This window comes from Lissotriton helveticus, chromosome 3_2 (assembly GCF_964261635.1).
Source record: "Lissotriton helveticus chromosome 3_2, aLisHel1.1, whole genome shotgun sequence".
NCBI classification, from domain to species: Eukaryota; Metazoa; Chordata; class Amphibia; order Caudata; family Salamandridae; genus Lissotriton; species Lissotriton helveticus.
The window spans coordinates 344,540,347-345,117,062 of NC_136062.1; positions in this window are offsets into that span (position 1 = coordinate 344,540,347).

Consider the following 576,716-nt stretch of genomic DNA (forward strand, 5'->3'; position numbering starts at 1 on the left):
ATGAGTAGACTTTGTGTGTGTATATGTTACTGGGTGTATCTGTGAGTGTGTATGTCAGTGTTTAAAAGGATATTAGAGTAGCAGTGTCAGAGGCTCAGTCGATGGAGGTGAGAGTGTCTATCTGGGTGTATGAGTGGGTAGTAGAATGTCTGTAAGAGCATCATAGTGGGTGAGGGAGTGCCTGTGGCTGTGAGTTTAGGGGAATCTGTATAGGTATAAAAGTGGACATGAGAGTGTCTGTATGGGCATGCGAGTGGGTGTGAAAGTGTCTGTATGGCTTTTAGAGTGGGTGTGAGAATTTCTGCAAGGGTATGTGAGTGGGTGTGAGATCATCTTTATGTGTGTGTGAGTGGGTGTAAGAGTGTCTGTGTGACTATGTGTGAGAGGGTCTGTATAATTATGAGAGTGGGTATGATAGTGTCTGTATTGGTAATTGAGTGGGTGCAAGAATATCTGTATGACGGTGAGCAGATGTGAGAGTGTCTATATAAGTATGTGAGCATGTGTAAGAGCATCTGTCTATGTGTGGGAATAGGTGTGAGAGCATTTGTATGTGTGTGTGAGAGCATCAGTATGGGTAAACAAATAGATGCTTAAGTGGCTGTGTGTGACTGGGTGTGAGAGTGTATAGGTGTATGAGTGGGTGTATGTGTTAGTGGGTGTGAGAGTGTCTGTATTGATGTCTGAGCAAGTGTGAGAGTTTCTCTATGGGTGTGAGAGTTTCTGTGTGTGTGACTGGCTTTAAGAGTGTCTGCATAGTGTAAGAGTGGGTGTGAGAGTTCCTTGATGGATATCAGATTGGGTTTGATAGTGTCTGTATTGGTATGTGAGTGTGTGTGAATGTGTCTGTATAGGTATCTGAGAGTGTGTGAGAGTGTCTGTATGCGTGACTGAGTGTGAGAGAATCTGTATGGGTGTAAGAATTGGTGTGAGAGTTTATGGGTATGTGAGTGGGAATGAGAGTGTCTGTATGCATGTCAGAGGGGGTGTGAGAGTGTCTGTATGGGCATGTGAGTGGGTGTGAGAGTGTCTTTATGGGTTGCAGAGTAGATGTGAGATTGATTTTATGGATGCCAAAGTTGGTGTGAAAGTGTCTCTATGAGTGTCAGAGTTGGTGTGAGAGTGGTTGTGTGTGTGACTAGGTGTGAAAGGGTCTGTGTAGGTATAGGAGTGGGTGTTAGAGTATCTATATTGGTATGTGTGTGGGTGGGAGAATGTATTTATGGTTGTCAAATTAGGTGTGACAGTGTGATACTGTCTGAGTGTGTATGGCTAGGTGTGAGTCTGTTCATACGAGTGTAAGAGTGAATGTGAGTGTCTGTTTCGGTATGTGAGGGGGTGTATGGGTGTCTGTATGGGCGTCAGAGGGGTATTAGAGCTTCTATATGGGTGTCAGAGTGGATATTAGACTTTGTATAAGTGGGTGTGGGAATGTCTATGTTTGACTGGGTATGAGAGGGTCTGTAAGGGTGTAAAAGTGGTCTGAGAGTATCTGTATAGGTATAAGAATGGATTTGAGAGTACTTTATGCATGTCAGAGGGGGTGTGAGTAACTCTATAGGTATGTGAGTGTGTATGAGAGTGTCTGTATGTGTGTCTGAGTGGGTGTGAGTGTCTGTGTGTGACTGGGGGTGAGGTGGTCGGTATGATTTTAGGAGTGGATGTGAGAGTGTCTGTATGGTTGTCTGAGTGGGTGTAAGTGTCTGGGTGTGACTGGGTGTGAGATGGTCTATGAGTTTAGGAGTGGGTATGAAAGTGTCTGTATTGGTATGTGAGTGGGTATGAGAGTGTCTGTATAGGTGTTAGGGGATGTAAGAGTTTCAGTATTGGTGTCAGCAAGGGAGTGAGAGTGTTGCATGGGTGTCATAGTGCGTGTGAAAGTATACATGAGGGGGTTCAGAGTGGGTAAAACAGTGCTAATGTTAGAGGATCTGTGTGCATGAGAGTATCTAAATGCATATCAGAATGGGCATCAGAGTTTCTGTATGGGTTTGTGAGTCTGTTTCTATGAGTGGTTGAGAGACTGCCTTAGTGTGTAACTGAGTATGAGACTGTATTGGCGAGATAGTGGGTGTGTGAGTGTCTGTATGGGTGTCAAAGTGGGTGTGGGAGTATCCCTATGTGTGACTATTTGTGATAGTGCCTGTATGGCTATCTCAGCGGTTGAGAGAATATCTTTATGGGTATGTGAGTGGGTATGAGAGTATCTGTATGGGTGTGTGAGAGTATCTGTATTTGTATGTGAGTGGGTGTGAAAGTGACTGTCCGTGTGTGTACCTGGGTGTGAGAGGGTCTGTATGAGTGGAAGAGTGGGTGTGAGAGTGTCTGTATGGATATCATAGTAGGTGTAAAAGTGCCTCTATGGGTGTCAGAGTGGGTATGAAAGTTTTTTTGTATGTGACTGGGTGTGAGAGGGACTGTATAGGTGTAAGAATGAGTTTGAGAGGGTCTGTATAGGTATGTGTGTGGTTGTGAGAGACTGTCTGAATGTCAGAGTGAAGCACTTGATGTGATAAAGACTGTTAGAGTTAAAATTACATAAAATTGGTCTATCAAATCATTTTTTATTGTCTAAAATAGGTTTTACAATCAGTCCGAAGGTGTAGGGATGGGAGCTGGGTTTGCTCCAGATCTACAATATGTATATTTGAAGGATTTGCAAAAACATACATATACCATGAGTCTTACTCCCATTTGAGTAAAATCATTTTATAGAGGGTGTACATCGACAATATGCTTACGATATGGTCTGATGATAAACAAATGCTAGACATTTTATTTAATTGGCTAAATAGTTGATGTAATGACATCCTGTTTAGCATGATGCATAATGAAAATGAGATACATTTCTTAGACATCATGATCAAGTTAAAAAATAAAGAGTTAAATACAACCATAGGCAGTTTTTATGTGGCCGTAGAAACTGTGCCCTTAATTTAAGGAGTCAAACGTTCTCAATGACAAGCTTCGGGGAAGGGGCTATCCAAAAGATCTTTTAAGGAGGGCCAGAAAAAGGCCCTGTTACTACACTAGATTGTTTCTACTGGAAAGGAACAATAATACCAACAGATTAGTATGTGGGTATATAATCTTTAAGTGTGTGTGTGTGGGTGTGTGTGTGTGTGTGGGTGTGTGTGCGTGTGTGTGTGTGTTCGTGTGTCTATGTGTGTGTTTGTAAGAATGTGTTTTAACCTGATGACCTTTCACCTCCCCTGTTAGATTTTTAGTCAAAATGTTGTATTAGCCCATATATAGCTGCATGATTCAGTGGCACAATGTTTGTGCTTCCCTCTTCTTGCACATATCTGCCTTTATATCTGCCAGCTTGACCTTGTTTCTCTAGGGAGTCTTCATTGTGTTTGAGTTTTATTTGTCCCATATGTCCGTAACACCCTGCTTGTGTGTCTACTTTCATCTCTGTGCCCATCTACATCTCAGCACTTTCTGTTACAGGTTGAGGGGGGTAAAACCCTACGCAAGCAGCTGCCAAAATTCTTGTCAGCGTGAAACACAAGAAAACCCCATATTAACTGTACTCAACCCTCTGACATTCTTTGCTTGTGATTCGTGCTGTAGCGTGAAGTGCAGTTCCCATGCTGCCAGTCGTCACTGGCTGTCGCTGTAGTGCAAAGAGTTGGATTCACCTCAGTTTCACATTGTCGGGTGGCACAGGCGGCAAGATCTTAGTGTGAACCAGCCCATTAGCAGTCACGAAGAGCCAAAAATGTTAGGATTTCTCCTTTTCTTGGAGTGGGAGCTATACAGATGTCACACCAAGGGTGTAGGACCTGAGGAGCACTTACTAGGTATCAGAAACTCACTCCAACAAGGGTAAGCAGGGCTCAAACAGTTCCAGTTGATGGTCCATTGCAGGCCCAGGAAGAAGGTCAGCTTGGCAGAGGTTGGGAGGCCTCTGGAGGTTTCATTTTTGTGTCCCTGTAGCTCAGAACAGGAGGTCTGTCAGCTGACCATTGGATTCACTCCTGGCTGGAATGACGGGTGCAGGTACAGACTTCCTTGTCAGCAAGCAGAGCAGCAGGCAGTATGCAGCGGAGAAGATAGTAGAATGGAAGCAGTGCAGCAGTCCTTCTTGCAGCAGAGCGGCACAGCAGTCCTTCCTCTGTAGGGTCCACAGGTCAAGAGGTGTTCTGAAGAATTGGGTCTGAAGGTTTACTAGTTATCCTTGGTTTCATCATTGAAGTAGAAGAGGTTTCTATAGGGTTCCACCCCCAGATGTGCTTGGAATTTCCTGCCCACCTTCCCTGGCCCAAAGCATGTCTGGGGGCACAAAAGACTAAAGTAAAATCCTTTGTGAATGTGTTTAGTCAAAGGCTTTGTAATGCCTTTGACTAAACAAGGGTGGTAGGTGACAGCTCCACCCCGACAATGTTATAGGTGGTCCATCCTGCCAACACATATTCTCCCTTTATCCCATTGTCTGGGAGCAATGCAAAAAAAAACATCTGCTATGTACACCTCGTGATGTGAACCTGTATACAGTCTGCAGGCACCAAAAGGTTGGGACAAGAAAAAAGCAACTTTCTAAAAGTGGTAATTTGAAAATTGTGACGTAAAATCTGACTTTACCATTACAGAGGGTTTTAGCCACCAAAACTTGACATTCTGTCTACTCTTAATTGCAAGTTATCACATATTACAATTTATTAGGTAGCCTGATGTTATCCTATGGGAGAATTAGGCCTTGCGGTAGTACAAAACAAAATAGTTTTTTTATTACCAGACATGTAAAACTTAAAAGTATATGTCCAACCTTTTACATACACTGCACCCTGCCTGTGGTCTACTGTGAGGGTGACTAAAATGTATTAAAAAAGGATGGTTTAGGCCTGGAAAAAAGTTTTGTTTAAAAGTTTAAAATGGCAGTTTAAACTGAACACAAGGCAGCAATGGCGGGCTTGGGGCATTCTTAAAAGGATATTTAAGTGGATGGCACAAGCAGTGTTCCAGTCCCACTTGTAGCATTTAAATTACAGGGTCTGGGTAAAAGTAGTACCACTTTACTTGGGAGTAACAAGTAAATTAAATGTGACAATAGATGTAAAAAATGTCACCATGTTTAGCGGAAAGAGCACATGCATTTTAGCACTGCTTAGCAGTGATAAAGTGTGCAGAGTCTTAAAAGTCAACAAAAAGGGGTTAAAAAAACAGAAGGCAGGAAGGTTTGGGATGGCTCTGTGGAAAGGCCCAAGAAAAACACAAATCATTAGGTGAAGTGGATAGTAGTCCTCTCCAAGTAAAAATGGCACTATTCCTTACTAGGCTCAGTTAGGTCTCAATATTGTAAACCTGAGGTTAACCCTTTGCAGCAGTAGCACATAGCAGACAGGCTTAAGTTAGGAATAATCTGTAAAGCATTTATCAGTACCAAAACAGTTTAAAAGTAGAAAACTCAATAAAAATCCCACAATTTCAAGTGAGCAGTTAGACACAAAAATGTCAAAAAACTAAATCATACGTAGGACATCAGAGTTATGATTTTTGCAAAGTTTTAGATGTTTCTAGCAGAAGAAAATACAAAGCAGCAAACACAGATCTCTGTTTGCAATAGACCAGACCAAAGTGAAGAACAACCGAGATGGAGCATAGGTCAGATATAGTGACTAGGTCAAGTGAAAAGTTTTACCTTCTGACTTAGTGTCTGGAGCGGAAGTCAAACATTGTCAACGGGACAAGACAGCAGACTTGGCCTAGATAGGTACAACAAGGGCAAATAGCCATCAGATGAAGTCCTGGTGAAGCCGTTGACTTTTGACTGGAAAGCTCAGAGCAAGAGAAATTTGAAATTCAGACCAAGATGGGTACCTCACCTGCAGAATACTTTTGGCACCTTAGACAGGTAAATATTTCTATCTTCTGACTGAGAAACATTTTTGGAAGTAAAGATCCCTAAAGCAGGGAAAACCAGCAAGTGGAGTGCAACTGGCAGTACAACATTGGCAGCTGAGGTTCGGTTGTGATACCGTGGCAGCCTTTGGTGCTTTTGCCAAAAATCATTGAAAACGTTGTTAAATCCCAGCTTTTAGAGTCACACAATAGGAGTACACAATAACACTTATACAAGGGCTCCAGCACCTTAGGGACACCACTTTGGGGCCAGGCCATGTTGAAATTGGTATTTCCAGCTGCTGTTCCCCTGTAGCTTATCAGAAGGCTAATCAGCTATTCCTTGGAGTCCACTATTCTGTCCTGGATTCAAGTGAGAGCTGGTTCAGCTCTTCATGTTTTTCTCGACAGGCTACAATAGGTGCAATTCACATAATGTAGTCCATAAGTTTCTGCAGGTGCAGTCCTTGTTCTGGCGTCCTTAGTTCTAGCAGTGCTCTGAAGAAGGTATCTAGGGGTGTCATTTTTATGCCTGGCACAAGCTTATTGGTGGAAGATTCCCTGCCAATGGGGAAAAAGTTCCCAGGGGCACAACCCTACCGACTCTGACATCACTTCCTAGAGGTTGGGTGTCTAAGCAATCCCATAGTGCCCTGTTCAGCCAAAATCCAATATGGCAGAATCATTCTTGCTGTGGTCAGGACTCAGGTCAAGCTCATGAGGTGTGGCTATGGAAATGAGAACCACCCACAGTAAATCAGTTCTGGAACAGGTGTTCCCGCACTGGGATTGGTGCCTCTCTGGCTACTTGAAGAATAGCAGGGTCTGGGCTAGGTATGAGTTTCATCTGCCTGTGACAAGGGAAGCCCCTTTAGAGTTTGTGCAGTTGGTTGGCACATCCCTCGGGCCATTCTGTTCCATTTCCTCAGACCCATTCACACCTCCTAGTAGGCTGCGAGGTGACAGTTGTGGATTAACTCTGCGAAGACTATTAGAGGTTTGTGGCAGGACAATCCCAACTTTCTAAAATAGGTATTTTCAAAATAGTAATTTGAAATATAACTTGAACTTCAGAATGGATTTTACATTTCTATTCATTTGTGCTCTTGAACCATGGCTCTAGCTACTCCCAAACTGAAGTTGTATATTTTAAGGTGTTATAATAAAAGAGGTTTTATAAGGGAGAGCCAGCCTTGCTACAATGAAAAATGGCGTGGAGTTTATTTACTGCCTGGACATATGAAACATAAGAACACATCTCCTACTCTTTAAATGGTATGCACACTCAGGCTGCAGGGGCACACCTGAAGACATCCATTCTCTTTGTCAGTGGTGGCACAATAGTTGCTGCTGTCCACTAAAGACATTTAACTTACAGGACAGGGGTACACATAGTGTATGAGGGACTTACATGTAAGTTAAATCTGTCAATCAGGGATATGCCAATGTTGCACATATTTTAGGGTTCAGAGCAAATGAATGGGGGCCAGATTAGCAGGGACCCAGTGCAACATGGTTGAATACGGGGCAGTAATCATGCAAAAAGAGATATTTCTTTTGACTGAGATTTTTCTATCACATAAGAATCTTACATTTGCAGGGTCTTTCTGTCACAGGGCCTCCCACCATATGACTATCCTTTCCTTGGAGTGTTCTTTTCACCATGAGTGATTTTACTTGTCATGCTGTTTCCTAATCCAGAAATGCGGTGTCAGTCAACGTCTTTTTTGTGAATGAAGTCCATCTTCTGGGATAATTTCCTGAGGATTGACTTTCTGAGGTAAGCCTATGCGCTGCAGTAATGGGTAGGGACATTATTAGTTGAATCATTTGGTGTTTGTTAGTGGGGTTCCGGCTGCATCTTCCTGGTGATGATAACATCGATGAGACACAAATATTTGGAATAAGGTGTCCACAAAACTGGGAAGCCTTGAACTGCTCATCCCATTCATCAAGAAGACATTGAGGAGATTGAGGTATGAAGTGCTTTTTTATTCTAGTATTTCTAAAGAACAGGAGTTGTATCTGTGAATGTTGGTAGTGGGATGTGCTTGCCGGGCATGTATGATTTACTCTTATTCTTAATTGTTTCGCAATAGTGAAATTTGTGGGGTTGGTCCAGTGGTGGTATCCCCTTTCATAGTTTTTGGAACATATGAATTTTTCTTGGCCATCTATATTTTCTGTATTGAGCACTTAATAGAACGACAATTACAAGGATGCAAATCTATACTATTCATATACCCATGGCATGATTTGTGGTTTGCATGGTGATGATGGCAGTATCATGGAGCCATGATGAGTTGTTGGCAGCTTTGCATTGCTATGATCAAGTAATGATACACCCTCCACTTCTGCTAATTTGTCATATCGTACTACCTATTAACAGTGACATACATTGACACTGAGGCCCTAATTACGATGCCGGGCGTACTTGAGTCCACCCAACACAGTTTTGTGTAGGAACCGTCCAACCGTAAGTCGGTGGTTTTGAACACCACATTATGGTCGTAAACTCACATTTCTTTAAGGGAGCTTGTGCTGCGGGCGGTTTCCACCGGCAGCATAAGCTCCCATAGCGAAAAGGGAGCTTGTGCAAATCCCTGCACCGTGTGGCAAGTACCTCTTGATGCCTGCCACAAGGTGCAGGGATATACAGGGGCTAACATAAGTGCCCCCTTTGCCCCCATCGGAGGCTGCAGGGAGAAGGGGGCCGTGCTAGGGGCCCCCCAAAGAAGCTTTCCAACAGGCTTTTCATGTCAGAAAGCCCAACATGAAAAGCCTGTCCTAAACCGACATCATTATCATCACGGCAGAAACGCCTTCCATAGGGATTATGTTGCGGTTTCCAGCTGGCCCTTGGAAGCCAGCTTGAATGACTGACCGGTTTGACTTCTGACATCTAAATGAGGCCCTACTAGTTGCACCCTGTTCCCTCACAGGAGTGTCACCCTAGGCACAAGCTTCAAACGCTGAATCCCAGCAATAATAAACAATGGAAATGGAAATCAACAGCGTAGCATGGAGCAGAGATGCTGCTCGTAACGGAAACGAATCCTGTTTTAACTAAGGCGTTTTCCTGATGAAGGTGCCTAATGCACCGAAATGCATTGGAATAACTTGTATTCACGCCTAATATGAATTTATTGGAACTTAAAGCGAATGAATTGGTGAAAACAAGAATTAAAGATCACCAATTAAACCACAGAACGAATGACATTGTTTATTATTGCTGGGATTCAGCGTTTGAAGCTTGTGCCTAGGGTGACACTCCTGTGAGGGAACAGGGGTGCAACTAGTAGAGTTTCTCATACACCTTGGAGGGAGGTGATACCCCAGAGCACGGCCAAAGTAGCACATAAACCACAAAGGAGCGGTGCACAACCCATTTACTTGAAGTGAATATCTAAATGAGGCCCTCAGTTTTGAGCAGAAAGTAGAAAATCACGTAAAACGTTATTTGCTCATACTGCATGATTCTGTATGTTATGCTTCGTTATGTTATGCTAAATCATATTATGCTACATTATGTAATGTCATGCTATGTTATTATGTTATTGGGTGTTTGCACAGTGCAGCTTTCATCTATTTATTGGTATCTTGGTTTTTGTGAAGGCATCAGCTTGTGGTTAGGATTCATCCTGCTTGAATTCTGCACTGGGAGAATTTATTCCCGAATAACATTATTGTGGAAGCTTAATTTGATGGCTGTGAGTTTTTTCATGTTATGCATATTTGTATAGAGCACTTCCCCCAGCGAGGGTATCATGGCATAGAGTTGTTTTATAAAGTGGTGGTTCTTGAGACAATGTAGTCAAACTCTGCGAATAGTAACTGTATAGTTGGCTGCTCCAGGGTGATGGTTATCAGTTAGGGGTTGGGAATTGGGGCCCTCTACCTAATCTGTGTCATCTATGCCAATGAATCAGAATCAGAATCAAGTTTTTCAAAGATTATGCAATCTTTTTACAACAAATTTAAAACATTGAAAACAACTCTTGACAGAAAGAAACAAAAAAACATATGGACCATATAAGTACCATTAAGTTCAATAACAATTATCATCCTATTTTTTCAGCACCAACATTCCCTTCATTGTAAACATGCACTTTACAAATGCACATAGTATGTTACGTTATACAGAAAATAAACTATCCATGTTAAGGCTTATTCAAAATTATTTTACAGCACACAATCAGCCCCCCCCTCAGAAACAATTCTACCAGCAACATATTTTACAATGCTTAAGATCATCTCCAGATTTACCTCACTTAAACAATATGCAGATGCAACCATGTTGGTAAGGACCCCAGTCACATGATCAATGTTTAACATAATCACAGTCTTCTAAGAGAAGTGGTCAAAACTACATGTTTTGAGTAAGAGACGTACCATATACCCAAATCAAATAACATTCAATGGTCATGGCCTTACAACTATCCCAATCATGTGTATACTTTAAAAAAAAGGATAAAACAAAAACAGCATGCACACATATAGAGGTCTTTTTTTCTATAACCATACGATGATGGACTTGAGGTGTGTTTCTATTGCAAAATGCTAGTAAAAGGAAAAAATATTTCTCCCTTTAAGAACTTTTCCAGTATCTGCACACAATACCTCAAGCAAATTATTATTATTATTATCAACACTTGTAAAGCGCAAACTAACACCCTACGGGTACCCTGGCGCTGTGATACGAATGTCTAGCTGAGCGTTATTACAGATGGGATGCGGTTACAAGAGGGAGAAATTAACATGATGGCAGAGGACATACTCGAGGGTAAAGCCTTATCTTTATCCTTTTCCTGACCTGCAGAAGATCATCCACTTGTCTAATGTCAAGTGGAAGTTTGTTCCAGAGGCGTGAGGCTGCTGTGCTAAAAGCCCTGCCTCCTGATTTAGTTTTTTTTTAACTCTGGGCACCTTCACCAGGTTAGCCTAAGAGGAGCAAAGAGTTCAGGGAGGGGCATACCATGTGAATTTATTCTTCAGTGATTTGGGTCCAATGTGTGCAAAGCTTTAAACACTATACATAGTGCCATAAAATGTATCCTTTTCAATATTGGGAGCCAGTGCAACTCTGAGAGTGCCTGGGAGGCGGAAGAGCGGTGTGATCTCATCAGTGCCAACTTGGCCGCCTTGTGTCTATATTCTCTGTAATCTCTCGATCAAATATCTTGGCGATTCCAACAACACGGCATTACAGTAATCCAACCTACTGAGGCTAGTGCTTCTAACTATCAGTATTCTAGACTGTTTTGAGAACATCGGGGGAATCTTCCGAAATGCTCTAATCAAAGTAAAATAGATCTCAACTGTTTTGTTAACATGGTTTTCAAGTATCAGTTTATTATCAAACATGACTCCCAGGTTACGTACAGTGTTGCTGGGAACGAATGGGGTAGCAGTGGGAATAGGCCAGAAATTAAACGGGAGTGTAGGGGAAATTCTACCTACTGCACAATTCAGGATCTCTGTCTTGTCGGCATTCAATTGAAAAGAATTCTCTCCAAGCCAAAATGCTGTGTCCCACAAGCAGGCATGAAAGTCTTATAGGGATACAGATTGCTCACCCTCTAGAGACAGAATAAGCTGAGTGTCATCTGCGTAGTTCACAAGACTAATAATATGTGCCCTTATAACAGCAAGTAAAGGGCTCATATAGATCGTGAATACTATAGGACTAATCGCAGATCCTTGTGGGACACCTTGCAGAATGTTGGAGAAACTTGGACAGAAAAGAGGGGAGGGCTACTGCCTGTTGTCTGTTGGATAAATACAATTGAAACCACTTCAGGGCAGTTTCCGCAACCCCCACTTCTTCAAGCCTCGAGAGAAGAACCTCATGGTTTACCATATCGAATGTGGCAGACAGGTCAAGAAGAATCAGTATAGCTAGATCGTCCATAACAGTCAACAGGGCGGTCTTCGTTCCATAGCCAGGGCAGAATCCAAATTGCACATTGTCCAGAATGTTTTTAGTTTCTAAACACTGGTAAAGTGATTTACTGACTAATCGGTCCAAAATTTTGACTGGGTATGGTAGAAGAGAAATGGTTCTGTAACTTTTTGGACAAGCCGAGTCAAGTGATGCTTTTTTCAAAAGGGGTGTCACCACCGCCTGTTTCCAGCAAGTCAGCACCGATCCACTAGTCAATGAGTCACTACAGATTTGCCGAAGTATTCAGGAGTAGTGAAGGGGCCAATTTCATCCAGATTTTATGTGGAAGCGGGTTCAGGGGGGATCCTGAAGAGACCCCCATGGCCATTTTATTGAATTCTTCCATAGAGATTGTGTCAAAGAGGTCAAAGGAGTATGGTTATTCTAACCCTATCCGTCATGCAGACGGTGATTCCTCAGGCGTATTACCCATTTTGAGTCCATCAATTATGTTACTAATCTTGTCCTCAAGAAAGGTTGCTAAAGTGTCACATAATTCCTGGCTGGGCAAAATCTCGTTTTTTGAGCAGTCCAGATTAACCATATCATCTACTATCCTAAAGACACTTCTAGTACTATTTTGTGCCTTAGAATAGTATCTGCAAAAAACTCATCCTCCAGGAGAGTTTTTCTTCATTTCCACTTGCTTACAGCCACCAGTATGAGGTTTCTCAATTGCTCACTAAACAAAGGGGGCTGACGGTCTGCCTAATTCTTTATAACTTTTCACTTGGGCAATGTGATCTGACCTAGTATTTATTTGTTCGCAGAATTTTACATAATTCTCTTCCACTTGTTTATTTACATCACAACCTTTGTTAATCAGAAATACTGGATATATCATTGCCTTTTTCAGGAGTCCCTTCCAATCCCTACTTTGAATGTTCGTGACTTCCCTAATGGACGCTTTATTCATCCTGGGGTTATATATCTGAAAAACAATCAGATGATGGTCCGACCAACACACCGGTAGGACATCTACTATTCCCATTATCTGCTCATCAGAGAACACTAGGTCCAGTTTGTCTGCCCCCTTGTGTGTAGGCCCAGTAACCCCTTGTTGTTGAGTTGAGTTGAGGTTGGGTTGTTGATGAGGCAAGATTTCAAACCAAATCCTAGTCAGCTCCAAAGTGGCTAGCAAATCATCCAAATAATCAGCTCAGGAAATGTGACCATTTAAATCTCCAGAAGAGTAAAATATTCTTCAGGAAAATGGCCTTTGGGGTGTTTGGGCAAGCAGAAATAGCCTTTCCTTAATACTTAATAAAGATATTACAAAAGGTGCCTAAGTTTTCCTTCCATGCATGTTTTTAGCCACTTTCCTCCAGCCACTTCCCCTAGGATTTATAATAGGTGGCTCATTCAATGTTCTCAGTGTCAATATACCAGGCCTTCCTTTATTTCTTGCATCAACAATGACCTTCATCTTACTAGAGCTAACCATCAGCTTAATGTCGGAATTAAATATATTGAGAGCAGTCTGCACCCTTTAAAGACCAAGAGCAGGACGATCAAAGAGCCCTTTGTCCTTTGCTTTTTACACTAGACACAGTCCCAGTTTGGAAGCTTGTGTGATGACATCCTCACTTCAGATCCCCTTTTGTGTAAATCATTCATTTCCCTGCAGACCCAGCTGAACATGTACCCCAGTGTTTGGTGAATAGATTGTATAGCCCTCTATAGTATAGGTGCGAATCCCCAGTTGGCTAGGGAATATATTTCAGGTGACCTAGGGAAAAGCTATTTGGTAGTTGTATAATAGACAAAAATGTACATCTTCTTTACTTGTATTTAATGATACCTTTCTGCCTTCCTTAATATTAACAATAGCTCCACAGGCTGGTTTATACCTAGTTTGGTAGTGAGGGATCAGATATTCTCCTAAGCCCAGTATTTCAACTCGGCGTCAAGCAGTTATACGTTAAATTTTGCTTCTTCGTGGAAACAAGTTATCATGCAGTTCTTACCAGGGATAGAGTATTCTCCCTTGTTAAACAAAGAATTTCTCCTGGACTCTGTCATATGTCAATCCTCTATACTGGCTGCAAATCAAGGCATCAAGCGGGATGCCCAATGTTGAGCACTCTTTTTAGATTGAGCTAAGGACAGCCTATTAGGATGTGGAGCACTGTTTGTCCTTCTTCCTTTCTCATTAGAGGCAGAAATGTTAACATGGTACAAATATAGTAAACAGGATATTGAACCAGAGTTTCTAGAGGATCTTCATGGTTGAAGCCTATATGATTATTCAAATCTTTTGATGACAGGTCGCATCATTTAAATAATTTACTATTCTCCAGCATTTGCTAGTGTCACATCCTCACTTCAGATCCCCTTTTGTGTAAATCATTCTTAACACCCCGCTCTTGCACAAATGCCAACTGTTTGTCAAAAAGTACTGTGAGGCACCAAAGAGTAGCTTTACATACCCTTTCTGTGTTTCCATTATCTCTCTCAATACTACTTCATTAGTTATTAATTTCCATGATTTCATTTTAGGACCGGAGGTTACTACACCATAGCCCATAAATAATCCCCCCACAGAACACTCTTCCTTTTTTAAATGCTGCTCCTGAAAAGATAAGTACTATTTAAATTACAATTTATTTGAATTATTGAAGATTTGTGTTTAAGCCACATTTAATAAAATGTATGGGCCATATGTATCATCATCACCATTTGCGATTTCTAAATAGCGATTTTTAAGGAATCGCTATTTAGAAATCGCAAAATGGTATGTATGTAGAAAATCGCTATATTTTAGCGATTTCCAATTATTCCTTATTTCCGAATTCGCAATTTGCGAATTCGCAAATAAGCAATAATTACCCATTCATTCCTATGGGCCAGGAGGCCCATAGGATGCATGTGAAATGCATTTCATTTTGCGAATCGCAATTTGTGAATTCGCAGAATGAGATTGATTTCAAGGGTGCAGGGGTGTCTCAAGGACACTCTGCTGCACCCCTGAAATCAGCATGTGTGTGCATATGGCGCACATACATGCCCTATGGGCATGTATGTGCGTCACATGTCACAATTAAAAATGTCAATTTGTGCATGTTTATGAGAAATCGCTATTTACCACCAATTGAAAGTTGGTGGTAAATTGTGATTTCTTAAGCTAAAATCGCTATTGAAAATTGCATCATACATAGCATTTAAGGAATCGCAAATTTACGATTCCTTAAATGCCATAGCAAAATAAGGAATCGCACAATTTTGCGATTCCTTATGATGCGATTTGTATATACATAGCAAAAAATGCTAAACAGCCTTTTGCGATTCGCAAAGGCCGGAATTCGCCGAATTCCGGTCTTTGCGAATCCAAAAAGGCTTGATAAATATGGCCCTATGTATTTTCAAAAGATTCTAATTTATAGAACCATATATTATGTAAAGTTATTACATATAGAACTTGTTTAGTAACATAATGTATTTTATTTGGCAAGTCTCGAATGGCTGGAGGTAATGCTGCTGCCTGGGCTTGCTGATTCTGGACCCGGACGACAGAACGTGTCGAGTTCTCACCAGAGACAACTACGGGACAGCACGGGGTCATACTTGTCCCGAGACCTGTAATACCATTGCACTCGAGGGCTGTGGTGAAACTAAGCGGCGTGTCTCAAAATGGTGGATGGGCCGCGGCTGTGATCGTTTTGCATGAGACAGCAAGACTTGGCCACAAACGTCGCTCATTTGCCTATGTGAGACCTCCACAGGAGAACAAAATGGGACAACGTGTCAGGTGGCTGATTCCTGGACCGGTGGGACAGAGAGGAGCCTGTTCCGGGCACAACTGTGGGAAGTTCGCACTTCGGTCGTGCATTGAAGGTGATGTGCGTGGCTATCTGCACACTGCAAATGAAAGTGAAGAGGTGATCACAGGCACCCGAATAATACAATAGCGGAGGATATCCCACTATCAAATCTCCCAGAGACGGTGGTTTGCAGCTGTTGCCCAACTGTGGAATCAGGAGAGGGGAGGCCTGACAGGTCTGCACTGAACTATAAGAAAGAAGGGGAGCCCTGCTATTTAGTCCCACTTAATCTGTGGTCTGCCATCGGATGGCTGATGTGCGACACCTTGGATAGTGGTGTTGCCAGAACCACGTTTACAGCGGTGATACAGCGAGTGCGTGCGCTGTTGGTATTGATCTGGTTTGCGGCGCGCTTAGACAGAAGCATTCGATGAGAAGGATCAGTGGCAACATACTACTGCTTGCCATGGCGGTGTGCAGCTTCAGTGACCCAACATTGTCTGGGTTAGCAGATAGGAACCTCCCTTGCTCCACACAAGAGGATTGACCGTCGAGGGACTGATGAGTGGTTGCTATCTATGGTCTCTGGAAGTGCGAACTAGTGTGAGGCCAAGTGCTATGCTTAGTGCTCTTGTGAGACATTCTGGTGGAGTGGTGAACTTGCCTTGGAGTGTGCAGAATGATGGTACATACTAGAGGGGCCGGATCGAGGGCCTCCTCACAGGCAGCGTGGACCCGTGCTGCAGACTCACCGCAAGTGACAGGGGACTAGCCGGCCCTTGATGATTGCTTGGATGCCATATTGCAAGCCATTGAATGCACGAGTGCTTCCATGGAAGGCAATCTTGACAAAGTGGCCCTGGACTTCATGCGGACCACCAGAACCAGAAGGATCAAGTTGTTGCTGGGGAGCAGGACATTGCGGAACTGAAGCCTGCTACGGAATTTTAAGACAAGCAGCAGAACGCCCACAAAGTCTAGATTCGGTACCTTGAAGACTGCATTGAAGATGCAGAGGGCTGCTCACGGCGAAACAATTTTCAGTTGATTGGAATGCTAGGGGGCGTGGAGGGCCACGATGCGGTCACCTGCCTGGAAACCTGGCTTAAAACCATCTTCCCAACCACTGAATTCTCTCCATTCTTCACTACCGAGCGGGCACGTCGTGTTCCAGGTAAAAAACCAGCCCCCAGTGACAGACCACCTCACTTATTTTCAAGCTCCTACATTTCAGGGATCGGGACGGTTTCCTTCGGGAGACCAGGAAATAGAATAATATTCAATACGAAAATGCCAAGGTGTTGTTTTTTCCCCGACTTTACTATGAAGGTTCAGCGCCAGCCAGGATCTTTCTTACCTGTGAAACGTCAGCTCCGGCAGCTCAATCTCTCCTATTCACTGATGTTCCCGGCCCGGCTCCATGTTGTTTAGGGCGAAAATACCAGTTTCTTTGACCACCTCAGGATGTCTGGTACTGGCTAGAAACAATTGGTTTGTATTCTGGCCCAAGGCCTGCGGACACAACTGCTACGGCATGAACTATGGAAGCTGGTGGCAAAACAGTTTGGTGACGGCGGTTGAGACAGCGATTTCCAGGCTCAGCGGTGGTACCAGGTATTGATCAGATCCGTAGGGAGTGCCAGGAAGTGGTCCGCATTGCAGAGAAGATGGCTGAAGCAGTACCACAAGAAGATAAAGTGGACACTTCTTATCATTCTTAGGGGGATGGGGGTTTCTCAGTAAGGGACTCTTCTGATAAGGTGCCCTTGAGAATGCCGGATGTTACACCTCAAACAGCAGATGACATTGTATAAAACTGGTTGTTCTGAATATAAGTTGCTGGGTACTGTTGCTTGCTTTAATGTGGGGGGGAACTTGATATTCCAGGGATCTCTGTGTTTGCATAAAACAAGGTGGGGTTGGTCAAATGGTTCCTGGCGGGGTTGACATTCTTACATTTTCTCGTGTTTGTGCTATGACAATTCTATTGTTGTCTTTGGGGGGGACTTCAAGAGTGTGCCCTGCATGGTTTCACAATCCCCTGTTGTCCCTAACCTGTCGGAGTCAGTAGGACTGGCAGCTAGGTTGCTGTCTGCAGTGTTTGGACGACTCCCCGATGTTTTGGGAGTTGCCCTTATATGTTTTTTTCCTTCCCTAGTTGGTATTTTCATTTCCCTTTTAAGGCAGGAGTCCGGTGGGGGGATAATGAAAATGATGTTGTATATGTTAGATTGTGAAGTAAAACATTTTTTTTTCCTTTTGGGAGGTTAAATGGTCTCAAATTCAAACAGTCTCCTCATTCAGTCAAGAACTCTCACTCAATTTACACATTTTCAACTTATTGTTTGGGAAGTACTCAACACAAGAAAAAACCTAATGTATTTAAAAATATACACTTTTATTTTCAATAAAAAGACATAAATCCATATACAAATTCATTAAAACTCTACAAAAAAATGTTAAAACCACCTAATGTGGAATGGGAGAAATATAGAACAAGACAATACACTTTGTCTTTGGTATTGTTAGTTTGGACACTTTGTTGACAACATTGGGAATATCTATTTTCCTTATACCCAACTATTTGTTGACAACTCCAAATTTAACCCTTCTGTAATGCGTCGACGCGTTTCGAAAGTTTAAGATGATTATAGCCTTCTTCTTCAGGACAGTGTATATAGCTTTCTCCACAATCAATGTTTCACCTATGCAAAAGCATCTGGGTGACTAAGATTTATCCGGACTATGTCCTGTTTGGGGTCGTTTTTTGATAGATTCCGATCTCCCACAACACTGTTAAAACTGTAAAAATGTGATGATAGGCTTTAACCGCGGCACCTTTCAATCTATTCGCACCTGTATTTCAATGCCCTCGTTCAACTCCTTGTATAATTGCCAAGCGGGTATTCCCGGGGTGTCTCTCTTGCGTCTGCACGATCGCCTTTTAGGTTGGATAAAAAAAAAGAGTGTACCCTGCATGGTTTCACAATCCCCTGTTCTCCCTAACCTGTTGGAGTCAGTAGGACTGGCAGCTAGGTTGCTGTCTGCAGTGTTTGGACGACTCCCTGATGTTTTGGGAGTTGCCCTTATATGTTTTTTTCCTTCCCTAGTTGGTATTTTCATTTCCCTTTTATTGCAGGAGTCCGGTGGGGGGATAATGAAAATGATGTTGTATATGTTAGATTGTCACACAATGGATTTTGGGGTGGGAGATCAATATCTATTGTTGTATGCTTTTCTTGGTGCTGCCACTGGTCACGTGATACTTACCTGGATGTACGGGGTCTCCGCACACCTTACAGTATGTATGCAGTGTATTCCTATTTAAAGCGTCTTAATGTGCACATAGCTCTACTACAGAAGACACACTTAAATGCATTAGTGGTTACCCGCTTACAGCGTAGGTGGAGAGGTAAAATATATGCCACAGATTACTCCCTGTTTGCTAGAGGGACTCTTATCTGGATACGTCATAGGACACCTTTTGATGTGGACGAGGCTCTTATGGATAAAGAGGGCAGATATGTAATGGTGAAGGGTAAATTGGAGGGACGTCCTGTACTGTTGGGAAATGTGTATGCACCGAATGTGAACCAGGGCCAATTTCTGGGGCAACTTTCTCTTGTTTTGGGGTGGTGGTATGAGATCCCATGGTTGTTAGGCGGGGATTTTATAGTGTCTTAGATGTAGGGATTGACAGATCCTTTCCTCCCCTTAGGTCAATGGCTGCCACAACCAATTCTGTTTAAAAAGGGGGGTGGTGATGGACAGAGTATCTGAATTAAGCAGAACACTCCTACCCAGTCAAAAGATCAGGGCTTGATCCATCACCGTTTTTTAGCTCACTGCACCATCCCAGTTCAGAACCTGGCTACATGCAAATTAGTCTGTCCCTGGCCCAGTGCATCATGGGAACAGGGCAGACCAAACTACCAAGCCAATTCTTTACTGGAATGGAAACAAGCTTCCTGGGACCGGTTTCTGGCATTACAGCCGTCTTCGGCCCGGCTTGCTTGAATCCTGATGGTGCAGTGAGCAAGGGACTCACATCTGAGCATACCCTTCCTCACTTGTGGTGGCCAAAACGATTCAAAAAGGGGGGTGGTGATGGACAGAGTATCTGAATTAAGCAGAACACTCCTACCCAGTCAAAAGATCAGGGCTTGATCCATCACCGATTTTTAGCTCACTGCACCATCCCAGTTCAGAACCTGGCTACATGCAAATTAGTCTGTCCCTGGCCCAGTGCATCATGGGAACAGGGCAGACCCAACTACCAAGCCAATTCTTTACTGGAAAGGAAACAAGCTTCCGGGGACCGGTTTCTGGCATTACAGCCGTCTTCGGCCCGGCTTGCTTGAATCCTGATGGTGCAGTGAGCAAGGGACTCACATCTGAGCATACCCTTCCACACTTGTGGTGGCCAAAACGATTCAAAAAGGGGGGTCGTGATGGACAGAGTATCTGAATTAAGCAGAACACTCCTACCCAGTCAAAAGATCAGGGCTTGATCCATCACCGTTTTTTAGCTCACTGCACCATCCCAGTTCAGAACCTGGATACATGCAAATTAGTCTGTCCCTGGCCCAGTGCATCATGGGAACAGGGCAGACCAAACTACCAAGCCAATTCTTTACTGGAAAGGAAACAAGTTTCCGCAGACCGGTTTCTGGCATTACAGCCGTCTTCGGCCCGGCTTGCTTGAATCCTGATGGTGCAGTGAGCAAGGGACTCACATCTGAGCATACCCTTCCACACTTGTGGTGGCCAAAACTATTCAAAAAGGAGGGTGGTGATGGACAGAGTATCTGAATTAAGCAGAACACTCCTACCCAGTCAAAAGATCAGGGCTTGATCCATCACCGTTTTTTAGCTCACTGCACCATCCCAGTTCAGCACCTGGCTACATGCAAATTAGTCTGTCCCTGGCCCAGTGCATCATGGGAACAGGGCAGACCAAACTACCAAGCCAATTCTTTACTGGAAAGGAAACAAGCTTCCGGGGACCGGTTTCTGGCACTACAGCCGTCTTCGGCCCGGCTTGCTTGAATCCTGATGGTGCAGTGAGCAAGGGACTCACATCTGAGCATACCCTTCCACACTTGTGGTGGCCAAAACTATTCAAAAAGGGGGTGGTGATGGACAGAGTATCTGAATTAAGCAGAACACTCCTACCCAGTCAAAAGATCAGGGCTTGATCCATCACCGTTTTTTAGCTCCCTGCACCATCCCAGTTCAGAACCTGGCTACATGCAAATTAGTCTGTCCCTGGCCCAGTGCATCATGGGAACAGGGCAGACCAAACTACCAAGCCAATTCTTTACTGGAAAGGAAACAAGCTTCCGGGGACCGGTTTCTGGCATTACAGCCGTCTTCGGCCCGGCTTGCTTGAATCCTAATGGTGCAGTGAGCAAGGGACTCACATCTGAGCATACCCTTCCACACTTGTGGTGGCCAAAACGATTCAAAAAGGGGGGTGGTGATAGACAGAGTATCTGAATTAAGCAGAACACTCCTACCCAGTCAAAAGATCAGGGCTTGATCCATCACCGTTTTTTAGCTCACTGCACCATCCCAGTTCAGAACCTGGCTACATGCAAATTAGTCTGTCCCTGGCCCAGTGCATCATGGGAACAGGGCAGACCAAACTACCAAGCCAATTCTTTACTGGAAAGGAAACAAGCTTCCGGGAACCGGTTTCTGGCATTACAGCCGTCTTCGGCCCGGCTTGCTTGAATTCTGATGGTGCACTGAGCAAGGGACTCACATCTGAGCATACCCTTCCACACTTGTGGTGGCCAAAACGATTCAAAAAGGGGGGTGGTGATGGACAGAGTATCTGAATTAAGCAGAACACTCCTACCCAGTCAAAAGATCAGGGCTTGATCCATCCCCGTTTTTTAGCTCACTGCACCATCCCAGTTCAGAACCTGGCTACATGCAAATTAGTCTGTCCCTGGCCCAGTGCATCATGGGAACAGGGCAGACCAAACTACCTAGCCAATTCTTTACTGGAAAGGAAACAAGCTTCCGGGGACCGGTATCTGGCATTACAGCCGTCTTCGGCCCGGCTTGCTTGAATCCTGATGGTGCAGTGAGCAAGGGACTCACATCTGAGCATACCCTTCCACACTTGTGGTGGCCAAAACGATTCAAAAAGGGGGGTGGTGATGGACAGAGTATCTGAATTAAGCAGAACACTCCTACCCAGTCAAAAGATCAGGGCTTGATCCATCACCGTTTTTAGCTCACTGCACCATCCCAGTTCAGAACCTGGCTACATGCAAATTAGTCTGTCCCTGGCCCAGTGCATCATGGGAACAGGGCAGACCAAACTACCAAGCCAATTCTTTACTGGAAAGGAAACAAGCTTTTTGAAATATTTTGGCCACCACAAGTGTGGAAGGGTATGCTCAGACATGAGTCCCTTGCTCACTGCACCATCAGGATTCAAGCAAGCCGGGCCGAAGACGGCTGTAATGCCGGGAACCGGTCCCCGGAAGCTTGTTTCCTTTCCAGTGAAGAAGTGGCTTGGTAGTTTGGTCTGCCCTGTTCCCAAGATGCACTGGGCCATGGACAGACTAATTTGCATATAGCCAGGTTCTGAACTGGGATGGTGCGGTGAGCTAAAAAACGGTGATGGATCAAGCCCTGATCTGTTGACTGGGTAGGAGTGTTCTGATTAACTCAGATACTCTGTCCATCACCCCCCCCCCCCCTCCACCCCCCTTTTTGAAACAACCAATTATGTGGCATTGAATGGTTGGGCAAGGGGTTGGGGTCTGGTTGAAGTTTGGAGACAACATCACCGAGGGGAGAGGTTATATTCCTTTTTTTCGGCCCCTCACTAATTGCAGGCTAGACTGGATAGGTTCTTTGGGTCCCCCAGCTTGGTTGATCAAACAGGAACAGCCAGGTAGGCAGAATATGGCTCTTTGTTCTTCAGGTGTAGAGCTTTGGTCCACACAGCTAGAAATTCATAGTGCGCTGTCAACACACTTCACAGCACTGTATAAAGCTGGTCCACAGGCCTCGAAGAAGCGATTCAGCAATTCCTAAGGGGGCTACCATTTCTGGTTCTGTCATCACAAGAGCGATTGATTTTAGATCCCTGCTCATGCTTGATGAGGTGCTAGGTACGATGAGGGCTTTGCCTTCTAGGAAGGTTCCTGGCCCGATGGTCTTCCTCACAAATTTTACAAATGGTCTGCAGACCACCTGATCCCCGCACTGCTCAAAGTGTACAGGGAGGTGCTTGAATCTCTGGCCCTCCCTGCCTCGATGACAGAGGCTACGTTGATTACTCTTCCCAAACCAGGAAGGGATCCTTCTTCTGTGGGGGCATGTCGTCCCTTGGCGATCCTAAATGGGGACTATAAGATCTTGGCGGGCATCCTAGCTAATAGACTATCGCCGCCAGTTCCCCAACTGGTCCACCAAGACCAGAGTGGGTTTGTGCCGGCTTGTAGCACATCGTCTAACATACGGCGATTATTCAGGGTGATGAGCTGTGCTACCACGGGGCTGGACTTGGAGAAGGCCTTCGAAATGGTTGAGTGGTCCTTCATGCTTGCTGTGCTTCATCGATACAGATTAGGATCGTATATTTTAAATCTTTTTAGACTGTTGTATGAGGGTCCTATGCTTCAGCTACAGTTGGGGTCTCTTTTCTCTGCACCCATTTTGATAGAACGGGGGACCCATCAGGGGTGTCCTCTTTCTCTCTTGATCTTCCCCTTGGTGATTGAATCTTTGGCAATGGCTCTACGCACCTCGACACCGAACTGGGGGATACGCCTAGGAGATGGTATACATGTCATTTCACTTTATTCTGATGACATCTTGCTGCATGTGCAGAATATCCTGGCGATACCGCAAGTCATCCCCATCACACTGAAACATTTTGCTTCGTTATCTGGGCTCGGGGTACATTGGGGTAAATCTGGTCTATACCCTTTCAATCCAACTATGGGTAATATTTTAGGTCATAGGTCATAGGTCGGGTGTAATTAATTACTATCATGCTACATTATCGCTCTACCTGCCTGTGTCTTTTTTTCGATCCTTGGAAAGGATCGTTTGTGAATTTATCTGTAACAACTCGCGGTGCCGGTTGGCATTGTCAAAGTTATACCTCCCTTGCTCAAACGGGAGGCTGGCTTTGCCAAACTTGGAACATTATTACCTGGCGTCTCAAATCCTATGGGTAGTAAAATGGGTGGAGGAATTGCATTTGTGGGATTCGGCTGAGCATAGCACTCCGTTTTCTACAGACAGGATCCTCTGTCTATTCCATCCCTGCAATAAACTGAATGAAACTCTCCCTTTACTGTTATTGATATGATTGAAGTGTTTCCGCAGGGCACTACTTCTTACCAGATGAGTCATACTGATGCAGCGCTACTCCGGAAATAATTTCTAAAACCTCATCACCTTTTCCCTGAAATATTAAATCATTATTTTACTCATCAGTGGGGCCCATAACACTGCGAGTCACTCATACAAACGTTCTCTCTACTACATGATTTGGTGTGAATCAAAGGAGAGCTGCTGGATCATAGCAGAGTGTCTAAAATTTTAACTAACTATTTATAATATATACATCTCCAGTTTAAACTGTTTACCATGGTTTACCAATACAACAACTTATACAGACACACCACCATTGATTGTCGATAGATCTGCTAGTAAACATTAGGCTAAGGATGAACAAGACCAGCTTAATTCTTCATTCATCTAATTTTTATTTAAAGAGAAATCTTCTAGATTGACCTATATTCACTCATTTGTTTATTCATTCAATGCAAATAGATTCAAGAAAAGAAAGAAATTTAACTCAAACATTTTTATTTCATTTAATTCACAGCTCAGAAATAAACACATTATTATTGGGATTATTGAACATGAATATTAGCAAAAGACATAATAGTTCCCAAAACTCGCCCCCCTATTCTCTCTAGCTATTACCCTCATCTAGGGACTCATTCAAGAAAATTTAAAGTTCAGAAAATATCAAACTTCTTACGCCTCAGGAAAGTTCAGCATTCGGGCAACATGTCGGAATACATGGATAGAAATCGAAGAAGAGAGTTTTTTCTTAACTCCGGACATACTCTTTTATACCCTTTCTCTCTAACTAATCTATCTAAACTTTGAAACTTCTACAGTTTTGATTGGTCAATCCAAGGGGTGGATGTGCATAACCTCATCATTTCATTATTATAGTTTCACATGATCCTTCCGATGAAAATTTTCTTTGTTTAAACACATCCGCTTCAATCCAGTCCTTTAAATGGTAATATTGACCCGCGTTTTCACGCTTTCTCACCACGGACATCCATTTTGTTGGCACTCAGCTGGACTTTTAGGGCACACTGTCCTTGAACTATTCTGCTCGGCAAAAGCAGCTCATACTCGACTTGCAGTTTTGCACATGCGTACTGCACCTTATCTCAGAGTTATTATTGTTATTATTGTTCTATGCCTCACAGGCCAGAACGGGAACTATTACAGAAACATACACAATTAAATGTTAATTATTGAATTATAACCCTTCTGTTTTCCTTCCCCCTTACTAAGGTATCCCTGTTAGTTATTACCCAGCAAATAAAGCAACATATATGCACTTTTATACTCACCTGTCTTCATGTTTTTGCCACAAATACATAAACAGAAAGCACATTCATGCTGCTTTTGGTTAATTTATAGCGAATGCATTAGTGTTAGATATAACAAGATCACTCAGTTAGTCGATTATGGTTGCAACAAAAGCATATTAGTTTTCCCACGTGTACTTGTGTTTGTGCATTCTATTCTACGTTGATTCATTTTTCAAAACCACACAATTAATTCATGTTATTGTTATGAGAAAGTGACTTCACGAGGGGTATACAAAATTTTGTTTTTCCACCTCGCTCCATCAGTACCATACGCACCTGGCGTGCCAATATTAAGTATTCCGACTGCACAAAGACAGGTTTGAAGCACAGACCTTGCTCCTTGAATAGAACCTGGTGTAAACATCCCAGAAGACTTTTATCTAGAAGGAATGTCACAGCCGTTTCTCGATATCACGACCAAAGATGGTGTGCCCCCGGGCCATTTCTGATTTATGCTTCCTGGACAGCTGCAATGCGACATTGGTGGGGAGATGTAACACAGGAACCTCCAAAGCACCTTCCTTGTGCAATATATGCATGTTATGGGCACAGGCCGCCATTTGGTGAAGTGGCTTACAGAATCGATCAGGGAACATACCCTAGCTGCTTTAACGGAACGTGGTAAGTGGGAGACAGATCGAGGGAGGCCCTACTCAGAGAAAGAATGGTCCATGTTCCAAGAAAGCCCCAAGCAAGTTCCCAGAAACACCCGTTTTAAATTAATTCAATTCTATATTGTGCACAGAGCTTATCTATCCCCGGATAAAATCAATCAATACTTCATAGACTGGATGAGTGTTGCCCGTGCTGTAAAATGGTGAATGCTGATATTTTACACATGCTCTGGTCCTGTTCCGCTCTGCAGACCTATATGGAGGGGGTGCTGGAAGTGTTAGCCACCTGCACAGGCAGGGAGGTACCGAGGACGTGGGAGTTGTGTATCAATGGTGCGTTCTCTACGATAAAAAACACATCAAGCATCTACCAGGTTCTTTGATTTGGGCCTTATTGTGGCCAAGCGATTGATTACCCGTAGGTGGAAGTCGGAGGATTCCCCCCAGACGAAAGCCTGGTTGCTTTCCATGTTGAATTGGGTGAAGGCCGAAGTGGTCTCCCTGATAGGAGAGGCTACACTGGGCTTGCGTAAATTCCCCATCTCTACTGAATAGAATAACATGCTGTGTGCGCTACAGGGGTTATTGGAGCCGGATGTTCCATTGGCTGTTTCTCCTCCTGGTGATTAACGAGGCTGACCTCAGCAGGCCCCTGTCCTGAACGGTGAATTGATATGTGGACTACGACCCCTGTCCCCTGCACTGCATCATCATTTCTTTCAGCAGTTTGATTGTGTGTCCATAGGGTAGTTCTTCCGACGCCGGGGACTTTGGTTTCCATCCTTCCCTTGCCGAGGCTCCTGCTTCCCTTTCCACTCCCTTCCCCGATAGTTTTTCCCATCTTTGGTGTTTTCATAAAAATATTTTACTATATACTCAAATTCATGTGATATGATGGAGTGAAGCCATACGAAACGTGATTGTGTAATTTATTGCATGGCGCATAGTCGCAGTTATGATGCACCATAACGTGATTGTACAGTTTTGCTGATGGAGGGTACAGATACTATGGCTGACGGGATATGCTTAAAGCTACTATTTTTTTATGTTTGAAAGCTTTATTGAAGTAAATGATCAATCCAACAAGGTAACATCAGCATAAATAAATGAGGAAGAAGAAATATGAGGAGAGAATAAAAATAAAACTGATGGTACAAATAAGGAAAAAAAAAGCATTTTTAAATATTTTGTAAGAGGGGGGGAAGAGGGGGGAAGGGGGGGGAGGGGAAGAAAACCTAGTAACAAGTCATAAATGGAAAATTGCAGTAATTATAAACAACAAGCATAAGAAAGTACAGTAAAAGCACCAATAACAATAAATATACAGCCTTAAAGGCAGGGCATAAAATATTATGAAGCATAAAACGGCATAAGTGGAAGAGTAAGTAATGTAATTAAGTACATGCAGGAGTACAAATATTCAAGGGGGTTTAAAATTGGCAGAGGAAAATGTTGAGGGTTTCGCTTTGACAGATTGGTCTAAGTGCAAAGTTAAGGGTAACCAGTATAAATCAACATTACGAGAGGGTTTGCACAAGGCTGCAAAGGCAACGTCGAGCCTATGGGAATGACAGAGTAAGTTCCACCAACAGACTATGGAAAGTTTGTGTAGAGATTTCCAGTTGGAAGAAATGTGTTGGAGGGCAAGGGCAAGCATGAGGTCAAGGAGACCTCTCGAGTGTGGTGGAAGGTCAAAGGAATCAGAGAGACTACCTAAAAACACTAAAGAGGGTGAGAAAGGGAGAGAGAAGTGAAAGATATGAGAAATTCGGGTCCACACCTGTGTCCAAAAAAGGCGAACTGAAGGGCAAAGAAAGAAAAGGTGAAAGGAATCTGCATCGGTAGCATTGCAGGTCCAGCAATTAGCACTAGAGGAGGAGAGAAAACGAGATAGGGAGAGTGGAGAAAAATAGAGTCTATGATAGAAGAAAAAGAGAGATTGAGTAAGAGAGGCATTGCGGGAGGTTTTTAGAGATTTAGCCCAGATTTTATCCCAAAGACAAATCGGCCATACGGAATCGAGATCTTTTTCCCAAGAGAGTTCCAGTTTCGATTTGGGGCGATCAGGGTCAGAAGCAGAGAAAAACCGGTAGATAAGGGAGGCCTTGGGAAAAGTGGAAAGGAGTGTAAGTAAAGAAGAAGATGATGGGGGTGAAATGTCCGGTTCAAGAGAATAATAACGTTCAAGAACAGTTTCCATGAGAATGAAGTACTTCTTGGCAAAGGAGGAAGGACAGTGGAAAAAGGACTGAAATTGAGGAAAGGAGCGAGGGGAGAAACCGTCGAAAAGATGATGGATCCAGATAATACCCCTTGATCTCCAGGTAAGCCAGGCAATAGGTCTGTTCCGTATGAGAATAAGTGAATTATACCAGATGGGCAATAACAGAAAGGACTCACGAGAAATAGGAGCAGAGGAAGTCAAGGGTCGCAAAAGAGATGAAGTATGTCGAAATAAAGGGGAGATAAGACACGGAGCCTTAGTGGTAAATTGGAGAACTTCCTTAAATGAGTATGGGGATAACAGGTCACGTTCAACAGAAAGCCAAAGTGGTGATAAAGAGGAGATTTCCTGAGACAACCAACGAGAAGCTTGACGCAGGGAAAAGGATTTGTGGTAAAGACGGAAATCCGGAAAATTAGTGCCACCATTAACTTTGGGTTTACGAAGGGATGAGATAGAGATGCGTGCTTTTTTCTGTTTCCAGAGGAATTTGGACAAGACAGAGTCAATACGACGAAAGTAAAGAGTCGGAATATGGATCGGGAGCATGGAAAGTAAATAAATTAAAATTGGGGCAATCATCATTTTAATGGAGTCAAGACGCCCCCACCATGAGAGGAAAAGGGGATTCCAGGAGGAGAGTAGGGCATCTATCCTAGAAACAACTGCGTTCATGTTAAGCTGAACAGAAGATGAGATAGAATTGGAAAAAAGTACACCAAGATATTTAATTTTCTTACTCTGCCAAGTAAAGCCAGTGGAAGAAAAGAAGTGTGGAAGGCAGAATTTAGTGAGGGGAAGAATTTCAGTCTTATCAGAGTTAATTTTATAACCGGAGACCAAAGAAAAATTTTCAAATTCAACCAATAAGGAAGGGACGGAGGTAGCAGGGTCAGAAATAAAAAGAAGGATGTCATCAGCATATGCAGATAATTTAAGGTGATTGGGACCGTATGGAAAGCCAGAGATGGAAGGATTATTACGGATAGAGGTCAGAAAGGGTTCAAGAGCTAGGATGAACAAAAGGGGGGAAAGAGGACAACCCTGGCGGACACCGCGTTTAAGTGTAAAAGATGAGGAAAGTTTACCATTGACTAGGACAGAGGCTTTGGGCATGGAGTAGATTAAGGACACATAGGAAATGAATTTCGGGCCAAAACCATGCCATTTTAGGGAAGCCATCAGAAAGGACCAATCAACTCGGTCGAAAGCTTTTTCAGCATCCACTGAGATGGCCGCAAGAGGAATAGATAAGGAAGGGGCTTTGCTAAGAACATTAAGGAATAGTCTAGAGTTGTCCGAAGTGAGTCGACCTTTAACAAAGCCACATTGCTCTTTCCCTATGAGATGTGGTAGAAGGGGATCAAGGCGAAGAGCGAGAAGTTTAGCAAACAATTTATAATCCACGTTGACTAAAGATATTGGCCGATAGTTTTTGCAGAATTTGGGATCTCGACCTTCCTTAGGGATAAGGCAGATAGTAGCATCTTGGAATGAACCTTGAGCCAGGCCGTCGGAACAAAAGGACTGAAAAAGGAGAAGAAGATAAGGTAAAAGAATGTCGGAAAAATGTAGATAAAATTCAACCGGGAATCCATCGGGACCGGGGGTCTTGCCTTTGGTGAGAGACGTTAACGCAGTGGACAATTCAGAGAGGCTAATGTCAGAGTCTAGAGTCGAGAAATTGAGCTGGGAGGTATCAGGAGTAGGGAGACAATCAAAATAGGACTGAAGAAGATCTGGAGTAGGGGGATGTTCAGGTGTATATAAAGATTCATAGAAAGAGTGAAATTGGTCCAAAATGTCGTTATCTGTATGTAGGAGAGTGTTGGAAGGGGAATAAATAGAATCAATAATAGTCCGCTCCTTCCGTGATTTTAGGTAATTAGCAAGCAGTTTACCCGACTTGTTACGGCCCCCGTAATACCGAGCACTACTGCGTAGAAGATAAGAAGAGGCGGAATCCGTGGTGAGCTTGTTAAAGGCAATTTTAGAGCGAAGAAGCTCAGGAGACATCTGATTTGGAGAGGAGGTATAAAATTGGTGTTCCAGTGACTTGATATGTGTTAGGGCAGCCTTGCGTTTTTGAAGAAACGCTTTTTTTTTCTTAGAGACAAAGTCGATAATGAAACCTCGGGCCGTGGCTTTAAACGAATCCCAGAGGATGTGTAGAGGGGTGGTAGGAGTAGAATTAAGTTCGAAAAATTCTGAGGTGAAAGAACGAAAAGAGGAAGAGAAGAGGGGATCAGTGAGAAGAGAGGAGTTAAAACGCCAGCGAGAGGATTTAGGGGCAGGGGGAAGAAGGTCAAAGACAGTAAGAATAGGAGCATGATCAGAAATGACAATAGGTTCAATAGAAGAGGAAAGAAGATTTTGAGATAAGGAGGAAGAAAGGAAAATGTAATCCAAGCGGGAGAAGGAAGAATGTGGAGGAGAGAAAAAGGAAAAATCTATAGTGTCAGGGTGCGTGATCCTCCAGGAATCTATAAGATGAACCTGAGAGATAGTGTCAAGAAACTGCTTGTGGGGTTTATGAGGAATAAAACGAACAGAAGATTTACGGTCCAAAAAGGGGTCGACAATCTGGTTACAGTCTCCACCTAATAGAAAGGTATCATCTTTGTACTGGATACATTTTGCTGTGATGGAAGGCCAAAAAGAAGAGTCAGGGCATGTGGGACCATAAACATTCAGTAAAGTGATCGGGATAGCATTGATAAGTAATTTAACCAAAATCCAACGACCCTCTTCATCCTTCTCTTCAAGGAGTAGTTTACATTTGAGACGTTTGTGAACTAGGATAGCAACCCCATTTTTTTTATGGGAGGCAGGTGAAAAGAAAACATCGCCCACCCAAAGTCGTTTGAGTTTCAAAGATTCGACATCAGAGAGATGCGTTTCTTGGATAAGAGCAATGTCGGGATTATAAGAGGAGAGGTGGGAAAGTACTCTCTGCCGCTTAATAGGATGATTAAATCCTTTCACATTCCATGAAATAACATTAAACATGAGAACACATAAAACTATGCAAAAATAACAGGTGCCAAAAATTACTGTACATGCAATAAGGCAAAGTAGAGAAAACAAGAGCCATTATAACTATGCAATGGAAAAATGGATAAGTATACTGTATAAGTAATAATACAAACTGCAAGAGAGTGAGAGATATGTAAACCATGGAAGAGGTAGAAGGAAGAGTAGGAGGAGAAGGAAAAAGAGGAGGGGAAAGGGAGAAGGCGAAGGGAAAGGAAAGAAGGTCAGCAAAGGATGGTGAGGAAGGAAAAGAGAGAAGGCATAGAAGACAGTACAAATCCAAAAGGATGACTGTAATAAACATACCTGAAAGGGGTAAATACACAAGGGGGAAGGTGGGGAGGTGGTGATGCGTTACAAGACGGGGGACCAGGAACAGGAGCAGAACCACACCGAGACCTCACAAAAAGGGAACAAAGGACGGAACAAAATGGTGAGGAGAACATCCGATACAGATCTGCGTAGGAAAAAGAAAATAATTAATTACATACAGAACATGTGACACAAGACATATAACCAGAAACTAGAAAGAAGAATTATGCAGAGCATAGTCAAGAAGACTCAAGAAAAAGAAGAAATTCAAGAGGAGAAAAGGAAGAAGATTAGGAGAAAAAGCAGAGAAGAGTACATGAAGCCAGAGAGAAAGAAAGCTAGAGAACAAAACATGAATACAACAGAAACATTTCAGCCACTATTTGAGGGAGAGGAAGAAGCCTCCATCCCATCCTCATTCTGCAGAAGAAGAAAGTTACGTAGTTCACCAGGTTCCTGAAATGTCCAAGTCTTATTCCGATGAGTGACTCTGAAGGTACAAGGATGAAATAAGCCATAACGTGCACCAAGAGATCGCAAAGAGGGACGCATTGCTAGAAATTCTTTACGTCTGGAGGCAGTAGCATTAGAGACATCTTGAGATAAGTAAATTCGCTGACCTTGAAAAGTCAATTGTTTTTTGCTTCTTGCTGTTGAAAGGATTGAAAGAAGATCAGTGAACTTCAAAAACAGGATAATGACCCCACGAGGTTTGGTGTCTGAAGATTGTCTGGCGCCAAGCCTATGCGCTCTTTGAATGCTGATGGACGTAGAGGTGGGCATGTCCAACAGCTTCGGAAGGAAGGAGGTGAAGAAAGCCACTGGATTGTCGCCTTCAAGATTTTCTGGCAGATTGTAAATGCGAAGGTTGTTTCTTCTGTTACGATTTTCCAAATCCTCCGTATGTTTCTGCAAAGAGAGGACAGTCTTTTCCAATGATACTATGCGTTGCGTGTTGGACTGAACCTCAGGTGTAAGCAGTTCCACCGAGGAAAGGCGAGCATCCATTGTCTCCCATTTGTCCTTCAGAAGCTGCATATCCTTGCTCGTCTCTTCGATAAAAGGACGCATTGCACGAAGTTCTTCCAAAATTTGATCAATAGGAGATGAGGAAGAGGGGTCTTCCGGTGTGGGAGAATGTTGTTTAAAACGTTTGCCAGCTGAAACCGGTGGAGGGGTTCTACTGGAAGCTGAGTGACCCGAGGGGGCACGTTGAGAGGAAGAATTCGACATTCTTGCAGACTGAAGCAATGTAGACGCAGCAGTTGAAGAAATCACCGGAGTACTCACCGAGGGATCAAAGAGAAACTTAGGTTTGCGTAATGTCACCATAGGGAGTACGTCCTCCAAACAACAGTTAAGTCCAAGGCGCGTAGAGATTGAGAGATAGGCGACAGTAGTGAGACAAAAGTTCGCCTGAGTATAATGTAAATCAGTCAGTATAGGTAGACAAAATGCTCCAAGGACAAATCACTGCGTGTAGTGCTGACAAGAGTGAAGTAGCGTCTGTGAAGGCTACAGCTGAGTATGGCAGGGCGCACCAAAAACACACTTATCAAGCTTAAAGCATATGTTTGGCATGAGAAACTAGCGCCGAAAGAATAGGGGGGGTATTGGATCCAAAGGCGCCAAAAAAATTAGGTAAATAACTGGAAATCATCTGCTTGAGGAAGCGTAATCAAATTGCATTGGAAAGCGCCAGGGAGCTGGACGGTGCATATGCTGGTAGTATAGATAGAGAGGGCGCAAAACAGGACATTGAAGAAGAAAGCCGTGAGGCAGAAAGTCAATAAACTGTGTTGAGACCAGCCGAAGCACACCGTCAATGATGAACTGTGGAGTGGCAGAGCGTCAGAGGGAAGCAGGTGTACAATGGCAGTCTCATGACGCAGAGGGTAAACAGACGCTCCTCAGAAGAGAGAGTGGAAAAGAAAATGAACAAAACGGAGAAAAACAGTCACTGAGTAGGGTACTTGCTCACCCCCAAGGTCGTCAATGCCGAATGGGACATGGCATTAGAGGTCGTCTTGGCGGGTACTGGAAACGGAGGTCCGGCAGCGCACTGAGCACCTAAGATGGCGGCTCCGTGAGGAGAGACAGAAACATCGCGGAACAGGTGAAGCGCGGCGCTCCAGAAGCCGCAAAACCACTCCGCTCAGTCTCCTGACGTTCCGATGGAAGATGCCGGGATTGAAGCTTAGGCGGCGTCCCGTTCACATGGGGAAAGAAGGCTTGGAGGGAAAGGGTGCGGCGGAGCTCTGCACCTAGCCGGCCATCCTGCGCGGCATCCAAGCCACGCCCCCAACTTAAAGCTACTATTGATGTTGTCTATGTTCATTGATGTGATCATGCCTCTATGTTATTCATTTCTTATCTGAAATTTATGGCTACCTATTTGCTCTGTACGGTGCCATCAATGTTGTTATATTGCTTTGTTTTCATATATACAAAATGTAAAATCTTTAATAAATAGATCAAACAAAAAAAATTACGTTCACATCACAGTTCTAGAAAAATCCCTACTTAACCTCTGGTAACAAAAGCATCAGCAGCAAGCAGTTCTTCAGGGAAATGTGCATTACATTCAAGAAGTAAGAAAACAATTCAACAGTAAGGAAAACAACAATACACAATTGGCTTTTTGGATGTTTTGTATCAGCTGAACGAAATATCCATAAATAAGCTGAAAGAAGAATACTAGATCAGGTTAGATCTATAAAACATTGACTAATTGAAATTGTTCAACTATGTTGAATGTGGTAAAAAACTGAAGGGAATATTGACCTCCTATCAAGTTTATACAGTTCATAAACATAAAAGTCTGGAGTGGTATTGGAGGATTCTGCACCAGGACACATATCACTACACCCCAATCTACTCAGTTTAGGCTGTTAAGGTTCCTTCAAAGGCAATGGTCGTGATTGAGCTTCTGCTGAAGCCTTTAGTTTTGATGTCAGCAGGCCTGATTGAATCAAATCAGGACTCCATCACAACAGAGGTTGCTAAGGATAAGACTTGCTGCCTTCCCATTTTAATGTTTTACAATTCTACGTATTCCTTTTTTTGATTCTAAATATACACCGTCGGAACAAATCTGGATCCCTTTATTGAAGCCTATTTATTCTTTGCAAAAAGCTCATAGCCGAAGAAATTTGGGTAGGTAGGTAGGACTATCTTTATTTGATTTTGTAAAAGAAGCATGAAAGAACATCAAATGGTACAAGTACAACTAATGATATTAAACACCCGTTATAAAAACAGTAACAATTCTAAAACGTAGGTACTTCCATACAGTTGAGTTAAATAAAAATTGCCTATCCCATAAGACAATACCCAGTGTTATGTGTGATGTTTCATCATTCTAATTACAATTTCAAAATGTAATTACCAGGATGAGTAAGTGGTACCAATAATTAAAATCTCGCCCAATCTAAAAGAAGTAGTAATGTGATTTAATAACTTGAATACTTCCACATACAGAACAAATAAAAATAATTTCCGGATTCCTAAAGGCCTTGCTCGGTGGAAGGCTATGACCAGAATTCATATCTCAGCTGGGTTAGTATCAGTAAAATATTATGGGGTCAATTCACAAAGTTAATCTGAGACAAAAGTCACATTTTACCACTTTTGATATTCATAGAGATCGTTTTGAGTTGTATCTTTATGTCCACAGTCGGGCCAGAATCTCCGCTTCCCGGGCCGTACTCACAGCACCCGGGCGGTACTCTCCAGCTTTGGCCGGATGAAGTATAATCAATGGGACAGAATGCAATTTTTACAAAAGGAAACATTAGGAACATGTGATAAATTATACAGGAAGTCATGAAAATCAGTACGGGCAGGGAAGAGGGTGTGGCCGGACACAACATTATATCCCAGAATAGTTTGCTCTTTTGTATCATGGTGCAATTTGCACTCCGCTAAGTGTAGTCTGTAGTGTTAACACTACAGTTAACACTAAGGGTCTGTTGACACTACAGTAAACACTGAGTGGAGCGCAAATTGTGTACTGCTTTACCATGATGCAAAGTAGCAAACTTTTCTGGGATATGTTGTAGTGTCTGGCAACACCCTCTTCCTTGCCCAAACTGATTTTCATGACATCCTGGACCATTTATCACACATTTCTAATTTGTAAAAATTGCAATCTGGCTCATTGATTACACTACACCCAGCCCGAGCCAGAGAGTATGCTTTCGATCAGTTGCCATGGTCTTGTTTGGTGGGGAATGTTTAAAATGGATCAACCATCCTTTAGGTGGTAAAGTATGCAGGTCCACATTAACTACACAATCCCCTAGGTCCCGTCTAGCCAGATCCAGTGTTATGTAATTGAAGTCCATATCTGTGGAACAGCGTTTTGCAGTTATTATATCTGATCTTATGACTGAGCAGCATTGCCTCACCTGTCTTATCCAAACAGTAAAATCTATAATCAAAGCTTCATTTGTTTCTCCTGCTGCTCATGCCAGTTTAGGGACATTTATCATGAGTAATCTATTTCTATCCCCGCCAGACAATTCCAGTTGGCTGTAATTACTGGCCCCCTGCCGGGGCCTATGGATCACACCATCAATACGCGATCTTTCGGCCAATAAATTTGGGCCTACACCCCTACCAGCGCTATTGCAGGTGGGGGTCCTGCTACCGAGTTAATTTTCCCTTGCATCCCTCCTTGGTCATAAAGTACGTATGGCCGTTAACAGAGGGTATAGGTGTGGGGATAAGTTCCATCTGCTTCCCATTGCTAGTGAGTCTGGAACGTGCTGAGCACGTAACAATACTGCTGGCGGCTGGGAGCTTGAGTAAAGTTTTTTTAGGGGGATTCTTTTGCAAGAAAATGTCTGCCACTTTCTGGCCCTATTTAAAATGCTTCTTATGCCACTGAGTGAGCTTTCGACTTCCTCGATTAGAGTGTCTGTGACGTCCGCTATGCAGTTTGTGGCTGCGCTTGCTCCCGGCCTTTTGACTTGCTTGGTAGCCCCATTTGGACTACCCTTGGCTTTCTGTTTGCACATTAAGGAGGGTTCTCCTGGTGTCACCTATCGGACGCGATTCCTATCAGAAAGACTGAATCCTGCTCATTGGTTTTTATTTTTTCCCGTCTCGCCTGCTATGAGGAGGGTATCTTCGACTTTGCGCGAGAGGGCTCGCTGGGGAAGGATGAGCACAGAGGAGGGAAAAAGTCCAAGTTATTATAAAAAGAAGAAAACCCTGATCAACCGTGCAGTCCAAACGTTCTCTTGGCAGGCATATAGACAAGAGGTATATCTCTTGCTAGGGCTTCTACAGACTCTAGTCTCTTTTCTCTTTGCGAATGTAAAATAAAGTTTGTTGAAGGGTAAGCTGTTTTCCAGGGGAGCACTGCCTTCTCTTGACCAAACCGCTACCGTCCCACGCATTCGCCGTACAACCACAGGTAGAAGATCATTCTCCCACCTCTCTGCCAAGACATGTAACACCCTCCCCAACCACCTGGGTCAGACCCAGGACCTGCTGACCTTCAGGAGACGTCTCAAGACCTGGCTGTTCGACCAGTAGTTGTTCCCCCCTCGCCTCAGCGCCTTGAGACCCTCACGGGTGAGTAGCGCACTCTACAAATGATTGATTGATTGATTGATTGACCAAACAAAAAGAAAATGAAAATTTAGTTTTTAAGTGCAGCTCCGTTTCTTTAAGGAAAATAGGCTGCATTTAAAAACAAGGGGGCATATTTATAAGAAATTATCCACCGCTGAGCCAATTCAGTGATGCGTCAAAATGTCATGCTCCTGCGTGAAAAATCCTTACAACACCAGGGATGCACTGTATTTACAATACAGGGCTCGATGGTGCAAGTTCCCAGCGATGCGTCAGAAATTCTGACATATCCGCAAAGTATCCAACCCAAAAGTCACTTCAGCTGGTCAAATCCCTCTGAAACAGTCGATGTGTTATTCCTACTACTGGGTTTTAGAGGTGTAGGAATTTTGACACATCTAAATCTCAGCAGCTCGCCTCCTGAAGATGCATCACTTTGGGAAAAAGTCATAAATACCACTGCACCAGTTTCACTGGGAATTATACATGAGAAAGCCTACCTTGCATATATTAAAACTAACAATATGAAGTCGATTCCAATGAAGGAAAAAAACGACACAGGCCGATGAAAAGTAAAACATTAGCCTAGATGTGTCACCTTGTAAATATGGAGAAATGACAACTTCTCTGCTGCATAAAAGAAATGATGCAGCGGCGGCACAGGCTTCTTGTAATTATGCCCCAAAGTAGGCTTCATTAGATAGCTATTACAAACAAGGTGATATCCTCACCCCAGCTGGCCACTGTCCCTGTGAAGGCCTCCAGGCATACTGAGTCACAATTTGCGACCTACCTCATTATTATTAATGAGGTTGACTGAATTGCAGCCAACTATAAAGGCTGGTTCTTAACATTTTGGCTGATCACATATTGGCCTCTAATAACTTGCACACAGAGGAGCAGGGTACTGCAATAATAGAACCTTTGATCAAAACTTGCACAAGTGAGTAACTATTCAATGGTTCCACAACCAATCAACAGAAGACACTGGTAAAAGCCTAACAAAATAGAACTCTTTCAAACACAACACTCAAACAATAATCTGTTATTCCTGGTTTTCTTGCATATAGTGAGTTTTCAGCTGGAACATCTAAGATATGTTGAAACAAAGAAATACAATTTTACACAGAGTATCTTCCAGTGATTAAGAACAAATTGCTAAATTATTTTCTTTGATCACAATTTTCTTGCATTATTGTTCCTCCAATGGGGCACCTTTATGCCCAAAGCTTGTCTCAAATTCACAATGGATACACATCTGACTTTTCTCTGGTTTTGCTTCTAAATAGATAAGGTCATTGCGTTGCACCGTTTGAGGTTTGGGCCAATAATGATTAACAAATGTTTGCCCTGCTTTAACCCTAACATCCTTGCTTGGTGTGTCCCACAAGCTTTTTGCCTTCACTCCAACTGTTTGATGAATTTCTTTTAGGTGGTTTTAAGACTCTGCATACTTTACCACTGCTAGCCAATGCTAAGGTCCTTGGGTCCTTTGCAACGTGGTAAAAATTACTTGCTCCTAATTGGCACATTTAATATAGTGCAAAGTCTTTAGTAAATGGTAATACATGTACCCCAGGACAGGTCCTGTGAAGTAAATGCTACTAGTGGGTCTGCAGCATTCAGTGTGCCCCCCACTAAACAAGGACTTCGAAACATGCCTCAGGTCTGCCACTGCAGCCTGTAGTGCAGTTTTTAACTGTCATTTTAACCTGGCAAAATAAACCTTTTGCTAGGCCTAAACCTATCTTTTTAATACATATAATTCATCACTAAGGTAGACCCTAAAGTCCAATATGGCAGGGTCCCGTGTTTTTAAAAAGAAGGACACGTTTTTCACTACTGCAAGGGTCTATCTTTCCCATCCACTTACATGGGGTTACCTTATTACATTTAATATGTCATCATTTTTTTCTAATAACAAATTATATTTGGTTTTCCTGACCTAATTTGGTCTGGAGCCCTACAAATACCTGTAGAGGATAATATGAGTCAGGAGTACCATAGCATTTAAACAACTACAATGCTTACAAAACTTGCAATTTTGAGCAATATGAACAGAGTGCAGACTGTTCTAGAACCCAGTGACTGTATAAAGGTTACATGTGTACCAATACAAACAACTACACAGTATGGAATTATTCTTTCAATAGTCATTTATGGGAGTGGTAATTCCTGTCAGGGGTCTAAAGATGGGAGTGGACGTAAGTCTATCCCACGATACGTCGACCAACGGGTCCATATTTTCCTACGTTTCTGAGGGCAGCCCTGGGCCTGAAACACTGCCATCTCCACACCGATGCAACTGTCCAGTTCTGTCTTCCATTTACCTATGGTCGGAGGAGATGTCCCCTTTCACAGCTGGGCAATGTCTCGTTTGGCAATGGTAAGAGCCAAAACGAGCAGATGCTGTTTGGACCTATTTGCCCCTATCCCATCAGTCTTGTGCAGGAGAAACAGTCTTGGGTCGTACAGGAGCTCCCATGAGAGTATATTGCCTAGGCAAGACGATACCTTCCACCAGAATGGCTGCAGCGCAGTACAACTCCAGACTGTATGAAAAAATGCCCCTTCCTCCCTCTCACATCATAGGCATATAGGAGCCTGGATAACTCCCATCCTCCAGAGTAGGGATTGTGTGTAATATGTGCGGTGTATATACTTAAATTCTGTGAGGTGGTAGCATGACGACACATCTGATCCCCAAGGGCTGGCTATGGCTTCTGACCAGTCATCGTCGGTCAAGTCTGGAATGTCGTCCTGCCATGCTCTCCCAGTCTTATTAAGTGTTGTTCGTGCATATGTCGTCAACATTTGATAAATTTGACAGATTTTATGTTCCCCCGGTCCCCCCATTATCAGGCAGCCCTCAACAGGGTGGAATTCAGGCAGGGTCTCAAGAGCATGAATCAAGTGGCCCAAAGCATTACGTAATTGGAGATATTTTATAAAATTGAGTCCTGTGTAGCTGAAATTCTTCTTCTAGCCGCTGAAAGGATTTTAAAGTGGTGCCCTGCATCACATCGCCCAAGGTGGATATTCCCACCAAGTCCCATTCACGGAACCCCATCAGGGCCGCCACTGGGCGTAGGTATGTGCCATGATACCGTGGGGTTGCCTGGGTCAGGCTACCGCACCACCCCATCTGCCGCACCATGAACCGCCACAGGCGTGTCACTGTTCTGCTTGCTGGGGGTAATATGTCTTGGCTCCTTGAGGTATACAGGAGCTGGAGAAGAGGATCTCCCTCCATTGTTGCATGCTCTAGTGCAAATGCCGGGTTGGCTGGGGAATTATACCACCATTCATTTATTATTAGCAGAGGAGAGGCAACATAGTATGCGTATAAATCTGCTGCTGCAATACCTTCACAGTACCTGGATTGTGCGCACGTGTGTGGCGCCACCTGGATCACACCTCCATTCCACAGGAATTTATTATGTATAACGTTGATTTGTGCAAACCAGGAATGAGGAAAATGTTGCAGTCAATAGAGAATTCTAGACAGAGAAACCATTTTAAAAATCCCATTTAATCCCATTTAAAGAGAGTGGACAGGAGGACCATATTGTTGTTTCCTTGTCCAGACTTATAAGTAGTGGGCTAATATTGTATTCCCATTAAATCTTCCGACACAGTGACATGAAGATGCCCTGATAGTCAAAACTACCAGTCGCGTGCGATAGCTGCGTCGCCCAGGCACCCATTCCTTGGCCCCACATCCCAGAAAAAACACAGATTTAGCAGGGTTAGTGTGAAGACTTGTAGTTTCTCCAAACACTATGAGGATTTGCAAGCTACGTGGTACAAAGATCGATGGGTCAGTCAAAAAGAAGAGGACGTCATCCGATTATAGTGCAATGCGAACCGAGCTCGACTGGGACCATTCAATTCCACGGAGTACCGGGTCACTATGAACTCACGTTGCCAAGGGTTCCACCGCCAGGGCGAATAACAGTGGGGACAGGGGGCAATCCTGCCTCGTGCACCTATAAATAGAGAAGGGGTCTGAGCGATGTCCCGCTATGCGAACCGAGACTGTTAGGTTAGTGTATAGCAAACGGACATGTGCTATAAACCGGAGGCCAAAATTAACAGCTTCAAGTAATTGGAAGAGGTAGACACAACTAAGGGAATCAAATGCTTTGTCAATATAGGGTAACAATATAGCTGTGGGGCACCCTAGCTCTGGGGCCATCGCCATGGCGTTAAGCACCCTACGGATGTTATGATGGGTGGCCCAGTGAGGCATAAAGCCAGGCTGATCTCGGTGAATTAGGTCTGATATGCAAGTCCGTAGGTGGTCTTCAAGGACTTTTCCTAAGAGTTTGGGTTCGAAATTGATAAGGGAAATGTAGCGATATCACGAGGGCACCTCGGGTGGGCGACCTGGTTTGAGGAATAAGACGATCTACGTGTGGCACCAATCCCTGGGTAGTATACTCCGCTCCAGGGCATATTGGATTGCTGCCAATTAATGTGGGCCCAATGTATGCATATGTGGCTTTAGGAACTCTTTGCAGAATCCGTTAGGTCTGGGGGCACGCCCTGGATGCATGGCGAGCAAGGCCCCACTCAACTCGTCTGTTGTGATGGGAGCCTCTAGTTGGTCCCGCATGTGGTCTGTAAGCCGTCGGGATGGGATATCCCTGGGGAACTCAGCTATCTGGGCTTGTGAGAGCTGCTCACAATGCACATATAATGTGGAAAAATACAGTGCAAATTCCTGAGCTACCATTTCTGGGGACGAACGCAGGACCCCCTCAGTGTCGTGCAGGGTAGGGACGGAGTGGGGGATTTATCCCCCTGGCATAGTCTGTGGAGCATTTTACTCAATTTGTCCCCCCATTGGTATATCCAGTGTTGTGACGCCGTCCAGATCTCTTTTGCTTTGCCCATTAAATATTGCTGTATATTTTTGGGCACCTGCAGCAAATTACATTGAAGAGAGGGGCTGGGATCCAGATTAAGTTGCGCCACCAGAGTCACTTGGCATGATTCTAGGTCAGCCATCTGCGCTAATCGCACATGTTTCTCTAAAGTACAATTGCTGATTTTGCTCCACCGATTGTGGGCTTTAGGGCTTCCTAGAGGATACCCTTGGATGGGACAGAGTCTAGATTAGTGTCTAGATATTCTGATACTACCTTAACTAGCATAATCTGATCAGGGCCGGCTTTAGCACTAGTGGATTCCAGTGCGACAATCCTTTTTGGTGCCACCACACCCACTGACCGCCTCCTAGAATTCTGTCACTATCACGAGGCAAATGTGCCCCTCATCTCCCCAATCATAAGTTATTGTTAAACACAGCGCCCCCTCTGATGAGCGCCCCCCCCTCAACAGGGCAGCAGCCAGTGCGGCTGCACCAGTCGCATTGCCCTAAAGCAGGCCCTGATCCTGATAGTGTGTGTCTCGCAGATGCCACGAGGAATTCCACCACCTGAAGGGAACAGGAACAGGTATGAATTTTGAAAGTCACTGGGGAGTGATCCAAAAGCCCTCTGGAGAGGTGGGATACTTGTAAAAACCTATGAATGTGTGTTGCAGGTGTAAAAAAATAGTCCAATCAGGACTGTGAGCCATGCACCGTGGACATAATGGTGTAACTTCGTTCAGCAGGATGATATTCATGCATGATGTCGGCCCAGCCTAATTTAGAGGCAAGAAGGTTCAGCTTTGAGAAACCTACTGGTGGGTGGCGGTCTGAGTTACGCTGTCTGTCAAGGGGAGCCATGGTGTCATATCAGTCCCCACCCAGGAGGCTCAGGCCCTCCGGATGTTCCCCCCAGACCCTGGAGATCTTGTCGATAAAGGTAGTCCCCAGTGGGGGGAGATGGGGGCATAAAAACTACCTATAGTGATATGTTCTCCATGGAGCGTGCCCGTTGCTATGATATATATCGCCACCTTGGATCCGCCCAGTGTTTGATTGCATGAAGGGGACTCTCCGATGTATATGAATGGCAGCCCCCGCGACCTCCTGGTGAAACCTGCATGGTAGATAGTGTTGTACCCAAATCTGGCCAGGCAAGGGGTTTTTGCGCCATGAAGGTGAGTCTCTTGTAAAAAGAGAAAGTCGGCCTCATTTCTCTTGGCCTGATTTAGGACCGCACCCCGTTTAATTTTATTGAGTAGACCCCTAACATTCCAGGAACCACGGTAAGGTCCCCAAAAGGGATGCGTCTGTCTGTGCCATCATCCAGTATTTGTGAGATCACTGTGATTAACGCGTCGGAATCTAGATAATGAGCCTGCACATATAAAAACAATGAAACTGTCACCATAAAAACACCCCATATTTCCCCCCATGCTCCCCACCCCCACCCGATACTGCCATGAACTAGGAGCATCTGACACTGCGCAGGGCGTGCCTGGCCCCAAACAGGGGGGTCCAGGGCCCCTCCGCTAAAGGTACCCAAACCACCCACAAAACATTAAGAGGGGTAGGTAAAAACTTTCAAGGGCAAGGCAGCCCCATGGCTTGGCGTCCACACCAGCTCAGTGGTCAGTGTGGAACAGGACAATTGCCACATACTGTAGACTGCGCTGAAGGAGATCTACCAAATAGCATCAGACTGGCAAGTTCAGGATGTACCTTCTGGACTGGAGGAGTACCTGCCTGATCCGGATCTCTTTTATTTGGTCCTTCAGGATCTGTGTTGCTGCGAGCCCTGGATGAGTCTGATTCCAACAGCGGTGGCGTATACGGTTTGAGGTGAGTTTGTTCATCTGTCAAGGCGCAGACAGACTCCCGTGGGTCACAGAAATGCGACTTAGATTTAAATATGACTCACATCTGGGCTGGGTGGGTATAGAAGCATGTATTGCATATTAAGGTCTTGTAACCTACGTTTTGCCGTTACAAAGGACTGACGTTGCTGTTGGACCAGGTATGTGTAGTCAGGGAATACCATTATGGGCCTCGAGTCATAGAGGAGTTTGCCTTTGTGTGATCTAGCAAACTGCAAGATGGCATACCGATCTGCGTAATCCAGCAACTTAGCGATCACTGGTCTCTGACTTTCCCGAGGGGGTGGTTTCTTTTTAGCCACCACTCCGTACTCCTCCGGTGTTCACAGATGTTTCTGTGCTCTCAATAACACACAGCAGGGTGCAGGCTGGGAAGACAAACCTTCACTCTCACCTATGGTCTCTGCCTCCTTCTGCCGCGAGGCTACACTGCGATCTACCCCGGCTCCCCTTGTCAAAAACAAGATGTGTAGGCGCAGAAGCAGAATCAGGAACCAGGCCGAGGCGCCAGGCCCTCTCTGCAGGTGGACCTATGCACAGGTCACGTAGAGACCAATATGGCGCCCCTGGCCTAGAGTAGATGCAGGAGCCTTCCCGGAGCCTCCCTGGGAACTCCATCGGGGCACGAGAGGTCGCCGGATCACCGCAGCGGCGGCCTGGGTGCAGCACGGCAGCTCTGCCCGAAAATCTCATACAGCGGCCGGCAGCTCCGAGGGGAGGGAGTGGGCCCTCTCTCTCTCCTCCTGTGGCCTGTCCCAGCCACAGGAAATCACCCGCATGTCAACGCTTACAGCTGGGCCCGCCACTCCAGACACCACCGCTCACCTTCGGGGCCTCAACCAGACCCCATGCTCCTCCACTGCACCATGGGCAATACGCCAGGTCACAGGGATAGAATCTGCCCACAACAGGCCTCGATCTGCGCCACATCCTCTGCGTCCTCGAAGCACTGAGTGCCTGCGCCAGGGGGTGCTACATGGTCGGTCGCCGGGAAGCAGCCTTCCACGCAATGTTCGAGTTGAGATCCCCACTGATATGCTCCTCTGAGCAGGATTTAGGTGGATTTCAGGAGGATACTGTGTGGACGCACAGAGCCCGATTAGGCTGCGCCCGCCATGTTGGCTGTCCAAGACATGCACCCATAAGTGATCAATTTTGATTGGGAGCAAATAGAGATATGCTGTTTAGACTCAAATTAATTGTAATGTAAGTTCCTCTTTAATGATAAAGTTGGATTTTAAGTCACAGTCTGAAAATACCCATTTTAGAAAGATGGCATTTTCCTGTCCTAACCTTTTACACCTTCTACCAGTATGCTGTTCGCATTACTGTGAATAGCTCTGCTCTGAGGTTTGTGTATTCCTGCCAGATAGTGAAATAAAGGGACTGGTTGAAGAAAGGATAGGCCCTCCTGCCTGGATGAAAGGAGGCAGTGTTGCTCCCTTCCCAAATTACATTTCAAAGGCTTGCCTCTAGGACATTAAATGGAACTTGACACTAGTCTGTTGTCACTGCAGACGTTTTAGAGCATTGACAGGGGAAGGTGAGTACTTTCCAGAACCATATTTGCAGTCAGTGTAGGGAAGTCCCCTATTTCAATGGCTGGCACCAGGTATAAATATTGTACCTCCAGAGCCAATCATTAGTATACTCCTGAACCTGCAGGCATTTCAATTGGAAGGCCTGCCTTTTCTCCCTAGAGGATTGCCCTGCTACTTAAGAGCTGCCTTGATCTCCAGATAACTGCCCTACTGCTTGAGGGCTGGCTAGTTCCTAAAAGGGCTGCCCTTCTGCTTGAGGACTGCCTTGCTCCTAAGTGAACTGCCCCCCTGAAGACTATCCTGCTGCTTCAGGCCTGCCCTGATCGGTGAAAAGGAGGACAGGGCCTGCTTGTTTCATCCCAGGCTAACCTTATTTACTCAAAGGGTCAGTTAGTTGACCTCCTGTTCCGAACTACAGGAACACAACAAGCCCCATGGACCCCCCTTGCAACTGCTCAGCTGACCGGCTGCACTGGACCTGCTACTTGACTTGTCTTAGTCCTGATTACTTGTGCTAGAGTGAGTTCCCGGTCCTCAAGAGGTGTCTGCCCAGTTCCTTTACCCTTGGCAGCTGGCATCCAGTGCATTACTCTACAAGAAACAGAGAAACCCTGTTGTGTTGGGCTCTTGGCGAATGGGCCCATCCGCACTGAGACTCTGCCACCCTGCACGACCACCACAGTGAATCTATGGGAAGTAGACTACTCTCGCAACAGCAACTGCCAGCCATTTGCACCATTCATCGCAGCAACAACCAGTGATGAATAGCACTGCAATATCATCACTTTGCACAAAAGCCTGCAGAAACTGCTAATGTAAAGTTTCAGCAATGACCATCAGCCATGCTTGATCTGATATTCGTGTTACAGCGATGACCGTGTCTGAGGCCAGGCCTGCTCTTCACACCAAAGAGGCAACCATCCGTGCCACTATGCCTGCTCCTTGTGGAACGTACCATTGTGAACGTTATTCTTCACTCCGGAAATTGAGAATGTAAATTTTTCAGTGAAGCTAACCTAGCCCCTTTACCCAGGTCACATTCTTTAGTCATCTGCCTGAACTTTTGACTTTATCCACTTTTTGGGCACCCAAATGGACTTAGTGGTGCTTTGTTCTTTTAGACACTATAGCTACCTAAATATTTGAAATTGAATAACTCCTGTTCGACTGATTGGATTTTTGTTGTTCTGGTATCATTTTATTTATTAGAATCTACTCTGTTTCTCTAAATTGGTTTGGGATTTATCTTGTGTTATATTTCTAATTTATTACTGTTTGTCTGCTTCATAAATACTTTACACTATACTTCAAAGTTAAGCCTGGCTGCTTTAAATCAAGTGACCAGAGGGTTAAGCACAGGTTAATTTTTAGAATTATGTGTATCCAAAGCTTTTTGAGCTCATGAATCCAAGCTGCATTTCACCTATGTCGGGAAGTCATGTCAAAATGGAGCTCTGGATGTTTGGTTTTCCTTGGCAAATGTAAAGTGGCTAAGCACTTCTTCAGAAGCGCACAGAATGGGGTCAAATCTTATCTGCCAGTGGACTACTAACTAGACAGATTTACAGTGATTAAGAAGAATCGGCACAGGTATTTATGTACATCACTTTTTCATCGTCTTTGTAAGTGAAGGGATTGTTCTCAAAGGTGAGTCCTAATCACATTATGCCTCGGGACTCAAGTTGCATCTCAGTGATGTGGCACAGTAACTCTTGCTGGAATCCCAATGCATATTGCACCGGACCTGGGGGCATATTATCCAGCACGGGCTTGATAATACGCCGTAGAGAATTCCCATAGAAGCCCATGTACACACCAGTACATGGGCTTTGATGGGAATTCACAAGGGCGTATTGTCAAGCCCATTATCGCCGCTTTAGCGGCAGTTTTCTGCCGCTAATGCGGCGATAATGTTAACGCTGTTTCTTAATAATATGCCCCCTAGTACTTTAAAAAGAATGCTCATTTACGAAACAGGACAACAGGACAACAATAAAACACTATAAGAAACCAATTCTGCAGTTTAATGTGACCCTACATCATGCACCTTCACAGGGAGAAGCTTACTATGAATCACAAAGCATTTGCCTGCTTGACATGTACCTGAAATGTCTGACATGGCATCTCATGTACAGTTCTTTACAAACAGTCAAACTATCATTCAATGGTGATTGATCATGCATCAAACTGAAAAGCATAAGGTATGTCCAGAGTCAAAGTGTGATACATCAAATACATTTGCAGTCTTTTGAAGGATAATTTTCTCTGATAACCATATGTTCAGTGCAGAAGCTGCAGTAGCTCCTATGTGAGAGAACAGTATTTTTCCGTTCCAGACTTTTGGAGGAATTTATGTGAGACCAAATCTTTTTCACCAGTTCCATAAATGCGGACCGTCTCTGTTGCATTAATATGAGACTCCATTGCTTTTTGGTAGGCCAATACTTTTGTTATTCCTTGCACAATTTGTAATACAGTATTGAATGTAATAAAACCTGCCATCTTTTGAAAATAGAATCCATAAACAATGTTTTCATACCCACAAGGTCATGCAAACCTCAAACTTTGCCTGAAAGCATACATTTTCGGTAAATTTCAGTGATGGAAAGACTCCCATTGACTCCCATTGTCACTGGTTTGATCATGATAAAAAAATGCGACCCTACTTTTATGGCTCGGACTCGGGGGATAGGACTTATCGCCCAAGTCCGAGCCATAAAAGTAGGGTCGCATTTTTTATCATGACAAGTAGAAGAACTCTGGGTGGTAGAAATGTAGTGGATCTCTGTAGAGTCCAGAAATTTCAGTCACAGCAATTAATGAACATTGGAATTTACCTACACTCTGCTCACCCATCTGTAAAAGCAATATGCATAAGAATCAACATTTCCTCTTGTTTGCTGTATGTATGGAAATGCTCTAGTTCCCAGGTGAGCAAAAAGACAGTTGAGACTTTTAGGGGAATAATGGAACCTGAAGTCAGGATGGGCCAGACTCCACCTCTTTATTTCATAAAAACTATTCTTGCCATTCAGAGAGCTTTTTGTCTTCCAAAATGTTTAATTCCTGGTGTCAAGTGGGATTCAAACCCTCCTGGGTGGGGGGATCGGGGGGCGTTAGATTGTAGGCAAACCCCAAATCAGGACAACCTTCCTTTCTGGGCTATAGTACAGAAGTGCCCTGGAGGTGCAAAGGGCCTGTGCAACCACCTTGTGCACCTCAGGGCACCTTGGTATTACAGAAGGAGCCACAAATGCTCCTGCAGCCCTTTCTGTAATACTGATAGCGCTGGTGCACATTTAGCACCAGCGCTAACTCGAGAGGGCATTCCCTCAGGCATGGCCTCGTGCAAATGAGGGAATCTGTTTTTCTTTGTGCCAGTGCCATATTATAGATGTGGGCACTGAAAGTGTGCCGTAAAAAAGTTGGCACACTATCAGTGCGCTTCCTGAGGACACCCCTCTGGAGAGGACTAACGGGGGACCCCCCTATAGATCCCACTGCAAGCAGGTGCAGTCACTCACTGCACCTGCCTACAAGGGGATATCTGTCCCCTTGCCAAAGAGGCTGATTAAATCAGCCGCCCCAAATTTCACTGAATGCGCTGCCCCCAGGGCATGCCCGAGTTCATAGCTGCCCTGAGGGCAGACTATTCATTGAAAATCGGTAAACTGTTTATCATTGCGCCTGAGCACCTGTTTAAAAGTGCACCGTGGCGCAAAACTTGAACAGTATGCTTGATATATAATGCGGGCCCTGATCCCCGGGGAAAGAAAAACGATTGTCCTTTTGGGATTGGGGTGTGGTCTGGTGATAGTCTGGACTGCTTCAATCCTTTTGCCATCATCTTGAAATCCCAGGCTACTTACTTTCTCCCCAAAGTGGCAAATTGAGGGTAAACCCCCTCTCTGTACCTGGGGACAGGTAGATGTTATTGCACGTTTGGGAAAGGAGCGTGGCCCAATGCCAGAATGTGATGTCCTCTCTTTGTTTTTCACAAATTGATTAATCCCTAATGTCTAGTGGGCCTTCTATCCCCTGGGGGCAAATTTGAGTCAACCTCCTAAATCAGGACTAACTGTCCCCCAGTTGAACTGAAAGACTCTATTGCCTCCTCGGGGATGAATGTATTTCCCAATGTCAAGGGTGGCTGCCCAATTATTAGTTTGTTTTAGAGCCATTTTGAAATGCTTTCTATCTAGTAGTCTTTCTGTCCCCCCACAGTAGGCCCAAGCTGCTGTCTAGTGGGAATTATTTCTGTACTCATGTGAATCACCACGATTACTTTTGATTACTAGTTCTTGTTTGGTTATATATGTGGGATACCTGTTTTGGGATTGTGTTCTAAGGAGAGCAATATATTTTCTGTTTTTTTAAATCTGAATGGGCATGTTTGCACAGTTCAAAAACATTGGCCTTCATTAAGTATACAGATATTCCTGCTTTCCCGTTGCCTATGTTGAAGTGTGTGTTTTTCTTAGACTTGGCACTGATGACGTTACTGACAAGCATTTTGCATATGTAGATTTTCCGTGTTGGTCAACTCCACACTAATGAGGGAACGGTACACAAGTTACACTTGCATTACTAATTTTGAAAATAGGTGTATGTTAAAGCATTGAAAAAATCACGATTTTCTCACAAGAGTCCCACTGCTTAGAACTTTTGGGCGATTGTGTGTTTGCTTCTAAAAAAATTTTGGTTTTTTTGCAACTAAGAAGTGACTTTTGGGGCACAACGTGTTATAGCTTCAGGCAACCCTAGTTGTATTGGTATTTTGCTCTCTGTCTTAGCGCTTATCTATCGCAGTATGTTAAATATTACATGGGAACTACTAATGAAATCTTATGGTTTTGGAAAATGAGATTTGAACAAACATTAACATATATACTTAGATTTGACTTACTCGTACAAATTGCACTTGATTTCCTTTTTTTAAGTACTTGTAATTGGCACGTTAAAAAAACCTAAAACTTACTTTGCATCCTCTAAGGATGAACTCTAGATCATGCTATTCATTCATAAATCTAACCTACAATGCAAGTCGCAACCTGTTCAGCATGAGCTCAAATCTGGTTTGAATTTCATTCGTAATTATTTTTACAGGTCCAATGGATTATTTGTGTCAATTAAATCTAATGGTATTCCACTTGCCACCGTGCTAGACAGCAATCTAACATGTGGTAAACCGCCTGGAAATTTTTAATAGCATTTTATTTACGCTAATTCTATTATTATTATATTTTTTTTTAAGTGATTGCTTCATTCATCTTTCATGGTATATGACAGCTGGTATATACATACTGTTTCTGCTTTCCTTCGGGTTATCAAGTGCCAGAAATCGAAACACATCCCGAACCTAAGGACGCAATACTTTGTGTTAATGAATTATTTTTTCTCAAGGAAACACGTGCTACCACAATCACGTCTCTTTAGCACAGTGTTGTTATGTCCAGCAGCAAGCTGGCTCACAGAAATGTCTTCCTTATATTAATGTGATTACTTTTTTCCGTGATACGACAGTCAGGTAAGAAACAAAAAGTGAGCGAAATGCATTCAGCGGAGACAAAGCGCATTGCAAACAAACGAAAAACAACAGGTGAGTTCAATAATTGGTAAATAACAGTGCAATCTGGGCCTTTAGTTGTTTTGGTAACCGCCACTGAAAAGTCATAAGGGAGAAACAAATATGAGCGACACTGAGGCCTGACTTGCATTTTTAATGACGAGGGGACCATTTTACACCTTAGAATAGTAATACAAGCGTGTTTGCCTGCTTGTCGCACTGGGTTAGAACGCCCTAGTTACAAACATCTATGGAGTGGTTTCTCATTGAAGAATCGAGTTGCCATGGCTACGAAAGAAACTCCCCAGTGTGCGACGCCTGAGCTTTCTTGCTAGGACTTTTAATTAACGCTAGACTGGATCCCGAGGCTGGGGGCGGGTAGGCATGTTTTCTGTTTACTACCGTGCGAATTTAAAGGAATACATCACAAAACGTTACAAACTAAGGCACGATTTAGAGTGTGGATGTTTTGTCACATATTGCTATATGTACGAACACATTTTGCCATAAAAAAGAGTGCTGTCCGCCAGACTCTACACAAGGCCCTCATATAGTTTCAACGTATAATAGATAAATATATGCCTTACCAATTCACTTTTTAATTGTAATCTTGAGTAATTATGTTAAATATAGGAGAGTTTTTGACTAGAAACTAAATGTTAACCATTTCTTAGACATGCAAAAAAAAAAATTTCATTCACATGCATTGTTATTAGCCCATATATCTAAGGCTCAATGCATGAAGGTTATTAAGATCCTGGGGCCTCATTTATGAGAAATGACGCATCGCTGCATGAAAGCAGCGATGCGTCACTTCTCAGTGCGCACTCCTTGCGACCTACCTGATGCGTCATATTTAATGTATGACGCATTATGTCGCAAGGAGTTACAGATACGTCAGTATTTCTGACGTATCTGTAAGCGCAGAAGTGACGCATTGCTGGAGTGTGTCACAAAAGTGACGCAACTCCAGTAATGCGTCCTTTCACATGGGGAAGGCCCCATGTGAAAGGTCTTGCATCAGTCTTACGCCTGCTGTGAGGCACGCGCAAGATTTTGACGCAACAGCGTCCTAAAAGTGACGCAGTGAAATCTCATACATTTCACTGCGTCACTATTACGAGGCTTTTTGCGGGGGAACGACCCCTCTGCATACATTATACCTGACGCAGGTATAATGTAGCGTAGGGGTTTACAAAGTGACGCATCTACTTAGATGCGTCACTTTGTAAATAGTGCGCAACAGGAGGCATGTTTTACGCCACCGATGCGTCACAAAAAGTGACGCATTGGAAGCGCAAAAATGAGGCCCCTGGTGCTGTTATACCGGATTAATTGTAAAGGGCGTTGAATGTGGCATTTTTAAGTCCTTAGGATGTGTAACAAACAGATGTTTAAAAATAATAGTAAAAACTGGACAAAATAAATAGGAGTAACGAGAACAACTAATAGCTTCAGAAAATGTCCTGCCCGTGGCTTATCTATACCTGCCAAATTGCCCAAGTCCATTCTTGACTAGATGGTACAGTTCAGGTTTTTTCTTAGAATTCTGGGACTTATACTTCTGGTTTCATATTGGTTGAAATAAGTCTACAAGTTCCAGAATTCTCAGAAAAAAACAGGACTGACCTATCTAGTCATGCATAGACCTGGGAATCTTGGTATCAATTCTAACATCATAAAGAATTGTAGAAGGTTAACAGTGAATTACAATGATGATTTTCACCAGGGGTTCAGAGCGATTTTAGGGGTTCCGAATGATGTCAACTAGATGACGAGAGCGAAGCTAGCTTGTGTATGATGTCACTCAGAACCTCGAGGTGAAAAACAACCCGTAATTCACTTTTTACCCATCTATAATTGTTTGGAATATATAGCCTCAAAATCATCTGTGTTTTGCTTCAGCTATTGGGCAGGGCTTGAGGATAATAGGAGAGCTATACATAACATGCCCTCTCCTCCCTGACGCATAACTGAAAAATAAATACCTTACCTGCTATCCCACTACCTGCCCTGGTCTCCTTCCTCCTCCTCCTGCTGTGCTTTATGCTTTCACTCAATGCAGATAAGCAGAGCTGCACTGACTGGCTCTCAGAGGGATCACAGCAGAATATCGGAAACAGAAATACAATGTCAATATAATATTATGTCAAAATATTGAGGACCCAGATATCAAGATAGTCAGTGCAAATAGGTAACTATAGATGTACTGTTCTTAACTCCCTATATATATATTGTCAAGATACATATATGTGGAGTTTATCATTTTTCTTTATTCGATCATCCAATGACCATAACAGATTTGCAGACATCAAAATCACAAAATATATACGAACAATATTCAAAATTCATTGTTTTTCAAAATCATGAGAATACAAATCTAGAAACATGCCACACAAAAGTATCATTTCATATTACAGTTGCAGAGTGTACTTGTATCAATCGCTGTAAATAGGTTGTTTATTTATTTATTTATTTATTTTCTGACATTTATAGAGCGCGAACAATTACCCTTGGGTGTCTCGGCGCTAAACTGCAGTTATGTCATTCCTTAGAGGTGAGGATGCGGTAGGTGTACTATATTTATTGGTTGAATAACCACGTCTTCAGATTTTTCCTAAACTGTAAGAGCGATGGACTGGCTTTGATGTGGTATGGTAAGGTATTCCAGATCTTGGGGGCCGCAACTAGGAAACGGCGGTCACCCCATGTCACTGTTCTGCTACGTGGGACCACTAATTGGTTAAGTGCTGAAGATCGTAGCTTTCTAGCAGGACTGTAAGGTATTAGGTGATCTTTAAGGAAGCGAGGCCCCTGATCCTGCATTACTTTGTAAACTATGCACATCGCTTTAAACTTTATCCTGTTTTGAATGGACAACCAATGGTAGGACCTTAGAGTATCTGAGATGGGTGCGAATTTTGGTTTTTTGGACAGCAGGCGTGCTGCCGCATTTTGTACCGTCTGCAACTTCTTTGTGACTCTGGATTGTGCATTCAGAAAGAGTCCGTTGCAGTAATCTAGTGAACTTAAAACCAATGACGTGACCAGGGTCTTGGCGGCTGTGTCAGGCAGAAAAGGCAAGATTTTCCTGATTATTCTGAGCTTAAAATGGGCCGAGGACGCTACCTTATTGGCATGAGCCATAAAGTTCAGCTGATTGTCAAAGGTAACTCCCAGATTTCTCACCTTTGGGGTTGGGCAAGGTGGGGTGCCAGATGTTGATGGCCACCAAATATTGGGCCACGGTGGCAAGAGGTTGCCAAAGATGACAACCTCCGTTTTCTCGGAGTTGAGCTTCAGGCAGTTTCCTGCCATCCACTCACCGATAGCTATCATGCCTCTTTGGAACCTTTCTGCCACCTCCTGTCCGTCACCCTTAATGGCCAACACCAACTGTGTGTCGTATGCGTACGAGGTTAGGCTCATCCCATGTGCCTTGATGACACTGGCAAGGTCCGACACATAGATGTTGAAAAGTGTCGGACTAAGGGATGAGCCTTGAGGAACCCCACACGGCAGCGACAATTTGGCAGATCGAAATGGTCCAAGAGTGACCGCCTGAGTTCTATTAGCCAGGAAGGAGGCAAGCAGGTCTCTCGCAGCGGAGTGGATTCCCATTTTTTCGACACGGTCGACCAAGGTTTGTAAAAACTCCATAGCATCCCGGCACCGTTTATAGTTCGCCTTCTTCAAGGAAGGTAAAATAAGCACTCTCATTATTGAGGAATAAAATTTACAAAAAAGGATAAAGTGTATTGTGCTTTACGCAGAATGTCCATCACATGGGCATCCCATCATGCTAGCAGCAAATGTACCTTGCCAAGGATAAACAACAAGGAAATGAACGGTATTCAGGCGTAGTCTGATAAGAAGGAACCAGTGGTGTAAGTTATTAACCTAAGTCAAATAAGGCTCAGTGCCTCAACAAGTGTAAATCTGAACATGGCCAGCAACTGTAGACATTTCTGTATTTTTTAGCATTTTTTCCTCTGGACATTTAGCTAAATATCATTTTATCAATGTTCTGGCAAAGCTGGCAGAAAAGGGTTCAGAAACAACTCATTTGGTACCGCCAATTATAGGTCTTAGATATATATGTGTTCCATGGAATTTTAAAACTCTTTTCCATTTCCAGACATCAGCTAAAATTGAGTGATTCAATACAGTTTCTTACTTAATCAAAATTTTCAACCATAGCAGAAGAGGTTGTATTGTCACTAAATCACATAAGTACCCAAAGTCCAACTTCCAAATGACATATTAAATTACTGGTGAACTTGCACACAGCTAACAACTGGGACTACGAGGAACTGAGACAGGTTTGCAGCGGAGGGACCACCAAGATCAAATCGGTTTCTTGGACGAGCAACCCTTCCCCCAAGCCCGACACAAAAAACCACACACCTAGCGTGTGTGGAGGTATTACAAAAGGTTTCACGTGGCACCATTCACCTTTGCCACTCACTATTCACTCACCTGGTCCTGAAGAAAGCCCTTTCATTTTTTTCACAGGCTGAAACATGTAGACCGCCACACATAGTCAATTTACGGGACTAATTCCTGATTAGTTGCATTATACATGTTGTTTTTTAACATATCCTGAGCCGCCATTATTAAAGTTAGAGGCAAATGATTCTCAGAGATAATTTTAACTTTAAAAATTTACTTCACTTCACATTTATGCACAACACCAGCTCCGCTGTAATCAGGCTGCGTAGCAAAGCCGGGAGGCACTCGGCCGACCGGTTGGGACCCCAATGATGAAGCATGACACCAACTAGGTTGGTGTGTGAGGGGTCTTTTAAGAACACCTAATGGGTCCATGTGCACACTACTTACAGTAATCTAACTGCGTACACATAGTGGTTTGTCCACATTGATTAAGTCTTGTATTAATTTGGGGAAAGGGACGTACCCCTGTATTTATTCCCTAGCCCCCCCCTTGATTTTGTACAGTCTGTATAAACTATACCAAAGGTACAGTGTGTACAGTGCCTGGGGAGTCCCGAGAGGTATAGCAGAGGCTAAATAAGACAAGTACTAACAGCTTTCTTTGTGGTAGCGTGGGTGAGCAGTTAGGCTTATCCAGAGGGTGTGTTCAGCATTTATTGTGTTCTCTCACTCAAGGCTGATGGTACACACTCAGAGGCTGGACTCAGATCAATTATGTATAAATAAAAAGATATACTTGTATTTTATTTTGTAGAACCAAGCAAGATTTGGCATGGGTCAGAACACTTTCAAATTGAAAGCTTTACACACAAATGCAATTGTGGATTGTATTGGAATTGCTTACAGGTTTATATTACTTTTAAAACCGTTTACAGTGAGATTACTTTTGATTACTCTTGGATTACTTTTCAGTCACATTTTTAGGTTTTGAGGTGATATGCTGATATGTCATACACTGGCTGTTATCATTTACAGGTAAGTATGACAATTCTTAAATTAAAGCACAGTTACTTTTTTTCACATGAAACAGTAGATCAACTAGATTTTTAGGAACAAAACTCGTATCTTTGATACCTTTGGTGAAAAGAATGTTATAAACAGTTTACGAGTAGAAGTTTTGGGGGTTAGGACCAAGATTCACCAAGGTCCAATTGGGCACTCAAATTATACCACCAGCGGCACTAGGGCGGCAGGGTGAAAGGTGCACAGGCATAATGTTAGCCAATGGGTCTAAGTGGGCCTTTGGTCTGGGACTTCTTATGAGAAGGCCATTTGGCTGTGGGAGCAAAGCTGCTGGGGTTAGAATTAGCACTGCAAGGGCCAACAAACAACACAGAAGCTGCGCCACCAGCGGCACAGGGGCGTTTGGGTGCAGAGTGCCCAGGCGACGTCTGGAACCCTGTGGAATTCAATGGAGATTTCTGTTTCTAAAAGATGCTACAGGCTTCGGCAGGGAGGCTTCCTGAAGGCGATCATTGGCTGGAGAGGAAAGTTTAGATCTTTGGAAATGCTGGACACCATCGGTTGGGCCACCCAAGGCCATGGATAATTGGGTGCAGGGGTGTCTTTTGGCATCTTCTTACCAGCTTGGGTTGCGGAAGGGTGAACTCTTCAGGATGAGGCTGCAGGCGTTGGCGTGAAGCTTGTGGGAGGTTGGGGATGACCAGATCCCAGGTCAGGATTGCTGGGACTGTGGGTGTCAGGCACAGAGTGGTGCAGAATCGTGGTGCAGCCTGAATCTAGATTCTGTGGGTGAGTTTTTGTTGAGCAAATCTGGTGCTCAAGGGAGACAGAGTCTGTCAGATGGGTGCAGGGCAGGACCTTAGGGATCAGGGTTTCGCCATAGTCAGGTCAGAATCAGGACAGACTGGTAGGGCTAGGTCCAAAGCAGTTGGTGTAGTCTTCCAGGATCACCACAGCTTTTCGTTTTTTCTTCTTTCTTCCTCAAATATGAGGAGGCAAGGTTCAGGGTTGCCCCTAAATATTAAATTTAGGGGCATTAAAGGGTGTTGCAGGTCAGGCCCGATGGGTACCTTCCTTGGGGTGGGTACACCCCCTATTATGCCACCCTCCAGTGGGAGGGGGGCATGAGCCTCTTCCTAACTGTCTGGGTCCCCTCATCTTCAAGATATAGGATCTAAGTAGTGGGGTGGGGTTGTCAAAGGTGGGCATTCATCTCATGTTAGCTTAGTTTTCCTGCCGATTCTCCAGTCCAAAGTGGGGCTCAGAACCAGTGGGAGCCAGTTGTTGGGGCAGCAAATGCAGGAACAGCTTGGCCTAACGGCTAGGGTGCTCGACCTCGGACCTGGGGATCTGGGTTCGAGTCTCGGTATCGACGCCAAAAAAAAAACCTCCTGTGATTCTGGGCAAATCACTTAATCTCCCCGTGCCTAAAATGAATGCGTGTCCTCATGTAACGTAACTGGTGCTATGTAAAGCAAATGTGAGTAGCCATTCAGGAACCACTCCAGGACTGGTCGTCCTTCAGGGGAATCCTCTAAGATGCCCTCTGAGTGCATTTTACATTAAATACCACACTGGGATCAGTGTGGGTTTAATGTGCTGAGTACTTTGCTACCAAATGTACCAGGTCTTAGTAAAGCCATTATGGAGCTGTGGAGTTCGTTATGACCAACTTCCAGACCATATACTCTTTATGGCTTTACTACTCTTACAATGTCTATGAATGGACTTAGTCACTGTAGATGTACAGGGCTCATGTCACTGTACCCTCACCTTAGGGCTACTGCACCTGCTGGAGGGGCGATTTACCTCAAGTGGGTTGCAGGCATGACACACTGTGTGCCATGTTGACTCTTCACTTTTCTCTGCACCAAAACATGCTGTCTGCAATGGCAGGTTGTAGTTGTTAAGGTACAGGGCCTCTAACGATAGACAATAGGTTCTGTAGCCCTTAGAGGCCTTCCATGGTCACTGTGCCCTGGGTACCCATGGTACCTTTTACAAAGGGCTTACCTGTGGCCAGAGATTTGTCAATTGTGGGTACAAATGTACAGTTTTGGGAAAGAACACAGGCCCTGGGAACCTAATTGGCAGGGGCCCAGGGCAGACCAAGTCAAAGTACATCATGTGTCAGGCAAGAAGTGTGGGGGTAACCATGCAAAAAAGGCACTTTCAAACACCAGACCCACATGTAGCACCTGGGAAGCACTTGGATTAATACATTCTGAACAGCTCTTTGATTGGCTTTCTATGTAGTCTGGCTGCACAATCTACATCTGCTTCTGTGCTGCTGGCTGGAGCATTTTCCCTCCACCCTTTCAAAGTGGCCCAAGCCAGTCTGTCATCAAATGCTATTACCAGGTACGAATAAGACGGAACCTTTCTAATTTTCACACCAGTAACTAAGAAAGCCCTATTGTCCTTTTTTCGAGATTCAGAAATCATTATATGTGTTTTGAATTTATTAACCGTCAGTCTAAGCTAATCATGAAGGCGCAGAACTGATCTAATAGGTGCTGCAAACCAATTGCAGTTCCATATGGTAAAACTTTCCTTACCTACAGAAACTTACTTTCATGATATTTGTGTTCTCAATAATCTTGACACAATATTTGTTTATTTGAGTTATGAGAAACATACATACACAGTAACGGGGAACAGTAAAAAAAGGCAAGTCTAAACACGAATTGGGAACAATATTTGAGCAAAATACATTCTTTAGGAAACAGCCAAAATGACCATCAAAAAGATAAAGAGAGGGAGCAGTGTAGTGAGAAACGTGGTATAAAGACTGATCTTGAGCGTCCTGACCAGCAACTGCACCCGTTATCCAAAGCTAGATTGGATCCCATATATGCATCAACCTCCATCTCCATGGTGCATTCTCTACCAGAATCCTTTCCAACATGCTGGAAGTCATGCCACTAGTTCCAAGGATCATGGGGTCACACTAGAAAGCCAGGTGTGTGACAACGCAAGTCTGGCCATTGCGATTGCAAAGAAATATAAGCCTGCTAAATGTGGAGGGATAGCCGTGGAGTATCCCAGAATGATCAATTTCGGATCCATCACCACCTGGAGTTTTGAGATACTGTACATCTTACCAAAGACAAAGTCCCAGCACAATTGCAGAACAGGACAAGAGGCAGGGATATTATCCACGTTAGCGCCCGCAAGGCCACACCGGAAACAGCACTTAACTTATATAGTAGGCCGATATTTGTCTTTGCTGGAGCCTTTGCTACCAGCTCTAGTAAAGAATTATCTGAGCACCAAAACTGGTCTTCATTAAGACTAGGGGCCCGATGTAGGTCGGTCGGTAACGGCCGAAAATCGGTATTTTCGGCCGTTACCGATCGGTAAATAGGTGATTGGCATGTAGGGGGCTTTATTTTACCGAATCGGTAAAATTACCGATTCGGTAATTTTACCGATTCGGTAAAATAAAAAATCGGTAAATTTACCGAATCTGAGCCACCCATATTTAGGTGGGACTCTTCAGAGTCCCAGGAGCCTTACCGAATCGGTATTTTACCATCAAATCCAATTTGATGGTAAAATACCGATTCCGGTGTGCATGCACATGTGTGCATGCACACCTATGCCATGTGACAGGCAGACCTGCCCTTAGGGCATGTATGCCTGCCACATGGCACCCGAGCCTGTTTTGGGGGTGCCAGAGGGTGTCAAAGTGACACCCCCTGCACCCTTGTGAAAATCGGTATTTACCGATTCGGTAAATACCGAATCGGTAATGCCCATTCATTCCTATGGGCTTCAAAGCCCATAGGAATGCATGGGCATTACCGATTCGGTATTTACCAAATCGGTAAATACCGAAATCATCCGATTCGGTATTCCAGCACATCTGGAATACCTACATGTCGACCCCATAGATTTACCGATTTTTAATTACCGAATCGGTAAAATTCGGTAATTTAAAATCGGTAAATCTATTTCACCTACATCTGGCCCCTAGATGTAAAATGTTTGACTTGGAGTTACCTATTAAAGCAATTATGGGGAAGAGATTACTGCTGCTGTATATTCTCAAAGGAAAGAACCCAACCCATCCAATAGTTGACCAAGAGTGAAGAGTCAAGCCCTCTCTTAGTTCTCGAGAAAGCAGTTGTGCACACAGGAGGGTAAGTTGGGATTGTATCCTAGACAGGTTTACTGATCGAGCAGGGTAAGAGTGGAAAAAATTTGCTTGAAAGAGCTGCAAATAAGATGAAAAATCTTTAGGGTCTTAAATCAAGGCAGCTTAAAATACATTGAATCCACCATTCCAACAACTAGACCAATTGGTACACCGAACAGCAGGAATTCATCAAACATATGCCCCTGTAGCCATGGCCCTCATTGCAGAACCAAGCGGAGTGTTGGATAAATAGCTCTATATATAATGAAAATAGCTGAAGGGAGAGAGGACACCCCTGTCTGGCACCTCAAGAGATAGTTATGGGGTCAGAGAGGGACCCAGAGCAGCAGATCCTTGCTTTCAGCCCAATGTAAAGATGTCAAATTCTGGAGAAAAAGCCAGAGCCTAGTCCAGCGGGCTCCATGACCCCCCCAAAGGAAGGCCCAGGAGACTCTGTCAAAGGCCTTCTCAGCATCTAGAAGGATCGTGCCAACTGGTCCCCAACCTGAGGAGGCTATTTCCAGCGTAGTGATTTCTGTATTGACATTGGATGTTGTGGCGGGGCCCAGAATGAAGCCATGCTGGATTGGATCAACCAAACTCAATATAACAGCAGCCAACCGGTTAGCAAGAATTCATGTATAAATCTGTGAATCCGTGTGTATTAAAGATATGGGGCGGTATGACCCACAAAAATAACAATCTTAGTGTCCCCGCAAGAACAGGCATGCGGCCAGAAGCTTCAAAATATTTAAAGAGATCCCTAAGGGTCGGTGGAAAACATGCAGAAAGGTAGTGTAGCATTCTAGCGAAATCTGATCGGGTCAAGAGCCTTTAGCCAGGGAGCCAGCAGCAGTTTCCACTTCAGAGAGAGTTATAGGTGCTCTCATCCTCAATCTTTTAGTATGGCTCATTCTATGACAGAAATACCAGGCAGTGAATTGCATTTGTTATCAGTGGAAGAGGAGTAATCACCCCGGTAGAGAACTTGATAAAACCACCAAAAGACATCTCTAGCAGTGGCTAAATTGACCACAAGCTCGCTGTCCTCAACCCTAATCCAAAGAATGGTGTTAGCATTGGGACTGTCATTTATTCTAAAAGAGAGAATCCACCCCAAATCATCGCTATTTTTTAAGCGGGACTACTACCTGGCGTGATAATTTTTGAATGGCTTATCCCAGATTTGCTCTTGAACGATGCCCGCGGAACAATAAACGGCTCCAGGAGGGACTCCAATTGGGCCCATTCCAAGCTACAATACTGTCCCTGTTGGGACATAGCATCACATTCAAGTCACCGCAGACAATAAAGGGTGTTGTCCAAAGATGGAGCTCAGTTAACAAAAAATCAAAGGTCTTTAGATCGTCAGAGTTCAGACCATTGACAAAACCGATGGTAAAGTAGATGCTATCCTGCTGGATAGTCTGCAGAAGCCATCACCCCCAATATCAACCCTCTGGTATAGAACTCTCCATTCACCATCCCGACAATGGAACACCCCTCTGTGCGGAAGTGAAAAAATAGTGAACAAATAGACAATACTCCATAACCAAGATCCCTTAACAAGGTGCCTTCCGCCTGGGCGATGTGCGTCTCCTGAAGGCAAATCATTTGAGGCTTGACGGTGTTCAACTCCTCCAGTACCAACTTCCGCTTGTGTGGCCACTTGACCCCATTAATATTCATGACAAAGTATACATTTGTCGCCAGGATGCCTACTATCATGAGCCACTATCATTCAAGCTCAGACTCAGACTCCACGAGCCACCCCTCATACATACGATTTGCTGCAGACTCACCCCATGAAGTAATTGCTTGATACGAATACTGATAAACACCATTGTTCCACCGTATGCCAAATATCTCAACCTGATATTTTCATTACCTCCCCAACACATAGTGTCTTCACAAACCAACTCAAATTAAAGCCAGCACAGCACCCCCAACCCCATCACCCCGCACCCCTGGTTCCCATAATGGCGAACTGAAAACAATGCCCTAGAAAAGGAAGGGGTAACTAACCCCCTCGCCCCCACCATTGTTACCATCTATTAAGGCTCCTTTCAAGGTTGGCCACTGGACGTACAACTCCGGAATGCCCAGTGGAGTAGGTGCTATTCAGAAAAATTAGAGAAAAAAAGAATTTGCAGATGAGAAAGAATTAAGAATTAAGTGATAAGAAAATCCCCCATGAAGCTGTGAAACCAGAGAAAGATGAAGGATATGAAGACAAAAAGAGAGAACGGGGTGGAAAAGCAGCTTCTTTGAACTCTGACCCCTCCTCCCGACCCTCTGAAAGCGAGATCCACCCATCCAGAGACCTCTCACCCTCCCCAAGTGGTCATGACCTTAGCCAATAAAGTCCATCCCAACGGGTGACCATGATATTAATGAACAACAGGGAAGCCTCGTTAAATGAACACATTTTACACAGCAGTCAATACAGTCAATACAGTCAATACAGTCTGAGCCAGCGGGCTACTACTTTTTCCAAAGTTCCTGCACCTTAAAACATCCATAACGTAAGAAAGCTCGGCCCACCATTTGAATCCAAAAAGTTTCAGGTTCCTTGAGAGAGACAGTTGCCCCCAGCACTGCTATATGCTCTTGGAGCTGCCAGTGCCTCACCACCATTTGATGACAAAAATCGGCCCCATAGGCTTTAGCAGGCATCTTAGGAGTAGCAGTGTGGTAGAACTCTTGGCAAGGAATGTAGGTTCCGATGTAGATAAGAATAGCTCAAGGAAAGTGAGAGGGTTTGTTGGGAAGTCTGAATGCAAATCGGTGTCGCCTCTGAATAATACAGTCAAAATCCCTGTCGCTTGAAGAAGGAACATCTTCTCGAAATGAATAGACCACAAACCCCCTAGGGTCATTGCCCTCCTAGCCTTTGGCAACCTTCTTGGCCCACAAGTTTTTCTGCATGACCTGTATCAAGAGTGGTTAGCTAGGTATCATGTTGAGTGATCCCTGAGCTGTTTTCCTCCACTTCTATTCAGAGGGCCTTCTGCGATGCGTCAACTGCCTCAAGGCGGGATTGTATGCAGTCCATGTTTTTGTCAATTTATGTAAAATAGCATGAGTTTTCAGGTAGGCAGCTATCAATGTGAGTGAGTCTACCGGAAAGTTCTCCCAATGCTGCAAAAGAAGTTGGTAAATAGCATCCAGAGTAGGGTTATCCTGTGCATCCTATGGCGGCTCTGCCACCAATGAGCCTAGCAGGGGAGGGAGGTCCAACCCTTGAACGTTATTACTGTAAAGTGGCCGGTCATCGGTTAATGGAATAATAGAGGACACTGGAATGTGGAGATCGATTGGTTGGTGTCAGTTCTGTCCCATCTGGATCCCATGATAACTCATCTTCCCCATCCAGTGAGGATTTGGAAGTGACTATCCCTTGAATCAAAGGCTGCTGTAGCAAAGTCCTTGACTTGAGTAGTAGTCAGCACTCCTAACCCACTCAGTGTCCTTAAGGGAAGCGATGAAGGAGTAGAGGGATCAGAACTTGTTGAGGACTGATTTGAGAGCTCACTGCGCACCTAACGCGCATTTGACATCCTGTGCACCCAGAGCTGATAGGTCCTCATCCTCTTTCTCAATGTTATTAAACTAGTCTGACAGGGTCCCCCAACAAGGCGCCTGGGTCCAAACCGCCTACACATATCGGTTCTGGGTGCAGAGGGGTCTGTGTTGATCTTGCTCCCGGATCCTGCCCTTTTCCCGCTGGTAGCTGCCAAATAGACCCATCCACATTGTACCGCTGAGTGAGGCACAGTTGAACTTGGGGATGGGAGGTGGCCTGTCGGAACATAGACTCCTTAGTGTCTGTTACAGATTTTGGTGGGGAGAGAGCAGCGGGAGCTTGAATTGCTGGCTCATAACAAAAGTCATTGCCTTTGCTTCTGAGGCAAGAGGTGGCTGGCGCGTGGAGCGGACGATGAAGATGGAGGGAACAGAGAAATAAAGTTCACTGTAAGCCTGACAGCATGCCCTCCCACCCCAATCCCAATGGGGCCATAATCAGACAGGGTAGTGCCAGACATTTTCTCCACAGGTTCAGAGTCCCGGCTGTGCAGAGCCAGGTTGCCTTCCACTGGTTCCAGTCTATAAGTAACTGCTGCTGAAGATTACACTGAGGCTTTGGTTACCCTAAGACCACTGCAACTACCGTGAATGATCTCAGCTGGTTTGCTGGGATGAGGACACTTGTTTTCAAGCTTTGGTGAAAGGCAAGTGCTCACCAGGTCAGATCATGCTCCTGTCCTGGGCCCCCCTCCAACTGCTTGCACAAGATCAAAAGTACCCAGTATACCATGCAAGTTGAACAGAGACACTCCGATCAGCCCTCCAGCCTCAGCCCCAGTCCTCTAATGTCAGGGGGATCCTGACGTGAATGGTGAAATGGTAGGCCAACAAGTATCCAGTAGAGTAAACAGAGTAGACAATCGTGAGGCTGGCCAGCCACCGCCTGATCTGCTCTTTGCAACCTGTAGCGAGACCCGAGAAACAAGTTTCACCTACTTGCGTTTTGGGCATAGGTCCAACTTTGCAGGCTGGCTTTCCGCTGGTGTCCTTCTTGAAGAGCAGCGTGAGCAATCCTGAGCCAGGGCCCACAGAGGGAGAGACGACCGTGGCGTCGTGCTCCTACTCCTTATTTTCTCAGAGGGAGATCCGCCTTCAAACACATGATTGTTCCAGGCCGGAGAGGGCTTTGCCTTCATTTCCATTGACTACACCAATTGCCAGTTCCCCGAAAGTTAGGGCTTGAGGGGCTGGAAAGCTGGTAGCGCTAAGCCAGCAATCATGGAGACCCTACATGCCACAGTGACCCGCTCCTGCACCCGAGCCACCGGGAGGCTTCCATGCAGCTGCCCAGCTCCACAAACCCTGACAGCCCTCCTGGGGCTAGTGTCCCAAAACCTTGCGGTAAAATCAGCAATTGTTCCTAATCATAGCCTGAAAGGGGGGTGGGGGAAGAAGAGGTCAATCTGCCATTCCTGTGGGTTACCAGAAGAGACAGACCTCCAACTAGCCACTAGCCACAATATTTCGGCCCACAATATTTCTGTTTCCGATATTCTATCTAAATACCTCTAAGAGAGCCTTGTCACCTTACCTGGAAGGCCTTTATGACATCACAACTGTTGATAGCCAGTTTTGTTATCAAGTGTTGTGATGTCATAGCAAGGAGTTGTGACTTTGAGATATTAAAATAAATGATAGAGGCTCTCTATGAGAGACATACATAACAAATGAATAGTCCTCTCCTCGTGCAGAATTAACTTAAGGTGAATGGGGACCTCCTGAAGTGCTTGGGGGCTGAACTGTTGGGATGGGAGGACTGCACCACAGGGGCTGCAGGGGCCTGTGTTACATCCCTGCACCCAACCACCTCTCGTTAACCACACATCATATCTTGTTTTGTGTGATCAAAACATCAAGATCCAGATGTTAACCTCATTTGTTTTTTGTAGACTAATTGTAGGAAAAGGTATTCATCAACGTACTGCTATAACTAAAATGTTTCAATTTACAGGCAATGTCCATCAACAATCAACATGCCATGTTTATCATACCAAACCCTGCACATAACCCTAAGCCATAGCTGTCAAATTGCTCAAGGCAGTGCGTGACTAGTTAGTCCACGTTAGACTTGGCATCCTTGGCGTGGTTTTCCCTGACTTAGTACAGTCCTGTATTTTTTTTCTTAGAATTCTGGGACTTGTAGTTCTGTTTATATACTGAGTTAAGTAAGACTACAAGTCGTGGAAAACCATAAAAAAACGGGAATGCCCTAATGTGACGGGGTGGGTTCAGGGGGAACCCCGGAAGGGGGCCTGACCACCGACTGGTGGTCCGGCCCCGCGTTTTCACCCACCTCCGTTTCTTCTCCCCAGCCTCAGGAACAGGAAGCCGAAGCCGACTGGCAAGCAGGAGACCCGGGTTATTGGTGGCCGACCGCGGACGAAGAGGACGTCTACACCTTTAAGGATCCGGACCCGAGAAGAGAGACCACGCCCCCAGGGACTGAGGCGTCGAGGTCAAAAGGGACCCGGAACCAGGAAGCGTCGGACGGCGTATCCCGAGCTGCGAGCCCAGGAGAGGAGAGGAGAGCGAGACGCAGGAAAGAGGAGGAAGAGGACGTTCAACCCCGGAGAACAGAGGTGCCGGAGAAGCCAGGAGGCCACCGGTTCTGCGAACCGCCCCGCCACGGTCCCACGATAGGAACGTGGCTACAGCAGGTACGGGGGCGTATGGCAGGGTGGATGGGAGGTCAAGTCCCTACCAACACCGAGTGACGTGCACAGGAGTAATCAAGCTACCCCGACCCCCTCCCTCTCACGAGCACTTACCTACTCCTAGAAGCGTGTGAATCTCACCTACCTCTGGTTTCCCTCACTCCCGGTCCCTTACAAAACAGCAGTGTCACAAGCACTGATACTCTCCTGTCTTCTTTCCTCCTATGCGGAGCCCGAGTGGTCGACGTGGGAAACTGAAGCAAGAGCCATCCTGGACCCTCATCGCCAGCCTGCTTACGACCCGGCAGCGTTCGACAGAGAACGTATCACCAGTAGGAGCCGAAAGACTTACACTCAAATAAAGCCATCCTTAAGAACTTTAATCAGGGTCTCCGCCACTTCTTCCGCTACCGCACAGGTTTCCCCTGAGGAGGGCAGCCCACCCCTCGTGTCCCCGGTCACCCCGGGACACCTAACTAGTCACTCATGGACCTGAGAAACTGAGTAACTATACCTAATAAAACATTTTCTGTATCACTAAATTGATTTACTAATAGTTTTTACACCTAACTTTTACACTAATCTTTGCTCTATATTTCAAGCAAAATGTCCTCCTTCAACCTCTGTCCCACTGCTTACAGAATTAGGTACCATATTACCCAAAGACTTCTTATGACCTAACACAATGCTTGAATCCCTTCTCTACCGAAGAATAGGCCTTTATATGGTTCCTTGATCCCACATTCAGTCTGTTTTTTGTGTCTGCTTCTACAGAACTTGCAGATATGAGACTGGCCTGATATAAACTACTTGCTTAATTATTTTAATTATTTATTTTCCATTATTTTTTAGGAGTATGCAATTTTGACCCGATCGTGGTCTTTCTTTTGTTATCCCTTGGAATGAGTGTTTGAAGGAAAATTACTCCCGCAGAACCGCAGGGATTTGCAGAATTTCCGGGTTAATGTCATCGGCCTGATCTTTGAAACCCAGCCCAGGTCCTTGATGCACTGGTGTGAAAGCAGCGCTCGCAAAGATAAGCATCAACCTATAGTGCACCTTTGACCCCGATTTGGTCGGGTCGGCGGGTTATCATTAGACTGCCAAGAGATGCTGATAGCAGAGCCAGCGTCCACTGTTTCCGGCTCTCTCAGTGGCAGCGGTAAGAAAGAGGCCCAGCAGCTGTTGGGTCCAAGAGTCAAAATACATTTGGGTATGTGAGTATCATGGCCAGCCTTTGGCATGGACGAGGTGGGCCCATGCACAGGGCGCCAGCCGTCAGAGAGAAGCATCAAGCTGCCTCCATTAATGGCGTACATTCAGCAAGCAGTCTCAATCTAAGTAATGGGATTCAACTTAACCTTTATTCAATCAGTTATTTTCTTCTGTGTTCCAATGGAACCTGAATCTAGCCCTTGCCAAACCTTTGTCCTAGTCCTTCTGCTCACTTATAATTTACACCCGTTGCCCAAAAATCCCAAACTATCCCTCACCAACAACTTGGAATCAGCATAAAGAAGTTGAGCTGTGTGTGATTCAGGAAAGTTGGAATGGGGGCGGAAAGGCAGCACGCCGCTTTGAGGTCATAATCCAAAGACTTGCTTATGAACAAAAAATGTACTTTCTATTGCCTTAATTTACGCGGAATCAGCAGCCAGGGTTTCATATTCGGTTCAACCCAGGGCGCTATCGAAGCAAAGGCCGGCCCTGGTGTCTATGTATTTATCTTTAAAAGAAAAACTATTGAGGTGTTCTCTCATCGTGTAAAAACATTTCTACTTAAACAGTCTGGAGGATTTTAATTTGTGGCAGGTAGTCCCTTTCAGCGTCTGAAATCTTCTACGGTGTATGCATTCTTTCTTGTTATAGTTCTTAATAGAAAGGGAGACAGGATATAAGGAGACGACTTTATTCACCTACTTGTTTTGTTTAGTGTACTACCTGGAGCCATGTTTGGATGGATGTGCAGTTTCTCCCTGATTTTATATTTTATACACCTATAATGATCATTTAGACCTTCCTTTATGGCTGTTTAATTTCAATCTGCTATTGCTTTGCTCACATAGGGGTTTCTTCACCTTCTATTTTCAGCTAAGTAATCTTTTGCCTGTGTGAAATGTGAAGGCTATGGAGATAGAAAATTGGAAGCACACAGCCAAGTGCCATCATACCTCAAGAGAAGAAGAGGAGGGAAAGGTACTATCTGTGCCATTTCTAGACGTGATTTTTAGGGGGTACACAAGGGGCCTGTTAGACCCAACAGTCATTGGTGTGGTCTTTCCTAAAAACCTTTTGCCTTACCATTTTCTATTTGCTGAAATGTATTTCTATTGGCATTAGGTCTCTTATAAGTCCCCTAGTAAAATAGTACTATATACCCAGGGCCTGTAACTTAAATGATACTTGATACACTGCAGCATGTATTATGCCACTCACTTAAATGGCCCTTTAAAACATGTCTCAGGCCTGCCTTTGCAGTCTTGGTGCATTTTTAAATTCCAAGTTCAACCTTGCAAAATAAACCTTTTAATACGTGTGGTTAGTGATAAAGTATCATAACCCTACCGTGCGCACAGCAAAATGAACTTTTTTACTCCTATTCTTGTTTTAAAGAATTTTCCTACAAACTCATATTGTGTTTTCACATGATCTTCATGTTTATTCAACTGCTTTCATTTTCATTGTTTGATTAGTATACATTCTTACGTATTGATAATCATATTCGTTTTTACACTCCAAAGCACATTTTTCTAATGCATTGTATTATTATTCATACAAACATCGTAAAAAAAATGTGACGATTGTTGAGCTGGTTGGCCCGATGCATTTCGGGACCGTTGTCCCTTCTTCAGGGGCCTCTGTCAAAAGAAACATTGAACGTAAATATCTTTTTAACAATACATCGCTATAAATATTATGCCTTCATTTTCCTTCGCGACTGCCACTTTAAGTTTTGAATACACCACCATGAATATATACACACAATGCTGACATAACATTCTCACTTCACTGAAAACTAATTCTCCTAGTACACAACAACTCAATGCTCAGATGCTGAATGTGGAGGGTTTGAAGCTAACATGTGGAACCTCTACTTAAAACTCAATAGTTGTTTGCTGCCCTCGGGTGAATAAGGATTCTTGAACGATGCTAGTTATTTAACTTCACTGAAAGACTGACTTAAAACACATGGAAACGTTCGACCTAGATTGTATTTTGTGAGATGCCATCATGTGATTTCTTCGATGGAGCAAGGGATGACAATTCAACCAACTAAATGCTAAGAAGCTTCTTTGCGAAATACTTCCGGTTTTTAAGCAGGAAGGATGTAGCTATCATCAGCGCTTTAGCAACCATTTCTTTTGGAACACCTTTAATGAAACAATGTAGAGAGATCAATAGGCATAGTCATTGAGGGTCATAGATACATTTCACCGTTTAAGACAAATCGAGCGTTATCCAAGACCCTATTGCAAGGAATTTTTGCTTTGGAGCAGATTACTAGCATGAGTAAAATTAGCACCTGTGCCTCATCAGAAAAAATGAATAACTAACAGATTCCGTTTTTTCATTTTCATCAACTGAAGTTGCATCATCAGGATATGTGAAAATATCAAAGTGGAGCTCTTAGAACTTTTCACATATCTTTTAGAAAAGATCCACTGGTATTTCACTGTTCCATCTTTTCTGCTCCAGAGAGTGGATTTACAAACATTTTGCACCGGGGTTGCATTATAAAAGTGATGCAGTGGAGCGCAGAGTGTTTGTTTTGGGATGTACTTTCAAGTGCAAATCCTGATTTGCATTGGAAAGTAGGCCCTAACTAACCCAAAGTAGGGCTTTGCTCTACGTGGAACTACTTTGTATCACTGGGGCATTCTATGGGAGGCACAAATGTGTTTCCATTCATAGATTATGTCCTAAAGCACTATCTACTAAAAAGGCAGACTGACATTTATGCCAGAAATGAACACCTCTATTAGGCAGACAAAAAGTTTAAAATGTTTTCTTTTCTTTAACCTTTTTCAACCATGCATTTGTGCTGCACATTACAAACAAATTGGTGACATGTTTAAACTATGTCAAAGCAGAGTACTTTGTACTGAAATATAAAGTTCCAATTGTGCTTGACATCCATTGCACTCCCTTGCACTATTGTGCAAGGGTGTGTACCTTATAGCAAAGCAGCCAAAGGTTTGCCAGCTCAGGTGGAGAGAGAAAAAGTGCTATATCTTTGTAGATTTGGGGATGTTCTGCTCTCTATATTTTCTACATTTACAGCACAGCAACTATTGTGTGCTACGTTGAGAGAAAACCTATTAAATCTTTCCAAGGTATCCAGCCATTTCTAGCTAACTGTTGTTGCAAATTCTACCAAGGTCAAGTGCTAGCCTTTTTTCTGTTTTGTTCCTCTCTCTCTCAAGTGATTTTTTTTTGTTTTAGTCAAGATTTCCCATTTGGTGATAAAGTCATTGGCGGCTATGTGACTCCCTTTCCTGCTCCCTCTTATATCTAGCTAGAGTGGATAATAGAGAAAGTTCCAAATTCAAAGAATCTGAAAGTTCCCATGAAGACTACATTAAGACTACATTCCTTAAAGGAACTCCAATAGTCTCCCTAAAAACCCTGCACTATCTTCAAAACTAGCTGCTAAAATAAAAGGACTGGCACCACCTCTTGACAGGCTGATAAGCTCACCATTTATGGTGCCTCCTGATGCTCTCAAGACAGAGAAATATAAGCCTGGAGATGTTGAAGTGCAAACAAACAAGCCAACAGGCCTGCATCATTTATGAATTTAGGATCAAGAAGGAGATCTTTCTATACAATGCAAAACCCCCAACCATACTCTAATTGAGGCAACAGATGAAGACACGCATTTTTAAAGGATATGACTCGTGAGAAAGCGTCTTATTTGCATGGTCACTCATTTTTTGTTGACTAACTTTGCACCAGGACAGAGCTAACAAAGTTTTTTAATACATCATTCAAAGTCCAAGTTAATTCCTTAACAAATCATAGAGTTCATTGTAGCTTGATTAACAACTTGATTGAGAGAGGTATCTTTACCTGAAGCAAGAGAATCAGGACTTTGGATGCGTTAGACTTGACAGCCTGGGCCTGCATCTTCAACACAAAGAATAACTGACAGACTCAACTTTTTGCTTTTCTCTTCCACTTTTCTGACCTCTTTTTTGCTGATATTAGGAATTTATGTATGTTTCCATGGTGGTGAAAAAATGATAAATGGCTTGTGCTCTTTTCCCTAAACATGGTGAAATTGGTGCACACTCATTTGGCATATTTAGTTTACTTATGAGTCCCTAGTAAAGTGCACTACATGTGCCCAGGACCTGTAAATCAAATACTACTAGTGGGTCTGCAGCACTGATTGCACCACCTAACTTATGTAGCCCCTCTAACCATCTCTAAGGTCTGCCCTAGCATAACCTTTTGCCAGGCCCAAATGTTCCCTTTTTATAAATATTTCACCCCTAAGGTAGAGCCTTGAGAACTCAGAAGGCAGGGTGCAATGCATTTAATAGGCAGGACATGTACTTTTAAGTTTTATATGTCCTGGTAGTAAAAACTCTCAAAGCTGTTTTTCACTATTGCCAAACCTATCTTTCCTACAGGATAAAATTGAGATTACCTTATTACATTTGGTAAGTGCTATTTCTAATTGAGGAGAGATAAAGCCTTCAAGTCTGGTGTCTCTGGATACACAATTTAAAATTCAAACTTATGGTGAAATCAGATTTTAAATGGATGTTCTGAAAATGCCCCTTTCAGAAAGTTGGTATTTTCTTGCTTTAGCCATTTGGTGCCTGTTGTCAGCATCCAGCGGAGTAGAACACCTCAGAGCCGGAGATGATGCTCTGAATGGTCCACCTCCTGACACCTCCAACTCTATTAATATGAACATACACATAGAGTAGTAAAGTGGTCAGGTGAGGGATAGGGAATAGGGAAGGGAACTGCAGGGATTGGGAAGCTGCAGAAAGAAAGAACACATTATTAGGCAAATGCTTTAATACAGACTACACTCAGAATTCTCACTAGAATAGAAAAACCATATATACCTTTAAAAATGTGCACTGTCTTCCATAGGGGAAACTTCCATCTAATAACCCACTTCCTGAATGATCTGCTAAGAAGAGAACCACAAGGTATTACATCCATACACTCATGTCCCAATCTCAACATAAATTTAGAGAGATAACTCTTTGGTTAACATACCACATTCTGGGCTGGATATCAAAGTAAACAAAATCATAAATCAGAAAATAGTTCCATAGGGACATCAAAAATGAATAAAGTAATTCACAAACTCTTTACCTAATTCCTAGATCAATTAGAAATCTTCATGTTCACCTGAACGCTATTCCAAAGGCAAGCATAGAATAAGGTAGCAGAGCTTTTGATCATTCGATTAGTTCCCAGAAAGTGTAACTCTTCGCGTTCACCTGAACGCTAATCCAAAGACATAGGTAGAACCAAGGACATAACACAAAGTCTTGAACCTCAGCAAAAACAAAGTATAACTTCTCTATGGTTAACTTCACCATCGGGTAAAGGTCTGTAGTCACGGCAAAGCAACAGACGATAAGCAGCAATGAAGAGCCCCGCCTTGCGACACCAGCTCGAGAGCCCTCGAGCTCAACACCGGGCGTGCAAGCAGAGCCCTGCTCCACACCACGAGGAGAAAAGCCACGGGGTCGGGGAAGGAGCAAGAAGAACACCAGAACTCCACACGAAGAGGACCGCAACTCCTTCGCGGTCAAGATGGGTGCCGGTACTGACACATGAAAGTAATTAGGCACGCCGATTTATGTGCATATCCGGGTTGAAGTACCCAAGCTCGTCGCTGCGCAGCATGGGAAATGTAGTCTTTGACTGTCTGGAGGCACCGAAGGTGCTCAGATCCGCCGCACCTGACACCTGTAGCCTGTTTCTGATCACATGACTGAGTTTAGTTTACTATTGGGCTGTGTGTATTCCGCTTATACATGTCTGGGTGATCATTAATTGGTTGCCGGGGAACCAATCATATGCAAGGGGCAGGCCTCTACGAGCTCACTCCCCTTCAAATGATGTCTTCAGTGCGGGCACGCCAGCTAAAGCTACAGCCCCAGCTGCGCTGGAGTACCTTATCGCAGTATATTAACTGAGAGCTCATTTAAAAGAAAAAAGTGTATTTAAAAAATAAAATACTCTCACTTGTTTGTCTCCACACTTGCACTTTGCCCACTGTTGTGAAAGATGCATCTTGGGGGTCATTGATTGGTTGCTGGGGAACCAATCAGATGCAAGGAGGCAAGCCTATAAGAGGCCGCTCCCCTTCAAATGGTGGCTATGCCATGGACGTGCTGCTTGTGCGCCCAAGGTGCACCAAAGGCAAGCCTGTCTGCACCCGTCTGCATCTGGACTGCGCCCGGCACCCGGACACCTGGTGTTGCCGGCCTAGAAAGGCCTACAATTGCTGCATGTTCACAAGAACAAATATTGAAAATACAATGGGATGGTTAGCCTTTCTCATGCACATCATTCAGATTTGCCAGATGTATGATCTTAAACACTGCAATTGTGATGCCTGTGGTTTGGGGGCGACTTACTCATTTGTCAGCTCACCACAAACTCTTATAACAGCACATCAATAGCGATGACCTCTAAAGAAATATCTGGGCGGGAAGTAAAACATAAAACTGCATTTGAGAAATTTATGTCTGCTTACGACCCGGATTGGGTGTTTATCATGGAGTCGTGGACTGATGATGCTTTAGGCCCTAATCTAGTGAATGCTATTCCATCTGACCATTTAATACTCAGACTTGATGGAGTAAGCAGGCAGGAAGAGGATTGGCTATTGTATATGGCGTATAGTATCAATGCTATCTGGAGTTAAATGTATGCAGTAGTTCTTGTGAAGCTCTTTACTTTAATATTAAATTCTCTCCTACTATCTAATTTGCAGGAATGCTAATTTCCAGGTCCCCAGGATCGAGGAGGTCTTTCCCGATCGAACTATCCAATCTTATGGAGCCTCACATGGCAAATAGCAACATCACCATCTTAGGAGATTTTTATATGGAGGACAGTGCCAATAGAGGCTCTGTGATGATGAAAGAGACTCTAGCCTGCCTGTACAATAGTTTACAGCCCCTTCGCATGTTGCAGGGCACATCTTAGATGGGATCGATTTTTTCCAATGACCCCCAGCTGTCCTTCCAGAAGGAACATCCCCTTAGATGGTCAGACCATAGGGGAGTCTCCTTCTCACTCACTTGAAATGTGCACAAAGCAGGGATACACTTACCAATAGTAAGATCTTGAGGCGGCACTGGAAAGAGGTGTCAGCATAATCCTTTCATAATACTCTAGGAAACAAGCCTTTTATTGTCCAAGAGGATGTGGACAGAAGGGCGGAGGACTTCTCATCCTGGTTGTGTGTGGCATCGGACAAGCTAACACCTTAATGGGAAGTCAAACCCAGGAGGAAACTGCCTATGGCCCCCTGGTTTACAGAAATATTAATGCTTCTCAGGCAGGCCTGCCATCACCAGGAACATGCTTGGAGGAAACATTATGAGGTGCAGGAAAGATCAGCATATAAGAAACTGATCCGAGACTACAAATTAGCTCTCAAAGAAGAGAAAGGCATCTACGGCACCAACAAAACTGAGTCATCTAATTCCTCAAAAGATCTTTTAAAAATGTTTCTGCAATCATCAACATCTCCGGCCTCTACAAAAATTGAAGTCTTCGGCCTGTACAAAAATTGAAGTCTCACAAGAGCTTTGTAAACAGCAGAGTTTTTCAAACTTAAAATCTCAAACATTTACAAAGAGTTTGAAGTCCCTAAAACAGAAGCCATTGACAAACTGACTTTAAGTAGAGAGCTGCAGCCAGACTCCCTAAAATCTACAGAAAGAAAGGATAACACTGTAAACGTTTTTGCGGGTTTCCCTTGTATTACACTGGAGCTTGTTGAATGGCATCTGCTCAACAGCAAATTGGATACCTCCCTCGAGCCATGTACACCAAAAATTCAGCAAATAATGGCCAGTAAGGTATTTCAACCATTATCAGTGGTGACAAGCACAGCTATCAACTCATGGTGTTTCTCTCAGCTGTGGAAGGAAGCAATAGTGATGCCACTTCTCAAGAAAAGCAATCTGGACCCCATTGGCCTCAAGAACTTTCTTACTATTTCTCTGCTCCCAGTCCCAGCTAAGATTTGGAGAAGCATCTCAACAGCCATTGTATGGCTCATGAGGATGAACATAGTATGTAGGACATGTCTCAGTTCTGGAAAAATCATGGTACAGAAACAGCTCTGATATCTATTACTGATAGGAACCGACGCTTAGTGGATGCAGAGCAGGCTACGGTGCTGATCCTCTTGGATCTGTCCACAGCCTTCAAACCCATCTCCACATTCCGGCTGATCGAATGATTACAGGAACTGGTTATTACAGATACGGCTTTGAAACTGCTGTCCTCATTTCTTGAGGAGATATCTCAAGGCGTGGCTGTAAATTAGTTTACGTCACTGTCATCACGTTACTTTCTGGACGCAATTTATTTGACTAGTGTCTTCGGCAGGGTGCCTATCATTCTGCTGAGGGACAGGAATTGTCCACTGTCTTAGAAGCGAGGTAATTTCCCACCTGTGCACTCATGAGGTAAGTCAAGACATTCTGAACTATTGGAGCTATAACTATTGAGCTAGCTTTTATCTCCTGCACATATTCTAAGTGTCTGCACCCCGAACGAAATATTTGAATGTGTGAGTTGTTTCGGGGTGGACGGAGGTAGGCGCACCTGTTTTGAGGACTGACCCCCACCCCATCTCCGTTTTAGGCTGACTAGCAGGCAACTTATCTCCCATTTGTTCTAGAGGTCCTGCCACTTTATACCAAAATTGTTTGGCTAACAGCAGGGACATCCTTCCTTCTCAGACCCAATTTTCCCAAAAGGCAGTATACACCGGCTTGGATATACTTCATGCCATCATCGAGCTCCCTGTTTCTGACACCCTGCTATGTTATCTAGGTAGGATGTTTGGATATTATTTTCAGATAAGTCTATATTTTTCTAGGCAAATATACAATATTTCTACGTGCATTGTAATACTGCTAAAACAAGACTTGACTGGTAGATTTCCATTATTCTCCATTTACAGAACACTTGAAGTGTTCATGGATTTGTGCTCCCCCATTTGTTTGGATATCTCCTGCCAAATCAAGAATATATGGGATCTCGTTAAGGTATGAAGCCACCTTGCTATTTTAGTATACTGGCGAGAAACTACTTGCCCTGTGTCAAGATAGGTCAGTGGCCTCTCTTTTATTCCCCTGTTGTTCTTTTAGAACTTGGTTGTGTCCATGCAGAATCCTGCATGCGCTGACACTTCAGCCGCCTTTCCTTCATCTAGAATTTATTTTCATAGTATTCAAGGCGTGAGTATAGCATTATAATGCGACTCCTTTTCACTCTCGGACTATCTTCTTTTAATTATTTTTTGGTTTCTCACATAGTGACATTTTTCATTTTGAATCATTTATTGGCTACCTTCTACATGGAAAACTTGAGCACGATACCAGCTGTGCAAGTGGACCCACACTGTATGTAAGTATATAAACACTCTGCATGTTCTCTCCACATTACCTTAGTACGCCACCCCATACAAGTAAATTTAGTAGATTTTTATTGTTAAGCCATTTTATGTGATTCCTATAATTTAATACAGAACTGTTTCAAATGGACACTATCTGGTATGGTGAGAAATAGCAGCAGTCAGAAAAGCAAAACACTCCAAAAGGAATATAAAACAGCACTGGCAGGAGATGAGACCTGATGAAGATGATGGGGCAGATTTACAAGCCCCCTGCGACAACTTTATGACACCGTTGTGTCACTTCCATGACGCAGCGTCGTCATAAACAATGTGCCTCAATGTGACATATTTACAACGTGACGCATCTAGGGAGATGCGTCACGTTGTAAAACCCTGCTCTACATTATACCTGTGTCCGGTATAATGTATGCAGGGTGGGCGTTCCGTCATAAGGAAGCCTCGTAAAAGTGACGCAGTAAAATCTACAAGATTCCACAGTCACTTTTACGACCCTGCTGCATCAAAACCTTACGCCTACTTGTAGCAGGCATAAGGAGTAACGCAGAACAGCAAGTAAAGGCCACCCGGGAGCAGTGCTGGAGTTGCGTTGCACGTGTGACACGACTCCAGTACTGCATCACCTTTACGCTGATAGATGCGTCACGCATCTGTCTATTCTTGAGCCACGGTGCGCCGCATTGTAAATGCGGTGCATCCATGGTGGCGCAAGGACATGTTTTGCTATTTAGAGCTTCGATGATTCATGATCCAATCTTCGAAGAACAGCTTGGCAAAATTCTCAACTAGGCGGGAAATCTTACATATAACAGAATATTATGTCCTTATCTGTCTTCACGTTTTTAACCTTGCTTTCCAAGATGTACAGAATTTAATTCAAATTGGATAATTGTGCTCTACAATAAGCTAGTATTCTGTGTAATGTTTCTACAGCATCTATTTTTGCCCATGTTCTCTCAGCTAGTTTGCATAGAAGATTTTGTTTCAATTGTTCTTTTGCACAAGGCAATGATACTCTCTCTACACTGATTCATAGCTGCAGTATATTATAAGATTGTATTGCTTTCTGCTTGTTTATGTGGCATATCTTTCACCAGGCTGTCTCCTTTTTTCATCATGTTCGATACATGCCAGCAGTGAACACAGATGTCAAAAAACCGCACCAGGGATTGACCTGCATGGCAGGAGCAACCAAAAGGCAGACAATCAATCAATCAGGGATTTGTGAAGCGCGCTACTCGCCCTTGAGGGTCTCAAGGCGCTGAGGAGGGGGGTGTGCAGCTCCGATTCAGCTAAAGAGCCAGGTCTTAATGCTCTTCCTGAAGGTGTGCAGAGTGGGGGAACATCTGATGTTGAGCGGGAGTGTGTTCCAGGTCTTTGCCACAATATAGGAGTAGGCTCTTCCATTCGCTCTGTCTCAGTGGATGTGCGGGATTTCGGTGAGGTCGGCGGAGCAGAGGTTTCTCTTGGGTACGTGGAAGGAGACTCCATAGTTGAGTTATTGTGGTCCGGTGTCGTTGAGAGATTTGTAGGCGTCAGTGAGTAGCTTGAAGGTTACTCTCTTGTCGATGGGGAGCCAGTGGAGGTCTCGTAGGTGGTGGGTGATGTTTACATGTCGCTTGATGCTGAGGACGAGTCTGGCAGCCGTGTTCTGGATGGTCTGGAGTTTTCGGAACAGGGATTTGTTGATTCTGACACAGAGGGCATTTCCGTAGTCCAGTCTGCTTAATAGTAATGTGTGGGCGATGGCCTTTCTGGATTCAGGCGGATCCACTTGAAGATCTTGAGGAGGATGCAGAAGGTGTTGAAGTACACGGAGAAGACAGCGTTGACCTGTCGGGTCATGGTGAGGGAGGAGTTGAGTATGATGCCGAGGTTCTGGGTGTGGTCCACGTGAGTGGGGGGTTGTCGAGAGCGGTGGGCCACCAGGTGTTATCTCATACTGAGGGGGGGTCCGAGGAGGAGGACTCCTGTCTTCTCCGAGTTGAGCTTCAGACCGCTGGTGGCGTTGCTGGAGGTAGGTGTGGTTTTGGTGTCTGGTGCCTGTACTTTGAAGTTGCTATAGAGGGACTTGATCTTGAAATGGAAGTAGGAGCCGAGCTTCTTGCAGAGGTCCTGAGAAGGTGTAACTTCTGAGACTTTGCCAAGGGGTTTGGTGAATTCCTGAATGATGCTGAAGAGTTCCTTTGAGTTGCTGGAGTTGGAGATGATTTTGTTTTGGATGAATGTCCTTTTGGTGGATCTGATCCGCTGGTAGTATTCTGTCATGGCTTTCTTGTAGGTGGTCCGCGCTTCTGGGGGTTTGGTGTTTCTCCATACTTTCTCGAGACGTCTGTAGAAGTTACGGAGGTGGGCAGCTTGTCTGCGCAGTTGGGGATCCATCTGTGTAGTTCATTGGTTGCAGAGATGGCGTAGGCCATGGCGGTAGGGGGATCGTGGTTGAGGGTGGAGTTGAGGTACTCCTCGGTGACCTTGCTCCAATTCCTTCATGGAGGGCGTGGTGTAGGGTTGTCAGCTGTGTTTTTGTTTGTAGGAGAAGTATATACAGTGGGGGTCTGTCCAGGGGGGTTACATGATGTGGCTGAAGTGGATGTCGTTTCCTCCTGTGAAGATGGGATCGAGAGTGTGCCCTTCCTTGTGGGTAGGGGTGGTGACAAGCTTTTTCAGTCCGATGTTGGCGAGGTTGTCCAGGAGGGCAGTGGAGTTGGGGTCACTGAAGTTGTCGAGGTGGAAGTTGAGGTCTCTGAGCAGTATGTAGTCCATGGAGGCAATGGCGTGGGGCACGATGAGCTCAGTGAGAGTTGTGGTGAATGTGGTTTGTGGTCCAGGGAGTCTATAGGCAAGGGTGACACATAGAGTCATTCTGGGGCTGGTCTGGATCAGGAAATGGAGGTTTTCCAGGGTCGACGAGGAGTCGTTCGTGCTGGAAGTGGTGAGTAGGAGGGAGTTCTTGTGCACGATTGCGAGTACTCCTCCTAGGTGGTTGGGGCGGTCCTTCCTCTAGATTTTGTATCTGTCGGTGATGGCTGTAGAGATGTCGGGGACACAACCCCTATACAATAAGCAGTTTGCAATCAAGCAATTAAGCCACCTTTTCTGCACAGGGGAAAAGATTAACAAATCCTATATCTCATCCCGGTCCAACAGTAACCCCAGATCTAGTTCAATGAGCTATTATTACTTGTAATGTCCAGTTGTTCAATGTGCACCAAGGGACCTACCACAACAAACTTTCTGAGCAGAATAATTTAAGGGCTCGCAGTGGCTACTCTCACCCCACAACAGAAACACAACACAGTCCTCATATGAATTGTGATTAACCTGCTCCAGTCTTCACCTACGTATTTCTCAACCAGGCAAATGAACTGCTTTATCCATGTCTTCCTTTGCAAGCCACCTCTGTGGATCCAGATGCAGAGAAATGCTGGCCCTCTAATCCAAGTTAGTGTTTCCAGCACTTCCAGTCAACCATGTGGCAATATAAGAAATGCCCTTCAGAGGACCTAGGACTGTTGCCAGCCTAAACTAGAGCAGATACTCAGACACTGCTCACTGAATTTTTGCAAGCAGGCTTTAGCGGAAGTCACCATTTCCCACCCAGCATCCAATCAGCTCCACACCCCATAAGATACTCCAACACTGAATTTCCTTCCCAGTCCCAGGTCCTCATATCCCAACCTCTGCATCTCACTCCTGCTGTACAGCAACACAAATCCAGGTAGCCCACTCCCCGAAACGGGAATCCTCTTTTTGGGCCCCGCCTTCAACTTGGTCTCTACCTCCCGGTCTTACTGAAATCTAGGTCAGATGACGCACTGCTTGGGGAAGACATATTAGACTGATTATTCTTCTAGTATTCTTATTCTTCTTTTGAGTATGGATAGACAATCTCATGCAAGATTTTTTTCAGGTCTGTCTCGAATTTCTGTGTCTTTGGATTGCTTGAATTTAGGGAAAGTCTAATTTGACTCTTCAAGTTTCTTTTTGAAGGACGCAATGGTAATTTGGGTTCTCAAAGCATTCTCGCTGAGTTTTATCTAAACTATCGGATTCTCTTCTCTGAAAAGTCTCTTTGCTGTTCTTATGATTAGGTCCAACCAGTCCCTGATGCATTTCCATACGATCGATGACCAATCTTTCTGCAATTCTCTGTCCTCTAAAAAGATTCTCAGTTTGTTGGTCACGATCAGTCTGCGATGTCCTGCATTTCCCTGAAGGTACTCCGTCAAGATCCTAACTTGTGTCTTTTCTATTCGTACAAAAAATCCCAATCACCGATCTGTGACAGGTTTTGATTCAAAGTGGTTTCTTCAAGAAGTGGTGGTGCTGCTAATATGGATAACAACAACTTGTTGCATGATTGGGCTGGGGCCACCACCTACGAGGATCTTCTTGTCCCTGGCATGATGGTTTTTTTCTTTTTTAATGCGAGTTGGCTGGAGGTTCCCGTGCATACCAATATAATTTTATGGCAGTGAGCGGCATGCCCACTACAACTAATGACTACCTGGCAGATATATTGCTCTTGTACATCTCCCTGATCTTTGAATGGGAGTGCATTGTGTTTGTTTATGTGATTCTTCAACTGTCACTAATGAATGTCGGATAGGTTTATCACTCAAAAAGTGTAGACAATCATGAGTAACATCAAGGTTGAATCCGGGGCAAGAGTTCTACTTACTGTCAACAGTGACATTCGGGCTGTTCAACAGCCTGATAATTTTAAAGTACTGTGTGTACCAGCATTATTGAATACACTCGGTTTTGATCATAATGGCACATAAGTGGAGCGCGTAGCTATGATGGAATTGGATGGCAAAGGTCTCTACATACATTTTGTTGAAGAATGTAGGACTCTGTAAATAATTGCCTGCACAGACAGTTAAGTGGCAGATGTGAGAAGCTCTGTATGTTTTATCAGTGACGGGTATTGGAGAACTAATGCAAATCATTCCTATTCCTAAAGCGTGTAACTGCAGATGTGGTCCCCCTCCAATGAGACCAGCTTGTCTGTACCCCTAAAAAGTAGGTTAAATGAATACACTAATGTAGTATGTTCATGTTTTTCTGCATGTGTGTTGTGTGCATTTGTGTGTGCAAAGCAGTCTTTTCACTGTCCACAGAATAATACATTTTGTAGAGGACAACACTTTTAAAAATTAAGGACAATCTATCTACCTGAGGTTGCTATATCATGTATGTACGGTATATTACATTATTTTGCTTCTATAGCCACATGTTTATTTTTTACAGGCTACATATGTGCGTGTTATTATCATTGTTGTTCTTATTATATACCATGTGTTGTTAAGCGCTCTGATACCCAAGGGTCAAGTTCGCGCTATAGAAAACTGTTATAAATAAATAAATAAAAATAAATAAATGAGACCCATTTTGGGCTAATAGAGAGTCTAAAACATGTCGGCACCATGTGTTTTAGGAAAGAATGACCAATACATATTTCAACTCACTTCTTAACGGGTTTTTAGCCCTGCCTTGTGTATCCTGAAAACAAAGAAAACTCCTTTGAATATACAGAGGTAGTTTTAAAGTGTATTCTGGATCCCAGTTATATTCAGTGTCATATACTCTGATCTCTCTCTCCCTAAGGTCGAGACCACCATGGAAGTAATACACTATCATAGTGGGATGGACTAGCCATTGATGAAGCTTGCCACAAACATGTGGGTGTGGCTTTTCAATGAAAATCATTACTTTTGTTCCCCTGGTACAGAGTCATTTTCCAATTAGGATAAGTGTTGTTTCTACTTCGTATTCTCAGAGATGCACTTTTTTTTTAATGCACTGCCTATTCTTCGGGATGCATTCAAATCCATTTTATTTTACACCAATTGTGCCGCTCTAGACAGAAGACATGATTATTCAAATCAGTATTGCCCCTGCTTCTTATGGGAACAGTACATCCACCAACTTCCAGGTGAGGGCCCCTTCGGAAGGGAACACAAGCAATTCCAGAAAGGTTTCTGCCTTATTAGGCCTCATCAGTGAGGTATATCTTGGATCCTGTGATGCACCAAACAAGGGACCCACGTCTAGGCATACTCTAAAGATGGGAGGGATGTTCGCACATATCTAAACGACTGCCAATTGCTTGAGATAGCTTTCCAGCCCATCGTTTTCACCCATCATGTCAATCTAGCCCTGCCCATGCAAATCAGTATTGACCTTGCTCCCCATGGAACCAGTCCATCCTAAACAACCAGACAGTGCCCCCCTCTAGAAGAGAACACAGGCAATCCCAGAACATCTTGAGTCGTATTAGGCCTTGTCAGTGAGGAATAGCTTGGAACTTCTAGCACAACGAGCAATTCCCATATCATGCTTACATTTGACCACTTAGCACATTAAACACAAAAAACACACTAAAAATGATTAAATGAATGCTTGCACATAATCTACACCACTGCCAAGCGCCCTGCATCTCAACCCATTTATCTCTGATCCACAGGAAGGTTTTCTAGAAGGAGGGTGTTAAGCAACCTGCCCAAGCAAGCAAAACCCTTAGGCAGGTATTATGTTAACTTTTCATAAATCATGTTATCAGTACAGATAATAATATCAAATGTATCCAATGATTTATTATACCCGATTGCCTATATGATGTAAAGAATATTGTTTATAGCTATATCCAAAGTATGCAAAAATATATTCTGTGTTAAATCTGTGCTTAACAGCAGTGGTTGTGTGCATTTATGTGAACAACACATTGCTTCTAAGCCCATATTCTCTTTGTTGCAACTATAAGGATTCATTTTACTTTTTAGGTTTAAAACCTTAGCAGATGTACATATTTCTAAAGCGCAGGTACAGGTGGCTTACAACAGTGCTAAATTTTAATGCATTTTAATTGTAAAAAAAAAACTTTACTTTATTCTTTTAATCACAAGTCTATGATGTGATGGGTAAAATGATCTCCAGCAAATTCACTTCAGAAATGTAAGTATTTCGAAGCTTGTTTCACTCATCTCTGTGCTCATTACAGCTGGTTAAAAATGCCTATTTAATTACAACATTGTTTTTAAGGAAGGGCACAACAAGCAGTTGTAAATAGTTTAGCTCGTCCCTCTTGCCCAAATATCACTCATCGCACAAACACTTCAATTTCTAGGTGGCGGAATTGGTCCGCCATCTTGCATCTGTGATAATCCTAAAAAGTAATGCTGCCGGACGCAACACCGCAAGGTTTGGTTACCCCCGGTGCATTATTAACTCCCCCTCCCAACAGGCTATAGATAGGTAGATAAGTGTATTTTCCTCCAATCGAGATGACCATGGCTCTTAGAACGGAGTCAGACCTGTGTCCCTTCAGTTTTATGCCTACATAAGGCAGGATTCCTGGCCAGCGGAGCTTAATTTCTGCCTGTGGTTGCATCTGGGTCCCATTGGTACTCTAGGACTTATTTTGCATCATCAGACTCTGACCCAGAACAAAAGAAAAGGGCGGAAGAAGAGAGAACATACAGCAGTCACAAAGAGAAAAAGCTGGGGTGATAAAGGACTGCAAGACTAAGATAAAGGGACACACTATGGGGCAGATTTACAAGCCCCTTGCGCCAGTTTTACGCCGCTGTTGCATCACTTTTGTGACGCAGCGGCGGCGCAAAGCCAGCGCCATGCTGCGTTCTATTTACAACAGGATGCATCTGGGGGATGCGTCATAATGTAAAGCCCTGCGCCACAAGTAGGCGTTCCAGTAAATGTAAATGTAAAAATGTATGTGTCTTGTAAAGCGCACTGCTGCCCTGAGGCGTCGTGGCGCTGTAGACCGCTGGGGAACCCGTCCTGGCTATCCCTGTGAGATGGTCCCTACTGGGTATCTCCAAGGTGAAACCAGGCATCCCCGGAGAATGTGGGGGGCCGTTGTAGAGATGAGGCAAGCTAATGTTCAGAGTTGCCGAGAGTGATCCCTGGTTAGAGTAGGCACCGAGGCGAGAATTATCGAGGCCGCTGACCCTGGTCCACGACGCTGCCGCGTCGGGAATGGAACCCTGGTCCCGGGCCGTTCCCTGCTTCCGGGTCTGCCGCCTCTAACCAGTGAGCCACACCACTCCAGTGCAGGGTGAGGCGTTCCGGCGCAGGAACGCCTCCTAAAAGTGGCTGAGTGAAATCTACAAGATTTCACTCAGTCACTTTTAAGGCCATGCTGTGTCAAAACCCTGCGCCTGCTTGAAGCAGGCGTAAGGATTGACGCAGCATGTTAGGGATAGGACGCCCCCGATCCTTGCTGTAGCTGCGTCTCGCTGTGACGCTACTCCAGCAATGCGCCGCCTTTCCGACGGGGGATGCGACACGCATCTGCCCATCCGTGTGCCACGGTGCGCCGCATTGTAAATGCGGCGCATCAGTGGTGGCGCTCGGGTGCTCAGATGGATTGCAACTCTTCTGGCGCATCCCTGCTGATTAGCAGAGATGCGCCAAAAGTAGTAGATCTGCCCCTATGTATCCTTGGAACTTGTATTCGGCGCGCCTACAGCAGACACTCCAACTTAAAACGTTAAGTGCCGGCACTTATTCTTTCCACATAAAGCTGCTTGCAAGTTTTAACCTCTGACAATGTTCAGATTATATGATAGGGTTAATAAGAATGGAAGGAGGCAAGCCATCTATTAAAATGAAGATAACCCGGTTATTACCACCGCGATGCCTACATTTCTACCCTCAAGGCGGTTAGGATGGGACGGAAATCTGATTTCGAGACCAATATATAAAGATTTCAAAGTAGGATTCGTCATGATATCACCTTAATGAAAGGAGAGTCGGAGAAGAAAAGAACTCCGTGTTCCTGGAATCACATTACGCTAAACCCCAAATCTGATATTTTATGCCTGCGTCTGAGGCATGTCGCGCAATAAATCTCTAACTCGGAGAAAAAGAAAGAAGGTCCTTCGCCGTAATGAGATTACCCCGAAAATAAAGCGTCAAATAACTGAAATCTAATTTGGAAGTGATGAAGTGCATGCAATTGCCAAGTAATTATTTCTCCCCGGCACCTGTCCCCAGGGAACGGGGACTTATTGGAGAGTGCGCTATGCTAATGGCTCGTGCCAGAGTCTGACATTTGAACGGAAGCCTGCTAGGATCAGCGCGTGTGACGAAACACCGCCATAAGAAGGCGGCTCTAAACTGATGACCCGAGACACCCACCCTCCCTTATTATATCACTGATTTCTCGGATATCAACTAGACAAATACAATTATTGTAACTCCATCCAGTATTTAACGCAATTAAGTAGAATGCAATCTGGAACCCGTCAGATTTATTTCATACAATTAACTGCCGACACAGTGGCCAAATTGTGTGACAAATGATTTATACATAAGATTGGTGCAATCAGCCATTTGCTGTTGACATGTGTTCGATGACATAAGCGCCCTGCAGCTGCTGTCTCCGAGTCTTACCACTTTTTACATCATTTGCTCCCAGCGTTACAACACTGATGAATTATCTGGAGCAATTTACATTTTATTATCACATTTACAGGTGCACGAATTGAAAATATAAATTTTGCGTTGCTGCTCTTTCAAATGTACAGTCATTCTTCACCCTAAATATCTTCATTTGATTATATGGTGTTATTTAAATAGGATTTGAAATAAACGCCGTAGCAAACAGATCACTCTAATAAGAGTTCACATGATCTGACATGTTTACAGCCTACAATCTTAAATAGAGAATGAATATTCATAAAATGTGCCTTTTATGTCACTTAATAATAGTGGTTGCCAATTCTAGGAGCAGTATGTAATCAGAGTTATAATCACCCAATACAGTTGTATTCATTGCTTTCGACCTCAGAAATATGAAGGACTGAGTAGGCCACTGTACCATTTGGACTGATGACATGCAGATCAGACAAAGTATAAATTGTTAAGCAATCTTGCCAACCCAGCCCTAGTACATTGCCCTATTTATTATGTTTTTAATCACAAAGGCTTGTATTTCAACTGTTAATGGCTAATATTTCAGTAAAGCTCAAACATCTTTAAATGAATTGCAAAACTTTACTCAAAGGTACACAACTCATTTTGTGTTATATATCAGAAACCGCTCATTTTGTGTTATATATCAGAAACCGCATTTTGTTGAAAATAATGTGGTAAGAGCATGGCAGAATTTAGGGCAGGCTTTTGCTTCCAAGTGAAAGGTGGAGAATGATCACCAAAAGAGTAAACATGACTGGCCACAAAACCAATGAGAACATAGATATTTATAGAGATCTTTCAGAATGCTTTAGGAAGATGCTACCAAGGTGGTTCAAGTGCCTTCACATGCTTACTCATCATCTCGATCAAGAAGCACCATAACTTGATTCCTCACTTATGGAAAGTTAAAGACCATAACAGGAGATTAAGAAAGTTATAATTATTGAGCCTAAGCGGCTCCAGGCTATACCACTTCCAAATGTCAATCTCCCATTCCAGAATCCCTTCTTACCTCATCATGAAATCCTGACAAGGAACCTTCCATGATGAGATAAGTAGAAGTTCCACTGCAAACTTTATGACCCATGTCCTTTCCCTAAACAAAAAAGATGAAAGTAGGCACAGAAGTGACAATAAATAGGATCACAACTGTCATGCACTCATCTGGTCCTAGCCGCAGAGATGACACTGGAGCCAATGTTGGACCTCCTATCCCACCCAAGGACAATATAGATCCAGGAACCAAAACCTGAGTCAACACTGTCCTCCTGGAGAAAGGAGGGTTGAGGAAAAATATGAAAAAAGAGACTTGCAGTACCGGATCTGCACAGTGGCTGTGCAACACTGCATAACAGGAGTTGTCACTCCTGAGACCTTCTACATTTGCGAGCTAGATGTGCACTGGGCCAGAACCTCTGGCTTTGTGATGATGTAATATGCTGGAAATAACAAGAGGAGGCAGTTAGCATCTGTACACTAACAAATCTTTACATACAATGAATATGTATTACATTTAGTGACAAAAACACAAGTTTCATCAGCAGCTTGGCATGGGAGCAGAAAAAACAAAATCATAGATTGCAGTGTGGCACTCCTAAGAACAAACTTAAAATACAGATTCAAGCTATTGGCACTCCTAGAAATAAACTTGAAATACATATTGGAGTCTTTGGCCCTCCCAGAGGTACACTCGAAGCAGAGGTGGGAGTGACTTGCACTCCTATGGATGCACTTGAAGCAAAGGTAGGAGTGAATTGCACTCCTAGGGATACATTCAGAACACAGGGTGGGGTACAAGGTTGAATCATATATCAAAGACTCTGAAGTGCTTTCTCTTGGCACTACTATTCATCAGAGTAACACAGGACTAAAGTCATTTATCCATGAGAGGTGACAGTTCTAGCATCAAGGTTTTAGAGAGGGTCCATAGTATAAACACATAAGAAGTTCTGGAGTAATTCACAGAGAGGAAATTCTATAGTCTTTGAAGACTGTGATTTACTACTGCAGGAGGGTTAGTGTACACTTACCTAATATCAAGTACTTAGACTAGTTCTTGTCTGAAGTTCGAAGAAGATCTCAAAGCTTTGACTCAGGGAAGCACGAGGGTCTGGCGTAGCTGTGCGGAAGGGAGCCAGGAGGAAGACATGAGGGAGCTGGAGGCACAGGAACCACTGGTTCTGATGGACTTGAAGGAGACTGGAGAGCTTATTGGTTCCAACAGGATTCGTCAGGTAATTGGGAAGGTTGAAGAGTGTTCTCCAGGGAGTGAGGTCAAGTCACTGTTAGAACTGGGGGTCTCTAGTTGGCAGAGGTAGGTACCACTGTCCAAATAGGGACCCTTGCTTCTAGTCAGGGAAAGGAGGAAACACTTAGATATCATCTGCTCACCTCCTGGGTAGCTTGGCACGAGCAGTCAAGGTTTATTGAAGGCAATGTGTAAAGTATTTGTACCAACACTCACAGTAGCACAGTGAAAACACCACAAACTGCCTCCACAACAGTTTAGAAAAATAAGGGTATTTTCATCTAAACTACACAAGACCAAAACGACAAAAATCCAACATACACAGTTCAAGAATATGGTTTCAGATCAGTACTTAAGGTTGAGTTAAAATAATCCACAGTTGCATCGTGTTTCAGCCAACAGTACCTCTAGATGCGACAAAAGTTCCAAGTGAAAGCTGTAGCGGTGAATAGCAAGCAATGCGTCACTCTTGAGTCCATGGGGAGGCGGTGCGACAATCCCACTGGATGTAGCGGGCGTGTGGCGATGACTCTGGTCTGTATGGGGAGGGATACGATACCTTGCGTGGATTCCGGTGCACAGATTTCGTGGAAGCGGCGCGCCAAAGGGAGGATGCGACGATCTTTGGGGCATCGACAATCTCCGGTATGGCGACGATGCGCGGCTCAGCGACGATCTTCTACTCTTGCGGCCCCTCGATGCGATGGCTCTGCGACGATGTTCGCAGCAACGTGATGCGGTCCGCAAACAAGCAGTGCGACGATCTCACCCAGTGACGACAGGCTCCTCTACGAGCATAATCGCAGTGATGGTAATCTTCCCGCACCGGACTGGTGCGTCCCGCAAATGAAGGATGCGATGACTCTGGCAGCGGCAACAGGCGACGATCTCGGCCTTTGAATTTCCTCGCACTGACTGGTATGCGCTCCGCAAGCAAGCGCGCGATAAAACTTGCAGAAATTCTTTAAAATCTTGGTTTCGTGCTTCCTAACACAGGTACAACTTCCAGAGGCACCACAACTGGCACAATCACTCTAGGAAGGACAGAACTCTCTTAGCAGAGTTCTGGGAAGCTGGGGGTGAAGTTCTTTTGTTCCTGTGACTTCTTAACAGGGAGCCAGCTCTTCTCAGGCCCCTGGAGATTCCTTCAAGCAAGGGGACCAGCACAATGCAGAGTCCTTCCCCTCTCCTTGGCAGCAAAGCAACAGTAGGTCAGTCTAGCAGAGCAACAGCAGGACAGTCTTCCTACGTCAGTTTCAGCTTTCTCCTTGGCAGAGGTTCCTTCTTGATTCCAGGATGAACTAATTTACTGTAGTCAGGGGTCCTGTACTTGTACCCCTAAAAGTCTTTGTTCCCTTTGTGCAGGAGGGCTCTGAGCCTGGTCTGAAGCAGTTCTGGGTGTTCCTTCAGCACTTTGTTTTCCTGGCCTCTCCTTTCCTTTCAGAGAGAGGGGCAGCGTCGTCAGCCGCCCATGAGGAGGTGGAGCCAGCATTGTGGAAGGCAGGCACAGCCCTATTCAGGCCCAGGTGCTACCCCCTCCCACCACTCTAGATGCAGATGGAGTTATTCTGCCCAGGGATGGCCCACTCAGCCTCTGGGAGCCACCCAGCCCCTGTCACTCACAAACCAGACAGTCCATTCACAGACAGGCCAAGGCACACAGAAAGGTCAGACAGGAGAACAGCAACTTTCTAAAAGTGCTGTTCTCAAACACAGGATTTAAAGACAACCTTTCCTAAAAGATGTGTTATTAAATTCTGAGTTCAGGGATACCATACTTTTATGTTCTATCTTGCTCCGATGGGAAGATATGCTGGTAGAAACTGTAGCCAACATTCCCCATGATAGCCTATGGAGCAAGATAGCCGTACAATAGTGAAAAACTAAAATGGCTGTAATTCACTACCGGAGCATGTCATCTGCACTAGTACATGCTCTACCTTTCACATACACTGCACCCTGCCCAAGGGGGTCCCTTGGGCCTACCATAGGGGTGAGCAATGTGCACAAGAAAGGATGGGTAAGGCCTGGTCAGTGGGGGCACTGACCAGGAGGACATGGCAGTTCACAGACTGCACACCAGCACTGCGGTGGCAGGCCTGAGACATCATTTTAGGGCTACTCAAGTGGGTGGCACAATTAGTGCTGCAGGCCCACTAGTAGCATTTGAATCACCAGCCCTGGAACTCTCAGTGCACTTTACTAGGGACTTTGTGGTAATACAAATATGCCAATCATGGATAACCAATCACAATAACAATGTATACAGGGAGCATTAGCACTTTGACACTGATCAGCAGTGGCAAAGTTCCCAAAGCATCTAAACCAGCAAAAACGAAATCCAGCACAGCATCAAAATACAGGAGATAGAGGCAACAAGATAGGGGAAACCACGCCAAGGATGCCAGGTCTAACAGTCACAATTCGGGTTCGGCCAGGATTTCTATACCCTCGCAAAGGTTCAATGCATGTACCTAGATCATGTATAGCACGTGGGTCACATGGCCATCTGGAAGATTCTCGAACCTTGGGCAAAACACGTATTAGTACACTCTCTATGACCTTACAGAATGAGCAGCAGCAATTTGTTGATCGGAATCAAATAGCAGGAAACTCAAACGTTGATAGTGAAAAACAACACCAAGACCCCAGTAACAGAAAGAGCAAGGCATGCCATTGGCTCACAGGATTATAGGAGAAGCTTGCAGGGACTTAATGAAAAACTTCACCACGGCACTAGGAACCAGCAAGAGTAGTTAATCGATTGGTTCACAGGATGTGGGGAACACTTGCAGGGGTTTCCAGCGTAATGGAAATTAGGGGTGTTGTTGAAGCATCAGTCATGAGCGTGCTGGGGAAGCATTAGTCATGAGGGCGCTGGCATAACACTAGCTATGAGGGAGATGATGGGGGCACATCAGTCATTAGGGAGGTGGGGGAGCACTAGCCATGAGGGATGCTGGAGCCATGAGGGATGCTGGAAGCACATCAATCATGGGGGACTGGGGGAACACCAGTAATGAGGGATGGTGGGGGAGCATTAGGCATGAGGGAGCTTTGGGAACGTCAGTTATGAGGGATGCTGGGGAAGCATCAGTCATGTTGGATGTTTGGGGAACATGGGTCATGAGGATAGTGGGGTAGTATCATTCAGGAATATCAGAGCGTGCCTAGGGGTAAAGCAACAAGAGCCCTGCATGCTAGATCATTACGGAGAGGATGCAAGAGCCCTATGTGATAGAAATGTTCACAGAGGATGCAAGAAGGGGTTGTGACAGAGAGGAAGCAGGAAAGGGTCATGACCAGTGTTCCCTCTAACGTGCGCACCTGTGCACCTTTAAGGCACTGAGCGCACAGTGTCCCATGTGAAGCGCGCACACGTTCTCACCTCCGCACATTTATAAAACGCGAGCGGTGAACAACGGCAATTTACCTGTTGCCTGAGGCCTTTGTGAAAGGATTCCTTTTAAGCACAGCGCCCATCATGCGCTGCAATTGACAGGAATATTTTCACAGATGCCCACAATCAGCCCGCATCCTCTCTCCATTGAGAAAAGACATGCAGCAAGTCCAAAAGCACGACGTGCGCTTTACAGATCGTGCTTTCAGACTTGCTTTATTTCTTTTCTAAATAGAGCGCGGCTGGGTGCTAATTGTGGGCAGTAGCGTAACACAGGCCCCCTGCAGCCTCGCATTGCAGGGGGGCCCCAAAGTTCAAGGGGGGCCCGTCAGCACGGTCCAGTGAATGCATGGCCACCAGAAACCCAAAACGGCTGCATTCTCATGCTAATGCTGGGCGCCTCGGGGTGGTGGCTAATGGCTGAGTACCTGGCGAGGTGCAAGTCCACACCTGCTGCTTCTCCATCCTGACAAATGTGACCCTTGACCCCCTGCCTCCTCAGGCAGAACAAGACACCCCACTGCCCATACAGCCATTGTAAATAACTAACAATATTTAAGAGATTCAGGCCGAGATTAGGCATGTTAATTATTCAATCCATGCACATGGTAACAGAGCAAAAAAGTTGGGGGACAGGGGTTGGTTAAGAAACAGGGGTTTTTTACATGGTGACCCAATTGCGATTCAAAACAGGCCAAGGGTTGGGTGGGGGGGGCATTAGAAACTTCAAGGGCAGTGACATGGGTATGAGAAATAAAAGAGTTTGTGTTGTTGCACTGTTTGGTGAGGGGGTTATTTCTCCAGCAGCATGATAAACAGAAATACGGGTATAGCTTCTGCCTCACTTGTCTTGTGGCATTGCATCATGTTCAGTTGGAGAGCAAGTCGGTAAAATAGCTATAAATATAATCTCACAGAAACGCCCCTGTGAGACGGAGGGCCTGCACCGGAGAATACTAAGAAGTGCACGTAAGCCTTATTTACCTTTACTTCTGGGTGAGTGGAGGGAGAGCAGGAAACTACGTCTCTAAACAAAGTGTAGACGAGTTTTTTACACATAGAGTGAAGCAGGTGAACCAAGGCCAGGGAAGTGAGACAATAGTATTAGCAGTGGAAATAAAACAACAGCCCAGGGAAGGCACAAACCAGCCTTGGCTGGTAGTCCGAAACTGCTGTGATACCCCAGTGCAGAGGATTCACTACACGTGCTAGGGTCATGCACCCGGTCATTCGTGGAGTTGAACTAGCTTCACCCTCTTTATCAAAACTTAATTGGCAATTCATTGTGTTATAATGTAGGACTTTGCCCGCTCTTGAAGAGATGGTGGCATGCACAAGCCTCTATTGCCAGTGTATGCACAAACCTCTATTGCCAGTGTGCTGGCACAGGCTTCAGGCGCTCTCCTTCGCAGCAATGGCAGTCCCAGCTGTGCCCTAGCACAACAAGCCTGTCCTAATACCAGGGGATAGAACTGAGTCCATCTGGTAAGAACCAGAGAGGGTGCTGGAGAGAAGGATATTGGCACTGACTGGCACAGGTGCTTTGGACTTCAGTGAGACTCCCTGGGGGTGAATGCATCTTATGGGGGCATCTGTGTGACACAGCAGCGCTGCCTGGAGTCAGCTGGTAATAGTCTCAGTGGAAACAAACGCTGGATTGAAGGAGGCCCAGATACCCTGGAGGTCCCACCCAGCTGAAGCCCCACTGGAGGTAGAGATCTGGAAGAGTGAGGCAGAGATACCCTGGAAGTCCCACCCAGCTGAAGCCCCACTGGAGGTAGAGATCTGCAAGAGGGAGGCAGAGATGCACTGGAAGTCCCACCCAGCTGTAGACCCACTGGAGGTAGAGATTTGCAAGAGGTAGGCAGTGATGCACTGGAAGTCCCACCCAGCTGGAGGCACAGGCCTACAGAATGGTGGTGCAGTGGCGTAACACAGGCCCCCGTAGACCCCGAGATGCGGGAGGGGCTGAGTAGCAGGGGTGGCACCCTCAGCACAGTACTCTTGTTCGAGAGCTCCTGATAGAATCTGGAGCGGGGGCCACTCCATGCACCTTTCAGGGGGGCCCCCTCATAATTCGTTATGCCACTGATTGTGGGCCATCGTGAAAATATTCCTGTTTATTGCAGCGCATGACAGGCGCTGTGATTAACAGGAATCCTTTCACAAAGGCCCACAATCAGCCGCAGCCGGAATCCATAAAAAATGCAGCAAGTCCAAAAGCACGACGTGTAAATCACACGTCATGCTTTTGGACTTGCTGAATTTCTTTTCTCAATAGAGAGAGGCTGCAGGCTGATTGTGGCCATTTTTAAAAGTATTCCTGTTAATTGCAGCGCATGACGGGCGCTGTGATTAACAGGAATACTTTCATAAATGCCCACATAATTCACATGCAATGTCCATGTAAATCCAGATGACCCATACTGAATGCAGAAAAAGCTCAAATCCAATTTCTTCAAAAAGCACTATACACTCACTTCATGAAACTCGTAAGTGAATTAACGTCATTCAATTCTCAGAGCCAGATAGAGTTATAGCACCAGCATTTAAGATAAGAGGAATTGGAGGGTAATGTGTGAAATGAAGGTTTGTCAAATGGTTCCAGTATGACACGTAGGAGTAAACACCATGTTACAGTTGAAGAATCGGAGAGCTGCTTAATTTGTCAGCTCTGTATATCTCTAATGGCTCCATGTGTTGTAAATCCGAAAGACATTGCCTTTCCTACAACCCTTTGGTTGTTTTGTTTAAAAGTTCAAAAGACATAAATAATAAGTTAGTGCTTTTATTGCCATATGATTCATAAGAAAAAGCCAGAAGTAATCATTCCACAAGATTAGAACCAATACCCCCTTACCTTTAAATGATTTACTCCCAAAACCGTCATCTGGTAGTAAGAGAGAGATGGCCGTGAGCCCCTCATGCCCTTGGGCTTAGTGGCCACTAACTTTATACCTTTCCCTAGCCAGGCTTTCCAGGTCTTGTCTATAGAATGCCTTTAGCTGTTGTCGATGACTTATTGTGGACACAGGGGTAGGCAAAAATGCTAACTAAAATACCCCCCCCCCCCCAAATTCGATCGGTTCCTTAAATGCCATCAGGAGATTCAAGCTAGTAAGGTCTGTCCTCCCTTGAAGAGGTCCTTTCATCCCTCCTATCTTTCAATCTCTCCAGCCTTTAAGCCTTTCATCCAGCATCCATTTCACCTGTCTATTCATGCTCCCATCCGTCTGTCTTTTTATCTAATCCATCCATCCTTCCTTTACCATTCCATCCATCCATTTATCCATCCATCCATCCATCCATCCTTCACCCACCTTTTATCAATTACCCATCCTTTCACCGTTCCGTCCAGGTTTCCATCCATCTATCCAAACATTCATCCTTCAATCCATTCTTACGTGCCCCCAGCCATGCAAATATAACTTTACTATCCCATCTCTCAAACCTTTCACCTTTGTATCCATCCTTTTATTGACCTCTCCTTCTTGTTGAAGTTTCTTCCTTCTTTTCATATTTCCTTTATTTCTTTCTTCCTTTCTGTCCTCCCTTGCTCTTCCCCTCTATTTTCCGCATTCTTTCTCCATCTGTTATGGTTTCTACCCGGCATTTAGAAAAGAAATGCAGCAAGGTTCTGAGGTTCCGTGAATTCTGAACCCGTTTCATAAAGGTCATGGTTTCGCTACGAATTTGATATTAGCGAACCGTAACTAGTTAGTGCGGCAAGTATGAGTGTTTTCATCACGTTAGACCGATGGATTCACTACGTATTTAGGGATTTCGTTCTGAACACTTGGGTTCCATCTTGTGTATGGCAGCCATTTTGTGGTTGCCCTCACATAGGCCGATGACTGTGACTGAACTAATCTTTTTAAGGACATGTACACCTTAGCTCCAGTTCGTGCTGACTCCTGTTTGACCTGAGTGAACTGACCCTGTTGCCTGAAGCTGACCTTGTTAAACCAGTTCCTGCCCTGTACCTGATCAAGATTAAGGATCAGAGCACAGGACATCGTAAAGTTTTATTGCACACAAATATGCCTTATCCTACTCACACCTGTTTCTGCTCCTTTCTTTATGGTCTATTTATGATTGGGTTGTGGCCTTTTTTATTATGGGTTTGTTCGACCTGTCTAAAGAAGAATGTTGGGTTTGACCGATGATTGATCATGGGCTGGGCAACTGAAAAGTGGGTTTTACTGTCATGCGATACCTTTGGTGTGAATACATGTGATTAGACAGTTTGTAAATATTAGGTATTTGTCTGGAATGTGATTTTTGGCATAAAAAGGGATGACTTGCTGTGTAAAATTGAGCAGTCTCCTGAGAAATCGTACCGTGATGATTTCTAGGACTTCTGTTACTGGCTGCAGCCAATAAATTCGATCTTTGACGTCACTACGAAGAGTCCCGTGTCTCTGTATTCTAAGACAGGTGAACCCGAAGACTTTGGGTGTGCCCTTGGCGCCGCTGGGTCTTAAATAACCCGGTTCTTCAGTTTTATATAGTGCGAACTCAACCCAAGAGTATTGGAGCGCTTTACATGATTTATTATTATTTACTTTTTTGTATGCATGGGGCGATTAATTGATTTGCCCAGAATCACAGGATGTTAGGCTGACCGAGACTAAAAACCCATCTCCTAAATCGACAACTTGTGCATTAAGCCACTGCCCCATCCAATTGAGCGGAAGCACTTTCAATATTATATACAATTTGATGCAAAAAACAACCATTGTCAAAGCCAGTAGTCTTGGCTTCTTGTAGGTGTAATGTTACTTGTATTATATATCTGGATGCTATGACAGAAGCAGCAAAATATCAGTAGGGTGGCACACTATGCGATGCACATATTTTTAGCTTAATTGCTTTTAAGCCACACCCTGAATTGTATCGGTTACACCCCTTTGAAAGATCCCTGAGTATTTTCATCCCACTCAAAGCCCTGGTCTACACGTGCGGTCAGGTTCTTGGCGCACATAGCCTTGGCTGCAGTGCACCGACACCTTACTCTGCCTCACACAGAGGAAAATGATTAGAGGGAACATTGGTCATGACATCCACATTGTGCATACAAAACATCATGAGTGAACAATAAAAACATGTAATATTGTCACAATAACTGTACAACAATGTGCCGTAGGGAAACACAAGAAATCAACAACACATATACAATACTTTGTAACTCAAAAAAAAAATCAAGATATGAAGTAATGGGTAGTTTTTAATTTCGATTGCTCACCTAATCTTCCATCCACTCTGGTTTAGTTCTCAACCGGACAAGGTTTGGAACATCTCCATTACCTTCCACTGTGTCATGGACCTTGGAAAGTTTGGGTGCATCACTGCACATCCATGTGACCCATTCCAAACGACTGCATGCAGTCACTATTCATTTGTTCCACCACTGGTCATCAGTCAGGCTTATTATTTTACTTTAACTTTGCTTACGTTTTTTGGGACATGACCATTCTGAACAACCTTTCTGTAGGTTCAAAGCCTCACACATGCCCATTCATCTTCCCTTACCTCCTTATCACATCTTACTACTCTACTATTCTGTCCCAACGATAATGTGCTTGATAGTTTTACACACTGTTTCTTAAATGAAACTTGTCAATCCCAGAATGCATAGTTCTTGCCATCTAATGTCCATCCATCCAGGCTGCGAACAGCCATAGTACATGCCACTCTACGGGCCGGATGTAGGAGAGCAAATACCGGTCGGTAACGGCCGAATTCGGCCGTTACCGACCGGTATTTGGAGATTGAGATGTAGGGGCCATTATTTTATAGAATCGGTAAATTTACCGAATCGGTAAATTTACCGATTCTGTAAAATACCGAATCGGTAATTTTACCGATTCAGTAAATACATATGTAGGTGACACTCCTAAGAGTGCCACAGGCCCTTAAGAGTCGATATTTTACCACCCAATCCTATTGGGTGGTAAAATACCGAATTCAGGTGTGCATGCACATCTGTGAATGCACACCTGTGCCATGTGACACACAGACATGCCCTAGGGCATGTATGTGTGCCACATGTCACAGAAGCCTGTACTTGGGGTGCTAGAGGGTGTCAAAGTGACACCCCCTGCACCTTTGCAGGATTCGGTATTTACTGATTCGGTAAATACCGAATCGGTATTTCCCATTTATTCTTTGGGCTTCACAGCCCAACCATGCAGCCCACTGGGGGATTGCCCGGTGCCCGCAACGGCCAGTCCGGGCCTGGGTAGTGTCATGGCACACTTTGGCACAGTGGTCCTGTAAGGCTATTGTTTGTTCTAGTGCTTCTTGTCACTGGATAGTGCTTTTGTATATTCAGCACCAAGAAAACATAAGAGCATCAGGGCGCAGTACACACAAAACCTAAATAAAAAGCAGCAGTAGCCAATACTTTACATTATTTAGTGCACTCTACAGCTGTGATAGGCTGTGATTAGGCACTTCTAGTCCTGGGTCCTGTTCTCCAGCCTCACGGAGTTTATGCTCCGGCGGCTACAGTGGAACACACGCGCTCCGCAGCTCCCTGGGGCCCCTACCTGTCCACGGGCTGCATATTTGACACTTAAGCTATACTTCAATGTATCAACCAACTGGATTTCACACATAACAGCGCAGTGTTTTGCTGTGGCATAGTACTGGTTTGGAAACCCCTATACTGAAGCGGTGCTAAGGAAATGCCTTTGAGTTGTGAATCTGGCTTCTGTGCAAGTTCATAGTAAATGTTGCCCGCCTGCCGGCCTCATAGTGAGGGGATACTACATGGTTTCCTTAAGGCCTCTAAGGGGCTTTCAGAGGGGTGACGTTCTAACAGCGCATCTTGGGCTCAGATCAGCACAGATGATTCTCAAACACCTGCGGGAATCCTGTCAATCACCCATCTAATAATAAACAAGACCGGGACCTGACACATGAATGTTCGTGCCTCACAAGACACCGCACTGGACAGCAGCATCTGTAAGTCTCGGCATCGCCACTACTTCCAGTGATTCTGGGCAAATCTCCTCGCATTCAAAACAAAAAGAAGCATTGGCTTAGCCAATAGGTCTCGCCTTTGGGACCTTGTAAGTAAAAAAAACTGAAGTTTAAGACTTTACGTTTACATTTACTTCGTAATTAGGATGCAGTAATTGTAAACGTGAAGTCTTACACTTAAGGTTTTTTAATTACAAGGTCCCAAAGGCGAGACATATTGGCTATGCTAATGCTTGTTTTTCCTTTTGATTGGTTAACTTGCATACCTCCAGAGGTTCCATGGTTTTGCAATGATTCCAATTGTTCGCTTTCCAAATAACAGTCAAACCCTGTGCCAAGAGCTCTGAACAGGGTATAAATCTCGGCTCAGGAGTGTCTGGAGCTCTAATGGTAGATATTTGGGATCTTGGTGCCCTGTTGTTAGTGTAACTGTCACCATGCTTAAAAACCAATCGATCAGGGAGATAAAGGCGGGAATAAGAAAGCAGCCACTGTACTTCAAAGGACACATAATGTATTAACTTTCCATTTGTGCATGCCCTTCCACCTTACCTAACACTGCTCAAGCAGATTTGAAACAACCTAGTGTCGTCCACACCAAGACCCCGTTATATAAGTAGTGCCATTGGAATTAAGAGATTGGGCAGCGTTTTCCACATAATTATACATTTGCCATATAATCCATAATTTGCAGATAAAAAAAAAATCTACTTCAAACGGTTGAAAAGTTACAAAAACGTAGCAGCATGTGTTGCTGCGCATTGGAAAGCCCTTTGCAAAACTTATCTGGCCACCTTTCTGAAGCTCGTCGCTGGATTTGGATGGTAAACTGGTACTAATGAAGTGCAACCAATGCCCAGACAGTATCCACAAGTGTAAAAGTGACAAAATAATGAAGTAATACTAACACAAAATGAGCCGCATAACACAGCATTATTTACTTTTTCCTTGCCACATAATTTACCTGCCGCAAAGTTTGGTCCTTCCCTACTTCATAATTGCAGTGTATATAAGTAAATATCAACAGATAGAGGAAGTGTCACAGGCAAACGACTTCACAGCGCTCAGGATAGCTAAAGGCAACAAGTGAATCAACATCATTATTTCAGGATCCAGTCCAGAATCTGATATGGGGTATGGTTTGGCGACACCATGCCAACCCAAATAGAGTGCAACACCCTGCACAGGGGAGCTCAGGTCAGACTGTCTTTCCATTGTTATGCCATTCTGAAGCTGTTGTGTGTAAAATAGTAACCTTCTCAGGGGTCCCACTAATACTCTGTCCTTTTAAACCAACAAAGAAGAAATTGGCACAGAAACTGAACTATAAAAGTAACATCTTTATTAACCACAAATGAGGTCGACTACGTCACACAGAAACCTTAGCAACTGAATGAGGCAGTCTGAGGAGTACAGAAAACAGAGGCCTTATATATGCTTAGGGTTACACTGTCAGCATAAGACCAAGGGGCAGTCCTGGCTCATGTAAGCATGCAAAATGCCTATTATGGGTATACAAGATCTGCTTGCTCAACAAAGTGGGAGGAGAGTTACTTCTCCATACAGCAGCAAAAATAGCCTGACAGTTCTACAAGAAGAGCAGGTGCATTCTACTAGCTAGGCCCTTCTGAACATGTGCGAAGGTGGAAGATGCTAAATATAGTTTGTTTCTAGGCAGCTTCCAAGAGCAGTCAACACTGAGGGAGGACAGAGCACATGGCGAGCACGTGGAAGCACAGGGCAAACACAATGGCTGCCAGAAATACAAAATGGCTTTCAGCTCATGCTAACAAATCCCTGCAATATTTAATAGTTGGACATTGCACGAGATCGCAATCCGTGAAGAATGTGTGCAGTCTGAGTTGATTAAGAATATGTACATCTAGTGCTTAACATGCGTAACCGCATATGCTTTTGTCAAACTCACACTAAATTTACTAGTGACTAGATAATTACGAACAGGTCAAGATGTGGACACTTTACACAGTGATGAATAAAAAATAAAATCAAAAGCGTGCAAGTAAACAACAGTGAAATTGGACCAAAAATCTGAGGATGGGGCAGGGAATTAGAGGAGATTGTGCCAAAGAAGCCGACTGCAGCAAGTTCAAGAGGACAGGTGACACGTGTTGTTTCGGTATGGAGGGGCTTTGTAGACCACGCTAATTTTAGAGAGCCTGTGAATTAATTAGTTACAGGGAGGATCTCAAATACAACTGTGGAAAAAAGTACAGCATTTTTAATTTTAAAACAAAGACTATCGTAATTGTGACACAGGATCAATGAAATAAAAAATCAGATGGAAAATATTTAAGGGTATAAGGGTTAAACTAAATAGAGTGTTTCCTGTTCACTTCAACCTGTGACGGTCTGTCTACAGATCTGTGAGGACCATTGGCGGAGGATTGTTGGAAACTCTCCTAAAGGGGTGTACTCACAAATGAGCAGGCCACCAGCTTCCGAATGTGTCACACTTCTGGGAATCCAGCAGTGTCAGCTTGCAACTGTTACTTAATCAACACACAGATTAAAGAGATTTGCAAGATGCGGGAACAGGACCTACAGCGACAAAACCACAGTACATCTCCGGGTGTACATTTTATGTTTATTCAAAACCCCTCCCCTCACAAGAGGATAGTGGCCGAAATAAACGAGGTTAAGGAAAAGCACGGGCTGGGTTTGTATCCTATGGTCGCTATCCTGTGCATACAAGAGCCCTGACCTCTGTTGACTTGTCACCCGAAGGAGCACCGACTGTCATGCAATCGAGAGTCATTCATTACACAGCAGCCTGAATGCGACATACATTTCTTGTGGAAGTCGTACAGATCGGGCGACATATCCACACTCTCTGCCACTCCCTAGATAGGCTTCCACTAGCTTAAGTAAACCCCGCCAGAGCACTACTTGATTCTCCATTGGACAGGCGGGCCGCTAGAAAATACCATTAACTTCCAAAATCCAGGCCAGGCCTGCATTAGTAGGGGGCTACTGGCTGCAGCCTCTTTTCTCGCCTTGGGAATGCAGCACTTGTATTACCGTGGCAACTTAGCCACTCAGCATCTGCATAGACCAGATACTGCCGATCCTCTCTTACCACCATTTCAAACCAAGTATTTCAAGCCTGTCAAATCTGGCGTAATACACCTGCAGTCCCAATAAAACACAAGAATCATACCAGCAGAAACGCAATGTTTGGGGTGCCAATGCGTCCAGCTGCGCTTCAGAGGCGCAACGACTCTATTAGGAGCTCTCAGGCCGAAGTGCAGGGCTGAGGGGTCCCCCTTGAGCTTGAGGGCCCCCCCGCACTGCAGGGGATGCGTGGGCCTGAGTTATGCCCCTGCTGCATTTGTTCCCATGGAGTCCCTGTGATGGGTGCATTAGTTTTGCTTCAGTGAAGGGAAACTAATTAGTAATTTGAGCCACTCAGCATACAGGCACCAATTAACAATGATTTGGAAACCACAAATGTTAAAGTTATGCCGGTCCATACTATACATAATCAGGCAGTAATTAGTACTCAGCGTCCCTCGATTTCGATCGCTAACCATAGCCCCTCACCAAGGATGCGGTCAATCCTTCAAATCCAAGCTCAGGGCACAAGTCCTAAAAAAAGAAGTGGGGGCACGCGGTCACCGGAATTGATGTCACAACAGGAAGTGATGTCACGAAAGGTGGCTTGCACCATCGGGCTCATTGCCTCACTTTGCTCACCCCTTAGAAGCGATTGCAGCGGGGAAGTCAGTGCGTGAGCAGAATGCTGTGAGCTCCGATCTCGTCCCAGAGAGGCCAATGAGTGAAGTCCAGCTGTTAGGTAAGGGGGGACAGCGTCCACCCGGTAAAATAAGTGGGGGGACGCCGTCCACCCGCGTGGTACCCCGACTCGAGCCTTGTCCACGATTGATGACCCACTGATAGTTCAAAGGTAGCACTTACCCACGCACATCTGGCAAAAATAAAGAATTAGGACAGGGGTTACCGGAGGAAGGTATCCATCAAATACCCTAGTATACCTTGCCTGGGCTGCAAGTGAACTGCTATACGCATTCCCTCCACTTACCTATGAGTCTTTCACTGAGTTAGCTAGAGGGATCATTTCCGGCTCTCCTTTAGATACGGGGCCTCCCAAAATTTGGAAGGAATTTCAGGATGAACTATTCCTTCCTCTTCAACAAATCTGCAACCAATCCTTGGTTACTGGAACTGTCCCAACTCATTGGAAACGGGCGTTAGTTTCTCCCTTGTTAAAGAAGCCCTCTTTAGACCCTGACTGTTGTAAGAACTATCGGCCCATCTCCTTGCTGCCTTTCCCCGCTAAGATAGTTGAGCGTTTGGTCAGTAACACTCTTTCCAATCATCTCGAACGCCATCTATTATTAGATGGGAACCAATTTGGTTTTCGGCCTGCCCATGGGACCGAAACAGCTCTCATCACCGCTATGGACGAGCTTCAAAGGCGTGCAGACAGAAGACAGGCAGCGTTCCTGATCCTACTTGATATGTATGCCGCCTTTGATACGGTGAACCATACAATCCTAATGCAGCGGTTATGGGAGGCAGGAGTGAGAGACATCGCGCTGCTCTGGTTCCACTCTTTTTTGAAGGATAGGCAGCAGGCAGTCTCTACGCCACCTTTTCAGTCAGCCTTTTCCCTGGTACCACATGGAGTCCCTCAGGGCTCTGCTATCAGCCCTATTCTTTTTAATATTTATCTTAGACCTCTGATCTTTCTTATCAAAAGCTTCGGCATCAGGATTGTGAACTACGCCGACGACACGCAGATGATTCTCTCCCTGGAAGATTAAAACTTGGCTATTCCCCTGCTAGTCCGCTTCTTTCCGGTCTCTGTTATCTCTCAGCGTGAGGATGCCTGCAATGGTGATAGGTGCGCTTTATAAGTGTTTAAAATAAATAATAAAATAAATAAATATATCAGGAATCTGCGTTCCTTATTCGAGAACGGGGATCATGCTGCAACAGCAAACGAGTGAAGGAAAGTTTCTCTTTCAGATCGCAAGTGACCCAACAGATTGGTATACAGTGAATTATCTCAGGTAATAGCAGGTCTCCGAAGCCCAAGTTCAGAGTTCAGAGATTTATATAGCGCACTACTCACCCAGAGGGTCTCAAGGCGCTTGGGGGAGGGGGGTGAATTTATTTATCGAAGATCCAAGTTTTTAGTTGTTTTCTGAAGGAGAGGTGGTTCTGAGTAAGGCGGAGGTGGGTGGGGAGAGAGTTCCAGGTCTTGGCCGCTAGGTAGGAGAAGGATCTGCCCCCCATGGTGGATTTACGGATGCGTGGGATAGCGGCTAGGGCTTGATTGGATGATTGTAGTTGGTGGGTGGGGGTGTAGAAGGTTAGTCGTGTGTTGAGGCATTCGGGTCCAAGGTCGTAGAGGGCTTTGTGTGCGTGGGTGAGGAGATAAAACGTTATTCTCTTGTTGACGGGAAGCCAGTGGAGGTCTTTCAGGTGACCGGAAATGTGAGCTTGACGAGGAATATCCAGTATGATTATGGCTGATGCATTTTGGATGCGTTTGAGCTTTTTCTGTAGTTTGGCTGTGGTTCTGGCGTAAAGGGTGTTTCCGTAATCTAGACGGCTGGTGACCAGGGCGTGGGTGACCGTCTTTCTAGTTTTGGTGGGGATCCAACGGAAGACTTTTTTGAGCATGCGTAGGATGTTGAAGCAGGATGACGAGCCGGCGTTGACTTGTCTGGACATCGAGAGAGAGGAGTCTAGGATGAAGCCCAGGTTGCGTGCGTTATCCGTAGGTGTAGGTGCGGTTCCCAGGGCAGGTGGCCACCATGAGTCGTCCCAGGCAGAGGGGGATGACCCTAAGATGAGGACTTCCGTTTTGTCCGAGTTTAGTTTTAAACGGCTGTTCTTCATCCACTCGGCTACATCTTTCATTCCTTCGTGAAGGTTGGTTTTGGCGGTCTTTTGGGTCTTTGGTGAGGGAGAGTATTAGCTGGGTGTCGTCTGCCCTAGCGTGCTCTATAAAATGCTCACCACTCTATCGCCAGTACGAGCAAAACATCACCGCAGCGTAACTTCAAACACATCTAGATAGTCAGCTGTGATTGGACAATGACCATACTCACATATGTTAGGATGGATACAAAGCCTGCTCCCACGAAGCCCCTTTTATTAAGATTCACACCAAGACCTCCAGCTGAGCACAGGAAAAGCATGAAACACCACATAACATAAATTCTGAAAAAAACGAACTAAACTAAATTGCCCAGACACATACATATTGACGCAATATTTGAAACTCGAACGGGTTTCATAACCAGCCAAAAAGTCACCAGATAAGTGTAACACTTAAACAAACTGCCTACTGTTCCCAAAGTTAATTGGGGGGAAAGTGATTAAGCGCCTTATTCACTGATAGGCAGATCTACATGCATGAATGTCTCCTTCCTCGCGGACTACTTGGCAGCAGAAGCCATAAGTGATGATGAATTGGACAGAGGAGAGTCTACCAAACACCAGAATCTAAGAAAGCTTCCGAGAGCAGTCTGGCTGGTGCAAAGTAAGAACTGTTGAAGGTACTGCAGCTGGAAATGGAACAGTAGTTACTTCTATGACCCGCCGTCTTTAGATCGAATTCTCAAAAATCAGAAATGTTCTTAAGTGGACAATAAAATTCGAACTACTTGCGAATCCGTAAAGAATTCTAGGCGATCTCCAGGGAAGGTACCGATTAGTATACTCATGTGTATCAATAAACAACATAAATGTGCGCAATTGTACTCTTCTGGTTGTACACCAGGGTCAATGAGGTGCATTACTCTTGTGAGTTTATGGGTGTTCACCAACATTTACAAAAAACTCCCACAAACACTTGCATAAGAATAGATTTTCTCACAGCAACGCAATTTCCACCAAAATGCCGGACTTTTAACGTGATCAAATCCCGTTTACAAGATAATTGCCACCCACCACATTGTGCCAATCAGGAGCAACATTTCCTCTGCGGTTCCCAGCATGCACTGCAGTAGGATGGACTGCAGAGCACCTTCTAAGCGATCAGAAGTAGTGAACCCTGAAATGGATATACTTTAATAAACCAGGCAGTTACCAAACACTAAGATTAAATGCTGGATTGAAAAGGAGAGCAAAGGTTTATGGCTGGAATCCTCAATAGAGCTATGATCAGACCCGGGCACTTAAAGCTCTGCCAGCACCTAAAAAACCCTGTGATGGATTTAAAACAGAGGTAAACTGAATGTGCAACTGCCTCAAAACTAATAAAACAATAAGTATACAGCCAGATTCATCAACGGGCCGTTTTGCGAGCCCCTAATAGCGAATCATAGCGAATCGCTATTAAGGACTCGCAAAATGGTATTCATGTAGGAATTGCTAAATAAATAGCGGTTCCTACACATTCCTTATTTGCGAGTAGCAAATTGCTAATTGCAAATAAGGAATAAGGCCCATAGCAATGAATGGGGAGTATTCCTTATTTGCGAGTAGCAATTTGCTACTCGCAAATAAGATAGCGATTGAAAGGGTGCCAGGGGTGTCCAAAGGACACCCTGTAGCACCCCTGAAATGCAAATTGAAACAGGTGTTGCGCACACACATGTCCAAGGGGCATGTGTGTGTGCAACATTCAACTTAGAAAAATGCTTTTAAAAGCATTTTTCTAAGTTTTTGCTATTTACCGAGAGGTCTGACCTCTCGGTAAATAGCGGCCCAAAATTGCAAATTCGCAATTTTTAAATGTGTCATGAATAGCATTTAAGGAATCTCTAATAGAGATTCCTTAAATGCTAATCCTCGCATATTTGCTAATTCTTTATTAGCGATTTTTGCATTTGGGATGATGAATCCCAAATGCAAAAATTGCACTCGCAAAGGGCCAGATTTGCGAGCGCATTTAGCTTCATGAATCAGGCTGATAATCTCTGTGGCTTGCGGCGCTCAAAAGTCCCCACAAACATACAATTAATTGCTCATGCACATTCTAGTGTACCGGGAGCGCACTGACACATGTTAAAGACAAACTTGGTGAACGTACTAATTTAATTTCGAGGCCCTGTTTATAATTTTTTTATGTAGGTATGGGATGGTATTGTGAGTGCTCATTGTAGGTGTAATGTTACTATTTGTTAATAGCTGGAAGAATGGACAGAAGCAGCAAAATATTCCGGACGGGCAGCACACTAAGCTAAGTACAGATTTTTAGTTTAAGTGCTCTAGGCCCTTCCCATTATTACATCGGCCACGCTAAGATAAGAAACCTCATAGCTTTTTCATCCCACTTTTTGTGACGCACCAGAAGCATAAAAAATGTGCCTTGGTGCACCATATTTACAAAGTGACGCATCTAGGTAGATGCGTCACTTTGTAAACCCCTGCGCTACATTATACCTACTCCAGGTATACTGTATGCAGGGGGGGCGTTCTGACGCAAGAAAGAGTCATAGAAGTGACGCAGTGAAATCTATAAGATTTTATTGCGCCACTTCTAGGACACAAATGCGTCAATTTCTTACGCCTGCCTCACAGCAGGCGTAAGACTGACGCAGGCCCTTTTACATGGGGCTGGCCCCATGTCAAAGTCAAAGGCCACATTGCTGGAGTTGCGTCACATTTGTGACACACTCCAGCAATGCGTCACTTTTGCGCCATACAGATACATCAGAAATTCTGACGTATCTGTAACTCCTTGCGCCATGATGCGTCATACTGTAAATATGACGCATCATTGGTGAAGCAAGGAGGGCGCAGTGAAAAGTGAGCATCGCTGTTTTCACACAGCGATGCATCACTTTTCATAAATGAGGCCCCTGGTGTTTGGAAATAACAATGGTCTGGGCGGAGTCCGGTCAGTCTGCTCTGGAGTGGGCTGATAATGACAGTCATTGACCTCCTGCAGCGCCAACTGCTTTTCGAAACTCGGAAGCTACCTCCCCTCTGAATACTAGTGAGTGCCAGGAACGGGCACGGGCATGACTGATTTGCTAATATTTCATAGAGATCCTAAATCACTGTTCTGCTTGATTTTCCCGGCCCTCTTTTGAGGAAAGGTGATTGATGGTGACTTCAGTCTCTTATCATTCCAGTGCAAGGGTTAGAGTAGTGGATAGAGCCTATTTACAAGGCACTTTGATATCATTCTGTATTCTCCTCCTTAGATTAGGGCTTATACATATAGGCTAGGGGATAGATTCGCTAGTATTAGGGATAATCCGTCCTTTAGTTAGGGTATTATTATACTTTCCATGGAGTTATGCTGAATTCGGGCCTGGTAGGCCTCAAACGGGAGAGACTCCATCTTTCTTTCTGCCCCGGCAGCTTGGGATGCTTCTAGGTCAAGTGTAATGTTTTAGTTACGAGGTGTTGTTCGCTTGGAGAGAACCGGTTCAGGCCGGCCCTTGTCGAAGGATTGTATTTTTCTTCATGCCGAAGACACAACATCAGGCCGGCCGGCTGGGAACGTGTCCTTGGTACGGGGAGGTACAAGAATTTGGTGGGCGGCAGGTTACTGGCTGGAATTTTCCATGAAGAAACACGCTTCTATATTAGTGAAAGCCCGAGATAGTTGGAGTTAGTTAGTCCGTAGGCGGCATCTAGCCGTTAGTAGAAAAACTATTACTTATTCCAGGGAAGACAGACGCCATTCCAAAGGCGGAGAAGAATCGAGAAACAGATACTCTCTTAGCAGAACAGCCAGGGAAAGAGAGTAGCCGATGAGAGGAAGGTTCCAGTGACTTGGAGAAGGGTGAAGGGAACAGCGCATAGCGGTGCAGCCGTGTACCCGTGATTGCGGAGGTGTGACTTCAAGACGAGCCAAGGCACAGACGAGAAGGGAACCTAGATGACTGCTGAGTGCAGACTTCATATTAATAAGGTGATGTCGACCCTTTCTTATTAGAGTGTACAACCTAATCTTTCACTTCTCTTTGCAGGTTATGTGTTGTAGTATGGTGTTATATGTTTGTTTATTGTAATGAGAAATAAAGTACACCAGTTCTTAGTGAACCGACATGTGCTGCGTGTTATTGTATGAGAGGGTAACCTATTCTTCTAGTCAGATGCTGCTATGTGAACAGATGCTAACCCTGATCAGGTAAGTGGTAACTGAATAAGGGAGAGAGGAGCCCCTTGAATTAGAGAATACGTTGTACATTATCCAAATTGGCAACCGTTGTGTGATCGGGAATACTGTAGTTCTATAACCCTGATGAATAGTGAGCCCGACCCCTTTATGTAATGGTAATCATAGGATAAACTGCCGTCTGGGTAGAGAGGTCTGGGTTCGTACGGGACCGCGAGGCCGCCGATTACTGCCGTCTGGGTAGAGAGGTCTGGGTTCGTATGGGACCGCGAGGCCGCCGATTACTGCCGTCTGGGTAGAGAGGTCTGGGTTCGTATGGGACCGCGAGGCCGCCGATTCTGATACTGCCATCTGGGTAGAGAGGTCTGGGTTCGTATGGGACCGCGAGGCCGCTGATTCTGATACTGCCGTCTGGGTAGAGAGGTCTGGGTTCGTATGGGACCGCGAGGCCGCCGATTCTGATACTGCCGTCTGGGTAGAGAGGTCTGGGTTCGTATGGGACCGTGAGGCCGCCGATTACTGCCGTCTGGGTAGAGAGGTCTGGGTTCGTATGGGACCGCGAGGCCGCCGATTCTGATACTGCCATCTGGGTAGAGAGGTCTGGGTTCGTATGGGACCGCGAGGCCGCCAATTACTGCCGTCTGGGTAGAGAGGTCTGGGTTCGTATGGGACCGCGAGGCCGCCGATTACTTCCGTCTGGGTAGAGAGGTCTGGGTTCGTATGGGACCGCAAGGCCGCCGATTCTGATACTGCCGTCTGGGTAGAGAGGTCTGGGTTCGTATGGGACCGCGAGGCCGCCGATTACTGCCGTCTGGGTAGAGAGGTCTGGGTTCGTATGGGACCGCGAGGCCGCCGATTCTGATACTGCCGTCTGGGTAGAGAGGTCTGGGTTCGTATGGGACCGCGAGGCCGCCGATTGCTGATATTATAGGAGGTACATGGTATGCATCTTAGGAATTCCATGTCCTTGGGTGGTAGATATATGTTGTTACCTGTTGTGAATAAGTCCTAGGGAGGGGGAGAGGGTAACGTTCTGGCTGAGTTAGTAAGGCTCTGATGAGCTGGTTCTATCTAATCTGAGAAACCAGGCAGAACATTTGGCGTCACGAACCGTTTACGAAACCTGTGTGCGTTGTAGTTGTTTTTCTATTTGTACTCGGCGCGTACGTGATTTCGTTTGTGTATTATTTGTCTATATTTGTGTGTATAGTTTTTGTCTTGTCAGGATGTTTTTGAAAAAGTCGAAATCTGTTTTTAAGTTGCCTGTTGATATTCCCGGCTGGGATTCAACGCCTTATGAGGCCTTGGCCCGCGAGTGGGCTGATTCTACTGGTTTGAGTAAAAATTGGAATTCTTGTCTGGAGCTGGCGGAGCCGGCTGATGTGATTTCCTGTTTGCAGAAGGCGCCAGTAGCGAAGGGTGATGAGCTTCCTATTTTAGGGCGCAGAGGTTGGATTGTCTTGTCTGAATACCAGCTTGTACATGAGAGGTTGTTGAAATTGCGGAAGGAGCATGTAGAAATGTAACGGAAGTTTGTTGAAATTCAGAATGATCATACTTTGTTGCGGTGTCAAAATAAATTGCTTGCCGACAAACTTGAAACGTATCAGACTATCGCTGAAAGGGCGGCTGTGCGGATTGCACGATATAAATACAAGAATCGTCCGGGTCGCGTTTCTAAACGGAAAGTGCGACTGGTCGTGGCGAAAGCCGGACTGGATTGGAATCCTGATGAATGGGATGGTAATATCTGGAATTCGAGTGATTCTCTTTCCTCGGATGAGGAGTCTAACAAGTCTTTTCGCTCTGGACAGGCTTTTAAATCTGCTTCTTGTGCTACAGATGTTGAGTCCCGCGACTACGATCGCTCTTTGCATTCTGTTGATACTTCTCATACGGATTGTTCCCCCAAGTTTACTGATCGGGCTCCTTGTGATGCTCTTCCTGCGGTCTCTGCACATCCTGTTTTTCGTAGGAAGTTGCAGCAGGCTCCCGGTAATCCGAACGGTATTCCTTTGGATTCTTTGGAGGATTTTACTCAACAGGAAATTAGTGATATTTTGCAGCGATTTCGACAGCGCGCTAGTGAGACCTTGCCTACGTGGATGGTGCGCCTTTATGAACTGGGCGCTGCTGGCATTATGTTGGATGCTGGCGATTCTTTGAAATTTTGTTCCTTGAGTTCGGATTCTACTGTTCAAGATCATTTTCGTAATTATAATGGTGGTGGTCAAATCAGTTTGCTTCAGTTGGCGACTGAGGGTTGTAATAAAAAGTACCCTACTGAATCTGACTGGCCTGTGAATGACAAGCCGTGGTATACTGTGATGTATTCCTATAGGTTCTGTATCGATCCCCCTATTCCTGACCCTATTCTGGTTAGCAAACTAACAAGTTAACTAGCAGTCATCCCATGAGGCAGAAAAACCCCCATGATGCAGGAACCGTTATCTGATAAAGCCACACTACGGCACAGGAACGTGTTATCTGATTAGGTCATAACGCTTGCCATCTAATTAGACAAGCGATATTCCTCCAGCCCCTGATAAGGCATACGGAGTTCTCAAAACAAATCAAACCTATGACAGACCTGGGAAAAACCCCGCGGCCATTGTTTTGATTTCACAGAGAACTTCAGCAAAAGAATGTGCTAACGACCTGGTCGTATGACATCCTTATTGACGTATCTATGTCCATCCTTACGTCAATCTCGGCACCTTAAAGGTATAAATATTACCGATATTGCCCTATGCAAACACACGCGGTGGTGACGAGGACGGAGCAGCCAGACTTGCCGAAGCCCAGAGCAGAGCAGACCCCGCTGGCGCAGCCCCGCCTTCTTGACGCGCTGAGAACGAGCAGCTGCCCATTTCTCCTGCCGAGAAATCCAGCTCCGGCGTTTCCAGGTGGCCCTCGCAGGCAGCCTGGAATATCGAGACCAGAGACGAGAGATACCATCACTCATTCATCCTAACTTCCAGGTACAGAACTGAATAACCCCTCGCAGAGAATTCTTTAGTCAGTCACTTGGCAAAAACAAACTTAACTTAAACTGTAACTTCCTATTCCCACCCACGTATTAGGCTTAGGTCAGGTACACGGGGTAGGCGTATCTAGAAACACCAGTTGAGTACGTTTAGTTAAATGTATATGTGTATGTAATATATTTTATTCATTTTAAACCTTCATATGGCTTAGAAACCATATCAATGTTTTTACAGTATTATTTTATACTTCTGCTTCTAATGTATGCACTTTACTTAACCATAAGTATTGCAATAATATCGATCCATTTCTCTTGTATGAGAAAAGAGACTGATCAATAAATAACATCTTTTATTGAACACGCCCGTCTCTTCCTTTTCTCTACACTCTGATGAGACTAAGAATGCACGTACTGACTGAGTAAAATAAATTGCCTTTTGTTCACACGACTCTCGAGATACACTCTTGATTAGGGGAGAGCAAAGTTGTCATGTTCTATGGTTGTCGGAAACTAGATCCCTTCTTGTCTAATCAGGGAAGTTAATTCCTTCCTGAACATTCGAGAAAGTTTCTAGTGAACTCTGAGCTAGCTGGCAAACCCAAAACTTTAAGTCTAATATCGACAGTAGTAGACCTAGTTAACGTCTGGTCTAGGCCTATACTATTGAAGGTATTATTCCAATGCGCAGAGCCTATTGGGATAATAGGAACTACACTACATGGCGCCCAACGCGTTTGGAAGGGCGATAAAACTAACGTAAGACATTTAGAGTAACTCAGTCGTGCTCTCTCAATCAGACCCCTTTTCCCCATAATACTCCAAAGACGTCTGGAGTGGGTGAAAGGTAATATCCTCCAAAACCTCGCAGGAGGAAACTCCTATGTATGGTTCTTGGTTTAGTCAACGTTGAAGGATACACTGTTCCAAAATATTGTGCATCTAATCTTTGTTTCCATAAGAAACCTGATCTGCAAACAAACAAAATATCCATCCTGTCGGTAAAATGGTAGACAGTGATGAAGAAAGAGAGGCAGTTAGATTAGCAGCTGACATAGCAGAAGCTGATACTGCACTGCAAGAAGCAGACCCGGGTATAATACTCATCCCGGTCATCAAAAGGAAATCTATAACCTTAAAACTTATAGAAAATGGACTGACACCTAGAGGTGGCACAGTCATATTCGTAATTGAGGCACACGAATATCGGCAGACAGAGGTATACTATTCATGGATACATTTTCCAGCAGCGAATGCTGTAACAAAGTACTTCCACTATTACAAAATAGAGGAACCTCCTGGAGAGTACACTCCTTTCGAGGAGGTGGAAGTACCACTTAAATTTCAAGAGCATTTGCTCTTTTTTAATGGCGCCCTAAAACACAATAATCACATCACCAGGCTCGGTCCTTTAGGTAGACCAGGAGCAACGTGGCCGGTCCTAGCCGGATACACACCACATCCAGACATCAATGGGATGTCTGTAGCAGAGCTGTTAACACAGCTAAAACAATTAATAAAAGTACATAGACAATTAGTCCAGTATGTGATGCGGACTTCAACAATTCAACGAGCAATTAAAATTCCACAGCTGACCCCTCACCAGGGGAACACAAATAAAATTACACCTCAGAACATACAATCCTGCCTAGGTAAAGTACCGGCTAAACGGGAACAAATACCATTCTGGCTAGCACAGAAAATCACCCAAATAGAGGCGGTGTTTCCAGACACCACCCCGTTAGAAAAATACAGGATTCTGACTATCTGTCTTCCAATGGGAATCGCACCACACATTGAGGACTGTGACACTTGGGGTACAGTCTTTGCTTCCATCTACACAAAAACGCACGGTGTTCCATCCATTTCGGTAATACCAGATGTGCTAAAACAAATTCAAGATGAATATGGTCCAGAACCCGCTTTAACTCTTGGTATGAAATTACTAAAAGACTTCAAGCAGGTCTCGGCTATATTATTAGCCAACATAAAGGGAGAAGCAGCAAACGTGGCGATCCGCCAGAGGTTAAAAGAAGCAGATATAGCAGACCAACCAGCTGAAATTGCCAGAATCATAGAAAAATCCTATGAGGAACTAGGTAGAGATAGTTTAGGTGGAATACCAGTAAAACCACAACTGATTGAAAGTCCTGAAAAAATATTTTTTAATAATAATTCAACATCACAGAAAAAGAGCTGGGATGGAAACAAACAATCCAATCCTAAAGAAAAGAAATTCCAGTCCAGAGGAAGGTCTCCTAGGCGAAGAGAAAAATCTCCGAACCAAAGACACAGGTCACCCCAGAGTGACCCCTCTGGGAAAAGATATAACCTTAGAAATAGGGATAATATAAAAAAGCCTGATAGATATCAAGACATTGATACACGTCCCTCTCAATCTTTTCAGACTTCCTCGCAGAAATCTGAAAGAAGAGGACGATCAGAACAAAGAGAAGAGCACGCCAAGTCCAAAGACAAGGAACCTGCTCAGCTAAAAAAGAAATTACAATTTCCAAAAAAGAAGGTAGCCAGTATCAAGGTAGTTAACAATGCCGAGAATACTGAGGACACAACTGAAAAACGGAGAATGGGCTCAGACAATGCTAGACAGCGCAGCAGAAGTGAGCATAGCTCGCAAAGTCCTTATGAATCATCTGGAGACAGTGGACACGAATGAATATCTTCAAGTGGAAACTGCAGACACCAGAGTTAGCAAACCTCACAAAATAAAATATATGAAATAACATTACATATAGAGGGGATAAGACTAGAAAAATAAGGGGACTATTTTGGGATAATCTCTCCAAGGGCTATGACATCCTTCTAGCTGAAAAAGACTGGCCACCAGAGTTTGTCAGGGAGTGCCCTCATGGCGAAGAAATAATTATGCCTGCCTTCTCAAATCAGATCCCAATTCATAAAAAATACACACTTACTAGAAAGTGGGCAGTAGCTCTAGCTCCTGCTTTATATAAAAATCACGTAGGATGGGATGAGGACTCTCCTCCTCACAAAATCCAGTTAAAATCACAACCTACTGCACAGAGACAGTACCCAATTAAGCAAGAAGCTAAAAAACAGGTAAAAGAAATTCTAGATCAGCTAGAATACCAGGGGGTGATTGAAACTTGCACCTCACAAATGAACAACCCTTTGTTTCCGGTCTCCAAACCAGACAATTCATATCGTCTAGTTTTGGATTACCGACACCTTAACTCATGTTGCAAAACTTTTGCAGTGCAAAACTCGCATAGTGCTGCACTAATGAATAACATAGTGCGCAAAAAATACAAAACAACATTAGACATCTCTAATGGATTCTTTTGTCAAAACATAGCACCAGAGAGCAGATATTTGTCTGCATTCTCAATAAATGGCACTCAAAAACAATTCTGTCAGTTAGCCCAGGGGTACAAGAACAGCCCGGGAGTATTCTCAGCGAGAGTAACAGAATTACTACAAACATATGACGACGAAGCATTATCGTATGTCGACGACATATACTTAACAGATGATGACTTGGAGACTCACTTGAAGAGAGTGAACACCATAACTTGGGTTCGCAGCAGAGGGTTACAAATTCAACTTTAAAAAATCCAGAATTGCCCATCTGACAGTCCTGTTCTTAGGATATGAATTATCAAGTGAAGGCAAAACCCTGGCTGACAATTTTCTAGAAAAATGTGCCGTACTCCAAGCACCTAGAACACTAAAAAACCTACAGTCAATTCTAGGCTTCCTATATTTCGGAAGAACATACATTGCAAATTACGCAGAAAGGGTAAAACCCCTTTATGATCTAATAAAACCAGATTTTAAAAGAACCAATTGGACTCAAATACACACAGAAATTTTGAGATCCTTACAAACAGACATGTTAATTAAAACAAAATTAGAAACACGTGATAACACACGCAATCTTGTGATTCGAGTCATCCCAGGGAGATGCGGATTCACATACCTGACCTCTAATGAGGGAGAAAAGGTACCAATTGCATTCAAATCACACTTGTACACAGAAGCTGAACAGAAAATCAGCATTGAAGAAAAAATTGTTCATGCAGTTCAAACCGCAATAGCTAGAGAAAAAGATCAAGCTGACGGTAGACATATCACAGTCAGAACAGCAGAACCAGCCTTTGAGGCATTAACAACCCCATGTAATTTACCAACAACAACATTGAATCCGGAATGGATACAATGGGTGAATTCAATCACAACGGACAAAGTATACTACTACTTTGATCCAGAACTAGAGGAACTAAAAAATGTAGAATATGAAAGAACATTCCCTCTGCCAATCGACATTCTGCCCTTACGACACTACGCTTGTGCAATCTATACAGACGGACATGCTCAACCCTCCGTTTGGGGAGAACAAGCATACAACCCGACCTGTGGGATTACAAAAGAAGTGTGGCACGGAGGTAAACTAAAACCTCTATTAACAAAAACACACTCAGTAGAAACTAATTCAGAACAACAGACTGAAATAATAGCATTGAAAATGGCGCTAGATAATGCGGATCGCGAATTCCCGACACTTATAGTGTCAGATTCATATTACTGCTTCAAATCATATAACAAGGACTTGCAGACATGGATTCAAAACGGTTACAAAGATGACACAGATGCAACAATAAAGCAGAAACTGCTCTGGGAACAAATAGCTCTTTTACAAAAAGAACTACCAAAGACTCACGTGACACACTCACTGAGTCATCAGCGTGATGGCGTTCACGTTGCAGGGAATTCATTGGCTGAAACAGCCACAGCGGTAGCAACTAATTCGGCTTCCGTAGTTCGAAAAAAGCGTACATTAAAATATGTTGATGGTGAAACAGTACTGGCGGTGAAAACGTCATTAAAAGGCGACTGCTCAGCGCTACCGATCAACTATCCACTCAATTATACATACATAATCGATGCAAACTCCGTCCCTTTTGCTCGAATCCCTGGAGTGGGGGATAGAGTGATTCCAAACATGGACAGGAGAAACTTGTTAATCGCAGACGCACATATGGGCGAGGGTCTCAGACACCTCAAACTAAAAGATTCTCTGGAAGAATTACAATCAAGGTACTGGTGGCCAGGCATGAGCCTGCATCACACCATGTTTGTAAAAAACTGCCCAAACTGCAACAGAAATCGCAGTGGGGAGAGAAACAGTGTAATACCTCGTCGTTTCACTCCAGAAAAAATCAAGAGTAAAAAGCAAGGCTTGCGATTAACATATACAGGCTAGTTTCCACTTATAATGTAGATCACCAGCACTCGGCTGACGTCTGGACTGTTATACAAAGATTTGCGAGTCTAAATGGCATATACGCTAAGAGCATGCTACGTTTGACCATTGTTTGCACTCTAGCCCTCCAGCCTGAGGGGAAACATGGCCAAATGAGCATAGCACAGCGGGAATCTTCTCACTTCCTTCCTGAGGGATACGGGATGGTGTAAAGAAAAAACCAAGGCATAAAGCAATCTATAACGGAAAGGATATTAGGTTCGGGAGCTGGGTGGGTCAAACATCTAATAAGTGTCCAACGTAGTCTAAATAACTTGCCAAGAAATTCTCTGAAGGGATTCAGTCCGTACAAATTATTATTTGGAACTAGGATGTTAATCTCTGACCTTGACAGTCAAACTTCAGTGGTGAAGAAAAAAGCTTTGATATCAAAGACCGTTTGGCTATTTTGCAGGACGTAAATGAAACAAGAAAAGACCTGAGCAACATAAAGTTGAAACAACAGCCAACAACCACTGAAGAACCACCACCTGTCCCAGCAAGACCTGTCTGGATTCCAAAAGTCGGGGATCTAGTCAGAGAAAAGATCGCGGTAAAGAAGGAATTTGGGCCTTCTTACAGAAAAGCAGTTCCTGTCTTGTCTGTCAACGGGACAAGATCAGTTGTACTACCGCCACTTGCTGGTAAAAAGGAGAACCGAGTTGTATCCATCGACCTGGTAAAACCACAATCATGTGGCCGATAACAAATAGTAGGCCAAGTGGACTCCCAATAAGTAGCAGAACACCAAGGTTTGCTACCAGTACAGAAGTCCTAACAAAGAGGCTAATCACATTCGAAACGCCTACAGAAGAACAACAAGGACTATGCAACAATGCAATGGAACTTAGACCTCTGAAAACCCAAATAAAAACATTTAGCAGAGACACACCAATCTACAATGAAGTACCAAATGATAATGCAAGAAACAGTAATCCTGAAGCAATTGGAACTATTGACAGAACTGCATCCGGCTACTTCATAAACTTCGATGATTCCTCTGAAGGCTTCACTGAATCAAAGACACAGCCATCATCAAAAACCTTTAAAGATAAAGTTAAAGTACTTTTGAAACAACTGAAAGAAACATATCTGATTTCTCCATGGATCGAATTTTGGGTGGGTTTTGGTGCATCTATCCTCATACTTTGGCTCATCATGATACTAACTTTGGGACGCTTCATTGAGGGAAAATATGCTAAAATGGACACAGCAAGTCAGAAAATCAACTTGATCCTCAAACCACACACATCTTCACACGTCGAGAAAAGAGAACTTTCTTCAGTCAACTTCACAGCCAATCCTATACCGGGTGGGGTAGCATGGGGCAACACTGACTACGAAATCTATGGTCCGGTTGAAATCCTGAAATATCCACACCAAATTAAGATCTCATTGAGTGACTTTGTAAAACCAAGCTCATTTGCTGATGATTGGGACTTCGAAAGCATTAATAATATGATGTCTGACTTAGTAATGTCTGCTAAATTTACCAAACATGATTATTTGCAGGGTTCTACAAATTATGATAGTATGTATTGCTACAACCACTATGGTAACCATTTTTTACATAGATCTGCACAACCTAGAAATGTTTTAAAATATAATCAATGGGAACATTGTGCAACACCTCCAAAAGGAAGCTCAAGAACCGTTTACGACAAATATTCATACTTTTCAGGTTTTAACATAAGTAATGCTGAAACATTTTATTTCAAATTGTCAAACAAGACAGGGACGAAGACCATGATAACAAACACAAAATTGATATATTCAGACTCATTCTTTGAACAAATGAATACTTTTGTTTTTGATTATTGGGACAAAAATGTTGAATTGAAAAGTGTTTGGGGCACAAAAGAATGGCAAGTACAGGGTATAGAATCTTTGTTTAGAGCCTGCATGATCCCAGAACAAATTATATTTTTAAATGACACTGTTCAACAAACCACCTGTCTTGGCCTAGCCAAAATCAAAGACTTAAATAAACCGTCTATTCCAAAACCAACAATGAACAGCAATAGTTCTACAGATGAAGAGATAGACGTAAATTATGTATTAAACCAAAACTGAACACATCCAGATTGGAAACAGTGGTTGATCTGGCCCACAGATACTAATAACTGTCAAGACAGATTCCTGAATAAAACACAGGGGTTCAAAATGACCAGGCCAGACCCTAGATATCCTCAAAGACAACACCCAGGGATAATAACCACCTACAGTGTGGGCAAATTGTGCCTAAAATGGCTACAAACTTCCACACTGGCAGAAATTAAGCAACACCTAACTTTACTTACTGATGGTGCTGACTTGCGTGATTTCACTATGGGACCACGCAGACAGCGTCAAAAGCGTTTCATAGCAGCCTCTGTATATGCAGCATACAATGAGGCCTGGAAGGTTACTCAAATTGAGACAGCAGAAAGGATACGGGACATTGACCGTATTAATTTGGAAAAATCACTTTCTGTAGTGGACAATGGGTTAATGACTCTGTCCTCCAGAATTTTTTCTTTGGACAGCATTGTGTCTTCAGCAATCGACATATATCGCAAGACTTACTGTTATTACAACACGGTCAGTCCCAATTGCGTTCTATTGTACAGCTTGACTGGACGTTACAAAATCTGCGTTCAGGCTATGTGCCTTGGCGTTTAATCAACACAACGTCACTATTCTATATCTTTAACCTTACTGATAGACAAATCAGTATGGCCCAGAAGGGTGCTGATTATACAATCCTGAGCATTGAGAAACTTGAGAGATTACCAGTGACAATGTCAGAACGACCTGTCAGTGAATGGATAATACATGGGATAATTAATATTCCAATATCAACCTTCAGGTTTCAATACTGCCACAAAAATATATACAGGCTGGCATGTACGAAAAATTAGGAAAAGGGTACATAAAAACAACATGGAACCTGCCCTATTCACATGCATGTGTCAGTAATAAAGGACAGAAAGTGTTTCTTAGTGGCAATAATTGTGCAATGTCACTAAGCGATACACTTCTGTGTAACGGAATTAGTTTGCATGGAGCCTGTGAAGGGAACTCAAATAACCTTTCATGTCACCAGCAAGGCGCACCTGCAACAGAGATAGAACCATTCTTTCAAAGACTCTATAATGGGAGTTACATTCTAATTGTAGATCGCAGATGTTGTAGTCTTATGCCCGGGACTCCTTATCTCGTAACTACGACTGCGAAGGTCAAGTGCTGTGGACACTCATTGTTCCCCAGCTCCTTTCCAGACAGGGAGGCAAGGGCATGGCCCAACTTGAAAATTACTTCTATTCGAATAGATACTTTAAGCAGAATGAAAACAGTGCTTCTTCAGACGCCGACAAGGCTCACGTCATCAAAAGAAACGTATGATCTCCAAGTCGCAAGGACGACTGCAGAGATACATTCATTGTTATCAACTAATTCCCCCATACATTTCGCAGAAATCCTGAATGAAATCTTAAATATTTCTGATACCAGTGGAGTCTCAAAAGTATTTAAGACAGTATTTTCGATGGCATTAACACCATTCAAAGCCATACTGGGTATTTTTCCAGATTTCGTCCATTCGATTTTTGGCGGACTTCCCCTCATTTTAGGACTGATTGCAGGAATCCTATTCCTAGTCCTTATATTTCGTTATGGCAAACCATGTCACAGACAAAACACCTGCGACAAGGGAAGAAACAATCCTAGCCATTGGATACCGGGACCGGATATCAAAAATCCTGGGACTATCCCGGCTTAGAGACCTGAACATGACTTGGTTTCTATCATTTCGACCAATGTGGCAGCGATGTGTTTTACCTGTATTAACGTGCCTGCTATGCGGAGAAGAATGCGTGTTAGACACCTGTCTGACGCTACAATCGGATGCGTCAATGGATGCAGAAACATTGTTGAGTCCAACAAAGGCTCACGCTTTGTGCTGCCCTCAACGGCTACCAATCCTGATGACGGCATTCGTGGAAGCTTCACCACTACGATTAAGGGGTAGTGAAGTTCAAGATGAAAGCGGCATCGATCAGGTACGACCTTCTGTCAGCAATCCAAATCAGAATGTCAATGGAGACAATCATGCGCACGAATGCATGGTTACACCTATTTCCGAGTTAGTGGAACTCTCCCAGGAAGCTGTTGACAACTTTTTCGAAAGCCTAAATGATATGATGTTCTCACCAGAGCAGAAATAGAGACTTTTGAACAAGCCCGTACACGGCGTTCCCTGAATTTGGCCTTCAACTTTAATAATAAAGTCACATGAACAATTTTCCCTCCAGTTCACGGACAGCAATTTTTCAGCAGCCCCAGAATATTTTTGCATATTTTTCGGGACACTATCTTCTGCTTAAAGTAAGAACTATTCTTAGAGAAGTAAGGTTTCTAATTTTAGATAGCTTATAGACATTAGCTGCCCGCTCGTATGTTCATAGTTATTATTATTCTGTGATGAAATGGTCTCGAACTTTTTTTCTGTATTAAGAGCCATTTCATGTGTAATTTCTCATATACCAATTAGCAATAATGTATACAAATGCGTGATTACTTTAGCATTATTTCACAGCTTGAGTGCATACAATACATATAACTGCTTTTTTTTCCGTATATTTGATAATTTCAAAATGCATTTATGTATTTTGGGGTGGTAAGGTATACACAATACTCTATAGTATGTTTTACTATGCATAGATTAGTAAATATGTCCATAGTTAGCGTGGAGTGGGTGTGATGTATTCCTATAGGTTCTGTATCGATCCCCCTATTCCTGACCCTATTCTGGTTAGCAAACTAACAAGTTAACTAGCAGTCATCCCATGAGGCAGAAAAACCCCCATGATGCAGGAACCGTTATCTGATAAAGCCACACTACGGCACAGGAACGTGTTATCTGATTAGGTCATAACGCTTGCCATCTAATTAGACAAGCGATATTCCTCCAGCCCCTGATAAGGCATACGGAGTTCTCAAAACAAATCAAACCTATGACAGACCTGGGAAAAACCCTGCGGCCATTGTTTTGATTTCACCGAGAACTTCAGCAAAAGAATGTGCTAACGACCTGGTCGTATGACATCCTTATTGACGTATCTATGTCCATCCTTACGTCAATCTTGGCACCTTAAAGGTATAAATATTACCGATATTGCCCTATGCAAGCACACGCGGTGGTGACGAGGACGGAGCAGCCAGACTTGCCGAAGCCCAGAGCAGAGCAGACCCCGCTGGCGCAGCCCCGCCTTCTTGACGTGCTGAAATTGAGCAGCTGCCTATTTCTCCTGCCGAGAAATCCAGCTCCGGCGTTTCCGGGTAGCCCTCGCAGGCAGCCTGGAATATCGAGACCAGAGACGAGAGATACCATCACTCATTCATCCTAACTTCCAGGTACAGAACTGAATAACCCCTCGCAGAGAATTCTTTAGTCAGTCACTTGGCAAAAACAAACTTAACTTAAACTGTAACTTTCTATTCCCGCCCACGTATTAGGCTTAGGTCAGGTACACGGGGTAGGCGTATTTAGAAACACCAGTTGAGTACGTTTAGTCAAATGTATATGTGTATGTAATATATTTTATTCATTTTAAACCTTCATATGGCTTAGAAACCATATCAATGTTTTTACAGTATTATTTTATACTTCTGCTTTTAATGTATGCACTTTACTTAACTATAAGTATTGCAATAATATCGATCCATTTCTCTTGTATGAGAAAAGAGACTGATCAATAAATAACATCTTTTATTGAACACGCCCGTCTCTTCCTTTTCTCTACAATCTGATGAGACTAAGAATGACCGTACTGACTGAGTAAAATAAATTGCCTTTTGTTCACACGACTCTCGAGATACACTCTTGATTAGGGGAGAGCAAAGTTGTCATGCTCTATGGTTGTCAGAAACTAAATCCCTTCTTGTCTAATCAGGGAAGTTAATTCCTCCCTGAACATTCGAGAAAGTTTCTAGTGAACTCTGAGCTAGCTGGCAAACCCAAAACTTTAAGTCTAATATTGACAGTAGTAGACCTAGTTAACGTCTGGTCTAGGCCTATACTATTGAAGGTATTATTCCAATGAGCAGAGCCTATTGGGATAATAGGAACTACACTACAGTAACTGAATAAGGGAGAGAGGAGCCCCTTGAATTAGAGAATACGTTGTACATTATCCAAATTGGCAACCGTTGTGTGATCGGGAATACTGTAGTTCTATAACCCTGATGAATAGTGAGCCCGACCCCTTTATGTAATGGTAATCATAGGATAAACTGCCGTCTGGGTAGAGAGGTCTGGGTTCGTACGGGACCGCGAGGCCGCCGATTACTGCCGTCTGGGTAGAGAGGTCTGGGTTCGTATGGGACCGCGAGGCCGCCGATTACTGCCGTCTGGGTAGAGAGGTCTGGGTTCGTATGGGACCGCGAGGCCGCCGATTCTGATACTGCCGTCTGGGTAGAGAGGTCTGGGTTCGTATGGGACCGCGAGGCCGCCGATTCTGATACTGCCGTCTGGGTAGAGAGGTCTGGGTTCGTATGGGACCGCGAGGCCGCCGATTCTGATACTGCCGTCTGGGTAGAGAGGTCTGGGTTCGTATGGGACCGCGAGGCCGCCGATTACTGCCGTCTGGGTAGAGAGGTCTGGGTTCGTATGGGACCGCGAGGCCGCCGATTCTGATACTGCCGTCTGGGTAGAGAGGTCTGGGTTCGTATGGGACCGCGAGGCCGCCGATTCTGATACTGCCGTCTGGGTAGAGAGGTCTGGGTTCGTATGGGACCGCGAGGCCGCCGATTCTGATACTGCCGTCTGGGTAGAGAGGTCTGGGTTCGTATGGGACCGCGAGGCCGCCAATTACTGCCGTCTGGGTAGAGAGGTCTGGGTTCGTATGGGACCGCGAGGCCGCCGATTACTGCCGTCTGGGTAGAGAGGTCTGGGTTCGTATGGGACCGCGAGGCCGCCGATTCTGATACTGCCGTCTGGGTAGAGAGGTCTGGGTTCGTATGGGACCGCGAGGCCGCCGATTACTGCCGTCTGGGTAGAGAGGTCTGGGTTCGTATGGGACCGCGAGGCCGCCGATTCTGATACTGCCGTCTGGGTAGAGAGGTCTGGGTTCGTATGGGACCGCGAGGCCGCCGATTGCTGATATTATAGGAGGTACATGGTATGCATCTTAGGAATTCCCTGTCCTTGGGTGGTAGATATATGTTGTTACCTGTTGTGAATAAGTCCTAGGGAGGGGGAGAGGGTAACGTTCTGGCTGAGTTAGTAAGGCTCTGATGAGTTGGTTCTATCTAATCTGAGAAACCAGGCAGAACAATCACCGTGTGAGTAGGAAGGCTCACGGGTGAGGGCAGAGCTTTGGAGCGAGAGCTCCGTAAGAAACAATCTGCCCTCAACCAAGCCCAAGTGCTTTCGGGCCTTTATATTAAAAAAAGTGCAACTTGCAACTACCCACAGCTGTTTATCCTGGACGTTGCAAATGATTCTAAAACCATGAGTGTGCCTCCCACGGGTCTAATTACTCAAGTCAGTCTACAACATCTCATGCCCCGTGCCGAACCATACTTTCCCCAGATAACTATGATAATAACCCAAATAATAACAACTTCAGACAGGTAAATAGAAAAAGTTCAGTTAGGACTTGCCAGACGTGATATATCTGACGAGACTGGTTCAGACCCAGCCCCACCGGCCTTCACGATACACCTGCCTATAGGGAACGTCTCTTAAAACCACTCTGTCTCTGCTGCGCGCTCTAACTAGGAGGGCCGGCCCTGCACTTCATAACAGTGGCTGTCTGGCCTCCTGTCAGGCCGACTTTCGCCCCCTCTATTCCACCGAGAGGGTTGTGGTCTCAGTCCTGGACAGACTCAGGGAGGGGATGGATACCAACCAGCCCCAAGCCCTGGTCCTCCTCGATTTGTCCGCTGCCTTTGACACGGTGGACAATTCCATTCTCCTCACCCGTGTCGAGGCAGCGGGCATCAGGGGGCCCCCTTTGGCTTGGCTCACTTCCTTCCTGAAAGACAGCACCCAGGCTGGTCATCTAGCAGATTTCTCTGCCCCTCCGCGAAAGGTGCAGTGTGGCGTCCCTCAGGGTTCTTCCCTTCCCCCCTTTTATTTAATTTGTACATCTTTCCCCTTATTCTTGCTTTACAGCAACTGGAGGTCACAGTTTTCAACTATGCAGATGACCTCCAGTTGATTTTCAACCTCTTTCCCTCCCCTGAGTCCACCCACAATTTTCAATCGGTTATGATTTTCATCAGGGACTGGATGAACTTCAACCACCTTAAACTTAATCCAGACAAAACTGAGGTGGTCCTCACAGGTGGCACTTCCAGTCCCTGGACTCCCACGTTTTGGCCCCCCTCACTTGGTGCCCCCCCATACTCTCTCACTCAGTAAAAACCCTTGGGATCATGCTGAACCAACATCTCACCCTGCACTCCCAGATCAGCCTGGTGGTATCATCTTGTTTCTTCACCCTTCGTACCATCAGGAAAATTTCCAGATTCTTTTCCCCCTCTGCCTTAAAACTCATTCTGATGGCAATGGTGCTATCTCGGCTAGACTACGGTTACATCCTGTATAATAGTGTCCCGGCCTATGCCCTTCGACGCCTTCAGCTGGTCCAGAACCAAGCCTCCCGCCTCATTCATGGTCTCCCTAAGTTGCACCACGCCCCCCCTCTATTAAAGGACTTGCATTGTTTGCCCATCAGAGAGCGGGCCCTCTTCAAACGTGGTTGCACCACGTTTCAGGCCTGAGCCGGAACTGCGCAAGTTTTTTTAATTGTGAAATCAAAAACTACAACCCGGTAAGAGAACTTCGTTCCTCAACCCAGTCTCTCCTCTACGTACCACGCTTCAGGAAGAAAAGGATGGGAGGGATGAAATCCTCGGTTCTTGGTCCCACTTTTTGGAACTCCCTTCCCCCCACCATCAGATCTATACCCTTGTACTCTGACTTCCGCAAGGCGCTCAAGACTCATCTTTTCCTGCAAGCCTTCCCGTCTTAACCCTCTGCACCCCTCTTATTGGGTTTAATTGCATCCTCAGTGCCAAGAAACCGCTAGGTATATGTGCGCTTAATAAATGCTTTTTAAATTTAAATTCAAATTCAACTCGCCCCTGTTCTGTCTTCTCCCTTGCTGACCTGAAAGCCCACGTGGACTCCAAGAGGGGTGTATGCAACAGGACGGTGGAGGGCTGGGACAATGGCGGACTTGGGAACGAGATTGACAGGAAGGCCTGGGAGTGAATTGTCTGAGCAGTCATGTCCCATCGCTTGTGTCGTTACCCAAAATAATTGGAGACAAAAATCAGCTCCTGTAATTTCATTTCACGATGGCCCCACCCCCTAAGTATACCCGGTACTAATGGGAAATCTAGATATTTTGTAAGAGATTGACGGTGCCAGCAAAACCACTTGGAAGGCTCGGGTTGAATGGTCCGAGACTACATCTCCCAGAATGCTTTATGCAGGCTAGTGTAAACGAGGAGTGGAGTTACCTGGCAACTCTCAACAGCAAGATATCTCTTACATGTGTTAGGAATTTTTTTTTTCAGAGGGGAAGATAATATTTGAAAGTAGACTGATCAGCCAGATCTAGCCTCCTGTCCGCATGCACCAAATACAAACAAATATGCTCCCTTAAAGGAGGCAGGCACCACGGACAAGTGGTGCAGCCTCAATGTTAATACCTTGCTTCCACGCAACAGAGCTGTAGAATCAATGTTTGTGTCATTGGCTACTTATGTGAGTATCCCAATGCAAGCTAACTCACGGCCATTGAAGAAAAGTAAAACCAGAAACATTGAAACATGAATATTTCCAGCATCCCTGGTAGGCAGAGGGTGGACGGTCTGATCCGGGAATGGCGCTTGGCCACTGCTTTTTGGAAGCTGAGGCGCGCGGCTTCTGTGGCCCGGCCGATGGACGGCAGAGCCTTGGCCTGGAGATAATTAGACACCACACTGGAGATGGTGGGGTCCACCTCCCCCTCACCTGAGTATGCGGTGGTGGCCTTGACAGGAGAGGAACTGAGATTGGTGCTGTGGCTGGGAGGCAGGAGCCCAAGCCTTGCATTGCAGCTGCTGTGGGAACATACCGGAGATGCGCAGCCGGAGAGGTGCAACTCGGGCCAGAGGGAGGGGGAGTGAGACAGTCCCTGTGCCTCAAAGACAAGAGGGATGCCCTGCTCCGCTGGTTTCGGCTGCGCGCCCGGCCCTGATCTCTGCCAAATAGGTTAGGGGGTTCACGGACGCAGCAACAGATGGACGCACACAAAGAGGATAACAGACCCCTCTTTCAAACAAAACAAAGTTTGGCTGGATGGTCTGTGGTCCATTCAGTTTTTACCGCCGGCGCATCATCCCATCTCGCAGCGCTAGCCTGCACATTAAAGCAGAAATACAAAAAACAAGCATTGGCCGCGCGACAGTGAAAGTGGCTGCAGGGGAGGGGGCATGGGCGTTTTCCTTTCAGGAGCGTGCGACCATATGGTGCCATCATATGGCACCGCGCGCTCCCGAAAGGAAATCGCCAAAATGTGCACGCGTGCATTGCAAGCAATGCAACTCGTGCACTTCTTTCTTGAAAAATCTCTGCCGATGGCATTAGGTCCCCTCCTATGCAATGCAAGGAAGGGGGGGGCACTCGGCCCCCTCGCACATATGGCTGGGCCCGGCTTCACCCTCCCCCATACCCTCGATGGTGGGGCATGCCCCCCCTTTTTGCCGCGTCCTGATGACGTGGCCGGGGGCGCCCCACCACCGATTGGTTCAGGCTCGCCGTTGACCCGGAAGCAGTAGAAGTGCTTCCGGGTCAAGGGGAGGGGCCAGTGGAGGCGGGCCAGCGTGAGCTGGTCAGCCCCCAGTTGTACAAAGGGGATAAAAAGCCTGGAGAGCGCGGGAGGCACCCTCTTGCCCCCACGCTCTCCACGCCTGCTCCGCACCCCTCAGTGAGGGGCAGAATAATTTTTCCACCCACCAGCCCTTGAAGCAGAGTTACAATTGATGCATTGATCGTGTTACCTTTAATAGTGCCAGGACATTGTGAATATTGTTTGGTGTGAATTTTTCCTTAGGTCTTTTTTCTCCCCTGTTGCAGGCGGTAGTATTGGAATGTGAACAATTGTGTACTTGTTTTTTCCTAAGGCCTTTTTTCCCTTTCACAGGTGACATATTTGTCGTATTAATTGTAATCCTTGGTCAGGTGGTAAGGTCATGATCGGTGAGCAGCAATTTAAGGTCCTTAGGTGGCGTCACCATTCTCGAAAGGGGTCGCCCAGGGGGAGGGGCCAATGGTCTCTCCTAGAACTTATGGGGCAGGATATCCGCTTAGTTGGAAGGGTGCGGGGGAGGGTGTCACGCTTTCCTTGGACTGTTAGCCACCCCGCACGTACACTGTGACGTCATCAAACGGCGCAGAGTGAAAGGGCCCTCCTTTTGGTTTAATGGATGTCACGGAGCGTACAAGGTAACCAGGAGAGGGACGTACTCTCCCAGTAACCGGAAACAGTCGCGCATGCGCACTCATACATGAGGGCGTAGCTGGATAATAAGGATCTGACACCGGTTAGCGACCTTGCCGTAGGCCCAAAAATGCTAGGATGCAAAATTCATACGTAGGATGTTAGATTCGGTCAGGAAACACGCTGTAATAGACATTTGTTAAGGTTAGCCCTTTCATACCTGTCTACATTGCTGTAAATCTAATGTCAGAATTTTGCATATCAATGATTGTGTAAATAGTGTTTTATTTCAACAATTTTTAATTTGTTTTCATATTTTAATAAATACGGTCGTGAGGACCCTACCTTCCAAAGAAACTCCTGGCATGGCTAATTACTGTAAGGGTTGACGTGGTGGTGCACAGGACAGGGAGGAGGTGGTCGGTAGTCCCAGACCATATGCGCGTTGCGTAGGATGAGACCTAATGAATGTGCCTATGAAAAGGACCTGGTGTCATGTGAACTTCCCTTGTGGTACCATTAAAATCACACTACCACTTGGCATAAGTGAGCAAGCTGATTTTTGAAAACTCAAACATTTAATTTAAAAACATTTTTCACACTGTATGTGACATAATATGTACAATTTAGGACATAGTGTATGTTAAGCATAGTTGATGCTGCTGTAGCAGAAGTAATTTCCCAAGCTTGGCAAATTGCAGAACCCCTTGAGTGAAATATACTAGTGCATCATATATGCTGAACTCGCCAGGTAACCCTCTAATCCAGCAGGCTCCAGCCATGTGCGCAGTTTATCTCATACAGTTCATTTTGTTTCACCACTCCTTTGTCCACTGAACCCTGATCTGACATGCCCTGCCCCCGAATTATAGTGGCCTTTTATGTTACATGAAGCTGGATTTGTAACTCGCCACCAACACAATGCCCTCCTGTGATATTCTTCGCTGTTTCTTTTAAATATTTACAGATTTTCAGTTGTTTATCTCCTTCACTATTGCAGGTTTTCCCCTCTCTCCAAATCTTTTTTCGTCTTCTCATTGATATCTTCCATATCTCTTCTTTTTCATTCAATCTCCTTCTTGCCTTTTCTTCCCAGTTCAATTTTCCTCTGCTATTCCCTTTCACTTCTCCCTCCAATTAACCAGCACCAGTGTTTATGCCATGGCTGAGAGGTCTGAAACTGAGGCTGAATGCAGTGCAGGTTTCTCACACTACCTGTCAGTCGGTCAAAAATGTGTTCAGAAAACAAGGTCATCCAATCCTTGGCCTCTTTGCAGAGAGAGCACAAAACAGTGGTCATGTATTCAAGCTGTAATTGTTATTCTATGCAAATGTGTATGATGGGGACCCTATGATAGGGATACACAGACTTTTTAAATATTGACAAGGTGAAAGTATTAAATGGCATATTAAGAAATGCCATATCGTCGCTTTTCTGGCTTTAAAAGCCATAAAAGTGGCGAAAATGTAATCGCCCTATTAACATCCTGTTGTCGCTGGTTTTCACACGGTAATGCGGAATATCGCCGTCAATCGCCAGATTTCACCTCGCCTTTTAGCCAAGCCAAGCTTTGTAAATACGCCGCTAACATGGCGATGTGAACCGACGATAGACGGCGATAATGATAAATGCGATAAACGTGTTCAGCTATTATTATTGCCATTTCTTGTTGATTTGTAGTTTACATTAAGTTAAGGTTTTTAAACATATTAGTGTGCAGTTAGTCAATCTAGATTTCCACGATGTTATTGACATTTATGTCACGCAGGGCATTTAACTTGGTGCTTGAAATAACATGCAAATCTAACCCAGACTGTTCTACAGCTTAGCAGTATTGATTATTTATCATAGGGTGGGTGAAAGACACCTATAATAGTCTCTTTCATACTGAAGGTGGGGGAAATGCAAATCGGGAGAGATCAGAAATATTCCTTGCATTTGTAAATGTGGATCAGTTTAAACCTAGTATTTCTCCACATTTATGTTGGAAACGCAAATGCACTTGCCTACTCTGCATCCATCAGCTGTTTACCTAAAGGGCAAATGTACAAGGAAATTGCGCAGCACCGTGGCAAATTTTGAAGAGCTGCGCTGCACCATTTTTACAACGCAAGGATGCGCCGTATTTACAAGAATACAGCACACCCCTGTGTTTTCCCTAGTGTTGGAGCTAAAAAAAGCTGCCTAGCACTGACACACTTTGGCCGTAGTCCAAGGGTGCCTGAATTGCAGAGATGATTGTTTATATGCAGGAAAGTGTCCCTCAATAAATGATGATTTGCTACTTCTATGTGAGCTGCACTGCACTTCCTTTTTTTTAATGATTGGTTTTGTGCATGAAGGGACATCTTCCTGCACAAAAACAATCATTAATGACTTTTTGCTCTTTTCATGTGTGCTGCATAACGCAAACACACATTTAAAAAGCAAAAAAAGGCCTCAATCTAACCCCTGCTTTTGCATGGTGTTAGTTGATAGTACTAAATCAGATTTACACATCCTTGTAAATCTGAAGCAGTGTCAAAAATCAGTGTTGAGTAGAACGCCCACAGCAAGCACCCATTGCACGTCGCTTTCACGCAGATGCCGGCATAAAAGGGTACCATATAAACAAAGTGGTGTGAAGCCACAAAAGGTGGTTTAATGCCACTTAGTAAATATGGAGCAGGGCATTGCGTCACCAGAATGTCGGTAAAAGGGATGTGTCAGTGGGGCAGCTTGTTCATATGCCCCTAAGTCTCCATCCCATCTGACACTCTGAGTCAAGACGTCCCAGGTGGTGCAGTCAAACTGCAATACAACAGTGGTATTGCTTAGCAGGCTTTCTCATTGAGGAGCGTTTGAAGAGCTGTGGTATTAGAGGCTCCACATCAGTGTATCCCCACATCTATCTAATCATCCAGATGAGGGTACCGTATGTCAGGAATCATTCCACTGGTTTATCATGGGATTGGCGAATTGGGTTTAATGTTTGACAACGGGTCTCCTAGCATCAAAATGTCATCTCTGTGCCATTCTGTAACATCAAATCTTGGTCTCTGTAGTTGAGGAGAAAGGTGAATAATAGGAAGGGCAACATATCCTGGCAGTTGCAGAGCTGCCGAGCTTCTGTGCCTTCTCTCCACTGAGAAAAGTCTGGAGGGGCCAGATGGGCCAACTTTTTTCGCCATCCACTTTTAAAAATATGAACCAATGTCTTATCCTTCTTTTCTCTAGTAGGCTCACTATTCTAATGGTATTCAATCTGGACCTTCGTTAGGAGTCCTTCTACAAAGCAGACATCCTCCATTAGGTGTTTACACGTAGAACAGCGCAACTTAGTGTTTTATATATACATTCCCTGATGGCTTCCATATGTATTATTGATGCCTTGTTTAGAATAGGGAAACACCTTTATGGACCAATATTTGTCTTGGTCTGTGCACTCAAAATCACCATATTTTGCATCTTTGTGTTTATATTATGCAAAATCAGAATGCACAACTATATATATATATATATATATATATATATATATATATATATATATATATATATATATATATATATATAAATATATATATATATATATTTTTGGGATACATTAATTTACTAAATGATTGATGTGTAAGTTAAATATTGTTAATAAACCTTCATGGTCAAAGCACCATTTTTTTTGTCATTTTTGTGGAGATGCAATGGTTTCACTGTAACTGAAATGTGTTGCTGATGCTAGCCCCTTTCATATGCTTCCAGTCAATTCAATTTTCAATTTCAAATCTTTATTTCGGCATTACGCCATAAAAGAACAATTTAAACATTACATTTCAATAAAAATTACATTTCAATAAAAATAGAGACAATCACTAAAAAAAAAAAAAATGCATTCTATATAACTGAGCAACACAAGTTGGAAAATACATGGAGCATGACAATAAAAATCATATGAGACGGGAGGACACCTCAATAGTTCTATAAGCAAATTCAATTGTATAGTGCAATTAGTGCTAATATAAACAAAATCAATTCCATAGATTAGGACCAAAATAATAGAGATTAGATTCACAGCTGAAGGCCCATTTTTTTCCTACGGTAGCAAATAGAAAGTAGAAATCTGCTGACACTAAATATAATCTGTTGTGAAGTGTTAGTAGTCAGAATTCTCAGAGCCTGATCGCAGGACCTCAAGCCTAATAAAAGGCATATCGGTTTAATCCATCTTTTCCTTTCGTGGGCATAGATAGGACAAAAAAAGAGAATGTGCTGCACATTCTCAATTTGGTTGTTTTCACAAAGTGAGCAAACTTTGTCCAATACCTCAGCCGATGGATCACGGTTCCTTGCCCAACGTGCCAAAGTTGATTTTAATAAAAGATTTCCATATCTAAACTTTAGAAATAGTGTCTTGGCAAGTGGGGGCTCTATTTCGTCCATAAAGGACTCATAAAAGGGTTCGTCCTTAAAACTTAAAAATTTTGATACTAATGAACCACTAGTACTGATGTTTACAGTCATATTTGCTACATAGGACCAAAAAGCTTTTTTCAGGACTAATTTGGGATTAGGTGGTAACCGCTCGGGATACTCCCAAAAGTGTTTCAGGCCTATAAGGTTAAGCCAAGTCCTAACATGTGTGAACCAGGGGATTTTTTTGTTACTATCCAACCCCATGATCTCTATCAGCCCTTCTCTGTATGCTTGAAGCTCAGAAACGTGCCACAATCTTACCCAGAGCATAAGCGGTCTAATAAGAACATGATGGTCTGTTCTTTTAAGATCAAGGTCCAATTGCAGAGGTACTAATGGGGTTCCTCTCGGAACCCTAACCAAGCTTCGCATAAAGTTGTTGTCGTGGATACTAAAAGTCTCCTTAGAGCCTGGCCCCCACAATTCAGCACCATATAGCACTGATGATTGAACCTTAAATTTAAAAAGTTCCATAACGGGACGTACCGCTTTACTGGTGCTTAAGCTTTGCTCTCTGAGTATTGGTTTAACGTTCTGAGCAAATAACAATTTGCTTTTTTCCAATTGTGCTTTCCAGGTGAAGTTGCAATCAAGCGTCACCCCTAAATAAGAAAAGTGAGGCACAGATTCCAACTTTATCCCTTTTAAAGTTAGGCAACCCTTGTCTGGTTTGGTTGGATTAAGGGCCATGTATTTCGTTTTTTTTACGTTAATCTCTAGCCCCTTTTGACAACAATAATCGTTAAAAGTATTCAATAAAATCTGCCAGCCGTTTTTTGTTTGGGATATCAGAATAGTATCATCAGCAAACAATAGAGATGCTACCCTTTCGCCATTCAATTTAGGTGCGTCATTTTTACATTTGTCTAAGTAAGAGGGAATATCATTCACGAAAATAGAAAATAGAGTGGGGGCCAGAACGCATCCCTGGCGAACTCCACGTTCGATTGGAATTTTCCGTGATAATTCGCCATTTTGTCCCCATCTAATTCTCGCAAAGTTCCCATCGTGTAATTTTATAATTTGAGCTACTATATTGTTTGGCATACCCGCTGCACTCAGCGTCTTCCACAGAAGATCACGTGGCACCAGGTCGAATGCTGCCCTTAAATCAACAAAGGCAACATACAAGTGGGCCTTCTTTATCATTACGTACTTCCAATAGAGGCAGCAGAATCTAAAGCACTGATCTATAGTGCTGACTTTAGTTCTGAACCCGGCTTGAAATTTGGTCAAAAATGAATTTTCGTCCAACCAATTACTCACTCGTAATAAAATATGGCGTGAGTAGATTTTCTGAAGGATGTCCATTAAGCTTATTGGGCGATAATTACAGGGATCCTTCCTGTCTCCTTTTTTAAATATTAAAACAATTTCAGCTCCTTTCCAACTTTCAGGAAATTCTAAGCTTTGAGATAGTTTGTTGCATAGATAATTGATATATGGTGCCCATATTTTCAAGTCATGCTTGTAAAGATCCCCGGGGATTTTATCCAAACCTGGGGCTTTCCCAGTTTTAACTTGGCTTATGGCCAGCTCTGTTTCCCCCAAGGTAAAGACCAGCGGATCTACTGGAAGTTCATAACTTGCTGCAGTGGATGCTGTATAAGGGTCATCATATTTCGTATACAAATTGGTAAAGTGGGTTACCCAGGTTTGCTCGTCTAGGAATGTGTCTTTAACCACCCTTCCTACCTTGTTCCCATTAGCTATCAACTTCCAAAAACTACAGTGTCTTGTGATCTTGCAGCTGACAGCAATTCCGCCCACTTTTCTTCCTCCCACGCAATTTTCGATGTCCTTTGGGTAGTTTTAAAGTTACTTCTAGCTTTTTTAACATCCAGTTGCGACTTGGATTTAATAGCGATTAACATTTCCCTCTTAGACTCTCTACACGATCTGTCGTACCAAGGCTTGCTGTGAGACAAGTTCTGAGTCTTCTGCTGGGGTGTTTTAGGCATTTTAGTTACCAATAGTTTTATTTTTTGGAAAAACTCCTGATGTAAGGTCAGAAAAGGAGTTCTTGCTTCCTCCTCAGGAGTTAAACTTAGATATGTAGCAAAGGTCCCTGCAAAAAGTGAGTATATTTCGCTCAAAATATCACCATGATCCAAAATAAATGGCCATTTTAGCGATCTCCTGTTGTTACTGATATGAATATCATTACCATCCCCAACACCCCCCTCAAAGGAGAGTGGAGGAGAAGGATCGCTAAATAATGCAGCGTTTAGTGACAAATTTAATGGAAAGTGATCACTTTCTGCCCTCTCCATTATTTCAAGATCTATGAGATACGACCAAAGAGAGATGGAAACTATTGCAAAATCCAAGATGCTCCTATATGTATTCCTACTAAAGGTTGGTTTTTTTATGGTGTCGGACGGTAACCGGCCGTTACAGGCCCTAAGGTGATGCTCTGTACATAATTTGATCAGTTGGAGAGCCAGAATGGAACATTTCACAGATTTGCTGCTCCCGAGGAGGGGGATTTTATTTGCCTGATCTTCCTCCTCAAAAATCTCACTTATGCCCAACACAGGTTCATAGTTACAATTGAGATCCCCAGCCAAGATGACAAAATCCTCCCCAGGATCCAACCCCCTCAAAAAGCAATCCAACTTAAAAACAGTCGAGGATTCCTTTGTTGACGGTGTTGGCCTATTATAGATATTTATTAGGAATAATTTATTCCCATTGGAGGTAGTTATTTTTAATGCTAGGATATCTACAGAATTTGTGTCTATCACCTCAATATTAACCCTTAGATTGATCTTTGTCCAGATCAGGAGGCCCCCAGACGGCCTACCACTTCTGGATGGGATTGCTCCAATACCAAAAGTCTTGTAGCCCACCCTGTGGGGAGTGTCGATTGCCCAGGTCTCCTGAAGTAAGCAAAAATCAAAGGATTCCATAAATGCAGCCCAGTCCGGATCCCTCAAATTGCTAGCAACCCCAGCTACATTCCAGCTAACAAGCTTAACCGAAGTCCCCAGTGCAGAAGACATAACAGTATTAACCCTTGGCATCTCATCACCAGTATATGTTACTTGTTGGATTCCCGAAGATATTCCCTCAGAAGGTGAGTGTCTTAAAGTACGAGTTAGTTCTACCTGTTCTTCAGGAATATTAACGTTACATGTTACATTTTTTTCCAAAGGTCGAGATACAACAGTTGGCAATAGATTACCCTCAGTTCCAACCCCCATTTCAGTATGGTTCCTTGTGTCCCCTCCCTCATCCCCCCCACTCAAAAAACTTCAATCGCAACTATCAAGGCCACTGAAAACATCAAAACGATTGGACGTTTCAAGTGGCGTGAAGGGTTTCAGATGGTCCATCCTTCTGTCTTGAAAGTTATGAAAGTTATGATGTCTAACTGGGACAGAATTCCATCCCAAGGGGTCTGGGACTGTTACAGGGCAAGGGGCACAAGGCATGTTTCTCATACCCTGATAGATCGGGGGGTACTGAGCATATTGACTATTCCCAACATTCTGTACAATTGAATAATTAAGTGGCTGAGTTTGAATTGATCCCTGTAAAAGGGGAAACTGAGATGGGAGCACCACTGACCTTGGATAAAAATACGTTAGAGGTCTTGGGATTATAGTACTATTAAAACTGCCCATCTGCCAATTCAATATATAGTGGACGGCGTTTGGGTCCCTGAAATTAACAACCACTACATCACCTTCGATATCTTTAGTTCTGCCCCCCAACCATTCGAGGCGTCGAACATGAACTATATCCCCGTTGATATAATTTGCAATAGGCCTGTGTGTTCTCAACCAGTGCGTTATCTTGTTTTTTAGTTGAAAAAAGCCCTCCCTCTTATTTTGTTCAAGGGCCGGCACACCTGTTAGGACTACCACATAGGGTACTGCCTCTGGTGGGAGTTCAGGCAACGGAACCCTTTTAGGTTTCCCCCAGGTGCGTCTAGTTTCCCTCACTTCCCTTGTTAAGTCTGTTAAAGCTAAGTTAGTTATATTACCAGAATTTTTAGATGTATTAACACTGGTTTTACTAATGGCAGTCCCCAGCATTTGATCACCTGTTTTTTCTTGAGATGGTCTAGAGTCAACATGATGGTGAGCAATAGCTGATACTGTATTCCCCAAAGATTTTGGTACAGGTAGAATTGAGGGAGGGGTAGGAACAACATGAGGGGAAATAGGGGGAGGAGGTTGCACAGCAGATGACAAAGCTTGTGATGCACCATTAAATGCTTGACTGTCTGCATAGTTAACACCTTTATGGCCTACAAGATCTATTTTGGGCAATGCAGTCTCAATTTTTGACAACCTACACTCCACCTCCGTTAACCTCTCCAAGATAGATACAGAATATAATCTGATCAGGTTCTCAATATCCTGAAGGGACACGGGGCCCTTATTCTCAAAGTGAACATCGTCTCTCGCACTAGACTCCATGTTGACCTCTTTGTCTATAGAGGTATTCAGTAGAACTGGGGATGCGGAAATGATGTCGATCCCCTCAGAATCAGATTGAATAACACAGGGATTCTTAACAACTGTGGACAATTTTTTGCCAAAGTCAGAGCAGCTCAGTTTGGGTTGCAACGGATCCCTCCTTTTCCGTCGCTTTTTGTTCGGCGGGGGGCCATACATTTTCCCCGTAGATGGTAATTTTTTAGCCTTAACGCGGGCTGCATGCAGTTGTAACAAGGCGTCTCCCTTTAGAGTCGACAGGCCACTTCCAATAGATGTTGCGGACAGGTCAATCATATCCGCTCGAGATACGGTTTCAGGTGAAAGAACAACCGTATTTACATCCGGGAGTAAACTGTCTAGTAGAGGGATCGACTCGTTTACTAATACCCCAGCAGCATTAGCAGGGGATCCAATCACGGGAGATAAAGATGGTAAAGCCGACCCATTCTTCATGCTTTCCACTGAACGGCGGCGGTCTGCCCGCCGCTCCGCCAGCACAATCTCCCTAGCAATATCAGGCGATGATTTGGTGAAATAACTGTCCAAGGTCCCATTGAGCAGCAAACCCTGTTTGTCCTGCACATGCAGCTCAACATTAACAGTTGCCATATCTAAATAAGAGGGGTCGGTTGGTGAGGCAGTTGAAGGTGATGAAAAGAAGATTAGATAAAAGAACAATCAGTACCTGTAAACAAGAAGGTATGCCCGGTCCGGTCTCCTCGTGTCTCGGAGGGTCTCAGAGGGTCCGCCCTTAGTCCGGGCTTTGTCCCGGGATTCGTCCCGCACACGCGTTCCGCTCACGCGTGCCTGGTACCAGATCATATGCCGGAAGGAGTGTAAGGGGAGGAGTCCCGGGAAGAGGCAGCAGGTGTGCTAGGTCTTGTGCGCACAGCCTGTTGGGCCTCGCAGTCCCGTCCTCCTTAAGATTTCACTTGCTCCCTTTCGCTCAGCGGAGCGTCTCTTCACCTTCGAGCACAATTCCAGGGCTTTTAGAAGACAGCAGCACGACCAAGCAGCAAACACTCCTTTGCGAGCGGCACCCGCGGAGCGGGGCCGCGAGGAGTGAAGTAGGCGGTGAGGAGGGGAGGAGACCCGGGAAGAGGCAGCAGGTGTGCTAGGTCTTGTGCGCACAGCCTGTTGGGCCTCGCAGTCCCGTCCTCCTTAAGATTTCACTTGCTCCCTTTCGCTCAGCGGAGCGCCTCTTCACCTTCGAGCACAATTCCAGGGCTTTTAGGAAACAGCAGCACGACCAAGCAGCAAACACTCCTTTGCGAGCGGCTCCCGCGGAGCGGGGGCCGCGAGGAGTGAAGTAGGCGGTGAGGAGGGGAGGAGACCCGGGAAGAGGCAGCAGGTGTGCTAGGTCTTGTGCGCACAGCCTGTTGGGCCTCGCAGTCCCGTCCTCCTTAAGATTTCACTTGCTCCCTTTCGCTCAGCGGAGCGCCTCTTCACCTTCGAGCACAATTCCAGGGCTTTTAGGAAACAGCAGCACGACCAAGCAGCAAACACTCCTTTGCGAGCGGCACCCGCGGAGCGGGGGCCGCGAGGAGTGAAGTAGGCGGTGAGGAGGGGAGGAGACCCGGGAAGAGGCAGCAGGTGTGCTAGGTCTTGTGTGCACAGCCTGTTGGGCCTCGCAGTCCCGTCCTCCTTAAGATTTCACTTGCTCCCTTTCGCTCAGCGGAGCGCCTCTTCACCTTCGAGCACAATTCCAGGGCTTTTAGGAAACAGCAGCACGACCAAGCAGCAAACACTCCTTCCAGTCGATAACCAAAGGTCTCTACTACAAGTGGAGGATCCTGCATAGCAATTATTCTAAAATGTTTCGGAGGAGAGTAACCACATCACATGTGCCTGGAGGGAATAAGCCACTTTATTTCTCATGCTTTTTCCCTGATTGCAATTACAACGCAGTTGTTATAACAAATACGTTGCAACAACGCATACCATAACCCGCAATCGTAATAACGACTTGCTCTAGGGGGTGCGCTGGATGTTGGAATAGTATAATTTACTATTCCAACTCCAGTATGTGCAACAGTAGGGAAGGTTTTGGATTTTAAATCCAACACCTTCTGCCCCCTTCACAAGTCGTTGTTCCAACTTGCGGAGTAATGGTATGCGTTGTTGCAATGCAGTCGTTGTAACAACCGCGTTGTAATTCCCTGCGGAGAAAAGGATTCATGGTAAACAATGTTTACTGCCTGGAGGTCTCAGGTGGCAGTGCTCAATTCTGCATTTTCCATAGTCTTACCCCTTTTAGCTGTCTACTGTTGATCCCCCTCAAGAGATTCAAATCTATTGCCACTGTGCCTATTTTATATTCTAATACTGCTATCCCATAAGGCTGCCAGTATAATCTCTATCTTGACCATAGGGGCAATTTCTTTGTTGGGGGTCACTATCTTTCAGATTCAAGCTTGTCTTGCCCATTTTCGGTCTCCCTGTGACTGGAGAGGTTCTGACTGCCAGGAAAGAATCCATCACTTTGTGGATGACAGAGGCACCCTCCAGTAGATTTGCAGATTTGCTATTTATTGGTAACTTCAGGTATAACTTCACTAGGGCAGTAGTGTGGCAGTCCCCCGCCTCTTCGCCATCTTTTCCCCGGCAGGGGGCAGTGACTTCAGGCTGCATATTAACCAGGTGACTCTGTTGTGTCTTAACACAATTCTCTTTTGTTGTATTTTTAGCAGGGGGAGGAAACTCACAATTCCCCCTAAAGGTCAGGAGAAGGAGTGAGCCATTATACAGAAAGCAATAGCCCCCTTTACAGTTTAATATTTCCCCCTTCCCAGGCTGTTCTGTGCCATGTCTATCTAATATCTCACATTACTGTACGTAGCCAAGCAATGCGGGAGGTAGTGGTCACAAACCCCCAGGACAAGCAACCACTGGTCGCAGTACTGCCTCGCATTGCCTTAATGCCAATGCTGAGACAAAGTTAGTCCACAAACCTGGGGGGAACAATAGGGGTTTGAAAAAAGCAATACCACCTGCTTGATTTCTTTAGCAATATATCAAGTTTTATTCTCTTTTAAATTATTTTTTGCTTTGTTTTTTATGAGTGCAAGGAAAAGCGAACAGTTTCATATATACAATAAGTACAAAACGTGAATATTTCAGACATTCAATCAATCATGGCCGTCCAGTCATACACAAACATTCATACATAAAAAACAGTGATCAGTGAACATAAAGAAACAAGAAAATCCAAATGGAACCACGTCTTGGTCAAAACATAGATTGGAGAGAATCCCTTGGGATAATGCAGTTTTTTTCAATCCTTTAGGTATATTTACACGGGGAAAGTCATTCTCACAACAAATTTAAAGATAATCTATCTTTAGAACAGCAAGTAAGGACCAAAAACGGGGGTGGAGTGGTCGACGCGTTTCAAACCCCACTTATTAGGGGGGTTCTCCTCAGGACCAATTGGTTCTGCAAAAGTAAAAAGAGACGAACTTAGGGGGGGGAAAGGGTCAAACACGATTCCAACAAAGAGACTCAAAACCCAGTGGGAGCCACCTCCTACCTTAGCCAATGAACCAAAGATTCGTCAATATTCAAAGAGCGGCAGATCAGGATGCGAAGGAATAGTAGAATGCTCACAGTGGCTAGAAGCAAAAAGAAATACGTGTGCAGTTTTAAATATCACGCACTCTCGCTGCCTCATTCAAACTTAGTGTTCCTAAGCGGGATTCTTACCTGCGCTTCAGCCGGCTTAACGCTAGCCGGAGATTCCCTGCTCGTCCTTCAATCTGGGGGACGGTATCAATTTGCTGAAACAAAAGCGGAGGGGGGCATGAGTCTGAGTGGTGGGAACACTTGCGTGTTATCTAGCTCAAACGAGAGCCTAGGGACGTACCGGTGTGGAGCAGGCGTCTGTCCTTGTGTCCAACACGCGAGTGGCGGAGTAAACGCTGCCGTCTGGAAGGGCAACTTCCTGTTAAATAGCCCCATGGCAGTATGGGACATGTAGTTTTTAAATATAAAAATCTAAACAAGGACTTTTACACCCGAACAGACTCACGACGGTATTTACAGGACAATCAGGGAAGGTCACGTCAAAAATATCTCACCTTCTCGGACACATCCTCTTCATCTGGGAGTGAACTCGATAATACCAATCGACAATTCCAGAATAGGAACGATAACCGACAGGGTCAATACCAGCAACAGCAGCAAAACCAACAGCCTTTTTTAGGCCGGGGCCAACCGAAACCTCGGGGTCGAGCTCGAGTAACTCAACCATGGGAAATGAGGACACGTCAGAAATTCTACAAGAACTAACCACTTCTCCGATTTTTAACCTCTCTGACAGAATTCTGTCATCTGCTGAAAGATCTATTCTTACCAAAGGCCTTAACTTTGTTCCATCACGCCCTACGGATTATGTCAAAATGAAACTTGAGACGCTTGAATTTTGCCGTAAAATACGGCTTAAAACATTTTTCCAAGAATCTATTGAAGAACAACAAGAGGAAGTCACAGGTTTAAAAAGGAAATCTACATTTTGCCCCAAAGGCCCAAAGATTCCGAAGGAAGTAATAACATTTGAAAACACCATACTATCGGGAATCTCCGATTTGGAAAAAAGGAAAACCTTTGTTAAGTACAATATATCCAAGACAGAGAGAGATGCTCTTCTGTCAATCAAGAAAGATGAAACAATCGTGGTTAAACAGGCCGATAAAGGCAGAGCAATTGTCATTTGGGACGTGAACAAATACAAACAAGAGGTTCATCGTCAATTAAATGACCAAGCCTGTTACAGACGGATAGGTAAGGACCCCACTGTTGAAATTAGAAACCAACTGTTTGAAGTCATCCAAAAAGGCTTTGACGAAGGATTTGTCGGACCCAAGGAATTATCATTCCTACAGAATAAGAACCCTCGAACTCCGGTATTCTATGCCCTTCCAAAACTGCACAAAGATGAGCATAATCCACCAGGCCGCCCCATAATATCGGGTTGCGATTCTCTCTTCGAACCGGTGGCTAAATATATCGATTTTTTTCTAAAACCTTTCATCGATATGATTCCAGCCCATTTGCAAGACACCACCTCATTTTTAAATCGACTAGCCAACACTACCTTCGACCGTAGGACTCAGTTATTGGTTACCCTTGACGTAGTGTCGTTGTACACACAAATTCCACAAGATCTGGCCCTGGAAACCATGACTTTCTTCTTGAATAGTCGAGAAAGACCAGTAAGGGTCCCCACTGAATTCATATTGGATTTATCCCGTTTTGCGCTGCAGAAGAATTTTTTCAAATTCGACTGTGAGTTCTTCTTCCAAACAAAGGGAGTAGCGATGGGCTGCCCCTTTGCTCCAGAGCTGGCCATAATGTTTATGGGATTATATGAAGAGAAATTCATTTATAACAACAATCCTTACAGTTCCCGCATTACCAATTATATGCGGTATATTGACGATGTTTTCCTGACCTGGACTGGCAACCAGGAGGAATTGAGCCAATTCATCGAATGGCTGAACTCAAGATCTACTGATATTCAATTTTCAGCTACAGCTTCAAATGAGTCCATAACATTTTTGGATGTCAAAGTGGAATCCACAACACAGGGACTTACAACCACCCTATTTCGAAAACCATCTGATAGAAATAAGGCGCTACATTATACTAGCAATCATCCACGCAATTTGAAACAAAACCTTCCTTATGGACAATTTTTACGAATTCGTCGTAATTGTTCTAATAAGGAGGAATATTTCAAACATGCTGGTGAGTTGAAAGGACGTCTCATGCAAAGGGGTTATCCCAAAAAACTTTTGAGGAACTCCCTTAAAAGAGCCTGGTGGACTCCTAGAGAAACCCTATTGGAAAAGAAAGTCAAAAAAGATCTTAAAAGAATTGTTTGCGTCACTACATTCTGCCCAGCAGCCAATCCATATAAAAAATTGATTCTTTCCAATTGGCATTTACTCAAAGATCTCCATGAGGACTTTATGTCCCCCCCTCTATTTGCTTACAAAAAGGAAAAGAGCATAGCCAATCATGTAATCAGAGCGGCTCTTCCTACAACTAAGGCACCTACTTTGCAAAGCCTATTCGGACTTCCACCAACCAAGGGCCATCACAAGTGCGGAACTTGCACTTGTTGCGATGCAACTATTGAAGAATCTGTTTTCTGTATGAACGACATCTATTGGAAACATGAAACGTTTACAAATTGTAAAAGCAAAAATGTAGTCTATGCCATTGTTTGCCCGTGCCCTCTGGTTTATATTGGTAAAACCACACAGGAAGTCCGACACAGGATCACTCAGCACAAATCTAGGATCAGGAAAGGGGTAGAAAATGCCCCACTGGTCAACCATTGGTCCAGGATGAAACATGAGCAAGCTGATCTGAAATGGACAGTTCTCTCGAAAATCGAGAAGGATCCGAGAGGAGGAGACATGGACGCGAGATTGTCTCAACGTGAGGCTCTGCTCATTATGAAATTTAATACAGCGTCCAAAGGCCTTAATGAGATTGCTGAAATCTACAGAAATCCCAGCTAAATTTAATTGCTTAGTCCAGAAACCTTGTTATCCTTCCAATTTGTAGTTCCTGGCGGAATTTAAAAACTACATGTCCCATACTGCCATGGGGCTATTTAACAGGAAGTTGCCCTTCCAGACGGCAGCGTTTACTCCGCCACTCGCGTGTTGGAAACAAGGACAGATGTCTGCTCCACACCGGTACGTCCCTAGGCTCTCGTTTGAGCTAGATAACACGCAAGTGTTCCCACCACTCAGACTCATGCCCCCCTCCGCTTTTGTTTCAGCAAATTGATACCGTCCCCCAGATTGAAGGACGAGCAGGGAATCTCCGGCTAGCGTTAAGCCGGCTGAAGCGCAGGTAAGAATCCCGCTTAGGAACACTAAGTTTGAATGAGGCAGCGAGAGTGCGTGATATTTAAAACTGCACACGTATTTCTTTTTGCTTCTAGCCACTGTGAGCATTCTACTATTCCTTCGCATCCTGATCTGCCGCTCTTTGAATATTGACGAATCTTTGGTTCATTGGCTAAGGTAGGAGGTGGCTCCCACTGGGTTTTGAGTCTCTTTGTTGGAATCGTGTTTGACCCTTTCCCCCCCCTAAGTTCGTCTCTTTTTACTTTTGCAGAACCAATTGGTCCTGAGGAGAACCCCCCTAATAAGTGGGGTTTGAAACGCGTCGACCACTCCACCCCCGTTTTTGGTCCTTACTTGCTGTTCTAAAGATAGATTATCTTTAAATTTGTTGTGAGAATGACTTTCCCCGTGTAAATATACCTAAAGGATTGAAAAAAACTGCATTATCCCAAGGGATTCTCTCCAATCTATGTTTTGACCAAGACGTGGTTCCATTTGGATTTTCTTGTTTCTTTATGTTCACTGATCACTGTTTTTTATGTATGAATGTTTGTGTATGACTGGACGGCCATGATTGATTGAATGTCTGAAATATTCACGTTTTGTACTTATTGTATATATGAAACTGTTCGCTTTTCCTTGCACTCATAAAAAACAAAGCAAAAAATAATTTAAAAGAGAATAAAACTTGATATATTGCTAAAGAAATCAAGCAGGTGGTATTGCTTTTTTCAAACCCCTATTGTTCCCCCCAGGTTTGTGGACTAACTTTGTCTCAGCATTGGCTTTCGTGTTGTTTTTCTAGTTAATTTGGGCTCAGCCTTGCTGAGTTAGGAGTCAGGACCCTGTTTAGTTGTTTTCGCATTGCCTTAATGGCACTGTCATGTTGAGACTCATTTCTTTTGTTCACCTTTTGCAGGGGAGGGCTTTCAAAGCAACTCATAATAGGTCAGGGGTGGAGCAAGCCCTGCTTTCCTTTGCAGCTCTTGCTTTCCCCCTTGCTTGTTTCACCATGCTGTGACTTTTTCATTGTATCACTACAGCGTGCATCTGAGCTCCACAGCGGGGATGTAGTCTAGGTTCATCGCTCTCTCTCATTTGTGTTGCATAAGAACCTTCACTTACTGCCAGTGCCGGCCGGCACAGGTAAGAGTGGGAAGGTGGGGGGTAGGTTGAGGGGGTGAAAGTCGACATAGGAGGGGATAGGTAATATTAAATGAAACAAAATTAAACCACTTACCCTGCGTTCGCTGCGTCGCTAAGTCAGTGATGCGGTATGAACAATGTAGGTGATTTTGTTTACTTTTTTTTGTTAATATTACTTATCCCATTATCTGTAAACTTGCGCCCCCCCCCCCCCCGGCCCTGACTCGCCACCCCACCGCTCTTACATGTGCGGGCCGCAGTGCTTACTACCTATGTGCTGAGTTACAGTATTTTCCTTTTTTTGCAGCATAGGTGTCAATGGGTGGCTCTAGCATTAGCTATGTATTATTGAGCTGACATGCAGGTTAAGTCATAGCAATACAATGCTACTTCTTTGCTGCAACACAGAGATGGCATTTTCTCAGAGTATCATGTCATCTTCGCTGTTGGTCAGTACCTGTTCCTCCACAGTTATGTCACTAACCCTTGCAGCCCATCCACAGCATTGTCTGTGAGCTGTATTAATTGCATCTGGAACCCAGTATGGCGCTACTGAGTTGCCATATTCCCCTCACCAACATGTTATCCAGAACCGACACTTGTCTTTGCTGATAGGTTCACAGCTACCCAAACGCACTCCAGTCGCTAACTCTTGCAACACCTACTACAATTTCTCTGACTTACCTTCACTAGCTCTAGAAACAAGGTATTATTTTTACTGTCTCTTCCAGTGTGACTCAATATCAGTGACAGTTGCCATTTTCATACTGGGCATCTGTTAGACCTGTCATCCTTAGGGTGGTCTTCCCCTGTAGTTGTTACCTGCTTACTGCCTCTTTTTACTGATTCTTTTTGTTGGCCTTAGGACTCTAAGCACTTTGGCACTGCAGGCCAGTGCTAAAGTCCATGTGCTACTCCCCAAACATGGTAGCATTGGTGTATACACAATCAGCATATTTAATTTACTGGCAAGTACCTTGTAAAGTGGTATATCATATACCCAGGGCTTGTAAATTAAATGCTACTAGTGGGCCTGACACACTATTTGTGTCTCCCATACAAGTAGCCCTTTAAACATGGCTACGGTCTTCCATTGCAGAGCCTGTGTGTTCAGTTTGTTCAAAAATTTGTAAACGTGTGGAAACCCAACCTCAAAGATACCACTGATTTTCTGAATCACCTTAACAGACTTGAGATGAACCAGAGCCAACATTGGATGATGTGTACCATCGACGTCACTGCCCTATATACGTCAATTCCACTCAAAGAAGGCATTGAAGCAACAGAGTGGGCTCTATTACAACTAGAAGATCTGGGCGCCAATAAAATTCTGATACTAGAACTGGTAACATTTTGCCTCCAACACAGTTATTTCAGATTTGAGGAAGAGTTTTATTTGCAAATCAGTGAAACCAGTATGCGTTTTGGGGGAGCTCCAACCTACGCCAACATCTTTATGGCACAGTTCGAAGAACAACACATTCTGTCTGATATTAAATGGTGCGAGGATCTCATAATGTACCGGAGATTCATAGATGACATCTTCTTAATTTGGAAGGGTACTCGTGGTTCATTGGAGCAGAACAACAAGGAGTTGAACGAAAAAAATCCCTGAATAAAATTCACATACCAAATCAGCAATGAAGGAATATCATTTCTGGATGTAAAGATAACCAAAAAAGAATCAGAAGTCCAAACTCAAACATTCGTGAAGATCACAGATCGTAACAACACACTTTTATACTAGAGTTTCCACTCACCACAATTGATCGAAAATCTCCCTTTTTCATAAATGCTGAGAAGCAAAAGGATTTGCTCCACAGCTTAGACACATGAGGAAGATCTTGAGCGGTTAAAGAAAAAATTTAAAGAGAGGGGATATCCTCCCAAATGCATCAAAAAAGCTGAAGCACGTGTCAAAACCATTAATCGAGACACGCTACTGAAAAGTAAAAAGAAACCAACAACATCCACTCAAAACGTTTTTGTATCTAAATACTCAACGATAGCTATTAACATAAAGAAAATAGTCTCAAAAACATGGGAACTACTTCAAAATGATGAAGACTTTAATAACATCTTTCAGACTAAACCTATTTGTGCATACACCAGAAGCCGAAATTTACAAGAACAACTAAAACCAAGACCAGCTTTGGAAAATTGCAACCACAAGGGAATGAGGAAATGAAACAATTGCATTCACTGCAACAATGTAATGCAGCAAGACTTTGTAATCCATCTAAGAACAGGTGCTAAAATCAGGTTAAGATTCACAGCCGACTGCAACTCGAACTTCGTGATTTACTGCATAAAATGTCTCTGTGGACTTATGTACATAGGGAGAACAGAAAGGAAACTGAAAATAAGGATTGGGGAACATAAGAGCATAATACGCAATAAGAACATCAAATCCAATTTGGCGTTACATTGGATTACACATAATCACGACATATCCCAAGTACGATACTTGGTTATTGAAAAAATTGAGAACAGAGAAGGGACAGATAGTCGTTAAATCTTTTCTCAAAGGGAAGTGATGTTAATTAAGAAATTCCAAACAATGGAACCCATGGGTTTGAATGATAAGTTAGATCTAGGATACTTTTTGTAACATATGTAATATTACACATTTAAGATCTGCACTATTATTTTGTTTTGTTTTGAACATGTAACACGAATCACCCATGTTGTAATTGACAAGAGTTACTCAAATTCCATGGTTTATCACTAGTAGGGAACACCCTCTTTACATACATGAAGAGCGCTCACCACCTAAATGGCTAGCACCCTTTGCATCATATTACATCATTTACAACGTTCTATATTATATTTAGGACACTGGAGGAATACGTAAATACTCTCAACGCGTAGGCAGTCTAATCTTATGCCTCCATCAGCCCCCGAGTCTTGTATACTTCTCAGTACTTGATAATTTCTTAGGTCCGTATTAATCATTCCCGTTATTCACATCCGGCACGTTATATACACGTTCGGCGTTTGCTTTTTACCATAGATTTCATCTTACTACACTATAGTATTAATACCCCATATCATTGAGCAATATTCGTGCCAGTTAAAGATGGCCGATATGGTATTCGAACTTTGGGCGAAGCCTCTATACAGGCTTTTCTCACTTCCGGTTCACTTTTGTTTAAGATCCGAAAAACCTGGGGCATTGCACCCACAGTTCAACGCGTCGCGTAGACCGTCGCTTAAGAATTACTGAAGGTAAGCTAATCATTGGGGTACAGTCGATTGCGGGTTAATGCAGTTAAGTCCTATATCGCACCGCATAGCCAGTAACCTCACGTTTCCATTTTCATTTTTCAGACCATTTTCAACTCCCACTTCTGAAGGTACTTCAAGATCTCTTACTGTTGTTGTTTATTCAGAATCGTTTCCATTAGTCAAAGAGCTTTATATATAAATCAGGTCCAAATCACCCTTGTTGTCTTGTTTATAGACATCAACCTGGTGAACAGTGATTTCGTCATCTATGAGCAAAAGTATTCGCTAATAACATCCATGTGAGTGTTCACCTTTCTAAAATGTTTCTCAGTCATTGAAAAACTCACAACATGAACACGTTCATATGTGTTATGTCAATCTTGTAGTGCAGTCTAATAACGAACATTGCCCTAGAATCTCATCCACTTAAGTATAGCATTCTACAATCGAGTTTCAAGTATAGGCTCCACCCATTCGTTTTAAACCCTTCACATTCAGCTAACGAGCATTGAGTTGTTATGCACTATGAAAATTTGTTTTCAGACAAGCGAGAATGTAATGTGAGCATAGTGCATATATATACATAATTATGGTGGTGTATTCAAAATTTAAAGTGGCAATCATGAAGGAAAATTAAGGTATAATAATTAAATTGATGCATTGTTGATAGATATTTACGTCCAATGTTTCTTTCAACAGAGGCCCCTGAAGAAGGGACAACGGTCCCGAAATGCATCGGGCCAACCAGCTCAACAATCGTCACACATTTGTTTTTGTGATGTTTGTATGACGAATAATACAATGCATTAGAAAAATGTGCTTTGGAGTGTTATAATGAAAATGATTATGAATTCATAAGAATGTTTATTAATCAAACAAAGAAAATTAAAATATTTGAATAAACATGAAGATCATGTAAAATCATAAGTTAAGTTTGGAGAGGTATTTTTTAAAACAAGAATAGAAGGAAAAAAAGTTCATATTGCTGTGCGTACGGTAAGGTTATGATATTGCATCACTAACCACGCGCATTAAATAAATATGAGGAATATATGCCAGAACTGCATGTGATTTTTTTGCCAACATTTTAACTTTACCTCACTACCCCACCTGCATCCTAGCCTTCCCCTACCCTTCTTACCACTTGGACCAACCAAGATTCTGGTAAGCAGTTGTTCCAGGTATTGGCCAAGCTATCAGGGCCACAGACGAACTCCTCCAAAGACACCTTCAAAGATCTCTGTAATTCACTGGCCAGTTACTTTGAAGAAAAGGTTAGCCACATCTATGCCAACATCGCAGGCCTAACAAACGTTGGCAAGCAGACCGACGATCCCAGATACGATGAAATAACTCCTAATTTCTCTGAATTTACACAGGTCTCGCCAGAACAAATCACACACCTTATTTCCACTGTCAAATCCGGATCCCCTACCGACCGTTGTCCCCGGTCTGTTCTGAAATCGATCTTCGACCTGATAGGCCCCAATTTAGCAAACATCTGCAACTCGATGTTCCACACAGGCACTTATCCTTCCATTTGGAAGAAGGCCATCCTCAAGCCTCTGCTAATGAAGAATAATCTGGACCCTTCAGAAACTAAAAACTATAGGCCCATTGCTTACCTCCCTCTTCCTGCAAAAATCTTCGAAAAAACCACTAATACACAGCTGGCCCAGTTCATTAAAGCACACAACCTACTGGATGACACACAATTTCTCTTCAGAAAGGGCCATGGCACGGAGACAGCCCTTATGAAATCAGGATGGTACTAGATCACTGTGGTGCCGCGGTCCTTGTGCTCTTGGACTTATCTGCAGCCTTTGACACGGTCGATCATGCCACCTTGATCGACCGTGTCTCAGCCATCGGCATAAGAAACAAGGCCAAATCCCTCCTGTCCTCCTTCCTATCTAATCGGAATCGGCTAGTAAGTCTCAGTAGTTTAAACTCCCCACCATTCATGCTCCTCTGTGGTGTGCCACAAGGATCATCACTGAGTCCAACCTTATTTAACATATATGTGTCGGACGTGGCGAGGGTGATCAAATCCCTTGGGATGGGTCTAACAGCGTATGCCGATAATACGCAATTGGTGTTACCAATACACAAAGATGAGGGATAGTTGCGGCGAGCTTCAAAGATGGAATGTTAGCCATCAGTGCATTGATGGCTAACTATTGCCTCAAATTAAATTCAGACAAAACGGAGGTGATGATCTTTGAATCTGAATGCATTCACCTTGTCCACGATGGACTACCATATTCTATTTTTTGTAGCCAATGACCCATTGGAGGTGACGAACAGCTGTTGATGGTGTTCTACCACCTCCAGTATCAGAATCCTGTTTTCCTGTGGACTGAACCGATTCTTCCTACTCTTCTTCTCCTTGCCCGTCCCTGACCCCGATGGCCCAGGCTGGTCCTCGGGGGGCTTGTGGGGTTTTGGTTGTCCTTTGTACTTGTTCTAGCAACCTCCATTGTGCTTCGCTGTTGTTTGGCTTTTGTTTGTATGTTTTTTTTCTACTTCTATGGTGATTTTTCCTGCCTGACGTGGGTGAATTGCAGACCTGTCACTGGTTTTTGCCTGATCTCAACTTTTTTTGCGTTCGTGTTTCGCATTTTTGCGGCGTTACGTTGACTTTATCGCGGACATTTGACGTGTTATCGCGGGCCTATCGCATGGTACCGCCGTGATGTGAATACAAAGTTAACACAGCATTATTTTCCAGCGATAGACTGCGATGTGAAAAGTTGTGTTAAGCAAATTTTGCGGTTGTTCATGCTGCAGCAGTTATAACCTATTTCTACAGTATTTAGTTTAATGACACTGGACAGATGAACAGCTTATTTAGCCAAAAGAGGAGTCGAACTTCAGTATATCTGATGGTAACTATTGTGTCGGCTGTTCAGACTCACTGACACATCACCATTTGCAGTAGAGAGCTGAAATTGAAGCCAACGTAATTTACAGTGATTTTACCGGTTTATCAAACCCCCTTCCCCCCTTATTATCACTCCTTTTAGATCCATTGACAGGCTGCTTTTCTACTGCCCCTGAGCGCTCCAAATGGGCGTGGATTAATGGTGAACATATCCTTGTTTTCATGGTGGGAAACATCAGGGTGTTATTCATGCAGAACGTGTATTCACAGAAGCACAGAAGCAGAACTGGTCTAGTTTGCATATATTAGCCATTAATTCCCCAGTGGGGCTTGCCTTATGCTCGCTGCACTTGCTGTCTGGTAAAATCAGACCACTGCTGACTATCATGGGATAGGGGTTTACCGTGTAATCTATCTAAATAAACAGCACTGCAGTGATTAATTGTGGAGGGAATAAGAATGGGCGCATCTCAATGGCACTGCATGTTCTGAATTGTTTTCAGTGCAAAGTAAAGTATGTGGCGCCACATCTAAAACCTTTTGCTGAAGATCAGTCATGTACATATTACAGACAAGCAGTGGAAAAACCATAAAAGTAGAAGATTTACACATATGTAATTAAAGAATATTCAGAAAGGGCAACAAACACTTATTTGGTCTCTTGGCGCTGAAAGGGAATCAGTCTGAAGGAGGTTCAGAAAAATCAAGAAAAAAGAAAGACTTCTGGTTTTTTGCTTTAAAGAAAATGAGAAAAGGTATTTTTCAGCTCACAAGAGAGAGTATTATAGAGTAGAGGGGGTAGGGAAGAAAATGATCTTCCCCATATATCTTTTTTGGAAGGATAACAAATAGAACGATTTGGCACTAACTTACAACATTTAGTTTTTTAAGAACTCGTGGCATTCCTTCGCAAGTATTTGTATACAAAACAGTTTTAAAGAATTTCTGCTCTAGAGAAATAACCAATGACGTTAATGAAGCTTAGGTCTGGGAGGAAAAACAGGAAGAAAACATGAAACGTCTAGCAACTTCGGGCCTTATTTATGAGGCCTTGAGACAGTTTTGCGCTTCAGTTGCGTCACTTTTTGTGGCGCATTGGCGGCGTAAAACATACCTCCTGCTGCACCCTATTTACAAAGTGACGCATCTAAGCAGATGCGTCACTTTGTAAACCCATGCGCTACATTATGCCTGTGTCAGGTGTAATGTATGTAGGGTAGGAGTTTCCAATATAAGTAAGCCTCGTAGAAGTGACGCAGTGAAATCTACCAGATTTCACTGCGCCACTTCTAGGGTGCAAATGCGTCAATATCTTATGCCTGCCTCACAGCAGGCATAAGACTTGCCCCATATGAAAGGACCCATTGCTGGAGTTGCGTCACTTTTGTGACACACTCCAGCATTGCGTCACTTTTGCGCCATACAGATAAGTCAGAAATACTGCGTCATACAGTAAATATGATGCATCAATCATGTCGCAAGGAGAGTGCACTGAGAAGTGACGCCTCGCTGCTTTCACGCAGCGATGCGTCACTTCTTATAAATGAGGCCCTTCTTTTTTAATTGATCGAATTTCTTGAGAAAATAATTGCCAATCCAGAAATATAAAGAACTACAGTAATCCAAACCTGATCGAAATTGACTGCTGAGATTATTGATTGCCTATATTGGCACTGGAATTATGCTGGAAACCTGAGTGTTGAGATTTTTTGTGAAGTGATCAAGGAAAAACAAAATAATGGCAGGATGAAAGAATTTGCAAATTGAAAATAACTGGCTTCACCGTTTTTGAGTGTGGTATTTTAAGCTAAAGAAAAAAAATATGTAAGTATAACCCAAAGACTGATGAAATGGTCAGGGTGAAGAGTTTTTACACCTCATGTGAAGGAACGCCCTGAATTTTTGAAAGACCTAAAGGCACATATTATGTGTATCTTACTTTATTAAAAAGGTAGCATGAAACTACATTGACATGAACTCTCTGGAAAGAAAAATTCACCAACTGAAGAGAGTTGTGTACACTAACGATTATTCATCATCAAACTCTTATAAGGAAGTTTTGGCGGGTGTTTCAAGCGTACGGAAGATCGTCTTTTGGGCAGATATGACCCACGGACGCGGATTATGACTTTCTTTGAGAAATATTTGGACTTGGACTATCATATCCTATACTTTGGAATATTTGGAAAACTGACTATGAGGATGCTATAAACTACTGAAGTCTGTCTGAACCGAGTGGTTAAAATTGATACAGTTACTTTGAATAAAGACTGTGCCTACGACCCGATAACATTTGGAAGTAAGAATTATTTAAAAGACAACAGGATACCGACACAACTTAAAATAAAAATAAGAAGGAAATAAGAATGCCCTGAAGAAGTTCTGTTGTACAGAAAGAAACACGTCGGCTAGCTGTGGTACATATATTTAAGGAAAATAAAAAAGCATTTGAATGTATACCAAGATTCAGCGCTTCAATAAGGACTCTAAGTGATATGGTTTGACTGGACTTGTTGTGCAAGTGGTGCTGTGCCAAATTTTGGAACAATAATGATTATTCACCATCAAACTATTTATTTCGCTAAAGGTACCGTAAAACAAACAAAGATACAAGGGAGAACTTTCATAAATATCAATATAAATCAGTCAATGGACATTCATAATAAAAACAGTAGAAGTTGAAAAATAACGTTACGTTTATAAATTGAACTAAGAGATGTTAAAAAGCAAGAAGTTAAAAACTACAGGTACTCTGTGAGTCTCGGTTTTCGTCGTAGGTTCGTACCAACTGGGAAAATTAATGTGCAAGCAGAGTATGGTCCCGTTTCCAAGATGCGAATATGTTGGGTGATAGCAGTTACGTTCGCGAGTAAAGCGGACCGTGGTTTTTGTCACAGATCCATCCAACAAAGAAGATTAAAGTGCACATTTAGCAATGTCCATTACTAAAGTGCAATGCAAAGTTAACTGTGCATACTTGGCAATGACCCGATTATAGTACAGATGCCTTTGATACTAATAATTACATTTGCCAGTTAAACAGGTCATTAATTCCATCACTAGTTCTTACCAACATGTATCGTGAATGTGCAAAATTTGGCAAATAAACCTTTTTTAAGAAGCAAATGCTAGAGGTTTCAGTTACCTGTCGCTATAGTAAGAAGCATTAAAAACATTTTATATTTACTTGTAAGCAGGGCTGAGAAATATTACTTGCATTTTTAAGACTAATAGCCGTCCCTTCTATAAGACAAATCTGCTTTATGGGGAATTAGTCGTGGACGCTGCTCACAGGGTTTGGCCGAGAGGGAGTCAACGCCCTCCTTCTGAATGCCCATGCAATTCCTAAATATTTCGCAGTTGTGCACACAAATAGTGGTCTTGCATCCAATTTCAGTATGCCCATGGCCACTCTAAAGTCTTGTATACTAAGTTCTCTACAGACATCAGTAGAAAGCCATCTGCTCCTTGGTTTAGTGTATGCTTTACATGCAAAGAGAAAATGGGCTGTGGATTCTTGTAGGCAGGGACAGCAAGGGCAACCCTTTGGCTGTGCATTATTGTGCACCCATGAGTTTGTAAATTCGTTGATCGGAAGGCTGCCAAACCTGAATCGGATGTATAACTTTCTGTCGGCCGGCACTTTGATGATGTCAAGGTAGCTTTATAGGGTACAGCTAGACTTAAAATCACTGAATTCTTCATTCAATCTCCTCGGATTGCCAACTATGTGGGCAATTTGCTCAACCCCTTCCAAATAGAATGGTTTGATCTGTCTTCTAGTGATTGGAATTGGACAACCAATGTTGTGGCCTGCAAGGCCCATGTGTGCAATAAGACTTTTGCCATGTTTAACCGAACCGATTTTGTGCGTGGTATCTAAGGTACAGACCTCCTGGAAGGCAGCTGCATATAGCGACAGTTACGGGGTGGAAACCATCCACTCCCAAAACAACAGAGGACAGAGTGTTGCAACTAGGCACTTGGTATCTTCCACTCTCCTTCATTCCCCCCTCTCCTCTCATGCCCACTTGGTGTGACCCGTAGCTGTCTCTGAAGGCAGCTTTAGAATGTTGGGAGTTTTGGTCCTGTCAAGCTGGGAGCATCTTGTAATGATTGATACCGAATAAAGTTCCTGAAATAATTCCACGTGTGGACATTCCTTACTACATTTGTGGCGACGAGGACTACGGAGCTGAGCCAGGGTCAGTGGGGTGCTCTCCCCTGGAGAAAGTTAAGCTTGGACAGAGACAACGTGTGAAGAATTGATTTATTGAGCTGCGTCGGGCGTCCTGATGTGATAAAGAAACAGAAGAGGAGTAAGTCCCGAGTGGATGCATTTTGAAAAAAGATCATCAGGTGAGCAGCTGAAGCCAATGAAGAAGGCTGAGCGGAGCGGGAGACGAATTTGCAGTTAGCTGTTCCCACCGCGTTGTGAAGTTACATTGAAAGCCTCGGTCAAGAGGTCGAGAAATCGGCTCTGTAGGAGAGCACTTGTGAAATTAGCGGAATAAGCAATTTGAGAGATGATTTGCATCGGGCGTTCTTATGAAAAGTGAGTTTGTGAGGATAAATAAGACCCGAGTTGAAGAGCTGTGATAGAGACGAAGGCTCGTGTGGTGAGCAGTTGTAACTGACGAAGTAACATGAAGCAGTTGAAGAAGGGGAAAAGAAAATAAGACGGTTTGAAGCGTAGGAAAGCGAAGCGGTGAGGTGACAAGGGAGCTGACCCCAAGTGATCTTCAAGTAAGAGGTTGTATAGTCACCACTTTCCTGCGCATTAGCCCCTGATAGATCTCCCAAGTGAGGTGGAGAACGATAATCGGGTGTCGGGTCGGGCACCGTGCATTCCCGTCACCTACTCAAAGTAAAGCCTTTGGGTATCAACAGGGTGTCCAGCAAACCCCTGGTGCAGCGTATGAAAGTGAACTGAGGCGGCGCGCTGCGAGGTGATAAGCATCTCGTGAAGAAATTAAGAATAACAGGGTGTCCAGCAAACCCCTGGTGCAGCGTATAAAAGTGAACTGAGGCAACGCGTCGTGAGGGGATAAGCATCTCGTGAAGAAATTAAGAATAACAGGGTGTCCAGCAAACCCCTGGTGCAGCGTAGAAAAATGAACTGAGGCAATGCGCCGTGAGGTGATAATCATCTTGTGAAGAAATTGAGAACAGGGTGTCCAGCAAACCCCTGGTGCAGCGTATGAAATTGAGCTGAGGCAGCGAGCCGTGAGGTGATGCGCATTTCTTCAAGAACTGTAACCAATGGTTGAAAAGGATGTTGATTTTACAAGCGTCATGAAGTACATGATAGCCTCTTTCTAGGGAATACATGAAAAAACAGTGTGATGAATCTAAATGCGAGCACCTGTAGTCAGCTCACACGAGTATCGGCGCAAAGCATTTTTGAGTAAACTCTGTAAGCCGAGAAGGGAAGCAGGAGGCGGAGCAGGAAGCATAATATTCCCCTCAGAACTTCAGGGAAGGCTGTCAATCCCCGTTGCAACGCGTGAAAAGGAACTGAGGTAGCGCTTTGAAACAGCGTCAAGTAGCTGCGTGAGGATTGGGAAGTTAACCTCAGAAGCATTGGAGGTTAAGGAAGGTAATTTAACCCCGGTATAAGTGAAAGATCCTACCTGAGGAGTTAATCTCTGCCTGTCAGCACGTTGCCATTCTCCCTGTCAAGGCGTCACCACAACGCAGCGGGAAGCTGATCTGAGTTGATGAAGAAGAAGCGACTTTGGTAAACACCCCGGAGGGTGCCTCTGGCGGAGCCAGAGCAGGCGTTGGTGCGGGGAATTCCGGGGGGTGTGAAAAGGAAAATCAAAGAAGTGGAGATTCGTCATCGCGGGAGGAAGCGTCATGAAGAGGTGAGAGATAACAAGTAAAGAGGGGCCAAAGGCAAGCTGTCACACGTCTCCAGCCGGGAGCTGCACTGTAGAGACAGTTTGTTCGGCGTTTCACCCAGAGACATTTCCAAGCAGAAAATGTCCCAAGTTTAGCTGTTTTTGGCGGTACTATTTCCCCCGTTGAAGTGAAGGTACGATATCGTGAGACATTAGGCTTGCATAAGAGGAAGATATGAGTTAAGAAAAGAAGAGTTGTAAAGTGATGTTTAAGTTAAATATTTACAAACGTCCCTGAAGTGTAAAATAACGTTGCGGGTTACGAGATTCACTGAGGAACCAGGGGAGTTCTCGGGGGGTGAAGCGGGTGATAGAAAGATCGCACAACTGGTCACTGAGACTGTTCCCTGACTCACAGAGGGGTGCTCCTAGGAAATTGAGCGTGAGGATCATCCTAGAGTGGGTTTTTGTAATAACTACCCTCTTTCTCAGGAAAAGTTAAGCCGTAAAGATTTACAGTCGCCAGTGTCACCCCCACAGATGGTAAATGGTACAGACGCCACCTTGTACTGCCACCCAGTGGGCTATTCTGCCCAATGCACGCACATTAACAAACCTGCAGTGGGGAACAAGGAACAAGATCAAAGACTTTAAAAGACGTCAAGGAGAAAATAAATAAATAAATAAAGCAAGGGGTTTACTTATAATCACATGAGCACGTTTGTGAAGAGTAGTATTCTAAGAGAAAATTCGGCAAGGCTGAAGGGTGGGCAGTAGAGCTCATCAGGGAAGACTGTGTTTTTGTTTCATGGGGAACAAAGGAGGAGGAGGAACCCGCTACTCGCAGGACTGAAAGGGTGATCGCACCGAGCAGGACTTTCCCCATCAGCACTTTCCTTTTAACTATCCGGGGCAAAGGAGCACACAACGAGGCACTCTCGTCCCGACATCTGCTGACGGGAGGGGAACATTGCACCTCCATGAGCTATCATAGAGACAACAGCACGGGTAACATGGAGTGGGGCCAGAAGTACAATTTTCCGACACCCGTGCCGTTCATGGAGGAGGATGAGCAAAATGTCGCTGATTGGAGTGTGTGGAAAAAGTACTTCGAGAATTACATGTCAATTTTTGAGGAAGAGGTAGTATCCTTTGTACCCAAGGAAAAGGCTGAAATATTGCTGTACAGCTTAGGAACTGGGGGACGGGAAAAGTACCGAGAAATGGAAAAGGCATTCATGATAGGTACTATCAGGAACATCTATGAGGACATTTTGAGTGTATTGGATAAATACTATGAACATGACTCGTTGGAAAAAATACAAAGCGAAGAAGTAAAGAAGGAAAGGAGAGGTGGCCACGAGGAAGTCAATCTAAGTAAAATAAGCATGGGATGTACCATCGGTATAGGCGGAGTGATGACAGACGTGATAACAGATTCAGGTTCCCGCCATAGTATGATGAGCAAGAGGGAATGGAACCGTAAATTAGTCAAAAAATATGGAAGCGTATTGAAAGAGGCAAACATTTCCCCAAAGTCTAATACAGGAGATGACATTAAAGTAATAGGATACCAAGTCATGGATTTAATGTACAGGGGAAATCAGTCTAGGAGCACCATTTACATAACAGAAAGCGGACCCACCGTACTGGGGTGGAAGGATCAAATGAAACTGAGAATATCACACAAAGGAAGAAGAAGAGAACAAATGAAGGAGCAGGCACAGAAGCTAAGCATGAGGGTAACAAAGGGAGGTGCGTCGAAGAACTCTACGCCGCACTCCGAGGGTGCTGAAGTTTTGGATGAGGCTGCCAGTATTAAAGTACTAAGGGAAATTACCGCCATAAGCAACTTGCAAGGAAAACGAGAATCTTATCGATGTATAGTGGATGAGAGAGAAATACGTAAGAAACTAGAAGGCAAATGTGGAGAAGGTTTAGGAGGAGAAGAAGAAGTATTCGAAAGGAAGGGAAAACACACTAGGGCTATAGTTAATGAGCGCAAAAAGAATAAAGGTAACGGTAATCCATTCAATAGCAAAGAGATGAGGCAAATGACCTCGCCATCTGAACTCGAGTCTAAAGTGAGGGAGGAGTATGAGGTCAATAGTCTAAAGGAAAGAGAAGTGGTCTCAAGTTTGAAGAGGGAGAAGAAAGGAGAATACCCTCAAAGGCCCTACAGTGGGACGGTGGAGAGAGAGAGCAAGGTAATGCAAAGATCCATACTAAAAGATTTCCAGCCAAATGTCCAGCCAGGACTGAAGGGTCCACACTATGATGATAGAAGCAAGCATAAGTTACTGGACCAAGAAAACACTTCTGAGTTCTCTGAGGGAAGATGCAGGATGAACCAGGAGAACGGAACTAGGGCAGTGGAGAATCAGGTTGTTCAGCGCGAGCTATTTGAAAAGGAAGTCAAGAGAGTATTGGTTGCTGGTAGTGGCCAAGGAAGGAAGGACAAAAGAGCGCCGAGGCCAGTATTCGTTGATGTTACTGCAATAGAGACATAGGGTGCCATAAGGAGTTGCCGGGCACTGCCAGGGTTCAAGTTTCTGCTTAAAGAAGTGATATGAGCGGCATCTCCTGGAGCATCTCTCCAGTGGGAGATGGAAGGACTGGTGGGAGTAGTTCAGAACTCCATTTCGTTGATTTCCACCCATTATTATGCATAGAGCAGAGGGGGAGGTGACTGAGGATGCGCCATAGGGTGGGGAAGTTCCTGCATAACCCCCTGTGACATCTTCCTGCTCACCCATTGCGTCACAAGCCAGTATACCGCGTGGGACCTAGCGGTACAGGGTCCCCTGCCCTGACCTGGCCCCCTCTCCTCCGCAAGTTCTTTTTAGAGGTTGTTAAATTACCGCCTTTACAGTTATCTTCACACAGTTCTACCCCATTGGTACAGCCTCGCTGGCTCTGGGTTTGAGGTGCCTCCCCTCTCCCCACTTCGCACTCCTCGTATTCCTCTCTTCTGCTGTTCCTCCCTTGAAACCTTTTCCCTCTCTTCCGTCTTCCTCTTTACTTTCATCCCTGCCTCATCTTTCTCCCTTCTCCCCTCTTCACCCGACCCGCTCTCTCTGCTGTCCCGTTTCCACTCCCTTTGTCTCCCTAGGGGGGATGATGTGTTGCAACTAGGCACTTGGTATCTTCCACTCTCCTTCATTCCCCCCTCTCCTCTCATGCCCACTTGGTGTGACCCGTAGCTGTCTCTGAAGGCAGCTTTAGAATGTTGGGAGTTTTGGTCCTGTCAAGCTGGGAGCATCTTGTAATGATTGATACCGAATAAAGTTCCTGAAATAATTCCACGTGTGGACATTCCTTACTACACAGAGCTTCTCTTTATTGCTTATGGGTTTGATGCCCATGTAGAGCATTAGTGGGCAAGTGGGGTGGTCTATGGCAGGGAGACCAACATTTTAAGAAATTTGTTCTCCAGGGATGTCATGTCATTTGCTCTTGCCATACCCCACAGCTCAGCGCCATAGAGCGCACTACACACGGCCTTGCAGCTGTACAGTTTCAGTGCTGGTGTAATAGGTTTGGTGTGAGATAGGCGGTGTTCTTTGCACAGAGCCCGGTCATCTGGGAAAATTTGAGTAAAACCTTACTAAGATGGTGCTTCCAGGCCATATCCTTCGATAGTTTAATTCCCAGGTAATCAAAGGAACTGACTCTCTCTAGTAGAACATTGTCTAGGAGCAGATTACCCTTGAAGGACTTGTGGGGACTTAAAAGCACCCGCTTCGTTTTTGATGTATTTATTTCGAACCCCCTCCCTTCACAAAAGAGCTTGAAATGATCTAGTAATTTTTGCAAGCCCTTCGGGGGTCTTTGAAACAAGAAGGGTGTTGTCTGCGAATAGGAGGGTAGGTATTTTTTGCTTAGCTAAGGACGGGGCATCCACTGGGATAGCAGATAGAAGCTTGGTAATATGATTTATGTACAATGAGAATAAAGTAGGAAGCACGACAGATTCTTGGCGGACTCCCCACTGGACCATGATTTGATTGGTGACCTGTCCCTTGCAACCCCACCTTTAAAATTATATAAAAATTAAATATATATTTATAATCAATATTTTAAAATATAAAACAATCTATAATACATTAACACATTAAACCATTAAAAAATATTTCAACTTTAATTTCCCAATACAATCAGTGCAACAATAGGGAAAGTGTTGGATAGTGGAATAATTAAATATATATATATTAATTAAATAAATACAATATACTTCGCACCCTTTACTCCTATAAACACCAAAACACACACATACAAGTAATTACACAATTACCATAAAAATGTACTAAATAATTTATTAAAATTAATTAATATCAATTAATTCATCAGTTAAAAATAAACCACTTCCAACCCTTAACACCTATAAACACCACAAAATATGGAATTTATGGAAAGCGCCACTACCATTACACAAACAAGTACAGTGAGTGGCAGTGTGCAACAGCCCCCCAGCAAAATTGTTAAAGTGTGTGAACTTTTTTTTCAAAAGCAGTTGTTTTAGTATAGCTTTTATTCTGACCTTGAAAGTAATGGGGGAGGAGCCCCGACGCCCTCAAACAGAAACCGCTGCTGTACGTTTAACATTTAATTCTTGTGAGGTTTATAAATCTGTTGTCGCTGAATATAGAAGTGCAAAAACAGTGAGTTATAAGAAACTAGGAGCCTAAGTGTTCAACCCTTTTGAGAAGTCAGTAACTCAATATTTGCAACACAATTTTGACAGCCCTTTCTTCAGAAGAATCAATCCCTTGCTTCCCTGTAATGAAGTCTTATATCCTGGATACTTACGGACAGTTCTACTGTCCCCAAATGCTTTACAAAAACAGTGAAGCTTTTCTTATTGTTTCTCTTGTTGTAAATCCACCCTCTCCACATACCCTGGTCCTTAAATCTATCTTGGGTTGACAAATGCTGCTGTGACAAATTACTTTACCATCTTTGGACAGAAGGTAAGTTGGTTAACTCGAGCAGCTAGATTCCAAACCAGACTGTTATAAATGTGTTTTCTTGGTGGCTAAGGTATCTCCCTTACCCTGACTAGAGTGGTGGCCCCTGATACACACACAAGATAACCCCTGCTCACCCCCTTGGAAGCTTGGCAGAGCAGTCAGGCTTATCGCAGAGCAATGTGTAAAGTGTATGCGCAACACACACACACCAGTGACACACCAAGCACACCACAAAATGAGACTCCAAAAGGTTATATGTCATGTTATGTTATGTTATAACAGCTTATATAGCGCTCAGCTACCCCAGCGAAGGGGCGTCCCGGCGCTTCCAGCAGCTAAAGGAACAGGCTACTACGGTAGAGCCCAGCATGACAATGTCCAGGAAAAGTTATATATGGGGAAATAGGTACGTTTTAACTGCCTTCCTGAAATCTAGCAGGTTATCTAGTTTTGCTACTAGATAGCGGAAGGAGCGACCTCCCTCTCGACAGCATTTCACTCGAGGCATCGTAACCAGGTGCTGTCCCAAAGAACGTAATGCACGTGCAGGAACATACAGGGTCAGTAGGTTGCAGAGCAGTTTAGGTGTAGCAAGTTTCAGAATTTTAAAATTAAGACATAACATCTTAAACTGGATCCACTGTGCCATAGGGAGCCAATGAAGCCTCCCGATGGTGTCGGCGATGGAACAAAACCGGGGAAGACTAACTAAGGCTCTGGCTGCCGCATTTTGGATGCGTTGCATCCGGGTGATCTCAGCTCGATTGGCCCCCAAAAGCAGGGAGCTGGCGTAGTCCAAGTGAGAGAGAATATTGGACTGAATAATCAGCTGTCTAGTGGATGCATACATTTTTTTTAGAATAGGTTTAAGACCTCGTAAAATACCAAAACATGTGGCAGCAACTTTTTTTGTGCGGAAGCAGAAACTAAGAGAGGAGTCCATCCACACCCCCTAGTTCTTGACTACTTTCTTCGTTTCCGGGCTTTACCCAAAGTTTTCGGCCACCAATGGTCACCCTATAAGTTAATGTTCTTGCCGACTAGCAGAACTTCCGTTATGTTTGCATTTAATTGCAAACAATTAGACATCATCCAGCCTGCCACTACCGTTAGGCCGCGTTTAACGCTGGAAACATTCAGAGTCGAGCCTTCAGTTAGAGCAACCGCTAGCTGCGTGTCGTCCGCATATGAGACCATAGTGAAGTCCCACTGCCTAGTGACTGCAGCTAGTGGCTGAACGTAGAGATTGAACAGTATGGGGCTCAATGTCGAGCCCTGGGGGACACCCTGATCGATAGGATGCGCCTGGGATAAAAAAGGAGGAGTGGAGACACGGAAAGATCTTCCAGTCAAGAAAGATCTAAACCATTCAAGGGCTAGGTCAGAAATCCCTGCCTCTTCTAGACGGCGTAGCAGAACCTCATGTGAGACCGTATCAAAGGCTGCACTAAGATCCAGCAGGATCAGTGCCGCCGTTTGACCAGAGTCGAGGATGATCCGCAGGTGTTCCGCCATGGCCAGAAGTGCAGTCTCTGTACTATAACCGGCGCGGAAGATGTGTTGCGTTGCATCCAGAATGTCATTGGAGAGCAGGAAGTTGGTAAGTATAGTGTTAGCATGAGCTTCTGCAACTTTCGTCCCCCAGGGAAGGAGAGAAATGGGCCTAAAACTCTCAGGCTTCGTAGAGTCCGAGGTAGGTTTTTTTTAAATTGGAGACACCCAGGCCTGTTTCCATTTTGCCGGCACGATGGCGGACGAAAAAGAGGAATTAATTTATCTGGCGCAAAGGTGTCAGACAGAGCGAGGAGGACTCTCTGAGCTGAGCAGGCGTAAGTGGATCGGCAGGAGAGCCGGATTTAATTTTCACACTCAGCCTACTCAGTTTCTCATAGGAAATGTCTGGGATAACCATAAGGGTAGAGACCGGCCCTTGTCTGGGAGGAGTATAAGTGCAGGAAGTGGTCATAGGAGGAAAGGACCGGTAGATCACACGAAGAAGGAGGCGAGTTCGTCACAATGGAGTACAGAAGTAGTTATAGGCACCGAGGTTTTCTTGGCAGTGAGATCTTTTAGGACTTTGAAAATTACTTTGGCAGGGTTATGACTAAGTTTAATCTCGGTGGCATAGTAGGCCGTCCGAGTCTTGCAAATGGCTCTATGATATGACTTAAGTTCAGCCAAATAATGTGCTTTTTTCCAGGGTCATAGTCTTCCCTCCATTCACGCTCATTTCTTTTACACGCCCTCCTCAGTATAGTCAAGGTGTCATTAGACCAGGGGCTAGACTCCTGAGAGCGTCCTTTAAACCAGGTCGCCGGGATAAGGGAGTTGAGTGCCCGAGTGATCCAAGCGCAGAACATCTCGTAGCCTGCCTCGACATCATTGAAAGGTCCCAAAGGGTCTGCTCTTAAAAGTGAATGGAAATCTTCTAGTCGAAGCTTTCGCCAAGGTCGTTTGTAGACAGACCGTTGGAAGTTCTTACATAGTAGTTCTGATATGGGGTAGGTCATTTCGACCAGCAAATGGTCAGACCAAGCCACAGGGGTGGGGGTAGCCACCGTGGCAGCCTCAATGTTTGTGAAAATGGGGTCTATTAGATGTCCCTCTCTGCGTGTGGGGCTTGCGACCAATTGATAGAGCTGGAATGCAGCTAAATCTGCAAGCAAGCCGCAGATAGTCTGGTCCTGCGCAAGATCAAAATGGAGATTTAGATCGCCAAAGATGCTAAAATTAGCGGTCCCCATAGCAATCGTTCTGACTGTCTCTAGCAGTGCAATTTCTAAACCTGTAGCTTGTCCCGGTGGCCTAATTAAAAGTAACCCAGAAAGGGTAAGGTGCGTACTCACGGAGATGCTGAAGTGAGCGCATTCGCATTCCTCTATTGTGATCTTGTTGAGGAGACAGGAATAGCAGGATTTGGTGATCACAGCAATGCCGCCTCCCCATGTCTCTCTATTTATCATGCAGATAGAATAGTCTACGGGTAGAGCCAAATTAGGCTTGGCTACTAAGTCTTCATTAAGCCATGTCTCAGTCAGAAAAAATATATCTGGGGTTTCGTCAATAATAAGGTCGCATATTTCAGCGTGGTGTTTTTGACTAATGATCTCACATTCAGCTGCAGTATTTTTGGCCTTCGTTGGAAAGGCGTGGCAAAAGGGACAAGGGATATAAAAATATCCTTTGTATTATACATAAAACACATTAGACCACAATCACATAAATCACTGTGTCATTAGGCAGTTGTCATAAAAATGTATACAAAGCGCATTAGAACACATTTACAGAAATCAACAATCACTTTTCCACTAGGCAATCATCATGACCAGACATGGATCAAAAATCCCTTTGCCATAAGGCAATGGTCATGAACATCACAGTTAGGGAAATAATGTATAGACATATATACTGCCCAGGTCATAAGAACATATTACGCCTAACCTCACAGTCAGGGCCACATTCCAAATACCTCTTAGTTGACATCACCATAAAAACATTAGGCCTAACATCAGTTTTGTGGCAACCAAGAAAACACTTGAATCACCATAGAGGCAGTCACCGCATAGCTAAAATGCACTTGCGCTTCTCTTCTAAGTTATGTGGTGATTTTGACTCTTAATGTGTGCACAGGCACACCTGCAGGCCTACTAGGAGCGCTATGGTAATTTTTGAGAAAAGTTCCTCTCTCAGGATTCCTCTTGGTGATTGGGACCTCCAACGAGGTTTTCCCCCGAAATGCGTTGAAGAATGAAAGCTCCAAAAAGTAAGTGAAAGCACAGCTGGCCGCTCTCAGGCAGTGCAACAGCATTCATTTCAACAAATAGTTCAGAAGAGGCTGAGTGGGACCTCCTTGGAGGATTCCTGAAAGAGCAAGTGCCCTGCAACAGTGTGCACCATGTGTGAGGGTGCTCACACCTGCAATCCTTGGCTCAGCTCCTACTGGCTGCACCACCTGTGCTCCTTGGGGTGTGAGTAGAGCAGTCCCTGCATCTCGACAGAAACCACTCTATCCGCTGTGGCCTTGAGAGACTGGTTGTGGTCTTACTCACCGGACCCAGCCAGATGCACGACATCAGTGGAGTTCCTCCACTCTTAATGAAGTGAATGCGAGGCTCTGGCGTGTTTTCCGCTCCACGGTCATCACTCACCATGTGCTCCCAACCTGCGCAGCTTTTCCCGCTGGCACCAACCAGGGATAAGCCGCATGCTGATCCCCTTTGTTTACACGCAGTGCCCACAAGGCACTTCTTGGCACAATCAATGGGCCCCACCTTGCGCTGTGTGGCCCGACACCAGGAAAATGAAGCTATCACCCTGCGCTCGGGTGGAGTGCTCTTTTTGGCAGGAATAAATGAAAATAGAAGTGCTCTTGCTGTACTAACAGCACTCCACATGCACTTTAAAATTAACAAGATGCAGAACAATTCAGTCCTTCTCCTACTCCAGACAGGACCAGCAACTGCAGGCTGTTCCTCCCCACACACATATGGGGCAGCACTCCTCACACTGTTTTTAGTCCTCCTTTCAGGCAGGTTACTTTTAGATACAGCAAGGATCTTTCCTGAAGTCTATTATAGCCCTATGACTTCCATGAGGAGTCTAGCACACTCAAGCCCTTGGATATTCTTCACAAGCAGGATAGCACAGCAGGGCATAATGAGTCAGTTCTTTTCCTCCACCACAGACAGAAGCAGCAACTGTAGGTCAACCCACCCCTCACACAGTCCTTCCGCTCTTCTCTTCAAGGAGGGTTAGAATAAGCAATGCTTAGATCTACTGTTGGATGAAAGGTTCTACAAAAAGATTACTGAAGTTCCAACCAGGAGACTACACTATACCATCGAGCTAATGGCCGATGAAGCTGAAGTAAATTTGTGGATTTCTAAACATGAAGCGGATTTCATAAAGACCAAGACACAGAAAGTATGTATTTTTAATCATTACCTAAGACACACAAAAACAAAATACCACCACCAGGCCGTCCAATAGTGTCGGTGATAGGCTCGGTACTCGAGCCACTCTCACAATTTGCGGACCAGTTCCTCAGACCATTTGTGCAAAGAACACCTATATATCTAAAAGATACATGCAATTTGCTTAATCAATTGGAAGGGCAATCCCTCATAGAAAACAACTTGTGTCTGGTAAGCCTCAACGTAGAGAGCCTCGACACGAGCGTACCGCAACAGAATATCCTGTAGACATTGGAGAACATTCTCTTCCCGGAACAATGGGAGTACAAAACACCTAGACACTTCATCCTAGAATGCTGTAGACTAGCCCTTACCTAAAATTATTTTGAGTACAATGGAACACTGTGTGTACAATGCCATGAAACGTCAATGGACAGCACATTCACCCCTAGTGTATCAGAGCTCTATGTAAGCAGTTTTGAGAAACAATACATCTAAAATGAAGGTAATTCCTTCTATGGGAAGACATCCTTCTGGAAGCACTACATAGATGGCGTGATCATGCTTTGGGAAGACACAAAAGAAACCTTACAGGAGTTTCTGCACTAGATAAATTACAGGGATGAATGTCTGAAATTCACCTGCACAGCAGACAACACTCAACTTGACTCTCTAGACATTACCATAAATGTGGAGAATAACACTCTACAAACAAAGACATTTCACAAATACACTGCAAGAAACTGCCTACTCTCCTACAGTAGCTTTCACCCCGACCACTGACAGACAACTTACCTTACAGTCAGTTCTTACGCCTCAAACGCAACTGCAGCGAACTGGAGGATTATACGGTACAGGTGGAGGAACTAAGCCAAAAACCTCAGAGGAGAGATTATCCGAAAAAAACAATACAAAGGTGTCAAAGGAGAGCACAACATCAACCACAAGAATGCCTACTTGAAACTACACCAAAAAAGTCACCAGAAGACCTTTTGACATGTGTGACGACCTATAATATTGCCAAGAACACTGTGAAGAAGATCATTAACAAACATTGGAGAATATTTACATCTAACCAAAGCCCAGGTTCGCCAACAGAAGGACACGGAACCTAAAAGACATTCTTGTACATACAAGGCCAACACCAAAAACCACGACAGATCATCATTGCCTGACCCTGGGGACTTCGGTGGCGGTAGGGAGCTGAACGGGCCCCCCCCCTTCGTGGATCTGGATGTGGCAGTATGGCCAGACCAGCTGAACGGGAGGGGCTTGAGGCTGTCAGCGCAGGCCCTGGGAGCATGGTGAGCCGGTGTGGACCTGTGTGAGGTATAGAGCGCGACAGTGGCCCCGCCTCCTTCATGGATCTGGATGCGGCAGTTAGCCAGCCCGGCTTAACGGGAGGGGCTCGAGGCTGCTGAGGCTGTCGGCGCGGACCCTGGGAGCATAGTGAGCTGGTGTGGATATGTGGGGGGTGGAGAGCGCTGCAGTGCCCCCTCCCTCATTTTCCCCCGTCCCCGGTGAAAGTCTCTGGGTGGCTGCTGTGCAGGACAGTCGGGAGGGACGGTGGTCGGATCAGGCCACGGGGGAGGCTGTGGACTGAGGGGCCCTCAACTGGTGCAACGAGGTGCCTGAGAGGAGAGGTCGGCGGCGACGCGGTGGGCCCTATCGTTGCCACATCGTCCTGCTGCTCACGGTGTGGGGAGCGGCCGTCGGCCCTGCGTGACTGAGATTGTGCTGAGGATTGCCGCGATGACACGGGACCGCACTGGTGATGGACAGAATAAACAGGGGCCCATGACAAGTTCACGGAGGCCGGCCACGCAACTGGGTCGGCGGGTTCACAGAGACAGTCACCTGACAATGCTACCCTCCTGGCTGCTATCACCCAATCCAGGGACATGCTCGATGCCAAAATCGGAGCCGTGGGCTCGGATGTGATGTTGCTCCGCCAGGACTTAAGGAATGCCATCGAATGCATCACGGGCGCAGAGACCTGTATCTCGGAGATGGAGGACGATGTGTCTATCCTGAAGAAAAAGATGGCAGACATGGAACGATTGCAAAAGGGCCTGGCCCTGCGCGTCGAGGATGCTGAAGGGTGGGCGCGGTGGAACAACCTTCGATTCGTGGGATTTCCGGAGGGCTGCAAAGGGGACAGAGTGGAGCGCTTCCTGACCCAGTGGCTGGAGGGCTGTCTTCCCCCGGAGGTGTTGTCTTGCTGCTTTGTGGTGGAGCGGGCCCACAGGGCCCTAACGCAGAAGCCCCCCAGGGGCACGCCTATCATTGCCAAATTCCTCAATTACTCGGATCGGGAGACTATCCTGTGTCAGGCGCGGATCAAGGCCTCCCTTACGTGCAATAACGTGACTATTCTCATCTTTCGGGACTATACACGCCTAGTGCAACAGCAGAGACAATCCTTCCTGGCTGCTAAAGCACGACTACAAGGCCTTAAGCTCCAGTATGCCCTGCTGTACCCGGCCCGGCTGAGAGTCATCTTCCAGTCCCGCACGCTGTTCTTCGACTCCCCAGAGGAGGTGATCAAATGGACAGACCAAACTGTAAAGCTGCGTGTCAATACGCCAACGGGGAGAGAATCTGACTCTTCCTCCAGGCGGATAGCCCGTGATGGCCTCAGGAGTCAGTGGCGATGGATCAGAAGATCGCGATCCGGGAGCAGCTCTCGTTCTGGCTCCGGAGTCCAGCGGGGGGATCCATCATCGGAGCAGCAAACTGAAGTGAAGTGATGCTGAAGACTTTTGATTTGATCTTGAAAATGATATGGTTGGATGTCTAGGTGGGCTAGTTCCTTTGGGCTGGGAGCCTGGCCTTGCAGGACTGGGTGGGAGGGAGTGACGCCCTAGGGATATAGGTTATTGTTTGGGGATCCGTTGGAAGGGGTGGCTTTTGTTCTCCCGTTGGGGTCCTGGCTACGCTCTGGCCGCGACAGGTGCTTCCATGTTTGGGAGCTGCAGGGTAGGGGGTGGCTGGGGGCTTGTACAGCGGGGTGGGGTTTCGGGGTTTGTTTGTGCATGTTTGAATGCTGCCTTTACACCATATTGTCTGTGTGATGAATCGCAGAAACACTACTAGCCTATCTAGAGTTTGTTCGCCATGTCTGATACTGAAGGGAAAGGACGGGTAGCCCCTGGCTCCCTACTCACCTGTGATGGAATGTGCGTGGGGTGCTGGACAAGGTGAAATGGGGAGAAGTGTTTCAACATGCCAAAAGGGCCGGAGCGGATGTACTTTTACTCCAGGAGACCCACATGCTATGCACAAAGGCGCTATATCTGCAACAATATGGGTTCCACCAGGTATACCACTCCGGATTCACCAGGGGGTCATGAGGGGTAGCGATATTAATCCACCACAGGGTCTCCTACATGCATGATAGACTTTGGACCGACACACAGGGTCGATTTGTGATTGTCCAGGCTAGAATATGGGGAGACAGAGTAACCCTGGGTAGCATTTACGCTCCGCCACCCTTGCAGTGGTCTCTTGTGGAGCGACTTATGGCTCTTTGGGGAGACATGCCAGATGCCCTAGCTGTGGGGGGGGGGGGCGGGGGGGGGACTGGAATGATGTGATGGACCTGTGTTGCGATAGGTGGCGGGGTGGTGTGACTGATGGGGTGAGGGGCCCTCCCACGAAACTGCGAGCCTTGGCTACATGACTGGACTGGACGGACACATGGAAACATATGCACGGCCTGCGTAGGGAATACACATATTATACGACGGTGCATGACACATTTTCCAGACTGGACTATATTTTTGTGCCTAGAGGACTGACACACAGGATAGTGTCGGCTGCAATCATGCCGCGAGTCCTGTCTGATCACTCACCGGTGCCCTAACTTTTCAAATTGGTTCAGGCAGACAGCCTTTCAGGTGGCGGATGTCGGGGTGGCACTTGTTGAAGGACGATTACAGGGAGCATCTGACTAAAGAACTAAACGAGTACTTTGTCTCAAATGTGGGCTCCGTGGATTCCCCGGCCGCCCTCTGGGAGGCGATGAAGCCCACGATATGGGGGGGTTGATATTTCCTGGTGTGCAGTGGCGCGTAGGGAGCGGCCACGAGAACTGGTGCAATGGGAAGCGACCATGGAGGCGCTGGAGCGGAGGGGTCGGGAGGTGGGCGATGGACTGCCAGATGGCAGCTGGTGCTGGCTCAGCAGCAATATACCGCGGTTTTGATGGAACAGGCCATGCTGGCTTGGCTGACCACACGTAGCCGAGTATACCAGTGGTCCGATAATTCTTGCAAGGTGTTAAACTGCTTATGAGAAAACAATAAGAGAGTGAGGGCTTTTCATTCAAATGTGAGGTGAGAACTCCTAGTCCCCTGTAAGAGATTATAACAAAACAAATGGAGGAGTGCCCCCTGAAGGAAAAAGAGAGGGACCTGGGGGCGTATCGTTTATGGAACCAAGTAGGTTACCAGTCAGAGGAATAGAAGCCGCAAATTACGCGAGCATCGCCTTTGGACCACGAACGCCCATGAAGCAGATTCTTACCGCTCTATGAGTTTTTCTTCCAGAGTTGGGAGAAGACTACATTTTGTGTAGGGACACAATTTTTGTGCTCCCATTCATCACGGATCGATGGTAGGGCGCTCCTTAGCGTGTGCCTACCACCCAGGTCCCTCTCTTTTTCCTTTTGGTCCTGACGAAAACCCACAATCATAAGAGGTTGAAACATGTAGACCCAAGACTTATATTTTAATCACATAGCACACGTCGCTATTTTATCAACACTACACGTCTTTAACACCGAAGTCTACTTAATTAGACATAGGTGTTACAGTTCTTTTACTAGGGTGTCCAGTCACTCAGGAATAAAGTCTTGAAGTGAGTAGATCTGGCCCCTTTTTAAATCACTTACCCTTTTTATCACTGCACATATAAAAAGAGAAAGAAAATACCCGCTCCACTGTAATCAGGTGTCGTAGCACACCCTGTTGGCACTCGGCATTCAGGGTGGGACCCCGATGATGAAGCATGTCACCAACCAGGTTGGTGAGTGAGGGGTCTTCAAAAAGGACATGCTATGTCCTATGTTAAGGTTGGGCACAAGTGCTTGATTAAGCCTTAAGCTTCAGGCGCAGAGACTTTCTCTGTCTTGCCTTCAGGGGGCACTCCTCCATTTATTTTGTTAAACTGCTTATGCCAGGGCGAGATACATGCCCAGCCCTTGCCCCGGTTGGTGGATTCAGAGGGGGTGCCTGTCACTGAGCCCTCGGCCATTATGGAGAGCTTCGCCGCATATTACGAGGAGTTATATGTGCCTTGGGAGTGTCTGGCGGAGGATGTAAATCAGCGGTTTATCGACGATCTACCCCCACGGTCAGTCACCGATGACATGAGAGAGCAACTGGACAGACCGTTGTCTGACGACGAGTTGGGCTCAGCTTTGGGTGAGCTGCGCCCTGGTAAGGCCCCCGGTCCCGATGGCTTTCCGTCTGAATCTTTCAAGCGGTTCTATGTACAGCTTGGGAAGCATCTTCGCCCGGTAGTTGAGAAGGCGTGCGAGGAGGGATTGCTCCCCCCAGATTGGAGACATGCAGAGGTGGTACTAAATTAGACATAGGTGTTACAGTTCTTTTACTAGGGTGTCCAGTCACTCAGGAATAAAGTCTTGAAGTGAGTAGATCCGGCCCCTTTTTAAATCACTTACCCTTTTTATCACTGCACATATAAAAAGAGAAAGAAAATACCCGCTGCACTGTAATCAGGTGTCGTAGCACACCATGTTGGCACTCGGCATTCGGGGTGGGACCCCGATGATGAAGCATGTCACCAACCAGGTTGGTGAGTGAGGGGTCTTCAAAAAGGACATGCTATGTCCTATGTTAAGGTTGTGCACAAGTGCTTGATTAAGCCTTAAGCTTCAGGCGCAGAGACTTTCTCTGTCTCGCCTTCAGGGGGCACTCCTCTATTTGTTTTGTTAAACTGCTTATGCCAGGGCGAGATACATGCCCAGCCCTTGCCCCGGTTGGTGGATTCAGAGGGGGTGCATGTCACTGAGCCCTCGGCCATTAAGGAGAGCTTCACCGCATATTACGAGGAGTTACATGTGCCTTGGGAGTGTCTGGCGGAGGATGTAAATCAGCGGTTTATCGACGATCTACCCCCACGGTCAGTCACAGATGACATGAGAGCGCAACTGGACAGACCGCTGTCTGACGACGAGTTGGGCTCAGTTTTGGGTGAGCTGCGCCCTGGTAAGGCCCCCGGTCCCGATGGCTTTCCGTCTGAATCTTTCAAGTGGTTCTATGTACAGCTTGGGAAGCATCTTCGCCCGGTAGTTGAGGAGGCGTGCGAGGAGGGATTGCTCCCCCCAGATTGGAGACATGCAGAGGTGGTGGTCCTTTTGAAACCAGGTAGACCCCCTGAAAATTATGCATCTTACCGCATGATATCCTTACTCAATACGGAGGCCAAAGTTCTCTCCAAGGCCTTAGCTAACAGCCTCAAGCCCCATATTTCCGGCTTAGTACAACCCGATCAGGCGGGATTTATTCCACGGAGGGCGACTCACCACAATATATGATGCGCGCATGTGGCGATCTCGGCCTGGGAGAGACTTGGGGAACAGGCGGCGTTGTTCCTAGCAGATATGGACAGGGCATTCGATTCCGTGAGCTGGATATATTCATTTGCCCTTCTGCGGCGCCTGAATTTTGGTCCGCGATTCATGACTTACCTATGGCTATTATACACTGAGCTTACGGCATCGGTACGAGTGGGGGGAGCAATATCGCGCTCCTTCCCGGTCCGGAGGGGCATTCGGCAGGGCTGCCCCCTTTCACCTTATCTCTTCACGCCCGCCATGGAGCACCTGTCTGCGTGGGTTGGCATTGACGCCCAGCTCAGGGGTTTCAGGTGGACACCGGGTCTCACTGACAAAATAGCGCTATATGCTGATGATGTCTTGTTTTTTATTACTGATCTGGATCGCTCGGGCCATGCTTGCTTCGGATCTTAGAGATCTTCGGTGAAACCTCCGGTCTGTACATTAAACCGGCCAAGTCGACGTTGTGGGTGCTGGGCGGACGGAGCAGGTAGGTACATAGGCCTCTGGATTACAGCTGGCAACCGGAGGGGTGAAATACCTGGGGGTATACCTGTCGGAAGAGGCGATTACCTCCCGGGACCGCAACCTCACTTCAGTATGGGATCGCACGCGCGAGGATCTGAAGGTCTGGTACGCATCTATGTAAGATCGGCGATCTTCAAAATGGTGGCGCTTCCTCGTGTACTGTAACAGCTACAGAACCATCCATTTCAGATTCCGCCCCATTGGTTCCGGCAGGTCAACTCTGCGCTGGGTGGGTTCCTGTGGGAGGGGGGGATTGCACGGGTGGCTTTGCGTACGTGTTCTCTATCTACCTACATGGGAGGGCTTTCTACGTCTGATATTCTTTCATATTATCCTGCGGCGCATTTGTTGGTACTCAACGAGTGGTGGTATGGGGACTGTGACGACCCGGACTACGCGGTAGAGCGACATGCTGTATTCTGCACCTGTGGAGATGCCTCCCGTTCGCCACACAGGAGGATTTTTATGTCTGGAGCCGAGCTTTGAGTAGGATGGTGTGGTGGAATGTGCTGACCCGGGAGACTCCTCTGTGGCAAAATGGTCGGTTCCCCAGTCTGAATGCCCTGCGGGGTTTTGGAGGTTGGGACGCAATAGGGATTTCCTCGTTGGGCGATGTCATGATGGGCTGCACCCTAACGTCATTTCAGAACCTACAAGATGAATACGGGATGCCACGTTCCCAATTCTTTAAATACCTGCAGTTCAGGCATGCGCTGATGCCACACCTAACTGACATGGGGTCTCTTCCTGAATTTAGTCCGATAGTGGCCAAAGTGTTCATGGGTGAACTCCCAGACAAGAAAACCTCACATATTTATCAGACACTGGTGCACCACTGCTCCACGGACCTACACAGACTTAGGGCACCATGGGGTGGGTACGTGGGGGACTTGGAGGAGGAGGATTGGGCCGAGGCCTTGGCTAGTCCGAGGGGAGCAGAGATATATCCACGCACTTGAGACTGATCCAGTTCAAATACTTACACCGCACATATTACACCCGAGAGTTCCTCTGGAGGGTGGGCATGATAAGTTCCCCCGACTGTGTCTGCTGTAGAGTTGAGGAGGGCACACGCTTACATACAGTTCGGCTTTGCAAAGGTTGTGGAGTGGGGTGTTTATCTGTTTGTCTGAGGTTCTGGCTTGGGAGCTCTTGCGTACGGCGAAATTAGCCTTGCTGCACGTGATGGAGTGGATAGGGGGCAATAGATATAAGCGCCACCTGCTGGTGCTCGGTCTAACGCTGGCAAAGAGAGACATTGCTAAGGCATGGAAGGCGCCCCAGGCACCGCCCCTGCTTGCTAGGAAAACTGGGATGGACTTCTGTTTGGATCTCGATCTATATTCATAGCCAGGGGATGCCCCCGTAAGCACTTTAAGATATGGAAGAGATGGGCGGATTATCGTTGTTTGGACCTGGACCCGCCGACTGAGCGGACCGACCTACCGGCAATTTGACAGGTGGCTTCTAGGTGGAAGGGAGGGAGTGTTTCATTGGATTTAGCATGCAATGTCCAGATTCTATATAACTAGGTGGCAGCATCGGCGCAAACGGAGGGTGGGGGAGGTGGGGTGTTGATTGTTTAGATGTAAAATGTCTAGGATTATACTGCTGATATATTGATGTGTGCAGCAGCTCCGGAGTCCGGAGCCATGCATTATATGTGACCTCTGACAAATAAAATCTGTTAAAAAAAAAAACAGGACAGAGTCAATCACTACAGCTTGGAACTCAAGCCCTATCAAAGGCCACTACCCATGCGGTTCCTGCTCGGGCTGTAAACTGACTACAACAACAAAGACCATACAGTTGACAACAAACTTCACCTGGACGTTACGCTATCATACCGACTTTTAATCTACCCATGTAATTTACATGATAACTTGCCCCTGTGGCCTAAGATATTTAGGGATGACATGCCGCAAAGTCAAGCAACGTATATGCGAGCACAGGGGCAATGTGAACTGTAAAAGAGCCACCACAAAAATGAGTAAACATTACATTGATTTCAAACACTCCATTGATGAATTGGATAGTTCAAGAGACACTACCTGTGAAAAACAACAATGCGGAATGAGTTCTTTTTTAAAAAGATAACATTCTGTGGCACGCCTTAACATGAGACCCAACTGGAGATATTGTTATCTTCAAGGAATCATGCCTAGGTAAAAAACAGGTCTATATCTGTATATACTAAGGGAACTACCTACTGTTCAAGTTATGACACACTTACAAATGAGTCCACAAACCTAGACACAAATATTCAACTTAAGTGTCCGAGTTAGCCAATGTGAGAATTCTAATATAGAAAAAAAATTGAAATAAGTCCATTTACTATTCTTTCAAAAATTTCTAACAAAAATTCTACATTCATACATTAATCTTTTCGACATTCATACATTAATTTGATTTGATAGGAGAAATGAATCAAAATCGAGTTTATCGTAATTGTGGTAAACGTCCCCTAATGTAGTCTGTTTACGATGCTGACTACATCTGAAATAGATAATTTTAAGTCCAACATGGACCCGCATCACCTGGGGCACCGTATACAGAGCTAGCACAAGTGAGGGACCGGCTTCTGCAGGTAAGGATTGCAACCCAGGCAGACTTAGCTGAAGTCAGCAAGTAAGCCAAAACTTACGTTCTTCTATTTTCCCCCATAGAGCAGGTCTACAAAAGCCTGCCACACCCAGAGGAAGCCCTCAACAGGGCCAAAAGATGTGGGATATGCGATCCTGCATTACGGGGACGGCTTTTGAACTTGCCTAATCTGCACAATCATTACGGCACTCGTAGCACAGCCTTATTACCACACTGACTTTGACTGGCATTATTTGTGCCTTTTCAAAGTGATTTCAATGCAGACTGCAATATATATATATTTTTTAAATGGTTCCATTATCTTGAGGCATTTTTAAAATAAACGTAATAGAACCGATCCCTGGTGCATTTACTATATTGCAGTTCTGTAAGACACCGATATAAGATCATGTTCATGGTTGCCGCTTTCCAGAATTCCCCGCCACATTAACATTGGCATATATTTACACCCAACTCTAGGAATAACGTAATAGGCAATGGTCATCTATTTACATTAGAATTGAGCCATCCATGCCTATAAGACTGCTAAGCTCATACACCACGAGCAATTACGTGAATTGATAAACAATTTACATTTGAATCATACTTAACCATACATGCTATCCCCTCTTCCAGTGTCATACCGCTTAGATTACCTTGTGTAGTCACAATATTCAAATTAGCGTTGAGCATCACAATATTTGGGTATTTTAAAAAATGAAATGTTATAGAAGTACAGAATTGCACCTTTCTACCACTACAGCTACAGGTACTTTTGACCTGACTCAACTGAACAAGAGTGGTAAATTAATAATCCACTTAAGTAGTCGCTACAACGTGCGTCTGCAAACTTAGAGGTCCTGAAGAAATCCTGAAGAAATCCCCTAAATCCAACTGGACAATGAGGCTGAAACATGTCGACCGCCGTTTTTTAACCTTTATAGTGTGTTAGATTAGTAACTTGTTCTGCACAAGCACCACTTTGTTTTTACTTTTCCATATCACCAATCCAGTATAGAATCGTTTAACATGGCGGTATAGGGAATTTTAAAATCCCTTCACTTGAGCACTATATTCACTTCTCACTTCTCTGGACGCTACTGTAAAACCAGTGGTCTTCCTCCAGGTGGAGGTCAGCATACCAACAATAAAACCCGATGATTATGCTGCTATGCTACACTTAGGTGGAGAATCAAAATATACCGCCAGCCATCTGTGTACGCTAATGATTTTTTTTTAGTAAGGTCCACAATCGAATGACCCCGGTCACACAGGTACAAGCGGTCCATTCTCTCCCCTGATTTTGCATGAACTTGCAAATACACATTTGACTCCAACAGCATTAATTAAAAAAATAATGTCAGGAAATCCCACTAGAATCCCCGTTTCCCTAGTAGGCTGAAGTAGGTACTGGAGGCAAAAAAGGGATCCACAAGCCCCTAACATTAGGGAAAGACACGTCGCCTCTAGAGATAGCCCCCGCTCCACCCTCTTGGTAGCTTGGCACGAGCAGCCAGGCTTATCTTCAAGCCCAATGTGTAAATTATTTGTAATTGCACCCACAGCAATCCAATGATGATGCCACAAATAGACTCCACATGAGTTTCATAGAAAAACTAGTATATGTTTATAAAAAGATATACGATGCGACCAGACAATACTAAACCAACATTTGCGTTGGGGTAAAGCTTCCCCTGGCCTATTACTATTGAGCTAAACTAAACAATCCTGTGTACTGCTAATGTCATAATATGCAGTTCGTTATGCAACAATCAGATATTTCACAACAGAAGAAGAATCCAGATTGTAATACGGCTTATCTAGTGATATGTACTGTTACTGTAATGCAGTGCGTAATGCAACAACGTTGTAAACTGTTATGCCCCCGTAATGCAATGCGTACAGTCCACAAAGCAATGCAACGTATAAAACAGTTTTCAGGCAGTTCGCTATACAAAACGAATGCTATGCGCAACACTTATATCAGGCAGTTCAGTATACAACACTAATGCAATGTGTAATACGACAATCTGGCAGTTCGTGATGCAGGAATAAGACAAGGCGTAACACACCTATCAGGCAGTTTGTTATGCAAACCTAGTGCAATGTGTAATACACCTATCAGGCAGTTCGTTAAGCAAACCTAATGTAATGGGCAATACGACAAACTGGCAGTTTGTTGTGCAGAAATAAGGCAATGCGTCATACAATCATCAGATACTCTGCTATGCAGGAATAATGCGATACATAATTACGTATCACATTAGCATTGTTCACAGTAACTAGGACGGTCTCTCTGCCACTCGTGCTGGCCTGCGGTTAGTCTCCGGCCACAGTTGCCCCCACACCCACGGGTAAGATATAACACAGTAAATACAGCTTTGCACTCCGTCCCGGTGCTGCCACTCCCTTGGCACACGCGCCGCAATCCGAGCCGAAGCAGAAGCTCGCGCTGCAGGACAGAGAAATAGGCTGAGAGCATCTCCCTCCAAGCCCACGCCCTGCCCCAGGAGTCCACACGTTACCTTGGGGGCAGGAACCCACTCTCCTCTCCTCGTCCTGCGACTTGGGCCTCAGATGCAATCTATCTGAATTTCTGGGCCATGGGAAGATCCCTGGCTGCACACTACACCCGTGCTCAGAGTCAATGAGACTCACTGGACTCAGGCAGCACGATATCAGACAACTCCTCACAAGGGTCTCAGGCTGCACACGACACACACACGCAACGTCGCTGAGACCCACTTGATCTTCTGGTGCCCAAGATCACAGGGCACAACTTGCACAGGTCTCCGGCAGTAGAAAGCACACGCACTCCACGCCGCAGAGACACACTTTATCTTCTGGCGCCCCCGATCACAGGTCACAACTTGTGCAGGTCTCAGGCTGTGGAGAGCACACGCACACAGCATCACTCAAGACACACTTGATCTTCGGGTTCCCCCGATCACAGGGCACCTCTGGCGAGGGTCTCTGGCTGCAAACAGCACATTGAAAACAAGAAGAGGGGCACAAATGGTCCAAAGAGACAGAGCACCAAAATTGACAAGCAAATAAAAAGATTCCCTTTGGACTAAATTTTTTATTTATTTATTTATTTTATTGGATTTGTATTGCGCTCAGCTACCCTCAATGGGTTTCCCGGCGCCAGGGACAGACTGAAGAAAGAGAACAAGCAAGTGCAAAAAAGAGATCACGAAATGAGATCAAAACAGAAAAGTCTTCAATTTTTTGTGAAACGCCAGAAGATTAGTTTCTGTTTTTAACGCCAACGGAAGAGCGTTCCACATCTTCAGTCCAATATATGCGAACGAACGACCTCCCATTTTAGCCAGTCGAATTCTTGGAATCAAAAGATTGCCATTATTAGATGACCTTAGCGAACGGCGAGGTAGATAAGGCTGGACAAGGTTCAAGAGGTAAGTAGGAGCAGAACCCTGACGGATCTTGAACAAAAAACACAGTGTTTTGAAGGTCACGCGATTTGAGATTCTCAACCAGTGTAGGTCACGCAAGGCTTGCATTGCGGACGTTCTCCGTGGAACATTACGCAAGAGGCGAGCGGCTGAATTTTGTACCACTTGGAGTTTGTTAATTGTTGCTTTATCCGCTCCAAGATAAAGCACATTGCCATAGTCAATGCGGGACATCACAAGGGCCTGAACGACAATTCTGCGGGTGGGCTCAGGCAGCATCCATAAGATCTTCTGCAGCCAGCGTAAGATGGAAAAACAGACTGCAGCGACCTTAGTCACCTGCTGCCTCATCGAGAGTTTGTCGTCAATCAGGAATCCGAGGTTACGAGCAACAGGCACAGGGGTAGGCAGAGGACCCATATCACAGGGCCAGTGTCTAGAGCCCCACAGATCTTTATGCTTGCCTAATATGATAACCTCGGTCTTATCTCCGTTGAGCTTCAGCAGATGGTCTTGCATCCAAGCAGCAACGTGAGATAGGCCAATTTTGAGGGCAGAGACTTCCTGGGCCCTGCTGCTAGAAAGAGAAAACACAATCTGTGTATCGTCTGCATATGAATATATGGACAGACCGGTGTTCTCTACGATGGAAGCAAGAGGTCTGATGTAAATATTAAACAACAATGGGCTATAGACCCTTGAGGGACGCCGTAAGCTGAAGAATGAATCGCAGATTCAGCCTTATTTGAGAAAACCTGAAAGGTGCGCTCATTGAGAAATGAGGCCACCCAGGCAAGCGCTGATCCATCAACACCAAGGGAGCGGAGAGACTCCAAAAGAGTGGAATGAGACACGGTATTGAATGCAGCGCTTAAGTCAAGAAGAATAAGCGCAAAGGTCTCACCGCTATCGATACCGTGTCGGAGTCTCTCGGTCACCCCAAGGAGTGCGGATTCGGTGGAGTAATTAGCGCGAAAGCCTGATTGGGATGGATGGAGATATCCCACGTTTTCAACAAACTCATTGAGCTGAGTGTTGACATGGCGTTCCAATATTTTGGAGCAGGCTGGCAGCAGGGATATGGGCCTAAAGTTGGCTAAATTTGTGGTGTCAGCACCAGATTCTTTGAGCAAGGGGACGACCATGGCATGTTTCCATTCCTGTGCCACCAGAGATTCGGTAAGAGAGATGTTTAATAAGAATCTCCGAGGTTCAAGGTCTAGTTGTTTTAGTATCCTCATAGGAACTGGGTCCAGAGGAGATCCCGAACGGATACTATTTAGACACGACAGGAAGGAGGAGTCATCAAATGGTAACCAATTATAAATAAATGCAGTGGGAGAGAAAGAAACACTACAAGAAGGGCCAGGTTGGAGGGGATCAGTTGGCAATGAGAGGGAGGCCAAAGATTGATAGATGCCCTCAACCTTAGATATAAAAAAATCCGCAATGGCATTACATTGTGTGCCATCCAGGGCCGGCAGAGAAGGAGTGGTGTCTGCTCCTGTAAGTTTCTTTACGGTGGCGAAAAGAGTCCGAGGACAGTTTTGTGCAAGGGTAATAGTAGAAGCAATATAAGTGGCCTTGGCACGTTTACAGTTTGCATGGTAGACTTTCAATTCGTCTTTGTAAGCCACCTTGCAAGGAGTGGAGTATGAGATCCTCCACTTTCTCTCCAGGGCCTTACATTTGGCACGCTGGGTTTTTAATTCGTCGGAGAACCAAGGTGCAGGGGGGCGCAGGGATCTATATTTGCTGCTAGAACACGGGGTAAGGGCAATCACTGCGTCTGTTAGCCAGCAAGAAATAGGAATGTTCAAGTCCTGCTCAGTATTAATAGAAATCGGAATTGTCTCAGTCAGACGCTGATTAAAGGCAGCGATATCGAGCCTATCCCATCGGTAAGAAGATTTAATTTCCTCCACATGAGATCTGGTAGAAAATAAACCAGGTGGTAACATAAAATGTATCGCGTAATGATCAGACCAATTTAATGGACGCGCCGATTGAGTACAATCGAACGAAAGAGTAGAAATAATTGGGTCCAAGAGGTGGCCTGCGAGATGAGTAGCCCCAGAATTACAAAGTTTGAGATTAAAAACCTCAAGATCAGATAAAAAAAGATTTGTTCAGGGGGTTATTAACATCTTCTAAGTGAATATTTAAATCACCAAAATAGTAAAATTATTCGATTTCAGTAAAGTTGCAGAAAGGCAATCAACAAGTGAGGGAATCCAAGAGGCTGCATTCCCGGGCGGCCGATAAATTAGCAGACCGGAAAGCGTCAATCGGGGGTTAATCATTAATTTAAATAATGCTGCCTCACTACCTGGAAGATGTAGTTGTTCCAGTTTACATTGATAGATGGATTTGAAGATGATTGCGATTCCACCACCTCTACCGGAGGGTCTGTCCTGATGCAACACAACATAGTTGGGAGGAATAGCTGCAGCAATGTCCGGACCCGAGCTAGCATGTAGCCAGGTCTCGGTCAAAAATACTGCATCAGGAGATTCATCACTTATGAAATCGAAAATATTTAGTTTATTCTTAGGGAGCGATCTACAGTTTAAACTCCAAAAATGGAGAGGAGAAAAAGATGGGGTACGGCCCTTGGTCGGCTTCCTTTTCCCCCGGTAGTGTTTTTTATTTACTTACGTCTTAGAAAGCTGCATTTTGCCGGTGGAAAAGCCACAACCAGCACATGTGAAATAGTGAGTGGGCAGAGTGCATAAAGTGCAGGTAGTGGGGATGGAAGGTCGCAATACATGTAGTGCCATGGTGGTGTAATGTACACGGTCACACAAGGCATTCCGAGTTAACGTACCTAAGGACATGTTAGCAGAGACTAAACAGTTTCAAAACACTGCACTCAATATTAATACTGTCACTCTCTATTATGTTTCATACTTGGAACACCTCCATAAAGAATACAACAAAACCATAAATAAAAACAATTTTTATACATTTAATAAAAATTCAGGATGAAATATCACAGTATCAAATCATTAGGTTAAGCACATAATAAAAACATGTTAAAATCATAAAATCCCCTCTAATCAAGAAAGACAGACACATTCTTCAATGCATACATCCTACATGGAACAATACATGGTTGTCACAAAACTGAAACACTTTTTGGAAGGATACTAGATAAGGCAAATCAACTGTGCCTTTTCAAAGTTAATTCAAGAAGATAGTAAACAAGACAAGGGGTAATTAGATCTGGCCTCTATATTTCTTGTCCCAATTCGAATTTAACAAAGATTCATGCGTCAACGCATTTCAGTGGGGCCAAATAGATAATGCCACCTACTTCAGGACTGGAATAAATGATATTCCTTCCTCCTATGTTTTAGATTCAATAGGTATATCTAATAAATCACAAACATTTCACAATTAAAAAACAATAAATACACAAATTTCATATAACAATACTTCTCTTGTGCAAATAGCTATACTTAAACATTTTATCATGATGTCTTAGAACCATCTTTTACATATGTATTTAAAAAACATCACCAAGCTACATATCAGATATTTTTACATAAACAACAACAATGACATGCCAGTTCTGTATATTTCCTATCAAGGTGTTCCTATACCCTCTTACTTTACCACGGCCACGCACAGCTTATAATTCACAACCCATAATTGTTCATTATTAAATGTTTTGTTAACATTTTAAAACAGGGCCTCCATTTTTAGTTCAAAATTCCACCACTTATATATAAGTGGTTCCTACTGTCATTCACTCACATCATTCGCACTCTATTTGGGTGCTAATTTATATAAAAGCAATACCTTAATTTGAATCCTATCTTCTCATCTATTAAGAAGATCCAGTTAGTCAAGGCTGGATACATGGGGAGACGGCATATGCCTGTTAAATTAATAGATTCTATCCTCAATAACTAGTTCCATCCGTAAAGTGGGTCGTAAAGTTAGAGCATAAAATGAGCCCTCTTTAGAGGTCCTCAGCTAAACAGTTATGTACGAAGGGTTTCATTTGCCTTCATGTTGAATAACACATCTGGTCTTAAAAAAGCTTTTTGGAGGGACTTTTTAATTCTGCAATCCTTTGATGTTAAAAAAATTCTATAGAAATAGATCAGACAAAGGCACATCTCAGTATCCACGATCTACTATCAAAGTAAGTGCACTTGAATGGGCTTACCCACTATATACTCAGCTCACCTTAAATCTGTAGCGCTGTCACAAATATCAGTGACTCTTTAGTCATTCAGATATAAACTGTAGATTTCACTTTTTCTTTCTATTTTTAAAGAAACTTGGGCTCTACAATAAAGAGAAGAAAAAAACTGAGACGATGACAAGGTCCCTCCATCTATACCCATAAACTTTGTGCTAATTGCAAGCTCATACCTAAATGCACTTGTTATTCTGCTACATTTTTTATCTTGCTTCATAAATATGCACATTACGGAAGTAGCCAAAAATTTGCCTTATTCGGACTTAACATTGCGTCCTAGATGTAATGCAATCACTCTGCCCCAGGAGGGTTTCTACAAACCTCACTTGGTTGTCTGCCGCTATGCAAACTCAAGGCTCTATGGTTCGCCCCAATTCATAAAAATTCCTTTAGTTAAGCGATAAATTGTGCAGTTGTCCAAACCGGTATAAACTGGCCCTAACGCCTATTCCTAAATACTTCAGAATAAATAAACTCTTACTACCGATACTAAGGCCATAAAGCGCACCCTTTTTTTGCTTACCGATTAGCTTCTGTAGTGCTGCCTAACACGACCGTGCACCACGTGTGTTCGCCAGTGTAAAAACACCCGCGTTTCTTTCCCGGTGATGTCCCAACATATCCGCTACCCCATTATGCAGCGCCTGCAATGTGGACGCCATCTTGTAGCGAGTTTTTTGTCAGTACTCGTAGTGCACAGATAATTATAAGGAACATGCGCACACGATCTCTGTGGACCTACCGTGAGTCATGATGGCTCAAGTATGTATATATTGAACCTCCGCACACTGTATCTAAACAAGGCGTGTAAATTCAAAATACTACTTCTTGAGCCTTAATGCGCTTAAGTACTACACTATACCTCTTTATTTGTAGCTCCTTAGCGGCGGCAACTGAGCATTAACCAAGCTGATCTAATATCTCATGTTGTTCCCAGCACGGAAATCTTTATTATAATTAAGGTCCTACTAGTTATGATCAAGATCTCCAACATGATTTCTCGTACTGTTACAGCAGTGGTCAAGAGTAACATGATAGTTATACAGAGAGAGTCAAAATGAACGATCACAGTATTCTACACCTTATTAATAGGCTATATCTGAAAAAGTCCCGCAGCTTGGAAAATTGCACATGAATCATGCGGCCATAGACAATTCTCCAGTAACTGAAAAATCTCTTAACCCCTTCGACGCTGATGAAGAGCTCAGCTCGTCATGAAGTACACCTCTCGTACGCTCATGACGAGCTGAGCTCGTCATGAACCGCGGGATTTGCGAATCTTTAGCGCACAGCGGGAAAATGCGCCGCACCGATGGTGTTGAATACAGGGGCTTTAAATGACAACTTGTCCTACAAGTTTCATCCAATCTTCTTTTGCATTTAATCCCTTTTCAATGGTATTAAGGCATGAAATATACCATTGTTCCTGGTTCTTTCTTTTAATATCCATATTACCACCTCTTGTGTTACCTGTGATATTCTTAATTACATACCACTCAAAGTCAGTGTGTTTATGTTTGACAGAGTTGTTATGTTCCACATGGGTTTATTAGTTTTCAGAGCTGACCTGTTCAAGCATGCGTAATCTAAGTTCCCTCCCTGTCTCACCAACACACGCTAGCCCACAGGGGCAGCGCATAAGGTAGACAACATTGCAATTACTCATATTTTTGGCCGTCATAGTAAAGTCATTGTGGGTAACTGATTTGGCAACCAAACAATGGTCACAGGCACTGCATGTACCACATTTATAGTTGCCTAATGGCTTGTCCATTTGTAATGTTAACTGTGTTTGGGATCTATTGTTTCTATAAGTGTGCACCAGATTTTTCCTGATATTATCATTTCGCTTAAAAGCAAACAAGGGTTTGGGAAGCTCCAGTTAGCATTTACCACGTTCTTAACTCTATTGCTAATACTTGAAAATTGTGTCACAAAAACTAACCTTTTATCAATAATCTAATTTTTCTTCTTTCTTACAAGGTGATTGCACTCGAGCATACTCTCACGGTTATAAAACCGAGCACGTTTAATGGACTGTTTTATGGATACCCTCGATCTAGCAGTTTACTTTTAAGATTTTCAGCATGCTTGTAAAAATCTTCCAGAGAGGTACAATTTCTCTGCAAGCGGAGAAATTGTCCAAAGGGTATATAGTCCCTTTGGGCTCGAGGATAATAACTCCTGTAGTACAAAAGTGTATTCTTATCGGTGGACTGTGTGTAAAATTACACGGTAAGAGTACAAAGGGTATTTTTAATCATAATATCAAGAAAGTTGACCACCTTATTGTCATGTTGGGCAGTGAACCTGAGAAATGGATCCCCCAGGTTCAACCACTCCAAGAATTCCAGAAGTATGGTCTCTTAACCCACCCAAATGAAAAAAATATCATCAAATAAGCGGCGCCACATCAAGATGTTTTCATAGAATGGCGCCGCCTTATAGTGTATATGCTTTTCCTCAAAACTACCTACATACAAACATGCCAAGCTTGGAGCGCAGGTAGCCCCCATGTTCGTGCATTTGCATTCCAGAAAGACATCTTCCTTGAACAGAAACATATTGTTCTTAAGTACAAGTGTCATACATTTAATAATGAAATCTACATTAGCACTCCTGTCAACCTCAAGTGTCAATAATTCACTATCAACTTTAATAGTGTCATCTTGTGGGATGTTCGTATAGAGTGCTTTTATGTCGAGGGTCACCAGCCACTGGTTATGCTCATTGAAGCTGGTGCCCTCGACCATAGAGATTATATGTGCAGAATCCCTCACATATGATTTCTGTTTAGCTACCAATGGCTTCAAAAATGAATCGGGGTACTGGCTGAAAGGTTCCAAAAGGAAACCAATGCCACTCACTATTGTTCGCATTGGTGGGGACGAGGCATCCTTATGGATCTATGGAAGTCCATAGATCGCAGGATTTATAGCATTTTCATTTGTGAGAAAATTGAGTTCAGCATCACTTACCCAACTATGAGCCTCTACCTCCTTGGAGATTTCTGAAACTTCACTTTTAAGAGACTCTAACTTAGAGTGTGGGACCCTTGTGTAATGGTCTGCCACACCTAGCAGAGCCATCACACTCTGGTCATAGTCTATGGTGTTAAATACAACTACCCCACCCCCGTATCAGCCGGTTTGATTGTTAATCTAATATCATCCTTCAGTCCTTTCAATGCTACTCTAAAGTTGCCCGACATGTTGTTGGAATCTGGGAAGGCATCCCTCATAATTCCTTTTATTTTGTATCAACAGCATGTTCAAAAATGTCCACATTCTTACACACTGAACCTATAGGCGGTGTAAAGAAGGATTTGCCTCTCAGTCCTGAGATATTTTCTGGAGCTATATAGTCCCTATTCTCAAAAAATGTGGTTAATCTTATTTTTCTGAAAAAGGCCCTTAAATCCTTTTCAAGGGTAAACTTGCACGGACGTGTTTGGCAGCACTACAGGAGCTTATCGGTAAGCAAGAAAAGGGTGCACTTTATGGCCTTAGTATGGGTAGTTAGAGTTTATTTATTTTGAAGTATTTGGGAATAAGCATAAGGACTAGTTTATACCCATTTGGACAACTGCACATTTTATTGCTTAACTCGAGGACTTTTTATGAATTGGGGGCAGCCATAGGGCCTTGAGTTTGAATAGAGGCAGACAACCAAGTGGGGGTTGTAGAAACACTCCTAGGGCAGGGTGATTGCATAACATCTAGGACGCAATGTTAAGTCCAAATGGGGCACATTTTCGGCTACATCCGGAATGTGCATATTTATGAAACAAGATGAAAGATGTATCAGGATAACGGGTGCAGTTAGGTATGAGCATGCAATAAGTGCAAAGTTTATCGGTATAGATGGAGGGACCATGTCATCATCTCTTTTTTTTCCCTTCATTGTAGAGCTCAAGTTTCTTTAAAAATAGAAAGAAAAAGTACAAACTACAGTTTACATTTTAACGACTAAAGAGCCACTGATAGTTGTGACAGTGCTACAGATTTAAGGTGAGCTGAGTATATAGTGGGTACGCCCGTTCAAGTGCCCGACATGTTGTTGGAATCTGGGAAGGCATCCCTCATAATTCCTTTTATTTTGTATCAACAGCATGTTCAAAAATGTCCACATTCTTACACACTGAACCTATAGGCGGTGTAAAGAAGGATTTGCCTCTCAGTCCTGAGATATTTTCTGGAGCTATATAGTCCCTATTCTCAAAAAATGTGGTTAATCTTATTTTTCTGAAAAAGGCCCTTAAATCCTTTTCAAGGGTAAACTTGCACGGACGTGTTTGGCAGCACTACAGGAGCTTATCGGTAAGCAAGAAAAGGGTGCACTTTATGGCCTTAGTATGGGTAGTTAGAGTTTATTTATTTTGAAGTATTTGGGAATAAGCATAAGGACTAGTTTATACCCATTTGGACAACTGCACATTTTATTGCTTAACTCGAGGACTTTTTATGAATTGGGGGCAGCCATAGGGCCTTGAGTTTGAATAGAGGCAGACAACCAAGTGGGGGTTGTAGAAACACTCCTAGGGCAGGGTGATTGCATAACATCTAGGACGCAATGTTAAGTCCAAATGGGGCACATTTTCGGCTACATCCGGAATGTGCATATTTATGAAACAAGATGAAAGATGTATCAGGATAACGGGTGCAGTTAGGTATGAGCATGCAATAAGTGCAAAGTTTATCGGTATAGATGGAGGGACCATGTCATCATCTCTTTTTTTTCCCTTCATTGTAGAGCTCAAGTTTCTTTAAAAATAGAAAGAAAAAGTACAAACTACAGTTTACATTTTAACGACTAAAGAGCCACTGATAGTTGTGACAGTGCTACAGATTTAAGGTGAGCTGAGTATATAGTGGGTACGCCCGTTCAAGTGCACTTACTATGATAGTAGATCATGGATACTGAGATGTGCCTTTGTCTGATCTATTTCTATAGACTTTTTTTTAACATCAAAGGATTGCAGAATTAAAGTGTCCTTCAAAAAAGCTTTTTTAAGACCAGATGTGTTGTTCAACAAGAAGGCAACTGAACCCCTTCCTACATAACTACTAAGGTGAGGACCTTTAAAAAGGCTCATTTTATGGTCTAACTCTACGACCCACTTTACTGATGGAACTTGTTATTGAGGATAGTATCTAATAATTTAACAGGCGTATGCCGTCTCCCCGTGTATCCGGCCTTGACTAATCAGATCTTCTTAATAGATGAGAAGATAGGATTCAAATTAAGGTATTGCTTTTATATAAATCAGCACTCTAATAGAGTGAAGGTGATGCGAGTGAATGACAGTAGGAACTACTTATATATAAGTGGTGGTATTTTGAACTAAAAATGGAGCCCCTGTTTTAAACTGTTGTTAACAAAACATTTAATAATTAACAATTATGGGTGGTGAGTTATTAGCTGTGCGTGGCTGTGGTAAAGTGATGCCAAAAGTAAGAGGGTATAGAAACACCTTGATAGGAAATATACGGAACTGACATGTAATTGTTGTTGTTTATGTAAAAGTATCTGTTGATATGTATCTAGGTGGTGTTTTTTAATTAAATATGTAAAAGATGGTTCTAAGACATCTTGATAAAATGTTTAGGTATATCGATTTGCATAATAGAAGTATTGTTATGAAATTTGTGTTTTTATTGTTTTTTAATTGTGAAAAGTTTGTGTTTATTAGATATACGTATTGACTCTAAAAAATAGAAGGAAGGAATATCATTTATTCAAGTCCTGAAGAAGATGGCATTATCTATTTAGCCCCACCGAAACGCATCAACGCATGAATCTTTGCTAAATTTTAATTGGGACAAGTAATATAGAGGCCCGATCTTATTGCCCCTTTTCTTGTTTACAATCTTCTCGAATTAACTTTGAAAAGGCACATTTGATTTGCCTTAGCTATAATCCTTCCAAAAAGTGTTTGAGTTTTATCACAACCATGTATTGTTCCATGTAGGATGTATGCATTGAAGAATGTGTCTGTCTGTCTTGATTAGAGGGAATTTTATGATTTTTACATGTTTTATTATGTGTTTAACCTAATGATTTGATACTGTGATATTTCATCCTTAATTTTTATTAAATGTATAAAAAATTGTTTTTAATTATTGTTTCAATGTATTCCTTATGGAGGTGTTCCAAGTATGAAACATAAGAAAGAGTGACAGTATTGATATTGAGTGGATTGTTTTGAAACTGTTTAGTACAAAGGGAATCTTTTTATTTGCTTGCAAACAGCACACACACACAGCGTTGCTGAGACACTCTTGCCCTTCTGGTGTGCATGATCATAGGCCAATACACGCGAAAGTCTCAAGTTGCACCAAGCACACGCACACTGTGTCGCTGAGACTCGTTTGGAACTTCACGTGCCCAAGATCACAAAGCACAACTTACGAAGTTCTCAGGCTAGACAGAGCAAATGCACAAAGTGTCTCTGAGTGTCTTCTCTGGAAACTTTTGTGTTCTTCTGTTTCCGAACAGGGAGCCAGCTCACCCAAGGCCCTTGGGGATAGTTACTTCAGGACACAGCACACCGCAAATGCCTATAAGCAGGGGGACACAGCACACAGCAAATTCCCTTTACCCGTTCCTTGGTTGAAACAGCAAACTGCAGGCCATATCTGGGCATACTCATTAGTTGGAAAGTGGGCTGTTAGTAGTGGTAAATATGCATCTAACACTGCCAATAAGTCCACGAACATAGTCTAGGGCTCAGTACACATGTCAATAGATTATTCCCATGCTTAACTCCAGGTAGCTTGGTTGCGAGGAGGCAAGCTTAACTAAGGAAACAGGTATGTAGAGCATTTAAAAAAAACACAATTTCAGTAAATAATTAAGACACAACACAAAATAAAAATCCAACACCAATTTATAAACATTGGAGATATTTTTATCTTTAAAACGATACCAAAATGAAAAAAATCCAATGAACGAAATTGGAGATATCACTTTTTAAGGATGTAGGTCTACATAGCACCTAGAAGTCTATAACGCCACTATGGGACATCTGGTCACACTTGACCAGGACAAAGTGAAAGTTTCAGGCTGACTGTAATGGAGCCCTGCTTTGATACTTCTCGCGCTAGGCCGCCATCGAGATTTTACCTTCTGACTTAGAAAGTTTTCCGGAGCTTTTTCTGCCCGGGTCCCTCAATGCTCTTCACCTGTCAGGGTTTGGTGAAGGTTTGCTGGCTTGCTTTCTAGGGAGCTCATGGTCAAACTTTGGAAGTTGGACCTCTGGAGCTTAGCCGGCTCCCGGTTAAAGGTGGCTGGCTTGGCTATTGTGGTTGAGTCAGCCCCTTTATGTAGCTTTTTTCCAAAGTTGCTCCAAACTTCTTCAAACTTCTGGAACTTCTTTTTGAAGTTCCTCATGAGGGTCCAAAATGTCCAAAACACCCCAATGGTCCGGAATCTCCAAGATGGTCCTTGAAAAGTTGGGGCCACAATTCCCACAATGCATCGGGACCAAATGAACTGGACAAACTCCAGACAGAGATGTTTTAAGGCATGTGGTCCCCTGATAGATGCATATCTGTTCTCCACACAGTCCTACCTTGATGACCTTAAATGATTTGTAAGCATAGATTGTTTTAAATACCATTTTCTTCAATTTATATTTAATACAGTTAATGTGTGGCAGTCTATTACAGACATTTGGCAGATAAATGCTGTTTATGTTTTCAACAACATGCAACATCCAAAAAAAATACTTTCTTTTAGGTCAAAACAGAACCTCACATATGAGAAATTGCACTGGGTTGCAGAGATTATTTGCAATGCTATTAGTGACTCTGGGCCACAGAGATTATTTGCAATAATATTAGTGACCTGCTGCTATATTGGAAAATTGAAAACAGATATCTGTAGCTTGGAATATTAGATGAAAACATATTTGTCAGTGACCTGTCTAAAGAGGGAATGAAAATGGCAAAACTGGACTATAAATGTAAAGCTGTGCTGAACATGAGCCCCAAATCATGTTTGGCCAAGGGCCCCCAAAAAAACTTAAGATGTCCCTGGGCAGGGGATACTTGTTGGAGATAGTCCAGGTGAGCTCTGATAACCTGTAGCTTGCTGGGAGTCCACTCTCTATTTCTCTTACAGCTAGGTACATGCAACGGGTTGTAGTTCCTGATAAGAAGGCAGGTGCAGTCAGTCAGAATGCAGGGACTTATGGTGCAAATCAAATTTCCAGCTTGGCAAGTCTTCTTCTTATCTTAGTTTCAAGCAGCAGATCTGAGAGACTCCGCACCTCTCCCATTTGTATTCAGTGTTCTCTGGGGTCAAGCAGGAGAGCACTCCTGTCCAATGAGGTGCAGGGCAACACCCAGAGCATGACCTCATCTTCCAAAGTGTGGCATAATCTTCTCCCAGAGAGCACTATTCCGCCAAAATTCAGTAAGGCTGAAATCCCAGCAGAGGAGCAAGAACTAGTTAAACCAACCTCCAGTATGACTCATTTCCATAGCTCTCCTCCCCCTACCATCTCCAAATTCCCGCCTTAACACCTTCGAATCTCATGACGAGATCAGCTCGTCATGAGCCACGGTGCTCTTGATCGTCATGACCTTTAGAACGATTGCACGCTGGGCTAATTCCCCTGCTGTGCGAACGTTCTAAAGAAACGGGTGTGGTCATGACGAGCTTAGCTCGTCATGAGCACACGACCACTGTGGCACATGACGAGCTGACCTCGTCATGAGCACAGGGGCGCTGTGCGTGCCCCACAGCACTGCATGGGTATTTGCCCAGCTGTGAAGGGGGTAAGCCTGCCATCTGGATGGGTCAGTGGGGCTGGGCATAGACAGACATGGGATTCACTGCCTGTCCTATTCCTCCTTTGAAGCACATGCTTTGTGACCTCTCCCCTTGCTCTTGCATTCCCGTATAGCAGAGCTCTCTCCAACAGATAGCCTCTCTATGGGTGAGCAACTTATCACTTCATCAAAGCAGCCAGGCTTATCCTCTTAACTCTGACCAATCAGGGGAATCCACAGGAAGGCGGAATTTTGGAGAACAGATAAGAAAGTCTTATAACTACTGTTCTGTATATTTTAGGATAAATTCAACAATAACATATTGTAGGATTGATAATTACCATTCTCCTCAGTCCTTGAATGGTATTTTGTATTCAATTCCTAGCGATAGTTATGAGTTCATAAACTATTGCAATCTTATCTTATGGGGCTCGGCATCTAGAATGGAGAAACTGCAAAGTGCAATTTCTCTATCGTCCGGGCATATGCAACATCTTTTATAAGGCCCCAGCTTATAGTTACAGGATCCCCCTACCCCTAGTACACCTAAGGGAGACTTTAGGGGTCTTGAATATGCAAATATATTGTAAATCTTCACTCCACAGTGCTCCTAACACCAAAGTCAATTTTGGTAGGCACTTCAATACAATGGGGAAAGTTACATGTGTATTTTCTCTATCCCTTGGGCATAAACCAAATGTCTTTTATAAGGGGCTTTCCTAATAATGACATGTCTTCCCACCCCTGGGGCGCCTAGGGGAGATCCTTGGGGTATCTAAATATCACATAATTGTAGCTTATCACTTTTTAAGTCCCCCTAACACCAAAGTTTAATTTGGACAACATTACATTTAAAAGCAGTGCTAGAACACAGGGCTGCTTTTTAAATGACCACAGGCTTGCAGCAGTGCACACATGCAAGTGCAGAAAGGGCTGCTGACCTCTAAACTGCTTTGCCCTATTATGTACAAGGGACATATAGGGTAGGTCTTGCTAATTATAAGTCTACCCTAATATATAGTATACCCTCAAGTAGGTGAGTGTTCAATGTGTTTTTCAACAAAGCACTGGTCCTGGGCCTAGTAAAACAGAGCCCAGAGACGGTCGGAGTCGGTTACCACCAGTACCAGTCAGCAAAACATGAGGGTGCACAGGGCACACAGGATGACTTTGCAACATCATCCCACGTAGGGTGAAAAATGCTGCACAAATGATGGACTGAATGCTGAACAAACCAAACATTTACCCGTATTCAAGAGATCTGGTTTGAATCCATCATTCCCCCAGACGTGGGTCCAGTGCTTACTATGCCACTAGAGAGCTAGCCTGGTTGATGAGGGGTGATACTGTAAAACTGGTCCCAGGATGTTTATTTCCAGCCCATGAGGAGCAGCATCAAGGCTGATTTGAATATGACTGCGTCTAAAGTGAAGTGGCAGAGTGAGCAAAAAAAAAACAATAGATTTAGGCCCAGATCTCTGTACTGGGGGTGAATGTTTGACATTGTTCAGCACTCCATCCATCAATTGTTCCTTTTGAATTTGTCACCCTGAGTTGGATGGGTATACCCAGACGTGGGTTCTATGCAGTCCATGCCACTGCAGTCAAGCTAGCTTGGCTGATATGGGGTGATACCCTGAAACCAGTCCCTGGATGCTGGCAGTTCTGGCTTCACTGTTCACATTGGGGGCTGGGTCACGACTGATTTGCTAATGGATGGATCTAAACTAGAATGGCATGTTGAGCATAAAACAATGGATTTAGGCCCATCTCTGTACTGGGGGTGAATGTTTGACATTGTTCAGCATTCCGTCCATCAATTGTTTTTTGGCCGGGTATGCCGAGATATGGGTCCGTGGTCTCGATGCCAATGGAGTCAAGCTAGCCTGGATGATGAGGGGTGATACCCCGAAACTGGTCCTAGGATGCTTGGTTAAGGTCCATGGATTACCTGATTTGGCAGTTCGGGCTGATCCGTTCCCATGAGGAGCAGGATCCAGAGTGATTTGCATATGGCTGGTCTAAACTAGAATGGCATGTTGAGTAAAACAATGGATTTAGGCCTACATTTCTGTACTGTTTGACATAGTTCAGTGTTCCGTCCATCAATTGTTCTTTTTGCTTTTATTCCACCAGTTATTTCAACAGTGGGCTGGAGCCCTTTGAAGCAGGTTTTGAATGCTTGGGGCACTCCTAGTACCTCTCTCACTTTCCTAATCACCTCAAGGTTAATTACAGCAGGCACTGGAGGCTTCACAAGAGAGATAGGGAGAGGGTGGAAGATAGAGGCAAAGGAGAAAGCATAGAAAGACAGAGAATAGGTGGATAAAGAGAAAGCGTGTGGGAGGAGAAGGGAATGGAGCTGCTTTTGGTTTCCCAGTTCAGCCTAAACCCTGACCCTGAGGTGAGGTTGAAAGGAAAAAGGAAGAGGAAGAGAATTGCTCAGGAGTCAAGAGGTTCTAAGATAGCATAGTGATCAGGTGTTGCTCTACTGAGAGCTCTTATCGGAAGTGGAAATTGGAAGGCACCAGGGGGTCTCACTGGAAATGACACTTCGTGCCCTTAGCAGAGAGTGTGACTAGTTTGTAGCTTGAAATCCACCAGTGGAGAAAACAATCTTGGAATCGTGTATAGTAGTATTTCCTTTGATGCCTTCCATAATTGAGTGATTCAATATTTCAATCATTTGAAGAAGGGTAGGTAAATAACGTCAATCCAGGGGAATTGGGCAAATCCATCTTATCAAAAAGAGAAATGAGAATGAAAGTACATATTTTAATTGTATGCTTCAGTGTTTGAGAAGTGTCAGATTTTTATTAAACTGTACTCTCCTTGGCTGATCGGACAAAGCTCTAGAAAAACACAAATGCAGTTCTCGGCCTACTTGCGCTTCCCATTGTGTCTCTCTATGTTTTTATAGTGATTTATGTAAACTATACAATTGCTTTGTTAAAGTAAGTGAAACAACATTTGGTGAACTAAATTTCATTTGTCCTTAATATGTGTCAGAGCACAAGTGAAGTGACAATTAAATTAACACATTTTAAAATGTATCCAATTTACAACAACCAGGGTTTTAAGTGGTATGGGTCCTTCCTTCTTTCTGACCCAGCAGTAATTAAAAACTGACATTGAAACGGGTCCCTATCAGGCCCTATATTCATGTTCTGAACTTTGCAAGCAAAATACTGGTCTATTTCTGAACAATGACTGTAAAAACATTAAGATGATCAATGTCAGCAATGTTGATTCTGTTCACATTTCCCTTGTTTTTTCTTAACCTTGAAATCCCAAAGAGTGTTTGCTTTCTCAAGGATATTCAGTAGTTATTTTGTGCTGAGTATTGCTCTCTTATAATGCGTATTGCAAACTGGCGTCCATGCAAGTTCAGGCTGTGAGTGGCTGTTTCTAATAGACATCAATGGACAGCCCTGACATTGAGTCAGAGGGCAGTTCGAGTTTCTCACGGTGCCTGTGAGAGGGTCATAAAGGTGTTCAGACTACATGCTCATCGAATCCTTGGTCTCTCTGCAGATCATACACAGCAATGCTCATGTGTGATATTTGATTGTAGAATTATGTGTGGTACACAGCTGTCAAAATATTGATATGGTTAAAGCGAAATAAAAATGCAGTGTTCACAATTGAGTGAGGGTGTAGTGTGGGAAGGGCAGATGATGAAAGGAAGTACCTAGAGAATAGAGTTAAAAGATGGTGCAGAACAGGAAAGTGATGAAACATGAGCTATGCTGATGTAAGATTTTAGAAAGATGTGTTGAGAAAAGGGTGTATGTGTCTAACAGGCTATTTTCAGTACAAAGTGGTGTGAAGGGAAGAATGTGAGTGATGTAGACACTCTGAAGATCACTACCCTTTTCACAGACCTTAGTATTTTGTAATGCACAGCCTCATATTTTCAGAATTGAAACACTTTCAATTCTAATTATTCACCACAAAATGATTGTTATTACTCATGTATCTGATACTACTAGGAAGCATTTTGAAAGCCAGTAGGTTTGACTTGTTTTAGGTACAGATCTGTTACTGTGTGAGACATCTGGTTTCAATAACAGAATGCTCACAGAGAGGCACTGAATTAGTAGTTGGGAGATACACTGTGGAAAGCGCAGCATTTTAGTTTACATGTGTTAGCAATGCCCTTAATTACGTAGATCATGCCTCTCGGACAGGATTCCTAGTCACATTTCTTAGGCCACACCCATTTTTTGAGACACTGTCCCACTTTTTTAATCTCACTTTTAGTCCTGACAACACCATGAACATTATTTGTAGATATTTTGGATTTTTGTTTTCTTTTACAATTCAGATCTATAATGCAAATTTTGTATACAATTTTGTGTTAACATAAGGAAACAATCATATGTGATTTTTACATCTATAAAAATGTCGCTCATATATGAATTTACCTTGCAAAATCAAAGACAAGTGGCATTTGGCACAACAGGAACAGTTGGTTTAATTAAACACTATCTCTCGGAGTACAGCATACAGAAATGGGTCTGAGGACTTACTCAAAGTGCAATAGTTGGGAGCGCCTTTATATATATTTCTTGGAGCATCTTAAAAGAATTCATAGGCCCAGTTTAGAGTGAGGAATGTGAGCCTAGTCAAAGCGGGCCAGTAAGTAACGTGTCCAGATTTCTGGCATGGGGAGAGTGTGATCACTGTGTGTGCTGTGTGTGCTCTGTCCTGATTGGCTGAGTGTTCCTAAATTCATGTGTCATTAACTATATAGGGTTCTGGGAACGTCTGCCACTCGGCCATGTTTGCTTTATTGGCGCCTATCCACCAGGACAACTGTGGTGTCATTGCCTATCTGTGGGACTAATCTGGGTTTTCTTGTTTGCACGTTTGTTCTGCTGGTTACCTGCCACCCCACCTGTGATCTGTCAATCCTTTCCCTCAGGCCTAGGTCGCAGGGCCTGCCTGCCCATGAATTTCTGACTCAGTTTTGATGGAGCGGTTATAGTGGGTGATTTCGACAACAGTGATTTGTTTTCATTTTTATGCACACATTTATCATTTCACATGTCGACATCAATACTAACAATATATTTGAGAACGTCAGACATCAATACTAACAATATATTTGAGAACGTCACCGTAAACTTGAATGGGACTGACCGTTTATTGTAGAGACACAGTCATCCAGTAGCAGATTTCCTATTACCTCATGTAACATGGAGAAGCAAAAGTACTTGCTGCACTGCGCTGCATGAGAAGTAGAGAGTAGAAATTCTCCATATTTACAAAGACATGAAGCATTCCTGCTCTCTCTTTCAGTTAGTGTACCACATGCTGCCTAGCGCCAATGCTCCATGTTGCAAGGGTGTCTGTATGACAGGCTAGATTGCATATGAGCAGGAAGGGATACTTTCCTGTACAAAGAGAATCCTTAGAAGCATATTCCTTTTTCTATGTTTGCTGCAGAACGCAGAACTCATGGAAGGGAAACTAACAAAGAGAAATTAACCTAGGTTTAACAGTCTTTGTAAGCATGGTTAGATGCATGGGAACGCCCATGCTCCACCCAAGAAACATGTTCCCGACACGAGATACTTCACAGCAGCGCTATACACTGCATTGCATTACTTTGTATTTATTAAACCACACAAAGCGTCTTTTCATGGTTTAGTAAATATCAAAAATTAATTTGTGTCGGCTGTGCCTCAAAAGTGACAAAACCCTAATGCAAAATCATAGCTAATCAGGGCTCTGGAGTTTTTGTAAAGAGCCATAGCAGACGAGAATAGTAGTGGCCAGTAGATGTTAAACATTTTAAATCAAATTTCAACTTGCAATATACCAACTTCTTTGAGAGCATCTTTAAGAAGTCTCCTTTTCTGACACCACCTTTATTCGGACTGTATTTTGGATAAAGCGAGCACAAGGATGGTTGGTTTTCTGATATGCTCAGGCAGATCTGTTCATCAGTTTTCAATGTTTGAAATCCATTGAGGCATTGGCAGTCGAAGAATATCTTGTCTCTGTCAGCTAATACACGATGCGCACACTCAAACTCTTCAATGTATTCATCTTCGCATATTGGGGCAGATATATCATCATTGTATCTTGCGAGCCCTTAATAGAGAATTTTACCGATCTGCTATTAAGAACTCGCAAAATACAATGTATGTATGTTTGGCAATAATAACTGCGATTCCTACATATTCCTTAATTGCGAATCGCAAATTGCGATTCGCAATTAAGGAATAGCTTCCCATTCATTCCTATGGGCCATTCCTATGGGCCTATAGGCCCATAGGAATGAATGGGAAGACATTCGCAATTTGCAAGTACCCAATAGGTACTCACAAATTGCGTAGGCAATTTCAAGGGTGCAAGGGTGCCAAAAGGACACCCTGTTGCATCCCGGAAATATGCATGTGTGCACATTTGGTGCACATACATGCCCTAAGGGAATGTATGTGCACCACATGGCACTTAGAAAAAAGCAAAAAAGTAAATTTTTCTCGAAAATCGCAAATTACCATCAACTTGAAGTTGGTGGTAATTTGTTATTTCTTAAGGCCAGATCGAAAATTTTGGGTGCTTGCATAATTGCATTTAAGGAATCGCAATTTGCAATTCCTTGAATGCATTTGCAAAGTAGGGAATCACAAATTTTGTGATTCCTTATTTTGCAATGGCCTTTTGGAATGATACATTCCAAAAGACTGTTTTCCGTTCGAAAACGGCGAACGGGGAAACCCTTGATACATCTGGCTCATTGTTCTCAGGTCGTCTTCTCCGGTGTTACAACTGAAGCTGAAACAACGGGCCACGTACTTCATGTTAATGTGCACGCCGCAACTGAATGCAATTGTAAATGAGTTTGTTTATGTTTTAAAATGTTGATTTTTTTTATAACCTAGTAGTACAAGTGACGTGCACCTCTGCACGAGAAATTAAATTAACACAATGATGTACAAACGGTAGATCTACTGAAAAATGCAAAATATAACATTTCTATTATGAATGACATCCGGTATATTAATAAAAAGCAGACTAACTAGCAAAATGAAACTGGAAGAAAAGGGAGTAAATAGATTGAACAAAGTGAACGAATAATGCCCTTATTTCCTGCTGCTTACTGCAAGTGCTATCCACAATGCACACTTTTATTTAGCTTATTCGTACATTCAAATTCATTATTTGTTCCATGTGAGTCCCATAATCCCCATTTAAAGATGTGTTTGCCTTAGAAAATGAAAAAGGTGGATTAGCAATCTGCTGTCGTGTATTAGTCCTTTTTCATTGGCTGTTTACAGGTGACAAGGCAAAGAAACCGACACTCGCTGGCTCCTTCAGCACACACCAGAGCCGCGTGGGTTATATGTGTAGATGTCTCTGGGATCAATTAAAAGGCCTGGCGCGCCTATTCCTGCTCTCCGTACATCTGAGCGTGAGTCCTCATAAATGTTGGGAATTAAGGCTCAGTAAACATCTGCGCTTCGGTTTAGGCTTGAATTACAATGAGATGATAAATATGAAGGGGAAATTCAGTCCACCGCTAACTGGCCTTGGTGCTTTTACAATTATTAATCTTGAGGTTATTTTGGTGCTGCTTCAGTCACACAAGTAGGGAATTTATTTATAGCTTTTTCAGCCCTTAATTTATTTGCGTAGTCTAAAGCAGGAGTAGACACCCTAGTTAAGGGAAGCATGTAAATGTCTAAAACCGGCAATCAAATTAGTTTACTAAGATACACATTTTATTGGAGATGGTTGCATAATTAATGACTTTGCTAATTGACTGTTCTAACTATGAAGCACAGAACAGATACTCATAAGCATATCCATGTGCAGTAACATGCTCCTCCTGGACTGCATATTAGAACAGTCAACTCATGTTTGTGTATGTGTAATTAAGTTTTAGTTTAGAAAATGTACCTTTACCTTTTCAAACGAGATTCAAACGCTGCTACCCTTCCATTTTTAATGGCAAAGGTCAAAGAAACATACCTCTTTTGGGCTGTACAAGTAAACATTATTTCAGTGCATGAGTTAATATTGTTAGTTTACATAATCATCATAACAAACAGAGCAGCTCCCTTAACAATATAGCGTGGTTAAACAGGCATGCGATAATGAGTTCTAGATTTGTTTTTTTTTCATAGTTTAATATAGCTCGAACATGATCATCGGGCCATATGTATCAAGCAAATTCGCATTCTCAAAGGCCGAAATTCGCAGAATTTCGGCCTTTGCGAATGCTAATTTGCTAAATGGTATGTATGAAACATTTTTGCTGCAAAATAAGGAAACGCAAAATTTGCCATTCCTTATTTTGCGATTGCACTTAAGGAATCGCAAATTTTGCGATTCCTTAAATGCAATGTATCAAAGAAAAATTAATTCAAAAATGACCATAAGGATTCGCAAATTACCACCAAAGTTGCGAATTCTTTTAAAAAAGCAATCTTATTAAAATCCAAAGGTGCCATATGACGCTCATACATGCCCTTAGGGTATGTTTGTGCGCCATATGCCCACACATGTCATTTTCAGGGGTGCAGCAGGGTGTTCTTGTGACACCCCTGAACCCTTGAAAATATTCGCAATTTGAGATTAGCAAATTGCTAATCGCAAATTTCACCTTCATTCCTATGGGCCTCCTGGCCCATAGAAATGAATGGGAAATTTGTGATTAGCAATTTGCTAATCGCAGTTTAGGAATGTTAAGGAATCGCTAAAAAGAAGCGATTTCCTACATACATACCATTTTGCGATTTCTAAATAGCGATTCCTTAAAAATCGCTATTTAGGAATCGCAAAACGGTATATTGATACATATGGCCCTTGACCGAAGGCACCAGGTTTATTACATAAGCAGCAGTTGCTACACAAAGACACATTCATTTTTGTGAGGCAAGAGGAGTTTAAATGATTTGACCAGAATCACAGGATGTTGAGCTTCGTTGCCGAGACTCGAACAGGCTTCCCCAGATTTAGGGGCGATCGCCCCTAGCTGTGAGGCCGCATCCTCGCCTCAGAATACCCTGATATATGTTTCGGAGTGAATGTTTTTATATGTCACTCTCAAAAATGTGTAGATATACATATGTCTTTTATATGCCTATGACTTTAATAAATGTACGCGTTTTGCATGTTCACAACATTCCCAGAAATAGTCCCGGGAATCTACTACACAAATTATATATGTCCATGGAAAGGCTTACTTCTTTCATCTTATTTTTGACGATTATCTACACTTTGGGAAACCAAGAGGGGGTAAACCCTGTAAAGAGGTATACTATCACATGTAAACATGTTCCGTTAGTTCTCTTTGTGGCAAGTATGCTTGTGTTGTCAATTGTGGGCATATTGATTGTGAAAACTATTTAACATTTTGACACACCTCTCGTGGATGTGCATAATATTGTCCCAGGACACTACCCTCAGGTTATCAACGCTCCCAGGTGTTATCCCAAGTTTGTGACTTTAGAAATTCCAATATATTAGAGGATTTTCCTTGCAGTTAGCATAATCTGAATCGTATTTTAGCAGTCAAAACCCAGAAGGGCTACACCATCCATGCTAGGCAAAAAATAAGCCTGCTAGCAGTCAAAAAATATTCGGCTTAGACAACCATTGGAAGGCAATGGTTTGTGTAGATTTTTGCTGTAGTTGGGGCAATGAAAAGCCCAGAGTTAAAATGGTATCTCTTGGAGCAACTGAAACACTAAGAAATTATTGATTTAATCTTTTCATTAAAATGTGACATATTTTGTAATTATGCATTGTGTAAGTTGATCAGCTTGGATAACACTAAAGGCCTCATTAAGGGGTTGGCAGGTTTTCGTCTCAGAATAGAAAATATTCGCACTGACCCAGTTATACTGGGTCCTTTTCCAAGGAGCTTTCTCTGGTTTATTTTTAGAAATATTTAGATTTTTTCCGTCTTTTCAGATACATTTGGAATAGGGGGTGGAAGAGTTTCACCTGGAGGTATCACTCTGGGTGAAATTCAGACACTCCTAATGATTGCCTAGTTATAGAGTAGAGCAATAAGTCCAGAGAGTAATTAGTTCACACACTACTCTTTTATTAATGAGCCATACACTGGTCCTCTTCTCCTTGGTCCATCCCAAATCTCCAATCGACTACTGCCTCCAAATAGGGGCCCATTTTTGTCAATAGCAACAGAGTAAGTTTTAATGAAACCCACCCCACAAAAAAAATGTTATGTTCTTAAGTAAATCATTTGAAGCATAATTTCACCAAAGTTGGTTCCAAAAGATGTATGAATGGCAATCATGACTTTGTTGGCTGAGGCCACCACCTTCAATATCCAAGTGCACCAAAATCAAATGTAATAAGTATCACTTTTTCTGATATCAGAGCCAAGGAAACAGATACATTGTAAGAGTTGGTATAGTGTGTATTAGACGTGTCGGCCAGAGAGTGGTCTCCACCAAAACTGTTATGAATACTCATCCAATTTTTGCTGGTCTCGTTTTTGTTAGCTTAGGTCTCTCTGTACCTTACTACTACTAACCACTGGTAAAGTGTGTGTGCTCTTTCCTTTAAATGTGGTGAAATTGGCTTACATCCAATTGGCAAATTTTATTTACATGCAAGTCCCTAGTAATGTGGTACCCCTTGCATACAGGGTTTGTAAATTAAATGCTACTCATGCACCTGCAACACTTATTGTGCCACCCACTTAAGTAACTGTTTAAGCATATCTGAGGTCTACCATTGCAGCCTGTGTGTGCAGATTTAAACTGTCATTTCGACCTCGCAAAATAAACCGTTTGCCATTCTTAAACATTCTTTTTTAGGACATATAAGTCACCACTAGTGTAGACCCTAAACAGCCCAAAGGCCTGGGTGCAGTCTATTAAAAAAGTTGGACATGCACTTTTAAATTTTACATGCCATTTTTTTTTCACTACTGCAAGACCTACCTCTCCTACAGGATGATATTGGGTTACCTTATTACATTTAATACGTGCTAATGTTCAATTGGGAGCAAGTAGGAATATTGAGTTTGCTGTCCAAAGAACTGTAATTTAAAACAGTTTTTAGTTTAAGTTGGATTTTAAGTTACAATTCTGAAAATACAACTTTTGGAAAGTGGGCATTTTCTCATCACAATAATTTAGTGACTGCAGTCTGTATCCAGGGTCGCACACTGGGAGTAGCTGGCAGTTGGTCTATGTGTATTGCTCCCAGACAGTGAGACAAAGGAGAATAGGTGCTGGAAGGATGGGCCATCTCTGACCTGATTCAGGGGGAGGAGCTTTCACCCATCACACTTGCACAACACAAATGCTTTATCTGAGCACGCTCACAAAGGGTTTGGGGCTAGTCTTTTGGGACCCCAGACAAGCTGGGGCCCGGGCAGGAAAGCTCCAAATTCAAAACATCTCGGGGGTGAAAACTCCAGAACCTAATCCTACTTCAAAGTGCACCCCAGTTATGAATATTGGACCCTCTGACCCTTCTCTGCAGTACACCTCTTGATCCGTTGAAGACTCAGTAGGATTGTTCTGCTGGTCTGCCAGGAGGACTGCTACTCTGCTACCATTCTGCCCTGCAGCTCAAGAGAAAGGACTGGACCCTAATCTTGAACTCAAGACTACCAGAGTGACTGCAGAGATAGTTAGATGGCCTCCTGATCAGAGCCTCAGGGACATAAAAGACTCCAACTAACTTGCACCTTGCACCTGAACCTGTTAGCTGTGACTTGTGCCACCCAAGAGTGTGTCCTCAGTTGCGGCCTATGGGTAGTGGGCCTTAAATTGAAGTGCCAGCCCTGCTGTGATCCGGTCAGCAGAACTGATACAGCATGATGCATCTCCTCTCAGCCACTTCAGAACCAACACAGCGTAATGCATCTCTGACACCAAACCTTGCATCGGAGCCTGCAGTCTCCTTGGAACTGCCCCTGCCCGCTACATCCTCGATGCAGGCCTTCACATCACAAGCCCCTCATTGATGGGATCCTTGATGCTGATGCAGGACTCCACATCTCAACTCTGCAGCTTCCTCAGAATCAATACTGCATGATGCTACCTCTATGGAGATCTCTCATCGCTCTGCAACCAGGATTTAAGGTACTTTGCTCAGTGGGCCTAACTTGATTCCTATATACGGCCTGAGCTCCATCACAGTCAGCCTGAACTTGTGACTTTGTCCCAGTCTGGTGCAACCATTTGACCGCAGCTGGTGCTTTGTGATTTTAGGCACTATCTTTAAAATTGCAGATCTCCAGCACTGATTACATTTTTGTCATTTTGATCTCAAATATTTTTTTTTATTTGACTCTTTTTTTCTAAATTGGCGTGGGATTTTTCTTGTGTTGTGTTTTCACTTTATTAATGATGGAAGTGCTGCATAAATACTTTAAACGCAGAAAGAAACAAATGATGGACAGAATGCTAAAAAAAATTAAACATTTGCTCCCAGTCACAAGGATCGGAGTTTAATCCGTCCTTCTTTTGCTCACCATTCCATCCCAATTTTGACCCAACCATATGCAAATCACTCTTGACCCTGTTCCACATGCGAACAGTCCAGCCTGAACTGCCAAGCCAAGTCCTCCCTGGACCAGAAACAAGTATCTTTGGACCGGTTTCGGGGCATCACCCCATATCAGCCAGGCTAACTTGAATCCAGTGGTGCAGTGAGTATGGGACCCATGTCTGGGCATACCCTTCACACTTAGGGCGACACACGCAAAAATAAATAAATGATGGACAGAATGCTGAACAATGCAAACATTCACCCCCAGGTGTGGGCCCTGTGCTCTCCATGCCACTGTAATCAAGTTAGCATGGCGGATGAGGGGTGATGCCTTTAATCCGGTCCCAGGATGCTTGTTTCCAGTCCAAGGAGGGCCTGGTCTGGCAGGTCGGGCTGGACTGTTCGCATGGGGAACAGGATCAAGACTGATTTCATATGGCTAGATTTGAAATTGAATGGCATGGGGAGCAAACAAAATGATGGATTTAGGCTCAGATATTTGTACCAGGGTGAAAGTTTCACATTGTGCAGCATTGTGTCCATCAATTGTTCTTTTTGCACCCAAGACGTCCAGATGGCTGCTAGATATGGCCAGCTGCAGAGACAAACTGTAAACCTACGAAGAAGAATTGCCTGCAACAGTCAGGCCCAAGGACTTTTGGTGCTATCTAACGGACTACTTACTGTCACTAGATACGGACGAGGAGGAATGACCCAAATGTGAGAACTACGTTAAAAGAAATAAGTGTCATTTAGTCCCTTGAGTCTATAAAAGCCGTGATATAAAATTTACAATTACTACTGATCTAGGTTACCTGACAGAGTCTCTTTTTCTTAAGTTACAATTTATATCTTTTGTTATTTAAAGTTGACATTCTACAAAATGTTGAACAAAAAAAAAAAAACACTAGACCTCATGATATGCATTATATGGCCGGAATGAACGGGGACATGTTTAGTGTTGTGTGTACAATAAGTCAATACAATGGAAATATTGCTTGGCAGCCGGCCCCAGGGTTGTAGGCGATTGGCAGTGTATGATTAACAACTGTTAATAAAGGTCTTTAAAAAAAAAAAAAAAATTGTTCTTTTTGCATTTGTCACCTCAATCGGGGCAGGTATGCCAAGGTGTCGGTCCAGTGTTCGTCATGCCACTGGAGTTAAGCTAGCTTGGCTGATGAGGGGTGATGCCCTGAAACAGGTCCTGCAATGCTAGTTTCCAGTCTAGGGAGGACCTATCTGGAAGTTTGGACTGGACTGTTCCCAGGGGGAACAGGGTCAAAACTGATTTGCATATGGCTGAGTCTGAACTGGAATGGTATGGGGAGCACAAAAACGATGGATTTAGACCTAGATCTCTGTGCTGGGGTGAATGTTTGACATTATGCAGTTTTCTGTCCATCAGTTGTTCTTTTTGCATAAATACTATAGACATTTCCTCTAAGTTAAACCTGACTGCTTTTGTGCCAAGCTATCAAAGGGTTAAGCGCTGGTTATTTTGCAGTTAGCTTGTGACTTCACCATTGCAGGAATTTTGGTTTCTACCTGAGTACGGGTTTAATCCCCCTTAACTAGTAACCCAATTTTCTACAGTGTGGTCAAACCTCTTCTAATTAAGGCACAGAAGGACTGTTAATTTTGCAATATTGTGTGCTTTAGAGAACATTATGCTGTAACAGCTGAGCCATACTAGAATCAAAGCCCTGGTGAGTACGATGTTGTGTCTTAGCTCGTGGAATGGGGTGATGTGTTAAAACATCTTAAGTTGATGATTGCTACTTTTGATGACCTCTATGAACTGCATGGCCAGTCCACAGAAGACCGAGGAGAACCCTCAAGGATTCTCCCACCATCAGGTCCATTCAATTACTGTCTCTAAGAGGGAGAAAGGTGACCAGCAGTCTTGAATAATTCTCCTAGTCCCTCGGTTCCAATGTGAGTCCTAAAGTCCATAGGTCCATCCTTGCAGGTAGTCAAGTGGCTTCACCTTCCAGCTTGGAATTCCTTTAGTGTCTTGACTCCCAGATCCCAAATGTTCCCAACAGTCTCTCCCTTGTGTAGTGGTTTTTAAGTGGGGGTGCAAAGTTATAGAAGATAGGCTCCTCTACCCATTCCTAACGTGACACATCATCACTTCACCCCTGCCCCAAATATCCTAAACAGCATTCTTGAATATTCTGCCATGCTGACTTGAATTGATCTGTTCATATACATTGTCCGAAAGCCTCAGCTCTTCCCATAACTGCCACACCTGCTTGACCACTTCCCTTCAAAGCTTTAAAGGGGATGCCCTCCTCTGATTGGCTTAAGAGGTCTGGTTGTCTTACTTTGGTTCTGTGGGAGTGAATTTTCCTAGGCTAAGTAGAATGAGATAGGTAATTAGCGCGTGCAGATTTCGTCCCCACTCCTTCATTTCCCAGTAAATAGACCAAGCACTGTCAAATGACTGTATTTTATAGGGAGGCTTTTGATCCTCCGGCTGGCCAGCAGAAACTTTTTTTTGGGCCAACATGGGGACCAAAGGGCCAGAATAAAAATATGAACTCAGCCAAAGAATTATGACAAATCCTCCAGTGCCAGAAGTAGTACCAATATCTCGTAAGGGACACTGAATCTACACTCGGGGTATAAACTTAATCTGTTTTGGTACCTCTCCTGTATCTCTACACCTAAGGAGGGTGAAACTGTGTATTTCACCTGTAATGTATAATTCAGTAGAGCACACAGACTTTTCAGTATTCATTACAGATGCATATTATTGTAAGAAATGGAGTTACCGGTTGAGGAGGGGTGAAGCCCTCCTCAAGCAGCAACCTTAATTCTTCTCAGAGTAAAGTTACAAGCAAACTCTAAATTAACCTCTGCTCAACCCTCGGGTAGCTTGGCACAGAGCAGTCAGGCTTAACGCAGAGGTAATATGTTGGAAATGGCCCTTTTTACAGGGTCACCCCTAAACTTGTTGCCTTCCTCCTACCCTTTTTACGGATTCATTTTTGTTAGCTTTAGGGCTCTGCGCACTTTCCCACGGCTAGCCACTGCTAAAGTGCGTGTGATCTCTCCTTAAAATATGGTACAATTGGCTTAAACACAATTGGCATATTTAATTTGTTTAAAGGTCCCTAGTAAAGTGCACTACATGTGCCCAGGTCCCATAAATTAAATGTTCATCTTGGGCCTGCAGCAACAATTGTACCACCCACTTCAGTAGCCCTTTACACATCTCAGGCCAGCCATTGCAGAGCCAGTGTGTGGCGTCGTTTAAACTACCATGTCAACCAGGCAAGTTAAACCTCTTGCCAGACCCAAACCTTCTCTTTTAACACATATATGTCACCCCTAGAGTAGTCCTTTGACAGCCCCAAGTTTTACATGTCCGGGTAAGGAAAACCTCTTATGTTTGTTTTTCACTACTGCAAGGTCTATCTATTTCTCCCATAGGATAAACATGTGATTACCTTATTACATTTTATAAGCATGATTTCTAAATGGGAATATTTCACTGCTTCATGGTTAGTGTCTTTGAAATCCTAATTTAAAATCCTAACCAATAGTGAAGTCTGATTTTATTTTCCAATTCTAAAAATGCCACTTTCAGAAAGTTGGCATTTTCTTTCCTTAGACAATTGGTACTTGCAGCCTGTCTCTGATCACATAACTGGGCGTAGTTGGTAGATAGGCTTACTGTACTCTCCCTGAATAGCTACTCACAATGGGAGCCTAGGTATAACTGAGTGGACTATTCTGTCAGGATAAGAGGGAGGATCTCTACTCAGCCTCACTTACACCTGAATAGTCTTTTTCCTGTCCCCACACAAAGAGATCCCTATCTCCTGTAGTTAGTTTAGAGACAGGGCTTTAAGGTAGGGTTTCTGTGCATTTCAAAGGCATGCCTCTAGTAGTTTCTCCCCACTTCAAAGGCACAACTGTGTATAAATAAAGGAGCACAGACAACACAATGTCAGTGCACTTGTGGACCTGTGGATACTCTTCCTGGAAGAAGGACTGCTGTGCTGTTGAAGGACTGCCAATCAGCTGGACTGCTACTTTGCTGGACTCCTGCTTTGCTGACCTGCTGCGCTTTTCCGGGTGAGTAGGACTGGACCTGCATCCCTTGAACCCAGAACCCAGAGTGACTCCAAGGGCTAGTTGGTTGGCATCCTGATCTGAAGCCTCAATGACATAACAGGCTTCCAACAATCTTGCATCTGCACCTGGGCTCTGCCATCTATGAGTCTACTTTGCCAAGCGGTGCTACCCCAGTTCTGGATCCTTGGAAGTGGGACTAAGGTGCTTACTAGCAGAACTGCTGCATCTTCTCTGTTGAGCTGCGCATCCTGTAACTGAACCATTGCATCTCCTCAACAGAGCGGTGCATCCTTAAGTAGAACCGATGCATCACTGCTGGTGCATGGATTGGTCCTGGTCTGTATCACCCTTGCATCTTTGGAACCGACACATCACCGCCGGCAATGCACATCCCCAACCCAAGTCCTTGCATCCCTTGTCAATGGCACCTTGACAGCGACACAGCCCTCCGGAACACATCCTTATAGCTCATTGCGACCGATACATCACCTTAGCTGTGTGCCGCATCATCGATGCCCAGATTTTACATTGCAAGCCCCAATCCTTGGGATTCCCATCGACGAAGCAACAGGATCTTGCATCACAACATTCGGCTGTAAGTTCTTCTTCCCTCCGGATCCACACAACATTTTGCAACCAGGATATAAGATACTTTGTTCAGCAGGAGTAACCTGGTCAATCTCCTCATTTAACTTTCCCTGCTTAGGTGCACAGATTCAGTCAGAAGTAAGATCATTGGAAAGGGGTGGGGGTGTGCCGCCCCCACCCATTTATGCCCTTTTTAAAAATCCCTGGGATCTAGTGGGATTTCTGCCCCATCCAGGGGCAGATTGGAGGTAGAAAGGTACCATTGGAAATTAGAACTACTTTCCAATGGTACCTTTCCCAGTGGATCCCTGCTTTGGAATCACTGCTGCAGAACGGTGCCCAAGCAGGCATCCACTAGAACCAATGACTATTTTTTGTTGAGGGGGAGAGTTCCCCTAACAATGGGCTCATGCTCCCCCCAACCTAGAAGTTTTTCTAAACCCTCTTAGGGCATATTTGACGTTTCTTCGTCCAATCTGCCCCCGGATGGGGTGGAAATCACCCTACACACCGGGGATTTTAAATAGGGGTATAAATGGGTGGGGGCGGCACACCCACACATCAGGCTTATGCCCCACTTCTCTAAAAATAACCCCTGGCAGACTTTCTGTCCCCTGTTGGGGGCAGATTGCAGGTGTTTTCCTAGAATTTCCCCCAACAAAGGGCAGAAAGCCCACTAGGCCCCCAGGGAGTTGATTTTAAGAGGAGGAATAGCCCACTCCTAATGAGCTAGTGCCCCCAATTCCCCTTGGCCCGAAAAGTCTTTCTACCCCCATAGGCAGATTGGAAGTTGCTACCTCAAATCTGCCCCGGAGGGGCATAAAGCCCACTAGACACCAGGGATTTTAATGGGGGCTTAAATTGGTGGGGGAGGCCCACACAGGCATCAGGATTTGCCCCCACACCCCTCAAATCATCCCCACCAGTCTTTATGCCCCCGGCGGGGGCAGACCATAGATGTTTTCCTTTGATCTGTCCCTCTCGCAGGGGCAGGAAGCAGCGTAGACCACCAGACTGTGGAATTTGAGGGGAATGTTGCTCCTCATAATGGGCCATTAATTTTAATAAGTGCCTTAGGGCCTAGCCTCCACCCCTCAAATAACTGGCAACATTCTTTCTCCCCTCTAGGGTGCAGTTAGGAGGCCTTTAAACCCAATCCGGCCCACTGGGGGCAGAATGCCTACTAGGCACTGGTGTGTTTTGTTTTATTTCTTCAAGTTGTTGAGGGTGGCTCATCCACACATCAGGCATCAAGCTTAGCCTCCACCTCCAATATGACCCCAACAGTCTTTCTGCTCTCTGCAGGTGGCAAATAATAGGTCTTTAACTCCAATCTGCCCTGCTTTGGAGCGGAAGGTCCAGTAGACAACAGATAGTTCTTAAATAGCCATACAGAAAAGGGGTTGGAGGGTGTTCACCAACAATCTGCCAGGGGGGGCAGAAAAATTAATTTGCCCATTGTGGGCCAAGGGCAAGGCACAATGCAAGGGTGAGCTGCCCAGCCCCTTTCTTATTTTGGGACTATGTTTGCCCCTGGTGCCCAGTGGCCTTTCTGTCCTCTAGGGGAAGCCTTTGGGTAAACACCATCAATTCATCCTGGGCGGTGGGCAAAAAGTCTCCACTGCTACCCCACTGCCAAATCAGATCAATTTTGTGACAGAATATGTTGATATCCCCACATTGTATTTTGGGGGATATCAACATATGGGCTCTAGGCCTACCCACACTTGAGGTACCATATTAATTGAGATAATTTGGGGCATTTCAGGTATTAGGCAGTTTGTTGCTCTCCGTGGATTCCAGGACTTTCCATTACAGAAATGTAGTGAAAATGTGTTTTTTGTTTAACGTTTGAGGTTCACAAGGACTTCTGGGTAAGAAGACCTTGTGAGAGCCGAGTAAGTCACCTCACCTTAAATTCCCCTAGGTGTCTAGTTTTCAAAAAGGTGAAAATTTTGTAAGTTTCCCTAGGTGGAACCTGGGCAATGGCCCTAAATCCGTAGCTTGCTGTATTACACACAAGAGGGTCATTTTAAAGTGGAAGAATGCCCATGTTGCATTTGGGGCCTTTTCTGTCTCAGGCTCTAGTCCTACCAACACATGTGAGGTATCACTTTTATCGGGTCACTAGAGGGAAGCATAGGTGGTAGGACATTTGTGGCTCCCTGAAAATTCCAGAAGTTTTCCTCACAGAAAATTGTGTGTATTTAGTAGTGAGGTTTGCAAAAGATTCTGGGTAGGAAAACCTGGTGATAAGTCACCAACTCTGGATTCCCCTATGTTTCTAGTCTTGAAATTTGTACAGGTTTGCTAGATTTCCCTAGGTGCCGACTGAGCAAGGGCAAAACATCAACAGCGAGCCACATTGCATTAAAAGGGGCTCTTTTTAGTGGAAAAAATGGTATAATTCATGTTGTGTTTTAGCCCTATCTTTTTGTGGGCTCTTGCCCTAACCACACAATTGAGGTACCATTTTAATCAGGACAATTGGGGCAATGCTGGGTGTTAGAAAATTTGCAGTGGGGTCAAAGCTTGTGGAGTTTTACCCTGCAGAATTCCAAGGGTTACCTATAATCTCAGCGAGATTACATAGAGTTTCGTGAGTGGCTGTATTCTGGACCGTCGCTCTACTTGTGCTGATTTTTAGCACCAGGAGCTTGTCCGACACTGTAAAATCAGCACAAACAGCACCAAGCAGTGTGCTCAGCTTCTTTCTGCTGCTCAATTAGATTTTCTACTAGAGTGGCAGCTTTCGCAATGCAAGCGTCAACTTTCACAACGTGAGGGTAATAACCTGCCCCAAATCTTGCATTCAAACTCTCACCAGGAGGCGGTCTAGCACTTGTTTTTTCTCACTTGCGCTCACCAACATTAGCAAGCCGCATGCAAGAAAAACTCCGCCATGCAGCAGTTTGCACGTGTTTGGCTGAGTTCTTCACTCCAAGAGGAGCTCGGAGTGGCCAAATTTCTGTGAACTTTGTTAGAGGAGCAGAGTTTACCACCCACCCCTAAAAAGGTGTGGCTCCAAAGATTTGAGAAGGTTTCTGCGAGAAAATGTGTATTTTTAATCAAAGGTTTATGTTTGGAAGGTATTCTGGGTAACACAATCTGGTGGGAGCCATGCAAGTTACTCTGCCTTGGATTCCCCTAGGTGTCCAATATATTTTTTTTTCCAGTTTACTAGGTTTCGCTTGGTGAAGGCTGAGCTAGGTCCCAAAATCCACACCTACTTACCTTAAAAGAAAAGATCAGTTTTCAGCGGAGAAATTTGTTTTTAGTCCATGTTGTTCTTTGGCTCCTTTCGTGTCGCAGGTACTAGGCCTACCCACACTATTGAGGTACCATTTTTAGTGGGACACATATGGGAATACAGAATAGTAGAACATTTGTTATTATCAATTGTATTTTTCTGCATTTGAGCCTTTATATGTAAGCCAGTGTGTAAGAAAGAAGACAGTTTGAAAAATATCCTCTGAATCACATGCTAATATTGGTATCCACATATCCAGGCTAAGTATAAATAACCACTTCTCCTAAACTCCAAATCTGATGTCTATTTCAGAAATACGTAGGTGACCTTGATGCCCATTTTTCACTTCTTATATTTTACCATTTGAATTGCTCTATACCCAGTGCATATGAAAAAGCAGTACAGTTGTTGGTTCTGGTTACTTCAGGTTCTTGGAAAACCTACAAACCCTATATATCCCCACAACCAGATAGGCGTAGCTAACACAATGGTATATTGATTTTGTAAATTGGTCACTGTGACAAAAAGTTGCAAATGAAAATGTTGTCATGAGTTTCACCCCAGTTTTCACCACAAAATGTAAGTGGGTTGAAAGTACAAAAATACAACATAATTGCCAACTTCTTTGAAAAAAATGGCAAAATTGTGGGAATACATTTCTTTTTTTTCTTCAGCTCTGCGTGTTCCTGGAAGCAGAGAAGAGGATGACTTTATCACAACATACCTTTCGTTGATGGAATTTCTGGGGAAAAAACAGACACTTTTATGGTGATCACTTTTTCTATTTTTACACCCAAAAACAAAATGTAGTTGCATTTTTTGTATTTTTTTCAGTCCCCTCCACAAACCCTGGGTTCCTTTAGAATTCCCAGAATGTTGGGAAAAAGAGACACAAATTTGATGTGAATACCTTATGTGCAAAAAACGTTATGGGGGCCTAAGCGCAAACTACCCCAAATAGCCAAAAAAAGGCTTGGAGTTGTGGTTGTTGCTCTTCAACCCACTATTGCATTTAAGAATGATTCATCTTTTTCCATTACATTGGCCAACAGATATTATAATCTCTAGCATTCAGTAGTTGACAACCTGCCCCCAATAAACCATGTTCTAAAAAAAAAAATTCGGCAAATTTTAAGAACTGGTATTCAGCAGAAAGAAGAATCCTTATGATATCCCTAGGAGCCATCTAACATAACACTCCAGGAACAAAGAATGAGGGAAACACCTCTGACTAGATTTATAATTTTGCAATCCAGAAAGTGTAATCTGCGTTCTATTTGGAAAAATCGTAAATGCTTCTAATACTGCTCAAGATTGTTTTCCATGACCATGATTTAGAATCTCTCCCTAACCTAACAGTATATGTAAAAAGTTTTACAATTTTGCTGTAATAAAATTGATATAATTAGGGCAGCCTTTAGTAATATTTCAAATGCTTCTCATCTTTTACTCACCCCAACCTAAGAATACACATGAATTAGCTGTTTTTCTCCCTTAAATGACTATGATGATATACTTTATTGATGTCTAGGTCCTCAGATCCCCATGGGACTCTTTAGCAGCCTTGTTGCATAAATAACACCTGAATGCAATCCTGGCTGGGTGACAGAAAATAATATTCCCTCTCTCCAAGAAGAGTTGGTTGCAGAAATTCAAAAAAGGGAATGTGCAACTCCACTTATATCATGAAGATTTTTCTATGACATGTCTAATTCACAGCCTCCATTTTGCTAAACGTTTAGGGAAAGTGGTATTCCAACAATTGACAAAATGTGCGGAAAAGAAACTTGACATTTTGACATCCTTTACTCGGCTCAGCTGGCTTACATCAAACACACAGCAGCAAATTTGGGGGCATATTTACTAGCCACTGGAGCGTTACTTTTTTTGATGGTCCGGTGGTGTAGCACGGTTTTCTATATTTTCAAGGTGGTGCTAAGCCACTTTGTGTAACTTAATGCAACCTCATAAATATTCCCCTTTCCCCTGCAGTCCTCTGCAGCAAAGGGACGTGCAATGGGTGTTGCTGTGGTTGTTCTACCACAAAACAGATAGCTTTTTGACACTGCCTCAGATTTACAAGGCTGAGACAGAGCCAAAAATGAACGCATGGAATACCAGGCATTAGAATGGCGATACAAGGAGAATTTATTAATTTCTCCTTGTTTTTTGATCTCTCCATCTGTGCTGTGTTCTGCAGCACACATAGAAAGGGCAAATCACCATTATTGATTGTTTATGTGCAGGAAGGCTTCCCTTCCTGCACTTAAACAATCATCCCTGCAGCACAGGCACCCTAGTCACATGGTGGCAGGGTGCCTACGCTGGTGCTAGGCTGCTTTTTTTGCATCAGCAGTAGGAGAAAAACAGAGGTGTGCTGTATTCTTGTGAATAAGGCACATCCCTGCGTTTTCAAAATGTCAGAGCGCGGGTCTGCCAAATTTGACACAGCTTCAAACGCCGATATCTTTTTGTAAATATGACCCTTACTTTTGTTTCTGTGCTTGATCTAATATGTGATGCCTACTCCAATATATATGCTACCTTGATTCTGCTGGGTCTAACAGCAGCTTTTGATATTATAACCAATTTTATATTTCTGGCTAGGTTCTCATACTTAAGTAGCACAGATCTGGCCTCATCTTGGCTTTTGGATTTTTTAGGCTGGATTTTTTATGAACGTCTTGTTCATCATTTGAGTCTACACTAAGACCTTGCTTATATGGAGAAAATCAAGGCTCAGTCTTATCACCCATTCGCTTCAAACTGTACTTATGGCCCATAATATCCAGTCCTTTTGATCCAGTCTTTATCAATTACAAGCAATAGCAATACTCAATTTATTGTAAGACTGAAAGGAGACCCTCAGTCAGCAGCTACTAACTTTAAGGACTGAGAGGCTAATTTATGAGAGTCTTGCGCCACCTGAGTGTCACTTTTTTTGATGCTGGGGTGCGCACACCACTCAATCTTATCTATGAGGCAATGCAAAACCACTCTGTGTGGCTTTGCATGGCCTCAAAGTTATGGATTAAAACAAAGGAAAGCAAGTCACTGCCTTGCCTTACTCTTCGTCACGGATCTGTTCCATGTGCATTGCGGTGGCTTTCCCCATGCAGCACCCATGGATTTTTATGGTACCCAGTATTTGAAATATCATGTAAACCTGGGGCAGCACCAAAACATTATGCCTCCCAAGAGCAGGCGTTAACAAGGAGAACATTTTTAATTCTCCTAGTTTTTACCTCTTTCCATATGTGCTGCATTCTACAACACACATAGAAAGACAAAATCGACTCTCAGAATTGTTTTTGTGCCCCTTCCTGCACAAAAACAATCCTGCTTGCAATGTAGTCACCCATGCACCATGGTGCAGGGGTGTCTATGTTGGCGCTATGTACAAACTAAGCACTAGCATATGGGGAAAGGAAGGGAATGCGCCGTATTTCATAAAGAAGGGGCATTCCTGTCCTTTCATATTGACAGAGGGAAGTGCAACAAAAAGACTGACGGCGCTGCCCTATGCTAATTTCTCATAGTTGTCTGAAGTCATTCTTGAATGAATGTTAATCACTTAATGCTGAATCGCAGTAAATTTGTGATTTTATGATTATAAATTCTGGAGAATTTGTTTTTGACCAGACACCTAGGTCCCCTGGACTTATCCAGCTTCTATAGTGAAAAATCTTTGCCTAAAAACTGACTCATCACTTACTTTGGCTGAATAGGGTACTGATGTGACTAAATCTAGCCTTTTCCAATTACATACATCAAAGCAAGTGATTTCCACCACAGCAAATTCACCACTAAGCTTGCTTGCATTTCATCTCGTCTAGGCTATTGTAATGACATGTAGCTGTACCTTCCTCCTTCCAGAACCTACAGTATTTTCAGAACTATACTTCCTGATTAGAATATGGCTTACATCGATGAACTTGCATTACTCTGGCGCCAGGTGCCAGCTACCCTCCACTACTTGCCAATAAAGGATCATATCTTTTCTAAATCTCTTTGCCTAGTCTACATGCTGAGATCTCTGAATCAATGTCAGCTAGTGGGATCTAACTTTCATCTGAAAGTCGGTGGTAGAAGAACCTTTTCAGTTGCATAGGCCCTGTGATCGAATATGCTTACTCTTAACTTAGAGGCAAAAAGTAACTGGCTGAAATTTTAAAAGCAGCTTAATACATGGCTGTACTTGGTAAACATTGAACCCTACCCTTTTCTGATATTGTATTTAGGCATTGCAAGATGATGCCTTTTTCATATAATCACCTCCATTTTCTGGACTGATTCAATTGGTTTTGGAATCTGTACACTGGGACCCTGCTAACCACGCCCCCTTGTGCTCTGACCCCTAACACATGTTAAACTCCCTGATTTGTACATTTAAATTACTAAAAAGTCCCTTGTATATGGTACCTGCTGATTCCAGAATTATTTCTCGCAGAAAAATGAGGAAATTGTCAGTTTTCAGTGTGTGCCCAGGGCCTCTAATTTAAAGTTGACATTAGAGGTCTAAAGCACTTTATACCAGACTAACATGTGCATTTGTAAAGTGCACATTCACCCTTTTAGCTGAATAATATGTTTATTCTTACACAACACTACTGGGATTTGAACTGTGATCATGAGGTCACACACCGGCCCCTATAATAGAAACATAAGTCTACTGAGCCACTAGACCCAGAACTACAGTAATCGTGTAAAGCAATACTCCAGGCCAGGCCTTCTTTAGCAGCCTTTCTGAGCAGTTTTAAGACTGCCTTTTTGACCTGGCAAAATCACCCTTTTACCAGGCTTAAACCTTTCGATTAAATAGTAGTAAGTCACCCCTAAAGTAGGTCTTACCAGCCCTAAGGCAAGCTGCATAGTACTTAATAGTATAACATGTGTTTAATGTTTTTACAAGTCCTTGTAGTGCAAAAGCCGGGATCAAGTTTTTTATTGTGCAAAATTCACTGTCCTATAGAAAACACTGGGTTACTTTACTACACTTAATAAAGCAAACTTCAGATTAGCACTAACTGTAAAAATACTTCAAACACTCTTTTTTCAGGGTTCAATCAAAATCTCAAGAACTCTTGACTAGCTATATGAGAAATGAGACTATTGAAAGCCATTATCATATCTTTTTGAATAAAGCCTTTTCAGAATTAATCCCCAACTATCAACTGGCAGCTTACCCCGATCCGCAGTATGAAGGTGTGAATTTCTCCCAGTAAAGGTAAGAAAAAAGAGCCTTGGGTGGAGGTGTGTCCATCTTCTGACAGGATGGCCTAGGGGATGTGCCCACCAACTGCACAAGCTGTAAAGAGACGTACGTTGTCACAAACAGATTTATCTCATACATGGGCCTACCCCTTGGATTGTACAGGATGGCTCAAATCCAGGTGGAAGAAACCTGTTTTAGAACTGGTTTGAAAGGGGAGATTCCCATTTCCCTAGACAGACCCCAGGGGTGAGCCCAGAGCTCTGCCCAGGAGAAAAAAATAATGTTTCCCCTATTGGTTACTGAGTCTCCCCCACCTACCACCCAGTGCCAGGAATACATGTGGCACCCTCGGATATCTTTTCATAACACATCTGGACTTGTGGAACACAGAAGAATAACTGCACCTGATGTTGAACCTGTTTAGAGTGACCCTATAGGCTGGACCTGCTCCTACATTTACCCAGGACAGAGAAGTGGACTCCAATTGTCAGTTGATTGGCCTACTGTTAAGCTACAGGGGAACAAAAGTGCCTACTTTTTTCAAGAGCCCAACTGAACCCGACAGGTGGAGTCTGTGAGAGCGATTCATAGCCCCCAAGTAGTCTTGTCCTATCTTACCTCATCTTATCTTATCTAAATTTGTCTTGCCTTGTCTTCATTTGTATAGTGTACTAATCACCCGAGAGAGTATCCAGGTGTTTGGGAAGCTGTGCGGTCCCCAAGGTGTAACACAAAGTTCCAGTTCTAACAGAAGTCAAGAAGTGAGGAGGATGAGGCTCTGATATGTTGGGGGAGGTTGTTCCATGTCTTGGGTGCTTTGTAGGAAAATTACCGAACTCCAGTTTTACTTTTCTAGAGGTGGGGAGTGTGTGCCAGTGAGATCGAGGCAGTCCATAGGTGTCTGGTGGGTTGGTGACAGTATATGTGGCTGTTTACTTATTATAGTCCTGTGTTGTGTAGGGCTTTGTAGGTGTCCAATAAAAGTTTAAAATGTCTGCACTTGTGAATAGGGAGCCAGTGAAGTTTCCTGAGGTGCAGTGTGATGTGGGCCCACAATGTCCTGGACCTTTATGTGGTGTTAGAGTGTACCCCTCTAACCCTAGAACCTGCAAAAGTTGACACTTAGAAACTTTTTCAGACCCTGTTATGTTATGTTATGTTAAAAGAATTTATTGAGCGCGACTAACACCATTAGGTTTCTTGGCGCTTGTGCTGAGGGGGCAGTGAAGAGAGGCAGGAGGAGGGGAACTAATTATAAGCCTAATTATAAGCCTCAATAAAGAGAAAGGTTTTAAGGAGGGATCTGAACCTGGTGTATGAAGAGGACAACCTAAGAGAGAGAGGGAGGGAATTCCAAAAAGAGGGAGCTAAAAAGGAAAACCTAAGGCCACCGTGTTTCTTCCTCTTAAAACTGGGAACTGAAAGCAAGACCATCTGAGATGACCGAAGGTTACGAGGAGGAACATACGGATGAAGAAGGGAAGAGATAAAGAGGGGGCCATGACCAGTAAGAGATTTTGAGATGATACAGCCTAATTTGAATTTGCAGCGGGCAGAGACCGGGAGCCAGTGGAGACTTTTTAAGAGAGGACGGACGTGTTGATCTCTAGGTTGGTGATAAATCAGGCGAGCGGCCTGATTTTGGATCAACTGAAGTCTCTTAATTTGATACTCAGGGATGCCTACATAGAGAGCATTTGCGTAGTCGAGTCTGGAAATGACTAACGCAAGCAGGGTCAGAGTAAGGGCCTCGGTGGTAAGTAGGCGAGCGATTTTACGAATTTTCCTGAGTTGGAAATGGCTGGAGGACACTACTGCGCTGATCTGGGGCGTCATAGAAAGGTCGTTACTAATGACGACTCCCAGACTTTTGGCTGAGTTGACTGGGCAAGGAGAGCTGCCCAGACTTGCCGGCCAGAAGGAAGGTTGCCAAGGATTGGAAGGTCCCCCGACAAGAACCAACTCGGTCTTGTCGGGGTTGAGCTTCAGGTGGTTTGAGCTCATCCAGTTGCTAATGAAACAGAGCGTATTTTGAAAGGTGGAGACTGATTCTTCTGACGAATCAATAGTAAAGACCAGTTGAATGTCATCCGCGTAATTGAACGCGGTGACACTCAACCCACGGAGGGAACGGATTAATGGAGCAAGATATAAGTTAAAAAGAAGGGGGGACAGAGAGGAGCCCTGCGGGACGCCGCAAGTCAACCCAACTTGAGTGGCGGAGAACTGGGACAGTCTGACTGCTTGATGGCGTTTGGTCAGGAAGGACTGAACCCAGTCCAGGGCGGTGCCCTGGATGCCGGCCTCTCTGACACGGTCGACCAAAATACCATGGTCGACCGTGTCAAAGGCGGCCGACAAATCCAGAAGGACCAGGGCCTGACAGATGTTAACGTCGGCCCCTCTGCGCAATTCCTCCATCACAGAGAGAATGACTGCCTCTGTGGAGTGCGCATGTCTGAACCCGGCCTGCTGGGGGTCCAAGACGCACGAGTCCTCAACAAAAGTGCTGAGAATTTGAGTTACATGTGACTCCAAGACTTTGCTGAGGAAAGGGAGGAGGGATATAGGGCGATAGTTGCTCATGATGGTAGGGTCTGCCGAAGGTTTTTTCAAAATGGCAACCACCTCGGCCTGTTTGAAGGAGCAAGGGACCTCCCCGGTGGCCAGAGAGTTGTTCAAAAGGGCCAGGGGGGGCTCAGGGAAGGAAGTGAAAGCTTCCCGGAAAGCCGAGGGGGGGCAACAGTCGCTAGGGGAACCAGAGGAAACTTTGTGCAGAAGGGAAAAAAATTGACTTTCGAAATGAGGGGAATCTGGGTTAAGATATGAGTATTGACGGCGTGCAGCGAGGCCACGCCCCCTCTCTGGCCACGCCCCCCGCCCAGCTTAAAAGGCGCTGAATGCGAGCGCACTTGTAAGACTGTCACTCCTGAGGCGGAAAGCCGGGAGGTGTATCCTTGTATTTTTACCGATTTTAAAGCCTTTTTAAACCTTTGAGTGTGATTTATAACTGTGTTGTACTAGAATCAGCCTACCTGACAGAGCGATTTCTTCACGTCCTGGGAGCCTGCTGAAGCGAGCAGCGCCTCCCCAATCCCCGACAAACGCCCTCTGACCGCTGCCATTGACGGCGTGCAGAGAGGCCACGCCCCCTCTCTGGCCACGCCCCCCGCCTCTCCCTCACTATAAAATGTGCCACTGGAGGAAGCGCGGCGGACGAGCGCAGCGGGAGCGCCTAAGGCAAGCCCGTCTGCGCCCGTCCGCGCCAGACCGAGCCCGAGGCCCAGGACCCCTGATTCAGCCACTCCCATACCTCTCAGGTATACCCGGGAAGCCCTCCTCAATATCAAGGACTCTATCCCCATTCCTTGTTACAGCACAACCCCTCTAAAGGATGGACAATCTTGCTGTCGAATCTGCCCCTACAGGCTAACACCTCGTCTCCCTCCAAAACCACGCTGGATCAAGATGGCCCTCCTAAACTGCAGATCACTTCCCAAACACCAAACAGAAATTAACATGATGCTGCTAAACTCGGAGTATGAGGTCCTCTTTCTAACCGAAACCTGGATCAACCCTAACTCAAACCCAGATATGGTGCAAGCTCTGCCTCCGGGCTATCTCATTAAACATCATGACAGACCCTCGGGGATTGGAGGCGGAATAGCGATCATCTATCGTGACTACCTATCCTGTCATTTTAAGGACAGCCCAATTCAGGACTGCGAAAACACTTTGTTCTCAATTCACCTACCCCCATCCACAACTATATCAGGGATCCTAGTTTACCGTCCCCCAGGGCAGCAGAAACTTTTCTGCAACTCCCTCTTGGAATCAACCTCCTCTCTCTCATGCTTGCTCCCTAATTTTACGATCCTAGGAGATCTAAACCTCCATTTCGACGACCCCCTGGAGAACACCGCCGCAGATTCAAAAAAAGACCTAGCCTCCCTTGACCTCCACTTGATAGGTAATCTGCTCACTCACTCCAAGGGCCACCTACTAGACCCAATTTTTACCAACGTGGCGAGCCTAGTAGCGAGAACCCCCCTCCCGGTCCCTTGGTCAGACCACTTCGTAATCCCGTCCAAGATGCTATTGCCATCTGAAGCACTGGCTAAAGCTCCTCCCCAAGAACCAGCCCGCCCGTGGCATAAACTGGACACAACTTCCTGGACTCAAGCACTCATCTCTACTACTCCGAGCCTTGACCCAGACCCTTCCAGAGCTGATACACAACTCCGCGGTTGGATCAATCAATCCCTTGATATCACCCTCCCAGTCAAACCCCTCCCCAGTAAAAAAGGAACTCCTAAGTCCCCCTGGTACACGCAGGAACTGCGCGGACTAAGAAAACGATGTAAAAGGCTCGAATGCCTCTGGAGAAGAGATTGGGCTACTGAAAGCAAGAACGAATATAGGACTGCCCTCAGACAATATAAAACCTGTATAAAAAATACCCAGGCTTCCTTTTTCGAGAAAAAAATCTCAGCTGCTGCCAACTCGGCCAAAGAAACGTACCGCATAGTACGTCTCTTGACCAAAACCCCAGTCCCCCCACCTATGCCAGATCCGTCCGGCACGAGATGCAATCAGCTAGCTGAGTTCTTCTCCACAAAAATTCTTAACATTCTTAATTCACTCCCCCCACCCATCCCCCCCATGCTTCCCACCACCCCCTCCCCGGTTCAAATGCCCCTTGCCTCCAATCCTTCGATCAGATTACCATCGAACTTTGCTTGTCCACTCTGCAATCAGTCAAGAGTGGGGCTCCATCTAACCCAGCCCCTATGAGTAAACTTAAACTGGTCGCTCCTACAATTGTTCCTCCCATCACCAGTCTCATCAACACCTCACTGGCACTGGGCTTAGTCCCAGACAACTGGAAAAAAAAGCCACAGTCAGGGCACTTTTAAAAAAACCTCACCTTGACCCCTTGGATCCATCAAACTTTAGACCCATCTCCCTCCTCCCTGCCATCAGCAAGGTGGCCGAGCGTATCGTCAACCACCAACTGTCTCTCTTCCTGGAGTCCAACAACTTCTGCGCCCCTCTCAGACGGGGTTCAGACCAGGACAGGGAACAGACACTGCTCTACTTGCCGTGGTCGAGGAGGCAAGAACCATCATAGATCGAGGAGGATCAGTGGCAGTGATCCTCCTCGATCTGAGTGCCGCCTTCGACACAGTAGACCATGCGATCCTTATCCATCGGCTCAGCATGGTAGGTGTGTCCGGTACTGCCCTGTCCTGGATCAAGTCCTTCCTGGAAGGGAGAACATTCCAAGTGTCGGACGGCACGGTCCATTCAAAAGCACTCCCGCTTCAGTGTGGGGTCCCCCAGGGCTCATCCCTGAGCCCCACACTTTTTAACGTATACATGTCCCCGCTAGAAGACATCACATCACCATTCGGCATAAAAACGGTTATGTATGCCGATGATACACAACTAGTGGTGTCCATCAACCAATCTAATAAATGCCTAGACAACCTGGCAGCCTGCCTGGAAAACATCTACCAGTGGATGTGCGATTCCTGCCTGAAACTGAACGGGGAGAAGTCCGAGATCCTCTTCCTGGGCAACCCCCGCAATCTACCGCCATCTCTCAAATGGCCAGACTGCATGGGCCCTTCTCCCACCCCCAAAACTGAAGTTAAGAGTCTTGTTATCTGGCTAGACCAAGACCTTAACTTCAAATCTCAGGCCAGGAAAACTGCAGGTACATGCATTGGCCTCATCAAAACAGCGAGGAAGGTCCTCCATCTAATCCCCCCCCAATCTAGGAAGCTGCTTATGCAGGGCCTAGTAAACTCCAGATTGGACTATGGGAACGTCCTTTACTTGGGAGCCCCCACCTCGGTTATTCATAGACTTCAATGTGCCCAAAACGCGGCGGCCAGAATCTTAAGAGGGACCGAGTCAAAATGCTCAGCGAAACCAGCCCTCAAAAGCCTGCACTGGCTTCCAGTGCAACAAAGGATCACCTTTAAGACCCTCTGCATCTCACACAAGATAATGCACGGCAGAGGCCCACCGGTCCTGAGCACTCTCGTCAAACCCCATCAGTCCAACAGGCAACTGAGATCAGACGCCCTCTCCCTGGCCAGCACCCCCAGAATCCACAAGGCCCGTTCTGGAGGAAGATTGTTTTCATACAACGCCCCAAAGTTATGGAATTCCCTGCCAATCTCCATCCGTAGAGAACCCAACCTACTGGCCTTCCGCAGACAACTCAAAACATGGCTCTTCCCTTAATTTCCCTCCCCCTCTGGATACATTGGTCGATCAACAGCGCTGGGACGCCCTAGGGTAGCTACGCGCTCTATAAATCCACTTCCAAATTCCAAATTCCAAATATTGGAATGGTGGCAAGGAACGACAGGCAGAGATGGGACTGACAGGACTTGAACAGAGATCCTGTTTTTATCTTAATGATCTTGTCCACAGAAAATTGGTTTAGAGAATCACATAAGGGCTGGGAAGGAAGGGGCGCAATAGTGACTCTCACCGGGTTGGACAACTCCTCTACGATGGAAAATATCTCCTTGGATTTGTTGGAAGAGTCCAGGATTCTGTTAGAAAAATAGAGAGATTTAGCCAAACCTATAGCTGATTTATACTCTCTAAGCAGGGAGGAGAATGCCTGTTTGGTCTCGGGGGAGTACCCCCGGCTCCAGCGCCGTTCTGCCTGTCGAAGCCCAAGTTTTTGGGCTTTAAGATCATCGGTGAACCACCTTTGAGCATCATGACTGCGCCTCGCTCTGACTAATTTTAAAGGTGCCACGGAGTCAGCCCTGTCCTCCAGCGAACCAGCACAGAACAGGGCTGATGCCAAAGTCTTATAGCCAGCCAGCCTCAACTTTAAGATTTCGGCCCCTAAAAGGATTTGACTTCCAGAAAACCTAAATCAAAATGTAGACAGGCTTCAGGAGGTGGATGTCGGAAAGCATTCAACCACCATCGAGACCTTCCTATTCACAGACTCTGGACTTACCCACTCAGAGCTTCCTGCCGTCAACGACAAAGGTGTCAAATTTCCCACCAGAGCTTGGGCTCCTACAGAGGACCCGCTCATCTGCATCTATCCAGCGCCGAGACACCCATGGGCAATCGCGCTCTTTATAAATTCACAAATCAAATCAATCGCCAGGCCACCTCCATTGTGCCCTTCTTCAAATCCTGCCTGCAGCCTAACCTACCGACGACCAATTAGGCACGCACTTTTCACCAGGGAAAACTTGATCCCCGATTCCAACCAGCAATAACTCACAGTCGCCCTTAACTTTTGACTTGGACCTGATAAACATGATTTGCACTCTGCACTTTTAGGCTCTATTTTAACTTAACACTTCTGAAGATCATACTATTTGGTTTCCTAAATCTGATTTTTGTCATGGGGTTTGTTTGCTCACTACATTTTAATTCATTTTTATGAATAGGAGTTTAAATTTTATTGAGTTATATTGTCTACTTTTTCACTGTTTTGGTACTAATTAATGCGTTGCATGATTTTGTCTAAGTGAAGCCTGTCTTCTCTGTTCTACAGCTTCCTGAATTTTTGAGACCTAAGATGCCCTGGTACGGAATTGTGACATTGTTACTTGGTGAGGTCTCACATTCTGTTGAACTATAATCCACATTCTTAGAGGCGTTATCCTTGTTTCTTCTGTACCCTTGTAAGCTTGTTTGTTATGCTTTATAAATGTCTTTAAATAAAAATAGTAGAGAAAGAGAAGAACCTTGGGGAACCGGAATCCAATGAATTTAGCAGCAGAGAAGAATAATCTTATTTTAGTTTGTTGGCTTGTGTCTAAGAGGAGCAATTGACACCTCTGAATTGCTGTCAAATTTATTGAAGTCTAATCTTATCTGATCAAGGAGGATTTTCGTGTATTTGTTAAATGAGATCAAATTTCTGCCTAACCAGAAATGGGGGGGGCAGACCATCTCCTCTGTTGTCTGCAATTACACCTGGGTATTGTTTCTAATATATAACTATATAGGATACGTCAGAATATTGATGTAAAAATCCGCTGCAGGAAAAAACAGCACAATATTAAACTATTCTGGAAAGGAACTTATATAATCGCTGTTAGACCTGCCATCCCTGGCATGATTTTCTCCCTAACCTTTTGCCTCAGGCCTCCAGTGTTGCTGACAGCTTTTATTTGCTGGCCATAGGACTTTACCACTTGTAACCAGTGCTAAAGTGCATATACTCTCCCCTTAAAACATGTTAAGTTTGACATATACCCAACTTCCATATTTAATTTTCTTGTAGGCCCCTACTACCTGTGCCCAGGGCCTGCAAATTAAACGCTCCCAGTTGTCCAAAAGCACCGATTGTGCTACCCACTTAATCAGCACTTTAAACATATCTCAGGCCCATCAATGCTGCCAGTATGTACAGTTTTAAACTGCCATTTAGACCTGGGAAAATAACCTTTAGCAAGGCCCAAACCTTCCACTTTATTACATAAAGGTCACCTTGTGAGTAGGCTCTGGACAGCTCAGCATCTCCAAAGTTGGAAATGTACTTATCAGTTTTACATTATCTGCTAGTGGAAAACTCTTACATTCGTTTTTCACTACTGCAAGGCATACCTCTCCCATAGAGCAACATTAATACAGTTAATAAGTTGTAAATTACAAATGGAAGCAGATGTCAAATCCATGTTGCTGTCCTTGGAATTGTAATGCAAAATCCTAACTTGTGGTGAAATCACATTATAATTTACGATTTTGAAAAAATTACAATTTTGATAATGCCGGGCTGGACTGTTCCCATTGGGCGCAGGGTCAAGACTGATTTGCATCAGGCTGGGTTCAAACTTGGATGGCATGGGAAGCAAACAAACAATGGATTTAGGCCCAGATCTCTGTACTGGGGTGAATGTATGACATTGTTCTGCATTCTGTCCATTAATTGTTCTTTTTGGATTTGTCGCCCGAGTGGAATGGGTATGCCCAGATGTTGATCCTGTGCTCTCCATGCCATTGGAGTCAAGCTATCCTGGCTGATGAGATGTGAACCCCGAAACCAGACATAGGATGCTTGTTTTCAGTCCAGGGAGGACCTGGCCTGGCAGTTTGAGCTGGACTGTTCCCATTGGGCGTAGGGTCAATAGTGATTTGCATACGGCTGGGTTCAAAATGGAGTGGCATGGGGAGCAAAACAATTATGGATTTAGGCCCAAATCTCTGTACTGGGGTGAATGTATGACATTGTTCAGCAATCTGTCCATCAATTTTACTTTTAAAAAGGTGGCATGTTCCTGCCTTAGCCACTTGTTGCCTGCAGCTGGGTCTGGGTCAAATGACAGGTGTAGTTAGTAGTTGAGCATTGTGTATTCCTCATGACAGCCACATACAATAGGGGGCATGCATGTCCATGTATGGCAAGATGGGAGGGAGGAGCTGGGCACAGCCCGCTTACCCTTGAATAGGATTGGCCTTTCCTCCATACAAATGGCTGCATACCCACTGTAGTTAATCTGGAACCAGGAAGGCAGGGCACCTGTGCACCTCAAAGGCTTGTATCTAGAAGCTTCTCCCCACTTCAAAGACAAAGCTGGATATAAATAGTACACTACTCGACATTTAGATACAGTGGCAGGAAGTAGGACTGCTATGCTGCTGAAAGGACTGCCACTCTGCTGGAATGCTGGCCTGAAGAAACTGCTGCCCTGCTGTGCTGGCCTGATGGCCGCTGCCATCCTGCCTGAGTGAGAAAGACTGGACCTGCATCTCTTGAACCCAGAACCCTAATGTAACTCCAAGGACTAGTTGGCTGGCCTTTTGATCTGAAACCTGAGGGACATAACATGCACATATCTTGAGGACTGAAAATTTTGCATAGTCCAATAAAGTACAGTTGATACGACAACCTCGACACCTGAACTATTTTTGGGTGTGGTCGCAGGATTCTTTCAAATCTGATTTGGAAAAGTTTCTTTCCAATAGTGGAAGAGCAGACTCTCCCTCCTCCAGAGCATCAAATGATACATGGACATCTATGTAGTGGACTCATACATATATCGCCCCACCAATCTCAACAGTAAAGACAAAATCTGGGTAACACTTCGTCAGACGGTGGACAAGTGAAATAACGCACAACTGTGGGGAGCAGGAGAACCGCCCATGGTGGAGTCTTGGAATGCGGACATGGATTGGTGCATGTTCAGGGAAAAGACAATCTATGTCTCACATGCATGCCTCAGAAAGTGGTCCTCCATATGGAATAAAAAGAATGCCTCTAGAGGCAATATCTGTGTTCCCCCCACTGTTCCCATACCAGATGACCCAATTACACCATAGCCATTGTGACCTACAATGAAATACCTATGTAACTTGTACTCATGACAGCACTTGACTTAAAGTATGTGCTCTCTTTCTTGCAACCTGTAATGCCGACTTGTGATTGTTCAATAAAAAGAATTATAAAAAAAATAATGCAACAACCACAATTCTTGTCCGGGTGCACCACAAAAGTCACTAAATTGACCTGACCCTATCGCTCTGGTAACTTAACACAAAGGCAGTCAGGCTTAATTTAGAGGCAAAGAGCAAAGTATTTTTGCAGTACAGAAGAAAAATCCCACACCAATTTAGTAAAATTGAGAACATTGTAATGAATACAATGATATCATAGTGAATTACATCCAATCAGTAGTACTGGAGTTATGAATTTATGAAGTGTTTAGTGAAATGTATCAACCAAAAGATCAAAGCACCAACCATCTAGATGTACCAGACTAGATCAAAGTCAAAACTTAAGGCCGACCAGCATGGGTCGGATACAAGGGGTGGACTTGTCCCAGTCTCCGCTTACCTTCCAACTTGGAAAAAGTTCCTGAAATGGTAGAGTTTAAAGGGGCAGGGCAGCAGGCTGTGTCAGAGTACGAAACGTCAACACTGGGGAGCCACTTGACAAAGCCTCAGTGGAATGTCAATGATGGCCGAAAACATCCACGTGGGAAAAGCTGGATTTTCAGCCCGAGAAGGTGTTATGTTTCATAGAGGTACCCCAAAGTAGGCTCACACCTTCCACCTATATTTCCCCTACTTTTACCTAGTTAAGGTACTGCTTACAGGGCGTGGGGTTTTCTCTGAAAAGTAGCCTCATTCATTATGCATGAGAATACTTGGAATCTCAGCAGGACTGCCATCTCCTGCAAAATAACTATGTATAGGGGTCATTCCTTCTGTCATTCCAGTCTGACATGACAGAGCAAGGTAGATCCCCTGAGGGTACCACTTTGGGTACATAAACGCCGGGGGCAGATGTACAAGCCCCCTGTGCCACCAGTATGTCACTTTTTGTGACGTACTGGTGGCGTATTTCTCTGCCCCATATTGCATGGCTTTTCCTGTCCTGTTTTCATTTCTCCTCGTTTTTCCTCTTTCATTCTACAGCACACATTGAAAGAGGAAAATGACTGTAGTGTTCGTTTTTGTGCAGGAAGGTGCACCTTCATGCACAAAAACAATCTCCCCATGACCATGGTGCAAGGGTGCCTGCGGAGGTGCAAGGCAGCTGTTTGTGCGCCAGAGCAGGGTAAAGCACAGGATTGCAACATATTATTGTAAATATGTCGCTTTGGAAGTGCCACAGCTTGGCGCAGCCAAGGGCTTGCACTGCCATGCTGCGGCACTTCCTCGTAAATCTGCCCCCATATCTTTGCTGGGGCAGAGAAGAAAAAGGACTTCCATGCTGACACATTTGACGCAAGACGCTGAGGTTCCTGCAAGGAGACACTCCATTTCGCAGTGGTCTGGCAACCCTTGCGAAGTGTCCATCTCAAGACCCAGACGGGGTCCCACATTCTCTCACTTCAGGTAATGGGGTTGGCTTTATCCTAGGGGGTTCTTGGCTCTACACCTACATACATGCTAGGTACACTTAGGTACACCTAGTAGGGTTGCATCGTAGGAGTACACATTATTACTGTCCTTTTTTTATATACTTGCCTGTATTCATTGTTTTAGCATTATGGTAGGAACCTACCATCCTTTTATTCTGTTGGTCCTTATTATCATTTATATCTGTTTCTGTCTTATGGTTGTTTCAGCACACCAATTTTACACTATAATGACACAGGTTCAATAAATGCTTATTGAAAACGTCCCAACCATTTATTCTGTGTATATCTCTGAGCCAAAGTGAGCATTAGTGACTGTGCGAAAAGTACTGTACTGTTTCTATGATCCCTGATGGGACAGAGTTGTCATGTTCGATAGTTGCCAAGAACTATTCTCTCCTGGGTAAGAGGAGTTTATAGAGGCACTGTGAGCTAGCTGGTACACAGGGGAACATATCCAGCGGGGGTGTCTGGAATCAGTCTCGACCCAATCCCACAGTCTATGTTGTTTAAATGCACAGATCCTATATAGGTTTATAGTAAATACATGACAAAGGTTGTCAGCATCGATGGGGAGCAGTTCACCATTGGACCTTGAGAACACTTTTACCTTCCGACTTTTTGGAAGTAGAAAATCCCCAGTGGGACAAAGTTGCAGGCTGTTGCTGAAGAGGGCTCCACGGGGCCAGATACTGTTGTCAATACGTCCCGCTAGACAGGATTTGCTGCTACAGAGAAGCATGCAACAAGATCTTCCCCAAACTCAGGCTGATCGACGATGTACCTTGAGCGGATTAACTGGCAGATAAGACATGGTCTTTCTGTCAGCTTTTTGTAGAAAAAGTTTCATAGTCCCAGCTCTAGCGGTGACCACCACAACTACAGATTCATAGACTGGTTGGGCAACTAACAGTCTACCTCCATATTTGACTAGACTCCAAGCACATTAGAGTGCTGGATTCCCTGTATACTAATATTCAGTTGGGCTGGAGGTGGACCTGAAAGTTCTTATGGGTCTACAGGGTGTATCAGGAACTCACAAGAATATACTGGTTGCTGACACTGGGCATATTCTCATGTTCATGCTTCTTACCACAGAAGGCACCAACCTCATTAAGGTTACTAAGAGAACTCCTCAGAGTGATAGGTGATGTGAAAAGGACAGAGGCATTGGTCAAAGGGATACTCTAAACTACGAATAGAGGTACACTGATTTTTCTGTCGGCATGGAGGTGATATTTGCAATATATGCATCCCCAAAGGTTTACAAATAATGATGCACATCACCCAGGTGCATTCAAATACTGATGCAAAAATAAAAAGAAAACTCTTACCCACAGAACAAATAGAACTGGTGCCCTCACTTACAATATACTGTGAATATTACTGTGGATTATTCAATTGAGTCATATTTTCATGTCTCACAGCTATCCAGGTATAGCATTCGGCACAAGAGATATTCTTGTTTTACTACAAATGTTTTTCTCATATCCCATTTTGTGCAGTCACCTCGCAGGGTGTCTTGCTAATGTCCCTCTATATCATCTCTACTGATACATGTCATGTTATCCTGCCGCATGTGCTCTCCTACTGGCTCCTGTCAGTCACATAGGTTATGGATGCTTGGTTGTGACTACACCCATCACCCTGTCAATGTCAGAACACATCTAGTTAGCTTCAATGTCTTTTGGGCCTTAATTGATTCCCTTCACCTGATGGACTGTCATCCTTCCCTTCATATAGTCAGACCTGTACTTTAAAGCAAGGATCACTGGTATCTCTATTCATAACAATTAGCTGGTGATGTCTCTCTCTATCTCGTACCCCAGACAACACTGAGACTCTGCAGTCAACAGAACTGCAACATTCTTTTCAGCACCAATTCCAGTGTGCATGGAATGCAGTGCCCTATCTACCAGTTTTGGTACTTACCCAGAAATAAATCTATCCTCAAACATTTATCTCTCTTCTACCTTCATCTGACTGGGTGTATGGTGCTGCAGTAGTCATCCTCTCCTCTGAATGCAAGTTCATATTTTCACCCATGTTAAAAGTTCAGACAAGGGGTAAAAAGAGAATGAATTAAGGACTGAAGACAATGAAGAAATATGCTCTTGTATCAGCCTATTTACAAACTGCATTTTGAAATACGTTTGGCATTACCATAGTACTACTAAAGTACTACAAAATGCTATTCACAAACCAACAAATGTAAATATACTCTTTCATCATTTCCATTTTTTCTATGTGAAATGTGAAATGGGGCATACTTAGTACAACATATTTTAATTTTAATTTAACATTATTTCCTTCAGGGTTTTATTTTAAGTGCCCTACCTCCAGTATGTTCTGTGGGAAGGTATTGCCGTACCAGTATTTGGCTGTGTGTGGACTTACTACTGTTCCTTTTTTGGGAGTGGTAAATTTACACTTGTACATTTGACTCCATGACCTGTTTCAGAGGGTGCAGACATGTACCTATAAACTTTGGAGTAACTTTAGACCCATAAACAAGTAAAGTTACTCAAAAGTATAAGCATAAACTTACAAGCATAGATTTATTGACATGTAAATCTATCTCAGTGAATGGGTCTCTAGTGTCGAGTACTTGGCTACAGATTTGTTATGGGGGATGGAAAGAACCCCAAGCAAATTGAAATACATTCAGTTCACAGACTTAGCTGCACTATGCTCATGCCATTAGGGGAAAGTGAAGTTGGGGGATATACATTTCAGAGGATGGGCATAAGACTGTTCTATGGTGCTCTTCTTAGGATTTGATATCCAAAGGAGCATTATAGTTTGCCACTTTTGGGTTAAGTTCAATTGGTACAGTGATGGATCTCTGCCTGTGGGCTGTGGTGGAGATTTCAAAGACAAGGGACTAGAGAAGTAAATTAAATGAGTGAAGAAAGTATTAAGAACAGAAAGAGAGATGGCACACAGGAAGTGATAATGAAGAAATGGAGAAGTCAGGGAGAAAAAAGAAAGAAAATGAAAGGCAGGAGCAGTAAAATGACACAATGAAGGAAGCTCATGAGGCAGGCAGTACTTGCAGTCTATCTGTTTGTTCACCTGGAACCTGTGGTGCCCATTCCACAGGCAGGACCTCTCAACATAGGTTTAGGAGGTTTAGGAGGACCCCATGTCTTAAGGGTATCTAGCAAGTCCATACTCTGCTGACCCCAAGCAGGAGGTGGGCAGCTATTCCCAATAGCTCTGGAGACAGAGTGAAAGAAATGCCTAAGAAGAGCAAGTCCAGAGTCCATCCACACAAGAAAGTAGTTAATCCATGGAGGGGGCTAGTCCAGTCATTTGTCTTTGTTGCTTCTGTTCAACTTTCCCAGGCAGGTGTCTAAGAATAGAAGATGAGATGAGGGAATCCATATTGTTAGAATGTGGGTTAATAATTTGGAGAGCCATCCCCTACATAAAACAAACCTAGTTGTGTCCTAACATAATCGTAAGTAAAACTATGCGCAAACAGTAGGCAATTCCCTCAAAAAATGTGTGGTAAGTTCAAGCAGTACCAACATTTATAAGACATTTAGACAATTTAGAAAAATAGAGAAAAATCCAATAAACAAATAAACACCAACACAACTATATTTGATTAAGTAGAATCAATGATATGAATTAATAAACTTTTAAGAAAAAAAGGGCCTAGAAAATGTAACGTACCGTTGAAAAATATCAAGTCAGAGTTACTTTAAACTGAAAGTTTTCACCATCAAAAGTCACAATAATACGAGCACAATACAATTTGGATAAAAAAGGGAGAATAAATAACTTTTAAAACAAAAATGACCAATAGAAATATGATTAGAATGACATGCAAATTGAAGAAGTAAAAGCCAGGTAGTAAACATTTTAGCTGGCAGATACTGCGATGCAACATTATTTTAAAGTGCTCTTTGACTCATCTGCCACATAGGCATTAAGAACCGCGAGACTGCAAAAAATGTAAATTGCCTGTTGTCAGACTTTGTGGTTCTAAAAGCTTATCTGAAATCTCAGACAAAAAGGTTTTGGCAGAGCGGCGCTAATCACTTGTCACCTACCTGATGAACCTGTAGACTTCCAGGAACCCTTTGAAGGTCCTACATGTGGACCGCCTCAAAACTCACTTTGAGCGGTCTGAAGTAAGCATACTCTTGGAAAAAGATGATGGAGTGGAAGAGGAGAGTGAACCTCTCCCGGACTTCCTGTCTGCCAAGGAGCAAGGTGGGTCAGTGGAAGGTGTGTACCTCTCCTCTACCCTGGCCCCAAAGAGTAACTATCGCCAGCTGTTGGGGCAGTTTGCCACACTGTTCTCCCTGAACCCGGGTGACACCCACTGGTGTACCAATGAAGTGGACACTGGCGAAGTTCCACCTGTAAAGCACAAAATGTACAGATTGACTGACAGTGTCAAAGCCCGCATCAAGGAAGAGGTTTCTATGATGTTGGTATTAGTGGTAATAAAATCCCCCAACAGCCCTTGGGCCAGCCCAGTAGTCTTGGCCCCAAAAGCTGCTGCGCCTGGTCCCACTCCTGAACTTCGGTTCTGCATGGACTACCGTGGGCTAAATGCTGTTACAGGACTGATGCGCACCCCACCCCGAGCTGATAAGCTCATAGACCAGTTGGTAGCTACCAAGTTCCTCGGTGCGTTTGATTTACCCTCTGGGTACTGGCAGATTGCCTTGACTGCTGGAGCCAAGGAGAGGGCTGCATTCTCAATGCCAGAGGGATAACACCAATTCCGGGTGATACCCTTTGGGTTGAATAATGACCCTGCCACCTTTCAAAGGTAGGTCAACCAAGTGTTGGCTGGACTGAAGGATATCAGTGCCACCTACCTGGATGTTCAGTTCCAGCTGAGCAGATCACTTGCACCACCCCTGGAAATTGTTGAAGGCTCTGCAGAAGGCAATCCTCACTATCAAGGCCAGCAAGTGCCAGATAAGGCAGGGGTTGATGGTGTACTTAGGTCACCATGTAGGAAGCTGCCATGCAGCACCCCTACAACCTAAGAATAATGCCATTAATGTCATTCCAGTTTGGCATCCCCCCATGGCCCAGAGAGAGGTGAGAGGCTTCTCAGGTCTCACTGGTCAATATAGGAGCTCTGTCAAGGGCTTTGGCACCATTGTTACACCCTTGACTGAGCTGAATTCCAGGAATTAGCCAAGGATAGTGATCTGGACTGATGCTTATCAGACTGCTTTTGATGCCCTGATGGCAGCCATGTGCACGGCACCCAAGCTCAAGTCATTTAACTTTTTCAATGAATTTGACGTGCAGACAAATGCTTCAGAGCATGGTGTGCAAGCAGTGCTCTCACAAATTAACGTAGAAGGCCTGGACCAGCCTGTAGTCTTCCTTAGCAGGTGAAGCTTTTGTTGTGGTCTGTGCACTGAAGAAGATAAGACCCTACTTGTTTGGGACTCACTTCTGGGTTTAGACAGACAGCAGACTCCTCAGATGGTTAATGCAGATGAGGGATGAGAATCCATATTTGTTGAGGTGGTCCATCTCCCTACACTTTACGATGGAACACCGCCCTGGCACCGAACACGCCAACGCTGATGGTCTGTCCAGGTTCTTCTGCCTTAGTGAAGAGAACTCCCAGGTGGGTGGATCATTCTCCCTACTCACTGCTGGAGTGACCTGTGTTAGACCTAATATCTTTCGGGGTGTTTCTCTCATCTTTTTGCTTTCTGGCACCCTGTTTTTGATGGCATCCTGGACTTTGTTTTGCCGGTTTAATGACTTTTAACTGCTATCCAGTGCTAAAGTGCAAAGGTGTAAATTGTGTTAGGATTGGTTTTCCATGATTGGCATATTTGATTTACTAGGAAGTCCCTAATATGTGTGCCCAGGTCATGTAAATCAAATGTTACTAGTGGGCCTATAGCACTGGTTATGCCACACACACAAATGTGTCTCAGACCTGCCACTGCAGTGTCTGCACACTCAGCTTTTAACTGCCATATCGACCTGGCAAGTGCACTAACTTGATAGGCCCTAACCTTACCTTTAGGTACATGTAAGTCACCCCTAAAATAGGCCCAAAGCAGCCCCACAGTTAGGGTGCAGTGTATGTAAAAGTTAGGACATGTAGTAGTGTGCTTTACATGCCCTAATAGTGAAATATTGCCTGCTTCTACCTGAAAGAGGACAACGACTGAACTTTGCTGTGAATCCTGCTTGAGTAGATCTTCAAGTGCTTGAAGTAAAGCTTGCCTCATACTAAGAAGTCCCGGGTACACAAAGACTTTACTTGCAGCCTCCTTGAACTCCACTGCTGGGTAGGAGTTCTGACCTGCCTTGTGGTCTTAATCCCTGTTTTGACCACTGCTGGTGTTTGCTGGGCTGCAAACCTCAAGAAAAGGATCCCTGATGCCATCTACAATTCTGCTGCCTGCACCAACGCTGTGGTCACCGCTTTCTGAGTGAACACAGCACTGACCGCGCTGACCCTGCAGACCCGATGCCGGCCGATGCCATCCCCGCATCGACTATGAAGCCATCATCAAGGCCATCATCAAGGCCACTGCCTAGGTCAAGGGCACTGCTCGACTGACACCAGCGCCTCCCTTACACCATTGTGAAGTCGATAACCGACGTGGGTGACTGCCCGATGCTACACCGTTGTAAGGAAATGATGTACTGCAGCCGATGCCATGTCACCTCGCCTGCATAGTAAGGAACTGACGGATCGCCTATCCTGCAAAAGTAAGGAACCAACGCCTCCCCTCCCCTGCCTAGCAGTAAGGAACCAACGCCTCATCTCCTCTGTGACAGTAAAGAACCAATGCTCCACCTCCCCTCCCCAGTAAGGAACCCATGCCCCCCGGCATTGGCAACACGTTACCTCCCCAACACCATGTGAGGTTGTTGTTTGGATCCTCACAAAAGGTACTAATTCTCTGAGGGTCCGTGTGACTCCGCAGTCGGCCTGAACACCTTGCAGTTGGTGCCACACTTTGTATTTGTACCTTCTTTTATGATGTCGCGAAAGTACCAATTGGATCTATTGTCTTTCTAGAGCTATATATTTGCAAAGATACCTGTTGCAAGTGTTATTTTGATGTCTGTATGTTGGATTTTTGTCATTTTGGTTTTGTTTAGTTTAGATAAGCAACTTAATTTTTCTTAACTGTTGTGGTACCCATTTGTAGTGCTTTCACTGTGTTACTGTCTGTTGTGTGCAAATGCTTTACACATTGCCTCGGCCAGGGACCTCACACACCGTAGCTCCGGTCTGCCGTCTGCCTGTGCTGTGCCTCTGCCAGGCTGGTAGGGGTTTGCGTCCACCCTTGCTTGTTGCCCCCTTTTGCAGCACCTTTTATCACTGGTTGCACCTTCTTTTATTGTATTCACTATGCCCCACTGTTTCATTCTTATTGTGATTACTGTACCCCTCTGTTTGTACTGTGACAATTTATGCCCCACTGCTCATTTGTGCCATTTTTGCCTGTCATTTCCTGCTCTTTTTTCCATGCTCCCCCCTCCATCCACTGCTGACCCCATAGGCCCCTGCCCTCCGCCGTCCTCGCTCCCGCCTCCCAGCTGTGCCTCCCTCCCACGTCCCCCATATAATACCGGCTGCTGCGTGGTGAGCACGAACAGGACCTCTGACCTCGGCCAGGGACCTGCTCTCTAGGTTCCGGTCTGCGTCTGCCGTCTGCCTGTGCTGTGCCTCTGCCAGGCTGGTAGGGGTTCGCGCCCAGCCTTGCTTGTTGCCCCCTTTTGCAGCACCTTTTATCACTGGTTGCACCTTCTTTTATTGTAATCACTGTGCCCCACTGTTTCATTCTTATTGTGATTACTGTACCCCTCTGTTTGAACTGTGACATTTTGTGCCCTACTGCTCATTTGTGCCGTTTTTACCTGTCTTTTCCCGCTTGTTTTTACACGCTCCCCCCTTCCACTGCTGCTGCACCCATAGGTCCCTCCCCTCCGCCGTCCTCGCTCCTGCCTCTCAGCTGTGCCCTGCTCCCCCATATAATGCCGGCCACTGCGTGGTGAGCGGCCAGGTCGCTCCCCATGCCGCACAGCTCCACCAGTTGCGCCTGTGCCTTCCCTCCTGCTTCCTCCTGCTATCGTGCGTTTGCGGCTGCAGGGCTGCGCTTAGTGCCGCTTGGTTCATTGTCCACTGCCTGTAATTGTGTCATTGTTCACGGTCCATTGCCTGGTTTTCCTTTATTCTCCCCAGGATCCCAGGCTCCCCCCCCTTTTGCCTTCTGTACCCCTCGCCGTTTGTTTCCCGTTCCCGCAGCTTCTCCCCTGCGGCCCGCCCCCTTTTTTTGCCTTCTTTATGAGGTTCCCAACGCCCATTCGTCGCCCCGCTACCACCTCCCAGCTGCTCCTCCCTCCCAGCCGCTCCTCCCTCCCACCTCACCTTAAATGGCGGTCACGGTCAAACCGCAGGCGTGTCCGAGGACCCTGCAACCGCTAGAATGCCAAACTCCACTACGACGTCAGCACTCTCCACGCACTCCACACCGGCCGAAGCCAAAGCTGCTACCAGGCCTCTCCGAAACGCACCCATGAACCCTTCTCCAGGCGCATCTGCAGTTTCACCTGCGTCAGAACCTCCAGACCTCCTAGAACCAATTCCAAAATACCTCCGCTGCTTACTCCTGAACACCTGCTCCGCACACAAACACGCCATCGAGCTCTGGGGCCTGCTCGACACTTCCGCCACAGATGTTGCCTTCCTGACCGAGACCTGGTGGAACGACCTCTCAGCACCCGACATCGCCATAGCCGTCCCGGACGGCTACAAGAACACCCGCAGGAATTGGAGGGAATAGCCATCGTTCACAAGTCCATCTCAAGGTGTCCACCCACTCAGACGACACCCTCAATGCCGCTGAACACCTGCACTTCCAGATCCACATCAACCCCAACACCCCCTCAGAGGAACACTCGTCGACAGACCCCTCAGACACCAGGCACAGTTCAGCGACGTCATCGTCGACCTCGCGAGCAGCCACGCATTCGCCTCCACAGACTACATCCTCCTCAGGGACCTGAACTTCCACCTCGAGAACAACACCAACTCCGCAACCCTGATCGACAACCACGCCAACCTCGGCCTGAGACAACTCATCACAGCACCCACCTATGCCGCCGGTCACACACTTGATCCCATCTTCTCCACAAGCACCCACGTCTCCATCAACCACACAGCAGAACTCCACTGGACTGCCCACCACTGCGTCCACTTCACCTACAAGTAACCCACCATGCACCACCGCACCCAACAGCTGCCCCTCCGCTGCTGGAGCAAAGTCACCGAAGACCAGCTGACCACCACCCTCGCCCAGAATCCACCCACCGACGCCACCGGTCCATACGCCACCACCCGTAACCTCAAACAGTGGATCAACCACTGTGCCAACACCGTCACCCCGCTCAAAAAACACTCTAACAGCCACACCAGCTAGAAAGCCACCTGGTTCACCGAAGAGCTCAAAACCTCCAAACGAGCATTCCGGAAACTGGAGAAGAAATGGCTTCATGAACAAACACCAAACAGCCACACAGCACACAAGAATACCACCCACAGACAACACCAACCATCAGACTAGCCACGAGTTCTTCCTTCAAAAACCGCCTGGAGAACAACGCACACAACAGCAAGGAGCTCTTCAGCATCATGAAGGAACTCTCCAACCCCAGGGCCAACACCAACGACATCACTCCCTCACAAGAACTGTGCAACTCGCTGGCCACCTTCTTCCACCGCAAGATCATTGACATCCACGACAGCTTCAATACCTCAACCACCCCGACAACACCAGTCCCCACCTGCCCGACGAACACCACCCGCATCAACGGCCTGACCTCCTGTACCAACGTCAACAATGACGAGATACGCAAGGTCATGAACTCCATCCACTCAGGATCACCATCAGACTCCTGCCCACATCACGTATTCAACAAAGCAGAGGCAGCCATCGCACCCCAAGTACGGCAGGTCATCAACATCTCCTTCGAGACAGCCACATTCCCCGAAAGCTGGAGGCACGCCGAAATCAACGCCCTTCTCAAGAAGCCCAAAGCGGGCCCCAAGGACCTCAAGAACTACCGGCCCATCTCCCCATCCCATTCCCGGCGAAGGTCATCGAGAAAATCGTCAACATGCAACTGACCCACCACCTCGAAGACAACAACATCTTAGACCCGTCCCAGTCCGGATTCAGAAGAAACCACAGCACCAAGACAGCCCTCATCGCCGCGACAGTCGTCATCAGGTGCCAACTAGACAACGGCGATATATCAGCCCTCGTCCTCTTGGACCTATCAGCCGCCTTAGACACAGTCTGCCACTGCACACTAAAGACACATCTCCAAGAAGCCGGAATCCAAGAGAAGGACCACGAATGGACCACATCCTTCCTCCAGGGCAGAATCCAGAGCGTCCACCTCCCACCCTTACGATCCGAAGCCACCGACATCATATGCAGCGTACCCCAGGACTCATCCCTCAGCCCAACGCTGTTCAACGTCTACATGGCCCCCCTCGCAAAAGTGGCCTGCCAGAATGACCTCAACATCATCTCCTACGCCGACGACACCCAGCTCATCCTCTATCTCATAAAGGAACTGCACACCACCAAAACCGACTTCCACGAGGTAGTGAAGGCCGTCGCCGAATGGATGAGGAGCAGCCAACTAAAACTGAACTCTGACAAGACGGAGGTCGACATCCTCGGACCAACCCCTCAGCCTGGAACGGCTCCTGGTGGCAAACCACGCTGGGAACAGCACCAACACCCAGTGACCACGCACGCAACCTCGGAATCATCCTCGACTCCTCCCTCTCCATGTCAAAGCAGGTCAACGCCGTCTCCTCATCCTGCTACAACACCCTCGCATGCTCCGCAGGATCTACAAATGGATCCCTACCGAAACAAGAAGAACGGTAACACAGGCCCTTGTCAGCAGCAGGCTGGACTATGGCAACGCACTCTATGCAGGAATCTCGGCCAAACACCTGCGACGACTACAACGCATCCAAAACGCCTCCGCCCCACTGATCTTCAACGTCCCACACTGCGGCCATATCACCACCCACCTGAGAGACCTACACTGGCTCTCTGTAGTCACCCACGTACACAAGGCACTCCATAACACCGGACCAGCCTACCTGAACAGCAGACTCAACTTCTACACCCCTACCCGCCAGCTCCGATTCGCCAGGCCTGCCCTCGCCGCTGTCCCCCGCATCCAACGAATGACCTCCGGTGGCAGATCCTTCTCCTTCCTCGCCGCCAAGACCTGGAACACCCTCCCTACCCACCTCCGGCAGACACAAGACCTGCTCACCTTCAGAAGACTTCTCAAGACCTGGCTCTTCGAACAGTAGCAGCACCCCCTCACACTCCTCAGCACCTTGAGACCCTCATGGGTAAGTAGTGCGCTTTACAAGTTGCTTGATTGATTGATTGATTGATTGATTGTCTCTGAAATACGCCTGACTGCTAGTGCCAAGCTAATAAGGGTGGTGTGCAGAGGTTATTTTAGGTGTGTATCTCCTTTATCCTGACTAGAAAGAAGGGTCCTTACTTGGAGAGGGTGCAAGCCACTCCCAACTAGAGACACCTATTTTGAACACACCTCACAAGAAAAAGCACAGAAACCCTGAAAGAAAATGTACCTGAAAGGTGCATGCAATAATACACTGTTTTTTTAACTAACGAATTAAACATAGATTTTATTCAACATGTTGTCACTTGAATGTCCAAGTGCACCACCTTTTTAGCTGCCACTTCAGCAACCTGAAAGGGTCGATAGTGTGCAAATTAAGCACTATGAACTGTACAGTGAACTTTTGCCTAAAACCTTTCAACTAAAGACACTCCCAAGTTGTGGAGAATCACCCACAACTTTCCTGGATCTAGTCCCAAGACCTGCAATGTTCCATAAGTTATGTATTGTTGCACTTCTATGTACCTTCTGTTTCCTATGGGTGTTTCCACATCCAATTCATCATCAAAGCATTGCCTAGTTAGATGGAGCCTACCCAGAAGCTATTGTTATATTTCTGTGTTAGGCTCATGTTGTGAATCAGCTTATTTCTTACATTGCCCTAGAAAATACCATTTCAGCTGTAAACTTTTGCTCACATCTGCATTCACGACAATGTTTGATTAGTTTCTCTGATACTACTTTGTTTACACATCCAGCTTCGGACAAACATATCAAAACGCAGTGAACATCATGTACGAACGTAGTCCTATCTTCATCCAGGAGGCAAGAATGGTATCTAAATATCTATAACATCACTAATCTAATGAGCACATCGCAGTCTGCCTTTTATCATAAATATTAGGCACCTGCTGACACTGAGGGTCCATGCATGCTGAGTATCCACCACTCAGTAGTCTGACATGCCGTAAGGGGTGTCCAGCTCGAGACCAAGACGGGGTCCTTCATTCTATCCCATCAGGTAATGGGGATGGATATCTCTTGGTGGGATTCTTGGCTCCGCACCTAAACACACTCTAGGTACACTTAGACTAGGGTCTGCATAGTAGGATTACTACCTTGTTTATATGCTTGCATTTAATCCTTTCCCTCACCAAAGACCCTAACACCGCCTAAACCAATCTTCACGAAGGCATGAAAGAAGTAGCCGAATGAATGAAACATAGCCGCCTAAAACTCAACTCAGACAAAACGGAGGTGCTCATCCTTGGATCCTCCCCCTCTGCCAGGGACGACTCTTGGTGGCCTTCCGCTCTGGGCACAGCACCCACACCCACAGACCACGCACGCAACCTGGGTTTCATCCTAGACTCCTCTCTCTCGATGTCCAGACAAGTCAACGCAGTCTCATCCTCCTGCTTCAACGTACTTCGTATTCTCAAAAAGATCTTCCACTGGATCCCCCTCTAAACTAGAAAGACTCACCCACGCACTGGTCACGAGTCGACTGGATTATGGTAACACACTATACGCCGGAATCACAGCCAAACTACAGAAAAAACTCCAACGCATCCAAAACGCATCAGCGGGACTCATATTGGACATCCCTAGCCAAGATCACATCACCGGACACCTAAAAGACCTCCACTGGCTTCCCGTCAACAAGAGAATTACATTCCGTCTTCTCACCCACGCACACAAGGCCCTCTACAAACTAGGACCCGAATGCCTCAACACTCGACTGTCCTTCTACACACCCACCCGCCAACTTAGATCGTCCAATCAAGCCCTCGCCGCAATCCCGCGCATCCGAAAATCCACTATGGGCCAGATCCTTCTCCTTCCTGGCGGCCAAGACCTGGAACTCACTCCCCACTCACCTCCGCCTTACTCAAGACCACATCTCCTTCAGAAAAGAACTTAAAACCTGGCTATTTGACAAAAATTGAACCCCCCCTTCCCCAAGCTCCTTGAGACCCTCCGGGTGAGTAGTGCGCTATATAAATCCTTGAACTTGAACTTGCATTTATACAACTGTTTAGCACCATGGTAGAACTATATCTACTCTTTATAGTGTTGGTGCTTGTAATCATGTTACTCTGCTTCTGTCTACTAATCATTGCAGCACTGTTAGACCTGGCATCTTTGGGGCGTGTCGCATCGCCTCCCCAGGGTCTCAGGAGCAACGCATCGCTTGTTTTCCACCGCACCAGCTTCTGCTTTTGGGACTTTGTTGCAACTCAAAGGTACTGTGAGTAAACGTGACGCAACTGTGAACTTTTCACGCATCAGTAGAGAATTCTATCGCAAAGTAGAGAATTCTAACGCAACCTTAAGAACTCTTTTTGAAACCATATTCTTGAACTGTGTATGTTGGATTTTTGTCGTTTTGGTCTTGTGTAGTTTAGATTAAAAATACCTATGCCTGGTTCACTTCGTATGAGATTGCATTGAGAATGAATGGTGTGCCTGAACAGCATTGGGGGGCGGGCCTGTGGAAACATTTTGAGGCTTCTGGGAGGAGTGCTCTAGAGCCCTTAGAATTAGCAGGTGCCATGACCTACCCCAATATGAAGGAGGCCTTATGTCTCAGGTATGGCCTTACTCCAGAGCAGTACAGACTGCAGTTTAGGAACTCCAAGAAGAGAGAGTCTGAGACTTGGATGGAGTGTGTGAATTTGTACTCACGTGCACTGGAAGGTTGGATGAAGGGCAGTAAAGTAACTGATTTTAAGGGGTTGTTGCATTTAATCAATTGGGAGCACTTGAGTAGTCTTTGTGTTCCAGAGCTACGCCAGCATCTTTTAGACAGCAAGCTGACAGACCCCATTGAGCTTGCTAAGGAGGCGGACCGCTGGACCAGTACCAGGGTCCACAGAGGAATTGTGGGTACCACAGCCAAAGGTGGGCAGGCTCCCCCGCAGAAGAGTGGGGGGGATAATGGTAATCAAAAGGAGTTCTCACAAGGGCCCCAAAATAATTCCCAGGGAAAGGAATCCCAACCCCCCAAACCTAAACAGCCATGGCCCTCTAAGGGCAGGCGGGACAATAGAGATAGAAGGGATAACCAAGGCCCCCCTACCTGCTATCACTGCAATGAGGTGGGCCACATTGCTCCAAAATGTCCCAAGAAGAAGCAAGCACCCACTGGTGCTCCCGCCCCAGCGTTAGCTAGTGTAGCTTCGGGTGGGGATTTGGTTTCTAGTGACTGTGGGGAGCTAGCGGTTATGACCCTTGTCTCTCTAGGAGACCAAGAGGTGGTCCAGGAAACCTTACTGCCCTCTAACACTAAGAAATAAGGGCAGAAGGTGACCATCAATGGGAGGGAGATTGAGGCTCTGAGAGACACAGGAGCCCGCGTGACATCCGTGAGGTATCAGTGGGTGTCTGAAGAGCAAATCATCCCTGGTGCGCTCCGCCCTGTAGTGGCCGCTGACAGCTCAGTGCGCCTCTGCAAGCTGGCGCGTGTTCCCTTTGCATGGGGGAGACTCTCTGGTCTCTTGGAGGTAGTTGTCAGTGATGCCTTGCCTGTAGACTGTCTGTTAGGTAACGACCTGGAGAGTTCTCCATGGAAGGATGTGGAGCACAGAACTCATTTGGAAATGTTGGGTCTGCCTGCGTGGATCTGCGTGACCACGCGTGCTATGGCAGCCAGTAAGGGTGATTCAGCAGAACTGGAGCCTGAAACAGTGGCCCAGAGACTGCCAGGAGAGGAAGAGGCAGAGGGCGCGGGAAACCAGCCCCAGCCGTTCCCACGGTCCAGGAGGAAGCAGAACCTGAGGGGGATGCCCTGGAACCTACAGGGGAACAGGTGGCCGAACTGGGAGACCTACCTGAGCTGACCCATTGGCAGCAGGAAGGTGGTCCCTCCAGGGAGGAGTTCTGCCAGGCGCAGAAGGAATGCCCTTCCCTCGATGGTCTGCGGCAACAGGCTGTAGATCAGGCAGCAAGTGGAGCAGCCAGAGATCACTTTATCTACTGGGAAGATGACCTACTCTATAGCTGAGTCCGGTGCAGCCCGTGTGCTGGTGGTACCCGAGCGCTTCAGAAACTTCCTAATGGGTCTGGCTTATGACGTGCCTCTTGCAGGACATCTAGGGCAAGACAAGACCCTGAACCGGCTTGTCACCCACTTTCACTGGCCCCAGATGAGAAAGCACGTTGGTTCCTTTTGCAGATCTTGCCAAACCTGTCAAGCCAGTGGCAAGACTGGAATGAAGTTGAAGGCCCCCCTTCAACCCTTCCCAGTAGTGAGCACCCCTTTCGAGCGGGTTGGCATAGACATTGTAGGGCCCCTGGACCCCAAGACAGCCTTAGGCAACAGGTTCATCCTGGTCTTGGTGGACCATGCCACCCGTTACCCGGAAGCAGTCCCTCTCAGGACAATCACAGCACCCGTGGTGGGCCGTGTATTGATGGGGATCTTTTCCCGTGTGGGGTTCCCCAGAGAGGTGGTCTCCGACCGGGCTACCAACTTCATATCTAAATACATGAAATCTCTGTGGGAGGAGTGTGGGGTAACTAATAAGTTCACCACTCCTTACCATCCTCAAGGAAATGGGTTGGTTGAAAGGTTCAACAGGACCCTGAAAGGTATGATTATGGGCTTAGCGGAGCCCATGAGACGGAAGTGGGACGTCTTGTTACCATGCCTGTTGTTTGCCTACAGGGAGGTGCCTCACAAGTCCTTAGGGTTCAGTCCCTTTGAACTCCTGTATGGCCACCCTGTTAGAGGACCTCTCTCACTGGTGAAGGAGGGTTGGGAAAAGTCCCGTGGGAAAACCCCCCAGGATGTGTTCAGCTATGTGCTGGCCATTCGCAACCAGACACAACGCTTCAGGAAGCTCGCCAGGCGAACCAGGAAGCAAGCCAGGAAGAAAGGAAAAGATGGTACGACCAGAATACCACTCTGGTCGAATTTCAACCTGGGCAGAAAGTGTGGGTGATGGCGCCAGTGGGCCTTGTGCGCTCCAAGACAAGTGGACTGGGCCATATGAGGTGGTGGAAAGGAAGAGTGAGGTAACCTACCTGGTTAACCTGAGGACTCCCAGGCAGCCCCTGAGAGTCTTACATGTGAACCGCCTCAAACCACACTTTGAGAGGTCTGAGGTGACTATGCTCATGGCTACAGATGCAGGAATGGAAGAGGATAGTGAACCTCTCCCTGACCTCCAGGCAGTTAAGGAGCAAGATGGGTCAGTGGATGGTGTGGTCCTCTCGCCCACCCTGACCCCAGAGCAGCAGAGTGACTGTCGCCAAGTGTTGGGTCAGTTCTCCTCCCTGTTCTCCCTGACCCCAGGTGTCACCAACTGGTGCGTCCATGATGTGGACACTGGAGACAGTCTGCCTGTGAAACAAAAATTTTACAGGGTAGCTTACAAGGCCAGGGCCAGCATCAAGGAAGAGGTTTCCAAGATGTTGGCGCTAGGGGTGATTGAGCCCTCCAGCAGCCCCTGGGCTAGCCCAGTGGTCTTGGTGCCCAAGAAAGCTGCTACGCCCGGTGGCCCTCCAGAACTCCGGTTTTGCGTGGACTACCGTGGGCTCAATGCGGTCAGGAAGACTGACGCACACCCCATCCCCAGAGCTGATGAGCTCGTGGATCGGTTGGGAGCTGCCCAGTACCTCAGTACATTTGATTTGACTTCCGGGTACTGGCAGATTGCCTTAACTGATGGGGCCAAAGAGAGGTAAGCATTTTCAACACCAGAGGGGCACTTCCAGTTCCGAGTCATGCCCTTTGGGTTGAAAAATGCCCCTGCCACATTCCAGAGACTGGTTAACCAGTTACTGACCGGGCTGGAGGAATTCAGCGCCGCATACCTGGATGACATTGCTGTGTTCAGCTCCACGTGGGAGGAACATTTGCAACACCTCTGCGAAGTGTTGAAGGCTCTGCAAAGGCCAGGCCTCACTATCAAGACCAGCAAGTGCCAGATAGGGCAGGGATCTGTGGTGAATTTGGGGCACCAAGTGGGGAGCGGCCAGGTGGCGCCCCTACAGGCAAAGATTGATACCATTCTGGCTTGGGAGCCCCCCAAGACCCAGACAGAGGTGAGAGCCTTTTTAGGACTCACCGGGTATTACAGACGGTTTGTCAAGGGATATGGCACCATTGTCGCCCCCTTGACAGAACTCACTTCCAAGAAGTTGCCCAAAAGAGTTGACTGGACTGACGCCTGCCAAACTGCTTTTGAAACCCTGAAAACTGCCATGTGCCCAGCACCGGTGCTCAAGGCACCTGACTTTTCCAGTGAGTTCATAGTACAGACAGACGCTTCAGAGCATGATGTGGGAGCAGTACTCTCACAAATCACTGAGGAGGGAGGAGACAAGCCGGTAGCCTTCATTAGCAGGAGACTACTCCCCAGGGAACGGAGGTGGAGTACGATTGAGAGAGAGGCATTTGCTGTGGTCTGGGCTCTGAAGAAGTTGAGGCCCTACCTGTTTGGGACTCACTTCCGTGTTCAGACCGACCACAGGCCCCTCAGATGGTTAATGCAAATGAGGGGTGAGAACCCTAAACTGTTGAGGTGGTCCATCTCCCTACAGGGAATGGACTTCAAGGTGGAACACCGCCCTGCTGATGATCTGTCCAGGTTTTTCCGCCTTAGTGAAGAGAACTCCCAAGAGGGTGGGCAGTTCTCCCCACTTTCAGCTGGAGGGGACACGTGTTAGACCTGGCATCTTTGGCGTGGTTTCCCCTATCTTTTTGCCTCTACCTCCTGTATTTGTGATGCTGTGCTGGATTTCGTTTTTGCTGGTTTAGATGCTTTGGACACTCTGCCACTGCTGATCAGTGCCAGAGTGTAAGTGCTCCCTGTGTAAATTGTTATTCTGATTGAATATACATGTTTGGCATATTTGTATCACCACGAAGTCCCTGGTAAAGTGCACTGGGTGTGCCAGGGCTGGTGATGACAAATGCTACTAGTGGGACTGCAGCACTGATTGTGCCACCCACAGGAGTAGCCCTAAAATGATGTCTCAGGCCTGACACTGCAGTGCCTGTGTGAAGTTTAGAACTGCCATGTCCTTCAGGTCAGTGTCCCCACTGCCCAGGCCTAACCCTTCCCTTTTTGTGCACATCAGTCACCCCTATGGAAGGCCCAAGGTACCCCCCTGGGCAGGGTGCAGTGTATGTAAAAGGTAGAGCATGTACTAGTGCAGGTGACATGCTTTGGTAGTGAATGGCAGCCATTTTCGTTTTTCACTACTGTAAGGCTATCTTGCTCCATAGGTTAACATGGGGGATGCTGGCTACAGTGGTTAACAGCATTTCTTCCCATAGGAACAAGATAGGACATAAGTATCTCGTATCCCTGAACTCAGAATTTAATAACACATCTTTTAGGAAAGGTTGTTTTTAAATCCTTTGTTTGAGAACAGCACTTTTAGAAAGTTGCTGTTCTCTTGTCTGACCCTTCTATGTGCCTGGGCCTGTTTGTGTATTGACTGGCTGGTTTGAGAGTGACAGGGGCTGGGGGATTCCCCAGGAGGCTGGATGAGTCAGCACTAGACTGAATGACTGCATTTGCAACTGGAGTGGTGGGAGGAGTTAGCACCTGGGCTGAATAGGGCTGTGGCTGCCTTCCACAATGCTGGCTCCACCCCCCTGCTGGGCGGCTGAGGACCCTGCCCCTCACTCTGAAAGGAAAGATGCAGCCAGCAAAACAAAGTACTCAGGAACGACACAGAACTGGTTCAGACCGGGCTCAGGGCCCACATGTACCCAGAGAACAAAGACTTTAGGGGTATAAGTACAGGACCCCTGACAACAGAAAATTAGATCATCCTGGAAATCAAGAAGGAACCTCTGCCAAGGAGAAAGCTGAAACTGAAGAAGGAAGACTGTCCTGCTGTTGCTCTGCTGGACTGACCTGTTGCTTTGCTGCCAAGGAGAGGGGAAGGACTTTGCTTTGTGCTGTGTCCCCTTGCTTGAAGGAATCCCCAAGGGCCTGAGAAGAGCTGGCTCCCTGTTTTGAAGTCCCAGGAACAAAAGGACTTCACCCCCAGCTTCCCTGAACTCTGCTGAGAGAGTTCTGTCCTTCCTAGAGTGCTTGAACCAGTTGTGGGGCCTCTGGAAGTTGTACCTGTGTTGGGAAGCTTGAAACTAAGCTTGAGTGACTTTTGAAACTGAAAAGTGTCGCATCTCTCGCTTGCGGAGCGCATCCCCGACAGTGCGAGAAGTTTCCCGCCGCTACGAAGGGCGAGATCGTCGCAGCGCCTGACGCCGCTGCCAGAGCCGTCGCATCCTTCGTTTGCGGGACGCACCAGACCGGTGCGGGAGAATCGAACATCGCTGCGAGTATCGTCGCAGAGCCTGTCGTCGCTGGGTGAGATCGCCGCACCGCTTCCTTGCGGACCGCAACACGTCGCTGCGAGCATCATCGCAGAACCATCGCATCGAGGAGCTGCGAGAGAGAGGATAACCACTGGACCGCGCATTGTCGCCCCGCAGCTCGTCGCAGCCTCTACGAGATCGTCGCATCGTGCCTTTGCGAGAACAGACTTCCTACGGAACCTACGCACCTACGAATCCATACGAGTGGCCTTCCTCCCCATACAGACCAGATTCGTCGCAACACGCCCGCTGCTGCAGCGGGGTTGTCGCATCACCTCCCCAGGGTCTCAGGAGCAACGCATCGATTGTTTTCCTCCACACCAGCTTCTGCTTTTGAAACTTTGTTGCAACTAAAAGGTACTGTGAGTAAACGTGACGCAACTGTGAACTTTTCACGCATCAGTAGAGAATTCTATTGCAACGTAGAGAATTCTAACGCAACCTTAAGAACTCTTTTTGAAACCATATTCTTGAACTGTGTATGTTGGATTTTTGTTGTTTTGGTTTTGTGTAGTTTATATCAAAAATACCTTTATTTTTCTAAACTGTTGTGAAGTCAGTTTGTGGTGTTTCCACTGTGTTACTGTGAGTGTTGGTACTAATACTTTACGCATTGCCTCTGGTTAGCCTAGACTGCTCGTGCCAAGCTACCTAGAGGGTGAGCAGGGGTTATCTCAGAGGGTTATCTCCTTGCCCTGACTAGAAGCAAGGGTCCCTTTTTGGACAGTGGTACCTACCTCTGCCAACTAGAGACCCCCAGATCTAACAAGCACACATATTTTATGCAAGAATAACGTTGCTTCAATAAATATTATTGGAAATGTCCCACTGTGTATTCTCTGTATATTCCTCTGAGAAGAAATGAGCGTGAGTAAGTGAGCGAAAGATTCTGTACTGTTTTCACTATTCCTGAGGAATTAGGGTTGTCATGTTCAGTGGTTGCCAGAAACTGTTAGCTCCCTGGTCGCTTAGTGGGGCTTACAGTGGCACTGTGAGCTTGCTGGTCTATAGGCCAACAGATTCTGCGGGGGTCTCCGTAATCAGTCTTAACACCAAGCATTAGTTTATCTTGTCCGAACAATGCGCAGGTCCTACGGATTGTTAGGAACTGCAAAACAGTATTAATGTGTTTGTGTAAGGACCTCTCTCCACATCACTTTTATTTACAATGAACCCAACAGTAGCATTTCACACACAATACACAGCACCTCCTTTCACAACATATGGTATCAGTACATGATCACTGTGGGCTGAAAGACAAGGATGTATGATGTTACAATGCATGCTTTTACAACGCATGCCATTACGACGCAGGTTTTACAACGCAAGTCGTTACAACGACTTGCGTTGGAGGGCGCTGGATAGTAAAAAGGCTAATTTACTATTCCAACTCCAGTCCCCGTGGATAGTAGGGAAGGTGTTGGATAGTAATGAAACTATTCCCTATCCTAGAGCGCCCTCCAGCGCAATTCGTTGTAATGACTTGCGTTGTAATAATTGCATCGTAATGGTAGTGCATTGTAAAAGTTGTGTTGTAAAGGATGTTTCCCAAAGACAACAGCCAGGTCATGTACATCATGATACTGTATGCAGTAGGTGCAGACAGGCTTTACTTGTCCCAAGATGCAGCCCCAGAAAAAGCAATATGCCTTTTCCACCTATATCTGTGTAGGATTAGGGCCAAGATTCAACCCAACAGAATAGAACCCCATAAAGTATTAGTGATTCTGACCCGATGCAAGAGCAATCCCACAGCATTGCATTTTTTTCCTGAACCTAGCGACATTCAAGCAGAGCTAGATAGGATGCGCAGGAGGTAATCCATGCGGAAGGATATGGTTTGCCCCAAGACTTTCCATGAAATAGTTTCTTGGAGGTATTTAAACCGCCACATTAATGCACAGACATGTCAGCTCCTGAATCCATCTGTAGTCCCTGAGTGGCCCTTAGTATTTCTGGGACAGTCTTCTTTAATAACAAATGGACCCCAGAGATGGAGATCCAGTGTAGGGTCATCTACCTCGATGATGCAAAGGGAAACAAGTCTTTTAGGGGAGGTTTAAATAACAACATAGATACCCCATGTTAGGAAATCTGGTATGCTGAAGTAACTGGATATACATGGTTCGAAGAAAAGGGGCAACCCTTAAATGTACGGAAATGTACACTATATTCCATGTCTTTTAGGGCAAAAGGAACCATTCCACTGGGAACGAATGAGAACTGAGGTACAGTGCAGCAAATACCGGGCTTGTAACGGGGCACCCCCACATTGATGGATACCTAATGGATTTACGGTGAGCGTGCTTGTACTCAGCTCATCCCCAGATGGGGAGGCCTCTGCTACCTTGTCACTAAACACATGCCGACCCTGGTCATTCCTGGAGAAGATCAGTCAGAGTTGCACTAACACCCGCAAACAAGGAGGACGGCTCTGTTGCATCAGGCTCGAGAGAAAGGAACTGATTAATATTTTGGTTGGGCTCAGTACAAGGACATTCCGGATTAATTGAGACTGTTTTCCAACACACAAATCAACAATATCCCTCTTTACATTGCAGATGAAAGCCAACGCCCACCGGATAAAGATAACCAGGTAGGGGATGCTCAAGATGATGACCAGCCCTGAGCTTGGCTTTAATGCGATCAAGGAAAAACTGAGAGTTGTGATGCAACATTGATATGTGCTGGACTTAATGACCGCAATGAAGGGAGGGGTGTCTGTCAAGATTGGTGCATCTTGCTGCATGTTTATCTGAGGTAATGACCTGGATAACAGAACTCTGACTCTTGCCACCGTTTACAACGAGAAATGCGTGAGGAGTAAGGTGCCCCATAGCAGGCAAGGCATTTAAAATGGTTTGCCTGGCTCCTCCAGTGGTTGACTCGAATATGCAAGTCACTGTTGTCCATTTTCACATTTGTATTGTTCTTGTGTGGTTTCCTACCATTGAGGGTTTCCTGCTATTAAAACACAGTCCTCAAATTTAGAAAATAGTATTACTCAAAACTAAAGAACATAATGTCCCAAGTAATGTGACAGTCATGAAGTATGGGTTAGATAATGTAGTTGGAAATTCACCTAGAATGGGAAATGTTGATATTGATGGCAATGCTTATAATGGTACCCCTGCACCGATGAATAAAATCATATCACTGTTATCAGATTTGCTCATCATGAACTCTCCCTTAACTAGACTCAGAAATATGTGAACAGGCAGGCTCTGCGACCTAGGCCCACGGTAACTGATTGACAGGTGACAGATTTGGTGGCATGTAGCCGGCACACAAATGTTCAAACAGGAAACGTAGGTCCCGGTCAGTGGAGTGTGCGCATTCCCAAAACACCATTGAGTCAGATGCCACATAATGTTAGGAACACGCAGTGAATCAAGACACAGGACTCACAGTGCATGCAGTGATCACGTGCCCCTCATGCCCGAAAACTAGACACATTACCCACTGGCCCATATTGTGTCCACGCATGATTGAGGCCCACCTACATTTGTTATCAGGGACCTTTTATTTACGAATGGATAGACAAGGCCCATATTCTTTTACAAACTAGGATCCCCGGATGTACTTTTATACCCCCAAAACCGTATAAAACTCGCTCAAATTGATTGTACTTCGAGACAGAGCTAGGACCTGTTTCTTTAATCTGTATTCCCAGCTGAAGTGTTTAATTGAATTAACTGTTGCTGTTTTGCCAAATGCCTCTTGTCTTTTCAAAGTAAATTCATATTTGAGGTACAGAACAGTAAACAACGAGAAAAGTGTGCAAATTTAACTTTTTGAATCAGACCCTTAATCTTCAATAAATTAAACTACTTTTAAGTTAGGAAATCATTACTTGGAGTGGATAGTATTCCACCACAAATAATAAAGTCACTTACCTGTTAGGCGCAGGAAAAGATTTTGGTAACTTAAACCTCAGCTTATCCCCCAGTACCTATGGCACAAAGAAGGCAGGCTTAACTCAGTGAAAATGTGAAAAGCATTTAGAAGTACCAAACCTGTTAAAACGATTAAATACAATTGCAATTCATAAAAATAGTGAACATTTTAATAAATAAAATGACAGCAAAGTGACAAACATCTAATAAGTGCAACAATAGATCATTTTCTTAAGACTGAAGACAAAAAAGGAACCTTGAAAAAGTAAAGTGGCACTAATAAGTAGTGTTCCCAGGTGTCCAAGACTTAGGCATGATTTCAATTAAGAGAGTTTCTGAAATGCCGAGCAGATTCATCCTGGTTGAACTTACTCTCTGAAATAGAAGTCAAAATGCTTCAAAAGTGAGAGGCTGGAAGTTTTTGCCAACAAATTCCTTTCAAAGCCACATAGCCACTGAACAAGTTCCAGCAGAAACTGCTGGTTTTGACTTGGAAAAGCACTAAGCAGGAGAAATTCAAATTTCATAGCGGATAACATCCTCACAGCATCCGATTACTTTGTGCACCTTGGCCTGGTCAAGATTTCTACCTTTGGAGCCTTTTGTTATGGAGCTCACAATCCTTTGGCATGCCAAGCCTGAAGATGGGGAAACAACCTTTACAACGCAACTTTTACAACGCACTGCCATTACAACGAAACTTTTACAACGCAAAAACTTTTACAACGCATACCATTACAACGCATGTTTTTACAACGCAAGTACTTTTACAACGCATGCCATTACAACGTAAGTATTGGTAAGTATATAATTATATTTAATATTTTATATGTTTTTTTTTTCTTTTTAAGTTTTCAGTTTTTGGGTAAAGGGGTATTTTTAGGGTTCAGGGTCAGTTTTCAGTTTTTGGGTAAAGGGGTATTTTTAGGGTTCAGGGTCAGTTTTCAGTTTTTGGGTAAAGGGGTATTTTTAAGGTTCAGGGTCAGTTTTCAGTTTTTGGGTAAAGGGGTATTTTTAGGGTTCAGGGTCAGTTTTCAGTTTTTGGGTAAAGGGGTATTTTTAGGGTTCAGGGTCAGTTTTCAGTTTTTGGGTAAAGGGGTATTTTTAGGGTTCAGGGTCAGTTTTCAGTTTTTGGGTAAAGGGGTATTTTTAGGGTTCAGGGTCAGTTTTGGGTTTTTGGGGTACAGGGGTATTTTTAGGGTTCAGGGACAGATTTGGGTTTTTGGGGTACAGGGGTATTTTTAGGGTTCAGGGACAGTTTTGGGTTTTTGGGGTACAGGGGTATTTTTAGGGTTCTGGGTTAACTTGGGTTTTTTTGGGGTACAGGGGTACAGGGTAAAAAAAAATTACATTAATTAAATTAAATTAAATTATATTAATTACAATTAATTTAAAATAAAAAAATATTGTATACTTACCAATACTTATGTTGTAATGGTATGCGTTGTAAAGGTATTTGCGTTGTAAAAACATGCGTTGTAATGGTATGCGTTGTAAAAGTTTTTGCGTTGTAAAAAAATCGTTGTAACGGTATGCGTTGTAAAAGTATGCGTTGTAACGTCATACATCCCTGAAGATGTATTGATATTGGACACCTATGCTGTGAGGTTCCTTTGATGCTACAGAGAGCTTGAAATACCAATAAGTACCTACTCCAGCAGAGTCCACCAGCAGGGTCCAGTCCTGGTCAAGTAGGTACTGGTCATTTGGGAACTTCAGGCAAAAGGCCCCTTGTAGCTTGTTGTTTCCCTATTGCCACAACGGCAGTCAGCCAACTGACTCTTGGAATTCACTTTATTTTCCATGGTACCAGTAGGAGCAGGTGTTGGGCCTGCAGGCCAACCACCACACTAGAAATAGTTTGTCATTCAGAGGCACCTTTGCATAAACCAAATGACCCTCAAGCTCCACGCTTCCTGATTAGCATGAACATTAAAAAGTTCCTGAGCGCCTTAGCGCAAGCATAAAGCCCGAGACACCAATCTGCACTCATTTGAACTCTTGCGAGACTAAGGGAGTCTAAGGAGATCTGACAGCCATCTTGGGTGCGGCCGCTATTTAAGGCCACACCCATGTTCAAGTAGGTGCTTGCTGTTTAGATACCCACTGCAAGTGGTTGCACATCCTGATCTCTTCTCCAGTTAAGACCTGGATTCCTGGACCTCACCTCCGAGTCACCTCCACCCCTGAGAGAAGGAAGTAAAAGCTTAAGGACAATATGGAACATACTTACCAGGCAGTAACACATCATGAATTTAGTGCGCTGTAAAACTACTAACAATAGACTTTGACTTACCTTTGTACTGTAGCAAATCTTTTCCTGTGGAGTTGCTTTTGGCTTGTTACTCACTAACATTGGTGTTTCCGAAAATTGTAGTTTTAATAATGTTTGGCAAAGCATGTTCTGCACTAACCGCTGTGCTAACCTGAAAATTGAAGTTTAAAAACAAATGTTGATTAGAAAAATATAGCTTATTTGTAATAAATTACAATAAAGAACAGCTGCTCATCTCATAAAAACGTAAGTATAGAACTGTAAAAGTATTGCAGATATGGGTACAGTGTACTGATAATACATGTTGAAGTGAAAAACAAAACAGTCGGAGAATCCACAAGGACTCCTTAAGATCAAGAAAAGAACCTAGTAGATGCATTAAATGCATATGATAGCATAAGGGGAAAAGGCACAGACTAGGTAGTAATTTGGTCTTATCATTGATATCTTTTTTTCCCAAGATCACCCTAGAATCATATTTTGAGCAAGGAAAGAGAAACTACATCAGAAGCAGGCGAGGGGACTACTGCGGATACATGATATTGTCTGGAAGGGGCAATACAAGATAAAAAGGTTTAGTAGAAAAGTGTAACGAGCTAACACATATCATATCATTTCAGATCTCACTCGCCATTAAGTGAGGAACCAGCTATGGGGCATCTGAGACCTTCCTTTAAGGCGCTCTCCCTTCCTCTTCACATTCTCTTTTCCCCCATGGTGAGTACATCATGATCGCAATGAGATCACAGGAAGGGCCTCAGTATCGAGGTGGGGCAGTGGGAACTAGCATCCCGTTGATTGACCACATCCCAGAGGACCAAAAAGGATAGTGCATGATAGCAGGTCCCACCCATCCGGTCTCCTCACAGGTATCAAACAGCAGGTGTAGACTCCTTCTGTTCTTCGGCTGGTCCTGAATGTGTTTAGAGGAGCTGGTGGGAAGGGCAACTTTAATAGAGCTGAGTAACCAGTGGGTGGGGATGATCCTTGGACACAGCCTATTCCAACTCCAGTTAGTGCAACAGTAGGGAAAGTGTTTGATAGCGTAGGGGTAAAAATGACTAATCCAACTCCAGTTAGTGCAACTGTAGGGAAAGTGTTGGATAGCGTAGGGGTAAAAATTACTATTCCAACTCCAGAGAGTGCAACAGTAGGGAAAGTGTTGGATAGCGTAGGGGTAAAAATTACTATTCCAACTCCAGAGAGTGCAACAGTAGGGAAAGTGTTGGATAGCGTTGGGGTAACAATTACTATTCCAACTCCAGAGAATGCAACAGTAGGGAAAGTGTTGGATAGCGTAGGGGTAAAAATTACTATTCCAACTCCAGTTAGTGCAACAGTAGGGAAAGTGTTGGATAGCGTAGGGGTAAAAATTACTATTCCAACTCCAGAGAGTGCAACAGTAGGGAAAGTGTTGGATAGCGTAGGGGTAAAAATTACTATTCCAACTCCAGAGAGTGCAACAGTAGGGAAAGTGTTGGATAGTGTAGGGGTAAAAATTACTATTCCGACTCCAGAGAGTGCAACAGTAGGGAAAGTGTTGGGTAGCGTAGGGGTAAAAATTACTATTCCGACTCCAGAGAGTGCAACAGTAGGGAAAGTGTTGGATAGTGTAGGGGTAAAAATTACTATTCCTACTCCAGAGAGTGCAACAGTAGGGCAAGTGTTGGATAGCGTAGGGGTAAAAATTACTACTCCCACTCCAGAGAGTGCAACAGTAGGGAAAGTGTTGGATAGCGTAGGGGTAAAAATTACTATTCCCACTCCAGAGAGTGCAACAGTAGGGAAAGTGTTGGATAGCGTAGGGGTAAAAATTACTATTCCAACTCCAGAGAGTGCAACAGTGGGGAAAGTATTGGATAGCGTAGAAGGTAAAAATAACATACTTATAAATAAATTAATAATTTAAAATAATACAAAAATTAATTATTAAATAGATATAAACTATTTACAAATACCAATACATAATTATTAAAAACATGATTAGCAATAAATAAATAGGCAAAAATGAATGAATAATAAATGCCAATTAATAATAATAAATTACAAATTAATAATTAATTAACAATAATATAATTTACAAAACAATGAATTAAAAAAAAGATTACCTAATTACATCTAAATTACGTCCCACCCTATTCCCCTATAAACCTATTACCCGCTACAGAACATAATTATCAATTACTCAATTAATTCAAATGAATTACCAATTTTTAAAAAAAAGAATTACTAATTAATTAAAATTAATTTATATTTCCTAATAATTAATAATTAATTTACTATAATTAAATTATGTCCCACCCTATTCCCCTATAAACCCAAACCCTGCTACAGAACATAATTATCAATCAATCAATTAATTAAAATTAATTAACAATTAATTAAAATTAATTACCAATGAATTCAAATTAATTACCAATGAATTAAAATTAATTTATAATTCCTAATAATTAATAATTAATTTACTATAATTAAATTACTTCCCACCCTATTCCCCTATAAACCCAGAACCCGCTACAGAACATAATTATCAATTAATCAAATAATAAAAATGAATTACCAATTAATAAAAATGAATTACCAATTAATTAAAATTAATTTATAATACCTAATGATTGACAATTAATTTACTATAATTAAATTACTTCTCACCCTATTCCCCTATAAACCCAGAACCCGCTACAGTACTAAAATACAAAATGTACTTAAATTACATAAATAAAAATTAAATACAAAATAAATACATAATAATATACATGAAAATCATACAAAAATCGATATTAGTAACATCGATATTACTAACATCGATATTAGTAACATTGATATTAGTAACATAGATATTACTAACATCGATAATAGTAACATAGATATTACTAACATCGATATTAAACATATCGGTATAACTTACCTTCTATATTATGTCCCTTTGACGATATAACTTACCTTCTATATTATGTCCCTTCGCTATTTAAACATCGACATTGTGGTATGTTGATATTTAAAACTCGATATTTTGTCTGCCTACCCCTTGCATTTAGACAACTCACTCCTCATTCTTGTCCTTCACTTTTACACTCACCCTGCACTCACAGCAATCACAATGTACTCACACTGATCACCATGCACTCACACCATTCACCCGCTCACCCTACACTCACAGTGACCACACTGCACTTATGTCACTCACAATGAACTCACACCGTTCTCCCTCCACTTACCCTGCGGTCACATGAGCACACCGCTCACTATGCAATCACAGTGTTCACTCTACACTCATAATGCACTTGCGCTGTACACCATGTCCCTTACCCTGCAATCAGACTAGCACACTATTCACCCTGCTCCCATGTGACACTTCACTCACCTGTCTACCTCACTGCTCACTCTGCAATCTCACTGAAACAAACCCGTCACTAACCATACATTCATTCATCCCCCTCTGCACTTACATCCGCACTGAAAATCATATGGTCACCTCACTCACTCTGCAGTCAATCCTGTCACCCTACTCTCACACTGTTGCATCACTAACCGCGCACTTACATGGGCACTCCTGTCACCCACACAGCGCAGAGGGTCAATGTGCCTGCTACAAAGAACGTGTACCATGCAGATCACAGTTCTGAGTGTGAGTAAACTATGAGTAGCACTAAAAAAATGAAATGTTTGTCAGAAAAGGGCAATAGAGAGATGAGGTGCACTGTTGGTGAGCGGTAGTGAGTGAACTCATGGAGGAGAAAATGGGTGGAGAGGCGCCAAACAAATGACTGTTGCACCATGTGCGACTAGTATTAGGGATTCTTAGCCCCCGCTCCCGAAGTTCGGGTCTAGTTGTGCCCCTGATCTCTAGAGTGTGCGTTTTTGTGACTTTTAGCTTGCGCTGTACTGCTGCTAGTCACCAAATTGTACTGTCCCATAGCCATAAAGCTTTGATCTTCCACAATATGACCGCAATATGGGATGCTGCAGAGGGCTATAAGGTTTTTAAAGGACTGCTTCACAAATTATGCTCAGTTCAATAATGAGAGAGCCTTTTTTTTTAGTTTAAAAAGCTTTATTAGATCAAATATACTAAGTAAAACATCAGTACAAAATACAATTCACAATGCAATGAGAGAAAGGAAACAGAAAGATATAAAAGGATGAGTAAATATAAGTGTCAATTGCAAAATATAAGTATTCCCCAAGAAAAAGGGAAAACAATGTATATAACAGGAGAAAATGCTTTTTTTATGAGAGAGCCTTTAACAACTTGCATAACACGAGGCAGATGTGCTATAATCATAATAGAACATTCCAAGCACTAAAGGTAAAATATTTTAGAATAAAGTAGAAAACAGTAAGACACACACTTGAAAGTTGGAACAGAAGTTTTACGTCTGTTATTATTGGTCCTAAGGCACTTCATTATGTTCAGTGCAGCTCTCAGCATTCCATTTTTTTATATTCATTATTTTCATGGACTCCCTTTCACACACTCCTAGGAACGATTAAATGTTTATGAACTTCCCTATTGGATTTTTTAAGGCCAAATTTGCCATGCATCTTACTTATATTATGTATATGATAAAACCCCGCCCAGATACACTGGGTTGCAAAATGAACTTTATCAATTGCCTATACCGTCCTGAAACTCCGATGGAGGAAATTAAATTCAAAAGTTTCAATATCTTGATATGCAAGTTTCATTCAATGACTGAACATATTGAATGCCCATAAAGTCAAACTTCGGGCCCATTTTAGCACACTGCTCGACATGGAAAAGGGCAGAATTCAGCTGCTAAAAAATTCAGCTTTAACTTAATGCTATCCTAGTGAGTATAAAAGTTCATCTCTACTTGTGTAGATGGCCCCGAAAATTGTGATTGCACCTCATTGTTTACAATTGGCTATTAAGCTATAACTATATACGGGACAAAATACATTAGTCCCAGCAAACATTTATTTATTTAGAGTTTTATATAGCGCTAGCTAGACCCGAAGGTATCAGAGCGCTTTACATGTAGTGCCTATAGGAAATACATGTGAGTATACATAGGTCAAACGCCGTCAATATACAAAACATCATTAAAATAGTGATAACCCGTAAGCAAAGTACATAACAATACAGCAAAGGGTGATGCCGTTACACAATACAGCAAAAAGGAAATGACATTAGTGCCAAAGGGACTGACTGGGTCGGGAGACAACAAGAACACAGCTCATCACATTTATGACTAACCAGCATTCCCACACTTCATGAAGAAAGGCAAATAGTTTTTTGTAAATACTTCATTTATTCCTCCAGAAACGAACAGAAGTACGTGGATAGAAGGCAGCTACTTGCTGCTTTTTACTTACACGTTGGGCAACATATTAAGAGATGCACGGTAACTACAGGGGAAAAATAACCAGTCACACCAACGTTGGTATTATAGAGCAAAAACTTAAAACAATGACACTTTTATTTCAACAGCACTATATTTCTTTAAAGAAAATAGTCTGAAGAAAAAAATCTTGGAGACAGCCTAGCTTAGAGCAATGTGGGAAAGAATAAAGTAATAAAAACAGCAGAAAGCAGAATTAGCTACCTAATAATTTAAGGGACAGATAAATAAGCATAATAATGTATGTGATGTGTTCACTCATTTGCATTGCTAGAAGTACTGTGGTCTGGAGGCAGCAAGAAGATGAGAATGTAAATGTCACTCATGCCTGAGATTATTAGTGCCTTAAAGTTAAAATGAAAACAAATCATAGACCCATGTTCGTAATAAAAGTACCAGATGAGTGGTCTTTTTTAAAAACAAAAATGAGTAGTGCCTCATTCACAACTTAGATGATAGCTGTGTAGCTGCTGAAGGGTGACCTAAAGCTTTATTTAGAGCTGTGGGTTATAGCTGGGATCCATGTTCCTTGTATCAATATACTCTCATTTGCATGTGCTATGAGGCTTGGGCAGAGGTCACTACGCCTGTAAAAAAGTATGTAGAGAACGCATTTGAGCTATGTGAAGTAAAAGGACTGGGATGTGACTGAGCTCGGCTAAAACAAAAGTGATATTTTTGAACTTTGTGTGGCCCTGATGAAGCAATGCGAATTTGTGAAAAACAAGTTTATCACTTGCAAATTTTACTTGAAAGTGTCAATAAAATAATATCAACTGTACATTGTGCCCCTCTTTTCTTTTGGACTTGATATTTGGGCTCATATGAAGTAAGGCAAAATGGATATACAACAAAAAGAGCGTCATGTTAGTCCATATTTTCAGATTGCCTAAATGTGACAGATCGTTTCACAGTGGTGTGGCTATTATTTCATTTTACTTTAATAATGAAAATTATGTAACTGAATCAATCAATCAATCAGGGAATTGTAAGCGCGCTACTCAACTGTGAGGGTCTCAAGGAGCTGAGGGAGGGGCGTCCGCAGATCTGTTTAGCCAAAGAGCCAGGACTTGAGGGTCTTCCTGAAGGTGTTCAGGGAGGGGGCGTGTCTGATGTCGTCCGATAGCTCGTTCCAGGTCTTGGCTGCAATGTGAGCGAAGGATCTTTTGCCTGCTCTGGCTCTGTGGATGCGCTGGGTTTCGGCCAGTGTGAGGTTTGAAGATCAGAGGTTTATTTTAGGTACGTGGAAGTTGATCCTGTCGTTGAGGTATTTGGGTCCCATGTTGTGTAGGCATTTGCAGGCGTGAGCGAGGATTTTGAAAGTTACTCTTTTCTGCACGGGGAGCCAGTAGAGACTTTGTAGGTGTTGGCTGATGTTTTGGTGTCGGGGGATGCCGAGGACGAGTCTGTAAGCGGTGTTCAGTATAGAGTTTGCGGAGTAAGGACTTGTTGATGCTGGTGTAGAGTGCGTTTCCTTAGTCCAGTCTGCTGGTGATGCGTACGAGGGTGACTGTCTTCCTTGACTCAGGGGGGATCCACTTGAAGGTCTTGCGGAGGATGCAGAGGGTGTTGAAGCAGCTGGAGGTGACAGCGTTGACCTGTCGGTTCATGGTGAGTGATGACTCGAGAATGATGCCCAGGTTCTTGGTGTGGTCTGAGGGGGTAGGTGGGCTTCCAAGGGTGGTCGGCCACCAGGTGCTGTCCCATGCAGAAGGGGAGGTACCAAGGACAAGGACTCTATCTTCTCAGGGTTGAGCTTCAGGCAGCTGTTAGTCATCCAGACTGCAACGTCTTGCATTGCTTTCTGGAAGTTGAGTTTGGCAGTGGAGGGGTCTTTGGTGAGCTGGGTGTCGACGGTGTAGGATACGATGTTGAGGCTGTGTTGTCGGACAATGGCTGCGAGGGTGGCCATATAGATGGTGAAGAGGGTGGGGCTCAGTGATGAACCCTGTGGGACTCCACAGGTGATTTTCATAGAGTTAGAGAGGAAGGGTAGGAGTCTGACCCTTTGGCTTTTTCAGGTGAGGAATGATCGGATCCAGTCCAAGGCTGTTCCTTGTATGCCTGCATTGTGTAGTCTGGTGACTAGTTAGTGGTGGGAGACGGTGTCGAAGGCCGCTGATAGGTCGAGTAGGATGAGGGCTGTGGAGTGGGCGGTCTCTGTGCTGTGATTGCTTCGGAAACCGGATTGGGATGGGTTGAGGATGGCGTTCTCTTCAATGAATCGTGTCAATTTCCTGTTGACTATTTTTTCTGCAATTTTGGCTGCAGAGGGGAGGAGCAAGATGGTCCGATAGTTCTTGAGGTTGGCGGGGCCAGCTGTAGCTTCTTGAGCAGGGGTCTGACTTCTGCATGCTTCCAGTCATCTGGGAAGGTGTCTGTTTTGGAATTGTTGTTGTTGTTCGGGTGCGATGGCAGCAGCGGCTCTGTGGTAGATGTAAGGGGGGAAGAGGTCAGTGGGGGCCCCCGAGTGGATGGTTTTCATGGTCGAGGAGGTGTATTCGGCCATGATTGGTGTCCAGTTGGGGATGGTGGGCTGGCTGTTGTTTTTGGGGGGCATGGGGGCCGTCTGTGGCACCTGGTGGATTGTCGATGAAGTTGTCGTAGAGGTTTTTGAATTTGAGGTGGAAATAGGTTCCAAGCGTGTCGCAGAGGTCTTGAGATGGGGTGATGTCTGTGGCTTTGCTGTGTGGGTTAATAAATTCTTGATTGACACTGAAAAGTTCGTTGGAGTTGGTGGAGTTGTCCAGGATTTTGTTGTGGATGAAGTTCCTCATGGTGGCTCTGATCTGGTTTTGGTAGTCTGTCATTGCGTCCTTGTAGGTGGTGTGGGTTTCGGTTGTCTTGGTGGTTCTCCAGTTCTTCTTCAGGCGTCGGCAGGTGCGTCTGGCTTCTTGGAGAGTGATGCTGAACCAGACAGCTTTCCTGGGGCGTTGTCTGTTGGAAGTTGGTGGAGTTGGCCAGGATTTTGTTGTGGATTTAGTTCCTCTTGGTGGCTCCGATCTGGTTGTGGTAGTCTGTCATGACATCCTTGTGGGTGGTGTGGTTTTTGGTTGTCTTGGTGTTTCTCCAGTACTTCTCCAAGTGTCTGCAAGTGCGTCTGGCTTCTTGGAGAGCGGTGGTGAACCAGGCCGCTTTCCTGGGTCGTTTGTCTGTCAGGGTTGCGTAGCGGGCAAGCTCGTCTGCGCAGTTGGAGATCCAGGTGTGGAATTCTCTGGCTGCATCGTGTGCGTCATTTGGGTTGGGTGCCCAGGTGTGGTTGTCTCAGGTGAGGGTGGAGTTAAGTTGCTCATCAGTAACCTTGCTCCAGTACCTTTGTGGTGGGTGTGGGGCTGGTTTGGGTGCCTTGGGTTTGTTGATGGTGAAGTGTATGCAGTGGTAGGCGGTCAATGGTGGCTGCGTTGTGTGGCTGAATTGGACGCTGTTTCCTTCCACGAAGATGGGGTCGAGGTTGTGTCCTGCTCTGTGGTTCGGTGTGCTGACAAGTTGTTTAAGTACCATGCTGGCAGGTTGTCACAAAGGATAGTGGACTTGGGGTCTCTGGGGTGGTCGAGGTAGAAATTTAGGTCTCAAATGAGTATGTAGTTTGTTGAGGTGTTGGCGTGGTTTGCAATGAAGTAGGCGATGGTGGTGGCAAAGGGTGTTCGGGGGCTGATGAATGAGCACTTGTCCAGTTCTCTGGATTTAAAGACATTTTTAAAAGCATGGAAATTCTGTCATGTTATATGATGAGAGGCACTTTTAGGTCGAGAAAATGACTTTGGTTTTGCCTGCTGCTTGCCATACATTCACACCAGCGTCGTTGATTTTTGCTGCCTCCTAAACTTGTTCGGCAGCTTCAATTCTGTTCAAAGACAAAGGAGCTCCTTCTAAGTGCGGTTTCCCTATGTTTTCATTCTTGAACAGTTGGTTGTAAGAACTCTTTTTTTAATCTAGTTTTCTGCCCCTCGCTGCTTGTAATTATTCCTTTCTCTACAAAGACGGTGTTTGGCTAAATGCAGGGACATGAGGTGGGACCACTGCTTAATTTGAGCAGGTACTTTCAGGTGCTCAGCACCGGCATTTCTTTCACAGGGCCGGGGCTACAATTTCTGACACTTTAGGTGTTGTTCAAATTCAAAATGAAAAGAATAACATACATTGCATGGTGACTGGCTGGTACATGTTCATAGACAGGCCAGCATACGCCTGTCCAGGCAGGCATGATTGTGTATCATCATGTTAGTGATGATGTCATCACGCCGATCACAAATCCAAGAAGTCATCGACAAACAAAGGCTTGCATTCTATTCCCCAGGTCTGCTGCACCATGCCACTGCCTGAGCCTAAGCCTCCCATTGGATAATTGTAGCTGGGGGCTGGCTCATGATGAAGTTGAGGCAAGGTAGCTGCGAGAGTGCATTTTGTACTTGGGAGTGAGGGCTTTTGAGGAAGAATAAACTAAAGTAAGTGTGGACTTTCCACTTGCTGCGTAGCCAGAGTAGCATATCTTGCAGCACTGCATAGCTGCTATTCTCAACGTGCTCGATGCTGCTGTGGACCAACACAACTTTTGTGCGCCATGGCATCACCTGTAGAATCTGTGTGCTGCACCACAGCATGGTAATTGCTGAGTGTGCATGAGTCCAGTAGGCACCCCAGCCATACTTACCGGTATGGCAGCATTACGGCTGGGGATAATGCCTGTGCTGTAGCAGGCAGGGTTACAGCAAGCTGAGCTGTGGATGCCGATGCCGTCGCCATCCCTGGACCTACTAATTACAGGCAGCACTAGCAGTCACATCACCTGCTGTGCTCGAGGAGCCGTCTGTTCCGCAATAAACCCAGTCATACTGCACTGATTATTGTATGCAAAAAAGCATTTTCATTTGGTGTACAATTTGTTTTTGCACTCTGTGTAGGTAAGAAAGTAAAAACCACCATCTTCCACTTCTTTAGGAATGATAACTGGAAAACGCAGAGCTAAAAATAGCTGGGACATATACAGGCTGACGACAGGGGTCACAGGCAGCTGCAGTGTTATAGATGAGAGAGAGAGCAGAAATAAAGAGTAGAAAGAAACAACAGGAGAGGAGAGAGATAGGACGGAGCTAAGTTGAAGAAAAGGAGAGCAAATCAGATACAAAGAGAAAGCAGCCATGATGTGAAGAAGAGAGCATTAAGATGAGAGAAGATAGAATGAAAGGATGAAGAGGACAGGACAGAGGAAAAAAAAGCAGACAAAAGATACAACAATAGATACAACAGAGACACAGCTAATCACTGCTAGAAGAGTGATAGTAAAGAGCCAAGATCGAGGGGAGAGAGAGAAGAGAAGGGATAAAAGTGAAGAGGAAAAAGGGCAGGGATAGAATGAATAGAGGGCAAATCAGAAATACAGGGAATAAGGTTAGACACCAGGTGTGAAAAAGATGATAGAAAACAATTGAGAGGATAGACTCTTAGAGCAAAGATTTAGGGGACAGACAACAGATGAAGGTTAGAAGATAGAGACTGGGCAGCGAGAGTGTTGAAAGTTGGGCTCATCGGAGGAAGAAGTGAGCTGTGGCTTCCATGGCAAAATTTTCAGCACCTGCACTTCTCTTTTTTTTACAAATTGAGCACTGTATGTTATGTTGTTATGTTATGTTATGCGTTTTTATTTGGCGCACAGATGCTCCAGATAAGGAGCGTCCTGGCGCCCGACAAGGCAGCTGCACAACACAACTGAAACAATAAACAAACAGTGTAGACAAACTAAGGGAATAAAAAAGTTTTCACCGCACGGCGAAAGGAAAGCAGATCCCTCATAGCGCGGATCGCCGGGGGCAGGGAGTTCCACAAAACCGCCGCGCGCACTCGAAACGAGCGTCCTCCAGCTCGACTCCGCTTGAAGCGCGGCACGACAGCTAGTTCTAGGTCGGCAGATCTTAAGAGTCGAGCTGGGGTGTAGTGGGCAAGAAGAGCCACAAGAATCGTGGCTGGGGACCCCTTCAGAATTTTGTAGGCGACACAGAGGACCTTAAACTGGATCCGCTGGGCCACCGGTAGCCAATGCAATGACCGCAGGGTACTGGAGGTATGGGTCAGCTATCTCAAACACACAATGATGAGAAATGCTTTCAATAAGTCTACCAACTGGCAATCACTCAGAGTAGCAGGGCAAACAGGTCTCCGGTTTCTTGGGTTCTAGTTCAGAGAGAACCAGGATTCGCAGTTCAGGCTGGACCATTCTTATTGGAGCAGAGTCAATACTTATTTGCATATAACTGGGTCATATCTGAGGTGGCTTGGTGGGCAAAAGTGTGATGGGTTGAAATGCTAAACTGTATGATTACCAGTGGTTAGACTTATTGCAAGCATCCACCCATCTACTTTTGTGTGTTTGATTTATTTGTCAACCATGCCAATTATGACAAGTGGGGCTTATTGTAGGGCGTCAAAACAGACTTATTGAGCTGAAATGTGTTCTTTAAAGAGATACATTTACTTCCCTTGTTCAACTGTAGTATATATATAATAGGTGACATAAACTGTTGATTATTTGTTTATAATCTAATAAAAAGTACCTGTTAGTCTCAAAGAAATTTTAATCAGATGCAGAGTCCAACAATACACAGCCCACCTCGACTCACTAGTTTTATGTTTGTGATCTATATGGTCAGCCTTGCTGTGAACTAGGTATATTAAGCATCGCTGCACTAGCAGTTTTAAACTCAGCCTATATCTCTATCGTGTTTCTCATCAATTGTTTTTCTAGTGTAATTTCATTTTCTACAGAAAGGCAATCTAAGTCACGACAAGTAAGGGACACATTTACTACCTGTGAGTCTTTAAAAACTTCAGACGTATAGTTCTGGTTAGAAGCAAAGTAGTTCTAGTCCAATTTAGGCATGCCCTCTAGAAAATGATGATGTATCCCGCTATTCAAAATATTAAATGGATGCAAAGGCAGTTGGTGCAAATATTATCTTTCCTGACTACAAGGCGTGTGGTAAATAATGGATATCAGATCATAATCTTCAATCATTTTTGATTGATATCTATGACGATGTTTGGCATGTACACAGGATTAAATCTCACTGCTTAAGTATTTTTTTCGACCAGGGTTTAGTTAAAATGCCCCACTTATTCAATGAAAGACCTGTACTATGTGAATATTTTAAAAGTAGTTATTAAGTAATGAATCACTGACACGTTCTGGTTTCTTCTTTGGTAGTTTAATTAATCTCAAGACTTCTGCATCAGCAAACAAGGTGGGAGAGACGGGAACAACATTCAGCTCCACCGCGGTCTCTACTCCCAATACCCACATTACACCCTCATCGTTCTACTCTACGTCTACACATTCCAACTGGAGTAGAAAAGTACCACCACAATCACATAGCCAAAAACATCCCCTTACCATACAGGAACATAACATAACACGTCCCCCCACCCAAATTGAAGACAAATGTTGCAAGGCAAAAATCAATAAAAACGTAACCCGTTCTCGCTGGCACCTGTAGTGACAACGGGGTATATGTATGAAGCCCATTTCCCTTTCGCAAACTGCCCAATTCTCAAAATCGCCCCGTTTGTGAATGGGAAAAAGCCTTTTGGGATGTATCATCCCAAAAGGCCCTCACAAAATAGGGAATCGCAAAATTTACGATTCCCTATATTACAAAAGCATTTAAGGCTATGCAAATTGCGATTCCTTAAATGGGATGCAGAAAGCACCCAAGTTCTGCTTTCTCTTAAGAAATCGCAACTTACCACCAACTTCAAGTTAGTGGGAATTTGCGATTTCTTTGAAAAATTCTATTTTTGGCATTTTTCAAAGTGCCAAGTGGCGCGTATACATGCCCTTAGGGCATGTATGTGTGCCACATGTGCACACATGCTCATTTCAGGGGTGCAACAGGGTGTGACACCCTTGAAATTGCATTCGCAATTTGCGAGTACCTAATGGCAGCTTTCTTTTTCCCAACTAGAATGCGATTTTATCGATTCTGAACTAGATGAATTGCTGCAGAAACACGCAATAGCGTTTTGCAACAATGCCCCTCGTGGTTTTTGCAGCAATATTTTCTTAGTGCAGACTTACAAGCACTTCAAGATGGAAGGCATCCATCTTTTGACGGATCTTCTCAAAGAAGGAGACTGGGTGGTCCGGCTGGACCTGAAGTATGCCTATATGTCAAAACCTATATTTCCTCTTCACCATCGTTTCCTCCAATTCCAAAGGCGGAACCGGTGGTTCGAGTATTTGGTCCTTTCTTTCAGGCTCTCCTCAGCACCATGGTGCTTCACCAAGGTTATGAAACCGGTGATAGCTCATCTACGAGAGCAGGGTATTTGAATGATATTTCATCTAGACAATATGCTCATCATGGCGCAATCTCAAACACTAGCTGTTCAGCATTTACAACTGACCATAGATACTTTGCATAACTTAGGGTTCGTGATCAATGAAGTGAAATCAGCTCTGGCTCCCTCGCAAACTATGGACTTTCTAGTGTTCGTCATAGATTCTTGGTCGGTACAATTGAGTCTCCCCCGCTCCAAACTGAAAATCATCAGTAAGGAGCTCACTGCGCTGTTATCCAAACAGACAGTCTCACTCAGAGTAATTGCCAGAATTGTGGGTCTTCTGGCTTCATCCATACAAGTAATCTTCCCGGGCCCGCTTCATTATCGAGCCCTTCAGAGGTTAAACATACAACATCTTCAGAAAGGCCTTTCTTACACGGACGTTGTTCCCCTCTCTCAGGAAGCAAGGGAAGAGATACAGTGGTGGTTGAGCCATGTGGAGGTGTGGAACGGCAGGGCCATTTGTGGCTCTCTGCCAGAGGTAGTTATAGAATCCGATGCCAGCCGCTGGGGCTGAGGTGCACATTGTGTAGATATATCAACAGGCGGGCCATGGTCCCTGCGTGAACTCGATCTTCACATGAACTGTCTGGAACTCTTAGCAGGAGCGTTCGCGATCCGGACTCTAGCACCCAGATGTCTCTCATGTCGCATTCTACTTCGGATGTACAACATCTTGGCGGTACGGTACATCAAAAAACTGGGAGGCATAAGGTCCTCTATGCTTGCGGAAATAGCAAAGGACTTCTAGCACTTCTGCCTCAATCATCAAGCGCTGCGAGGCCTCCGGGTAGCTATGCGCGATATAAGTGCAATATACAATACAATACAATACAATACAATATCAGTGATTGACGAATATATCCTAGGGCAGTCGAACATAGTAGCAGACTGGAATTCCCAGCATCTCAAGGATTACAGTGATTGGTAACTTCAACCCCAATAGTCCAATGGTTGCAAGGGATTTGGGGCAGTATGGCTACTGCGTATGGCAGCAAAGCGGCTGCCATTATGTAGTGCTGCTTGGGGGACTAGACAACTGGGAGGCGGGAAACACCAGAAAGGACCCTGGATGGAGCGGGGACGAGGGGAATTGTAAAGATATCGTTTTTTTAATTCTTACCTCGAGGCTGGGTCCCGCGTCTTCTGTACTCCTGCTCTCCTGTGTCTGCTTCCAGGAAATAAGCAGGCAGTCACACTCCCTCCCCTAAGCCAATCAACACTCTGCAATGCGGCACTGTGACTGTTCTTGAATGCTGTGCCGAGGCATTCAGCCAGGGGCTGGAGGGGTGGGCATGTTCTCCATGCAGACTGCAATGCAGCCTTTATTGTGAACGGGGATGTGCGCATAATTGACTTGGGCGGCCTGAGAGGGCCAACCAGTCATTGCACACTTGAGAGGGCATACTACTCCGCCCCTGCCCTGCTCCGTGGGTAATGCTGCTCCACCCACCCTCCCGCCCGCAGAGGAAACATATCATAAGTACATCAGTAAGTTATCATCATCTTGTGTTTCCTCTTCTTGCACTGCTTGGGTCGCTGCAGTGGGGCGATGCTCTTTCACCACATTAGAGGAGCCGTCACTGGGGGTGCATCACCCACAAGTGCTAGGCCTGGGCCCGATTTTGACCTCCAGGGCTCCTCCGCCATTCTCCTTACCTTGGTATTGACACCATGCGGCAATCTGCTGCCCTCTCTCCAAATCTGTGACTCAGCCAATAGGAGCCTCAGCCAGGTGGGATTTCACAAGCCAGGGTACAGCAGTCAATGCCAAGTCCACTGGGGAATCTCCAGATGCAGGTGATGCAACAGGGCCCCCTTAGGCATGAAGTTGCAGCGCTCCCACCACACAAGTTCGGTGCAGTTCAGGGGCCTCACACTCCACAGCATCTAGCCAGCACAACATCCTACAGCCTGTGATGCAGAGAGGAGTGGAACACCATTGGTTATCTCCTCCGTTCACCCTGGTGTAGTGGTGACGCCTGGTATGCGTTGCAGACCTTGCAAAATTGGTGCGCACAAGAACCTCAACTGTTCACAGCTCCAAGGGCCACCAGGCAGTCTTCTCATACATGTTAGCAACATGTCTCCATTTGAGCTGGCAGACTTCAGTACTAGGTAAGGGTGATCGCCAATGCCTTTATGTCTATGTCTACAACCATGTGTCAGCAACTCCACAGCACCCCCACATCCCACTCCGGGGCCCTGACATAGCCTTTGGGCCCCGGGGACTGTCCGCACTTTCAAAGTTGTGGATGTCATGGTGTTGCAAGGAGTGCGCAATGATTAGTGATGCATCACTGGTTTTGCCAAGCGATGCGCCTCTTTTCACGATTGTAGTCCTGGATTTTCTCTTCCCATGGGACTCTGACTGGTCATCCTGGTTATTGAAGGTATGGGGGGGTTGTTTATCTGCGCTGCACTCGGCTCTGGCTGCTCCAATCTGCATTTCATTGGTTTTGTTTCCTATTTTTCATTGGGGTGGACTTACAGGCTATATATGACTCTAGAGGCAAGAAAACTCACGTTGGGCTGACTAACGTGAGTTTTTTGCCCGCAAATTGGCCTTTCATCAGTTTTCGCCGCTAATGGCAACATTTTTATCGCCTTCATGCTGGTGTTAACAGCAGTTTTCAATGAAGCTACCTGGAACTATCGCCATGCAGTGAGGTATTGTAAATACATCCCTAACAAGACTATAGTTTTGTTGATAGGCGGAGTTAAGAAAACTGCTGCTAACTAGCGTTAGTATTAGTTAGTGGCAGTTCTTGTACATATCCCCCTTAATGTGCTTAATTTGTACTTAATTTGATGTTAAGACATACATACATGGTGGAGAAGTGTGGCTCACTGGTTAGAGGAGGCAGACCCTGAAGCAGAGGTCAGACCCGGGACCAGGATTCCATTCCCGACGCGGCAGGGTCTGGAGCCCAAATGTCCACGGACTCGATAATTCTCGCTTCGGTGCCTACTCGAATCACTGGTTCACACTCTGCAACTCTGGGCAATAGCTTGCTTAATCTCCACTACGCCCCCCCTGCGGCGGGATGCCTGGCTTTCACCTTGGGGATGTCCAGTAGAGGTTATCTCACAGGGAAAAAGCCAGGACGGGTTCCCAAAGCAAGCGCCTTGAGACCTTGCGGTGATAAGGCGCTATATAAGAACCTTTGACATTTACATGACATGACATTTACAACTCTCTAAAATGCATGCTTATCTATTTTCTGTGGTGATAGGTGGATGGATGCTAATTTCTTCTAAATCCATAGAAACTTTGGTGCAACTATCAATCAAAAGGATGCTTCTTGAACATTCCGAGACCAAACTCCATTCGAGTGAATAGAGGAACGTGCTGAGAATTTGCTATTTAGATCATTCAACAATGCTGGAGAAAACAAATGTTTACTAAAAGTATCAATAAGTGAATCTGTAGTCAATGCAAAATATACATGTATGGTAGTTTTTGGCTATATTACCACACCAGGTACAGCACAAATCAAGGATAATCTAGAAAAAAGATGGAGGTAATCATGCCTATTCTGGAATGCAAAATAATTTTTGATGTCCACATTTCTAGCCTGCAACCATCCCAACTGTGAAAGATGATATAAATGGAAGGAATAGATAACCACGGTTTGCACAACATGCTAAGAAATGTCCAGATTGCCTACAGAATGGGAAATGTGGTAAGTTGCAACTCACCACACATTAGAAGTACAATCATGATTCTGCACATACGGGCACAATTTGTGCACTAGGTGTATTGTTCAAATATTCGGCCCTGTTTACATCCTTGGCAGATTTTCAGCTAAAGGGATAATATGGTTTGGATAATCTTTGATTTTGATATGCCAATTTTGCCATATTGTTCACCTCCTCAATTTCAGAGGTGGAAAATCAATTGGTGGCAATAAATGATTTTTCCATGGTCAAACTAGAAGCATGGGCCATGGTATTTTGTTTACTTGCTTGCTTAAATTACATATTGGATTGTTTTTGCACACAATGCATGTTTTTTTTGCAAAATTATGTGCATTGCAAGAAATACATTTAGCTAGAATCACAAATCGCTTTTTTATGTGAGGGCATAGCTAATTGAAAAAAAACATGAAAAACAGAACATACATCTTTTGGTGCAAAAATAATAAAATATGCATGTCATACGTCATTGTTAGGAAAAGTTTTAAATAATGCTATTTATTGCACCAGATAATTTCCTTTCCCCGGGTTGGTGAGTTTAATTATGGGCGATAAATAAATATTGCACTTTCCTACATGGAACTGCTTTTGGGTACAGTTGAATTGCAAATATTTTGTGCCAAAACAACCATTTTATAGAGTGTTGACAGATTTGAAATAAAGTGAAATTCAGGAATTATAAATAATAAAGAGTTTGTAAAGCACCTGGTTACACTAACTAGTGTGTCCCCGCGCTGCGGCCAGGGGGAGCTACAGAGAAAGTGTCGAAAAGGTCCGGCAGAAAGCTCAGGAGCTCTATGTCTAGAAGAGCCATGTCTTCAGTCTTTTCCTAAAGATTTTCTCTGATTGTTCCAACCGACATAAGCCTGAATTAACACACAAAGAGCCCACGGGTCCAGGGTACCAGTCGAGTAAGAGTGTGGACTACAGGAACCATGCAGATAAAAAACGGGTATATCCCTTTTTAAGGACTCCCTCACACACCAGTGGTGACATGCTTCATCATAGGGGTGACTCCTCGCGTCAAGACCTAAACTTAGCGTGGGCTACGACCCCCTCTCTACAAGGGAGGAGCGCTGGGATGTTTTCAAATCTGAGCACATGGGTTGTCCTAAAAATCCTATGTGAGCGTGGCGTGTGAAAAACTAATGTGCAGTGCTAAAGTCAATGTGTAAGTGAGTTGAGACAGCGTACAGAGCTAGAAACACACTTTATTCAGCTACCCTGTGACAAGATTAAAATCAATAGGCTGAATATTGAGCCTGTCAACATTAGAGACAGCTACATTATCAAACACTCTCCACCAAAGGTCAATAACAAATAGATAGATAAACAAATGTAATAAAAAAAAAAATTCTTAGAATCCGTTCAGTAAGGCTTTAAAAGTTCTTTATTCTTTTTCTTCACAAAATACATAGCCAACGCGTTTCGTCCAAGAGGACTACTTCAGGGCAACAGAGTGATGAATTTAGCTTTGCTGTTAATCTTCCAAACTTGTCCCCAAGTATAAATATTCTTTTTTTATTACACTTGTTTATCTATCTGTTTGTTATTGATCTTTGGTGGAGAGTGCTGGATCATAGTGCTTGATTGTAATTTGTGGGTATATTCCCTTGGAAGCTTAGGGGTATTTAGCTTCAGGTCCTTGGCACCCAGACAATTTGAATATACAAGACTACAGTATAGATAAGTGCAGTCACTATTGCCCTATAGCACAAAAATGACCCCGTACCCTTCAAAAGTTAATATGGTGTTAATACAGTTTCAACAGTGTTATTCACAAAATTCAATTAGCTTTCTAGTCGTTCTCCCAAGAATTCCAAAGTCAAGTTCTTCAACAAAAAGAGATTCTTTATTCACAAATGATGATTAAAACCAATAACAAGGGGATTGTGTCCCAGACCTCCAGCACCTACATACTCTTATACTTTAGGGATTTCATTACCAGTGCGGGCAGAGTAGCCTTAATCCCCTTTTCTGGTTTGAATTCACTATTGCCCTATACCCTGGATTCTCCGTTGTTGTTGCTTCAGAGACAGCTACATTAGCGAGATCAACATGTTTCAGCCTTCTTGACCTATTAAAGTGTCATGACCTTCATCAGGATAAAAAAAAAGAACAGATACTGCCAAGGTGTACGTGTGCTCAAAATCAAACACAAATAAAGTGGAACAACGGTGTGTACCACTGAACCAGGATTCCTTGTATTCAGTCTAGTCCACCGATGAAGTCTACAATAAAAACAAAAACAGAAACAACAGTGCATATGCATGGTTGAGACACATACACACTGACATCCATTTTACAAGAACCGTACTAGGCATGGCCAAGTCACTGTTATGTTCCGTAAGTGATAGAAGAAGTGGCACTTACCTATTTAGGTCAAGAAAGTTACCACTTCTGTCAGGAGCTAAATAGCCATTGGTAGAAACGCCAACCAACCTAGGGAAGAAATGTGCTGGCGTCAACCCAAGAGTGTCGGATATCAGACAGTCCAGTCATGACAATGTGGTGAAGTGGACCAATGTTTAGATGACAGAGGATTAGGGCACTCATACCCTAGTTTGGAGGCAGACAGTCGACTTGGGGGTTATAGCAGAAGCTTGTATTGCAATAGTAGGTGAGTAAAGATGTTCATGCCCAATTAACCCAATTATTATTTTCTTTTGATTTTGTGCACTCGTACAACATGGCAGTATCTGTCCTTTTTTTATCCTGATGAAGGCCATGACACATTAATAGGTCAGGAAGGACAAAAGATGTTGATCTCGCTAATGGAGGTGTCTCTAATGTTGACAGACTCATTATACAGTTTATTGTTTTTAATCCTGTCACAGGGTAGCTGAATAAAGTTTGTTGCTAGCTCTGTAGGCAGGTTTAACACACATATTCACTTCAGCACCGCACATTAGTTTCTCACACGCCACGCTCACATAGGGTCTTTAGGACAATCCATGTGCTCAAATTCAAAACATCTCTGAGCTCCTCCCTTGGAGAGAGAAGATCGTAGCCCGCATTAAGACTAGGACTTGACGCGAGGAGGCTCCCCATGATGAAGCATGACACCTCTGGTGTGTGAGGGGAATCATCCTTAAAAAGAGATATCCACCTTTTTTATCTGCATGGTTCCTGTAGTCCACACTCTTACTTGACTGGTACCCTGGTCCAGTGTGCTCTTTGTGTGTTAATTCAGACAAATGGCCCATAATTCCTAAATTTCACTTTATGCAAAATTTGTCAACATTTTATATAATGATTGTTTTGGCACAAAATATTTGCACTCCGACTGTAATCAAAAGCAATTCCATGTAGGAAAGTACGATATTTATTTATCACCCATAATTAAACTCACCAATCACAAAATTATCTGGTGCAATAAATAGCATCATTTAAAACTTTTCCTAACAATGAGGCACAACATGAATATATATATTTTTTTTTTGCACCAAGTCGTATGTTCTGTTTTTCATGCATTAGTCTGACGCAAAGTACCTTAGTGTGTTGTCTTTGGAGACGAGATGCACTATAAAAAAAGTGGTGTCATCGGCTATCCGAAAAGTAAAGGTGATGCGTCGACTCTGAGCACCGCAAAGTTGAAGACGCATCAAAAATGGTGTCACTGTTCTGCACGGTTAGCAATGCAACAGAGTTGATGCTCTTAATGACAGGAATGCATCTGCAATTGTAGGGATGCACCGTTTCTGAGTGGCTGCTACAGGGTTGATGCCTGGATTCTGCTGGAGAAGCACTTTAGACTCACTTCCAAGGGTCCAGGACTGGGATGGCACCACTTGGCAGGGTGGACTCGCAGATGGCAGACTCCAGGTGTTGCAGGAGGGTGTTTGGAAGTATTTGAAGTCCCTGGGTTGTCAGAATAGGAGGCAAGCCAATAAGCCCTTAGAGTTACTCTGGGTCTGGTTTCAAGTGACGTGGACCCAGTCCTTCTCACTCAGGGAAGGAGAGCAGCAGGCAACAGGTCAGCACAGCAAGCATGCAGTTCTTCCAGGGAAACAGTCCTCAAGAGTGGCTATTCTTCAGAACCACAGCAGTCCTTCTTCCTGGCCCATAGGGTCAGAGGTGTACTGAAGTGGTAGGGCCACAAGTCCAGTTCTTATACCCAGTGGTGCCTTTTAAGTGGGAAGACTTCAAAGTAGGGCTTTGAAGCGTACAAAGGTCGACAGGAAGCAAGATGGCGGCTGCGTAGTGGTGGCCATTTGCAGCATTACAGTGTGGACATGGACCTGTTTTGAACAATCTTGCTTTTAGTCTGTACTTGCTGGGTGTTTTGGCCGGGGGTGCCGAGCTCAGTAGCACAGTCGGCAGCCTTCGCTAGAGCTCTCCTCTTTTCCTGCTGGAGGACCCAAGCGTGCATGAGTGGGCGTAGCAAACTGAGAAGCCTGGAGGAAAGTCCTGCAGAAGGGCGCCCACGGAGCTTGCGAAGTTTGCGGAGGCAGAGAGGTGTAATGGCACCTAAAACTGGAGCAAAGGCTGCGGCGGCAGCTCGAAAGAAGGTGGAATTGGAGGAGGATACACCCGATGGAGAAACACCGCGGGGAACGCAGACACTCCCTATGGAACCGGCAAAAAAAAGTAAGCAGATTACTGCCAGGACTCGCCAGGCTACGGCGTCTATTGCGGACTTACTTCTAAGAAGTGGTAAGGAGAAAGTGACAAAGACTGTTGTGGTTAGGGAGGTGGGGGAGGGGGCTAACGCTCAGGAGGTTACAGGCCCAAAGCAGGGGGTGATTGCCATTGCGGTTGATGGCGCTATGCAACCCCCCCAGGGAAGGATGTCAGCTGTACCCAAAACCTTATCTCACGCTTCCATACGCCCAGTCAGTAGATCAGCCGACGACTGCACCACCAGGATCGCCCACTGTTGGGAAAAGTACCGCCACTGACAAGAAAGAGCAATCAGCTACGTGCATCAAAAGTAACAGTGACAGTTTCGCCCAGGATCAGATCAGCCTGGGTGCTACAAAGGGCCAACAGGCTCTAGGTGCCCCCGAAACTTCTTTAATAAATAGTGACCTGACCATAATGGAAGAATCTGTAAACTCAGATCCCCCAGATACCAGAATCGGCAAAAACACGCAAGAGAAGGCCCCTAGTGAGTGCTTCTTCTCTGTTTCTGAAAGCGCAGAATGGTCAGAAGAGGAAGATGAGTGAAGCTCATATCTGGGAGACAGTAACTTAGAATCTGGGAGCGACCTGGAACAAGAACTTACAGCGACTGCAAGAAAATCAGCGGCAATTTCAAAAACACACGAGAAGCCTCAGCAGGATCTAAACTGGGACCACTCCTCAGCAATGCCGCTCCAGGGTAGCCCTATTTTGGAAGCAACTCAACCCTCAATCCTGGAAGTGATTCATCAGGCAATTCTAGATCATAGGGAGGAAGCGAGCCAGGACAGCCGTAAATCCCAAGCGGCAATGAGGAAGATGCAGGGCGTGGGCAGAAAACTCTCTAAGGCCTGTGTTAATATGGGGGACAGAGTATCTAATCTTGAGGAGAGAGTGGTCGCCACGTAAACTGAAGTAGCAGCGGCTACTAGTAAAATCGAGTCCCAAGGTCTACAGGTAATTGATATTCAATGGAAACTAGAGGACATGGAGAACAGGCTCAGACAAAATAATCTTAGGGTGCTGGGAGTTTGTCATCAAACTCTTCGAGTCCGCATTTCCTGAGCTTTCTAGTTAGAATTGGTCTGGAGAAGTACAGAGGGCACATCGAACACCTTTCATACTACGCCTCAACGCAAGAGAAGGAGACAAACCTAGGGCAATTCTAATTTACCTGGGCAACTTCATCCTGAGTCAGGCTATAGCCGAAAAAGCGAGGCCTGATGCTAAGAGGTCGAGCGAAGGGATTTCATTTTTGTATGCCCAGACTTCTGCCACACGACGGTGGAGAGGTGCTGGAGACTAAGGCAGTTGATCAAGCCCTTTCAAGAGAAAAAAATGCAGGCCTACCTTATAAACCCAGCGCAGTTGAAGATAATCAACGAAGGGCGGACACATTACTTCTCTTCCGAAATAAAGGCGCAAGAGTATTTGAACTCTATAGGCAGGGAATAATGTAGGTTTTGTGTCCTATAGCTCAGTTTGGTAAGGATGGTTAATCACGGCTTAGCGATGGTAGCTAGCATAATAAGAGGTATTATGGGTGACACATTTATTTTGGTTGTTTAAATGAGTCCTCACTGTTTACACTGCAAATCATCACATGCACAGACCAAGGTCTGAGCGCTTCACGAGGGAGGGTGCAGGATCCAGGGGGGGTAGGGGACAGCGGGGGGTGGAGAGGGTTGGAGGGGAGGTAATTGGGGGTGGGGGGAGTGGGGACGTTGGTAAGGGAGAAAAATTGAAAAATGAGGTATTCTGGTGCTATGTAGTTTTGCTTTGTTTTTTTCAAAAGAGTGAAGGGTTGAAATTTAGATCAACAGAATGTTGAACATTAGAATCTGTACTATCAATGTTGGGGGGTTGAATGACTGGAGAAAATGCCAAAGGCTAGCTCATTGTGTTAAATATAATGGAATTGATGTACTTTGTCTCCAAGAGACCCATCTGCCCTGGACAAAGAGGAATCTGATTAACATCAGAGGTTTTGAGTTGTTGGCCTGTTCGTCGCAAACCTCTTCAGTCGAGGGGTTGCAATTTTAGGAAGATCGTCCTGGGGGGGGGGGGGGGCAAGCGGTGTAAAGCCGATTGCCTAGGGAGATGAGCAGTAGCTGAGCTATGTATAGGTTACACACTTTGTGTAATCTACGGGTCTAATCAAGATGACCCCAAGGTTTATGATGCTTTGGAAGGAGACTTAGCCAGCTGGCCCACCCCAATTATAGTTTGTGGGTATTTAAACATTTCTGTTGATTGGTATAATCAGTCTTCATATGAGGACGGAAACCTAGAGTGTTCTGGGCACTGAGTGCCTCATAAGTTTGCATGGGCTGAAGGATGTTTGGAGGGATAAGGAGCCGAACAACCCAGGTTTACATATTTTTCGAACCCTTTCCAGAAATATTCCAAGTTAGAATATTTTTTAATTTCCTCTTCCGAAATAAAGAAGGTCAGTATTAGGAAACTCCTGAAAGTAATTTTGGACCATAACCCGTTGATACTGTCCTATGAACTGGATAAGGTAGTAAGGAAAAAAACTAGTTGCACATTCGAAAGAAGGCTATTAGAGGACAATTGATTTGTAGAACATCTTAGGAAATGGTCAGGGGAATTTTTTTATGCAAACCGGTATAGTAGTTCGCGAAACGGCGTTTGGGATGCATTAAAACCGTTCTAAGAGGGTAAACCATAAGCTGTTCGGCAAGGTTAAGGAGAGAGGTAGAGAGGTAGAGAGACTCACGGGGGAACTAGCTGAAGCAGAAGAACAGCATGTTAGAGATATTGGACACGGAGAGGAAGGTGTTGAGATTCAAAGATAATTGATGATCATAAAAGCAGAAGTTCAGAAATTGATAACCCAGAAGGCAACTAGCGACTATCAAACCTCTAGGGCGAAGCGTTATGAAACTGGGGAGCAAGCGGGTAGGGCACTGGTGTTACAAATTAGACAAGATAAGGTCAAGAATACGATCTCTAGTATACATGAGGAGGGTAAGGATTATACCGAACCAGAGGATATACTACGGGTCTTTAAAAGCTTTCACCAATCATTGTATAATGAGGAGGTGGATTCTAGCAGCCCTAGCGAGGAGTGTGTTGATGGAGGGCCGGTATTGGATGAACAGGGGAGAGAAGAGCTGGATAAGGATTTGACGATGATTGAGATTAGGGCGGCATTACAGGAGCTAGCCGCCGGCAAAGCTGCAGGTGTCGAAAGGTAGGGTCGAATTCGACCAAGAACCCTTCAGTATTTGCCCGGCGTTAGCCGCCTCTCATACCATTCGAGATTACCAAACAAAGAGGCAGGCGCTGGAGACAGAAGGCTGGAAACAGGAGTTTATTCCGACGGAGCAGAACACGTCAAATCAGACAACAGGGTATCTTCTCGAGGTGCTCTAAACGCATCCTTGTGGCCTGGCCTCTTATACGCAGGTTTATTGCTTTATTACATGAAACACATTCTTGTCAATACTTGATGTACGGAAAGACATCCTCGGAATCCCCGCTTCACCCCCATTCCCACAATCATTTACAGTAGAGTTCCCACCTCGACCTCAGCATGTGGTGGTTGTCGCGCAGCTGGACATTCTGCTGGGAACGGGAAAGGGGGCGATCGGTCGGATCTGGAGGTGTGAGGGTATTGATTAACCACCGCTCCTGTGATGTGAGGCGGGGCCCTACTGTAGGGGGCAATAAACTGCATCTGCCGGACTAGCTGATGGCCTGGGATCGGGCTGGACAATCGGGCAGGGAGGAAGAGGTTATCAAAGAAGGGCCTGGTCTTTGAATGAGATGAAAGAGCGAGGGGGTTCAGCACGGGATGTGGCTCGGAGACAGGGTCGTGCTAGAGGTGCGCTTATGGTCCAAGTAGGAGAAACCGGGGGCTGCCGGGGCGCGGGGGAATGCTTGCGAGGCTGGGGTGTGAGGGGGAGAGGCGCACAGGCTATTGGCAGTGGACAGAGAGGTCGTGACACAAAAATGGCTGCCACCTACTTTCGCGATGGGGCCTAAAAGGGACAAGATGGCGTGGCTACTGTTTTCATGATTGTCGCTCTACTTTCAACAGTGGCTGTGGTGAACATAAATGAACGCCGCTTATGTATACTGATTTTAGTCATTTTCCACAGTCCCCAGTTTTTATCATGAGTAAGTTCATTTCTGTTCATGTCTGAGGTAAGGACGTACAAGCTGACATTTTAGTTATACTAATAAGGGAGGTATGTGGCTGAGCTGTCTATCGAGGTCTTTGGCAGCCCATATGCATTACAGGCAGATGGAAATAATCCTACCATAAATGTTGACAGAATCGTACATAACCACATGTAGTCAATGCGATAGGCGAGGAGGCAGTGCATATAAAATTACATTAGCTGTGTCATACGTCAGACCTTGGAGACGGGGACATTATTTAGACGATGTAGGAAATTCGTTCGAATACAAGCATGACGTCATACAGAAAATGTTCTGGCAGAATAAGGACTATTATCACTTGAGGTCTGGGCTCCATGGGGATCAAAACTAAACAGCATGTTCATGTGCATAACTGGTATTCTACAATCATCTAGGTATAGAGTTAACGCCTTCTTAGTTATCCTTGTACAATTGAAAGGCGACCGATGTAAGGTTATGAAAACTCAATTTGGGTGGTAATCAATATGAAGCGGTTGGGAGAGAAATTCAACTTGACAAGGGACAGTCAAGGGGTGGCAATGTTCAAAAAGGGTTCGTCTGTCCAGTGTCTTTTTACAGCGAGCCATCACTGGTAGGCTCTCATCGTTCTTCCTCTTTCGTTGGCGCTGTTGAGCACCGGCGGTGGAGCTACGCGTCTGGCTCTACTTCAGATCTCGCGTTGCAGGGTGTGGCCATTCTTTGCTCTTGGACCACAGTCCTGTGTTTGTCCTCAGAGTCAAGTTCAAAAATTCCATATGGAAAAGGGGGGCGTTATGGGGGCGTGCTTTGGGAGGCCGAGGGAAGAGAGGGTGGAGTGGGATCAGATCTGAAACGGACCAAGGAGGGCAGAATTTCAAGCAAGCGGGCCAATCAATCGAGCACAATGGGCTGGGACTTTCGACACAAGTTCATCAACGTGCAGGGGCTTCTGGGTGGCCCTTCTTTCCTTCACTTTCCACGCTGAGAACGGTGCCTTGTCCCGCAACTCTTTGCTCTGCGGCTCCCCCTAGGTCGAGGTCATAGATTTTCCCCGATCTGCAGCCAGGCTGTGCGTCACATCCGGCCTCTCTCCTCCCGACGACTGCACGTTATCCTTGAATGAGTATAAAAAAACAATTTTTAGAGAATTGGCAGGGGAAGATGTTTACACACTTTAATTTCTCTCCCAACCCCAAGTAGCTGGGGAAATGTTCATTGGTCATGATAGGGTGGATGCTTAGTAATCCTTACATCGGTGTATGTTGTTAACTCATGCATCATTGCTGTAGTGCAGGTTGGCAAGCATTTATATTTTCAAACAACACGTCTGTCTGGTGTTTTACTCTTGTTATAGCTGCGAACGTGGCAAGAAGTCTGTTGTCTAAAAATTACATAGTTTATCGAATTCAAACCGGCTCCTTCAGTAGAGACTCGCGTTTGTCTAAAACAAATCCTATTGAGCTATATGTTTCTTCAAGGTCTGTTAATTTATATAAATAGTGAAATGCTGTTATCATGGGACTATAGCTACAGTCTTTAAGATTTTCTGGGACGGCTGGTACAGAACTAGGACCATTCTGGAGGAACGGGGACGTATCGGACATTCTATTTTTGTACAATGGGCAGAGGTAATCCGAACGATGAGGGTGGTGTTACCAAAGTACTTAAGAAAAAAAACACTGACATATAATTCCCCTTTTAAGGGTCAGATTAGGGGACATCAGTCGTCTCACCTGTCCTTTCTTTCTCGGCCAATTAAGTTTCATCATTTTACAGAAAGGAGAGGCAGTAATATGGCAAAAATACGATCGTTTTGTTTCTGTCAATTTGTTCAAACACATGTCGTGTCTAAGAGCCAATTATTCCCGTACCGGCGAGGTACAGTGTCGTCATTTATTCAAAAGGGAGCGAGGGAGCCCTCAGAGGGAGAGAGCGTAGTGCGTACCAAATAGGCTATTAGTACACGTACAACATAAAAAGAGGGAGAGAGAGGGAGAGACGTGTACAATAATAGGCTATTCAGTGCACACACATATAGATCAGTACGGGTCAGTTTCACGTAAAAAAACACAAGCTGAGGGAAAACATAAATTCATAGTTTATGTAAACACAAATACCAGATAGGGTGCGACAGTACATACATCAAGTACGAAAACTTAAGATAAAACAGAGGGCTATTTTTGGCGAAAGAGCCTTTTCATGCGTGTTGCATACTCTCAGTACTCCATTTAATTCATTCGGGGGTCGAGCTCTTCGTTCTCCTTCCTTCCTAATAGCAGACAATTTTTGTTGGTAACCTCGCTTCAATAAATACTTACTCCTTTTAATTGGTCGGACACTGGTCCAGTTGTGCTTATACTCACGGTGGGGCCTTCCAACATCTAACAAATGTCGATCTGAGTTGAGGTAAAGGAGGGGTGTCTGTCGGATGTGCGATGGTGCAATTCTGACTTTTCTATGAGGATGGAAGAAGAGGGGGTGAATCTAAAATATGACAATATCCCTAATTTCTGGGCTGAGGGGGGGTTTTAGATGAATCCCAACCCGGGGTATCCTTAACTTTTCTCATCTAGTCTGCACATTAAGTTGACTCGCTGGTGCGCGTCATTTAGGGCATTCATTTGGGATATCGGTTGGGGTCCGAGGTACTACAATAAACCTTCAAGTTTCTGGCGTAGGCCACTCTCCCATCCACTAGCTCCAGAGAGGGAGAGAGAGTCGTTCCCAGGTAGGGTAAGTGCTATATTCTTTCCCGTCCTTCACATGTAGGTACCATGTTCGGGCTTGTTTTTCTTATTCCATTAACCGCTCGATCCATACCTCAGTCATACAAAAAAAAATTCGCCCGTCAACCCAGACGTGCGCCACACATGAGCATTCATACAACACAAATCGGGGCCCACGCGTGCATTCATACCATACAATTCTTCTTCTTTCTGCGTGTAACACGGTGCATTCTGGGTCTTCTCCATACTCCAGCTGAAATTCTGATATTAACCTGCAGAAAAAGAGAAAAAGGGGGGGGCAGCGTACAAAGCACATCAGTGCGCAAAAACATGAAAATGTTTTTACCTACCACGTGCCTAACTTATCTTCTGTGGGAAGCAGTCCCTTGCATCTCGGCATTGCAGCCCAGAGGAACTGGTCTATCGTCCTATTCATAGTATATCTAAATATCCGAGTCTTTTACCTATTGCTTATGCTGCAGGAATGCAAGAATACGACAGATCTTGACTATTCTGTTCGCATTGTTCGTATGTACCATGCCTTTCTAATTTTTCATAACCAAAATTGCTTCATTTTATTTGTAAAAATTCAAACGAGACAAATGGTTGCAGGATCAATGAAGGTTGATTTTATGATTGAAAGTAAAACAAGATCAGTTACAGTAAAATCGTTTATACGCATACCATGGGCGAGCATCATGAGTAGCATTACTTCGAAAATACAATAATCAATAGTGAATATGAACCAATATCAGCAGGGTTGTCCGCATGCCCAGTCAGTACCCTTCCCCGCCCGCCACGTGCTCAAGGACCGTATACATATCCCATAATATCAAGGCTACGCAGCTAAAACGTCATAAGGAGTTGCTAGTCTCGCCCATACTGGCGCCATTTTGGGGCGTGGCCGGGTGGGTCCAGAGTATAGTTCAAATGCCTCCGACAACTAGCGGCCGGACCAGAATCCCTTTCGGTAGTCCAAAAAGTTTGTTAGCGCCAACAGAGAGGACAAGCGGCGTGGACTGCGGCTTAAAGGCGAGGAAGGCAAAATCTTCCCTACCGGGTCCCGCTGAGGTCCCACCGGAGCTGATCGAGTTTGGCAGTACAAAGGCCGGTGTCAGCACGAGAGCACCACCATCTTGTGACAATGTTGTGGCCACTCCGGAGAGCGGGACTGCAGGTGTATCCCTCCACCGACACGTTGAATCAGTCTTTCCTACGATACCAGATGTGGATAAGGTGGCGGTCGCCCGGGGCAGTGGCATATCCATGGGGGATAGTCGAGCAACAGTGGCGGTGGCCCCCACCGGAAGCCTGTGGGAGCCGAGGGCCAGTGACTTTCGAAGAATTTTTAAAACTGAGAGGACGTCTTCAAGAGTGGGACTCAGGCCCGAGCAGGCAAGCATCCGAGTTCAGAGGCAGCCCAGCGCCACTCCAATGGACCAGGCCCAAATCCGGGGTGTCAGCCGCCATTTTGTGAGCTCCGTGGCAGCCGCCTGTCGCTGCACCGCAAGAGCGGGTGCAATTCAGTTGGATGGTGGATGAGACACTGTTCCGCCAGGGCGGGCGCAACTCAGCTGGCCGAGCGAGGCACTGTGCCGCAAGAGCGGGCGCAACTCAGTTGGCCGCGCGAGGCACTGTGCCGCAAGAGCGGGCGCAACTCAGTTGGCCGAGTGACGCGCTGGGGTGTAGCTGAGGCACCTCCACCTGGGGAGGTGGGGGAGGCTCGTTCGTGCCGCCTCTCCCTCCCGGCGCACCCCACGCCGTCCGGATGCCACCTCAGGGCGGACGAATGGGAAGGCCCGTACAACGACATCGTGGTGCTTCCGGGCCATCCACCCGACGACCTCTTCGGCCGATGGCTGCCAGCAATGTCTTGGCGCGTTGGGTAGCCTCCGGCCTATTCGCTCAACGGGCCGCTACCGACGCTACCTTGTCGGCTGATGGCTTTTGTAGACTTTTTTATAGCCCAAAGCCTACTAAAAAGTAGCTCAGAGTAGCCCAACATTGAAGGCGGGACAGGAACAGCGTTAAGCAGACGGCGAATGCGTTGGGTTTGTAGTTGCAGCTGGCTGCCATGTAAATAGTTGTTTAATAAAAAGTTTTAAATAGTTGTTTAATAAAAAGTTTTAACATGTTACTTTGCTGGAGTGTTATATATATTTATAATGCTTGCATAGGGTTTGTCGTTATTTGGGCGGGGTGGGCGGTGGAGCCGAGCTGTCTTGCAGTCGAGCTCGATTCTTCTCATTAGTTTCATATTTCTCATGAGGGGTTGTTCCTAATGTTTCTATTTTAGCGAGGTCAGAAAAGAGATCCCATCAGTGGCCTACTGATTTTACTCGATTCCTTTTGGTTTTCCTAACGATTTTTATGTTTTTGTTTGCTAGCACGATACAGCGGCTAACCCGCAATTTTTTTATATATATTTATGTCCTTTTTATTAGGGGCGTCCTCTGGCGGAGCCGGATGATCTACCTCTAATAAACGGTCCGGGCTGAACCACCTACCAACAAACGGGGCATAGATAGGCATGACGGGTTACAAAGGGGACAAAAGTCTGCACTACCTATCCTTCACTATCCGCAAAGACTAAACAGAGTATTGCGACCCTGTGCTTATTTGTGAATAGAGAATAACCCAAAGAGAACCAATTCCGAACGATCAATGTTCGGTCAAACAATCAATCAAATGAGGGATAAAAATAGGCACGACGAATTACAACGGGGGCAAAAGCCTGCGTTACCTATCCTTCACTATTCACAAGGACTAAACAGAGTATTGCGACTCTGTGCTTTTTTGTGAATAGAGAATGATCCAAAGAGCACCAATTCCAAAACAGTAAATGCTTGGATAACAATCAATCAAATGGAGAGGGAAGTAGGCACGACGGGTTACAACGGGGGCAAAGGCCTGCGTTACCTACCCTTCACTATCTGCAAAGACTAAACAGAGTATTGCGACTCTGTGCTTGTTTGCAGATAGAGAATCTCTCAGAAACAATCAAATGAGTAATACTAGTATTTTCAAACAATCAAACAATCAATTTGCAATTCGTCGTGTTACACGACCTTACCCGGACCGCATGGACAGTTTCTCGTCTTCCGCTTCCAGCGCCTGATCGTCCTCCGTTCTCCGTAATTGCTGTGGCACTCCTGATGGTTCCCAGTCAGGACCGTAGATCACTCGAGAGAGGTCTGCTCGGAACCGGTGAAGTTCGGGTGATCGGCTGCCAGACGAGGGTCTATCGGGCAGGTGCACTTCCCGATCGTTGCAGTCATTCACTCTGTCGTTGGGACTTCTCTCACTGGATCCACGCGTCGCTGATGGGCCCCACGTTTGGGACGCCAATTGTCGAAAGGTAGGGCCGAATTCGACCAAGAACCCTTCAGTATTTGCCCGGCGTTAGCCGCCTCTCATACCATTCGAGATTACCAAACAAAGAGGCAGGCGCTGGAGACAGAAGGCAGGAAACAGGAGTTTATTCCGACGGAGCAGAACACGTCAAATCAGACAGCAGGGTATCTTCTCGAGGTGCTCTAAACGCATCCTTGTGGCCTGGCCTCTTATACACAGGTTAATTGCTTTATTACATGAAACACATTCTTGTCAATACTTGATGTACGGAAAGACATCCTCCGCTTCACCCCCGTTCCCACAAACATTTACAGTAGAGTTCCCACCTCGACCTCAGCATGTGGTGGTTGTCGCGCAGCTGGACATTCTGCTGGGAACGGGAAAGGGGGCGATCGGTCGGATCTGGAGGTGTGAGGGTATTGATTAACCACCGCTCCTGTGATGTGAGGCGGGGCCCTACTGTAGGGGGCAATAAACTGCATCTGCCGGACTAGGTGATGGCCTGGGATCGGGCTGGACAATCGGGCAGGGAGGAAGAGGTTATCAAAGAAGGGCCTGGTCTTTGAATGAGATGAAAGAGCGAGGGGGTTCAGCACGGGATGTGGCTTGGAGACAGGGTCGTGCAAGAGGTGCGCTTATGGTCCAAGCAGGAGAAACCGGGGGCTGCCGGGGCGCGGGGGTATGCTTGCGAGGCTGGGGTGTGAGGGGGAGAGGCGCGCAGGCTATTGGCAGTGGGCAGAGAGGTCGTGACACAAAAATGGCTGCCACCTACTTTCGCGATGGGGCCTAAAAGGGACAAGATGGCGTGGCTACTGTTTTCATGATTGTCACTCTACTTTCAACAGTGGCTGTGGTGAACATAAATGAACGCCGCTTATGTATACCGATTTTAGTCATTTTCCACACAGGCCCCTACGGTATTCCCCTGGAGGTATACAAAAGTATTGAAACTGAGATTGCCCCACTATTGTTAGACCTCTTCAATGTTATATTGTGCTTAGGTATAATACCTGACTCCTGGAAGGAAACAAACATAATCGTATTTCATAAGAAGGGGAAACCAAAAGAAAGAAAACCCCGGGTCATATAGCCCATTCTCACTTATCAATGCTGATACAAAGCTGTATTCAAAAGTTTGGGCCAAGAGATTGGAAAGGATCATTGGTGGTCTTGTCTCTCTGTGGCAGCATGGGTTTGTTCCGGGGCGAGGTATGACTGACCACACTAGACGAGCTATAGCACTGTTTGACGCCCATGATGCCGCGGGGGGAAGGGTGGCCATGATCCTCCTCGATGCGGAAAAATCCTTTGACTGCGTGGTATGGCAATATCTATGGGGCATATTGGCTGGCAGAGGCTTTGGACCAAAGGTTATGAGGGCTCTTATAGCAATGTATCAAATCCTGTAGCCCGAGTTCAAGTAATGGGTCAGAGCTCGGACAAGATTTTAATTAAGAGGAGGACGCGCCAAGGGTGCCCCTGCTCGCCGATCCTTTTTTCATTATATATTGATCCCCTCATTCACAGGATTCTAGGTTGTCCGCAGATAAGCCCAGTTGTGCTCAATGGCTATGTAAATAAACTGTTGGCTTATGCCGACGATCTGGCGGTAATAACCTCTGACCCCGAGCAGGCTCTGCCAATTCAGGCTCCACTTGCAAAGGATTTTGGCAGCCGGTCAGGGTACCAACTGAATGAGGGATAAACGCAAATAATCTGTACGAAAAACATTATTAAGGCAGATGCTAGATATGTGGATTCGGCTGTATATCTTGAGGTGAGAGTCAACGCCTCTGTCGATAGGATTATCTCAGACAATTATCTGCCTCTTTTGAAAATAATAGAAGCCGATTTGAAAAGAATTGATGTGTTGCATCTCTCCCTGGTAGGCAGGGTAAATGTGTTAAAAATGACAATGTTCCCCAAAGTGCTGTATTTGTTCCGGGCTATACCACTTCTTTTAGAGGAGAGAGTAATTAAAAATTTGGAATCAATTTTTATAAGGTTTATCTGGCAGTATGGTAAGGTCAGGCGCTCTACTAAATATATGTCACCCCCTCGGGAAAGGGGTGGGCTGGCCATGCCAAAATCTGAGGTTCTATCATTGGACATGCCTCTTGACACAAATGACTATACTCCTTCAATCAGATGTAAGCTCGGATGTTGTAAACGGAGCTAATCAGTTTCCCCCCTCTATATTTGAGCTGTTATTGGGAAGGAAGGCTATGGGTTTATTGATATGTGAAGTTGAGCGCCGATACTATAAGAGATCACGGTATAAGGTTTTGAAAGGGGCCTGGGGGTCCTGGAATGTGGCCCAAAAGTTCTTATATTCAAAGATAAACGCCTACCTCCATCTATGGAACTCTAGCCTTTTCCCTCAATTTGGCATGGATAGGAATTGTTTGTTCTGGGAGGAGCAGGGAGTGTAGATTTTGGAGGATATTATGGAAGGAGACTCAATCCTTAGGTTTGAAATTATTCAGCGGAAGTTTGGTATTCCTCCCAATCATTGGTTTTTGTATGGCCTGATTGTACAAACCTTGTCGGCCTTTAGACTTAGGATCTCTTTGGGAACCGGTGAAACAATGATTGATTATCTATCAAAAGGGGGTAAAAAGATTAAAATAGTATACAATCATCTGTTGTTGGGAACGCAGGATGATTTGGAGAAATCTGAATCCTCCCTAGCGTTGAAATTAGGAGACCCAGATGCTGATCTTGACCAAGCCCTACTTTTAAATAAGAAACTATTTTGCTCATCTAACTTGAGGGCACACCATTACAGCGGGCATTATTCGGCAAGGCAGGAAACTGCGAATGCGGCAGCTTTACACGACTGGAGCCGCTGGGCATTTTCCTTGCGGTCAGTGCTGGTGCCGTCGAGCTGTGTGGACGCGGCCGGCTGGGGCTTTACTGGGACTCTGCTGAACGCGGCCGGAGCCGCCAAACGTTTCTCTTTGCGGCTGTAACCGCCAAACATTTCTTTTTGCAGCTGGAGCTGCTAAAACTTTTCTCTTTGCGGCCGGAGCCGCTAAAACTTTTCTCTTTGCGGCCGGAGCCGCTAAACAGTTTGAGCGCGGCCGGACCCGCTGAAATTTTGATTATTTGCGGCCCGAGCCGCCAAACATTTCTCTCTTAGGCCGGAGACGCTAAAACTTAGCAGAACGTGGCCGGAGCCGCTAAGCAGTTCTTTTTTGCGGCCGGAGCCACTAAAACTGCAGGGAGAAGAAGTAAGAGATTGGCAATTTTCCCTCTGTTGTTGCCGTAGTGTGTACTGCGCGTGCGTGACCCGTGACCCCAACGAGATGTCACTCTCGGAACAACAGCATTTGGAGTGACTCTACCTACATAAACCTCAAAAAGCAAAAATTGAGAGGGTGAGAGAAGGAAAAACCCTGCATGTCGGTAATTAAGTCAGGGAAAATCCACAAAAGAGAAGCGGAAAAGGGCACGGGGCACGAGCGCAAGTATAAGGAAGAAGGCACAACAAAGGTAAGTGAAATATTTGTTTTGTTTTGTTTGAATAAATATTTTAATTGAAATTGACTCTACTCAGAAGTGCTTGAGTGAAGAGCCTAAGGAGTAAAATGGCTCCACGGAAAAACAAAAGCACATTAGGAATAACAAGGAAAGCAAAGCTGAATGGTGGTAATCAACAAGAGGTCCAAGAGAGCCTTTCATCCCTGGGGGCAAAGGAAAAATTAAAATGCTCCCAAAAGATAAAAGGGAAAGCTCCCAAAGAATCACAACATGGAGGAAGCACGGGGAGTGTAGCATCGAATACTATTAAAGAGTTCGTGGGAAAGCATTTTAAAAGGTTTTTTTTCTCCTGCTAAAGCTATGGCAACTGAAGAAGTGGAGGAAGTGGAGGAATCATGGAGAGGGGGATCCTCCTTAATCTTCGATGAACATTTGGTAGACTCCATAGACCTGGTCAACCGATAAGTTCAGTCTTTGACAGGCCATAAGGGGGTAATAATGTCACCGCGACTTTCTTCTTCCCCAAGATTAATACAACAGACTTCGGAAGAGGTAGACAGTCTGGACCATAGGCAAAGTGAGGAATTTGCCCAGAACCCAGATGGAAGTCTAGATGGAACTGAAAAGCGTGTTTTAGGGGGAGTCAATGATCGAGTAGGTCTGGACAAAAATGGTGACACAAATGGCAAAAACCTGTCACTCAAGTTAAACTTGGAAGCTTCAGAAACCCCTGCATCTTCAATGCTAGAATTGATGCTAATGGTGCAAAAATCGTTACAAGGACTGTTAGAAGTAACAATGTTAAACCATGATATCCTGAAAAGCCAAAAAATTTACCTCTCTAAAATTGAGGGAGAATTACAGGGTATTAGGGGTCAAATGCCCTAAATGCTAAGACCTGTTGTAGATCCAGTGGTTATGAAGCAAGGGAGAGAGGGGGAAGGTGGAATAGTTAATCCCCCACTAGTAAGTCAGGTTGATAACGTTCATACTGATGTCCAAGAAGTTTATGTGTCAAGATGGCCAATGTTGGTAAAAAGAAGAGGTGAATATATGAATTATGGCCACTCAAAATGAATAAGAGTGACAGGAAGAGATGTGCAAAGAAAGGTTAACTTAAGAGCGACGAAAAAAAGAAAGGTGAGGAAGGAGCCAACAGAAGTGGTAATACAAGAGCTTAAGACACAATCGCATACAATAGCGAAGGAACACAGAGAAATAAATATAAGATCGGAGAATTGGGTCAGGACACCAGTAAAAAAAGAGAACTGTAGTAGGAAGAAAAACCGCCAGGATAAGGTGATAAAAAATAAAAGTCATTTGGCCGCAAAACTTGCAAATGTACCGGCCCGGATGGCCCCCCTTAAAAATAATGTATACTGGGAAAGCAGCCCGGAAAAGGGTCCTAGAATAAATACACAACATTATCAGGGGGAGGCAAAGTTGGAAGAAGCGGTAGACAAAGGGAATAAGTGGCTTTATTTTGAACAAGTGAAATTGGGAAGGGGTGGTAAAAAATCGAAAAAGAGTGTGTATTTAAACAGATCACACCTACTCAATGTTTTTGCTCATTGCCCAAACCCAAAAAATCCCACCTTAGACAGGTGGGATTCCAAGTAATTGGGGATGGCAAAGAGGTCACCAAGGTACAGCTTTAATCTGCCCTGGTCATAACTGCAATAGTAAACGCAGAGCAGGAATACAGAAAAGAGGGGATTAGACTAGTGCCCAAAGAAGAGCTAGCGCCAGTGCTTAAGGCCTCCCAGCAGAAATCTTTCCTAAAGTACCATGCGGGCTAGGAAAGAGACAAATGAAGCTCCCAGGAAGGGAAATGGAGGAAGGGAGAGAAAACTTCAATATAGTAATAAACAATTCAGACATGGTGGAGGCATGGAAGAATTGGAGTAATATTTTAAGCCCAGCAGGACCCTCATATAGTTATAGGGAGGATTCCGAAATGAATGAGCCTTTAAGCGATGCAGAATATGTAATGGGGCAGCCACGGAGCACACAAATGGTCTCTTAAAATATAAATGGGCTAGGAACGCACCTAAAACAAGAAGCCGTGAAAGAACTCGCAAAAAAGAATGAAATAATTTGTATACAAGAGACCTGGCTCTATGGTGTGCCCCCAGTGGTGGAAGGGTTTCAACAAATCAACCGTCCAGCAGGTGGCTTGTTGACTATGATATCAACAACTTTAGTGTCTAAGGCCTCTCAGATATCTGTGATGTGTAAGTGGCTTTGGCCTGCAGAATTCAAACAACATTCACTGACAAGAATATAAAAATATGTTGATCCTAAATGTGTATATACAATGGAGTTCATCGAAGGAATATGGGGTCGAATTGTTACATTTTAAGAATGATATGGATGCACTTTGTGATAAGTATGGGAATGACTTGATTGTGTTATTGGGAGATTTTAATCATGCATTAAATCCAAAATTGTCTGATCAGTGGTACTCAGAAATTCTAGAGGCATACGAGGTAAAAAAAAGCAGAGTTGTGGAAACTAAATCATCGACTGATGCGGCTAAGCTGGGAAATTTTTTTGACACAAAAAGTTTATTTTGTCTAAATAGTAGGGTAGTCCAGGATCGTACGGCAAAGAAAACTTGTAAATATGGGACACACATTTGCCCAATAGACTATGTCTTTATGCTAGCATGGAATTTCGAGTTAGTAATAGATTTTAGTATCAACCCCATGGAATGTAGTGACCATAATTTATTAAATTAGAATTGGGAATAGCCCAACATTTAGCTTGTGATAGAGTTATCTTTCAAGAGATGGAGTATCCGAAGCGGATAACCACTCGGTTATCTGAAAAATTCATCACAAGGTTAACAAGTCTGCAACAAAAGGTTCAGTTAGGCTGCATGAGGGGCCAAAACTTACCCTGGTTTGTTGAGAAAATAAAACAAGTAGTGGAAAGCATAAGTATAGAATTAAGGCCGGCTGTAAGTGCCCATAAGAATAAAGGAAGAACCCAAATTATGCAAGGAACGTGGTTTAATCAGGACTGTTTAATTGAGAAAAGAGAAGTCAGGCCAGAAGAGCGTAGCCTACGGAGAAAATTTGTGCAAGCGAAGGCTGAAAATTTAGTAAAAATAAAGAGAGAATATACCACGTTAATCCGTAATGCAAAAAGGATTCATAAAGAATCTTGCTAGGGCAAATTATTGGAATCCATTGAATCCAAGAATATACGGCAGTTCTGGAAGCTAATTTAGTCAGCTACGGAACCTTTGGTTGCCCCAATGATTTGCGTAGTGGAGGAGGACGCTTGGATAGAGTATATACAGAAATTATACGCCCCTGGGAGATGGATTGATAATGTGGCATCAAGGGATTGGAGAGGCCTAGTAGATGATTTAAAACAAGATTGTTCAGTAACAAATGTCCTTAGGATAATTAGGACAAATTTAACAAGAGCCGCTGGACCAGATGATATGCCAGCCCTGATACTAAATTCAAACCAGCCCTGGTGGGCGGAATTCTTCTCGAAAATGTTTGCATTAATTTTAGAACAAGGGGAACTACCTTTAAACTGGAAAGTGGAATAATAAGGCCGCTACACAAGAAAGGGGATGTACATGCCCCCAAGAACTACAGGCTAATTAACCTATTAGACATAGGAGAATTTTTTTTGCTAAGATGATTCTTGATAAGCTAAAAGCGTGGGTGGAACTTCGGTCAATAGTGCCAATTGAACAGGGTGGGTTTAAAGAAGGCCACTCCACGATTGATCACTGTTTTGCTCTGTGGGCATTAGCTAGGAAATCGATGGAACAAAATGGCAAATTATTTTGCTGTTTTGTCGATTTTCGATTGAGAAGTGCTTGAAAACTATGCAATGTCGGAGGGCATACTGATTATTTTAAAAGAATTACATAGTGATAATTGGGCCCAGGTCATTAGAGATTCAAAGGGCTCATTAACCCAGAAAATTCCTGTAAAGAATGGCCTGAGACAAGGGTGCGTCCTGGCACCCTTGCTCTCTTCAATCTTCTTAGCAGATCTACCAGCAGTTTTGGAAGTTAAAAAGAGTGCGAGCCCGCGCATGAACAGTAATAAAGTGTCATGCCTTTTATATGCGGATGATCTCGTGATCTTGGACCAAACGGAAATGGGCCTCCAAAGGAAATTAAATGTTTTTAAAAAGTACTGTGATAAAAAGCTTTTAACTGTGAATATGGAGAAAACAAAGATCCTATGTTTTGGAAAGAGGTCAGGACAAACTAGATGTAGTAGGCAAATATAAACATCTAGGCCTTCGGTTTGACAGCACATTAAAGTGGAATACCCACGTGGTGGCACAAACTTCAAAGGCGTTTTCATCAGTCTGTGGATTGAAAACATTTAATAAAGATTATGGTGACATGTCACACAGACCGATTTTAAAAGCATTTAAAGCTATGATCCCCCCACAAGTCCTTTATGGCGCAGAAGTGCTCTATCTGAGTGGCAAAAGGGGGTGGGATCGGGAAGAAGGAAAGATACTTAAAATGTTGCTGTCTTTACCTAACGGTTCCATGATTCAAGCAATCAGATTGGAGGTAGGACTAACGGCATGGGATGTAAAGTCACAAATGTCCTTGCTAAGATTCTGGAACAGTCAGGTGCCTGGTGGGGAACAAAAGGTATCAATTTGGTGCAGAGAGGAGATACAAGCAAGCAGCTTACGCTGGGCACGGGACGTGAGGAAAACCCTCCAGTTAGTAGCTGCACGCTTAAAATTGAACCACGAACAACCTTCGCTGGATTTAGTCTTTACTAAGAAAATGCTTAGAGACCTAGGGCTTGAATATTCTAAATCACAAGATCTGGAGTACCTGAAGCTGAAAAAATAGGTTAATTGGGTACGGAATGAATGGGAAAAGGAGCCACGGTTTCCATATCTGGATTTGCTGCCCAATAAATGGCTAAGATACGAAATTATGAAGGTTCCGGTGGGCTTAAATCCATGGAAGATTTATAGTAAAATAAAAGCGGCCCTGATCCAACCAGATGGTATTTGTAAATGTGGCCTAGGAGTAAGAAATGATATTTTACATATATTGCTTGACTGTACATGGATTTTAGCTGTTCGAAAAGTGTTTTTACGTCCAATATTTTTAAAGTACAAGGATAACACACGTGCGGATGCTGTTGATCTCCTTACAGAAATGTCTTTTTTGGATATTACAATTGCGTTGGGGAAGTTTTTAAAAGCAACAAGAGAATTTGTAATGGAGGCAATTAAGGAGGATGGGAAAGTTTAAGATTTTAAGATTTTAAAAATACGGAGTATCCCAATATTTCGTTTTTATGGTTTTAAATTGTACAGAGCGTTTAATATGAATTGTGGTTTAATTATCTTATTGCTATGTGGATTCATTGTTCTATGTATGGTTTATAGACTATTGTCTAAATAAACTTTGTTTATCAATCAATCAATCACAGCATTACAAAACATTGTTAAACCTTTATCACACCCCAGCAAAGTTGTTTGGCTGGGGTGTTAGGGAAGACGATAGATGCCGCAAGTGCAACTCCGGCCCTGCAGATTTATTGCACATGTTTTATCACTGTGACATGCTGGTCCCAATTCGCAGGGAAATTATGAAATTCTGGGAGGGGTTGCTAGATCTTAAAATCAATCTATCCCCTACCCTGATGTTATTAGGCACTGATTGTAAGCTGGAGCTGGGAAAAGAAGCAGAAGCTCTTGTTTTTATCTCAGTGGCGGTACTCCGGATTCTTATCTCCACTGGTTGGAAGGACACTACAGCTCCATCTTTTCAAATGTGGCTCTCCAGATTATTGGGAATGCATAATATAGAGTCATGTTTGTGTGAGCACAAGGGTAAAAAAAAACGGGAAATGGGCAGGAATAACTGGGCACCACTCAAAAAGTGGAGTGATTCAAGACTTTAAAATTAAAAAAAAAACAACAAAAAAAATGTTAAATCTATGTATTAATTGTAGGAATTTTAACCCCACGGCAGCTTTTAGCCAAGAATTGATGTTATGTTATATATGCTTTTACCATCTGATCCGGGCTTTTATAAGTCATATATTTCTTAAATATGAATAATAATGATTGTCTTTTTTATGGAATAATGAATTTGTATATGTATTTTCTCTGTACCAGAAACTCTCAAATATTATTTTTAAAAAAAAGAAGTGTACAGAGGTCATCCCTTTCTCCTATGTCTCGAGACTCACTACAGGGGTTGTGGTGACAGGGAACAGCCCATTCAGATGTTAGTGGAAGGCTATTCCCAGGTCCTCCCTCCCATCCTGCCCAGGATGGCCCATAACGACTTTGTACTGCCACATTGCAGCTCCGTCTGGTAGCTGCTGCTGCAGTCCTCTTCTGCTGCTGCTGGCATCTCTGACCCTGAGGTCAGATGTTTGAGGCCCACCTCCACACGCAGGCTCCTGCCTGCGCCTCAACCCTAGTGGTCCAGTGGTACAATGTCATTGCTCTGCTGCTTGACTGCCCTCCTGTCTCTTTTTTTGCTGTTTTCTGTCCCTCTCTCCCGGTATTTTCTGTTTTTCTGCCCCTGCCTTTAGCTTGCCTCTTCCTTGCTTGTTTTTTCCTCCTGTCCTCCTTTTTTTACCTGTGTCTCTCCCACCCCCACCAGTTTCCTTTCCTGCTCCTGCGTTTCCCATTTTCCAGCTATCCAGGCCCCCAATGGCAGGCCCATCTGCGCCCATCCACGACTGGATTGAGCCCCGTGCAAGGGACCCTGGTTCTCGTACACCCAACTGCTACAATGCCAGCCCCCTCCTCGCCCTCAACCTGGGACAACACGCCGACTGCCACCTAGCATCACCAAAGAAGACTCTTGGGTCTTTTGCCTGCAGGAACTGCAACTACACCTTCAGTTAGGCCATCACGCCAACTCCCCTCACCATCCAGCTGACTGACAGCACACCCATCCTCCTCAACTGCATCCTTCTCAATGCCACTTATCCTGACATCGCTTTCTTCATCGATACCGAGACCAAAACCTGCTTCGGACTGGACATCGCCTTCGCCTTCCCTGGCACCTACAATATCACCAGCAAGGACTGTCCTGACCGCCCAGGAGGAGGAATCGCCATTGTCCATAAAAGCACGCTCCGACTAACCAATCCCTCTAACGGGTCAATGATGACAATGGAACACCTCCACGTACAGATCCGGACCAACACCACTCTCCGTGGTACTCCCATCTACAGACTACATCTACTGCCCGACCCTCCTTCACCGACCCCATTGTAAACCTCATTGCATTCTAGGCTTTGGCATCCACTGACTACATCCTACTTGGAGAACTCAACATCCACCTGGACAATCGGAGCGACTAGAACACTGCCTCTTTCACTGTCTCCCACCACACACTAATCACTAGACTCCATGACGCCGGCATCTAAGAAAAGGCCCTGGACTGGATCCACTCCTTTCTCACCGACCTGTCCTAGCGAGTCAGATTACCACCTTTCCCCTCAGAACTCACAGAGATTAGCTGTGGAGTCCCCACGGTTCCTCCCTGAGCCCCTCCCTCTACAACATCTACATGGCCCCCCTCTCAGACATCGTCAGAGGCCATGGACTCAACATACTCTCCTATGACATTGATGCCCAGCTGATTCTCATGAATGAATCCTCATCCACCTGAACCAACGTCTACATTGAAATTAAAGACAGCAGCCTCAAGCTCAACTCGGACAAGACCGAAGTCCTCATCCTGAGACTCACCCCATCAGCCTGGGATGACTCCACCCACCCCGACGGACCACGCACGCAACCTTGTCATTATACTGGACTCTTCACTCACAATGAACCGCCAAATCAATGCAGTCTCCTCTGCCTGCTTCCACATGCTCCCCCTGCTCCAAAAGAGTTTCAGGTTCGATGTCACAGATTCCAGAAGGACGGTCCCCCACACACTCATCGCTAGCAGATGCGACGGGGGCAATGTGCTCTATGCCAGCTTTACCCAGACACAGCTCAGGAAACTACTGAATGTCCAAAACGCCACTACCAGACTAGTCCTTGGCATTCCTCAAAGCAGCCACATCACGCAACACCTCCGACAACTTCACTGGCTCCCTGTCAACAAGATAGTCACATTCAAGCTCCTAACTCATGCCTACAAAGCCCTACACGATGAAGGACCAGCGTACCTGAACCACCGCCTCATATTCCACGTACCCACCAGACAACTCCGCCCCTTCCAACTCACCCTCGCCTTCATCCCTATGATCCACAAGACCAGAACCAGAGGAAGATTATCCTCCTACCTTGCTGTCAAGGTCTGGAACACCCTACCCCCGCAACTCATGCAATCAGCGTCACAGACCCAATTCAGGAAGGACCTCAAGACCTGGCTCTTTGAATGAATCTCCACCCAGTCAGACCAGCAGTCTCTCTCTCCTAGCGCCTTCAGATCCTCACTGGGGAGTTGACACACTTTACAAGCCCCTGATTGATTGATTGCATTTAATCTTTAAAAATTCATATCACTGGTTCTCTACATTGGAAGGTTGTTGCCTAGGTGTTGTTTCAAAGATGCAAATATTCTCTATTTTTATAAATTGAGGGTGGATTTTAATTGTGTATTGTGTCCTCCTTTTTGACTGTTTTTGTGATATTAAATGCTTTACACACCTGTCTCCTAAGTTAAGCCTGACTACTTGTCAGCCAAGCTACCAAGGGTTGAGCAAGGGTTAATTTATTGATACTTGACTGGAACTTTTTTGTGATTGTGGTGTTTTTACTAGTTGTAGGTACCTAACTGCACCTACTGATAAACCACCTTCCAAAACACTTATACACAAATGCCCAGACTTATGAAGCCTTTGTGTTGTCCTTGCATCACACAAACCGGCATATAGACAACGTAAAGGCTTCAGTAAGATTTACAAGGCAATGCAAGAGGTGATTGGCACCACCTACTTGCCTTTCTAAAAAAATGTAATGCAATTTACTGGCTTGAGGTGTGTTAACCTAAATTTCGAGCTGGTAGGCTTTCCATGGGTAGAGCAGTGGCATTCACGTGCATCCACCCATAAATGTAATGCAATTCCAGATTCACAAAGGTTTGTAAACCTGGGATTGCGTCAAATCGATATACCTCCCAGATGATGATTTAACCAGGGAAATAATCTTTCTTTATCCTCGTTATTTACTCTTCCTATGCGTTAAGTATTTTGCATCGAAAATCGGAAGAGCAAAAAGCCTCTTTGGATTGTTTTATGTTCAGGAAGATGCACAGAAACAACCCTGCCTGTGACGCTGGCACATTTGCATTATGGTGCAAGCATGACTGCATTGGTACTATGTAGCACATACTGCACCAGCACAAGGAGAGAGCAAAAATGTTCCTCATTTTTTTACTTTTTTATCATTTCTTCTTTCTCCCTTTCACCGAACGAAGTGCAACAGTTCCCTACCTATGTTGCAATAAGTGAAATAACAGAATGTATGTCCCAAGACTTTTCAAGTTTTGTTCCTTTGGCTTTCAATTAGAGGGAAATGAATGACATGTTCCATACACTTCTTGCAATTACACCTAATGGTATTCACACAGTAGTGCAAGGTGTAGTTTCATAAAGTTACAAAGACACCTATTTTTGCTAAGACCTGCATGGCTAAATATATCTGTAATGTAGGGCATGATTAATGATACACAAAGCCTTGGAAATGAATCTGGAACACGTGCAATACTTTACATTTCTTTCATGCAATAGTGGGCTGTTCCTTTGACCTAGAATCTCTAGAACTGAAGGCAGACGTGAATCATATACGTCTTTGAAATAAAAGCAAAGGTCTACTGAACCCTGGTAATCCAAGATCCTCTGAGAAAACGGGGAGAATATCTGTTCAATTGCAAGTAATACTTTGGCTGCTCTCTCCTGACCTACCCTTCAAAGTTCTCTCTGCACAAAGGGATATTTTTAAATGCAGCCCTCGCTCTGCACAAATTGATAGGCCTGGTATCCAACCGCCTAATTGGTTCCATTTTCAGACATTGCCATCCTGGATTTTTCACGTCTTTGGAGTTAACCAAAGACGTTTTCCTGGAATTATCCAGCGTTCACAGTTTCCGTGCTAAGGGCCTTAAAGGGCCACATTCAATTGATAATAAGCACGATTGAAAATTAAGGGAATCGTTTTTTTAATAAAGATACGTTTTAAAAAAATAAGCAAATAATTGTAACATATTGTGCTGCCAAATCACAAGTGAACAAGCTTTACACAGCCAATTGATACGACGTTTTGTTAGGGAGAGTGTTCGGTAATGTTGCCAATTGTGTGCTGTCTTCAGTTTTCTTGGGCTACAACAGTATGAACGCTGGAATTAGGACCTTTCTGAACAAATTATGTTAGCATACTTAAGATGTACCCACAGAGAACAGTGTTATGACAAGTATTCATGAAAGGACTCTGTGTGTGAGCTTATAAAAGGCAAACTTTAGATAGTTTTAGTCAAAGGCAGTAGCGGTCGGCAGTGGGAGTTACTGCAGGGCAGTGACGTGGGCAGGGGGAGGGGCAGGGTGGGGGGTAGTAATGTATGGATTACGGAGTTTTACAGGTAAGTAAACATTTAAATAAATAAAACGAATTTTGTTGCGTGCACTGCATCACATTTGGTGATGCAGTGCGCGCAACGAAATGTTTACTTACCTGTAAAACTCCGTAATCCATACATTACTACCCCCCACCCTGCCCCTCCCCCTGCCCACGTCACCGCCCTGCAGTAACTCCTACTGCAGACCGCTACTGGTCAAAGGGTCAATATTATATTGCATCTTTAAGATTGATTAGTTGTGGGCACATCTTTAATTTGTGAACAGTGAAGCTCTATAGAAAATACTTTCCATCTATTAGGGGGCCAGATGTATGAACATTTCATTTTGCAAGTCGCTAATTACGATTTTTTGCGGCTCTTAATTAGAGACTCATGAAATGTTCTAATGTGTCTCAGACTCATTAGCGATTCCCAAATGGGTCGCAAGGGAGCTGCCACATTAATATTCATGAGGCAGGTTGCAATTTACTACCAATTGGGAATGCGTAATATCACTGGGATGGTGACCTGCTGGGGACAGCAGACCACTATCAATGTGTTTGCTGTTTAATAACACACATTGTTTTTAATGCATCCAGTTTTCCTCAAATGAAAACAGCATGTGTTTGTAAGCATAGGAGTGGTCAATGAGACCAATGACCACTGCCTCTTCTTAAAAAACGTTTTCTCTACCATTCACTAGGGGAAGCGGTCCACCTGGGACCCCTCCCATTTGCAACTGACTTACCACCTACTTTGCGATTGTTTTGCGACCGCTTTCCGGTCGCAAATCAATTGTACACCCCCCTGCAACTCACTATTAGAAAGGGACACCCTTGACACGCCCCTTCCTTACTGTGACTCGCAATCCCTATTTTGTGAGTAGGTAATAGGTTACCGACTCGTAAAATAGGTTTTGTACATACAAAAATGCATTTTACCTCGCACAAATTACCCAAAGGGACCTTTTGTGATGGGCAAAATAAGTTGTATATTGGGTCCTTTGTCGCTAGGATTTTTCTCATTTGACAACCCAGTTTTTGGACTTTTACTTCCTGAGTCTCACTGTAAATTCATGGTAATTGAACTGAGAGTGACAGCCACTTGAATTTTAACAGAAGGTTGCTGATGTGCAGCTATGGTAAGAGGCTCTGGGCTGGTTACACATGCACCAGTAAGTAGACACATGTAATGGCTATATATGTGAGACTGCCGTCTTGCACTGCCTAGCATCTGCACACAGGTAGCCTCTTGCAGAAAGGACTCTTTAGGGATTGGTAATGACCAGGGGTACGTCTTATGAAGTGAGAGGGCTTTCATAGTGTGGGTCCATAGCGCTTCCTGAAGGTCTGTAGTACTTACAGTGTGTTACATATTATAGATGTGCAGTGCAGTTTTCCTCCACTTAGAACGCAAGAGTTCAGCCTGGGGCAAATCGAGGCGCAAGCATGCACTCCAAGTGTAGATTTACATTCTCTAACATCATATCCATGGGTCTTTAATAACTGTCACATTTCCCTGGCTCTGCTCATTATCAGAGGCCAGGCCTTTGCCTCCCCTTTACTGGGCCAAGAAAAATATTATTATCTGCAGCAAGAGAAACAAAGGCCTCCCCACACAATAGAGCAAATAAAAGTGCTTAACCCAGAGTCTGGAAAAGGAAGATGTGGGGAAAATCTAAATCTGTTATTTGGGTTGTCACTCTGCGCCTAGGCTGCGACAGCCCATGGCTACATAAGCAAAGGAGGAGGGAAAGACCTCTTGAACCAACCAGTGGGGGTGCGCCTCTGGTGAGAAAGGATAAAGCGCTGGGTCAGCCTAGGTGCGGAACTAATGTTCTCATGAACGCTTTTTCCACAGATTACTTGAAGTCACCATTTTGGATTATCCCAAAATTATTTAAATTTTATTATCATTATGTTACTTTAAAAACAAAATTATAACATGAGTTCTTTCAGACAGCAATAGCTAGTTAGTGGCCAGACCTTAAAATGAGATCATACAGAATCCTGGAGCATTTAGCTAAAATCATTTATCTTGTGATGTACATATAATTATGTTAGTTAAACACACAATTTGAAAGAAAAAATATAATTAAATAGATAATTCATCAGATCAGTTTTGCCAAGCCATTCATTAAAATAATAAGCCTTTTCTTGTACAATGTAGATGTGTGGGATAATGGTTAGAGCTGCTGACCTTGGCAGGTGGGGATCAAGGCTCACAACACTCCTTGGAACTAGACCCAGCAGTGTGTGATTCTGGGTAAAACACTTGATCGTACTTTGCATAAAAAGGATGATTTCTCCCTCTCTAATTTCACTTGGAAACCCCTTCATATAAAATATCTTGCTATATGGTTTACCTCCTCCAATAAATCCTCAATTTCTTTAAATGTCAACAAATGCATTGAGAAGCTTAGTTCCCTCACAACCAAATGGCACCCTTTATATCTCTCTTGGTGGGGGCGACTTGACACAATTAAAATGTTGTTATCACCCATTATTCACTACCTTCTTTCTAATATTCCACTCTCCATTCCAGTGAAATGGTTCCACAAAATCAATTCCATCTTTGTTTCTTTTCTTTGTTTAAACAAAAACCTGGAATGCCCCTGTTAAAGCTAACACAACCGAAATCCGAGGGAGGTGTTTGTTTTCCCGACTTTCCCAAATATTTCCGGAACCTTTTTATTGAAACATGTTTCCAAGTGGTTGTTTCCTCCTTCTTCAGATTTGCCTTCATGGATTGATCTGGAAAGCTCCTTCCTCTCTCCATTTTCTTTTCAAGAGTGCTTATCTTTACAAGGAAACCGCAAAACTTACACACGACAATTATTAAGCTCTTGCGTAATACTTTAAATAACCTTCTTCATACTGAGCCACATGATTTTAATACTTTCCTCAATTCTACCATTTGGCATAACAAATTCTTCTGCATTAAGGGAAGACCGATTTATTGGAAAACTTGGAGAGGTAGAGGTATTTTATGGGTACATCAGTTATTTGAAAAAGACACCTTTTTGACTTTTTCTAACGCTCGTTCTCTTTTTCACTTACCACTATCATTTTCACATACATTTTCAACTCTACGTTCTGCCAAGTCTCTTGTTAACACCTACTTCCCTACATAAAATGCATCCTCAGTCTTCTAACAGTTGTTGGTCCTGCTCATCCACACAGACAAATCTTTGTCATTTACTTTTTTGTGTCTTCATGTTGTGAAATTTGGGGATTTAGTCTGGACTCAAATTAATGTTATTTTAAAAACTAACACCCCTCTTACGTCTGTAAATATTTTTCTCGCAGCCTCTCTCCTTGCTGGAACATACCTAAAGCACAAACACAGATCGTTGACTTGTTAATAGCCACTGCTTTTCAGCAGATCACAAAAAATTGAAAGATGCCTCTAAACTCTCATATTTAGCTCAGTGGTATTCCGTTTGCCATAATCACAGTCTTGATACAACCTTTGTATGTCCTATGTCTTTGAAACAGAAAAGATTACGTTGGTGGGCTCCAGTCACAGCGTTTTGGATGATAGCGCTAAAAGATCATTCGCTCCAGTACCATGTAATCAAGAAGTTACACAGCCCCCTTCATTTTTCATTTTTTATCATTTTTTATATGTTACTTGCTACAATGCCATTTCGTTTTATTTGCATAACCATTATGTTCTATACCTGTTATCCTTTCCGTATGCCCTTGTTATCTTTGACATGAACCTTCTTCCCTCATATGATGATGTGCCTATTTATCATTAATAGTATGCTATGCATTGTTTATGTTTGATGCTCTGCTCTTTAATAAACTTACCCTTTGAAACTGAAAAGAAAATCTTTCTAGCTAGCAACAATAAAAAGATCTGTTTTTGTTTAAAAAACAAAAAGTTAGAAAGTCACTTAAAAAAAAAGGTTAAAGTGAAGGTATAGTTATCTGAATATTTCGGTGACAACATTAACATTTTTTACTCAAACAACCACAAAAATACACCAGTTCTAGATACCATAACTAATTATAACCTGCCCTTCCGCAAGGCATTGCTTGTGACCACACCTATTACATCAGTCATGTCATGTTCTATGGCATCTCAAATTACATCATTGATGACATCACTGATGAACTCACTAATGACATCATTTAAAGAGTTAATTTGTTTGTTTTATAGTGTACATAGTGGCGGGTAACTACCATATTACTTTTCTACCTATTGTTGCCTATGTCGAGCTAGCGGATGTAAGTGTTTACAAAACACAGGTGCCCCTAATGCTTCCTACTTGTTTAGAGGTACTAAACACATTATTAATCTTTGTATTGTATTGTAACTTTTGATGACTTGTGTTCAACTTGTTTCATACAAGTTCTATAGCTCTGCAGAAAACTTTTCCAACAGGGCAAAGATTCCATGTCCTGCATGCTTAATATTGTAAACAGCCTTGTTGAATTATACAGAATCGTCTCAACATGACAATTTCTACATAACATGGAAAATTGTGTGCACCAGGTACTAACCCATGTACATGTGCTTGGTTTACTCCAGAAGATAAGTTATCTGAAAAGTTTTCGTCACAGTGTGCAGACTGCAGGAAGTATGATCTTTAGCACCTTCAGACCTTGGTTATTTTAAGTGACTAGCCTCTCATTGAACACATTAGGGGTAGATTTACAATCCCCACTGGCAGCGCAATACCCTGTCCCATATTTACAGGGACAAGAAAAGCCACCCTGCGTGGCTTTTCCTGTCCTTGTAAATATGGCCCCTTAACACGCAGCACTTTGCATGAAAGGGGCGTTCCATGGGTGTTGCTGTTGGTGTTCTCATGCAACACCGATGGAACAAGACACATTTCCAGATTTATGAGGCATCATAAATCTGGAAATGTGTGTGAATGCTAAGCCTCCCCAGAGGGAGGAGAAATGTATTAATTTCTCCTAGTTTATGTTTCAGTTTCTTTGCATGCTGCATTATGCAGCACACATTGAAGGAGGAAATAACCTCCAGTGTACAGGAAGTGTCCCCTTCATGCACATAAACAATCATTGAAACAATGACGTTTTTCAACTTCTGTGTGTGCTAATGTAGCACACATAGTATTTGAAAAAGGCCATTTCTGATTTTTTATGTGCAGGAAGGGTACCCTTCCTGAACAAAAACAATCTCCCCAGGACGCAGGCATCCTTGCACTATGGTGCATGGTTGCTGACTTGGCGCATTGCAGCAGATTGTGCACCAGCGCAGGGGGAAGCACAGAGATTAAACATATTGTTGTAAATATGTCTCATCTCTGTGATTTCCAAACTAACACAGCACAGCACAGCAAAATGAATTGCTGCTCCCTGCTGCGTTAGTTTGTTGTTAATCTGCCCCTTAGAATTTTTTCATTTGTTTATAACTTTGGAGCTATTTCATAATCTTCACAAAACTTTCTAAAAAAGTTTCACTCACTGCAGCTTTTGCGTGAAAGTTTTGGGCAGATCTGTCAAAAAAGGGCCAAGAAAAGGAAGTCTCAAAACTAATTTTCCTCATGCAATTTTCATAGGAATATACCGGAATTAACCCAAAATTACAAGATGTGGGCATAAAGCTAGATTTTGGTCCAGAAGGTGTATTTTATGTTATTTATCGTAAAATCATTTGTAGTTTGTGAGGAACTATGGTTCACAATCTATGTTTATATCAAGCCCTGGAGAATACGCAGGTCTGGCAGATCAAAAGCTAAAATTTGATTTGCTGCCAACAAAGATGTGGTGGCTGTCAGTTTAGGACTTGGGGACTCGGTCCTGAGTCATACAGAAAGGTTTTTAAAACATGTGGGGGTCAGGGTATGGTAACCCTGTTGCCCTAGGCCTTTAGGAGGGGCCCAGCTGGAACCTCTGCTGACGAAAATGCATTCTTAAAAAGAAATGTGCTGTCGATTTTGCCCCGTACCCTGAGTCAATGTTGGCCCCGAGGTCCCCACCCCCAAGGACTTCATGTATGGCTCCCTCCTCTAGCAGGAACAAACATTTTGAAAACACAAGCAGGAAAGAAATGTTTGCTCATGACTAGACATCTGCCCCGCTGGCGGGGGGGAGCATACTTGTTGCTAGTTCCCACCAACATCTAGGGGAGCCAGGAGGGGCCGTTGGGACCCCAGAGCTCTACCCACACCCTCTGAGATTTTTTTTAATTTAAGCTACGGATGTCCCCGTTGGGAATGATATACCCTTACAAATAATAACATACCCCCAAAAAAACTAAATAATAAATGAGCCGCTGGAGCCGTTTCTTTTATTATTCACTGCTATGGGAAGGAGCACTTCATAATGCCTGTTTTTAAACATATTTGAATATATGGTAGTGCCCCAGTCTGGGCAGAGGCACCACCAGCATATTTTGTACGTGTTGTAGGGGGTAGCAGGGAGGTCAGCAGCCCCCCTGAAAATGCTTAACAAAATGAACCCTAAATTTCCTGCGGTCTATAGAACATGACCCCAGGAAAAAGTATTGATATTTTTAAGCTTTTCCAGAGCCAGATCTTTTGCTCTTCAGCTTTAGAATGCAGGAATCCCTCTGGGCTCATCTTACGGTTGCATTACATGGCATAAAATAAATAGTTCAAGTTCAAGTTCGGGCACTTGTATAGCGCACTACTCACCCAGAGGGTCTCAAGGCGCTAGGGGGAGGGGTTCATTATTTGTCGAATAGCCAGGTTTTAAGTTCTTTCCTGAAGGAGATGTGGTTCTGAGTAAGGCGGAGGTGGGTGGGGAGTGAGTTCCAGGTTTGGCAGCCAGGAAGGAGAAGGATCTGCCACCCATGGTGGATTTCCGGATGCGCGGGACTGCGGCGAGGGCTTGATTGGACGATCTTGGTTGGCGGGTGGGTTTGTAGAAGGACAGTCGAGTGTTGAGGCATTCGGGTCCTAGATCGTAGAGGGCCTTGTGTGCGTGGGTGAGAAGGCGGAAAGTAATCCTTTTGTTGACGGGAAGCCAGTGGAGGTCTATTAGATGACCGGTGATGTGATTTTGGCGCGGGATGTCTAATATGAGTCTCGCTGGCGCGTTTTGGGTGCGCTGGAGTTTTTTCTGTAATTTTGTTGTGATTCCAGCGTAGAGTGTGTTACCATAATCCAGTCGATTCGTGATCAGTGCGTGGGTGACAGTCTTTCTTGTCTCAAGGGGGATCCAGCGGAAGATCTTTTTGAGAATGCGAAGTACGTTGAAGCAGGAGGACGAGACGGCGTTGACTTGTCTGGACATCGAGAGAGAGGAGTCTAGGATGAAGCCAAGGTTACGTGCATGGTCTGTGGGTGTGGGTGCTGTGCCCAGAGCTGAAGGCCACCAGGAGTCGTCCCAAGCTGAGGGGGAAGATCCTAGGATGAGTACCTCCGTTTTGTCTGAGTTGAGTTTTAGGCGGCTCGGTTTCTTCCATTCGGCTACTTCTTTCATGCCTTCGTGAAGGCAGGTTTTGGCGGTGTTGGGGTCTTTGGTGAGGGAAAGGATTAGCTGGGTGTCATCGGCGTAAGAGATGATGTTGAGGTTGTGTTGACGCGCGATGGGAGCGAGAGGACTCATGTAGACGTTGAAGAGGGTGGGACTGAGTGAGGATCCTTGAGGTACGCCGCAGATGACTTCGGTGGCCTCTGAGTAGAATTGGGGGAGTCGGACTCTTTGAGTTCTCCCGGCGAGGAATGAGATGATCCAGTCCAAGGCTTTTCCTTGTATGCCGATGTTGCTGAGGCGATGTATAAGGGTGCTGTGGCAGACTGTGTTGAAAGCGGCGGATAGGTCGAGAAGGATGAGGGCCACTGTTTCTCCGTTGTCCAGGAGTGCTCGGATGTCGTCTGTCGCTGCAATGAGGGCTGTTTCGGTGCTGTGTTTGGCTCGAAACCCGGATTGAGATTGATCAAGGGAGTTGTTGGATTCAAGGAAGGCAGCGAGCTGGCTGTTGACGGCTTTTTCAGTGACTTTGGCCGGGAATGGGAGGAGGGATATGGGTCTGCAGTTTTTCAGTTCAGAGGGGTCTGCTGTGGGTTTCTTCAGAAGGGCGCTGAGTTCAGTGTGTTTCCAGCTTTCTGGAAAGGTAGCAGAGTTGAACGAGCAGTTGATGACATCACGGAGATGGGGGGCGATGATGGAGTCAGCTTTGTTGAAGATGTGGTGGGGGCAGGGGTCAGAAGGCGAGCCAGAGTGGAATGAGTTCATGAGGCGAATGGTGTCTTCAGTGGTGATTGGGTTCCAGGCGCTGAGGTTGTTAGTTGGCGGGGTAGGATCTGAGGGGGGTGGGGAGGGTTGGTCGCTGGGAGAATTCTCGAAGCTGTTGTGGATGTCGGCAATTTTGTTGTAGAAGAAGGAGGATAATGCGTCGCAGAGGTCTTGGGAGGGAGTGATGTCGTTAGATGCTGCGGTGGGGTTGGTGAATTCTTTGACGATGTTGAAGAGTTCCTTGCTGTTATGGGTGTTGTTGTCGAGACGATCCTTGAATGCTAATTTCTTGGCGGATCGAATCAGTTGGTGGTGTTTGCGGGTGGCTGTCTTGAGGGAGGTCATGTTGTCTTAGGTTGGGTTTTTTCTCCATATCTTCTCCAGGGTGCGGCATAGCTTCTTGGATTTTTTAAGTTCATCATTGAACCAGGGAGCCTTTTTGCTGGCTGATTTCATCTGGTGCTTTTTCAGGGGTGCTAATTCGTCAGCACTGTGGGTAATCCATTGCCTGAGGTTGGTGGCCGCTTGGTCTGGGTCCATTGAGAGGGTGGGAGGGTTTTGGTTGAGTGATGTGAGGAGTTGGTCGGTGGTGATTTTGTTCCAGTTTCTCGGAGGAAAAGGTTGTGGACGGTTGTGGGACAGGGTGGTTTTGTAGCTGAAGTGAACACAGCTGTGATCTGTCCAGTGGAGAGCTGTAGTGCGATCGAAGGAGATGTGCTTGCTGGAGGTGAAGATAGGGTAGAGCGCGTGTCCGGCTGTGTGGGTGGGGGTGTCGACAAGTTGTTTGAGTCCGAGATTGGCCAGATTGTCCAGAAGGGTGGTGGTGTTGCTGTCGTGTTTGTTTTCAAGGTGGTAGTTGAGGTCTCCTAGAAGGATGTAGTTCTCGGAGGCGAGGGCGTGTGGGGTGATGAAGTCCGTGATGTCATCGCTGAATTGAGTGCGGGTGCCTGGAGGCCTGTAAATGAGGGTGCCTCTCAGTGTGGTCCTGGGGTCGGTGTGGATCTGAAAGTGGAGATGTTTGGCGGTTGCAAGATTGTCGTCGGAGCTGGTTGTGATTTTGATGGTGTTTCTGTGGATGATGGCGATGCCTCCTCCTGTTTGATTGGTGCGGTCTTTTCGGATAATCTTGTAAGTGTCCGGTATGGCTATGGCGATGTCGGGAGCTGATGATGTGTTCATCCATGTTTCGGTAAGGAAGGCGATGTCAGGTGACGCAGTGTCGATTAGGTCCCAAAGTTCTGTTGCGTGTCTGTGGACCGAGCGGGTGTTGAGCAGTATGCACTTTAGGCGGATAGAGTCGGAGTTGTATTTGGAGGTCGTGGATTTGGTGAGGGTTCTGATGCAGTTGAACTTGCAGGAGAGGCAGGCGAATGGGCCGTGGGTACGTCCTGGAGTAGCTTCGCAGCATAGTGGTGTGCGTCCGGGGTTGAGGGCGAGGAGGACATTGTTGCTTTAGCTAAACATATTTTTATTCATATGCTTATTTACAAACATTGCAATGACCGTATGACAAAAACAATATTTATGAGGGTTTATATCTCTATGTATGTATGATATATATATTTATAGGATGTATGACATTACAACGCATGCATTTACATCGCATGCCTTTACAACGTAAGTATTACAACGCAGTCCATTACAACGCATAGTGCTTTGGGGTGCTGGATAGTGAATAGTTTAATTTACTATTCCAACTCCAGTCCCCGTGGACACTAGGGAAGGTTATTGGATAGTAAATTAACCTATTCCCTATCCTAGAGCGCCCCCCAGAGCAATGCGTTGTAATAGTTTGCGTTGTAATGGTTGCGTTGTAAAGGCTCTGCGATGTAAAAGTTGCGTTGTAAGTGTTGTTCACCGTATTTATAGCATAACATAAATAAACACAATTTTATACATATTCACATATTTAATTACATGCATATGCATATTAAAATGTAGACATTCACAGGCATAGAGGCAAAACAGTTGAACTGATTTTCATGAAGTATAAAGTGATAAAACGTAGTCACATACTGGACTGCAACTTACCACAGTAACTCCGGGGTATACCGCGGTACACAGCAATGAATGTTATTGGTTGATGACCGCTCTTAAGAAATAAAAAGATAGCCATATTGTTATGAGAACACTTACCTCCAGTTCTGGGTTTTAACCCATTCTGAGCTTGTGTGCTCATGACGGAACCATTCCATCATGAGCACACTTGCACAAAATCCCTTTGCTGTAGACAGCAGAGGGATTTCCTTTTTTCATTTTTGCCTTCGGAGGTAGGGAAGAGCTTCCCCAACATCCAAAGGCATATTTTCTTGTTTTTGTTGTAATGACGATTGAGCGAATGGCGTGTTGACGTCATTACACAAAATACAAAACTGAAACTTAGTTTCAGTTTCACTGTTTCAGTGCCTGTGGTGCTATCTCAGACCTCTGAGCACCGAAACACATGGGAGAGGTATCTCTAATCTCTTAATCTCTGTATGGAACCCTTTACCCTCCTACTGAAAAAAGCTGGAATCAATTACCACCTTTATGCCGATGATACCCGACTCTACTACAAGATTAGATCCCACTCAGAAATACTTCATCACAACAACACCCTAGGTAAGACCTAACCTTCTCAAACTGAACCCTAAGAAAACTGAAATTATTCTCTTTTCTCCAAAAAACAACCGACTACCCATCCAAAGCTGGATCTCGGACCTTAATGCCCTCAATTGCTCACTCTCCTTCTCCAACTTTGAAAAATCACTCTCAATGACCATATAAAAAACTCAGGTAAAGGAGCTCATTTCACTCTTGAAGTTCTTCTTTAAAGCGGAGGTAGGAGGGATATAGCGCAAGTCCTTGGGGGCATATTATCAAGAACGGCATTCAAAATATCGCCACTTTAGTGGCAGGAAACTGCCACTAAAGCGGCGATAATGACCTTGATAATATGCCCTTGTGCATTCCCATAGAAGCTCATGTTCTGTTGTGAACATGGGCTTATATTCAAGGCCATTATCGCCGCTTTATAAAATTTATCTTATTCTCTCCTCTCATGTAAATTGCTCTTCCCTATCCCTCTTTATTTATAATCCAATTGTTTTAATTGACTGTCCATGTCTTACCCCTATTCCCCCCTCTCATGTAAATTTCTTCTTCACGTCTCTTTTTTATTTATTATTTCAAACTCAATTGTGGTATTCTAATTGACTCTGGGTTTGTGCTTTACCCAGAGCAAATATTTTTTTTTTCATTTATTTTCTTTTATTTCCTGTAGTGTGTCTGCGCCTATAAAGTGCTCTGATTCCCATGGGTCTAGCCAGCACTATATAAAACCTTTCAAAAGAAATGTTGGAAAGGAGAGTATCTCTCCTTTGAATGGTACCCTTACCTAGTGGATCCCTGCTTTGGGATTGACTGCATGACACGCCACTCCACTCTACGCCTCTCCACTCTATTCCACCAGTGTCCCTCCACTCTGCTCAACTCTACTCCAGCCAGTGACACTCTATGATGTGCCACTCCACTCCACTCTACATCCTGTCACCGTGCCACTCTGACACAATACTACGCTCTACTCTCCAATGTGTCACTGCACTCAACCGCACTTCAATCTGTGACACTTCACTCTAGCTCATTCCATTATACTCCACTCCACTCAATGCTACTTCACCACATGCCATGAGACTGCATGCCACAACACTCTACTCCACAGTATGCATCCCCACTGTTCACCATGACATGCTACACCACAATACCTAATGACACAATACTCTACAACACTCAGCACTGTGCCACCCTGCTCTACAACACTCTATGCCTCTCGACTCTATGCCACACCACTTTACAACATGCCACACCACTTTACAACATGCCAATCGAACTTGTCATGCCACTTTACCGTAGGACATGCTGCTCTACTCTAATAAAACTCCCCTCCACTCCATGCCATTCTACTCCGCACCACTCCAATACACGACATGCCATTCCACTCTAAGTCATTCCACTCTATGCCCCTTCACTGTAAGACACTCTACGAAATGCCACGCTAAACATGCCACTCCACTCTATAACACCTTACTCCACTGTTTTGCCATGCCACTCCGCCCCACACATAGTACACCCAGTCAGGCAGGCATCAATCCAAGTTGGAGAAGAGCTGTCCTCAATGCTGGTTTGAAGTGACCGCAGAGAAGGGGTTGCTTAACTCTTGGGTGGGTACATAGGTTCTACTACAAACAGGGAGAAGGATTTCACCATCCTGGATTTGGGCAGATAGGGGCACTGTGGGACTATTTGCATTAGGGCCCACCTACCAGCTCAGGGACAGGATTCAAAGTCATCATCAAGCACAAGCTAGAGCCAGGCAAAATGATGGCACCCCTTGAGCACCCTCTACAGAACTCTACTGGACCTGATGTTTAAACCCCTGAAGAGACTGGAAAGGCTGGACCTGCTCTCACTTGTACCCAAGACAATAAAGTTGGCACTACGGGACAGTTGACTGACCTCCTGTTAAGATACGGGGACACAACAATCAGACTCGCGGGGTCTGGCAGTGACAATCTTCCGTCTGCCCTATTAGTACTAAGGCAGTCGGGCCGCCCAGGGACCCCTCGCAACAGCAATGGATCAGAAATCCCTGGCGGTGACGTAGTGGCCTTGAGGCCGCAATATGCTTGGCAGGGCAACTGAGACACCTCCAAGAATATTACGAGCTTCGTGACCACCACACTTTTCGTAGCCCTGGTGCCTCACACCATGTGGATGCACACCAGTGCCTGCACGGCATGGACTACAGAAGCCCATGCTGTGCAGGTACTGCCTCTGACATTCCAGTTGTGGTGCCTATTTCATTGGAACTTCCCTGGAAATGCCAAAGAACCATCCGCCACACAGACGAAAACTCATGATCTAGCGGGCAGTTCCTATATGGGTTTGGCTGTGTGGTAGCAGGGCGGTCCCGCTACCACACTGCCCAACTCATAATAAGGCCCTAAATCTGAAGGTGAAACTTCAACAGGGTTGAACCTGGTTACTGTGCCTGACCCACACTTCATTTTAGTCAGCCTAAAATCTAGGAGTGGCGTATCTGTAACTCTCTCTAATGTAATTACTTGTGAGGACCACAAACATTACTCATAATTATGCGCAATCATGTGAGAAGCCTAATCCAAAATGTATGCACCTTCATCTCCAAAATGGGCCAGTGGATACATTTTGAGCCAAGATCAGCTCTAAATGCTACAGAACATATACCGCAGTAGCCCAGAGCGACTCTCTGTATCTTTCAGTTAATTGTTCCTGTACTCCTGTGGTTACTGAATCATTCATTAAGGGTGAGTAATGGCCGTACAAATTCTGACATGCCGGGGAACCTCACCTTTAATAGACTAGGACATGCCTCTATTATAGATTACATTCTGGTAGATACAAAATCGTGGCATAGGGTGATAGACTTTAAGAGAGTGCCCCGTTATGATAGTGCCCATAATGCTCTTATTATAGAGGTGATCTCGCCCTGTGCCAAGAGTGTATCTGAAACGTAACCATCAACCGATTCCAGTCTAACTCTGACCAATTGCAGGAGGAGAGTTTGATGGGGGGAATTCTGTCAATTTTAAGAAAAACTGTCCCCTCTATATCAAACTATCATCCCATTCCTCATGGCCGCGAATCAATTTACTTTGCCCGACGGCATCTCTACTTCTCTCTCTTAAATCTTTGATAACCACCATAATCTATTATCTACTATGGCTAATATTTTCTATCCCAATAAAAGAATGAGGTGGAATCTAAGATCACAACACCACTGGTATAGTGATAGCTGTCGTACGGCCAAGTCAGCTCCCATCGCTGCTATAAAACTTAAGGATAGGCTACGAATAAGAGAAAAAGCATATTAAGTACCCATGAAATGAGGTCCTTCTGGAATGTGGTATATTTGGGCAACCCAGAAGGAAAACTAGCCATAGACCCCAATATAGGGACGGATGTTTGGAAGGCTCATTTTGAATCCCTATATGTAAGGGTAGAGGACAATGATGGGCCAGCTGGTAATGAGTTCTCCTCCCGACCCCCGTCGGATCTCTTCCGTAGTGTAACCTACTATTTGGTTACCCTACCTGTGGTCTTTGTTGATACTGCAGGGAATGCCGATTCCCACTACCTGGGCGGGGTCAGAAATTATACCAATTTATAAAGAGGGATTTCCACTCCTCCTCGTCAATTATCGACGTATCAGCCTCATTGATGTTAGACAAAAAATATTTGCCCGCGTACTGTTGGGGCGACTACAGATCTGGATGGAGGAGCACAATGGTTTTAGTCCCTTCCAAGCTGGGTTTAGAGCAAAGATGTCTACAATAGACCATATTTTTAGGTTACAAATATTACATTGGAAATCAATGTGTGTAGAGGGTGGAAGTCTCTGACCTGGTACCGAGGGACAAATTGTGGGCAATTTTATTGGATATGGGGGTTCCAGAATATCTTTGCCAACAGCTGAAACGATTACATGAGGGCAATTTTTCCCAAATCAGGTATGGCAAAAATGGTGAACTCACTGTCCCCATACCTGTAGAAAGAGGCGTACGCCAAAGCTGCGACTTGGCTCTGACTCTTTTTTGCCTTTTTATCAATGTTTAGTTGAGTCTTTGATTCCAGGGAAGGCTATTGATGCCCCTAGACTGGCAAACCGTAAAGTACCTGCCATGATGTACGCCAGCAATACCCTCCCGCTCTCAAAGTCATCCATGGGAATTTAGAGGGTCCTAAACATTTTTAACGTTTTTTTGTAAAAATAGGGGGCCGGAGAATAACCTACACAAAACCAAATACATGGTATTTAATGCAAGTAATAGTACCCGGACAAATTCTCACCTAGATGGGAAACCCCTGGAGAGGGTGTCCGTTTTTTAATTCGTTGGCATTACTCTCACCAAAGAAATGGACTGGGGTGCGCAAACTAAGAAAGCAAGGTTAAAGCTGGGCCAGACTATGGTGGCGACTGACAAAGGTCTATAGTAGTAGCACCCATAAGTTTGTTGGTCCGGCAGTGGAGATTTATAAAGCCCAAGCCAGGGGTTCCGCCCTGTATGAAGATGAAATGTGGGGTCACTGTCCATCTAGCTCTATATCGAAAATTGAGAATTATTTTGCTGGGCCATTATTGGGTCTTCACCCAGGCTCCTCGATTACAGTGCTTTGCATGGACATTGGGATCAGACCAATCGCAGACGTAGCCGTTCTCAGACTTCTTGTATTCTGATGACGTCTGTGGAGTACCCCAGAATTGGCTGTACACAGGGAGGAGCTGAGTGAAGTGTTTAGCTTACAGGGTGCATGCAAATTACCATGGTTTGTTTCATCAAGAACACTCTTATGGCCATGAGTATAGGCAACTTGTGGAACAATGCAGAGTAATCTGCTCTATCATATTGAGGAAGGACCTGATGGAGAACTACAGGGGGCATAAACTTGCCCAGATACAGGGGAGGTCTACGTCTGGTTCACTGACTACAGGGTTTATAGAAATAAAAGATCAGTACAGACTAGAGCCTGCCCTGGATGACATCCAACCGGTCCTTGCCAAGAAGTTATACTTGCAGTTTATGCATGAGGTGCTCCCGTTGCCTGCTTTTACAAACAAATGGGCGGGTGCATCCAATTTGGTATGTCCAGCCTGTAGTAATGCAGCAGAGATGGAATATTATGTAATCTTTTTCTGCCGAGGGTACAAGAAGGCGAGGCATCGATGGCTACTACAGCTATGTAGAAATCTGGGAAGCAGCCACTGCACTGAGGTTTTTAGGATATTGAAATATGACACCCACATGCCCATTGTGTTTTCAATATCACGTTTTCTTATTTCCATGTGGTGTGCATGTAGATCCATCCTAAAGACGAGCCTATAGATTCTGCCGGATTATTACTATATATTTTATAAACCGGGTCTGGGACTTTTTAACATGAATGAAAGTATTTTATGATTCTTAAATGAGCATTTTTAATCATAATGTGTTGTATATGTCGTTATTATACCTTTCTATTTGTATATACTTTCTAATGTTATCATGTGATGCCCGCCATGTTAACATCATGAATCCTGTTTTTTTTTTTTCTAAAGGCCTCAATGCAGTTCAGGTATTGCACTCACAGTTTATTGAATCCTATATCTATAGGTCAATTCTAGGACCCCTGAGGATAGTAGGCGGGATGACCGAGTGTTTTATGGATTACTAATGTAATGCACATGCACTTTCTGAGTAATTCTGCGCCTTACTAAGAGCAATGATTATTTTTACTTAATTGAATGAAATGTACTGTATTTTTATTGCGCTTTTATGGTCAAACTAGCCGAAATAAAGATTTTTGATGATGACGATAAAGTTTATTTCAGAAAATTGATTCCTTAAAACTTGCTGACAATAAAACAATTATTTGCATACAATTTTTCGAAATTGTTAGGACCATTTGAAATCACCCGTAACCTGTCATAAAAACCCTCTAAAAAGAATGTAAAACAATTCTCATAACACAGCCTGGAGTAACAAATATATTCATTTGCAAAAGAAGCAGCCAGTGCAAACAGTCGATTTGTCCTGGTCTAGAATTTAAGACCTTTAGCTTTCCATAATAACCCAGCCGTGAATAAAAACTTACTTGGGGAAAAAACAGTGTAAATGGATGTGTTGCCCTTCAAGTTTCTCATTGCCTCCTGGTATCTCCTAAAGTCATAATACTTGCACAGTTGACGTATCCATTTCCCTCTTGGCTATGAATATGCTGGACAAAAAAATAACACATGGTGTGTATTTTCATTTGCAGCTAATGAACACAAAGTGCATACGGGTGAATATTGAAGGTCCAATTGGTGGGCATGTATGAAACACAGGAAGGTGTGGGCTTTGTTGAGGGCTAGCAGTTCCTTGACTGACATCAACTCTTCTGTGGTCCTAAGCCTCCCCCAGTAAAGGAGGGGATTTAGTCTAGCTACTTCTCCCACTCTTTTTAAGTTGGCATCACAAAACATCGGTATTAGGGAAGTGCTTAGTGGTAGGTGGAGTAGTGAGCACACAAAGTCATTTTCGCTTATGGTGAGAGCATCTAGATTAGCGTATCTCCATATCGCTGCCCGCACAAGGCAGTCAATTAGGCCTTTAGTTTTTAGAGTTCAAGTGCTGGGAGTAAAGCTTTTGTAGCTGTTCCCTGGTAGCTCCTGTAAATTGCAGAGGATTGGTGTTGAGTAACAACCCTTCTCTTCTCACTGTGTGGAGGCCATGATAATTTTCTATCAAGCATTATACCCAGCTACTCAAATCTAGAGTCTAGAGTCTCCACGAAGTTTTTCATTTGCCAGAGAGATGTCTTGCTTACATGTTTTATGCGGGCTGATATTCATAAACTTAATTTTTGAGTTATTAATCTCGATGCCCTTAGATAGACAAAAATTGTTAAAACTAATCAAGAGCTGCTGAAAACCCATCAGGGTCTGGGAAATTTAAAGGGTGTCATCGGCAAATAAAAGTGAAGACACTCTGGCCACTTTGGGTGTGTCTATATTCCCTTGTGAAAGAGCTTTCAGTACGTTGTTAATGTTTAGGGAGAAGAGGGTAGGGGCCAGCACGCATCCTTGCCTCCCTCACCTGGCAATCAGAATTCTATCAGGTAATTGCCCTCTAGTTCCACAGCGGTCTTGGGCATTATTACTTTGGTGGAGTCTACTTATCTGGGTAAGGAGGACATCTGGAACCCCTCGTTCATGTAAGGATGTCCAGAGCAGCCTCATGGGACCAAGTCAAAGACGGTTCTAAGGTCAATCAATGTGATACATATCTGTCCAGCTCTTAGTCTAGTATACTTCCAGAGGATAATCAGCAGCCTTAAAACTTGGTTGATAGTACAAACATGTGGCCTAAATCCTGCTTGGAATGGGGAAACGATCTCTAGGCCCTCAATCCAGTCATTAGGTTTGCTTAATAACTAAGTATGGGCGTAAAATGCGTTCCGCTCACCGAACTGCGAATTTTTGGCAATTTCGCGGTCCCCCTTTTTAAAAATGGGAATGATTTCCACCCCACTCCATGTGTCAGGGATTGGGGCTCCTGCAACTGTGGCATTAGTCAACCAATTAACATAGGAGGCCCAGACTTACAAGTCGTGGCATACCAGGTCGCCAGGAATGTTATCTGGTCCAGGGGCCACTGAGATGATATTTAGCCTAGTTTCCCTATGTGAAAAATATGGATCCTGATGAGTGTGGTTAGAAAATGTTACAGGTTGTGCATGGGTGTCATACGAGGGCTGTTCCTATAAGTGCGGAAAATTATCTATTCATGCCCCAGGATTCAGGTGGCACTCTATCTCTGGGGTTAAAGTCTTACTTTCATTGGTAATAAGTTTCCAAATGTGGGAAGTATTCCCCATTTTAGCAGCCATTACTAGTTCCCCCAACACCCTTACTCCTAGACTTTTGAGTTAAAGTTGACACTGATTTATTTCACTAACTATATGTGGAGTTAAGTATAGTACTACTATCCTTACCTATGTATATACTTACCTTCATACTATTTTTGTAGTCGATATTCTTGCACCTATATTTTTGCAGACACCATTCAAGATGCATTATTTTGGTAGTGTTTAGAAGTGCAAGTAATATTGTGTATTATAATCTTCATTTTAAACTGTGAATTGAATCCTGCTTTTACCTGAAGGTGAGTCTTTCTCTTTGGCTTTACAGCTAGCAGTCTTAACTCAGAATTCATGATTTGTTTTAGATTCTGTATTTTGTGAGATGTGCATTATCTATTTGAGTTAACTGAACTTTAAAGGCAATATGCTTACAGGCAAAACAAAGAAGGATGTATGATTGACTAAAAATATATTGAAGATTTGATTAAAATACAAATTGAACAGTCAACTAACAGCAAATCAGATAGGCTAATCTGTTTTGTATAAACAATTCTCTTTGGTGGCTCCCAATTCTTTTGTTTTTAGTATTGTGCTTGAGTTTTAAAAATTAAAAATGTTGTTACCTATATGAAACATGGCATGTAATCAATATAATTGCAGAGAGCATTCTGCAAATTGGAAATAATAATGCTAAATTAGACAAAGATGTGTGGTACATATGCATTGCATAATTTACTTAGTGAGATGTTCCATTTTAGGCTAGATCTTCTTGAAACTCATTCTGTGGATTACAGATACAGTTGCTTTACTGCATGCATGGAATGCTCATATAAGCCTGTGAGTTGCACCTACTTTTTGAGGATTTTATTACGTTTAGTCTATATAGCTGTTTGCATGCAAATCTTAAGTAATAAAAAAATACAGGAAGATCTTTCACAAGCTGAGCACTTCACTTTGCTCGTGATATAAAATCTCTGGGGATGTTTTGCATACAGTACCCCGGGGGCGCAACGAGCATTGGCATCCTTTTTTATAAACTCATGGAGCAGTGTAGTAATACACAATAGGCCTCAGATGACTAAGGTAAGCCCGTCTGCGCCCGTCCACGCATGGCCCGCGCACAGCGACAGCCTTTCTGCCCATTAGGATGCAGGGCGCCCCAGGCTTCAATCCTATTCTAGCAGCAGCCTAAATAATATCAAGAGTTACCCTAATTTTATATGTTTCCAACCCGGTATCCAGCTCCCACACGGTGACATAATCTGCCCTGGCTGTAGCACTAAACTACCGGATTTTATGTTCCAGCAGTCTAAAGATACACATACCATACATAGAGACCAGAAAAGACACACGGGTAAAAAAAATTGGAAGTGTATCCTGCTTAACGCACAATCCTTAGTAAAACATAGTATAGACTGTGCCTCCCTAATTGAGGAAGAGGAATTGCCTTTATCACTGAGTCACAGACGGATGATGCATCAGGTCCAGACTTGGTCAAAGCCACACCACGGGTTACCTCTGCCATACCTTAAATAGGACTCTTAAGAAAGGAGGTGGCTTAGTAGTTGTTAAAACTGGGATGTCTGGTTGGCTAAGGATTGCGCCAAAGCCAGGCAGAAACCACCACTCTAGTCAGGGCAAGGGAGTTACACGCCAAAGATAACCCCTGCTCACCCCCGTGGTAGCATGGCATGAGCAGTCAGGCTTATCCCGGAGGCAATTTGTAAAGCATTTGCGCACGCACACAGCAACAACATCCTAGGCACACTACAAAAGGAACTCCACACATGGTTATATAAAAATAGCCTTTGTATTCTCAAAACATGTCAGATAGTAATCACACAATATACATTGTGCCAACTGGCACAGGCCATATTCACAAGGGATTATTTACACAGGACATGGCCACGTGGGTCACTGTCAGGATCAACACTTTAGCAGAAATTGGTACTAGTCAAAATAGACCATAAACCTAGAACCAGTAGCCACTGGTAATCATTGTACTCCACCTCAACCTGTAACATAATTTTACCTTATGCACAGTCACATCAGGCACGAATTACATCCTGCGCCAACCTCACCTGCATAAACACATTATGCAATCTCCTCTCTAGTCTAAATACATTAGACCCTACCTCCTAAGTATAACTCACCTTCGGGGCGTAAATCACACAGTGAAGTACAATCTCACTAACACAAACCTAAATAGGTAAAACAACTTCATAATCATAAACCACAGTTTTAGATGTATCAGATACAGGGTGCGCCAAACATACTATACACAATATATTTCCTAGCACCACATCACTTTAGCAAATAATCACATTAGGGCCTTGTGTCCTATCCATATACCAGCCCCGCTGGCCAACTGGCCATCCGAAAAGGGGCTCAAATGCCCTGTGTCCAGAATGTCAGGGCGCGCTGTTAAGGCAGCGCAAGCCAGGGGTACGCCAACGTAAACATTGCAGCTGCCCACTACTTGCTGGGCAGCTGAGAACAATCACTGGGAGGCCTAAACGCTGCAGCTGGCACTAAGTGCTGTGCAGCTGTGGAAGGCCTGGCACCTCTGTGCCACTTCTGTCCCTCTAAGGGACTCTCATTCAAAGATTGCGCCTAAACGGTGCAGCTGCCCACTACTTGCTGGGCAGCTGTAAAAGTTAGAAAATGTGGCTTGGGCTCCCAGTAGCCCTTTAGGAACAAAACTGCGCCCAAACGTTGGAGCCATCTGGCTCTAAAAATAAGCAGGTCCCCCTCAAACACTGGAGACAGGACACAGGCCCTTAACATAATAGTGTCACACGGAGGAGTCCTCTAGGCTCTGAGAATAAACATGTGCCTTGGAGCCCTCGGGCCCCTTAACTAACTAGGCGCAGTATAGGGAGCGCGCTGACCCTTTAAATAAATAAGGCCAGGCTAGAGCCACACACGCCCTTTAAAGAAACATGCCCCCTAAAGCATTGGAGCCACACAGGGCTCTTAAAATCCACATGCCCACTAGAACGTGGGCCCTCAGGGGAAAGAACATGGGCCCCTCTGGCCCTCTCAATGATGATGGCCAAATGGTGGAGCGGCCCGCAACGGCAGGTCCGCTCAGGATGCCCCCCAGTGCTGCAGGCATTATAAACACCCATGGAGTCCCCCTAGCCCTTCTCAACTTACCGGGCTGCTCGTAGGGGACTCCTCGTTCTGGATGATGTGGTCGGCAGCACTTGTGGGGCCTCCCTCTCCTCAGGGGAGCCCCACGCCGCCATCGGCCGTCGTCACTCTCCACCTGGGCCCCCTCCTGGGACCCGGGGCTTCTCTGGGCGCGGGCAGGGCTTTCTCCGGCATACGGGAGCCCTGCTCACTGGCGCCATGTTGGGGATTCTTCTTCCGGTTCTGCAGTGGGTGCGGGGCTTCTCTCGTGGAAGCGGAAGTCCCGCCCCACGTAAGGCGGCTCAGCCTGACTTCCGGTTTTTGACCCGGCCGCAGCGGTGACTTCTCTGGGGCAAAAACGAGGGGTAGGCTCCCTCGAGACGAAAAATAAACAGAGGGGTGGGCACCCGCTGTAATCACGGCCAAAGTCGCGGGGTGGGCACCTGTGCACTAAATAAAAATATGCAAACACAGGGTGGGCACCTGCTCCATTGAATAAACAGCAAGTGGGCATGATGCAGGGTGGGCACCTGCAGCTCCACACCACCATAAGTGGGGTAGGCACCCGGGAATACATAAAAAATCGCGGGGTGGGCACCCGCGAAGCAGGTATCACGAGGGAATTCCTCACCAGGGGATTCCCTCTTTAAGGGTCAAAAAGCAGGACTAGCACAGCACTCCCAGGGCGCTAAAAGATGCAGCAAGGTCCTGGGCAAAGAAATAGAGCAACCAGCTCCCCAGCAAAGGGGAGTCCTTCAGTCCCCCAGGCAAGGCAGAGGGGTCCCAGAGAAACAAGGTCCCCAAGGCATCCTGGGGCTGGGCAGGGACCAGGGAGGCAAGCCTTCCACTGGGCCCCAGCACCAGCACGCCCCTGGTTGTTTCAAGATAAGCACAAGAACATGGGGTCACAGCCCCTCTTTTATACACAGGAATCCTTTGTTTAACAAGGTGCAGGCAATGGGAGAACCAGCTAAAGCTGGTTCAGGGCAACTCCTGAGCACTTTTTTTTTCTCAGCCCCTCTCGTCCTTTCACTGGCCAGGCTAGGGACATCAGACGCACCACAGGGGATGGAGCCAGCATTGTGTAGGTAAGGCACAGCCCTATTCAGGTCCCAGGTGCAGCCCCTCCCTGCCATCAACATGCAGATTTCCCCATTTACCACCGGGCACCCCCCCTCCTGACTCCTGGAGCCAAGCTCACCAGCCAGCTCCTGTCAATCACAAGCAAGACAGTCCAATTCGCATTCACTGCACACAGAAATGCCAACTTCGAAAATTAACACTTCTACACTAGACACATTAAATCTGCGCTCACCGTCGCGCAGCATTTAACCTCACAAGTTCGCACATACCAAACTCGCCCCTGCACTCCCCACACATCAGGAACTACCATGGACACACATATCCCCATGCATTCCTATGGGAGGCCAGGCAAGTCTCACCACACATACACAGAGAGCGCACGCACTTTACATTGGACCACAGTGAAAAGTGCGCAGAGGCCTAAAATCACCAACGTCTACAACACAGGACCTGTTTCTCTGGTGAGTATAACAGTCCTGGTCAAACCCAACCTATAATTATATTAAGTTGAAACAGTGGCTGCAATAATCTAGCCACCTTCTTTTACTAGATCAGGCTCACCCTAATTGGGACTTTCATTAAAAAGAAGATCGCTGTTAACACTCTATCTCCTACCTTACTCTCCCTCCCCCAAGGACTTTCTGGAGTGAGAGGAGAGACAGGACTAGGTAGATCAGAAAGAAAAATGTGAGGAACCGAGCGGTGGAGCCTCACGGGAGAAACACCATGTAGGCTATTGCAGGAAGGTACTCGCCTGCCGCCTAGGTTCTCATCATCAGCATCCACCACTCTAACCAAGGATGTGTTTAGTGTAGGAAAGAATAAAAAAAAGTGAAGGTGCTAGGGAAACAGTGCCTGTTTGCACATAAAGGAAAATGTGCAATAGGTCTAGACCCACCAAGTGCAGAAAAGTGTGTCAAAAACTAATGGCACTCTAATCCTGTGATTGTTAAAACCGAGCTGGATCACACTGGCCAACTTTGGTTTATTCTTTGCTGTGTGTCTGCTCCCTTTAAAACGCCAACATGTTTCGTTGCCTCTTTGAAAACTTCCAGCAACTTCTTCAGGGCTTGGGTCTGTCACTCCCCCTGCACCAAACTTCAAATATACCTGTGAACAATTTATAAGTAACAGCGGTCTTCATTATCTCTGGGCATTGGATGTCTGTATGATTCTCTTATTAAAATTGTATTCGATATGAATATACATCAAGAACACCCCCCTTGGCTCTATTGCGATTAATTTACCGTTTAGAGAGCTCCTCGGGCATACCTATACCTCAAGGATGGTTGTACCTCTATCACTGGTTGAAGGGGTTTCCCTCGTACTGCTCCCGTCAGTCTGTGGAAACATGTATATAAAACACACATACTTGTGTGACCACGTCGTTGTACAACTCATTCCTATTTCTCTGTTACACGAGTCTCCCTTCTTTATTTGTTGGGCTAGTACAGGCAGTTTACTAAATGCTCGTGTTCGCCACTCCATTAAAAGACAGCCAAGTTGTTACAGCGGTTGTCGTCAACTCAACTTTCACACACACCCCCGTTTTCTAAGGTGTGTCGCACCGGGTACGCTCGCTATGTGTCTCAACCCCCCAGTTCCATTCATACTCTCACCGAGGTGTTGCGGTGAGCCACGCGTTATCTCTGCACCGTTAGGCTTCCCGGCTCTACTCCCAATAAATTTGCAATCGGGATCATTGCGTGCTCACGTCCATTGCGTAAGCACGCGTCTCCTGTGTGGCCCAAGAATGCAGGCGCCATCTTGTAAGGTGTCACAGTTATGTTTAACACTGTTTGTACCAGAATGTTTTATGTTTTTATTTCCTTGCTCTGTCATTCTCACTCATAGACTTGTATCATATGTTATAGAGACTACATTATGCGCGCGGGACATTGTATTACTTGATATTAATTCTATACCCGCATGATGTCTATATTTCGGCAGGAATGCCAGAAACCGGTCCTCGGAAGCTTGTTTACAGTCCAGGGAAGGCATGGCTTGGCAGTTCGGGCTGGACTGTTCCCATGAGGCACAGGGTCAGACTGATTTGCATATAGCCATGTCTGAACTGGGGTGGCAGAGTGGGCTAAAGAACGGTGATGGATCAAACCCAGATCTTTTGACTGGGTGTGAGTGTTTGATCGGTTCTAATGCTTCGTCCATCACCACCCCCTTTTGTACCGCTTTGGCCGCCATAAGTGTGGCAGGGTATGCTCAGACGTGAGTCCCTTGCTCACTTTGCCACTTGATTCAAGCAAGCCGGGCTGAAGACGGCTGGAATGCCAGAAACCGGTCCTCGGAAGCTTGTTTCCGGTCCAGGGAAGGCATGGCTTGGCAGTTCGGGCTGGACTGTTCCCATGAGGCACAGGGTCAGACTGATTTGCATATAGCCATGTCTGAACTGGGGTGGCAGAGTGGGCTAAAGAACGGTGATGGATCAAATCCAGATCTTTTGACTGGGTGTGAGTGTTTGATTGGTTCTGATGCCCCGTCCATCACCACCCCCTTTTGTACCGCTTTGGCTGCCATAAATGTGGCAGGGTATGCTCAGACGTGAGTCCCTTGCTCACTTTGCCACTGGATTCAAGCAAGCAGGGCTGAAGACGGCTGGAATGCCAGAAACCGGTCCTCGGAAGCTTGTTTCCGGTCTGGGGAAGGCATGGCTTGGCAGTTCGGGCTGGACTGTTCCCATGAGGCACAGGGTCAGACTGATTTGCATATAGCCATGTCTGAACTGGGGTGGCAGAGTGGGCGAAAGAACGGTGATGGATCAAACCCAGATCTTTTGACTGGGTGTGAGTGTTCGATTGGTTCTGATGCTCCGTCCATCACCACCCCCTTTTGTATATTTCGTACTGTATCGCCGTAGTTTATATTTTAAGTGTCCCTTAATGCTTTATTCATTTTACTTGTGTATGCAGTCACTTATCGTGACTATCACGAGGACCCCTATATGTGTCTCATTGTGCCTACATCATTTGGAACCTGCCAGTCATCTCAATGGGCTTCTAGTGATGTAAATATGATACATATCTATTTGTCTCTCTATGGGTACACCCATATGCTGTGCATCTCCCTGAGTGTTGGAGGTTTTACTATGCACTAGGACGGTCACTACATGTGTCTGCATATATTAGTGTATTTACAGATTCTCTTGTGAGTTACCCTGAGTTCCTAAGGTTCTCATCCTGGATGGCTGCCTGTATGATCTATTAAATGTCTACTTTGCCCCACTCAATAAGGTCTACGCCCTCTTGATAAATCCATCTTGCTTCCCTGGTGCTAAGTCTTCTTTCCATATTGAACTGGTCTCCCTGTACTTTCTCCAAAACTACCCATCGGATATTTCTCGGGGTATGTTTTTGGGCTTTGGAGTGCTGGACCAGTTTGGTAGTCAGTTTGCCTTCTCGCAGGGTGCTTAGGTGTTCCTGTATTCTGACTTTGACCTTGCGCGATGTCAGCCCAATGTAGTGTCAACCGCAAGGGCAGGTCAGTCTATAAATTACATTGGTGGAGTTACAATTGCTGTATTTGTTCAGGTGCCAGATCTTATTATCCTTTAGGGTCACAGTTTTTGTGGTAGCTGTAAGCTCACATACTGTACATCCCCCGCATGGATAGTGTCCATGTGGGAGGGTGGTCTCTTATAATATTTGTCTGGGGCGCGTGTGGACCAGCCGGTCACGGAAGTTCGTGGATCGCTTGAATGTGAACCTCGGTTGAGTCATCTTCATGTTCCTGGTGCTTAAGAGATGCCAATGTCGTCTGATGATCTGACGTATTTTAGTGGATGTGAGTACAAAAGTGGTGACTACTGGGATGTAATCTTCACGGTCTTTCACTGTGCGTTCAAGGAGTGCTGCGCGAGGAATATTAAATGCTCGCTTCTGTGCCTGTCAGATTATTTTGTTTGGATATTCCCGCTCTCTCAATTTCGTGGCCAGTTCCTGGGCTTGTTCGGTGAATTTGTGTGCTGCTGAGCAGTTTCGACGGTATCTCAAAAATTGCCCCACTGGCAAGTTATCATGAAGTTCACGTGGATGGTACGACCTATAGTGCAGAAGTGAATTTTTGTCCGTCGGTTTTTGGTGGACACCTGTTGTTTACTTATTTTCTTCCACTCGGATGTCCAGGTCAAGGTAGGTAGCCATTGTCCTTCTCACGTTCCATGTAAATTTGAGACATGGATCGAGGTTATTCAGCCATGTCAACAACTCATATAGTCTGTTTTCAGTGCCTTGCCATACACAGAGCACATCATCAATATATCTCTTCCAGAGGACAATGTTCCTCTGGAAGAGATTGGAATCGTGATTGATGAAATGTACCTCGAATTGGCCAACGTAAATGCATGCCAAACTGGGGGCAAAAGTTGCCCCCATTGAAGTCCCAGAGACTTGAAGATAAATCTGGTCATTAAAGGCAAAGAAATTATTAGTCAATGCGATCTCTATGCACTGTAATACAAAAGTTTGAGGCGTGTCATAGAACCATTCACAGGACCCCAGGGCACGCGCTGCTGCCACCAGCGTCGCTTCCTGGGGAATGCTGGTATATAGAGATTCTATATCTATAGTGACCAACCAATTTTCATGGTGGTCAAAGGTGATATCTTCCAAAATTCCTAAAACATCTGTTGTGTCCTTGACATACGATGGTTGTGTGACTACATATTCTCTAAGGAAAAAATCTGAGAACTGCGATAGGGGTTCCAAGAGTGATTGGATCCCCGATACAATCGGCCGTCCCAGCGGGGGCCTTTGTGCTTTATGTATCCCGGGCACTATGTAGAATGCCGGCATCCTGGGTTTTAAATTCACTAGGAATTCAGCTTCTTTATAGGTCACCCATCTTTTCTCTTTTGCGTCTGCAACCAACTTAATGATGATATCTTGTAATTCTTTGGTTGGGTCCTTAACCAAAGGTCTATAATTGTGGCGATCTCCTAGCAGGCGCTGTACTTTACTGTCATAGTTTGTTGTATCCATCACCACCACCGCCCCGCCCTTATCGGCCGGTTTGATGATTATGGCAGTGTTCTTTTCCAGGGTTCTAAGAGCTTACCACTCTTTCTTATTCATGTTCGTATGGGGTGTGCCACTCTTGTTCTGTTCTAAAATGGTTATATCCTGTAAAACCTTCTGCTCGAACACTTGTACTTCCGGGCCGACAGCATTGTTGGGAGGGCAAAAGGTGGAGGGGCATCTCAGATTGGTGAAGAACAGGGACTGGTTATTTGATTCATCTTGTTCTTTTCCATGGAAGAACTACTTAAGTTTAATCTTCCGCATCAATCCATGTATCTCCCCTCTCAACTGGAAACTGTCATGTTTGGGGATGAGGACATACCCCAAACCTTTATTGAGAACGCTCAGTTCTTCTTCACTCAATTGTTCTGATAAATTCACAACTATGGTGTTTTGTCTCATAGTTGTTGGGGGCCTCGTCCTCTGCTCCTTGTCAACCTGGGTGAGAACATTTGCCATGTTGCGTTGAGATTCTGTCGTGCACGTCCTCGTCCTTTGCCTCTGTTGTTTGCTCCGCTTAGGTTAGGCGGATGTGAAGTTTGCTGATCTAAAAAACCCTGAACAGGGCTCCTAGATCCTCGTTTGTTCTGACGTTGGGGTCAAATCTGATCCATTGGTTGGAAGTATTTGGTTGTGCCCTCGTGTCGTCTTCGTCGCTACTTGTAATGTCAAAGGACCAGTTGTTTGGTGCCCTCTTCCCCTGCCGCCGTCCTCCTCGTTGGCCCTTGGGTAGTGTGTTCTGTTCTTGACCTTGTTGGTAGTAACGATCTTCTGTGTATGGGTGTGCCCATTTGTGGCTGAATCTGTCTACATTTCTTTTTAGGCCTTTAATTTTTTGATTTACCATATATGCCTGATATTCACCTAGATCATTTTGGATTTTAATCAGTTGGTCTTTGTTATCAACGATGGTCTTATCTGCCTTTATTGCTTCTTCAATATCTAGAATTTCTTTAAGCAATTCCTCACTCAATCTTTTAGCTGTTTCAATAATCAGGACAAGCCAGTCCCTCGTACACTTGTTCGCGATGTAACTCCAGTCAGCTCTAAATCTTTTATCTTCTAAGAAGATCTTGGGCTCTATGTGCACTATGAGGCTGGCTGGGGCTGCTCCTGCTCGAAGGTACTCGGTCATGAGCGCGCTGTGGAGCGCTATCCTAACTTGGCGTTTTCTGGTGTTAGATCATTTCTCCCATTCATCACGTGTTGTGGATTTACCACTTAGCGGGGCATCTGGTAGTAGTGAGGGGCCACATAGGATGGAGGCTATGTGGTCGTCAGTAAAGGCTAGACAGTGTGTGTCCATACCAATGGAAATAACTTCAAAATGTTGTGGGGTTTAGTTCACACCAGAGTCTATCATACAGTTCATCAAATGCCCATAGATCTATAGTAACACATTTATGTGCGTAACTATGTGATAAAAAATTATTCGTCAAGCTCTAACAGCTATTCTGCCGTTCTCAAGACTGCTTACAACAGGGAGCTTAGGGGATAAGGAACAGGTCATACCCCTCTCACTATAATGTCTACAACACAGGAACTGTTTCTCTGGTGAGTATAATAGTCCTGGTCAAACCCAACCTATAATTATATTAAGTTGGAACAGTGGATGCAATTATCTAGCCACCTTCTTTTACTAGATCAGGCTCACCCTAATTGGGACTTTCATTAAAAAGAAGATCGCTGTCAACACTCTATCTCCTGCCTTACTCTCCCTCCCCCAAGGACTTTCTGGAGTGAGAGGAGTGAGAGGAGCGGCTCCACCGCTCGGTTTCTCACATTTTTCTTTCTGATTTACCTAGTCCTGTCTCTCCTCTCACTCCAGAAAGTCCTTGGGGGAGGGAGAGTAAGGTAGGAGATAGAGTGTTGACAGCGTTCTTCTTTTTAATGAAAGTCCCAATTAGGGTGAGCCTGATCTAGTAAAAGAAGGTGGCTAGATTATTGCAGCCACTGTTCCAACTTAATATAATTATAGGTTGGGTTTGACCAGGACTATTCTACTCACCAGAGAAACAGGTCCTGTGTTGTAGACATTATAGTGAGAGGGGGACGGCCTGTTCCTTATCCCCTAAGCTCCTTGTTGTAAGCACTAAAATCACCAACACCAGGTTACAGAAACAGGCCAGGAAAATGCTAAAAGTTTCGGTGTGAACCTGCCAAAAGGGCCAAGTCCAACAGAAGTGATATACCGAAATTCACTAAACGCATCATTCAACATTAGTATCTAACACTGAATGTGAAGGGTTGGATTTTTGCTTTTATCCTTCACACCATCACACCTTTAAAGGCACCCTCATTTACAGGCCACCTGGCCCCAGAAACCGGTTTATAACTCAAGCTGGTAGTATAGTGGTGAATGAGTTAAGTGCTTGCGCATACACGATATTAGGGGATTTTAACTTCCATTTGGAAGTTCACACAAATCCAGATACTTCTAGCTTGCTTGATCTGATGAATAGTGAGGACCTAAACAAATGGTCCTTGGGGCCACACACAAGGTAGGTCATACATTGGATGGCATTTTCTCTAACAACATACAGCTGGCATTCACTGACCTTCTCTCAGTGGTTTGGTCAGACCACAAGGCGTAATTGTTTGAAGTGCTTCTGCCTGGCCGATTCATCAAGAAGTCAGCAAATAAACAATTGATCAGCAGAGCCTAGAATAAGGTAAACGCTGATGAATTACAGGAATTGTTAACCTCTACTTCGTTTGCCTTACCCTGTGATCTAGATGATGCCACTTCTGCCTATACTAACTGACTGGAAGCAGCAGGCAATAAGCTAGCTCCTAAAAAATTCCTCTGCCCCAATGGGGCAAGACTCTCTGCGCTGTGGTATACTCAAGAGCTCGGAGATAAAAGAACTAACCTGCAAGCACATTGAAAGAACTTGGAGGAAGGAGTACAATGAGACAGACAAAAATAAATACAAACTATGCCAGACTCAGTATAAGCAGTTCCTCCAAAAAACAAGAGTTTTTCACAAATAAAATTAATTTGGCAAAACATTCTACTAGGGAACTTTTTCAAATGGTCACCGCCTTAGCACACCCAACCCCCCCATCTATTACGGCCACCCAAGAATGGTGTGACAAGAGAGTAAAATATTTCTTTGATAAAGTGGATGTGATATTTTCCACTCTTACTGGCTCAACAACCAATACACACCTGACCGACACAGTTGACCCTCAGCCGCTTCAAAGCTCCTTGCCACAGCTTGATAAATTTGCTCCAGTTACAGTCACAGACACTTTTAAGCTTTTTATGACAACAACGTCAAGCTCACCATCTGATCCATGCCCACTCTCTTTACTAAAACTATCACCCAAGCCAATTACACCAACGCTGACTTCCATCATCAATGCTATGTTTGTTGAAGGGTATTTCCCCAAAACATGGAAAAGTGCATCCATACTACCACGGTTGAAAAAAATGAGTCTGGATCCTAAAGACTCCAATAATTTTAGACCTATTTCCAAAAATCACACTCACTGTTAAAATCATTGAACAAATTATGAATACACAACTCAGTCTATTCTTGCCCAGGTGCTAGATCCCACCCAGTATGGCTTTCAAGGGGGACATAGCACAGAGTTGGCACTTCTTAAATCCACTGAAGAAATCAGGACTATACTGGACCAGGGAGGAAAAGCTGCAATGATTATGCTGGACCTCTCTGAGGCATTTAATACGGTCCATCATGTCTTATTGATGGACCAGCATCAAGAGATTGGAGTCAAGAGCACTGCCTGGAAGCTACTCAAATACTTCCTATCTAATAGAGTATAGACTGTTTCCCTCGGAGATTTCCCTGCAAAACCTTTTTCATTGCCCTGTGGAGTCCAGCAGGGGTCGACCAAGAGTCCGACACTTTTTAACATTTATGTATCACAGCTGGCTCCCCTTATTGAATCCTTTGGTTTTAATTTGACCTCATATTCAGATGACACCCAAATTGTAGTGTCACTGTTCCCATATGGGGTACAGGAAACTGCGTTCTGTTTCCATGATTGCATGACAGCCGTGGGGAACTGGATGGCCCAAAACTGCCTTAAACTAAACTCCAGTAATACGGAGGTGGTTTTGATCGGCAATGACCCACATTTTTGGTACCCAGCATGGTGGCCGGACACACTGGGTCCTCTTCTGACTTCTATTAGGAAGGTGAATAAATCTAGGAGTATACATAGACAACAAACTTAGTTTCAAGGATCAAGTGAATGCAGTGGTCTCAGCTACATCGTACACTCTTAGATCCTGCAAGAAAATGATGTCTTTCCTACCCAAAGAAAGTCAACAAACTGTCATCACTGCCTTAGCTATGTCCAGACTGGATTATTGGTAATTGTCTTTATTTCAATATCCAGGAAGCTCTTATGAATAAACTGCACTACTGCAGAACGCAGCGGCCAGACTACTCACCGGTATATCAAAATATGCTTCAATCTCAGCTGACATTAAAAAGCTCCACTGGTTGCCGGTCAAAAAAAGCGTTCTGTTTAAAGCTCTTTGTGTGGTCCACAGTCCCCTTCAAGGAAAGGGACCGCTCCACCTTAATGGTATGTACCCAGAAGACCTCTGCGATCTTCTGAAGCAAAACTGTTATCAGTGTCCTTTATAAAGAAGTCCAACTGGGGAGGCAGAAGTTTTGTGGTCGGTACAGCTACGGCTAACTACTTCCCTTCTCCAACCCCGTGTCTTAGGCCTCCATAGGACGTCAGGTTCAGCGCCAGGACAACCTCGGGTAACAGTTTGCGATTCAGAAATATTCATGACATTAACATTTGTGACCCCTTCGGTGATACAGATTTCACGGCTGTGCATATAGCCCCAGCGATATTTTTCAAAATGCATTCCCTCATTTGCATAGGAACGTGGCTCAGTGCAAATGAGGGAATTACTTGGCCTCTTCACCCGCACCCTATATGGACGAGGGCGCAGAGACAAAGAAGGCTTTAGAAGGTGTGTTGACCGTGCGCCCGGAGAAGTGACGCACTGTCATTGGCTCGCTGAGTACAGTCCTCAGCCACTCACCTGCAGGGGATCTGCGTTCTCTCTTTGAAATGCAGGTGGGAGAATGATGGACCAATTGCATCAAACAGCCAGTCCGTCTTTCACCAGTGTGCACACGTTTGCAGCTGCCATCAGGGAAACGCATTATTATTGGGTGCACTATTTCCTGTTGGCGCCCGCAGCACCTGTTTAATGGTGTGTTATTGTTCAAACAGAGACGGACTGCTCACCCTGTCTATATACAGGCACTGGTGGCAATCTGTATACAAAGTAAAAATCACTATCCAAGATAGAGATCCCATTATCGCTTTTTGAGAATTCAAATAAATGCAATGTAAACACCATCTCTGACTCTAAAGTGCAAAGCCACGATTTAAGTGCTCATTGGCTACTTTTGCCGTATTTGTTTCTTAATCGACCACAGTGCACGTGGGACTGCTGGAAGCTCATAACATGCTGGATAAAACCAGGGCCCTGCTGGAATGACCACATACACGCAATGAGAGTCCAAAAAGCTCCTCTTATAAATCAAATTGAATACTATCTTTCGAAAAACATCACACAGTGCTGGAACACAGGGTGTACCTCTAGTCGTTCTCGTCAAATATTAGGTTTGAGATTAATTGACTGAGTGTTGGTGATAAATTCTCCATGGAATTGACTCCAGCCCATTAAGCCAGCCCGCTCCTGCTATCTGGGTTGTTAATTTGACACGACTGTGTCACATTAAGTAGAACAAACATGTTTTCGCGCAGCTAGCCATCCAGAACAGGCATGGCTGTTACACTAACAACGACATATTGATTGGACTCACTCACCCCGTCTGACCCGCTCCTGGTCTGTAAAAGCCCAGCCAGGTCGGATTAAGAAATCGGAGCATCTGTGTGGGCGAGGTTTTATGGTTCATAAATTCCAAAACGCTTAGATATCTGTCACGCCAGTTTTTGAGCAAGTATGGGAGCTAACCTCTTCTTTATTTTGTCACCCAAGCGAGATTGCCTGCCAGCATCTTAAAGCAGATATAAAAAAACACAATTCAGACTGTGATAAAACACCAATAAACAAAACATACAACTTTTAAGGAAACATTGAAAGATCTGAGTTACAGAATTTAACAATATAAGTTTCTATGTGAATGGTAAATGGCAAGTGGCATATATTTTCAGAACCGTTTTAACTAGACGCTAGGAAAAAATAGCTGCAAATGAGTCACTAATGGTATTTCCACATTTTTGCAACAGCACCTAACTGCAAATTAATGCAAATTTCTCTTGCTCCATTATTTTCTTCGGCAATTAGCACTAGATCCTACCTATAAGTAACTGCCTGTGCAGACCACGATGCTAAAGTATTAAAATGTTTAAAGCTAACACACATACCTCTGAGCAAGTTATAAATCATGTGAAAATCATACCTACACACCTCGTAAATGTTATTTCTGATAGATTGCTTTATAGTTGTTATTTACAACTAGGAGAAATTAACCCTTAAATAGCTCTGATCACCTGAGAGTTCTTTGCTGGACACTGGCATTTACATCCACTGTGTTCGTTGGTTTATAACACTGAAACACATGCTAGACCTGTCGGCCTTATGGTGGTCTTCCCACAAACATTTTGCAATCCTCCTCTATTTTTGCTGATCTTGTTTTGCTGCCCATAGGACTCTATACACTTTACCACTGCTAACCAGTGCTAAGGTGCATGTGCTCAGTCCTTACAACATGGTAACAATTGACATAGTACATTTACTCGTGAGTCCCTATTAAAGTGGCACTGCATGTGCACAGGGCCTGTAAATAAAATGCTACAAGTGGACCTGCAGTACTGATTGGGCCACTCAATAAAGCAGCCCTTGTTTGACACTAAACTCAAATATATCAGTGACTCGCTACATCTCACGAACTCTGACTCCTCCAAGCTTCCTTTCCGAAACAGCATTCTACCTTATTGCTATTTATCTTTGTAATTATTGGTCAGCCTTTGTCGTATTCTGGATTCCAATTTGACATAGGCATTGGTGGTTCTGCGCTGGCTTGATTCCGCTCTTTTTTGGCAGACAGATGTCAATATGTTTGGATGGCTACATTCTCCTCAGATCCGAAACCCTTGGGCTATGGGTTCCTGCAAGGGTCTGCACTCAGCCCCACATTATTCAAAGTTTATATGACCCCTCTGCTGTCCTTTAGGAACCATATGGACTTCAAATTGTATTTTATGCTGATGGTAACCAATTGCTCTACACCCTGTAGAAATACGCCCCAATGCACAGATCAATTTTAAGACATGCACGTCCGCAGTGTTCCAATGGATGTGTGACAGTTGTCTTCAATGTGGTGCTAGCTGTAAGAAGAAAGGATCCTTTTGCATGAATATCCCCACTTTTTGCCTGGTGCTAAGGTGTTTTTTAACTAGTCTGACTTGAAACTTGCTAATCAGGACCCCAGTCTCTCTGCCTTCTCCCTAAATTGGTTTTGTTCAGTACTTAAGTACATCCTAGATTGGAAACTGGGGTACCTTTATAAGTCCCTATTATATGGTACTGAGATACCAAGTGCATAGGTAACCCAGAAGTCTCCCATGGGCTAAAGCATGCATTATGCCACCCATGGGAGACCATTCAAAATGGTACTACAGGCCTGCCATTACAGCCTGTGTATTTTGGAGCTAGCAACACTTACTAAAGATATAGGTTTACTATATCTAGGGTCAATGCACTTAAAACCTATAAGTCACCCCTATAGCAGGCCTTTGCAATCCTGAAGGCAGGGTGCTTGGTTGTTAGTGAGAGGGTGCTCTTGCATGTGCAGGACACACCTACAGCCTACGGACTCCATTCTCCCAGGTTGTCAGTGAAGCAGCCATATAGTATATAGAGGGGCACCGCGTAGTTACCCGTTGACCATCTCGAAACTGGCTGCAAATGACTCCTTTCATGTTTGGTATCAAACATGTTGAAATCGTAACCCCACACCATAAAAGTGTGAGAGGAATGATTCAGAGTAATGGAAGAGCCCTCCATTAGGCTCTCCATGTCCCCGGTACCTGTCTTCCAGACCTGGACAGCACAAATTGGTTGCTGCCGACCAGAGACACGATTCTGCCCTCCTGCTGCTTAGCCAAGCTCGAGCATGGGAAGGCAGAACAATAGGCATCATGTCACAGGGAGGTGGGACCCCCTCCCAGACAGGATTTAGTGTATTGGGGCAGGGTGGATGCGCTTGCCAGTGCCACTCAGTCTGCATGTGGGGCACATTTGGTGTTCCCAAGCATAGTCAAGTTTAAACCAGTCCAGGGAGTCCTTGGCTCCTGCTTTGGCACAAAACTGGACAAAGGACATGGGAGTAACCTCCTCTCTGTCCAGGCCCTCCCCTGAGAGGGTCCCTTGAATCTTCCCAACTGTTTCCCTAGGGTACTTAAGGGCTTGCCTGGGTGTAGGTCCCTAGATTTGTCGTGGGATATAATCCAAATCAGACATCATCTTGGCACTGTGGACTTTGCTGGACTACGATTAGGCCTGAATTTGTCTCCCATCCAGTCTGCTGGATCGTCTGTTCCTGTGCACCATACAGGAACCTTTTAAGGCCTGTGGGCATCAAAAACACCTGTAAGAATCCACCTTGGAGTGAAGGAGCCACTCCACTGCATTCGCAGGCAACACATCAAAGTTAACCAGCCTGCTGATCTTTAGCTCCTCCGTACCCTGAACAGCTCTGCATCACAAGTGGTTGTTTTCCACAGCTCCTGAGGTCTGTTCTACCCCCTCACTGAGATTGAGGCCAGTATTCCTTGGTAGGGGGTAAAATACCGGGACCCCTGTGCACTGCGTCAACTTGCAGTTGCAAACGCTCATTGACTTCTCCCCAAGAAGATCTTCATGCTACAAGTAGACCCAACCTCGATTATGTCCTGTGACCAGAATCTTCAGCCACACAGTATCGTGTGCATCGTGGCCTGCATCTTTTGGTGAGCTGCTTGAGGTCCTCTCGCGACTACAGGACCTCCAGCCTGTGGGTCCAATTGAGGGTCACATTTGTTTCTCTTGGACTCCTCTCATTGATTGGGTCCTGCCCTGACTCCCCTGCTTTTGGTGAGTCCCCTGAACCTTGCTTGTCTCAACGTTGCTCCATCTTCACCTCTTCAATTGGTTTAATTTGCCAAGGCTTGTTGGTGCTCCCGCAGGATATGAACCCTTAGCACTTGTTGTCCTTAGTGTGACAGCTAAAGCATGGCTCCTGGTCTTCCTCAGCATTGCCTGGTTCTCACAGCTGCAGAGTCAAAGTCCTCTTCCTCTCTCCTGCAACACCCGACAACGGAGGGCATTCGTCTTCCAAGTTTCCTGGTAACTCCTGAGTGACATAGATTCTGTCCCCTCTGCTTGCAGGTACTCCTTGTCTGGAATCCACCTTCGGATTCCACTGGACACTTTCTCCTCTTCCAGCAGCAGCACTTTCCTGAAGTCCTCCATTTAAAATAATGGCTATTCCCGACACCACTTAGCACGCGTGCACCCGGTTTCCCTGGTGTAGGTGACTTGGGTGGCTCTCCAACCTTCTGCCTTCCATGGGGTTTCTTCCGAGTCCACTGGGAAGGGTGCTTAATCTTTAAAAATCCAACTGCGACTTACATGTAGACCTGTACAGAGCAAGCAGTCATGTACTCACACTGCACACGCTCTCCATGGGGTTCTTAGATACTCACCTTAGGTGGTTCCTTGGGTCCCAAGCACTTCTACATCCTCACAACACTGTCTTGACTCAAGTTGTGGTTCTTATAACACTTTTTTAGCATATGGTTTGGTCCACCCCTGGGGCCCACTGTGTATTTCATGCTATTTACTGTGATTTCTTGCAAAGCATTGTGTGCATTGTGCATATCTCCGGATAGGAGATATTTGTATGTGTTAAAGAGTAAATATATTAAATACACATTTTCATAAATACCTTGTGTGGTTATTTTTCACTTAATCTATATTATAAGATTACATTCTGGTAAAACTAGCTGCTTTACACTCCTGGACTATGCATGAAGGCTGCTCTCCACAGCTACCACTTAGAGAGCTTTCTAAGGTTGTCTAAGACCTCTTAAATCACCATAAGGGTTGTCTGGACTGGTGCAATGTGTCCACTTACATAAGTGTACATCATATACCAGGCTAGCTTCTTACACCAGCAAAACGGAAATGCTTCTCTTTGGAATCCCACAGCCCATTTGGACAATGACCTTTGGCCAATTGTTGTCCTACAGTCTCCTGCCCATACCACCATGGCTCGTAATGTGGGTGAAATTTGATAACGCTGCATCCTTTGACCCCCAGGTGGCTGGCTTTAGTATGTTCCTCTACCTTCTCCCCCTTCTTCAGGAAAAAACAGCGATCAAGGCACTGATATCCCCAATATAGGACTATACAAACTCCCTATATTGGGGACAGCTGGTCTCTGTCTTGAGAAGACTGCAGCTGGTCCAGAACACGGCTCTCAAACTTCTGCTGCGATTCCCTAGGAGAGTCCACATTCAACCCTATCTGAAATATCTACACTGGCTGCCAACAACAAAGAATACACACATTCACTAGGAAACACATATACGCACTCCAGTCTCTACTATGTGTACATTTATACAGTCTTATCACATACTGGTAGCCCTGGTACCATTGGCGTGAGTCTCCCTTCCATTTTTCACTGATTGCCTCCTCTGTTTTTGATATGTTTTGCTGGTTTAGTTGCTTTGGGCAATGCGCCACTCCTATTCAGTGCCACGGTGCAAGTGCTCCCTATGTTGAATTGATACATTGATTTGTGACTCAATGATTGGCTTATTTGATTAACTTGTCAGACCCTAGTACAGTGCACAATGTGTGCCCAGGGCCTGTAAATCCAATGCTGCTGGTGGGCTTGCGGTACAAAAGGGGGTGGTGATGGACAGAGCATCTGAACCAATAAAACACTCACACCCAGTCAAAAGATCTGGGCTTGATCCATCACCGTTCTTTAGCCCACTCTGCCATGCCAGTTCAGACATGGCTATATGCAAATCAGTCTGACCCTGTGCCTCATGGGAACAGTCCAGCCCGAACTGCCAAGCCATGCATTCCCTGGACCGGAAACAAGCTTCCGAGGACCGGTTTCTGGCATTACACACCTCTTCAGCCCGGCTTGCTTGAATCCAGTGGCAAAGTGAGCAAGGGACTCACGTCTGAGCATACCCTGCCATACTTATGGCAGCCAAAGTGGTACAAAAGGGGGTGGTGATGGACGGAGCATCTGAACCAATCAAACACTCACACCCAGTCAAAAGATCTAGGTTTGATCCATCACCGTTCTTTAGCCCACTCTGCCACCCCAGTTCAGACTTGGCTATATGCAAATCAGTCTGACCCTGTGCCTCATGGGAACAGTCCAGCCCGAACCGCCAAGCCATGCCTTCCCTGGACCAGAAACAAGCTTCCGAGGACCGGTTTCTGGCATTACAGCCGTCTTCAGCCCGGCTTGCTTGAATCCAGTGGCAAAGTGAGCAAGGGACTCACGTCTGAGTATACCCTGCCACACTTATGGCAGCCAAAGTGGTACAAAAGGGGGTGGTGTTGGACGGAGCATCTGAACCAATCAAACACTCACACCCAGTCAAAAGATCTGGGATGGATCCAGCACCGTTCTTTAGCCCACTCTGCCACCCCAGTTCAGACACGGCTATATGCAAATCAGTCTGACCCTGTGCCTCATGGGAACAGTCCAGCCCGAACTGCCAAGCCATGCCTTCCCTGGACCGGAAACAAGCTTCCGAGGACCGGTTTCTGGCATTACAGCCGTCTTCAGCCCGGCTTGCTTGAATCCAGTGGCAAAGTGAGCAAGTCCTGCCACACTTATGGCAGCCAAAGTGGTACAAAAGGGGGTGGTGATGGATGGAGCATCTGAACCAATCAAACACTCACACCCAGTCAAAAGATCTGGGATGGATCCAGCACCGTTCTTTAGCCCACTCTGCCACCCCAGTTCAGACACGGCTATATGCAAATCAGTCTGACCCTGTGCCTCATGGGAACAGTCCAGCCCGAACTGCCAAGCCATGCCTTCCCTGGACCGGAAACAAGCTTCCGAGGACCGGTTTCTGGCATTACAGCCGTCTTCAGCCCGGCTTGCTTGAATCCAGTGGCAAAGTGAGCAAGTCCTGCCACACTTATGGCAGCCAAAGTGGTACAAAAGGGGGTGGTGATGGATGGAGCATCTGAACCAATCAAACACTCACACCCAGTCAAAAGATCTGGGTTTGCAGCACTGGTTGTGCCACCCACAGAAGCAGCTTATAAGGTGTGTCCCAGGCCTGCCATTGCAGAGCCTGTGTGCAGTCTGTGACTGCCATGTCAACTTGGCAAGTGCACCCACTTGCCAGTACCTAACCCTTCACTTTTCTACATATCAGACACCTCTACGGTAGGTCCAAAGGCAGGTTGCATTGTATGTAAAAGGCAGGACATGCCCTGATGTGTGTGGCATGTCCTGATAGTGAATTACAGCCATTTTCGTTTTTCACTATAGCAAGGCTCCATGTCCCCATATGCCAGAATGAGCAGTTTGATTATAACGTCTTATAATCTTAACTGACCCAGGGAACATGGTAGAAATTCGAGTTTACTATGCCTGAACTCAGAATGATAAAATACATCTTTTAGTGAAGTTGGTTTTAACATTCTGTGTTTGAAAATACCACTTTTAGAAAGTAGGTATTTTCTTGCCATACCATCCAGCCTACCTCTGCTAGCTTGTGTGTTGTATGTTTGTGAGTGACAGGGGCTGGGGTGGCTCCAGGAGACAACAAGACGAACCTTTGCAGAGGAGAAGAACCAAGGAAGCTGCAGGAGTTTGGACTGCCCCCTGCCAGTGAGCTGTGTTGCTGGGTAGGCTTGCAGTGCTGTCTTCATTGCAAAGGAAAGGAGAAGGAACTTTTAAATAACTTTCATCACCTTGCAGAATATTTCTCCAAGGGCTTGAACTTGTGCTTGCCTCCTGCTGAAGTTTCAGGGACAAAATAATTCGCCACCAGCTCCCCTCTGAATTTCCTTGCTGGGAATTCTATCCTGCAGAAGCCTGTGTGTCGCTGGGAGCTGGAGGCGTGACTCAACGAGAAGGGCGTGTCGCAGTCGCAGCTGGTACTGTTGCATCGCCGTAGAAGCCTGTTGTTGCCACAGAGGTTGCTGCCGCATCACAGAGAAGTGTGCCTTCATTGCAGCTGTTTACCGACGCATCACCGGAGAAGCGTGTCACAGGGCCTGTTGTGGCTCCACAGTTGCAGAGTTCGCCGTGTGGCCGCTGGGCATGCACGCATCACTTCACGTCGTTGCATCACATCAAGGAAGCCATCTAATCGCATCGCGGTACCATCTTGCTGCATCATAACAGGAACGCAATACGAAAATCAACGCATCACCTCCTCTCCCGGAAAGCAACAAGACGCATCCCCTACTCTGCGCAAGCCTTGAGGAGCGATACATCGCCTCCCCTGAAGCAAGGAACTGACACATCACCCTCCCTATGAATCTTTTGTTTGTTTTGCATTATGCATCCAGGTACTTTTGTGAGAAACGTGTCACATTTTTCATCAACTTGAACTATGTTACTTCTACCATCTTTAAGTCTATTTTGAGTACAGTATTGCAGATAGTTTTCGTTTGTCGTCTTGTGTTAAGTCTATATAAAGAATACTTATTTTTATTAAACCTGTGTGGTGTCCATCTGTAGTGTTTTCATTGATTACTGTGTGTGTTCACAAATGTTTAATACACTGCCTCTGAGATAAGCCTGCCTGCTAGTGCCAAGCTACCAAGGGGGTGAGCAGGGGTTATACAGGAGTGTAATCCCCTTTCCCTGACTAGAAGCAAGGGTCCCCAATTGGTCAAAGGTACCTAACCTCTGCCAACTAGAGACCCCCAGTTCTAACACATACCATACCTAAAATGTCACACACGTAACCAAACTGACTTTCCATCTTGCTTTCTATCTAATATGCTCATGCCACACCCTAACACTCATACATTGCACATCTATAAAAATGATGTGCACAAGTGTCTAAAACAATACAAACACTAATAAACCAAATTTTCAACATAATCAAGTATTCTGTGGCATCTTTCCACCACAGGAGAGGAGCGTGCAGATAAGTCAGTTAGCTGATGAAAAGTGACTTTGACATCACTGAGCCAGACTCGAATTAAGGATACACCAGAGCTCTGCAGAGAGACTGGCGGAACAGCCTTGCTGCATACACAATGAGCCACAAGGGAGGCGGGGGCCTGATGTGAATCTGAAATAAGGTAGCAGCTGCATTTTAGCACTTCCCAGCTATAAATATAATTTGGGAAAATCCTCTCCCCATCTTGTCCATCGGGGGATTTTGGATGTTATTAACACGCTATCGACAGGTAAATGAAGTAATGTATAGAACAATACAAATGTGTTTACCCAGTTATGTACTAAATTTTGGCAAGAAAGTTACATTTCTTTGCTGTATCTCTGCATCAGGTTCATCATTTTATATATGGTATACGCTAAAGAATAAAAAAATGTAAAGGAGTAAGGACAATGAAAAAAAAATGTGGTTTGAAAAAGCATTTTCCAGTATACCTTTTAAGGGGATTGCAATGTACAATCATTAACAATAGTGAGATGTTTTGCAGCTTACTTTTCCGAACAATAAGCTTCGATTTTCCCAGCTCGGCTCTTCGGAAGCATTCAGTTTAGTCTTCATTTTGAAGGACAGGTCTGTATGAATTATTAATAGAGATGTAGTCCTTTGTGTCAGAATGCTTGCCGCAGTTCCAGTGCTCCAGCGCTGCAGCATTCTGTCTTACGCACAATAGACGTATGAGGGGTTGATTCATGTGAGATGCCTTCTGCATTATGGATGTGGGGGCCGTGCTCCCAGAGCACTGCCTCTGACACACAGCTGCCTCCCACAATGAAAGAGAAAATGGGCGAGCTTGATGAAACCATGAATCAAACACTCTGGTGTACAAAAAGCAGTTTCATTGCTGTGTTCTCCTATCCTTCTTAATACCAATGTGTCATCGCATACATCCCGAAAAAGGCCTTTTTCAATTTCTAGCTTTTACCTTTGTGTGAACTTCCATCTTCCTCTGTTTACACCCTCATACCTTCCCCACTTTGGTAAGAAGCTGGACGTCATCTCTTCAGGCAATATTTTGTAACAGTGTAAACTACCCTACTTGGCGCTACTACACAACAGTGCCCTATTACACCCGCCATGTCTTCCACAACAACCCCCTCTGATCTTAAAGGTTCACCTCTATTCTCTCCATCAAGACCCAACTGCAACCCTGAAAGCAGGATCTTCCCCTCCCCATTTTACATTGTCACCCCTGCTGCTACATCCCCCCTCACCAGCGAACCTTTGGGGGCATTTTCGAACAGAGAACTAATTCACCGGCTGCAAGCTTGTGCTGTGTGGTTCCCCGCCGCCGCAGGTAAACGCGGCCGCCGAGCGGGAACTACACTACCCAGGATCCTTTGGGACGCCGCCTTCCTCCCCGGATTTCCGCGCACGGAGGCGCTTAAATTCCAGCTGCCCCTCCGGTGGAGCGGGGCTCACCAGCGAACCTTTGGGGGCATTTTCGAACAGAGAACTAATTCACCAGCTGCAAGCTTGTGCTGTGTGGTTCCCAGCCGCCGCAGGTAAACGCGGCCGCCGAGCGGGAACTACACAACCCAGGATCCTTTGGGACGCCGCCTTCCTCCCCGGATTTCAGCGCACGGAGGCGCTTAAATTCCAGCTGCCCCTCCGGTGGAACGGGGCTCACCAGCGAACCTTTGGGGGCATTTACGAACAGAGAACGAATTCACCGGCTGCAAGCTTGTGCTGTGTGGTTCCCCGCCGCCGCAGGTAAACGCGGCCGCCGAGCGCGAACTACACTACCCAGGATCCTTTGGGACGCCGCCTTCCTCCCCGGATTTCCGCGCACGGAGGCCCTTAAATTCCAGCTGCCCCTCCGGTGGAGCGGGGCTCACCAGCGAACCTTTGGGGGCATTTTTGAACAGAGAACTAATTCACCGGCTGCAAGCTTGTGCTGTGTGGTTCCCCGCCGCCGCAGGTAAACGCGGCCGCCGAGCGGGAACTACACTACCCAGGATCCTTTGGGACGCCGCCTTCCTCCCCGGATTTCCGCGCACGGAGGCGCTTAAATTCCAGCTGCCCCTCCGGTGGAGCGGGGCTCACCAGCGAACCTTTGGGGGCATTTTCGAACAGAGAACTAATTCACCGGCTGCAAGCTTGTGCTGTGTGGTTCCCCGCCGCCGCAGGTAAACGCGGCCGCCGAGCGGGAACTACACTACCCAGGATCCTTTGGGACGCCGCCTTCCTCCCCGGATTTCCGCGCACGGAGGCGCTTAAATTCCAGCTGCCCCTCCGGTGGAGCGGGGCTCACCAGCGATCCTTTGGGGGCATTTTCGAACAGAGAACTAATTCACCGGCTGCAAGCTTGTGCTGTGTGGTACCCCGCCGCCGCAGGTAAACGCGGCTGCCGAGCGGGAACTACACTACCCAGGATCCTTTGGGACGCCGCCTTCCTCCCCGGATTTCCGCGCACGGAGACGCTTAAATTCCAGCTGCCCCTCCGGTGGAGCGGGGCTCACCAGCGAACCTTTGGGGGCATTTTCGAACAGAGAACTAATTCACCGGCTGCAAGCTTGTGCTGTGTGGTTCCCCGCCGCCGCAGGTAAACGCGGCCGCCGAGCGGGAACTACACTACCCAGGATCCTTTGGGACGCCGCCTTCCTCCCCGGATTTCCCCGCACGGAGGCGCTTAAATTCCAGCTGCCCCTCCCGCGTCGCCCGGGCAAAGGGCGGGCCGTCCGAGGCCATCAGGGGCTGACAGAGGCTGGGTTGGGCCAGGTCCCTAACATCTTCTATACCGGCCCTGAAAGGTACTGTGACACTGTTAGAGGGCAAAATATCAACCATGTCCACTCGCTCTGAGAAACCGCTCAGAGCTGTAGGAGAAGTGGTTGGGGGAAACCCAATGATAGGCACTATGGATAGGTTCATAACTAGAGTAGCGGCAGTCATAGAGAAGGAGATAGCGATGACGGAACGTCGCCTCTCCGGGGATCTCTTACCACCTAGACGATCCTCTCTTGGTCCTGCGGCTAAAGCCTTGTCACCCCCTACAGTTAGGGCTCCATCTCCACCTATTGTAGAAGTGCCTGAGCATCCCCGACTATCTGAAATAGGCGGAAGCATTGACAGGCTAGAGAACTTATTAGTACAGCTAACACCAGGTGTTGCTAGTGATGATATCGAGGGAGGGTGTGTCTTACCTCTACTTTCCCCTGTTACTAGCCAAAACTTCCCGTTGCCAGAGCCTGTTCCGCCTGTGAGCACCTTATTGCCTTGCGTGTTTGAGGGTGCTTTGAAACGCGCCAAGAGGAAAAGAGTTGTGAGTACACGAAAAGGCAGTCACCCTATATTGTATAAGCGTTTTAGGAAACAAGGGGCAAGGGCCACGGGGAAAAAACAGGTAATGGCCAGAGTACAGAGCACTTGGATGGGTCGGGAGAGCCCCTGTTCCAGGCAAGGGGTCTTGATACTAATAACAAGCATTCCCCAATTCAAGTCCCAGTTTGCCTGGACCAATTCATTAACGTGCTCAATCGCTCTTTGATACCACTCATAGACCAAGTTAAGAGGGTGGAGGCCAGAGTAAATAGTCTCGAGCAGTCGACTCTTGACAACTTTTACTCACTCAAAACTCTGATCAAACAACAGATTAGAAATAGTCAGGACCCCACATGTGGCAAGTTGGGAAATGGAGCAGCTGTTGCAGGTGGTCCGCTATAGGATCCAGTCAAGCCAAAGACGGTGTCTTTAATAGCATCAAGTGTAGCACCAACTTTAACTAATATTGCCCCACCTACGTCCAACCCAGGTCCCGCCCCGCAATCTAATCCACAGCAAGGGAACTCTACTAACGTCCCTAAAGCTCATAAGATAGCAACGAAACCAAAGGCCCCAGTGGGTGTGCAAAATCCTAATTCCAAACTTAAGCAATTACCCTTAAATAGTGCTAAGACCAAGGGAGATGGGGCAGCTTTGTTAGCTAACTCTGCCGAAACCTACTCGGCAGCACATGCTCCAGCTGCACCCGCCCTGAAGAAATATCCCCGCGCCCCATGCACTGACCTTCCTCCGGATTGCCACCCCTACGTAGTTGTACTGGTTAAAGCCCCACCCCTGAAAGATAATTAACCAGAGACCCACCAGGCCCTAAAAAATAAATGCCTCCACTGGCTAAAAACAAATAGACCACTCCCTGCGGGCGTCGATGGACTAATCCTCGGTGTCCGCAGGGTGAGCTGGGTTGGCAAGAGCAAGAAGCAGCTGGAAGGGGACTGCGTTATTATTAACTTCCAGGATAATAGAGTGGCCAGATTGATATGTAGTCAAGATCAAACGGTGGGGGGCACTGGAATTAGTGCAGTGGACCTGACCTACTTTTACCCGCGGCATTTAAATTCTACAATTTTAAGGCCTGTGTTGGGGGAAACAAGCAGGGGTGCCATTGGTGGAATGTATAGTATCCCTGAGCCCCTTCTATATCCACAGACTTGGTGGCTCGGTCAATACGGTGGCCCTACGAGCCACTGACTTGAGGTAACGGGAGATCTAGATAGGGGGGAAATGGGCGAGTCCCTACACGATATAGCACTGTCACCTACCTCCTCCTCCCTTAATGAAACCCAAATTGTACCACTGGTAACTTTGGACCCTTTGGGGGACTCAGTTTCTAGTGATCATCGGGGAGCATTGCTAGGTAGAGATAGGGCGACTTCATGCCAAGAAATAGTTTCCCGTTGCGCTCCTGCTGTGACGGACCAAGTCTTTAAGGTCTTCAGCTGGAACGTTGCAGGAATAACTAGAAAACTGGCGCTGCCGGACTGGAATGCATTAGTGGAAGAATATTCCATATGCATCTTCCAGGAGACGTGGAGTAGGGAGCCAGTACACAGGGTGGGGTACTCTGCTTATGCCATTCCAGCTGTCTGCCCAGAATCGGGCAGAGGACGACCCTCGGGGGGACTTCTTATCTGGGTAGCTTCATCCCTAAATTGTAGGGTAGTGGAAACTAAGACCAATAGCCCAGATCTACTTCATATCATATTGAAGGATGCCAGGGGCCATGTTGTTTTGAACATATTTAATGTTTATGCCCGTGGCACTAAGGGAGGGAGGCAGTCTCCCACAATTGCTTTGCTGGAGGACTTGTTAGGGGCAACGCCACACAAAGCCTGCAGCTTGGTTGCAGGTGATGTAAATTGTACGTTCGAGCCTTTGGGCTCGGATGTTACTCAGGACCAGGATGAGGAGGATGGCAGGAGGGGGATACCTGTCTTAGAGCTGCCCCCGATCAAAAAATGGTCAGAGGTGGCACTGCAGCTAAACGCCCTTAGTACAGAGTACGGCCTGAGGGCCCTAAATGGAAGGACAAGCTCGGACAGGGGGGGTGCCCATACATATAATAGGCCCAACCACACATCAAGAATCGATTACATCTTGCTTGATGTGTGCTTGTGGAGCTCAGTGAGGAATATGGTAATATTACCTACAGTTGAAAGTGATCATAATCTGTTGTCCCTCACTCTAGCTCCGTGGTGGTCTGTCATTAGTGGGGGTCCCGTATCTAGAGCCATAGTTGACTTGGGTGAGGCGGAGGTATCCCTTTGCGGTAGACGCTTGTAGTGGTCAAAACTTCTCCTGTCTGCCGGAAAACTTGAGGCTGTGTCCCAATTATTGGCCTTAGCCCACCAGAATTTAGGCGTAGTTGAAGGGGGCTCGGGGGAGGCATGTGATGTATTTTGTGGACTAACTGGGGCCTTGACAAATTTGTTTACTATGCGTAAGAGGCATGGTGGGGCAAAAGAAAGGGCCAACAAAAGAGACGGCTGGTACAACCACAACTGTAGGGAGGCGAAAAAAAACCTAGTCGAGGCAGTCAAAGCAAAATCTCAAGTTAGGACAAAGGAGGCTAGGAAGGTCTACTCCAAATTGATCCAGTTAGCAAAGAAGGAATGGGAGGAGAAATTCTGGGCAGAGTTGTTGGTTGCTAGTAAGGATAAAGATGCTAGGGGGTTCTGGAAATTGATAGGCTCCCGTAATAGACCCGACGACACTCTGAGAACTTGTACCATCCCACCCCAGAACTGGTTCCGTCATTTCGGGGCCTTATATTCAGCGATAGAAGGGCCACTAAACGAGCCAGCCCTACTTTCCTTTTCAATGGAGGATAGCTCTTTTGGCTTGTTCACATCCCGGGAGGTTGAGAATGCCATCAAAACCGTGGTCCCACTGAAAGCTGCAGGCCTGGATGGGCTCCCAGGGGATTTACTGCGGGCCTACCCATCGGATTGGGGCCAAATAATTTCGGCCCTCTTGAATGCTATCTTGGAGGGCGGCCCGATCCCCGATCCCAGAGTCGTGGATAGGGGCAGTGGTAGTCCCCAGATACAAAAAGGGAAGTAGATACATTCCAGGGAACTATAGGCCAATAAGCCTGATTGACTCTACACAAAAAGTAGCTGGAAAAGTCATTCTGGGGAGAATTCTTCAATGGGTGGATGAGAACCAAGTCCTATCGGACTTCCAAGCAGGCTTCCGCCCAGCAACTGGTACAATTGAGAAGGTCTTTAGGCTAACATTACTGCGCTGGAAGGTGGTGGAACTGGGTAAGGGCAGTCTTTATTTGGCCTTCATTGACTTGAAGACTGCCTTTGACCTAGTTCCCAGGGAAGAACTCTGGAGGGTTCTCCATCGCCTGGGCCTGCCCCCGTACATTCTGTTCCTTCTAATGAAACTCCACACAAGCAATTTTGCTCAGGTCCGCTGGGGGAGAAATAGCGAAACAACAGATAGGATTCCTGTCTGTAGGGGCGTCAGACAGGGTTGCGTGTTAGCTCCCACACTTTTTTCCCTCTATGTAAATGGTGTGGTGGAGCATCTGCTACAGGAACCTGCAGACGCACCCTGTCTGGGGGGTGTGCGGATCCCAACATTATTGTTCGCGGATGACACTCTGCTCATTTCAAAGACCCCTCAGGGGCTCCAGAAGTTGTTGACCCGCTTTCAGGACTTTTGCGAATCCAGAGGGCTGGTGATAAACGTAGAAAAAACGAAATATCTTATACTACGCCCACCAAGGAAATTAGGTCGCCCTCCTATTCTGAACTCAGTCCCTTTGGAGAAGGTGACCGAATTTGACTATTTGGGCTTACGCCTGAATGATAAAATGAGTTGGCCTTCACACATCGACAAGATGGTCCTCTGTCACAAAAGGGTAGGAGGTGCTTTACTCAAGGAATATTATGCATCTCCCAGATCCTCAGTGGCGCCTGCAATTGAGATTTATAGGGCAAGGTGGGTCACATCTGCAGTGTACGGTGCGGAGTTATGGGGTCACTGCAATTTGGAACCCCTATCCAAGACTGAAAACAAGTTCCTGAAGGACCTCCTAGCTCTCCCCTTGAGCACCCCAACAGTTCCAGTGCTCTTGGGCTTGGGCTGCAAAAGCATTAAAGACCAGGCCCGCCTTCGCCCATTGCTCCTATGGTCCCGCATATGGAGGGTCCCGGAATTAAATTCCTATGCCGATGGCCTATTGGAAATATTGAACATGGGGGGCTGGAACAAGATCAAGTGGCTGAGGGACACAAAAACTCTTTTGGGGGAACTGGGCCTAGGCGATTGCTGGACTTCAAGATCTGCCCCTCCTAAGGCAGTCCTCAAAAAATTATATTGGGTTTGGGTCTCGTGTCAACTAATTGGGAATCCACATCATTGTAATTCGACTGTAGCGTTTCTTAAAATAAAGGATGTGGTATTATACGAACCCTACATGGACCTAATTACTATGCCAGTGGATAGGGCCCTTTACTTCAAGTTTAGAGTTGGCACCCTTCCGCTAAAAGCAACTATATCGAAGTGGAAGTCCTATGCCCATTTATCCCCCTTTTGCGCTTGTTGTCCAACCAGGCCTGAGACGGTGGCACATGTACTCTTCGAGTGCCCAGACTATATCCATCCAAGGAGATACTGGTTGAAACCCCTTTTCAAATGCTTGGGAACACGTATGCATTCGGTGGCTCTTCGAATTTTATTGACTGATACCTCTCCACCTATAGTCTGTGGTGTCTCTAAATTTCTAAAACGTTCCTGGTTGATGCGTTGCAATAGATTGACTATATCGGTTTAATTCTTTTTTAGCTAATTTATCTTGGGGAGCTCCCTAAATTTTTTATATATTGTATTTTTTTTTCTAAAATGTTGTTTTTAATGTATGTTATGCTTGTAAGATATCTTTTGCATATCGAATAAAGCTTTCAACCAACATCCCCCCGTCCATCACTACCTACACTACCATTGTAGCACCCCTCTCTGGTACAGCAGTCGGTGTGTTTGTAGCTAGTCACATGCCTAGACAACCTCTTGCACAGTTTTGTAATCCCAGAGGCCATAACGAACTCTTTGGCACTTGTTAGAATGAAAGCTACCATAAGAAATTTAGAAATAATATTCAGAAGCAAAAAAACTGTCGAAAACATATTTCTGAATTAATCAGCACAGGGCATGTGGTTTTTGAATGATGTGCTCTATAACTATTTTTACTGACCTGTAATAATATCAGGAAATGGGCTATATGTCACAGGTCAAAGGTGGAAAGGTCTTCCATTGAGCAGTAGAGACAGATGAAGACAGTCCTGAAATCCAGAAGGGACAAAATGTATCCAAACTGTTAAAACCAGAATGAGGATTTTTAAATAAACTTTAGAAGAGACATGGTTAGAATGAATATCAATATTTATTCACAAAGTAGAATCAAGTATCTTAACTATTGGCAGTTGTCTTATATCAGCCCAACCTCTATTTTTTATATGTGTTTACATGCACCATATATGTTATTTAAAGATAAGTTCATTGACGTTCGCTATGTTGACACTGCAACTCCGAAACGTGTTCCCTAAAACATTACTATATAACTGTTGCATCGTTACCTAATCAGTATGCTTTCCCTTCTACTGTCAGACGAATTCCACCACAAACTAGATATCCTCATCACTAAATTCCTTTGGCGCTGTAAAAAAGCACGGGTTAGTATAAAAAAATTGAGACTGGAAAAATCCTTGGATGGTGTAAATCTAGCCGATTTCAGACTATACCAGCTAGCCTTCCTTGCAAAGCAAGGCTCATATTGGATCTCTCCACCTGCCGGCTACACCCCGGTTTGGCTGGAGGTGGAGAGGGCTATCCTCAATAACCTAAGTCCCCTCACACTCCTCACAACGAATAGGCTTTACCAACAAAGCTTTTAATCCATTTTAAAAAATACAAAAATAGCACTTCTTAGAGTAGAAAAGTAACTGGTGAATAGTATTAAAGGCTCCAAAATGTAATCACTCTAGTTCAATAGCAAAGTTTTGTGTAAAGGCAGAGGTTTATCACTAGACACGTGGATTAAAAAAGGTATCCTTTTTCCGTACCAACTGGAAAATGGCTCATACCCAGTCCCATTCGCAGACCTCCAATCGAGATATAACTTAGCTGATATTGAATTTTACAACGTCTTAAAAATCAGAATGGCCCTCTCTAAAGCCAAACTAACCACCGTGCAACCCTCAATCTCATTGTTTGTTTCAAACATTAACAAAATGGGCCACCCAGGTCTCTCAGATTTGTAAACTTCTCCGTCCAAAGACATCCAAACTTAATAATAAGATTATCGCCTTCTGGGATAAGTAATCTCCAGTTCCACCAAACAATCAGATATGGCCCACACTGTGGAACTTGGTCCCACGCAATAAGATCTCCCCGATCCTCTCCCAAACCAAATACTGGCTACTACACAAAGCATTTTGGACTCCTGCCCGATTATTTTCCTTAGGTCTCTGTAGAGACGCAACATGCTGGAACTGTAATCAAGAAACGGGGGATTTAGCCCATCTTATCTTTCAGTGTGAATCAATAAAGCCTTTTTGGGAAACATTTTTTGCCTTCTCCACCCTACCAATAGTGTTCTTGAACATGGATTTAGGATCTGTGACGCTGAAAAATCTCTACTTGACCTTTTATTAACACTTGCAGTGAAAATAGTTCTTGCCAAATGGAAGGACACAAGCAAGGCATCCTATAAGGGCTGGATAAGCTGGATCACTCATCTCAGAGGGGCAGATAACATTTCATTAAATAATTCATTCATGTCGAAGTGGAACTCTATGGACACTTATCTCGACTCTTACAAACCTCCATGAACACTACTGTATGTCGTTGAATCACACCTCGTGCCTTACTGACCCATCCCTTGTATCTTCTTATCTAATCGTTATTACCTGTACTAGGCTGTTATGTGTTAGGCCTATCAATATCAAACTGCTCTTGTGCCCACAACTGCATAGAATTCAGGATGTATATGATACCGCTCGTCTAATCTTTGTGTTCCTTTTTCCTTCTCCTCCTTCTATTTTCTTTTTTTCTTTCTTTCAGCCTCTCTTTCTTATTTCACTACTGATCACTTGGGTTAGCCTCTTGAAACTCTCACAGGAGTAATAACCTTATTGTATGTTTTTATACACGTAATATTTTTGCTTTACATCTTTGATATGATAACCCTGATATAGTATTACTCTGTATCTTTCTTTTGGAAATCAATAAAGTATTTTGAAATTGGAAAAAAATAATAACTGTTGCATCGTTTTTTACGTTTGGCAGGCTCATAGTCTGGGGTAGATGTTTAGGGGGGCACGCCCCAAGGAATACCTACATGAGGGATTCGGTTCTCAATATTTGACATTGGTTTATTTATTACTTATTTTATTTGGAGTTTTATATAGCGCATAGTTACCCTCGGGCATCCCAGCGCTTGTCCAGGCAGCAACAAAAAGCCACAGAGCCAGATCAGTCACATCAAGTAGGAAATAAATGTGTCTTCGGAAGCTTCCGGAAACGAAGAGTACAAGTCTCTAAGCGCATTCTCAGCGGCAGCGCTTTCCAGAGAGTGGCTGTGTGAACTGAAAATCTTCTTCCACCAGTACGGGCCTTCTCAACTCTCGGGACCTGAAGCAGATGTTTCTGGTCAGAGCGCAAAGCTCTGTTCGCTTTATAGGGCACCACTAACTTCCTTAGGATAGGGGGTCCCTTCCCCTGAAGGATTTTATGTGCTGTGCAGAGAGCTTTAAATTTAACCCTCTCCCGCACTGGAAGCCAATGCAGTATCTTCAAGGCGGGTTTAGCTGACTGCCTCCTTGGCACATTCGTCAGCATCCTAGCTGCAGCGTTTTGAACCCGCTGAAGCTTGCTGAACGTTGCTTCAGGGGCACCAAGGAAAATAGCATTACAGTAATCAAGCCTTGAAATAATCAGCCCCTGAATGAGTAGCTTCCTCGATGTCAAAGGGAGGAGAGGCAGAACTTTACGGGCTGAACGAAGGAGCCCGAAACAGACCCCTGCCGTTTTCTTGGCCTGGGTCTTGAAGGAAAGGTCTTGCTCCATCCAGACCCCCAAGCTCTTGATCTCCTGCTTAGAGCTGGGGAGCTCGCCCAGGCAACTGGGCCAGATGGTAGAAGGGAGTGAAGGAGTCTTGTGCCCTAGCAACATTATTTCGGTCTTTGAACCGTTTAATTTAAGCGCCGATTCGCACATCCAGGTGTGAACTTTGTCCATGCATAGGCGCAGTGAATCCGGGTTCTTCACCAATTGGGACAATGCAACCACCAGCTGAGTGTCATCAGCGTAGCTGACGATTTTTATTCCAAATGGGGCAACCACATCCTCCAGGGGGGCCATGTACACATTAAACAATGTGGGGCTTAACGAAGAGCCCTGTGGCACACCACACTGGAGGGGGATAGATGTTGACCGTTCGCTGCCTTCCCAGACCTGATAAGTATGGCCACACAAGAATGACCGAAGCCACTGCAGCGCCACTCCTGCTACCCCCACATTGGACAGCCGTTGAATCAGCACTTGATGGTTTACAGTGTCAAAAGCCGCACTGAAGTCCAGGAGGATCACTGCCACTGACCCTCCTGAATCCAAAATGCTCCTGGCTTCCTCAATGACTGCCAGAAGGGCGGTGTCTGTGCCCTGCCCTGGCCGAAAGCCCGTTTGTGACTCTCGTAACAGGCCGTTGGATTCCAGAAAGTCTGACAATCGGTGATTAACCAGTCTCTCTGCGATCTTACCAAGACCCGGCAACAGAGAGATAGGCCTGAAGTTAGGCAAATCCGATGAATCCAGATTAGGTTTCTTCAGGAGAGCCTTTACAACTGCTCTTTTCCAACTCGGCGGCACCACCCCCTGGGCAAGGGATGTATTAATCAGGTTCGTAACAGGGGCCGCAATAACAGATGCCACCTGTTTCAGAAGCCTCATTGGGGCCGGATCCCCAGGAGAACCACTCTTCATAGATCCCAACTCCTTCAAGACCTCTGCCACAGGTATTGGACCAAAAGTGTCCAATAGGGCACAAACTCCTCCTACCTGACTGCTTATGTCTGCGCTCTGCACAGCCAAAGGCAGCGCACTTATGATGTTCTCTATTTTTAAGTGGAAATACTCTGCGAACTCCCTACACTTCTCAGCTGGGTTATCCTGAGTCAACGGGGGCTCGGGAATTTTGAGGAGCTCCTTTACTACTTTAAAAGTCTCTCTAGAGGAGTTGGAGGAGCTTTTTATTCTTTCCTCGTAAAATTGGGCCTTAGCACTGCGAAGGGCGTTTTTATATGCTCTAATTGCCGCTCGGTATTCATCCCGACTGGCCACCCCCCAATCTTTCCTCCAAACTCTCTCCAACCTCTTATATCCTTTCCTAAGGATTCGCAATTCTGATGAATACCATGGGGTAGACCCCATCCTCTTTCCCTTCTTTGCCACTCTCTTTTTCGGGAGGATGGCATCTAGGGAATTGGGTTTGGTCCCACCAGCAAGGTTCTGTAATTACAGGCCCAATATGTTGCAGCATATTTTGCAGTTTTTCTAAAGTGTTAACACTATTTGACATTTACCACTATTAGTCATACAAAATAGGAAATGGTACCCTTGTAAGTATAATGAGCAAGAACACTGGGAACTGTTAATTAAATCTGTTTTAAAGGGTATTTTCCATGTTCTTATATCTAGTAAAATTGAGGAAAACGAAATAGTTCATAAATGCAATTATGTGTACCCTCCCTCAAGTTGCCTTTGGGGAAAAGTAAAGCAAATCCAGCATTTCTAGGTATATTTTATAAACAACAATTGACAGTAATTGAATAGATTTTTAAGGTTGCTCTAAATCATCTTCAGAAAGGGAGACCTCATTAGGAGAGATATAAAAGGTAAGCATAGGGTGTTGGGGAAGCAAAAGCATAGTTGAGGGAGTGAGTGTGGTGATAGGCCCCTTACACTAATTAAAGCAAAAATTGCTAGGCAGCTGCCCAGTCGTTGTTTCAGAGCCGGGTGCCCAGTACTTCATTTCTGTAGATGGTTTCAGGTAGAGAACACTGTAACTTATCTTTTGAGATCCAGACTTATTTTTCATCATTTGTGACCCAAACCAAAAGGAAGACAGGCAGAAAAAAAAGAAAGAAGAAGGAACATACATATCAGCAAATGATGACAAAGACAACACACACAGAGGAAAAAGATATTGCAAGAGTAAGAAAGAGAACTAGACAATGTAAGGTGATGAAAGAAAGAGGCATTTAGTGGGATCGAGACTTGACAGCCTCAGTATTCAGCAACTTCCCCATGCAGCAAGTATGTCCTCATTGAAGCCCCACTGGACTATGACAGTAGAAAGTAAGTGCCTTCACTGTTTCTACAAACCAAATTTGTATTCTGTCAACACAGACGGCAACATCCAGAGATGTGGGTTATTTTAGGCAGCATTGAGGGGACATTGCTAACAGACTCCCATATTATCTAAAAAAAGAACGTTAGGAAGTATTGCTGATGTTCAGCACTTGCTAACACTTTGCTTCTCGGTGATGTTAAAGAATGTTGTTTAGTTGGGACTGTAGGCGTACTTATTTCTATGTATATAGTCTGGTGTGTCTCCCTATATTTGTTTCTATGCATTAGTGCTATAGAGTCAGTGATCTTGTGTAATATTTAGTGCTTATATCTGTGCCTCTGTATATGCATGGCTCTATTTCCCAACTGTGAGTACTACAGTGTCAATATAATGATTTTAGTGTATGTCTGTCTTTCAATAACTTGATATTAGTGTCCTATTGCTAATATCCCCTCACCCCTGATGTCCACATGTGTCCCTTTTACTGCCTTTGTGTCCCTGTGTCAGTTCCCCAGTGGTAATGTCCCCACCAATGTCTGTGTCATTTTCCAAGTGTCACATTTCCAGTGCCAGTGCCACTCAATAGCTTTGGCTGTGTCTCAGTGGCAGTGATGGACTGCCCTATTGCTGTAAGTATTGATATCTTTGTCTCATTGTCAATATTTCCTTGGCAGTGTGCTTGTCTCGGTCCATGCAACAGTTTCCTTGCGTTAGTGCTCTAATGCCAATGACCAAATGTCAGTACTTCCATGCTTTTTGTTACTGCCCTCTTTGCATGTAGAATCTCTGACTCAGTATTCTAATGTAGACAACCTTGTCTAAGTGCCTCAGCATTAGTGTTTGTGGACTTACTAGTGTTACTGGATTATTATCCCTATGATGCAGTTACTGCATAGGTGTATGTGTGCCTTTATTATTCTCCCTTCATGAATACTCCAGTATAAATATCAGTGTCTCTATTTCCCCATCTACCCATGTCCCAGTGGCAGTGCCATGGCAGAGGTGTCCCAGTGTCCCAGTATCATTGCTCCAGTTTTAGTTTTTCTGTGCCATTGTCCTTGTGACCATGTCAATATACCATGTTAGTTTCAGTGTTTCAGTGTCAGTGTCCACTTTTCCTCATTGTCTGTCTTTACCCAAACAGGTTTTCTGGGAAGTAACACCTTGACAATGTTGCAGTACCCAATGTCCACGTCAGTGTCTCAGTGTAAATTGCTGTGTCTGTGACCCTATGTCCCTCTTCCCACCGTTTCCTCAAGATATGGGTTTTAAATAGAGACCTCACACCCCAGTGCCCAGATACCACCAAGGATGACAGTGCCACTCTCTACAAATATTGATTGATTGATATGTATGTGCCCCCATATCAGTGCCCTTGTGCCAGTATCCAAGTGTCAGTGACCTATCTCAGCAACCATAGGTCAGTACTGAGTGCTGCATCCACCCAGTAAGTTCCCCTGTATCGCCTGATATTATGTTCAAGCATAAATATCTAAGTGTTTATATTCTAAAGTCCCTATCACAATCTCCAGATGTTACTACCCCATGGCATTGGACCTGCATCAATGTTTGTGCAAGTCTCTTTGTCCCTGTTAGAAATGGGTTTCCTGGGTGGCTACTGTATGCACCTAAGCCAGGCAGAATCCACCACTCTAGTCAGGATGAGGGGATTACACGTGTAAAATGACCACTGTCACCCCCTTGGTAGCTTCGCACAAGCAGTCAGGCTTATCTCAGGGGCAGTGTGTAAAGCATTTGCATATAACAAACAGTAATACAGCGAACACACTACAAAAGGACACCACATCAGTTTAAGAAAAATATCCAATATTTACCTGTGTAAAACAAGATCAAAACAATAAAAAAAATATACTAAGCCACAATACCATAGAGCAAAAAAATAATTTATATACAGTTCTTTGAAGTCGATAGCTCCGTCCGAGGCTATCACAGCCTCTTGAACAAACAAATCCAACAGTTCCGGCTGGTCACGTTGTCTTGTGCCAGCTATGGTGTTGTGGAGACCTGTAAAACAGTTCCTTTGGAGATGCAGGGCGTCAGAACTTTCAGTGAGCTCTGGAGCAGCTGCATCGGCAGGCAAGTTCCAGAATTCGGTGCAGGAGTCACCGGGCCCTTGAAGTCACAACCGCTGCAAGTTATGCTCCTTGAGTTTGGAGTCAGCAGTGCCGGCGTCGGCAGGTGTCAGGCTGGGGTGTAAAGCGGAGCGGTGCTCGTTGCAATGCGGAGCGATGTGGGGCAATGCAGTGTGTGGGACACAGGTTGTGGTGTAGGCAGTGGTTTTTGTTGACAAACTGGAGTCAATGGCGCTGGTGTCAGTGGGCCAAGGCTGCGGTGTGGGATGCGGAGTTTCTTCAGGCAACTTGCAGGTGGCGCCCCCAAACCATGGTGGAAGCAGCGGCATTGATGTCAGCTTGGAGCGTCATCTTCGGTGAGACCAGGGCTGCGGTGCGTAGCAGGACGGTGCTCCGTGTTCCCCATGAACGGTGTCCACAGGTCACGGTGCAGGCAGTGGCGTCGGAGACAGCGATGCTTCGTCATTGGGGATACCAAGGCCACTGTGTGAATTGAGGCGATGCAGAGTATGGTGCCCACTGGTCACGGTGCAAGCAGCAGTTCGGTGGCAGCATCATTGGTGAGACCATGGTTGCGGTGCGAAGTGTGGCTGTGCCGTCTGCGGTGGCGTCAGGTGAAAGAGCTGTCAGCAGTGTTGTTGGTGGCTTCGGTTTACCTTTTTTCTCTGTGGCAGCTGAAAGATCCAGTTCCAGAAGCCCGTACCCAGAAGCAGTTGAAGTCTTTCATTTCCCAGAGACTTCCAACAGGAGGCAAGCTCTACATGTAGCAATTGGAGATACGTAGAATGCAGAAAGAACAGTCTACTCCTTTCCCTGCCCAAGACAGAAGGAGCAACTGCAGGCCAACCCAGAGAAGCACACAGCAAAGTGGTAACCTCTTCTCACAGCTCTTCCAACCCTTTTTCCTGGCAGGTTTCTTAGCCCAACAGTGATCTAAAGTTCTGGGGTCAACATACCATTAGCAGACATAATCCAGTTCTTCCTGGCTTAGGCCACGCTAACTCCAGGAGGTGGATATAGCATTGTGGAAGACAGACACAGTCCATTCAGGTGCAAGCTACAACTCCTCCCAATTCTTTAAATGCAGCCAGGTCTATTCAGCCTGTTCACGAGTAACCAAGGAAAAGCAGGACACACCTCAAACCCCCCCATGCAGATGTCTAGTGTGAATGCACAATCCAGCCTCTGTCACTCTTAAACCAGACAGCAAATACACGACAGGCAGAGGCACATAGATGGTTAGACAAAAAAATGCCCACTTTTTAAAAGTGGTATTTTCAAACTCACAATATCAAAATCATCTTTACTAAAAGATGGTTCTTTAAATCCTGGGTTCAGAAAGCCTAACCTCAATTTCTCCATCTTGTCCCTATGTAAACCTATGCTTGTAAGATGTTACAAAGCAACTCCCAGCACATGGGACAGATAGACTTGCAATAGTGAAAAATGAAATACACAGTCTTTTATTATCAGGACATATAAAACACACCAGTACATGTCCTACCTTTCACATACATTGCACCCTGCCCAAGGGAGTGCATTAGGACTATCTGAGAGTGGGTGCACTTACCAGGTAGAAATGGCAGTAAAAACCACGCACAGACACTGTGGTGGCAGGTCCAAGCCACTCTAAAAGGCTGCCTGTGTGGGTGGCACAATCAGTGCTGCAGGCCCACTAGCAGCATTTGATTCACATGCCTTGGGCACACACAGTTCACTGTACTAGGGACTTAGTAGCAAACCAAATAAGCCAATCATGGAAACACCAACCCATAAACACAATTTACATGGAGAGCATATGCACTTTAGCATTGAATAGCAGTGGTAAAATATACAGAGTCATAAAACCAACAAAAACAAGGTAAAGAAAAGGAGGCTTAAAAGCGAAATGTCTGGGGGTAAACGCATGGAAAAAGCCAAGTGTAGCAATCTCCAAGTCAATATTGCCATGTTGGTGCTCCATTATCTCTTTCCCAGTGTTACTGTCCCAGTGAAAATGCCCTTGTGTCAGCATCACTGAGGTGCAGGTGTGTTAATGTCCTAATGTGTCCTGTGTCAATATGTGTGACTCATGTCAATGAACGACTTCCTTTGCCACTTTGCCAACATCCCCATGCCATTGTTGGTGCCTCTGGTCAGTGTTCTAGTATCCGTGTCCCAATGGCAACGTCTCCATGTCAGTGTCCTTCCATCAGTAACCTCTGTCTGCAATTACAGGTACACTAATGATTTGTTTTCCAATCAGTGTCCCTGTGTCAATATATCATGTCACAGTCTAATATTATGTCCCACTGTTTAGTGTCAATATCCTTGAGCCCTGGAATTCCTGTGTCGGTGAACCATCATTAGTGTTTGTGTCGCATGGCCACGTCCCAATGTCACTGTATATGTGTTAGTATTGATAGCACTCTTTTAGTACGCCTGTTCCAGTGACCTAGTATCAGTGTTGATTTGCCTGTCTCATTAGCATATTGACAGTGACCATTTGCTAGTACCCCTGTGCCTATTTGCCTCAGTGGCCACATCAATGACTTCATGTCATAGTTGATTTTTCTAGTGGCACTGAGCTAGTGAGAGTGTTGGAGGTTCATTGTAATCACCCCTGTGCCATTCTTGGTGCCACTTTTTCAGCATCCTAGATTCAGTGTAGGCCCCACTGTGTCACTGTACTAGCCTTAGAGACTCATGTGATGGCATTGTCTGCTTATAAACTACCTATAACCTCCTCGGTCCACTTTAAAGTATCAAGGGGATACAGATGTAGTAGCAATTTGGTGATATAAAAAGTTGATCAGGGTTAATAAAGTGTATTGGGAAGTATAAATTGAAAAAAAACAAGATCTGAAATAAGATTGTATGAAGGAGACCCCTTTTGGAAAAGGGAGAATTGAAAAACCAAAACAAGCATTTGATTAATATATGTCATAAAGTTATGCATGAAGCATTATGATGTACCCCACATCAGGCTCATTTTCTAAATACCCATGCAGGAGCAGTTTTACTGATCATTTTAAAATGAAATAAATAGTTTGAGGTTTGTTTTACAAAACTGGTAGCAACTTCTCTGTCTTTGGTTGCCAATAGAAAAACAGCCTCCCCATCCCAAATCCATCACACTGAGAAACACAAACACACTCACAATGTCACCAGAATACATATCAGTGGACACACATGGAGACACAAAATGCATGTTGTAAGCGTTATATGACTACAATAAATTAGACATACTTTGACACTACCTTTACTTCGCTTAGTGCTGGTACCCGTCCATAAGCTGCATTTCCTGCAGCTGACATTACTATCCCGCCCTCTGGCCTTGCATGGTTCTAGCCACAAACTCTTAACCCCTTAAGTGCTCCCGTTGGCCAACGGCCGTCGTGAGCACTACCTGCATAGTGCTGCGCATGTCTGTTGGCCGACGCGGGCCCGCCCACTCATTAAAACCACCGGGGGGGAATTTGCGCCGCAGTTAAGCGGTTAATGCTGACCTCTGTAAAATAAAGAAAGTTGTATTTTCATTGAGTTCACTAATACCTGTGGTTCTGCACATTTGTAAAGACTTAAGGTATTTCTCTATTACAATAGGCTGGTAGAATAAGACTGTGGGTGGAGGATTCCTTCTTCAAAGAGAAGAAGTCATTACAGGTAGTTACTTCTCTTCAGGCACAAACAAAGAGGGGATGGATTGAGTGGGAGGTTAGAAACATATTCACTGCAGCACTACAAGAAACATATCCCACACATCGTTTTATTAATTATAATACATAAGAAGCATGCTTCCTCTTCATCCACACACTTTCCAAGACCTGCTTTCCCCTTTTAACAGTTTTGAGCCCACGGTCATCACGGAAGACAGAACCTCTATCTCCCTTCTCAGCGCCAGATTTGGACTGTGATGGAAAATAGAGTCGAACATCAAAATAAACGTGGACCCATTAGGATATTAGATAGCTAGAAAAATCCCACATTTGCAAATCAGAGCAGTTGTGAGCTTACAGAGACACATTGTATGCATCTAGCTAGACCCGTTTGCGTCTCGCTTCCTCCTGTTTGCTGCTAGCGCCGGGACGCCCCTTTGCTGGGGCAGCTGGGCGCTGTATAAATGCTATAACATAACATTCCATAACATAACATAACATAACATGATTGCTTTGCAAAGTATGGGAGACTACATCCATTTGTGCTTGCATGGTTGTGGTAATATCACTGAAATCAACTGTGAAAAACCAGCTCTCCAGACCATAAAACAGACCACAAACAGCCAAAAATAGCCAACACACTGACCTTTTAGATCAGTCATTCTGCTACTGGTAGAGTTCCCCAAAGACAAGACCTACCCTGCTCAGCCCCTTTATACTAGCAACAGGCACTTTGGGCGGAGTGTGATTATTAATTCAGTAAATTAAAGCTGCTTCAAACACAAAGAATGGTTAACGTTTATTTTGCTGTGTCAAACTATAAACAGAATCAAAACCTGACCTGACCCTCAACTTGATTCATGGCCAGTGTATCTAATGTTAGTATGGGCGCAAAATCCGTTCCGCTTGTGAAATTTGCGAATTTTCGGCAATTTCAATTGCCGAAAACTCACAAATTCGCTCGCGGGCAGATTATTTATTTTTTTTGCAGCATTTTCGTGGATAATGCAGACAGGATTCATTCTGGCACGATGCTCCTGTCACAAAAATTAAACCTCAACAGGAAGCACTTACAGAATGATAAAAATAAAGTAGGTGCCCGAGTTGAAGCTCAAATTCAGTCACGCATTATAATCAGCCCAAACAACTAGTGAGCACGGTCGAGACTAGGCAGGTGTGCTTCCTCCCCATTTCTCTACCACCTGCATCCACGAGTTTCTCGAACGCAATCCCCTTGTACTTTCTGTGAACAGGAGGCTGCTTTCTCCTCATCTGGTGCTCTCCTCTGATTGGTCTCTGACCCTTTATAAACAAGAGGCATGTGAACTCGCATAGAAGCCCTGCCACACACACACTAGTGTATGCAACGCCTACGCGCCCTTTCCTCACAATGATGGACAGCTCACTCGAGGGACCTCGGCGCCCAAACAACTAGTGAGCACGGCCGAGGCTAGGCAGGTGTGCTTCCTCCCCATATCTCTACCACCTACAATTAGATGTAATTCTTGATGGAGGTCTGCATCCACGAGTTTCTTGAGTGCAATCCCCTTGTACTTCCTGTGAACAGGAGGCTGCTTTCTCCTCATCTGGGGCCCGATGTACGTAAATTAGATTTACCGATTCATAAATACAGAATTTTACCGATGCGTTATTCATGAATCGGTAAATCTAATGTAGGTAATTATTCGGTAACAAATACCGAATCGGTAAGATTCGGTATTTACCGATTCTGTAATTACAGAATCTGTATTTGTCATTGATTCCTATGGGCCTTGAAGCCCATAGGATTCAATGGCAGATACCGATTCGTTAATTACAGAATCGGTAAAAATACCGAATTGCCAAGGGGGACAGGGTGTCACTTTGACACCCTGTTGCACCCCTGTTTAAGGCTTGTGTGCCATGTGACACACAGACATGCCCTTAGGGCATGTCTGTGTGCCACATGGCACAGGTGTACATGCACAGAAGTGCATGTACACAGGAATTCGTTATTTACCATGGAATAGTATTCAATGGTAAATAACGATTCGGGAAGGGCCTGTGGCACTGATTACAGTGCCACCTACATATTGATTTACAGAATCAGTAAATTTACCGAATCGGTATTTTACCGACTCCCTATATTTACCGAATCGTTAAATTTACCGATTCTGTAAATCAATGGCCCCCTACATTACAAATCCCAAATACCGGTCGGTAACGGCCGAAATCGGCCGTTACCGACCGGTATTTGGCGAGCTACATCTGGCCCCTGGTGCTCTCCTGTGATCGGACTATGACCCTTTATAAACAAGAGGCATGTGAACTCGCATAGAAGCCCCGCCCGTTTGGCCCTGCCACACACACACTAGGGTATGCAATGTCTTCCCGCTCTTTCCTCACTATGATGGACAGCTCACTCGAGGGACCTCGGCGTCTTTCGGCGTGGTGGCAAAGTTACATACACACGTGTCACAAATGGCTAAAAAATCTGCAGGTTCGCGGGAAAATCCGCGAACTCGCGGATTTTTGGGCCATTTCGCGCAAATTCGCGGACCGCGAATCTGCAACATTCCCCCATACTTAATCCTATGGGGCTGTAGTCTCAATAGATGCTGCAGACTGAAGAGAAATGTTGTTCCTGTTAGACTTGGGGGCGTGGTGGATAGGTCCCAGGAGAAATCTGCTTCCTCCTACCACCCTGTGCAAATCATTACAATGTTGCTGCTTTCCCTGTCCCAAAGCCTCTGACCCTGGCTCTAGCAGCGACCTACCCTGCAGGTAGTTTCTTTCTCTCTCCTAAACTCTCAGCAAAAGTGAAAGTTATCTGTGTAACAAGTGAGGCCTGTTTCCTGAATTTTGTTTTATTCGAACTACTGCCTGTGGGAGGACTTCACCAGTGCCATAAGCACTGCAGAGCAAGCGTTAATTTTGAAAGCAATTTCTGAGATGCTGGCAGTTGCATTTAGAGGGGGGCAGGCAATTTAATAGGGGTGCCCAGCCTCCTTCAGGCCCTGGGTAAGATCTCAACTATTCATTCTAAAACTATCTTCCTCCTTCCTAATATTGATGCATTTGTTTAAAAAACGCATTATTTGTAGGTCTAATGCACTTTGCTTTTCCTTATTGACTGTACATTTACAATTATATGATATTCTTCTCTCTGCCCTCATCAAATCAATTGCATCAAATTGGGAAGATGCCAAATTACTTTCTGCGCACTCATTGTGCGCTTGGATTATTTTCACTAGTAACGTGCATGGTTTACCACGTTATAAACTCTGCAGTCCTCAATGCATAAATTGTTTTAGGAACGGCTGTGTCCAAAAATTGCCAATCTGTCTTGAATTACGTGTTATATATCTTTGATACTGGTGTTTGGGCTGACTTTTTTCTATGTTCTGGATACTTGGGGTCTTATATATGAGCCCCTTGTGCTGCTGGTGGGTCACTTTTTTTGACGCCCCAGCAGCGTAAAATATGTGCACACTGCGATATATTTACAAAGTGATGCATCTAAGTAGATGCGTCCCTATGTGAATCCCTGCGCTACAGTATACCTGTATTAGATTTAATGTAAGGTGGGAGTTCCCCCGCAAAAAAGGGTTTTAGAAGTGGTGCAGTGAAATCTATCAGATTTCAATATGCAACTTCTAGGACGCCGATGCACCAAATCTTTATGCCTGCCTCACAGCAGGCTTAAGACTGATACAGGTCCTTACACATGGGGCTTGCCCCACGTGAAAGGACACATTGCTGGAGTTGTGTCTATATTCAGGCACACTGCAGCAATGCGTCAATTTTGTGGAATCAAATAGGTCAGGAATAAGAATGCGACATGGAGCGCTGTACAGTAAATACGGCGCATCATGGTGTCGCAAGGATGGTGCTACGAAAAGTGTTGCATCGCTGCTTCCCCCAGCGATGCAACACTTTGCATAAATGAGGCCCTTGGTGTTTATCACTTTAATTACACTCAATTGATTGGTTGATTTAACTTTTTATAGCGTAATTTTTTAATAGATGGTTATTGGTTTATATTATGCTATTCTGAGTTTGTCCACATAATTGGGGTTGCTTTTTTTAATTTCTTACAATATCGTTAAATTCTAATAAAATGTATACACAGTGAAGGTGGAAGGATCTGGTGGTTTCAGGGACGTGTATCAGAGCAGTGTTATTTCTATGAGACTGTGCAACCAATAGATAAAATACCAAGGTCCAATAGCAGGATTGTAGGCATCAGAAATAAGCCTTCCCACAGACCGGATTTAATTAAGCTATCAAAATGACTGTAGAGGGCAGTGAATGGAAGGTGCAGATGATTGTAGAGTAGTAGAGCGAGGGTAGCCAATATGTTAAGACAACTGTGATATTCAATTTTAGGAGATTGGGGCATATTCTGTTGAGACCGCCTGATAAATGAGCTCAATTTTAGAGGTGAACCAAGTATGATTTGTACTTCAGACTTCTTGGCAAGTGTGTTTTGGTCTCATTTAGCCTACAAGTTGAAAAATATGCTGAAGCAACGAAAACATTGATACGGCAGAGATAGAGACTAACTATACTTTGAGTATAGTATTCATTACTTTACTTGAAGCATCATTTGCTGGTAGCATCTAGCTTTTAAGAAAGTCAGCTATGGTCATACTGGAGTGTGAACAACTCTACCACTTTGTTGGTGCTCTCAAAGGTTAGCTCAATTAAGAAGCAGCATTGACAATGTATTTCTGGATTTATTCTTTATTGCTAAGCAAATTTATGACAAATACTTTGATCCACAGGGAATTTAGATCAGAATTAACTACACACAATCTTGCTTTGTAGTCTAAAAATGAGTGGGATACCCAGAAGGAGTGACAGAGATCAAGGTTCTAACAGAGGGCTGTCATCCACGTTGTAAGAATTCGGTTATTGGTGAACGTGGTGGAAGTCCCACTCAGGCAATAACCACAATCCTTGTCAGGGTGTGCCACAGAAGTCAGGAAATTAACTTGTGCTTAACCCGCTGGTGCATGGCATAAAGCAGTCAGGATTTGCAGCACACAAACATTAATTACAAACTGTGATAAAGTGAAAACATAACCCAAGAAAACTCCCAAACCAATTTGGAAGAATAAAGTACATTTCAATAACTAAAATGATACTAGATCAACACAAATCAAATCAGTAGAACCTGAGATATTTAATTTCAATGTTTTAAGAGAAAATAGAGCTAAAAAACACAAATTGCCACTCGTTGTCATCTGGTCACACTAAACTGGGGAAAGTCACAAGTTCAGGTCAACTGTGACGGGGGCGTGGGTCGGACACATGTACCTGGTTTCACCCACTGAAAAACGTAACTTTTGAAAGTTCAGCAGGGAGAATTCCATTCACAGTGGAACAGGCCACGAGGAGGAAGAACAATGTTGTGGATGGTTGTCGCTGTACTGTGATGACCATGCTGGACAACCCGTGCTGTATTCGCTGTAGTGTGAAAAACAGTCAGGTGACATGGATAGTCATTGCTGAAGCTTTGCATTGGTGGTCACCACAGGCTTTTGTTGCTATAGGGTGAGGTGCAGATCTAGCGTTTCCGGTTGTCACTTGAGTGAAAAAAACAAGTCTCATCGGAGCTTCTTGTTGGCGGTCATCGCGGCTGGCATAATCTTAATGTGTAGGGGCCTGTTCAAAGTTGTGAAGAGCCAATACTTCAGGATTTCACCTTTTTTCTTTGGAGGAGCTCAAACTGATGACAGCCAAGCATCCAGGACTGGGGGGGGGGGCACATCTTTAGGATCAGAAACTCACTGTAGCAGAAACCAACAGAGCTCAGATATATCCATTTGTGGGCAGGTCCATGGCAGTAGGTCAGCAGGGCAGTTACAGAGAGTCCTCTGAAGCTTGTTATTGTTGCATTCCCTTGTCAACAGAACACAGTAGTCATAGGTGCATCTGCACTTTATCAAGCTACAGACCAAAGCCTGTGGTGTATACCCACATTTCCGAGCTCTGCCACATCAACTGACATTCATGGAATATTCATTCCCCATATTCTATCCAACCATGCCTCAATCAAATAACAGATACACTTCCCCAATACAACATATCCTATTCCCTTAATTATTTAAACACTATACCCATTAATGAGAAAAGGACAATGCACACATTAAAATTGAAATGTCTCCTAACAGAATCATAGAACCCAATATGTACATGCATTTGAGATTACAATATTGATTTAACTTATATACTAAACAAATGTATTATACACACCCTCACCTCCTTGGTGTTGAACGTGTCCACAACTTTCTCCACACCTTTTATTTCAGTTCAGACACTCATCATTAAGGCAAGGGTATTTTTCTCCAACCACTTCATTGTCCAACTCTACTTCAACACTTCTACACCTCTCTATTCTACTCATATGTCATTCCTATCCATCACTTAGTTTGGCAGAGTTACAATAAATTTCCTGCACCATAAGTGGAGAATAAAATGTACCTCACCCTTTTTCACTAGACCTGGTTTCTTTACACTGACCCAATGTCTCACTTCCAATTTATGGATGCAGCACTAGATTTACTTCCTTTGGAATTATAATACCTTGTGTTTTTTCAGTGTTTACCTTAACTCCAGCCAGCGGCTAATTGTGATCCATTCAACCCACTATGACAATTCACAGAAAAATTGACTCTCCCGCAGTGCATGATGGTAAACGGTCATTAGCCAGTGCACGTTGGCGTCATACTATACATCCAATTTTTCTATCTGTACTGTCCAATATTCCTCCTACAAACTGCCATTTGAAGCACATCCATAATCACTCTTTTAAATCTCTCTACTTTACAGTTGTCTTCAGGAAGGTCCACTGACATCAACTTATATTCAGTACCATTCTGTCTTCAAAACATTTTTCTCACATCAGCAATAAATTGCAGTGCATTGTCCTTAATGATTTTCTTTGGCAACCTATCGCAAAGATCATACCTTACCTGCAAAGCTGCTTCAGACAATCCTCCGGGACATAATAGCTTCTATAAAAAAAAGAGAGAAACATTAAAACAGAAGAAAAACAAAGAAACAAGAACAGCCAAAACCAAAAATAGACACTAAATAAACTCTCCAGATTAATTTGCTACCAGGCCTTATAACCGGAAGCGGAAGAAGACAGAGAGGAAAAGTAGAAGAACACAGTGAGGAGGAACACAAACTCACAGGCAGCGACGAGGAGCGCTCGCTGCTTCCGACAACCAACAGAATGCTGGAACAAAATGGTGCAGAAGAGCTATGATGTGAGGAGTTTCAGCCCGAGGAAACTTGCAGAAGTGGAAACCTGTCTCTTGGAAAAGACTGGAGAGCCAACAGAGCAGCCACAGTTCAGACCTCACTCCAACCCTGTTTACACCCAGATTAGACATGCAACTGTCCCTGGAGGAGTGTGGCGTATCCAGGTAGGAGCCAAGTTTAAAACCTGCTGCAACAACAATTGATGGATGTCAAGAGACCTTGGTTAAATTCATTGTTCTTTTTCTCCCTACGCCACCCCACGTCTGGTATACCCCCCTCTTAAAGTGTAAATACTGATGCAACAATTGATGTACGGAATCCTGAATAAATGAAACATTCACCCCGTCAAGAGTTCTGGATTTAACCCATCATTCTTTTGCTCTCTACGCACCCAGTTTGGACCCAGTCTAACGCAACTCAGTCTTGACCCTCCGCCTCATTGGAACAGTCCAGCCCAAAATGCCAAGCCAGGTTCTACCTGGACCAGAAAGAAGAATCCTAGAACCAATTTTGGGGTGTCACCCCTCATCAGCCAGGTTGGCTTGAGTCCAGAGGCACAGTGAGCAAGGAACCCACATCTGGGATACCCATCCCACTTAGGGCGAAAGTGCTGCGACAACAAATGATTGACAGAATGCCGAATAAATCATATTTAAAATCTGGACATGTGTGCTGTTTAGCTCCTACCTTAGGGGTGACTTATATGGTCAAAAGGGGAAGTTTAGGCCTTGCAAAAGATTTACTGCGCCAGGTTGAATTATCAGTTTAAACTGCACACAGGCTGTGATGTCAGGCCTGAGACATGTTTTAAAGAGCTGCTAAGTGGGTGGCTCAATACGCACCACAGGCCCACTATGAGCATTTCATTTACAGTCCCTAGGTACATGCAGTATTACTTTACTAGGGACTTATAACCAGAGCCACTGGAATTATGCAGCAGGGGAGGGTGCTCATGTGCGGTAAGGTTGAGTAAATTATGCGGCAAGAAAAGGCAAAATATGTAGCATTATGCAACAAATTTTGTGATAGTTTTGTTTTATTATTTTGCCATTTTTTAGCTTGTTAACACTGTTTGGGCATTAGTTGTAACTCATTAGTACCAGTTTAACACCTAAATATAGCAATAAGCTGCAGAAAGGTTACCAGTCAACCTTTGGCAGAGGGTCTACCACTGCGTAGCAACACATGTTGTTGTGGTTTTACTAACTTTCGAACTGTTTAATCTAGAAACAAAAAATTACTTTTGCACTATTCCATCTGTCACATTGTCTTTTGCTTCAATACTTAGCACGCAATCACCATCTCCTAATGTGTTAGACTCACTTTCAGTAATTTCCTCAGCATTACATATATGATTGACCATGTTAACCTTTTTCCCTTTACTACTCTTTCTTTGCATTTTCACAAAATGACCTGATATTCCACACAGTGAACAATAATGTTACTTCCATCCATATTCCACCCCCTTATTTTCAATGAGCATCGGTTCTATCATCCTTAAACCTTTCTTCTTGTACACTTTGTTTTTGAGAAACTTCACCACTGAATGGACAAGGGCCACTTTGGCAAACGTATTTGATACTTCAGCTTTCCTAACAACAGCATCAACCTCCACAAAGGTTGAATCCCACAACCTCTCTTGTATATTGTATATTTTAAGAATTGGGTTAGTAGTGAAGATGGGTGGAATCTTTACTTAGGCAACAACCACAATCTTTGTCAGGGTGAACCACAAAAGTCACTAAATTTACCTGTGCTTAACCCTCTGGTAGCTCGGCAAAAAAGTAGTCAGGCTTAGCTTAGAGGCAATGTCGGAAGTATTTATGCAGCACAGAAACAATAATAAAGTGAAAGCACAACACAAAACAATCTCAAAACAATTTAGAAAAATAGAGAACATTTTAATGAATAAAATTATACAAGAGCATGCAAGCAGAAAGAAAGTGAAAACACATGACAAGAAAAATACCAAACTAATTTAGAAAAAGTGTAAATTTTAATAAATAAAATGATACCAGAGCAACACAAATCCAATCAGTGGTGCGAGAACTATTGATGTTATGCTTTTAGGTAGGTATAGTGTCTAAAAGCATGCTAGACCATGCCAGACTAGGACAAACTCATAAGTACAGGACGACCGTGATGGAGCACTGGCTAGATACTGGGATTAGGTTAGTTCTGGGGGAAAGTTGCCTTTTCAAATTTAAGTACAAATGGTTCTGTTTGTGGTAGAGGAAGCCACAAAGAGCAGGGCGAGTGTTGAGGATGGTTGTCGCTGTAGCACAAAGAGAATATCTGGCATCGGGGACGATCGTTGATATAGCACAAACATCCGGTCAGATGTTGTGGCAGGTCTTTTCTGGAGCTTTATATTGGCAGTCACTGCAGGCTGTTGTTGTTGTTGTAGAACGTAGTACAGATCTTGAGTTGCCAATCCTTGCTGGCAGTCGCTGTAGTGCGAAGAGCTGTGTTCAACTGAACCTACGCATCGCAGTCACCTTGGATTGCAAATTGTCGCTGTGGACTTGCCCGTTTGTGCTCACGAAGAGTCCAAAACTACAAGATTTTATCTTTTCTTCCAGAAGGGAGCACACTGATGCCACCAAGACCTGGGGAGGCACCATATGGAAATCAGTAACTCACTCCAGCAGAAGTAAGAAAGGCTCAGTGTCCGGTATATGACTGTAAATAGGGTAAGCACTGACCATGGTTTGTCTTACCGAGCAGGAGCGATGTTAAGAGGAATAATCTGCCAATGTCCAACCATGCTGGTCTGATGACCATTCAAACAAACCACCAGGAGGAAGCACTCAGGGGAAAGTTGGGAGGAAAGTCAGTTAAGTAGAGGCACAGTAGCTGCTTGAGTGTGTGTTCTGGTCTGCCTGTGTTAGCCCTCTGGTTTGTCTGCCCTTTGAGTGTCTGCTCAGGTAAATAAAGGGGCATATGTACAAGGACTGGCGTTAACTATTGCTAACTTTAGTTTGTGGCAAATGTTTTACCACCGCGTACCGCTGAAAACTATCGCCATGGTACTGACCTGTTCACAACACGGCACAACATGGCCATAGTTTCCCATCACAACGGTATTTTTTAACGTAAACAACAGCATTACGGCGATAAAAATCTTGCCACTAACATGAAAAAAGTGGCAGCAGGCCAGTCAGCGGCCAGGAACTGCACACTAATCAGCGTGACACCACTTTTTTCACGTTAAGCGGGAAAATCAACTAAAAAATGCCGGTAAAGCATCACAAACACATAAAAAAATAAAGAACCATGGGTGAAGTTTGACCCAGTACTGCAGGAGAGAACAACCAATCTAACACCTCAAACAGTCAGGAGGACCACCTAAAGGTCCAGGGGAAGGGGTAGAGGAAGAAGAAAACTAGGTGCAGCCAGCAGGAAAATAAGATCCTGATTGTGGAGGAGACAGAGAAACAACATCTGCTCTTTGTCAGCTCCACTGTGTCATTGTGGACCAAAAATGCAATATGGCAGTCCATCACAGCCAAGGTGAATGCTATTGCAGAGCTGAGGAGCACAGTGACCGACTGCAAGAAGCGCTGGTATGATGGTAAGCGCAAGACCAAGGGGAAACTGTCGAACAATCCCAAGGCAGCACTGCAGACCGGAGGCGGGGGTCCAGTGCCACAGGAGAAGTTGGATGCCTTGGAGGAACAGGTGTCTGCAGTTATCTACAAGGAGTCAATGGTTGCAGTTCAGGGACAGGATAGTGCTGAAGAAGGGCAGAAGTGAGCATGCCACCACCGATGGCAGCACACATGCACCATTGTGCAAGGGTGTCTGAGTTGATTTGAAGATTGTACATGTGCATGAAAGAGGACCTTACTGCACACACACATTCTTGCACACAACTCAGACACCCGTGGGTGTTTATCTGGGTCAGTATATGGAGGATGGAGGTCACACAATGGGTTCAATTCGCTCTACCACTCGTCATATGAATGAGCTGCTATTGTGTGGCATCAAGATGCATTATTCAGTACCAATGAAAGAATGCACACCTTATACTCCTTTACATTTTTAAGTTTTAGGGGTTGCTCCGGGCTCAATTATCATGAGCAGAATTGTATCATGCCCTGTCCCAAAGCACGGATACATAATACAAACTATATGGAGTGTCATTTTGCTCCAATGCAATTCACACTGCTGAATTATGAAATGTTCCAAAGACACCATTGTTTATGTAAAGTAATCCAGTTTAATCACATTTAATCCATTTGTTTTCTCAAGGATTTTTCTGTTTCTATTCACATAAATGTTCAGCCTTCCCCTGTCAAGACCCCAAGACATCTGGGGTGACAAAAGACTTGTGTCAGTGTTGAGTATAGTGAGCTAGAGTCAAGCCCCTTTGAAATGTATGTATGGCAGGAAATAGCTCCATCTCCAACCATCAAGCCAGAATGGCCCATCATGCCTACACCAAGTCCCCTTTGTCTCACCGTCTGACACAATTACATAAGGCCCAACAGCAGAGCCATTCACAGTCATGTGATCCAGTATACTGGCAAAAGGCACATATGGTTAGGAGAAGAAAAATACAACTTTTTAATAGTGGCATTTTTAGGATTGTGACTTTAAATTTGACTTTACCATTGAAGAGTATTTTAAATTACAATCCATTTGAGTTTAAACAACATATCTCTCCATATTCCCAATCCAAAGTTATCACTTATTAAATATAATAAGGTAATGCTATGGTTGACAATGGAAGAGATAGGCTTTACCGGAGGAAAAACGTATTTAGGTTTTTTTAACCAACAGGACATGTAAAACTTAAACCTGCATGTCCAACTTTTCAACTACAAGGGACACTGCTCTCTGAGATTTAGGGGCAAATGTATTACTTTGTGACGCATAGCAGTGGAGCAAGTCACATTGCTGTGCTGCACTGCACAACAGGGAAAGGGAAGGAATGCGCTGTATATAAGGCAATATGGTGCATTACTGTCCTTTCCCTTGTGCTGACACCCTTTTAGGAGCATATTACCAATGCAGACACCCTTTCACCATGGTGCAAATGTGTCTGTGTTGCATATAGGATTGTTTTGGTACATCATGGGACAACTTCAGGCACACAAAAAATCCTAGGAGGCATATTCCTCTTTAGATATGTGCTGCAGAATGCAGCACACATAGAAAAAGGAAGGACCGAGGAGAAATAGAGATATTTCTACTTGTTACACCTCTGCTAGAAAGGTGTAAGATTTTGGCTCATCCCCAGGTTTACAAGTTCTTGTCAATCTAGGGATGCATAAAAATCCATGGGAGTTGCATGGGAACACCCATGCAACAACCATGGAATGACTTGCTAGGGCAGAATAACAGAACTCAGAGATTTGCCTTGCGTTACTCCAGATTCTTTAAGACGGTCAGAGCAATACGAAGATACTTTGCGTGACTACAATCATCTGACTTAGAGGTGTGTGTCAGGTATATGCGATGTTGCATGGTGCAAACGTGATGCAACCCTCTCATAAATATGACCCTTAGGAACTACCTTGGAGAAAAGTTATTTACTAATTACTAATTTATTTATTTATTAAAAAGGAAGGTTTAGGTCCGGTCAAAGGTTTATTTTGCCAGGTTAAAATGGAAGTTTAAAACTGCACTACAGACTATAGTGACATATCTGATACGTGTTTTAAAAGGCTACTTTAGTGGCTGGCACAATTTATCATGGACGTATATGTGAATTAAATGTACCAATCAGGTAGATGTTAATTGTATCATGTTTGAAGTAGAGAGCACAATCACTTTAGCACTGATTAGCAGTAGCAAAGTGCACAGAGTCCAGAAGCCAACAAAACAAAATTCAGCAAGCAAAAGGTATGAAGACAACCATTTTGGAGGAGTACTATGCCAGGGATGTCCTCATTGTCTTCCAGCGCTTTCACTCAGTGCTTCTTCTAGTCTGATGAGCCTCCCCATTCCCCTTTCCCTCTGCTATTTTCTCTTTCATCCTTTTCCCAACCTTTGATTTGGGTATAGTAGAGAGAACCAATGGTGTTCTAATGCTTGACACCTGTACTTACTCTAGTCCATACGGCCTTTAGGCTATGTTGGTCTCTGGGCCCTCTTCCCGGTGCATGTATCTATCTATCTATCTATCTATCTATCTATCTATCTATCTATCTATCTATCTATCTATCTATCTATCTATCTATCTGTCTGTCTGTCTGTCTGTCTGTCTGTCTGTCTGTCTGTCTGTCTGTCTGTCTGTCTGTCTGTCTGTCTGTCTGTCTGTCTGTCTGTCTGTCTGTCTGTCTAATCTATCTATCTATCTATCTATCTATCTATCTATCTATCTATCTATCTATCTATCTATCTATCTATCTATCTATCTATCTATCTATCTATCTATCTATCTATCTATCTATCTATCTATCTATCTATCTATCTATCTATCTATCTATCTATCTATCTATCTATCTATCTATCTATCTATCTATCTATCTATCTATCTATCTATCTATCTATCTATCTATCCATCTATCCATCTATCTATCTATCTATCCGTCTGTCTGCCTGCCTATCTATCTATCTATCTATCTATCTATCTATCTATCTATCTATCTATCTATCTATCAATCTATCTATCTCTGTCTGTCTATCTATCGTGGGAACATTCATAAATAAGATCTTTTTGTTATCGGAAAATATGTATTTAGACTGACAGACTGCTCCACTTTTACATTGCACCCACACAGAAAAACAACTAATATCAATATAATGTTCTTCTAAAGAAATTGCTCCACTATTTGATTACTCTCCAGTTAAACTCCAACGAAACTAGTCTTATATTTTGTTAATTTTCAGTCTCACTTTAAGGTAGGCCTACTGATTTCAATATTTTAAATGTTAACGGTGGGATCAAATCTGCACTCTGAAAACTAAAGAATTGCCTGAATAATATGTCAGGGACAATATTTAAATGTGTTCTCTTAAACAGTCAAAATTGGCATTTTTTAATAAACAGCAATCAGGGCATGAATATTGGCCCGTGCAAGCATGGGCATAGGATCATATATTATCATAAAAGAACAATTATGCATTACAATTGTGCCAGGAACTTAGAAAATATTACCTTTTTCATGTCCTTGTTTCAATAGGATTTGAACAAGCCTGATGTAGATTGATTAGATTAATCGACACAACATGTGATTAAAATATACAAGATTTTGAAATTGATGAAAATGAGTGTATGTCTCTCGAAAAATGACGTGTGGTTGTGGTTGATTTCCGTGTTGTTTGACAGCCCCCAACCCACAATTAATGTATACATTATTCAAAGGGCTTGTGCCGTGACAGGCAAGTAATTTCATGGAAGCCTCTGGGGCTCGCTGGTGGAAGCTGGTGGAGGCGAACATGAGGTTAAAGCCCGGGGGCTCCGGGGAGCGTGAGTAGGAGGGGAGACGGGCACTTTTCAATCTAATGCCTTTTTAGCAATCTGTACAGAAACCCCTCTTGGGCTGGCGTACATGCTCCCCGTGGGGGAGAGTGAAGGGAAGGCCGCAGATGGCGACAAAGCAGCCGGATCTATTATTGCATTTCTTTCTTTCATCCGGTGTTGCTTAGAACTGGCTGCTCATAACACCTGTAATAAGACCGTGTCTGTAGACCTATCTTCTGCAAACTGTATTACAATGGATGCAGCAGTGAATTTAATCATGAGCTAAATTAAGATAATACTTCAGAATTCGTTATAAAATACACCATTTAATTATAGATTTTAAATCCGAACACTTCTGTCTTAATTTTTTTTAAATGTGTGTATCTATGTGCAATATATAAATGTATGCATTTTATTTCCCCAGTGGAGCGGATGTTACTCTTATCGGACTCTTCTTCCCCTCATTTGAGATAGCTGCTAATATTGGTAGTCATCTTAATCATCTCCAAATACCTTTTTAAACAATATAGATGTGAATTTATGGCATTAGTAAGTCCATAAGAATAATTGCTTGGCCAGTGGTGGTGGTGGGAGGCGGCTTTGCAGGCTCTGTAGGGTTTCTATTGTGGGAACCAACTCATGCGGCTGCTTTATAATGTCATGTTTTCTGGCATTCCTCTTCTTCATCCTCATATCAACTCTGTCAGATTTAAGTTGTCAATCACGGCCTTCTGATAATTATAACATGTATGGGTGATGTAGCATTTTGGGTACTTCTTGTTTTATTTAAGGCATCATTATAGGCGGTGTGTTATGAGGGTCAGCAAAACTGTCCACAGCAAATTTCAACCCGACTGAGTGCAGTATTTACCAGCTGTGGTAATATCTCTCCATAATCAATAGTGCACCATAATGTGAGGCAAAGATCTAAATGAGTACACAATTGTACACACCAAGGCCTAGATTTACAAAGGTTTGGTCTGGTTTGTGTTACTTTTTTTAATGCAGACTGTAGTAAATGTCCTCTCCACTGTTCTTCTCTGGCTAGACTGTACTATGTTACCTATGACATCATAGAATGCCAGGGTGTTCTTCTAGCTCACTGTGCCTGTCTTTTACTTACTGTGGCAGTTGGTCATCTGAGGCTGAGCTGCTAACAGCTGGCTCCTGGTGGGGTTTTCCTTACAATCTAACCTGTCTATCTAACCTGGAAGGAACTAGTATTAAAGGATCTTAACTAATCAAGTGGACTCTGCAACATTCATTTATTACAACTTGGCGACGTTTTCAAGAGGATGAACCTACCTGTGCACTAAGGAAGCTACTTCAAGAAAAGGAACTTAAGAAAGGAACTAAAGACATTGTGAAAATTATTCTTAAAACAGAAGGTAACGCCCAGCTGACCCCACCAGTGTCCTATCACACCTGGACAGCCTGCACCCTGGGCGTGTGTTTTTTAGTTGGTATCTGCTCGTGTATGGTCAACCTACAGCCTGTGGGACATTGTCATCAAGTGAGTGAACTGTTTTAGTTGATCTGCAGTGTGTCTGATCAAGCGTAATAACGTGGAGGAACAGTCTTTCTTTATTAAAAGTCGAGGTGTTAATTGGTCCGCGCCTCCAACAACATCGTTGGACAGAGAACTATTATGTAAATTCGTCCGTGTACTTTACAACACCGTTGGACAGAGACCTGTTTTGTGCGCGGTTTTACTAAAATACCGTGATGCAGAGAGACTGATCTGTAGTGCGCAGTGAAGATCGACACATCCCTGACAGTTCGTCTTCTCAGTGTGCCATTTAACATGCCGAGATTCACAGGTGACTTTCTTTGAGCTTCTCTGTAGCTTACCCTGTTACGAGTGCTTCAGCTAAAACCCTGTGCTTCCGTCAAAGAACCTTGATCTTCTCCAGTCTCTTCGTGTCTCTGTCCGTGTTGTTCTCCCTCTTCTTCTTCTGTTCTGATGACATACTGGAACGTACAGAGGGTGTTGGTGAACTCTCTAGTGACGCTTCGACCCATGGCCAATCACAGTGCTTCTCTTCTTTTCTGACGTACGAGTTGTTTCCACCAGTCTCCTGGCAGTTTTCATAGACACGTCAGCGCGCAACGCACGAAAAGCCATTTTGCTTGTCATGACAACACACCTCCAGTAAAATTTCCGATCCGTGACGCATTTCTTTGCGTTAACATATAATTAAGTCTGCTTCTCCAGAACAATGACCACAATCGCTATAGCTACAATTGCCACTCGTAGCGCTTACAGTCTATGCTCAAGACTTAGCGGGTCTGTATTTCCTTTGGTGATATACACACCTGTGTATATTTGGAAATCTCTGCATTTTCTTCATGGTGCTGACCATGATGTTTCGTTTAAAGGAAGTGTGGAGCAACGGAGTGGAAGGGACTTTACTCATGGACTTCATCACATTCTTCTTGGCTGACGAAAGTCCACGGCGTCTCCAGGCAGCAGTGTACACAGATCCCGGGTGAGAGATCGCTCACCGGAGCTGGCATTATTTATTATTTTTGTTTTGAAGTGTTTAGCTTCTCAGTGTTTGTGATGATTACATATTGTTTTCAGCTTAATCTTTTGTGTTGTTAGTGGTCTCTGCTGTATTTGCCCTATCGTTTATATGTGGGATCAGGTCGACATCTGTTAATTCTACCGAAATCTGTTTTCTAGGATTATGATGTACCTTGTGGCGTATCCTATGTAGGGCTTGATGTAGTTTTGTTTATCAGTGTGGGTGTGATGACGTTGTGGGTAGCCAATTCCCATACCGGTTCACGGGGTGTGTATCCCCATCAGTCTTTCTATTTTCTTCCCAGGGTTTGGCGTCCTGTTGTGTACCCTTTTCAAGGGAGGTTGATTATTTGTGGGTAGTCCATGCCCCATCGTTTGTCCCAGAGTTATTGTCTTCATCCTGCGGTGTACCCTTTTCTGGGGAGTTGGTGTTTGTGGGTAGTCCATGCCCCATAGTTTGTCCCAGGGTTATTGTCTTCATCCTGTGGTGTACCCTTTTCTGGGGAAGTTGGTGTTTGTGGGTAGTCCATGCCCCATAGTTTGTCCCAGGGTTATTGTCTTCATCCTGCGGTGTACCCTTTTCTGGGGAGTTGGTGTTTGTGGGTAGTCCATGCCCCATAGTTTGTCCCAGGGCTATTGTCTTCATCCTGCAGAGTTCCCTTTTCTGGGGAAGTTGGTGTTTGTGGGTAGTCCATGCCCCATATTTTGTCCCAGGGTTATTGTCTTCATCCTGTGGTGTACCCTTTGAGGTTTAGTGTTCATGGGTAGTCCATGCCCATTTCCCAGGGTTATTTTGCTTACCCTGCGGTGTACCCTTTTATGGGGAGGTTGTGCGTTTTTGGGTAGTCAACGCCCTTTTCTTTTCTCAGGATTGTTGTCTTGCGATGTACCCTTTTCAGGGGTGGTTCAGTGTCTGTGGGTAGTCCATTCTCCTTACCATGCGCTGTCCCCTGTTTTTGGTGGAGATTGTTTGTGCACTATTTTCCTTTCGAAGTCTACCTTCTTGCAGCTACTGGCCAGGGCTTCATTTTGGTAAGATTTTGAGTGTTGTTTTTATCATACGTTTGGTGTCTGCATATCTCCATCAGGGGTGTTTTTTTTTTTTGTGAATTCTTGTCAAAGCGGTTTGCCCTCTTGGGTTACCTTAAGTGAGTCTTCCCCCTATTATGTCTCTCCCAGTCTACACTCAATCTTTTTTGTTTCTAGGGTATTTACCCTATGGTGTACCCAAGTGTGGGGAAGTTATGAGTGTCAGCAGCTAACTTAGCTTGCTGTTTCGTTAAGGGAAGGGGATGTGGCATATTATGTTGTTTTCTCAGCTAATGATACCTCATGCTAAAGTCATCTCGTGTTGTACACTTTTATTTTTGGTTCTTCTTCTTTTGTGTACTTCCCTGCTGATTGTTGCATTTGAGGTATTGTTGCCGATCATTCCTTTATTCTGCTATTACTCCTTAAGGGAAAAGGATGTGTAGTAAATGCCCTCTCCACTGTTCTTCTCTGGCTAGACTGTACTATGTTATCTATGACATCATAGAATGCCAGGGTGTTCTTCTAGCTCACTGTGCCTGTCTATTACTTACTGTGGCAGTTGGTCATCTGAGGCTGAGCTGCTAACAGCTGGCTCTTGGTGGGGTTTTCCTTACAATCTAACCTGTCTATCTAACCTGGAAGGAACTAGTAATAAAGGATCTTAACTAATCATGTGGACTCTGCAACATTCATTTATTACACAGACCCAACGCAACACCCCGTTTGAGAGGTAAAAACCAATACAAATGGTGATTTGTGTTGCTCTGTAGCAAAAAGTAATGCAATCCAGCAAAATGTGTTGCCTTGCATTATTTCGCATCCGTGAGGTGCTTTATGGATGAGCATGGGAGTTCTCGTGCATATACTCACAGATGTTGACGCAAATCCATATCTACAAGTCCTGTAGACATGGATTTATATCAAAATCCTGCCCCTACATGAGGGTGGAAGAACAAGGAGAAATAGCTTTATTTCTTCCCATTTTTCCTCTGTGCATGTGTGCTGCTCTCTGAGACATAAAACAGAGGGGCATATTATCAAGAACAGCGTTAAAATTATCGCCTCTTTAGCGGCAGGAAATTGCCACTAAAGTGGCGATAATGGGCTTGATAATATGCCTTTGTGAATTCCCATAGAAGTCCAGGTTCTGGTGTGAACATGGGCTTCTATGGGAATTCACAAGGGCATATTATCAAGCCTGTTATAAATGGGGGTCTCTAGTTAGCAGAGGTAGGTACCACTGTCCAAATAGGGACCCTTGCTTCGAGGCAGGAAACCCTCTGAGATAACCCCTGCTCTCCTTCTAGGTAGCTTGGCACGAGCAGTCTAGGTTAACCAGAGGCAATGTGTAAAGTATTTGTACCAACACTCACGGTAACACAGTGAGAACACTACAAACTGACTCCACAACAGTTTAGAAAAATAAAGGTATTTAATCTAAACTACACAAGCCCAAAACGACAAAAATCCAACATACACAGTTCAAGAATATGGTTTCAATAGAGTTCTGAAGGTTGCGATAAAGTTCTTTAGGTTGCGATAAAATTCTTTAGGTTGTGATAAAATAATCCACAGTTACGTGAATAGTTCACAGTTGCGTCACGTTTAGCTCACAGTATCTTTAGTTGCGACAAAGATCCAAAAGCAGAAGCTGGTGCGGTGAAAAACAAGCGATGCGTTACCCCGAGACCCTGGGGAGGCGTTTGCGACAGCCCCATAGCAGCAGCGTGTGTGTTGCGACAAATCCGGTCTGTATGAGGAGGAAGGCCACTTGTCTGGATTCCGGTGCGTAGGTTCCAGAGGAAGTTTGTTCTCGCAGAGGTACAATGCGACGATCTTTGGAGTTGCGCCGATCTCCGGGGCGACAATGCGCGGACCAGCAGTGATCTTCTCTCTCGCAGCTCCTCGATGCGATGGCTTCGGCAATGACTCTCGCAGCTACCTGATGCGGTCCGCAAGCCGGCGGTGCGGCGATCTCACCCAGCGACGGCAGGCACTGCGACGTCACTCGCAGCGATGTTAGACTTCCCGCACCGATCGGGTGCGTCTTGCAAATGAAGGATGCGACGGCTCTGACAGCGACAACAGGTGTTGCGATGATCTCGATCTTCGTAGCGATGGGAATTTCTTTGCGCTGTCGGGGATGTGCTCCGCAGTGAGCGATGCGATAACTTTTCAGTAGCAAAGTCTCTTAAGCTTAGTTTCCAGCTTCCCAGCACAGGTACAACTACCAGAGGCACCACACAGGGGCCAAGCACTCCAGGAAGGACAGAACTCTCTCAGTAGAGCTCAGGGGAAGCTGGGGGTGAAGTCCTTTTGTTCCTGGGACTTCAGAACAGGGAGCCAGCTCTACTCAGGCTCTTGGAGATTCCTTCAAGCAAGGGGACACAGCACACAGCAAAGTCCTTCCCCTCTCCTTGGCAGCAAAGCAACAGCAGGGCAATCCAGCAGAGCAACAGCTGAACAATCTTCCTTCTTCGGTTTCAGCTTTCTCCTTGGCAGAGGTTCTTTCTTGATTCCAGGATGATCTAATTTTCTGTTGTCAGGGGTCCTGTACTTATACCCCTAAAAGTCTTTGTTCTCTTTGTGCAAGTGGGCCGTGAGCCCGGTCCGAACCAGTTCTTGGTGTTTCTTGAGCACTTTGTTTTCCTGGCTTCTCCTTTCCTTTCAGAGTGAGGGGCCGGGTTGTCAGCCGCCCAGCAGGAGGTGGAGCCAGTATTGTGGAAAGCAGGCACAGCCCTATTCAGGCCCAGGTGCTATCTCCTCCCACCACTCAAGTTGCAAATGCATTCATTCAGCCTAGGGCTGACTCAGCCAGCCTCCTGGAGAATCCCCAGCCCCTATCACTCTCAAACTAGACAGTCAATACACAAACAGGCCAAGGCACACAGAAGGGTCAGACAAGAGAACAGCAACTTTCTAAAAGTGCTGTTCTCAAACACAGGATTTAAAAACAACCTTACCTAAAAGATGTGTTATTAAATTCTGAGTTCCGGGATAATACTCTTATGTCCTATCTTGTTCCTATGGGAAGAAATGCCTGTAGCCACTGTAGCCAGCATCCCCTATGTTAACCTATGGAGCAAGATAGCCTTACAATAGAGAAAAACGAAAATGGCTGTAATTCACTACCAGAGCATGCCACCTGCACCTTTCACATACACTGCACCCTTCCCAGGGGGGTACCTTGGACCTTCCATAGGGGTGACCAATGTGCACAAAAAGGGAAGGGTTAGGCCTGGTCAGTGGGGACACTGACCAGGAGGACATGGCAGTTCACAGACTGCACACAGGCACTGCGGTGGCAGGCCGGAGACACCATTTTAGGGCTACTCATGTGGGTGGCACAATCAGTGCTGCAGGCCCACTAGTAGCATTTGTCATCACCAGCCCTGGCACACTCAGGGCACTTTACTAGGGACTTCTTGGTGATACAAATATGCCAATCATGTATATCCAATCATCATGACAATTTACACAGGGAGCACTTACACTCTGGCACTGATCAGCAGTGGCAGAGTGTCCAAAGCATCTAAACCAGCAAAAACGAAATCCAGCACAGCATCAAAAATACAGGAGGTAAAGGCCAAAAAGACAGGGGGAACCACGCCAGGTCTAACACGTGTCCCCTCCAGCTGAACGTGGGGGGAACTGCCCACCCTCTTGGTAGTTCTCTTCACTAAGGCGGAAACATCTGGACAGACCATCAGCGTTGGAGTGTTCTGTGCCAGGATGGTGTTCCACCGTAAAGTCCATTCCCTATAGGGAGATGGACCACCTCAACAGTTTTGGGTTCTCCCTCCTCATCTGCATCAACCCCCTGAGGGGCCTGTGGTTGGTCTGAACACGGAAGTGAGTCCCAAACAGGTAGGCCCAGGGCCCAGACCACAGCAAAAGCTTCCCTTTCAATCGCACTCCACCTCTGTTTCCTGGGGAGTAGTCTCCTACTAATGAGAGCCACGGGCTGGTCCCGCCCTCCTCAGTGATTTGTGAGAGTACTGCTCCCATACCATGCTCTGAAGCGTCTGTCTGCACTATAAACTCACTGGAGAAATCAGGTGCCTTGAGCACCGGTGCTGTGCACATGGCAGTCTTCAGGGTATCAAAAGCAGTCTGGCAGGCTTCGGTCCAGTTCACTCTTTTGGGCAACTTCTTAGAAGTGAGTTCTGTCAAGGGGGCAACAATGGTACCATACCCCTTGACAAACCGTCTGTAATACCCGGTGCGACCCAAAAAGACTCTCACCTCTGTGTGTGTCTTGGGGGGCTCCCAAGCCAGAATGGTATCAATCTTTGCCTGTAGGGGCGCCAACTGGTGGCTCCCCACCTGGTGTCCCAAATACACCTCAGATCCCTGCCCTATCTGGCACTTTCTGGCCTTGATAGTGAGCCCTGCCCTTTGCAGAGCTTTCAACACTTCACAGAGGTGTTGCAGGTGTTCCTCCCACGTGAAGCTGAACACCGCAATGTCATCCAAGTATGCAGCGCTGAATATCCTCCAGCCCTGCCAGTACATGGTTAACCAGTCTCTGGAAGGTGGCAGGGGCATTCTTCAACCCAAAGGGCATGACTCGGAACTGGCAGTGCCCCTCCGGCGTTGGGAATGCAGACCTCTCTTTGGCCCCTTCAGTTAAGGCAATCTGCCAGTGCCCAGAAGTCAAATCAAATGTACTGAGGTACTGGGCAGCTCCCAACCGATCCACAAGCTCATCAGCTCTGGGGATGGGCTGTGCATCAGTCTTCGTGACCGCATTGAGCCCACGGTGGTCCACGCAAAACCTCTGGAGTGGCACCGGGCGCAGCAGCTTTTGGCACTAAGACCACTGGGCTAGCCCAGGGGCTTCTGGAGGGCTCAATCACCCCTGGCGCCAACATCTTGGAAACCTCTTCCTTGATGCTGGCCCTGACCTTGTCAGCTACCCTGTAAAATTTTTGTTTCACAGGGAAACTAGCTCCAGTGTCCACATCATGGACGCACCAATGGGTGATACCTGGGGTCAGGGAGAACAGGGGGGCGAACTGACCCAGCACCTGGTGAGAGTCTGTTTGGGATCAGGGTGGGCGAGGACCACTCCATCCACTGACCCGCCTTGCTCCTTAGCTGCCAGGAGGTCAGGGAGAGGATCACTATCCTCTTCCCCTCCAGCATCTGTAGCCATGAGCATTGTCACTTCAGACCTCTCAAAATGTGGTTTGAGACGGTTCACGTGCAGGACCCTCAGGGGCTCCCTGGGGGTCCTCAGGTTAACCAGGTAGGTTACTTCACTTTTCCTTTCCACCACCTCATATGGCCCAGTCCACTTGTCTTGGAGTGCACACGGCTTCACTGGGGTCATCACCCACACTTTCTGCCCAGGTTGAAATTCGACCAGAGTGGTATTCTGGTCGTACCATCTTTTCATTTTTCCTGGCTAGCTTCCAGGTTCTCCTGAGCGAGCTTCCTGAAGCATTGTGTCTGGTTGCAGATGGCCAACACATAGCTGAACACATCCTGGGGGGTTTTCCCACGGGATTTCTCCCACCCCTCCTTCACCAGCACGAGAGGTCCTCTAACAGGGTGGCCATACAGGAGTTCAAAGGGGCTGCACCCTAAGGACTTCTGAGGCACCTTCCTGTAGACAAACAACAGGCATGGTAACAAGACATCCAACTTCTGTCTCATGGGCTCTTCAAGGCCCATAATCAAACCCTTCAGGGTGCAGTTGAACCTTTCAACCATCCCATTTACTTGAGGGTGATAAGGGGTGGTGAACTTATATGTTACCCCACACTCCTCCCACAGAGACTTCATGTACCTAGAGATGAAGTTGGTACCTCGGTCGGAGACCACCTCTCTGGGGAACCCCACACGGGAAAAGATCCCCATCAACGCACGGCCCGCCACGGGGGCGGTGATTGTTCTGAGAGGGACTGCTTTCGGGTACCGGGTGGCATGGTCCACCAAGACCAGGATGAACCTGTTGCCTAAGGCTGTCTTGGGGTCCAGGGGCCCCACGATGTCGATGCCCACCCGCTCGCCATAGGGAAGGGTTGGAGGGGTGCCTTGCACTTCACTCCAGTCTTGCCACTGGCCTGACAGGTTTGGCAAGACCTACAAAAGGAACCAACGTGCTTCCTCATCTGGGGCCAGTGGAAGTGGGTGACAAGCCTGTTTAGGGTCTTGTCTTGCCCCAGATGTCCTGCGAGAGGCACGTCATGAGCCAGACCCATTAGGAACATCCTGAAGCACTCGGGTACCACCAGCACACGGGCTGCACCGGGCTCAGCAAACGTCATCTTCCCAGTAGATGAAGAGATCTCTGGCCGCTCCACCTCCTGCCTGGTCTGCAGCCTGTTGCGCAGACCCACGAGAGACGGGCACTCATTCTGCTCCTGGCAGAATTCCTCCCCGGAGGGACCACCTTCTTGCTGCCAATTGGTCAGCTCAGGTAGGTCGCCCAGATCGGCTACCTGCTCCCCGGTAGGTTCCAGGGCATTCCCCTCAGGTTCTACTTCCTCCTAGACCGTGGGGACGGCTGGGGCTGGTTTCCCACGCCCTCTGCCCTGTCCTCTCCTGGCAGGTCTCTGGGCCACTGTTTCAGGCTCCAGTTCTGCTGAATCATGACTACTGGCTGCCATAGCACCCGTGGTCACACAGATCCACGCAGGCAACCCCAAAATCTCCAAATGAGTTTGGTGTTCTACATCCTTCCATGGAGAACTCTCCAGGTCATTACCTAGCAGACAGTCTACAGGCAAGGCATCGCTGACAACAACTTCCAAAAGACCAGACACTCCCCCCCCACTCAAAGGGAACACGTGCCATTTTGCAGAGGCGCACTGAACTGTCAGCTGCTACTACAGGGTGGAGTACATTAGGAAGACACTGCTATTCAGACACCCACTGACACCTCACGGATGTCATGCTGGCCTCGGTGTCACTCAGAGCCTCTATCTCCCTCCCATTGACGGTCACCTTCTGCCCATATTTCTTAGTGTTAAGGGGCAGTAAGGATTCCTGGACCATCTCTTGGTCTCCTAAAGAGACAAGGGACATAACTGCTAGCCCCACCTCCCCACTAGAAACCAAATCCCCTCCCAGAGCTACACTTGCTAACCTGGGGGCTGGAGTAACAGTGGGTGCTGGGGGTCTCTTGGGGCACTGGCTGATAACATGTCCCACCTCTTTACAGTGAAAGCAGGTAGGTGGACCTCTGTTGTCCCTGGGATCTCCTCAGTCCCACCTGCCCCTTCGGGGCCATGGCTGTCTAGTTTTGGGGGGTTGGGATTCCTTCTCCTGGGAACTATTTTGTGGCCATTGCGAGGACTCCTTTTGGTTACCCTTGTCCCCCCACTCTTCTGCTGGTGACCCTGCCCACCTTTGGCTGTGGTACCCACAATTCCCCTGTGGACCCTGGTACTAGTCCAGTGGTCCGCCTCCTTAGCAAGCTCAATGGGGTCTGTCAGCTTGCTGTCTAAAAGATGCTGGCTCAGCTCTGGAACACAAAGAGTACTCAAATGCTCCCAACTGATTAAATGCAACAACCCCTTAAAACCAGTTACTTTGCTGCCCTTCATCCAACCTTCCAGTGCACGCGAGTACAAATTCACACACTCCATCCAAGTCTCAGATTCTTTCTTCTAAGAATTTCTAATCTTCAGTCTGTACTGCTCTGGAGTAAATCCATACCTGAGACATAAGGCCTCCTTCATATTGGGGTAGGTCATGGTACCTGCTAATTCTAAGGGCTCTAGAGCACTCCTCCCAGAAGCCTCAAGGCCTGCCCCTCAATGTTGTTCAGGCACATCATTCATCCTTAATGCAATCTCATAGGAAGTAAACCAGGCATAAATATCTTCACTCCTATTGTAATTCTGTACCAGATCCTTGGGAATATATACTTTACCCCCATGCACTGGCTGCGCGCTGCCACCATTTGAACTGGCATCCACCTCCTTGGCTTTAAGATCCCGTTTTCTCATGCTCAACTCATGAGCCAAAAGCAATTTCTTCTCCATTTTAGCTCTCCTCTGCCACCTTTTCTGCTTCCAACTGTTTCATTTTCATTCTCATGACTTCCAAGTCATATTCTCTTACTCTCTGATTTTCTTGTAACTCTTCTGGGGTGAGGTCCCTACCGAAATGGTTTCTGCCGGCCCCTGAGCCTACTCTGCCCATGGGAAGATCCGCGGGTTGAAAACCGTTCGCTGTATCCACATCACCATTTCCCTCTTGTGCCTCCCAATGGGCCTTCAAGATGGCTCGCAGCTCATCTTTCCTGTAGGTACTCTTTACGGGGCACCCAAACTCTTGGCAGAATGTCCTAGGATCCTTTGCTCTGTAGGAATACAAGACTCCAAAGACAAACTCCAACTCCACTTCTGCCCCTTCACTGAGTGCCTTTCCTTTCGCAGACATGATGCTTTGAAGAGATATTAAAAAATAGAATCAAAAAATCAAAAACAGTAGTACGCGGTGGCGTAGTGGTCTGCACTCACAAGTGATGTACACCAATCACTGTGGGTCTAGTACAAATACAAGTTCAAATCCCCACCGCAGACCAACAATGTTAGACATGGGGGTCTCTAGTTGGCAGGAGTAGGTACCACTGTCCAAATAGAGACCCTTGCTTCTAGTCAGGGTGAGGAGGAAACCCTCTGAGATAACCCCTGCTCACCCTCTAGGTAGCTTGGCACGAGCAGTCTAGGCTAACCAGAGGCAATGTGTAAAGTATTAGTACCAACACTCACAGTAACACAGTGAAAACACCACAAACTGACCTGTAGACATGGATTTATATCAAATCCTGCCCCTACCTGAGGGTGGAAGAACAAGGAGAAATAGCTTTATTTCTTCCCATTTTTCCTCTGTGCATGTGTGCTGCTCTCTGAGACATAAAACAGAGGGGCATATTATCAAGAACGGCGTTAAAATTATCGCCTCTTTAGCGGCTGGAAATTGCCACTAAAGTGGCGATAATGGGCTTGATAATATGCCTTTGTGAATTCCCATAGAAGCCCAGGTTCTGGTGTGAAGATGGGCTTCTATGGGAATTCACAAGGGCATATTATCAAGCCTGTTATAAATGGGGGTCTCTAGTTAGCAGGGGTAGGTACCACTGTCCAAATAGGGACCCTTGCTTCTAGGCAGAGTGGGGAGGAAACCCTCTGAGATAACCCCTGCTCACCCTCTAGGTAGCTTGGCACGAGCAGTCTAGGTTAACCAGAGGCAATGTGTAAAGTATTTGTACCAACACTCACAGTAACACAGTGAGAACACCACAAACTGACTCCACAACAGTTTAGAAAAATAAAGGTATTTAATCTAAACTACACAAGACCAAAATGACAAAAATCCAACATACACAGTTCAAGAATATGGTTTTAATAGAGTTCTTAAGGTTGCGATAAAGTTCTTTAGGTTGCGATAAAATTCTTTAGGTTGCGATAAAATAATCCACAGTTACATGAAAAGTTCACAGTTGCGTCTCGTTTAGCTCACAGTACCTTTAATTGAGACAAAGTTCCAAAAGCAGAAGCGGGTGCGGTGGAAAACAAGCGATGCGTTGCTCCTGAGACCCTGGGGAGGCGTTTGCGACAGCCCTGCTGCAGCAGCGGGCGTGTTGCGACGAATCCGGTCTGTATGGGGAGGAAGGCCACGTGTCTGGATTCCGGTGCGTAGGTTTACGTAGGAAGTTTGGTCTCGCAGAGGTACGATGCGACGATCTTTGGAGTTGCGACGATCTCCGGGGCGACGATGCGCGGCCAGCGGTGATCTTCTCTCTCGCAGCTCCTCGATACGATGGCTTCGTCGATGACTCTCGCAGCGACGTGTTACGTTCCGCAAGCCAGCGGTGCGGCGATCTCACCCATCGACGACAGGCTCTGCGACGACACTCGCAGCGATGTTAGACTTCCCGCACAAATCGGGTGCGTCCTGCAAACGAAGGATGCAGCGGCTCTGACAGCGGCAACAGGCGCTGCGACGATTTCGACCTTCGTAGCGACGGGAATTTCCTCGCGCTGTCGGGGAGGCGCTCCGCAGCGAGCGATGCAATAACTTTTCTGTAGCAAAGTCTCTTAAGCTTAGATTCCAGCTTCCCAGCACAGGTACAACTTCCAGAGGCACCACACAGGGGCCAAGCACTCCAGGAAGAACAGAACTCTCTCGGTATAGATCAGGGGAAGCTGGGGGTGAAGTCCTTTTGTTCCTGGCACTTCAGAACAGGGAGCCAGCTCTTCTTAGGCTCATGGAGATTCCTTCAAGCAAGGGGACACAGCACACAGCAAAGTCCTTCCCCTCTCCTTGGCAGCAAAGCAACAGCAGGGCAAACCAGCAGAGCAATAGCTGGACTATCTTCCTTCTTCAGTTTCAGCTTTCTTCTTGGCAGAGGTACCTTCTTGATTCCAGGATGATCTAATTTTCTGTTGTCAGGGGTCCTGTACTTATACCCCTAAAAGTCTTTGTTCTCTTTGTGCAAGTGGGCCCTGAGCCCGGTCTGAAACAGTTCTTGGTGTTTCTTGAGCACTTTGTTTTCCTCCTTCTCCTTTCCTTTCAGAGTGAGGGGCAGGGTCGTCAGCCTCCCAGCAGGAGGTGGAGCCAGCATTGTGGAAGGCAGGCACAGCCCTATTCAGGCCCAGGTGCTATCTCCTCCCACCACTCAAGTTGCAAATGCAGTCATTCAGCCTAGGGCTGACTCAGCCAGCCTCCTGTGGAATCCCCAGCCCCTGTCATTCTCAAAGCAGACAGTCAATACACAAACAGGCCATGGCACACAGAAGGGTCAGACAAGAGAACAGCAACTTTCTAAAAGTGCTGTTCTGAAACACAGGATTTAAAAACAACCTTTCCTAAAAGATGTGTTATTAAATTCTGAGTTCAGGGATACTAGCCACTGTAGCCAGCTTCCCCCATGTTAATCTATGGAGCAAGAGAGCCTTACAATAGTGAAAAACTAAAATGGCTGTAATTCACTACCAGAGCATGTCACCTGCACCAGTACATGCTCTACCTTTCACATACACTGCACCCTGCCCAGGGGGGTACCTTGGGCCTTCCATAGGGGTGACCAATGTGCACAAAATGGGAAGGGTTAGGCCTGGTCAGTGGGGACTCTGACCAGGAGGACATGGCAGTTCACAGACTGCACACAGGCACTGCGGTGGCAGGCCGGAGACACCAGTTTAGGGTTACTCATGTGGGTGGCGCAATCAGTGCTGCAGACCCACTAGTAGCATTTGTCATCACCAGCCCTGGGACACGCAGTGCACTTTACAAGGGACTTCTTGGTGATACAAATATGCCAATCATGTATATCCAATCTTCATAACAATTTACACAGGGAGCACTTACACTCTGGCACTGATCAACAGTGGCAGAGTGTCCAAAGCATCCAAACCAGCAAAAACAAAATCCAGCACAGCATCAAAAATACAGGAGGTAGAAGCCAAAAAGACAGGGGGAACCACGCCAAAGATGCCAGGTCTCCCAAAGCCCATTATCGCCCCTTTAGCGGCAGTTTCCTGCCGCTAAAGGGGCAATAATTTTAACGCTGTTCTTGATAATATGCCCCAGAATGTTCAGATGTGGGTTAGCATTTTACATCCTCTACTGCGTGGCGGGAGATCTAGAGTGAGAAATGAGTGTTATACTTCTCTTGAGCACCACTGAAGATCTGGAAAACAACACCATTTATTAATAATTACACCTTTTTCCTATGTGCGCTTGTGTCCATTTTTTTCTTTCTGTTAAAAACGGCTATAACCGTTTACATGCACACAATATTCACACTATAAGTTTGTGTATGATCAATTATAGAATACTTACAGAGACAGAAACAGTAGAGCAAGGTTATACTGACAGTGTGTTTAGCCTCTGAATGAGAAGAATAATGTTCTGTGGCATGCTACAAATCTTCACCTAATATCATATCACAACTCAAAGTATTCAAAGCACAAACTGAACAAGTGGGGGACCCCCTAATTCGACCAGAAATGCTGTTCCATTAAATCTGATGTTCGGCTACATCAAAAACAGCAGTTTCTGTTACCAAAGACTGTGGGTCAGATTCACAAAGGTAAATGTCCACTTTTGTATAAGCTTATTTGCAAAGTACAAGTTTTATTTTCTAATATTAATTTTACGACTCTAGAGACTTCGCACCCGTGGCGAAGACCCAGCGTATAAAAATATAGCCTTGCCCTATCTTTTTTAATGTGCGGAGACTCTGAAGTAGTAAAAATTAGTATTAGTAATATTAAACTCATAGTTTATGAATAGCAACCAAAAGTGTAAGTACGCTTTTGAGAATCAGGCCCTGTGTCTTTTCAAATATGCACTGATCTAAAATAATGTTGGAATATACTCCTACTAGATTCAGGGAGTGTTACCTGCATTTACTCTTTTTTGAAATGTCTGTTGAAGATGTTTCACTTTACTGGGTCTCGCTCCTTCTCCTAGGCCAAGAATGCTTATAACCCCCAACTCTAAACCACATCCTGCCACTAGCACCAAGAATAGCAATTGCACCTGTTTGGGCAAGGCCTGCATTTATCCCCGAAAATTCTAAATGAATGCCGAAATGTAAAAACCTGTATAGCTTATGAGAACTGTTTCCAATATACAGCTAGGGACATATTTATCAATGGGTTGAGCGGTATTTGCACCATGCAATGTGATGCAAAACCGGCGCAACCCGTAAGATGCAGTTTATCAAGCCCTGAGTGGCTTGATAAAGTCAGAGTAACGCAACACAGTGCAAATTGCTGCTTTATGTTACTTCATGGGTGTACCAGGGGTGATCCCATGCAAAAATCCACGGATTTTGACTCATTCTTAGGTTTACCATTATTAGTAGATCTTGGAATGTGCCAAAATGCTACGCCTTTCCAGATGAGGCATAATATGGAGAAATGTCTTTATTTCTCCTCTTTACTTTCTGTTTCTATGTTCGCTGCATTCTGCAGCACCCACAGAAAGAGGAACATGCTCCAGGGGAGTGTTTTTGTTTAGGAAGTGGCCCCTTCTTGTAGAAAAACAATCCTGCTTGCAAAATAGGTACCCTTGGAGCATGGTGCAAGAGTGCCTGCATTGGCAACACATTGTGCACCAGTGCTGAGAATAGGCATGAATGTGTTGTGTTTAGATAAATACAGCACATTCCTGCACTTTCCCTGTCATGCAGTACAGCATAGCAATGTGACTTGCTGTGCTGCGCTGCTTCAAATATTGACAAATGTGGCCCTTATTATCCAACGTTAATCTCAGTTGCCTCTAACAAAAACCTGATTCTTGTCTCCAAAACCATGCAATGCAGTGCCAGAGCAGCTGTATTACACACCGACTTCTGTCACATAAGTGCTTGCTACAGCACCTCTAGTTATATAAGTCCCTAATAAGTGCTTCAAGTCTGATCTTGTTTTTTGTGTCTTACTAGTGACACCTATACAGTGCACCAATCTGTTCTTTTAAGAAAGTGAGTTCTACCTATGTAAACACTAAGGGGCGTATTTATGAGAGCTTTGTATCGAGTGTGCAACATGCAACTTGGTACATGTGTGACACAAAACTCTAAGTCAGATTTTTGAAGCCATGCAAACCCACTTTGCATGGCTCTGAGTGGTTTAAAAAATCTGGAGTAACACAGCGCAGTGCAGATTGCTGGGTTGCTTTACTCTGCTCTGGAAAGGCATTATTTAGGCATTGTGTGGGTGTTCCCACGCAACTCCTATGGATTTTGATGGAGTCCCAGATTTACAAGAACTTGAAAACCTGAGAATGCTCCAAAATCTTACACCAGGAGAGGCATAACAGGGAGAAATATCTCTATTTCTACTTTTTTCTTCCTCTTTCTATGTGTACTGCATTCCGCTGCCCACACACACAGAGGACTTTGACTCCCAGGATTGTTTTTGTGTGGAAAAGGGCCCCTTCCTGCACGAAAACAATCCTGCATGCATCACATGCTCCCTTGCACCATTGGCGCCAGGCTGCCAAAAAGGCACCAGTTCAGGGGAAAAGACAGGAATGTGCTGTATTGTATTAAACACTGTACATTCCTGCTCTTTCCCAGTCATGCAGTGCAGCGCTGTAAAGTGACTTGCTGCACTGCACTGTGTGACTTCTTTGTAAATGAGCTTCTAAGAATTTTCACTTTTGGACCACTGCTGTGATGTGGAACACCTTTTTTGAGTCTCACCCATTGTGATTCTCTGTGAAAAATGGTTTTGCTGCTCTCACCTCTAGTGCCCACATTTTATAGGAAGGTCTGTTGATGTGGCCACTTAAGTTACGAAGCACTGAGCAGGGGCCCCCAGAAATGTGCACACATATAGGCACACTTACACGCTTAGTAAAATCTGGCTGAGACTGACATCTGAGCACAGGCAAGCTGTGACAGTTGGCAACCAGACAAAATCTATTTGTTTTAATTGAAGACAAAAAAAAGAACTGTACCTATCAATTTTGAGTACAGTCTAAATGTTAAATGGTTCACAATGGACTAAATCTGTAGATTCCGATTACATTTCCAAATTCGCACATGGTGGGAGTGTCAAAGTCATTGCATTGTCCATTAATTAGGCAGCTTGGAACCCATATATGATGTCAATTAGGACATATCTAGATTCGTTAATATACTTTACAGTTTATGATATTTATCCACTGTTTAATGAGATTTTCCCTTTCAATGCCTATCTGTCTGAGTAAAATGTTCTGCTGTGTAGTGGCCTTAGAAAATACCAGGGTCTTTCTAAAAGAAGCAAACATCTCCTGCTGGAGGAAGAGAATGGGTTAAAATCTCCATAGCCATTATTTTATAATTACCAGCTAACTAAGGCATGGGTTGTCTCATATTTTTAACAATAGGAGTACCCAGACCTCGGGGGCAAGATGGCCGCTGCATCGTTGTGCTGAGAGGTCGCATATTTCCTCTCCCCCACAATGAGATGAAATAACTGAGAGAAACGCCGTGCTACCCGTTAAGGAGGCTTCTTTTAATGGAGATCGGACTCAGTTTGTTTAAAGAAGTATCCCCTAAGAAGCAGGCTTTGCGGTTTGGGCAGGCTTGGGTCGGAATAAGGGTTCGAATAAGGGAAGCAGTATTGAAACTTGTCTTCAAACATTTTCATATGGCTCCTAAACCACCCACCGCATGGTTAACCTGGAAAAAGGTAGCGAGAGGGGTAAGAAACTACCTGACACCCCTGCGACACTGAAGATAGGAGCGTCCGGGAACTCAAAGGTGGATACCCTTACAGGAAAGAATACTGGTGCAATAAGAAAGATAATCCCCCCCCCCAGCGGAGAAAGCGAGGAAGGGAGAAGCGCGGAAGCCGAATGTGGTCCCCAAACCAAGCAATGCAGGTGAAAGCCGATCTGCGAACAAAAGCAGCTCAGCAAAAGGAGACGAGCAAAAGTCTCGGGAAACGGGGCTGCGCTCAGCCTACCATGACGGAGATCCTGTCAGTGAAACTCCCCGAAGCAGCAGCAGCAGCGGTGATGCTGGATTCCCCCCGCGAAACAGACGCTGTCACTCTGGTTGCTGGGAACGTCCTCGAGGACGCTGACGGAGAAGACGCGGTGAGAGCGGTTGCCGGGCAACAGGCTGAGCCGGCGCGGAGAGCAAGTCAGTGTACTGCAGTAGCGCAGACTGACGGAGCACACGCTGGAGCAGAGCAGCTGGCCAGAGATGGAGGTAAAGGGGAGAGCGAGTGGGGGCACGGCATTGGTGAGGGGAACACACGCACAGCTGGAGACACCACAGCGGATATGCTTGGCGCTCTAATGCAGGTGGAAAAGGAGATAAACGATTAAAAAAAAAAAGACTGGCTCATGGGGCAGCCGAGAAAGCTTAGTAGGGCAAAACCTCCTGAGTGAAACAGAAAGCACCAAACATCCCCAGGGGGGGGAGACTGCACCTCCATAGAGGGGGAAGGCGAGTTTTATTCAGTGAATGAAGATTCAGACTCAGTATCATCGCCAGAATCCAACACAGAGGAGGATGAGGGCACTGAATCAGGTACAAGTACGTCTGGCAAAGAGTCTACAATGAGGAAAAAGCATGCCAAAGTAGAGAAACGACTCTTATGGGACTACTCAGCGACTTCACAAGTATACCCGGAGGAGGATGCACAGGCAAGCATGGCAGAGGGAGCAACGGCGGGCAATACCCCCTCCCAGCGAGACCCTTTCCATACTTTATTTGTAACTCTCAAACAGATGCAAAGCGAAGCAAGAGCAGAGAGCCGCAGAGCTAGGCAAGCGTCAAAGAAAATCCAGAACAGCCTAAGGAAGGTCAATAAATTGTATGATGGGCTGGTAGACCGGGTAACAGAGGTTGAGGAGCGCACTGGCAAGCTGGAAGATGATGTTGGGAGATGGCAGTCATTTAAGTCGGAGCAGGAGAAAATGGCGGAGGACATGCGTTGGAAGTTGGAGGACTTCGAAAATAGACAGAGGAGAAACAATGTTCGTTTGTTGGGTGTGGCGGAAGGGTCAGAAGGGCAGGATGTCAGGCAGTTCGTGATAAATTTGCTGAGGGGGGCATTTCCAGATTCCCAGTGGCAGTGGGAAACGGAAATTCAGAGGGCCCATAGGTTCCCGTTCACAGTAAGGAAAATGGGGGGTACAGGTGGAGTAGGAAGAGACGGGCAGAAAAATCACCCGAGGGCAATACTAGTGTACATTGGAAATTTCTTGCTCAGAGAGGAGATTTTGAGCAAAGCAAGGCCAGAGAGTAGGAGGTCCTATGAGGGCTTCACCTTTTTTGCCAGGCCCGACTTCTGTCACTTCACTGTAGAGAGGAGGTGGAAGCTGAGGCAAATGATTGTACCCTTTCAGACTCTCGGTATGGAGGCGTATCTACTCTATCCTGCCAGACTTAAAGTAATTGTGAAAGGGAAAACCTGGGTGTTCACCTCTGAGATCAAAGCTGAGCTCTTTCTAGAAGAGATGAGGAAGCAGAAAGGGGGGTAAGAAGTACAGGCATGTATAATGAATCCGGTTAGGAGATAGAGGGGTCTATGGGTGGCACGGCAAGGAAACTGATTGGTGGAGGGAAGCGACTTGCACAACACAAGGCGGGCACACATAGGTCTGCTGACCTATTTGCCTGTAAAGGGGAGGGGAGGGGTAGAGCAGGGGAGGAGAGGGAGGGAGGGAGGGAGGAGGGGTGGGGGGCTGGAATGGTAATAGTTCCTTTATGATTATGATTGTGCACATTGTTATGTTTTTGAGTGACACTGAAAGTACACAGTTTGGTTTGTTGACGATAAATAATGTTCATCATGTATGGAACTCAGCAGTACTAATACAATGGCATGTAGGATAGCATCAATTAATGTATGTGGGTTAAATGACCCAAATAAGAGGATGAGAGTGGCTGCGTATTTAAAAACTTTACGGCTGGACTTGATATGTTTGCAAGAAACCCATATAGAGCTAAGTAGGATAAATCTTTTGGAGCTACTGGGGTTCAGGCTATTGGCTAGCTCCAAGCAAGAAACTAGGACTAGAGGCGTAGCAATTTTGGGCAGACAGAGGGATGTGGTAGTGGGGAAAAAGAAGGGAGATAAATGGGGAAGGTGGGCTATCGCAGAAATATGCTTCAGGGGTCAGAAATTCACATTAGTTACAATTTATGGATCTACCGAAGATGACCCAGAGGTATTTCAGTTTCTTGATGCGGAGCTGCCCCAGTGGCCTGAACCTATAGTTTGTTTTGGAGATTTTAATATTCATGACCTCGAAAGCTCATTCGCACGAACAGATGCAGTTTATAGAGGGAGGAAAAGGAAAGTGTTTAGGGCTCTGGCAGATATGGTTCAGCATAATGCTCTGATTGACCCATGGGTAAAGCAACATCCTCACCTTGATGGGAGCACCTTCTTCTCTGCCCCACATAAAATACTGGTTAGGCTTGACTACTTCCTGATAACTAGTTCCATATTATCTGTGACACAAGTCGAGAAGCTTCCTAGGATGATCTCAGATCATAGTCCAGTGATTCTTACCATAAAAATTAATCAAACATCAAGAACACCCACACAGTGGACTTTTGAGAGAGGTCTTCTAAAGGATCCTATATATAAGGAACACATGACGGAGTGGATTAAATGGTTTCTGGATATAAATAGGGGGACAGCAGCCTCAGGAATAGTATGGGACACATTTAAGGCGGGAATAAGGGGAGAAACAACTAGTTTTGTCCTGGGAAGACAGAAAAGAGAAAAGGAAAGGAGAGAGATGGTAGAGCATAGACTATTAAGAGAGGAAGGGAATTTAAGTAGGGCTATAAGACATAATTTACCTCTAGAGGAGTGTCTGCTCAGAATTATAGCTCTAAAAGCTGAAGCAGTTGAAGGACTGGCTAGGCAGGCGGCAGATAATTTTCTGACCAAAAAGGAAAAAACATACGAGCTTAGTGAGCAGGTGGGGCGCGTATTGGCAATTAGAACTAGGCAGAGAGCAGCTGTAGCAGGAGTGAAAGAAATACGGGACGCACATGGAGATTTGGTTACAGAGTCTAACTTAATAAGAGATGTCTTTAGGAAATTTTATGTAGACTTATACACTCCAGAAGATCCACCGAACCTAGCAGAGATTGATAAATATTTGAGCGATATATACCCACCGACGCTATCAGAAGAGGATAGGGAAATATTGGATAGACCGATACAGCTAGACGAATTGGAGGAAGCTCTGGGTAGCTTGCCGGTAGGTAAAGTGGCAGGGCCAGACCAAATTCCTCTCGAATTTTATCAAATATTTAAAAATGTGCTCCTGGGAGATATGTTTCTAATAATGCAACAAGTACAGACAGGGGAACCCAGTCCTGAGTCATGGGGAGGGGCTGATATAATAGTTATTTTGAAAAAGGGAAAGCCACCAGAAACACCGGGGTCGTATAGACCAATCACATCAATGAATTCGGATGTCAAAATATATTCTAAAATTTTAGCAAAAAGATTGGCTGGGATTATAGAGCAGTTAGTAACCCCTACCCAGCATGGATTCATTCCCGGAAAAGGGACTACGCAGCATGTAAGGACAGCGATTACGATGCTTGATTCTGCAGATGTCTTAGGGGACCCTGTCGCTGCACTCTTCCTTGATGCCGAGAAGGCATTTGACAGGGTCGCCTGGGAGTATCTTTGGCATGTCGTGAGGTGGTCCGGGATGGGAGAACCTTTCATAAAAGCTACACAGGTACTTTATAACAACCCATCAGCAAGAATAAGAGTGAATGGAGGGCTCTCGGACAAAGTAAAAATTGCTAGGGGTACCAGACAGGGGTGTCCCTCCTCTCCCCTGCTGTTTGCGTTATATTTGGAACCATTATTGCGAAGACTGGAAGTTAATGAACAGATACCACCGATGAGGATAAATGGCTGCGTGGTGAAGTCCTTAGCCTACGCAGACGATATAGCAATTTTAACTCCTAGTCCTACTTCAGCTATACTAGAGGTAGAGTCAGAGGCTCAGAGGTTCGGTAAGATATCAGGGTACAGTTTAAATAGAGCAAAAACTCAGATTATTAAGAACAGATATACTGTATGCGCTGATGACAGGGTGGTTGACTCAGCCATATATCTAGGGGTGTTATTAACGGCGAGCCTGGATAGGATAGTAGAGATGAATTTGGCCCCTCTAATAGACAAAGTCAAAAAAGATTTAGAGAGGATGAACAATTTGCACCTCTCTCTCATGGGATGTACGAATGTTATCAAGATGCTAATCTTGCCTAAATGTTTGTATTTTTTTCGCACTATCCCATTAGTATTTGAGGCTAAATGGTTTAACGTGTTAGAAAGGGTGCTCAATAGATTTATATGGGCACATGGAAAAACTAGAAGAGCTTACAGATACATGACTCTACCAAGAGAGAGAGGGGGGTGGGGGGCCCCCGACTTCAGGCTGTACCAGATGGCCACAGCATTACAGTATATGCAGGGGTTAATTGGGGGTGGAGGAAGCGACATATGGGTTACGACTATGTCCACAGAACTCTATGCAATCGTACTGGGGGCAGAGGCAGAAAATAACTTTTTAAATAGGGCTGAGTTTGGATACCACAAAAGGACTAGATTCAAGCCTGTAGTGGCAGCATGCAGGATATGGAATGTATTCCTTAAAAAAATGGGGCTGGGAAGATATAATAGGTACACTAGACTTTATAAGAACAAATCTTTCCCGGCAGAAGTCTTTGCAGATTTAATAATGCTAGGCTGGACACGGAAGGGGATAGAACAGATTGGGGATGTGATGGATGGGGATGGGATAGCCCAGTTTGCAGACCTTACTGTTAAGTATGGGATCGAGAGGAAGGACTTCTTTAAATACCTTCAAGTAAGGAGTTTCCTTTGTCATAAGCAAGGTGGTAGTTTGGGGTTTAGTAGTAATGAAATAATGGAAAAGATTAAATTAGGAGGGGACTGTACAATTAGATCTTTCTATGCGAGTTTAGCAAAAGGGAAGATGGATGACTTGGAGAAAGTTAGTAATAAATGGGCTGGAAAACTGGGTGGGGAGCCTGGAAGCTTTCAAGAATCCTTGGATCTGGGATGTAATATTTTGTGTTCGGGTCCCCTGCAATCGCAGCACTATAAGACGTTATTTTCGTTGTATCATACCCCCGCTAGAATAGCTAAATGGGGAGGCACCTCTGGCACTACATGTCCACGCTGTAATGCAGGAGATGCAGATATCATTCATATGTTTGCTACCTGCCCTCAGCTTTACACCTTGATTAAAAGCATAGAAGATTTCCTTAGTAATACTCTTGACATAGGAATTAAACTGACACCTAGGATGATATTGTTTGGGATAGATAATCAAGATGGATTTGAACAAAAAGAATTTATGTTTATAGCTTCTGCAGTTTTGAGACTGACAATAGCAAGAGTATGGTTAGACAAGTTACTCCCTGGAATGCAAGTTTGGTTGGCAAACTTATTAGCCAGCTATAACCTTGAGAAAGCTATATATGCACGGAGGGGGAAAAAGGGAAGAAGGCTTGGGTTGAAAATTTGGGAACCAATAACCAAATGGAAAGAAAGGATGGCATTATAAGACAATGTGGAAAAAATAATGAATCTTAAATGGTGCTTTATGATACCTTTATAGTGCTTAAACTGTTTTGAAAACTTCAAACCAGAGATATGTAAAAATATTTGATGTAAATTTTGCAAAATGCATAAAAGTATGATGTGTAATACAATGTGCATGTTAAGAATAATAAAAAAAACTTAAAATAAAAAATAAAAAAAAATAAAAAAAAAAGGAGTACCCAGACCTCTATCTCTGCCTCTTAGCAGTGAGACCTTCTAAATGTTTTTTTTTTGTCAAATCTGTTTATTAGCAATTTATGATTTTCGAAATACATTGTAAAGGATGATCGATTTATCATGACATTCCGCTCTCGCTGGTCTAACATACAAATATCTCAGAGCAATACAGAATTAAATCATGTCTCCGCGCTGACAGCACCACATAGGTGGGGTGCATGTGCGCAGATCTGACAAGCACGTATGGGTCCCAGTCCGGTGCCGTCTGCAAGGGTTCATGACAGTCTCTAGGTCAGTCTAGCACAATAGCATGCTCATGGGGTGGATCTCTTCGCTATAGGCATGCGTCTAGAAATGACATTTATCTAACCTTTGCACAAAAAGAAAACTTAAACAACACTTAAACAATAGCGGCAAATCACTTACATTCTCGTGTGCTGATTCTCCTCCCCCCCCCCAACCCCTCCCCCCCTCGGCATCCCCCCACTCGTGTAACGAGCAATGAATAATTATACATCTCGGACCCATGTGTCTAAAGGCTGTAATGTTAAATAGCATGGTATCTGGACATTAAGGTATCTCACGGTATGCCCGAGTCCCTCCGTCTATCCACCTAGGTCGCTGCAACATCAGAGTCGCTAGTTCCCCCCGGAAGCTGTAGGGTAATGAGCATGCGTTCCCAGTGTTCCACCATAGGTACTTCTCTGACCCCCGTCGTTTCCTCCCTCCGTATTGCTATCCATTCCGCCCACGCCTGCAGAGAAAAGACCAATGCCTGCGCAGCAGGAGGCTCGCGCGCCTTCCACCTCTTCGTAAGAAGGCGCTTAGCCACCACTAATCCCAGATCTAAGAAGATGCCTTATCCTTGGGCGACCTCTTGAAGTGATGTAAGACATACTCTGGCCAGTTAAAGGGAATGGTTCGACCCATGCATAACCCCAGAATTTCACAAATTGCATTCCAGTAAGCACCCAATTTAGGGAAGTTCCATAACATGTGGATAAGGCCTACATCTAGCTCATCGCATCTAGGGCAGGCCACGTCAGAACGGCGAAAATACCTATTGATTAGCTCCGGAGTAAGGTAGGCTCTATGGACAATGAAGAGCTGTTTCTGGCTGAAGCGCATGTTTCGGGGAATGCGCACCGGACTTTTAAGAACTCTCTCCCATTCCTTACCCGTCAGCTCTCGTTCCATATCCCGTTCCCACTTGCCTCTAAGTGGAGCCAAATTCATCTCCGTGTGGGCTCTTAGCGACGCAGCAAACCAACGGACCAAGTGCCTGCCCCTCCCCATAACGTGCAGGTATTGTACGGTTAGATGTTGGTCAGGCTCTGCCGCCATGTCACCCCATTTGCCCGCCATTTTTGCTACGAGTGAGCGATACAGCAGGAACCCCCCAGGAAGTAGCCCGTCCTCGGATACCAGTGTCTCATAGGCCACTGGCGCTCCATCTGTAAAGAGATCTCCCAGTGTTCGGATGTCCGCGTCACTCCAGTGCTCTAACATGGGGTGCGTTATTGCCTCCTCCCTGGAGAGCCCTTCAAGGGTATAGCAGGTGCGTATGGTACCACCTTTCGAGTGAGGAACAGGGCTCTGCGGAAACATTTGTACGCCACCGCCAGCAGTGGCGGGGTTGGTTTGTCGGGCGCCGTCAGCGGGTGAAAGAGCCTGGTGACCCGGCTCAAGGAGTACGGTGGCTCGATCGTAGCAGTGTCTTCTCTTCCTTTATCAGCCAGCCAGCGGGCACTCCATTGTAGCTGTGCAGCCAGGTAGTAATGCTCAAAGCAGGGGGCAGCTAGTCCTCCCCTGTCCGTTGGCAGAAATAATTTTGTCAGTGGAGCAGGTGATACACAGGACTGTACTCTGAAGGTCCAAGATTGCAGCAATACATTCTATATATATTTCAACTTCTGTTTGAGAATGATTTTGTCTGCACTTTCATCTGCGGTGAACTATATATTAAAAACAGGAGTTCATCTTCAACATGTTTCTGTGAAAGAGTTGATGGAAAATGTTGACAAAGAGATGAAAATTTTGAATCTTAGTTAATCAATTTGATGATGTGCCAACATGGCGTCAATGAATATTGGTATTGGCGTCATGGAAATCTAGTTATACCTACTTGGTTTCTAAAACGTATTTGTGTTGAATATGCGTGGGATGCTTTACTTCAATTCCTATGAGAAGCAAATTCAAATGTAAAAAACATTGAACTGAAGACAGCAGGAGAACTCTGTTCCTTGGATCCTGCCAATGTCTGCAGGTATTTTTACCACAGGTTTCAATCTATTCTGTAATATATCTGCAATAAAAGCATTCCACTTCTTGGAGCGGTAACTGATTTTTTTTGGCGAAAAGAGTACCAATCCAGAGGTGCTCCTCATATACACATGCTAATATGGATAAAGGATGCACCAAAGTTTGGAACAAATTGTGACAAAGCTGATTTGTCTTTCATTGAACAGTATGTTATATGCGCTGTTCTAAGAGGAGGAGGAGGAGAAAATATCCTGAGACAACAACTTCAATGGTTTCATAGTCATAGATGTCGAAAATACTGCTGACGGAAATACAAATGTAAAGGAAAATTTTAAACAAAATTTTGTTTTGGATTCCCCCGACCTAAACTTTCTAAAGGAAGAATAAATAGCTTTTTGTCAGCAGTAAGACATGCAATAACATTCTCAAAAGAATAAATACACTTAAGAAGAACAGAAGCGTCAAAGTGTATTAATGACTTTAATCCAGTCATTTTAAAAATGTGGAACGCAAACATTGATAGTGTTAGAACTGGGGGTCTCTAGTTGGCAGAGGTAGGTACCACTGTCCAAATAGGGACCCTTGCTTCTAGTCAGGGCAAGGAGATAACCTTCTGAGATAACCCCTGCTCACCCTCTAGGTAGCTTGGCACGAGCAGTCTAGGCTAACCAGAGGCAATGCTTAAAGTATTTGTACCAACACACACAGTAACACAGTGAAAACACCACGAACTGACTCCACAACAGTTTAGAAAAATAAAGGTATTTAATCTAAACTACACAAGACCAAAACGACAAAAATCCAACATACACAGTTCAAGAATATGGTTTCAAAAAGAGTTCTTAAGGTTGCGTTAAAATTCTTTAGGTTGCGATAGAATTCTCTACGTTGCGATAGAATTCTCTACTGATGCGTGAAAAGTTCATAGTTGCGTCACGTTTACTCACAGTACCTTTTAGTTACAACAAAGTTCCAAAAGCAGAAGCTGGTGTGGTGGAAAACAAGCGATGCGTTGCTCCTGAGACCCTGGGGAGGCGTTTGCGACAGCCCCGCTGCAGCTGCGGGCGTGTTGCGATGAATCCGGTCTGTATGGGGAGGAAGGCCACTTGTATGGATTCTGGTGCGTAGGTTCCGTAGGAAGTCTGTTCTCGCAAAGGCACGTTGTGACCATGTGGTAGGGCTGCGACAATCTCCGGGGCGACGATGCGCGGTCCAGCGGTGATCCTCTCTCTCGCAGCTCCTCAATGCGATGGTTCTGTGACGATGCTCGCAGCGACGTGATGCGGTCCACAAGCAAGCGGTGCGGCGATCTCACCCAGCGACGACAGGCTCTGCGACGACACTCGCAGCGATATTCGATTCTCCCGCACCGGTCTGGTGCGTCCTGCAAACGAAGGATGCGACGTCGCTGCGACGATCTCGACCTCCGTAGCGGCGGGAAACTTCTCGCACTGTCGGGGATGCGCTACGCAAGCGAGCGATGCAACAATTTTCAGTTTCAAAAGTCTCTCAAGCTTAGTCTCAAGCTTCCCAGCACAGGTACAATTTCCAGAGGCCCCACAACTGGATCAAGCACTCTAGGAAGGACAGAACTCTCTCAGCAGAGTTCAGGGAAGTTGGGGGTGAAGTCCTTTTGTTCCTGGGACTTCAGAACAGGGAGCCAGCTCTTCTCAGGCCCTTGGAGATTCCTACAAGCAAGGGGACACAGCACAAAGCAAAGTCCTTCCCCTCTCCTTGGCAGCAAAGCAACAGGTCAGTCCAGCAGAGCAACAGCAGGACAGTCTTCCTTCTTCAGTTTCAGCTTTCTCCTTGGCAGAGGTTCCTTCTTGATTCCAGGATGATCTAATTTTCTGTTGTCAGGGGTCCTGTACTTATACCCCTAAAGTCTTTGTTCTCTCTGTGCATGTGGGCCCTGAGCCCGGTCTGAACCAGTTCTGGGTGTTTCCTGTGTACTTTATTTTGCTGGCTTCTTCTTTCCTTTCAGAGTGAGGGGCAGGGTCGTCAGCCGCCCAGCAGGAGGTGGAGCCAGCATTATGGAAGGCAGGCACAGCCCTATTCAGGCCCAGGTGCTAACTTCTCCCACCACTCCAGTTGCAAATGCAGTCATTCAGCCTAGGGCTGACTCAGCCAGCCTCCTGGGGAATCCCCAGCCCCTGTCACTCTCAAACCAGACAGTCAATACACAAACAGGCCCAGACACACAGAAGGGTCAGACAAGAAAACAGCGACTTTCTAAAAGTGCTGTTCTCAAACACAGGATTTAAAAACAACCTTTCCTAAAAGATGTGTTATTAAATTCTGAGTTCAGGGAAACTAGATACTTATGTCCTATCTTGTTCCTATGGGAAGAAATGCTGTTAACCACTGCAGCCAGCATCCCCCATGTTAATCTATGGAGCAAGATAGCCTTGCAATAGTGAAAAACGAAAATGGCTGCCATTCACTACCAGAGCATGTTACCTGCACTAGTACATGCTCTACCTTTTACATACACTGCACCCTGCCCAGGGGGGTCCCTTGGGCCTTCCATAGGGGTGACTGATGTGCACAAAAAGGGAAGGGTTAGGCCTGGTCAGTTGAGACACTGACCAGAAGGACATGGCAGTTCTAAACTGCACACAGGCACTGCAATGTCAGGCCTGAGACATCATTTTAGGGCTACTCCTGTGGGTGGCACAATCAGTGCTGCAGGCCCACTAGTAGCATTTGTCATCACCAGCCCTGGCACACCCAGTGCACTTTACTAGGGACTTCATGGTGATACAAATATGCCAAACATGTATATCCAATCAGAATAACAATTTACACAGAGAGCATATGCACTTTAGCACTGATCAGCAGTGGTAAAGTGCGCAGAGTCCTATTGCCAACAGCCACGGGTCAGGAAAAATAAGGGAGGAAGAAGCAAAAAGTTTCAGGATGACCCTGCAAGAAGGGCCAGTTCCAACAGATAGTCAGTTTGTTGCAGACAACTCAACTGAAATTGCTAATTATAACATACAATGGTCCAGCACACTAGATTGTAATTATAACTCAATTTTAGAACAGTAATAACATTTATTTTAGATATTTACAGAGCTTATTCAAAACAGATGATTGTAATACAGTGAAGTTGTTTGTAGTGTATTCTTTATTTCTTCATTTTTCTTCCAATATAAAAACCGTAGCCAACGCGTTTAGACCATAGACAGTTATATCTTCTGGTAAGACATGCTAACTTTCTTTGAAGGTTACCCCCTAGGGAATTTTTATTAAATCTCATTTGTGCTAGCCCACCTGACCCTCAAACTGATAAAAAAAAAACTGGTTAAAAATGGAAAAGAAACATCCTTATGCTGACCCTCTATATCCTATAGGTTAGGCCAACTATAAATATAATAACAACATAGTATCAGTGGAATGATCTAGAAATGTACTGAGATTTCGGATACTGTGGAGTATTGTAGAATGTTTTGTTAATAATGTATAGTTTTGTAATATGTAATAAGATGTATTGTAATGTATGAAATGTAAAATTGTTTTAACTGTAAAAATTATGATTGTGTATAGGGTGTGTGCAATAACTGCTGTATATATATTTTACTTAAAGCCCTGTAGAAGTCCATGAAGAATGAACTGCGTTGGCTACGGCTACGGTCTTTTTATTGGAAGAAAAATTAAGAAATAAAGAATACCCTACAAACAACTCCACTAAATTACTATCATCTGTTTTGAATAAGCTCTGTAAATAAATAAAATAACTGTTATTACTGTTCTAAAATTTAGTTATAATTACAATCTAGTGTGCTGGACCATTGTATGTTGTTTTTGGAAAGTAAGACACTAGTGTCTTAGGAGGTTTATGGGTTTTGAATCTCCGGTCCGCTGCACCTTAGCTTTATACAAAGGAATCACTAAGGATAGGTGCAATTGTGCTTGGCCCCATTCCCCGCCCTTCTTGTATTGCAATGATATTGCTAATTATGTCACATCAATTATTACAAAATCTGAAAGTCAGAGATGAAAGAAATCTGGGAAGAAATTTCTGCAGAAAAGAGATTCGTCAAGAAATTGTACAACTTTAGCTTGTAGGTGCTTTCTCTCAGATAGATGGGATCTCATGGATGTTCAGATCGCTACAGCCAAGCAGTTTGTATTCAAAGTCAAGAGGAATCATTTGTACAAGTCTAGGCCTAGACTTCCAATACTTAGCCAGAAAACACTGATATTGTCAAAACTGATATGTTGGATACATACTATTCCAAAAGGAGTCAACATCTTTAAAACCTATGTCTGTATGAAATACTTCACCTTTATAGGTTTAAAAAGAATGTTACAGTAAATATATAAGAAGAAAAATACGCAGTAATTGGATGTGATGGATGTTTTGTAAAACATGTAAAAAGGAATCTTATTAATGACAGAATATCCAGTAGTGATGTAGATAGGATAGATAAGACAGAATTTTTCAATTTAGAACTTCAGCAACTGTTCAAGCCTTGGTGTAGTGGAACAGAATTAATTGGGATTTTGAGTGCTATGAATAATATTTTAATGCAACTAAAGATAGTTTTCAGTGTATGATTGGTTTCAACTTACTTAAAAATGATAAATGATGAGATTGAACAAGAAGAAACTATTGCAGTTGAAATAGCAAGAGTGAGTTCACAAAGCAGTCAAATTTCTGGCCCAATGACTAAAGATCCACTTGGACAGCCAATTATTGAAAAAGAACCAGCAATAGACATGAATGAGGTAGAAACTGCAATGCAGCAAGCACAACAGGATATTATTCAGTTTGAAAAGTTAGAGGAACAGCTGAGTATTGTAACAAAAAGAAATATATCTACAAGTGAAACAGCAAGTAGAACATTGTTACGTCCACGAAAAAAGAATGTCAATGTTCATCTTTTCAACATATTCTGTTGTACATTAGTGGTCAAGTGGAAGAGGAAAATATTTCTTAATTAAAGTTCTGACAATGTATCTACAAAGGACTACAGGATCACATTTATCTTGACACAGCTCTAACTGTATTAACAGCTCGGAACATTAAAGGTATTACTTTCAATCAATAATTTAAGCTATCTGTCAAACATGATAATGCCAAAAGCTGTCAGGGGAAGCTTGTTATTAAGGTTCAAGAGTACTGAAAAAACTAATAGTTTTAATCATTGATGAGGGGAGCATTGTCTCAAACTTAATGCATGCCTTTGTACACTTGAGAATGCAGCAGATTTAAAAAAAAGATTACGATGTGCTGTTTGGAGGAAAACATGTAATTGTATTTGGAGACCTACTACAACTTACTCCTGTTGAAGGACAACCTGTTTTTAAAACACTTCTCCATGATGACACATGGAAATCTTTGGGAGGTACTAGGAATGTAAATATTTATTTAAACATTGAATATAAAGAACTTGTTAATAATATGCGACAGGCAGGTGATAAAGGCATTAAGTCGGTATGTTGACAAAACATGGTAAATAAGCTTTAGAAGGTCAACTACTAAGGAACTTGTTTACATCTGAAACAATGGCAGCAAAAGAAATGTACAATGTTGTTGTATAAAACAAATCTATAGTTTGCCTAATGCCTACACTGCAGGAGTGATCTACATTTAATGAACAACCATTTTGGGCTTTCCGAAATTCGCATGTGTCACACCTTCTGATGAGCCTGCATTGGCTCCATGTAAGGAAAATAATAATTTTTAAAACTCTGCTTATCACACTGAAAGCCCTTTACAGGGACGGACCAAGCTACCTTAAAAGTAGAATATCTTTCTACTCTCCACATAGACAGCTACGTTCCGCCTTCCTGTTGTTTGCTAATGTCCCCCGCTTTAAAAAATCTAGGTCAGGAGGTAAGTCTCTCTCCGTCCTGGGACCGTGCCTTTGGAATAAAATGCCACTTCAGCTGAGACGCATTGAATCCATTCCCCTGTTTCGGAAAAAGCTAAAAACATAGCTATTTTCCTGCCCTTAGCTTAATCTCCTGTGTTGCTACCGGTCAGCCAGCGCCAGGACACTCTTTGGAGTAACAGTGCACTTTACAAATATTCCCACATAGACATACACTCAGACTAGAAAAGCAACAAATACTGGAAATTAAAACTAATGACAAAATTGAACACCAGGGAGTAACAATTCTTTTCACCGAATAACTATAGCCTAAATTGGATTCTTTGGGCAAGTGGGTATCTAAAATGCAGGATTAGAAAAGTGTTTACATGTATGTACAACTTTTGAGTAAATTTGCGGTGTAATTTGAAAGTAGAAGAAGGATTAGCAAATGCAGCAATGGGAAAAGTTGTTGAGTTTCTAAATTTTCAAAATAGATATGGAAAAGAATTTTAGATTATTAAATTTGGTCAGATTATCCTACTATATATAAATCTTTGCAAAGGTGGACTACAAACAGGCCATAGAAATCAATGTCTGTGCTTGTAACTGGAAACGTATTCTGTCAAGTCTGAATGTCTGACTACTACCTTGAGTTAGGTATGACTGAACTTCTACATGTAATGTAAGATGTGGTGCACCTACTACCTATTCACTCATCAAGCCATGCAGACAATAGTCAATCAGCAATAGAATTAGCTAAGCACTACTCACATACTCTAACAATCACCCTGCCACTAGTTCTGAAGTCATTTCACAACCAAAACACTACTCATGCACTCATCTAAGCACCAGTGCACTACTAATGCATTCTTACACTATCTGTCAACTAACGCAATCATCCAGACTGTATCCGTCTACTCATATAACCAAACAAGCACAAGCTTAACTCTCTTACAACCACTCAGATACTATCTATACAGTTGTACAATTACCCAACAGTTTTTTGTTCTCTTGAAATCCCCCAAACACTACTTCTACACTAACTGAATCACTCATGAACTACACATTCTCTTATCCTAACACCAAAAAACTACCATTGCAGTCATACAATCAACATGGTACTACATTTTCACTAATCCCAAAAAAACAGACACTACCCAAGCAGGCATACTTGGGCAGTGAGTACCCATGCAAGTGGGCACTCTGCACCAGTCAAGATAACCCTTATGGTGATTTTAATGGTCTTAGACAAACTTAGATAGCTCTCAAGTGGTAGCTGTGGAAAGCAGCCTTCACGTTTAATCCAGAAGGAGTGTAAAGCAGCTTGTTTCGCCAGAACATAATCTAATAGGTATTGATTAAGTGAAAAAGAACCATGCAGTGTATTTATAAAAATATGTATTTATTATAAGACACTAACGAACACCTACAGCTATCTCCTAACCGGAGATATACACAATACTTTATGATAGAAATAGGTAAGTAGCACAGAATACACGGTGGTCTCCAGGGGGAGACCAAACCATATACTAAAATAGTGGTATGCATACCATGACTCGAGTCAAGACTATACCCCGAAGATGTAGAAGTGCCGGGGAGCAGGAGCCCCACGGAGGCTGTGTGCTGAGTAGGAACACGACCCCAGTATCAATGCAACTCAATGTGTAAGTCATGGCTGCAAGACCCTGATGAAACCCCATGGAAGAGAAGAGGTTGGAGAGCCACCCCACCCGTGTATACCTTAGGAACCAGGATAACTGCACCAGGGTTGCCGGGTGCATAGCTGTGAATTGGCATCGGAAACAGTCGTCGAACTCAATGGGAGACTTCAGGAAGATTCCGCTGCTGGAGAAGGTCCAACCTAAAGGTGGTTTCAGGATGTGAACCTACAAGCAGAGGAGACAAATTCTATGCCACACAGGAGTGACTAGGAGTCATGGAAGACGAATGTCCACCGATGTCGGGTGTTGCAGGAGAGCTGACAGTGACCTTGAAACGTCATCTATGTAGACCAGGAGCTGTACATGAGCTGCCACACACTGGATGTCGAGAGTTGGGGGGGGAGGGGGTCGGTGTCCGTTGGGAGCACCAACAAGCCTTGGCAACTGCAACCGACAAAAGAATAGAAAAAGGTGCAATTTCGGGACCAGCAAGGTCCAGGATATTCACCACAAGCAGGGGAGTCAGGGCAGGCCTTGAGCAATCAGGGGAGCACAAAAGAGTGAAAAGGTGACCCGCACCAGGACCGACGCACCTGGAGCAGCTCACCAGAGATGCAGGCCCACAATACAAGGGAAATGGTGAGGATGAAGATCTTGGTCACTGGAGATGCTTAAGATTGGGGATGCTTGGAGCCACTGGATCGCCGAGAGTGCTGTAGTCCTTCGTGCCCTTTCCTGCCTGTTTGCCTGTCTGCAGTGCTACGCCTCACGGCCCCCGCTGCGCGGGAGCCGCTCGCAGGCCAAGACTTTGCTGCTTAAACTTGTCCCTGGTTATCTGTTAGTGCACAGGAACACCAACGCGTTTTCAGCGAGCAAACATCCACCCTACTGCTTGAGGCGGGACTGCGAGGACCAGCGTGCAGCGCGGCGCTGATCGGCCGCAGCTGGTCCTCTTCCCGCCCCCTCCACCGATAAAGTTCTTGCGGTGTGTGAGCAGCCTGGGTTTCACCACTGGATCGCCGAGAGTGCTGTAGTCCTTCGTGCCCTTTCCTGCCTGTTTGCCTGTCTGCAGTGCTACGCCTCGCGGCCCCCGCTGCGCGGGAGCCGCTCGCAGGCCAAGACTTTTGCTGCTTAAACTTGTCCCTGGTCATCTGTTAGTGCACAGGAGCACCAACGCGTTTTCAGCGAGCAAACATCCACCCTACTGCTTGAGGCGGGACTGCGAGGACCAGCGTGCAGCGCGGCGCTGATCGGCCGCAGCTGGTCCTCTTCCCGCCCCCTCCACCGATAAAGTTCTTGCGGTGTGTGAGCAGCCTGGGTTTCACCACTGGATCGCCGAGAGTGCTGTAGTCCTTCGTGCCCTTTCCTGCCTGTTTGCCTGTCTGCAGTGCTATGCCTCGCGGCCCCCGCTGCGCGGGAGCCGCTCGCAGGCCAAGACTTTGCTGCTTAAACTTGTCCCTGGTCATCTGTTAGTGCACAGGAGCACCAACGCGTTTTCAGCGAGCAAACATCCACCCTACTGCTTGAGGCGGGACTGCGAGGACCAGCGTGCAGCGCGGCGCTGATCGGCCGCAGCTGGTCCTCTTCCCGCCCCCTCCACCTGATCTTCCTATAACATCATCGGTAGTAACGCGCACGCGGGACGCGCGCGGGGCTAAGGCCGGGGTGAAGACCGGGCAAAGAGCGGGCCGTTTAAGGCCGTTCAAGGGCGGCAGAGGACGGCCCTGGCCCTGAACCCCTGTCTTATCGCCCTTAATTCATCGACAAGGTAGGCGGAACTGTGTTGTCTATCTCTTTCTCAAACACTGGTGGCCGCCTCCCAGTTATATCATCCTACTGCCCTTGCGTCACAGATGTCAGCCATGCGCAACAGAACTAGAAGCTGTACTAAAAGAGCAACGGCGGTAGCACAGGTGACTGGACCCATAGATCTCTTCATTTCACGGGTGAATGAGACCATCGACAAAAGTATTGTATTGCTGGAAAAAAGAGTCTCCCTGGATCTCGCGAACGCTAAGCGCTCGTCTTTGGGTTCTCTTGCAAATGCAAAATCACCCTCCCAGCAGCCCTTGAATAACTGTTCCTTACCCCTATCCTTGCCCACCGCAGGCGCATTCACTGTACCGAATGCTGTCGATCTGTCAGTTACCCAATCTGACTCGGATCCGTCTTATGTCGATCTTGAGGCTACCCCAGACCTAGAAGCCTGTCAGTCACCCGGCAAAGCGGAGCCGAGTCTAGATGGGCCAACTGATTTGGTAACAGCTCCTGTACTTATTGATTCTGGGGGAAGGGTTACTATTCCTCTAAAGGTTACGTCCAAGAGTAAGACTAAGGAAAAACCTAAAGTTAAAGTCAGGAATCATAACCTGATATCACCTACCCCGCAATTGGCGCCAGGTATACCCTGCTGGGTTCAAAATATGGTAACAGATCTTAAACTGGACCTTGAGGCCACAATAGCAGCACAAATTAAGCCTTTAATTTCAAAACTTGACAGACTCACGTCATTAATGCACTCGAAATGGCCTAATAAGACGAATGGGCCAGGGTCTGTTCAGCCACAAGGGATTAAAGAAGCAGTCCCCAAGTGCTTATCTTGTGTCCAGCTCTCTAAAGATGCATCAAATAATGCACAAATAACTATAGTTTCCAGGGATCCAGCCACACTACATCTGTCCCAAACAGGGAATAACTCTGTCCAACCCCCACCCCTATCTACTCCGAAGGTGGTGGGTTCCTCTTCGGCTTATCAACATTCTGTTGATGGAAATAAAACTACTACCTCACAAGTAAAAGATGTCGCAGGAAAGTCTATCAACCCTTCAGTTCCTCTCTCTACAAACAAGCCTGAAGGCTCTAAGCCAAAGCAGGCACGCTTTAAGTTAATCAGCCTGCCACCAGAAGTCTCCCCTTTTGTGGTTGTGTTGACAGCCGTTCCCCCACTGAAGGAGGGAGTAAAAGAAACTTTTGTAGAGTTAAGAAATAAATGCGCCCAGTGGCTCCACTTACACAAACCTTTACCTAGCAATATGAGTGGTGAAATTCTTACTGTGCGTAGAGGGGACTGGGTGGGCAGGAGTAAGAAAACAATAGTAGGGGACGTAATTACAGTTAACTTTAGGGATATAGGGGCAGCCAGCTACATATGTAATACACCCAACAGCGGTCCTGCTACCCAAATTAATCCACTCCCTTTGTCCTACTTTTTTCCCATACCACCAAGACCAAATCCTTCTCGCCCTACTCTCCCAAGTAATAGAGGGTCTGTGTATCCTCCGCAACATATCATCAAACCTTGGCAGCAACCACCACATCTTTCATCTTTTTTTCCACACCATGTTAGTCTTCAGTGGCAACAACCTCCTCATTATCCACCACCTTTGTATCAGTCTGCTCATCAGTGGCAGCAACCTTTTCAGCTCCCACAATCTGTTAAACCTCAGTGGCAACAATCATGGCAGGACTTGCCTCCTCCTCTTGATCCCTCGTACTCACAATTCGCTCATCCTAACAGATATGGTGTGTTAGATGAGGTAGACTGACTCAGCTTTATTAAAGCTCCAGATTCAAACCTCACTACCACCAATAATGATATGGAGAGTGTTTTTCCAGCCATACCTTTCCCCACACTTCTTGAATCCCCAATAGCGGCATCGTCAATATTACTTTCGCATACATTAACTAGGGATAGTCCTGATGCTTGCACATCTACCGTCACCCCCAGACTAGGCCCAGATATCAACCTCCAGGAAGATAGTCCTACCTCACCTTGTGTAATCCAGCCAGAGTCGGCTATTGTCGTCGACATTGGTAAGCCTGCTGGACTTTCTCTTATTTCCTGGAATATTGCTGGCCTTGCCAGTAAAATAGGTTCACCCTTCTGGACCAGGTTTATTGGGGAGGGATTAGATCTAATCTTCCTCCAGGAAACGTGGTGTTTGGACCATATCAATATTGAAGGGTACACATCTTACTGCCTTAAAGCTACTAAATCTAGCTCGGGCAGGGCCAAGGGGGGCCTTTTGAATCTTTTGTCTAACAAGCTGTGTAATTGTACAGTTAGAAGTAGTACGACAGTTGGGACCCACAGTCAGGTAGTAAGGGTGGAGTGCAGTAAGAGTATTGACCTAGTTGTAGTAAATTTCTACAACAATATCTTTGATGCCACTAGAGGAGATATTTTACCACCCCTGGAAAAGGAAATTGCCAAGGCCATGGGCATTTCGAAAAGAAAGGCTGAGGTTATTTGGGCAGGGGAATTTAACTTACAGCCATGCCATTTGTCCAATGGGAATATCTGTGGTTTTGGAGCGGCTATGAGCAGTCATTGGGGGGGGTCGGGAGCGAGGGAGGATTTTCTCCACTTCCCACACTGCAGTTACGGTTCTACATTAAACAACATGCTAGTTACACTAGACTTGACCCTGTTAAACTGTAACATAAATAATCAGGCAATAACATGCCCCACCTTTACAGGAAGGGACGCAGGGTCATTTATAGATCATATTCTTTTGTCTAGTAGTGGAGACTTTACTAACTTATATGTAAATGAAGAAAGTCTCAGTGACCATAACAGCATTCGTGTTACCCTCCTAGGGCATGGTATCCCATCAGCTTCAGGTGAAAAGTGTTCTACCGACCTAGTACCCATCAGACCGAAGGGTCTAAGGATTAGATGGACTGGAACTAATTCCAAGGCCAAGCAGAAGGAGGTTCTTACCAGTTGTAAAAACCAAATTAGTTCCTGTCTAGATAAAGAAAGTGACCCTGGTTGCTTACTACTACACTTTGTTTCCATTAATAGTATTATTGATGGTATTTTTACTAAGGCCCCGATATTTAATAGTGGTCCGAAGCAGGGGTGGTTTGACAAACCCTGTATACTTGCCCTCCGAGAACTCAAGAACGCTTTAGGTACCAAACCACGTGATAACGAGGGAATAAAACACCTCAGGTCTAGATATAAAACAGCAATTAATAACAGGAAAAAGGTATTACAGACTGAGGCGTGGGATAAGTTAAAAGAAGCAGCCGAGACCAAAAACTGCAAACTTTATTGGGAAACAATTAATAGTCCTTTTCTCAATAAAGAAGATGTTCCAGAATTAACATCATATGTTGCATGCAGCGATTGGGTCAGTCACTTTTCTAAAATCTTCAACCCAGAAGGGTTATCCCTTGAGTCACCGTCTCCTGAGTCTACCTCTTGGCTACCTCTCCCTTTGGGAATAACACTAGAAGAAAGCCATGAAGGAATCTCTAACAGCAAAGGAGGCAAGGCCCCTGGCCCTGATGGGGTCCCGCTGGATTTATACAAAGATGAACCAGATTTGTGGGCTCCCATCCTGGTGAGGATATTCAATTGTGCGGCAGAAACTAATTTCCCTTCTTCTTGGGGTCAATCAGTCATTATTCCCTTACATAAGAAAGGTAACAAATCAGAGGCTTCCAATTATCGGCCAATTTCTTTGTTGGACGCCTCTGTAAAGGTAATGAGTAGGATTTTGCTTAAAAGGCTAGAAAATTGGGCAACTGATTCAAATATTTTAACCAGAGTCCAATATGGTTTCCGGAAAGGCTTGGGCACATTGGATCAATGTGTAAATTTGGACCTTTTAATTAACAAATATACTGTGGCTAAAAATGGCAACCTCTTTTTATGTTTTGCTGATTTGAGCAGCGCTTTTGATTTGGTTAACCATGCTATTCTTTGGGAGGTTTTGCTTGAAGCAGGGGCACCGAGGGAAATCGTCCATTTCCTAGCTAGACTTTATGAAAAACTCTCCTGTAAAGTCCGCTATGGCACCCTAGGCGAATGCACCCCTTTTTTTAAAGTCTCACGGGGCATACGCCAGGGATGTGTTTTGGCCCCTCTTTTATTTTCCCTCTTCATTAATGGTGTTGACCGTTCTTTGGTTGACATCCCAGCAGACGCTCCCTTGATTGGAGGAAAACCCGTCCCGCTATTACTTTATGCGGATGACGCTGTTCTTTTATCTCGTACACAGATTGGCCTCCAGCGTTTAATTGATAGTTTTATGCAGTTTATCCAAATTAGGAGGCTTCGAGTGAATAAATCTAAGACGTATGTTATGTCATGCGGTCAGGCAGCAAAACAGTCAAAGCATACCTTTTTTCTGGATAAAGATAAATTGACACATGTTAAATCCTTTTGCTATTTGGGAATTACATACAACAACAGTGGGACTTGGACCTCTGAATTTGATTCCATTAGATTAAAAATGCTGCGGTCCACCAGCAGTATCTTTCGATTTGCTTCTAAACTTGGCTCAAGAAGCATTTCAGACATGATGAATATATATAATGTTTGTTGTGTCTCTTCTGCTCTGTATGGGGCAGGTGTATGGGGCCATAGTGAGGGCACATTCCTACAAAAGGATGAAAACAAGTTTTTAAGGAGGTTGTTATATGTCCCCCCTTCTGCCTCTGTCCAACTGATCCATGAAGAGTTCGGGGTCGAGTTTATTTCTGACTTAGCAGCAGTTCGGCCACTTTTATTGTGGCGTTCTATTTGGGCTAAGCCAGAGACTCGATTCACTCAAGATATTATCTTTGACTGTATAGGTTTGGACCACTCTTCACGCATACAGTGGTTGAGATATATTCACCGCTGGTATCTTCTTCTTTTTAATATCGATGTGTTTCTTGAGCCAGAAGAGGTTGTTTCTATTCCCAAAAAAGAAATTAAGACAACGTTTCTAAACTTTCAAAAGGCAGAGCGTGATAAAATATTTGGTAATTTAACCACTGTGAAATTTTACAAGGATCTGAAATTAACTTCGGGGTTCCAACCCTACCTTGTGTACGTGACTCGTCCCTCTCATCAATATGTATTAACCCGTGTCAGATTGGGTATTGTTCACCACCTGGTTGCATTCCCAAACCCGAAAGCCAGATCAGAGACGCTCTGCCCGTGTGACAGTATCTCTCGTCAGAGTTGTTGCCATTTTTTACTTTTTTGTAAATTTTTTCATTTCCTTAGGGTAAAATACCTTAAACCGATTTTTATAAAGTATAATATCCGTACCACAAAAACTGCATTGACACTATTATCCTCATTTGAGAATGAGGATATTTGTTTCTTTTTGGCCACCTACATTTTGAAGTGTACAGCTGCCAGGAAAAGTATTGTACTGTAAAATCTTTTATACTTACCTGTCTGTACCTATGTTATACAGCTGCCAGGAATTGTATTATGCTGCTATTACCTTTTACATCCCTGTCTGTATATGTATGTTTCCAAGTTTTATATCAATTTTTGTAATTAAGGTATAATTTTACTCGTTGATGTCCACAGTATGTATTGTATGGTCTCCCCTTTCTTTTACTTTTAAATCATTTTTATGCTAGTCTAAAAATGTCCAGAATCATTTTACCGGAATTATTTTACCGAAAAGTACAGCTGCCAGGAAATCGCCTATCAAGTAAATCTTTTCGATTTCCTGTCTGTACATCTATGAATGCTTTGTATTGTTGTAATAGTTTGTTGATTTTAAAAGGAAGAATAATTTTAATTGTTGCACACTAGCCGTTTGCACATTTCCTACTCCTTTTCTTATTTGTGTCTATATGGTGATTTAATATTATAAATTGTATATTTTATTATGCTTGTATGATTTGTATGTACAAATCGAATAAAAGCCTTTGAATTGAATTGCTTGGAGCCTGAAGATCTTGATGGAAGGAAGCCAACAAGCCTTAGCAGCGGCCTCAAACTTAGTGCGAGCATAGGGTAGGCCTTGAGGGATGTGAAGAACCACCACCTGTGTTACTGAGGCTTTAAGAGTCCGTGGGAGCCCAGGATCAGCAGACTGGTCAGCTTAGTTGCAGTGCCTGCAGATGCAGGCAATTGACTCCGTCACTTCAAGGGAGATTCCTTCAGTTGCCTTGGATGCCCATAGGCCTTGGAAGGTTTGCTGTATAGAGCACAGGCATGAACATTGCAGCAGACGAGCAGGATGCAGAGATCAGTAGCAGTAGGAGTCTTCCCGGTTGCAGCCTTGATACCCAGAGCGAAGTCCAGAGTGCCCCAATGGTCAAAGTTGAAGTATTGTCTGAACTGGATCATGTCCCCCTACGAATTTAGGGACCCACCCTGAGGTGAGCCCTTAAGTACCCTAAGGAAAGGGTTGGGACGATCCAAGGGTCTCTCCCTAATGAGGGCTGGACAAGGGGGAGAACACTCCCCTGTTTTTTGTCCAGTTTTGCGCCAGAGCGGGAGCCAACGGTTCTCTAAACTGGTTTGAACTGGACTATGGATTAAGGGCACCAAATGTGCCCTGCATGCAGACTATGTGATGCTGGCAAGTGCTCCCACCCTGTCCCAATACACTAAACCCTGTCAGGAAGCTGGTCACAATCCATGTGATAGGATGGCTATTGTTCTGCCTTCCTCTGCTTGAGCTTGGCTCAGCAGCAGCGGGGCAGAATCGTGTCTCTGGTTGGCAGCAGCCATGTTGTGCTCTCCGGGTCTAGAAGACTTGTACCAGGAGCACTGCGGGCCTAACGGAAGGCCTTTACAGTGCTTAGTATCATACCTCCCACACCGTTTTGTTTACGGTGTGGGCATATGATTCCAGCATGTTTGATACAACCAGTTTCAAGATTGTCATCTCATAATGACTCGGTGCCCCTCTATATGTTATATGGCTGTCTCACTTACAACCCGGGAGAATGGACTCCGAAGGCTGTTGGGTTGTCCTGCTCATGCACTTAGAACCGAGCACCCTGCCTTCAGGATTGAAAAGGCCTGCTGTAGGGGTGACTTATAGACCCACCTATAAGATTATGTGAAGTGCAGTGACCCTATACATAGGGAAACCTATATCTTTCATACGTGGTGCTAGCACCAGCTTACATAGGCTGCAATGGCAGGGCTGTAGGGATAGATTGAATGGTCTCCCATAGGTGGCATAATACATGCTGCAGCTATGGGGGACCTCTTGGGTACCTATGCCCTGGGTAACTTTGTAAGGGTACCTCAGTATCCAATCTGAGAGGTACCCAAGTACTTACCATTACAATTTAGGGTAGAAAGCAGAGAGACTGCGGTCCTTATTAGCAGGATCACATTCAGACTAGTCAGAAACAGCATTACATTAAGCAAAAAGTGGGGGTAACCATAGAAACAGATCCTACTTTTCTACACAACCTGTCAAATATATGGAAATGAGACTACCCTTGCCCAGTTGAGTCTTCATTTTAATAGTGGAAATATCTGGAGAGTCCTTTTGCATTGGTATGGTTACTCCCAGGTCTATTTTCCACTGTATAGTCCACCCACAGTAGGGAAATGGACAACCTCAACAGTTTGGAATGTTCACCCTTCATCTGTTTAAGCCAAAAGTGAGGCTTGCGGTCTCTCTGAACAATGAAGTGAGTGCCAAACAGGTATGGCCTCAACTTCTTCAGGGCCCAGACCACAGCAAAGGCTTCCCTCTCAATGGTTGATCACCGTTTCTCCCTAGGGGTCAACCTCCTGCTGATAAAAGCTACAGGTTGATACTGGCCTTTTGCATTAAGTTGTGATAACACAGCCCCTAGCCCTATCCCAAATGCATCCATCTGGACAATTAAAGTTTTTGAGTAATCAGGTCTTTACAGGATGGGAGCAGTGCACATGGACTGCTTTAGGTTAGCACATGTCTTTTGACAGGTTACTGTCCACTGAACTTTCATGGGCAGTTTTTTTATGTCAAATCATTCAGGGGAGTCACAATGGACCCATATCACTTCACAAATCTTCTGTAGTACCCAGTCAGGCCCAGGAAAGCTCGGACATGGGTCTGGGTAGTGGGAGCAACCCAGTCCAATATTTACTCATCATTTCATGGTAAATGCATTACGTATGAAAGGAATTGCATGACAAAGGATGAGCTGTAAAGGAATGTGTGGTTTGACATGCATTGTCATTTATTTCAACCCAATTTTAAAATTCCCTTTTCCTAAACATTTGGTAAAATACTGACTTTATCAATAATTTGTATTCTGGTACCTACTATAAACAGTGTCTTGTTATCCCCTATAGCTAATCATTATCCAAACTTAGCAAGCTTCTAATTTTATCTGAATATCAGTATTTCCCATAGACCAACCACAGCCCTAACAGTGGCAATAGCTGTTGGGGGTATTCTGTAGGTGCATGCTAAACATTAGATTCTTGCATGTGTCAATTTTACATTCTAGGCACTCTACCTTTGTGTGACCTATTTAAGGATGACTTATTGAATATTTAGAAGTAGAGCTGTTTCCTGTCAAAAAGGGTTCTTTTGAAAACTTAGACTGCAGGTTAAAAGCTTCAGGGGTCTTGAAGCCTCTATCGGTACTCTCTTGTGAATGGCAAAAAAAGCGCTGCAGTACACAGATGACACTTAAGGTTTCATGCCATTGGCGTATTTTCCTAAACCGTATATTCTGAGCTTGCTTAAAGTTAAATAATATATTAATATATGTCAATTGTAGATTATCCAATGTTATAATTTCAAAGGGGTCAAGGTATATAGGACGCAGTGACATTGCATTCAATGATTTTATGCCCACTGCGGCTTTATGGAATGTTTGTGGACCATACCAATTAAGTTTTAATGGTAAAAAGAAAGAGATAATAGCGCACTTGGAAGCGCAGATTTCCTCAAAAATGAATTCAAAATGATATTGTTGAAATATAAAAGCGAATATGTCATTGATTTACAAATTGTTACTTCTAAAGAATGTTTCAACTGCAAAGCACTTTCTTTAAGTGTATATCGTAACACAGTATTTGAAGTCTATTTTCACTTTTTATGATTTCTTGTTTACATCACATGTTTATTTAAACCTATCACTATTTGCTAAACAGTACTCGGGACCAAGGGAAAGTTTAGGTGGCGAACCTTATAATCCAAAACAACAATACTGTCCTTCTCCAGTGGCTTCAACCGAAAACAGTATGACACAAACACAAATTTATATATATATATATATATATATATATATATATATATATATATATATATATATATATATATATATATATATATATATATATATATATATATATATATATATATATATATATATATATATATATATATATATATATTGGCCACCAATTAGTTCCTTAGAAGGTGCACACTTGTACCGGTCGGTGCCAGACAGCAGGGATGAACGTGTCCCCACAAATAATCCTTCACCAAAATAGAAAATAATGTCTGCACTCGTCCATTTGCTAAAGTTTGGGTTTTTATTCAAGAGACTCAAGGAGCCCCATCCACCTACGCGTTTCGACCGCAGGTCTTGATCACAGTGTTGAGTCTCTTGAATAAAAACCCAAACTTTAGCAAATAGACGAGTGCAGACATTATTTTCTATTTTGGTGAAGGATATATATATATATATATATATATACATATTCCACCTCTTTGTTTCGCGCAGACACCCCGGCCACTTGCAGCGGCGGGTCCAGACGGGGCGCGACTCCCAGTAATCCACAACAATCATCTCCACACGTGAAAAAAACAATGTCCAGGCCACTTTTCCAATAAATCAGCGTGAATTTATTTCGATGTACGCTTAATCACTCGAAGCGTTTTCGGAGGGAGACCTCCTTGCTCACAAATACGAGTATATGTAGTTCAAAGGTCTTTATACATATCATGTGACACACCTCACCATTTGTGAAAAACATAGACGGCAAACTCCTTGAACTTGCGATGTGGATATATCTATCTCTCTCTCTATATATATATATATATATATATATATATATATATATATATATATATATATATATATATATATATATATATATGTGTGATCAGAGTAAGCCACTTTTCTTATGTTTACACATTATGCATTATTATTTCAATTTGTAATCCAGAGTCTGCTCTTTATTTTGATGTAACAAAAGCATATATTCATGTGACTCGGGACCATGGTCATGTGACCAAGAACTTGTGTGCTCGAAATGCGTCTGTTGTTTTGCCCATAAAATAAACAACTAACCCATTATCTGGATCGATGTGACTCCTGCTTTCATTATTTGGATGATATATATATATATATAGACTCCTATCCCCTTTTCCTCCCTTGAAAAACGGGTCCGACACATGCTCGGTACTGTCTGCTGGTTTTTATTACCAAAATTAAGCGCTTGGGTTGAATGTTGATTGAAACGCTGGGCAGACGTGTTTCAGCCTGACGGCTTTCCTCAGTGCCATGTTTCATGGGGGGGCGCCGCGCTGTAGTTTTATACAATACCAAAGGTTCAGCAAGTTCTGCGTGGAGCTCTAGACCGGGAGGGCGGGCCGGAAATGTGATCCTATAAACCAAAAGATGCATTGTTGTTAGTCTGCCCTCTAGCTCCAACAATTAACGCGAGTTCAGGGAGTCTGCCTTCGATTTTTTCACAAATGGTGAGGTGTGTCACATGATATGTATAAAGACATTTGAAATACATACATAGTTTTTTTCACATATATATATATATATATATTCACTGAAAAAACCATAGGTTTTACACACGTTATAGTTAGGAAGTAGCATTTACAAAACCTATGAAATTCACTGAAAAAACCATAGGTTTGACACCAGTTATAGTTAGCTGGAAATTTTACTGATATAAAACCAATGAAATTCCACGTTATAGTTAGTTGGACTCACTATAACTTGCGCGTGTAATGCACTGCTGATGACGTCACATATTACATCACTCATGACATCACTGACGACACCATCCTTGTGACACAGTGACAGACCTCCTTTCACTGTAATCTAACCCTTGAAACACTTATTCAAAAATAGAAACTAAAATTTTCAAAAAAAATGGAGAAACCCATACCAGTTACAACAACCAATTCAATAATTCCACCATCTATATACACATGCACTAATTCACCAACAGTTCTATATAGTCACTCATACATATATTCACTAATCATATGTAGTGATGCACCTACACATCCTGTTACACACAGACAGTCATCCAAAAGTTATTCACACACATACTCACACATGCAAATAAACTATTGAACATCCATTTATTTGCATAAACAGCTATACACACACTACCACTTTACTTCTAAGGAAACTTACACATACTTACTCTCTTAAAAAATCACTTATAGAAACACATACTAATTTAAACAGGAACTCTTACAATCCCTCACTCTCACATATACTCACTTATATACATCAATATTCACATATACTAGATTAAAACATATGTAGTTACTGATAAAGACACTAATAAGACAGTCATTCACTCACTAACACAGACATATACACACTCATCCACCCATACAGTCCTGCACATATGCTGTCTTCAAAACACATACAAACAGAGACTCAGTCATTCTTGCATCTATGTACTAAGTAATACTCTCACCAAAGCATGCAAACACTCATACTGATACTAAGAAAAATATCTAATAACCTATATACATACACATGTACCTACTCATCAACCCATGCAGCCACTTATACACAAAGTGAAACACTAATACATATATTTAAATATTTAAGCATTACTCACTAATATATGTATTCACTAAGATATTCAATAATATATACATATATATCACATATTTATTTTTCAGAAAGACACACATTCACTGGATGGTGTCATCAGTGATGTCATGAGTGATGTAATATGTGACATCATCAGCAGTGCATTACACGCGCAAGTTATAGTGAGTCCAACTAACTATAACGTGGAATTTCATTGGTTTTATATCAGTAAAATTTCCAGCTAACTATAACTGGTGTCAAACCTATGGTTTTTTCAGTGAATTTCATAGGTTTTGTAAATGCTACTTCCTAACTATAACGTGTGTAAAACCTATGGTTTTTTCAGTGAATTTCATTGGTTTTTAAAATGCTAATTCAGAAATATCTCGTGTATACAACCTATACTTTTGTCAATAAAGTTCTGGCAATATTTTTTTCAGAAACAAGCCATTTTCTTCACTGTTCAAGTTGCATAGAGACTCCTTGTAAAGCGATACAGAATTAGAAAGTCTGTACCTTGCCTTTTTTTCAACGCATTAAAATTTGCCTGTAAATAAAAATAGCCTTTCTAAACTTTCGTGCACGACCCGGTGTGCGCACTCTCGGCAACAGTTCTCAATAAAATGGATAGCGCATTTCCAGGCTTTCGTGCGCGACCAACTGCGCGCACCCGCCTATATATTTCGTGAAAACTTTGCAATCTGAACTTATTGAATTTCTTCATAGACCCATCAAAGAGACTGAACCTAGGCTTCTTTTTTAATATTATGAAAATTTTCATTAAATGGAGCCGAATGTCTTTTTAAACTTTCGTGTGTGACCGAATGTACACACCTTGGTATTTTAAAAAAAAATATAAAAGGTTTTATACTTTAACAATTGTATGCTTGAATCGAGCTCAGAAGATATATTAAATCCGGATATGTTTGGATTTACTCCTTTTCACGTTTTGAAACTTCGCTGAATTAGACCGCTACTTCCAAATGGCGTACGTGACCAGATACTATCACCGCGTACACGTCCTGAGACGCGCATGTGAAGTCATGTGACTTGAAAACAACACTTCCAATTGGTTCTTAGTAGTTTCTATTCTGCAATTTACACGGAGCACTCCACCCACTTCTCTCACTATCTTTTCTACTCTCAAAAGAGAACAACGTTCAACACCCTTCGGAAGACTTTGCTGAAATGGCTGCCGCCCCGCATTCATCTTCCGAATCTGAAGGAAATGAGCGACTACCTTTAAAAAGAAAAAAGGAATCTTTTATTTGACAATTTTTCACTTATCCTGAAGAACAAAAGAAAGTGAATGCGCCAAAAGTTACCTGCACGATATGCAATTCGGTTCTCTCAAGAGGAAATCCAAGAAAAAAATATTCCTTTTCCATACATACCATGGTGCGGCATGTCAAACAAGTGCACCCTGTGGAATTTGCACAGGCATCGACAAGAGCCCTGGCCACGCTATTACCATCAGAGGTGGCCAGCACATCTTCTGGTGGACGACCTGTATCTCCTTTGAGTGCTGTGATGGACTTGAGACCATATCTTGCAAAGGTGCACATGAAATGCAACGAGTGTGGAGAAATTCTTCTGTACGGAGAGCAGAGCCTCATTCTTACTAAACTAAAAATTGAGAGTCATAAATGCCCCGAGAAAAGATACATTTCTTCATTTCATTTTGATCCTGTGTCACGCATGAAAATGTTGTTGCAAGTTAAAAAAATCAAAAACTGCATGACACTGTTCCTGTCAAGGTAGCATAGCTGGCGGCCTAGGGGTGGAGGACCATTGTGCAAATACCCCGGGGAGGACTCTGGATATGCTTGGTTCCTGAGATTCTTCGATGTCACTGCCTTCCACAAATGGCATAAGACCTGGATGTTCGGTGCCATACTTGAGGGTTTGACCTAAAGACGCGTCCTGCGGTGCCCTGGTCCAAAATCAAAAACAATATAACACTTGTTTTAAAAAAAAAAAAAAGTTCTTTTCAGAACTAACTCTTTGTACCAAAAACAGCTCCAGGAGCATATTATAAAGGGGGTTTATCTCCCCTTTTTTGGCTATCGCTTGTGCCGCGACCGTGTGCGCGCACCCGCCTATATATTTCGGGAAAACTTCGCGATTGCAACTTATTAAATTTCTTCATAGACCCATCAAAGAACTTATACTACGTCAAAGACAGTAAACCTAGGCTTCTTTTTTATTATTATGAAAATTTTCATTAAATGGAGCCAAATGTCTTTTTAAACTTACGTGTGTGACTGAATGTACACACCTTGGTATTTTAAAAAAAATATAAAAGGTTTTACACTTTAATAATTGTATGCTTGATTCGAGCTCAGAAGATATATTAAATCCGGATATTTTTGGATTTACTCCTTTTCACGTTTTGAAACTTCGCTGAATTAGACCGCTACTTCCAAATGGCGTACGTGACCAGATACTATCACCGCGTACACGTCCTGAGACGCGCATGTGAAGTCATGTGACTTCAAAACAACACTTCCAATTGGTTCTTAGTAGTTTCTATTCTGCAATTTACACAAAGCACTCCACCCACTTCTCTCACATCTCTACCCTGTTATCTGCAATTGTGAACATCAAAAGGAGCTGCGCTACGCCCCTGTAAGAGGCCTCACTCCCACTGCTGCAATGGCTTAGCAGTCCTCCAGATGCACAGGAACAGCCCCTCCGATCCATTGAAGTTCTGTGTCGGTCTCAATACCACTTACGAAATGAAAATAAGCACTGAAGAATATTTATGCTGTAGCAGGAGGAGTACTACATGCTTGCAGAATGCATTCTATTACCTATAAAAAAGTGAAACACCCATGCTACAATCATATAGAATACTTCCTCTAAAGAAGCCTGTGAATAACTTTCGAACAGCAGGTTAACCTTTTTTTACTCTCTCATTATTGTTAAAGATAAGTATTTACAATACTATATTAAACAATGCCATGATTTTTCCTTTTTAATTTTAAAAATCTTGCAATCTTTCACAAACCCAATACTCATGGCTTCTTTTTCGTGACAAAAATCTTGCAATATTACATACCTACATAGAATAACAGAAAAAACATAACACTACAAAGGCCAAACAGTCTACTAAACGCGGATTTGTAACCTATGGGGCAGATTTATGTTAACTACTTCATACCCAGATATGCACCAGTTAATGTGCACCACAGTATGGTAGTGCTCCGTTACCCATGGTGTGCCACATTTGAAATGTGGCGCACCATGGTACAAAAACACCATACATGCGTAACACATCTGTGCTCAAAAACTAATACATTGCTAGAGTTGCATCGCAACTGTGATGCAGCTCCAGCAAGGCTTACCAATGCACTATATTCACAATGCTGCGTCAATACCTACGCCTGCTTCAAGCACATGCACAGTTTTGAAACAGCATGGGCCTGAAAGTCACTGAGTGAAATATCATACATTACAGTCAGCCACTTTCAAGACGCATTCCTTCAGAGGAACACTTACCGGTTATTAGAGGTAGATCGTCCGACTCCACCGGAGGAGACCCCTAATAAAAAAGACATATATATAAAATGCGGACTAGCCGCTGTATCGTGCTAGCAAACTTTAACTTAAAAATCGTTAGAAAAAACAAAAGGAATCGAGCAAAATCAGTAGGCCACTGATAGGATCTCTTTTTCACCTCGCTAAAATAGAAACATTAGGAACAACCCCTCATGAGAAATACGAAACTAGTGAGAGAAACCGAGCTCGACGCCATGATGGCTGCAAGATAGCTCGGCTCCGCCGCCCACCCCGCCCAAAATAACGACAAACCCTATACAAATATTATAAATAAATACAACACACCAGCAAAGTAACAGGGTAAAACGTTTTATTAAATAACTATTTACATGGCAGCCTGCTGCAACATGAAAACAACACTTCCAATTGGTTCTTACTAGTTTCTATTCTGGAATTTACACGCAGCACTCCACCCACTTCTCTCACTATCTTTTCTACTCTCAAGAGAGAACAACGTCCTACATTTTTCGGAAGACTTTGGTGAAATGGCTACCGTATCTCATTCATCTTCCGAATCTGAACAAAATGATCGACTACCTTTAAGAAGAAAAAAAGAATCTTTCATCTGGCAATTTTTCACTTATCCTGAACATCAAAAGAAAGTAAATGCACCAAAAGTAACCTGCACGATATGTGACTCGTTTCTCTCAAGAGGAAATCCAACAAAAAAATATTCCTTTTCCTTACATACCATGGTGCGGCATGTCAAACAAGTGCACCCTGTGCAATTTGCAGAGGCATCGACAAAAGCCCTGGCCACGCTATTACCATTAGAGGTGGCCAGCACATTTTTTGATCGACGACCTGTATCTCCATCGAGTGCAGAGATGGACTTGAGATATTTAACTATATATGGTCTATAACCTATGATTTTTTCAGTGAATTTGCTCCGCCGCCCACCCCGCCCAAAATAACGAGAAACCCTATGCAAATATTATACAGACCCTCCAGGATATCGCGATTTCGCGATTTGCCGCGAAATCGGCACTTTTTAAAAAATGCCGCGATTTTTACAAAAATGCCCGCGAAATCGGCATTTTTGTAGAAATCGCTGCATTTTTCGCTATATCCTGGGGGTCTGCTTTGTCCAAAGACATGCACCGGTTGCCCCACACTTGTAGATGATCTACAGACACTGGGGTCAGAGGGTTAAAGCAGCTCGGCTGCAGCTGGCAGTGTGAAGGTCTAGGCTCTTTGTCATTCAGAGCTGCCCGGGACTGCGCTCGTTCGCACATCTTCCTGGCCCACAAGAATGACAATGGGAGCCCTCACCTTGCACATCAACAGGAGGGGAGGGGGGGATGGGTTGTTGTCACAGAGGATGGAGCAGGACTCGGACAGAGCAGTTCTCCTTCGAGTGTAATGTGAAAGGGTTTGCAGTGACAGGAATAGGAACTTCGAGTCTTAGGCCTGTGAGAAGGCTCATTTACTGACCTGGCAAATTGTTTTTAAACACAGTCAGCAAGTCAATTTGGGAAAGAAACGGAGAACAATTTAAATTGAAAACAAAAGACACGCTACCTTAAATCTGTTAATATATTTCTTTTAACTCGAATCTCGCATTGCTGAGAGATTATCTGCAGCATGCACACCCGGAACTGTCTATGTGCTTGCACTTCTACTCTAATGTGAATTGTATTAGCAAAATGTCTGACCTTGCTTTAAAGATGTTGCACTAAGTGCTCCATCCATGTACGATTTTTAGCATTGGATCGTAGCAAGCTTCTCCTTAAAGCTGAAGTTTAGTGCAAAAACGCTGGGCTCTCTATGAGCATACTATGAAATCATGGTTTTATCCTATAGATTAAAGAATTAGCAGAGTGAGTATCAATTTTCCGATTTAAAAAAAGGACTACAGGCCATAGAAGGCAAACAAGCAATGGCACCTTTCAGTACTCCAGGATATGGGGTGAATGGATGAATGAAAGATTGAATGAATGGATAATGAGAGAGGATGGATGGATTGATGAGAGGGGAAGGATGGAGAGAAAATTTAAATAGCTGGATGTATGGGTGGAAGGGTAGCTGGATGATGGATGAGGGGAAAGATGGATGAGGGGAAGGATGGATGATGGATGAAAGGAAGGATGGATGAGGGGAAGGATGGATGGATGAGGGGATGGATAGAGGGGACGGATGGATGGATGGATGGGTGGGTGAAAGGATGGATGGATGATGAGGGGAAGGATGGATGATGAGGGGAAGGATGGATGGATGGATGATGAGGGGATGGATGGATGGATGTTTGATGAGGGGGTGGGTGAAAGGATGGATGATGAGGGGAAGGGTGGATGGATGGATGATGAGGGAATGGATGGATGATGAGGGGGTGGGTGAAAGGATGGATGGATGATGAGGGGAAGGATGGATGGATGATGAGGGGAAGGATGGATGGATGAAGAGTGGGTGGGTAGATGGATGGATGGATGATGAGGGCAAAGGATGGATGGATGATGAGGGCAAAGGATGGATGGATGATGAGGGAAAAGGATGGATGGGTGATGAGGGGAAGGATGGATGATGAGGGGAAGGACAGATGGATGGAAGGATGGATGGATGATGGGTGGGTGAAAGGATGGATGGAAGGAAGGATGGCTAAGTGAAAGGGTCGATGGAGAGAGAAAGGGAGGATGGATGGATGACTAAAATAGTGGATGGGTGGAAGGATTAGTAAGTGAAAGGATGGCTGGATTGGTGAAAGGGTAAATGGCTGAATGGATGAGTGAATGGATGGATGGGATGAAGAGTGGATGGATAAGTGTACAGATGGATTTAGTGAAAGGGTGGATGGATAATGGAGACGAGTGAAAGGATGGATGAGGGGATGGATGAAGGGATGGATGAGTGAAATGATAGATGGAAGGATACATGATGGATAGGTTTGCAAACGGTTGAATATGTTTGGAAATGGCTGGGCTTACTTATATACTATTGCGCGACCTCTGATGTGTCTGTAAAACGTACCTATTGTCCTGAAGTTTTGTCCTGAATTTTGAGCTCCTGTCCTGAATTTGTGTCCTGAATTTTGACCCTTTGTCCTGAATTTTTACACTCACCGTCCTGAATTTGCACCAATGCCAGTTGGTCACCCTATTCGCTGGCTTGGAGACGGAGCGCCGTGCAGAGATGTTTGTCCCTCAAGATAAACAGACAGAACCACTCAGCCGAGAGAGCTGAGGCGCACACGGGACGGGGTATCTGCAGAGGCGCGCTGGACAAGGGATGAAGTCTGAGGGTTGAGCTCACCTATTGCAGACCATTTCCCCCTGGGAGTGAGCCATGGAAAAAATCCTAGAGGCGAGAAATTTAACACGGGCGTCAAGTGGCCCCATGTCATGGGTGTCAACTTCAACCAGTCCCCGCTTTTAAAGCGGAGACGATTTGCAGGCTGACATTTTGCAACGAAACTACAAGTACCAACATGCAGTTCGCTACTGTGTAACAAGTGACCACTTGGCGGTTTTGACTGCTCTTTCTCTAGTGGTTAGGTCTATCGAACGGGCATCCGGTGGGATATCAGGTTGTGTTCAAAATACACTGTACTATTTAACGTGCTTACTAATAAAAGGGGCGAAAAAATTAAGATATCTGTGTTTGTTGTAGGAAAAATGACCACATAAAATGCCGCAAAATTGCCGCTAAATTTCCATATTTGTGCCGCTAAATTTCCATTTTTGTGCCGCTAAATTTGATATTCCATGCCGCTATATCCTGGGGGGTCTGATTATAAATGTATACAACACACCAACAAAGTAACAGGGTAAAACGTTTAATTAAATAACTATTTACATGGCAGCCTGCTGCAACATCGATCCAAATGCATGGTTTTTTCACTGAAATTCCTCCGCCGCCCACCCCGCCCAAAATAACGAGAAACCCTATGCAAATATTATAAATATATACAACACACCAACAAAGTAACAGGGTAAAACGTTTATTTAAATAACTATTTACATGGCAGCCTGCTGCAACATCTCCACCAGGAGACGGCGCGGGGTGCACTGGAAGGGAGAGGCGGCGTGAACGAGCCTCCCCCACCTCCCCAGGTGGAGGTTTCTCAGCTACACCCCAGCGCTTCACTGATCTCCTTGTCCTCAGTCAAGCATCAATATTAAGATTTTCATAGGTGAGTGTAGGTTCATAGTTTGCCATCCACAGACTAAAAGCCTGGAGTGGCAGTGAAAAAACCATAACTAGGTAAGAAGGAACGCAGAGGCTGTAGGAAGGACTCTGCATTTGCTTGGTCCCTGAGATGCTTCGATGTCACAGCCTTCCACAAATGTCATAAGTCCTGGATGTTGGGTGCCATAGTTGAGGGTTTGACCTAAAGACACGTCCTGCGGTGCCCTGGTCCAACCATCACATATACCTGCGCCAGGAGACGGCGTGGGGTGCACTGGAAGGGAGAGGCGGCGCGAACGAGCCTCCCCCACCTCCCCAGGTGGAGGTTTCTCAGCTACACCCCTAAAGACACGTCCTGCGGTGCCCTGGTCCAACCATCACATATACCTGCGCCAGGAGACGGCGTGGGGTGCACTGGAAGGGAGAGGCGGCGCGAACGAGCCTCCCCCACCTCCCCAGGTGGAGGTTTCTCAGCTGCACCCCAGCACTTCACTCGACATAGGCGGCTGGCTCCCGGGGTCCGGTGGAACTTTTAGCCTTTTGGTGACTCTTCCATTCTGGACCTTGTCCCACAATCCGTTTGACCTGAAGACACGTCCTGCGGTGCCCTGGTCCAACCATCACATATACATGCGCCAGGAGACAGCGTGGGGTGCACTGGAAGGGAGAGGCGGCGCGAACGAGCCTCCCCCACCTCCCCAGGTGGAGGTTTCTCAGCTACACCCCAGCGCTTCACTCGACAAGCTGAGTTGCGCCCGCTCCTGCGGCACAGTGCCTCTCTCGGCCAGCTGAATTACACCTGCTCTTGCTATACAACAAGGGGTGGTGATGGACAGAGTCTCTGAATTAAGCAGAATACTCTCACCCAGTCAAGAGATCAGGGCTAGATCCAACACCGTTTTTTAGCTCATTGCTCCATCCCAGTTTCAGAACCTGGCTCTATGCAAATTAGTCTGTCCCTGGCCCAGTGCATCATGGGAACAGGGCAGACCAGACTACAAAAGCCAATTCTTACACTGGGAAGGAAACAAGCTTCCGGGGACCGGTTTCTGGCATTTCAGCCGTCTTCGGCCCGGCTTGCTTGAATCCTGATGGTGCAATGAGCAAGGGACTCACATCTGAGTATACCCTTCCACGCTTAGGGTGGACAAAAATATTTACAACAAGGGGTGGTGATGGACAGAGTCTCTGAAATAAGCAGAATACTCTCACCCAGTCAAGGCTAGATCCAACACCGTTTTTTAGCTCATTGCACCATCCCAGTTTCAGAACCTGGCTGTATGCAAATTAGTCTGTCCCTGGCCCAGTGCATCATGGGAACAGGGCAGACCAGACTACAAAAGCCAATTCTTACACTGGGAAGGAAACAAGCTTCCGGGGACCGGTTTCTGGCATTTCAGCCGTCTTCGGCCCGGCTTGCTTGAATCCTGATGGTGCAATGAGCAAGGGACTCACATCTGAGTATACCCTTCCACGCTTAGGGTGGACAAAAATATTTACAACAAGGGGTGGTGATGGACAGAGTCTCTGAATTAAGCAGAATACTCTCACCCAGTCAAGAGATCAGGGCTAGATCCAACACCGTTTTTTAGCTCATTGCACCATCCCAGTTTCAGAACCTGGCTGTATGCAAATTAGTCTGTCCCTGGCCCAGTGCATCATGGGAACAGTGCAGACCAGACTACAAAAGCCAATTCTTACACTGGGAAGGAAACAAGCTTCCGGGGACCGGTTTCTGGTATTTCAGCCGTCTTCGGCCCGGCTTGCTTGAATCCTGATGGTGCAATGAGCAAGGGACTCACATCTGAGTATACCCTTCCACGCTTAGGGTGGACAAAAATATTTACAACAAGGGGTGGTGATGGACAGAGTCTCTGAATTAAGCAGAATACTCTCACCCAGTCAAGAGATCAGGGCTAGATCCAACACCGTTTTTTAGCTCATTGCACCATCCCAGTTTCAGAACCTGGCTGTATGCAAATTAGTCTGTCCCTGGCCCAGTGCATCATGGGAACAGGGCAGACCAGACTACAAAAGCCAATTCTTACACTGGGAAGGAAACAAGCTTCCGGGGACCGGTTTCTGGCATTTCAGCCGTCTTCGGCCCGGCTTGCTTGAATCCTGATGGTGCAATGAGCAAGGGACTCACATCTGAGTATACCCTTCCACGCTTAGGGTGGACAAAAATATTTACAACAAGGGGTGGTGATGGACAGAGTCTCTGAATTAAGCAGAATACTCTCACCCAGTCAAGAGATCAGGGCTAGATCCAACACCGTTTTTTAGCTCATTGCACCATCCCAGTTTCAGAACCTGGCTGTATGCAAATTAGTCTGTCCCTGGCCCAGTGCATCATGGGAACAGGGCAGACCAGACTACCAAGCCAATTCTTACACTGGGAAGGAAACAAGCTTCCGGGGACCGGTTTCTGGCATTTCAGCCGTCTTCGGCCCGGCTTGCTTGAATCCTGATGGTGCAATGAGCAAGGGACTCACATCTGAGTATACCCTTCCACGCTTAGGGTGGACAAAAATATTTACAACAAGGGGTGGTGATGGACAGAGTCTCTGAATTAAGCAGAATACTCTCACCCAGTCAAGAGATCAGGGCTAGATCCAACACCGTTTTTTAGCTCATTGCACCATCCCAGTTTCAGAACCTGGCTGTATGCAAATTAGTCTGTCCCTGGCCCAGTGCATCATGGGAACAGGGCAGACCAGACTACAAAAGCCAATTCTTACACTGGGAAGGAAACAAGCTTCCGGGGACCGGTTTCTGGCATTTCAGCCGTCTTCGGCCCGGCTTGCTTGAATCCTGATGGTGCAATGAGCAAGGGACTCACATCTGAGTATACCCTTCCACGCTTAGGGTGGACAAAAATATTTACAACAAGGGGTGGTGATGGACAGAGTCTCTGAATTAAGCAGAATACTCTCACCCAGTCAAGAGATCAGGGCTAGATCCAACACCGTTTTTTAGCTCATTGCACCATCCCAGTTTCAGAACCTGGCTGTATGCAAATGAGTCTGTCCCTGGCCCAGTGCATCATGGGAACAGGGCAGACCAGACTACAAAAGCCAATTCTTACACTGGGAGGGAAACAAGCTTCCGGGGACCGGTTTCTGGCATTTCAGCTGTCTTCGGCCCGGCTTGCTTGAATCCTGATGGTGCAATGAGCAAGGGACTCACATCTGAGTATACCCTTCCACGCTTAGGGTGGACAAAAATATTTACAACAAGGGGTGGTGATGGACAGAGTCTCTGAATTAAGCAGAATACTCTCACCCAGTCAAGAGATCAGGGCTAGATCCAACACCGTTTTTTAGCTCATTGCACCATCCCAGTTTCAGAACCTGGCTGTATGCAAATTAGTCTGTCCCTGGCCCAGTGCATCATGGGAACAGGGCAGACCAGACTACAAAAGCCAATTCTTACACTGGGAAGGAAACAAGCTTCCGGGGACCGGTTTCTGGCATTTCAGCCGTCTTCGGCCCGGCTTGCTTGAATCCTGATGGTGCAATGAGCAAGGGACTCACATCTGAGTATACCCTTCCACGCTTAGGGTGGACAAAAATATTTACAACAAGGGGTGGTGATGGACAGAGTCTCTGAATTAAGCAGAATACTCTCACCCAGTCAAGAGATCAGGGCTAGATCCAACACCGTTTTTTAGCTCATTACACCATCCCAGTTTCAGAACCTGGCTGTATGCAAATGAGTCTGTCCCTGGCCCAGTGCATCATGGGAACAGGGCAGACCAGACTACAAAAGCCAATTCTTACACTGGGAAGGAAACAAGCTTCCGGGGACCGGTTTCTGGCATTTCAGCCGTCTTCGGCCCGGCTTGCTTGAATCCTGATGGTGCATTGAGCAAGGGACTCACATCTGAGTATACCCTTCCACGCTTAGGGTGGACAAAAATATTTACAACAAGGGGTGGTGATGGACAGAGTCTCTGAATTAAGCAGAATACTCTCACCCAGTCAAGAGATCAGGGCTAGATCCAACACCGTTTTTTAGCTCATTGCACCATCCCAGTTTCAGAACCTGGCTGTATGCAAATTAGTCTGTCCCTGGCCCAGTGCATCATGGGAACAGGGCAGACCAGAATACAAAAGCCAATTCTTACACTGGGAAGGAAACAAGCTTCCGGGGACCGGTTTCTGGCATTTCAGCCGTCTTCGGCCCGGCTTGCTTGAATCCTGATGGTGGAATGAGCAAGGGACTCACATCTGAGTATACCCTTCCACGCTTAGGGTGGACAAAAATATTTACAACAAGGGGTGGTGATGGACAGAGTCTCTGAATTAAGCAGAATACTCTCACCCAGTCAAGAGATCAGGGCTAGATCCAACACCGTTTTTTAGCTCATTGCACCATCCCAGTTTCAGAACCTGGCTGTATGCAAATTAGTCTGTCCCTGGCCCAGTGCATCATGGGAACAGGGCAGACCAGACTACAAAAGCCAATTCTTACACTGGGAAGTAAACAAGCTTCCGAATCGTTTTTGGCCACTATAGGTGTGGCAGGGTATACTCAGACATGAGTCCCTTGCTCACTGCTCCATCAGGATTCAAGCAAGCCGGGCCGACGAGGCTGAAATGCCAGAAACCGGTCCCCGGTAGCTTGTATCCTTTCTGGTGAAGAATTGGCTTGGTAGTTTGGTCTGCCCTGTTCCCATGATGCACTGGGCCAGGGACTGACTAATTTGCATATAGCCAGGTTCTGAGCTGGGATGGGGCAGTGAGCTAAATAACGGTGATGGATCAAGCCCTGATCTTTGGACTGGGTAAGAGTGGTCTGCTTAATTCAGACACTCTGTTCATCACCACCCCCTTTTCTGAATCGTTTTTGGCCACTATAGGTGTGGCAGGGTATACTCAGACATGAGTCCCTTGCTCACTGCTCCATCAGGATTCAAGCAAGCCGGGCCGACGAGGCTGAAATGCCAGAAACCGGTCCCCGGTAGCTTGTATCCTTTCTGGTGAAGAATTGGCTTGGTAGTTTGGTCTGCCCTGTTCCCATGATGCACTGGGCCAGGGACTGACTAATTTGCATATAGCCAGGTTCTGAGCTGGGATGGGGCAGTGAGCTAAATAACGGTGATGGATCAAGCCCTGATCTTTGGACTGGGTAAGAGTGGTCTGCTTAATTCAGACACTCTGTTCATCACCACCCCCTTTTCTGAATGGTTTTTGGCCACTATAGGTGTGGCAGGGTATACTCAGACATGAGTCCCTTGCTCACTGCTCCCTCAGGATTCAAGCAAGCCGGGCCGACGAGGCTGAAATGCCAGAAACCGGTCCCCGGTAGCTTGTATCCTTTCTGGTGAAGAATTGGCTTGGTAGTTTGATCTGCCCTGTTCCCATGATGCACTGGGCCAGGGACTGACTAATTTGCATATAGCCAGGTTCTGAGCTGGGATGGGGCAGTGAGCTAAATAACGGTGATGGATCAAGCCCTGATCTTTGGACTGGGTAAGAGTGGTCTGCTTAATTCAGACACTCTGTTCATCACCACCCCCTTTTCTGAATCGTTTTTGGCCACTATAGGTGTGGCAGGGTATACTCAGACATGAGTCCCTTGCTCACTGCTCCATCAGGATTCAAGCAAGCCGGGCCGACGAGGCTGAAATGCCAGAAACCGGTCCCCGGTAGCTTGTATCCTTTCTGGTGAAGAATTGGCTTGGTAGTTTGGTCTGCCCTGTTCCCATGATGCACTGGGCCAGGGACTGACTAATTTGCATAGAGCCAGGTTCTGAGCTGGGATGGGGCAGTGAGCTAAATAACGGTGATGGATCAAGCCCTGATCTTTGGACTGGGTAAGAGTGGTCTGCTTAATTCAGACACTCTGTTCATCACCACCCCCTTTTCTGAATCGTTTTTGGCCACTATAGGTGTGGCAGGGTATACTCAGACATGAGTCCCTTGCTCACTGCTCCATCAGGATTCAAGCAAGCCGGGCCGACGAGGCTGAAATGCCAGAAACCGGTCCCCGGTAGCTTGTATCCTTTCTGGTGAAGAATTGGCTTGGTAGTTTGGTCTGCCCTGTTCCCATGATGCACTGGGCCAGGGACTGACTAATTTGCATATAGCCAGGTTCTGAGCTGGGATGGGGCAGTGAGCTAAATAACGGTGATGGATCAAGCCCTGATCTTTGGACTGGGTAAGAGTGGTCTGCTTAATTCAGACACTCTGTTCATCACCACCCCCTTTTCTGAATCGTTTTTGGCCACTATAGGTGTGGCAGGGTATACTCAGACATGAGTCCCTTGCTCACTGCTCCATCAGGATTCAAGCAAGCCGGGCCGACGAGGCTGAAATGCCAGAAACCGGTCCCCGGTAGCTTGTATCCTTTCTGGTGAAGAATTGGCTTGGTAGTTTGGTCTGCCCTGTTCCCATGATGCACTGGGCCAGGGACTGACTAATTTGCATATAGCCAGGTTCTGAGCTGGGATGGGGCAGTGAGCTAAATAACGGTGATGGATCAAGCCCTGATCTTTGGACTGGGTAAGAGTGGTCTGCTTAATTCAGACACTCTGTTCATCACCACCCCCTTTTCTGAATCGTTTTTGGCCACTATAGGTGTGGCAGGGTATACTCAGACATGAGTCCCTTGCTCACTGCTCCATCAGGATTCAAGCAAGCCGGGCCGACGAGGCTGAAATGCCAGAAACCGGTCCCCGGTAGCTTGTATCCTTTCTGGTGAAGAATTGGCTTGGTAGTTTGGTCTGCCCTGTTCCCATGATGCACTGGGCCAGGGACTGACTAATTTGCATATAGCCAGGTTCTGAGCTGGGATGGGGCAGTGAGCTAAATAACGGTGATGGATCAAGCCCTGATCTTTGGACTGGGTAAGAGTGGTCTGCTTAATTCAGACACTCTGTTCATCACCACCCCCTTTTCTGAATCGTTTTTGGCCACTATAGGTGTGGCAGGGTATACTCAGACATGAGTCCCTTGCTCACTGCTCCCTCAGGATTCAAGCAAGCCGGGCCGACGAGGCTGAAATGCCAGAAACCGGTCCCCGGTAGCTTGTATCCTTTCTGGTGAAGAATTGGCTTGGTAGTTTGGTCTGCCCTGTTCCCATGATGCACTGGGCCAGGGACTGACTAATTTGCATATAGCCAGGTTCTGAGCTGGGATGGGGCAGTGAGCTAAATAACGGTGATGGATCAAGCCCTGATCTTTGGACTGGGTAAGAGTGGTCTGCTTAATTCAGACACTCTGTTCATCACCACCCCCTTTTCTGAATCGTTTTTGGCCACTATAGGTGTGGCAGGGTATACTCAGACATGAGTCCCTTGCTCACTGCTCCATCAGGATTCAAGCAAGCCGGGCCGACGAGGCTGAAATGCCAGAAACCGGTCCCCGGTAGCTTGTATCCTTTCTGGTGAAGAATTGGCTTGGTAGTTTGGTCTGCCCTGTTCCCATGATGCACTGGGCCAGGGACTGACTAATTTGCATAGAGCCAGGTTCTGAGCTGGGATGGGGCAGTGAGCTAAATAACGGTGATGGATCAAGCCCTGATCTTTGGACTGGGTAAGAGTGGTCTGCTTAATTCAGACACTCTGTTCATCACCACCCCCTTTTCTGAATCGTTTTTGGCCACTATAGGTGTGGCAGGGTATACTCAGACATGAGTCCCTTGCTCACTGCTCCATCAGGATTCAAGCAAGCCGGGCCGACGAGGCTGAAATGCCAGAAACCGGTCCCCGGTAGCTTGTATCCTTTCTGGTGAAGAATTGGCTTGGTAGTTTGGTCTGCCCTGTTCCCATGATGCACTGGGCCAGGGACTGACTAATTTGCATATAGCCAGGTTCTGAGCTGGGATGGGGCAGTGAGCTAAATAACGGTGATGGATCAAGCCCTGATCTTTGGACTGGGTAAGAGTGGTCTGCTTAATTCAGACACTCTGTTCATCACCACCCCCTTTTCTGAATCGTTTTTGGCCACTATAGGTGTGGCAGGGTATACTCAGACATGAGTCCCTTGCTCACTGCTCCATCAGGATTCAAGCAAGCCGGGCCGACGAGGCTGAAATGCCAGAAACCGGTCCCCGGTAGCTTGTATCCTTTCTGGTGAAGAATTGGCTTGGTAGTTTGGTCTGCCCTGTTCCCATGATGCACTGGGCCAGGGACTGACTAATTTGCATATAGCCAGGTTCTGAGCTGGGATGGGGCAGTGAGCTAAATAACGGTGATGGATCAAGCCCTGATCTTTGGACTGGGTGAGAGTGGTCTGCTTAATTCAGACACTCTGTTCATCACCACCCCCTTTTCTGAATTGTTTTTGGCCACTATAGGTGTGGCAGGGTATACTCAGACATGAGTCCCTTGTTCACTGCTCCATCAGGATTCAAGCAAGCCGGGCCGACGAGGCTGAAATGCCAGAAACCGGTCCCCGGTAGCTTGTATCCTTTCTGGTGAAGAATTGGCTTGGTAGTTTGGTCTGCCCTGTTCCCATGATGCACTGGGCCAGGGACTGACTAATTTGCATATAGCCAGGTTCTGAGCTGGGATGGGGCAGTGAGCTAAATAACGGTGATGGATCAAGCCCTGATCTTTGGACTGGGTAAGAGTGGTCTGCTTAATTCAGACACTCTGTTCATCACCACCCCCTTTTCTGAATCGTTTTTGGCCACTATAGGTGTGGCAGGGTATACTCAGACATGAGTCCCTTGCTCACTGCTCCATCAGGATTCAAGCAAGCCGGGCCGACGAGGCTGAAATGCCAGAAACCGGTCCCCGGTAGCTTGTATCCTTTCTGGTGAAGAATTGGCTTGGTAGTTTGGTCTGCCCTGTTCCCATGATGCACTGGGCCAGGGACTGACTAATTTGCATATAGCCAGGTTCTGAGCTGGGATGGGGCAGTGAGCTAAATAACGGTGATGGATCAAGCCCTGATCTTTGGACTGGGTAAGAGTGGTCTGCTTAATTCAGACACTCTGTTCATCACCATTCCCTTTTCTGAATCGTTTTTGGCCACTATAGGTGTGGCAGGGTATACTCAGACATGAGTCCCTTGCTCACTGCTCCATCAGGATTCAAGCAAGCCGGGCCGACGAGGCTGAAATGCCAGAAACCGGTCCCCGGTAGCTTGTATCCTTTCTGGTGAAGAATTGGCTTGGTAGTTTGGTCTGCCCTGTTCCCATGATGCACTGGGCCAGGGACTGACTAATTTGCATATAGCCAGGTTCTGAGCTGGGATGGGGCAGTGAGCTAAATAACGGTGATGGATCAAGCCCTGATCTTTGGACTGGGTAAGAGTGGTCTGCTTAATTCAGACACTCTGTTCATCACCACCCCCTTTTCTGAATCGTTTTTGGCCACTATAGGTGTGGCAGGGTATACTCAGATATGAGTCCCTTGCTCACTGCTCCATCAGGATTCAAGCAAGCCGGGCCGACGAGGCTGAAATGCCAGAAACCGGTCCCCGGTAGCTTGTATCCTTTCTGGTGAAGAATTGGCTTGGTAGTTTGGTCTGCCCTGTTCCCATGATGCACTGGGCCAGGGACTGACTAATTTGCATATAGCCAGGTTCTGAGCTGGGATGGGGCAGTGAGCTAAATAACGGTGATGGATCAAGCCCTGATCTTTGGACTGGGTAAGAGTGGTCTGCTTAATTCAGACACTCTGTTCATCACCACCCCCTTTTCTGAATCGTTTTTGGCCACTATAGGTGTGGCAGGGTATACTCAGACATGAGTCCCTTGCTCACTGCTCCATCAGGATTCAAGCAAGCCGGGCCGACGAGGCTGAAATGCCAGAAACCGGTCCCCGGTAGCTTGTATCCTTTCTGGTGAAGAATTGGCTTGGTAGTTTGGTCTGCCCTGTTCCCATGATGCACTGGGCCAGGGACTGACTAATTTGCATATAGCCAGGTTCTGAGCTGGGATGGGGCAGTGAGCTAAATAACGGTGATGGATCAAGCCCTGATCTTTGGACTGGGTAAGAGTGGTCTGCTTAATTCAGACACTCTGTTCATCACCACCCCCTTTTCTGAATCGTTTTTGGCCACTATAGGTGTGGCAGGGTATACTCAGACATGAGTCCCTTGCTCACTGCTCCATCAGGATTCAAGCAAGCCGGGCTGGAGATGCTGAAATGCCAGAAACCGGTCCCCGGTAGCTTGTATCCTTTCTGGTGAAGAATTGGCTTGGTAGTTTGGTCTGCCCTGTTCCCATGATGCACTGGGCCAGGGACTGACTAATTTGCATATAGCCAGGTTCTGAGCTGGGATGGGGCAGTGAGCTAAATAACGGTGATGGATCAAGCCCTGATCTTTGGACTGGGTAAGAGTGGTCTGCTTAATTCAGACACTCTGTTCATCACCACCCCCTTTTCTGAATCGTTTTTGGCCACTATAGGTGTGGCAGGGTATACTCAGACATGAGTCCCTTGCTCACTGCTCCATCAGGATTCAAGCAAGCCGGGCCGACGAGGCTGAAATGCCAGAAACTGGTCCCCGGTAGCTTGTATCCTTTCTGGTGAAGAATTGGCTTGGTAGTTTGGTCTGCCCTGTTCCCATGATGCACTGGGCCAGGGACTGACTAATTTGCATATGGCCAGGTTCTGAGCTGGGATGGGGCAGTGAGCTAAATAACGGTGATGGATCAAGCCCTGATCTTTGGACTGGGTAAAGTCTACATTTGTAAAGCGCACAATCACCCGTAGGGGTCTCTAGGCGCTGGGGGCCGTCGGGAAGATTAAGTGAGCTATTGCCCAGAGTCACATGGTGCTGGGCTACCCTGCCGCCGGAGCCGGGGATCGAACCGTGGTCCCCAGATTCCAGCGTCAGTCGCCCTGGCCGCGGCGCCACACCTCCATCAGGATTCAAGCAAGCCGGGCCGACGAGGCTGAAATGCCAGAAACTGGTCCCCGGTAGCTTGTATCCTTTCTGGTGAAGAATTGGCTTGGTAGTTTGGTCTGCCCTGTTCCCATGATGCACTGGGCCAGGGACTGACTAATTTGCATATAGCCAGGTTCTGAGCTGGGATGGGGCAGTGAGCTAAATAACGGTGATGGATCAAGCCCTGATCTTTGGACTGGGTAAGAGTGGTCTGCTTAATTCAGACACTCTGTTCATCACCACCCCCTTTTCTGAATCGTTTTTGGCCACTATAGGTGTGGCAGGGTATACTCAGACATGAGTCCCTTGCTCACTGCTCCATCAGGATTCAAGCAAGCCGGGCCGACGAGGCTGAAATGCCAGAAACCGGTCCCCGGTAGCTTGTATCCTTTCTGGTGAAGAATTGGCTTGGTAGTTTGGTCTGCCCTGTTCCCATGATGCACTGGGCCAGGGACTGACTAATTTGCATATAGCCAGGTTCTGAGCTGGGATGGGGCAGTGAGCTAAATAACGGTGATGGATCAAGCCCTGATCTTTGGACTGGGTAAGAGTAGTCTGCTTAATTCAGACACTCTGTTCATCACCACCCCCTTTTCTGAATCGTTTTTGGCCACTATAGGTGTGGCAGGGTATACTCAGACATGAGTCCCTTGCTCACTGCTCCATCAGGATTCAAGCAAGCCGGGCCGACGAGGCTGAAATGCCAGAAACCGGTCCCCGGTAGCTTGTATCCTTTCTGGTGAAGAATTGGCTTGGTAGTTTGGTCTGCCCTGTTCCCATGATGCACTGGGCCAGGGACTGACTAATTTGCATATAGCCAGGTTCTGAGCTGGGATGGGGCAGTGAGCTAAATAACGGTGATGGATCAAGCCCTGATCTTTGGACTGGGTAAGAGTGGTCTGCTTAATTCAGACACTCTGTTCATCACCACCCCCTTTTCTGAATCGTTTTTGGCCACTATAGGTGTGGCAGGGTATACTCAGACATGAGTCCCTTGCTCACTGCTCCATCAGGATTCAAGCAAGCCGGGCCGACGAGGCTGAAATGCCAGAAACCGGTCCCCGGTAGCTTGTATCCTTTCTGGTGAAGAATTGGCTTGGTAGTTTGGTCTGCCCTGTTCCCATGATGCACTGGGCCAGGGACTGACTAATTTGCATATAGCCAGGTTCTGAGCTGGGATGGGGCAGTGAGGTAAATAACGGTGATGGATCAAGCCCTGATCTTTGGACTGGGTAAGAGTGGTCTGCTTAATTCAGACACTCTGTTCATCACCACCCCCTTTTCTGAATCGTTTTTGGCCACTATAGGTGTGGCAGGGTATACTCAGACATGAGTCCCTTGCTCACTGCTCTATCAGGATTCAAGCAAGCCGGGCCGACGAGGCTGAAATGCCAGAAACCGGTCCCCGGTAGCTTGTATCCTTTCTGGTGAAGAATTGGCTTGGTAGTTTGGTCTGCCCTGTTCCCATGATGCACTGGGCCAGGGACTGACTAATTTGCATATAGCCAGGTTCTGAGCTGGGATGGGGCAGTGAGCTAAATAACGGTGATGGATCAAGCCCAGATCTTTGGACTGGGTAAGAGTGGTCTGCTTAATTCAGACACTCTGTTCATCACCACCCCCTTTTCTGAATCGTTTTTGGCCACTATAGGTGTGGCAGGGTATACTCAGACATGAGTCCCTTGCTCACTGCTCCATCAGGATTCAAGCAAGCCGGGCCGACGAGGCTGAAATGCCAGAAACCGGTCCCCGGTAGCTTGTATCCTTTCTGGTGAAGAATTGGCTTGGTAGTTTGGTCTGCCCTGTTCCCATGATGCACTGGGCCAGGGACTGACTAATTTGCATATAGCCAGGTTCTGAGCTGGGATGGGGCAGTGAGCTAAATAACGGTGATGGATCAAGCCCTGATCTTTGGACTGGGTAAGAGTGGTCTGCTTAATTCAGACACTCTGTTCATCACCACCCCCTTTTCTGAATCGTTTTTGGCCACTATAGGTGTGGCAGGGTATACTCAGACATGAGTCCCTTGCTCACTGCTCCATCAGGATTCAAGCAAGCTGGGCCGACGAGGCTGAAATGCCAGAAACCGGTCCCCGGTAGCTTGTATCCTTTCTGGTGAAGAATTGGCTTGGTAGTTTGGTCTGCCCTGTTCCCATGATGCACTGGGCCAGGGACTGACTAATTTGCATATAGCCAGGTTCTGAGCTGGGATGGGGCAGTGAGCTAAATAACGGTGATGGATCAAGCCCTGATCTTTGGACTGGGTAAGAGTGGTCTGCTTAATTCAGACACTCTGTTCATCACCACCCCCTTTTCTGAATCGTTTTTGGCCACTATAGGTGTGGCAGGGTATACTCAGACATGAGTCCCTTGCTCACTGCTCCATCAGGATTCAAGCAAGCCGGGCCGACGAGGCTGAAATGCCAGAAACCGGTCCCCGGTAGCTTGTATCCTTTCTGGTGAAGAATTGGCTTGGTAGTTTGGTCTGCCCTGTTCCCATGATGCACTGGGCCAGGGACTGACTAATTTGCATATAGCCAGGTTCTGCTCTGGGATGGGGCAGTGAGCTAAATAACGGTGATGGATCAAGCCCTGATCTTTGGACTGGGTAAGAGTGGTCTGCTTAATTCAGACACTCTGTTCATCACCACCCCCTTTTCTGAATCGTTTTTGGCCACTATAGGTGTGGCAGGGTATACTCAGACATGAGTCCCTTGCTCACTGCTCCATCAGGATTCAAGCAAGCCGGGCCGACGAGGCTGAAATGCCAGAAACCGGTCCCCGGTAGCTTGTATCCTTTCTGGTGAAGAATTGGCTTGGTAGTTTGGTCTGCCCTGTTCCCATGATGCACTGGGCCAGGGACTGACTAATTTGCATATAGCCAGGTTCTGAGCTGGGATGGGGCAGTGAGCTAAATAACGGTGATGGATCAAGCCCTGATCTTTGGACTGGGTAAGAGTGGTCTGCTTAATTCAGACACTCTGTTCATCACCACCCCCTTTTCTGAATGGTTTTTGGCCACTATAGGTGTGGCAGGGTATACTCAGACATGAGTCCCTTGCTCACTGCTCCATCAGGATTCAAGCAAGCCGGGCCGACGAGGCTGAAATGCCAGAAACCGGTCCCCGGTAGCTTGTATCCTTTCTGGTGAAGAATTGGCTTGGTAGTTTGGTCTGCCCTGTTCCCATGATGCACTGGGCCAGGGACTGACTAATTTGCATATAGCCAGGTTCTGAGCTGGGATGGGGCAGTGAGCTAAATAACGGTGATGGATCAAGCCCTGATCTTTGGACTGGGTAAGAGTGGTCTGCTTAATTCAGACACTCTGTTCATCACCACCCCCTTTTCTGAATCGTTTTTGGCCACTATAGGTGTGGCAGGGTATACTCAGACATTAGTCCCTTGCTCACTGCTCCATCAGGATTCAAGCAAGCCGGGCCGACGAGGCTGAAATGCCAGAAACCGGTCCCCGGTAGCTTGTATCCTTTCTGGTGAAGAATTGGCTTGGTAGTTTGGTCTGCCCTGTTCCCATGATGCACTGGGCCAGGGACTGACTAATTTGCATATAGCCAGGTTCTGAGCTGGGATGGGGCAGTGAGCTAAATAACGGTGATGGATCAAGCCCTGATCTTTGGACTGGGTAAGAGTGGTCTGCTTAATTCAGACACTCTGTTCATCACCACCCCCCTTTCTGAATGGTTTTTGGCCACTATAAGTGTGGCAGGGTATACTCAGACATGAGTCCCTTGCTCACTGCTCCATCAGGATTCAAGCAAGCCGGGCCGACGAGGCTGAAATGCCAGAAACCGGTCCCCGGTAGCTTGTATCCTTTCTGGTGAAGAATTGGCTTGGTAGTTTGGTCTGCCCTGTTCCCATGATGCACTGGGCCAGGGACTGACTAATTTGCATATAGCCAGGTTCTGAGCTGGGATGGGGCAGTGAGCTAAATAACGGTGATGGATCAAGCCCTGATCTTTGGACTGGGTAAGAGTGGTCTGCTTAATTCAGACACTCTGTTCATCACCACCCCGTTTTCTGAATCGTTTTTGGCCATTATAGCTGTGGCAGGGTATACTCAAACATGAGTCCCTTGCTCACTGCTCCATCAGGATTCAAGCAAGCCGGGCCGACGAGGCTGAAATGCCAGAAACCGGTCCCCGGTAGCTTGTATACTTTCTGGTGAAGAATTGGCTTGGTAGTTTGGTCTGCCCTGTTCCCATGATGCACTGGGCCAGGGACTGATTAATTTGCATATAGCCAGGTTCTGAGCTGGGATGGGGCAGTGAGCTAAATAACGGTGATGGATCAAGCCCTGATCTTTGGACTGGGTAAGAGTGGTCTGCTTAATTCAGACACTCTGTTCATCACCACCCCCTTTTCTGAATGGTTTTTGGCCACTATAGGTGTGGCAGGGTATACTCAGACATGAGTCCCTTGCTCACTGCTCCATCAGGATTCAAGCAAGCCGGGCCGACGAGGCTGAAATGCCAGAAACCGGTCCCCGGTAGCTTGTATCCTTTCTGGTGAAGAATTGGCTTGGTAGTTTGGTCTGCCCTGTTCCCATGATGCACTGGGCCAGGGACTGACTAATTTGCATATAGCCAGGTTCTGAGCTGGGATGGGGCAGTGAGCTAAATAACGGTGATGGATCAAGCCCTGATCTTTGGACTGGGTAAGAGTGGTCTGCTTAATTCAGACACTCTGTTCATCACCACCCCTTTTTCTGAATCGTTTTTGGCCACTATAGGTGTGGCAGGGTATACTCAGACATGAGTCCCTTGCTCACTACTCCATCAGGATTCAAGCAAGCCGGGCCGACGAGGCTGAAATGCCAGAAACCGGTCCCCGGTAGCTTGTATCCTTTCTGGTGAAGAATTGGCTTGGTAGTTTGGTCTGCCCTGTTCCCATGATGCACTGGGCCAGGGACTGACTAATTTGCATATAGTCAGGTTCTGAGCTGGGATGGGGCAGTGAGCTAAATAACGGTGATTGATCAAGCCCTGATCTTTGGACTGGGTAAGAGTGGTCTGCTTAATTCAGACACTCTGTTCATCACCACCCCCTTTTCTGAATGGTTTTTGGCCACTATAGGTGTGGCAGGGTATACTCAGACATGAGTGCCTTGCTCACTGCTCCATCAGGATTCAAGCAAGCCGGGCCGACGAGGCTGAAATGCCAGAAACCGGTCCCCGGTAGCTTGTATCCTTTCTGGTGAAGAATTGGCTTGGTAGTTTGGTCTGCCCTGTTCCCATGATGCACTGGGCCAGGGACTGACTAATTTGCATATAGCCAGGTTCTGAGCTGGGATGGGGCAGTGAGCTAAATAATGGTGATTGATCAAGCCCTGATCTTTGGACTGGGTAAGAGTGGTCTGCTTAATTCAGACACTCTGTACATCACCACCCCCTTTTCTGAATGGTTTTTGGCCACTATAGGTGTGGCAGGGTATACTCAGACATGAGTCCCTTGCTCACTGCTCCATCAGGAATCAAGCAAGCCGGGCCGACGAGGCTGAAATGCCAGAAACCGGTCCCCGGTAGCTTGTATCCTTTCTGGTGAAGAATTGGCTTGGTAGTTTGGTCTGCCCTGTTCCCATGATGCACTGGGCCAGGGACTGACTAATTTGCATATAGCCAGGTTCTGAGCTGGGATGGGGCAGTGAGCTAAATAACGGTGATGGATCAAGCCCTGATCTTTGGACTGGGTAAGAGTGGTCTGCTTAATTCAGACACTCTGTTCATCACCACCCCCTTTTCTGAATCGTTTTTGGCCACTATAGGTGTGGCAGGGTATACTCAGACATGAGTCCCTTGCTCACTGCTCCATCAGGATTCAAGCAAGCCGGGCCGACGAGGCTGAAATGCCAGAAACCGGTCCCCGGTAGCTTGTATCCTTTCTGGTGAAGAATTGGCTTGGTAGTTTGGTCTGCCCTGTTCCCATGATGCACTGGGCCAGGGACTGGCTAATTTGCATATAGCCAGGTTCTGAGCTGGGATGGGGCAGTGAGCTAAATAACGGTGATGGATCAAGCCCTGATCTTTGGACTGGGTAAGAGTGGTCTGCTTAATTCAGACACTCTGTTCATCACCATCCCCTTTTCTGATTCGTTTTTGGCCACTATAGGTGTGGCAGGGTATACTCAGACATGAGTCCCTTGCTCACTGCTCCATCAGGATTCAAGCAAGCCGGGCCGACGAGGCTGAAATGCCAGAAACCGGTCCCCGGTAGCTTGTATCCTTTCTGGTGAAGAATTGGCTTGGTAGTTTGGTCTGCCCTGTTCCCATGATGCACTGGGCCAGGGACTGACTAATTTGCACATAGCCAGGTTCTGAGCTGGGATGGGGCAGTGAGCTAAATAACGGTGATGGATCAAGCCCTGATCTTTGGACTGGGTAAGAGTGGTCTGCTTAATTCAGACACTCTGTTCATCACCACCCCCTTTTCTGAATCGTTTTTGGCCACTATAGGTGTGGCAGGGTATACTCAGACATGAGTCCCTTGCTCACTGCTCCATCAGGATTCAAGCAAGCAGGGCCGACGAGGCTGAAATGCCAGAAACCGGTCCCCGGTAGCTTGTATCCTTTCTGGTGAAGAATTGGCTTGGTAGTTTGGTCTGCCCTGTTCCCATGATGCACTGGGCCAGGGACTGACTAATTTGCATATAGCCAGGTTCTGAGCTGGGATGGGGCAGTGAGCTAAATAACGGTGATGGATCAAGCCCTGATCTTTGGACTGGGTAAGAGTGGTCTGCTTAATTCAGACACTCTGTTCATCACCACCCCCTTTTCTGAATCGTTTTTGGCCACTATAGGTGTGGCAGGGTATACTCAGACATGAGTCTCTTGCTCACTGCTCCATCAGGATTCAAGCAAGCCGGGCCGACGAGGCTGAAATGCCAGAAACCGGTCCCCGGTAGCTTGTATCCTTTCTGGTGAAGAATTGGCTTGATAGTTTGGTCTGCCCTGTTCCCATGATGCACTGGGCCAGGGACTGACTAATTTGCATATAGCCAGGTTCTGAGCTGGGATGGGGCAGTGAGCTAAATAACGGTGATGGATCAAGCCCTGATCTTTGGACTGGGTAAGAGTGGTCTGCTTAATTCAGACACTCTGTTCATCACCACCCCCTTTTCTGAATCGTTTTTGGCCACTATAGGTGTGGCAGGGTATACTCAGACATGAGTCCCTTGCTCACTGCTCCATCAGGATTCAAGCAAGCCGGGCCGACGAGGCTGAAATGCCAGAAACCAGTCCCCGGTAGCTTGTATCCTTTCTGGTGAAGAATTGGCTTGGTAGTTTGGTCTGCCCTGTTCCCATGATGCACTGGGCCAGGGACTGACTAATTTGCATATAGCCAGGTTCTGAGCTGGGATGGGGCAGTGAGCTAAATAACGGTGATGGATCAAGCCCTGATCTTTGGACTGGGTAAGAGTGGTCTGCTTAATTCAGACACTCTGTTCATCACCACCCCCTTTTCTGAATCGTTTTTGGCCACTATAGGTGTGGCAGGGTATACTCAGACATGAGTCCCTTGCTCACTGCTCCATCAGGATTCAAGCAAGCCGGGCCGACGAGGCTGAAATGCCAGAAACCGGTCCCCGGTAGCTTGTATCCTTTCTGGTGAAGAATTAGTTTGGTAGTTTGGTCTGCCCTGTTCCCATGATGCACTGGGCCAGGGACTGACTAATTTGCATATAACCAGGTTCTGAGCTGGGATGGGGCAGTGAGCTAAATAACAGTGATGGATCAAGCCCTGATCTTTGGACTGGGTAAGAGTGGTCTGCTTAATTCAGACACTCTGTTCATCACCACCCCCTTTTCTGAATCGTTTTTGGCCACTATAGGTGTGGCAGGGTATACTCAGACATGAGTCCCTTGCTCACTGCTCCATCAGGATTCAAGCAAGCCGGGCCGACGAGGCTGAAATGCCAGAAACCGGTCCCCGGTAGCTTGTATCCTTTCTGGTGAAGAATTGGCTTGGTAGTTTGGTCTGCCCTGTTCCCATGATGCACTGGGCCAGGGACTGACTAATTTGCATATAGCCAGGTTCTGAGCTGGGATGGGGCAGTGAGCTAAATAACGGTGATGGATCAAGCCCTGATCTTTGGACTGGGTAAGAGTGGTCTGCTTAATTCAGACACTCTGTTCATCACCACCCCCTTTTCTGAATCGTTTTTGGCCACTATAGGTGTGGCAGGGTATACTCAGACATGAGTCCCTTGCTCACTGCTCCATCAGGATTCAAGCAAGCCGGGCCGACGAGGCTGAAATGCCAGAAACCGGTCCCCGGTAGCTTGTATCCTTTCTGGTGAAGAATTGGCTTGGTAGTTTGGTCTGCCCTGTTCCCATGATGCACTGGGCCAGGGACTGACTAATTTGCATGTAGCCAGGTTCTGAGCTGGGATGGGGCAGTGAGCTAAATAACGGTGATGGATCAAGCCCTGATCTTTGGACTGGGTAAGAGTGGTCTGCTTAATTCAGACACTCTGTTCATCACCATCCCCTTTTCTGAATCTTTTTTGGCCACTATAGGTGTGGCAGGGTATACTCAGACATGAGTCCCTTGCTCACTGCTCCATCAGGATTCAAGCAAGCCGGGCCGACGAGGCTGAAATGCCAGAAACCGGTCCCCGGTAGCTTGTATCCTTTCTGGTGAAGAATTAGTTTGGTAGTTTGGTCTGCCCTGTTCCCATGATGCACTGGGCCAGGGACTGACTAATTTGCATATAGCCAGGTTCTGAGCTGGGATGGGGCAGTGAGCTAAATAACGGTGATGGATCAAGCCCTGATCTTTGGACTGGGTAAGAGAGGTCTGCTTAATTCAGACACTCTGTTCATCACCACCCCCTTTTCTGAATCGTTTTTGGCCACTATAGGTGTGGCAGGGTATACTCAGACATGAGTCCCTTGCTCACTGCTCCATCAGGATTCAAGCAAGCCGGGCCGACGAGGCTGAAATGCCAGAAACCAGTCCCCGGTAGCTTGTATCCTTTCTGGTGAAGAATTGGCTTGATAGTTTGGTCTGCCCTGTTCCCATGATGCACTGGGCCAGGGACTGACTAATTTGCACATAGCCAGGTTCTGAGCTGGGATGGGGCAGTGAGCTAAATAACGGTGATGGATCAAGCCCTGATCTTTGGACTGGGTAAGAGTGGTCTGCTTAATTCAGACACTCTGTTCATCACCACCCCCTTTTCTGAATCGTTTTTGGCCACTATAGGTGTGGCAGGGTATACTCAGACATGAGTCCCTTGCTCACTGCTCCATCAGGATTCAAGCAAGCCGGGCCGACGAGGCTGAAATGCCAGAAACCGGTCCCCGGTAGCTTGTATCCTTTCTGGTGAAGAATTGGCTTGGTAGTTTGGTCTGCCCTGTTCCCATGATGCACTGGGCCAGGGACTGACTAATTTGCATATAGCCAGGTTCTGAGCTGGGATGGGGCAGTGAGCTAAATAACGGTGATGGATCAAGCCCTGATCTTTGGACTGGGTAAGAGTGGTCTGCTTAATTCAGACACTCTGTTCATCACCACCCCCTTTTCTGAATCGTTTTTGGCCACTATAGGTGTGGCAGGGTATACTCAGATATGAGTCCCTTGCTCACTGCTCCATCAGGATTCAAGCAAGCCGGGCCGACGAGGCTGAAATGCCAGAAACCGGTCCCCGGTAGCTTGTATCCTTTCTGGTGAAGAATTGGCTTGGTAGTTTGGTCTGCCCTGTTCCCATGATGCACTGGGCCAGGGACTGACTAATTTGCATATAGCCAGGTTCTGAGCTGGGATGGGGCAGTGAGCTAAATAACGGTGATGGATCAAGCCCTGATCTTTGGACTGGGTAAGAGTGGTCTGCTTAATTCAGACACTCTGTTCATCACCACCCCCTTTTCTGAATCGTTTTTGGCCACTATAGGTGTGGCAGGGTATACTCAGACATGAGTCCCTTGCTCACTGCTCCATCAGGATTCAAGCAAGCCGGGCCGACGAGGCTGAAATGCCAGAAACCGGTCCCCGGTAGCTTGTATCCTTTCTGGTGAAGAATTGGCTTGGTAGTTTGGTCTGCCCTGTTCCCATGATGCACTGGGCCAGGGACTGACTAATTTGCATATAGCCAGGTTCTGAGCTGGGATGGGGCAGTGAGCTAAATAACGGTGATGGATCAAGCCCTGATCTTTGGACTGGGTAAGAGTGGTCTGCTTAATTCAGACACTCTGTTCATCACCACCCCCTTTTCTGAATCGTTTTTGGCCACTATAGGTGTGGCAGGGTATACTCAGACATGAGACCCTTGCTCACTGCTCCATCAGGATTCAAGCAAGCCGGGCTGGAGATGCTGAAATGCCAGAAACCGGTCCCCGGTAGCTTGTATCCTTTCTGGTGAAGAATTGGCTTGGTAGTTTGGTCTGCCCTGTTCCCATGATGCACTGGGCCAGGGACTGACTAATTTGCATATAGCCAGGTTCTGAGCTGGGATGGGGCAGTGAGCTAAATAACGGTGATGGATCAAGCCCTGATCTTTGGACTGGGTAAGAGTGGTCTGCTTAATTCAGACACTCTGTTCATCACCACCCCCTTTTCTGAATCGTTTTTGGCCACCATAGGTGTGGCAGGGTATACTCAGACATGAGTCCCTTGCTCACTGCTCCATCAGGATTCAAGCAAGCCGGGCCGACGAGGCTGAAATGCCAGAAACTGGTCCCCGGTAGCTTGTATCCTTTCTGGTGAAGAATTGGCTTGGTAGTTTGGTCTGCCCTGTTCCCATGATGCACTGGGCCAGGGACTGACTAATTTGCATATGGCCAGGTTCTGAGCTGGGATGGGGCAGTGAGCTAAATAACGGTGATGGATCAAGCCCTGATCTTTGGACTGGGTAAAGTCCACATTTGTAAAGCGCACAATCACCCGTAGGGGTCTCTAGGCGCTGGGGGCCGTCGGGAAGATTAAGTGAGCTATTGCCCAGAGTCACATGGTGCTGGGCTACCCTGCCGCCGGAGCCGGGGATCGAACCGTGGTCCCCAGATTCCAGCGTCAGTCGCCCTGGCCGCGGCGCCACACCTCCATCAGGATTCAAGCAAGCCGGGCCGACGAGGCTGAAATGCCAGAAACTGGTCCCCGGTAGCTTGTATCCTTTCTGGTGAAGAATTGGCTTGGTAGTTTGGTCTGCCCTGTTCCCATGATGCACTGGGCCAGGGACTGACTAATTTGCATATAGCCAGGTTCTGAGCTGGGATGGGGCAGTGAGCTAAATAACGGTGATGGATCAAGCCCTGATCTTTGGACTGGGTAAGAGTGGTCTGCTTAATTCAGACACTCTGTTCATCACCACCCCCTTTTCTGAATCGTTTTTGGCCACTATAGGTGTGGCAGGGTATACTCAGACATGAGTCCCTTGCTCACTGCTCCATCAGGATTCAAGCAAGCCGGGCCGACGAGGCTGAAATGCCAGAAACCGGTCCCCGGTAGCTTGTATCCTTTCTGGTGAAGAATTGGCTTGGTAGTTTGGTCTGCCCTGTTCCCATGATGCACTGGGCCAGGGACTGACTAATTTGCATATAGCCAGGTTCTGAGCTGGGATGGGGCAGTGAGCTAAATAACGGTGATGGATCAAGCCCTGATCTTTGGACTGGGTAAGAGTGGTCTGCTTAATTCAGACACTCTGTTCATCACCACCCCCTTTTCTGAATCGTTTTTGGCCACTATAGGTGTGGCAGGGTATACTCAGACATGAGTCCCTTGCTCACTGCTCCATCAGGATTCAAGCAAGCCGGGCCGACGAGGCTGAAATGCCAGAAACCGGTCCCCGGTAGCTTGTATCCTTTCTGGTGAAGAATTGGCTTGGTAGTTTGGTCTGCCCTGTTCCCATGATGCACTGGGCCAGGGACTGACTAATTTGCATATAGCCAGGTTCTGAGCTGGGATGGGGCAGTGAGCTAAATAACGGTGATGGATCAAGCCCTGATCTTTGGACTGGGTAAGAGTGGTCTGCTTAATTCAGACACTCTGTTCATCACCACCCCCTTTTCTGAATCGTTTTTGGCCACTATAGGTGTGGCAGGGTATACTCAGACATGAGTCCCTTGCTCACTGCTCCATCAGGATTCAAGCAAGCCGGGCCGACGAGGCTGAAATGCCAGAAACCGGTCCCCGGTAGCTTGTATCCTTTCTGGTGAAGAATTGGCTTGGTAGTTTGGTCTGCCCTGTTCCCATGATGCACTGGGCCAGGGACTGACTAATTTGCATATAGCCAGGTTCTGAGCTGGGATGGGGCAGTGAGCTAAATAACGGTGATGGATCAAGCCCTGATCTTTGGACTGGGTAAGAGTGGTCTGCTTAATTCAGACACTCTGTTCATCACCACCCCCTTTTCTGAATCGTTTTTGGCCACTATAGGTGTGGCAGGGTATACTCAGACATGAGTCCCTTGTTCACTGCTCTATCAGGATTCAAGCAAGCCGGGCCAACGAGGCTGAAATGCCAGAAACCGGTCCCCGGTAGCTTGTATCCTTTCTGGTGAAGAATTGGCTTGGTAGTTTGGTCTGCCCTGTTCCCATGATGCACTGGGCCAGGGACTGACTAATTTGCATATAGCCAGGTTCTGAGCTGGGATGGGGCAGTGAGCTAAATAACGGTGATGGATCAAGCCCTGATCTTTGGACTGGGTAAGAGTGGTCTGCTTAATTCAGACACTCTGTTCATCACCACCCCCTTTTCTGAATCGTTTTTGGCCACTATAGGTGTGGCAGGGTATACTCAGACATGAGTCCCTTGCTCACTGCTCCATCAGGATTCAAGCAAGCCGGGCCGACGAGGCTGAAATGCCAGAAACCGGTCCCCGGTAGCTTGTATCCTTTCTGGTGAAGAATTGGCTTGGTAGTTTGGTCTGCCCTGTTCCCATGATGCACTGGGCCAGGGACTGACTAATTTGCATATAGCCAGGTTCTGAGCTGGGATGGGGCAGTGAGCTAAATAACGGTGATGGATCAAGCCCTGATCTTTGGACTGGGTAAGAGTGGTCTGCTTAATTCAGACACTCTGTTCATCACCACCCCCTTTTCTGAATCGTTTTTGGCCACTATAGGTGTGGCAGGGTATACTCAGACATGAGTCCCTTGCTCACTGCTCCATCAGGATTCAAGCAAGCTGGGCCGACGAGGCTGAAATGCCAGAAACCGGTCCCCGGTAGCTTGTATCCTTTCTGGTGAAGAATTGGCTTGGTAGTTTGGTCTGCCCTGTTCCCATGATGCACTGGGCCAGGGACTGACTAATTTGCATATAGCCAGGTTCTGAGCTGGGATGGGGCAGTGAGCTAAATAACGGTGATGGATCAAGCCCTGATCTTTGGACTGGGTAAGAGTGGTCTGCTTAATTCAGACACTCTGTTCATCACCACCCCCTTTTCTGAATCGTTTTTGGCCACTATAGGTGTGGCAGGGTATACTCAGACATGAGTCCCTTGCTCACTGCTCCATCAGGATTCAAGCAAGCCGGGCCGACGAGGCTGAAATGCCAGAAACCGGTCCCCGGTAGCTTGTATCCTTTCTGGTGAAGAATTGGCTTGGTAGTTTGGTCTGCCCTGTTCCCATGATGCACTGGGCCAGGGACTGACTAATTTGCATATAGCCAGGTTCTGCGCTGGGATGGGGCAGTGAGCTAAATAACGGTGATGGATCAAGCCCTGATCTTTGGACTGGGTAAGAGTGGTCTGCTTAATTCAGACACTCTGTTCATCACCACCCCCTTTTCTGAATCGTTTTTGGCCACTATAGGTGTGGCAGGGTATACTCAGACATGAGTCCCTTGCTCACTGCTCCATCAGGATTCAAGCAAGCCGGGCCGACGAGGCTGAAATGCCAGAAACCGGTCCCCGGTAGCTTGTATCCTTTCTGGTGAAGAATTGGCTTGGTAGTTTGGTCTGCCCTGTTCCCATGATGCACTGGGCCAGGGACTGACTAATTTGCATATAGCCAGGTTCTGAGCTGGGATGGGGCAGTGAGCTAAATAACGGTGATGGATCAAGCCCTGATCTTTGGACTGGGTAAGAGTGGTCTGCTTAATTCAGACACTCTGTTCATCACCACCCCCTTTTCTGAATCGTTTTTGGCCACTATAGGTGTGGCAGGGTATACTCAGACATGAGTCCCTTGCTCACTGCTCCATCAGGATTCAAGCAAGCCGGGCCGACGAGGCTGAAATGCCAGAAACCGGTCCCCGGTAGCTTGTATCCTTTCTGGTGAAGAATTGGCTTGGTAGTTTGGTCTGCCCTGTTCCCATGATGCACTGGGCCAGGGACTGACTAATTTGCATATAGCCAGGTTCTGAGCTGGGATGGGGCAGTGAGCTAAATAACGGTGATGGATCAAGCCCTGATCTTTGGACTGGGTAAGAGTGGTCTGCTTAATTCAGACACTCTGTTCATCACCACCCCCTTTTCTGAATGGTTTTTGGCCACTCTAGGTGTGGCAGGGTATACTCAGACATGAGTCCCTTGCTCACTGCTCCATCAGGATTCAAGCAAGCCGGGCCGACGAGGCTGAAATGCCAGAAACCGGTCCCCGGTAGCTTGTATCCTTTCTGGTGAAGAATTGGCTTGGTAGTTTGGTCTGCCCTGTTCCCATGATGCACTGGGCCAGGGACTGACTAATTTGCATATAGCCAGGTTCTGAGCTGGGATGGGGCAGTGAGCTAAATAACGGTGATGGATCAAGCCCTGATCTTTGGACTGGGTAAGAGTGGTCTGCTTAATTCAGACACTCTGTTCATCACCACCCCCCTTTCTGAATGGTTTTTGGCCACTATAAGTGTGGCAGGGTATACTCAGACATGAGTCCCTTGCTCACTGCTCCATCAGGATTCAAGCAAGCCGGGCCGACGAGGCTGAAATGCCAGAAACCGGTCCCCGGTAGCTTGTATCCTTTCTGGTGAAGAATTGGCTTGGTAGTTTGGTCTGCCCTGTTCCCATGATGCACTGGGCCAGGGACTGACTAATTTGCATATAGCCAGGTTCTGAGCTGGGATGGGGCAGTGAGCTAAATAACGGTGATGGATCAAGCCCTGATCTTTGGACTGGGTAAGAGTGGTCTGCTTAATTCAGACACTCTGTTCATCACCACCCCGTTTTCTGAATCGTTTTTGGCCATTATAGCTGTGGCAGGGTATACTCAAACATGAGTCCCTTGCTCACTGCTCCATCAGGATTCAAGCAAGCCGGGCCGACGAGGCTGAAATGCCAGAAACCGGTCCCCGGTAGCTTGTATACTTTCTGGTGAAGAATTGGCTTGGTAGTTTGGTCTGCCCTGTTCCCATGATGCACTGGGCCAGGGACTGATTAATTTGCATATAGCCAGGTTCTGAGCTGGGATGGGGCAGTGAGCTAAATAACGGTGATGGATCAAGCCCTGATCTTTGGACTGGGTAAGAGTGGTCTGCTTAATTCAGACACTCTGTTCATCACCACCCCCTTTTCTGAATGGTTTTTGGCCACTATAGGTGTGGCAGGGTATACTCAGACATGAGTCCCTTGCTCACTGCTCCATCAGGATTCAAGCAAGCCGGGCCGACGAGGCTGAAATGCCAGAAACCGGTCCCCGGTAGCTTGTATCCTTTCTGGTGAAGAATTGGCTTGGTAGTTTGGTCTGCCCTGTTCCCATGATGCACTGGGCCAGGGACTGACTAATTTGCATATAGCCAGGTTCTGAGCTGGGATGGGGCAGTGAGCTAAATAACGGTGATGGATCAAGCCCTGATCTTTGGACTGGGTAAGAGTGGTCTGCTTAATTCAGACACTCTGTTCATCACCACCCCTTTTTCTGAATCGTTTTTGGCCACTATAGGTGTGGCAGGGTATACTCAGACATGAGTCCCTTGCTCACTGCTCCATCAGGATTCAAGCAAGCCGGGCCGACGAGGCTGAAATGCCAGAAACCGGTCCCCGGTAGCTTGTATCCTTTCTGGTGAAGAATTGGCTTGGTAGTTTGGTCTGCCCTGTTCCCATGATGCACTGGGCCAGGGACTGACTAATTTGCATATAGTCAGGTTCTGAGCTGGGATGGGGCAGTGAGCTAAATAACGGTGATTGATCAAGCCCTGATCTTTGGACTGGGTAAGAGTGGTCTGCTTAATTCAGACACTCTGTTCATCACCACCCCCTTTTCTGAATGGTTTTTGGCCACTATAGGTGTGGCAGGGTATACTCAGACATGAGTGCCTTGCTCACTGCTCCATCAGGATTCAAGCAAGCCGGGCCGACGAGGCTGAAATGCCAGAAACCGGTCCCCGGTAGCTTGTATCCTTTCTGGTGAAGAATTGGCTTGGTAGTTTGGTCTGCCCTGTTCCCATGATGCACTGGGCCAGGGACTGACTAATTTGCATATAGCCAGGTTCTGAGCTGGGATGGGGCAGTGAGCTAAATAACGGTGATGGATCAAGCCCTGATCTTTGGACTGGGTAAGAGTGGTCTGCTTAATTCAGACACTCTGTTCATCACCACCCCCTTTTCTGAATGGTTTTTGGCCACTATAGGTGTGGCAGGGTATACTCAGACATGAGTCCCTTGCTCACTGCTCCATCAGGATTCAAGCAAGCCGGGCCGACGAGGCTGAAATGCCAGAAACCGGTCCCCGGTAGCTTGTATCCTTTCTGGTGAAGAATTGGCTTGGTAGTTTGGTCTGCCCTGTTCCCATGATGCACTGGGCCAGGGACTGACTAATTTGCATATAGCCAGGTTCTGAGCTGGGATGGGGCAGTGAGCTAAATAACGGTGATGGATCAAGCCCTGATCTTTGGACTGGGTAAGAGTGGTCTGCTTAATTCAGACACTCTGTTCATCACCACCCCCTTTTCTGAATCGTTTTTGGCCACTATAGGTGTGGCAGGGTATACTCAGACATGAGTCCCTTGCTCACTGCTCCATCAGGATTCAAGCAAGCCGGGCCGACGAGGCTGAAATGCCAGAAACCGGTCCCCGGTAGCTTGTATCCTTTCTGGTGAAGAATTGGCTTGGTAGTTTGGTCTGCCCTGTTCCCATGATGCACTGGGCCAGGGACTGACTAATTTGCATATAGCCAGGTTCTGAGCTGGGATGGGGCAGTGAGCTAAATAATGGTGATTGATCAAGCCCTGATCTTTGGACTGGGTAAGAGTGGTCTGCTTAATTCAGACACTCTGTACATCACCACCCCCTTTTCTGAATGGTTTTTGGCCACTATAGGTGTGGCAGGGTATACTCAGACATGAGTCCCTTGCTCACTGCTCCATCAGGAATCAAGCAAGCCGGGCCGACGAGGCTGAAATGCCAGAAACCGGTCCCCGGTAGCTTGTATCCTTTCTGGTGAAGAATTGGCTTGGTAGTTTGGTCTGCCCTGTTCCCATGATGCACTGGGCCAGGGACTGACTAATTTGCATATAGCCAGGTTCTGAGCTGGGATGGGGCAGTGAGCTAAATAACGGTGATGGATCAAGCCCTGATCTTTGGACTGGGTAAGAGTGGTCTGCTTAATTCAGACACTCTGTTCATCACCACCCCCTTTTCTGAATGGTTTTTGGCCACTATAGGTGTGGCAGGGTATACTCAGACATGAGTCCCTTGCTCACTGCTCCATCAGGATTCAAGCAAGCCGGGCCGACGAGGCTGAAATGCCAGAAACCGGTCCCCGGTAGCTTGTATCCTTTCTGGTGAAGAATTGGCTTGGTAGTTTGGTCTGCCCTGTTCCCATGATGCACTGGGCCAGGGACTGACTAATTTGCATATAGCCAGGTTCTGAGCTGGGATGGGGCAGTGAGCTAAATAACGGTGATGGATCAAGCCCTGATCTTTGGACTGGGTAAGAGTGGTCTGCTTAATTCAGACACTCTGTTCATCACCACCCCCCTTTCTGAATGGTTTTTGGCCACTATAAGTGTGGCAGGGTATACTCAGACATGAGTCCCTTGCTCACTGCTCCATCAGGATTCAAGCAAGCCGGGCCGACGAGGCTGAAATGCCAGAAACCGGTCCCCGGTAGCTTGTATCCTTTCTGGTGAAGAATTGGCTTGGTAGTTTGGTCTGCCCTGTTCCCATGATGCACTGGGCCAGGGACTGACTAATTTGCATATAGCCAGGTTCTGAGCTGGGATGGGGCAGTGAGCTAAATAACGGTGATGGATCAAGCCCTGATCTTTGGACTGGGTGAGAGTGGTCTGCTTAATTCAGACACTCTGTTCATCACCACCCCGTTTTCTGAATCGTTTTTGGCCATTATAGCTGTGGCAGGGTATACTCAAACATGAGTCCCTTGCTCACTGCTCCATCAGGATTCAAGCAAGCCGGGCCGACGAGGCTGAAATGCCAGAAACCGGTCCCCGGTAGCTTGTATACTTTCTGGTGAAGAATTGGCTTGGTAGTTTGGTCTGCCCTGTTCCCATGATGCACTGGGCCAGGGACTGATTAATTTGCATATAGCCAGGTTCTGAGCTGGGATGGGGCAGTGAGCTAAATAACGGTGATGGATCAAGCCCTGATCTTTGGACTGGGTAAGAGTGGTCTGCTTAATTCAGACACTCTGTTCATCACCACCCCCTTTTCTGAATGGTTTTTGGCCACTATAGGTGTGGCAGGGTATACTCAGACATGAGTCCCTTGCTCACTGCTCCATCAGGATTCAAGCAAGCCGGGCCGACGAGGCTGAAATGCCAGAAACCGGTCCCCGGTAGCTTGTATCCTTTCTGGTGAAGAATTGGCTTGGTAGTTTGGTCTGCCCTGTTCCCATGATGCACTGGGCCAGGGACTGACTAATTTGCATATAGCCAGGTTCTGAGCTGGGATGGGGCAGTGAGCTAAATAACGGTGATGGATCAAGCCCTGATCTTTGGACTGGGTAAGAGTGGTCTGCTTAATTCAGACACTCTGTTCATCACCACCCCTTTTTCTGAATCGTTTTTGGCCACTATAGGTGTGGCAGGGTATACTCAGACATGAGTCCCTTGCTCACTGCTCCATCAGGATTCAAGCAAGCCGGGCCGACGAGGCTGAAATGCCAGAAACCGGTCCCCGGTAGCTTGTATCCTTTCTGGTGAAGAATTGGCTTGGTAGTTTGGTCTGCCCTGTTCCCATGATGCACTGGGCCAGGGACTGACTAATTTGCATATAGTCAGGTTCTGAGCTGGGATGGGGCAGTGAGCTAAATAACGGTGATTGATCAAGCCCTGATCTTTGGACTGGGTAAGAGTGGTCTGCTTAATTCAGACACTCTGTTCATCACCACCCCCTTTTCTGAATGGTTTTTGGCCACTATAGGTGTGGCAGGGTATACTCAGACATGAGTGCCTTGCTCACTGCTCCATCAGGATTCAAGCAAGCCGGGCCGACGAGGCTGAAATGCCAGAAACCGGTCCCCGGTAGCTTGTATCCTTTCTGGTGAAGAATTGGCTTGGTAGTTTGGTCTGCCCTGTTCCCATGATGCACTGGGCCAGGGACTGACTAATTTGCATATAGCCAGGTTCTGAGCTGGGATGGGGCAGTGAGCTAAATAACGGTGATGGATCAAGCCCTGATCTTTGGACTGGGTAAGAGTGGTCTGCTTAATTCAGACACTCTGTTCATCACCACCCCCTTTTCTGAATGGTTTTTGGCCACTATAGGTGTGGCAGGGTATACTCAGACATGAGTCCCTTGCTCACTGCTCCATCAGGATTCAAGCAAGCCGGGCCGACGAGGCTGAAATGCCAGAAACCGGTCCCCGGTAGCTTGTATCCTTTCTGGTGAAGAATTGGCTTGGTAGTTTGGTCTGCCCTGTTCCCATGATGCACTGGGCCAGGGACTGACTAATTTGCATATAGCCAGGTTCTGAGCTGGGATGGGGCAGTGAGCTAAATAACGGTGATGGATCAAGCCCTGATCTTTGGACTGGGTAAGAGTGGTCTGCTTAATTCAGACACTCTGTTCATCACCACCCCCTTTTCTGAATCGTTTTTGGCCACTATAGGTGTGGCAGGGTATACTCAGACATGAGTCCCTTGCTCACTGCTCCATCAGGATTCAAGCAAGCCGGGCCGACGAGGCTGAAATGCCAGAAACCGGTCCCCGGTAGCTTGTATCCTTTCTGGTGAAGAATTGGCTTGGTAGTTTGGTCTGCCCTGTTCCCATGATGCACTGGGCCAGGGACTGACTAATTTGCATATAGCCAGGTTCTGAGCTGGGATGGGGCAGTGAGCTAAATAACGGTGATGGATCAAGCCCTGATCTTTGGACTGGGTAAGAGTGGTCTGCTTAATTCAGACACTCTGTTCATCACCACCCCCTTTTCTGAATGGTTTTTGGCCACTATAGGTGTGGCAGGGTATACTCAGACATGAGTCCCTTGCTCACTGCTCCATCAGGATTCAAGCAAGCCGGGCCGACGAGGCTGAAATGCCAGAAACCGGTCCCCGGTAGCTTGTATCCTTTCTGGTGAAGAATTGGCTTGGTAGTTTGGTCTGCCCTGTTCCCATGATGCACTGGGCCAGGGACTGACTAATTTGCATATAGCCAGGTTCTGAGCTGGGATGGGGCAGTGAGCTAAATAACGGTGATGGATCAAGCCCTGATCTTTGGACTGGGTAAGAGTGGTCTGCTTAATTCAGACACTCTGTTCATCACCACCCCCTTTTCTGAATCGTTTTTGGCCACTATAGGTGTGGCAGGGTATACTCAGACATGAGTCCCTTGCTCACTGCTCCATCAGGATTCAAGCAAGCCGGGCCGACGAGGCTGAAATGCCAGAAACCGGTCCCCGGTAGCTTGTATCCTTTCTGGTGAAGAATTGGCTTGGTAGTTTGGTCTGCCCTGTTCCCATGATGCACTGGGCCAGGGACTGACTAATTTGCATATAGCCAGGTTCTGAGCTGGGATGGGGCAGTGAGCTAAATAACGGTGATGGATCAAGCCCTGATCTTTGGACTGGGTAAGAGTGGTCTGCTTAATTCAGACACTCTGTTCATCACCACCCCCTTTTCTGAATCGTTTTTGGCCACTATAGGTGTGGCAGGGTATACTCAGACATGAGTCCCTTGCTCACTGCTCCATCAGGATTCAAGCAAGCCGGGCCGACGAGGCTGAAATGCCAGAAACCGGTCCCCGGTAGCTTGTATCCTTTCTGGTGAAGAATTGGCTTGGTAGTTTGGTCTGCCCTGTTCCCATGATGCACTGGGCCAGGGACTGACTAATTTGCATATAGCCAGGTTCTGAGCTGGGATGGGGCAGTGAGCTAAATAACGGTGATGGATCAAGCCCTGATCTTTGGACTGGGTAAGAGTGGTCTGCTTAATTCAGACACTCTGTTCATCACCACCCCCTTTTCTGAATCGTTTTTGGCCACTATAGGTGTGGCAGGGTATACTCAGACATGAGTCCCTTGCTCACTGCTCTATCAGGATTCAAGCAAGCCGGGCCAACGAGGCTGAAATGCCAGAAACCGGTCCCCGGTAGCTTGTATCCTTTCTGGTGAAGAATTGGCTTGGTAGTTTGGTCTGCCCTGTTCCCATGATGCACTGGGCCAGGGACTGACTAATTTGCATATAGCCAGGTTCTGAGCTGGGATGGGGCAGTGAGCTAAATAACGGTGATGGATCAAGCCCTGATCTTTGGACTGGGTAAGAGTGGTCTGCTTAATTCAGACACTCTGTTCATCACCACCCCCTTTTCTGAATCGTTTTTGGCCACTATAGGTGTGGCAGGGTATACTCAGACATGAGTCCCTTGCTCACTGCTCCATCAGGATTCAAGCAAGCCGGGCCGACGAGGCTGAAATGCCAGAAACCGGTCCCCGGTAGCTTGTATCCTTTCTGGTGAAGAATTGGCTTGGTAGTTTGGTCTGCCCTGTTCCCATGATGCACTGGGCCAGGGACTGGCTAATTTGCATATAGCCAGGTTCTGAGCTGGGATGGGGCAGTGAGCTAAATAACGGTGATGGATCAAGCCCTGATCTTTGGACTGGGTAAGAGTGGTCTGCTTAATTCAGACACTCTGTTCATCACCACCCCCTTTTCTGAATCGTTTTTGGCCACTATAGGTGTGGCAGGGTATACTCAGACATGAGTCCCTTGCTCACTGCTCCATCAGGATTCAAGCAAGCAGGGCCGACGAGGCTGAAATGCCAGAAACCGGTCCCCGGTAGCTTGTATCCTTTCTGGTGAAGAATTGGCTTGGTAGTTTGGTCTGCCCTGTTCCCATGATGCACTGGGCCAGGGACTGACTAATTTGCATATAGCCAGGTTCTGAGCTGGGATGGGGCAGTGAGCTAAATAACGGTGATGGATCAAGCCCTGATCTTTGGACTGGGTAAGAGTGGTCTGCTTAATTCAGACACTCTGTTCATCACCACCCCCTTTTCTGAATCGTTTTTGGCCACTATAGGTGTGGCAGGGTATACTCAGACATGAGTCTCTTGCTCACTGCTCCATCAGGATTCAAGCAAGCCGGGCCGACGAGGCTGAAATGCCAGAAACCGGTCCCCGGTAGCTTGTATCCTTTCTGGTGAAGAATTGGCTTGATAGTTTGGTCTGCCCTGTTCCCATGATGCACTGGGCCAGGGACTGACTAATTTGCATATAGCCAGGTTCTGAGCTGGGATGGGGCAGTGAGCTAAATAACGGTGATGGATCAAGCCCTGATCTTTGGACTGGGTAAGAGTGGTCTGCTTAATTCAGACACTCTGTTCATCACCACCCCCTTTTCTGAATCGTTTTTGGCCACTATAGGTGTGGCAGGGTATACTCAGACATGAGTCCCTTGCTCACTGCTCCATCAGGATTCAAGCAAGCCGGGCCGACGAGGCTGAAATGCCAGAAACCAGTCCCCGGTAGCTTGTATCCTTTCTGGTGAAGAATTGGCTTGGTAGTTTGGTCTGCCCTGTTCCCATGATGCACTGGGCCAGGGACTGACTAATTTTCATATAGCCAGGTTCTGAGCTGGGATGGGGCAGTGAGCTAAATAACGGTGATGGATCAAGCCCTGATCTTTGGACTGGGTAAGAGTGGACTGCTTAATTCAGACACTCTGTTCATCACCACCCCCTTTTCTGAATCGTTTTTGGCCACTATAGGTGTGGCAGGGTATACTCAGACATGAGTCCCTTGCTCACTGCTCCATCAGGATTCAAGCAAGCCGGGCCGACGAGGCTGAAATGCCAGAAACCGGTCCCCGGTAGCTTGTATCCTTTCTGGTGAAGAATTAGTTTGGTAGTTTGGTCTGCCCTGTTCCCATGATGCACTGGGCCAGGGACTGACTAATTTGCATATAACCAGGTTCTGAGCTGGGATGGGGCAGTGAGCTAAATAACGGTGATGGATCAAGCCCTGATCTTTGGACTGGGTAAGAGTGGTCTGCTTAATTCAGACACTCTGTTCATCACCACCCCCTTTTCTGAATCGTTTTTGGCCACTATAGGTGTGGCAGGGTATACTCAGACATGAGTCCCTTGCTCACTGCTCCATCAGGATTCAAGCAAGCCGGGCCGACGAGGCTGAAATGCCAGAAACCGGTCCCCGGTAGCTTGTATCCTTTCTGGTGAAGAATTGGCTTGGTAGTTTGGTCTGCCCTGTTCCCATGATGCACTGGGCCAGGGACTGACTAATTTGCATATAGCCAGGTTCTGAGCTGGGATGGGGCAGTGAGCTAAATAACGGTGATGGATCAAGCCCTGATCTTTGGACTGGGTAAGAGTGGTCTGCTTAATTCAGACACTCTGTTCATCACCACCCCCTTTTCTGAATCGTTTTTGGCCACTATAGGTGTGGCAGGGTATACTCAGACATGAGTCCCTTGCTCACTGCTCCATCAGGATTCAAGCAAGCCGGGCCGACGAGGCTGAAATGCCAGAAACCGGTCCCCGGTAGCTTGTATCCTTTCTGGTGAAGAATTGGTAGTTTGGTCTGCCCTGTTCCCATGATGCACTGGGCCAGGGACTGACTAATTTGCATATAGCCAGGTTCTGAGCTGGGATGGGGCAGTGAGCTAAATAACGGTGATGGATCAAGCCCTGATCTTTGGACTGGGTAAGAGTGGTCTGCTTAATTCAGACACTCTGTTCATCACCATCCCCTTTTCTGAATCTTTTTTGGCCACTATAGGTGTGGCAGGGTATACTCAGACATGAGTCCCTTGCTCACTGCTCCATCAGGATTCAAGCAAGCCGGGCCGACGAGGCTGAAATGCCAGAAACCGGTCCCCGGTAGCTTGTATCCTTTCTGGTGAAGAATTAGTTTGGTAGTTTGGTCTGCCCTGTTCCCATGATGCACTGGGCCAGGGACTGACTAATTTGCATATAGCCAGGTTCTGAGCTGGGATGAGGCAGTGAGCTAAATAACGGTGATGGATCAAGCCCTGATCTTTGGACTGGGTAAGAGAGGTCTGCTTAATTCAGACACTCTGTTCATCACCACCCCCTTTTCTGAATCGTTTTTGGCCACTATAGGTGTGGCAGGGTATACTCAGACATGAGTCCCTTGCTCACTGCTCCATCAGGATTCAAGCAAGCCGGGCCGACGAGGCTGAAATGCCAGAAACCAGTCCCCGGTAGCTTGTATCCTTTCTGGTGAAGAATTGGCTTGATAGTTTGGTCTGCCCTGTTCCCATGATGCACTGGGCCAGGGACTGACTAATTTGCACATAGCCAGGTTCTGAGCTGGGATGGGGCAGTGAGCTAAATAACGGTGATGGATCAAGCCCTGATCTTTGGACTGGGTAAGAGTGGTCTGCTTAATTCAGACACTCTGTTCATCACCACCCCCTTTTCTGAATCGTTTTTGGCCACTATAGGTGTGGCAGGGTATACTCAGACATGAGTCCCTTGCTCACTGCTCCATCAGGATTCAAGCAAGCCGGGCCGACGAGGCTGAAATGCCAGAAACCGGTCCCCGGTAGCTTGTATCCTTTCTGGTGAAGAATTGGCTTGGTAGTTTGGTCTGCCCTGTTCCCATGATGCACTGGGCCAGGGACTGACTAATTTGCATATAGCCAGGTTCTGAGCTGGGATGGGGCAGTGAGCTAAATAACGGTGATGGATCAAGCCCTGATCTTTGGACTGGGTAAGAGTGGTCTGCTTAATTCAGACACTCTGTTCATCACCACCCCCTTTTCTGAATCGTTTTTGGCCACTATAGGTGTGGCAGGGTATACTCAGACATGAGTCCCTTGCTCACTGCTCCATCAGGATTCAAGCAAGCCGGGCCGACGAGGCTGAAATGCCAGAAACCGGTCCCCGGTAGCTTGTATCCTTTCTGGTGAAGAATTGGCTTGATGTTTGGTCTGCCCTGTTCCCATGATGCACTGGGCCAGGGACTGACTAATTTGCATATAGCCAGGTTCTGAGCTGGGATGGGGCAGTGAGCTAAATAACGGTGATGGATCAAGCCCTGATCTTTGGACTGGGTAAGAGTGGTCTGCTTAATTCAGACACTCTGTTCATCACCACCCCCTTTTCTGAATCGTTTTTGGCCACTATAGGTGTGGCAGGGTATACTCAGACATGAGTCCCTTGCTCACTGCTCCATCAGGATTCAAGCAAGCCGGGCCGACGAGGCTGAAATGCCAGAAACCAGTCCCCGGTAGCTTGTATCCTTTCTGGTGAAGAATTGGCTTGGTAGTTTGGTCTGCCCTGTTCCCATGATGCACTGGGCCAGGGACTGACTAATTTGCATATAGCCAGGTTCTGAGCTGGGATGGGGCAGTGAGCTAAATAACGGTGATGGATCAAGCCCTGATCTTTGGACTGGGTAAGAGTGGTCTGCTTAATTCAGACACTCTGTTCATCACCACCCCCTTTTCTGAATCGTTTTTGGCCACTATAGGTGTGGCAGGGTATACTCAGACATGAGTCCCTTGCTCACTGCTCCATCAGGATTCAAGCAAGCCGGGCCGACGAGGCTGAAATGCCAGAAACCGGTCCCCAGTAGCTTGTATCCTTTCTGGTGAAGAATTGGCTTGGTAGTTTGGTCTGCCCTGTTCCCATGATGCACTGGGCCAGGGACTGACTAATTTGCATATAGCCAGGTTCTGAGCTGGGATGGGGCAGTGAGCTAAATAACGGTGATGGATCAAGCCCTGATCTTTGGACTGGGTAAGAGTGGTCTGCTTAATTCAGACACTCTGTTCATCACCATCCCCTTTTCTGAATCTTTTTTGGCCACTATAGGTGTGGCAGGGTATACTCAGACATGAGTCCCTTGCTCACTGCTCCATCAGGATTCAAGCAAGCCGGGCCGACGAGGCTGAAATGCCAGAAACCGGTCCCCGGTAGCTTGTATCCTTTCTGGTGAAGAATTGGCTTGGTAGTTTGGTCTGCCCGGTTCCCATGATGCACTGGGCCAGGGACTGACTAATTTGCATATAGCCAGGTTCTGAGCTGGGATGGGGCAGTGAGCTAAATAACGGTGATGGATCAAGCCCTGATCTTTGGACTGGGTAAGAGAGGTCTGCTTAATTCAGACACTCTGTTCATCACCACCCCCTTTTCTGAATCGTTTTTGGCCACTATAGGTGTGGCAGGGTATACTCAGACATGAGTCCCTTGCTCACTGCTCCATCAGGAATCAAGCAAGCCGGGCCGACGAGGCTGAAATGCCAGAAACCGGTCCCCGGTAGCTTGTATCCTTTCTGGTGAAGAATTGGCTTGGTAGTTTGGTCTGCCCTGTTCCCATGATGCACTGGGCCAGGGACTGACTAATTTGCATATAGCCAGGTTCTGAGCTGGGATGGGGCAGTGAGCTAAATAACGGTGATGGATCAAGCCCTGATCTTTGGACTGGGTAAGAGTGGTCTGCTTAATTCAGACACTCTGTTCATCACCACCCCCTTTTCTGAATCGTTTTTGGCCACTATAGGTGTGGCAGGGTATACTCAGACATGAGTCCCTTGCTCATTGCTCCATCAGGATCCAAGCAAGCCGGGCCGACGAAGCTGAAATGCCAGAAACCGGTTCCCGGTAGCTTGTATCCTTTCTGGTGAAGAATTGGCTTGGTAGTTTGGTCTGCCCTGTTCCCATGATGCACTTGGCCAGGGACTGACTAATTTGCATATAACCAGGTTCTGAGCTGGGATGGGGCAGTGAGCTAAATAACGGTGATGGATCAAGCCCTGATCTTTGGACTGGGTAAGAGTGGTCTGCTTAATTCAGACACTCTGTTCATCACCACCCCCTTTTCTGAATCGTTTTTGGCCACTATAGGTGTGGCAGGGTATACTCAGACATGAGTCCCTTGCTCACTGCTCCATCAGGATTCAAGCAAGCCGGGCCGACGAGGCTGAAATGCCAGAAACCGGTCCCCGGTAGCTTGTATCCTTTCTGGTGAAGAATTGGCTTGGTAGTTTGGTCTGCCCTGTTCCCATGATGCACTGGGCCAGGGACTGACTAATTTGCATATAGCCAGGTTCTGAGCTGGGATGGGGCAGTGAGCTAAATAACGGTGATGGATCAAGCCCTGATCTTTGGACCGGGTAAGAGTGGTCTGCTTAATTCAGACACTCTGTTCATCACCACCCCCTTTTCTGAATCGTTTTTGGCCACTATAGGTGTGGCAGGGTATACTCAGACATGAGTCCCTTGCTCACTGCTCCATCAGGATTCAAGCAAGCCGGGCCGACGAGGCTGAAATGCCAGAAACCGGTCCCCGGTAGCTTGTATCCTTTCTGGTGAAGAATTGGCTTGGTAGTTTGGTCTGCCCTGTTCCCATGATGCACTGGGCCAGGGACTGACTAATTTGCATATAGCCAGGTTCTGAGCTGGGATGGGGCAGTGAGCTAAATAACGGTGATGGATCAAGCCCTGATCTTTGGACTGGGTAAGAGTGGTCTGCTTAATTCAGACACTCTGTTCATCACCACCCCCTTTTCTGAATCGTTTTTGGCCACTATAGGTGTGGCAGGGTATACTCAGACATGAGTCCCTTGCTCACTGCTCTATCAGGATTCAAGCAAGCCGGGCCGACGAGCCTGAAATGCCAGAAACCGGTCCCCGGTAGCTTGTATCCTTTCTGGTGAAGAATTGGCTTGGTAGTTTGGTCTGCCCTGTTCCCATGATGCACTGGGCCAGGGACTGACTAATTTGCATATAGCCAGGTTCTGAGCTGGGATGGGGCAGTGAGCTAAATAACGGTGATGGATCAAGCCCTGATCTTTGGACTGGGTAAGAGTGGTCTGCTTAATTCAGACACTCTGTTCATCACCACCCCCTTTTCTGAATCGTTTTTGGCCACTATAGGTGTGGCAGGGTATACTCAGACATGAGTCCCTTGCTCACTGCTCTATCAGGATTCAAGCAAGCCGGGCCGACGAGCCTGAAATGCCAGAAACCGGTCCCCGGTAGCTTGTATCCTTTCTGGTGAAGAATTGGCTTGGTAGTTTGGTCTGCCCTGTTCCCATGATGCACTGGGCCAGGGACTGACTAATTTGCATATAGCCAGGTTCTGAGCTGGGATGGGGCAGTGAGCTAAATAACGGTGATGGATCAAGCCCTGATCTTTGGACTGGGTAAGAGTGGTCTGCTTAATTCAGACACTCTGTTCATCACCACCCCCTTTTCTGAATCGTTTTTGGCCACTATAGGTGTGGCAGGGTATACTCAGACATGAGTCCCTTGCTCACTGCTCCATCAGGATTCAAGCAAGCCGGGCCGACGAGGCTGAAATGCCAGAAACCGGTCCCCGGTAGCTTGTATCCTTTCTGGTGAAGAATTGGCTTGGTAGTTTGGTCTGCCCTGTTCCCATGATGCACTGGGCCAGGGACTGACTAATTTGCATATAGCCAGGTTCTGAGCTGGGATGGGGCAGTGAGCTAAATAACAGTGATGGATCAAGCCCTGATCTTTTGACTGGGTAAGAGTGGTCTGCTTAATTCAGACACTCTGTTCATCACCACCCCCTTTTCTGAATCGTTTTTGGCCACTATAGGTGTGGCAGGGTATACTCAGACATGAGTCCCTTGCTCACTGCTCCATCAGGATTCAAGCAAGCCGGGCCGACGAGGCTGAAATGCCAGAAACCGGTCCCCGGTAGCTTGTATCCTTTCTGGTGAAGAATTGGCTTGGTAGTTTGGTCTGCCCTGTTCCCATGATGCACTGGGCCAGGGACTGACTAATTTGCATATAGCCAGGTTCTGAGCTGGGATGGGGCAGTGAGCTAAATAACGGTGATGGATCAAGCCCTGATCTTTGGACTGGGTAAGAGTGGTCTGCTTAATTCAGACACTCTGTTCATCACCACCCCCTTTTCTGAATGGTTTTTGGCCACTATAGGTGTGGCAGGGTATACTCAGACATGAGTCCCTTGCTCACTGCTCCACCAGGATTCAAGCAAGCCGGGCCGACGAGGCTGAAATGCCAGAAACCGGTCCCCGGTAGCTTGTATCCTTTCTGGTGAAGAATTGGCTTGGTAGTTTGGTCTGCCCTGTTCCCATGATGCACTGGGCCAGGGACTGACTAATTTGCATATAGCCAGGTTCTGAGCTGGGATGGGGCAGTGAGCTAAATAACGGTGATGGATCAAGCCCTGATCTTTGGACTGGGTAAGAGTGGTCTGCTTAATTCAGACACTCTGTTCATCACCATCCCCTTTTCTGAATCTTTTTTGGCCACTATAGGTGTGGCAGGGTATACTCAGACATGAGTCCCTTGCTCACTGCTCCATCAGGATTCAAGCAAGCCGGGCGGAGAGGCTGAAATGCCAGAAACCGGTCCCCGGTAGCTTGTATCCTTTCTGGTGAAGAATTGGCTTGGTAGTTTGGTCTGCCCTGTTCCCATGATGCACTGGGCCAGGGACTGGCTAATTTGCATATAGCCAGGTTCTGAGCTGGGATGGGGCAGTGAGCTAAATAACGGTGATGGATCAAGCCCTGATCTTTGGACTGGGTAAGAGTGGTCTGCTTAATTCAGACACTCTGTTCATCACCATCCCCTTTTCTGATTCGTTTTTGGCCACTATAGGTGTGGCAGGGTATACTCAGACATGAGTCCCTTGCTCACTGCTCCATCAGGATTCAAGCAAGCCGGGCCGACGAGGCTGAAATGCCAGAAACCGGTCCCCGGTAGCTTGTATCCTTTCTGGTGAAGAATTGGCTTGGTAGTTTGGTCTGCCCTGTTCCCATGATGCACTGGGCCAGGGACTGACTAATTTGCACATAGCCAGGTTCTGAGCTGGGATGGGGCAGTGAGCTAAATAACGGTGATGGATCAAGCCCTGATCTTTGGACTGGGTAAGAGTGGTCTGCTTAATTCAGACACTCTGTTCATCACCACCCCCTTTTCTGAATCGTTTTTGGCCACTATAGGTGTGGCAGGGTATACTCAGACATGAGTCCCTTGCTCACTGCTCCATCAGGATTCAAGCAAGCCGGGCCGACGAGGCTGAAATGCCAGAAACCGGTCCCCGGTAGCTTGTATCCACTCTGGTGAAAAATTGGCTTGGTAGTTTGGTCTGCCCTGTTCCCATGATGCACTGGGCCAGGGACTGACTAATTTGCATATAGCCAGGTTCTGAGCTGGGATGGGGCAGTGAGCTAAATAACGGTGATGGATCAAGCCCTGATCTTTGGACTGGGTAAGAGTGGTCTGCTTAATTCAGACACTCTGTTCATCACCACCCCCTTTTCTGAATCGTTTTTGGCCACTATAGGTGTGGCAGGGTATACTCAGACATGAGTCCCTTGCTCACTGCTCCATCAGGATTCAAGCAAGCCGGGCCGACGAGGCTGAAATGCCAGAAACCGGTCCCCGGTAGCTTGTATCCTTTCTGGTGAAGAATTGGCTTGATAGTTTGGTCTGCCCTGTTCCCATGATGCACTGGGCCAGGGACTGACTAATTTGCATATAGCCAGGTTCTGAGCTGGGATGGGGCAGTGAGCTAAATAACGGTGATGGATCAAGCCCTGATCTTTGGACTGGGTAAGAGTGGTCTGCTTAATTCAGACACTCTGTTCATCACCACCCCCTTTTCTGAATCGTTTTTGGCCACTATAGGTGTGGCAGGGTATACTCAGACATGAGTCCCTTGCTCACTGCTCCATCAGGATTCAAGCAAGCCGGGCCGACGAGGCTGAAATGCCAGAAACCGGTCCCCGGTAGCTTGTATCCTTTCTGGTGAAGAATTGGCTTGGTAGTTTGGTCTGCCCTGTTCCCATGATGCACTGGGCCAGGGACTGACTAATTTGCATATAGCCAGGTTCTGAGCTGGGATGGGGCAGTGAGCTAAATAACGGTGATGGATCAAGCCCTGATCTTTGGACTGGGTAAGAGTGGTCTGCTTAATTCAGACACTCTGTTCATCACCATCCCCTTTTCTGAATCTTTTTTGGCCACTATAGGTGTGGCAGGGTATACTCAGACATGAGTCCCTTGCTCACTGCTCCATCAGGATTCAAGCAAGCCGGGCGGACGAGGCTGAAATGCCAGAAACCGGTCCCCGGTAGCTTGTATCCTTTCTGGTGAAGAATTGGCCTGGTAGTTTGGTCTGCCCTGTTCCCATGATGCACTGGGCCAGGGACTGGCTAATTTGCATATAGCCAGGTTCTGAGCTGGGATGGGGCAGTGAGCTAAATAACGGTGATGGATCAAGCCCTGATCTTTGGACTGGGTAAGAGTGGTCTGCTTAATTCAGACACTCTGTTCATCACCATCCCCTTTTCTGATTCGTTTTTGGCCACTATAGGTGTGGCAGGGTATACTCAGACATGAGTCCCTTGCTCACTGCTCCATCAGGATTCAAGCAAGCCGGGCCGACGAGTCTGAAATGCCAGAAACCGGTCCCCGGTAGCTTGTATCCTTTCTGGTGAAGAATTGGCTTGGTAGTTTGGTCTGCCCTGTTCCCATGATGCACTGGGCCAGGGACTGACTAATTTGCACATAGCCAGGTTCTGAGCTGGGATGGGGCAGTGAGCTAAATAACGGCTAAATAACGGTGATGGATAAAGCCCTGATCTTTGGACTGGGTAAGAGTGGTCTGCTTAATTCAGACACTCTGTTCATCACCACCCCCTTTTCTGGGATGGGGCAGTGAGCTAAATAACGGTTCAGACACTCTGTTCATCACCATCCCCTTTTCTGATTCGTTTTTGGCCACTATAGGTGTGGCAGGGTATACTCAGACATGAGTCCCTTGCTCACTGCTCCATCAGGATTCAAGCAAGCCGGGCCGACGAGGCTGAAATGCCAGAAACCGGTCCCCGGTAGCTTGTATCCTTTCTGGTGAAGAATTGGCTTGGTAGTTTGGTCTGCCCTGTTCCCATGATGCACTGGGCCAGGGACTGACTAATTTGCATATAGCCAGGTTCTGAGCTGGGATGGGGCAGTGAGCTAAATAACGGTGATGGATCAAGCCCTGATCTTTGGACTGGGTAAGAGTGGTCTGCTTAATTCAGACACTCTGTTCATCACCACCCCCTTTTCTGAATCGTTTTTGGCCACTATAGGTGTGGCAGGGTATACTCAGACATGAGTCCCTTGCTCACTGCTCCATCAGGATTCAAGCAAGCCGGGCCGACGAGGCTGAAATGCCAGAAACCGGTCCCCGGTAGCTTGTATCCTTTCTGGTGAAGAATTGGCTTGATAGTTTGGTCTGCCCTGTTCCCATGATGCACTGGGCCAGGGACTGACTAATTTGCATATAGCCAGGTTCTGAGCTGGGATGGGGCAGTGAGCTAAATAACGGTGATGGATCAAGCCCTGATCTTTGGACTGGGTAAGAGTGGTCTGCTTAATTCAGACACTCTGTTCATCACCACCCCCTTTTCTGAATCGTTTTTGGCCACTATAGGTGTGGCAGGGTATACTCAGACATGAGTCCCTTGCTCACTGCTCCATCAGGATTCAAGCAAGCCGGGCCGACGAGGCTGAAATGCCAGAAACCAGTCCCCGGTAGCTTGTATCCTTTCTGGTGAAGAATTGGCTTGGTAGTTTGGTCTGCCCTGTTCCCATGATGCACTGGGCCAGGGACTGACTAATTTGCATATAGCCAGGTTCTGAGCTGGGATGGGGCAGTGAGCTAAATAACGGTGATGGATCAAGCCCTGATCTTTGGACTGGGTAAGAGTGGTCTGCTTAATTCAGACACTCTGTTCATCACCACCCCCTTTTCTGAATCGTTTTTGGCCACTATAGGTGTGGCAGGGTATACTCAGACATGAGTCCCTTGCTCACTGCTCCATCAGGATTCAAGCAAGCCGGGCCGACGAGGCTGAAATGCCAGAAACCGGTCCCCGGTAGCTTGTATCCTTTCTGGTGAAGAATTGGCTTGGTAGTTTGGTCTGCCCTGTTCCCATGATGCACTGGGCCAGGGACTGACTAATTTGCATATAGCCAGGTTCTGAGCTGGGATGGGGCAGTGAGCTAAATAACGGTGATGGATCAAGCCCTGATCTTTGGACTGGGTAAGAGTGGTCTGCTTAATTCAGACACTCTGTTCATCACCACCCCCTTTTCTGAATCGTTTTTGGCCACTATAGGTGTGGCAGGGTATACTCAGACATGAGTCCCTTGCTCACTGCTCCATCAGGATTCAAGCAAGCCGGGCCGACGAGGCTGAAATGCCAGAAACCGGTCCCCGGTAGCTTGTATCCTTTCTGGTGAAGAATTGGCTTGGTAGTTTGGTCTGCCCTGTTCCCATGATGCACTGGGCCAGGGACTGACTAATTTGCATATAGCCAGGTTCTGAGCTGGGATGGGGCAGTGAGCTAAATAACGGTGATGGATCAAGCCCTGATCTTTGGACTGGGTAAGAGTGGTCTGCTTAATTCAGACACTCTGTTCATCACCATCCCCTTTTCTGAATCTTTTTTGGCCACTATAGGTGTGGCAGGGTATACTCAGACATGAGTCCCTTGCTCACTGCTCCATCAGGATTCAAGCAAGCCGGGCCGACGAGGCTGAAATGCCAGAAACCGGTCCCCGGTAGCTTGTATCCTTTCTGGTGAAGAATTAGTTTGGTAGTTTGGTCTGCCCTGTTCCCATGATGCACTGGGCCAGGGACTGACTAATTTGCATATAGCCAGGTTCTGAGCTGGGATGGGGCAGTGAGCTAAATAACGGTGATGGATCAAGCCCTGATCTTTGGACTGGGTAAGAGAGGTCTGCTTAATTCAGACACTCTGTTCATCACCACCCCCTTTTCTGAATCGTTTTTGGCCACTATAGGTGTGGCAGGGTATACTCAGACATGAGTCCCTTGCTCACTGCTCCATCAGGATACAAGCAAGCCGGGCCGACGAGGCTGAAATGCCAGAAACCAGTCCCCGGGGGGGAACATTTGCCTAGCTGACCAAGCCGACAAGCCGGAAAGCACTTATCAGCTCTTTGTTCTTTGTGTCCTTGCCTGCGGACAGACAGCGCCAGGGGTCTCTTCGCCTGCCCGCCTCCCGCCGCCTAACTCCCTCACCAACGTGGAGTAGGGCCGCCGAGTGGAGCGTGGGCGGGCGCTAGAAGACTACATTTCCCAGCAGCCCCAGCGGGGCAAAAACTACAGCGTTTGGCGCCAGGAGGCGCTCAAATAGCGCGTCGTCCCTGACGAGTGGGGGAACATTTGCCTAGCTGACCAAGCCGACAAGCCGGAAAGCACTTATCAGCTCTTTGTTCTTTGTGTCCTTGCCTGCGGACAGACAGCGCCAGGGGTCTCTTCGCCTGCCCGCCTCCCGCCGCCTAACTCCCTCACCAAGGTGGAGTAGGGCCGCCGAGTGGAGCGTGGGCGGGCGCTAGAAGACTACATTTCCCAGCAGCCCCAGCGGGGCAAAAACTACAGCGTTTGGTGCCAGGAGGCGCTCAAATAGCGCGTCGGCCCCGCCTCGCGGGACGCGAGCGGGACGCCGGGCGAAGCCCGGGCAAAGGGCGGGCCGTCTGAGGCCGTCCGAGGTTGGCCACGGTTGGGTTGGGCCTGGTCCCTTGGTTTCCTGCCCCGCGATCGAGGTCTCCGTGCGCTTTCACGTAAGTGTTTGCTTAACTTTGGTCGTGTGTCAACAGCATAATGCCTCCTAAAAAGTTACCTACACCCAGCAACTCTATAGAGAACTACCTGGTACAAGTCGTTGAAAAAATCAACTGCGACAGGAGAGCCTCGCTGGGCATAGACTCAGCCACTCAATCCCCTTTTATAGACATTGAGTCAGAGGATCCCTTTGGTCTTTTGAGCACTTTTAGTACAAACAATGATACACCTAATCCATTTCCGGACACCAGTATTATCCAGCCTAGTGGAATTGTCGCTGGTCTTGAAGAGTGTAGCGCGCAGGAGGCAGCGCTAGAGTCAACTACTAGTCTTGAGCGTCATACTTCCCCACTAGTACCTGTTCCGGGAAAACGGGAATGTCTAAGATCAGCTAAAAATAAAGTGGCTAACCTCCCGAGGAAGCATTCTGAGGAAGACGAGCTAGACTTGACCAGTGAAGCTTATTTTACAAACGCCCAATTTAACAAATTACTGGCCATGATGGACTCTAAAATCAAAGGTGTGGTTAAGCCTCTGGTCAGCAAAATAGACAAGTTAACATCGGAGGTCAACCGACTGGAAGGTCTATTACAACAAACTATGGCTGAGATAGGAAAACTCCCTGATAACGTCTTTGCTAAGATAGAGGAATCTTTAAATAAATCGGTATCCACAGCTATCAGCGGACTTATTCCTACCCCTGCTTCAAACCCACCGCCAACAAATTACATTACTAATAGCACTCCTCCTGGCGCCCCCCTGTTTGCACCGATCTCTGCTGCTGTTGCTGATGACCCATCTACAGAAAAAGGGACTTTCGAGCTTGTGGTTGAAGCTTCCCCACTGGTACTTGTCCTCGCCAATGTTCCTCCTTTGGCTCAAGGAGAGCGGGAAACAACATCTTCTCTAATTAACAAATCTTTATCATGGCTAACCAACAACATGGTAATCACTCCATGGGGAAAACAGCAACTCTCCCAAGAGCTCGTCAAAGCTAGAAGGGTCCAGTGGATTGGGGACAGGGTGAAAAAGTTTCAGGGGGAGTGCGTCGTTCTACACTTCTCTGACCCTGGGGTTCTGCCTAATATCCTACCTAACATCCTACCACCACAAAGGAGATCAACCTCTATAGTTCCATTGACTCTGGATTTTTTCTATCCCAGAAAGGGTAGTGGTCCTAACTCAAACATCCTGAGAACCAAATGGAACATTGTGACTAAAAGAGGGAGGAAGGATGTTGCGTCTGTGGATTGGGGCTTGGGGATGGAAAATCGCTTTTCTGCATTCTCTAATTTAGATGACTGCGATTGACAACCACCTATCGGTAACCCCATCCCCTTGCCCTGCTCTGACAAAAGAACTCCTGACGCAATCAGTAATTTAACAACAGGCTGTACCCAGGGGTATCCGCTCAATGATCCTCCGGGCCCATCAAATGCAATTACCACTAACCAGGCCAATGGTGACAGGGCGTCACATAAGCCCACTACACACCCCTGTTCTCCTATGATACCTATCTCTAAGGAAGAAACAGGCTGTAAAATTATTAGCTGGAACATCGCCGGAATTAGTACAAAAAGGAGCGACAACGAGTGGGTCACCTTCGTCGCAAGTCACGACGTCATCGCCCTACAAGAAACTTGGGACCTGTCTTCCAATCAATGGTTGGACGGCTTTGCAGGCTTTTCAGTCGCGGCCCGCCCCAGTGCCGCAGGTAGAGCGAGGGGAGGCCTCTCGACCTTTTTTTCTTTAGACCTCGCTGGCACGCTGAAAAAAATTGATTATGATTCCCCAAATTGTCTAATTGTGGAAAGGCAAATCTGCCCATCAAAAAGCATTCTGTTCATCAATTTCTACAACTCTGTCAATAAGGAATTTGGGGGCAATAACATCACCCAACTGGATGCATTTTTAACCGCTTTTACCCAAAATTCCCCCTCCAGCCATGAACTGGTGTTAATGGGTGATTTTAATATTCACCCCTGTAATCTGGGTTGCTCCGCCCTAGGAGTTACGGAGGCTTGGGAACAGGAGGGTCCACACTTCGAACATACTAGGCGTGGAGAGGATCTGGAGGATTTTCTGGCCAAATTTAACCTCCTTGAATTCACAGCAGGAGAGGGGGTTCCTAGAGCATCAACGTTCAAGGGCTCCCCCATGGGTTCTGTTATTGACTATATTTTCGTGACCTCTGCCATTTTTAAATGTATTATTACCTATTGTACTGTGTTTTCGCCTTTTAGCGACCATAATCCTGTTTCCCTGTCCATCCGCTGGGGGGGTGCTTTGGGACCAATGCCAGGGCATTCTAAACAGGGCTTCACCCTTCGCACAACAGACCAAGGCAGGCGTTTGAAATGGGGGAATGTGGTGGCAGATGAGTTTTACACTAATATCGGTCAACAGATTGAAGAGCACATCAAAATCTGCCAAGACCCGACCGTGCCAGGTAATGACACCATGTCCGCCTTTCAATCAATATGCCATGTAGTGGCTGAGAACCTTACGGTATCAAGGGGTAGGGGTGAACAAAAGCCGCATAAATGGTTCGATTCTGCTTGCACCAGGGCCCTTAGAGCCTTAAAAATGGCCCTTAAAGCACAACCTAGGGACAGGGTTTTGGTTTCAGTATTGAGAAAAGAGTACAGGGCCGCCACAAAGTCTAGAAGGGATAGCATCAAGCAGGAGGCATGGGACCAACTAAACGACATTAACATCTTGAGAGACAGCAGGCAATTCTGGGCTGTAGTAAATCACCCTTATTTTTCAGATTCTCCAAATCTAGATACCGATTGTGTAATACCCGATGAGAAGTGGCTGGCCCACTTCAGCTCTGTTTATGGTGAGTCTGGTGCCTGTTCGCTGCCACAAAACCGTGCAGGTTTTGTGGCCACACCTATACAATTTAACAGTGGGGAAGTGGAAAAAGCAATCTGTGCCACAACAAAGAATAAAGCCCCCGGCCCAGATGGGGTACCAGCTGATTTTTATTTACACTCCCCCAAATTCTGGGCTGGTATCCTGGCTAATGTGTTCACAGCCGCAAACACCTCGCCCCCCCCAAATACATGGGCTACGTCCACCATCGTGCCAATATTTAAAAAGGGCAGAAGGGATGACCCAGGGTGTTACCGGCCCATTTCTCTCCTGGACTCTGCTATTAAGATCCTGGGCAGAGTCCTTTTAGTGAGATTAAGAGATAGCCTGGAGGATCGTGGTGGCCTGGCTGATATACAGTATGGCTTTAGGGAAAAAAGGGGCACGCTAGAACAGTGCTCAAACCTGCACCTTCTGATTTCCAAGTATACGGTGGCCAAGGAGGGGACCTTGTATTTAGCATTTATGGACCTCTCCTCGGCCTTCGACTTGGTCAACAGATCGAAACTTTGGGAAATCCTAACTAATATGGGAATTGACGCCGATTTGGTGGCTTTTATAGCTTCTATGCATCAGGATTTATTCGCTGCTGTAAGAGTAACCAAAGAGGGAAGATGCACGTCAAGTTTTAGATCTCTACGGGGCGTTAGGCAGGGATGCATATTGGCCCCCCTGTTGTTTACTATCTATATAAATGACCTAGGCAAGCATTTACTCGAGGCAGCATGTGACGTACCGCATGTAGGAGAAGCTAAGATCCCTGCTCTCCTATACGCGGACGATGCTGTACTCATTGCACGCACAGGGGTATGTCTCCAAAAATTGTTGGATGCTTTTGGGACTTTTATGGACCGGCTGGACCTGAAGGTTAATGCCTCCAAATCGCACACCATGGTTGTAGGGACACAAGGGAAAAGTGGCAAGAGAGGAACTAAAACCTTCTTTTGCAAAGGGGAGATTGTGTCGGGAGTTCCCGTGTTTCCATACCTGGGAGTGCTTTTTGATTGTAGGGGTACCTGGGGCCCACAGATACGTGCAAAAAGCCTAGCGGTTACAAGAACATCTAGGGCCATCTTAAGTTTCGCTAAAAGGCTGGGACATAGACCCATGAAGGCCATCATCAAGGTTTATAACAGCAAATCCCTTCCCGTGGCCTTGTATGGTGCCTCCTTATGGGGTTACGCACGACTAGAAGAAATCCAGGTAGCCGAAAATAGTTTTTTACGTTCAGTCCTGTCCCTCCCCCAATCCTCCCCGGTTTTCTCCATCCATACAGAACTTGGTTTGGATCACATCCAGGACAAACTGAGACTGGCCCCATTAATATACTGGCTTAAGACCTGGTTAAATCCTGAACTACTGTTAAATCACACGATCATGAGGGATGTGATGAGTTTAGAGTATAGTCACAAGATACCATGGATGGCGTATTTGTACAAATCTTTTAATGAACTAGGTCGTCCAGATTTATTCACCTCCCCTTCGTGTATCACAAAGCAGGATGTGAGTCTTATAAAAAAACAGTTTATGTCTAGGGCATACATGTTGCGAGAAGAAGTCGAATTGTCAAAACCATCTGTTCGAATGCATTATTTGTCACTCCAGTCACCTGCAATTGAACCCTATTTATGTTTTGTCACTAATCCGTTCCATAGATTTTTGTTAACAAAATTCAGATTTAACACTATTCATTTTTATTTGGGCCATTTTAATACCTGGATGAAACCTGAGTTAGCTCCCCCTTGCACTTGTGACAATTTTTCTGTTCAGGACAGTTTACATTTTGTTATGTTTTGCAATTTCTTTTCCGACCAAAGGAAAAAATACCTGCTACCAGTCTTAAGAGAAGCGGGCTTCTCCCAGGTGAGACCAGCCATGTTATATTTAAAATCACTGGGTAACATCTGTATCACTTTCGCCATGGCCAATTTTCTTGTGGCAGCAACCAGAGCCAGAAGGGGCATGAATTTGGAAATCTGATGTACATAATGTGTTTTTTTTAAAAATATTTTAACGTACTGACTTTCGTCTAAATTAACTTGCTCATAAATGATATTGTTTAATTCCTTCTTAAATTGTAAATAATACTGTTTTTATGTACTTTGTATGATTTTAACAAATCGAATAAAGTTAATTTGACTGACTGACTGACAGTCCCCGGTAGCTTGTATCCTTTCTGGTGAAGAATTGGCTTGATAGTTTGGTCTGCCCTGTTCCCATGATGCACTGGGCCAGGGACTGACTAATTTGCACATAGCCAGGTTCTGAGCTGGGATGGGGCAGTGAGCTAAATAACGGTGATGGATCAAGCCCTGATCTTTGGACTGGGTAAGAGTGGTCTGCTTAATTCAGACACTCTGTTCATCACCACCCCCTTTTCTGAATCGTTTTTGGCCACTATAGGTGTGGCAGGGTATACTCAGACATGAGTCCCTTGCTCACTGCTCCATCAGGATTCAAGCAAGCCGGGCCGACGAGGCTGAAATGCCAGAAACCGGTCCCAGGTAGCTTGTATCCTTTCTGGTGAAGAATTGGCTTGGTAGTTTGGTCTGCCCTGTTCCCATGATGCACTGGGCCAGGGACTGACTAATTTGCATATAGCCAGGTTCTGAGCTGGGATGGGGCAGTGAGCTAAATAACGGTGATGGATCAAGCCCTGATCTTTGGACTGGGTAAGAGTGGTCTGCTTAATTCAGACACTCTGTTCATCACCACCCCCTTTTCTGAATCGTTTTTGGCCACTATAGGTGTGGCAGGGTATACTCAGACATGAGTCCCTTGCTCACTGCTCCATCAGGATTCAAGCAAGCCGGGCCGACGAGGCTGAAATGCCAGAAACCGGTCCCCGGTAGCTTGTATCCTTTCTGGTGAAGAATTGGCTTGATAGTTTGGTCTGCCCTGTTCCCATGATGCACTGGGCCAGGGACTGACTAATTTGCATATAGCCAGGTTCTGAGCTGGGATGGGGCAGTGAGCTAAATAACGGTGATGGATCAAGCCCTGATCTTTGGACTGGGTAAGAGTGGTCTGCTTAATTCAGACACTCTGTTCATCACCACCCCCTTTTCTGAATCGTTTTTGGCCACTATAGGTGTGGCAGGGTATACTCAGACATGAGTCCCTTGCTCACTGCTCCATCAGGATTCAAGCAAGCCGGGCCGACGAGGCTGAAATGCCAGAAACCAGTCCCCGGTAGCTTGTATCCTTTCTGGTGAAGAATTGGCTTGGTAGTTTGGTCTGCCCTGTTCCCATGATGCACTGGGCCAGGGACTGACTAATTTGCATATAGCCAGGTTCTGAGCTGGGATGGGGCAGTGAGCTAAATAACGGTGATGGATCAAGCCCTGATATTTGGACTGGGTAAGAGTGGTCTGCTTAATTCAGACACTCTGTTCATCACCACCCCCTTTTCTGAATCGTTTTTGGCCACTATAGGTGTGGCAGGGTATACTCAGACATGAGTCCCTTGCTCACTGCTCCATCAGGATTCAAGCAAGCCGGGCCGACGAGGCTGAAATGCCAGAAACCGGTCCCCGGTAGCTTGTATCCTTTCTGGTGAAGAATTGGCTTGGTAGTTTGGTCTGCCCTGTTCCCATGATGCACTGGGCCAGGGACTGACTAATTTGCATATAGCCAGGTTCTGAGCTGGGATGGGGCAGTGAGCTAAATAACGGTGATGGATCAAGCCCTGATCTTTGGACTGGGTAAGAGTGGTCTGCTTAATTCAGACACTCTGTTCATCACCATCCCCTTTTCTGAATCTTTTTTGGCCACTATAGGTGTGGCAGGGTATACTCAGACATGAGTCCCTTGCTCACTGCTCCATCAGGATTCAAGCAAGCCGGGCCGACGAGGCTGAAATGCCAGAAACCGGTCCCCGGTAGCTTGTATCCTTTCTGGTGAAGAATTGGCTTGGTAGTTTGGTCTGCCCGGTTCCCATGATGCACTGGGCCAGGGACTGACTAATTTGCATATAGCCAGGTTCTGAGCTGGGATGGGGCAGTGAGCTAAATAACGGTGATGGATCAAGCCCTGATCTTTGGACTGGGTAAGAGAGGTCTGCTTAATTCAGACACTCTGTTCATCACCACCCCCTTTTCTGAATCGTTTTTGGCCACTATAGGTGTGGCAGGGTATACTCAGACATGAGTCCCTTGCTCACTGCTCCATCAGGATTCAAGCAAGCCGGGCCGACGAGGCTGAAATGCCAGAAACCGGTCCCCGGTAGCTTGTATCCTTTCTGGTGAAGAATTGGCTTGGTAGTTTGGTCTGCCCTGTTCCCATGATGCACTGGGCCAGGGACTGACTAATTTGCATATAGCCAGGTTCTGAGCTGGGATGGGGCAGTGAGCTAAATAACGGTGATGGATCAAGCCCTGATCTTTGGACTGGGTAAGAGTGGTCTGCTTAATTCAGACACTCTGTTCATCACCACCCCCTTTTCTGAATCATTTTTGGCCACTATAGGTGTGGCAGGGTATACTCAGACATGAGTCCCTTGCTCATTGCTCCATCAGGATTCAAGCAAGCCGGGCCGACGAAGCTGAAATGCCAGAAACCGGTCCCCGGTAGCTTGTATCCTTTCTGGTGAAGAATTGGCTTGGTAGTTTGGTCTGCCCTGTTCCCATGATACACTGGGCCAGTGACTGACTAATTTGCATATAACCAGGTTCTGAGCTGGGATGGGGCAGTGAGCTAAATAACGGTGATGGATCAAGCCCTGATCTTTGGACTGGGTAAGAGTGGTCTGCTTAATTCAGACACTCTGTTCATCACCACCCCCTTTTCTGAATCGTTTTTGGCCACTATAGGTGTGGCAGGGTATACTCAGACATGAGTCCCTTGCTCACTGCTCCATCAGGATTCAAGCAAGCCGGGCCGACGAGGCTGAAATGCCAGAAACCGGTCCCCGGTAGCTTGTATCCTTTCTGGTGAAGAATTGGCTTGGTAGTTTGGTCTGCCCTGTTCCCATGATGCACTGGGCCAGGGACTGACTAATTTGCATATAGCCAGGTTCTGAGCTGGGATGGGGCAGTGAGCTAAATAACGGTGATGGATCAAGCCCTGATCTTTGGACTGGGTAAGAGTGGTCTGCTTAATTCAGACACTCTGTTCATCACCACCCCCTTTTCTGAATCGTTTTTGGCCACTATAGGTGTGGCAGGGTATACTCAGACATGAGTCCCTTGCTCACTGCTCCATCAGGATTCAAGCAAGCCGGGCCGACGAGGATGAAATGCCAGAAACCGGTCCCCGGTAGCTTGTATCCTTTCTGGTGAAGAATTGGCTTGGTAGTTTGGTCTGCCCTGTTCCCATGATGCACTGGGCCAGGGACTGACTAATTTGCATATAGCCAGGTTCTGAGCTGGGATGGGGCAGTGAGCTAAATAACGGTGATGGATCAAGCCCTGATCTTTGGACTGGGTAAGAGTGGTCTGCTTAATTCAGACACTCTGTTCATCACCACCCCCTTTTCTGAATCGTTTTTGGCCACTATAGGTGTGGCAGGGTATACTCAGACATGAGTCCCTTGCTCACTGCTCTATCAGGATTCAAGCAAGCCGGGCCGACGAGCCTGAAATGCCAGAAACCGGTCCCCGGTAGCTTGTATCCTTTCTGGTGAAGAATTGGCTTGGTAGTGTGGTCTGCCCTGTTCCCATGATGCACTGGGCCAGGGACTGACTAATTTGCATATAGCCAGGTTCTGAGCTGGGATGGGGCAGTGAGCTAAATAACGGTGATGGATCAAGCCCTGATCTTTGGACTGGGTAAGAGTGGTCTGCTTAATTAAGACACTCTGTTCATCACCACCCCCTTTTCTGAATCGTTTTTGGCCACTATAGGTGTGGCAGGGTATACTCAGACATGAGTCCCTTGCTCACTGCTCCATCAGGATTCAAGCAAGCCGGGCCGACGAGGCTGAAATGCCAGAAACCGGTCCCCGGTAGCTTGTATCCTTTCTGGTGAAGAATTGGCTTGGTAGTTTGGTCTGCCCTGTTCCCATGATGCACTGGGCCAGGGACTGACTAATTTGCATATAGCCAGGTTCTGAGCTGGGATGGGGCAGTGAGCTAAATAACAGTGATGGATCAAGCCCTGATCTTTTGACTGGGTAAGAGTGGTCTGCTTAATTCAGACACTCTGTTCATCACCACCCCCTTTTCTGAATCGTTTTTGGCCACTATAGGTGTGGCAGGGTATACTCAGACATGAGTCCCTTGCTCACTGCTCCATCAGGATTCAAGCAAGCCGGGCCGACGAGGCTGAAATGCCAGAAACCGGTCCCCGGTAGCTTGTATCCTTTCTGGTGAAGAATTGGCTTGGTAGTTTGGTCTGCCCTGTTCCCATGATGCACTGGGCCAGGGACTGACTAATTTGCATATAGCCAGGTTCTGAGCTGGGATGGGGCAGTGAGCTAAATAACGGTGTTGGATCAAGCCCTGATCTTTGGACTGGGTAAGAGTGGTCTGCTTAATTCAGACACTCTGTTCATCACCACCACCTTTTCTGAATCGTTTTTGGCCACTATAGGTGTGGCAGGGTATATCCAGACATGAGTCCCTTGCTCACTGCTCCATCAGGATTCAAGCAAGCCGGGCCGACGAGGCTGAAATGCCAGAAACTGGTCCCCGGTAGCTTGTATCCTTTCTGGTGAAGAATTGGCTTGGTAGTTTGGTCTGCCCTGTTCCCATGATGCACTGGGCCAGGGACTGACTAATTTGCATATAGCCAGGTTCTGAGCTGGGATGGGGCAGTGAGCTAAATAACGGTGATGGATCAAGCCCTGATCTTTGGACTGGGTAAGAGTGGTCTGCTTAATTCAGACACTCTGTTCATCACCATCCCCTTTTCTGAATCTTTTTTGGCCACTATAGGTGTGGCAGGGTATACTCAGACATGAGTCCCTTGCTCACTGCTCCATCAGGATTCAAGCAAGCCGGGCGGACGAGGCTGAAATGCCAGAAACCGGTCCCCGGTAGCTTGTATCCTTTCTGGTGAAGAATTGGCTTGGTAGTTTGGTCTGCCCTGTTCCCATGATGCACTGGGCCAGGGACTTGCTAATTTGCATATAGCCAGGTTCTGAGCTGGGATGGGGCAGTGAGCTAAATAACGGTGATGGATCAAGCCCTGATCTTTGGACTGGGTAAGAGTGGTCTGCTTAATTCAGACACTCTGTTCATCACATCCCCTTTTCTGATTCGTTTTTGGCCACTATAGGTGTGGCAGGGTATACTCAGACATGAGTCCCTTGCTCACTGCTCCATCAGGATTCAAGCAAGCCGGGCCGACGAGGCTGAAATGCCAGAAACCGGTCCCCGGTAGCTTGTATCCTTTCTGGTGAAGAATTGGCTTGGTAGTTTGGTCTGCCCTGTTCCCATGATGCACTGGGCCAGGGACTGACTAATTTGCATATAGCCAGGTTCTGAGCTGGGATGGGGCAGTGAGCTAAATAACGGTGATGGATCAAGCCCTGATCTTTGGACTGGGTAAGAGTGGTCTGCTTAATTCAGACACTCTGTTCATCACCACCCCCTTTTCTGAATCGTTTTTGGCCACTATAGGTGTGGCAGGGTATACTCAGACATGAGTCCCTTGCTCACTGCTCCATCAGGATTCAAGCAAGCCGGGCCGACGAGGCTGAAATGCCAGAAACCGGTCCCCGGTAGTTTGTATCCTTTCTGGTGAAGAATTGGCTTGATAGTTTGGTCTGCCCTGTTCCCATGATGCACTGGGCCAGGGACTGACTAATTTGCATATAGCCAGGTTCTGAGCTGGGATGGGGCAGTGAGCTAAATAACGGTGATGGATCAAGCCCTGATCTTTGGACTGGGTAAGAGTGGTCTGCTTAATTCAGACACTCTGTTCATCACCACCCCCTTTTCTGAATCGTTTTTGGCCACTATAGGTGTGGCAGGGTATACTCAGACATGAGTCCCTTGCTCACTGCTCCATCAGGATTCAAGCAAGCCGGGCCGACGAGGCTGAAATGCCAGAAACCAGTCCCCGTTAGCTTGTATCCTTTCTGGTGAAGAATTGGCTTGGTAGTTTGGTCTGCCCTGTTCCCATGATGCACTGGGCCAGGGACTGACTAATTTGCATATAGCCAGGTTCTGAGCTGGGATGGGGCAGTGAGCTAAATAACGGTGATGGATCAAGCCCTGATCTTTGGACTGGGTAAGAGTGGTCTGCTTAATTCAGACACTCTGTTCATCACCACCCCCTTTTCTGAATCGTTTTTGGCCACTATAGGTGTGGCAGGGTATACTCAGACATGAGTCCCTTGCTCACTGCTCCATCAGGATTCAAGCAACCCGGGCCGACGAGGCTGAAATGCCAGAAACCGGTCCCCGGTAGCTTGTATCCTTTCTGGTGAAGAATTGGCTTGGTAGTTTGGTCTGCCCTGTTCCCATGATGCACTGGGCCAGGGACTGACTAATTTGCATATAGCCAGGTTCTGAGCTGGGATGGGGCAGTGAGCTAAATAACAGTGATGGATCAAGCCCTGATCTTTTGACTGGGTAAGAGTGGTCTGCTTAATTCAGACACTCTGTTCATCACCACCCCCTTTTCTGAATCGTTTTTGGCCACTATAGGTGTGGCAGGGTATACTCAGACATGAGTCCCTTGCTCACTGCTCCATCAGGATTCAAGCAAGCCGGGCCGACGAGGCTGAAATGCCAGAAACCGGTCCCCGGTAGCTTGTATCCTTTCTGGTGAAGAATTGGCTTGGTAGTTTGGTCTGCCCTGTTCCCATGATGCACTGGGCCAGGGACTGACTAATTTGCATATAGCCAGGTTCTGAGCTGGGATGGGGCAGTGAGCTAAATAACGGTGTTGGATCAAGCCCTGATCTTTGGACTGGGTAAGAGTGGTCTGCTTAATTCAGACACTCTGTTCATCACCACCCCCTTTTCTGAATCGTTTTTGGCCACTATAGGTGTGGCAGGGTATACTCAGACATGAGTCCCTTGCTCACTGCTCCATCAGGATTCAAGCAAGCCGGGCCGACGAGGCTGAAATGCCAGAAACCAGTCCCCGGTAGCTTGTATCCTTTCTGGTGAAGAATTGGCTTGGTAGTTTGGTCTGCCCTGTTCCCATGATGCACTGGGCCAGGGACTGACTAATTTGCATATAGCCAGGTTCTGAGCTGGGATGGGGCAGTGAGCTAAATAACGGTGATGGATCAAGCCCTGATATTTGGACTGGGTAAGAGTGGTCTGCTTAATTCAGACACTCTGTTCATCACCACCCCCTTTTCTGAATCGTTTTTGGCCACTATAGGTGTGGCAGGGTATACTCAGACATGAGTCCCTTGCTCACTGCTCCATCAGGATTCAAGCAAGCCGGGCCGACGAGGCTGAAATGCCAGAAACCGGTCCCCGGTAGCTTGTATCCTTTCTGGTGAAGAATTGGCTTGGTAGTTTGGTCTGCCCTGTTCCCATGATGCACTGGGCCAGGGACTGACTAATTTGCATATAGCCAGGTTCTGAGCTGGGATGGGGCAGTGAGCTAAATAACGGTGATGGATCAAGCCCTGATCTTTGGACTGGGTAAGAGTGGTCTGCTTAATTCAGACACTCTGTTCATCACCATCCCCTTTTCTGAATCTTTTTTGGCCACTATAGGTGTGGCAGGGTATACTCAGACATGAGTCCCTTGCTCACTGCTCCATCAGGATTCAAGCAAGCCGGGCCGACGAGGCTGAAATGCCAGAAACCGGTCCCCGGTAGCTTGTATCCTTTCTGGTGAAGAATTGGCTTGGTAGTTTGGTCTGCCCGGTTCCCATGATGCACTGGGCCAGGGACTGACTAATTTGCATATAGCCAGGTTCTGAGCTGGGATGGGGCAGTGAGCTAAATAACGGTGATGGATCAAGCCCTGATCTTTGGACTGGGTAAGAGAGGTCTGCTTAATTCAGACACTCTGTTCATCACCACCCCCTTTTCTGAATCGTTTTTGGCCACTATAGGTGTGGCAGGGTATACTCAGACATGAGTCCCTTGCTCACTGCTCCATCAGGATTCAAGCAAGCCGGGCCGACGAGGCTGAAATGCCAGAAACCGGTCCCCGGTAGCTTGTATCCTTTCTGGTGAAGAATTGGCTTGGTAGTTTGGTCTGCCCTGTTCCCATGATGCACTGGGCCAGGGACTGACTAATTTGCATATAGCCAGGTTCTGAGCTGGGATGGGGCAGTGAGCTAAATAACGGTGATGGATCAAGCCCTGATCTTTGGACTGGGTAAGAGTGGTCTGCTTAATTCAGACACTCTGTTCATCACCACCCCCTTTTCTGAATCATTTTTGGCCACTATAGGTGTGGCAGGGTATACTCAGACATGAGTCCCTTGCTCATTGCTCCATCAGGATTCAAGCAAGCCGGGCCGACGAAGCTGAAATGCCAGAAACCGGTCCCCGGTAGCTTGTATCCTTTCTGGTGAAGAATTGGCTTGGTAGTTTGGTCTGCCCTGTTCCCATGATACACTGGGCCAGTGACTGACTAATTTGCATATAACCAGGTTCTGAGCTGGGATGGGGCAGTGAGCTAAATAACGGTGATGGATCAAGCCCTGATCTTTGGACTGGGTAAGAGTGGTCTGCTTAATTCAGACACTCTGTTCATCACCACCCCCTTTTCTGAATCGTTTTTGGCCACTATAGGTGTGGCAGGGTATACTCAGACATGAGTCCCTTGCTCACTGCTCCATCAGGATTCAAGCAAGCCGGGCCGACGAGGCTGAAATGCCAGAAACCGGTCCCCGGTAGCTTGTATCCTTTCTGGTGAAGAATTGGCTTGGTAGTTTGGTCTGCCCTGTTCCCATGATGCACTGGGCCAGGGACTGACTAATTTGCATATAGCCAGGTTCTGAGCTGGGATGGGGCAGTGAGCTAAATAACGGTGATGGATCAAGCCCTGATCTTTGGACTGGGTAAGAGTGGTCTGCTTAATTCAGACACTCTGTTCATCACCACCCCCTTTTCTGAATCGTTTTTGGCCACTATAGGTGTGGCAGGGTATACTCAGACATGAGTCCCTTGCTCACTGCTCCATCAGGATTCAAGCAAGCCGGGCCGACGAGGATGAAATGCCAGAAACCGGTCCCCGGTAGCTTGTATCCTTTCTGGTGAAGAATTGGCTTGGTAGTTTGGTCTGCCCTGTTCCCATGATGCACTGGGCCAGGGACTGACTAATTTGCATATAGCCAGGTTCTGAGCTGGGATGGGGCAGTGAGCTAAATAACGGTGATGGATCAAGCCCTGATCTTTGGACTGGGTAAGAGTGGTCTGCTTAATTCAGACACTCTGTTCATCACCACCCCCTTTTCTGAATCGTTTTTGGCCACTATAGGTGTGGCAGGGTATACTCAGACATGAGTCCCTTGCTCACTGCTCTATCAGGATTCAAGCAAGCCGGGCCGACGAGCCTGAAATGCCAGAAACCGGTCCCCGGTAGCTTGTATCCTTTCTGGTGAAGAATTGGCTTGGTAGTTTGGTCTGCCCTGTTCCCATGATGCACTGGGCCAGGGACTGACTAATTTGCATATAGCCAGGTTCTGAGCTGGGATGGGGCAGTGAGCTAAATAACGGTGATGGATCAAGCCCTGATCTTTGGACTGGGTAAGAGTGGTCTGCTTAATTAAGACACTCTGTTCATCACCACCCCCTTTTCTGAATCGTTTTTGGCCACTATAGGTGTGGCAGGGTATACTCAGACATGAGTCCCTTGCTCACTGCTCCATCAGGATTCAAGCAAGCCGGGCCGACGAGGCTGAAATGCCAGAAACCGGTCCCCGGTAGCTTGTATCCTTTCTGGTGAAGAATTGGCTTGGTAGTTTGGTCTGCCCTGTTCCCATGATGCACTGGGCCAGGGACTGACTAATTTGCATATAGCCAGGTTCTGAGCTGGGATGGGGCAGTGAGCTAAATAACAGTGATGGATCAAGCCCTGATCTTTTGACTGGGTAAGAGTGGTCTGCTTAATTCAGACACTCTGTTCATCACCACCCCCTTTTCTGAATCGTTTTTGGCCACTATAGGTGTGGCAGGGTATACTCAGACATGAGTCCCTTGCTCACTGCTCCATCAGGATTCAAGCAAGCCGGGCCGACGAGGCTGAAATGCCAGAAACCGGTCCCCGGTAGCTTGTATCCTTTCTGGTGAAGAATTGGCTTGGTAGTTTGGTCTGCCCTGTTCCCATGATGCACTGGGCCAGGGACTGACTAATTTGCATATAGCCAGGTTCTGAGCTGGGATGGGGCAGTGAGCTAAATAACGGTGTTGGATCAAGCCCTGATCTTTGGACTGGGTAAGAGTGGTCTGCTTAATTCAGACACTCTGTTCATCACCACCACCTTTTCTGAATCGTTTTTGGCCACTATAGGTGTGGCAGGGTATATCCAGACATGAGTCCCTTGCTCACTGCTCCATCAGGATTCAAGCAAGCCGGGCCGACGAGGCTGAAATGCCAGAAACTGGTCCCCGGTAGCTTGTATCCTTTCTGGTGAAGAATTGGCTTGGTAGTTTGGTCTGCCCTGTTCCCATGATGCACTGGGCCAGGGACTGACTAATTTGCATATAGCCAGGTTCTGAGCTGGGATGGGGCAGTGAGCTAAATAACGGTGATGGATCAAGCCCTGATCTTTGGACTGGGTAAGAGTGGTCTGCTTAATTCAGACACTCTGTTCATCACCATCCCCTTTTCTGAATCTTTTTTGGCCACTATAGGTGTGGCAGGGTATACTCAGACATGAGTCCCTTGCTCACTGCTCCATCAGGATTCAAGCAAGCCGGGCGGACGAGGCTGAAATGCCAGAAACCGGTCCCCGGTAGCTTGTATCCTTTCTGGTGAAGAATTGGCTTGGTAGTTTGGTCTGCCCTGTTCCCATGATGCACTGGGCCAGGGACTGGCTAATTTGCATATAGCCAGGTTCTGAGCTGGGATGGGGCAGTGAGCTAAATAACGGTGATGGATCAAGCCCTGATCTTTGGACTGGGTAAGAGTGGTCTGCTTAATTCAGACACTCTGTTCATCACATCCCCTTTTCTGATTCGTTTTTGGCCACTATAGGTGTGGCAGGGTATACTCAGACATGAGTCCCTTGCTCACTGCTCCATCAGGATTCAAGCAAGCCGGGCCGACGAGGCTGAAATGCCAGAAACCGGTCCCCGGTAGCTTGTATCCTTTCTGGTGAAGAATTGGCTTGGTAGTTTGGTCTGCCCTGTTCCCATGATGCACTGGGCCAGGGACTGACTAATTTGCATATAGCCAGGTTCTGAGCTGGGATGGGGCAGTGAGCTAAATAACGGTGATGGATCAAGCCCTGATCTTTGGACTGGGTAAGAGTGGTCTGCTTAATTCAGACACTCTGTTCATCACCACCCCCTTTTCTGAATCGTTTTTGGCCACTATAGGTGTGGCAGGGTATACTCAGACATGAGTCCCTTGCTCACTGCTCCATCAGGATTCAAGCAAGCCGGGCCGACGAGGCTGAAATGCCAGAAACCGGTCCCCGGTAGTTTGTATCCTTTCTGGTGAAGAATTGGCTTGATAGTTTGGTCTGCCCTGTTCCCATGATGCACTGGGCCAGGGACTGACTAATTTGCATATAGCCAGGTTCTGAGCTGGGATGGGGCAGTGAGCTAAATAACGGTGATGGATCAAGCCCTGATCTTTGGACTGGGTAAGAGTGGTCTGCTTAATTCAGACACTCTGTTCATCACCACCCCCTTTTCTGAATCGTTTTTGGCCACTATAGGTGTGGCAGGGTATACTCAGACATGAGTCCCTTGCTCACTGCTCCATCAGGATTCAAGCAAGCCGGGCCGACGAGGCTGAAATGCCAGAAACCAGTCCCCGTTAGCTTGTATCCTTTCTGGTGAAGAATTGGCTTGGTAGTTTGGTCTGCCCTGTTCCCATGATGCACTGGGCCAGGGACTGACTAATTTGCATATAGCCAGGTTCTGAGCTGGGATGGGGCAGTGAGCTAAATAACGGTGATGGATCAAGCCCTGATCTTTGGACTGGGTAAGAGTGGTCTGCTTAATTCAGACACTCTGTTCATCACCACCCCCTTTTCTGAATCGTTTTTGGCCACTATAGGTGTGGCAGGGTATACTCAGACATGAGTCCCTTGCTCACTGCTCCATCAGGATTCAAGCAACCCGGGCCGACGAGGCTGAAATGCCAGAAACCGGTCCCCGGTAGCTTGTATCCTTTCTGGTGAAGAATTGGCTTGGTAGTTTGGTCTGCCCTGTTCCCATGATGCACTGGGCCAGGGACTGACTAATTTGCATATAGCCAGGTTCTGAGCTGGGATGGGGCAGTGAGCTAAATAACGGTGATGGATCAAGCCCTGATCTTTGGACTGGGTAAGAGTGGTCTGCTTAATTCAGACACTCTGTTCATCACCATCCCCTTTTCTGAATCTTTTTTGGCCACTATAGGTGTGGCAGGGTATACTCAGACATGAGTCCCTTGCTCACTGCTCCATCAGGATTCAAGCAAGCCGGGCCGACGAGGCTGAAATGCCAGAAACCGGTCCCCGGTAGCTTGTATCCTTTCTGGTGAAGAATTAGTTTGGTAGTTTGGTCTGCCCTGTTCCCATGATGCACTGGGCCAGGGACTGACTAATTTGCATATAGCCAGGTTCTGAGCTGGGATGGGGCAGTGAGCTAAATAACGGTGATGGATCAAGCCCTGATCTTTGGACTGGGTAAGAGAGGTCTGCTTAATTCAGACACTCTGTTCATCACCACCCCCTTTTCTGAATCGTTTTTGGCCACTATAGGTGTGGCAGGGTATACTCAGACATGAGTCCCTTGCTCACTGCTCCATCAGGATTCAAGCAAGCCGGGCCGACGAGGCTGAAATGCCAGAAACTGGTCCCCGGTAGCTTGTATCCTTTCTGGTGAAGAATTGGCTTGGTAGTTTGGTCTGCCCTGTTCCCATGATGCACTGGGCCAGGGACTGACTAATTTGCATATAACCAGGTTCTGAGCTGGGATGGGGCAGTGAGCTAAATAACGGTGATGGATCAAGCCCTGATCTTTGGACTGGGTAAGAGTGGTCTGCTTAATTCAGACACTCTGTTCATCACCACCCCCTTTTCTGAATGGTTTTTGGCCACTATAGGTGTGGCAGGGTATACTCAGACATGAGTCCCTTGCTCACTGCTCCATCAGGATTCAAGCAAGCCGGGCCGACGAGGCTGAAATGCCAGAAACCGGTCCCCGGTAGCTTGTATCCTTTCTGGTGAAGAATTGGCTTGGTAGTTTGGTCTGCCCTGTTCCCATGATGCACTGGGCCAGGGACTGACTAATTTGCATATAGCCAGGTTCTGAGCTGGGATGGGGCAGTGAGCTAAATAACGGTGATGGATCAAGCCCTGATCTTTGGACTGGGTAAGAGTGGTCTGCTTAATTCAGACACTCTGTTCATCACCACCCCCTTTTCTGAATCGTTTTTGGCCACTATAGGTGTGGCAGGGTATACTCAGACATGAGTCCCTTGCTCACTGCTCCATCAGGATTCAAGCAAGCCGGGCCGACGAGGCTGAAATGCCAGAAACCGGTCCCCGGTAGCTTGTATCCTTTCTGGTGAAGAATTGGCTTGATAGTTTGGTCTGCCCTGTTCCCATGATGCACTGGGCCAGGGACTGACTAATTTGCATATAGCCAGGTTCTGAGCTGGGATGGGGCAGTGAGCTAAATAACGGTGATGGATCAAGCCCTGATCTTTGTACTGGGTAAGAGTGGTCTGCTTAATTCAGACACTCTGTTCATCACCACCCCCTTTTCTGAATCGTTTTTGGCCACTATAGGTGTGGCAGGGTATACTCAGACATGAGTCCCTTGCTCACTGCTCCATCAGGATTCAAGCAAGCCGGGCCGACGAGGCTGAAATGCCAGAAACCGGTCCCCGGTAGCTTGTATCCTTTCTGGTGAAGAATTGGCTTGGTAGTTTGGTCTGCCCTGTTCCCATGATGCACTGGGCCAGGGACTGACTAATTTGCATATAGCCAGGTTCTGAGCTGGGATGGGGCAGTGAGCTAAATAACGGTGATGGATCAAGCCCTGATCTTTGGACTGGGTAAGAGTGGTCTGCTTAATTCAGACACTCTGTTCATCACCATCCCCTTTTCTGAATCTTTTTTGGCCACGATAGGTGTGGCAGGGTATACTCAGACATGAGTCCCTTGCTCACTGCTCCATCAGGATTCAAGCAAGCCGGGCCGACGAGGCTGAAATGCCAGAAACCGGTCCCCGGTAGCTTGTATCCTTTCTGGTGAAGAATTAGTTTGGTAGTTTGGTCTGCCCTGTTCCCATGATGCACTGGGCCAGGGACTGACTAATTTGCATATAGCCAGGTTCTGAGCTGGGATGGGGCAGTGAGCTAAATAACGGTGATGGATCAAGCCCTGATCTTTGGACTGGGTAAGAGAGGTCTGCTTAATTCAGACACTCTGTTCATCACCACCCCCTTTTCTGAATCGTTTTTGGCCACTATAGGTGTGGCAGGGTATACTCAGACATGAGTCCCTTGCTCACTGCTCCATCAGGATTCAAGCAAGCCGGGCCGACGAGGCTGAAATGCCAGAAACCAGTCCCCGGTAGCTTGTATCCTTTCTGGTGAAGAATTGGCTTGATAGTTTGGTCTGCCCTGTTCCCATGATGCACTGGGCCAGGCACTGACTAATTTGCACATAGCCAGGTTCTGAGCTGGGATGGGGCAGTGAGCTAAATAACGGTGATGGATCAAGCCCTGATCTTTGGACTGGGTAAGAGTGGTCTGCTTAATTCAGACACTCTGTTCATCACCACCCCCTTTTCTGAATCGTTTTTGGCCACTATAGGTGTGGCAGGGTATACCCAGACATGAGTCCCTTGCTCACTGCTCCATCAGGATTCAAGCAAGCCGGGCCGACGAGGCTGAAATGCCAGAAACCGGTCCCCGGTAGCTTGTATCCTTTCTGGTGAAGAATTGGCTTGGTAGTTTGGTCTGCCCTGTTCCCATGATGCACTGGGCCAGGGACTGACTAATTTGCATATAGCCAGGTTCTGAGCTGGGATGGGGCAGTGAGCTAAATAACGGTGATGGATCAAGCCCTGATCTTTGGACTGGGTAAGAGTGGTCTACTTAATTCAGACACTCTGTTCATCACCACCCCCTTTTCTGAATCGTTTTTGGCCACTATAGGTGTGGCAGGGTATACTCAGACATGAGTCCCTTGCTCACTGCTCCATCTGGATTCAAGCAAGACGGGCCGACGAGGCTGAAATGCCAGAAACCGGTCCCCGGTAGCTTGTATCCTTTCTGGTGAAGAATTGGCTTGATAGTTTGGTCTGCCCTGTTCCCATGATGCACTGGGCCAGGGACTGACTAATTTGCATATAGCCAGGTTCTGAGCTGGGATGGGGCAGTGAGCTAAATAACGGTGATGGATCAAGCCCTGATCTTTGGACTGGGTAAGAGTGGTCTGCTTAATTCAGACACTCTGTTCATCACCACCCCCTTTTCTGAATCGTTTTTGGCCACTATAGGTGTGGCAGGGTATACTCAGACATGAGTCCCTTGCTCACTGCTCCATCAGGATTCAAGCAAGCCGGGCCGACGAGGCTGAAATGCCAGAAACCGGTCCCCGGTAGCTTGTATCCTTTCTGGTGAAGAATTGGCTTGGTAGTTTGGTCTGCCCTGTTCCCATGATGCACTGGGCCAGGGACTGACTAATTTGCATATAGCCAGGTTCTGAGCTGGGATGGGGCAGTGAGCTAAATAACGGTGATGGATCAAGCCCTGATCTTTGGACTCGGTAAGAGTGGTCTTCTTAATTCAGACACTCTGTTCATCACCACCCCCTTTTCTGAATCGTTTTTGGCCACTATAGGTGTGGCAGGGTATACTCAGACATGAGTCCCTTGCTCACTGCTCCATCAGGATTCAAGCAAGCCGGGCCGACGAGGCTGAAATGCCAGAAACCGGTCCCCGGTAGCTTGTATCCTTTCTGGTGAAGAATTGGCTTGGTAGTTTGGTCTGCCCTGTTCCCATGATGCACTGGGCCAGGGACTGACTAATTTGCATATAGCCAGGTTCTGAGCTGGGATGGGGCAGTGAGCTAAATAACGGTGATGGATCAAGCCCTGATCTTTGGACTGGGTAAGAGTGGTCTGCTTAATTCAGACACTCTGTTCATCACCATCCCCTTTTCTGAATCTTTTTTGGCCACTATAGGTGTGGCAGGGTATACTCAGACATGAGTCCCTTGCTCACTGCTCCATCAGGATTCAAGCAAGCCGGGCCGACGAGGCTGAAATGCCAGAAACCGGTCCCCGGTAGCTTGTATCCTTTCTGGTGAAGAATTGGCTTGGTAGTTTGGTCTGCCCTGTTCCCATGATGCACTGGGCCAGGGACTGACTAATTTGCATATAGCCAGGTTCTGAGCTGGGATGGGGCAGTGAGCTAAATAACGGTGATGGATCAAGCCCTGATCTTTGGACTGGGTAAGAGAGGTCTGCTTAATTCAGACACTCTGTTCATCACCACCCCCTTTTCTGAATCGTTTTTGGCCACTATAGGTGTGGCAGGGTATACTCAGACATGAGTCCCTTGCTCACTGCTCCATCAGGATTCAAGCAAGCCGGGCCGACGAGGCTGAAATGCCAGAAACCGGTCCCCGGTAGCTTGTATCCTTTCTGGTGAAGAATTGGCTTGGTAGTTTGGTCTGCCCTGTTCCCATGATGCACTGGGCCAGGGACTGACTAATTTGCATATAGCCAGGTTCTGAGCTGGGATGGGGCAGTGAGCTAAATAACGGTGATGGATCAAGCCCTGATCTTTGGACTGGGTAAGAGTGGTCTGCTTAATTCAGACACTCTGTTCATCACCACCCCCTTTTCTGAATCGTTTTTGGCCACTATAGGTGTGGCAGGGTATACTCAGACATGAGTCCCTTGCTCACTGCTCTATCAGGATTCAAGCAAGCCGGTCCGACGAGCCTGAAATGCCAGAAACCGGTCCCCGGTAGCTTGTATCCTTTCTGGTGAAGAATTGGCTTGGTAGTTTGGTCTGCCCTGTTCCCATGATGCACTGGGCCAGGGACTGACTAATTTGCATATAGCCAGGTTCTGAGCTGGGATGGGGCAGTGAGCTAAATAACGGTGATGGATCAAGCCCTGATCTTTGGACTGGGTAAGAGTGGTCTGCTTAATTCAGACACTCTGTTCATCACCACCCCCTTTTCTGAATCGTTTTGGCCACTATAGGTGTGGCAGGGTATACTCAGACATGAGTCCCTTGCTCACTGCTCCATCAGGATTCAAGCAAGCCGGGCCGACGAGGCTGAAATGCCAGAAACCGGTCCCCGGTAGCTTGTATCCTTTCTGGTGAAGAATTGGCTTGGTAGTTTGGTCTGCCCTGTTCCCATGATGCACTGGGCCAGGGACTGACTAATTTGCATATAGCCAGGTTCTGAGCTGGGATGGGGCAGTGAGCTAAATAACAGTGATGGATCAAGCCCTGATCTTTTGACTGGGTAAGAGTGGTCTGCTTAATTCAGACACTCTGTTCATCACCACCCCCTTTTCTGAATCGTTTTTGGCCACTATAGGTGTGGCAGGGTATACTCAGACATGAGTCCCTTGCTCACTGCTCCATCAGGATTCAAGCAAGCCGGGCCGACGAGGCTGAAATGCCAGAAACCGGTCCCCGGTAGCTTGTATCCTTTCTGGTGAAGAATTGGCTTGGTAGTTTGGTCTGCCCTGTTCCCATGATGCACTGGGCCAGGGACTGACTAATTTGCATATAGCCAGGTTCTGAGCTGGGATGGGGCAGTGAGCTAAATAACGGTGATGGATCAAGCCCTGATCTTTGGACTGGGTAAGAGTGGTCTGCTTAATTCAGACACTCTGTTCATCACCACCACCTTTTCTGAATCGTTTTTGGCCACTATAGGTGTGGCAGGGTATATCCAGACATGAGTCCCTTGCTCACTGCTCCATCAGGATTCAAGCAAGCCGGGCCGACGAGGCTGAAATGCCAGAAACCAGTCCCCGGTAGCTTGTATCCTTTCTGGTGAAGAATTGGCTTGATAGTTTGGTCTGCCCTGTTCCCATGATGCACTGGGCCAGGGACTGACTAATTTGCATATAGCCAGGTTCTGAGCTGGGATGGGGCAGTGAGCTAAATAACGGTGATGGATCAAGCCCTGATCTTTGGACTGGGTAAGAGAGGTCTGCTTAATTCAGACACTCTGTTCATCACCACCCCCTTTTCTGAATCGTTTTTGGCCACTATAGGTGTGGCAGGGTATACTCAGACATGAGTCCCTTGCTCACTGCTCCATCAGGATTCAAGCAAGCCGGGCCGACGAGGCTGAAATGCCAGAAACCGGTCCCCGGTAGCTTGTATCCTTTCTGGTGAAGAATTGGCTTGGTAGTTTGGTCTGCCCTGTTCCCATGATGCACTGGGCCAGGGACTGATTAATTTGCATATAGCCAGGTTCTGAGCTGGGATGGGGCAGTGAGCTAAATAACGGTGATGGATCAAGCCCTGATCTTTGGACTGGGTAAGAGTGGTCTGCTTAATTCAGACACTCTGTTCATCACCACCCCCTTTTCTGAATGGTTTTTGGCCACTATAGGTGTGGCAGGGTATACTCAGACATGAGTCCCTTGCTCACTGCTCCATCAGGATTCAAGCAAGCCGGGCCGACGAGGCTGAAATGCCAGAAACCGGTCCCCGGTAGCTTGTATCCTTTCTGGTGAAGAATTGGCTTGGTAGTTTGGTCTGCTCTGTTCCCATGATGCACTGGGCCAGGGACTGACTAATTTGCATATAGCCAGGTTCTGAGCTGGGATGGGGCAGTGAGCTAAATAACGGTGATGGATCAAGCCCTGATCTTTGGACTGGGTGAGAGTGGTCTGCTTAATTCAGACACTCTGTTCATCACCACCCCCTTTTCTGAATCGTTTTTGGCCACTATAGGTGTGGCAGGGTATACTCAGACATGAGTCCCTTGCTCACTGCTCCATCAGGATTCAAGCAAGCCGGGCCGACGAGGCTGAAATGCCAGAAACCGGTCCCCGGTAGCTTGTATCCTTTCTGGTGAAGAATTGGCTTGGTAGTTTGGTCTGCCCTGTTCCCATGATGCACTGGGCCAGGGACTGACTAATTTGCATATAGCCAGGTTCTGAGCTGGGATGGGGCAGTGAGCTAAATAACGGTGATGGATCAAGCCCTGATCTTTGGACTGGGTAAGAGTGGTCTGCTTAATTCAGACACTCTGTTCATCACCACCCCCTTTTCTGAATGGTTTTTGGCCACTATAGGTGTGGCAGGGTATACTCAGACATGAGTCCCTTGCTCACTGCTCCATCAGGATTCAAGCAAGCCGGGCCGACGAGGCTGAAATGCCAGAAACCGGTCCCCGGTAGCTTGTATCCTTTCTGGTGAAGAATTGGCTTGGTAGTTTGGTCTGCCCTGTTCCCATGATGCACTGGGCCAGGGACTGACTAATTTGCATATAGCCAGGTTCTGAGCTGGGATGGGGCAGTGAGCTAAATAATGGTGATTGATCAAGCCCTGATCTTTGGACTGGGTAAGAGTGGTCTGGTTAATTCAGACACTCTGTTCATCACCACCCCCTTTTCTGAATCGTTTTTGGCCACTATAGGTGTGGCAGGGTATACTCAGACATGAGTCCCTTGCTCACTGCTCCATCAGGATTCAAGCAAGCCGGGCCGACGAGGCTGAAATGCCAGAAACCGGTCCCCGGTAGCTTGTATCCTTTCTGGTGAAGAATTGGCTTGGTAGTTTGGTCTGCCCTGTTCCCATGATGCACTGGGCCAGGGACTGACTAATTTGCATATAGCCAGGTTCTGAGCTGGGATGGGGCAGTGAGCTAAATAACGGTGATGGATCAAGCCCTGATCTTTGGACTGGGTAAGAGTGGTCTGCTTAATTCAGACACTCTGTTCATCACCACCCCCTTTTCTGAATTGCTCTTGCTATACAGCGTCTCACCCGCCATCCGGCTGAATTACACCCACTCTTGCGGTACAGCGACAGGCGGCTGCCACGGAGCTCAGGAAATGGCAGTCGGCTCCACAGACTTGGGCCTGGCCTGCAAGGATGGCTCTGGACAACCCTGGAACTCGGACGCTTGACTGCTACGGCATGGGCTCCATTCCCAAAAGCGTCCCATCAGCCTTGAAGATTCTACAAGAGTCACCGGGGCCCCCGACTCCCGCAGAGGGCCGGTGGGGAGCTTCTGCCATGATTGCTCGCAGAATGGCCACGACGTAGCCACGGGGTGCTCTTATGCTGATGCCAGCTTCAGTCTGAAACTTCCAGAAACACTGTAGACTACCAATTCAATCAGTTCCGGTGGAGCCCCAACGACGTATTGCGTTGTTGCATAATGCGTCATATGACACGCTGCGTTAGCGCCCCCGGAAGTGCTCCGGTGCGCGAGGCGCGAAGCGCAGCTTCCCGGAAGCAATCAGGGACGCGGCGCGGAGCGCGTAACGTAAGCATAACAGGTCATGTGACTTGTTATTAAAACTTTTCATTGGTTTAGAAATATTTTTTGTCCCAAATGATGAAAACCCCTCCTTGTTTCCTCTTGGCTCCTGCCCTCTCCCCAAGTCTTGCTCGGCCAGCTGAGTTTTGCCCACTCGTGCAGCCTACGACATGGATACGCCGGGGCGTTATGGATCAGTATGAGCAAATATACACTTGGGGATTCACAAGCAACAACAAGCCTTTGTATTTGGGGTTCTAAATCAACAACAGTGAGAGAACAGAACCGAACTAAGCACTCAGGGGCTACGTTTAAACGTAACATCATCTCCCCAGAGGTACATCACCTTACACACACATGCACTCTGATCTCCTTGGCCTCAGTCAAGCATCAATAGTATGATTTTCATAGGTGAGTCTAGGTTCATGGATTTCCATCCACAGACTAAAAGCCTGCAGTGAGAGTGAAAAAAACATAACTAAGTAAGAAGGAAGACAGAAACAGAATCTTCCTCTGCAACATCCGGCTCTGCATCGCTACTTACTTATAAATGCAGAAAAAACTCAATTAACACAAGGGCTCTTTTCAGAGCCACCTTATATCAAAGCACTCAAACTTCTGATTTATCGCCATTTTCACACTCTTCTAAATAAGTGTGCGCGCCCGAGTGCGCGCACCCCGCAACTTAAAAAAAAAATATATATATATTTTTTCTCCTTTAACCCCTTCGACGCTCATGACGAGCCCAGCTCGTCATGGAGCTTCCATTGACTTCAATGGAAATTACATTAAAAGCCATAAAACACCTTAGCATCCAAGTGGTTAAGGACCTTACTGCACACCCTGAGAAAACCTACGCAGCAAAACAATCTCTACCTTCTCCCCTGTTCCAACGCTTTCAAATGAACAATATATTTACTCGCAGCGACAAAATGGCGGTCAACACTTCCTGATTTCCTTCGAATCGAACGTTAACACACATCACGCAGCAAAAAAAAAATTCCGCTTGCGCGCAGCCGCTTGAGTGCGCGCACCCGTGCGCGCTTACAGATATATAATTGACTTTAACTTTTATTTTCTCAGCAACTACTGAACGGATTTACACCATTCCAAAAAAAAGCATAATCTGCGAGCCGGACTCTACAGTTTTGCCAAATTTCTTATAAACCCATTCAGCCGTTCGACCTGTAGCCGTGTCTAAACGTCCTATGGAAAATAACATGGAGAAAACACGTTTTGGGACCCCCTTTTATCTCAGCCCCCGCTTCACCAATCCCCCCCAAACTTTCCGGGAAGGAGCGCAGCGGACCGAGCCGTCTTCTTTGAGAAATTCGCAAAGATTCATCCACCAGGGCCAAAGTTAATCCTAATAGAATGTTGAGGATTTCCTATGGAAACTAGGTCCTAACTATAACTACCTACTGGCGACCGCCAGTAGGTAATATATATATATATATATATATTCATGTAAATCTCCTTCGCAAAAAAGAGCAGAAACCCATGTGGAGGATTAAAAAGCACACTTTAATAAGAAAAAGTCTTTGGCGAATGCATTTCGGCAATGTTAGCCTTCGTCAGCGCCCCTCTCCGACCTCTTCTTGTGCTGTGGCGTAGGCAACCCTGCTTCGAAGTAGATGTAAAGAACCTTGCTCCGCCCCCTGATGTCATGGAGCACACCTGTGTGGTCCTGTGAAGCCGGACCCCAAGTCCCAGAATGCCTCTGTATGGTGCAAGCCAGGTAGGAAAATGCTCGACGGGGTGACACTGCCGGAGTGGAAATCGAACGCAGGCACAGTCGTGAAGCCAGTTGGGAGGTAAGGCAATTTCAAAGTCCAGTGCCCCCTCGGGTCCCCCACATATGAACGCAGCAACCTCTAAAATGCAGTGCAAAAAACTGTGAAAAAACCATGATTAAAAAGGATAAACAATAGAGATGAAACACTACCCTTTGTCGTATTTTTACTCACAATCTTCAATGTGTTTTACTATTAAAAACTGTGTAAAGGTGAAAAACAGAAGAAACAGTTAGGAATTAATCACAGTTTCGATGGTCAACATGTTTCAGCCTATAGGATTACTCTCCCTATCTTTCTTCAGGACCTAATTATACCTTTGTCACTGCAAAAACTACAACAGGTAAATACATACAGTTCTGATGCTATTGTATTCTTATTCCAATCCTTGATGCAAGCATGATGTCTGGACTGCATCTAGGAAAAAATTATATATGAACATAACAAATCATGTGCATCATAGCCCTCCAATCTCATCATTTCCAGTCAAGATTAATAAAAATTCTTTTTTAAAAAGCTTACTATTGCTTTTCAATGGGTAGTATTTAATCTCTACTGTTTATCCTTTTTAATCATGGTTTTTTTTCACAGTTTTTGCACTGCATTTTAGTAATTATTTTGATCACTAAATTTTCTAGTAATAAACCCATCTGCATTTATCTGTTCCTTGTGTGAGAACTACACTCAACTCTTTCTCCCTTTTTCCCTCTGAGTATCAAGAGGGACGGGGGAGGGTTGTTTGGAATCCCAGATGATGACACTGGGCCCATGATTGTGTATTGATGGGATACCAGCTATCCTTAGGTGGTTTTTGAATTTTTCTTCCCTGTCCCTCCTGGCTCTCCTTGTCCTATTTAGTATTTCACAGCACTTAGGGCTGTCGGTACCTCTATACTCGGTTTTAGAGGCATGTTTTTTTGTTGTTGTTTTAAGTCAACGGATTCTATTAGAGTTTTGTGACTATTAGAATTAGGGGGATTGAATCCGTGAAGGAATTTAAATATTCCCTCAGACCCTTTTTTTCTTTTAGATTTATTCTCAATGACAACACAGGACTCTGCATCCTCAGCCTTGCAGCTTCTTCAGAATCATATTGTGCGCGATGCATCTTGACACAGAACTCTGCATCACAAGTCCCTTGATGATGATCTCCTCATTGATGACGCAATACCTCACATTGCAGGAACCACCACTGTGTGTCTCATCCTTGACGTAGGACTCCACAAAGCTCCACTTTCAGGATTTAAGGTATTCTTGTTCAGTGAGCCTAACTAGATACTCGTAACCGGCCTGCCTTCCATCGTGATCAGCCTCAACTTATTACTTTGTCATGGTCTGCTGCGACTAGATAACCACAATTGGCACTTTGTGTATATTGGCTCTATTTCCACTTACAACTGATTGGATTTGTGTTGGGTTGTATTGTTCTATGATTTTATTACTGTTTGTAGTGCTGCATATATACTATGTCTAAATAAAGCCTGACTGCTTTTGTGCCAAGCTACCAAATGGTTCAGCAAAGGTTAATTTGGGATTTGCTTGTGACTTCATGCTGACACGAATTGTGGTTGCTGCTTAAGTAGGGTTTCACCCCTCTCAACCAGTAGCCCACTATCTTATACACCAATAATATCATCTGCACTTGAAAAAGCATTATTTTGGGCCAGTCCTCATCTGGTATGTGAAGGGTAAGGAACAGAGTAGCAACTTTTACTGGAGATTGGAATATTTAAAAAGCACTTTCCCTTGTGACATTTTAACCTCCTGAGAAGGTGAAATAGCTTACAAACCAGCAACTTAGGTAGAAGGTTGAAATCTCATCAGAGCAGGTGTAATAAATAAGGTTCTTGAATCCAGAATGTAAAGTAAATATAATTTATTGTAGATTAATCCAAGTTAATTAATCAATAGATATAATGATAAAAATCCCACCAGGAGCAGTTCTTCTCTCGCTCAGCCTGTCTGCCATCAACTGCCTCTACCCAGAGCAGTCAGGTACTTAACATTATAGTATGACATCAAACATTCTATTAGATGCAGTGGCTAAGCAATGGGGAAATCTAAGTAAGGGAAATGTAAAGCTTGAGCAAGATGTAACACATCCCCCTTTCTTATAAAACAACAATTAAAGATAATAGAATAAATTGCATTGTATTCATAAATATAACAATTGAAATATAAGATGGATTGCATTTTCATTTTAAAATATAATGACCAAAGGAACACATTATATTGTATTCTTAATTAGCAGTTGAAATATAAGAAGGATTTCATTTTCGTATTTAATGACCTTTTAAATCTAAAGGCCCCATCCCCTTCCCTAATAAAAATTATCCACTAGAATGAAAATATGGATTATATGCACAACTTAATAAAATCCACTAGAATGGAAAATATGGATTATAAACACAATAACATCCATAAGAATGAAATTGGATGGGTCAAATAAATAAATATATATAAGCCAGATAGAGACGACCACGTTTAGAAACCGGTGTGAGCGCTCGAGCCAATGCTCACGTAAGTCGTTGTTGTTTTTATTTAAAATTCGCCATAAAAATTGAAAAATAAGAAATGTGCAAAAATCTGCACAGGGCCTTAGAGCGGTAAACGGGTTTGAAACATTTGAACATCCCTTGTCGAAGTCATAGCAGACACCGCAGACAATGCTCGGCTCAAATATGCCAGCGTCGATATCACAGCAGACACTGCACTCTGTGTTCAGCACACCAAATCCAGCATTTTTCTTGGAGGGGCTATAGGAAAACAATAAGTCCATTCTCACGCTGCTCAATCTCTTTAAACAAATTTAATACAATTGAATGTTGCACCTCCATTCATCATAGTAGATGGCAAGGATATGTTTTCCCAAATATGGCACATCTCTTTTCTTTTTTAAAAGTTGTCGACAAAGCAGGCCAAAACAGATTACGTCTTAAAAGTTTTCTTCACGTTTTTCCAATTAGAAGCTTGATATGAGAACAGATTCAAGTACTCAGCTCAAATCACGCAGTCAGAAATCAAACAATGCCCTGGGATGGCAGGCTGTCCAGATGGCTAGGGACACTGGTGGGGTTAACTAGGGCGTTTTTGTTAATTTACCTTTTCTTTTCCAGCTTAAAGTAGTTCCTTTAGTTGCAGTAGTTATCTATTAAATCCGTCTTCCTTCCATGCATAAGTTCAGTTCTGTACCTCGTCGCCATTTTGTAATAAATAAGGTTCTTGAATCCAGAATGTAAAGTAAATATAATTTATTGTAGATTAATCCAAGTTAATTAATCAATAGATATAATGATAAAAATCCCACCAGGAGCAGTTCTTCTCTCGCTCAGTCTGTCTGCCATCAACTGCCTCTACCCAGAGCAGTCAGGTACTTAACATTCTAGTATGACATCAAACATTCTATTAGATGCAGTGGCTAAGCAATGGGGAAATCTAAGTAAGGGAAATGTAAAGCTTGAGCAAGATGTAACACAGGCTTTCTTAACAGTCTCCATCAATACTTACCAGTTTATGAACTTCGTGTTCTACTGCAGAGATGACATGCAACAGCTACCAGAGAAAGAGCAACTTGGAAAAACTGATGATGCACAGGGGTATCCTCGAACAAAGGAGTGAGTGAAATGTAAATGACAAAAACATTTTGGATTAATTACCATCTAACTTTATTTTTATATTTTTCAAATTAATTAACAGAACACAGCTATGGCTTTGTGTGTATTAGGCTTCCTATTACATGCCCATTGAAATTCACTTGATTGATGCTAATCTAATCAAGACTCAAAGACCAGCTATCGTAACTTCACAATTCAAGGGATCTTCTAACAAGTTTGCTGTCGAATATACCTTGCCTGTATATTTTCTATTGAATATTGTGCTCATATTCATGTCTAAATGTGCTTTCCCTATAAAATGCATATCATGCCTTGTATATGCCTATTAAACCTAGTCATTGTGGTTCACTGACAGAATATCAACACCGAAAATATCCCCATACCACAATATTGAGTTATAAATATCGATGTCAAAAAAATCGACATCCTATATTTATAATGGTAAGTACAAAAATATTGGGGGGATAATACCGATGTCATAAATATAGCTGTACAAAATATATATTTTTTTACATATATGAAATAAGATAACAACAATTCAATGGTAAAATTAATTTAAAATATATATATATATATATATATATATATATATATATATATATATATATATATATATATTGCGCTCGAGACTCTTCTCAAATCCAAAGAAAGAGGCAGCACTCACAAACCACAGAGGTGTCCAGATTCTTTAATCTTCGGGAACAGAAAAGCACAGATGCGTTTCGGCGTTAGCCTTCGTCAGTGTATATATATATATATATTTAATATACATTTTAACAAATATAACAAATAAACTTAATTTAAAAAAAATGTAAACACATATATATAAATTTATATATATATATATATATATATATATATATATATATATATATATATATATATATATATAGTTACTTTAAAACATTTAAGAAACTATTAATTGTAATGTATTTTATAATTATATAAAAAGTTACAAATAAATATATACATGCATATACCAATAAAATACAATCTATTTTGAAAAACCATTCTATTATACATTAAAACATTAAACAATTTAATAATCTTTAAACCTATATTTCCCGCTCCAGTCAATGCAACAGTAGAGAGAGTGTTTGATAGCAGTGGTTGTTGGATAGTGAAGGGATAAAATGTACTGTTGCTACTCCAGTCAGTGAAACAGTAGGGAAAGTGTTGGATAGCGGAAGTGTAAAAAGTTACTAGTCCTGATCCAGCGAGTGCAACATTAGGGAAAGTGTTGGCTAGAGGAGGGGTAAAAATTACTATTCTCACTACAGTGAGTGCAACAGTAGGGAAAGTGTCGGATCGTAGAGGGGTAAGAATTACTATTCCCACTTCAGTCAGTGCAACAGTACAGAAAGTGTTGGATAGCAGAAGGGTAAAAATTACTATTTACACTCCAGGGAATGCAACAGTAGGTACAGTGTTGGATTGTGGAGGGGTACAATTTACTATTCACACTCCAGTCAGTCCAAAATAATTAAAAACAAACAAAATGTCAACAAGAACAAAAGCATATTTTAAAAACAAAATAAATAAATAAAAATGTTAAAAATTAAAATACAAATATATGTAATATTAAAAAAACATTAAAATGCCTGCAAATATTCAATAAAAGGAAAAATAATTGTCAAATAAATAAATATTTTGATTTACTAATTATTTATGAACAAAACCATTAATTATTACATAAACGTATTTTATTTCCCTACTACCCTATAACACCACACCATTCACAACCCACATCTAATTTGTTTTTAAATGTACTACAATAATTCACATAATTAATTATCAATTAAAGAAATATTATTAAATAAAAAACAAACAAAAACACATACAAATGAATTAGCTTCCCACCCTTTACCCCTATGATTTCCACAACACACACCATAAATTACATAGTAAAACAATTAATTAAACAATTAAAAAAAAAAATTAAACATCTAATAGTATTTAACAACTAATTATAAAGTAATTCCAACTAATTTACTCCTCACCATTTACATCTATTAAACTAAAATCCTCACACAAAAATAAAATTAAACAATTACCCTAATTAATTATATATTAATTATAAATCAATTATTAGTAACTATCAACTAATTATTAATTCATTAAAAATGAATTACATCCCACCCTTTACCCCTATAAATCCCACAACCTGCAACAAAAATTAATTACACACTTTGCATATTTATTTTTCATTTAATTAAGCAATATTAATTAACAATTAATTACTAAGTAATTAAAAATAAATACCTTCCCACCTTTTACTTTTATAAATCCAAGACCCACACCCCAAAAAAAATAATTAAACAAATAACATTAATTATCAATGATATATTATTAATATCAACTAATTAATACTTAATTAAAAATAAATTACTCTCCACCCTTTACCATAGTAAACTCCACATTCAGCACCTAAAAAGAATTACACAATTACTATAATTAATTACCATTTAATTATTATTAATTAAAAACTAATTGATAATTCATTAAAAATAAAATACTTCCCACCTTATACCACTATAAACCCCGCAACCCCCGCATAAAATGTACAAAATAAATACACAATTAACACTATAAAATCGGAATTAAATTAATATTAACAAATAGCAAATAATCAATCATTTATTATAAATAAATGACTTCCCACTCTGTTCCCCTATAAACCCACAACCCGCTACAGAACTAAAAAACGCAACATTTAATTAAAATAAAATTTATAACCATAAAAACTTTAGCAAATATATTAAAAAGCATAATCAATACTTCTACAAAAAATAAATCACATACATTTAAAATATATACTAAAATACTTAACACTAATTAAAAAATTTATATTTTAAACAACTATATTTTTGCAACCGATATTAACGACTTCTATATTTTCGAAAACTATATTTCTTACCTTAAATTCGAAATTCTTGACCATGATATTCTTGCTGTCAATATTTCATTGTCACGATATTTACAACTCGATATTTGTGTAGGTCGACATTTACAACTCGATATTTTGTCTAAATACCATTCATTGTAACCGCCAACACACAGCAAAAACACTAGAAACCCTGAAATGTGTAACCTCTATATTATCCATGTAACTGCAACCTGGTCTATGATACTTATGTAACTACATAGTTATGTATTCCATTTCTTGTTCAGGTGCCTAGAAACAATAGTTGAGAGGTGTGAAAATTATGGTAAAACTGAATTTACACGTACTCTAAGTACTGTCCATCATTTTACGTGTTCATACTTTGATGAATTACCAAACCTTGGGGGCAAATTTACAAAGCATTCAGGCAACTCAGTGCAGAAACCAAAGTTGTGAAGTTGCATTGTATGAAAGGGAGGGAGAAGGGCAGCACTATGGGCCAGATGTAGGTAACTTCAATTTACCGAATTTTACCGATTCGGTATTTATGAATCGGTAAATATGAAGGCGGGAGATGTAAGTATTTTTCAAATTTGATTTACCGAATCGGTAACATTCGGTTTTTACCGATTCGGTAAATACCGAATCGGTATTTACCATTGATTCCTATGGGCTGTGAAGCCCATAGGAATCAATGGGAAATACCGATTTGGTATTTACCGAATCGGTAAATACCGAATATTGCAAGGGTGCAGGGGGTGTCACTTTGACACCCTCTAGCACCCCAAGTAAAGGCATGTGTAACATGTGGCACACATACATGCCCTAAGGGCATGTCTGTGTGTCACATTGCACAGTGTGCATGCACAGATGTGCATGCACACCTGGATTCGGTATTTTACCATACAATAGGATTGCGTGGTAAAATACCGACTCTTAAGGGCCTGTGGCACTCTCAGGATTGTCACCTACATTTGGCTTTACCGAATCGGTATTTTACAGAATCGGTAAATTTACCGAATCGGTAAATTTACCGATTCTGTAAAATAGTGGCCCCTACATGTGAAAACCCAAATACCGGTCGGTAACGGCCGAATTCGGCCGTAACCGACCGGTATTTGCTCTCCTACATCTGGCCATTTATCTACTATAATACCGTGCTGGTTTTCTCTTTCACTCTGCTGGAACATTTTAGGTACCATGGTGCAAAGTTGTTTGTGTGATATAAAGCATAGATTGGCCACTGGAAGTTGGCCTTTCCAGCAAAAAATTCTAGCCTTTGACATAGTTCAAAACTTTTGTACATTTGCATACCTGCTTTACGGTACAGCACACATGCAAAATTAGAAAGGCTTTGAAAAAAGAAAACTTTTCTCTAAGGTTACGCCTGCTCGATGAGGTGTGGAGTTATGGCACAAATCCCTGTCTAGAAATGTTAGTGGATAGGGATTTTCATCTAAAACCATGAGTAGTTGCACGGGATTGCCCATGTACAGTGCCCCCACTTGATGTGAAATAGCACTAAGTAGCACAGAGAGCTACTCAATCATTACTTTTGGGCCACATGAGAAGTAAATCCCAAAATCAATATGTAATGCTGGCTTGCATCTCTTTTGTGACACTAACCAAGGGTAAGTGTTAATAAAATTGGGACTGATTTGTAGGCTCCCTTATGCAGACACTTGTAACATTCCACTGTGAATGACAGACTTCCCAAATGAAAAGAAAACAGTCTCTTACTCTCTCAAACATTTACTCACTCACCCTCTCACACGGATGAGGAAGACACAGTGACACTGGCACTCGAGGAACATGAAGAAATCCCCAAAGGCAGATTCTTACACACATAAGAACAATATCATCTTGTTACCACCAGAGTATAAGGAAAAAAAGAAAAATGTATTCATGTTTTTATATCCAAGGCATAGAAATGTGGGAAATGGCTCCAAACAAGGAGCAACATGCGGAATGAGGCAGAGAGTTTTCCTCATATACTTCTCGGTGTATTTGACCTTGCTTCTAAATATTATGGGCCATATTTTTCAAAAAATCACGCAACACAATGCCGCAAGCTACCTTGGTGTGCTGCACTGTGTAAAAGGGTAGGAATGTACCATATTCACCATTATAAGGTGCATTCCTGTCCTTTCCTACTGCTGGCCCACTTTAAACTGCCTAGCACCAATGCAGGCACCCTTGCGTCGTTTTGCAAGGGTGCCTGTGTTGTGTTGCATTGCAGGCAGTAATGCAGCACACCTAGAAACAGGAAGCAATGAGGAGAAATAAAGATATCTCCCTTGCTGTGCCTTTGGTGGGTAGGTGTACAATTCGGACACATCACTAGGTCTCCTAATGTTGGTAAATTCGGGAATATGCCAGAATCCGAGGAGGACAGGGCCGGCTTTAGGCATGTGCAAAGTGTGCACCTGCACAGGGCCGCCAAACCCCAGGGGCCGCCACGTGGAATCAGATACATACATATTCGTGGCGGCCCCTGGCAGGGATTTTGGCGGCCTCCCCGGCTTAACTTCTCCAGAATATTTTTTTGAAATCTCCAACTTTCCTCTTCTAAAATGTCAGTATGTATGAAATATCATCACACAAAAAGTAATCTGAAAACGTGACTGTTGTGCGTAACCCCCACTTTCACTACTTCTTAGAATATGACCTCACAAAAATGTTAGGTCATTTCTTGATTTTGGTTGCTTTGTGGTGCTCCATTAAGGTCAAAACTTAAACTCCGTCCTAAAAAGACGACAGTCATTAATTACTCAATGTGAAGAATAAAAAAAATAAATTCGAAAGGCACATTGCCTGGACTGCAAGGATTCAGGACGGGGGTACTTATCTGTCTGTGTGCGCCCTGCTTGCATTTACCAAATCTTGACAGTGGCCTTTGATGCAGGTGGTTTTTGTTATATTTCAATAGGCAAGATATGCAAAATCAGACGAGATATTTTCCCGGGCTGTGCCCGCGAGTCAGACAGCCTGGATATTTAATTGTAATGTCTAGTAAGTGCCCTGCTCATTTTATTCCCGTCACCTGTGCATTGATTTTCCTATGCTCAAATCTCGTGCACCGTTATCAGTGTCATAATTCAAGCGAGTGATCGTAAAATTTCCCTTCGCTTAGATATACCAATGTTATTTTTAATGTAAAGCAGGGTGACACCTGAGGGGTGTGCACCGCAGGGGATCCGGGGGCCCATGTTACGTTTTCGACTGTTATACATAAAAGTGATGTCTATCTGTGTTTTTTATAGCTTGGCATGAGGAAGGCAACTTTAACTTTACTTGTGGTTTGAAATTAAAATTGGATGCTTTCTTCAATCAGTACGATTCTCCCTTATTTTGGAAAGAAGCTGAGCATAGTTTTGTATCTGTATTTTTTTTCAATTTCAGAATCCATTGTAGGCAGTTATGTGTGTCAAATGGTCACATGGCACTTCTTGATATGTTTAATTTTCACTAACTGAACTTTCATATGTTCATGTCACTGTGACTCTTGCTACAAGTAGCTAGTGCATAATAGATCATGTCCAATGCCTTCCAGTGTTCATAGAAGCCGGCGCAATACTATAGGGTGGTGTGTCTTTCAAATATTATACAGCAGCAGCTTAAAATGCGGGAGAGAAATCAATTATCGTATACGTGCAGTGTCTCCTCTAACAAAGTCGTCAAGGTTAAACTATGCCCAGAATGTTATAAAGGTACTAATTTTAAGATTGCTACATACTCCGCCCCGCCCAGACCCCTACCTACGCTCCCTGCACAGGGCCACCATGAGCCTAGAGCCGGCCCTGGAGGAGGATGTGTGGGAACACCCGTGCTGCATCCATGGCAAAGCTCCTTGCCGCAGAGTAACGCAAGGCTGTGATCAGGGGCAAAACAAAGGCCCCCGCAGCCCCCGCGGTGCGAGGGGGCTCCGAGTTCAACAGGGCCCCCTCAACACTTTACCCCAGGGATCTGCTTCTGTTGTTGCTGTGAAGGCGCGGATGCTTTCAAATGAATGTTAATTTAGTTTTTAACTGTTTTTTATTTAGATCATATAAAGCAAGAAAACTGATTGTCATAATTTAAGAGGGATTTCCGAAAGAGCGTTTTTCTAAGTTTAAAAATAAATTACATATTCAACATAATGCTCCTCACAACCTGTCTGCACAAAGTGAGGTCAATTTAAATATTAAACGATTCTCACTGGATAACATCTCCATCTCCGTATCTGACCTACTCCTTTCTTCATGTCCAGTAATTCCCCTCACGCCTTTCAAAAAGCTCAACTCTCAAAGAGCCTAGCTTTTAGGAATGGCACCCACATATATTCTCAGATTGTGATTATAATCCAGGTGACAAAAAGGATGAGTCTTTGATTCGACAATGGAAGCAGGTAGCTTGAACCCTGCGCTGTATTGGGAGCTTCCTAATCGACCCTCGTGCTTCTGGAGTTCTGGCTTCTGTGGTGCTCCTGATGTGGTCTGACCTGCGTCAGAGGGCCATAGAGCTTTGCCCGAACCAGGGACCCGCAACCTCCCTCCCGTGTGTGTCCCTTTCCTTTCCCAGGTTCGTGTAAAGCTCTATGGCTCGCTGCACGCAGCCGTTCTGGGGGCATCATGAAGTTCTTTCGGCACACATCACTGCCGAGGGGAGGAAACAGTACATCAAATATGAGGCAAGACGTGCATATGCCACTCATTTTAGAACTCCATTATCTCTCACAGCACCCTTTTTCCATTTCTCAACTCTTCCTCTTATTTGCAGTGGTACTTACCCATTCTATTATAGCACTCGAAATCTGACTGTCCCGTGATAACTCGTCCATTCCCCCACATTATCACCCATCCATTCCTCCACAACATCACCCATCCATTCCTCCACATCATCACCCATCCATTCCTCCACATCACCACCCATCCAATCATCACGCATCCATTCCTCCACATCCTCACCCATCCATTTCTCCACATCACCACCCATCCAATCACCACCAGTAGCGGTCGGCAGTAGGAGTTACTGCAGGGCGGTGACGTGGGCAGGGGGAGGGACAGGGTGGGGGGTAGTAATGTATGGATTACGGAGTTTTACAGGTAAGTAAACATTTAAATAAATAAAACAAATTTCATTGCGCGCACTGCATCACATTTGGTGATGCAGTGCGCGCAACAAAATTCGTTTTATATATTCAAATGTTTACTTACCTGTTAAACCCCATAATCCATACATTACTACCCCCCACCCTGCCCCTCCCCCTGCTCACGTCACCGCCCGGCAGTAACTCCTACAGCCGACCGCTACTGATCACCACCCAGCCATTCCTTGAAATCACCACCCATCCATTCCTCCAGATCATCACCCATCCATTACTCCACATCACCACCCATCCAATCACCACCCATCCATTCCTCCACATCATCACCCATCCATTCCTCCACATCATCACCCATCCATTCCTCCACATCACCACCCATCCATTTTTCCACATCACCTCCCATCCAATCACCACCCATCCATTCCTCCACATCACCACCCATCCATTCCTCCACATCATCACCCATCCATTCTTCCACATCACCACCCATCCAATCACCACCCATCCATTCCTCTACATCATCACCCATCCATTCCTCCACACCAGCACCCATCCATTCCTCCACATCACCACCCATCCATTCTCCACATCACCACCCATCCAATCCCCACCCATCCATTCCTCCAAATCACCATCCATCCATTCCACCACATCACCACCCATCCATTTCTCCACATCACCACCCATCCATTCCTCCACTGCACAATTTATCAATTCTTTAGTAATCTGTCATCCCACAGCACCACGCATACATCCTCCTACAGCGCCACTCATTCAATCTTTTACAGCCCAGCCCATCACTCTACAGCACCACCACTCAATCCTTATACAGCACTACCGATTTTATCCTTCTACAGCACTAGGCATCCACTCTTGCAATCCTCCCATTCTCACAACACACCTCATCCACCCGCAACACTTTTATTTTTTATATTTATGACCGACCGTAACCGTAACACTTGTGATATATCCCTCCACAGCACCCTCACCAGCACACCTCAGCCTATGTGTGGTGTGAAGTGTATCACACATAGAAAAAGGAAGTAATGAGGAGATGTAAAGATATTTCTCCTCTTTATGCCTGGGAGGAGTACCATTTTGACACATCCTCAGGTGTTCAACTCTTTGTAAATCTGGGTATATGCCAAAATCCATGGGTAGATACATGAGAATGCCCATACTACACAAATGGAACGCTGCTGGCCTTGCTTAACTTTGGATTTACAAAAACATGCAGAGCCACGGGAAGGGGCTTTGTGCGGCTTAGTAAATCCAAATTAAGACTTGTGTTACCTTGTGACGACTTGCGTCATGCAAGGGCAACGCAAGTACTTAATAAATCTGTCCCTGGTATTCTACCCACCTATACAGCTAGTCACTACTCCCTCTACAACACTGCCACCTCTGTAACACCTTCACTTATCCATTCAGAGCACCTTTAATCCACTGTTGCCTGTCAACAGTATTTTGCCCCTCCACAGCCCACTATTCCACCCACAAAAAGCATTCTTATTCTATCTAAAGGAACATGTTTTTTAAGACCTCTTTCATGTACCCTGTGCCCAAGGAATACACGCACACACAGTGTTGGGGAACACATCTTTTATTCTCCCTTGCCGGGCACGAACTGCCGCTTCCACCCAACAGCTCCTCCCCTTACCTTTCCGGCCATGCCTGACCTTGGGGCAAATTCAGGACAGGCATGGCGACACAGCATCTCCCCCTTTTGTATTTTGAATGTTCAATCTCTTTCTCAGGGTTCTTCAATGAGTCGAATTGGCCTTCGAATGTCCCTTCATGGTCGGCTGGATTGTAGTTGACTGTGAGGCAGGCGTGTAACAAAGTCCCCCGCAACCACTGCAGTGCGGGGGGCCAAGGTCCGCGGGCCCCCTCAGCACTTTAACTCGGCCTGACAGCTGAGAGAGCGCCATTTACAGTGAAATTTGTAGGGGTGCATCATATGTACAAGTAGTCAGCACCCGTATATATAGAGGACTTTAATCATGTTTAGATGCAATGTGGGATGGAGAACTAGAGTAACTGGTATTAGAAATCTGAAGAGCCAAGGTTATGAATTACATCCACGTTTGATGTTTAACATAGAGATGTTGTTAAAATGAAATCTTTCACAAATGAGAAGCGTGTTTAAACAAGCCCTATTGTGCATTCAGATTTGCTTATTGAAATGTATAACTGTGTCATTTATACTCGATAATTAGCTTGAAGTAGAAAATGCATTAGCTGTTAAGGTTAGAGGCCTAGGGAACCAAGGGATTGCTCATGCAAAATGTTGGGCCTATAAATCAAGTCGAGGCCTAGTCAAAGAAACTCGTGCAGGCCTGTTTGAAAAGGTTTTTCTTAGCATTTTAGCTGTGGAAATGTTTTATAAAGGATGCTTTTAGAAAACTTTGCAACATTTATGGAATGTGAGCCGAATTGTATGTATTCCTTTGCAGGTGCACCACCAAGTAGACTGTAGAGTAGAAGGGCCCATTGTGTATGAATGTTAGTACTAGACTCTGACCTGGAGGAGTAGATCCGGAATTTGAAGAAGCAACTTGAAAGGATGAAGGGCCTGGGACCCAAGGACGTCTGTTCGAATAAGGATAGTGCCATAGTGGAAAATTCTGTAAACCAGCACCTTCGAGAGGGGCGTACCTGAAGGCGTGTCATTCACATTTTGGGGTTTCGTATTAGGGACAGCACCCCGAGGGTGGAGGCAGAGCAGATGGGCTGAGGAGCTAGAGAGAGCGGTTGGATGGCAAAGAGCTTAGCTAGGATCGAGAATTACACCTGATTCAAGAGAACGTGAGTGAACTTCTTTGGAAGTCACCACGGCTGACACCTTTTGCTAGGATGGGCTGTTGTTGAGTAGGGATGTCACTTAGTATAGTGTAGGGACAGACTAATTTGGATTTATGTCTATTATCCCAATGAGTACCAGAACCCAGGTTATAGCAATTTTGTTTAGTCTGATGATTCTGGAATTGATTCTCGTATTATTCATCAGTCGCTTGAGACTTTTCCATAGAATTATGTTTGTATTAGTACCAGTGTATCTTTTGAACCTCTTGCTGAGGTGCTTGTATCTTCAGTTGTTTTTGGTTATGTAATAATCCTTCAAATTTAGTCCTTAATCAGTGGTTCTTGGGGGGAAGCAATTGGGAGTCTTGGAATTAAATTGAAAATTGTGAACAGGTTGCCTTAATCACTCTATGACAGGTAAAAAGGTCCAGTAGACCTGTGACGGGATTCTGGAGAACGGTAAGCAGGCTCTAGAGTTAAAATCCCGCCTTTCCAGTTGGTAGCAGAGTAGGATGGTTTATCTTCTGGAGTGAGGGTAATCTAGAAGTAGGTTGAGATTTCCCCGAGGCCCATAGAGAACAAATGAAGAGTATCCAGAGAGTTGCGGACGGAGGTTGGCATTCCATGGAAACTGACGGAGAGTGGCAGTGCGGCAGAAAGCAGCAGGTCGGAGGAGAGTGAGTATGAAAAGGGTCATGCGTCGTTAGATTGTTGTGTTGTGTGTTGTATTGTCTAGCGGAGTTGAGTGCCTGTAGTGTGTAAGAGAACAGGTTGTGAGCGTGCGCAACCGGAGAAAATCTTAAGCTCGAGGGGAGTTTAAGTGGTTCGGGTGTATCGAACACCCAAAGTAATTGTTGACCATGGTTCTGGGGGTCATGAGGTACCATTGATCGCCCGCAGGACCGAGATAGGGGGAACGAATGTGTGATTGCGTGGGTAACGGACGCTGGTCAGAAGTTGCCGTGAGTTTGTAACCTATCAGTTGAGGCGATTGTCCGGTCGTTCGCGGACAGACATTTGCCAGTTTGGTGACAATTACAGTTAGACTGTGGACGTACAGCCAGGGAAGTGATTGCTTGGTCGGAAGCAACCATTTTCAGTGTATGATTGGGACGCATGTGAGACCGCGAGGCGAACGGAGAGAGGAGGGGAACGGAGGCGAGTGACGTCAGAAAGAGCCGCGCTGAGATTGGTCAGCTAGCGAGGAGCCGCGCTGGGATAAGGTGGTTAGTGAGAAGCCGCGCTGAGATTGGTGGATTGTCATCAGGAAGTTAACGAGTGCAGTAAACAAGAAAACGTTGTGGATTTTCATCATGAAATGTTTTAAAGTGTTGCGGAAATGTTTCAAGGGCGACAACAGGATAGAACCTCGGGGTGGGGAGGAGGCTCCACCCGAGGATACTCCAGCTTATTACATGGCAACGAATGTTGGGTTACACACCATATTGTGGCTTGGTACCTGTTGTAAGATGACAGACGGAAACGAAGAATTGACATTTCCTAAATATGGAACGTTTAGACTAGAAGTGTTGTATCAGTTGAAAGCGATTATGGCTGCGTTGCGACCTTTGCCCAGACCAACACAGTTTGAAGCACTAAATGCATGGATCAGGGCAGCCCATGATCGGAACAGAGATAGGAGACAAGAAAGAGTGAAACGATCAGTTAGGCCGGTCCAAGATGCGAGATGGGATGCCATGGCCAAGAGAACGAGGGTACAGACCATTGAAGGGGATAGGTTGTACCCGCTGCTGGAAAATACAGGGGATGCACAGAGGAAAAGTACGGAAGATGAGGACAGTGAGACAGACGACAGCCTGATAGAGAGGCTGTTATCAGAGAGACCACCTCCTTACAATCCTGAGTTGGAGGGAACGCCAACATCAGCAAAGAACTGGGAAGTCTCTGACGGGGATGGTGGGGTCAAAATGGTGAGTGGGTCGAGTACCTTAGGGGACAAGTTTTGCCCAGCAGAGGGAGAAAAGGCACCTCCACCTTCACCAGTGACAAGAGTAGTGGGGAGGTTTACAGTACAAAAAGTTAGGGTAGAAGAGGGCGTCAACTCTCAGAAACTGCCAGATGCTCTTACGGTACCAGTTACCATAGGTCCCATAGTATCAGTGTACAATCCAGAACAGAAACAATGCGAGAGTCCGCCACGAAGAGAGAGCGAGAGATGTGTCAGTGAGGACAGGAGTAACGTGGCGGATGGGTGGAGGCAGTTGCCAAGGCCCGTAGAAAGAAGCACTCCTTTGGCAGCATCAGCAGACTCCTCAGAAGAGAAAATGGGTTGGAGAGGACCAATGGATCTGAGGGGACCACAGCCGAGGTCGATGAGAGAATTAAGGCCAGATTTGAGAACTTGGGAGACCATTGTGGACACTCAGAGTGATAGATCGAGGAATGTGTTTGGGTCTGGGAACCAGGAGAATAGGATGGAGTCTCACTGTGTGCCTAGTCAAAGCAGGCAGGAATGGGAACGCGGAAGTGTGGAGAATAGGGGGGCATCCCACCACACCTCCGGAGACGGTAGACAGGAGTGGGACCGAGAAGGTTGGGAAAACAGAAGGGTTCCCCCTAACACACCTGAAGAAAAAAGACGAGAGAGTCAGGACTGTGGCGGGAGGGACTCTAATGGGACTTCTAGTCAAGGTACATTGAGGGCTGCAATTAAGGCAAGAAGGATAGATGTGCTGAGACTGAAATCAGAAGTGGAGGAAATAGTGGAAGGTACATTGCCACTAGAAAGAATCGAACTCTATGAACCGGACGAGCTGTTATTTGTGGCGAAGGACGTTACACGGAGGGCTAGGACAGCTCATGAGAAACTCTCTGAATTAGCAAATAAGTATACCGTGGACTTGACAAAAACAAAATCCCTACAGGGTGGCCATAGGTTGCAGTACTCGGACCAAGATCTAGAAGAAAAGAGGGTGATCGGATTAAAAACCCACAAAAGGGTACTATCGAGACATCCCCGGGAGGAGGGTTGATGCATACAGAAGCGTACCCCTTGCGGGAGGTGGCTCACGGGGGATATGTACATGTACCCTGGAGTAGGGGAGATCTGGCCGCCTTTACGAACACATTTCCAAAGTTGCGCGAGAGTCCAGTGGAATGGTACAAGCAGGCAGAGAGGTTCGTTAAAATCTCAAAGGTGCTGTGGATTGATTTAAACACGCTGTTTGACATTGTGGTTCCAGGTGATTTGTGGATAGCATGTAAGGTCAGTGTGGAATGGCCCACAGCGGAGCCAGAGCGAGATACTGCCACCAATGGACCGTCGCCTAGGGTGATGGCAAAGTATGAGCAGGCGATCACGTGGTTAAAAACCAAGGTGCCACCACAGGACATTGACTGGGTAAAAGTAGACCGGACGAGGCAGGAACCAAAGGGGACAGTGCATGAATATTATGAGAGGCTATTGCAGATTTTTAAACAGTACAGTGGGTTAGATGTGATGGACCCAAAGGACATGGGACAGTTTGTGTCCAAGTTTGTTTTGGGATTGAGGCCTGATATTTGTCTCATGATACAGCAACATTTAATTTGTCGGCAACACAAGCCTCTGGATGAAATCTTGAGGTATGCGAGGTATTGTAGTGACGAAATAGACTCGAAGACAAGGAAGCTAAAGGATAAACTGATGTTAGTACAGATGCAATCGGGAGGACAGGGTCAGTCGGGAAATGGCACCCTGGGGAGGAAATCGGGGGGACAGAAAAGGGACAACGAGGAAGGTCCGAGACCAAGGATAGATATAGCAACTCTGAAAAAGACGACCAAGTGTCATCAATGTCATGAGGTCGGACATTGGAGACGCGAGTGCCCCCATAACCCAGACAATCAGGTAGAGGAGGAAGAGGAGGAGGAAGTCCAAGCCCCTCCGGTACGGAAAGTAACAGTGACAAAATTCCAGACGACGAAAGGGGGGACTTCAGCCCCTAGGGCTCCGGTTCCCCAGCCACCGAAGATTTCAACAGGGAACAAGGTATACAAGCAGATGCCTTTCATAGTCGAGGGGGACGAGTGCTATCACTTTGACCCAGTGACAGGACGGTACTTCGATGGGGAGGAGGGCTGTACTCTGGGAGCGGTGCTGGAGGTAGATCAGAGAGGACCATTCGTGGAGGCAGATGTAGATGGACATCCCACCACCTTTTTGGTTGATACTGGTGCTACTCGCTCTACTGTGCGATCTGCGGTAGTCCCCAATTTACCCCTTTCAGGACAGACCATCCAAGTTGTAGGAGTCGCAAACAGGAGAATGACAAACCCCCTGACCGAGCCAGTCCCTGTGAAGATCGGAAGTTTCAGAGATAGACACCAGTTCGTAGTGTGTGATTCCAGTCCCGTGTGCCTGTTAGGAAGAGACCTTTTGTGTAAACTCAATTGCACCATCTATTGTACCCCAAAGGGAGTGGAGCTACAGACTAACGATGACGATTCTGACTTTAAAGTTGCAAATACGCATGTGTGCATTGAATTGTACCCTGCTTTGACGGTGGAGGAACTCCCTTGGGATTTGAGGGATTCAGTCTCACCGGAGGTGTGGGACTTTACAGGGGAGGAGATCGGATTGTTCAAAAGAGTAGAGCCAGTTAGAATTCAAGTAAGACCGAATGCTGAATTCCCGAGAACACCCCAGTACAAGCTGACCCCAGAAACACTTGCAGGTATAAAACCCGTGATTGAGTCCATGATTAGACAGGGAATTTTGAAGGAAGTTATGGGCAGTCCCTGTAACTCTCCGATTATGGGTTTACAGAAGCCAAGTGGGAATTTCAGGATTGTGCAGGATTTTCAAAAGGTTAACAACATAGTTGTTCCATGCTGTCCAGTGGTACCGAATCCATCAGTGATACTGTTTCAGATACCGTTCCAAGCTGAATGGTTTTCTGTGATTGATTTGTGTCAGGCTTTCTTTTCCATCCCATTGCACAAGGAGAGCCAATTTCCTTTTGCGTTCAAAATAGAGAGTCGCGTCTTAACATGGTGTCGTATCCCTCAAGGGTACACAGAGAGTCCATCGATCTTTAATCAATTGCCGAAAAGGAATATTGAGAGTCTGGTACTGCCGCAGAACTCTGTTCTTGTGCAGTACATAGACGACCTCCTTGTTGCGTCAGACACCGAAGATGCTTGTAGGATTGACACCATTGCCTTGCTGAACCATTTGGCAGAGAATGGACACAAGGTATCCCCCAACAAGTTACAATACTGCCTATCTGAAGTGCAGTATCTGGGTCACAGAATAGAGAAGGGAAAGTGAAAAGTGTCTCCTGACAGGATTGAGACGATCATGAGATTGACGGTGCCCTCAACTCAAAGAGAGGTTAGGATGTTCCTGGGCATGGTTGGCTACTGCCGACAGTGGATTCCTAACTTTTCTCTGAAGGCGAAACCATTGCAGAAACTGACGCACAAGGACGTGAGTGATCCGGTACCATGGGACACAGATTGTATGATGGCCTTTCTCGAGCTGAGAGAGGACTTATGTCGCGCTCCAGCTCTGGGAATGCCCGATTACACCAAATCATTTGCATTGTTCTGCAGTGAGAGAGAGGGGTGTGCTTTGGCAGTCCTAGTGCAGGATCATGGAGGAGTCCGTAGACCAGTTGCTTACTTCTCGGCTACCTTAGATCCAGTAGCCGCAGCGTTGCCCGGATGTCTCAAATCCGCTGCTGCAACAGGTATCAGCATTGAAAGATGTGAAAGTATTGTGATGGGATATCCACTGACAGTGCATGTACCCCATTCTGTGGAATTGTTGATGACCAGGACCAAGACGCAGCACTTGACCAACAATAGGCTCACATGCTACGAGCAGGTTATACTTGCTGCGGAGAATGTGACTCTCAGGAGGTGCTCTGTCTTGAATCCTGCTATTTTGTTGCTATTACCAAACGATATAGAAGATGATTGGGAAGACCATGATTGCCTTGATGTGACTGAACTATGCACCAAACCTAGACCGGATATTGTGGATGAGCCATTGACGGACCCTGATGAAATTTACTTTGTGGATGGCTCATGTGTAAGAGACAATACTGGTCAGTTGAGAGCAGCGTTTGCTGTCTGTACTATTTCTGGAATAATTGAAGCAGCCTGCCTGGAAGGAGTACACTCCGCTGAGATAATTGCGTTGACGCGTGCCTGTCTGGCAGCCAACGGGATTCGGATCACCATATTCACTGACAGCCAATATGGATTTGGGGTGGTTCATGACTTCGGTCAATTGTGGTCTCAAAGGGGCTACATGACATCATCGGACTCCCCAATCAGGAATGGCGAATTTATCAGGTTATTGCTGGAGGCCTTGCAAGGTCCTGCAGAGATAGCCGTGGTAAAATGCACAGCCCATACCAAAGGTACGGATTTTGTGACAATGGGGAACCGTTATGCTGATGAAGTTGCACGATATTGTGCGGAGCAGGGATACTCCTTTACTGAACAAACAATTGAGGGGCCAAAGGAAAGGACCGAACTAAGCATGATGCTTGAGGTGGCAGACACATGGGAAGAGTTGAGAGACATGCAAGGACAGGCGTCAGACTATGAAAGAAGGGTTTGGGAATCGGCTGGTTGTGTCAAAGGAGATTTGGACATGTGGGTTTCGGCTGACGGAAGAGCTGTGTTGCCGAATGAGTTGGTGAGTGCAATGGCACGGCGTATACATGGTCCTGTGCATCTGGGAAGGGATGCTATGATGCGTGTGTTCAGGCAAACGTGGTACAATCCGAAATTTAGACAGGCTGCGGAAGCAGTATGTCAACAGATGAATGTTGGGAAAAGGACACCAGTTACATTGAGTCACATTGGGAGGTCCGGAGGACCTTTTTATAGGATGCAACTGGATTTCATTGAGATGCCGAGGTGTAACCGCCTCAGATACGTCTTAGTGATTGTGTGTGTGTTCTCTAGATGGGTTGAGGCATATCCCACTCGTAGGTGCGATACACTCACAGTAGCAAAACTATTGTTGAGGGAGATAGTGCCACGATTCGGGGTTCCGACCTCTTTGGAATCGGACAGAGGAAAGCACTTTAATAGCGAAGTTGTGAAGATGCTCTGCTCTGCCCTGAACATTGACCAGAGACTGCATTGTAGTGTGTTCATCCACATCCCTGAAGTGGCCCGATGCATTGCCGTTGGTACTCATGAGTATGCGTAGTACCCCAGACAGGAGGACAGGGCTCTCACCTCAAGAAGTGCTGATGGGGAGGGCTATGAGACTGCCATCTATTCCTACAACTGCCTTGCTGAATATCACAGATGATCTGATTCTTGATTACTGCAGGGGACTTTCTGATGTCATCCGTTCTGTGTCCCTTCAGGTGCAGGCTGCTGAAATCCAGGCTTCTTGCGACCTTTGTCACGACCTGTGCCCGGGTGACTGGGTCCTGGTGCGGAAACACGTTCGGAAAAGTTGCCTGGATGTGCGTTGGAGAGGACCTTTCCAAGTTATTCTGGTAACAACTACTGCTGTGAAGTGTGGTGGATTGCCAAACTGGATCCATGCTTCTCATACCCGACGAGTCCCAGCACCCCAGGAAGGAACAGCTCCTCTAGAAGAGAGAAATTCTGATGAGGAAGAAGATCCACAAGAGGGGTCGAGTCAAGCTGTGGGGGTGCCAGTGGAAATTGGGGACTCCCCTAATCAAGCTGAAAGTGACCACAACAACAGTGACACTGAGTCTGCCTCAGAAAGGGGAAGTGGCGACGAAGGTGATCTGAGCGCAGAAGAGGCTGACAGCGGAGATGAACAGTGTGTGCAAACGAGAAGCAGAAGAGCCAGAAGTGCAGAGGCTCATTGGCCCGAAAGACGGAGGCGAATGAATGTGAGATTGGCTTCTGAAAGAGCTCTTGCTACTGTGTCCGAAGAATCAGATCCGGAGGAGGGAGAACAAGAATCAGAGCAAAGGGGTCCGAGAAGGTCAAGGAGGGTGAGAGTACCTTGCCGAAGATACGCCACTCCTGAGTGGACCTACCCTTTTACAAATGCCAGGTGTACTGAGGTCCGGAAGGGTGAGGTCAGTGGCGGTGACCAGTACGATCCCAAATGTTAAGCTGGAAATGATACTGTTGGTACCTGGACTTGAAATCGAAGGCGTACTGACACTCACTATTCCTAATCCCCCTCTCCTTAGCAAGATACGAGATTTACTCCTGGATAGACTGATTTTTCCTACATTTGGTCCGGACGTACCATCTTATGATGCAGTAGTGCTCCGCATGGAACTTTTGGACTATGTGTTGCAGGCAATCGGAGCAAGTATCATCATTGATTATTAAAGATTTGTAAAGACTTTGAAAAGACTTTGTATATAGCTGTTGAACTTAACCTAGAGCCGAGTGGAAGAAGAACAAAGTTAGGGACTTTCCACAGAGGACGGAGAAGGGTTAGGGTTGTCTGCTGTTGAAACAAAAAAAGAACTGAAACGGGGATTTCTACTTTCCGAGGTGGTTCGAGAGACTCAAATAACAAAGAAAGAGACTTTTGGGTACTTTCCGAGAACAAACTACTTTGTGCTGAGACCATGGCGCCTGGAAACCCGAATTGTAGAGCCAAGCGCATAGTAGGAACTCTTTTAGGAGGAGTGATACTCCTTATAGCTATAGTAGTTTTAGTTTCCTATTTTGCACCACACGAACAGGTAGAGAAGGCTGAGGGGACACCGACACCTACCACCCCGAGTCAGAAGGAAGACAGAGCAAGAAGAGAGAAAGCCTTGCTGGCTGCAGAAAGTCGTTGGTTACATACTGATCTGTCTAAAGGAAATTTTGGACAGAATGCGTATGCAAAGCTGTTATATGAATAAATTGATGCGATGAATGCGAAGGACTGTTATGTGTGTATGCAACTGCCAGCTTCAGTAGATGAGGGTATTAGGGACCATCACCTTCGCTTGACATATGGAATATCCTGTAGTTTGCAGATTAGTATACTTTATGGGCGAAATCATTTTGAATATTTCTTTTCGAATTATGATGCTGTGTTACCAGAAGTCCAGAATTACAAGCATTTGAATAAGTGGGATTATTATAAGTCAGAGGACAGACTCGGATATTTTTTCATTCCCACACAAGAGCTAGATACCCCGTATGCACACCGACACAACTTGACCTGCTCATTATCTGAGACGGAGAAGAAGTTCATTGAACAGGTGGAAGATAGGTACACGAAGCAAAAACAGTTGCGGGATGCAGGGCAAGGCAAAGTAGATTGGACGGGAGAAGAGACGCAGCATAAGTCAAGAGGGAGTTATGGTCCAATAGCTCTAGATGAAGTGCAGAAAGGGAAGTTGTGCCTTCACCGACCACAGACGTATTATGAAAATGTGTATGAGGGTCATACTACATGTGAACACACCTTCACATTGGAATATTACACCAAAGATTTCTTGAAGAGCGTGGTACAGGTGATTCCTACTGTATATTTTGTTTGCGGAAGGAATGCGTATGTGAGATTGCCAGAGAAGTGGTATGGAACATGCTATCTAGCAATTATTTTTCCCAAGATTTATCATACAGAGGACTTTGCGCTCTTAGAGGGAGGGCCACAAAGGAGGGGAAAGCGAGGGGAAAGTGCTGGAGCAATTGTGGGAGATGTGTTTGGAGCAGCGATACCTTTGTTGGGGGTCATTTTGAATGACATAAAGATACGATGGTTGGCAACTGTAGTGGATGAATTGTCAATGAATACAGCCAAGTCATTGGTGTTGGTTGAGGGTGAGATGTTGTCGATCAGGACAATGGTTTTACAGAACCGTCTTGCTCTCGACGTCATCCTAGCAAAAGAGGGAGGAGTCTGTAAACGATTGAAGGTTCAGGAATGTTGCACTTATATCCCAGACAGTTCTAAGGATCTGGAGAAATATATAAGAAATATTACTGCAATCCATTATGAAATTGAGGATTTGACACAAGAGAATGTGTGGGAGACTGTTGGCAAGGGATTTGGGAAAGTTGGAAGCTGGTTTGCCAATTTAGGGAAGAGTTTTCTTGGGTTTGTACTGAAACCTCTCATCATAGCAGTGGCATGTGTGATTGGATTGTGGGGTTTGGTGAGATTGTACAAGTGGTACAGATCCACTAGATTGGCGAGATCAATGAGAGCGCAAGAGATGCGAATGGAGAGGCTGCAGGACAGTCAATACCGCAGCTTGAGAGCGTTGGAAATGCTCAAGCGAGGGAAAATGGCCACAAGCTCTGTTTAGATCGGTTCTTACCCCGAGGAAGGTGTAAGGGTGGTGATGACACGGGTCATCAAAAGGGGGAAACTGAGAGAGCGCCATTGACAGTGAAATTTGTAGGGGTGCATCATATGTACAAGTAGTCAGCACCCGTATATATAGAGGACTTTAATCATGTTTAGATGCAATGTGGGATGGAGAACTAGAGTAACTAGTATTAGAAATCTGAAGAGCCAAGGTTATGAATTACATCCACGTTTGATGTTTAACATAGAGATGTTGTTAAAATGAAATCTTTCACAAATGAGAAGCGTGTTTAAACAAGCACTATTGTGCATTCAGATTTGCTTATTGAAATGTATAACTGTGTCATTTATACTCGATAATTAGCTTGAAGTAGAAAATGCATTAGCTGTTAAGGTTAGAGGCCTAGGGAACCAAGGGATTGCTCATGCAAAATGTTAGGCCTATAAATCAAGTCGAGGCCTAGTCTAAGAAACTCATGCAGGCCTGTTTGAAAAGGTTTTGCTTAGCATTTTAGCTGTGGAAATGTTTTATAAAGGATGCTTTTAGAAAACTTTGCAACATTTATGGAATGTGAGCCGAATTGTATGTATTCCTTTGCAGGTGCACCACCAAGTAGACTGTAGAGTAGAAGGGCCCATTGTGTATGAATGTTAGAAATACTAGACTCAGTCCTGGAGGAGTAGATCCGGAATTTGAAGAAGCAACTTGAAAGGTTGAAGGGCCTGGGACCCAAGGACGTCTGTTCGAATAAGGATGGACCAGTGCCATAGTGGAAAATTCTGTAAACCAGCACCTTCGAGAGGGGCGTACCTGAAGGCGTGTCATTCACATTTTGGGGTTTCGTATTAGGGACAGCACCCCGAGGGTGGAGGCAGAGCAGATGGGCTGAGGAGCTAGAGAGAGCAGTTGGATGGCAAAGAGCTTAGCTAGGATCGAGAATTACACCTGATTCAAGAGAACGTGAGTGAACTTCTTTGGAAGTCACCACGGCTGACACCTTTTGCTAGGATGGGCTGTTCTTGAGTAGGGATGTCACTTAGTATAGTGTAGGGACAGACTAATTTGGATTTATGTCTATTATCCCAATGAGTACCAGAACCCAGGTTATAGCAATTTTGTTTAGTCTGATGATTCTGGAATTGATTCTCGTATTATTCATCAGTCGCTTGAGACTTTTCCGTAGAATTATGTTTGTATTAGTACCAGTGTATCTTTTGAACCTCTTGGTGAGGTGCTTGTATCTTCAGTTGTTTTTGGTTATGTAATAAACCTTCAAATTTAGTCCTTAGTCGGTTGTTCTTGGGGGGAAGCAATTGGGAGTCTTGGAATTAAATTGAAAATTGTGAACAGGTTGCCTTAATCACTCTATGACAGGTAAAAAGGTCCAGTCGACCTGTGACGGGATTCTGGAGAATGGTAAGCAGGCTCTAGAGTTAAAATCCCGCCTTTCCACAGCTCCTGAGGAAGTCCAACTGAAATACATTGGTATTTGCGCCTGCCCCCGGAGAGTCACGCCATAGGGTTGCTAATTTCAATGCTAGTGTGAAATGTAAAGCTGGAGAGTGGCATGCTGGGGCTGGGTGTCTGAGCAGTGATTGTGCTTCAATGTTTGATTTGCACCCAGTGTCAGCAGCCGACTTTGGATAGCCGTGATATGTCACGTACTGCTGGCGCCTGTGGCACAGCAGGAGTCAGGCAGCAAAGTTTCTGTGCGGAAAATGGTAGTTCCGCTCGCACCACTATGGTCATGCGATGGAGTGCAGAGCATGCGAGCACACCACTCACGGACTGTGCAGCTGGTAAGTACCCTTGAATGATTGCCCAGACCGCATTAAGTGATTACTTAACTTATTCACTCTGGGGATGGGCGGGGTTCACACAGCCATGCCGTGGGACAGGCGAGAAAGGGTTCTTGAAGTTTACAGTGTCCACCCCAGCATGACGTCGTTAAAAATTACCCTCCACATCACCTTGACGTAACACAATCCATATGAGCGTTTGTTAAAGCTAGTAACGTTTAAAAAAAGGTGCAAATATGAGGGAGAGTTTTCATCTTCACGCATCCCTAAACATGACAGCAAAGTCCTATGGCCAAGCCACCATAAAAATGTCTGTGTAAATTGTAATACAGGAGAACATCTAAATGAAGCCATATTAACTTATTTGCAATTCGATTTAGAAATAGCACTTGACCTATTAAAAATGAGTATTATTCAAATTAGAAGGCTTATATGGATTTTTATGTCACTGGGAAACATTTTATTTGTCCATCATAACGACAAAGCAATACGTCTTCGTTTAAATATACAGTGTCTTACAGAATTATTTGTTCATCGAATAAGATACAATGAAGCTACATCATCTTGTATGTGTACATACAAGTTATGCATAAACCTCGTGTTACTTCGAAAAAGCTGTATGTTGTAATCCCTACAGATGTATTCAAGCACATTATGACCACGAATTAGTTAAAGTATTGTTCGTATGCGCAATTTATATATGTAGCTTGAAAAAAAACATGTGTAGATGTTTTAAGTGTTTACTTAAGGAAATGCCACGATAGTTAAGGAGTTCATTTTCACATTAAATAGGCCTGCGGCACTCAAGGCTCTCTTTCCAGTTTGCAGGAAACGTGGTCTCCTTGATGTATTAATGAGGACGAAGCTGTGAGCAAGAGTTAGAGCAGGTGATAACGACCCACAACAAAGCCGTATTGTTGGCTGTCTACCTGGCTGCAGCAGTAACATCCCCCCACAGCACTAGGAACAACATGAAAAGACTGTCACATTAGCATACTTGTAGGCGGGCGCACCACCTCCACCCCCTACAGACTTTCAGAACAACTTGCTCTGTCTGAGGGAGCAATCCATCTTGAAGTCTACCGGGCAGGTGTATCTGGCTATGTAGGACTTGGCGAAGCGCACATTTTAAGGAATGAGGGACCTGTGTGTCACAGAGTTTGGAACTATGAAAAATACATGCCTCATTGCATTACAGAATTTTATTTAAAAAGTGCCTTTTTCACAACGTACTGAAGTATGTTATCAGTGACTGTTTACAGGGACTTTAGGAAAAGAGAAGTTACCTGGCATTGAGATTCGGTTGGCTGCCCAGCAGATCACTTTTTATAGTTTGCCTGCCTAAAAAATATTCAATCTTTAGGTCATTGAGGTATATAAATGATTTCGTTATGTTGCCCAGGAGCAATGTGCCCACCTTTGACATTTAATTAGCAAGTGTTAAGAATTGACTGAAAGACACACTGTGTGAAAAGAAAAAGAAATCATATGTTTGTTTTAGTGGCCTTGAGCCTACAATTGAAAGTCCTATTCAATGCACATAGCCCAACGGAGGAAAATATGTGTAATGAAAGCAGTCTTGTTTATGTTAAGTGCTTGTATAATTGTTTTGCAATTTTATGGGGTCTATTTTCTAAATTCTTACACAATGCAGCTCAGCAGCCAAAAATGCTGTGCTGCTATGCATGAGCATGACAATTTATATTTACAAAGAAATCGCACTATCCTGCTCTCTCCCTTGCACCATCACACAATCAGGCTGCCAAGCACCACGCACACACCTTTGCGCCATAGTGCAAGGGTGTATGCATGAGTCTAGGACATGATTTGTTCTGAAAGGGTGTCCTTCCAGTACAAAATACTATGCTCAGACTAATTTTAAACCATTTCCTATTTTGTATGTGTGCTGTAAAGTTGGAAAAGAAAGGAGACATAAAAGCATTTCACCTTGATAGTGCCTATTTCAAATGGGTGTTATTTTTGATGCAAAACCATGTCTGCATTTTTTAGTAGCTAGTGTTGCACCAAAAATCATGGGTGGGAGCATGGGAAAAGGGCCTGATTGAGAGTTTGTCAAACAGGTACGCCATCACAAATGTGACAGATATCCCATTGCCAGTGCTTAATTTGTAAAAAAACAGAAGTGGCAGGTATCTCAGCAGGAGGGTACTGCAGCTTGCACCACACATTGCCCCTGCCATGCTGCACATGATAGTAAAAACACAGCTGCTAACCTTCTCACTCCTATCAGTGTGACAATTCGGAATATTCTAGGCCCCCAAAGCTATAAGAATGGCTTGGGTGTCAGGTATAGGTAATTTTTAAAGTATATTGAATTAATAATTAACTGTTGTTGTGTTATTCTTTAAATTAGCATGACTGTAACAAGCACTGGTGTTGGCAATTAAGTTCCGGTGCTCAGCACCGGAATCCACCTGCTCAAATTAAGCACTGCCTATTGACCTTCTTACAAGTGCATGTGGATATAATACACTTGTAATTGGGTGATATTATATCTGTCATGTTTATGACAAGGTTCCAGCCACCAAAATCTAAATCGTCTCAAAGCTACTTAGGGCCTAATTTAGATTTGACAGACAGCGTACTGTTACAAGCGTGATAGAGTACCCTGCCTGCTAAACCCTCGGTAGACCAGTCTTTCCGACAAATGTGAGCACTTTCAGTATTCTGTCAATGGAGCCCCGATTAACTCTATTGATGAAATACCTCCTCCAACTGCCCAACAGGGTAGGTGCTGCCAGAGGACGAACATTAAACCACCCATCCTATTTAGGAGAACGTATGAGTCATTATTTTTATGTATTTCAAGAACAAACTTCCACTTTGAGAGCTTGTTTTTGTAAAACAAAAAAAAGTCAATAGTTTGGTATATGGCTGTCAAAAAAACCAGCTGCTATACACCAAGCTTTTAGTAGATTGAAAGGAACTGTTGTGGTGATGGTCATTTCTAAATTTGCAGATGGTCCACAGGGCTGGCGGTCATCTTTAAATTTGGTTGGCATAGAACCCCTTGGATGGTAGAGATAATGTCCTCTGGCATTCCAACGGACACTACACCATCTGCCAAACTCAAATCAGGTGCTTACGCGGGATTGTTAAAAACTAGACATGATTAGGTATGCATGAAAACGTATACCAAGTTTTGTATTGTAGCATTTAAATAGGGCTTCATATCCATGCTGTTGTCATGAACAACTCTCATTTATATCATGATCGGGTGTGGTATTTTAAAAGCACCGAGCTAGGTAGAATGTTCGTTGTACATTAAAGCTAGCATGATGAACTGCTGTAGCTTTTGTTACCAGGGGCCGATAATGCAGCAATGACCCCCATTGCTCCAAAACTGGCCCCCACCCTTCCTGCCCACCAGGAAAACACCTGATGCCCGCTACAGCCAGTCTTGCCCTGGTGAGAAACAAAGGCTTGTGTCATGAATGGCATGATGAGTAAGGCACATTGCTTTCAGTGTAATGTGTCTAGCCATAAGGGACCATAGTGGAGATTGAAATGTTACTGCGAAACATGACGAGTCGTGAATTACACATTGAGGATACTGTCTCTTCTTAGGGTGAAGCCTATCATGTGGCCGAGCTATTTTGACCAAGTGTTCAATTGATAGTAAATGTTTTATTTACCACAGACTACAAACCTGAAAAGAATATTTTTCCCCACGTGAGCAAACAGAAAGGAGGGGCTTGCTTCTAGTGAGAGTGGGAGCACCATGTAAATGGGGCATTGGACCTTCTGTTTTGCCTGGTAATAGAGATCAAGACCAAGTGCCCATCAAGCTGTGGAAGATTCTTGTTGAAGTTTGTTAGAAATGGCGGTCTCTACCCTGTCCATGTAGGGACCCACAATCCTAGTCAGGGTAAGTAAGTTACACACCAAAGATAACCTGTGCTTACCTCTCTGGTAGGAAAGGGTCCCAGTGTAATGAGGAAATGATTACATACAATTTAAATAGAATTAATCAACAACAGATGTTTAGATCCACACAGTTTAATTCACAGTGGGATAAAGTATATCTGATATACATCATGTAGAAAACAATCAACTGTATTAAACGTCATACAGTGCCCCGAGGAGGGAGAAGGAACGTGATAGTGAGGAGATTGTGAAGTGGTGGGATTAAGTGACAGTAAAATCAATCTTTAAAGCACTTATTCATGCTATCAACGAAGTAGCAACAACTTGCATGCCGCATAGTGTTATTATTCAAAGAGAGGCATACGACACAGAGTACAGTGTATATACAAAATGTTGGCGTGAAGTTGCCACAGTAAAAACAAACAGTCGACGTTTCGACCCTCTTGCAGTTGCAGGATCGTTTAACCTTGCTGTGGGGTCTTCATCAGGACCATGGGGGGAGGGTTGGGGCAAAGGACCAATAGTCCGCGTGCTGCCGGTTACAAGTTTGGCAAGTTAGATGATTAGGATCTGGTGGCGTGGCGCTGCATCGAATGCTAGCGTCATGATGAATCTGAAGGATCGGTAGTTTCAAAGATCGGTAATTTCAGACGTCTTCAGGTATCGAGATGAGTTCGATAAGGATGATTTGAAAATCTCCGTGCGCGAGTTGCATTTGCACCGCAACTCGCGCACGGAGCTTTTCAAATCATCCTTATCGAACTCATCTCGATACCTGAAGACGTCTGAAATTACCGATCTTTGAAACTACCGATGCTTCAGATTCATCATGACGCTAGCATTCGATGCAGCGCCACGCCACCAGATCCTAATCATCTAACTTGCCAAACTTGTAACCGGCAGCACGCGGACTATTGGTCCTTTGCCCCAACCCTCCCCCCATGGTCCTGATGAAGACCCCACAGCAAGGTAAACGATCCTGCAACTGCAAGAGGGTCGAAACGTCGACTGTTTGTTTTTACTGTGGCAACTTCACGCCAACATTTTGTATATACACTGTACTCTGTGTCGTATGCCTCTCTTTGAATAATAACACTATGCGGCATGCAAGTTGTTGCTACTTCGTTGATAGCATGAATAAGTGCTTTAAAGATTGATTTTACTGTCACTTAATCCCACCACTTCACAATCTCCTCACTATCACGTTCCTTCTCCCTCCTCGGGGCACTGTATGACGTTTAATACAGTTGATTGTTTTCTACATGATGTATATCAGATATACTTTATCCCACTGTGAATTAAACTGTGTGGATCTAAACATCTGTTGTGGATTAATTCTATTTAAATTGTATGTAATCATTTCCTCATTACACTGGTACCCTTTCCTCTCAGCATCTATCCAACCCAGGTCCCAGTGACACATATGGGTTTACCCCCTTGTTCATAAACTACCTCTCTGGTAGCCAGGGGTATAACACAGGCCTGCAGCCCCTGCAGCGGCAGGGGGTCCCCTCAGCACTGTACTGACGCCGGAGAGCTCTGGATTAAATCCGGAGTGAGAGCCCCTCTGTGTACCTTGCAGGGGGGCCCCTTCAACTTGCGTTACACCACTGGCTGTGATCTGCGCTGCCTTGCCTTACTCTAGATGTATCCAGCCACTTAGGGTCATGTCTTCCGTGCCTCATTAAATCTCATTTAGGTTTTGTGTCACCCTGCCTTCCCTTTGCGTGGCACAAGGATGACGCAAAACCTTGATAAATAAGCCCCTAGGTCTTTATGACCTGCACCAGAACTTGCATGAACCATCTCTGCTGCATTAATCATTACTTTGCTACTTGTTTGCTTTACCCAGAAGTTTACATCTTCACCAGAACCTTTCTTTATAAGAATCTTTTTTTGTAATAAAACATGCTGGCTTTCTACACCCAATAGAAACTATTTAGCTATTCATTACATGCACTTGATTTTTTTTTCAATCAGGCTTTTGCTGTATGTTTTTAGAGTGAGTCGCTTTAAATTAACACAATTCTATATCGGAATATTATATATTTTAGAGTCCACGAATCTTTGTTCGTGTGTGTGCGCGCGAGCGAGCGTGTAACTCTGCACTGGATGTCGGCTTTAACTCATTTACTGAGCCATGTGATGCAGGCTTGCCATGGCAACCCTGCTTCTTATATTGAAGAGTAGAAATGAAAGGCATTGAAATCCCATAAAACTCAGGGACACAAGTGCATCCACGTGCCGATCGGCCCGCTGCCCGACTGTGTTTCTTTCATTTTAGCCATCTGCCCACAGTGTGACATGTTCAACCTCCGGTTCACAAGTTCACGTCGCTGTAACAGTGAGTCGTGTCGCCATTCTTCTAGAGTTCATTGAAGAACGAAATGAATGACATGCAAAGGTCGGAAATTTCTTGTACACGAAGGACGGATCTTTTTAATTTTTTTAGAACAAATGAACACAAACAATTATCATATATGGAATCGGTTTAGTTGGAGATTTTAAATATTTTTTTCCTTATTATTTATCTCTGTCAAACAAGTCCAGAATCTGATATTTCGTCGTTTTTTTTTCACGCGGTCATTTTTTGTCAGGGCGTTAACGATGATTAATTGGTAACACTGTATTTTTTATTGGAAGCTAGAATGTCTCATTTAAATACGTGTTTAAAATAGGCGCTATTTAGTGTTGTCAATTTCAGTATCGCACGTGTTACTTTCATCTTGTAAAGGTGACGAACACCTGCTCTGTTTCAATGCATGGGCCTCGGCGCAGTGATAACACGCAGCAGACCGGGTCTGTTACCTCATCATATTTGCTAAGTGAGTCGCCTGCAGTAAGTGGATTCCTAAGTGGCATTTTCATCGTTTCCTAATGAGGTAATTCTAGTGTGGGCAGCCCCTGCTTCTCACGTGCATTGTGTTCATAATGGCGCCATCTCATCGTAGCTGCCCTCCCCAAGCCGCCAAACAGCGGGGGGTACATGCAATCTCATTCACTGCGCATTACTGCCCGTCTTCAAGGGGCATTCGTTGCCCAGCCACTGAATGCAATCGGTGTGTTATTAAGCACGAAGTGCTTTGCAAAATATTGATCCGATCGCTTCACTGATTAAAGACGGAAAAACACAATCTCTAGTACCGCTCCTATTTGTGGATCGACGGGCGCGTAAAAATATCTAGAACACATGCAAAGGAACACTAATGCTTATTTAATAAATAAAACATCAAACCTTGCAAATCAGAAACTGGTTCAGACTTTCAGAAATGTAAATTATTTTCGCCTCGTGTCACCTAAGCAGAGTTGTAGTGCGATATTTGTATTTATGAGGGGCCTCATTTATGAGAAATGACGCATTGCTGTGTGAAAGCAGCGATATGTCACTTCTCAGTGCGCACTCCTTGCGACATACCTGATGCGTCATATTTAATGTATGACGCATCATATCGCAAGGAGTTTTCAGATACGTCAGTATTTCTGACGTATCTGTAAGCACAAAAGTGACGCATTGCTGGAGTGTGTCACAAAAGTGATGCAACTCCAGCAATGCATCAGTCTTACGCCTGCTGTGAGGCAGGTGCAACATTTTGAGACTACAGCATCCTAGAAGTGACACAGAGAAATCTCATAGATTTCACTGCGTCACTTCTATGAGGCTTTTTGCGGGGGGAACGCCCCCCTGCATACATTATACATGACGCAGGTATGATGTAGCGCAGGGGTTTACAAAGTGACGCATCTGCTTAGATGCGTCACTTTATAAATAGTGCGCAACAGGAGGCATGTTTTACGCCAGAGATGCATCACAAAAAGTGACGCATCAGAAGCGCAAAACTGACGCAAGGTCTCATAAATGAGGCCGGAGGTGTTTAAGTGCATTGCTTATTCCAAACATAAAATTGTACTTCACTATGTATTATTAGTTTTCTCTGCTGATGCACTGTACACATGTTTCTAGCCGTTTTATATTTAAAAGGTTGTCACTGTGCTAACATTGAGAGTGTGAGTACAAGATTTGAAAATGGCAATTTGACAATATGAGTAATTGATTAAGGATGTAGAAAGCATCTGTTTACAAAAGCCTTCCCATGCAAAACTAGATATGACCCTCAGATAAAGTCACTGGTTTTTCCCAGTCAATGTCAAGGAAACATTTTACTGAGTGGTTGCAGGAAGCAGACATGGTCTAAAAAGTCTCAGTGCTTTTAACTTGCATGAGCAGCAGCACGTGGTAAATAATTTAGTAAAATAATTTTGTTTTTTGAAAGCACACTTTCTACCAAGTTTGAGCCCGCGTGGACTAATGCGAATGTAGGCCATTGCATTTTAACAGGCTGAGAAGTTCTTAGGAACATTTGGGTTGCTTCTAAATAACATTTATTTACAAATGACAAGCCTGGCACAATATATGTCTTAATAGCAAAATAGTGCTAACTCAGAATTTCCCAAATGTTTCTGGCATAGCTTCTGGCAATGAATGGGGACTTCTTATGATGCATATGCAGATGTCCCGCAGGGACCTCAGTTTAGAAGAAACAATCTTCTGTTTCCTTTCAAAACTGAGCGCATCTCAGATATTTAGCAATGCTATGTGCAGCATTAAGAATATTATGTGCCCATGGATCAGCCCCATCTGCCCTTTCAGTGATGCCCAGCACTCTTAGATTGTTTCTTCTCAGCCAATTTTCTAGATCTTCAAGTTTCCACTAAGTGTCCGTCATTTGAGATTAAAGTGTAGTGTAGTTCCTATATTCCCAATAGGCTCTGCGCATTGGAATAATATCTTCAATAGTATAGACGTAGGGCAGAGGTTAACTAGGTCTTCTACTGACGATATTAGACTTAAAGTTTTGTGTGCCAGCTAGCTCAGAGTTCACTAGAAACTTTCTCGAATAGGCGAGGAGGAGTTTAACCTCCCTGGATAGACAAGAAGGGTTTTAGTTTCTGACAACCATAGAACATGACAACTTTGCTCTCCCTAATCAAGAGTATATCTCCAGAGTCGTGTGAAAACAAAAGACAGCTATTTTAATCAGTCAGTACGTGCATACTTAGTTCCACCAGTTTGTAGAGAAAGAAGAGATGGGCGTGTTCAATAAAAGGTGTTATTTATTGATCAGTCTCTTTTTCTCATACAAGAGAAATGAATCGCTACAGTTGCAATACTTAAGGTTAAGTAAAGTGCATACAGTAAAAGCAGGATTATAAAATAATACTGTAAAAGCATTGATATGGTTTCTTAGCCATATCATACTTTAAAATGGATAAAAGATATACATACGTATATACATTGACTAATCGTACTCAACTGGTGCTTCTAACTACGCCTACCCCAGTGTACCTGACCTAAGCCTAATACGTGGGAGGGAGTAAGTAAGTAGCAGTTTAAGTTAAGTTTGTTTTGCCAAGAATCTGACTCAAGAATTCTCTGTAAGGGGTTAGTCGGTTCAGTACCTGGGATTTAGAAGGCAGGAGGGCTGGTATCTCTCTCTCAGGACTCGATATCCCAGTTACCCGTGAAGGTAAGCCGGAAACGCCGGAGGCTGGATTTCTCGGCAGGAGAAAAGGCAGCATCTCTCTCAGCGCGTCAAAAGGGAGGGGCAGCGTCCGTGGGCTTCCTGCATCAGCTGGGCTCTCCGGCAAGTAGCGCTGCTCCAAGCTCATCACCACCGTGTCTTTGCTTAGGGCAGCGTTGGTATATTTATACCTGAAAGGTGCCGTGTTTGACGTAAGGATGGACATAATACGTCAGTAAGGATGTCATAAGAACTGGTCGTTCTTGCATTCTTTACAGGAGTTCTCGAACGAAATCAAAACAATAGCTACGGGGGATTTCCCAGGTCTGCTAGAGGTTTGGTTTGTTTTGAGTACTCGGTGTGCTTTCTAGGGGGCTGGAGGAATAGGGCTTGCTTAATGTGACAGCATGCGCTATGACTTAATCTGAAAACGGGATTCTGTGCCGTTGTATGGATATTAGTGAATTATAACCGGACAAGGGTCAGAAATAGGAGTATCGATACAGGTCCCTAGATAAACATACTACACCCACTCCACGAATTCATGTCCATATTTACTAACTAAGCAATAGTAAACATAACTAATAGTGCATGTGTATACCGAACCACCCCAAAATATATTATGCATTTGAAAATAGGCATATTCGAAATACACGAAAAATGAGTAAAGGTACTGTATGCATTCAAGCAGTGTAATCATTCAAAAAGGATGCACAATTTATCTTAACATGAATGATTTGCGAAATTACACATGAAATGGCTCTTAATACAGAAAAAAGGTGCGAGAGCATCTCATCACATATAAATACAATTACTTGTACATAAGCTAGAGGTTGAGGTAACGTATTGTCCCTAGAGTTCCTAAAAATAGAAGCTCTGTTCTCTAAGAATAGTTCTACTTTAAGCAGAAGATAAGTGCCAAAAGGTAAATATTTTGGGTTTGGGAAAAAGTTTTCGTTTTTCAGGGAAGAAGGAAAACAAATTGTCAGTAGCTTTGTTTTTAAAGCTGAAGGCCAAATTCAGAGTTCAGGGAACGCTGTGTGCAATCTTGCTTAAAGTCATTCTCTCTGTTCTGGTGAAAACATAATTTCAGACAGACTCTCGAAAAAACAGTCTACCGCTTCTGGTGAAAGTTCGACCAAGTTGGAAAATGTCGCTACCATGCAGTCATGCGCATGTTCGCTTTCAGTGATGTTTAGACCAGTACTGCTTACAGAAGGTCGTACCTGGTTGATGCTGCTCTCATCCTGTACTTCACTACCCTTCAATCGTAGTGGTGAAGTCTCCACGAATGCCGTCATCAGGATAGGTAGCCGCTGGGGACAGCACAATGCATGAGCCTTTACTGGACCCAACAAAGTATCTGCATCCAACACGCATTCTGCGCCGCATAACATGCATCTTAGTACAGGTAAGACACAATTCTGCCATATGGGTCTGAACGAAAGAAACCAGGTCATATTTAGATCTCTTAGCCGGGCTAATCCAAGGACTTTAGTTATGCGGTCCCGGTAGCGTATAGCTAGGATCGTTTCTTCCATTGTTGCTGGAGTCTTGTCTGTGACATGGCTTGCCATAACGAAGCAAGAGTAGCAAAAATAGGATGCCTGCTACGAGTCCCAACAGGAGAGGAAGTCCGCCAAATGGACGAAATTTGGAAAAATTACCAAGAACTGCTTTGAATGGGGTTAACAGTCCCGAAAAAACGGTCTTAAATACACTCGCGATACCATTTGTATCAGAAATATTTAAGATTTTGTTTAGCATTTCTGCGAAGTGTAGGGGGAAATTTGTGGATAACAAGGCATGTATCTCACCCGTTGTCCTTGCAACTTGGAGATCATACGTTTCTTTTCATGACGTCAAATGGGTTGGCGTCTGTAGGAGCACAGTCTTCATTCTGCTTAAAGTATCAATTCGAATAGAAGAGATATTCAAACTGGGCCAAATTTTTCCCTCCCTGTCTGGAGTGTCATTCAGAAACAATACTCGCTCACAGCAAATGACCATGGAAGTCACGCTTACTAGATAAGGTTTTCCTGGCAGCAAGCCACAACATCTGTGATCCACAATTATAATATAGCTCCCGTTAGAAAGCAGTCTAAAGAATGGTTCTATTCGTGCTGCAGGTGTGCCGAGCTGGTGGCATGAAAGGTTATTTGAAGTCCCCTCGCAGGCCCCATGTAAACTTATGCCCTGACACAGAAGTATACCACTTGGTGATTTTTCACAATTATTACCACTAAGAAATACACTTATCACTGTAACATGTGTGTGTATAAGGTAAGTTCCATGTTGACTTAATGTATCCTTTACCCAACCTTTCATATTGGCCTGCCTGTATATGTTTCTGGCAGTATCGGAATTGGAAAGTCGTTATCGGAATAGTTATGATTCCATGTATTATCCATTCAATGACAGGTCGCTCTGACATTGTCAATGGTAATCTCTCAAGTTTTTCAATGCTTAGAATTGTATACTCTGCACCCTTTTGTGCCAAGCTGATTTGTGTATCAGTAAGGTTAAAGATAGTGAATAGTGACGTTGTGTTGATTAAACGCCAAGGCACGTAGCCTGAACGCAGATTTTGTAACGTCCAGCCAAGCTGTACAATAGAACGCAATTGGGACTGACCGTGTTGTCACATCAGTAAGTCTTGTTCTATTATATCGATTGCAGATGATACAATACTGTCCAGTGAATATATTCTGGAAGACAGAGTCATTAACCCATTGTCCACAACAGAAAGCGATTTTTCCAAATTAACACGGTCAATTTCCCGTATTTTCTCTGCTGTTTCAATTTGAGTTACTTTCCAAGCTTCATTGTAAGCTGCATATATAGAGGCCGCTATGAAACGTTTTTGACGCTGTTTGCGTGGTCCCATAATGAAATCACGCATGTCAGCACCTTTTTTAAGTAAAGTCAAGTGTTGCTTAATTTCCGCCAGTGTGGATGTTTGTAGCCATTCGAGGCAGAGTTTCCCTACACTGTAAGTAGTTACAATCACTGGATGTTGTCTCTGGGAGTATCTAGGGTCTGGCCTGGTCAATGTGAACCCCTGTGTTTTGTGCAGGAATCTATCAAGACAGTTATTTGTGTCTGTGGGCCAGATCAACCATTTCTTCCAATCAGGGTGTGTTCTGTTTTGGTTTAAAATATGTGATACGTCTATCTCAACATCTGTAGTGCTATTACTGTCGGGTGTTGGTTTTGGAATAGACGGTTTGTTTAAGTCTTTAATTTTGGCTAGGCCAAGACAGGTTGTCTGTTGAATTGTATCATTCAAAAATATAATTTGTTCTGGGATCATGCAGGCTCTAAATAATGATTCTAAACCTTGCACTTGCCAATCTCTTGTACCCCAGATTGTCTTAGTTTCAATATTTTTGTTCCAAAAATCATAACCAAATGTTTCCATTTTTTCAAAAAATGTCTCTGAATAGATCAATTTTGTGTTTGTAAGCATGTTTTTCATTCCTGTCTTATTTAACAGTCTAAAATAAAACGTTCCTGCATCACTTGTGTTAAACCCTGAGAAGTATGAAAATTTATCATAAAATGTTTTTGAACTGCCTTTTGGTGGAGTAGCACAATGTTCCCATTGGTTGTAATTTAAAACATTTCTAGGTTGAGCAGATTTATGCAGAAAATGGTTACCATAGTGGTTATAACAATACATCTGGTCATAATTAGATGAACCGTGTAAATAATCATGTCCTGTAAATTTAGCTGACATCACTAGATCTGACATCATATCATTAATACTTTCACAGTCCCAATCATCAGCGAATGTGCTTGGTTTTACAAAGTCACTCAATGAAATCTTGAATTGATGAGGATGCTTCAGGAGCTCGACCGGACCATAGATTTCGTAATCAGTTTTGTCCCATGCTACCCCACCTGGTATAGGATTTGCTGTGAAGTTTACTGAAGAAAGTTCTCTTTTCTCGATGTGTGAAGACTTGTGTGGTTTCAGGACCAAGTTGATATTCTGACTTGCCGTGTCCATTGTAACATATTTTCCCTCAATGAAATGTCCCAAGCATAGTACCATGATGAGCCAAAGTATGAGGATGAATACTCCTAGTGCCACCCAAAGTTCAATCCATGGAGAAATCAGATAAGTTTCTTTTAGTTGATGAAACAGTTCCTTTGCTTTGTTTTTAAAAGATTTTTTTGTCGGCTGTTCTTCATGTTCACTTGGATCTTCAGAAAAATCATCGAAGTTGATGAAGTAGCCTGATGCTGTTCTGTCAATTGTTTCAATTGCTTCTGGATTCCTTTTTGTTTTTGGAATTTTCTTTGTTTCATTAGCATAGTCTGTGGTTACCTCATTGTAGACTGGTGTTTCTTGATTTAAGATTTTAATTTGGGTTTCAAGAGGTTTAAGTTCCATGGCTTTGTTGCATAGTCCTTGTTGTTTCACTGTAGGTTTATCAATTGTGATTAGTCTCTCAGTTTGAACCTCTGTATTTGTAGCAAACTTTGGTGTTCTACTACTTCTTGGGAGTCCACTTGGCCTACTACTTGTTATCGGCCACATGATTATGGTTTAACCAGGTCGATGGATACAACTCGGTTCTCCTTTTTACCAGCAAGGGGCGGTAATACTACTGATCTTGTCCCGTTGACAGACAAGACAGGTACTGCTTTTCTGTAAGAAGGCCCAAATTTCTACTTTACCGCAATCTTCTCTCTGACCAGATCCCCGATTTTTGGAATCCAGACAGGCCTTGCTGGGACAGGTGGTTTCTCTTCAGTGGCTGTTGGCTGTTGCTTCAACTTTATGTTGCTCAGGTCTTTTCTCTTTTCGTTTAAGTCCTGTAAAATAGCCAAACGATCTTTGATATCAAAGCATTTTTCTTTAACCACTGAAGTTTGACTGCCGAGGTCCTGGATTAACATTCTAGTCCCAAACAATAGTTCGTACGGACTGAGACCTTTCAGAGAATTTCTTGGTAGATTGTTAAGACTACGTTGGACACTTATTAAATGTTTGACCCACCCAGCTCCCGAACCTAATACCTTTGCCGTTATAGATTGCTCTATGCCTTGGTTTTTTCTTTACACCATCCCGTTTCCCTCAGGAAGGAAGTGATAAGAGTCCCGCAATGCAAAGCCCATGCTGACCATACACCCCCCATAAGCTCGAGAGCTAAAGCAGGGCAATGGTCACAATGTAGCATGCCCCATGCGTATATGCCATTATAGACTCGCAAATCTTTATATAACAGTTCAGACGTCAGCCGAGAGCTGGGGTCTACATTTTAAGTGATGATAGTCTCTATATGTTAATTTGACGCATTAATCATACTGTGATAAACATATTTATTGTTTAATCCCGTCTTGAGCGAACCGCCATGGTAAAACACCGTCTCGGTCGCCACTGCGATCTCTGTTGCAGTTCGGACAGTTTTTTGCAAATATGTGATGTTGCAGGCTCATTCCTGGCCACCAGTATGTGGATTGCAATTCTTCCAGAGAATCTTTTAGTTTGAGGTGTCTAAGACCCTCACCCATATGTGCGTCTGCTATTAACAAGCCTCTCCTGTTCGTGTTTGGAATTACTCTATCCCCCACTCCAGGGATTTGAGCAAAAGGAACGGAGTTTGCATCGATTATGTATGTATAATTGAGTGGATAGGTGATGGGTAGCGCTGAGCAGTCGCCTTTTGATGATGTTTTCACCGCCAGCATTGTTTCCCCGTCAATGTATTTTCCTGAACGCTTTTTTGTAGCTACGGGAGCCGATTTAGTTGCTTCCGCTGTGGCTGTCTCAGCCAATAAATTCCCTTCAGCGTGAACGCCATCACGCTGATGACTCAATGAATGTATCACGTGAGTCTTTGGTAGTTCTTTCTGTAAAAGAACTACTTGTTCCCAAAGCGATTTTTGCTCTATTGTGGCATCTGTGTCATCTTTGTAATCGTTTTGAACCCATTTCTGCAAGTCTTCGTAGTATGATTTGACGCAGTAATACGAATCGCACACTATTAGTGTCGGGAATTCGCGTTCGGCATTATCTAGCGCCATTTTTTAACGCTATTATTTCAGTCTGTTGTTCTGAATTATTTTCCACTGAGTGTGTTTTTGTAAACAGAGGTCTCAATTAACCTCCTTGCCACACGTCTTTTACAATCTCGCATGTGGCGTTGTAGGCTTGTTTTCCCCAAACTGAGGGTTCTGCATAACTGTTTGTGTATATTACGCAGGCGTAAAGTTGCATGGGCAGAATGTCGCTAGGCAGAGGATATTCTCTTTCATATTCTAGATTTTTTCATTTTTTCATTTCCGGGTCAAAATAGTATTTCACTCTGTCTGTAGCAAGAGAATCCATTTTGGATTTAGTGCCATTGTAGGTAAATTACATGGGCTTGTTAATGCCTCAAAGGCTGATTCTGCTGTTCTGACTGTAATCCGTCGGCCGTCAGCTTGGTATCTTTCTCTTGCTACAGCTGTTTGAACCGCATGAACAATGTTTTCCTTAATGCTGAATGTTTTTTCAGCTTCTGTGTACAAATGTGATTTGTATGCTATTGGTACCGTTTCTCCCTCATTAGAGGTCAGGTATGTGAATCCGCATCTTACTGGGATGACTCACAAGGTTGCGTGTGTTATCGCGTGTTTGTAGTTTTGTTTTAACTAACATGTCTGTTTGTAAAGATCTCAACATTTCTGTGTGTTTTTGAGTCCAATTGATTCTTTTAAAATCTGGTTTTCTACGTCATAGAGAGGTTTAACCCTCTCCGCGTAATTTATAATGTAAGTTCTTCCGAAATTCAGGAAACCTAGAATTGATTGTAAGTTTTTCAGTGTTCTTGGTGCTTGGATTATAGCACATTTCTCCAGGAAATTGTCTACCAGGTTTTTGCCTTCACTTGATAATTCATATCCTAAAAATAGGACAGTCAGAAGGGCAATTCTTGACATTTTGAAGTTGAATTTGTAACCCTCTGCTGCGAACCCGAGTATTATGGTGTTCACTCTTTTCAAGTGAGTATCCAAGTCATCATCTGTTAGATAGATGTCATCGACATAAGATAATGCCTCGTCATGATATATTTGTAGTAACTCTGTTACTCTCGCTGAGAATAATCCTGGGCTGTTCTTGAACCCCTGTGGCAAACAACAGAAATTTTTCTGCGAGCCATTTATTGAGAAAGCGGTCAAATATCTGCTTTCAGGTGCTATATTTTGACAAAAGAATCCATTAGAGATGTCTAATGTTGTTTTGTATTTTTTGCGCACTATGCTATTCATTAGTGCTGCACTGTGTGAGTTTTGTACTGCAAACGTTTTGCAACATGAGTTAAGGTGTCTGTAGTCCAAAACTAGACGATATGAATCATCTGGTTTGGAGACAGGAAACAAAGGATTGTTCATTTGTGAGGTGCATGTTTCAATCACCCCCTGGTATTCAAGTTGATCTAAGATCTCCCTGACCTGTTTTTTAGCTTCTTGCTTAATGGGGTACTGCCTTTGTGCAGTTGGTTGAGATTTTAACTGGATTTTGTGAGGAGGTGAGTCCTCATCCCATCCCACATGATTTTTATATAATGCAGGAGCTTGGGCTACTGCCCACTTTCTTGCAAGTGTATATTTTTTATGTATTGGAATATGATTTGAGAAGGCAGGCATAATCATTTCTTCGCTATGAGAGCACTCCCTGACAAACTCTGGTGGCCAGTCTTTTTCAGCTAAAAGGATGTCATAGCCTTTGGAGAGATTATCCCAAAATAGACCCCTTATTTCCTAGTCTTATCTCCCTCTATACGTAAAGTTATTTCATATATTTTATGAGGTTTGCTAACTCTGGTATCTGCAGTTTCCACCTGAATGTACTCATTCGTGTCCACTGTCTCCAGATGATTCATCAGGATCTAGCGAGCTATGCTCACTTCTGCTGCGCTGTCTAGCATTGTCTGAGCCCACTCTCCGTTTTTCAGCTGTGTCCTCAGGATCCTCGGCATGTTTGATTACTTTAATACTGGCTACCTTCTTCTTTGGAAATTGGACATTTTTATTTTGATGAGCAGGTTCCTTGTCTTTGGACTTCACGTGCTCTTCCCTGTGTTCTGACCGTCCTCTTCTTTCCGATTTCTGCGAGGAAGTCTGAAAAGATCGAGATGGACGTGTATCAATATCTTGATATCTATCAGGTTTCTTCAAATTATCCCTATTTCTAAGGTTGTATTTTTTCTCAGAGGGCTCCCTCTGGGGAGACTTGTGTCCTTGGTCTGGAGATCTTTCTCTCCGCCGAGGAGACCTTCCTCTGGACTGGAATTTCTTCTCTTTGGGAGTGGATTGTTTATTTCCATCCCAGCACTTTTTTTGGAGTGTTTAGATTATTTTTAATAAATACCTTTTCAGGATTTTCAGTTAGTTGGGGTTTCACTGGTTTTCCACCCAAACTATCTCTTCCTAGTTCTTCATAGGATTTTTCTATGATTCTGGCAAGTTCAAATGGTTGTTCTGCTATATCTGTTTCTTTCAGTCTTTGGCGGATCGCCACAGTTGCTGCTTCCCCCTTTATGTTGGCTAGTAATATTGTCGAGACCTGCTTGAAGTCTTTCAGTAATTTCATACCCAGAGTTAAAGCAGGTTCTGAACCGTATTCATTTTGAATCTGTTTTAGCACCTCTGGTATTACCGCCATGGACGGAACACCATGTGTTTTTGTGTAAATGGAAGCAAAGACTGTACCCCAAGTGTCACAGTCCTCCACATGTGGTGCGATCCCCATTGTAAGACAGATAGTCAGAATTCTGTGTTTCTCAGTAGGGGTAGTACCCGGGAATACTGCCTCTATTTGAGTGATTTTTTGTGCTAACCAGAATGGAATGTGTTCCCTTTTAATGGGTACTTTACCTAGACAGGACTGTATGTTCTGTGGTGTGATTTTATTTGTGTTCCCCTGATGAGGGGTCAGCTATGGAATTTTAATAGCTGTTTGGACTGTTGAAGTCCGCAATACATATTGGACTAATTGTCTGTGTATTTTAATCAGTTGTTTTAATTGTGCTAAAAGTTCTGGTACTGACATTTTTTCAATGTCTGGATGTGGTGTGTAGCTGGCTAGAACCGGCCACGTTGCTCCTGGTCTACCTAGTGGACCGAGCCTGGTGATGTGATCATTATGTTTTAGGGCGTCTTTAAACCAGAGCAGGTGCTCTTGGTTTTTGAGTGGGATTTCCACCTCCTCGAAAGGGGTGTACTCATCCGGTCGTTCCTCTATTTTGTAATAGTGGAACTCCTTTGTTACAGCGTTTGCTGCTGGAAAGTTTATCCATGAATAGAATACCTCTGTCTGCCGATATTCATGTGCCTCAATTACAAATATGACTGTACCACCTCTTGATGTCAGTCCATTTTCTATAAGTTTTAAAGTTATAGTTTTTCTTATGCTGACCGGGATGAGTATTGCATCCGGGTCTTGCTGTAGGAGACTTGTGTCATCCGCTAGGAGTTGAGCTGCTAATCTAGCTGTCTCCCTATCTCCTTCACCGTCTGACATTTTACTGACAGGAAGGTTTTTTGTTGCAGATCAGGTTTTCACGGAAACAAAGATTAGATGCACAATGTTTTGGAACAGTGTATCCTTCAACGTTGAATAAACCAAAAACTATACATAGGAGTCTCCTCCTACTAAGTTTGGCGGATTTTACCTTTGACCCACTCCAGACGTTTTATGGGAGAAAGGGTCTGTGTGGAAAAGCACGACTGAGTTACTCTAATGCCTTGCGTTAGTTTTATCGCCTTACCAAACCGTTGGGCGCCATGTAGTGTAGTTCCTATATTCCCAATAGGCTCTGCGCATTGGAATAATATCTTCAATAGTATAGACGTAGGACAGAGGTTAACTAGGTCTCCTACTGACGATATTAGACTTAAAGTTTTGTGTGCCAGCTAGCTCAGAGTTCACTAGAAACTTTTTCGAATAGGCGAGGAGGAGTTTAACCTCCCTGGATAGACAAGAAAGGATTTAGTTTCTGACAACCATAGAACATGACAACTTTGCTCTCCCTAATCAAGAGTATATCTCCAGAGTCGTGTGAAAACAAAAGACAGCTATTTTACTCAGTCAGTACGTGCATACTTAGTTCCACCAGTTTGTAGAGAAAGAAGAGATGGGCGTGTTCAATAAAAGGTGTTATTTATTGATCAGTCTCTTTTTCTCATACAAGAGAAATGAATCGCTACAGTTGCAATACTTAAGGTTAAGTAAAGTGCATACAGTAAAAGCAGGATTATAAAATAATACTGTAAAAGCATTGATATGGTTTCTTAGCCATATGATACTTTAAAATGGATAAAAGATATACATACATATATACATTGACTAATCGTACTCAACTGGTGCTTCTAACTACGCCTACCCCAGTGTACCTGACCTAAGCCTAATACGTGGGAGGGAGTAAGTAGCAGTTTAAGTTAAGTTTGTTTTGCCAAGAATCTGACTCAAGAATTCTCTGTAAGGGGTTAGTCAGTTCAGTACCTGGGATTTAGAAGGCAGGAGGGCTGGTATCTCTCTCTCAGGACTCGATATCCCAGTTACCCGCGAAGGTAAGCCGGAAACGCCGGAGGCTGGATTTCTCGGCAGGAGAAAAAGCAGCGTCTCTCTCAGCGCGTCAAAAGGGAGGGGCAGCGTCCGTGGGCTTCCTGCATCAGCTGGGCTCTCCGGCAAGTAGCGCTGCTCCAAGCTCATCACCACCGTGTCTTTGCTTAGGGCAGCGTTGGTATATATATACCTGAAAGGTGCCGTGTTTGACGTAAGGATGGACATAATAAGTCAGTAAGGATGTCATAAGAACTGGTCGTTCTTGCATTCTTTACAGGAGTTCTCGAACGAAATCAAAACAATAGCTACGGGGGATTTCCCAGGTCTGCTGGAGGTTTGGTTTGTTTTGAGAACTCGGTGTGCTTTCTAGGGGGCTGGAGGAATAGGGCTTGCTTAATGTGACAGCATGCGCTATGACTTAATCTGAAAACGGGATTCTGTGCCGTTGTATGGATATTAGTGAACTATAACCGGACAAGGGTCAGAAATAGGAGTATCGATACAGGTCCCTAGATAAACATACTACAAAAGGACTCAGTTGCCTATTTACTGCCTGCTGCTTCAGTCGCCAGTGTCATCATCCTGTTTTCCATCTTTGCCATTCACTATATAAATTCAGAGCAAGTTATTGCTGCCCTCTGTATAGCTGCTTGTACCATCCTATTTGTTGTCTCTACTTTCCGGCTCTTCCAGGCGCTTCACCTCCCTATGAGCCATTACACGCTGATAGATTATTTCCAGCGTCGGGGTATCTGGAAACGTTGACCCCTTCAATCCCCATGCATCTTGCACAGCCCAGCTTTTTGCTCCCAAGCTTGGTGTGCCTGTATAGCTCTATTGTAAATCAAAGGGTGTCTTTTTACTCACTGTTGTGAGTTCACCTAGTTGAGCTCCTGAGGGACACATGGATTCCTCTTTATCTAGAGGGGAACTTTTGTTACTAGTAATGTTATCTTGAGAATATCTCCTACCCAAGGAATCTCCAATTGAGTCCAGCTAACCTTCGGGACCATCTGAGTGATCAAAGAGAGAAAAGAAGAGCTCCCCTACATCCACATCAGCCCATGTGCCAAATTGATTGGGCCCCCTCTTACTCATTATTCGCAGACACCCATCATTTGTCTCAATGTTTTTGACAATTTCCTTGAAGGCCCTTTGTTGCTGGTTCACTGGGTATAGCCTGCTGACTTTCCTGCAGACTCTCATCTTGCGCAACAATCACTTTTTCTCCAGAAGCTTTACCACTCTCCTCCATACTAACAGTTTTGTGCCCAATTCCTCTGGAGTTTGAAGCCAGATCGGATATTACGGGCTGTGTCTGCCGTGGCCCTTCGATACACAAATTACCTTTGGCCCCACTTGGGCCCCTCAGCTCTGTGAGATTTTGTTCCGTCTGTCTCATTTGTAGAGATTTGTTGTTTCTCAAATCCTTATTACAAATTGGGATCTCCAATGTGTTTTAAAAAAAAATATCTGATACTGCCATTTTTTTTGAGCCTCTAGAACCACCAGGTTAAATTGATGTTGTATCAGTTGATTTCTATAGAGTCTCATTACATCTTTGCCAAGCCAAAATATCGGGCACATTGTCTCCAACCTGAGCTTTGACCCCCTGTATAGCCTTAGGTGCCATACTCCCCATAGGAGGTCTTGGAGAAAAGGTTACCCAAATCAAGCTTCTCTTCTGCTTACTCAAACAAGCTGTGCTGTGAACGGCACACATCAATAGCGTGCACAAGGTCAGAGCCTGCCTTGCCACTCCTCTGAGTGGCACCTCCGCAGCCTCCACGGCCATCCCTTCCCTTGACTCCCGATCGGTGATGTCGGCCGGGTGCCTGAAATATAACAGACGCATCCACGCCCGAAGCCTTCCTGTTTAGGCTGCTGCATAAACCGAACAACGACCGCAGAAACTGCTCACAGCACAGCAGGAGCTGAATCGGCAAAGGACGAGGTAAGGAGAGCAACCACACCAAACGCTCACAAAGCCGCAATATTTTTGCCCCCTATGTAAGGTGTTTTTTTCGGAATTGGCCACTTGGACTTGGGAGAATGAATTTCAAAGAGCTCACAGATTCCCTGTTAAGCAAAACCCACGATTTTTAAATGAGTGGTCCAAACCTGAGTATTTTTTGGGGGGCTGGGCAACATCTGGATCCATCGCAGCATGGATTCCGGGTGGGCCTCAGCACAGAATCGGCCCTGATTAAGTCGGCAGAAGACATCAGAACAGTGATGGATGCAGGAGGGAGAGCCGCCTTGATCCTGTTGGACCTGTCCGCGGCCTTTCATACGGTCCACCACAGGTTATTGGTGGACCGTTTATAGGCCTGTGGGATTCAGGGTAAAGCTCTCAAGATATTGCAGGCTTTCCTTTCCAGCAGGAGCCAGGTGGTGGCCCTAGGAGATCTAGAGTCGGACCCGTTTGTGCTCCCCTGTGGGGTCCCTCAGGGGTCATCCCTGAGTCCGACTCTTTTTAACGTATACGTTTCCACTCTGGCCCCTGTTATTAGATCATTTGGCTTTAACTTAACATCATATGCGGAAAACATGCAGATTGTGTTGTCGCTGTTACCCGGGGGAGAGGATGGCACGGCCAACAGGTTCAAAGACTGCATGCGTGCGGTCAGCAGCTGGATGGCAGGGAACTGCCTAAAGCTGAACTCATCCAAGACAGAAGTTCTCCTGTTTGGGGCCAGAGAGAATTTTTGGACCCCAAGGTGGTGGCCGGAGGAAATGGGTGTCCCGCCCTTCCCAGTTGCTCAGGTCAAAAACCTTGGGATCCTGATGGATGATACATTGTCATTCAGACCTCAAGTAAATGCGCTGTCCTCGGCAACCCACTATGCTCAGAAAACAGTACGCAAAGTCTTGTTTTTTCTTCCAGATGAGTGCAGGAAGACAGTGGTGACGGGACTGATTATGTCACGCCTGGATTACTGCAACAGTTTGCTGCTTAATGCTCAACAAGGGCTGCTTAACAAACTTCAAATCCTGCAGAATGCAGTGGCCCGCCTGATCACGGGTACACCAAAATTTGCCTCGGTCGCCCAGGATCTGGTGAATTTACACTTGGTACCTGTGCGCAAAAGAATTATATTTAAAGCGCTCTGTGTAGTATTTAAGGCACTCAAAGGAGTAGGCCCTTATTGTATGACACAGTTCTTCCAGTGGTACATACCAGCAAGATCACTTAGATCAGCCAACCAGGGGATAATTGTGGTTCCAAGAGTCAGGAAAGCCCGTTGGGGGGGAAGGAGTTTCTCCCTGGGAGCAGCGAAAGCCTGGAACGCCCTGCCAAAGGTCCTCAGACTGGCACCGGATCTGATGTCCTTTCGGAGGGCCTTGAAAACATGGCTCTTTAAACAATAAGTTTCAGGTCAAGCTAGGAGTGGTCAGTCAGCGCCAGGACACCGTCTGGTAACAGTACACTTTAAAAATGTGAAAAATAAATAAATAAAAATAAATAAACCTAGAGCCATATTTGTTTGCATTTCGAACTTTCTCCTTCACCAAGCAATATTTGAAGCTGCATGTCCAGATCAGAAACAACAGGACCGACAACTACTGTTATTCTTAGAAAGTCCTTACACATATTTTCGGCGTGAGGAGGAACCCCTAATCAGCCAATCAAACATAACCAACAAAAATAATTTATTTTGAGAATCAACCCACACAACGTGATAAGTAACTCACCATCATGTGAGCATTGTTTTAAAGAATCTCACACTAGCATCAGAGTGACCTTGATGTCACTGCAAAATAAAATCTTGTATCTAAAGTTATCACCACATAGGGGGGTATGTATCAAGCCTTTTTCCTGTTCGCAAACAGCCCGATTCTCAGAATTGGCCTGTTTGCGAACGGGAAACGCCTTTTGGGATGTTTAATCCCAAAAGGGCATCTCAAATTAGAGAATTGCAAAATTTGTGATTCTCTATTTGCGATTGCATTTAAGGAATCGCAAATTGCGATTCCTTAAACGCAATGTATGAAGCACAGAAAAAGTGCCATTTGGCCTTAAGAAATCGGAAATTACCACCAACTTCAAGTTGGTGGTAATTTGCAATTTCTTTAAAAAATGTACTTTGTTGCATTTTTTAAAGTACCATGTGGTACACATACATGCCCTTATGGCATGTATGTGCGCCACATGTGTACACATACATATTTCAGGGGTGCAACAGGGTGTCCTTTTGACACCCTGAGTGGTACAAAAGGGGGTGGTGATGGACGGAGCATCTGAACCAATCAAACACTCACACCCAGTCAACAGATCTGGGTTTATTCCATCACCGTTCTTTAGCCCACTCTGCCACCCCAGTTCAGACATGGCCATATGCAAATCAGTCTGACCATGTGCCTCATGGGAACAGTCCAGCCTGAACTGCCATAGATAGATTCAACCGAACCATGAAAGGCATGATAAAGGGTCTTGCAGACCCCATGAGACATAACTGGGAGGTCTTCCTACCATGTCTGTTGTTTGCTTACAGGGAGGTACCTCAGAAATCATTAGGGTTCAATACCTTTGAATTACTTTAGGGGCACCCTGTGAGAGGACCTCTGAATCTGGTAAAGGAAAGCTGAGAGAAAACTCCTGGTAAAACCCCCCAAGATGTGTTCATCTACATGCTGGCCTTCAGAAACCAAACTCTGCACTTTAGGAAAATCGCTCATGCAAACGTGGAAGCCAGCCAGGCAGAGATGAAGCGTCGGTACAACCAGAATGCCACTCTGGTAGAGTTTCAGCCTGGCCAAAAAGTTTGAGTTATGGCACCAGTGGAGCCTAGCGTACTCCAAGATAAGTGGACTGGTCCATTTGAGGTGGTGGAGATTAAGAGTGATGTGACCTACTTGGTCAACTTGCAGACTCCCAGGGCCTCTTTAAGGGTTCAACAAGTGAACCGCCTCAAACCTCACTTTGGGAGATCCGAAGTCACAATGCTCCTGGCTAGAGATGATGGAATGGAAGAGGAGATTGAGCCTCTTCCTGACCTCCTGTCAACCAAGGAACATAATGTCAAGTCAAGTCAAGTCATTTCATTTGTATAGCGCACTACATACCCAGAGGGTCTCAAGGCGCTTGGGGAAGGGTGGGGAATTACTTGTCGAATATCCAGGTTTTAAGCTGCTTTCTGAAGGCTAGGTGGTTTTGAGTAAAGCGGAGGTGAATGGGAAGGGAGTTCCAGGTTTTAGCCGCTAAGTAGGAGAAGGATCTTCCTCCCATGGTGGTTTTGTTGATGCGTGGCACAGCAGCGAGGGCTTGGTTGGAAGAACGTAACTGGCGGGAGGGGGTGTAGAAGGATAGTCGCGTGTTGAGGCATTCGGGTCCAAGTTCGTAGAGTGCTTTGTGTGCGTGGGTGAGGAGGCGGAACGTTATCCTATTATTGACAGGGAGCCAGTGGAGGTCTTTCAGGCGACCGGAAATGTGGTCTTTACGCGGGATGTCTAGTATGAGTCTGGCTGAAGCGTTTTGGATGCGTTGGAGTTTTTTCTGAAGTTTTGCGGTAGTGCCGGCGTACAGGGTGTTTCCGTAGTCCAGGCTGCTAGTAACCAGTGAGTGGGTGACCGTTTTTCTAGTTTCGGTGGGGATCCAGCGAAATGTTTTTTTGAGCATGCGAAGAATGTTGAAGCAAGAAGATGAAACTGCGTTGACTTGTCTGGTCATCGAGAGTGAGGAGTCCAGGATGACGCCCAGGTTTCGTGCGTGGTCCGTTGGGATGGGTGCTTTTCCTAGGGCCGCTGGCCACCAAGAGTCGTCCCAGGCGGAAGGGGAAGTGCCTAAGATGAGGACTTCTGTTTGTCTGAGTTCAGTTTAAGACGGCTGTGCTTCATCCACTCGGCTACTTCTTTCATCCCTTCATGTAGGTTTGTTTTGGCGGTGTTAGGGTCTCTGGTGAGTGAGAGGATCAGTTGAGTGTCATCAGCGTAGGAGATGATGTTGAGGTTGTGTTGGTGTGCGATGGTTGCGAGGGGACTCATGTATACGTTGAAGAGGGTGGGGCTGAGTGAAGATCCCTGTGGCACGCCGCAGATGATTTCGGTGGCTTTGGACTTAAACGGTGGGAGGCGGACTCTCTGAGTTCTTCCGGCAAGGAACGAGGTGATCCAGTCCAATGCTTTTCCTTGAATTCCGATGTTGTTGAGGCGTTGTATAAGGGTGCTGTGACAGACTGTGTCGAAGGCTGCGGAGAGGTCAAGGAGGATGAGGGCGACTGTGTCTCCGTTGTCCAGTAGTGTTCGAATGTCGTCTGTTGCTGCGATGAGAGCGGTTTCGGTGCTGTGTTTGGCTCGGAAGCCGGACTGTGAGGGGTCGAGGGATTTGTTGGATTCGAGGAAGGCGGCGAGCTGGTTGTTGACGGCTTTCTCGATGACTTTGGCCGGGAATGGTAGGAGCGAAATAGGGCGGTAGTTTTTGAGTTCGGTGGGGTCTGCTGTGGGTTTTTTCAGAAGGGCGCTGAGTTCGGCGTGTTTCCAGCTTTCCGGGAAGGTGGCGGAGTTGAGGGAGCAGTTGATGACGTCTTGGAGGTGGGGTGCGATGATGGAGTCTGCTCTGTTGAAGATGTGTTGGGGACATGGATCTGTGGGGGATCCTGAGTGGATGGAGTTCATCAGGTGAATCCTCAGTGGAGATTGGGTTCCAGTCATAAAGGATGTTCGAGGGGGGTTTAGGTTCGGAGGTAGGTTGGGTGGGTTGGTCTCCGGGTTGGTTGTTGAAGCTGTAATGGATGTCGGCGATTTTGTCGTGGAAGAATGAAGCTAGGGAGTCGCAAAGGATTTGAGAGGGAGTGATGTCGTTGGAGTTGGCAGTGGGGTTGGTAAACTCTTTGACGATGTTGAATAGTTCCTTGCTGTTGTGGGCGTTGTTGTCTAGTCGGTCTTTGAGTGCGGATTTCTTGGCTGTCCGGATCAGTTGATGGTGTTTGCGGGTGGCGTTTTTGAAGTCGTTTCTGGTGATAGAGTTTGGGTCTTTTTTCCAGGCTTTCTCAAGGGAGCGACAGAGTTTCATGGAACTCTTGAGGTCATCGTTGAACCAGGGGGCGTTTTTGCTGCCTTGCTTGATTTGACGTCTTTTCAAGGGTGCTAGGTTGTCGGCGCTGTGGGTTAGCCATTGTGTGAGGTTAATGGCTGCTTGGTTAGGGTTCGACGAATAGGCAGGGGGGTTTTGGAGAAGCGATGTGGAGATCTGGTCGATGGTGATTTTGTTCCAGTTTCTTCGCAGAGTAGGTTGAGGGTGGTTGTGGGTTGTGGTCTTTTTGTAGTTGAAGTGAACGCAGCTGTGGTCCGTCCAATGGAGAGCTGTGGTGTGATTGAAGGAGATGTGCTTGCTGGAGGTGAAGATAGGGTCGAGTGTGTGTCCTGCGTAGTGGGTGGGGGTGTTTACTAGTTGTTTGAGTCCAAGGTTGGCGAGGTTGTCCAAAAGGGTGGAGGTGTTGCTGTTGTTGCTCTTTTCCAGGTGAAAATTGAGGTCTCCCAGTAGAATATAGTCCTCGGAGGGGAGGGCGTGTGGGGTGATGAAGTCAGTGATGTCTTCACTGAATTGTGTACGGGGTCCTGGTGGCCTGTAGAGGAGGGTGCCTCTGAGTGTGGTCTTGGGGTCGGTGTGGATCTGGAAGTGAAGATGTTCGGCGATAGTGAAGTTGACGTCGGAGCTGGTCGAGACGCGGATGGAGTTCTTATGGACGATGGCGATGCCTCCTCCTGTTTGGATGGCGCGGTCTTTTCGGATGATCTTGTAGCCGTCCGGGATGGCTATGGTGATGTCTGGAGCTGATGAGGTGTTCATCCATGTTTCTGCTAGGAAGGCGACGTCCGGAGAAATGGTGTCTAGTAGATTCCAAAGGTCGATGTCGTGTCTGTGGATCGAGCGGGTGTTGAGCAGGATGCATTTTAGGTGGTTAGTGTCGGGTGTCTGTTTGGTGTTTGTGGGTTTGGTGTTGGTCTTGGTGCAGTCAAACTTGCAGGAGTGGCAAGTGAAGGGTCCATGGGTGTGTCCCGGTGTGGCTTGGTGGCAGTTTGGTGGACGGCCGGGGTTGAGGGCAGTGAGGGTTGCGGCGTCGTATGTTATGTGGGAGAGCTGGGGATTGCGGGGGCCAGGGGGTCTGGTGCTGGGCGCGCTCCAGGCGCGGACGGGCGTAGACGGGCTTACCTTTGGCGCACCTTTGGCGCGGCCGTAGCGCGTGGACGCTGCGCGTTGGGACATCCGTCTTAAATGGATAGTGGAGGGGGCGGAGCGTGGGAGGGGCAGCTGGGAGGCGGGAGCGAGGTGCAGGGAGGGTCTGGGACGGGCCGAAAATAAACACAAAATGGCACTCAGGTAAACGAATGCTGCGAGGGTCCCCAACAATAAGATCTATAATGAGAATGGAGTGCTATGGGGGCAAGAATAGTTCAGGCTAGCAGAGGAAAGCGCTATACCAATTAAAGCCACAAAGCGCTGTACAGAGAAAAATTACGAAGCACACCACAATCAGAGTATAATTGAAATAGATAGCAAGTCACAGCAGCTTTGCAGAGCGCGGCGCAGCTAGGTGTTTAAATATTATTAATAGCGAGGCAGAAATCAGCGATCTGGTACGATACCACGAGAGGAGGTGGGGGAGCGACCGCTTCTGGAAGCAGCAGGGCGGTCACAGCTCTCCACGAGGGCGAGCGCAGCCTGTATCTCTGTGGGTGGGAGGGGCAGCTGGGAGGCCGGAGCGAGGTGCAGGGAGGGTCTGGGACGGGCCGAAAATAAACACAAAATGGCACTCAGGTAAACAAATGCTGCGAGGGTCCCCAACAATAAGATCTATAATGAGAATGGAGCGCTATGGGGGCAAGAATAGTTCAGGCTAGCAGAGGAAAGCGCTATACCAATTAAAGCCACAAAGCGCTGTACAGAGAAAAATTACGAAGCACACCACAATCAGAGTATAATTGAAATAGATAGCAAGTCACAGCAGCTTTGCAGAGCTCGGCGCAGCTAGGTGTTTAAATATTATTAATAGCGAGGCAGAAATCAGCGATCTGGTACGATACCACGAGAGGAGGTGGGGGAGCGACCGCTTCTGGAAGCAGCAGGGCGGTGGGTCAGTGGTTGAAGTGTACCTCTCCTACCTTGATCCCAGAGCAGCAGAGGGACTGTTGACAGGTGCTGGGACAGTTTGCCTCCCTGTTCTCCCTGACTCCAATAATCACCAATTGTGGGTCCATGATGTGGAGACTGGGGAACAGTTTACCTGTAAAACATGAAATTTACAGAGCAACTGACAAATTGAGGGTCAGCATCAAGGAAGAGGTTTACAAACTGTTGGCATTTGTGGTGATAGAGCCTTCCAACAGCCCTGCGCTAGCACAGTGGTCTTGGTGCCAAAAGTTGCTGCGCCCAGTGCCACTCCTGAACTCTGGTTCTGCGTGGACTACTGAGGGCTCAATGCCATCACCAGTGCAGATGCACACCCCATCCCTATATGATGAGCTCATTGATCGGCTGGGAGCTGCTCGGTACATTAGTACATTTGATCTAATGTCTGGGTACTGGCAGATTGCCTTGACTGATGGGGCAAGAGAGAGGTCTGCGTTTTCCATGCCAGAGGGGCAGTACCAGTTCTGTGTCATGCCCTTTGGGTTGGAGTACACCCTTGCACATTCCAGAGACTGGTCAATCATGTAGTTTCTGGGCTGAAGGAATTCAGCGCCACCTACCTGGATGACATTGCTGTGTTCAGATCCAGCTGGGAAGAACACTTCCACACCTCTGTGAAGTGTTGAAGGCCCAGAAGAAGGCAGGCCTCACTATCAAGGCCATTAAGTGCCAGATAGGGCAGGGATCTGTGGTGTATTTAGGGCACCAGGCATGTGTGCCCCCTTTTTACATACATTGTCCTATCCACACGACAATAACAATTCTAAGCAGGTGACATTTTACCTAGTAGCTTGCTCCTATCTCCTTGACACAAGCCTCTGAGTATTCTATCATAATCCGTGTACCCGACAAACATAAACATGCCCTCAGGCAATGCATAATTATTCGGTAAAAGGGTCACCACTTCTTTTGTCCTTAGCCAACATCCCGCTGTAGTTGTGTGGTTCCTATAAACCTATATAGGATCTGCGTGTTTAGACAACTTAGACTGTGGGATTGCTGTTCAGACTGATTCCAAACACCCTCACCGAGTATATTTGCCTGTATACCACAGTATCACTAGAAACCCCTCTTACTAAGGAGAGAATAGTTCTTGGCAACTATTGAACATGTCAACTCTGATTCCTCCGGACCGACGAAACAGTACAGTACGTTTCACTCAGTCACTCGTGCTCACTTTGTCTCAGAGAAACACAGGATAAACGGTGGGGACATTTTCATTAAACGTTTATTGAACCAGCATCATTCTAGTGTAAAATAGCTGTGCTGAAACAACCATAAGACAGAAACAGATATAAATGATTAGAAGCACCAACAGAGTAAAAGAATGGTAGATTCCTACCATCATGCTAAATTAATGAATACAGGCAAGTATATAAAATAAATGACAGAAATAAATGCGTACTACTACGATGCTATCCAAACTAGATTTACCTAAGTATACCTAGCATGTATGTAGGTGTAGAGCAGTGATCCCTCTATGATAAAGTCAACCCTATTACCTGAAGTGAGAGACTGTGTTACCCCATCTTGGTCTCGAGATGGACACCCCGTGAGGTATGTCAGACCACTGTGAGCTGGAGTGTCTGCATGCAGGAACCTCAGCGTCTCAAGTCAGTGTGTCAGCATGGAAGGCCTTTTCCTCCTCTCTCTGCCTCAGCAAAGATATGGTGTTTATAACCCCAAAGTGCTACCCTCAGGAGATCTACCTTGCTGTGTTATGTCGGACTTAGGAAGACGGAAGGAATGACACTTATATATAGTTATTATGCAGGAGTCCTGCTGAGTTTCCAAGAATTCTCATGCATAATGGATGAGGATAGTTTTTTGGAAAAACCCTATGTCCTGTTAGCAGTACCTAAACTAGGCAAAAGGTCAGTCCCAAGTACCGTTATGTAGTGCAATGGAAGGGGAAATATAGGTGAGCGGTTAGGTTGCTACCTGAGCCTTTACCGGGGTACCTACATGGAACATAGCACCCACTCCTCATACGACTGAATGACATTCTACAAGTGTAGTGTACTTCAAGGTATTTGTATGTAAACAAACTCATTAGTCCATAAAATAGTACTTAAAAATATTTTTTAAAAATGCTAAAATTGTAGAAGTCTTACTAAAATATGTTTGTATGTATAGTTCGAACAACCATGCGTGTCTGAAAGCCTTGCAGTTCAGCAAAAAGTGTCTATTGTTTAAAATTCCAAATTTGGTTGTGTTGAAAAAGGCCAAATATTTCCAGCACATGATGAGCCAAATGTTTGTGTGTCCTGGCTGGGAGACACAACATCACTTTTGCTTGCAATCGCGGATGACAGTCCCTGAAACACCTCACAGACCAGGTAAATCAAGCACAGATGTTCCTCTGTATTCTCCACAGCCGCTACTGAGGAGGCCTGTGTGGTATCCAAGGCCTGAGTGTTTGTAGAGAAGCCGCTATCCATTCCAACTGGAGCTGAATCATCTTGCGGTGGCTCTAAGAAGGCTGACATCAATATGGGAATATGCTGGACACAGCAGTACGGGCCATTATCGGGTCCAGTAAAGCATCCACATCGGATGGTTCAACCGATGAAGTGTTAGAGGTCCAACACACACTTTTGCTCACAGAATAGGCAGGACAGGCAGAACACAGTCGTTCCCGACTGGTCTAAACTACAGGAACCAAGACTCACTTAGTTCCCAAAGTCGAGTTGTGCCCAGATTGAGTACCATTGGATCAAGGTATTTGCGCTCCAAGAGCGTTTTTTCCATCTCCTTGATGACTGGGATGTCCATCGCATAGCAGAAAAAATTACATTCAGGATTCCAGCTATTACCAACAGGATCAGTGGAAGTCCTCCAAAAATGCTTTCAAACACGGAGTGTATGACATTTTTGATCGCGCCGAAGACTGTCGGAAAGGTGCTGAACAGTCCAGAACCTATGATCTTAAATACATATACTATACCTGTCGTATCAGACATGTTAAAGATACGTTGTACCATTTCTGTGAAATGGTAAGGGACGTTTGTTCGTACTAGTGCCTGTATCTCAGCTGAGGACCTTGCTACCTGGGGATCAAAGTTTCTCAGGCAGAGGTTAAAGGCATGGTTTTAAGTAAAATCATGGCTTTCATTCGGCTCAGAGTATCAAACCGTATAAAGGAAACATTCAACTAAGGCCATAATGGCGCCGCCCTGACTGTGTGGGCTGGTGAAAACAATACTTGCATATAACAAGTAACCCTGGAGTTAACAGTGACAAGATATGCAATGCCCGGAAGAATCCCACAACAGCCTTGAACATTTAGCATCTAGTACCTCCCATTCAAGAGCAACTTAAACACCGCATCAATCACGGCAGCTGGAAACACTTTCAAATGACAGGATAAGATGGCAACTGAACCATTACAGGGCCGTTAAGCATGATATGCTGGCATATGAGAGACCAAAGGAAAGAGTTCTCACAGTTTGTACCACTTAGAAACACTTCCATGTCCCCACTCCTGCATTAAAATCTGTTTGACAATTTCCAAGATTCTTTGTTGAGTTCCCTACCCATTGCTTCATATCTGCCTGCCTGTTTTTTGTTCTGGCAATACTGAAACTGGAAAGTTGTGACTGCTAATGTTATATGGTCATGGATAAACCATTCTGTGGATGGTGACTCTGCCACAGTAGAAGGTAATTGGTCTGGTTTTTCAATACGCAGCATTTTTATATTTTGCTCCCCTTTGTGCGATTGTTATCTGTTTTTTAGTTAGATTGTATGCAGAGAACAAGGACGTACTTTTGATAAATCGCCAAGGCACAGAACCCGGACACAATGATTGCAGCGTCCAGCTTAATAACACAATAGAACGTAATTGAGACTGTCCGTGCTATATTATAGACAAATCTTGCTCTAGTATATTTATAGCAGAAGATACAATGTTGCCCAGTGAATAAATCCTGGCTGTTAATGTAGTCATACCATTACTAACCATAGCTAATGCTTTTTCTAGGTTAATCCTATAGTTTTCATGGAGTCTCTCCACGGCTTCTTGTTGAAAGATTTTCTAGATTTCATTATAAACAGTATATGAGAAATGCATCTGACGTGGCTTGCGGGGGCCTAATAGAAAGTCCCTTGGATCCATGTCTTCCGATAGTAAGGATAAGTGTTGGTTCACATGGGACAGTTTTAAGGTTTTTAGCCAATCGTGGAATAACTTCCCAACACTGTACGATGTCACCACCCCCAGATGTTCTTTGTACATAGCGTTGTTCTGGCCAATGGATACTAAACCCTTCGGTGGTGCCCCTGAATCTTGATTGATACCTATTTATGTCCTTGGGCCAAACTAACCATCGCTTCTATTTGGGGTCTGATGAATTGTACTGTATGTTGTCATCTTCTGTATCCCCTCCTTGTGTTTTAAAGTTCTGTCACACCTCAAAGTGTGATGGTGAGGGTTTCCGAGGTGTGTTCAAGTCTTTGTTCTTGGCTAGTCTAAGACATGAAGTCTGTTGCACAGTGTCGTTCAGAAAGTTCTGCTGTGAAATGAGGCATGCTCGAAATAGTGCTTTTGTCCCATGTACTTGCCCTTCCTTTGAACCCCAGACTGATTTAATGTCTATAGTGTACTTCCATAAGTCGGAACCCTTTTCAGACAGTTGGCAAATAAAGGATGCAGAGTAAATCTGTTTGGTGTTGGTTAGCATACTTTTCTGTGCAGTTGTAGGTGCAACATTTTAGTAATATGAGATCGGGTCAGAAGTGCTAAACCATGAAAAATACGAACATTTCTGTGCACACGTTCTTGAACTACCTTTTGGTGGTGTTGGGCAATGTTCCCATTGGTGGTTTGTAAAAACATCATGTGGGATACTGGATTTATGTAAAAAGTGATGACTATAATGTTGGTAACAGTACATAGTGTCAAAGTCAGATGTGTCCTTTAAAATTTCAGTGCTTGAAAATGCAGTAGAGTGTTCTAAATCAGACAACATTTACAGTTTCAAAATCACAATAATCAGAAAATGTACTGGAGGTAATGATATCATTTAGAGAAATTTTAAATACATAAGGTATTTTCAAAAGTTCTGTGGGACCAAATACATCATAATCAACCCTGTCCCACACTATACCATCAGGAATTGGAACAGTTTTAATGTTCATGAAGGAAAGGTCTCTTTGTCCATTTATAAGTAAGCAAAAGACAGTCACTAGGACAATCCAGAATAGAAGAAACAATAATCCAGTTATCATCCAGAGCTGTAGCCATGGTGAGACCAGGTACGTTCTTTTCAGAAAAGTGTAGAAATTGTAAATATTTGCCTATGGGAAACAGGAGCTAGTGTTGTTTCAGGTTCACTGGGATACAGAGAAAAGTATCAAAATCGTTGAAGTAGCCAGATACAGTTTGATCTATTTTTGGTAACTCAGTAGGTTTTGTTGAACTGGCAGATATCTCTTTTAAAGGCATACTGATGTAGATATTGGTGTTAGGCCAAATTTATATTTGTCTTTCATGTGTATTTTGATGTTCTGTTTCAACAGGAAAGAATTCCATTTCATTGTTGCAAAGTCCATTACTTGGTATTGGTGACACTTCAAATGTAATTTGTCTTTCTTTCCGAAAATCCTGTATGGTAGCGGTAGGATAGCGTCAGCTACCCAGGAGTGCACGAGGCCTACTATTCACATCCCCACATAGTGTGGTTTTATCAGATCGATGGAGACAAATCTCATTTATTTTTTTCCGGCAAGAGGCAGAAGAAGTACTATTCTTGTTCCTTTGAGAGCCAGGACCGGTACAGGGTTTCTGCATGATGGACCAAATTCTTTCTTGTCCACAATCTTTTCTCTGACCAGATCCCTGACTTTTGGGTTCCAGGCAGGTGTTGCCATGACTGATTTGACTACCCCAGTGGCAGTGCATTTTACTTGCACAATGCTTTGTAGTGCCCAGAATTCATTCAGATCCTGTATAACAGCCAAACGTCTATTGATGTTAAATGGATTTTCATCCGCAACTGTGCTTTCAAAATTTAGATCAGACAGGTACCCAAATTCTTGTCCCAAATAGGACTTCGTATGGAGTGACACCTCCTAGGGAACTTCTTGGCATATTGTTGAGTGCCCTCTGGACCACGTATAAGTGATTGACCCAACTACCACCGAACCTAATACTCTTGCTGCTAAAGATTGCTTTAAGTCTGGGGTTTTCCTCTCCATGACTGAATATGTTTCAGGATGGTACTGAGAGGAGTACCGCAATACAACACCCAAACTTCCCATGCCCCTCTTGTAAGCCCTAGAGCTAAATGTGGGGCTGTGGTCAGAATGTAATGTGCCAACTGTGTGTGTCCCTATAAAGACTCTCAAATCTTTTATAACATTTCGAGCATCAGCTGAGCACTGAGGCCAAACGCATAGGAATCTAGATCATGAATCCACTGCCACCAAGATGTACTTGTAAACCCCATCTGATAATAAGGGGCCATAGTGGTCCAGATAGTCACAAGCGATTGGTCTGTCTGATGTTAGTAATGGTGTCTGCTCTGGACTTGCTATGGTGGAACCCCTTATCTGCTGACAGATGTCGCAATTTAGGACAAAATTATTTATTTGTTTAGTTAATTCTGGACACCTATAGCGTTGCCTTAGTAAGGAAACTGTTGCTGTACCTCCTTCATGTGCGGAACCTAGACCCTCATGGGCAGCTAGAATTAGACCTAATCTGCGATTCATGTTCGGTATCACTCTATCCCTCACTCCTGGAATTTGAGCATATTGATTGTTATTTGCATCTAACTTGTAGGAGTACTTGAGTGGAAAGCCTTTTGGTAAGGCTGTGCAGTTTTTGCACGAAGCAATGACAGCTACCATTATCTGTCAGTCTATTCTGATTTTTGAACAAGTGATTGCAGCTATGGCAGCAGTTCGTACTGCCCACTTTGCTGCTTCATCAGCCAATGAATTCTCTTCAACGTGAACGCCATCACGTTGATGACTCAGTGTGTGTATCACGTGAGCCCTATGTAGTTTGTTTTTCAACTCAGCTACCTGTTCCCATAGCGGTTCATGCTTAATTGTGCCACCTTTTGAGTCTTTAAACCCATTTTGACCCCAGTAGTGGAGATATTCACTGAATGACTTGACACAGTAAAAAGAATTGCACACAGACCGTGTAGGGAATTCTCGATCCGTATTTATTAGTGCAAGTAACAGGGCTTTTAATTCTGCCAGCTGAGCTGTGCAGTCTCCTAGAGACTGTGTCTTCATACTACTAGGATGGAACTTGCCATCCTGCAAACGACCCTTTACAATCGCACATGCATCGCTGTATTGCTGTTTACTTCCTACGGCCAGCTGAGCAAAAATGTCAGTGTAAATAATGCACTCATACTGATCCAGAGGCAATTTTTCATTCTGGAGAGGATATTCTTTTTCATATTGCAGAAATGCTAGTGTTTTAAGTGTAGAGTCACATTTATAATATACATCTGTTACAGTGAGAGAAGTAGTCCATTGTATCCAACTTGGATGTAAAGATTTAGCATTTGGAATGCTTGCTTTTGTGACAGCCTTTATTTATTTATTTATTTTACAACATTTATAAAGCGCGATCGAAGGCCCTTGGGCATCTCGGCGCTAGGATATCTGCCGTATTCAGCCATGGAGGGGGAGGAGGAGATCACTGATTAAAAAGCCAGGTCTTGAGTTGTTTACGAAAAGACCAAAGAGAAGGGCTAATTTTGATGGCATGTGGCAAAGTGTTCCAGAGTTTAGGTGCTGACACAAGGAATCTTCTGTCACCCCATGACACAAGTTTGGTACGAGGTACCACTAACTCATGTAAATTGGAGGATCGTAAAGATCTGGAAGGGCGATAGGGAGTAAGGTTTTGAATTAGAAAGGCAGGTCCCTGGTTATGCAAGGCTTTGTAGACTATACAGAGGGTCTTAAATTTTATTCTGTTTCTGATGGAAAGCCAGTGGAGTTCTCTGAGAGTTCCTGACACTGAGTGAAATTTGGGGACTCCTCCCAAAAGCCTAGCAGCTGCATTTTGGATAACTTGCATTTTGTTAAGAACTCTTTCTTGTGTGTTAAGAAATAATGCACTGCAGTAATCCAAAGTGGACAGTACCAGGGACGTTATCAGAGTTTTGCCTGCTGTAGCCGGAAGGAAGGGAAGTATTTTTTTAATGAGTCGTAATTTGTGAAAAGCAGAGGAAGTAATCTGATTAGCATGCGGGACAAAAGTGAGACTGTCATCGAACATGACTCCCAGATTCCTTACCCTGCTCACAGGTACAGGAGGGGGACCCAGTGACAGCGGCCACCAGCAGGAGGACCATTCCAGGGTCAAATTTCCGAAGATAACTACTTCGGACTTATCAGAATTCAATTTCAAGCAATTGGAGGCCATCCAGTGCCCTATAGCTTGCATGCCCAAATTGAATTCTTCTGCTATTTTTTGGCCGTCATTCTTGATGGCAAGGACCAACTGGGTATCGTCAGCGTAGGATGTGAGGCTCATCCCATGGGCTCGAATGACATTGGCGAGGTCCGACACATAGATATTGAAAAGTGTCGGACTCAGGGATGAGCCTTGGGGTACTCCACATGGCAGCTACAAGGTGGAAGAATGGAAAGATCCCATAGTGACCACCTGGGTCCTTTCTGCCAAAAAGCAGGCCAGGAGTTTCTTGGCCTTTTGTTGAACACCCATGTTTTCGACACGGTCGATCAAGGTGGTATGATCGACCGTGTTGAAAGCTGCTGACAAATCAAGCAGTATAAGAACTGCTGTTCCCCCAGCGTCCCGGATAGATCTAATATCATCCGCGGCTTTGATCAGGGCCGTCTCCATCCCGTGATATTGACGAAAGCCAAACTGGGAGTCATCAAGCAAGTGGTGATTTTCGCCAAGGCTGAGAGGCTAGCAATTGGCCGGTAGCTCTTAAGATCATCCATGTCAAGATTCGGTTTTTTAAGCAAAGGTTTTATGAGTGTTTTTTGTAAAGTAAGTGGATAGGTGCCTGTTCTTATCATGGTATTACAAATGGTGGTGATGGCAGGAACAACCACTTCAATGACCGGGAGTAGTACTTTAAAGGGACATGGGTCAAGAGCGGAGCCCGCTTTAGTGGAGGACATAATGTCCCTGATCTGAGATGTGGAGACATCCGCAAACTGGAGGAGCGAAGGGCCAGTTCTAGGGGTGCGAACCGAGTTAGAGGTGGTTTTAGAGGTGGTTTTAGCACAGTTGGCAAAGGTTGCATAGATGTCATTTACTTTGCTAAAAATGAAGTTAGCTAGAGCATCGCAGAGCAGTTGGGAGGGGGGAGGATGTAAATTGGGCGAATAGCCTGCTAGCTGTTTGGTGGTTTCATACAAAGCCTTATTGGAGTTTTTGGATAGTTCGATTCTTTCACAGTAGAACTTAGTCTTGGCCTCAGTGATCATCATTTTATATTTGCCCACCATTTCTTTGTATTTGGTTTTGGCCTCTTCGGAATAGTCTCTTCGCCAATGCCTCTCTTTGCTCCTACACAGTTGTTTCTGTGTCCTTAAGGCCTCGGAGTACCAGGGGGCTGATGGAGCAGATCTATTGCGAGATCGTTGTTTAGCCTGAACCAGAGCGGTGGTCGCGGAACCCACCCACTCATTGAATTGAATAATGGCAGTATTAGGATCAGGTGAAAGGAGAGGATTGGAAATGGTAAGGAGTGATTCCAGACTGGAGCTGTCGATGTCATTCCATGCAAGAAACGACTGGCGAGGGTTAGCACTTGACACAGGAGCACCAGTGTCGTGAGTGGTCAGTGAAGCCAATATGACATGATGGTCCGACCAGGTTAGAGGGAGGATTTGGGTGACATGTAGGTCCTCCAAGTTGGTAAAGATACCATCAAGTATATGGCCCCCTTCGTGAGTGGAAGATTTTACCAGCAAAGGGAGGCCAAAAGTTGTCATATCTGCTAGAAGAGCAGCCGTGTCATTGTCTTCAAGTTTATCGAAATGAAAATTGAAGTCGCTTAGGACAGTAAAAGAGCTGTCGAGGGCTTTAAGTCTGGTACCGGAGTTACAACAAATATTAATTTCCTCTGAGCTAGTGCAGTGCTCTTTCTCTCACTACTGCAGTCAGATCTGCTGTCAGAATCTTTTCTGTTGGAGCAAAACGCATTAAAGCGGTTGTGTACAAGTGTGATTTGTATGCTGGGGTACTGTTTTGTCTTCATTGAAGGTCCGGTAAGAGTACCCAGATTGACCCGCTATAACACGGATCACCAAATTTTTAGTGATTACATGTGTGTGAAAGTGCTTGGAAGCTATCATGTCAGCTTGTAGGGAATAAAGGATATCGGTATGTTCCTGTGCCCAATGCCTAACTGAGAAATCAGGTCTTAGTAAGTGATAGAATAGTTTAACTTTTTCTGTGCAATCTAAAATGCAAGTTCTGCCAAAATGTAAAAATCCCAACATGGACTGTACATTTTTCTAAGATTTGGGGGGTTGGAGCAGTGCACACTTTTCTGAAAAGTTAGGTGCCAGGATTTTGCCTTCACTTGAAAGCTCATGTCCTAAAAACAGTACATTGAGGCGGGCTGTTTTTGACTTTTTTACAGTTGAATTTGTAGCCCTCAGAGTCATACCCTAAAATAATGTTGCTCACCTTGATCAAGTGATCGTATAAATCATCATTCATCAGATACATTTCCTTTTGACATAGGACAATGCCTCTTCATCTAGATTCTGAAGTAACTCTGTTACCCAGCTGAGAACAACACAGGGCTATTCCTATACCTTTGGGGGAGTCAACAGAATTGATCCTGGGAACCGAGTGCTGAGAATGCTGCCAAATATCTGCTTTCAGGTGCTATATTTTGGAAGAAAAATGTATTTGAGTTATCTAATGTTATGTATTTTTTCTGCACAATGTTATTCATTAATGTGGCACTGTGTGCATTCTGTGCTGCAAATGTATTAGTGCATGTGTTCAGCTAACTGCATTCTTAAACTGGACGGTATGAATTATCGGGTGTCATTATGAAAAACTAAGGATTATTCATTTAAGAGGTGCAAGTTTCAATTACACGCTGATATTCAAGTTTATTTGAGATCTCCCTGCCCTGTTTTTTCACTTCTTGTTTTATTGGGTACTGTCTCAGTGGAGTTGGAGTGATTTATACTGTGATTATATGGTGAGGTAACTCAACATCCCACCTAACATGGTTGCTATATAATGCTGGAGCAAGTGCTATCACCCACTCCTCCTGCACATATGTATGTTTTAAGTACATTGGCACAAGGTAGGAAAAAGACGGGAAAATGACAGTTTCTCCATTAGGCACTCCATAACAATTTCAGGCGGCCAATCTTTTTCAGCTAAAAGAATGTCATACACATCAGTCAGGTTCTCCCAAAAGAGTCCTTTGATATTTTTATGGGTTTGTCCCCCTCCATTTGGAATGTTATTTCATGTTACTTGTGTGGGACACTTACCCTAGTATCAGTGGTCTCCACCATGATATGTTCATTCAACTCCGCTGGCACCACAAATTCCATCAGGTTCTGGTGACCTATTGTTACTTCTGTTGCCCTGTCTAGCATCATCAGAGCCCATTCCCTGTTCAGAAGTTGAGTCCTCAGAATTACGGGAATTTCTAACTTTTAGACCTGCTACTTTCTTTTTAAATTGAGGTGTTGATCTTGGCCTTTTTTCTTTTTTGGAAGTATAGTCTGAAGTGTGTTGTGTGTCACTAGACTTTGTACGCTCTTCTTGTCTCTGTTCTGACCGTCCTTTCCTCTCTGAATTTTTTGATGAACCATGAAAGGAACGAGAGGAATGTGTATCAGTATCCTGATACCTGTCAGGTTTTTTAATGTAATCTCTATTCCTAAGGTTGTACCTCCTTTCCGAGGGCTCCTGTCTAGGAGACTCACCCCTGGATTGTAATCAGTTTTCTCTATCCTTTTGTTTTTTTTATTGTTATTATCCCATTTCTTCTTGGAAGAATCAGGTGCTTGCTTGGTGTTATCCTTTTCAGGACCACCTATGAGTTGAAGTTTTGTTGCTCTAGCTCCCAAACTATCTCTACCTATTTCTGCATAGGTGTCTTTGATAATTTTAAGTAATTCACATTCCTGTGGTAAAGTAATCAAATCCCTCAGACAGTGTATTGCCACTGCTGCTGCCTCCCCTTTTATGTTTGCTAATATAATAGCTGATACCTGGGTAACATTTCCTAACAATTTCATCCCTAAGTTCAGAGAATATTCTGCTCCACACTCATTCTGTATTTGTCTTAATACATTTGGTATTACTGCAAATGAATCTATATCATGATGTCTGATATATATGGCAGCGAAAACTGTACCCCAAGTTGTAAAATCCTATATTTCAGGAGCTATCCCTATTGGCAAGCAGATTGTTAACATCCTGTGTTTTTCTTCAGAGCATGCGTGTGGAAATACTGGTTCTAACTGTGTGATTTTCTGATATCCTGAAAGAAAGGCATTTGCTCACATCTAGTGGGCATTTTACCCATAAATGCTTGTAGCGTTTGTGGTTTTATTTTAGTTGTAGATCCCTAAATTTGTCCTACTGGTGTAGCCCTTGCTGGCTGAAGGTTGAGTGTTCTCATCAGAAACTTTGTCATGTTTCTGTAAAGTTTTAATAATTCTATATGAAGTGGACGTAAGACTGCTACTAGCATTGTGTCAATATTAAG